The sequence below is a fragment of the Chiloscyllium plagiosum genome, unplaced genomic scaffold (assembly GCF_037043375.1).
Source record: "Chiloscyllium plagiosum isolate Xiang-an unplaced genomic scaffold, Cpla_swu_hap1 HiC_scaffold_3, whole genome shotgun sequence".
Classification (NCBI taxonomy): Eukaryota; Metazoa; Chordata; class Chondrichthyes; order Orectolobiformes; family Hemiscylliidae; genus Chiloscyllium; species Chiloscyllium plagiosum.
In genome coordinates this window covers 279,818-772,193 of record NW_028270141.1, presented here as the reverse complement: position 1 = coordinate 772,193, position 492,376 = coordinate 279,818, and the positions used below count along the sequence as shown (strand labels likewise).

At 42.9% G+C, this 492,376-nt stretch overlaps 3 protein-coding genes and 1 pseudogene across 6 annotated transcripts in view; 3 read left to right on the top strand and 1 right to left on the bottom strand.

Moving 5' to 3' along the window:
* Nucleotides 1-5,177: 5,177 nt before the first annotated feature.
* rab10 (RAB10, member RAS oncogene family) lies at nt 5,178-88,301 on the top strand. The gene is made up of 6 exons (XM_043675885.2): nt 5,178-5,583; nt 51,250-51,310; nt 61,292-61,430; nt 72,592-72,681; nt 82,290-82,391; nt 86,547-88,301. The coding sequence occupies exons 1-6, from the start codon at nt 5,457-5,459 to the stop codon at nt 86,628-86,630; spliced, it is 603 nt and encodes a 200-aa protein (XP_043531820.1). The 5' UTR covers nt 5,178-5,456; the 3' UTR covers nt 86,631-88,301.
* A 20,623-nt stretch (nt 88,302-108,924) lies between these two features.
* On the top strand, nt 108,925-431,344 carry garem2 (GRB2 associated regulator of MAPK1 subtype 2). 4 transcript variants are annotated; one of them, XM_043675852.2, is made up of 6 exons: nt 108,925-109,138; nt 205,964-206,104; nt 310,164-310,294; nt 333,915-335,102; nt 384,164-384,333; nt 429,739-431,344. In XM_043675852.2, exons 1-6 carry the CDS (start codon nt 109,030-109,032, stop codon nt 430,760-430,762), a joined length of 2,763 nt encoding a protein of 920 aa, XP_043531787.2. In that variant the 5' UTR covers nt 108,925-109,029; the 3' UTR covers nt 430,763-431,344. The 4 variants fall into 4 exon arrangements, with proteins under 4 accessions (XP_043531787.2, XP_087833020.1, XP_043531806.2 ...); XM_087976894.1 differs by lacking the exon at nt 205,964-206,104; XM_087976896.1 differs by lacking the exons at nt 108,925-109,138; nt 205,964-206,104 and adding an exon at nt 281,134-281,296.
* Nucleotides 324,021-325,029, top strand: LOC122540273 (malate dehydrogenase, mitochondrial pseudogene; annotated as a pseudogene).
* A 34,096-nt stretch (nt 431,345-465,440) lies between the features above and the next one.
* Nucleotides 465,441-492,376, bottom strand: part of LOC122540281 (trifunctional enzyme subunit alpha, mitochondrial) — a 132,650-nt gene continuing 105,714 nt past the window's right edge. Inside the window, exons 16-20 of the mRNA XM_043675762.2 lie at nt 478,104-478,172; nt 470,772-470,967; nt 469,462-469,576; nt 467,930-468,075; nt 465,441-466,949 (exon numbers count right to left, since the gene is read on the bottom strand). Of these exons, the coding sequence (XP_043531697.2) occupies nt 466,804-466,949; nt 467,930-468,075; nt 469,462-469,576; nt 470,772-470,967; nt 478,104-478,172 (672 nt within the window). The 3' untranslated portion in view covers nt 465,441-466,803. The remainder of the gene's footprint in view (nt 466,950-467,929; nt 468,076-469,461; nt 469,577-470,771; nt 470,968-478,103; nt 478,173-492,376) is intronic.

Here is a 492,376-nt window from a genome sequence, read left to right as displayed (position 1 = left end):
CACTCATATATATATACACACACACTCATACATCCACTCATATATATACACACACACACTCATACATCCACTCATATATATACACACTCATACATCCACTCATATATATATATATACACACACTCATACATCCACTCATATATATATATATACACACACTCATACATCCACTCATATATATATATATCACACACACTCATACATCCACTCATATATATATATATATACACACACTCTCATACATCCACTCATATATATATATATACACACACTCTCATACATCCACTCATATATATATATACACACACACTCATACATCCACTCATATATATATATACACACACACACTCATACATCCACTCATATATATATATATACACACACACTCATACATCCACTCATATATATATACACACACACACTCATACATCCACTCATATATATATATACACACACACTCATACATCCACTCATATATATATACACACACACTCATACATCCACTCATATATATACACACACACACTCATACATCCACTCATATATATACACACACACACTCATACATCCACTCATATATATACACACTCATACATCCACTCATATATATATATACACACTCATACATCCACTCATATATATATATATACACACTCATACATCCACTCATATATATATATATATACACACTCATACATCCACTCATATATATATATATATATATATACACACTCATACATCCACTCATATATATATATATATATATACACACACTCTCATACATCCACTCATATATATATATATATACACACACACTCATACATCCACTCATATATATATATATACACACACACACTCATACATCCACTCATATATATATACACACACACACTCATACATCCACTCATATATATATATACACACACACTCATACATCCACTCATATATATATACACACACACTCATACATCCACTCATATATATATACACACACACTCATACATCCACTCATATATATACACACACACACTCATACATCCACTCATATATATACACACTCATACATCCACTCATATATATATATACACACTCATACATCCACTCATATATATATATACACACTCATACATCCACTCATATATATATATATACACACTCATACATCCACTCATATATATATATATATATACACACTCATACATCCACTCATATATATATATATACACACTCATACATCCACATATATATATATATATATATATATATATATACACACACTCATACATCCACTCATATATATATACACACACACTCATACATCCACTCATATATATACACACACACACTCATACATCCACTCATATATATACACACTCATACATCCACTCATATATATATATACACACTCATACATCCACTCATATATATATATATACACACTCATACATCCACTCATATATATATATATACACACTCATACATCCACTCATATATATATATATACACACTCATACATCCACTCATATATATATATATACACACTCATACATCCACTCATATATATATATATACACACTCATACATCCACTCATATATATATATATATATATATATACACACTCATACATCCACTCATATATATATATATATACACACACTCTCATACATCCACTCATATATATATATACACACACACTCATACATCCACTCATATATATATATATATATACACACACACTCATACATCCACTCATATATATATATATACACACACACTCATACATCCACTCATATATATATACACACACACACTCATACATCCACTCATATATATATATACACACACACACTCATACATCCACTCATATATATATACACACACACTCATACATCCACTCATATATATATACACACACACTCATACATCCACTCATATATATACACACACACACTCATACATCCACTCATATATATACACACACACACTCATACATCCACTCATATATATACACACTCATACATCCACTCATATATATATATACACACTCATACATCCACTCATATATATATATACACACTCATACATCCACTCATATATATATATACACACTCATACATCCACTCATATATATATATATACACACTCATACATCCACTCATATATATATATATACACACTCATACATCCACTCATATATATATATATATATATATATACACACTCATACATCCACTCATATATATATATATACACACTCATACATCCACATATATATATATACACACTCATACATCCACATATATATATATATACACACTCATACATCCACATATATATATATATACACACTCATACATCCACATATATATATATATATATATACACACACTCATACATCCACTCATATATATATATATATATACACACTCATACATCCACTCATATATATATATACACACTCATACATCCACTCATATATATATATACACACTCATACATCCACTCATATATATATACACACTCATACATCCACTCATATATATATACACTCATACATCCACTCATATATATATACACACTCATACATCCACTCATATATATATATACACACTCATACATCCACTCATATATATATATATACACACTCATACATCCACTCATATATATATATACACACTCATACATCCACTCATATATATATATACACACTCATACATCCACTCATATATATATATACACACTCATACATCCACTCATATATATATATATATATACACACTCATACATCCACTCATATATATATATATATATATACACACTCATACATCCACTCATATATATATATATACACACTCATACATCCACTCATATATATATATATATATATACACACTCATACATCCACTCATATATATATATATATATATACACACTCATACATCCACATATATATATATACACACTCATACATCCACATATATATATATATACACACTCATACATCCACATATATATATACACACTCATACATCCACATATATATATATATATATATACACACACTCATACATCCACTCATATATATATATATATATACACACTCATACATCCACTCATATATATATATACACACTCATACATCCACTCATATATATATATACACACTCATACATCCACTCATATATATATACACACTCATACATCCACTCATATATATATACACTCATACATCCACTCATATATATATACACACTCATACATCCACTCATATATATATATACACACTCATACATCCACTCATATATATATATATACACACTCATACATCCACTCATATATATATATACACACTCATACATCCACTCATATATATATATACACACTCATACATCCACTCATATATATATATACACACTCATACATCCACTCATATATATATATATATATACACACTCATACATCCACTCATATATATATATATATATATATACACACTCATACATCCACTCATATATATATATATACACACTCATACATCCACTCATATATATATATATATATATACACACTCATACATCCACTCATATATATATATATACACACTCATACATCCACTCATATATATATATACACACTCATACATCCACTCATATATATATATATACACACTCATACATCCACTCATATATATATATATATATATATACACACTCATACATCCACTCATATATATATATATACACACTCATACATCCACTCATATATATATATACACACTCATACATCCACTCATATATATATATATACACACTCATACATCCACTCATATATATATATATACACACTCATACATCCACTCATATATATATATATACACACTCATACATCCACTCATATATATATATATATACACACTCATACATCCACTCATATATATATATATACACACTCATACATCCACTCATATATATATACACACACTCATACATCCACTCATATATATATACACACACTCAAATATACACACACTCATAAAAACACACACTCATACATTCACACATATACATAACACTCATACATCGACATACACACGCACGTACATACACATATGCACACAGTCATACATACACACACACGCCTACACATATACCCACACACACTCATACATACCCACACACATACAGATATCCACACGTGCACTCACACGTACACTCATATCCACCCACACGAACACTCATACATACACACACGCACATTCACACGTAGACTCAGATATCCACACTCATATATATACACACACATATACACAAACATACACATTTGCGCGCACACACATACAGACTCATATATATGCAGACACACATTTATACACACATATATATGCAGACATACATACTCATATATGCACAGACATGCATGCTCATATATACACATATATACGCACACACACTCGTATATACACATACTCATATACACACACATATACACCCACACTCACTCATATATGCACACTCCTATATACAAGCACACACTCTGACATACACACACATACTCAGACATATACATATGTACGCGCATGTACACACTAGTATGTATACAAATGTGTGTACAGACTTATGTATGCACAAACATATGTATGCACAAACATACATATGTATGTACACAATGCACATGCACAAACACAAATTACGCACACATAGGCACATATATGTATACACACATACTTACACATGCATATATATTCTGCATGCACAACATATGTACTGTACACATATATTCATAACATATCTTGAGAGAAATATGCTTACGCATATAGACGTGTCTATATATATATATATATATATATAAATGCACACACATATATACAGACATATCTATATCGATAGATATATACAGCCTTTTCCGCAGAGGAAGGGGAGCTGTCAACAGGCCGCGCCTATGAACCTTATCACCCGATGACATGTTGTGTTGGGGGCTGGCGGTCGGTGATTGACAGTTAGGGGCCGAGCCGCTCCTCCGCCTGGCCAATGAACGCGCGCGTCCTGACGTCAGTGGGCGGGCAGGAGGGCGGAATGGCTTATTCCACCGGTGTAGAATGTAGGGGGTGTTGGTGTTTGGAGTGGGCCCCCCCTCCATGTGGCTGTGTTTGGTTTGACCGCGGGGAGCGGGGATGGACTGACGTCGACGTTGAATGAATTTGGTGATGCGGTTCCCGAATGTCTTAGCGAAGTGAAAAGAAAGGGAGAAAGAAAAAAGAAAGTTTAACCAAGGGGACGGTTGCTGGCCGGTGTTTGCATTTTGATTTTGAACAAGGCAGATCAATGGAAATTCATGGAATCTAACTTGTTGCGGCCGGAACGCTGTTAAACTGAAAGAGACAGAGGCGCCATTTTGTTCCTTTTTTAAAAAAAAACTCTCCTCGCCCCAGTTCATCAGCCCAAGGGAGGGAGGGATTATGGCGAAGAAAACCTACGATTTACTCTTCAAGTTGCTGCTGATCGGAGACTCCGGAGTGGGGAAGACCTGCGTGCTTTTCAGGTTCTCGGATGACGCCTTTAATACCACTTTTATCTCCACAATAGGTAAGTGAGTGAGGGAGGGAGGGCGGTCAGTGCCTCCGGCCCACACTCTCATTCAGCCCCCGCCGCCGCCGCCGCTCTGGGTGGAGGCTCTGGGCGGCTGTCCGAGCCACAGCTTGGGCCTTGCGCCTGATCTTACAGCCTTTTTTTTTGTTGTAAATAACAGGATTGCCCAGTGTAATGCAGTGAAGCCTCGGCCAGGGGGAGTGGAACATTTTTTAACTGATAATGTCTGTGTCCCTCAGCGTTTTACTCCTGAAGGCAGGATGTTCAATTAAACCTACTGAGGTTGATATTTGTGTCGGAACAGCTTTTGGACCTTTTTCTTTTTTTTTTCAAACCGTGTTTTATTCCTCTATGATTTATCATTGATTTCTGAAGTGCGGATTGCATTTTTTAAACCAAGCTGCCATTTTTTTGCTAAACTTGGTTAATGGTATTTCGGCCTTTTGGAAACACCTTTTTAAAATGGTTAGAGCTTCCGATTGAGCGTTTTTCTACTTTATGACAATACTAAAACAATACATTCTGATCTGGACAGAAAACTGGTTAACAAGGGAAAATAGTCGTAATAAATGGCTTATTCTCAGGTTGGTTGGCTGTCAGTAGTGCGGTACCGCTAAGATCAGTACTCGAGGTCCTAACTGTTCGTCATATATTTCAAGAATTTGGGGACTAAATGTAACATTTCCAAGTTTGTAGATACTGCAAAACTTGATGGGAACGTATATTGTGAGGAGGATGGAAAGAGCATACGGGAGATTTAGGCAGGCTAAGTGAATGAACAGCAACATGGCAAATGAAATATAAAGTGAAGTGAAATATAAAATCTCTTAAATTATGAGAGACTAGGAAGTACTGATGTGCAAAAATCACAATAACAGATACAGCAAGCTGTTAGGAAGGCAAATGGTATGTTGACCTTTAATGTAAAAGCATTTGAGTAAAGGAGCAAAAAGGCCTTGCTTCAAACCTTTGGAATCTGGGTGACACTGTACTTGGAATAGTATTATGTACAGTTCAGGTCTCTTTGAAAGGAAAGATGTATTTACCAGAGAGGGAGTGCAACACTGATTCATTAAATTTGATCCCTGTGATGTTAGGATTATCTGATGAGGAGAGACTGGGTCTGTTGTACTTAAAGGAACAAAAGGTGATTTAATCGAAGGTTCCTAAAGGACTTGTCAAGATAAATGTAAGAAGGGTGTTTCTTTCAGCTTGCAGTGTCTAAAACCAGTGAACACAGTCTCACTGTAAATGGTGGATCAGTTAGGGCTGAGGTGAGGGGGGATTTCATCACTGCAAGTTGTGAACCTTTGAAATTCTGTACCCAAGAGGATGTGAATGACTTGTTTGGAGTATGTTTGAGACTGACTTCAATACATTTTTAGATTCTTAAAGACAAGGGATAAGGAGTTTGTGTGGGGAAATTGCATTGCTGGAGATTTTGTTCAGTGGAGCAGGCTTAAGAAATTGAGTTTATTCTTCTCTTTCTGTTTTTTAAATGTGCTTTCAGTTTAAAAAAAAAAGATTAGTTTATTGATTTAATTTCTTTTGAACCTTTTTGGGTCAGTTAGTTTGAAAAAAAGGTCAAGTAACTAAATATTAGTCATAGTATGTTTGGAGATTTAATCTTTGAATCTGTACAGATAAATATTTCAATGCTGAATATTCCCCAAGTCATTATAATTAAATACATTTTGTTTAAATATAGTTTGTATTTTAACTTTTCAGTTGACTAACATGGCCTAATCAGAGGAAGTGATACATTCTTATGGGATGCAATCCAGTTACTTCAGCTAAATTGTTAATTTTTGTGAGTGGGGTCAGTTGCAATCAGAGTACTGCAGATCATCTCCACAGTTTGCTGTTTAGCTCCTTGTGCCGGTTCTGACCCTGAATGAGATCATGATTGATCACATATCTGATGTCATGTTCTTTGCCAGACTTTAATAATCTAAGCTTTCAGTTTTAAATACAGAATTAACAACTGATCGAGAATGGCAGAAGAGAATGTCAAGCATTTGTAATCTTTTGTGTGAGGAAATGTTTCCTAATTTCATTCCTGAAAGGTCTGGCTCTAATTTTTGATTCTCCCACCTCTTCCTAGGCTCATCAAACAATAGTTCCTTTTTAGTTAGTAAATTCTTCCTGAGATTTAGTGTCCAGATTGCTTGTAGTGCTTCACTTGTGATTCCACTGCTTCAGGCAAAGGTTTGAATGAACAGAGGTGCTAACCATGGGGTCTAGAATTTTCTCAAAGTTGCTAAGTATCAAGCTAATCAGGTTTGGAGTCCTTAGTTCTTGCAAATGCTTGCATGATTTGCCATAAATAGAGCAAAAGTTTGTTTGCAAATCTTGGAGATAACGGTTCTATTTCATATACAGAGACCACAAAGGTGACAGGAGTACAACAAATGTTGGAAACATGAAACCATACAGAATGCTGTAAATACTTCAGCAATATCTGTATGGGGAGGTGAAGTTTGTATTTGAGGTTGACGATGTTTGAGTGTTTTGCAAAGTTAAACATGTAATTTTTCGGCAGGTGAATCGGTGGAGGATTTAACAAATGAACTATAAGGTCTGATTCAGGAGACCACAGCCCTATTGAAAAGTAAAAGGTGTAATAAAGCCAATCGCACACCTGAATTCCCGTCTCAAACGCCTATGGTTGCCTAATGCCACTGCTTAACCCATTGTTTAGGTGAATGTGATGCCAGTGGATTGCATACATGCAGATGCTTTGAATCTGTTCTTGTGCAACTGTAATTTGTAAAAAAGAGAATACTGATTCTCCATCTAACGATATGTTCATCTGAAACCTTGAATTTTGTATCTTGGATGCAAACAAACAGAATACCGACTAATACTGCATTGTAGTCATGATGTGATGGTGTAATTTGCTAATCTAGCTCAATTCCTAAAGAGTCACAGAATTATTCTGTTGTGTCACAATTTGAGTTTTGAAGAAAGGAAAAGTTATGTTTCTGCCTTGGGACTTGAAATAATGTTAACTGAGGCTGAATCTGTCCTTTTTGGTGGATGTGAAAAATCCCACAAGCAGGCATTTGTGTCTAAGGTCCTGACCAATATTTTTGCCATGTTAATTAACTGATCTTTATTCTCTTACTGCTGTTGCTGCTGTATATTATACATTTAAAATGGTGACTTCTCTTCAGTGCTACTTAATTGGCTGCAAAATGCTTTGGGCATTGACATTGTAAATAGGTGCTTTATAATTGGAATTTCTTTTTGGTGGTGAATAAGGTTATAAATGTTAATAAGTAGTACAGTCAAACAAAAAATCTCAAGTAGGATCAATTGTCTGGGATTTGAACTAATTTCTATATATTGGTGACAAGTTTGCACACCGCTAAGGTAACAGTGTGTGTGGATTGTATTAAGAACGCTTAATAGAAATTAGTTAAGTAAATGATTCAATAGTCAAAGTTTTTAATTAAAGGTTTTCTCATGACTGGTCAAATGAGCTGCAACATTTATTTCCAGTTACATTCTTCTTTATTGTGATGAGTATCATGTCATGTATGTCCTTTGCATCTAATATGATTATTAAAGAAAATTGACTCCCAAATGGAGTGTGTGGTTAAAAACTGTGGAATTCCGTTGTTTTAATGGGACAAGAACACAGCTTTTATTTATGGATGAGCTAAAGTGGACATCAGTTATATTGATTTTCTAATTCACAATCCAGGAGTCTGCCAACCTAGGGGTCTGGATTGGAACATAGGACAATTTGCATGGTGGCCAACATGAATATTTTGGTTATCTCATTTTGGTGAAATTGAGGCTATTACACTTGCGTTGTGATTTCCAGCACTTTGCATTTGCATGCTGCAAGGCTCAAATAACCTGATGAACAACTAATGCCAGGTTCTTTAATGGTTTTTAATCTCAAGAGAATCCCCTTGTGGGTAAAAACGTATTTGCATTCTAGAATACGTGGAGTCAGCACAGTGGAATGAGATCCCATTAGTCACCTTTTAGAATAGCTTCAAGGTTAGTTGCTGGTTCTTGGCATTGAAAGTGACTGCCATTTTTAACTTCTGTTGATGCCACTATTTAAAAATTCAAACAGCCATACTTTTAGTTCAAGAAATGGTGCAGAGCCTACTGCATTTTATTAAAAACTGCTCAATTAAAGCATTCTGTAACTGCAGAATTGCATTTTAGACCCATTTTATGTAAGAACAATGCTGTTGATGTGTTTTCTTTTGGGTGCCCTTAGCTTGTTGACTTCTGCACTTGTCAGGCAATGGTTTGGCTAAGAGGATTCCTTTTGAACCTGTAGGCTGTGGAGGCGTTCCATGCAGTGCTGAGCATATGTGGATGAATGCACTTTGAACAAATTTCTGATGCTGCAAGTCTTTGGCCACACTGTGATTAACATTTCAGTGTATAATCTGACTATTAAAAATTGGGCTTTCCCTAGCTTGTTTTAACCAACAACAGATCGAATTGAATATAGTGCACAAAGGGACTCTGGGTAATCAAAGATGGAGGATGGGAAAAATTTCTGGCTGTAAGAGCTGCTCCTTTTTTTTGAGGTATTTTGGGTACTGGAGGTGATTTCCTCAAATTCCAGGAGCAGCAATTACTGTTTTTATGTTGTTGCATTGTTTTGGAACTTTGGGAAAAAAAAACAACAGTTTTAAAAGGGAGAAGAACCGACCAAGGAAGCACATGGTGAGGACAGTGCACGAGAGAGAGAGAGAACCTGCACAGTTACTGCCTTTGCTGATTGAATTCATGTGTCGCTGGACATCAGAGTGCATCTGGGAAAATGAACAAAGTGAATTTCGCAACTAATCTTGGAGGAACCGGTTTGGGCAAAGTTCTCAACACAGAATCAGATAAGTTGATTGTTTTAAGTCTGTCCAAGAGAGAGGATGTATTAGTGAGTACAGTGGGTTCTTTCTTGATTATATGTTTTTGGAGATAAGTCTCTTGATTAAAACTTAAATTAATATCCACGGCTTATATTTTAACTGGTGCAGTGTTTTGTAGAGGAATAAGACGTTGTTATTTCCTGGGTCTGTAGATTGTGAAGGAGCAAAAATGGCCTTTGCAGTGATATGTACTTCTTGTAAGCTGTGGGAGTTTAAAGAGAGTTTAAGGGTTACTGCGGATTATATCTGCCATAAATGCTGTTGGATGCGAATCTTATCAGATCGAATGGATCAGTTGGAGAGACAGACAGAAGCGATGAGGAATTTGCAACAGCAACAGTATGCGATGGATGTCAGTTATAGGAAGGGGGGAAAGTCTCAGATACAGTCACATAGATGGGTTAACTCCAGGAAGGGTAAGAGAGGTAGGCAGCTAGTGCAGGAGTCCTTTGTGGATATACCCATTTCAAACAGCAATGCTGTTTTGGAAAATGTAGGGGATGATGGATTCTCAGGGGAACGTAGCACAAACAGCCAAGTTTCTGGTATTGAGACTGGCTCTAATGCAACGAGGGGTACGTCAGCTTCCAAGAGATCAATTGTGTTAGGGGATTCTGTAGTCCGACGTACAGACAGATGTTTCTGTGGCCAGCAGAGAAAAAGCAGAACGGTGTGTTGTTTCCCTGGTGCCAGGATCAAGGATATCTCAGAGAGGGTGCAGAATGTACTCACGGGGGAGAGGGGCCAGTAAGAGGTCATTGTTCACATTGGAACCAACGATATAGGAAGGGAAAAGGTTTAGATTCTGAAGGGAGATTACAGAGAGCTAGGCAGAAATTTAAGAAGGAGGTCCTCAAAAGGGTAGTAATATCTGGATTACTCCCAGTGCTGCGAGCTAGTGAGGGCAGGAATAGGAGGATAGAGTAGATGAATGCATGGCTGAGGAGCTGGTACATGGGAGAAGGATTCACATTTTTGGATCATTGGAATCTCTGGGGTAGAAGTGACCTGTACAAGAAGGACTGATTGCACCTAAATTGAAAGGGAACGAATATATTGGCAGAGAAATTTTGCTAGAACTGCTTTTGAGGATTTAAACGAGTAAGATTGGGGTGTGTGGTGGTGGGACCCAGGGAGATAGTGAGGATTGAGATCAATCTGAGACTGGTACAGTTGAGAACAGAAGTAAGTCAAACAGTCAGGGCAGGCAGGGACAAGGTAGGACTAATAACTTAATCTGCATTTATTTCAATGTGAGGGGCCTAACAGGGAAGGCTGATGAACTCAGGGCATGGTTCCAAACATTGGACTGGGATATCATAGCAATTACAGAAACGTGGCTCAGGGATGGGCAGAACTGGCAGCTTAATGTTCCAGGATACAAATGCTACAGGAAGGATAGAAAGGGAGGCGAGAGAGGAGGGGGAATGACATTTTTTGATAAGGGATAGCATTGCAGCTGTGCTGAGGGAGGATATTCCTGGGAATACATCCAGAGAAGTTATTTGGGTGGAACTGAGAAATTAGAAAGAGATGATCATCTTATTGGGATTGTATTATAGACCTCCCTAATAGTCAGAGGGAAAATGAAAAACAAACTTGTAAGGAGATCTTAGTTATCTGTAGGAATAATAGGGTAGTTATGGTAGGGGATTTTAACTTTCCAAACACCGACTGGGACTGCCATAGTGTTAAAGGTTTAAATGGAGAGGAATTTGTTAAGTGCGTACAAGACAATTTTCTGATTCAGTATGTGGATGTATTTACTAGAGAAGGTGCAAAACTTGACCACCTCTTGGGAAATAAGGTAGGGCAGGTGTCAGTGGGGGAGCACTTTGGGGCCAGCGACCATAATTCTATTAGATTTACAATAGTGATGGGAAAGGATAGACCAGATCTAAAAGTTGAAGTTCTAAATTGGAGAAAGGCCAATTTTGACGGTATTAGGCAAGAACTTTCGAAAGCTGATTGGAGGCAGATGTTTGCAGGTAAAGGGACAGCTGGAAAATGGGAAACCTTCAGAAATGAGATAACAAGAATCCAGAGAAAGTATATTCCTGTCAGGGTGAAAGGGAAGGCTGGTAGGTATAGGGAATGCTGGATGACGAAAGAAATTGAGGGTTTGGTTAAGAAAAAGACGGAAGCATATGTCAGGTATAGACAGGATGGATCAAATGAATCCTTAAAAGAGTATAAAGGCAGTAGGAGTATACTTAAGAGAGAAATTAGGAGGGCAAAAAGGGGACATGGCAAATAGAATTAAGGAGAATCCAAAAGATTTTTACAAATATATTAAGGACAAAAGGGTAACTTGGGAGAGAATAGTGCCCCTCAAAGATCAGCAAGGTGGCCTTTGTGTGGAGCCACAGAATATTTTGCATCAGTATTTACTGTGGAAAAGGATATGGAAGATATAGACTGTAGGGAGATTAGATTAGATTAGATTAGATTACTTACACTGTAAAACAGGCCCTTTGGCCCAACAAGTCCACGCTAACCCTCCGAAGAGCGAACCGCCCAGACACATTCCCCTACATTTACCCCTTCACCTAACACTACGGGCAATTTAGCAAGGCCAATTCACCTAACCTGCACATCTTTAGACTGTGGGAGGAAACCGGAGCACCCGGCGGAAACCCACGCTGACACGGGGAGAATGTGCAAACTCCACACAGACAGTTGCCCTTTGGATAGATTGGGACATCTTGCAAAATGTCCAGGTTACAGAGGATGAAGTGCTGGATGTCTTGAAACGGTTAAAGGTGGATAAATCCCCAGGACCTGATCAGGTGTACCCGAGAACTCTGTGGGAAGCTAGAGAAGTGATTGCTGGGCCTCTTGCTGAGATATTTGTATCTTTGATCATCACAGGTGAGATGCCGGAAAACTGGAGGTTGGCAAACCTGGTGCTACTGTTTAAGAAGGGCAGTAAAGACAAGCCAGGGGACTATAGACCGGTGAGCCTGACCTCAGTGGTGGGCAAGTTGTTGGAGCGAATCCTCAGGGACAGGATGTACATGTATTTGGAAAGGCAAGGACTGATTAGGGATAGTCAACGTGGCTTTGTGCGTGGGAAATCATGTCTCACAAACTTGATTGAGTTTTTTGAAGAAGTAACAAAGAAGATTGATGAGGGCAGAGCAGTAGATGTGATCTATATGGACGTCAGTAAGGCATTCGACAAGGTTCCCCATGGGAGATGATTAGCAAGGTTAGATCTCATGGAATACAGGGAGAACTAGCCATTTGGATACAGAATTGTCTCAAAGGTAGAAGACACAGGGTGGTGTTACAAGGATTGGTGCTGGGTCCTCTACTTTTTGTCATTTACATAAATGATTTGGATGCGAGCATAAGAGGTACAGTTAGTAAGTTTGCAGATGACACCAAAATTGAAGGTGTAGTGGACAGTGAAGAGGGTTACCTCAGATTACAACAGGATCTTGACCTGATGGGCCAATGGGCTGAGAAGTGGCAGATGGAGTTTAATTCCGATAAATGCGAGGTGCTGCATTTTGGGAAAGCAAATCTTAGCAGGATTTGTACACTTAATGGTAAGGTCCTAGGGAATGTTGCTGAATAAAGAGACCTTGGAGTGCAGGTTCATAGTTCCTTGAAAGTGGAGTCGCAGGTAGATAGGATTGTGAAGAAGGTGTTCGGTATGCTTTCATTTATTGGTCAGAGTATTGAGTACAGGAGTTGGGAGATCATGTTGCAGCTGTACAGAACATTCGTTTGGCCATTGTTGGAATATTGCGTGCAATTCTGGTCGTCTTCCTATCGGAAAGGTGTTGTGAAACTTGAAAGGGTTCAGAAAAGACTTACAAGGATGTTGCCAGGGTTGGAGGATTTGAGCTATAGGGAGAGGCTGAATAGGCTGGGGCTGTTTTCCCTGGAGCGTCTGAGACTGAGGGGTGACCTCATAGAGGTTTACAAAATTATGAGGGGCATGGATAGGATAAATAGGCAAAGTCTTTTCCCTGGAGTCAGGGAGTCCAGAACTAGAGGGCATAGGTTTAGGGTGAGAGGGGAAAGATGTAAAAGAGACCTAAGGGGCAACTTTTTCACGCAGAGGGTGGTACGTGTATGGAATGAGTTGCCAGAGGAAGTGGTGGAGGCTGGTATAATTGCAACATTTAAGAGGCATTTGGATGGGTATATGAATAGGAAGGGTTTGGAGGAATATGGGCTGGGTGCTGGCAGGTGGGATTATATTGGGTTGGGATATCTGGTCGGCATGGACAGGTTGGACCGAAGGGTCTGTTTCCATGCTGTACATCTCTATGACTCTGAAAAGAAGATATTTGACAGGACTTGTGGCAGTGAACGCAGAGGTGGTAAGAAGTAAATGTTGTTGACTTGTATGTCTGCAATGAAACATGATGATTTGGGCACTTGGATCTTGTTTTTCCAAGCTGTTACTGCCGTCTCTGATTTGTCTCCCTAAAGTCGTCATTTCAGACAAAAAAAAATGTAGCCCAGTTAGTAAATAAGGGAAATCTATTCTGAAAACTTTGTCTGGAGAGCCACCTTGGGATTTTTTTTTTCTTGATGCATGGATTAACTGCAATCTTTTCTCGTAGTTTTCTTTTGTAACAGTATTTGATTCTGTTGAATGAATAAATGAAGCAGATTGAGAATTTTTCGGCTTGTAAGAGAACTTGAGGCACGTTTCAGAACAAATTGACAGTGCAGTCTGAGGTTTTAAACAGTGTGAATAAGAGATAATAAACTTGAGATTTTTTTTAGCTACTTTGTATAGCACTTTTTTTTCAGCACACGGTCCCTTTAAAACGTTTTATTGTATCACCATGCAGTTGTTGTTTGTCATAGGACTGTATGGTGCCTTTTCTGGCTGCAGTGAACCTCTGTTGCTTAGTGGGAATGTTTATGGGACCCACATCTTTGTCTTGCTTCTGAGAGAATAACTGCCAAGGGAAATGTCTGTAGGACGAGCATTTGCAGACAGTGGGCAAAAGACTTGACTTCAATTTTCATTCATTTATTTATTATGTGCTCTTATTGAAAGCATGTCTCTGGCTGTTGCCGGAGAAAGATGACTGACAGGTTTGAGGAGAAAGTGAGGACTGCAGATGCTGAAGCAACACATTTTCGGCTATGACAGGTTTGAGGCTGTTTGAGAGATTGGGTGTGGCTGTGTATGTACTGGTGAAGATTTTCAGTTCTGTGAAGAGCCATGGATGTGTAGGATGTTTTTGAATGGAAGTTGGTAAGCTGGACTCAATGTTGCAGAAGTCTGTGGTTTAAAGGTGAGTTTGAAATTCCTCTCTGCCTTATTGGAATGTCTAAGAGTTAATGTACTGAAGGTATAGTTACAAAATCCTGTGACTGCAGTGAGAAAATATTTTGGAAAATATTTTGAAATGCTCCAGTTTGGATACCTTCTTAAGCACTGCTGGAAAGGAACTAGTATGGCATGTTTAAACTGGATTTGCATTTCATTTTTGGAAAACAATGGACACAATTGAAAACCAATCGAATTCTGATAAAGTAAATTTTATTAATATCGAAACAAAAAAAATCTTCAGTGTGTAAACTGAGTAAACAAAAACCATCTACCAGTTGAAAATGATTATTTTCTACCAGTTGCTGGAATCCAAGGTAGACAAGCAGGATGCTGGAGGAGCATAGCAAGCCAGGCAGCATCAGGGGGTGGAGAAGTCGACGTTGTGGGTGTTACCCTTCTTTAGGACCGGGGATTGGTGCAAGGGGAGCTGCAGATAAAAAGTGGGGGGGTGTAAATGAGGTAGGGATAGATGAATATAGGTAGAGAATACGACCTGGCTGGTCGACTGGAGGAATGAATCAGGTTGGTAGCTGGAAGAAAGGGTTGATCAGAGAAATGGGAGGGGGTGGGGCGGGAAAGGGACTCAACATTGAGTTCTCCCATTTCAAATAACCTCCCTTCCCAGCCCCTCCCCCTCCCTTCCAGCCTCCTGTTTGTCTACTATGTATTATAACTGGCTGTTTTGACTAATCGGTACAAATATATGGGCTTGGCTAGCTTAGCTGCCTTCAACTTAGATTCACTTCTTGTACCAGTTGGGGCAGACATAGGACCACATCTTTGTCTTGCTTCTGAGAGAGTAACTGCCAAGGGAAATGACTATGGGACGAGCATTTGCAGACAGTGGGCAAAGGACTTGCTTTCAATCAGAGCACATAATAAATGAATGAAAATTGAAGTCATGTCTTTGTTTAGATTCTATTTGTATATTTTACATTTCACTTTGTATCAGACTGATTTTTGTGGCATCCCAATAGGTCACATGTAAATCCATTCATTTCCCTAAATTGGCATTTTACAATTGGAGGGAAAGCATTGTTGCTGAAGTTTGTACGTTATGATAGGATATTCAGATTTGTCAAGGTTGATCAGCATCCTGTTTCCAGGATCTGACTTGGACAATAATTGCATTTCTTTCTCAAGTGGTCAATAGCATTATGTCAAAAGTGGCCATCTGGCCAGCATATCTCTGCTAGCTTTTTATAATCTGTTTTTCTAATCAACCTGTTAAGAGATGTTATTATACACCTCCTGGAGCAGGTAAGACTTGCACCTGGGCCTCTTGATCCAGAGCTAGGGATACTACCACTGCAACACAAGAAGGCCCTCAGGCTTTTTGTAAAGTTATCAAATTAATCGCATGATCCTTGAGTTTGCACATTCTCCCCGTGTCTGCATGGGTTTCCTCTGGGTGCTCCGGTTTCCTTCCACAGTCCAAAAATGTGCAGGTTAGTTGAATTGTCCATGGTGTTAGGTAAGGGGTAAATGTAGGGGAATGGGTCTGGGTGGGTTGCTCTTTGGAGGTTCGCTGTGGACTTGTTGGGCCGAAGGGCCTGTTTCCACACTAAGTAATCTAATCCTGCTTTCTCGTACCCACCTTCACCCAAGTGTTCATCCAATTCTCTTCTGACTTACTGTTGAACTGCTTCCACCATCCTTAATTGGCCAACACTTTCAAAATCCTTATCACTCATATAAAATTTCCCTCTGTTCCCTGTGGCTCTTTTTGTCAACTAGCTTAAAACTGTTTGCTCTATTCCCTGACTGTCATAGAGTCGTACAGCACGGAAACAGACCATTCAGTCCAACTCGTCCATGCCGACCGGGTATCCTAACCCAATCTAGTCCCACCTGCCAGCACCTGGCCCATATCCCTCCAAACCCTTCCTATTCACATACCCATCTAAATGCCTTTTAAATGTTGCAATTGTATTAGCCTCCACCACTTCCTTTGGCAGCTCATTCCACACACAGGAGTAGAAAGTGAGGTCTGCAGATGCTGGAGATCAGAGCTGAAAATGTGTTGCTGGTAAAGCACAGCAGGTCAGGCAGCATCCAAGGAACAGGAGAATCGACGTTTCGGGCATAAGCCTCCTGATGAAGGGCTTATGCCCGAAACGTCCATTCCAAACACATACCACCCTCTGCGTGGAAAAGCTGCCCCTTAGGTCTCTTTGATATCTTTTCCCTCTCATCCTAAACCTATGCCCTCTAGTTCTGGACTCTCCTACCCCAGGGAAACGACATTGTCTATTTACCCTATCCATGCCCTTCATGATTTTATAAACCTCTATAAAGTCACCCCTCAGCCTCCGACGCTCCAGAGAAAACAGCCCCAGCCTATTCAACCTCTCCCTATAGCTCAAATCCTCCAACCCTGGCAACATCCTTGTAAATCTTTTCTGAACCCATTCAAGTTTCACAACATCTTTCCGATAGGAAGGAGACCAGAATTGCGTGCAATGTTTCAACAGTGATCTCATCAATGTCCTGTACAGCCACAACATGACCTCCCAACCTCTGTACTCAATAATCTGACCAATAAAGAAAAGCATACCAAATGCCGACTTCACTACCCTATCTACCCGTGACTCCACTTTCAAGGAGCTATGTACCTGCACTCCAAAGACTCTTTGTTCAGCAATATTCCCTAGGACCTTATTATTAAGTGTATGAGTCCTGCTAAGATTTGCTTTCCCAAAATGCAGCACCTCACATTTATTGAAATTAAACTCCATCTGCCACTCCTCAGCCCATTGGCCCATCTGATCAAGATCCTGTTATAATCTGAGGTAAACCTCTTCCTGTCCTCTATATCTCCAAGTTACTAACTATGCCTCTTAGGCTCACATCCAAATCATTTATATAAATGATAGAAAATAGTGGACCCAGCAACGATCCTTGTGGCACTCCACTGGTCCTATGTCTCCAGTCCGCAAAACAACCCTCCACCACCACCATCTGTCTTCTACCTTTTGAGCGAGTTCTGTATCCAAATGGCTAGTTCTCCCAGTATTCCATGAGATCTAGCCTTGCTGACAAGTCTTCCATGGGGAACCTTGTCAAATGCCTTACTGAAGTCCATATAGATCACATCTACCACTCTTCCCACAACAATCCTCTTTGAGTTTTTTTGAAGTAGTAACAATCAAGCTTGTGAGATATGATTTCCCATGCACAAAGCCATGTTGACTATGTCTAATCAGTCCTTGCCTTTCCAAATGCTTGTGCATCCTGTCCCTCAAGATTCCCTCCAACAACTTGCCCACTACCGATGTCAGGCTCACTGGTCTATAGGTCTCTGGCTTGTCCTTACTACCTTTCTTAAACAGTAGCACCAGTTGCTGCCAGTCAAAATGCTTTCTGCTTTATCGTACTTCTCTATCGAGTCTCTTATTAGATGCCTCTGCTCTAAGGAGGGCCTCCAATATTTGCACACAACTGAAGTCCACCATCCCCGGTCCACTGTTTCTGGAACTAAATTTCTCAAAATATTGTCATGGTGATGCAATATTAAGTAGGGTTGAAGGCCTTTTAAGATTAGCAATAGTTGATGCATGTAACCATCTTTCTTCATTATGTTTTGATGTTTGTCAACTCTTGTGAGCATTCTTTTAACCAGAGTTGAAATAGCATCAGATAATTATCAATCTGTGGTTATATAATTAATGTTGATATACTACTCATAGTCAGTGACAGGTGACATTTTGTTTTCACAGCTGTAAGTGAGGTATAATTTGAACAACTCTGCTATTGGCAGTGCTTGTGTGACATTTGTATTTAGTTTTGGGATATTAACCTTTTATGGATTAAAATTGCTTTAATCCAGTCTTAGCTTTGCTAAGTGTTGCATAAGCCCTTCTTTCCTGAAGAAGGGCTTATGTCCGAAACGTCGATTCTCATGTTCCTTGGATGCTGCCTGACCTGCTGCGCTTTTCCAGCAACACATTTTCAGCTCTGATCTCCAGCATCTGCAGACCTCACTTTCTCCTCTAAGTGTTGCAATCAACAACCTGGTTTGAGAGTAAATAGATTTACAGTGACCACATTTGCTTCGCTCAACCTTGGCAATCAAAATTGCTGTCAATTACTGTACTTTTCCTGAAGCATTGCAATTTGCTGATAAATTGGTGTAAGAATCGCATAATAAATTCCCACTAATCATTGTGAAAAATTTTAGAACTTCGTTATTTGACTGTAAATGCATTGTCTGTGACATCAAACATTACCAACCAAACTTTCCTACTGTACGTTAACGTTTACAACTATAGCCCTGTTTATTCAAATTTAATAATAGAGAATTAATTTAATATTGCTCCCTCTCCTGACTTTTAGATTTCTGTACATTATTTTATATTGAATTAACTATTCCAACCATTTTTTGGTTCAGACTGCACATCTCTAAGAATTATGCAGTCTGCTGAGTTAAGAAAATACGGTTGCTTGGCCTGTTCACTAGTACCATATCCACTGTTGAGGGCTCTGCACTGTTTTGAATTTCAAATCCATACAAGTTCCAGTACCAAGGCCTAGAGAAAATATACTCAATGACTATTCCCCATCATTTGTCACTGACTGTGAAATCCATGTCATTTATCACTGGGAATACAAATTATTTTATGTTGTGATTGTTGAGCACATTGACGCATTTCTACTTAGAACATAGAAGAATACAGCGCAGTACAGGCCCTTCGGCCCTCGATGTTGCGCCGATCCAAGCCCACCTAACCTATACTAGCCCACTATCCTCCATATGCCTATCCAATGCCCACTTAAGATTCCCAATGAAGATTCTAGTCTAAAACGTTTCTCTGATATTATGTGTAGAGTTGTAATGAAATTATCACTGTACACTCGTAACCATTATGATTAGCAGCTTCACTTGGATAAATCACTCAAATTTATAATGCGCCTTTGTAAGGATAGCATGAATTTTACAAAAGCACATGTTGCTAGAGAAACTTAGTGGTCTGACAGCATCAGTGGAGTGAAAGCAGAGTTCATGTTTTGTGACCTTTCTTTAGGACTAGGAAAATGTGGTATATATGGCAGAGAGGCAGGGGGGAGAGAGTGAGACACATCAGGCAAAGAAATGGATGATAATAAGGACCTGTGCTGAAAGCACCCCATGTTGTGACAGGGCCTGGGATGTAAGGGTGAGTAAAGGACAGGGAAGGTGGTGTTCAAGTTCTAAAATTATTATTGGACTTGATATTGACTCCTGAAGTTGCTGGTTACCCATGATGCTGTTCTTCCAGCTTGCACTGAGCCTCAATGTAGCATTGCAGCAACACTGAGACAGAAGTGTTGGCTAGGGAGCATGGTAGTGTGTTGAAGTGGTAAGCAACTGGCAGCTTGGGGTAATTTTTATAGACTGAATGAATGTGTTGCTGCAACGCAGTTGCCCAGTCTGCATTCCATATCCCTAGTATAGAGACCACATTATGAGCAGCGAATGCAATAGACTAGATTGTGAATTGCAGGTAAATCGCTGCCTCACCTGAAATATTGAATAGTGAGGAGGCAGGTGTTACACCTTCTGCAATTGCATGGGAATGTGGGGAGGTGCTGGGAATAGAAGAAGAGTGGATCAGGGTGTACCAGAGGGAACATTCCCTGCAAAATGCTGCCAAGGGAAGAGACTGTGGTGTCTGGTGACATCCTGCTGGAAGTGGTGGAATGATCCTTTTGTGTGCAGGTACTGGTGGAGTGGAAAGTGAGGATCTGGGACGCTATTGGTGTCATGGGACGGAAGAAAAAGGGTGAGGGGTGAAGTGTGGGAAATGGGTTAGACACATTGACAAGAAATCCTCAGTTGAGAAAGAAGGTGGACATTTCTCTGTCCCCTCCTCTGTCTTTCTGGTCCCTTCCCCCGCTCTGTTTGTCATTCTCTCTGGCTTTGGCTCTGTCACTCTGGCTCGAGCACGTTCTCTGTCTCTCTCATGAAACATCACAAACTTTGCTAAAAGAAAGTACTGCTAGCTCAAGCCGAGGTACAAGTCCAGCTGACCAGCTATTGAATTGAGGTCTGCTCTGATTGACAACTGTGATAGTTTTATTTCGGATTTTGCAAATGCTGAGAGTCTCTCCATTCACCTTTTGGTGGTTTAGAATGCTTTGATTCATGCTTTGTGCCTTGATTCCTCTCTCCTTTCTGCTACCCCTTCTATTCCTTTATTGACTTTTTTTTCTGTCATATAATGAAACAAATGTTGAATTTGAAGGGCATATAGTTTGTTTGCACATTGGAAATTAATCTGTTTTTCACACACAGGATAGATTTGTTATTTGTTTTTGTTTACTGGTGAATTTCTTTTTTTCTTGGATATTGGTCATCGTCAGGCATTATGTCATCCTCGAGGCATATTTCACATTGATTGTAGGACGTGATTTCCAGTATTGTACTCTCAACAGGGGTTGTGTCCAATGACCTTTTATTTTCCAAAATGTTGACCAGGATTCCAGGGATAAATCTCATGTTCATCAAGAATGAGTCCTGATTATTGCTAAGTTTTTGTTTGACATGGCAGTGTGAACATTGATGATGTGGAACAGGAGCCAAAACAGCACTGAAGAAAGGTGACTGCACCCAAAACATTGAAACTGCTTTCTGTCCACAGAGTCAAAAAGTGTGGCGCTGGAAAAGCACCAGCAGGTCAGGCAGCATCAGAGGTGCAGGAGAGTCAACGGGGCTTATGCACGAAATGTCGACTCTCCTCCTCAGATGCTGCCTCACCTGCTGTGCTTTTCCAGTGTAACACTCCTTGACTCTGATCTCTAGCATCTGCAGTCCTCACTTTCTCCTTTCTGTCCACAGATGCTACCAGACCTCTTGAGATTCTCCAGTTATTTCTTTTTGTTTCAGATTTCCAGCATCTGAATACTTTTTGTATTTGATGTGGAACAGGAGTGGATATTGCTAATTTTGTCATCTTATTGTTTGCTCGAGAACTGCTGAGAAAAGGTGGTCTGCCCCCTAGATCAGGGCAGTCTAGTTTAAATTGAAGAGTCCAGGAGGCGTTTCACTGGTAGATGGAATAGACTTGAATTTCCACTCCAGCTGATATGTTTCGTCAACCGTTCACAAATTGCTGGATAGACCTATATTAACATGTGGAAGCATTTGTCAAACTCTGATTTCTTAAAGCAAAGAGTCACTCCTTTCCCTACAGAGTAATTTTGTCGCCAGTTTGCTCACATAAGTAGTTGCACTTTGGAAAATATAATCCATCAGTTGTTAAACACTCAGCGATAAGATATGACCTAATTCAATCTTGTACCAATATTTTCATGCATACTATCTCAACACAATATACTAGAGTACATACAACTCAGACTCTGGAATTGCCACCGGAGAATTTTGAAGTAATACATTTCTACTTGTGCAATCCTAAAGGGCCACCCTTTTCTTTTGAGATTAATCTCTAGCTCTTGACTTCACTTGAGGAAAACATTATCAAGCCTCTTGAAACTGCCTCTCATACTTTGAAGCTCTGGTGAATTGGATGTATAGATACTAAACTGTTGTTTTTCCTAACAATCTCCCTCTAACTTGGAATCAATACTTTTCAGGATTTCTCAGAAATCACTGGAATCAGGGAGGGTCCCAGAAGACTGAAATAGATGATATAACACCTCTATACAAGAAGGAAGGGAGGCAGAAGACTGAAAGCCATAGGCTGGTTAGTCAGCCCTTGGTCGTTGGAAAGATTTTAGAGTCTGTTATTAAGGATGAGATTGCAGAGTACTTGGAAGTGCTTGATAAAGTTTGCTGATCCAGCCCAAATTTAAGGGGAGGTCATGCCTCTCAAATCTGTTAGAATTCTTTGAGTGAATAACAAGCAAGTTAGACAAGAGAGAGCCAGAAGGATATAATGTTTTTGGATTTCCAGAAGGCCTTTGACAAGGTGCCGCACAGGAGATTGCTAAATAAGAGCCCATGGTGTTCGGGGCAAGTTACCTGGCATGGATGGAGGATTGGCATGCTGGCAGAAAACAGAGTCGGGATAAAGGGGTCTTTTTTGCGATGCCGAGTGGAGTTCCGCAGTGGTCAGTGTTGGGACCACAACTATCGACGTTATACACTAACAATCTAGAGGAAGGAACTGAGGGCATTGTTGCTCAGTTTACCGATGACATAAAGATAGGTGAAGGGACAGGAAGTGGGGAGACTGCAGAAGGACCTGGACAGTTTAGGAGAATGAGTAAAGAAGTGGCAGTGTACAGAATACAATGTGGAAACAAGGTTATGCACTTTGGTAGGAAGAATAGAAGTTTAGACTATTTTCTAATTGGGTAATGGCTTAGGAAATCTGGAGGACAAAGTGTCTTGGGAGTCCTCATTCAGGATTCTCTTAAGGTTTGCATGCAGATTCAGTTGGCTGTTTGGAAGGCAAATGCAATGTTAGCATTAATTTCAAAAGCATTGGAATACAAGACAAGAACTGTACTGCTGAGGCTGTACACTGCTTTGGTCAGACTGCATTCCAATATTGAAAGCAGATTTGTGCCTTGTATCCAAGGAAGGATATGCTGAAGTTAGAGGGGGATGAAGGGTGTGTCATATGTAGAGTGGTTGAGGACTCTGCATCCATACTTGATGGAGTTTAGAAGGATGAGAGATATCTAATTGAAGCATACAGAATACTGAGAGGCCTGGATAGAGTGAACATGAGAAGATGTTTCCACTAGTCAGAGAGACTAGGACCCAAGGACACAGCCTCAGTGGTGGGACAACCCTTTAGAACAGAGATGAGAAATGTCTTCAGCCAATAGATGATTAATCTGTGGAATCCATTGCTGCAGATGGCTGTGGAGGCCAAGTTATTGAGTGTAATTAAAACAGAGACAGGTTCTTGATGGGTAAGAGGATCAAGGGTTATGGGGAGAAGGCAGGGAAATAGAGTTGAGAAACGTATCAGCCATGATTGATTGGTGGAACAAACTACATGGGCCGAATGGCCTAATTTTTCTCTGATATCTCATGGTGTTTGTTGCATTTGGATATGTGCTGCTCCAGTATCTGAAGAGTTGTGCACAGTGCTGAGCATTTGTACAATCATCAACAGGCATTCCCACTTCCAACTTTATGACTTGTAACGTCATTGCTGAAACAGCTGAAGCTGGTCAGGCCTTAGACACGGCCTGATGAACTCCTGCAAAGTTTTGGAGCTGAGATGACTGCCCATCGACCGTCTGAACCATTTTCCAACATGTGAGGTTTGTCTCCAATCATCAGAGTTTTCTTTGATACTCATTGACTCCAGTTTTGCTTGATGCCGCACTTGGTCAAATGCAGCTTTGATATCAACAGCTAGCACACTCACTTTACCTCTGGCATTGAGCTGTCTTGTCCATGATTGAACTAAAGCACTAATGAGGTCAGGAACCCAAAATGGAAGTCAGTGACTAGATTGTTGCTAAGCAGCTGCTGCTTGATAGCACTGTTGATGACATCTTCCATCAATTTACTAATGATCAAGAGGTAATTGACCAGATTACATTTTTCCTTTTTGTATACAACATATATTTAGGCGATTTTACACATCGTTGTGTAGGTGCCGGTGTTTAGGGTGTAGGTTTGCTCGCTGAGCTATAGGTTTGATATCCAGACGTTTCATTACCTGGCTAGGTAACATCATCAGTGGCGACCTCCAAGTGAAGTGAAGCTGTTGTCTCCTGCTTTCTATTTATATCTTTCTCCTGGATGGGGTTCCTGGGGTTTGTGGTGATGTCATTTCCTGTTCGTTTTCTGAGGGGTTGATAGATGGCATCGAGATCTATGTGTTTGTTTATGGCGTTGTGATTGGAGTGCCAGGCCTCTAGGAATTCTCTGGCATGTATTTGCTTAGCCTGTCCCAGTCGAAATGGTGGCTTTTTTCATCCGTGTGTAGGGCTACAAGGGAGAGAGGGTCGTGTATTTTTGTGGCTAGCTGGTGTTCATGTATCCTGGTGGCTGGCTAGCTTCCTGTTTGTCCTACGGAGTGTTTGTGGCAGTCTTTGCATGGAATTTTATGAATGACGTTGGTTTTGTCCATGGGTTGTTATTTGTAAATTATGTGACTTGGAAAAGATTTTTTTTCTTTATTCAGTTGTGAGACATGAGTATCACTGCCTGGCCAACATTTTATTACCCATGCTTGGGTGCAGGCTTGAACAGCTGCTGTCCACATGCTGTTTGTTGACCTACAGTACCCTTGAGGGAATTTCAGGATTTTGACCCAGCGACAGTGAAAGAACAGCGATATATTTTCAAGTCAGGGTGGTGAGTGCCTTTTTAGATAGCGCATCAGGTTTTTGAGGAGGTGAGTTACTTGCCGCAGTATTCCTGGTCTCTGACCTGCTCTTGTAGCCATTGTTTTTGTGTGGTGAGTCCTGTTTCTGGTCAATGGTAACACCAAGAATTTTGATAGTGAGGGATTCTGTGATGGTAACACCATTGAATGTCAAGGGGTGGTGTTTAGATTGTCTTATTGGAGATGGTCATTGCCTGGCATTTATGTGGTGTGAATGTTTCTTGCCACTTGTCAACCCAAGCCAGAATATTGTCCAGATGCTGTTGCATTTGAGCATGGACTACTTCAGAAACTGAGGAGTTGCATATAATTCTGAACATTGTGCAATCATCAGCAAACTTCCCCAGTTTTGACCTTATGATGGAGGGAAGGTCAATGATGAAACAGCTGAAAATGGTTGTGCCTACCCTTGGGCAATCCTGCAGAAATGTCCTGAAACTCTCATTCGTTTGGCTGAAATGGTCCTCACTCTTAACAATTTCTCCATCAACCTCCCACTTCCTCCAGACAAAAGGGGTAGCCGTAGGCACCCGCATGGGCCGCAACTATGCCTGTCTCTTTGTCGGCTACGTAGAATAGTCCACCTTCCTTAGTTACACCGGCCCCACTCCCCACCTCTTTCTCCTCTACATTGATGACTGAATCGGCACCACCTCGTGCTCCCACAAGGAGGTTGAGCAGTTCATCAACTTCACCAACACATTCCTTAAATTCACCTGGACCATCTCTGACGCCTCCCTTCCCTTCTGGACCTCTCCATCTCCATCAATGACGATTGACTTTTTTTTTTACAAACCCACTGACTCCCACAGCTACCTGGATTACACCTCTTCCCACCTTACCTCCTGCTAAAATGCTATCCCGTATTCCCAATTCCTCCATCGTATCTGCTCCCAGGAGGACCAGTTCCACCACAGAACACACCAGATGGCCCCCTTCTTTAAAGACCATAATTTCACTTCCCATGTGGTTGAAGATGCCCACCAATGCATCTCATCCATGTCCCGCACCTCTGCCTTCAAATCCCACCCCTCCAATCGCAACAAGGACAGAAACCGCCCCCCCCCCCCCATCCTCACCTTCCACCCTACCAACCTCCATATGAACCACATCATCCGCTGACATTTCCGCCAGCTCCAAACGGACCCCACAACCAGGGATATATTTCCCTCCCCACCCCTTTCCACTTTCCGCAAAGACCGTTCCCTCTGTGACTACCTGGTCAGGTCCACGCCTCCCCAACAACCCACCCTCCCCTCCTGGCACCTACCCCTGTCTCTGCAGGAATTGCAAAACCTGTGCCCACACTTCCCCCCCCCCCCCCCCCCCCCTCACCTCAATCCAAGGACCCAAAGAAGCCTTTCACATCCATCAAGGTTTCACCTGCACATCCACCAATGTCACTTATTGTATCCGTTGCTCCCGATGCAGTCTCCTTTACATTGGGGAGACTGGATGCCTTCTCGCACAGCGCGTTAGGGAACTTCTCCGGGGCACCCACACCAATCAACCCCACTGCCCAGTGGCCCAACATTTCAACTCCCCAACCCACTCTGCCAAAGACATGCAGATCCTGGGCCACCTCCACCACCACTCCCTCACCACCCGACGCCTGGAGGAAGAACACCTCATCTTCTGCCTCGGAACACTTCAACTCCAGGGAATCAATGTGGACTTCACCCGTTTTCTCATTTCTCCTCCCCCCACCTTACTCCAGTTCCAACCTTCCAGCTCACCACCATCCTCATGACCTGTCCTTCCCACCAGTCTGCTCCACTCTCCTCTCCGACTTATCACCTTGATCCCCACCTCCAGCCACCTATTGTACTCTTGGCTACCTTCTCCCAAGTCTCACCCCTCTCCCAATTATCTCTCCACCCTGGAGGCTCCCTTTCTCATTCCTGATGAAGGGCATTTGCCCGAAACGTCGATTTTCCTGCTCCTCGGATCCTGCCTGACCTGCTGTGCTTTTCCAGCACCACTCTAATCTAGACTCTGAAACTGAGATGTCCAGCAGCCGCAACCATCTTCCTATGTGCCAGATATGATTCCAGCCAGTGGAGAGTTTGCTCTCTGGTACCCATTGATTCCAGTAAAATGCTGGCCAGTCAGCAGTGTCCACATCCCACTAGAGAATTAAAAGAAAGTTGCTGTGGTGAACTGTATCGGCAGTTACACCGGCTATAGTATGTTAGTTGTAAATTATCAGTACAATGCAAAAGGTTCTTTTGAGCATGAACTTTTCCATTCTGGTTAATTTAGGAGTTATAATAACAAACAGGAGCAGGAATAGGACATCAGCCTGTCCACGTGCCATGTTCCCACCTTCTGCCTATACCCTTTGATTGCTCTGGTCCTAAGAACAATATTTATTTCCTTCTTGAAAACATTCAATGTTTTGGCCTCAACAATTATTCTGTAGAATAGAATTCTACAGGCTCCCCACTCTGAGTGATGAAATACTTCCTCATCTCTACTAAATCTCCAACCCTTTGGAGAAAGGGAAGACTGCATATGTTGGAGAGTCAGTTGAAAAGTGTGGCACTGGAAAAGCACAGCAGATCAGGCAACATCCAAGGAGCAGACCAGTCACTATTTCGGGCATAAACCCTTCATCAGGAATGATCTACCCTTTGTAAACCCCTCCCTCAGCTGTACCTTGCTGCCATCCCTTTATGATTTCTCCAATAATGCCTAAATTGTTAGATTGGGTTTTCAGACAGCCAGTAATATGAGAAGAAACTAGCTTCAGCTAAATACTAAAAGGCAAACTGCTACCCGTTTCATTTATTTTTCTTCATTCTGCCTGGCAACTATCTGAGGCTGACTGTTTTCAAACCATAGTGTTATATTTGTCCTGTGATGAGATTCTGTGACATCTTGAACAATCATTAAGACTATTTCCAATTCAACCATCAGCTGACTCAGCCTTAGTTCTATCCTCTGCAAACTTGACACCTTTCAAATCTGTGCTCATGTCCTGACTTGCAATAAGTGTCTTCTGTGCTTGCTGAATTATGCTGAACACTGTTAAGCAGTGCCCCTGTCTTTTTTTAAGAGTCTCATCCAAGATATCACATCCTCACACCCTGGCTGCTCTTCCTTTCCTCTAATCTTCTGCCTTTGCCTGGAATCTTTGATCTGTTAATTCTTGCTTTCTGAGCATTTCCAAATTTAATCATGCCTCTGACAGCCTTTGTTCTAAATATTATAATTCACTCCCTTTATAAAATATTCTTTACACAATTTTGCGAAGTTTTAGTTATCTGGTTTAATAGCTTATGGTTGTGAAAGCTTGGTAAATGCATTACACTAGAACATACAAGTTGTAATTTTTGGGGCTAGTTCATTTTCAGAAATGAGTCATCATCAACCTCTCTACTCAGTAATGGTGTACTTGTCTGATGTTTAGCCTTGGTTAAGCGGCGGTTTTTTTTAAGTTAAATGTTGAGAACAAAACTGCTATCTACAAATTCTTGCCACCTATTCTGTGTCCTGTCACTTTGTGATCCGAAACAAATCCGCTTTAACTTTACAATGTCCTATTTGATGTGAAGCTGACATTCTGGTCTTTCCATGACCATGACTACCTACTTCTACCTTGATAACATTACCTTTTTTTCTGGATGTAGGTTTGCTCGCTGAGCTGGAAGATTCATTTCCAGACATTTCGTCGCCATACTCGGTAAAATCATCATTGAGCCACGGATGAACCACTGGTGGTATGGCCCGCTATCTACTTATATGCTTACGTTTCTTTGGGTTGGTGGTGACATTTCCTGTGGAGACATCGTTGCCTGATCTTTTTCTCAGGGGTGGTAAATGGCATCTTAGTAAATGGGTTTGTTGATGGCATTCCAACCGGAACTCTATGGTTCTCGGAATTCTCGTGCATGTCTCTGTTGGCTTGTCCTAGAATGGATGTGTTCACCCCAGTCAAAGTGGTGTCCTTCCTCATCTGTAAGGATACTAGTGAGAGTGGGTCATGTCTTTTTGTGGCTAGTTGATATTCATGTATCCTGGTGGCTAGTTTTTTGCCTGATGGTCCAATATAGTGTTTGTTACAGTCCTTGCACGGTATTTTGTAAATAACATTAGCTTTGCTTGTTGTCTGTGTAGGGTCTTTCATGGTCATTAGCTGCTGTTTTAGTGTGTTGGTGGGTTTGTGGGCTACCGTGGTGCCAAAAAGTCTGAATAGTCTGGCAGTCATTTTAGAGATGCCTTCGATGTAAGGGAGAGTGGCTAGGGTTTCTGAACGTGTTTTGCCTGCTTGTCAGGGTTTGTTGTTGAGAAATTGTCAGAATGTGTTCATTGGGTACCCGTTCTTTTTGAATACACTGTATCAGTGATTTTCCTCTGCTCTGCGTAGTTCCTCTGTGCAGTGTGTGGTGGCTCGTTGAAACAATGTTCTAATGCAGCTTCGTTTGTGGATGTTGGGATGATTGCTTCTGTAGTTCAGTATATGGTCAGTATGTGCGGTTTTCCTGTAGACACTGGTTTGAAATTCCCCATTGGCTGTTCGCTCAACTGTGACATCTAGAAATAGCAGTTTGTTGTTATTTTCCTCCTCTTTAGTGATTTTTGTGCCAGTAAGGTTATTATTTATGGTCTTGAAGGTTTCCTCTAATTTGCTTCATTTAGTGATGACAAAGGTGTCATCCATGTAGTGGACCCAAAGTTTGGGTTGGATGGTTGGCAGAACTGTTTGTTAGAGTCTCTGCATTACTGCCTCTGCTAAGAGCCCTGATATTGGATATCCCATAGGTGTTCCATTGGTTTGTCTGTAGGTTTTGTTGTTGAAGGTGAAGGTGAAGGGGGTGGTAAGATATAGGTCCACTAGCTTGATGATGTTGTCCTTCTAATGAAGTTGGTGGTGTTTGGTGTGTGTGTCCTTAGTGCTTCTAGTAAATGTAGTCAGTGTTTCCTTGGCCAGGTTGATGTGAACAGGGCTGTTACGTCAAAATACCGTGCAAGGACTGTAACAAACACTATATTGGACCAACAGGCAAAAAAACTAGCCACAAAAGGACATGACCCACTCTCACTAGTATCCTTACAGATGAGGAAGGACACCACTTCGTCTGGGTGAAACACATCCATTCTAGGACAAGCTAAACAGAGACATGCACGAGAACTCTGAGAACCATAGAGTTCCGGTTGGAATGCCATCAACAAACCCATTTACTTAGATGCCATTTACCATCCCCGAGAAAAAGATCAGGTAACGATGTCTCCACAGGAAATGTCACCACCAACCCAAGGAAACGTAAGCATATAAATAGACAGCACGCGCCATGGCACCAGTGGTTCATCCGGAGCCTCACTGATTTTACCTAGTATGGTGGTGATAGTCTGAAAACAAACCTACATCCAGAACCTCAACCTGAACTACAAATCTTCTCAACCCGCGAACTACCTTTTTCGGCATCATCTCAGTAAATCTAGTTTAACTATTTTTGTCTATAAATGTTACTTCTTGAATAACCCTATATGATAAGTGAAGGGCCCAATAATCCCAAGGGACCATGGGCTATTCTATCATAAGAAATATGTCTGGTGATGAGGATCAGGTTGGGTCAATGGCTAAGTTGAGAAGGTGGGAATTCATGGTTATCTCATCCAGTATGCAAGTTGAATCTGTGCTGTAAGTATCATTTTTATTGCAAACTAACCAACTCCAACAATATACTTTCTCATCTCCAATTAATTTGCTGCTTCTGTCCTAATGTGCATAATTTGTTTCATGGTGTCTTAATTACAATGCTCTTAGAGAGGGAATTCCAGAATTTTGACCCAGCTACAGTGAAGGAACAGCAATATATTTCCAAGTCAGGATGATGAGTCATTTGGTGAAGAACTTGCAGGTGGTGGTGATCCCATGTATCTGCTGCCTTGACCCTCTAGATGGATAACCTTGAAGGTGCTGTCTAAGGATATCTGGTGAATATCTGTATTGCATCTTGTAGATGGCACACACTGCTGCTACTGAGTGTCGATGATGGAGTGTATGGATACTTGTGGATGTGTTGCCAAACAAGCGGGCTGTTTTGTCTTTCTGCAGCCTTGCTGAGATCTGAGATTGTACTTGCCATACCCAATGGTTTTGTGGTAAGACTAAATTCCATAACTTTGTTTTGCTGCTTGTATTTATTTCTATGTTGATGATGTCGTTCAGCTTTGCTGAATACGTTATGGGAGCAGAATTAAATCGTTCCACCTGCTGAGTCTGATTCATCATTCGATTATGGCTGATAGGTTCTTAATTAGTACAGGGGGAAAGTAGAATGAGTTGATAAACCTATCTACCTTTGTGTTAAGTACACTCAATGACATGGCTTTCACAGCCCTCTGCACAATCCGTTCCACAGATTAACCACCCTCTGGTTAAAGAAATTCCTCCTCATCTCAGTTCTGCAGGGTTATCCCTTCACTCTTGAGGCTGTGCACCTGGGTCTTAGTTTCTCCTACTAGTGGAAGTGCCTTCTCAGGTTCACTCTCTCCAGGCCACTCAGTCTTCTGTAGTTTCAATGAGATTTCCCACAGCCCCCACTCCCATCCTTCTAAACCGTCCAGAGACGTGTAGGTTAGGTGGATTGGTAATGATATTTTGCCCTATAGTGATCAGGGATGTGTCAGCTTGGGGGATTAACCATGGATAATGCAGGGTTATGGGTCTGGTGCGTTGCTCTTTGGAGGTTGGTGTAGACTTGATGAGCTGAATGCCTCTATTTTCAATGTTAAAAATCACACAACACCAGGTTATAGTCCAACAGGTTTAATTGGAAGCACAGTTTGGGATCTTTCCTGCATTCCTGTAGAAACTTGATGTCTGTGTCGATATGTGCGATCTTCTTGGAGATCCTCTCCACTTTAAGCCGGCCATTAGTGGTGTCGATAATAGTCATGATTCGGAGATGCCGGTGTTGGACTGGGGTGTACAAAGTTAAAAATCACACAACACCAGGTTATAGTCCAACAGGTTTAATTGGAAGCACACTTCCAATTAAACCTGTTGGACTATAACCTGGTGTTGTGTGATTTTTAACTTTGTACACCCCAGTCCAACACCGGCATCTCCGAACCATGTCTATTTTCAATGTGAGGATTCAATGATTTTATCAATTTCATTGAATACAGGCAAAGTTGTGAATGACTGCTCGTATGCCAAGCCCTTCATCCCTATTTCTCATTTAACTAATTGCATGGCATCTGTGTTTAGAATAGATGTTTCTTAATTGGTAACATTTGGTTTGCAGATAAAATCATACTTGTGCTATGGAAAATGTCATCATTAAATGGCAGATTGTCCGATTCTGTACTTGTATTTCCTTCAATTCACTTCCCCCGATTCTGATTTGTTTTCCCATTTAAGTTGAACTAAAAAGTACAATCAACAGTCTTGTTTTCCATTTCTCATGTATTAACCTGTCTAAGTGACCATTCTTAATGAGAGCAAAAAATAAATTTTAGTGCTTTACTCTGCCATCTTGGTTCACTTGCCCTTCTCTCATTCACATGAGCAAAGGCACTACTGGCCTGAGTTGAATGGTCTGTTTCTATATTTATGGCATTTACTTACCAGGGAGATTTTTAAAACCTCTTTTAAACCCCTTATAAGTATTGATTCTGTTTTGCAAAGTGATTGTTATTTTGGGGACAAGGGTTATTTGGGTGGTCAGGTTGGGGGGCATGGAGTGAGTGAGTGTCCCTATTAGGAGAAAGTGAGGATTGCAGATGCTGGAGATCAGAGCTGAAAATGTGTTGCTGGAAAAGCGCAGCAGGTCAGGCAGCATCCAAGGAACAGGAGAATTGGCGTTTCGGACATAAGCCATCCTTATGCCCGAAACGTCGATTCTCCTGTTCCTTGGATGCTGCCTGACCTGCTGCGCTTTTCCAGCAACACGTTTTCAGCAGTGTCCTTATTAGCCCTGGTATCCCAAGTATTTCAGGTAAGAAGGTAAGAGAGAGGCAATTAATTAATGTGCAAAGAAACAGTTCCTCGGGATAAGGCAGAGTGAGCAATTATTTGGTTTCCTTCAAAGTCTCCACTTAAGGACAATTCATGGAAAATGGATTTCCTTCAGTTACTTTACTAACATTTAAGATGTAACTCCTGTTCTTTATCAAGAACTGGGCTTTTGAATATTTATTTGCATAGTATTGAAAGGTAGTTTCAATGACTGTGTACCAGAAGTCATTCCTCCTTTATGTGTGAGTGTTCCATTTCTGAGAACCCTCACAAAACTCGAGTGCAGAGCTCATTAAAAAATACAGGTTAATGACTAGAGATGTGTGAATTTGCCTGCGGATTTTGAATTTTGTTGCTACTTTTTGGCGTGTAAGTCATGAACTTGTGGCTACAGAGGATTTACTGTACTTCGTGGGGAGCAAGTCCTGAATAATATTGAATCCATTCTTGTCAGGACCAGATATCGACTTCTAAAACTTTTGACTCAAACAGTTGGGGGAATGGAGCCATGAGAAAGCAGAAGTGGACTGGTGATTGAGGAATATGGCCAAGGAGCTGTTCATAGCAGAAAGAGATCAGAGTGTTTAGGGTTGTGAGACTTGCAATAACAATGGCTAAGTCCCAATATCAATGTTTAGCTGAAAAGTTTCACCATTCTGTCACAGAATTGTTGCAGCACAAAGGATGCCATTCATCTAACCCTGTTTCTAGCTCTGTGAATGAGTGATCCGCATAATATCATTCATCTCTTTTTTTTTTCCCTCAAATCTACATATATTTACTGTGGAAAAGGATATGGAAGATAAAGACTAGAGAACTAGATGGTGACATCTTGCAAAATGTCCAGATTACAGAGGAGGAAGTGCTGGATGTCTTGAAATGGATAAAGGTGGATAAATCCCCAGGACCTGATCAGGTGTACCTGAGAACTCTGTGGGAAGCCAGAGAAGTGATTGCTGGGCCTCTTGCTGAGATATTTGTATAGTCGTAGGTGAGATGCCGGAAGACTAGAGGTTGGCAAACGTGCAACTGTTTAAGAAGGGTGGTAAAGACAAGCCAGGGAACTACAGACCGGTGAGCCTGACGTCGGTGGTGGGCAAGTTGTTGGAGGGACAGGATGTACGTGTATTTGGAAAGGCAAGGACTGATTTGGCTTTGTGTGTGGGAAATCATGTCTCACAAGCTTGATTGAGTTTTTTGAAGAAGTAACAAAGAGGATTGATTAGGGTAGAGCAGTAGATGTGATCTATATGGACTTCAGTAAGGCATTCGACAAGGTTCCCCCTGGGAGACTGATTAGCAAGGTTAGATCTCATGGAATACAGGGAGAATGGGCGGCACGGTGGCACAGTGGTTAGCACTGTTGCCTCACAGCGCCAGAGACCCAGGTTCAATTCCCGCCTCAGGCGACTGACTGTGTGGAGTTTGCACATTCTCCCCGTGTCTGCGTGGGTTTCCTCCGGGTGCTCCAGTTTCCTCCCACAATCCAAAAAATGTGCAGGTTAGGCAAATTGGCCATGCTAAATTGCCCGTAGTGTTAGGTGTAGGGGTAATGGGTCTGGGTGGGTTACGCTTCGGCGGGTCGGTGTGGACTTGTTGGGCCGAAGGGCCTGTTTCCACACTGTAAGTAATCTAATCTAAAGTAATCTAAACTAGCCATTTGGATACAGAACTGTCTCAAAGGTAGAAGACAGAGGGTGGTGGTGGAGGGTTGTTTTTCAGACTGGAGGCCTGTGACCAGTGGAGTGCCATAAGGATCGATGCTGGGTCCTCTACTTTTTGTCATTTACGTAAATGATTTGGATGTGAGCATAAGAGGTACAGTTAGTAAGTTTGCAGATGACACCAAAATTGGAGATATAGTGGACAGCGAAGAAGGTTACCTCAGACTACAACAGGATCTTGACCAGATGGGCCAGTGGGCTGAGAAGTGGCAGATGGAGTTTAATTCAGATAAATGTGAGGTGCTGCATTTTGGGAAAGCAAATCTTAGTAGGACTTATACACTTAATGGTAAGGTCCTAGGGAATGTTGCTGAACAAAGAGACCTTGGAGTGCAGGTTCATAGCTCCTTGTAAGTGGAGTCACAGGTAGATAGGACAGTGAAGAAGGCGTTTGGTATACTTTCCTTTATTGGTCAGAGTATTGAGTACAGGAATTAGGAGGTCATGTTGTGGCTGTACAGGATATTGATTCAGCCACTGTTGGAATATTGCGTGCAATTCTGGTTTCCTTCGTATCAGAAGGATATTGTGAAACTTGAAAGGGTTCAGAAAAGATTTACAAGGATGTTGCCAGTGATGGAGGATTTGAGCTATAGGGAGAGGCTGAACAGGCTGGGGCAGAAGAAGAAGGGCTTCTGAAGAAGGGCTTATGCCTGAAACGTCGATTCTCCTGTTCCTTGGATGCTATCTGGATTGCTAATCCTGCGTGATTTACTAGTGTTCCACAAAATGTGAAGGGCTGATGGTTAGATTTTCTTGTTGGAGATGATCATTGTTTGGTACTTGTCTTTGCAATATGCCTTTAGTTCTACTACTTATGCAGAAGTGCCAAATAGAATTCAAATTCATTTTTGAACTAATTTTCATGTGGCGATTATTACTTTGATAGGGACTTCACTAATATTCCCCAAATATCAATTTTATCCTATTACTGAAACACTTCTACCTTCTATTTTTAATCCTAATATGTAGGACGTGTGCATCTGAATTTATCAGAACGCCACAGTGGTTAGTAGTAGACCTGGTTTTGATTCCAGATTCATGCAACTGACCGTGGGGTTGGCACATTCTTGAGTTTGTGCCTGGGTGCTCTGGTTTTCTCCCACAGTTCAAAGATGTGCAGGTCAGGTGGATTAGCCATGGCTAATGCAGTATTGCAAACGTGGTGGGGGGGTGTGGTTCTGGGTGGGATGCTCTTTGCATTGTCAGTGCAGACTCCATGGTCTAAATGGCCTTTATCTGCATTGTAGGGATTTTATGATTCTTAAATGCACAAGCCAGCTTGCTGTTGGTGAAAGTGATCTTGTTTTTCTGCTGAATTCATGACAAAAATATTGGTTTATTTAACACCATTCCATTAACATCTCATTAAAGTAACAAGATTCACCTTTTCCAAAAAGATCTATTTTATGTATTCTCTGGGACATGGGTGGCACTGGCTTGTCAGCATTTACTGCATATCCCTAGTTGTCCTTAAATTGCCACTTAGAATAGCTGCAATCCATGACAAAGAAACGTGAATAAGCAATTTGTCTTTTTATTCCAATTTGAGCCCTGCTGTGCAATCCTTATGTTTTATTTTCATAAAAATATTTATTAATGTACAAAGCATAATTTAGTTCTGTATTCATTAGGGTGAAACAGACATTCTCAAACTTTATAAGAACATAACTTTTGAACTAATTTTCATTGAGCACGATTACTTTGAGAGGGATCCCACTAACATTCTCCACGTACCCGTTTTATCCTATAATGGAGATAGTGGTATAGAACATTACAGCGCAGTACAGGCCCTTCGGCCCTCAATGTTGTGCCGACCTGTCGTACCAATCTGAAGCCCATCTAACCTACACTATTCCGTGTATGTTCATTTGCTTGTCCAATGACGACTTAAATGTACTTAAAGTTGGTGAATCTACTACCGTTGCAGGCAAAGCATTCCATACCCTTACTACTCTCTGAGTAAAGAAACTACCTCTAACATCTGCCCTATATCTATCACCCCTCAATTTAAAGCTATGCCCCTTGTGCTCGTCGTCACCATACTTGGAAAAAGGCTCTCCCTGTCCACCCTATCTAACCCTCTGATTATCTTATATGTCTCTATTAAATCACCTCTCAACCTTCTTCTCTCTAACGAAAACAGCCTCGTCCTTCAGCCTTTCCTCGTAAGACTTTCCCTCCATACTAGGCAACATCCTAGTAAATCTCCTCTGCACCCTTTCCAAAGCTTCCACATCCTCCTTATAATGCGGTGACCAGAACTGTACACAATACTCCAAGTCCGGCCGCACCAGAGTTTTGTACAGCTGTAGCATAACCTCATGGTTCCGGAACCAATCCCTCTATTCATAAAAGCTAAAACACTGTATGCCTTCTAACAACCCTGTCAACCTGGGTGGCAACTTTCAAGAATCTGTGTACATGGACACCGAGATCTCTCTGCTCATCTAAATTACCAAGAATCTTACCATTAGCCCAGTACTTTGCATTCCAGTTACTCCGACCAAAGTGAATCACCTCCCACTTGTCCACATTAAACACCATTTGCCACCTCTCAGCCCGGCTCTGCAGTTTATCTGTGTCTCTCTGTAACCTACAACATCCTTCGTCACTATCCACAACTCCACCGACCTTAGTGACGTCTACAAATTTACTAACCCACCCTTCTACGCCCTCATCCAGGGCGTTTATAAAAATGACGAACAGCAGTGGACCCAACACTGACCCTTGGGTACACCACTAGTAACTGGACTCCAGAATGAATATTTCCTATCAACCACCACCCTCTGTCTTCTTTCAACAAGCCAATTACTGATCCAAACTGCTACATCTTTGAATTTTAGTCTCAATATGTAGTATGTTTGCTTTCATTTTTATTGAGATTAATCTGCATCAAGGCATCAAGAATGTGATTACATTCAGTCTTGATCATACTGAAAAGATTAGGTAGTTTGATAGCAAGAAAATGGAATGCATATAATACATACAATCCATTGTTACCAGTAGTGTTAATATTTGAGTATGATATTACACGCATGTACAAATATCATCACTATTGCCTATGTGGACCAGATTACCCAGTGATGCTAGTTAATACAGTCTGTCCTGTGTCATCTACACCTTTTTTGAAGAATAGGCTGAATGCTACCTGAAACCTTTTTTAAGACAATTGGCTGCAGTTCATTTAACCCTTGGTGACCCAAGTTCTCCATTTACAGATTATACTGGGTATTAGATTATTTGTAGTCCAGTGGTTAGTATACAGCAAGGGTTTCAGAAATGCAGCTTTCTAATTTTGTGTTGTCCAGTTTTTTGAACAATTGGCAGCATTAACTGAACTAGTTTAAAAATAATAATTTTCTATCGAGTAACGAGTGAGTGAGTTTGAGTTTTCTATTAGAAGCACTTAACCATAAGATCATAAGAAATAAGAACAGTTTGGTCCCTTGAGTCTGCTCTGCCATTCAATAGAATTGTGACTGATACAGCATTCCTCATGACCCATTTTCCTCCCCCTTCCCCATAATCTTTGATTTCCCCAACTGATCAAGAATCTACCTAGCTCAGCCTTAAATATACACAAGGACTCTGCCTCTGTCGTTCCATGTGGCAAGGAGTTCCAAAGGTGGTCAATCCTCTAAGAAAAGAAATTCCTTCTTATCTCAGTCTTAAATTGGCACCCCTTTACTCTGAAACAGTGCCCTCTGGTCATAGACCCTCCTTTCAGCATTTTCCTTCGTAAGACCCCATCAGAATCCTATATGTTTCAAAGTGATCACCTTACATTCTTCTAAACTCCAGTGAGAAGCCATTGCTTATAAGACTTGGCCTTCCTGCGTTGAGAGAAATTATCCATTTATAGAGCAAGGGCTGTTTACTTGAATCCTTGGGACACTTACCTAGATATTCAATAGAAAAATGGAAGGAATGTTGTATATTTATGGTCCTGACTTGTGATACTGAATTTTAAAATAGAGTGTAATAACCTAAAGTCTCTTGAGCAGTCCCTGGAGATTCGGAATAACTTGCTTCTGCTTTGGCATGTATGGTTCTAAGATGACTGCAAAGTGTGAATTACAGATTCTGCCAGCTATCAGGCAGATGGTGTTTAAAAGGATGGATGGATGAGTTTCTGGATGTCCAATACCTCTATTTCGCCCCTGTGTCTTCCAATGAAATCCCTTCATTCTGTTCCTTCCCAAATGAGCTTTATTTATCCCCAAGTAAAATCTGACTGGCTGATCTGATTTTGTTTGGTGGGGGGGAGCGCAGAGTTGTGGGTGTGGGTGGCCCAATTAATGAACATAAATGTTGCTTCTGATATTTAGAGTGCAAAATCTCTGATCAGTTGTTTTACCTTTACCTTTTACCTAAGAGAGTAACGTTTTAGTATTTAGTAATGTATACTGTCAGCTTGCTTCTGTTCTCCTGCAGTTTTATTGCTGGCCAATTCAGCAGAGAAACAAGTTGAGAATTTGAACTATTGTTTGAGATTTTGATCACTTTTTTCAGAAGTTTGGTAGAACTGTGGCTCACTTTGTCGATTTGCCAAGATCATTAATATCTAAATTGCACTTTTATAAAGGCTTGTTCTGGCAGCTAAGACTTCCACATTGGTACCTGTTACTTTTGCATATGCCATTCAACGCTGCTGCTAAGTTTGTGGCAGTTATCTCATAATTGAATCAGTCTTCAATCCATAGTGTCTTTTGTACAAATTAAACTGAGCTATGCAATTCTGATGCAAGTATATTAAGTCACTTATTTGTAATGGCATTCAAAATCTCAAGTAATTCTACTCATTGTACTTATTAATTGAAGTCATTGCAAAAGTGTTTTGATTTGACAGCTTGGATTCAGATTGTGTAAGTGTAAGGCACAGTTTCGTTTGCTGACATCAACATCTATTTCAGGAGCCCAGTGTGTAGAGAAAAAAATCTAACTTTTCAAAAGAGTTAAGGAGAATCTAAAGAGATTCTACAAATATATTAAGGACAAAAGAGTAACTAGGGAGAGAGTAGAGCCCCCTAATGATCAGCAAGACTGCTAATGTCTGGAGCCGCAGGAGTTGTCGGAGATACAACACAAATATTTTGGATCAGCATTTATGGTGGCTAAGGGTATGGAAGATAGAGAATGTGGGGAAATAAGTAGCAACATGTTGAAAAATGTCCATATTGCAGGGGTGGTGGTGGTGGGCATCTTAAAATGCATAAAGGTTGATAAATCCCCAGGACCTAATCAGGTGTACCCTAGGATTCTATAGGAAGCTAGGGAAGTGTTTGCTGGGACCCTTGCTGAGATATTTGTATCATTGATAGCCGCAGGTGAGGTGCCGAAACACTGGAGGTTGGCTAACATGGTGCCACTATTTAAGAAAAGTGATGAGGAAAAGCCAGGAAACTATTAGGCCATTGAGTCTGATATCGATGGTGGCCAAGTTGTTGGACGGAATCCTGAGGGACAGGATTGAAGTTCAAGTCCCCTGGGTTGGGTTTGGTTGAGGTTCGATGTCTGCATCGAACTGGGGTTTGAGTCTACTGGGTGGGTTGATTTGAGGTTCAAGTCCTCCGCACTGTGCTGAGGTTCAAGCAGAAGTGGTGGAGGCTGGTACAATTGCAACATTTAAAAGGCATTCGTATGGATATACGCATAGGAAGGGTTTGGATGGATATGGGCCAGGAGGTGGCAGGTGGGACTAGATTGGGTTGGGTTGATCTGGTCGGCATGGACAGGTTGGACCGAAGGGTCTGTTTCCGAGCTGTACATCTATATGACGCTGTGACTCTCTGGGATTCAAGCTTTCTGTGTTTAATTCAGGTTCAAGCTTTCTGCGTTTGGGTGGGATTTGGATTCTCTTGTTTAAGTGGGATTCGGGTTTTCTGTGTTTAAGTGGGATTTGAGCCCCCGTGGGAAGTAACTTGAGAAAAGAGTTAAAATCCCTGAGTGGCGAAATTTGAGTCTGTGCGAGTGTTTGCTTTGGGGGAAGAGAGTGGCTTGGATTGCAGCACCATGTGGTCCACTGCAAGGGCTCTCTTTTTATAAGTGTAATTTCAGGTGAGAGGATGCAAAGAAAAGAAACGCTGAAATTAAGGTTGTGCTAATACTTGGGTTGACAAAGGGAGGTTTCAATGTAAATTGTACCATGCAGAGAGTGTTTGATGTTTAAAAGTTTTGGTTTGTTAAAATACTGGATCGTAAAATCCTTTTTAAGTAACTATTTTGCACTGTTTGAATCAGGATCTCAATTCAGTATGTTTTATGGGTTATCTAATGGGACAGAGTTTGTTTTTACATTGAAATTGGGCAACATTATGTCCTTTTTAAAATTAGCACTCTTGTAACCTCAAAACAAATTGAGCGCCTTGAGCCTCTGATTTGTTAGAAATTCTACAATGCCTGTTTTAAAAAATAGGACAGTTGGGTCAGTGGTCTTGCTTTAACCAGATGAGAGTATTGTGTTTAAAATATCTTTGCTCTGTTTTTATGCTGTGTGTTCACAAAAAGAAGACAGCATTTTGAGTTTGATATTTTAAGATTTTAGAGAATATTAGAACTCTAGTCTGAGCTGTTTCAGTTCTGTTAATTATTAAGACTTCATCGGCTTCCTTCACATTGCAAATTCAGAGAATGTTGATCTCTATCAATGATTCGGAGATGCCGGTGTTGGACTGGGGTGTACAAAGTTAAAAATCACACAACACCAGGTTATAGTCCAACAGGTTTAATTGGAAGCACACTAGCTTTCGGAGCGACGCTCCTTCATCAGGTGATTGTGGAGGGCTCGATCGTAACACAGCATTTATAGCAAAAATTTGCAGTGTGATGTAACTGAAATTATACATTGAAGAATTGATTGTCTGTTAAGCCTTTCATCTGTTAGAATACAGTGATAGTTTCACTTCTTTCATGTGTAAATAACAAAACCTCTTTTTTTTTAAAAGTTGCATTCTCGGGTTAGCTGTTAACAATGGTGATAGCTAGATCTCTATCTAATTCTGACTGGTTTTATTTGGGAAGTTTCATTTTGGAGAACAATATTTGAGATTTAAATCTGAACTGAACTGCCCCTTCAATTGCAAAAGCACAAAACTTTTTTTTTGTTCTCTTGCTGTTCTTGATTTTGGAATAGTTTTCCTGACAGCTTTCACATTAGCCAAGTTTCAATTTGTTAAAGAAAATAATTTTTGAATAACCTGAATGAGGTACTCAAGTGTTTGATTTTAGAACAATTGATTATTGTTTATAAATGACTGAATTGTTTAGTCAGTACAATTTTTATAAGTTAATGGATTGTGTAAAACTTGATAATGACATAAATAGTAAAGAGTAATAGACATCAAGAATTCAAAAAATGTTGAAATAGGCAGAGACAATTTAGTGTAGTTAAATATATGACTGTCTTCATACCGATAACCACCCTGGCAAGGAAGGAATGAGAGTGGAAATGTAAAGATGCTTTCAGCAGCTGATATGGTCTCTAGAATTGCTCCATTCACAGGTAAAGAGCACCTTTTGGATCACGGCCTGCCCTTCCACAACCTGATCCAACTGATTCAATCAGCTCCCCAGTCATGAGCATGAAAAGTAAAGAAAATAACAACAGTGAAGAGGATGTGTGTATGCTTTGTGTCAGTGGCCTTCCTACGGACATTAAACCACGAGCTTTACCTTGTCTTTCGATTATTTAAGGGATATGAAGGTTCACTGATCAAGCTAATATCACAACAGTCTGTTGGCTTTGTTACATTTTAAACAGCAGTATTCAACACCGAGTGGGAGCAGAAGCAGCAAAGAATGCTGCATTCACTTAGCCTGCTGCTGCACTGCACACTCTCGTGCGTTGGTATCCTCCATCTGCAAGGACGGAAGTGTTTTCAGTTTTGTTAATTATTTAACTGCCATTATCCAATGAGTCAGATTTCTCGGAGAAGTGATGCAAGAGCAGAAAGAATTTTGTTTCCAGGTTGGACTTTACAAAAGGAGATTTTGGAGAGCTGGCTTGTTTCCACTCGACTTGGAGGGGATGGAGTGGTCGCTAAGGACTGTGGATTTAAGAACTTTACTGGTGAATTTTTTTTCCGCGTGGGAGGATTCTTCAAACTCCATTTACTGTAATGGACTAGTACTTTTTGTTGTTAGAATCGTTGAATGCTGTGTGTCAATGACTTGCTTGATGCTTGCTGTCAGTCTTATGAAAGCTGGCAGTGCCTTCTCGGTGGTTATCCTGAAATGATAAACAGAGGGAATGAGAATGTGTATAGGGTATAAGCAAGCAGGGAAAGAGTTAACTTCTGAGTTTTGTGAAACAAGAGATTCAGCTGAGCATGCCTCAGATCAGACAAGGTCTTAGTTAACAATGGGGTGCTGGAGACAAGGATAATTAGTTAACAAAGTGGAAAAGCATTTGTTATGTAGAGCCATTTAACAATATTGGAAGCATTCAGTATATAAGGTCAGTTAACAAGGGGAAAAGTATCCATTATATCAAGCCAGTTAACCAGTTTCAGAGCATTCATTGTATATCAGCAGAAGGCTTAATCTCTCCTATTGCCACTCGCTGATTGTAATGGTCACCCAATCAATTTGAATGTTGCCTTAGCTGGATGATTCTCCCTGTAAAATGACTATATAATTCATTAAGAAACTGCTTGTCCAGAGAAGACTGAAAACTCATGTCTCTGTGCACATGGGTGATCATTCTTTCTCCCTCCAGGGCCCGGAATAAAAATGGAGGCGGTAAAGCCAAACTGTGTTTCTGAGTGTTTTGCTTTGACTGAGGTGGGGGGGGAAACAAGACGATAAGGAAAACCTTTTTTATGCAGAGGGTGGTGGGTGTCTGGAATTCATTACCTGTGTTGGCTGTAGTGGGAGAGACAAAACGCTTTTAAAAAGTACTACATTCTGCATCTCAAGCACTGTAAGCCACAGGGCTATGGGCTTTGTGTGGGAAGGTAGAAAGGGGTCTGGGCGTCTTTGTTCCCTCTTATGTATCATTTATATGGTACTATAGGATGAAGGGTTATCGAGAGAATGGAGGAGAATGTGTTTGAGAAACCTATCAGCCATGATCGAATGATTGAGCAGTCTCGACAGGCCAAATGACCTAATTCTGCTCCTGTATTTTCTGGTCTAATGGCCTGCCACTGATCCTTGCAGCCTTGTGTGTTCTTATTTTAATTTGATACCATTCCTTAACTTCCTTCATTCGTTGCAGATTGTGTATCCTTTTTTTTTGTCTTCCTTTCCCAGTGGACAAGTCAGAGGTCACACGACACCAGGCTATAGTCCCACAGGTTTATTTAAAATTGCAAGCTTTCAGAGCGGTGCTCCTTCACCGGCATCTCCTCATGTTTCCCAATGGAGTAAATCTTTGACAGTTTCGAAATATTTCTTGAGATCTGTCCTGCCTCCCTAACATCTGTTCAAAAGACTTTGGTGTTTCTTTTATAAATTATTCTTTTGTCAGTCAGCTTAGTCCTTTCCACATTCAGTTCTCTTGTGTACCTGTAATATGCTTGCTTCTGTACTGTATTATGTGCTTGAAACTCTCCCTTTGCACTCTAATATCAACTTTAAAAAACCATCCATGAAGCTAAATGACGATTTTCTCGAGGAGCTGTTTCATCTTCTACCAAGTGATCTCTTATTGAAGACACCGCAATTGTATCTTGATCTGCCAATTTTTGGTCCATGAAAATGTTTCACTTGCCCCATTCTATTCCTAAGAGTTAGATCTGTTTCTGTTCTCAATTGTGTGAAAGTAAAATGACCAAGAAAGTAACCCAGAAATTTTCCAAAGTTATTTAGCTCCCTTGCCCTTTCTTTTTTTCTGGTCAGTATTAGGAAAGTGCAAGTCTGATGTTAACTCTACTGTTTTACAATTTCTAATGTTTGGAAATTGTATTCTCAAATTGCTTTTCATTTGTTGGTATACCATAAGTTACTAAAATGTTTGTTTCGAATTCAAACCAAATTACTTCTGCCTTTGAATCCTCCAGCACGTATTATACCTGTACGCAAAACCTTTTTAACAAGCTGCCACCTCCCTATAACTTGCCCCTCTTAATTGTGTTGCAGGCGGAATGTATCCCATTCTCCTTGTGCTTATGTAAACTAGGTTGGTCTTATTGTCATTATTCTAGCTCCATGAGCAACTTGTATACATGAGTACAATTTCAAGTATATTTGACATGTCGTGAAACTACTGAAAATGGAGTGGAGACACTTGGTTGCCATTTACTTGACATATTAAGCAATAATGGTGATAGCGAGTTTCTGATGTATGCCGATAACTTGCAATTGGGAATTGTTCCAGCCTCTGCTAAAGTGAGTTTTTTTTTACAATTTGGAAGAACGCTTTCTGGTATCATCTGAATCTTTGTCCATTTATGCAATGTGGGTAAAAGTGATATTGAACTTCCTTTAACTGCATACGTCCAGAAAGGATGGCTACTTTGGTCTGTGTCTAGAACCAGGGGCACAGTATCAAAATATCATTTAGGGTAGAGGTGAGTAGGAACATCTTTACTTAGTGGTGACTGTTTTGAGTTCTCCACCTCCAGAGGGATTTGAAAGTTCAGTCATTAAGTTTAAGACCGAGGTTAATAGATTTGTCATAACAAATGACATCTTGGGATATTTGGATGAATATGACAAGAATATTGCAAGAATATGACATTGAGGTAGATGATCAGTCATGATTAGAATGGCGAAAGGATCGCAGGTGCCTATGTGGCCTATTCTGCCCCTAAGTTTCTATCTATCCAACTATTCTTCAGCTCACATAATCAAACTGGAGTATTGCTGCAAACGTGTTTTGTCAAAGCTTTTTCTCTTGAATTTATGGATATTTCTCACAAATTGTCCCAATGTAAAGTGAAGACATTTATATCGTACGCTGAGTACACGAATTGGTTGGCAAGTGGACTCTGGTAGATGTGATGCCATGGAGAATGCACTAGTTAGGTGATGATTGACAATTGGTGACCTAACTTTGAAAGATTCACTCTGATCTGAGGGACTAATTGGAGTGTGACTGCCACTATTTTGTTGAATTAAAATAGAAACTATATGCATATTGTACCTTTTCTGTTTGAAAGGGGCCTTGTATATTAATATATGCAGCTTCCAGAACACAAGTGAATCACAATGCAAACCTGATGTGGCGATGCTGGTGTTGACTGGGGTAGACAAATGAGATGTCAGATGACACCAGGTTGTAGTCCAGTAGGTTTTGGATGTAGGTTTGCTCGCTGAGCTGGAAGGTTTGTTTTCGGATGTTTCGTCACCATACTAGATACCATCTTCAGTGAGCCTCCGAATGAAGCACTGGTGGTGTAACCCGCTTTATATTTATTTGTTTGTGTTTCCTAGGATTGGTGACATCATTTCCTGTTCTTTTTCTCAGGAGGTGGTATTTGGGGTCCAAGTCACTGTGTGTGTTGATAGAGTTCCGGTTGAAATGCCGTGCTTCTAGGAATTCTCGTGTATGTCTCTGTTTGGCTCCTCCTAAGATGGATGTGTTGCCCCAGTCAAAGTGCCATTTACCACCCTCTGAGAAAAAAAACAGGAAATGACATCGCTATAGGAAATGTCACCATAAGAAATGACGCCACCAACCCTAGGAAACTCAAACGTATAAATAGAAAGCAGGCTACACCACCAGTGCTTCATGTGGAGGCTCACTGAAGATGTTGCTGAAAATGTGTTGCTGGAAAAGCGCAGCAGGTCAGGCAGCATCCAAGGAACAGGAGAATCGACGTTTTAGCATGAGCCCTTCAGGAATGAGGAAAGTGTGTCCAGCAGGCTAAGATAAAAGGTAGGGAGGAGGGACTTGGGGGAGAGGCGTTGGAAATGCGATAGGTGGAAGGAGGTCAAGGTGAGGGTGATAGGCCGGAGTGGGGTGGGGGCGGAGAGGTCAGGAAGAAGATTGCAGATTAGGAAGGCGGTGCTGAGTTTGAGGGATTTGACTGAGACAAGGTGGGGGGAGGGGAAATGAGAAAATTGGAGAAATCTGAGTTCATCCCTTGTGGTTGGAGGGTTCCTAGGCGGAAGATGAGGCGCTCTTCCTCCAACCGTCGTGTTGCTATGGTCTGGCGATGGAGGAGTCCAAGGACCTGCATGTCCTTGGTGGAGTGGGAGGGAACTCAGATTTCTCCAGTTTCCTCATTTTCCCCTCCCCCCACCTTGTCTCAGTCAAATCCCTCGAACTCAGCACCGCCTTCCTAACCTGCAATCATCTTCTTGACCTCTCCGCCCCCACCGCACTCCGGCCTATTACCCTCACCTTGACCTTCCACCTATCGCATTTCCAACGCCCCTCCCCCAAGTCCCTCCTCCCTACCTTTTATCTTAGCCTGCTGGACGGACTTTTTCCTCATTCTTTAAGAAAGGCTTATGTCCGAAACGTGGATTCTCCTGTTCCTTGGATGCTGCCTGACCTGCGCATTTTCAGCTCTGATCTCCAGCATCTGCTGTCCTCACTTTCTCCTCACTGAAGATGTTACCTAGTATGGTGACAAAACATCTGAAAACGAACCTTCCAGCTCACTGAGCAAACCTACATCCAGAACCTCAACCTGAGCTACAAATCTTATCAAAACTCTCCAACAGGTTTATTTGAGTGTTCCGAAACTCTGATTTCAAATAAACCTGTTGGTCCGCAACCTAGTGATGTGACTTATGACAATGCAAACCTTTCAGACAATCCTATTGTTTCAACTCAACAGGTGGGAGTCAGACTCTTGTCAGGGCATTACACTGGAAAATTATTCAATTAAAATTAACTTGCCTAGTTTTAAAGCTTGAACAATGCTTGTCAGTTAACAGTCAACATCATCTAACTGGTGCTTTGAGAGAGAATATCTCTATCAAGAGGGCGCACTTGCCAACCAGTCAGTGCATTCTTGTAGTATAAATGTTATTTTTCCTTTACATTAGTATTTCTAGGAAAGTTATCCTAATAAAAGAAAAGCTTCAGCAAAATATCAATTTTCAATAATGTTCTACCAAACAGCTATTGTATAATAGGAGAAAGTGAGGACTGTAGATGCTGGAGAGTCAGAGTCAAAACGTTTGGCATTGGAAAACCACAGCAGGTCAGGTAGCATCTGAGGAGCAGGAGAGTCAATGTTTCGGGCATAAACCCTATGTGGTGAGGGAAAGGGGGGGTGTGGCTAGGACTAGGGGTTGGTAGATGGGAAGGCGATAGTTGGATGCAAGTGGGAGGTAAATGTGATAGGTTGGTAGGGAGGGTGGAGCGGATAGGTGGGAAGGAAGATGGATAGGTAGGACAGGTCAAGAGGACCGTGTCGAATTGGAGGTTTGGATCTGGGATGAGGTGGGGCGAGGGGAGATTTGGAAACCGGTGAAATTGATATATTTCCCTCCGCATCCCTTTGTGTTCTACAGAGACCACTCCCCCTCCGATTTCCTTGCCAACCAACCCACCCACCACACCTGACACCTTCCCTTGCTGCTGCAAGAGGTGTAAAACCTGCACCCACCAATCTCTGAACAAGGCTCTAAAGGATCATTTCAAATCTAGTGGAGTTTTTCCTGCATATTCAACCACCTCATTTACTCCGTCCATTAATTTCCAGGTTGTCCCTTCTACATTGGGGAGACAGAACACCAACTTGCGGAGCAGTTCAGTGACCATCTCTGGGACACATGCACCAAACAACCCCATTGCCCTGTGGCCAACTACTTTACCTCTCCCTCCCACTTCCCCTAAGGACATGCAAATCCTGGGCCACCTCTACCCGTCACCTGGAGGAAGAATGCCTCCTCTTCCGCCTCTGGACCCTACAATCATACAGCATCAGCTTCATCAGTTTCCAAATCTTCCCTCCACCCCCCACTCATCCCAGATCCAATCCTGGAATCACCTCTTGACCTGCCCTACCTGTCCATCTCGCTTCCACCTATCTGCTCCACCCTCCCCACTGACCTATCACAGTTACCTTGCACCTCCATCCACCTATTGCCTTCCCACCCATCTGACCCCAGCCTGGCCCCAGGTGCACCCCCCTCCCCCCACCATTTGTCTCTCAGCCCTCTTCCCCCTCCAAATTCCGATTGAAGGTCTTAGGCCCAAAACGTCGACACTCCTGCTCCTCGGTTGTTGCATGACCAATTATTGTATAATGTCTCTTGTGGCACAATGGTAGTGTATCTACCCCTGGACTGGAGGCCTTGTTGAAGTCTCACCTGCTCCAGAGGTGAGTAGTGACATCACTGAGCAGTTTGATTTTTTTTTAAAAACTGATCATATGGATTTTCTATGTAAATTAGCTGCTACAATTCTTGACTTTACTGTTGCACTTCAGAAAGAACTTTGTTGGCTTTTGAACCTTAAAAGTGATCCAAATATACCTTTTTATTATTTGTACATATTGATAGGGTGCTGTCATTCTGAATTAAATCTATATAATTACTTAGTCTAATTAATTAGAGCATTGCTTTGATTTCAGACTTATACACTTTTTCGTATGGGTTAAATCCAAATGATTTCTTACTGTAATAAATGTACCAACAAACCTTATATTTGTAACTAGTGCTGAAGTAATTGGTGGATAGAATCATTCTATCTTTCCTTTAAAAGTAAGATGTTGTCAGTAATATAATTTGCATGGATTTCCTTTTTTGTTTAGTGTTTCCTGATAGGTGGATAAGGACCAGGTGACAAATGAGCTGTTGATCTTAGGGAATTTTCTGTCATTCTTCTCTATTAGCTGTGAAATTATTCAAGCATCTGAAAATTTTCTTTGAGAAAAAGTACCCAAAATTCAAATGAGGGAATTTTGTGTTGTATTAGCTTACTCTGTTGTGCAAGTGATTTGAAATATCTGGATGACATTGCATTTTTACTTTACTTTCAAAAACTTTACAAGCTTGGTTTTGGAAAACTTTGAAGAAACACCTGAAATATTATATTGCATAGACCCTTTTAGCTTTTTATTTGTATTGAAAGCCAAATTCATAACCTCATTGCCAAGATTTTTTAACTACAGTAGGCCTACAGTAAAAATGTAGCTTATCAAAGGCTTTTGGGAAGAAATTGGCAGTTTTTAGAATCATGTACTTTTGTGTTAATTGATTTTTTTTTCCAATTTATCAACTTTTTTCTTGTAATCATTTCTGTTAGCAGCTTTAAACTCTAATTGAGAATTGTTTTCTAAAGAAAATGATACCATATGATTTATGAAATAAGTTTTTAAAACATTATTTGTAAGTTTGTTATTTATTGGGAAATAGTGAGGTTATTAAATATAGTAATTCTCCTATTTTAGCATTCTCAAGTCAGAGTCCATTCTCCTGTCTCCTGTGAAACCATATAGATAGAACCAAGTCTATCTTAAGATGAGTTTAAAGTGTTAGTCAATCTGAGTCCTAACTAATTGAAAATATATCTTGCATTATAAAGTATTTTAAAATGTTGTTTTTGCAATTACAGGAATTGATTTTAAAATCAAAACCGTCGAACTACAGGGAAAGAAAATCAAACTGCAGATATGGTAAGTGGTGAACTTTTGCTAATTGTCTATCAAGGGATAATAGTTTTGTGGCTGGAGCGATACATGTAAGGGTAAAGAAAGAAAACGGTAAGTGACTGCACAATTGGTTTAGTTTTCTGAGAAATGGAATAAATTTGAAAACCAACTTTATTTTAAGTGATCAGAAGGTTATTGCAATTATGATCATATTATACCACAAACTTGATCTAAACTGTAATTCTGGAAACCCACCTTCTGTGACTCCTTTTCCACCTCCAACCACTGACTTTACAGTACTTCACCTCTTCTCTCTCTTTTGTCTGTTATTCTCAGTCTGTTTCTCAACTATGTCAGTACTTAAGATCTGTTACTATAGTGCTCAATCAAATTTGATAGTAATGCTCTTGATATACAATTTTGCATTACACAAACTAACCATTTTGGCCCACATGCACACAGCAAAACTCCCAAAGAGTAAGTCTCCTTTTTCTCTCCCTCCTATACAGAGGAACCTCAATTATCCGAATGAGATGGGCTGGCACTATTTCATTCAGATAATTGATTATTTGGTGAATTGATTCAATGCCTTTCATTTCGAGCTCGGGAGATTTCTGTAATGTCTGCTCCCTGTTCAGGAGATAAGGCAGCATCATAGCGCATGAGGCCCTGCCCCACATACCCACCTCCCTAAACCCCATCCAACACTGCCCTCCCGCCCGCCCCCATACCCAACCTCTCCGGGCCAGCTGGACTGGACACCAACAGCAAGACTACTGCTACTGCCTTTTGGGGGTGGGGTCTCCAAATAGCACGTGCACACAGCCTCACATACAACTTTTTACTGCATCTTTTTGACAGGTTCCACCTCTGCCCTGTACAGGACAATGTTAGAGAGATAATCTGGGGATAGGGGTTTAGGGTACACGCCTGTGTAGAACTCCAGGGAAAGTGCGGGAAGAGAGAGAGGGAGGGAGTGGTAGGTCAGTCATTTAGACATGGTGCCTGTGCTCCCATCAGTCCAGGACTGTTCTCGGCAGTGCTTTTAATCACTGTAAGCAAAAGACGCGATCAGTGTTGGACACATCTTTGATGTAATGTTTCTGTTGGGACCCAGAGATCTCCCTCGGATAATCTGATTTTCGGATAATTGGTATTCGGATAATCGAGGTTCGTTTGTCCATAAGTACACCTCCAGCTTCCCCTTGAGTAATAATCAGATCACTCCCTTTTTCTATTAAGAGCCATCAGAAATATTAAAGCGCTATAAGCCCCCCAATGATCAGTAGGAGATTGAGAAGCAAATTTGTAAGGAGATCTTGGATATCTGTAAGAATGATAGTGTTCTAATGTTAGGTGATTTTAACTTTTCAAACTAGACTGGGGCTGGGACTGCTATACTGTGAAGGGCTTGGATGGAGAGGAATTTGTGTGTAAAAAAAAAAGTTTTAGAACATAGAACATAGAACATAGAAGAATACAGCGCAGTACAGGCCCTTGGGCCCTCGATGTTGCGCCGATCCAAGCCCACCTAAACTACACTAACCCACTATCCTCCATATACCTATCCAATGCCCTCTTAAATGCCCATAAAGAGGGAGAGTCCACCACTGTTACTGGCAGGGCATTCCATGAACTAACGACTCGCTGAGTGAAGAACCTACCCCTAACATCTGTCCTATATCTACCCCCCCTTAATTTAAAGCTATGCCCCCTTGTAATACCCGACTCAATACGCGGGAAAAGGTTCATACTGTCGACCCTATCTAACCCCCTAATCATCTTGTACACCTCAATCAAGTCACCCCTAAACCTTCTTTTCTCTAGTGAAAACAGCCCCAAGTGCCTCAGTCTTTCCTCATACGATTTTCCTTCCATACCAGGCAACATCCTGGTAAACCTCCTCTGCACCCGTTCCAATGCCTCCACATCCTTCCTATAGTATGGCGACCAAAACTGCACACAATATTCCAGATGCGGCCGTACCAGAGTCTTATACAACTGCATCATGACCTCAGGACTCCGGAACTCAATTCCTCTACCAATAAAAGCCAGTACGCCATATGCCTTCCTCACCGCACTATTTACCTGGGTGGCAACTTTCAGAGATCTGTGTACATGGACACCAAGATCCCTCTGCTCATCCACACTACCAAGTATCCGACCATTAGCCCAGTACCCCATCTTTTTGTTATTCTTCCCAAAGTGAATCACCTCGCACTTAGCTACATTGAATTCCATCTGCCACCTTTCTGCCCAGCTCTGCAGCTTCTCTATATCCTGCTGTAACCTGCCACATGCTTCCTCACTGTCAACAACTCCTCCGACTTTCGTATCATCCGCAAACTTGCTCACCCAACCTTCTAACCCCTCTTCCAGGTCATTTATAAAAATGACAAACAGCAATGGTCCCAAAACAGATCCTTGCGGAACACCGCTAGTGACGGCACTCCATGAAGAAACTTTGCCATCAACTACTACCCTCTGTCTTCTTCCATCCAGCCAATTCCTAATCCAAACCTCCAACTCACCCTCAATGCCATATCTCCGTATTTTCTGCAGTAGCCTACCATGGGGAACCTTATCAAACGCCTTACTAAAATCCATATATACCACATCTACCGCTTTCCCCTCATCAACCTCCTTCGTCACCTTTTCAAAGAATTCAATAAGGTTTGTGAGGCACGACCTGCCCTTCACAAAACCATGCTGACTATCCTTGATCACATTATTCCTATCCAGATGTGCATAAATCCTATCCCTTACAATTCTCTCTAAGACTTTGCCCACAACAGAAGTGAGACTCACCGGCCTATAGTTATTAGGGCTATCCCTACTCCCCTTTTTGAACAAGGGAACCACATTTGCTATCCTCCAGTCTTCTGGGACTACTCCTGTAGACAAAGAGGACATAAAAATCAAGGCCAATGGCTCTGCAATCTCCTCCCTTGCTTCCCAGAGAATCCTAGGATAAATGCCATCAGGCCCAGGGGACTTATCTATTTTCACCTTTTCCAGGATTTCCAACACCTCTTCTCTACATACCTCAAAGCCATCCATTCTACTTATTTGTGCCTCAGTATTCTCATCGACAACAATGCCCTGTTCCTGAGTGAATACTGAAGAAAAGTATTCATTCAGTGTCTCCCCAATCTCTTCCGCCTCCACACGCAACTTCCCCCTACTATCCTTGACTGGACCGATTCCTACCCTAGTCATTCTTTTATTCCTAACATACCTATAGAAAGCCTTAGGGTTTTCCCTAATCCTATCTACTAAGGACCTTTCATGTCCCCTCCTTGCTGCTTTTAGCTCTCTCTTCAGGTCCTTCCTGGCTACCCTATAACTCTCAATCGCCCCAATTGAACCTTCACGCCTCATCTTGAGGTAGGCCGCCCTCTTCCATTTAACAAGGGATTCCAATTCCTTATTAAACCACGGCTCCCTCGCACGACCCTTTCCTTCCTGCCTGACAGGTACATAATTATCAAGGACACTCAATAGTTGCCCCTTGAACAAGTTTTCTTATTCAATATGTGGATGAACCTACTAGAGAATGAGCAAAACTTGACCTTTTGAGAAATAAGGCAGAGCAAGTGACTGAGGTGTCAGTGGGGGGGCACTTTGGGGCCAATGGCCATAATTCTGTTAGCTTTACAAAAAAAAAGGTGGTAAGGAAAGGCCAGGGAGTTATAGACCTGTAAGTCTGATGTTAATAGTGGGTAAGTTGTGGAGGCGATTCTGAGGGACTGGATTTACATGTATTTGGAAAGGCAAGGACTGATTAGGGATTGTCAACGTGGCTGTGTGCATGGGAAATTATGTCTTACTAACGTAATTGAGTTTTTGAAGCGATGACAAAGAAGATTGATGAAGGTAGAGCAATGGATATTGTCTCCATAGACTTCGAGGCATTCAACAAGGTTCAGCTTAATGAACTGATTACCAAGGTTAGATCACATGGAATCCAGGAGAGCTAGCCATTTGGATACAAAATTGGTTTGAAGGTAGGAAACGGAAGGAAGTGCTGGAGGATTTTTTTTTTGGACTGGAGGCCTGTGATCAGTGATGTGTCAAAAGGATCGGTGTGGGGTCCACATTTTTGACATTCATATAAATGATTTGACTATGAATACAGTAGGGATGGTTATTAAGTTTGCAGATGACTCCAGAATTGGTGATGTAGTGGACAGTAAAGATGATTGAGCCGAGGGAGTGGTGAGATAAATGGGAAGGATTGGGGCAGGGGGGAAGATAGGTGGATGGGGTAATGGTGATAGGTCAGAGGGGAGGGTGGAGCAGAATAGTTGGGAAGGAAGATTGCCAGGTCATGAGGGCGGTAACAAGTTGGAAGATTGGATCTTTGATAAGGTGGGGAGAAGGGAAATGAGGACCTCCAACCCCATGGCATCAATGTAGATTTCACCAGTTTCCTCATGTCCCCCACCTTATCCAAGATCCAATCTTCCAACTCGTTACTGCCCTCATGACCTGTCCTACCCATCCATCTTCCTTCCCAACTATCCGCTCCACCCTCCCCTCTGACCCATCACCATTGCCCCCACCCCCATCTACTTATTGCGCTGTTAGCTACCTTCACCCCCAGCCTCACCACCCCCTTGGCTCTCGGCCTCATTCCTGATGAAGGGCTTTTGCCCGAAATGTGAATTCTTCTCCTCTGATACTGCCTGATGCTTCTCCAGCACTGTACTCTTGATGCTGATCTCCAGCAGCTGCAGTCCTCACGTTCTCCCAGTGAAGAAGGTTACCTCAGATGGGTTGCTGGGTCAAGGAGTAGCAGGTAGAGCTTAATTTAGATAAATGTGAGGTGTTGCATTTTGCTAAGGCAAATCTGGGCAGGATTTATACACTTAATGATGGGGTCCTGGAGAATGTTGTGAACAAAGAGAACTTGGGGTGCAGGTTCATAATTCCTTGAAGGTGGAGTCACACGTAGACAGGGTAGTGAAGAAGGCATTTGGTACACTTGCCTTTTTCGGTCAGTGTATCGAATTGGGAGGCCATGTTGTGGATGTACAGGACAATGATTCGGCCACTTTTGGAATACTGCATGCAAGTCTGCTCTCCCTGCTATAGCTGAAACTTTATTGCTGGAACAGCACAGCAGGTCAGGCAGCATCCAGGGAACAGGAGATTCGACATTTCGGGCACATGCCCTGTTCCCTGGATGCTGCCTGACCTGCTGTGCTGTTCCAGCAATAAAGTTTCAGCTTTGATCTCCAGCGTCTGCAGACCTCACTTTCTCCCTGCTATAGGGAAAGGTAGTGTTAAATTTGAAAAGATTTACAAGGATGATGCCAGGTTGACGGGCTTGAGCTATAGGGAGTGGCTGAATAGGCTGGCTGTATTTTCCCTTGAGCATCAGAGGGTAATGGATGACCTTCATAGAGATTTATAAAATCATGAGGAGCATGGAGAGAGTAAATAGTCAGGGTCTTTTTCTCAGCATAGGGGAATCCAAAACTAGAGGGAATAGGTTTAAAGTGAGAGGGGAAAGATTTAAAAGGCATCTGGATGGGTACCTGAATAGGATAGGTTTAGAACATAATGAAGAGAAAATGAGGTCTGCAGATGCTGGAGATCAGAGATGGAAATGTGTTGCTGGAGAAGCGCAGCAGGTCAGGCAGCATCTAGGGAACAGGAGAATCGACGTTTCGGGCATTAGCCCTCCTGAAGAAGGGCTAATGCCCGAAACGTCGATTCTCCTGTTCCCTAGATGCTGCCTGACCTGCTGCGCTTCTCCAGCAACACATTTCCATCTTAGAACATTATGAGCCAAATAACAATAGACAATAGGTGCAGGAGTAGGCCCTTCGAGCCAGCACCACCATTCATTATGATCATGGCTGATCATTCACAATCGGTATCCTGTTCCTGCCTTATCCCCATAAGCCTTGATTCCACTATCTCTAAGAGCTCTATCCATCTTTCTTGAAAGTATCCAGAGACTTGGCCTCCACTGCCTTGTGGGACAGAGCATTCCATATATCCACTACTCTCTGGGTGAAGAAGTTTCTCCTCAACTCTGTTCTAAATGTCCTACCCGTTATTTTTAAGCTGTGTCCTCTGGTTCTGGACTCACCCATCAGCAGAAACATGCTTCCTGCCTCCAGAGAGTCCAATCCATTAATAATTTTATACGTCTCAATCAGATCCCCTCTCATCTTTCTAAACTGTATACAAGCCCAGTCGCTACAATCTTTCAACATATGATAGTCCCACCATTCCGGGAATTGACCTCGTGAATCTACACTGCACTACCTCAATAGCCAGAATGTCCTTCCTCAAATTTGGAGACCAAAACTGTACACACTACTCCAGGTGCGGTCTCACCGGGGCCCTGTACAGCTGCAGAATGACCTCTTTGCTCCCATATACAATTCCTCTTATTATGAAGGCCAGCATGCTATTAGCTTTCTTCACTGCCTGCTGTACCTGCATGCTTGCTTTCATTGGCTGATGTACAAGAACATTTAGATCTTGTTGTACTTCCCCTTCACCTAACTTGACTCCATTTAAATAGTAATCTACCTTACTGTTCTTGTCACCGAAGTGGATAACTGCCCATTTATCCACGTTAAACTGCATCTGCCATGCATCCATCAACTCACCTAACTTGTCCAAGTCACCCTGTATTCTCATAACATCCTCCTCACATTTCTTCCTGCCACCCAGCTTTGTGTCATCAGCAAACTTGCTAATATTACTTTTGATGTCTTCATCTATATCATTGATTTATTGTAAACAGCTGCGGTCCCAGCACTGAACCTTTTGGTACCCCACTGGTTTCGGTTATTCTGAAAGGGACCCATTTATCACTACTCTTTGCTTCCTGTCAGTCAGCCAATTTTCAATCCAAGTCAAAACCTTGCCCCCAATACCATGTGCCCTAATTTTGCTCACTAATCTCCTATGTGGGACCTTATCAAAGGCTTTCAAAGTCCAGGTACACTACATCCACTGGCTCTCCTTTGTCCATCTTCATAGTTACATCCTCAAAAAATTCCAGAAGATTAGTCAAGCACGATTTCCCCTTCGTAAATCCATACTGACTCTGACCTATCCTATTACTGCTATTCAAATGAGTCGTAATTTCATCTTTTAGAATTGACTTCAGAATCTTTCCCACCACTGATATCAAGCTAACCGGTCTATAATTATGTTTTCTTTCTCCATTCCTTCTGACAAAGTGGGACAACATTAGCCACTCTCCAATCCGCAGGAACTGATCCTGAATTGATAGAACATTTGGTAATCATTTTCCAATGTGTCCACGATTTCTAGAGCCACCTCCTTAAGTACCCTGGGATGTAGACCATTAGGTCCCAGGTACTTATCAGCCTTCAGACCTAACCGTCTATCCAGCGCCATTTCCTGCCGAATATAAATTCCCTTCAGTTCATCCATTACCCTAGATCCTTCAGCTCCTATTACATCTGGGAGATTGCTTGTGTCTTCCCCAGTGAAGACAAATCCAAAGTACCTATTCAACTCTTCTGCCATTTCCTTGTTCCCCTTAATAAATTCACCCATTTCTATATTCAAGGACCCAATTTTAGTTTTAACCATTCTTTTTCTTTTCACATTCCTAAAAAAGCTTTTACTATCCTCCTTTATATTTTTGGCCAGTTTACCTTCGTACCTCATTTTTTCTCCATGTATTGCCTTTTAGTTATCCTCTGTTGCTCTTTAAAAGTTTCCCAGTCCTTCAGCTTCCTGCTCATCTTTGCTATGATATACTACTTGGCTTTTAACTTCGCTCGTCAGCTGCGGCTGCCCCTGCCTCTCCTTAGGATCGTTCTTCCTCTTTGGAATGAACCAATCCTGCACCTTCTGATTATATCCAGAAATATCTGCCATTGTTGTTCCACTGCCATCCCTGGTAGGGTATTGAACCATTGAACTTTGGCCAGCTCCTCTCTCATAGTTCCCTTTGTTCAACTACAATACTGACACTCCCGATTCTCCCTTCTCCCTCTCAAATTGGAAATTAAAACTTGTCATATTATGGTCACGACCTCCTAATGGCTCCTTTACTTCGAGGTCCCTGATCAAATCCGGTTCGTTGCACAACACCAGATCCAGAATTGCCTTCTCCCTGGTAGGCTCCAGTACTAGCTGTTCTAAGAATCCATCTCCCTCTCTTGGGATCCAGTACCATCCTGATATCTCCCAGTTTACCTGCATGATGAAATCCCCTATAACAACTGTAGTAATACCTTTGCGACAGGCCCATTTCAACTCCTTATTCAACGTACACCCTACATCCAGGCTACTGTTTGGAGGCCTGTAGATAACTCCCATTTGGGTCTTTCTACCCTTAGAATTTCTCAGCTCTATCCATACCAACACTACATCTCCTGATTCTATGTCCCCCCCTCGCAAGGGACTGAATTCCATTGCTCACCAACAGGGCCACCCTACCCCCTCTGCCCATCGGTCTGTCCTTTCAATAGCATGTATAGCCTTGAATATTCATTTCCCAGGCCATGTCTCAGTTATCCCCACATCGTACCTGCCACTTTCCAACTGAGCCTCAAGATCATCCACCTTATGCTTCGTGCATTCATATATATAATAATCTTAATTTGTTACTCCCCTCACTCTTCCTATCAATCCCTATTTCACTTGACCATACTGTATGGTCCCTTCGTGAATTTTCTGCTCCATTGATTCTGTTGTCTGTCTTAACTTCACTTATTCTCACTTTCCCTTTAACGTCCTTCTTCTTAAATTTCCAGTTTGTTTCCCCCCAACTACTTAGTTTAAATACACCTGTGTTGCAGTGGCTGACAAATGGGACTAGAATAATTTAGGGTATTTGGTTAGCATGGATGAGTTAGACTGACGGATCTGTTTCCACACTGCAATTCCATGACACTAACTACTTCTATACAATGTATAGTTAAATGTAACTTTTTGAAGCCGTTTCTTTTCAGTTATTAAGGATGACTAATAGTTTGGCTGTGTAGTTTTCCATCTGACCACCTTTGGGCCAGTCACCTCTTTTATTGGCAGAGTATATAAAAACACAATTTTAATTAACTCCTTGGTCTATCTTAATAGTTATTCATTATTCATTTTATATTCATAGTGTTCATTTTACTTTTGGCAGATATTATAGCTGTTTCTTCCTCTCCCAATGTATTTGCTTTGCTTGCTTATCAGTTCTATTATTTTCAAGTAACCTGGTTAAACTGCTCAGGATCACTACATTCCCTTCTATAAATAAACATTTGTAATAATTCTCAGTGTGTGTGCGCTACATTTGATATGGAAGTTAAATTGTAAACTATAAAAAAGGAAGCTGAAGGTCAGGAAAGTTATCATGTGCAATAACTAATGCCTTCTAATTCAGTATCAAAAATGCTGTTGAAAATTTAAAAATTTTGTTAATACACTTTCCATGTTGGCAATTGTAAAAGGATAAAGTAATTGCATTAGTATTGTAACTTAATCTGGATTTGTTTTTTTAGACCCTAACTGGCAGGAAGTGCATCAATAATTTTGGCATTTATCTTGAGTTCTTCCCATTGTATTATTGCCCTTTAGTAAGAGGACAACATCAGAAGCATTGTCCTTTTCTGACGTAAATATTCAGATGGAAGCTGTTAGGCTTTTAAAAGAAAAACTACTCTGCTCCTGTCTACTGTGCTGTACTTGGACTAGCATTGCTATCTATGGATAATTGTTCCAGTGTTAATGTATTAAATGCTTGAGGGCCAGGCCCCTTTTCCTGGCAAGCGCTTAAATTTTTGGCTGAGGTACTGACTCAAGGAATCTTAGTTTAGACTTTAATTGCAACCGCATGACTTTAAAGTACAAGCAAAAGCCACACTTACCTCAGTGTTCTAGTTTTAAGTCTGTGTTTATGTGACACTTTTAATTTTCTAAAAGATATATCATAATAGGTTGCATTGACTGAATAAAAATGTGTGCGATTTTTCAAAAAAGTCTTAATAGTTAATTTTACTCATTTTGAAGGGACACAGCAGGACAGGAACGATTTCATACCATCACCACTTCCTACTATAGGGGAGCTATGGGAATCATGCTAGTCTATGACATCACAAATGCCAAAAGCTTTGAAAACATCAGCAAATGGCTGAGGAACATAGATGAGGTAAGAATACTGTTGCAATTTTATCACAAATGTATTGTTTTAGGAACGAGGGTCTTTTGCTATGGATGGTCTTGTCTGGTGAGTTTCTGCAATGTTTTGATTTTGAATGCAAAGTTGATTTTTCTGATTGAGTTGGTGGTAACTCAACAAACTAATTCATCTGTTTACAAAATTGGTGCACTGACACAGCCAATACAATCTTAACCAACAAAAAACAACTCCAAAGGCGATGTAAATTTAAACATAGTATCTCCTTCAAAATATAAGCAAAACTTCATTTTCAAAATGAAAGCAGGCATGATAAATAGCTATAAGTGAGATAATTGATATAAAAACAAAGTTTTATCTTTTGATAAATTAAATTGCAAATGTTACTTAATCAGCCATTTTTAGGAAGGATAATGGATTTTGAAAATTTCCTATATATCGGTATTGAGACTTGGAAGCCTGACACCATTTTAGGTGCAAATAACAAATCTTCAAAATGCATACTTTAACGAAGCAGCAGGAAAATGTAATTTTGTTTAATACATGTGTTTATCTGAACTTCAACGAAAGTTATATAGACAAAAATCTTCAACTGATTTGATGTCTCACTGCATTAAAGGCGATATATAAATCCACGTTATCAAAACAATTGTTTGAACTAATTGGCACTGAATCATAATTTGCTTAACAGATTTTCATATATGAGATACATTCTGGTAGAAACTTGGCAATTTGATTAGCAACTTGCCCCAATTGGGACTAAGCACTTCTTTTTAAGCATCTTTTATGCTAATTATAATAAGGATGGCAGCCTGTGAAAGGTGGTGTTCTGCAAGGCTGTGTTGGGACCACAACTTTTCACTTTATAAATTAAAGATCTAGATGAAGGAACTGAAGGCATTCTGGCCAAATTTGCAGATATTAGAAAGATAGTTAGAGGGACAGGTAGTATTGAGTAGGCTGCAGAAGGATTTGGACAAGTTAGAGTGGGCAAAGTAGTGGCAGATGGAGTACAGTGTGGGAAAGTGTGAGGTCATGCACTTCGGTAGGAAGAATAGTGGCATGAATTATTTTGTAAATGGGGAGAAAATTCAGAAGTCTGAAATGCAAAGAGACTTGGGAGTTTTAGTCCAGGATTCTCTTGAGGTAAACTTGCAGGTTAAGTCAGTAGTTAAGAAGGCAAATGCGATGTTGGCATTTATTTCCAGAGGACTTTAAATATAAAAGGGATGTACTTCTGAGGCTCTGGTCAGACCATATTTGGAGGATTGTGCGCACTTTTGGACCCAATATCTCAGGAAGGATAATACCGGGCCTGGAGTGTTTTTAGAGAAAGTTCACGAAAATAGTCCCAGGAATGAACAGTCTAATGTATGAGGAATACTTGAGGACTCTGGGTCTATACTTGATGAGTTTAGAGGGATGGGGAGGTTGGGGAGGGAATCTAATTGAAACATGCAGAATACTGAATGACCTGGAGAGAGTGGATGTTCAGAAGATGTTTCCATTGGTAGGAGAGACTAGCAACTGAGGACGTAGCCTTAAAGTAAAGGGAAGACATTTTAGAACAGATAAGGAGAAATTCCTTATGAATTCATAGCCACAGAAGGCTGTGGAGGCCAGGTTGTTGACTATATTTAAGACTGATATTGATAGGTTCTTGAGTATCAAGGGTTATAGGGAGAAAGCAGGAGAATGAGGTTGAGAAACTTATCAGCCATGATTGAATGGTTGGGCAGATTGGATGGGCTGAAAGGACCAGAAATTAGGCCAATGTCTTATGATTTTAGTTTACTAACAAGTAATAATTATTCTTCCCATCTAGTTACATTTGCACTCTCCATGGCTTAGTGCAAGCATAAGCTATTGTAACAATGTTCTGTGCCTTATTTCAGGTTCTTAGTGTGGATAATTCTCTGCTGTATGATGCCTGTTTTGTCACTTGGCACTTGTGCACTGCTGCTGCCTAATTCTGTTTGAATTAAATGGTATATCCAAACTTAGCAACTAAACCATGGTTTCTCTGGCTTTTGCCACATGCAAGAAGCAGAAGACTGGGTACCCCAATTCATTCCTGAATTGCTTATAAATGTGCAGCACAGATGCTTAGGGTTTTAAATTAACTTTCCAGATTTACTGTCAAGCATGGTATTGCAACATTAATATCGTGCACTATGCAATTTTTATTGACTCTCTTTGGAAATGAAGTTGCTTTACATCAGAATATTTAGGGTGGTCTCATTTAAGAAATCAGACTTGGGAATTTGATTTTGTGGGTGGTTTTGGCATATTTGTAATTTCATCCATCTGCACGTTTCCAAAGTATGATTTGCCTCAGATGTTCATAATCCTGCAACAAATTACAATGAGCCAAATGTTTCTGGGCATTTCCTGGTATTTCTCTCCCCAAAAAGAATGCAGGATTATAGACAATAGCAACCTGGAGTATCTTGAAATGCTGAGAAATAGATAATCTTGGACAAATCTCCAGGACATGATAAGAATGTTGTGGTTCTGTTCGCCGAGCTGGGAATTTGTCTTGCAAACGTTTCGTCCCCTGTCTAGGTGACATCCTCAGTGCTTGGGAGCCTCCTGTGAAGCGCTTCTGTGATGTTTACTCCGGCATTTATAGTGGCCTGTCTCTGCCGCTTCCGGTTGTCAGTTCCAGCTGTCCGCTGTAGTGGCCGGTATATTGGGTCCAGGTCGATGTGTTTGTTGATGGAGTTTGTGGATGAGTGCCATGCCTCTAGGAATTCCCTGGCTATTCTCTGTTTGGCTTGCCCTATAATGGTAGTGTTGTCCCAGTCGAATTCATGTTGCTTGTCATCTGCGTGTGTGGCTACTAAGGATAGCTGGTCATGTCGTTTCGTGGCTAGTTGGTGTTCTTGGATACGGATCGTTAGCTGTCTTCTTGTTTGTCCGATGTAGTGTTTTGTGCAGTCCTTGCATGGGATTTTGGACACTACATGTGGGCGGCACGGTGGCACAGTGGTTAGCACTGCTGCCTCACAGCGCCAGAGACCCGGGTTCAATTCCCGACTCAGGCGACTGACTGTGTGGAGTTTGCACATTCTCCCCGTGTCTGCGTGGGTTTCCTCCGGGTGCTCCGGTTTCCTCCCATAGTCACAAAGATGTGCAGGTCAGGTGAATTGGCCATGCTAAATTGCCCATAGTGTTAGGTTAAAGGGGTAAATGTAGGGGTATGGGTGGGTTGCGCTTCGGCGGGTCGGTGTGGACTTGTTGGGCCGAAGGGCCTGTTTCCACACTGTAAGTAATCTAATCTAAAAAAAACATTGGTTTTGCTCATGCTGGGTATTGGGTCCTTCGTTCTGGTGAGTTGTCTAAGAGTGGCTGTTGGTTTGTGTGCTGTTATGAGTCCTAGTGGTCGCAGTAGTCTGGCTGTCAGTTCGGAAATGCTCTTGATGTATGGTAGTGTGGCTAGCCCTTTGGGTTGCGGCATGTCCTCGTTCCGTTGTCTTTCCCTTAGGCATCTGTTGTAAGGCACCTTTGTAATAATTAAAAACACAGAAATAGAGAACACACACCGGATCATCAACGCCACACTCCGAGGAATCCGATTCACGAGAGAGGAAGAAAAGGACATCCAACTCCCATTCCTAGACGTGATGGTACAGAGAACACCAAACGGAGAATTCACCACAAAGGTACACAGGAAAGCCACACACACAGACCAAGTCCTAAACTATGAAAGCAACCACCCCAACACACACAAACAAAGTTGCATCAAGACACTATTCAAAAGGGCCACAACACACTGCAGCACACCAGAACTGCAAAAAGACGAAGAGGAACACGTATACAAGGTATTCGCCAAAAACGGATACCCTCGCAATTTCATCAACAGATGCCTAAGGGAAAGACAACGGAACGAGGACATGCCGCAACCCAAAGGACTAGCTACACTACCATATATCAGGAGCATTTCCGAACTGACAGCCAGACTACTGCGACCACTAGGACTCATACAACTCATCAGAACGAAGGACCCGATACCCAACATGAGCAAAACCAATGTAGTGTACAAAATCCCATGCAAGGACTGCACAAAACACTACATAGGACAAACAAGAAGACAGCTAACGATCCGAATCCATGAACACCAACTAGCCACGAAACGACATGTCCAGCTATCCTTAGTAGCCACCCCCGCAGATGACAAGCAACATGAATTCGACTGGGACAACTCTACCATTATAGGGCAAGCCAAACAGAGAATAGCCAGGAGGCTCCCAAGCACTGAGGATGTCCCCTAGACAGGGGACGAAACGTTTGCAACACAAATTCCCAGCGCGGCAAACAGAACCACAACGAGCACCCGAGCTACAAATCTTCTCCCAAACTTTGAACATGATAAGAATGCATCCCATAAAGAAACGTGAACTTTAAAGTCATGTGGTTGAGTTGACACATGATCCCTCTTTAAGCTGCTTTGGTCATATTCCCCTTAAGAGAAATTAATTATAGATTAAGAACATTTTACTTATAATTTACTGAGATACTGATCTTTATTCTCCTTCCTCAACCTCTTTCAGCGCTGAGATAGAGTCATAGGGATGTACAGCACAGAAACCGACCCTTCGGTTCAACCCGTCCATGCTGACCAGGTATCCCAACCCAATCGAGTCCCACTTGCCAGCACCTGGCCCATATCCCTTCAAACTTTTCCTATTCGTATACCCATCCAGATGCCTTTTAAACGTTGCAATTATATCAGCCTCCACCACTTTCTCTGGCAGCTCATTCCATACACTTACCACTCTGAGTGAAAATGTTGCCCCATAGCTCTTTTATATCCTCTATGCCCTCTAGTTCTGGACACCCCCACCCCTGCGAAAAGACTTTGTCTATTTATCCTATCCATGTCCGTCATAATTTTGTAAAATTCTGCAAGGTCACCCCTCAGCTCCAGGGAAAACAGCCCCAGCCTGTACAGCCTCTCCCTATAGCTCAAATCTTCCAACCCTGGCAACATCTTTGTAAATCTTTTCTGATCCCTTTCAAGTTTCACAGCATCTTTCCGATAGGAAGGAGACTAGAATTGCACACAGTATTCCAACAGTGGCCTAACCAATGTCCTGTACAGCCGCAACATGGTCTCCGAACTCCTGTACTCACTACGCTGACCAATACAGGAAAACATACCACTATCCTATCCACCTGCAACTCCACTTTCAAGGAGCTATGAACCTGCACTCCAAGGTCTCTTTGTTCAGCAACACTCCCTTGGACCTTACCATTAAGTGTATAAGTCCTGCTAAGATTTGCTTTCCCAAAATGCAGCACCTCTCATTTATCTGAATTAAACTCCATCTGCCACTTCTCAGCCCGTTGGCCCATCAGATCCAGATCCTGTTGTAATCTGAGGTAACCTTCTTTGCTGCCCACTACACCTCCAATTTTGGTTTTGTCTGCAAACTTACTAAATATATCTCTTATGCTCACATCCAAATCATTTTATATAAATGACGAAAAGTAGCAGACCCAGCACCGATCCTTGTGGCACTCCACTGGTCACAGGCCTCCAGTCTGTAAAACAACCTCCACCACCACCCTCTGTCTTCTACCTTTGAGCCAGTTCTGTATCCAAGTGGCTAATTCTCCCTGCATTCCATGAGATCTAACCTTGCTAATCAGTCTCCCATGGGGAACCTTGTCGAACGCCTTACTGAAGTTCATATACATCACATCTATCCGTCTGCCCTCATCAATCCTCTGTTACTACTACAAAAAACTCAATCAAGTTTGTGAGACATGATTTCCCACGCACAAAGCCATGTTGACTATCTCTAATCAGTCCTGACCTTTCCAAATACATGTACATCCTGTCCCTCAGGATTCCCTCCAACAATTTGCCCACCACTGAGGTCAGGCTCACTGGTCTGTAGTTCCCTGGCTTGTCCTTACCACCCTTCCTAAACAGTGGCACCATGTTAGCCAACCTCCAGTCTTCTGGCACCTCACCTGTGACTATCAATGATACAGATACCTCGGCAAGAGGCCCAGCAATCACTTCTCTAGCTTCCCACAGAGTACTAGGGTACACCTGATCAGGTCCTGGGGATTTATCCACCTTCATGCATTTCAAGACATCCAGCACTTCCTCCTCTGTAATATGGATGTTTTTCAAGATGTCACCATCTATTTCCCTACATTCTATATCTTCCATGTCCTTTTCCGCAGTAAATGCTGATGCAAAATACTCGTTTAGTATCTCCCCCATCTCCTGCAGCTCCACACAAAGGCTGCCTTACTGATCTTTGAGGAGCCTGATTCTCTCCCGAGTTACCCTTTTGTCCTTAATGTATTTGTGAAAACCCTTTCGGATTCTTCTTAACTCTATTTGCCAAAGCTGTCTCATGTCCCCTTTTTGCCCTCCTGACTTCCCTCTTAAGTATACTCCTACTGCCTTTATACTCTTCTAAGGATTCACTTGATCTATCCTGTCTATACCTGACATATGCTTCCTTCTTTTTCTTAACCAAACCCTCAATTTCTTTAGTCATCCAGCAATCCCTACACCGACCAGCCTTTCCTTTCACCCTGACAGGAATATACTTTCTCTGGATTTTCGTTATCTCATTTCTGAAGGCTTACCATTTTCCAGTCATCCCTTTCCTGCGAACACTTGCCCCCAATCAGTTTTTGAAAGTTCTTGCCTAATACCGTCAAAATTGGCCTTTCTCCAATTTAGAACTTCAACATTTAGATCTGGTCTATCCTTTTCCATCACTATTTTAAATCTAATTGAATTATGGTCGCTGGCCCCAAAGTGCTTCCACACTGACAACTCAGTCACCTGCCCTACCTTATTTCCCAAGAGTAGGTCAGGTTTTGCACCTTCTCTAACAGGTACGTTCACATACTGAATCAGAAAGTTGTCTTGTATGCACTTAACAAATTCCTCTCCATCTAAACCTTTAACACTATGGCAGTCCCAGCCTATGTTTGGAAAGTTAAAATCCCCTACCATAACCACCCTATTACTCATATGAATAGCTGAGCTCTCCTTACAAATTGGTTTCTCAATTTCCCTCTGACTATTTGGGGGTCTATTCTACAATCCCAATAAGGTGATCATCCCTTTCTTATTTCTTAGTTCCACCCAAATAACTTCCCTGGATGTATTTCTGGGAATATCCTCCCTCAGTACAGCTGTAATGCTATCCCTTATCAAAAATGTCACTCCCCCTCCTCTCTCGCCTCCCTTTCTATCCTTCCTGTAGCATTTGTATCATGGAACATTAAGCTGCCAGACCTGCCCATCCCTGAGCCATGTTTCTGTAATTGCTATGATATCCCAGTCCCATGTTCCTAACCATGCCCTGAGTTAATCTGCCTTCCCTTTTAGGCCCCTTGCGTTGAAATAAATGCAGTTTAATTTATTAGTCCTACCTTGTCCCTGCCTGCCCTGACTGTTTGACTCGCTTCTGTTCTCAACTATACCAGTCTCAGATTGATCTCTTTCCTCACTATTTCCCAGAGTCTCATCCCCCCCTTACCTTACTAGTTTAAATTCTCCTGAGCAGCTCTAACAAATCTCCCTGCCAGTATATTAGTCCCCTTCCAATTTAGGTGCAATCCGTCCTCCTTGTGCAGGTCCCTTCTACCCCAAAGAAATTCCAATGATCCTAAATATGAATACTTCTCCCATACACCAGCTCCTCAGCCATGCATTCATCTGCTCTATCCTCCTATACCTGCCCTCACTAGCTTGTCGCACTGGGAGTAATCCAGATTTTATTGCTCTCGAGGATTTCATTTTTAAATTCTTGCCTAACTCTCTAATCTCCCTTCAGAATCTCAACCTTTTCCCTTCCTCTGTTGTTGGTTCCAGTGTGGACAATGGCCTCTTGCTGGCCCCTCTTCCCCCTTGAGAACATTCTGCACCCTCTCTCTGTATCTTGATCCTGGCACCAGGGAAGCAACACACCCATTCTGATTTTTCGCTGCTGGCCACAGAAACGTCTGTCTGTACCTCAGACTAGAGAGTCTCCTAGCACAATTGTTAGCTTGGAACCCGACGTACCTCTCATTACATTAGAGCCAATCTCCATACCAGAAACCGGGCTGTTAGTGCTTCGTTTCCCTGAGAATCCATCACCCCCTACATTTTCCAAAACAGCATACTTGTTTGAAATGGGGATAGCCACAGAAGACTCCTGCACTAACTGCCTGCCTCGCTTACCTTTCCTAGATTTAATCTATCTATGTGACTGTATCTGCGACTTCCCCCCCGCCCCCCCCCCCCACTTCCAAATCTGCTATCCATTACATACCGTTGCTGTTGTAAATTCCTCATTGTCTCTAACTGTCTCTCCAACCAATCTATTCAATATGATAGGATTTGCAACCAACCGCATTTATTGCAGATATAATCCACAGTAACCCGTAAATTCTCCTTAAACTCCCACATCTGACAAGAAGCGCATGTCACTCTACTAAAGGCCATTTTTGCTCCTTCACAATCTACAGACCCAGAAAATAACACCATTTTTTTCCTCTACAAAACACTGCTCCAGGTTCAAACTATTCACTTATCTGTTTCTGTGCTGTGACTTCACCCAAACAGTTCCTGTAAGGTCAGTTGTGAATTTCACTGATTATTGATTTTCCCAGACACACTCCGATGTCCAGTGATACATGAATTCAAACAGCAAAATCAGTAAATGTGCAGGTTCACTGTGGTGTCAGTTTCACGCTGTCTCTCGCACTGACCTCACCATGTGTTTCCTTTGTCTGTACATCTTCCTTTTTAAAATTGCTGTTGTTTTGACTTTGTTTTGGAACTTCGGGAAAAAAAATGCAACAACTTATGGAACAGTAATTGCTGCTCCTGGAATTCAAGGAAAGCACCTCCAACACCTAAAATACCTCAAAAGAAGGAGCAGCTGTTACAGGCAGAAATTTTTCCTATCCATTTAAAACATTTTTGTTGTTTTTTGCCTCCACTGCAGTATCTTGGAAATGTGTTTTGTATGCAGGTCATTCCGCTATAAAGTGTGTTTAGTTAATGTGAATTCGCTATAACACGATTGATGAATTGAAGACACTTTCTATAATGTAAACTTTTAAAGCATGCATTAGTTTTAACGTGATTCTGGCCCCATTAGTTTAAATGCTGCTGCTATTATGCGATTTTCTTATAACACGGTTGCAGGAACGGAACTAATGCGTTACAGCAGAACTGTCTGTAATTATCACTGAAAAACAAGTTCTTGGTAGTGGCATTAAATTAACCGATGTTCCCTTTTCCTACTTTTTGTGATTCCAAAATTTAATAACTTTTGTGCGAGTGGACATAGATATCTTGACTAATCAATATCGGTGACTTGCTCGGCAGAAAGTGAAGCCGACTTGTGGGAAGAGTTGTAGAATTTGAATGGAATATGGCATGTTAGGAAGAGTGGAATTGATAAAGTTAACGACAGAGGCTTACAAATGTTTGAATCTTCTGATCAAAAATTGGAGGGAAGGGGCTGAATTCCGGTATTGAGATTGACTACTCTTGTCACAAAGGAGCTAAAATGAGATTTGAGGTCAGTGGGAGTTACTAGATGTAGTGAACTGTTCTTAATTCTCTTTAATTGCTGAACTTGTACCTAATATAAAGGAAAATGGCAGGTGTTGGAGACTATTCTTCTTAGTTGGAGGGCATGATTGCAGGATAACTGAGCAGTGCCCTAAAGGATTGACCGCCTTCAACTTTGAGTATATTTTCCCTAGTCACATGGGTAGAATTATTTTGTTCTGTTGGCAGCTCTGTGCATCAACACTCTGTGCCTTCATGTAAAAGATCTAAAGAACATTAAACCTTGAGCTCATACGCTTGGGTGGCACCGTGGCTCAGTGGTTAGCACTGCTGCCTCACCGCCAGGGATCCGGGATCTATTCCCACCTTGGGCCACTATCTGTATGGAGTTTGCACATTCTCCCATGTCTGCATAGGTTTCCTCCAGGTTTTCCAGTTTCCTCCCACAGTCAAAATGATGTGCAGGTCAGGTGAATTGGCAATGGTAAATTACCCATAGTGTTAGGTTCATTAGTCGGGGTAAATGTAGGGGAATGGGGCTGGGTGGTTTTGGAGGGTCAGTGTGGACTGGTTGGGCCAAATGGCCTGTTACCACACTGTAGGGAACCTAATAAGTAGCAAGTAACAACCATGTTACACAGATGCCGTGTTAGCTATCTCCAATAAAAGAATTTTAGGACTGAAGTTGGAGGGGCAAACTAATTCTTTTCCTGGTTCTACTCCTACACTGGCCATTAACAAAATTTGAATTTTGAAAAGGGCAATGATATTGTCAGTTATATAGATATGAAGCTGTATTTAGTTTAGCATCAGAAGCAATTTGTCAGGTTTGTTTAATCAATAATTCATTCTAATAAGTTACCAGTGGTGACTAAAACCAGGGTCGTAGTTTAAGGAGTTTCAGGGACAAACCTTTTAGGACTGAGATGAGACGGTGGAATTCTCTGCCGCAGAAGTAGTTAAGACCGAAACATTGTTTTCAAGCAGGAGGTAGATATGTATAGCTTCTGTGGCTAGAAGCATCAAGGAATATGAAAGAGGGCAGGATTAAGGTATTGAGCTCGAAGATCAGCTGTAATCGTATTGGATGATGCAACAGTTTTGAGGCATTGAGTGGACTGCTCCTATCTTCTATGTTTCTATGTAAATAAGAATTAGTTTATGACTTCAAACATAATTGAGGAAAGATTGTTAATAAAAGGTTCGTTTTGCAAATGATTCCAAGTACCATTTTGAAAACTAACACGCAAGCAAATGGGATTAGTTCAGTTTAAGAAACCTGATTGGCATGGATAAGTTGGGCTAAAGGGCATGTTTCCATGCTGTGTGGCTCTGACTGTATGACTTTACTTCCTTTGCCTCATTTGCTCTTCTAATTGAGAAGAAATAGTAATTTAAATCTGTTGTAGCAACTTTAATCGTTCTTTTCCAGATGTGGGGACTCGGGAATTTGGAAAAATAATATGGATGGTTTAATAATCCTCTGACTTTGCAAACCAAATAGTCTTAAACAATTTGCTCATTTACAGGATGGACAACTGTTTGGTGCAATATTGATATATGCTGAATCAGACTTTAATTAGAGAAGTGCTTGTAAACTGACAACCAAAACCTATTTTTCAGCATGCAAATGAAGATGTAGAGAGAATGTTGCTAGGCAACAAATGTGACATGGAAGACAAGCGAGTGGTGCAAAAATCAAAAGGAGAGCAGGTAATTGCTTGTCCAATATTGTTGTTTTAATATATTAATGTTCTTTATGGACTTTTGCAACAACCATTCTTTGATAAAGTGTGTAATTGCAAGATCTGAGGGCTACAGACAGATCTGCACAATCTAACATGATTTAGTTGAATGTCATCTGCTTTTGTATTCCTTCTTGAAATATTGGTTTTAGCTCTGTAGTAACACTTCTTTCTGACATGGAAGGCTGTGTCATGACCTCCTTCATAGACTTGATGCTCCTTAATGGAGTCTGATACTTCATTGCAGTTCTGAGAAAATCATGCACTCTGAGGTGCTGTGTTTTCATTAAAGTATTAATTCAAGACCCCATTTCACCTCTTAGTCCACAAGAGATGCCTGCCACATTTCAAAAAATGGAGACCGTGTCCTGGCTAAAGTTTAATTGCTTAACTCACAAAACCTAAAATAATAAACCTAACAGTTCATCATCTTGCTGTTTCTCAGACCTTTGAGTACACTCATTGTTTACGGTTTCCCTACATTGCAACAATGACTGTATTTTCAGTTCTTCATCTTGCATTGAAACCTTTGGGGGCTTAAGTCCATGACCATAACTTTACCTAAGATCAAACTGTAAAGGTTTCTGATTGAAGAGAATGTTTGTCATGTCTTGGTACAAATAATAAGTAGGCACATATTAGGAAGAAAACTATTATGGGATTTTGGCTTTGTACAGTTTCCTCTTCATTTGAAGTATTCATTTTTGAATTGATGAAATAAACAGTGATTTTATATTTGACACGATTATTTCCTTCCTTTATAATGTATCTCGCACTTTCCCCAATTTAGTGTTTAGTACCTGTACATCAGCTCAAAACCCTGATTGTGCCATTGTCAACTTACTGATAGGTAATATGTGAAACATCCCAGGGATGAATCCATTTTTTAAAATTTCTATCTGAAAATACCTGTCCTCCATTTTGCTTTATGAAATGTTTTGTTTTCCGTGTAGTACAGGCAGATCATAACATACCAAGATTGTAGGTTGATTGAACAGAGCGAGGAATACAGTGTTACATCTGCAAAGAAGTTCACCAAAAGCAAGATCAACATTAGATTTAAAATTTAAGAGAGCCATTCAGAAGTCTAACAACAGCAGGCAAGAAGCCGTCCTTGAACGCTTCTAAATGCTAAATCTTTAATGTTTCTAAAGAAGCACTGCTTGGTTGGAGCTCTCCAGTTGAATTTCCCTAATTTCTATGAAGTCATGCAATATGGATCAAATGTTGTATTTAATTCAGTTTTTAAGTAATTACTCTTTAAATCTCTTATTGCTCTCGCGACTTAAATAACTGGAAGTGATTACTTTATTTCAAAATTTATACCACTTTAAGATGGTGAGTTTTGAGAAGATTGTAGCTCGGGTTGAGGTTCTGGATGTAAGCTTGCTCGCTGAGCTGGAAGGTTTGTTTTCAAACATTTTGTCACCATACTTCACCGACGGTTGACTGATGTTACCTAGTATGGTGATGAAATGTCTAAAAGCGAACCTTCCAGCTCGGTGAGCAAACATTTGTCCAGAACCACTTTAAGATTTCTGTGCAGGCAGTCCAAATAAATAGTGATTTTTAAATTTCCTTTCCTATCCACCCCTCACTGTATGCTGACTTTTTTTTCTTTTCCCTCAATCTCTGATTTTAAGTTTGCTTATGCTTACTTTGCTTAATTTACAGCATCCAATCCAAATATGGCCTTCGTGACCTTTTACAGCCCTCATGTTTGTCCCCTGCCCATGTCTTTGTTTAAGCATTTTGGGTGTTGTTCCATACTTTCTTTTGGCTGTTTCACCGTCTTTGCTCCCTTTCTCAAGTCACTTTTCCATCAATCACTGCTTCGAGTTGTGTACTCTTGGGAGAAAAGTATTTTTGATCTGGGTGCCCCTCCTACCCACAGTTCCGAACTGTGACCCAACTCGGGCGAGAGGCAGATCCAGCATGTTATGTTGGAGAAAGATCAAATGTTAGCTGAAAGTAGAAGCTGGAATACAGTTTAACTGTGACTGTTGAGGTGTTGAGAAGGTGGAAGGGTCATTTATGATTAGAACATGAGCACTGATGGGCTGAGCAAGTGTTGTCAGGAAATTAAGCATGGCTTCAATTTAGTATATTCTTTGTGGGAATCACTCTGTACTGCCTTCAATCATGATGCTGGCTGAAGCTGTTTTTGTTTTAATTCATAATTCAGAAATACACACTGCAATTACCACCTTTGCGTACTTAATTTGGCTGCAAGGATGCCTGTCAGGCATATAAAATCTATATCCTTTCTAGGATCTTTTAGCTTGCTAGTTATCTCACCAGTGTTACATCTACAGAGTTTGAATTTTTGTCTTCATCATGCAGTGTTAAACCAAGGCACTTTCCATCACCTCTTGAAAATTTTAAAGTAGCACATCTAAATGTTTTAAGACCAAGGGAACCATTGTTGCTGTGCTAACCAATATTTATTTCTTGACCATAATTTTTATATCATCTTATTGCTATCTTGCTGCTGTTTATTGAGTCATACTGTGTGCAAATTGGTTGTTGTGTTTTTTGTGTTGGAACAAATTATCATATTTAAATTACTCCATTAATTATAAAGACTGCTGGCCTAAAACAAATATATAAATATTTTTACTAAACTCCTAATAGCAATGGTACTAATTTCAGGATTGTGTTCATTTTGTCTTTTTGCATCCATTCTGATGCATTTTCTTTCTCCCCCTCGGCCTCTTTTCAAATGCTTAAGATTAGATACGAATTAACTGCGTGCTCTGTTACACTGGAGCAGGATGGATGCTTTGTTTGTCAACATGGCTTTTTTTTTTAAACAAGTGTGAAGCATTTTGTTTGCTTTGCTTCCCTCGCCTCTCCACCTGTGCTGGAAAAAAGCTGAATTTTAACTCGGTCGATGGGTTGTTTTTATGGCTATGCCTATGCCTCTACAAAAGAAAAAGAAGTTGGTTGTTGGACACCAATCAATTTAGTCCCAGAATACCACTGCAGGGATTGCTCTGGATAGTGTCCTAGTCCCAATCATTGTTAGCTGCTTTATCAATGGCCTTTTCTCTATCACAAGATCAATAGTAAGGATGCTGATTACACAATGTTCAGGACGATTAAAAACCTGTCAGATGTTAAAGCGGTCTATCTACATATGCTGCAAGACCCAGATAGCATTCAAGCTTTTGTTGATAAGTGGGGTCTAATATTGTGCCACCCAAACTCCAGATTGTGACCTTCTCCAACAAGAGACCATTGCAATTGTTGGATCCCCTGCTATCAAAATCCGCTGGGTTATCACTGACCAGAAACTGCACTGAACCAGCCTTATAAATAACTACAAGAACAGTTCAGAAGTGGGAATACTATAGTGAGTAACTCGTCTCCTGGTTGTCCAAAGTCTGAGCACCATTTGCAAGGATCAGCCACCACCCTATTGAATGGCGGAGCAGATTTGAGGGACCGAACAACTTATCCCTCTTCCTACTACTAATAGATTTAAGGCACACGTCAGGAGTCTGATGAAATGTTATCAACTTGCCTGGATAAATGCAGCTCCAACAACATTTAAGAAGTGGAACGTTTATGCAAGGCAGTAGCCTGGTGGTGGTATTATTACTGGGCTATTAATCCAGAGCCCCGTCCCTCCAACCGCCACCAGGACAGAGTGGGCAGCACGGTGGCACAGTGGTTAGCACTGCTGCCTCACAGCGCCGGAGACCCGGGTTCAATTCCCGCCTCAGGCGACTGACTGTGTGGAGTTTGCACATTCTCCCCGTGTCTGCGTGGGTTTCCTCCGGGTGCTCCGGTTTCCTCCCACAGTCCAAAGATGTGCAGGTCAGGTCAATTGGCAATGCTAAATTGCCCGTAGTGATAGGTGAAGGGTAAATGTAGGGATATGGGTGTGTTGCGCTTCGGCTGATCGGTGTGGACTTGTTGGGCCGAAGGGCCTGTTTCCACACTGAAATGTAATGTAATCTAAAAAATGTAAAATGTGATGTAATGTAAAATGTAATGTAATGTAACCCCACTGGTCCTCACCTACCACCCCACCAATCTCCATGTACAGCGCATCATCTGCCGTCATTTCCGCCACCTCCAAACGGACCCCACCACCAAGGATATATTTCCCTCCCCTCCCCTATCAGCATTCCGTAAAGACCACTCCCTCCGTGACTCCCTCGTCAGATCCACACCCCCCACCAACCCAACCTCCACTCCCGGCACCTTCCCCTGCAACCGCAGGAGGTGCAAGACTTGCGCCCACACCTCCCCCCTCACTTCCCTCCAAGGCCACAAAGGAAACTTCCATATCCGCCACAGATTCACCTGCACCTATCTATTGCATCCTCTGCACCCGATGTGGCCTCCTCTATATTGGGGAGACAGGCCGCCTATTTGCGGAGCGTTTCAGAGAACACCGCTGGGACACCCGGACCAACCAACCCAACCACCCTGTGGCTCAACATTTCAACTCCCCCTCCAACTCCACCAAGGATATGCAGGTCTTTGGACTCCTCCATCGCCAGACCACAACAACACGACGGTTGGAGGAAGAGCGCCTCATCTTCCGCCTAGGAACCCTCCAACCACAAGGGATGAACTCTGATTTCACCAATTTCCTCATTTCCCCTCCCCCCACCTTGTCTCAGTCAAATCCATTGAACTCAGCACCGCCTTCCTAACCTGCAATCTTCTTCCTGACCTCTCCACCCCCACCCCAGTCTGACCTATCACCCTCACCTTGACCTCTTTCCACCTATCGCATTTCTGACACCCCTCCCCCAAGTCCCTCCTCCCTACCTTTTATCTTAGCCTGCTGGACACACTTTCCTCACTCCTGAAGAAGGGCTTATGCTCGAAACGTCGATTCTCCTGTTCCCTGGATGCTGCCTGACCTGCTGCGCTTTTCCAGCAACATATTTACAGCTCTGATCTCCAGCATCTGCAGACCTCACTTTCTCCTCAAAGATTTTAACCTACTGCGAATCCTCTTACAAGGATGGCTTCCTTGAAGAAGCTCTCTTCCTCCCTCTACAAAGATTTCAGTGAGTCCCTCTCTCACTGCACCCCCCAGGTCATCTCCTCTGCACAGAAGCTCTTCTGCCACATTCTCAAACAGACTCGCTACCACAGCCATATTCCTTCCTCAGCACCTGCCTACGGAACCAACTGATCCTGCACCGACTCCGGACTACGGTCCGACCAACAAAATCTGGACCCAACCAGGACAACCAGTACCTACAACAAATCCGCAGCCTCCAGCAACAGACCTCCCTCCGGATCCTCCACTCCACGCTTGCAGCCATGCGCCGCTACCTACCTTCCCTGCAGTCAGCCCTACCCCAGCTCAGGACAACACTCTCACAGATCTGCAAAGGACCTCTACTGTTTTTCATCCACAGGAGGATCCATAAACTAAACAAACAGTTCTTCCTAGCCATATCGGAAATTAAAGACCGTAAGTACCAAAAACTTTCATGTACTTACCCCCACACTCCGGATTCCTCAACTGTTCCAGAATCTTCCATCGGCCTCCGAAATCAGTCCGCGCCATTATACACGCACCCGCGGCAATAGCCGCGCAGACGATGACGTCACTTCCGCCCCCACCGACCTCGCAGCCTCCGCGATCGCTGCCCGGACAACCGCCTCCAAGATCACCATGAAGACAATCGCCGACAGATTCGCGACCTCCGCGGCTCTGGGGAATAACTCTGTCTCTGTGGTCGCCGCAGCCACTTCCGCCCCCAGTGACATTACTAACCTACACGACCACAACGCCGCATGTGTCTCCGCCCCCACGCCGATCTCCGTCACCACGCCTAACAGCGCCACCCCCGCCGAGTTCTGTCACCATGCCTAACCCCGCTCCCACGACGATCTCCGTCACCACGCCTAACCCCGCCCCTTCACCGATCTCCGACAGCACGCCGATATCCGTCACCATGCCTAACCCCGCCCCTTCGCTGATCTCCATCACCACGCCCAACCCCGCCCCCACGTCGATCTCCGTCCCCGTCCCCAGGCCTAACCCCGCCCCCACACCAGGTCCTAGCACCCAGCCCTGCCGTGTTTTCACCATCCCTTCAGACCTACCCCTCTCTGAGGATGAAAAATCACTCCTCAGCAGAGGCCTCACCTTCATTCCCCGATGCTCTCGGATTAATGAGTTCAACACACAGCGTGACATCGAACAATTCTTCCACCGCCTTCGCCTCCGCGCCTACTTCTTCAACCAAGACTCTCGCCCACCCTCTGACGACCCCTTCTCCCACGTCCAACACACCCCGTCCACCTGGACACCCCGTGCTGGCCTCCTACCTGCCCTCGACCTCTTCATAGCCAACTGCCGCCGTGATATTAACCGCCACCTGAACTCCCCCACCCCTCTCACCCACTCCAGCCTCTCAACCTCGGAACGCGCAGCCCTCCAATCCCTCCGTTGCAACCCCAACCTCACTATCAAACCAGCAGACAAGGGAGGCGCGGTAGTAGTTTGGCGTACCGACCTTTACACCGCTGAGGCCAAACGCCAGCTCGCAGATACCTCCTCCTACTGCCCCCTTGACCATGACCCCACCCCCCACCACCAAACCATCATCTCCCAGACCATCCATAACCTCATCACCTCGGGGGATCTCCCATCCACCGCCTCCAACCTCATAGTCACACAACCCCGCACCGCCCGCTTCTACCTCCTGCCCAAAATCCACAAACATGACTGCCCCGGCTGACCCATTGTCTCAGCCTGCTCCTGCCTCACCGAACTCATCTCCGCATACCTCGACACGGTCCTGTCCCCCTTAGTCCAAGAACTCCCCACCTACGTTCGGGACACCACCCATGCCCTCCACCTCCTCCATGATTTTTGCTTCCCTGGTCCCTAACGCCTTATCTTCACCATGGACATCCAGTCCCTGTACACCTCCATCCCCCATCACGAAGGACTCCAACCCCTCCGCTTCTTCCTTTCCCGCCGTACCAACCAGTACCCTTCCACTGACACCCTCCTTCGACTGACTGAACTGTTCCTCACCCTGAACAACTTCTCTATCCAATCCTCCCACTTCCTTCAAACGAAAGGAGTAGCCATGGGCACCCGCATGGGTCCCAGCTATGCCTGCCTCTTCGTAGGATATGTGGAACAGTCCATCTTCCGCAACTACACTGGCCCCACCCCCCACCTTTTCCTCCGCTACATCAATGACTGTATGGCGCCGCCTCGTGCTCCCACGAGGAGGTTGAACAGTTCATCCACTTCACCAACACCTTCCACCCCGACCTCAAATTCACCTGGACAGTCTCAGATTCCTCCCTCCCCTTCCTCGACCTTTCTATTTCTATCTCAGGCAACCGAATCACCACGGACATCTACTACAAACCGACCGACTCCCACAGCTACCTGGACTACACCTCCTCCCACCCTGTCCCCTGTAAAAACGCCATCCCATTCTCCCAATTCCTTCGTCTCCGCCGCATCTGCTCCCAGGAGGACCAGTTCCAAAAACGTACAACCCAGATGGCCTCCTTCGTCAAGGACCGCAATTTCCCCCCGACGTGGTCGACGATGCCCTCCACCGCATCTCTTCCATTTCCCGCTCCTCCGCCCCTGAGCCCCATCCCTCCAACCGCCATCAGGACAGAACCCCACTGGTCCTCACCTACCACCCCACCAATCTCCATGTACAGCGCATCATCCGCCGTCATTTCCGCCACCTCCAAACGGACCCCACCACCAAGGATATATTTCCCTCCCCTTCCCTATCAGCATTCCGTAAAAACCATTCCCTCCGTGACTCCCTCGTCAGATCCACACCCCCCACCAACCCAACCTCCACTCCCGGCACCTTCCCCTGCAACCGCAGGAGGTGCAAGACTTGCGCCCACACCTCCCCCCTCATCTCCCTCCAAGGCCACAAAGGAAACTTCCATATCCGCCACAAATTCACCTGCACCTATCTATTGCATCCTCTGCACCCGATGTGGCCTCCTCTATATTGGGGAGACAGGCCGCCTATTTGCGGAGCGTTTCAGAGAACACCTCTGGGACACCCGGACCAACCAACCCAACCACCCTGTGGCTCAACACTTCAACTCCCCTCCCACTCCACCAAGGATATGCAGGTCTTTGGACTCCTCCATCGCCAGACCACAACAACACGACGGTTGGAGGAAGAGCGCCTCATCTTCCGCCTAGGAACCCTCCAACCACAAGGGATGAACTCGGATTTCACCAGTTTCCTCATTTCCCCTCCCCCCACCTTGTCTCAGTCAAATCCATTGAACTCAGCACCGCCTTCCTAACCTGCAATCTTCTTCCTGACCTCTCCGCCCCCACCCCAGCCTGACCTATCACCCTCACCTTGACCTCTTTCCACCTATCGCATTTCTGACACCCCTCCCCCAAGTCCCTCCTCCCTACCTTTTATTTTTGCCTGCTGGACACACTTTCCTCATTCCTGAAGAAGGGCTTATGCCCGAAATGTCAATTCTCCTGTTCCCTGGATACTGCCTGACCTGCTGCGCTTTTCCAGCAACACATTTACAGCTCTGATCTCCAGCATCTGCAGACCTCACTTTCTCCTCAAAGATATTAATCCAGAGACCCCAGTAATGACCTGGGGACCAGGCTTCGAATCCCGCCATTGCAGTTGGTGGAGCTTGAGTTCAGTGAGAAAAGAATCTGGAATTAAGAGTGTAATGATGACCATAAATTCATTGTCTGTTGTCAGAAAATTCCATCTGGTTCACTAATGTCCTTTAGGGAAGGAAGTCTACCATCCTTACCTGGTCTGGCCTACATGTGTTTCCAGACCCGCAGCAGTGTGGTTGACTTTTAAACTTCCCTCTGGGCAATTAGGGATGGGCAGTAAATGCTGGCCCAGCCCGTGATGTCGTCTTCCACGAACGAATAATGAAAAAAAAAGTTCAACACCACTGATTCAATTCTTATACTAGCTGTAGTAGTTCATGGAGGTGTGTCATTTCACCTTATCCCATGGATAAAGTGTGATTCTATTCAAGTTATATATAATCAATTATATCTCTCTTGTGGAGAAAGATGCTATGATTCTTCATGATCTAAGGCTTATGAGCTTACTTGCTCTGGGACAGAAAGAGAAATCTGGAAATTAAAATAGGGTTACGGCAGTGGAGCAGTAAAATGTATGTTCCAAGTATCCAATTGGAATGACACCAGGAAATGCTATCTGCCATACTGTTTTAATAAAATTACAGGGCCAACACACAGATCAATCATTGTGTGATTATGATTAAAATATTTCTAAACAATTGTCAGGTGTATTGCTTATGGAGACTTCTGGGGTAAAATAACCCTATAATCAGATTTGAATAGAGTAATTGAACTTTACCTCTTGTTAATAATATCAACTGATCATTGAATCTGTGCCACTGTTGCACCTTTCTGCACCATATCTCATACTTGCCATAATTGCTGGGTTTGTCAAGTGTAAATGCATAATGAAATATTTTAAGATGGCTTAATATCAATGAAAGCAGCTGGATGGTTTATTCTTTTAGTGCATACTTTAATATCCCATGTGATTTGGCTAATATGTTTCATTCTAGATTGCCAGAGAACATGGGATTAGGTTTTTCGAGACAAGTGCGAAAGCTAATATCAACATTGAGAAAGCATTCCTCACATTAGCAGAAGACATACTTCGAAAGGTAACTATTGATGAGCTGATTTATGTTTCACTTCACGCAGGTTTCCTGATTTTTGCACCACTTCTGTTCCATTCCTCAACAAAGTGTCTTTTGTTTAAAAGTTCAGGATTTATTTATATGGTCCACATAATCTTATTAAGCAATTAATATTCTGATCTCATCTATTTCTGACAGTTCTAGAATTGTCATGTATTGGTTGTGGCAATACTACTGTCAAATGCCTGTTAATTTTTAGAGATTTGAATAAAATCAGCTAAACCAATGTAAAAATTGGGAATTTTAAATGTAAGTGTGCCAAGCACAGATTCTACAAACTTCAGGTTTGTAAAAGAGGTTTGAAATATTTGCTCTGGAACTTGGTCTAGGCTGCAAAATGAGCTGTGCCTGCAGGTCAGAGCATAAGTTTCTGATTATTCCACCAATGCATGACAGATTGAAAAGATTGTGTTGAAATTAAGCTTGTTTGTAGACATACAGTAAGAAGTCAGGTTATTGGAAGTTTTACATTTGGTACTTTACTGACAATGTACAAATGAAATTTGCTCAATATAATATTATTGTAAACATTTTCAGTGTTTTTTTAATTAAAGTTTGGGTTCTATGAGATGGTGGACATAACTTTTCAAAAGTTTTGATGGTACACAAAACTTCCTTGTGATTTCTGCTTTGGTAATAAAACTACATCTAATTACCACTCTTAAAAGTACCTTTTAATGCAACTGTGTTATATTAACTGTTCTATTGCACTGGTTCAGGGAGCTTTTCATTTGATTATAGAACATAGAACAGTATCGCACAGTAGAGGCCCTTCGGTCCTCTATGTTGTGCCAGCCTCTTCTCCCACTCTAAGACGCGACTAACCTACATAGCCTTCATTGTACGAACTTCCATGAGCCTATCCAAGAGTCAGTTAATTGTCCCTAATGTATCTGACTCTATGACCATTGCTGGCAGTGCATTCCACACCCACCTGTGTAAAAAACCTACCTCTGAAATCTCCCCAAACTTTCTTCCAGTTACCTTTAAAATTATGCCTCCCTCGTGATAGACATTTCAGCCATGGGAAAGATTTTCTATATGTCCACTCTATCTATGCCTCTCAATATCTTGTACACCTCTATCAAGTCACCTCTCATCCTTCTTTACTCCAATGAGAGAAGCCCTAACTCCCTCAACCTTTCTTCGTAAGACATGTCCTCTCATCCAGGCAGCATCCTGGTAGATCTCCTGTGCATCCCCTCTAAAGCTTCCACATCTTTTCGATAATGAGGCAACCAGAACTGAACAGGGAGTATTCCAAGTGTTCTCTAATCAGGACTTTATAAGCTGCAGTTTATCTCACGGCTCTTCAACTCAATCCCCCTGCTAATGAAAGCCAACACATCATATGCCTTCTTAACAGCCCTGTCAACTCTGGTAGCAGCTTTGAGGGATCTATGGCCATGGACCCCAAGATCCCTCTGTTCCTCCACACTACCTAGAACCCTGCCTTTAACCCTGTATTCTGCATTCAAATTCAATCTTCCAAAATGAATGACTTCACACTTTTCCAGGTTGAACTTCAACTGCCATTTATGCATCCTGTCAATGTCTCATTGCAACCTACAACAGCCTTCCACACTATCCACAACTCCTCCAACCTTCGTGTCATCAGCAAACTTATTAACCCACCTTCCCACTTCCTCGTCCAAGTCATTCATAAAAATCACAGAGTAGAGGTCCCAGAACTCATCCTATGAATGTCACAGGCCATCGAGCTCCAGGCTGAATACTTTCCATCTACCACCACCCTCTGTCTTCTATGGGCCAGCCAATTCTGTCGCCAGTCACAAAGGCTTCCCTGTATCCCATGCCACCTTACTTTCTCAATGAACCTGCCAGGGAGAGCCTTATCAAACACCTTGCTGAAATCTGTGTACACCACATCCACTGCTGTACCTTCATCAGTGTGTTTTGTCACATCCTCAAAGAATTCAATAAGGCTTATGAGGCATGACCTGCCCCTCTCAAAGCCATGCTGAGTTTCTCCAATCAGACTATGTTTTTTTCCAAGTAATTATAAATCCTGTCTCTCAGAATCCTCTCCAATAATTTGCCCACCACCGATTTCAGACTGGTTTGTAATTCCCAGGATTATCCCTATTCCCTTTTTTGAATAAGGGAGTAACATTTGCCACCCTCCAGTCATCTGGTACAGCTCCAGTAGACAGTGAGGAAGCAAAGATCATTACCGAAGGCGCAGCAATCTCTTGCTTCATTTCCTGGTGTAATCTAGAGTATACCCTGTCTGGCCCAGGGGATTTATCTATCCTTACATTTTGCAAACTTTTCAGCACATCCTCCTTCCTAACATCAACCTGTTCAAGCATAATAGTCTGTTTCACGCTGTCCTCAGAAATATCAAGGTCTCTCTCAGTAGTGAATACTGAAGTAAATTATTAATTGAGGACCTCCCCTGCTTCCTCTGACTCCAAGCGCAGGTTCTCTCCACTATTCTAATCAGTCCTACCCTCACTCTGACCACCCTCTTGTTCCTCACATAAGTGTAGAACACACTAGAGTTTTCCTTAATCCTACCCACTTCATGCCCTCTTCTAGCCCTCCTCAAGTCCATTCTTCAGTTCCGTCTTGGCTACCTTGTAACTCTTTGAAGCCTTGTCTGATCCTTGCGTCCTCAACCTTAAATAAGCTTCCTTCTCCTTCTTGACGAGACGTTCCACACCCCTTGTCATCCAAGATTCTTCCAATCTACCATTCCCTCCTTGCCAGTGGGATAAGCCTGTCCAGTACTATCAGCAGGTGCTTCCTAAATGCCCTCCACATTTGTTATGCTTTCCCTGAGAACCTCTGATCCCAATTTAGATGCCTCAGTTCCTGCCTAATAGCAATGTAATCCCCCATCCCCCAATTAATTCTTGCCCATACCATCTGCTCCTATCCCTCTCCATGACTATGGTAAAGGTCAGGGAGTTGTGATCACTATCACCAAAATGCACTCCCACCAAGAAGTCTGACCCCTGCAATGGTTCGTTGCCAAGCACCATGTCCAATATGGCCTCTAGTCTAGTTGGCCTATCTACATATTGCATTAGGAACCATTCTTGGACACACCTGAAAAAACACTGCTCCATCCAAACTATTTGAACTAAGTAGACTTCCAATCAATATTAGGGAAGTTAAAATCACCCATGACAACAACCCTGTTACTTCTGCACATTTCCAAAATCTACCTCCCAATCTGCTCCTCAGTGTGTCTGTTGCTATTGGGGGACCGGTAGAAGACTCCTAATAAAGTGACTGCTTCTTTCCTGTTTCTGGCATCCACCCCTACTGACTCTGTAGACAAACAAGCCTGCCTCGACAATCTCCCATTCTGCAGCTGTGATACTATCCCAAATTGGCAATGCCGTTCCTCCACCTATTTAACCTTACCCTGCTATGTAAAACAATTTGGCATAATTGGCAATTGAGTGGAAGTTATATCCTCGTTACTTTTAAGATATGCAGAGCAGCATTCAAAGAACCATAAATGTTGAACACAAGTAGCTTCAACTGTAGAGTGTTTGTTAGAGAAACTAGTGTCCACAATACACCTAAATATTACAGTTGATTCTTGTCATTAACTCAAGAGAAACATTTAAACAATAGGTGCACTGCAGAGAAAGACCGCAGTATTGATCCTTACTGATCACTGGTGGGAAGATTGCAGAATTTTTAACTTTATGGCCTAGGGAGAAGGAATATTATTAATTTTAGTAGGATAGTTAAGATCATTAGGATTACAGATTTGATCATTAAAGAATATTGCTTGAAAAGAAATGGTTCAAGCTGTTGAAAGATACATTTTATTACTGATTTAATGTGAATTCTTCGAATGATGATCAGTCTTGATAATGAATGTCCAAGTAGACAAGTGGAGCCATATTCTCCTTAACTTTTAACCAAATGGCTGCTACATTGGATGAACTGTCAAAGATCTCTATTAATTAAGATGAAGAAAACTGCATTGTTTAAATGTAATTATCTCGTGTTTGAGTGTGAGATATTGTGTATAGTCTTGTTCAGATTTTCAGTGTAATATGACCTGCATGGTTCAAGATGACTCCTTTAAAAGGTTACTTTTATTCATTTTTTTTTTTTGTTTTTATTCTGCAGACCCCTGTAAAAGAACCCGACAGGGAAAATGTAGATATCAGCACCGCAGGTGGTGGAACAGGACTGAAGAAATGCTGTAGCTGAATGCTATGTGAAAGTCCACTTTATTCATTCTATCTAAAATGTTCTTTCCCATTAAAACAAACAAAATTCTCATTACCCTTCTTACATCTTGCCTGCTTGACACACACAATTTTGAAAACCTGTATAAAATCATGTCTGTGACTTATTGTCTCATTTTAAATGTGCGTGCTCAACTCACTACATTTGGTTGTATTATAGTTAAAATTCATTATTGAAGTAACAATGGTTTCAACTCAGCAAATTGTATAAGAATAAAAGTTAGAATTAACAAATTTTTGTACAACAGTGGAATTTTCTCTTGTGTATAATGTACTACTTAATTTGTACATTTGTGCAAAAAGTGGGATATGAGACACCCGTGTAGACTGCTTTCCTTTATAGGTTGGATTAATTTTGTCTTGTGCCTTATTTGAAAACAGGCGTAACTGAACGACTGCAGAGGCAGAAGACCATTTTTCAGACTTGGCTGTTTTAATATCCACTTGCTGTGATATTAATGCATTATAGCTGCCAATGTCTGAACACAATTTTTTGTGGTAAACTCCAGTATTTCTTGGTCAATATTTGCTGTTTATGCAGACTTGGTTTTTATGCTATTGAGGAGAAAATTGGAAATTTATGAATGCATGTAATAGTACTACTTTTTTTATTTAGGGTGATGTGGTTCTCATTTCTTTAAAATGTGCAATTTTCCATAATTTGGGGCACCAACGAAAATTCTGTGGGATAACTGTTTTTCAGTTAATTTCTTAAAGATAGTAGACTGTATCCTGATGAGTTAGCAGTTCTGCAACCTGAAACATGTTCTTTTGTCTGCTGCCAACATTGGCATATCACAGTAGGTATCATGTGATTGGCCTGTTGGTAATCAGTGTTTTCTTAGCCACTCACAGTTAAATTTTGTTAAGCTTTGCTATATGTTGTGCAGCTTCCAAATAGCCAAATGTGTTTTCTTGTCACTTCATTGCAATTTTTTGTCACTTTCTTTCTCTACCCTTAAGGTGGTGGTTTCTGCTTAAACTTTCTAGGGATTTTTTTAAGCAGTATGGTTTTAACATTTTTGAAAGGCTGCTTTCCATTTGAAATAGATGAGAAACTTAAATGTGGGGATTACTGGTTATGTAATGTCATTTGGACATAAAATGTATGTTTCAAGCTGTACATTTACAGCCTTTTCTGGATTGGTCAGTGCTTTTCAAATTGATAAAACCAATTTTAAATCTTTGGCAATACTGAAATGGTTATGTTTCTAATATATTGACCACAGTCCTCTTGTATTGTACATTGCTTTCACCCTAATTTTTTATCCCACACTGAACATAAGGGAATATACAAAGTAACCAATGTAATCAGTTAATTGTTTACGCTGATGGGCTGTTGCCTAATATAGTGGTGCTTAGCCTTTATGTACAGTTCTTTGGGATCATTTGTAAACCTTGTGATGACCAACACAGAATTGAATAAATCTCATTAGCAGTCCATTCCTGCACAGGAGACTGTAGTTTAATACTTCTAATTACTAAAATTGTCAATAAAACATTTCTAGATGTTTACTGTTATGTTACTGAATCTTGGGAAAATAGAATATTGTTGGCTTGTATATTTACCCATATTATGCTGGTAAATCAAGAAATACTAAAGGCAATTAATTAAAGTCATTTGAAATTGGAATGTTGAAATTGCTAATTTAACTTGAGGAAATATTAAACTGCTTGAAATAGAGTAAGAAGCTCTATATATGATTGAATTGCTGTTAAGTACCACTTTACACCAATATTTGTGTTTTAAGCATTCTGTTGTTTTGTTTTTAATGCACGTGTAGGTAGTTGAGATTTCTTGAGTCCATTGTTATTTTGGGACTGTCCAATTCTCTCTCCATTTATTATGATCCAATTTAAATTGCAGTTTGGAGAAATCATCAGCCACGTCAAGTTGTACCTGACCATGTTGCTAGGATAAAGTTTGTAGTTTGTGAAATTCAAAATAATTTCTGATTTAATTTGCTTTGTCATTTGTGCCAATGGTTAATTTTTAGTTCTGTCATGTGTAGGTGACCAGAATTTTAAAATATTGCCATTCAGCCTAAAATGCGTTTAATGTTGTGCTTGATATTTGGGCTGGTGATTCCTGTAAGATGATAAAACTATGCCAGTATGTTTCACTTTTTGCGATATTTCTATCTTTAGTTTTATTTATTTGTAAGCTTTTTAAACTTTGTGTGATACCTATTATATGAAATGATAATCCATTTTTCTGAGTTAATGTGACTTCTGTGCTGAAGCTTTTGTTAAACAGAATTTTGGATTAGCTTTGTGGCAGATGTTTGCTAATGGAATTGTAATAGGTAGAGACAGCAATAACTGAGCATTTCATGAACATTTTTGCAGAGCTGAATGGTGTTTTCGTGTCAGTTTTTTTCTTCCCCTTTTCCAAAGAACTATTACAATTCTTTGGAGAGAAGTGCTCTGAGCCCCTCATCCAAGTGGTCATTTAGTCATGAGATGAGACAAAAACCAACAGACTTTGTCATTACCTCACTTGAACTTATCTACTAGTATCACAGACAAATATCCAGTTGTACCAGAAGTTGAGTCTAATTTCCTCCCTTTTAATTTATGGATGTATATGTCCAATTAGAGGATTTGAGAATATGGTATTAATGTAGTAGGAGTAGGCCATCTGGCTTTCGAAACTGCTCTGCCTTTCAATAAGATCATGGCTGATGTTTTTGTGGACTCAGTTCCACTTACCCATCCTCTTACCATAACTTTTTGAGCAGTAAAGGAATTAATAGTTATCTATCTTGGCTTTAAAAATGTTCAATGAGAAAACTTCAACAGCTTCACTGGGCAGGGAATTCCACAGATTCACAATCCTTTTTGTGAAGAAGTTCCTCCTCAATTCAGTCCTAAATCTGCTCTCCCTAACTTTGAGGTATGCCCTCTTGTTCTAGTTTCACCCACCAGTGGAAACAACCTCCCTGCTTCTACCTTATCTATTCAGTTCATAATTTTATATGTTTCAATAAGATTCCCCCTCATTCTTCTAAATTCTAATTAATATAATCCCAGTCTACTCAGTCTCCCCTCATAAGCCAACCCTCTCAACTCTGGAATCAACCTAGTGAACTTCTTCTGCACCCTCTCTAGTGCCAATACATCCTTTCTCAAGTAAGGACACCAAAACTGCATGCAGTGCTCCAGGTGTGGCGTCACCAGCACCCTACAGCTGTAACATAACCTCCCTGCTTTTAAACTCAACCCCTTGAGCAATGATGGACAAAATTCCATTTGCCTTAGTTACCTGTTGCACCTGCAAACCAACCTTCTGCAATTTATGCGCAAGGATACCCAGGTCCCTCTGCACAGCAGAATGCTGCAATATATTTTACTGTTATTCCTACCAAAATGGATGACTTCATGTTTATATTGGGTTTGCAGCACAGGCACAGGTCAGTGAATCTAATCAGCCCATGCAGTCCATTAATGCTGCACTTAAACAACTTCATAATTGTCCTCATAGAATCCCAACAGTGTGGAAACAGGTGTGTGTGAATGAAGTTTTTTTTGTGCAATTAGAGCTGCTTGAGTATTGTTGGACTTACACTTATCCAGGTAATTGGGAAGTATACCATTGTAATCCTAATGTGTGCCTTGTGGACGGTGGTCAGGCTTTGCAGAGTCAAAATGTGAATAACCACATAATTTTCAGCCTCCAGAATTCTGTAATTGGTCCAGTCTAGTTTGTAGTCAGCGGTTAGCCGCAGAATGTTAATTCTTATTTGTAGGACATCTTGAAAAATGTCCATATTACAGAGGTGGTGGTGCTGTGGGTGTCTTGAAGTGCATAAAAGTGGATAAGTACCCAGGACCTGATCAGGAGTACTCTAGAACTCTGGGAAGCTAGGGAAGTGGGTCCCTTGCTGAGATATTTGTATCACTGATAGTCACAGGTGAGGTGCCGGAAGACTGTAGGGTGGCTAACATGATGCCACTGTTTAAGAAAGGTGGTAAGGAAAAGGCAGGAAATGATAAACCGGTGAGCCTGACATCGATGGTGGGAAGGTTGTTGGAGGGAATCCTGAGGAGAAAGTGAGGACTGCAGTTGCTGGATATTAGAGTCGAGAGTGTCGGGCTGGAAAAGCACAGCAGGTCAGGCAGCATCAGAGGAGCAGGAGAATTGACATTTCGGGCATAAGCCCTTCAGGAATGAGGCTTCTGGGCAGGGGAGCTGAGAATTAAATGGGAAGGGAGTCGAGTTGAGGGATAAGGTAGCTGAGAATACGTTAAGTAGATGAAGGTGAGGGAGGAGGTGATAGATCGGAGAGGAGGGTGGAGTGAATAGATGGTAAAGGTGATGGGCAGGTCATGAGGGCGATGCCAAGTTGGAGGCTTGGGACTGGGATAATGTGGGGGGAGGGAAAATGAGGAAACTGGTGAAATTCACATTGATCCGCTGTGGTTGTAGGGTCCCAAGGCAGAGGATGAGGTGTTCTTTCTCCAGGGTCAGGTGATAAGGGTTTGGCGATGGAGGAGGCATACGACCTGCATGTGAAGTGTTCAGCCATGAGGTGGTGCGATTGGTTAGTGCGGATGTCCCAGCGATGTTCTCTGAAATGATCCACAAGTAGGTGTCCTGTCTTCCCGATGTAGAGGAGACCACATCGGGTACAACAGTAGATGACATTTGGTGGAGGTACAGGTAAATTTCTCAGATGTGGAAGGATCCCTTTGGGACCTTGGATGGAGGTGTGGGGAATGGTGAGAGAAGAGGTTCCCTGGGGCGGGAGATTTAATTGAAAAAGCGGGCACAGGGGTGACAGAGGAAATGTTTAATTTGTGATGCGTGTCTGACTCATTGATCCGGGAGTGTAGCGGGATGAAGGTGAGGCCGTTGCTGAGGACTAAACATTCATCCTCAGTGAGGGGGAGGTTTGGGGGAATAATAAAGACGTGGCAGGGAATTCTGAGGGATAGGATTTACATGTATTTGGAAAGGCAAGGACTGATATGGGATAGTCAGCATGGCTTTGAATTGAATTGAATTTATTGTCACGTGTACCGAGGCACAGTGAAAAGCTTTGTCTTGCGAACAATACGGGCAGATCAGAGTTAAGTAGCATGGATAGTAAATAATAGGTAAACAGCGGCAAAAACACAGGTACAGGCGAATTTAAGAGTTTGAGAGTCCATTGAGTATTCTAACAACAGCAGCGTAGAAACTAGAAATCATGTCTCTCAAGCTTGGTTGAGTTTTTTGAATTAACAAAGAGGAATGATGAGGGCAGAGCAGTAGAGGTGATCTATATGGAGTTGAATGTATGGTGCTGGAAAAGCACCGCAGCTCAGGTAGCATCTGAGAAGTAGGAGAATAAACATTTCAGACAAGAGCCCTTCATCAAGAGTGTGGATTGTAACCTGAGAGGGTGGAGAGATCTATATGAGATTTGGTAAGGCATTTGACAAGGTTCCTCATGGGAAACTGGTTAGCAAGGTTAGTTTTCATGGAATACAGCGAGAAGTAGCCATTTGGATACAGAATTGACTTGAAGGTGTTGGAGGGTTGCTTTTCGGACTGGAGGCCTGTGACCAGTGGTGTAATACAAGGATCGATGCTGGGTCTACTGCTCTTCGTTTATGTAAATGATTTGGATGTGAACAAAGGAGATATAGTTAGTAAGTTTACAGAGAACACCAAAATTGAAGATGTAGTGGTCAGATTACAATGGGATCTTGATCAGTTGGGCCAGTGGGCTGAGGAGTGGCAGATGGAGTTTAATTTAGATAAATGTGAGATGCTGCATTTTGGAAAAGCAAATCAGGACTTATACACTTAATGGTAAGGTCCTAGAGAGTGTTGCTGAACAAAAAGACCTTGGAGTGCAAGTTTGTAGCCCCTTTAAAGTAGAGTCGCAGGTAGCTGGGATTGTGCAGACGACATTTGGTATGCTTTCCTTTATTGGTCAGAGAATTGAGGACAGGAGTTGGGAGGTCATGTTGTAGCTGTACAGGACATTGGTTAGGCCACATTTGGAATATTGCGTTCAATTCTGGTGTCCTTTCTATCGGAAGGGTGTTGTGAAACTTGGGAGTGTTCAGAAAAGGATGCTGCTGGGGTTGGAGGATTTGAGCTAAAGGGAGAGGCTGAATAGGCTAGGGCTGTTTTCCCTGAAGTGTCAGAGGCTGAGAGGTGACCTTTTATAAGGTTTTTATAAAATCATAAGGGGCATGGATAAGATAAACAGACAAGGTCTTTTTCTTGGGGTGGGGGAGTTCAGAATTAGAGGGCATAGGTTCAGGGTGAGAGGAGAAAGATATAAAAGGGGGAACTTTTCCCACACAGAGGGTAGTGTCTGGAATGAGCTACCAGAGGAAATGGAGAAAGTGAGGTCTGCAGATGCTGGAGATCAAAGTTGAAACTTTATTGCTGGAACAGCACAGCAGGTCAGGCAGCATCCAGGGAACAGGAGATTCGACGTTTCGGGCACAGGCCCTTCTTCCTGAAGAAGGGCCTGTGCCCGAAACGTCGAATCTCCTGTTCCCTGGATGCTGCCTGACCTGCTGTGCTGTTCCAGCAATAAAGTTTCAACCAGAGGAAATGGAGGCTGGTACAATCCAGCATTTAAAAGGCATCTGGATGGGTAAGTGAATAGGAAGGGTTCAGAGGGATATGGGCCAAGTGCTGGCAAATGGGACAAGATTGGGTTAGAATGTCTGGGCGGCATGGATGAGTTGGACCAAAGGGTGTGTTTCCACGCTGTGTGTGGGTGTTAATGGTAAGGCCAGTATTTATTGCCAATCCCAAATTACTTTTGAGCTGAGAGGTTTGTGAGGCCATCTCGGAAGGTGATTAAGAGTCAACCATATTGTAGGTGTGGAGTCATGCAGACCAAACCAGGTAAGGATGGCAGATTGCTGCTCTTGAAGGACATTACTGAACCACATGGATTTTTATGATAATTGAGAATGGTCACCACTAGACTAGCTTTTAATTCCAGGTTTATTAATTTATGCACAACCAGCTGCTGTGGTGGGTGTCAACTTGTGTGCTACAGCACATTAGGGTAGGCCTCTGGATTAGTTGTTCTGTTCCATTACCACAACCTCACTGCCTCAGAGCAGATTCAACGATGGTGATGGATACTTTTAAATCACTAGCATCTAAAAATATTGATTTTGAGAAGATTTTGTAGCTCAGGTTGTTGATGAGTATGTAAGTTAGCATGAAAACAAAACATTCAAGGTCATAATTTTTAGATATGTTACAGCAGACTTCTGAAACAGGTACAACTTAAGTACAGACTTTCTGAAATAAAGGTAGGGATATTTCCTTAGTACCTAGAGCATTAGAGATTTAAACTCTCCTGTGCAGGGCACAGTGCATTATTAGCAGGTAATCTCTCGGCTACCTAGGTCTCCTTGATGCTAATATTATTGAATTTCAAGGGGATATTACTTGCCACTTGCGTTGTTTCAGGCTTTGCTACAGTTGGATATAAACTGCTTCATTGTGAAGATTTGCAAAGGGTATTGAATATTGTGCAATCACATGCAAGCTTGCCCACTTCTAAACATATGCCCTTCCCCAGATCATTAATTAAGCAACTGAAAATTGTGGAACCTGGCACTGCCAAGAGAAACGTCTACAGCAATTTCCTGGAGTTGAGATGATTGACCTCCAGTAACAACCATCTATCTTTGTGCTAGTCGGAGTTCAAACAGTACAGAGCTTTCCCCCATTTCCCATTTTATATTTTATGTCCGTACCCTTAAGTCACTTTTGCTCACTTTCTGGCTGGTCAAGCCTGGCTCTTCCTTCACATCTGGACTTTTTAATCCGTGTTTTGACCAGGGCTGTAATGAAGGCTGAAGTTCAGAGTGCCTAGCCGATTGCTAGGTGAGCAGCTTATTGTGGAGTGTTACCTGAGCACCATTGACCATACTTTCTATTACATTGCTGATAATTCAAAGTGGACTGATGGGTTGATAATTGGATTTGTCCTGCATTTTAAGGAAGGACAAACTGGGCAATTTTTTCATCTTGTCAAGTTGATGTCGATATTGTATTTGATCCTGTACAACTTTGTTTTGGGTATGCAGCTCATTCTAGAATGCAAGTATTAGGCTCTTTTGGTGCAGTGATAGTATCCTTCCCTTCCTCAGTATCAGGAGGCCTACGTTTATATCCCACTTGCTCAACATGTGTCATAGCATCTCTGAACAGGTTGATTAGAAATCATCTAGAACACAAATATTCAGCACAACATGGGGATGCTGTGAAGGCCTTTTAGGCTTTGTTATATGAATTCAGCTATTTCTTCATGTAATGTGAACCTAACATCTCAGAATTGTTTAAATACAAATGTAACTTGACCTTTGCCATTTTGCTTTGCACTGAGCTTGCCTCTATTGCTTATCTTTCTGCTATCATGCAGATTATGATATAGCTATTGGGAAGGCCATACAAATGTTTAATCCTGCAAAACACATGGTGGTCTGGAATTGGGTAGGGTGACAATGGGCAAAAAGCTATGTGGAATCAACGCTTTGATCAAGTTCCACACAGATCGCAGAGTATTTTAAAAGTAAAATTGCTGTCAAATACCAGAAGTCTTGAATAATTGTGTTGAAACAGTATATTTTTCTACAATCCGGTCTGGGGGGGGTGAATAAATTTCTCTCTTTCACTCCTGAGTTAGTATAACCATTCAAAATTTGAAAATGTGTACACTTTCTTCCACAAACCCCTCCCCTGGCTCCCCCACACACCTTCCCCTCTAATTCATATCATCTTGACACTGCACAGATATGAGGAAATAAGCCAGCCAGATCTGAAGTTATCAAGAAGCTTGTCATTTTTTGAAAACTCACTGGTGATTATTAAAAGATAAAACTCATCCCAGTATCCTGAGACACATACATATAAGCATACAAACACGTTACCGGATAAGGTGGATCGTTGGAATTGAATGCGTTTAAATCTATATGTAAAAGGAATTGTGTTCTGATGGCTGATGCTAGTGATTTTCATAGCCAATTGAAATTATAACCTGAGTGTTTCCAGAGTCAGTGCTAAATAATCTGAAGCTCCTTTTTTTAAAAAATTCTTTATCTCTGCTCCAGTTGTAACAGTGATAGGGTCTGAGTTTGAAAAAAATACTTGAGAGAGGCTTGCGTGTTATTCCATCCTGCAGGCATCCCTGATGCTATCACCTCTCTGTAACTAACAGGCAAGCTTAACTTTTTTTCTTCATCTTTGTCCTGTGCTCACTTCTCCCTTTTCCAGAGATAAGTTCATCCATCTTCAATCTAACTCCCCCACTACCCCCAGCCTCTTTCCCTGCCCTATCTGCTATTAAACTCTTTTCTCAGAAATGTCAGTGTGATATCAGCCACCACAATTTATCTGTTGCCCTCATCCACTCTAACCTGTATATTGTAATCTGATCTTGCTGTCGAGATTGTTCAATCTCTCCTCATAGCTAATACTCTTCAATTCAGGCAACATCCTGATAAGCTATTTCTGTACCCTCTCCAGAGCCTTCACATCCTTCTGGTAGTGTGGTGACAAGAACTGTACACAATATTCCAAATGTGGCTTAAATAAAGTTCTATACAGCTGAAAGATAATTGCCAGCTCTTATATTCTATTCCCCGATCAATGAAGACCAGCATAACATACACTTTTGTGACCACATTATCCACATCTTGCCACTTTACACTTAGATCTGTCTATGTTAATGCTTCTAAACGTTTTGCCATTTATTGTATATTTCACTTTTGCATTAGATCTTCCAAAAAAGCATCACCTCTCATTTGTCTAGATTAAACTCCATCTGCCATTTCTCCACCAAAGTCTCCAGTTTATATCTTGCTGTATCCTCTGGCAATCTTCACTATCTGCAACTCCTGCAATCTTTGTGTAGTGTGCAAACTCACTAATCAGGCCACTGATATTCTCCTCCAAATCACTTATATATGACAAACATGGTAAGGGGTCCCAGCATTGATTCTTGTGGAATGCCACTAGTCTAAGATCTCTAGTCTGAAAATCACTTTTCCATTGCTACTGTCTTCTATTACTAAGCTAGTTCTGTATCCATGTTACCAGCTCACTGCAGATCCTGTGACCTCACCTGTTTCAGCCTGACAAAAGCGATCTTGTCAAAGGCTTTCCTAAAGTCTATGTAGACAACACTCTACTGTCCTGCCGCCTTCAATCATTTTTGTCACTTCCTTAAGTTTGAGAGACCTTCCTGTACAAAGCCATGTTGCAAACAGATTACGTTAGATTCCCTACAGTATGGAAACCAGCCATTTGGCCCAACAAGTCCATACTGACCCTCTGAAGAGTAGCCCGCCCAGACCCATTTCCCTCTGACTAATGCATCTAGCCCTATGGGCAAGCCAGAGCACTCTAAGGAAACCCACGCAGACACAGGGAGAATGTGCAAACTCCACACAGACAATCATCCAAAGCAGGAATCAAACCCAGGTCCCTGGCGCTGTGAAGCATCAGTGCTAACCACTGTGCTGCCCCAAATACATCCATGTGTTCAAAGTCTGTGAGAAGATTTGTAGCTCGGGTGCTCATTGTTGTGGTTCTGTTCACCAAGCTGGGAATTTGTGTCGCAGACGTTTCGTCCTCTGTCTAGGTCATATCCTCAGTGCTTGGGAGCCTCCTGTGAAGCACTTCTGTGTTGTTTCCACCAGCATTTATAGTGGTTTGTCTCTGCCGCTTCCGGTTGTCAGTTCCAGCTGTCTGTTGCAGTGACCCGTATATTGAGTCCAGGTCGATGTGTTTGTTGATAGAGTCTGTGGATGAGTGCCATGCCTCTAGGAATTCCCTGGCTATTCTCTGTTTGGCTTGTCCTATAATAGTAGTGTTGTCCCAATCGAATTCATGTTGCTTGTCATCTGCGTGTGTGGCTACTAAGGATAGCTGGTCGTGTCATTTCGTGGCTAGTTGGTGTTCTTGGATACGGATCGTTAGCTGTCTTCCTGTTTGTCCTATGTAGTGTTTTGTGCAGTCCTTGCATGGGATTTTGGACACTACATTGGTTTTGCTCATGTTGGGTATCGGGTCCTTCGTTCTGGTGAGTTGTCTGAGAGTGGCTGTTGGTTTGTGTGCTGTTATGAGTCCTAGTGGTCGCAGTAGTCTGGCTGTCAGTTCGGAAATGCTCTTGATGTATGGTAGTGTGGCTAGACCTTTGGGTTGTGGCATGTCCTCATGTCCTCAATCCCATGCAAGGACTGCAAGTACCATGCTCAATTACTCGCTGCTATTTCAAATCAATCTTGGTTGAACGCCCAAGCTTTGTTACACCTGATTGGGGTAGCAAATGGAAAATGAAGCCCTGCTGTTCCCAGAACCATCATAAAAGAATGCACAATTCTCTAACTTTTTGGCTCAGGTTGAAGCACAGACCTGTATTTTGCACTTTAGAATAATGAGCGTTTACTACAAGTAAATTACAGCTGCAAATGAACACTTGTAGATCGTTGACATATAACTCTGCTAACTCTCCAAATGTAAGAGAGAGACAGAGTTGTAGTTAGTAATTGTTGAAGGGTTATGGAGATTGGGCAGGAAATTCGAGTTGAAGCCAAGATGAGATCAAACTGAATGGTGGAGCAGGATCAAAGGGCTGTACGTCCTATTCTTCCTAGTTCTTGCATTCTTAGTTAAAACTCTAATCCCCTTAGAAGTTTCTACATATACAAACACATTTTTAAAAAATACTGATGTTATGGGCAGAGGGGAAAAGTGGGAAGGAAATGTCACAGGGTTCTTTTGAGAGATGGTCTTTTTGGCTTGTCAGGGTGTGTTGATTCTCCAGATACTTGCTTGCAGAGAGTACAGGGGCCCTGGTTCTCAGTATAAAATTGCTAGCATACTGGTTAAGCCACAGCTTACAGCAAATACTGAGAAAAAATTCAATTCAATTTCTATCTTCAAGTTTGAAATGCTTTATAGCTCCTTCCTTTCCAGAGGTTCAATCAATTCTCCATCAAAAAATGACCCACTTCCACCTGAATTCCGTATCACACCTTCACGATTGCCACCCTGGTATCTTCTGCTCCCCCTGCGAAGGTGCAGTGATAATCGCTGCCAATGATGCTATTCCACATAATTTTCCTGCTTCTCGGATGCTGCCTGACCGGCTGTGCTTTTCCAGCACCACTATAATCTAGCTCTGATTTCCAGCATCTGCAGTCTTCACTTTTACCTTTCCACATAGCCCTCTGCCATGAGGACTTGAAACCTTGGGCCTTGAAATTCATCCTGTAACTATCCATGTCCAATCTCTATAAAAGTCCCAGATTCCCAATATGTTGACATTAAGTAAATTAGTGGTAAGAGAGCAAGTGACCAGCTCTGAGATTATCTTATTGCCTGGTCCAATTCATGAGCTCAAAAGTCTCCATGCTGCAGCCTCCAAATGCTAGTTGCTGGTGTGTCCTGCTGTAATGCAAATGTCAGCTACCTGAGCATCCCGCATTTGTGTCAGAGAGATGTTGTAATATTGCTGAGGGGCTGGCAAGTGCCTGTTGATGGATGTGTGGCTGGTGTCCTGGAATCATGCTCTGAGATGCTGTTAGGTGCTGAGCAATATGGAGCTCCTCAGGGCCAGCAGGGAGCTGAAATCTCCAGGTACATGTTCTGACTTTGACATTTCTTAATATCTCGCCTGTGGTGCATTTGATAAGATAGGAAGCGGAATATTATAAGATGAATTGTAGTGGAAATAATCCCCTTAAATGGGCTATTTGCCAATAACTAGTGAGAAACTAGGGTGAATCAGTGGTTAGCACTGCTGCCTCACAGTGCCAGGGACCTGGGTTTGATTCCAGCTCAGTCTGTGTGGAGTTTGAACATTCACCCTGTGTATGTGCAGGTCAGGTGAATTAGCCATGCTAAATTGCCCATAGTGTTCAGGGATGTGTAGGCGAGATGCATTAGTCAGGGCAAATATAGAGTAATAGGGTAGGGGAATAGGTTATTCTTTGGAGGTTCAGTGTGGTCTTGTTGGGCCAAATGGCCTGTTTCCATACAGGGATTCTTAACCTCACCTCATCATGTGGCAGAAGCATAAAAGATGCAACAAGATGCTCCCAATGTTTGATAGACCTCAGTGGACTTCTCACCTGCTTCTACCACACATCTCACAATAGTTCACATCACTTGGATACCTCCACCCCTTGTGATTTACTTTTTAAAATTGTATCTTTCATGCAGTACTGGTTAGTTGCCACTGTATGTCACTAATGTATTTGCTTTAAACTATAAACTGAACAATTACTTCCAAATCTTTGCAGCCCTTTGATTTAGTTGCTTAGTTACAATATTGAGTAACTTCTTATTCCCGTTCTGAGTAAACCCCCGTCTTGTCTAACATTATGAAGCTATGTCCTATTACTTTGACAATAAGTTAGTGAATAAATATATCTCTTATGAAGTAGAATAAAAATGTTTCATCACCCATGAGCTAGAAAAATCTATAAAATTATCTGCTATCTACACTGGTAATGTTGCTCAGCATTATTGATGAGAAATTGTTGTGCAGTTTCTCAAGAGGGGCGATGCACACTTAAATGTGGAAATACAAAAGTTGCAGTTTGAGGTGCATTGCTCCACCATTAGCTCTTTTTTTAAAAAAAGGCTTTTTAACTCTCCATTGAAATGCTTTGAACAGCATGAAAAGGTTGTTTTGCAGAATAGATAAGAAATAAAAATCACAATGTTGTTATCCCTGGTATCTCTTTATTAAGTGTTAACAAACATTGCAATCATCATCTCTAGCAAAAAAAATGAACTGTATGGAGTTTCATTTTTAAATTGTAATTAACGCTTCCTCACTGGATTAAGAAAAAGATTCAATTTGTTTAATCCCTATCTTTGTTTCTCTTTTTGTACCTGATTTGACATTCCACTCATCCACTCTAATCTATACCTCATGTTCAGTCCTTGTGATTTTAATTTCAGTCCTTCAATTTGATTAGTTAAGGAGATGCACAGTTGCTTGCCCTAATCATTTGTTTCCCAATCCTCTTTTTGATATGATTTTATCAACTTATACTTTAAACAATTTGCTGCACAAAAAAATGAAATAGCTAAATTTGCAGAGGCGAGTCTAATTACCCTTTGCTTATAAAAGTTTCCATCAAATATGTGGTGTTGCAGGACAAATATCTTAAAATTCAAACAAAATGATGACTGCTTTTGTTTTTGCAAAAATAATCTGTTTCCTAATGTAATCAGCAATAGTTGGAACAAATAGTGGTTCATTATTTACATATTAAATAGTATCATAAGCTCCACAAATTTAATGGTTTTTTTTCAAAATGGGTACAAAACAATACAAAGTATTCTGTACATAGATCAAACAACTACACACTTTTTAAAGCAGCAAGCTGTCATATTGCACTGACTAAATTTGATCAACATTTTGGACCTTTGCCCTCTGGTAAAAGGAAATATGATTTAAGATATTTAAAAGCATATGGTAAGAACTCAAATAAGAAATCAAAGCAGGACTGCACTGCACAGCCTCTCAAGCCTGTTTTTCTATTTTCTTTTTAACTTGATCATCAAACACAATTCTGCCTTTCCACCTGTTCAGCTATCGCTGGATTGCCTGAGTTCAACAGCACCTAAAGGTAGAAAATTGCAGAGAGACCGCCCTCTGAATGAAAACGTTTTCTCCTCATCTCCGTTCTAACTGACCAAATCCTTATACTGAGACATGTCCCCAGTTCTCACGGCAGCACGGTGGCTCAGTGGTTAGCACTGCTGCCTCACAGCACCAGAGACCAGGGTTCAATTCCTGCCTCAGGCAACTGTCTGTGTGGAGTTTGCACATTCTCCCAGTGTCTGCGTGGGTTTCCTCTGGGTGCTCCGGTTTCTTCCCAGAGTCCAAAAATGTGCAGGTTAGGTGAATTGGCCAGGCTAAATTGCCTGTAGTGTTAAATGTAGGGGAATGGGTCTGGGTGGGTTGCTCTTCAAAGGGTCGATGTGGACTTGTTGGGCCGAAGGGCCTGTTTCCACACTAAGTAATCTAATCTAACATAATCTTCTCAACTCTCCAGCTGGTGGAACAGGCCTCTTTGAATCTTATAAAAATGCAGGGAATGCTGTGTCTGTGGACAGAATAAAACAGAGTTAACATTTTGAATTTGGTAATGGCTCCTCTCCAGAACTGACCCTGATCAACTTGAAAGTACAGCCCTGGCTGAAGAGGACCAGGCTTGTACGGAGTTGTGTGCTACTCCCTGACTGACTGACTGAATTCATGGACTGTTTGCAGTGGATGTGCAGAATTGACTGAGATCTACTCTTTGACTGCAGTGAAATGCAGTTAGACTGCAATTGTGACTTCCCTTAGTCTTTGTGACATAGCCATTTGCTTGAAGCATGTTCAGAATGCTAGCACATGCTGTACATAAGACATTGCCAAATATCCCAAATTCTTCTTAATCCTTTGCTTGGTTCTCTGCTACTTCTGACATGTTTTTTGCATGTTCTATTTTAAAGAAATGCAAAATATATTTTCTGCCATTTCTTTATTCACAATTATAATTTGTCCTGTCTTTTTAAGGAACCCACATTTATATCACTAATAATCTTTCACCGTGGACGGCACGGTGGTACAGTGGTTAGCAATGCTGCCTCACAGCGCCAGAGACCCGGGTTGAATTCCTGCCTCAGGCAACTGACTGTGTGGAGTTTGCACGTTCTCCCCGTGTCTACGTGGGTTTCCTCCGGGTGCTCCGGTTTCCTCCCACAGTCCAAAGATGTGCAGGTCAGGTGAATTGGCCATGCTAAATTGCCCGTAGTGTTAGGTAAGGGGTAAATGTAAGGGTATGGGTGGGTTACGCTTCGGCGGGTCGGTGTGGACTTGTTGGGCCGAAGGGCCTATTTCCACACTGTAATGTAATGTAATCTAATCTATGTGCAGAAGCTGATGAGCTTTACATTTCATACTGGTTTGGACTTGGTTTCTATTTTCTCCCCCTTTGAAAAAATTTCCAATCTGCAATCTTACTACTCTTGGTAATATTATAAGCCTCTTCTTCTACCCTAATACAATATTTAGTTTTTTTTTAGTCACTCACAATAGATCACTTTTGCCATTGAGCTTTTGTTTCTCAATAGAATAATAATTAATTTAGAATTATGAAACATTTCTTCAAATGTTCACAATTGCTTGTTCATTGTTTTAGCAGCTATTTTTCAATCTCTGTAGTCACCAGGCCCTGCATACCTGTGCAATCAGTTTTATTTACTACTTTCTACTCTGAGGTTATGCACTTTGGCAGGAAGAATAGATTGAACTGAATATTATTTAAATAGGGAGAAACATCAAAAGCTGAAGCACAGAGGGATTTGGGAGTTCTCAGGCATGAATCACAGAAAGCTTGCACCCAAGTTCAGTGGCTAACATGGAAGAAAAATGAATTGTCTGTCCTTCCTTCAAAGGGAATTAGTAAAACTGAGAACACTGCATGCTTTATTAACTGCTCTCTCCACCTATCCTGCCACCTTCAGTGATCTGTTCCCGTATCTTTGCAGGTCCTTCTACTCCTGTACCTTCTTCAGAAATATACCCTTATTTTATAATGTCTTTCAAAATTTTTCTGACCAAAGCGTGTCACCATACACTTCTCTGCATTGAACCTCATCTGCTACATGTCCACCCACTCCACCAACTTGTGAATGTCCATTTGGAATTCCACAATGTCCTCACAGTTTATAGTTCTCCAACATTCATGTCACAATGTCATAATTACTGAGGTGTGCTATATGTGATTCCTGCTACCAATTTCTAATCCTTCTATGTTGAGTGTCTTCAGTCATTCTACTTTCCTACTCGTCCAAGCCAATGTCCTTTATCTAAACATAAATATAAGCCCATATTGTCAGGGTTCCTCTGTCCACTTTCAGTTTTCTGTTTTTCATATTGTACCCAACCACCCACTTACAGAATATGTAGTTGCCAATTTTAACCATTATTTGTGTGACACTGGGCAGGACGGTTGAGTTGGGAAACTTCCTGAAAGGGCAAACTGGTTTTCTATAAAAGAGGAGATAGAGAGTCAGAGTCTATAAAAAGTGAAGCTGGGAAAAGCACAGCATATCAAGCAACATCAGAGGAGAAGGGGAGTCAATGTTTCAGGTTCCCTTTCTCCTCTGCTGCTACTTGACCTGCTGTGTTGTTCCCCGTTCCACTCTTTATCTACTCCTTTGAAAGAGGCTGTGCCTGATGTATTTCCATTCTGTGGAAATGGATTGTGAAATGGAATCAAGCCTGCTGACTCGAGAGGTAGGACCAAGGCAACATTGGTCAGCCTTCTGGGCTAAAATGCCAACTTCCATTCATTGGGTTCAGATCTGTTGGACATTGGGACTGGTTCTGGGGAAGGTGGGACTATTACAAAATGGACGGTCTACATCCGAACCAAATGTCATTGGGGGAATTTTTGCTATTGCTATTGGGAAGGTTTTAAACTAATGCGGCAGGGGACTGGGAACCAGAAGAGAAAACAAGTAGGCAGTGAGGTGGAGACTGGAGACAGTAAGAATCATGAAGATGGTATTAATAAAGGGAAGAGTAGGCAGAAAGCGGATAAGCGCAAAAGAACTGGTGGCCTTAAAAGCATCTACTTTAATGCAAGGAGTATAGTGTGTAAGGCAGATGAACTTAGGGCTTGGATTGGTGCCTGGTAGTATGACGTTATTGCAATCACAGAGACTTTGTTGATGGAAGGGCATGATGATTGGCAGCAATATATTCCACAATATAGACACTTTGGACAGGGAGGGAAGTAAAAGGTGGGGAGGAGTTGCATTGCTGGTCAGGGATGATATCACGGCTGTGCTAAAGGAGGATACTATGGTGGTCTTGGGAAGTGAGGCATTATGGGTGGAGCTGAGAAATAAGAAGGGTGCAGTTACATTGTTGGGGCTGTATTACAGGCCTCCCAACAGTGAGCGTGAGGTAGAAGAACAAATAGGAAAACAGATCATGGAAAGATGTAGGGGCAATAGGGTAGTGGTGATGGGAGATTTTAATTTTCCCAACATTGACTGGGGTACACTTAGTGTCAGAGATCTGGATGGGGTAGAATGTGTAAGAAGTGTCCAGGAGTGTTTTCTAGAGCAGTATGTCAATAGTCCGACGAGGGAAGGGGCCATATTGGGGAATGAGCCAGGACAGGTTGTAGAAGTTGTGGTGGGGGATTTCTTTGGGAACAGTGACCACAATTATGTCAGTTTTAGAATACTCTTAGATAAAGAGGAGAGTGGTCCTAAGGGAAGAGTACTAAACTGGGCCAAGGTCAATTATATCAAAATTAGGCAAGAGCTCGGAAATGTGGATTGGACACAACTATTTGAAGGGAAGTCCACATTTGAGATGTGGGAGGCTTTCAAAGATAGGTTAAAGATAGTGTAGGATAGGCATGTCCTGTTGAAGGCAAAGGATAGGAAGGGCAAGATTCGTAAATGATGGAGAAATTGTACGACTAGCTAAGAGGAAAAGGGAAGCATACATAAGGTCTAGGCAGCTAAGAACAGAACGGGCCCTGGAGGAATATCAGAAAAGTAGTACAAGTCTTAAATGAGGAATCAAGCGGGCTAAAAGGGGTCATGAAATAGCTTTAGCAAGCAGAATTAAAGAGAATCCCAAAGTATTTTATTCTTATATAAGAGGCAAGCGGGTTACTAGAGAAAGAATTGGTCCACTAAAGGATAAGGAAGGAAGGCTGTGTGTCAACCCTGAGAAAATGGGTGAGATTCTGAATGATTACTTTGCATCAATGTTCACTGAGGAGAGGAACATGATGAATCTTGAGATTAGGCATAGAAGTTTGATTAGTCTGGATCACATTGATATAAGTAGGGAAGATGTATTGGGTAGATTATTAAGGTGGACAAACCCCCAGGACCAGATGGGATCTATCCCAGGTTGCTGAGGGAGGAGAGAGAGGAAATAGCTGGGGCCCTGACAGATAACTTTGTGGCATCCTTAAATACAGGGGAGGTACCGGAGGACTGGAGGGTTGCTCCTGTTATCCCCCTGTACAAGAAGGGTAGTAGGGATATTCCAGGTAACTACTGACCAGTGAGCCTGACGTCGGTGGTGGGAACGTTGCTGGAGAGGGTACTGAGGGATAGGATCTATTTATATTTAGAAAAGAATGGGCTTATCAGTGATAGGCAACATGATTTTGTGCAGGGCAGATTGTGCCTTACCAACTTGAGTTCTTCGAGGAAGTGACCAAGTTGATAGATGATGGAAGGTCTGTTGATGTCATATACATGGACTTTAATAAGGCATTTGACAAGGTTCCCCATGGTAAACTAATGGAGAAAGTGAAGTCACATGGTGTGCAGGGTGTTCTAGCTAGGTGGATAAAGAACTGGTTGAGCAGCAGGAGACAGAGTAGTAGTTGAAGGGAGCTTTTCGAAATGGAGAAAGGTGACCAGTGGTGTTCCACAGGGGTCAATGCTGGGGCCACTGTTGTTTGTAATATACATAAATGATCTGGAAGAGGGCACTGTTGGTCTGATCAGCAAGTTTGCAGATGACTCGAAGATTGGTGGAGTAGCAGAAAGCATAAGGGACTGTCAGAGAATACACGAGGATATAGATAGACTGGAGAGTTGGGCGGAAAAGTGGCAGATGGTTTTCAATCCAGACAAATGTGAGGTGATGCACTTAGACAAGACTAATTCTAGAGCGAATTATACAATGAACAGAAGAGTCTTGGGAAAAGTTGATGAGTGGAGAGATCTGAAAGTTCAGGTCCATTGTACCCTGAAGGTTGCTGCACAGGTGGATAGAGTGGTAAAGAAGACATGTAGCTGAAAATGTGCTGCTGGAAAAGCGCAGCAGGTCAGGCAGCATCCAGGGAACAGGAGAATCGACGTTTCGGGCATAAGCCCTCCTGAAGAAGGGCTTATGCCCGAAACGTCGATTCTCCTGTTCCCTGGATGCTGCCTGACCTGCTGCGCTTTTCTAGCAACACATTTTCAGCTCTGATCTCCAGCATCTGCAGACCTCACTTTCTCCTCAAAGAAGGCATGTAGTTTGCTTGCCTTCATTAAATGGGGTATTGAGTATAAGAGCTGGAAAGTCATGTTAAAATTGTACAGGAAGTTGGTTCAGCTGCATTTGGAATACTATGTACAGTTCTGGTTGCCACATTTTGAGTCGCACAATGACTCAGTGGTTAGCACAGCGCCAGGGACCCGGGTTCGATTCCCACCTCTGGCAACTATCTGTGTGGAGTTTGCACATTCTCCCCGTGTCTGTGTGGGTTTCCTCCAGGTGCTTTGGTTTCCTCCCACAGTCGAAATGATGTGCAGGTTAGGTGAATTGGCCATGCTAAATTGCCCGTAGTGTTAGGCGCATTAGTCAGGGGTAAATGTAGGGGAATGGATCTGGGTGGGTTGCTCTTCGGAGGGTCGGTGTGGACTTGTTGGGCCGAAGGGTCTGTTTCCACACAATAGGGAATCTAATTACCAAAAGGATGTGGGTACTTTGGAGAGGGTGCAGAAAAGGTTTACGAGGATGTTGCCTGGTATGGAAGGTGCTAGCTATGAAGAGAGGTTGAGTAGGTTAGGTTTATTTTCATTAGAAAAAAGGAGATTGAGGGGGTCCTAATTGAGGTTCACAAAATCATGAAGCGTATAGTCAGGGTGAATAAAGACGAGCTTTTTCCCAGGGTGAAGGATTCCATAATGAGAGGTCACGCTTTCAAGGTGAGAGGTGGAAAGTATAAGGGGATACACGTGGCACGTACTTCACACAGAGGTTGGTAGGCGTCTGGAACGGTAGATTCATTTAAGATGCGTCTGGAGAGATGCATGAGCAGGCAGGGAGCAGAGGGATAAAGATGCTTAGGAAGTGACCGACAGATTTAGACAGTACATTTTTGATTGGCTCAGGTTTGGAGGGCCGAAGGGCCTGTTCCTGGGCTGTAAATTTTCTTTGTTCTTTGTTTAATAATGGCTGCCATTCATAAAGTCCATTACCTCTAACCCCCTCAAACAATCACCTCTGTCCCTACTCACTGCTACGCACTCATCTCCACACTGTCCACCAGTTCTCCTGTTCCTGCTCTCCTCCCTCACACCGCTATGATCCTTCACGTCACCATGATCCCTCCTTGAGCCCTACACCTCCAATGAATCCTCATAACCACTCAGTTGTATGGAAACTTGAATTTATTGTCACGTATACCAAGGCACAGTGAAAAGCTTTGTCTTGCAAGCACTACAGGCAGATCACAGAGTTAAATAGCATGGATAAATAAATAATAGGGAAACAGTGGTAAAACAAAAACACAGGTACCAAGTGCATACCAAGAGTTTGAGAGTCCATTCAGTATTCTAACAACAGTAGAGTAGAAACTGTTTTGAAACCGGCTGGTGTGTGTGTGTTCAGGCTTCTGTACCTTCTCCCCAATGGTAGAGGTTGTAGAAAAACATTGCCAGGGTGGGATGGATCTTTGAGAATGCTGGCGGCCTTTCCTTGACAATGAGCCTGGTAGATGGATTCTAACCTGGAGATATTTTGAAATGGACATTGGAAGTTTATTTTTGAATAACCTAATAGAGACATCATTCAAACTCACCATGTGAAAACCTCTCCATCAAAGAAAGTCATTCCAGAAAAAAAAGTAAGTTCCCTTAAGAGGTTAATTTAATATTAAAGAAAATACGTTTCACTAAATACACCAAAGACAGGTAATTCTTTAACCACCTTTTAAAACTGCCAATCAAAATTTGTTTACAGTTTCTTTTTGAGAATAAGTGATTGTGTATTTTGAAACTCAGCAAAGTATTGTGAGTGGACTTATGATAAATTATTCCACCTCCTAGACCATCAAGCCTACTGAAATTGCAAAAGCAGGTAGTTAAAGTTTTCCCAAAATACACCCCCTGAAGTCCGTACTACAGCAGCAGATATCCCAGTGCCTTTTTTTAACTGAAATATTCTGAAGATAGTTAATTTTCCAGGGCTCTACAAAAAGAAAACAAGTTCGTGATGTCAGAGTTGTTAATCAGTATTTCGTTCGGTGTGAATGCATCTTATTTCTGAAATGAGGAAATAACGGTAATGTCCTTGAACGCTTACGTATACTGCTCCAGGGGAGAATTCCGTAATCAATCACCCTGGCGGAAACACTGGGAGTGGGAGGGACTGGGGACTGGGAGCTGGAGCTGGAGCTGGAGCTGGAGGTGCTGGTAGCAGCAGTGTGGGAGCTGGGGCGCTCTCCTGTCTCCTGTCTCCTGGCCCGGGCTGCTGATGGCGTGGCCGGGCTGCTGTGCGCTCCGGGCCGGGGATCCCGGTTCCCGCTGCTACCGGCGGCTCACGCTGTGATGCTGGAACATGGAGAAGGCTCCGGGCAGTGCTGACCTCCGCTGGAGCTCGGTCTCTTTACCCCTGGATCTGATCGTGGGCAAATTCCGCTTACCCACCCTGGCCCGGCTGAGCTCAGGTAAGGAGCAGGTATTGTCTATCACTCAGGGCCGGGAGGGACAACGGGGCTCTGCTCGGATTGGGGGCTATCCCTGAGTGCGGCCCTTCGGCTCTCGGGCTAGAATCAGGTGCAGAGTTTCCCCATTGATTCTGTTACAGAGAGTGACATGGAACATTGCAGCAGTTAGTGGCTGGAACTTGGACAGCTCCAAGTTCCATCGTTTCTGAAGTTAATGTAATCGAGAAATAATAATATTTTTAGTAAATTTCTTCCAAATTGCGATGTGTTTCGCGGGTTTAACCGCTAGCTGTGCAGTTACTAAAACCGCTGTAATAACGGAGAAAGTTTCCGCTGGGGACCGAGAAATCAAAGCAGCATCTGCACTGGCAGTCTGTGCCAAGGTTTATATAGTTTATAGTCTGGAATGAAACAGTTTATTGAATTCCGTGGCCAGTCCTGACTTACTTTCAATGATTAAAATAACTTGGCACCGCACAGTGTCATGTCCAAACTGGAGGGCAGTTGTAGGTGGAGATTTTACTCCAGCCATCTCTAGTCATTGTGCTGAAAAGAAACAAATATGTTTATAAGGCTCCCCCTTTGAAGCAGCGCGGATTTTGACATTGATTGTTCATACTTTGAAGTTTGATCTGATAGTTTAATTTAGTTCATAGTCTCGCAGACAGTGCTCTGCGGTACCAGCTGTTACCTCACAAAGCTAATGGGGTGGTGAGCGAACCGACTTTTGCGTGAGATCCGAAACTCATACCTGCCTTTCTTGAGATGGGGCTAAACCCCACAATTTACTGATGAACTCTCCCATCCCCACCCCCTCTCTCCCCCCCCCCCCCCCCCACCTTCTCCATTAGAGTTGATCTTTCTCTGCACCTTCTCTGTAACTGTAACACTATTTTCTGCATTCTGTTCCATTATCCTGATGTATTTATCTAAGATATGGTTAGCACACAAAACAGTACTTTTCACTGGGATGATATAAATCAAACCAATTGCAGTAATATTCAGTTGATTCCCCTCGAGCCTGGTTATGATTATACTAGACTTAATCTTTTAAAAATGCATTCCATACCAAGGATACCACCAGAGGGGAAAATCAGTTTAAATTGGAAATCTCAGGAATTGCAAAGGTGTACCTTTTTGGATCCTATTTACGGATAATGTTCAACATACCATTGAGTTTGAGTTTTGCTTCTTGCTGAGTCCATTATTGGTTTTAAATTCTTCAAAACCATTTCAATGAATTGCTACCTCATCAAAATGTTCAATGTTTACCATTTTCTAGCAATATGGAGATCTAACTTAACTGCAGTATTAAACTGCTCATCTCAGTCTTTTGTCTGAACTGTTAACGGTTCTTCCAATACTTTGAATAGAATATTTGCACAAATGTAGCTGCAGTTTGTTTGATTGGATGGGGTCCATCCCTATGATTCACATAAATCAGTGAGAATCATGGTGTGATTTAAAAAGATTGAATAATAATCTCAGATTGTTCAATAAACCTTGGATAAGGAAGTGGCTATAAATGATTCACTCTTCAAAAACTGAAACTTGTTGAAGTTCTCCACTGTCTAATATTTCAATATTGCGTCTTTCTGGCCCTGGTCCAGGAACCTGCTTCTTATTGTAGATAGGCCGCTTATGTCAATATTGACGATTGTATTTCAATGAGAGCACTTGCTCTAATCCTAATTCCCTATGTGTCCCTTCTTCTGATATCAATTCATATAGTTTTCTGCACTTGTTTTGTTAAAGGGGTATATATGTCATTGAATCTCAGAATTTAACTCTTAACTGGAAGCTAGCTAGCCTATTCTGCTTGTGCTGAATAGCTAAAAGAATTATTCATCGTCCCACCCCATTGCCCTCGCCTATATCTTTGTCAAACATTTTTCCAAAGATTGATTAATCTTACTGCCAAAAGTTATGATTTTACTTCCCCCATTATTTCTGGTGAGATGATTGATGTCACAACCTGCTGCTCTTTCATTATTTTACATTACTGTCCTTTGCTCTGACCCACTAACTATTTATTCCAGTTTATCTTCTCAAAGTTCCCTGTAATCTTTGTCACAAAGCTGGTCCCTTTCTTTCTAAAGCTGATCCTTGGCTCAAGGAGACTCTGTCCTTGACATTTTTCAGAGGGCAATAAACCAGATCGGGCTCCAAACAGTCTGGTTTGGTACAGAGATGAAAAGGGTTTTGAGAGGCCTTTGGTTTACATGTAAACAGTTGAAACTTCAGGCCAAAGTGGTCATGTTTTGCAGTGACCTGTATAATGAAAGGGGAGTGGTCAGCTCTCTAGCTAGCTGAGCTGAGCGGTTTTAGTTCAGTCTTGAGGGAGCTGTGTGGAAACTCTCGCTTTTCTGCCCTTCGACTTCGACCTGTAAGCATGTGTTCCGTTTATACTGGGTTTTAAAGGGGGTTTGCTTATTGGGACTATTGTGTATATTTGGAACAGCATAATTAAGTCTAGATGGATAGACTGAGTTCTGCAAGTGTTGTTATTCTGTTCTATTCTTTGTGTTTTATTGTGCAATTTTGTGAATAAATTTTTGTCTGTTTTAAAATCTACTTGTCTGTTTTAAAGTCAACTTAGCTAGCTTACTCCGGGTAATTTTCACTGTACACTTACTGAAACAAATTGCAAAGTTATGGTCTGGGGCTGTCTGCTTAGGAATGTTTTGAGTGGTCTGGCCTAGTCTATAAGATTGAATTCTGTTTAGGCCATTCTTGACTTTCTACACTTAAATGAAAATTTACAGTTTCTCTAGGTTTTTAGATTTTAGATTACATTTACAGTGTGGAAACGGGCCCTTCGGCCCAACAAGTCCACACCAACCCGCCGAAGCGCAACCCACCCACACCCCTACATTTACCCCTTACCCAACACTACGGGCAATTTAGCGTGGCCAATTCACCTGACCTGCACATCTTTGGACTGTGGGAGGAAACCGGAGCACCCGGAGGAAACCCACGCAGACACGGGGAGAATGTGCAAACTCCACCCAGTCAGTCGCCTGAGGCGGGAAATGAACCCGGGTCTCTGGCGCTGTGAGGCAGCAGTGCTAACCACTGTGCCACCGTGCCGCCCCAGTTATTATCATACAAATCCCTTTTAAACTGTCTTCAAAGTCTTGACATGTTTTTCTTATGTGGAGTGATTTCACACAGGAGATGATACACAATATATTTTACAAACTTCTGCAACTCTGGCAGGATCTCACAGTTTATTATCATCTTTCAACTGCAGTAAAATCTGATTTGACATTCCCTTGTGAAAATAAACAATAATATTTTTAAAAACCACCCTCCAACAAATGAGGTTTTGAATTTTTGAATGGCAGCAGTTGAATTTGCAAATTTGATTTGATTTCTACTAAACCAAACACAATATAACTAATTTTCAGAATGTGCACTATGAGTGGCATGCTGCCCTTGTCGGCTGTGCATGTTGGGCATTGTGGGTTTGCCTGTGATTTCCCAACAATTGTGTGCAAGTAGCATATATCTAGAAACCAATCGTATAGATAAGGTATATTGCATCTGCTCCTAAAGTAAAAATTAAGGGTTAATTTTCTTGTCTTCCACTGGATTTCTTGTATATCCATTTGTGAACAAAGTCCGATGGAAGTGGCTTGAATCTCTGCTAGTGTTAGTTGTATATGGTAACTAGAAAATGTACATCACGAAGATGGTATGCTCTTTTCTTCAGTTACCTTCAGTTTGCTTTTCATCCTTATCTCTACTAAAGTATTTGATTTCCTTCTATGGTACTCCATGACAACATTTCTGATGAGAATAACTCGGTTCAGAGGAAAGTTTCCTCTGTGTGCTATATAAAGTGAAATTGTAAATGACTTTATAAAAAGGTTGACCAATTAATGGCAGAAAAAATCTTCCCCCTCCTAGTCCCTAATAATCATGATCATTAATCTGTCAATCTGTATTGCATTCATTAATTATACTTCAAAATGAAACAGTTGATTTTTAACCCCAAGCACGGTGTAACTCACGAGTTAATTTTTGCATATTTTCATTCAAGTTGGTAAATGTGTTATTACGAACAAGTAGCAAACAGATGAAGATTTTAATAATGCCACTATCTTAACAAGTATGTTCCAATTAGCATTAGGAATAGTTATAGTCAGAGTACGTTTTTGTAAATTAGGTGTTAAATTTGTAGAACCTTGACTTTTTAAAAACTTCTAGCTTGTTCATTAGAAGTGCAGGAGAGAGAGAGAACCTGCACAGTTACTGCTTTTGCTGTTTTTGAATTCATGTGTCACTGGACATCGGAGTGCATCTGGGAAAATTAACAAACAGTGATATTCACATCTAATCTTGGAGGAACCAGTTTGGGGGAAGTTCACAACACAGAATCAGATAAGTTAATTGTTGTTTTAAATGTGTCCAAGAGAAAGGCTGTATTAGTGAGTACAGTGAGTTCTTTCTTGATTACATGTTTTTGGAGATAAGTCTCTTGATTAAACTTAAAATATAAGCCATAACTATTCATTTCACCTGGTGCAGTGTTTTGTAGGGGAATAAGACAGTGTTATTTTCTGGGTCTGTAGATTGTGAAGGAGCAAAAATGGCCTTTGCAGTGATATGTACTTCTTGTCAGATGTGGGAGTTTTGGAAAATATAGGGGGTGATGGATTCTCAGGGGAACGTAGCACGAACAGCCAAGTTTCTAGTATTGAGACAGGCTCTAATGCAACGAGGGGTACGCCGGCTTCCAAGAGATCAATTATGTTAGGGAATTCTGTAGTCTGAGGTACAGACAGATGTTTCTGTGGCCAGCAGAGAAAAAGCAGAATGGTGTGTTGTTTCCCTGGTGCCAGGATCAAGGATGTCTCAGAGAGGCTGCAGAATGTTCTCACAGGGGAGAGGGGCCAGCAGGAGGTCACTGTCCACATTGGAACCAACGACATAGGAAGGAAAAAAGTTTAGATTCTGAAGGGAGATCACAGAGAGTTAGGCAGAAATTTAAAAAGGAGGTCCTCAAAGGTAGTAATATCTGGATTACTCCCAGTGCTACGAGCTAGTGAGGGCAGGAATAGGAGAATAGAGCAGATGAATGCATGGCTGAGGAGCTGGTGTATGGGAGAAGGATTCACATTTTTGGATCATTGGAATCTCTTTTGGGTTGGAAGTGACCTGTACAAGAAGGACGGAAAGGAAGGGGACTAATGTACTGGCAGGGAAATTTGCTAGAACTGCTTGGGAGGATTTAAACTAGTAAGGTGGGGGGGTGGGACCCAGGGAGATAGTGAGGAAAGAGATCAATCTGAGACTGGTACAGTTGAGAACAGAAGTGAGTCAAACAGTGAGGGCAGGCAGGGACAAGGTAGGACTAATAATTGAAACTGCATTTATTTCAATGCAAGGGGCCTAACAGGGAAGGCAGATGAACACAGAACATAGAACGTAGAACATTACAGCGCAGTACAGGCCCTTCAGCCCTTGATGTTGCGCTGACCTGTCATACCAATCTGAAGCCCATCTAACCTACACTATTCCATGTTCGTCCATATGCTTCTCCAATGATGACTTAAATGTACTTAAAGTTGGTGAATCTACTACCGTTGCAGGCAAAGCATTCCATACCCTTACTACTCTCTGAGTAATGAAACTACCTCTGACATCTGTCCTATATCTATCACCCCTCAATTTAAAGCTATGCTCCCTCGTGCCCACCGTCACCATACTTGGAAAAAGGCTCTCCTGTCCACCCTATCTAACCCTCTGATTATCTTCTATGAACTCAGGGCATGGTTAGGAACATGGGACTGGGATATCATAGCAATTACAGAAACATGGCTCAGGGATGGGCAGGACTGGCAGCTTAATGTTCCAGGATACAAATGCTACAGGAAGGATAGAAAGGGAGGCGAGAGAGGAGGGGGGAGTGGCATTTTTGATAAGGGATAGCATTACAGCTGTGCTGAGGGAGGATATTCCTGGAAATACATCCAGGGAAGTTATTTGGATGGAACTGAGAAATAAGAAAGGGATGATCACCTTATTGGGATTGTATTATAGACCTCTTAATAGTCAGAGGTAAATTGAGAAACAAACTTGTAAGGAGGTCTCCGCTATCTGTAAGAATAATAGGGTAGTTATGGTAGGGGATTTTAACTTTCCAAACATCGACTGGGACTGCCATAGTGTTAAAGGTTTAGATGGAGAGGAATTTGCTAAGTGCTCTGATTCAGTATGTGGATGTACCTACTAGAGAAGGTGCAAAACTTGATCTACTCTTGAGAAATAAGGCAGGGCAGGTGACTGAGGTGTCAGTGGGGGAGCACTTTGGGGACAGCGATCATAATTCTATTCATTTTAAAATAGTGATGGAAAAGGATAGACCAGATCTAAACGTTGAAGTTCTAAATTGGAGAAAGGCCAATTTTGACGGTTTTAGGCAAGAACTTTCGAAAGATGATTGGAGGCAGATGTTTGCAGGTAAAGAGACGGCTGGAAAATGGGAAGCCTTCAGGAAAAGAGATAACGAGAATCCAGAGAAAATATATTCCTGTCAGGGTGAAAGGGAAGACTGGTAAGTATAGGGAATGCTGGATGATTAAAGAAATTGAGGGTTTGGTTAAGAAAAAGAAAGCATATGTCAGGTTTGACAAGATAGATTGAGTGAATCCTTAGAAGAGTATAAAGGAAGTAGGAGTACACTTATGAGGGAAATCAGGAGGGCAAAAAGGGGACATGACATAGCTTTGGCAAATAGAATTAAGGAGAATCCAAAGGATTTTTACAAATATAATAAGACAAAAGGGTAACTAGGGAGAGAATAGGGCCCCTCAAAGATCAGCAAGGCGACCTTTGTGTGGACCCACAGGAAATGAGGGAGATACTAAATGAATATTTTGCATCAGTATTTACTGTGGAAAAGGATATAGAAGATATAGACTGTAGGGAAGTAGATGGTGACATCCTACAAAATATCCAGATTACAGAGGAGGAAGTGCTGGATGTCTTGAAACAGTTAAAAGTGGATACATTCCCAGGACCTGATCAGGTGTACCCGAGAACTCTGTGGGAAACTGGAGAAGTGATTGCTGGGACTCTTGCTGAGATATTTGTATCATTGATAGTCACAGGTGAGGTGCCGGAAAACTGGAGGTTGGCAAATGTGGTGCCACTATTTTAAGAAGGGCGGTAAAGACAAGCCAGGAACTGTAGATCGGTGAGCCTGGCCTCGGTGGTGGGCAAGTTGTTGGAGGGACTAGATGTACATGTATTTGGAAAGGCAAGGACTGATTCGGGATAGTCAACATGGCTTTGTGCGTGGGAAATCATGTCTCACAAACTTAATTGACTTTTTTAAGAAGTAACAAAGAAGATTGATGAGGGCAGAGCAGTAGATGTGATCTATATGGACTTCAGTAAGGCGTTCAACAAGGTTCCCCATGGGAGACTAATTAGCAAGGTTAGATCTCATGGAATACAGGGAGAACTAGCCATTTGGATACAGAACTGGCTCAAAGGTAGAAGACAGAGGGTGGTGGTGGAGAGTTGTTTTTCAGACTGGAGGCCTGTGACCAGTGGAGTGCCACAATGATTGGTGCTGGGTCCTCCTACGTTTTGTCATTTACATAAATGATTTGGATGTGAGCACAAGAGGTACAGTTAGTAAGTTTGCAGATGACACCAAAATTGGAGGTGTAGTGGACAGCGAAGAGAGTACCTCAGATTACAACAGGATCTTGACCTGATGGACCAATGGGCTGAGAAGTGGCGGATGGAGTTTAATTTAGATAAATGCGAGGTGCTGCATTTTGGGAAAGCAAATCTTAGCAGGACTTATACACTTAATGGTAAGGTCCTAGGGAATGTTGCTGAACAAAGAGACCTTGGAGTGCAGGTTCATAGCTCCTTGAATGTGGAGTCGCAGGTACATTGGATAGCGAAGAAGGCGTTTGGTATTAGATTAGATTACATTACAGTGTGAAAACAGGCCCTTCGGCCCAACAAGTCCACACCGACCCGCCGAAGCGCAACCCACCCATACCCCTACATTTACCCCTTACCTAACACTACGGGCAATTTAGCATGTCCAATTCACCTGACCAGCACATCTTTAGACTGTGGGAGGAAACCGGAGCACCCGGAGGAAACCCACGCAGACACGGGGAGAACGTGCAAACTCCACACAGTCAGTCGCCTGAGGCGGGAATTGAACCCAGGTCTCCGGCGCTGTGAGGCAGCAGTGCGAACCACTGTGCCACCGTGCCGCCCACAAAGGTATGCTTTTGTTTATTGGTCAGAGTATTGAGCACAGGAGTTGGGAGGTCATGTTGCGGCTGTACAGGACATTGGTTAGGCCACTTTTGGAATGTTGCGTGCAATTCTGGTCTCCTTCCTATCGGAAAGATGTTGTGAAACTTGAAAGTGTTCAGAAAAGTTTTCCAAGGATGTTGCCAGGGATGGAGGATTTGAGCTATAGGGAGAGGCTGAACAGGCTGGGGCTGTTTTCCCTGGAGCGTCGGAGGCTGAGGAGTGACCTTTATAGAGGTTTACAAAATTATGAGGGGCATGGATAGGATAAATAGACCAAGTCTTGTCCCTTGGGTCGGGGAGAACAGAATTGGAGGGCATAGGTTTAGGGCGAGAGTGGAAATATATAAAAGAGACCTAAGGGGCAATGTTTTCACGCAGAGGGTGGTACATGTATGGAATGAGCTGCCAGAGGAAGTAGTGGAGGCTGGTACAATTGTAACATTTAAGAGGCATTTGGATGGGTATATGAATAGAAAGGGTTTGGAGGGATGTGGGCCGGGTGCTGGCAGGTGGGACTAGATTGGGTTGGGATATCTGGTCGGCGTGGACGAGTTGGACCGAAGGGTCTGTTTCCATGCTGTACATCTCTATGACTCTGACTAAAAAAAAACTGCAGATGCTGGAATCAAAAAGTTATATATTCCTAAAGAAGGATTATACCTGAAATGTTGACTTCTCCACCTCTTTGTGGCTTGCTGAGTTCTTCCAGCCTCCTGCCTGTTCATAAACAAAGATCTACAGATGATGGAAATCTGAAACAAAAACAGAAATTGCTAGAGATACTGCGTGGGTCTGACAGTATCTGTGGAGAGAAGATTTCAAGTCCAGTGACTGTTTATGTTCAGTTCATTTCCTGATTGTGTAGTTCATTCTGTAATAATATAGTGGATACAGGATCTTAGACCACTTCCTCTCAATTATTTCTGAAATTTTACAACAGAAAACTGCTGGCGAGTCTGCAAACATCCAGACAGGTATGGATGTAGCAGGTATGGATGGAGGTGGGAGGTAGCAGGGGGTGTGATAGGTAGATGAAGGTGGAGGTGATGGTGATGGTGATAGGTCGGAGAGGATGGTGGAGTGGATAGATAGGACTGTTTCAGAAGGAGGTACCGAGTTGGAAGGTTGGGACTGGGAATAAGGTGGGGGGAGAGGAAGTGGGAAAATTGGTGAAATTCACATTGATCCCGTGTGGTTGGAGGGTCCCAAGGCAGGAGATGAGGCATTCTTCCTCCAGGTGTCAGGTGGTTAGTGTTTGGTGATGGAGGAAGCCCAGGACCTGCATGTCCTTTGCAGAGTGGTTTCATTGGAGCAGAGAAGACTGCGATGACCTGATTGAGGTGTACGAGGTTACAAGGAGCATGGACAGAGTGGATAAGGAACAGATGTTCCCCTTAGTTGAAGGGTCAGTCACGAGGGGACACAGGTTCAAGGTGAGGGGCAGGAGGTTTGGGGGGATGAGATGAAAAATCTTTTTACCCAGAGGGTGATGATGGTGTAGAATTCACTGCCTGGCAAGGTGGCAGAGACAAATTGCCTCACATCCTTTGGATGAGCACTTGGTACGTCATAACATTCAAGGCTTGGGCCTAGTGCTTGTAAATGGGATTAGGTTGAAGATCAGGTATTTCATATATGTGAATGTAGTCTTGATGGGATGAAGAGTTTCTTCTCCACCATATGATTCTATGAATGGCTAACTCTGGTTTCCTGTAAAGGCAATGAGTGTTCTGAAGAGTATTTCAATTTAATGTTTTTATTTCATATTTTCAACAGCTACAAAATTTGATATTTGACTTCTAAACTTGTTTTCCACATAAACAGTGGTATCAATTGGATGACCTCTGAAGTTTACAAGTATAACAATAACTTCAGGGACCAATCGCTTGCATCGCATGAAGCCTGGTCCAATATCAGATTGTCTGTTTCTGAGACATGCTGGTAGGCTGTCAAAAACAGGTTTTAAGTTTTGTGTATGCTAATTAAGGGCTTCTACCTCTTATCAGACTTCTCTTGAAAATTGAGAGAACCTGAGACATTGAGCCTCCTCTAAGATGCAACTTTGTTTAGAGCTCTCTCCCAAAACGTTTTTGGAGCTGATGTAGTCCCAGAAGTACAAGTGTTGACCACCTAGTTCCACAACAGTCCCTAGAACAATTGCCAGCCCAAAACTACCCTTTTGTTCTTATATTTCTCTTCTGGGGTTTCCTTCAGGTGCTGCAGATAAGGCAAGCAGATTAATGGAACAAACTAACTGTTTCTGCGATTGCCTCAAACCTTCTAGCTGAGGTTTGTAATCCACTTACGTTATTGGTTTTAAGCAGAAAAAAAGAGAATCTGGCTGTGCGCTGAATGCACTGCTCCAATGAAATGAAAATAACTACTAACTTTTCAAAGGGTGGGGTGACTAATGCAGGAATTAAGAAACTTTTGAAAAGATTAGGTTCATCAGCCTCATTGAATACCAACAATTGGATGTGGAATCGTGGTTTAGGTGTTACCAGTTATCTGGAACAGTAGAAAACAACAAAATGCTTCCTGTTCTTAGCCATTAAAGAGATGGTTTCAGTTCAGATTTAAATCTCAAATATTTGTGGGAAACAAATGCAGAATATTTTAAAATACGTTCTCCAAATGAAACTTGCCCCGTCAGAATTACAGTGGCAACTTTGGGAGAGATCAGTATTCTTTGAATTTGCAATATGAAGGGGCCAATGAAGTCTTAACAGTAATTAACAGGACTGAGACAGCATTGGACCAAGATTCCCAAAGCTCCGCAAACCCCACAGTGCCTGGCATGCGCTCACAATAGGATCACTAAAACATCCTCACCTCGGTGGAAACTGGGCCGAGGAACGCTACCCCATCACCAGACGAGGCTGCAAAGGAAAGAAAGACCAGCCGTAGCCTCCCAGCAAAATCACACCTATAAAGAAAAAAACCCTTGCAGCAGACCACACAGTGCCACAGTCCAAACCACTCCCCTTCCCCCAGAACAAAGACTCTCAGAGTCAAGTTCACAGCCCAGAAACTAAGATTCACACAACAAAATCCCAGACAAAGCTTCCCCGGCAGTCAATGCACTTTACTGTCAGGAATCGAGCGGACTGGCTCCACTTTCTACCTCTTTTCCTGGTGATGCCATGCCATCCCAAAAGTAGTTTTCAGGGGAGGTGTGAGGGATAAAGGCAATAACTTTAAGTAGTAATTCTAATTTCTTTTTAATGCTCCAGAGCCTCAAACCCCATGTCTGTAGAACTTTAAACTCCTTTTTCACTTTATACTTCACAGGGACTCTAACCCTGATTTCGCCCTGGAGATTCTAACCCCGATTTAACCCTATTTGTGCAAAGCGACCCGTTGGTGTGCAAGTGCGTGGGTTACCTCAAAGATTCCGTCGCCAAAGAGTTCCAGAAAATGAGGGGTCAACTGAGTGTTAAGTTTACAGAGAGAGAGATCAAGGTGAAGCTTACCTTGTAGGCCCATCCGTCTCATGCAACCGACACTCAGACGATTGCTTATTCAGTCCACCTGGAAGCTCCATGTAATGTTGGAATCTCACTGCTGCCTCCATATGTTAGGATCTTTTCCTGAGGTTTCACACATGAGATGCAATTCACGCACACCAACTTCTGTGAACAGTTAAAGCTTATTAAAGCTTGTACAAGCTGAGTGAGCCCATTGACCCTCTTCACGAGCGTGCGAAGTCGAGTCAAAACAACCCCGAATAAAGGAAACACATCCCCTTTATACAGGTCAGTTGGTAAGGCCTACAGGTACTACGGGCACCCCCCTCCTTCCCCTCTCCCCTAAAACCACATGTTACCCCAGGTACAACGGCAGGATGAGATCATCCTCGGAGATAATGTAAATGCAGTACTCCTGGGGAATCGTTATGCAGATGATTTCCTGACTTTGTGATTCCCAAAGACAATGTAGCTGTGGTATACCTAGCTTCACGGGATGGTTAGAAAGCATTTTTGAATGGAAGGACTGAACGATGGTTTAATTTGATAATAGTGGGGGGAAGGGGGGTTGTAGCAAATGACTGTCTAAATGGAGTGGGAATCATTCGCGTTCCTGCATGAATATCATCCCCACTCACTTCCAGAATGTTCACTCAGTGCAGTTTAACTCTTTTAATATTACATTAATGTCCAGAGAGAGAATCCCATTTAATCTTTTATCATTACACTTTCGAAGGAGAGCGGTTCTCAATTGTGGAGTTGATGGAATATGTATATTATAATATCTGATTTCTCAGTCATTGCTGTTATTGATGCCAGACTCATGCCAAGCCCTGTGTTTTTTCCCTTCCATCTGCCAGTTCTTTTTTTTTAGCATATCTTGTGCTAAAGGCACTGGATACTGCAAAGGCAATGAGCCCTGATAACATTCCAGCAAAAGTACTGAAGATGTGTGCTCCAGAAGTTGCTGCTCCCGTAGCCAAGCTCTTCCAGTCCAGTTACAACACTGGCATCTACCCAACAATGTGGAAAATTGCCCAGGTATGTCCTGTACACAAAAAGCAGGACATATCCAACCCGGCCAATTACCGCCCAATCAGTCTACTCTCCGTCATCAGTAAAGCGATGGAAGGGGTCATCAACAGAGCTATCAAGCAGCACCTGCTCAGCAACAACCTGCTCAGTGATGCCCAGTTTGAGTTTTGCCAGGGTCACTCAGCTCCTGACCTCATCACAGCCTTGGTTCAAACATGGACAAAAGAGCTGAATTCCAGAGGGGAGGTCAGAGTGACAGCCCTTGACATCAAGGCCACATTTGACCAAGTATAGCATCAAGGAGCCCTGGCAAAACTGATATCAATGAGTATCGGGGGCAAACACTCTGCTGGTTAGAGTCATACCTGGCACAAAGGAAGATGGTTGTAGTTGTGAAAGGTCAGTCATCTCAGCTCTAGGACATCTCTGCAGGAGTCCCTCAGGGTAGTGTCATGGGTCCAACCATCTTCAGCTGTTTCATCAATGATCTTCCCTCTGTCATAAGGTCAGAAGTGGGGATGTTCACCGATGATTGCACACTGTTCAGCACCATTCACAACTCCTCAGATACTGAAGCAGACCATGCTCAAAGGCAACAAAATCTGGACAACATGCAGGCTTGGGTCAACAAGTGGCAAGTAACATTTGTGCCACACAAATGCCAGACAATGACCATCACCAATAAGAGACACTCTAACCACTACCCCTTGACATTCAATGGTATTACCATCACTGAATCCCCCACTGTCAACATCCTTGGGGTTACCATTGACCAGAAACTCAATTGGACTCACCACATAAACATGCTGGCTACAAGATCAGGTCAGCGACTAGGGATATTGTAGCGACTAATTCACCTCCTGACACCCCAAAGTCTATCCACCATCTACAAGGCACAAGTCAGGAGTACAATGGAATACTCCCCACTTGCCTGGATGGGGCAGCCCCAACAACACTCAAGAAGCTTGACACCATCCAGGACAAAGCAACCTGCTTGATTGGCACCACATCTACAAACCTTCAATCCCTCCCTAACCGGCACTCAGTAGCAGCAGTACTATCTACAAGATACATTGCAAAAATTCACCAAAGACCCTTAGACAGCACCTTCCAAGTCACAAGTAACATTAGTGCCACACAAATGTCAGGCTATGACCATCACCAATAAGATCCCCTTAACACTCAATGATGCTACCATCTTTGAACCCCCACTGGGGACGGTGGGACCTCTATAAACAGGATGGTCTACACCTGAACCTGAGGGGCACCAGTATCCTTGGGGGGAGGTTTGCTAGTGCTCTTGGAGGGGGGTTTAAACTAACTCTGCAGGGGCATGGGAACCCAGATTGTAGCTTCAGGGTGCAGGGCCTGGAGTGTAGGGAGGTTAGGAACATGGCATCAATTTCAAAGGAGGGTGCCTGTAAACAGGAAAGTGGCTTGAAGTGTGTATACTTCAATGCAAGAAGTATACGAAATAAGGTAGGTGAACTTGCAGCGTGGGTTGGTACCTGGGACTTCGATGTTGTGGCTATTATGGAGACATGGCTAGAACAGGGACAGGATTGGCTGTTGCAGGTTCCAGGATTTAAATGTTTTAGTAGGGTCAGAGGTGGGGGTAAAAGAGGGGGAGGTGTGGCATTGCTTGTCAAAGATAGTATTACAGTGGTGGAAAGGACGATGGATGAGGACTTGCCATCTGAGGTAGTTTGGGCTGAGGTTAGGAATAGGAAAGGTGAGGTCACCCTGTTAGGAGTCTTTTACAGGCCTCCTAATAGTCCTAGAATCATTGAAGAAAGGATAGGGAAGGTGATTCAGGAGATGAGTGACAGTAATAGGGTGGTTGTTATGGGGGACTTTAACTTTCCTGATATTGATTGGGAAAGCTATAGCTCAAGTTCGTTAGATGGGTCAGTGTTTGTTCAATGTGTGCAGGAGAGTTTCCTGACACAATATGTAGACACGCCAACAAGAGGTGAGGCCATACTGGATTTGGTTCTGGGTAACGAACCAGGCCAGGTGTTAGAATTAGAGGTAGGTGAGCACTTTGGGGATAGTGACCATAATTCGGTGATTTTTACTCTCATGATGGAGAGGGATAAGTGTGTACTACAGGGCAAGAGTTATAGCTGGGGGCAGGGAAATTATGATGCGATGAGGCATGACTTAGGATGTGTGGCTTGGAAAAGTAGACTCCAAGGCAAGAGTGTAAATGATATGTGGAGCTTGTTCAAGGAGCAACTATTGAGTGTCCTTGATAATTATGTACCTGTCAGGCAGGGAGGAAAGGGTCGTGCGAGGGAGCCGTGGTTTAATAAGGAATTGGAATCCCTTGTTTAATGGAAGAGGGCGGCCTATCTCAAGATGAGACGTGAAGGTTCAATTGGGGCGATTGAGAGTTATAGGGTAGCCAGGAAGGACCTGAAGAGAGAGCTAAGAGCAGCAAGGAGGGGACATGAAAGGTCCTTAGTCGGTAGGATTAGGGAAAACCCTAAGGCTTTCTATAGGTATGTTAGGAATAAAAGAATGACTAGGGTAGGAATAGGTCCAGTCAAGGATAGTAGTGGGAAGTTGCGTGTGGAGGCGGAAGAGATTGGGGAGACACTGAATGAATACTTTTCTTCAGTATTTACTCAGGAACAGGGCATTGTCGTCGATGTGAATACTGAGTCACAAATAAGTAGAATGAATGGCTTTGAGGTATGTAAGAGAAGAGGTGTTGGAAATCTTGGAAAAGGTGAAAATAGATAAGTCCCCTGGGCCCGATGGCATTTATCCTAGGATTCTCTGGGAAGCAAGGGAGGAGATTGCAGAGCCATTGGCCTTGATCTTTATGTCCTCTTTGTCTACAGGAGTAGTGCCAGAAGACTGGAGGATAGCAAATGTGGTTCCCTTGTTCAAAAAGGGGAGTAGGGATAACCCTAGTAACTATAGGCCGGTGAGTCTCACTTCTGTTGTGGGCAAAGTCTTAGAGAGAATTGTAAGGGATAGGATTTATGCACATCTGGATAGGAATAATGTGATCAAGGATAGTCAGCATGGTTTTGTGAAGGGCAGGTCGTGCCTCACAAACCTTATTGAATTCTTTGAAAAGGTGACGAAGGAGGTTGATGAGGGGAAAGCGGTAGATGTGGTATATATGGATTTTAGTAAGGCGTTTGATAAGGTTCCCCATGGTAGGCTACTGCAGAAAATACGGAGATATGGCATTGAGGGTGAGTTGGAGGTTTGGATTAGGAATTGGCTGGATGGAAGAAGACAGAGGGTAGTAGTTGATGGCAAAGTTTCTTCATGGAGTGCCGTCACTAGCGGTGTTCCGCAAGGATCTGTTTTGGGACCATTGCTGTTTGTCATTTTTATAAATGACCTGGAAGAGGGGTTAGAAGGTTGGGTGAGCAAGTTTGCGGATGATACGAAAGTCGGAGGAGTTGTTGACAGTGAGGAAGGATGTGGCAGGTTACAGCAGGATATAGAGAAGCTGCAGAGCTGGGCAGAAAGGTGGCAAATGGAATTCAATGTAGCTAAGTGTGAGGTGATTCACTTTGGGAAGAATAACAAAAAGATGGGGTACTGGGCTGATGGTCGGATACTTGGTAGTGTGGATGAGCAGAGGGATCTTGGTGTCCATGTACACAGATCTCTGAAAGTTGCCACCCAGGTAAATAGTGCGGTGAGGAAGGCATATGGCGTACTGGCTTTTATTGGTAGAGGAATTGAGTTCCGGAGTCCTGAGGTCATGATGCAGTTGTATAAGACTCTGGTGCGGCCGCATCTGGAATATTGTGTGCAGTTTTGGTCGCCATACTATAGGAAGGATGTGGAGGCACTGGAACGGGTGCAGAGGAGGTTTACCAGGATGTTGCCTGGTATGGAAGGAAGATCGTATGAGGAAAGACTGAGACACTTGGGGCTGTTTTCATTAGAGAAAAGAAGGTTTAGGGGTGACTTGATTGAGGTGTACAAGATGATTAGGGGGTTAGATAGGGTTGACAGTGTGAACCTTTTCCCGCGTATGGAGTCGGGTATTACAAGGGGGCATAGCTTTAAATTAAGGGGGGGTAGATATAGGACTGAAGTTAGGGGTAGGTTCTTCACTCAGCGAGTCGTAAGTTCATGGAATGCCCTGCCAGTAGCAGTGGTGGACTCTCCCTCTTTATGGGCATTTAAGCGGGCATTGGATAGGCATATGGAGGATAGTGGGTTAGTATAGGTTAGGTGGGCTTGGGTCGGCGCAACATCGAGGGCCAAAGGGCCTGTACTGCGCTGTATTCTTCTATGTTCTATCAATATCCTTGATATTACCAGAAACTCAGCTGGAGCAGTGAGCAATTCCGTCCAAGGTCAATATATCCTTCCTAAGGTGCGGTGTCCGTATCTGATCACAGTATTCCATTTGGGGTCTAACCAGGATTTTGTTTAACTGCAGCGTAACTTCTGCTTCCTTATATTGTAGTCCTTTGGATATAAGATCCAACATTCTATTGGCTTTCTTGGTGATTTTTCTGCACTTGTTCTTAAATTCTTTAAGGTCTGTGCACCTGAACCATGAGTCTCTTTGGGCATCCGTTGTATTTATCTTTAAACCATCTAGAAAATACCCTGACCTATCCTTTTGTTTAATCCAAAATGGATAATCCCTCACTTGCTTGTATTGAATTCCACCTGCAACAGTTTTGCTCATATACCTAGCCGATCAATATTACTTTTAACTTTATGCTATCATTTATACTGTCTACAATATTGCCAAAATATGCCATCAATAAATTTAGATGTATGACTTCCTATGCCATTGCCCAAGTAAAATCACCTGCTACACCCCCATTAGGCAAACTGCTTATCAAAAGCACGAGAAATGCTAACAGTTTGCCTATTTTCATTAATGTAGCATTTGATCGTGCCTCTCACATTGTGCTTTTAAATACAAAGAGATTATTACATGCTTTTGACCAGCTATACCCCAAAGTGCGTTCGTCCCCTCTGGACTTTATGAAATTTAGTTCAGTGGTTGAGGGTTGCATCTTATATCCAAATAAACATGTAACATATATTCTTGGATGCTGCCTGGCCTGCTGTGTTTTTCCAGCACTAAATTTTTCAGCTCTGGTCTCCAGCATCTGCAGTCCTCACTTTCTCCATGTAACATATATTGCAAGTTTAAAATATTACAGATACATTGCCTCATGTTTAACTTTTAATGCATTAGCTTTCTGTAGTTAAATTTAATGACAGTGTCCAAAATCTTTCCCAGAGTAGCCTGGCATTGGTTATTCTCTGTGGTTTAGGGTTAGAGTACGTTCTGTGTATGTCGCCAGACAGACTTTCATTAACAATGCTATATTGCATTACAAATCTACAAGATATAACCAAGGGAGCAAAGAGAGTCTTTACTGATTTATAAATTTGGCAAGATGGTAATTTCTAAATCTATTGTAAGTGTTTAATATTGATTATTTAGGAAAGAATCTGAGCTGGCTGCCTAAATCATTAAATATTTACCAAATATTTGTACTTATGCTTTGATGCCGTTCAATATGTTAGATGTTCATTCTTCCAATATTGAAAAAATACATTATCAGACCACAGTGATTCCTATATGCTTGAGACAATAATACATTTTGAACCTTATTGGCAAATTCTCAATTCAATGAATATTTTTGAAAGTACAATATTCTTGAATTTGGGCCTAAACTATGAATTTTGAAGTAAGGACTATGCACTATTTTTATTGTCATTTTAAGCCTATTTTGTTGTCAAAATATTAATACAGTAAATAGGTGATGCAACTTTACAGCTCATTACACCTAATATAAAGAGCATTGCAATTCTCAAATACATCAGAATTGTAAAGAAATTAGATAATGCTTCTGACTGAAAATCTGAGTGACATTTTCTGTTTTAAAATAAAGTGCAACATTGAGAATAATCATCAGTTAGAATTTGGAAAGGAATAGTGGGACTTTGGCACATTTTTGACCCATTAGGTTCTTCCACAACAATCTTTCCTCAAAGATTTACAGATATTCGAAAGTGAGATTTTATGAAAGCTTGACACTTTAATTCTTTCCACCGTACTTGGTGCTTTATATCAGATGTGTTCAGCAATTCTTTTTGGTTTCTTCCCTCTCGGGTAAACCATCAAACAGTTGATCAGACTAATGAACAAAATGTTTTGATATCTCTCTCTGATAAGATGTCCAACTGTTAAATTCCTGACTGCCTTTTAGAATCCCTAACCTTTTAATGATAATTCCCATTTTCCTATTTCTATTTTCCGAACTCTCTTTAGTTTCCCTGGCTTCTCCTCTGTGAAGTCAGAGTCAAACAATATGGAAACAGACCCTTTGTCCAACTGGTCCACACTGACCATGTTCCCAAACTAAATTATTCCCATCTGTCTGCATTTGGCCCAGATCCCTCCAAAGCAAGTCAAAAAATATCTTTCTACTTCTTGCCCAGATAACCTAAGACTTTGTGGCTATCTTTTATTTTTCAATTTATTGTCCAAGCACAAATCTGTAAATGGTGATCAACTCCCCTTTTAGAGAAACTGCCTGATTTTGTTATATCCACTGATTTAAATTCAGAGAAGATGAGGTTTCATGCCATTCATTACAGTCAATCTCCAAAATCAGACTTATGCTCAGTTGAAGTTCAATACCAGCTCAACCCCGTTTTTCCCAGTTTAGACAATGATATCTGGGTGGTGTGTTTCTAACGTCATCAGATCGAGTGAATCCTTGGAAGAGTATTTAGGAAATAGAAGTACACTTCAGAGGGAAATCAGGAGGGCAAAAAGGGGGCATGAGGTAGCTTTGGAAAATAAAGTTAAGGAGAATCCAAAGGGTTTTAAAATACATTAAGGACAAAAGGGTAACTAGGAAGAGAATAGGGCCCTTCAAAGATCAGCAAGGTGGCCTCTGTTTGGAGCTGCAGGTGATGGGGGAGATACTAAATGGGTATTTTGCATCGGTGTTTATCGTGGAGAAGGACAAGAAAGATACAGAATGTAGGAAAATAGATGGTGACATCATGAAAAATGTCACTACAGAAGAGGAGGTGCTAGATGTCTTGAAACGTATAAAAGGGGATAAATCCCCAGGACCTGATCAGATGTAACTGAGAACTCTGTGGGAAGCTAGAGAAGTGATTGCTGGGCCCCTTGCTGAGATATTTGTATCATCGATAGTTACAGGTGAGGTGCTGGAAGACTGGAGGTTGGCTAACATGGTGCCACTATTTAAGAAAGGTGGTAAGTAAAAGCCAGGGAACTATAGACTGGTGAGCCTGACATCAATGGTGGGCAAGATGTTGGAGGGAATCCTGAGGGACAAGGACTGTTTAGGGATAGTCAGCATGACTTTGTGCATGGGAAATCATGTCTCTCAAAATTGATTTCAGGCAGCAAAGGGCCCTGGAGAAATATCAGGAGAGTAAGACCAGTCTTAAACGAGGAATCAAGTGGGCTAAAAGGGGTCATGAAATAGCTTTAGAGAGCAGAATTAAGGGGAATCCCAAAGTCTTTTATTCTTATATAAGAAGCAAGTGGGTAACTAGAGAAAGGATTGGTCCACTAAAGGATAAGGAAGGAAGGCTGTGTGTCGAACCTGAGAAAATGGGTGAGATTCTGAATGATTATTTTGCATCAGTGTTCACTGAGGAGAGGGACATGATGAATCTTGAGATAAGACAATAGACAATAGGTGCAGGAGTAGGCCATTCAGCCCTTCGAGCCTGCACCACCATTCAACATGATCATGGCTGATCATTCCTAATCAGTATCCTGTTCCTGCCTTATCTCCATAACCCTTGATTCCACTATCTTTGAGAGCTCTATCCAACTCTTTCATAAATGAATCCAGAGACTGGGCCTCCACTGCCCTCTGGGGCAGAGCATTCCACACAGCCACCACTCTCTGGGTGAAGAAGTTTCTCCTCATCTCTGTCCTTAATGGTCTACCCCGTATTTTTAAGCTGTGTCCTCTGTTTCGGCACTCACCCATCAGCGGAAACATGTTTCCTGCTGCCAGAGTGTCCAATCCTTTCATAATCTTATACGTCTCAATCAGATCCCCTCTCAGACTTCTAAACTGAAGGGTACACAAGCGCAGTCGCTTCAGTCTTTCAGTGTAAGGTAATCCCGCCATTCCAGGAATTGACCTCGTGAACCTACGCTGCACTCCCTCAATAGCCAGAATGTCTTTCCTCAAATTTGGAGACCAGAACTGCACGCAGTACTCCAGGTGTGGTCTCACCAGGGCCCTGTACAGCTGCAGAAGCATCTCTTTGCTTCTATACTCAATTCCTCTTGTTATGAAGGCCAGCATGCTATTAGCCTTCTTCACTACCTGCTGTATCTGCATGCTTGCCTTCATTGACTGGTGTACAAGAACACTCAGATCTCTCTGTACTGCCCCTTTACCTAAACTGATTCCATTGAGGTAGTAATCTGCCTTCCTGTTCTTGCCACCAAAGTGGATAACCATACATTTATCCACATTAAACTGCATCTGCCCACTCACCTAACTTGTCCAGGTCACCCTGTAATCTCCTAACATCCTCATCACATTTCACCCTGCCACCCAGCTTTGTATCATCAGCAAATTTGCTAATGTTATTGCTGATACCATCTCCTATGTCATTAACATATATTGTAAAAAGCTGCGGTCCCAGCACAGATCCCTGTGGTACCCCACTGGTCACTGCCTGCCATTCCAAAATGGAGCCGTTTATCACTACCCTTTGTTTCCTATCAGCCAACCAATTTTCAATCCAAGAGATTAGAGATAGAAGTTTGATTACTCTGGATCACGTTGACATAAGTAGGAAAGATGTGTTGGGTAGGCTAAAGGTTATTAAGGTGGACAAATCCCCAGGACTGGATGGGATCTATCCCAGGTTGCTGAGGGAGGCGAGAGAGGAAATAGCTGGGGCCCTAACAGATATCCTTAAACACAGATGAGGTGCCGGAGGACTGGAAGGTTGCTCATGTTGTCCCCCTGTACAAGAAAGGTAGTAGGGATATTCTGGGTAACTACAGACCAGTGAGCCTGACATCAGTGGTGGGAAAGTTGCTGGAAAAGCTACTGAGGGATAAAATCTATTTATATTTGGAAAAGAATGGGCTTCTCAGTGATAGGCAACATGGTTTTGTGCGGGGGAGATCATGCCTTATCAACTTAATAGAGTTCTTTGAGGAAGTGATCAAGTTGATAGATGAAGGAAGGGCTGTTGATGTCATATACATGGACTTTAGTAAGGCGTTTGATAAGGTTCCCCATGGTAAACTAATGGAGAAAGTGAAGTCATTTGGTGTACAGGATGTTCTAGCTAGGTGGATAAAGAACTGGTTGAGCAGCAGGAGACAGAGAGTAGTAGTTGAAGGGAGTTTTTTCAAAATGGAGAAAGGTGACCAGTGGTGTTCCAAAGGGATCAGTGCTGGGGCCACTGTTGTTTGTAATATACATAAATGATCTGGAAGAGGGCACTGTTGGTCTGATCAGCAAGTTTGCAGATGACACCAAGATTGGTGGAGTAGCAGAAAGCATAGGGGACTGTCAAAAAATACAGAAGGATATAGATAGACTGGAGAGTTGGGCAGAGAAGTGGCCGATGGAGTTCAATCCAGGCAAATGTGAGGTGATGCATTTAGGTAAGACTAACTCTCGAGAGAATTATACAATGAACAGAAGAGCCTTGGGAAAAGTTGATGGGCAGAGAGATCTGGGAGTGCAGGTCCATTGTACCCTGAAGGTTTCTGCACAGGTGGATACAGTGGTCAAGAAGGCATATAGTATGCTTGCCTTCTAGGACAAGGTATTGAGTATAAGAACTGGCAGGTCATGTTAAAATTGTACAAGACATTGGTTCGGCCGCATTTAGAATACTGTGTACAGTTCTGGTTGCCACATTATCAAAAGGATGTGGACGTTTTGGAGAGGCTACAGAGAAGGTTTACGAGGATGTTTATCTGGTATGGAAGGTGCTAGCTATGAAGAGAGGTCGAGTGGGTTAGGATTGTTTTCATTAGATAAAAGGAAATTGAGGGGGTCCTAATTGAGGTTCACAAAATCATGAAGGGTATAGACAGGGTGAATAGAAACAAGCTTTTTCCCAGGGTGAGGGATTCAATAACGAGAGGTCACTCTTTCAAGGTGAGAGCTGAAAAGTCTAAGGGGGATATACGCGGCAAGTACTTTACACAGAGGGTGGTAGGTGCCTGGAATGTGTTGCCAGCAGAGGTGGTAGAGGCAGGCATGGTAGATTCATTTAAAATATGTCTGGACAGATGCATGAGTAGGTGGGGAGCAAAGGGATACAGATGTTTAGGAATTGGGCGACAGGTTTAGACAGTGGATTTGGATCAGTTCAGGCTTGGAGGGTGGAAGGGCCTGTTCCTGGGATGTAAATTTTCTTTGTTCTTTGTTATTTTGCTTTTGAAAAGGAAGATTTTGCATGAAACTTAAGATTAATGTTTTAACTTTTAAATATTGTGAATCAAAATTAGAAAAAATAAAGGGATGATCATCTTGATGGATTGTACTATAGGCGCCCATAAGTCAGAAGGAAATTGAGAAGCAAAAATGTCGAGATATCTCAGATACACGTAAGAACAATAAGGCTGTAATTATAGGGCATTTTCATTCTCCAAATATTGACTGGCAGTGTTAAAGGTTTGTAATGGTGAAGAGCTTGTTAAATGTGTTCAAGAAAAACTTCTTTATCAAGTTGCAAATATCCCAATTAGTGAAGGAGCAAAACTTGACCTTCTCTTGGGAAATAAGCCAGGGCCAGTGACTGAAGTGTTCACTATAGAACATAGAACATAGAACAGTACAGCACAGAACAGGCCTTTCAGCCTACGATGTTGTGCCGACCACTGATCCTCATGTATGCACCCTCAAATTTCTGTGACCATATGCATGTCCAGTAGTCTCTTAAATGTCCCCAATGACCTTGCTTCCACAACTGCTGCTGGCAACGCATTCCATGCTCTCACAACTCTCTGTGTAAAGAACCCACCTCTGACATCCCCTCTATACTTTCCTCCAAACAGCTTAAAACTATGACCCCTAGTGTTAGTCATTTCTGCCCTGGGAAATAGTCTCTGGCTATCGACTCTATGCCTCTCATTATCTTGTATACCTCAATTAGGGCCCCTCTCCTCCTCCTTTTTTCCAATGAAACAAGTCCGAGCTCAGTCAACCTCTCTTCATAAGATAAGCCCTCCAGCCCAGGCAGCATCCTGGTAAACCTCCTCTGAACCCTCTCCAAAGCATCCACATCTTTCCTATAATAGGGCGACCAGAACTGGACGCAGTATTCCAAGTGCGGTCTAACCAAAGTTTTATACAGCTGCAACAAGATCTCACGACTCTTAAATTCAATCCCCCTGTTAATGAAAACCAAAACATATGCTCTCTTAACAACCCTGTCCACTTGGGTGGCCATTTTAAGGGATCTATGTACCTGCACACCAAGATCCCTCTGTTCCTCCACACTGCCAAGAATCCTATCCTTAATCCTGTACTCAGCTTTCAAATTTGACTTTTCAAAATGCATCACCTCGCATTAATCCAGGTTGGACTCCATCTGCCACCTCTCAGCCCATCTCTGCATCCTGTCAATGTCATGCTGCAGCCTACAACAACCCTCTATACTGTCAACGACACCTCCAACCTTTGTGTCGTCTGCAAACTTGCTGACCCATCCTTCAATCCCCTCATCCAAGTCATTAATAAAAATTACAAACAGTAGAGGCCCAAGGACAGAGCCCTGTGGAACACCACTCACCACAGACTTCCAGGCAGAATATTTTCCTTCTACTACCACTCGCTGTCTTCGGTTGGCCAGCCAATTCTGTATCCAGACAGCTAAGCTCCCCTGTATCCCATTCCTCCTGACCTTCTGAATGAGCCGACTATGGGGAACCTTATCAAATGACTTGCAGAAGTCCATATACACCACATCCACAGCTCGACCCTCATTAACTTTTCTAGTCACATCCTCAAAGAACTCGATAAGGTTTGTGAGGCATGAACTGCCCCTCACAAAGCTGTGTTGACTGCATTTAATCAAGCCATGCTCTTCCAGATGGTCATAAATCCTATCCCTCAGAATCCTTTCTAACACCTTGCAGACGACAGACGTGAGACTGACTGGTCTGTAATTGTCGGGGATTTCCCTATTTCCTTTCTTGAAGAGAGGAATTACATTTGCCTCTTTCCAGTCCTCAGGTACGACTTCAGTGGACAGCGAGGATGCAAAGATCTTCGCAAGTGGCGAAGCAATTGCATTTCTCGTTTCCTAAATCAGCCGAGGACAAATCTGGTCTGGGCCTGGCGACTTGTCAATCTTAATGTTTGACAAAATTTTCAGCACATCAGCTTCCTCTATCTCTATCCATTCCAGCATGCACACCTGCTCTTCAAAGGTTTCATTCACTACAAAGTTCATTTCTTTTGTAAAGACAGAAGCAAAAAAACTCATTTAGGGCTTCCCCTACCTCTTCAGACTCCACACACAAATTCCCTATGCTATCCCTGATCGGCCCTACTTTTTCTTTGACCATTCTCTTATTCCTCACATAAGTATAAAATGCCTTTGTGTTCTCCCTAATCCGTTCTGCCAAGCCTTTCTCCTGCCCTCTCCTGGCTCTCCTCAGACCATTTTTGAGCTCCTTCCTCACCTGCCTGTAATCCTCTAGAGCTGAGCTTGACCCTAGCTTCCTCCACCTTACGTAAGCTACCTTTTTCCTTTTGACGAGACGCTCCACCACTCTCGTCATCCAAGGTTCCTTTATCTTACCACTTCTTGCCTGTCTCAGAGGGACATATTTATTCATCACTTGCAATGACTGTTCCTTAAACAGTCTCCACATGTCTATAGTGCCTTTACCATGGAACAATTGCTCCAGTCCATGCTTCCTAACTCATGTCTAATCGCATCATAGTTTCCTCTTCCCCAATTAAATATCCTCCCATTTTGCCTAATCCTCTCCTTCTCCATAGCTATGTAGAATGTGAGGCAGTTGTGGTCACTATCACCAAAATGCTCTCCCACCACAAGATCTGATACCTGCCCCGGCTCATTTCCGAGCGCCAAGTCTAGAATGGCCTCTCCCCTCATCGGCCTGTCAACGTACTGAGTTAGGAAACCCTCCTGAACACACCTTACAAAAACAGCTCCATTCAAATCTTCTGCTCGAAGGAGGTTCCAATCAATATTGGGAAAGTTAAACAACCCTATTACGTCCACACTTTTCCAAAATCTGCCGACCTATGCTTTCTTCCATCTCCCTGCTGCTATTGGGGGGCCTGTAGTAAACCCCTAAAGAGGTGACTGCTCCCTTATTGTTCCTAATTTCCACCCATACTGACTCGGTAGGCAGACCCTCCTCGACAATGGAAGCTTCTGTAGCTGTGATACCCTCTCTGATTAGTAGTGCTACACCCCCTCCTCTTTTTCCCCCCTCCCTATTCTTTTTAAATGCTCTAAACCCTGGAACATCCAGCAACCATTCCTGCCCCTGAGAAACCCATGTCTCTGTTATGGCCACAACATCATAGCACCAGGTACTGATCCATGCTCTAAGTTCATCACTTTTATTCCTGATACTCCTTGCGTTAAAGCAAACACACTTTAACTGATCCCTTGGTTCCTTCCCAGGAAAATCCTTCCCACTAGCTGGTCTACCTCTTGCTATTGCTTCACCTGCATCAACTCTCACCTCCGGTATACAGCTCAGGTTCCCACCCCCCTGCCATACTAGTTTAAACCCTCTCGAACTACTCGAGCAAACCTTCCACCCAGGACATTGGTCCCCTTCCAGTTCAGATGCAACCCGTCCTTCTTGTACAGGTCCCACCTTCCCCAGAAGGCATCCCAATTATCTACATATCTGAAGCCCTCCCTCCTACACCAGCTGCGCAGCCACGTGTTAAGCTGTGCCCGCTCCCTGTTCCTCGCCTCGCTACCTCGTGGCACCGGTAGTAAACCCGAGAACACTACTCTGTTCATCCTGCTTTGCAGCTTCCACCCTAACTCCCTGAAATCACTTTTTATATCCTCAATCCTTTTCCTGGCTATATCATTAGTGCCAATATGTAACACGATTTCTGGCTGTTCGCCCTCCCCTTTTAGAACCTTATACACCCGATCGGAGACGTCCCGGACCCCGGCACCAGGGAGGCAACATACCTTCTGGGAATCCCGATCCTGACCACAAAATCTCCTGTCGATTCCCCTAACTATCGAGTCCCCTGCCACGAGTACTTTTCTATTCTGCCCCCCTTCCCTTCTTTGCCACAGTGTCAGGCTCAGTGCCAGAGAACTGACTGCTATGGCTTTCCTCTGGTAGGTCACCCCCCCCCCAGCAGTATCCAAAACGGTATACTTATTGCTGAGGGGAATGTCCACAGGGGATCTCTGCACTGTCTGACTGTCCCCTTTCCTCCCCCTAACTGTAATCCATCTAGATTCTGGAACAATGGTGCTGGAACAGCACAGCAGTTCAGGCAGCATCGAGGAGCTTCAGCAAAATCGACGTTTCGGGCAAAAGCCATTCCTGATGAAGGGCTTTTGCCCGAAACGTCGGTTTTGCTGAAGCTCCTCGATGCTGCCTGAATTGCTGTGCTCTTCCAGCACCATTGACACAGAATCTGGTTTCCAGCATTTGCAGTCATTGTTTTTACCTCATTGATTGGAACCCATCTATCCTTGTCCTGAGCCTTAGGAGTGACCAACTCCCGGTAACTTCCCTCAATTATCCTCTCAGCCTCCCGAATGATCCGCAGTTCATCCAGCTCCAGCTCCAATTCCCTAACACGGTTTTCAGGGAGCTGGAGTTGGGTGCACTTCCTGCAGATGTAGCCAACGGAGACGTGTGCCATGAAGGATAAGAATTTATACTCACTGCTTTCCTTCCCGGCTGCCCCTCTGGTCTTCCTCACTTCCCCCGCTGCTCCCTCTCCTTCTTTGAAAGGGAAAACCCCGCTGTCCGCTACCGGTAAGTAATTTTAAAAAACTGCCTTACCTTCACTGCAGTCTTTCGGGTTCATCTTACCTCCGCTGCTGCTCGCACTCAAAAAGAAAATCATAATACTAGCGATCATAATACTCTTAGTTTTAAAATTGTTATGGAAAAAGATAAGTCTTCCATAAAAATTCATTTTTAATTGGAGCAAGACAAATTTTAAGGGTATGAAACAATGACTTTCAAAACTTGATTGGAATAGACTGTTCAGAGGTAAAGGGATGACTGACAAGTGGGTGGCCTTCAAAGTGTGATAGTGAGAGTTGAGGCACTATATTCCTATTCGGGTGAAAGGCAAGGCTGCTAAAATTGGGGAATAATGGATGAATAAAGATCTTGAAGTTCTCGTCAAGAATAAAAAAGAATTATACATTAGATATAGACAACTGAAATCAACTAAATCTCTTTAAGAGAATAAAGAATGAAGGGTTATCTTAGGGAAATCAGAAAGGTAAAGAGGAGTATGAGATAGTCTGGGCAGATAAGGTTAAAGATAATCCAAAAAGATTCTACAAATACATTAAGAGCAAGAAATCAATTAGAGAAAGAGTAGGACATCTTAAAGGTTGTCTTTATGTTGGACCTCCGGAGATAGAAGAGATATTAAATGAACATTTCACTTCAGTTTTTATTGTTGAGAAAGAAGTGGAGACTAGCGAACTCAGGGAAATAACTATTGATCTTTTAAAAACAGTTCACGTTAGAAAAGAGGAGCTGCTGGGGTCTTAGAAAACATAAAAGTAGATAAATCTCCAGGACCTGATCAAGAGTATCCCAGGACATTGTGGGATGTTAGGGAGGAAATTGTGGGGCCCCTAATGGAGATATTTGTGTCATCTGTAAACGCGGTGGACGTACCGGAGGACAAGAGTTGGCTATTGTTGTGTCATTAAGAAAGGAGATGCCTGGGAACTATGGATCCGTGAGTCTGACATGGGTGGGGGGCTAAGTTATTGGAGGTGATTCTGAAAGATCGGATTTACAGGCATTTGGAGAGGCAAGGATTGATTTGGGATAGTGAGCATGGTTTTGTGCAAGAAAGATCGTGTCTCTCAGACTTGACTGAGTTCTTTTTAATGAAGTAACCAAAAAGTTTGATGAGAGCAAAGCTGTAGACACTGTTTACTTGAACTTTAGTTAAAGCCTTTTACAGGATGCCACATGGTAGATCAATTAATAAAGTTAGATCACATGGGATTCAGAGTAAGCTTGTCAATTGGACACAAAATTGGCTTGGTGGCAGGATACAGAGTATTACTGGTGGTGGAGAGTTCTTTTTCAAACTGGAGGCCTGCAGCCACTGCAGTGCCACAGGGATTGATGCTGGTACAGGGTCCACCTTTCTTTGTCATTCATATAGATGATTCAGAGAAGAACATAGAAGGCATGGTGAGTAAGTTTGCAGATGATTCCAAATTGGTGGTATAGTGGTGAGTGAAGAAGGTATTTAAGATTACAGAGATCTTCGTCAATTGGGTCAATGGTCTGAGGAGTGGTAGATGGAGTTTAATTTGATTAAATGCAAGGTATTGCATTTTTGACAATAAAAACAAGGTCATGACTTATACAATTAAAAGTGGGCCTGAGTAGTATTATAGAACAGAGAGATCTAGGGGTTCAGGTACATAATTCTTTGAAATTTGCATCACAAGTAGGCAGGGCAGTTAAGAATGCGTTCAACACGCTTGCCTTCATTTCTCAGACCTTTGAGTATAAGAGTTGGGACTTCATGAGGTTGTACAGGCATTGATGAATTTGTAAAGTAGGAGTATTTTGATTATTATTTTGCAGCTTGTATTTCAATTTACCTTGCGCTTATCCAGCTGAGAGATGTCAGTGCTAGAGAGCTGAATAGTTTTACTTCGGGAGTTAATTTGGCGCGTGGGTTGGAGCTCATGTATTTGTGATTTGGCAGTAATTGGGTGGGTGTTAACTTTTGCTCATTCTACTAAATTTGTCCAATGATGTCTTAGTTCTAATGCATGTTGATAAACAAAGCTTGTACTAGCACTAGCGTTTTGTTCTTGCTTGTTAAATAGAAGTTAGTGGAGAGTGTGATACACAAATATGTTGAAGATTTATTTCATCTTACATTACACTAATTTCCATTTAGATTGGTATCTAAATAGAGGAAGACAGTAAATTTAATGTGAACAGAAATTATATTGCTGAGACAGAGAACCAATCAGATCTCTGCAGGATGATTATCACATCATAATAAAAGAAAAATATTGCAGATTCTGGAAATCTTAAAATAATACAACATGTGCTATAAATATTCAGGTCTGGAAGCATCTGTGAGAGAAACACAGTTAATATTTCAAGTAGAATATGACTGTTCTTCAGAACTGGAGACCACACAGCCTCATGGTGCACAGAAGTGGCCACATTGACCACTGAAAGTTACTAGGCCTGATTCAGAGCAAACTCTCTTCAGCTTTCAAGGTTTACAATATTTTAAAAAAACTCTTTGTTTCTGCCTTGCCCACATCGACCCTGACAATTGTGTATCAACATGTAGCAGACAGTTTGGATTTGGAGTTTACAAATTGAAAATCCCTTTCATGCGCTCCCTTTATTAAGAACCAGTAAAGGTGTCTTTGCAAGCTGTTAATTAGACATGAACAAGTTCTCGTCCATTGCCTCACTTTGGAAATTCAAATGCATTCTGGAGGCGTGCAACACAGACAAACCATTTTCAAATCACACACATTCCTGCTCTGGGCTCCATAATTGAAAATTGTTATGAAGTTGAAGTTGTGTACTGTATCTTTTAAGACAGTGAAAGCTGTTTTGCACTGAGAGCTTGCAGGCATCTGTCATGTGACATTTGGCTGTGAAAGAAATACCTGAGTTTTGATTTGGTTAAATTTGAATGGTTGTCAACATAGCAATCCATTTAAATAATGCCCTAGGATACTAAAACCTGATATTGAATTTACTGTTTTTCCAACATGGAACCAATGAGATAATCCGATGTTTGGGTTATAAAAAAGCAGACATTTTGAGAGTTAGCCAGTGAGACCAATTGCCATCACCAGCAAAACACTGTCTATTAAAGGTAACTTTTTCATATGAAACATCTTTGCAACAAAAGACCAAAGACAGCCAGAGGAAGGCAGACACCGGAAACAACAGCTGCTGTGTGGTTTTGAAATTAAGTTGATGTAATTTTAATACAGGTGTTTATTGAAACAGTGGTGCTGGAAGAGCACAGCAATTCAGGCAGCATCCGAGGACAGGCAAAATCGACGTTTCGGGCAAAAGCCCTTCATCAGGAATAAAGGCAGAGAGCCTGAAGCATGGAGAGATAAGCTAGAGGAGGGTGGGGGTGGGAGAGAGTGGCATAGAGTACAATAGGTCAGTGGGGAAGGAGATGAAGGTGATAGGTCAGGGAGGAGAGGGTGGAGTGGATAGGTGGAAAAGGAGCTGGGCAGGTCGGACAAGTCCGGACAGGTCAGGGGATCGAGTTTCTGGAGGTTAGAAGCTAGGATGAGGTGGGGGAAGGGGAAATGAGGAAACTGTTAAAATCCACATTGATGCCCTGGGGTTGAAGTGTTCCAAGGCGGAAGATGAGGCGTTCTTCCTCCAGGCGGTGAGGGAGCGGCGGTGGAGGAGGCCCAGCACCTCCATATCCTCGGCAGAGTGGGAGGGGGAGTTGAAATGTTGAGCCACTGGGCGATGTGGTTGATTGGTGCGGGTGTCTCGGAGATGTTCCCTAAAGCGCTCTGCTAGGAGGCGTCCAGTCTCCCCAATGTAGAGGAGACCGCATCGGGAGCAACGGATACAATAGATGATATTAGTGGATGTGCAGGTAAAACTTTGATGGATGTGGAAAGCTCCTTTGGGGCCTTGGATGGAGGTGAGGGAGGAGGTGTGGGCGCAGGTTTTACAGTTACTGTAAAACCTGCGCCCACACCTCCTCCCTCACCTCCATCCAAGGCCCCAAAGGAGCTTTCCACATCCATCAAAGTTTTACCTGCACATCCACTAATATCATCTATTGTATCCGTTGCTCCCGATGCGGTCTCCTCTACATTGGGGAGACTGGACGCCTCCTAGCAGAGCGCTTTAGGGAACATCTCCGAGACACCCGCACCAATCAACCACATCGCCCAGTGGCTCAACATTTCAACTCCCCCTCCCACTCTGCCGAGGATATGGAGGTGCTGGGCCTCCTCCACCGCCGCTCCCTCACCACCAGACGCCTGGAGGAAGAACGCCTCATCTTCCGCCTCGGAACACTTCAACCCCAGGGCATCAATGTGGATTTTAACAGTTTCCTCATTTCCCCTTCCCCCACCTCATCCTAGCTTCTAACCTCCAGAAACTCGATCCCCTGACCTGTCCGGACTTGTCCGACCTGCCCAGCTCCTTTTCCACCTATCCACTCCACCCTCTCCTCCCTGACCTATCACCTTCATCTCCTTCCCCACTGACCTATTGTACTCTATGCCACTCTCTCCCACCCCCACCCTCCTCTAGCTTATCTCTCCATGCTTCAGGCTCTCTGCCTTTATTCCTGATGAAGGGCTTTTGCCCGAAACGTCGATTTTGCCTGTCCTCGGATGCTGCCTGAATTACTGTGCTCTTCCAGCACCACTGATCCAGAATCTGGTTTCCAGCATCTGCAGTCATTGTTTTTAACTTGTTTATTGAAACAGTATATTGTTATAGAGTTAGAGTCATGGAGTCATAGAGATGTACAGCATGGAAACAGACCCTTCAGTCCAACCCGTCCATGCCGACCAGATAGCCCAACCCAATCTAGTCCGACCTGCCAGCACCCGGCCCATATCCCTCCAAACCCTTCCTATTCATATACCCATCCAAATGCCTCTTAAATGTTGCAATTGTACCAGCCTCCATCACATCCTCTGGCAGCTCATTCCATACACGTACCACCCTCTTCATGAAAAAGTTGCCCCTTAGGTCTCTTTTACATCTTTTCAGGCTCACCGATCTATAGTTCCCTGGCTTGTCTTTACCGCCCTTAAACAGTGGCACCACGTTTGCCAACCTCCAGTCTTCCGGCACTTCACCTGTGACTATCGATGATACAAATATTTCAGCAAGAGGACCAGCAATCACTTTTCTAGCTTCCCACAGAGTTCTCGGGTACACCTAATCAGGTCCTGGGGATTAATCCACTTTTAACTATTTCAAGACATCCAGTACTTCCTCCTCTGTAATCTGGACATCTTGCAAGATGTCACCATCTATTTCCCTACAGTCTATATCTTCCATATCCTTTTCCACAGTAAATACTGAGGCAAAATATTCATTTAGTATCTCCCCCATTTCCTGTGGCTCCACACAAACGCCGCCTTGCTGATCTTTGAGGGGCCCTATTCTCTCCATAGTTACCCTTTTGTCCCTAATATATTTGTAAAAACCCTTTGGATTCTCCTTAATTCTATTTGCCAAAGCTATCTCATGTCCCCTTAATTCTATTTGCCCTCCTGATTTCCCTCTTAAGTATACTCCTACTTCCTTTATACTCTTCTAAGGATTCACTCGATCTATCCTGTCTATACCTGACATATGCTTCCTTCTTTTTCTTAACCAAGCCCTCAATTTCTTTAAGGAGAAAGTGAGGACTGCAGATGCTGGAGATCAGAGCTGAAAATGTGTTGCTGGAAAAGAGCAGCAGGTCAGCCAGTATCCAAGGAACAGGAGAATCGACATTTCGGGCATAAGCCTGAAACGTTGATTCTCCTGTTCCTTTGATGCTGCCTGACCTGCTGCGCTTTTCCAGCAACACATTTTCACCTCAATTTCTTTAGTCATCCAGCATTCCCTATATCTACCAGCCTTCCCTTTCACCCTGACAGAAATAAATTTTTTCTGGATTCTCGTCATCTCATTTCTGAAGGCTTCCCATATTCTAGCCGTCCCTTTACCTGTGAACAACTGCCTCCAATCAGCTTTTGAAAGTTCTTGCCTAATTCCGTCAAAATTGGCCTTTCTCCAATTTAGAACTTCAACTTTTAGATCTGGTCTATCCTTTTCCATCACTATTTTAAAACAAATAGAATTATGGTCCCTGTCCCCAAAGTGCTCCCCCACTGACACCCCAGTCACCTGCCCCAGAAGCAGATAACAAGCAGTTCAGAGAAAGCAGGCTTAGAGTTGGAGGTAATTGTCATTTTATTGTTCACTTTTCGAGTTAAAGAATAAATGGATACTTTTTCTTTAAATAGAGAAATTTGGGAGTTCTCTGTCACTCATACATTAACAGATTATGTGGCAAGGTGAGCTTTTCTGTGTGTTTGGTTTAATTAGCAAAAAGGTTTACCACGGTGTCATAACAGTTTGAGGGCTCGGGTCAGGACAGATTTAGACAGATCCAGTCTGAAATTTGGCCAGATTTGAATTGACTTGGGGTATGAAAGATCCCAGCAGTTATGAACACTTGCCGAGGTGTCAAGACAGGTCAACGATGGTAGAGCAGTGGATGTGGTGTATATGGATTTCAGCAAGGCATTTGATAGGGTTCCCCATGGTTGGCTCATTCATAAAGTCAGGAAGTATGGGATACAGGGAGATTTGGCTATCTGGATTCAGAATTGGCTGGCTGACAGAAGGCAGAGAGTGGTTGTAGATGGAAAGTATTCTGTCTGGAGGTCAGTGTTGACAGGGGTCCCACAGAGCTCTGTTCTTGGGCCTCTGCTCTTTGTAGTTTTTATAAATGACTTGGATGAGGAGGTTGAGGGGTGGGTTAGTAAATTTGCCGATGACACAAATGTTGGAGGTGTTGTCGATAGTATAGAGGGCTACTGCAGGCTGCAGCGTGACATAGACAGGATGCAGAGCTGGGCTGAGAAATGGCAGATGGAGTTCAACGTGGGTAAATGCATTTTGGAAAGTCGAACTCGAATGCTGAATATAGGATTAAAGACAGGATTCTTGGCAGAATGGAGGAACAGAGGGATCTGGGTGTGCAAGTACATAGATCCCTCAAAGTTGCCACCCAAGTGGATAGGGTTGTTAAGAAAGCATATGGTGTTTTGGCTTTCATTATCAGGGGGATCGAGTTGAAGAGCTCCGAGGTTTTGCTGCAGCTGTACAAGTCCCTGGTGAGACCACACTTGGAATATTGTGTCCAGTTCTGGTCGCCCTATTCTAGGAAAGATACAGAGGCTTTGGAGAGGGTGCAAAGAAGGTTTACCAGGATGCTGCCTGGACTGGAGGGCTTGCCTTATGAAGAAAGGTTGAAAAAGCTCAGACTTTTCTCTCTGGAGAGAAGAAGGAAGTGAGGAGACCTGATCGAGGTGTACAAAATAATGAGAGGAATAGATAGAGTCAATAGCCAGAGACTTTTCCCCAGGGCAGGATTGACTGGTACGAGAAGTCATAGTTTGAAGATATTAGGAGGAAGGTATAAAGGAGACATCAGAGGTAGGTTCTTTACACAGAGAGTTGTGAATGCATGGAATGCATTGCCAGTTGAGATGGTGGATGCGAAGTCATTGAGGATGTTTAAGCGACTGTCGGGCATGCACATGGATAGCAGTGAGTTGAGGGGTACTATGTTTTACATTAGGATTAAGTCTCGGCACAACATTGTGGGCCTAAGGGCCTGTTCTGTGCTGTACTCTTCTATGTTATATCTATGTTCTATGATTAGTGTCCTAATCTTTAAATAAAAACATTGGTGAGACAATTTGTTTAATTTCAATTATTTGTGGTTGATGAAATTAAAATTGAGAGACTAGCTCTTAAAATTGCTAACGAGCTTCTAGGGTTTAAAGATGATTTCCAAATTTGACAAGAAAGTTTAGAAGGTCATATTTTTAGAATTAGAAAAGAGGTTAGATTTGGGTTTCACCAAAGTCAAAAGTAAAGCCGAAATTGTAAGGGAATTATTCAAGCACTTAGGTGCGTCAGAGAAACAGATTAGTACAGTAGGGTTAGATAAACTTAAAATAAAATTGAGGAAAATGGAATTAGAAGATAAAGAAAGGGAGAAAAAGAGAGAAGGTTCTTAGCTGAGCAAAGAGAGGGAGAAGGAAGAGAGAGAGAATTTGAACTTGAAAAGTTGCAACTTAGTCAGGAAAGTCAAGTAAACAGGATGGAGATGAAGAGAGAAGGTAGTGATATATACAAATATGTTAAAACATTGCCACATTTTGATGAGAAAGATGTTTATTTCATTTGAAAAATTGGTTAGGCAGATGGAGTGGTCAGAGGACTTGTGGGTAATGCTAGTTCAGACTAAGCTGGTCAGCAGACTTAGTGAGGTATTTGCAGCGCTGTCAGATGAGGGGTGAAGAGATTATGAAGATGTCAAACAGACTATTTTGAGTGCTTCTGAATTGGTACCAGAAGTGTGTAGACAGCAGTTCAGAAGCACAAAGAAGGAACCAGGTCAGACGTATGTTGAGTTCAAAAGAATTTGAGAAATGGGTGCAGGCCTTAAAAATAGATTAGACCTATGAGGCTCTAAGAGAGATTATTCTACCAGAGGAGTTTAAAAACTCACTTCCAGAGATGATAAGTATTCATGTGGATGAACAGAAAGTTCAAGAAGTGAGAAGTGCAGCAGAGAATATGCATTGGTTCAAAAGGTGAAGTTTAGCTTCAGGCAAGAGTTTCATCCTGTGGGGAATAGAAATTGGGAGGAGGGGAGATCCTACACTACAAAACAAAGCGTGGAGCACACTGGTAATAGTTTACTACAGGTTAAAAGAAGAAGCCCAAAAGGGTGGACAGGAGGTGAAATGCCTCACTGTAATGGAGTGGGACACAGGAAATTACAGTGCTGGTGGTTTCAGAAGAGCACTGGGAAAAGGTGTATTCACTGCCAGAAGGTTGGTCACATAAAGTCACAGTGCTGGTTGTTAAAGAAAGGAACTGTGGGCAAAGATGTCGTAAAAGAGACAAAGCCAGTAGCATTAGTGAAAGTAGTATTGGAAACCCCAAGAAAAATCGAGGAGCTGCAGGAAAGTGCACAGCCGAGGCAGGGGTTGGGTATGGAGCTAGTGCCTGATCTCTAAATAATTCTAAGTAATTTGCCTCTGTGGGTAAAGTTTACTCAGAAAGAACAGGGGAAGTAGGGAAAGACGTTATAATTTTGAGAGATACAGGATCTAATCAGTGTCTAATAGCAAGAGATTAACATATTTGCACTTTTTCTGACCTGTTACCTGAGATAGTGGTAATCTGTAGGATAGGTGGACAGAAATTTAGCATTCCCCTATGTAAGATCCGGTTCGAGTGCCAACTCAAGACTGGGGATGTAACAGTGGGAGTGATTGATAGTTTCAGTTCCAGGAATACAGGTTATTCTTTGGTGAGATTTATTAGGATCCAAGTTGGAAGTGACACCCCTTGTTATGAAGAAGACAAAGGAAGACCAGGGATCTGAGAAGTTAAAAGAAAAATGCCCTGGAATTTTCTCAGACTGTGTAGTAACAAGATCCCACTATCATAAGTCACAGCACAAAGCAAAAGCTAAAGACAAAGACAAAGGGGTTGAGGTTCAGTTAGCGGACATCCTATTAGCCATAATGGTGCAGAATAACCGGATAAGGCAAAAAATGTTTAGTCTTGAAAAACTAATAGAAAGACAAGACAATAAAAGATATATATATCGATGCATACTGAGAAAAGGAGTCAGAAAATATTCCTGAAGGCTATTATAAAAAAGATAGAATTCTAAGACAAAAATGGAGACCACAGCAGATTAGTGCAGAGGAGAAATGGGCAGAAGTGCACCAAATTGTGTTGCTGGTAGCATACAGACAGGAAGTGTTACGGGTAGCACCTGAACTATCTCGGCATATGGAAGACTCAGGCTAAGGTACAAAATAACTTCTATTGACCTGGACTGCACAAGGATATGGTTAACTTTTGCTGTATGTGTCATACATGCCAAATGGTAGGTAAGCCACAGGCAGTAATAAAACCAGCCCTTTTGTTGCCAATTTCCACATTTGAAGAACCTTTTACACGGGCTATGATTGACTGTGTAGATCCCCTCCCAAGAAATAAAAATGGGAACCAGTACTTGCTAACCATAATGGATGTGTCTACCAAATTTCTGGAGGCAATTCCATTACAGAGTATTAAGGCAAAAAGGGTGGTAGAGGAGTTAGTAGCTTTCTTCAAGTGGTATGGGCTACCAAAGAAATTCGGTCAGACCAAGAGTCTAATTTTACTGCTAGACTGTTTAAGGAAGTCATGGATAGCTTGGCATTCGGAACTTTAAATCTAGTGCGTATCATCCTGAATCCCAGGGAGCTTTGGAAAAGTGGCATGAGGCCCTGAAGGCCATGTTAGGTCAGGATTACCGCATGATTGGGATAAAGGAATCCCATTCGTATTGTTTGCCATTCGAAGCACCCAGATGAATCTACTCCCTTTACTCCTTTGAGTTGCTCTTTGAAATTAATTACAGAGAAATTGACAGGATCAAAGTGGGAGATCTCACACTTGGATTATGTATCGGAGGTGAGGGTGAGATTAAATTGGGTAGGTGAGGAACCTAAACAGCACCTAAAAAGGGCACAGCATAGAATGAAGCAGGTGGCAGATAAAACTCTGAAATTCGGTTGTTTTCCTGTGGGAATGACGTATTAGTATTGTAGCCAGTGGTAGGAGATCCCTTCAAAGCCAGGTTTAATAGTCCCCATCAAATTGAGAAAAAGTTGAGTCAGGTAAGCTATCTGGTAAAGATGCTGGATAGAAAAAAACTGTATCAGATATGTCACGTGAATATGTTGAAAACCTATTATTATAGAGAGTAGGAACTGGAGGTGTTAGTCACTGCCCTGCAGAGTGAGAAATCAAATCTGGATGTTGTGGAGTTTGATGTACCTCAAAATACATAAACAATGAGGAAGTTCTTGAAGAGTGGGATAGGTTAGTCAACTAACTGTCTCAGGAGCAAAGAACACAGTTCGAAGGTATGTTGTCGCAGTGTGAAGACATATGTAGGAATAAGATGGGGAGGACTAATGCTATTATGCATGAGGTAGAAGTAGGAAATGCTGTTCCAATAAAACTACACCCCTACAGGCTTTATCCTTTCAAAGCCAGAGAGGTCTTGAAGGAAGTGGATGCAATGCTCAATGAGGATATCATTGAACCTGGTCAGAGCGAGCAGAGTTCACCGGTCGTGTTAGCTCCCAAACCTAACAGGACTCAACAATTTTGTGTGGACTATCGGAAGGTCAATGCCGTAATGAAATCGGACTCATCCAATACCAAGACTGGAGGACTGTTTGGAGAAAGTTGGACAAGCCACTTACATCACAAAGTGGGACTTACTGCGTGATTACTGGCAGGTATCTTTGTCAGAGAAAGTGGAAGAAATTTCTGCGTTTGTAACCCCAAAGGGGCTATATCAATACAAAGTGATGCCTTTTGGAATGAAGAACGCACCGGCACATTCCAAAGGCTCATGGTCACAGTTGTGGCTGGGTTAAGAAGCTGTGCAGTCTATCTGGATAATGTAGTGATTTTTAGTGAGTCATGGAAAGGTCACATGATACAGTTGGCAGAGCTCTTTGAACAATTGAAAAGCAAAACTGATAATAAACTTAAAGAAAACAGAATTTGTGAATTGTGAAAGAGGTGACGTTCTTGGAACGTAACATCGGTCATGGAAGGGTGACACCAAGGAATGCAAAGATGAAGACCTTCGAGGAATTTCCATGACCAACCTCAAAGAAAGAGGTGCTTTGATTTTTAGGACTAAGCGGATTCTACCAGAAGTTTGTTCCAAACCTCAGCAGTGTAGGGGCACCGCTAACAGATTTATTAAAGAAGAACACAATGCCAGGAGACAGTATTAACCATTGCACCAGTTTTAGCTACACCAATTTTTTTGAAACTCTTCAAAGTTCCAATCAATGCTAGTGATATGGGAGTTGGAGTTGTACTGCTACAGGAAGATGATGGAATTGAACAACCAGCTAGTTACTTTTCAAAGAAATTCAACAACCACCAGAGAAAATACTCTACTATCGAAAAGGAATTATTGAGTTTGGGACTGGCCTTACAACATTTTAATGGTTATGAGACGAACAATGTGTCAGAGACAGTTGTATACACGGATCACAATCCTCTTATATTCTTGGACTGATTTAAAGACTAGAATATGAGATTATTTTGTTGAGTCTTTGGTTACAGACTTTTAATTTACAAATTGTACATGTTACAGGTCATAAGAATGTGATAGTAGATGTGTTATTGCAGATTTAATGGATAAAGTATTGATTAGATTGAACAGATACCAAAGTTTTGTTTATATAATGTGTATGTGTGCAGAAATTAAAATGAATTTAGATTAAGTACTGTCTATTTCCTTGTAATGGTGTTAAGAATTAGGAATAAAAAATGAAGCCATCTTTTCATTATGCTGGTTCAGTTTTTCTTAAAGGTGAGGTATTATGAAGTTGAAGGTGTGTACTGTACCTTTGAGAGAGTGAAAGCTGTTTTGCACTGAGAGCTTGCAGGTACCTGTCATGTGACTGAATAGGAGTCTCAGATTGTTCTGGGAAATTGAAAATATGTAACATTTGGCTGTGAAACAAATACCTGAGTTTTGATTGCTATGTTGACAACCAATCTGTTTCAATAATGCTCCAGGATACTAAAACCTGATTGATTTACGGTTTTGCCAACATGAAATCAATGAGACAATCTGATGTCTGGGTTGTAAAGAAGCAGACATTTTGAGAGTTAGCCGGTGAGACTAATTGCCATCAACAGAGTAACTGCCAGCAAAACAATCTCTACCAAGGGCGGCCGGTGACTCAGTAGTTAGCACTGCTGCCTCACAGCACCAGGGACCCAGGTTCGATTCCAGCCTCGGGTGACTGTCTGTGTGGTTTCTCCGGGTGCTCCAGTTTCCTCCCACAGTCCAAAGATGTGCAGGTCAGGTGAATTGGCCATGCTAAATTGCCCATAGTTTAGGTCCATTAGTCAGATGGAAATGGAACTGGGTGAATTACTCTTTGGAGAGTGGGTGTGGACTGGTTGGGCTGAAGGGCCTGTTTCCACACTGTAGGGAATCTAATCTAATCTAATCAAAGGTAACGTTTTCATATGAAATACCTTTACAGCAAAATACCAAAGACGACTGAGGGATATCTAACAGCCAGAGGAATATTAGTGGTGCTGGAAAAGCACAGCAGTTCAGGCAGCATCCGAGGAGCAGGAAAATCGATGTTTCAGGCAAAAGCCCTTCATCAGGAATGAGGCAGAGAGCCTCCAGGTGGAGAGACAAATGGGAGGGGGGTGAGACTGGGGAGAAGGTAGCCAAGAGTACAATAGGTGGATGGGGGTGGGGATGAAGGTGATAGGTCAGAGAGGAGGGTGGAGCGGATAGGTGGGAGGGAAGATTGGCAGGTAGGACAAGTCATGAGGATGGTGCTGAGCTGGCAGGTTGTGGGAGAAGGTAGCCAAGAGTACAATAGGTGGATGGAGGTGAGGATGAAGGGAGAAGGTAGCCAAGGCACCTATCCGCTCCACCCTCCTCTCCGACCTATCATCTTCATCCCCACCTCTATCCACCTATTGTACTCTTGGCTACCTTCTCCCCAGCCCCACCTCCCTCCCATTTGTCTCTCCACCTGGAGGCTCCCTGCCTCATTCCTGATGAAGGGCTTTTGTCCAAAACGTCGATTTTCCTGCTCCTCGGATTCTGCCTGACCTGCTGTGCTCTTCCAGCACCACTCGCATCTGCAGTCTTCACTTTCGCCTACAGCCAGAGATGACAGCTGCTGTGTGGTTTTGAAATAAAGTTGATGTAATTTTAATAAGGGTGGTTATTGGAACAGTATATTGTTATAGAGTTGGAGGCAGATAACAAGCAGTTTAGAGAAAGGAGGTTTAGTGTTGTAAGTAGTTGCTTTAGTGTTCACTTTTAGAGTTAAAGAATAAATTGATTTTTTCTTTAGGAACAGTGGAATTTGGGAGTTCTCTGTCACTCACTCCAACAGAATTTGAGGCAAGGTGAGCTTTTCTGGGTGTTTGGTTTAATTAGCAGAGGGGTTCACCACTGAGTTGTAAGTGTTAATGTTGTCACTTTCATTAGAATGGTCTAAAGTGCTGACTGTCAGACAGTGGAGAAAGCTGTGCTGCCATAAGCATTGAATTAGTTTTGTGCAGAAAACTCAAATTTTGCAAATGATTCTAATTTAAATCAGGGGTATATATTGAAACTTAATTATCTACAAATTATTACTTTTAAAATTAATTCAGGAGATGCAGGTAGGTGTTGCTGGAACTGTATGAAATGTTGCCTAGGCCACACAGCAAGAGTATTATGTGCAGTTCAGGAAACCACATTATAGGAGGGATGTAATTGCAGAGGAGATTTAACAGAATATTGCCTGGACTGGGGAGTTTTTTTTTAACAATAATAGCCAAAAAACCAGCTTTTCATTGAATTCCAATTTAACTACATACCATGGAGAGATTCAGACCCATATTACTCGAGAAATCCTGGGGTTGAGGATTTCTAGATCAGTGACATTACTGCTGTGCCACTGCCTATGATCAAAGGAAAATTTTTTCGAGTAAAATACCTGTTCATTTTCAGAAAGAGCTATGAAAGCGAACCATTTGGTACAAGACATCATTGTCAGTAACATTAAAACAAATACTGATTTTTGTAGCAGTGTACAAGTCAAAATATCATGAGGAGCAGGACAGCAGTGAATGACAGGACGTAAGAAGTACTGCCTACTGAGCTGGCATAACTTACTGTACAGAAGGTCATAAAAATGAAAACACTCGCTCTTTGGAACAAAAGAAAAGTTGAAATTTCTAACTGGTGAAACTTCTGTAATGGTTGGTAAGAAAGCATTTAGGCATCTTGGCCCTATGAAGGAAATGTTAAAGCTGATCAAATTTTCAATAATTGTGCAAATATACTTGGAGTAAAATAAGTGACCAGTAGTTTCAGTTTCATTAACAATGCAAAACCTAGTCAAAACGTTTTGAGTCTCAAACATAAACATTCTCCATTGGGTACTGATCAGTTTACTTTGATTGTTTGATCTTCCTTTGTGTTTGGTGAACGATAGGAAGACTTGCTTCCTAGGAAAGTATCCCTGATGCTGTTTAGAAAATATTTATCATATCAGGAGAACAGTTGGTGTGATCATAAAGTCGAGAGTGTGATGCTAGAAAAGCACAACAAGTCAGGCGGCATCCGAGGAGCAGGAAAAGCAACATTTTGGGCAAAAGCCTTTCATCAGGAATGAAGCTGGGAGCCTCGGGGGTGGAGAGATAAATGGGAGGGTGAGGACCAGTTCAGCCAAACAGATTTGAGTGTCAGTGGAAGGGTACCAGTGGGGACGTCGGGAGAGGAAGAAACAGAGGGCTTGGAGGTCCTGGTCATAGACGATGGAAGTGTATAGGGACTGGATCTCAATGGTGAAGATGAGGCATTGGGTCCAGGGAAATGAAAGTCTTAGAGGAGGTGGAGGGTGTGAGCGATCATAAAGTAACAGCTAACAGTATGAGTTAGCTCAACGTTAGTTATTTACTAATGCAGAACTTGTAATGCCCTGTCCTATCTGTCTATGATGAATTTCCTGACACATACAAATAGGTTGTTTAAAAATAACTACAATGACATACCTCATAATATTCCTTTATTATCAAAGTATGGCATTTGGAGTACCAAAGAGTCATACAGCACCTAAACAGACTCTTCAGCCTAACTTGTCTGTGCCAACCAGATTTCCTAAATTGAACTATATCCCATTTACCTGCATTTGGAGCAAATCCCAATAAACCTTCCTTATCCATGTACATATCCAAATATATTTTAACTGTTAAAATTGTACCCCCTCTATTATTTCCTCATGCTGTTCATTCTACATATGCACCACTGTCTGTGTGAAAATGTTACCCCTCAGGTCCCTTTTAATTGATTTGTTATATAGAAGAGGAATTCTCCTCTTTCTGCTCCAAGTTATACAATGTGTAACATCTGCACTGATGTTAGACAACTAATTATACACTGTTTCTAAAAATGAATTGTCAATTGCTTTCAATTCACAATTAAAAGAAAAACACATTCGTGTATCTAACACACCACGCATTTCCAACATTTCTTGGTCTTTCTCTAACAATTATAGCTTCTGAACACTGTGCTGGACATAACCTCGTTGATAATTGAATTTACTCTCTGAGTGAGTGATCAGCACAAGAAATCTGATCTTTTTTCACATTCTTTATTAAATATACAAATTGCTTAAAGTACTTCAGGAGCACCACTCACCCTATTGCACCTAGTGTTGTGACAGACCTTTCACAAAATTTATGGTCCTTTTTGTATATTACTAAATAAAGAAACAGAATTTTATATTTCTTTACAATGGTCATTTAGTTTAGCTTCTAGTAATGACCCGTGTGTGTATTTTTCTCATGATATTTTGGTGCAAACAGTTCAAAACTAGAATTTGGCTGACGGTCAATGCCAAGAAAGACTTCAATGCATTTTATACAATTTAGCAATTTAGATATAGAAAGACAAGAGAGGCAACCAAAGCAGAATGTATTGTGGACTATTTCTCTCCTTGATTTGCCTCGTACTTGGATCTTTCCAGATCATGCAGCATTTCTAAGCATCGACCTTAATGAGATTGTATCTCCTGGCTGGTAATTTAATATTCCTCGATGGGGACTTTCTGTTAAAGGATAGCTCAGGGAGGCAGGTGTTGTTTTATATTTGGAGAGTTTCTTTCCTTAAGTGTGTTTTTTTAAATTCATTCACAGGATTTATTTAAATGTTTGTTTAAAATTAATTTGTCTTGACCAAAAATCTATAGAAAGAATCTGACCTTTTTGAAAGCTTCCACATCTCAATTTCCTCCTCATCTCCTGATCTCTTATCTCTTTGAAATGCAATACAGATCCAAATGGGCTGCGACTTATATGCTGACTGCAGATTAGAGGTTATGATCAGAAACAACTATTAACTGATTTTTTTAAAATGTGGGAATGTCTGATTGGCTTGTTAGTCATTGGCTCATATTTTTGAGAATTGGTTTTGTCCTATGGTTAGTGCCAGGACAGGGCATTTAAAATCTGAAGTGTTTTAGCGCTACTTCCTTACCAACATAAGTGGGATCTACTGCAATGTGATCTTCCACTAAACCTATTCTGCTGATTAAAGATTTGTAAGATTGTTAGATAAGGTACAACATATGTTGGCTTTTGAAGAGACCATCGAGACTTGGGTTGATAAGTGACAAGTAACAATAACACCAACCAGTGCCCAACAAATGAGCATCTCCAAGAAGAGAGAGCTTTACCATCTGCCATTGCTGAGATCCCCCACTCTTAATATCTTGGGGTTGCTATTGTCCAGAAACTTAATTTGATCAAGCACATAAATGCCATTATTCTAGCCAACTTCTGACGGGACATTCTACAGTGAGTGGCTCCCTTCCTATCACCTCAAATTCTCTCCTCTACTTAAATCATACTTAGAGGTATGATGAAATACTCTGGGTGCAGCTGTGACAACACTCACGCAAAGCTATCTGATCAATACCTCACCAGTACCGATATCAAAATATCTTCCTTTCACCCTGGCTGCATTGTTAACTATCTGTAGAATACGTTATAACAAGTCACCAAGGCTACTTCACTTCTCAAACCAATGAAAGCCTTCACCTAGAAGAACAAGGGTAGTAAGGTGCAAGGGATCATACCCAAGACCCCCTCACAGTGTCTCATCATCCAGTCTTCAACTTACATTTGACTTTTCCTTTGCTGAGTCCAAATCTGAAAATGGCTATCCCATTGTTATGGAAAATGTTCACCACATGGGCCACAGCTGTCGTGACAGAGATCCCCTCCCCCCCACCCACCGCATCACTTGATTATTCCTGAAATGCTCAAGCCCTTTTTTATGTTAATTGACCAGCCATTTGAGTTTTACTCTCTGTCTGTCTTATTAACTGTTTTTAAATAACTTAGTCTTGAGTTTCCACCCATGATTGCCAAATATTGACCATGGATTCAAAATCCTAAAGGGGGACTTACGAAAGGGTGAGGAGATGCCAATTCCTGTCTCATTAGAAAATTAACACCTAGTTGTTTATTTTTCCCCAAAAATTGCAATTTAGTGTGATCATACACATTGTGTGGAAACAATAATAAATCTGCAATAACTCATTACTTGTCCTGATTTGTTTTGCATAATAGTATCATCTACCTTCTCCCTTTGCTGGTGTTGAATAGAACATAGAACATTACAGCGCAGTACAGGTCCTTCAGCCCTCGATGTTGTGTCAACCTGTGGAACCAATCTGAAGCCCATCTAACCTACATTATTCCATTCTCGTTCATATGCTTTTCCAATGACCATTTAAATGCCCTTAAAGTTGGGGAGTCTATGACTGTTGCAGGCAGTGCATTCCGTGCCCCTACCACTCTCTGAGTAAAGAAACTAACTCTGACATCTGTCCTACATCTATTACCTCTCAGTTTAAAGCTATATCCCCTCATGCTAGCCATTGCCATCCAAGGAAACAGCTCTCACTGTCCACCGGATTTAACCCTCTGATTATCTTATGTCTCAATTAAATCTTCTTCTCTCGAATGTAAACAGCCTCAAGTCCCTCAGCCTTTCCTCATAAGACCATCCCTCCATACCAGGCAACATCCTAGTAAATCTCTTCTGAACCCTTTCCAAAGCTTCCACATCCTTCCTATAATGCAGTAAGCAAAACTGTACGCAAAACTCCAAGTGCGGCAGCACCAGAGTTTTGTACAGCTGCATTCTGGATTAGTGGTGCTGAAAGAGCACAGCAGTTCAGGCAGCATCCAAGGAGCAGCGAAATCAACGTTTCGGGCAAAAGCCCTTCATCAGGAATAAAGGCAGTGAGCCTGAAGCGTGGAGAGATAAATGAGAGGAGGGTGGGGTGGGGAGAAAATAGCATAGAGTACAATAGGTGAGTGGGTGAGTGGATGAAGGTGATAGGTCAGGGAGGAGAGGGTGGAGTGGATAGGTGGAAAAGGAGATAAGCAGGTAGGACAAGTCCGGACAAGTCATGGGGACAGTGCTGAGCTGGAAGTTTGGAACTAGGGTGAGGTGGGGGAAGGGGAAATGAGGAAACTGTTGAAGTCCACATTGATGCCATGGGGTTGAAGTGTTCCGAGGCGGAAGATGAGGCGTTCTTCCTCCAGGCGTAAGAACGCCTCATCTTCTGCCTCGGAACACTTCAAGCCCAGGGCAGCAATGTGGACTTCAACAGTTTCCTCATTTCCCCTTCCCCCCACCTCACCCTAGTTCCAAACTTCCAGCTCAGCACTGTCCCCATGACTTGTCCGGAATTGTCCTATCTGCCTATCTCCTTTTCCACCTATCCACTCCACCCTCTCCTCCCTGACCTATCATCTTCATCCCCTCCCCCACTCACCCATTGTACTCTATGCTACGTTCTCCCCACCCCCACCCTCCTCTCATTTATCTCTCCACGCTTCAGGCTCACTGCCTTTATTCCTGATGAAGGGCTTTTGCCCGAAACGTCGATTTCGCTGCTCCTTGGATGCTGCCTGAACTGCTGTGCTCTTCCAGCACCACTAATCCAGAATCTGGTTTCCAGCATCTGGAGTCATTGTTTTTACCTTTTTGTATAGCTGCAGCATGATCTCACGGTTCTGAAACTCAATCCGTCTACCAATAAAAGCAAACAAACTGTATACCTTCTTAACAACCCTGTCAACCTGGGTGGCAACTTTCAAGGATCTATATACATGGACACTGAGATCTCTGCTCAACTACACCACCAAGAATCTTACCATTAGCTCAGTTTTCTGCATTCCTGTTATTCCTTCCAAAGTGAATCACCTCACCCTTTTCTGCATTAAACTCCATTTGCCACCTCTCAGCCCAGCCCTGCAGCTTATCTATGTCCCGCTGAAACCTGCAACATCCTTCGGCACTATCCACAACTTCACTGATCTTAGTGCCATCTGCAAATGTACTAACCTCTCCTTCTATGGCCTCATCCAGTTCATTTATAAAAATTACAAACAACAATGTATCCAAAGTACAATAGCGCCTCGACATACGAACGACCCCATTCACGAACAGATCGGTTTACTAACAGGATTGTAAATAAAATTTTGCTTCAACGTATGTACGAAACTCAAGGTACGAACGCAAAAAGCCCGTGGTTTCATTGTCATTATTCTGCTTTTCTACGCGAGCTTTGAACACAAAAGCTCTCGGGCCCCGTGTGATCTCATTCAGTTCGTCTTCGGCATGTGCGCGGTGAACATCCAACGTCCAAGCACTCTTACGCATTTTTTTGTTTTTTGCATTAGATTAGCCCTCGTTATGGCTCCCAAGAAAGTGAAAAGTGGTAGTGATAGTGGTGTTAAGAAGCCTAAAAGTATTACTGTAGAAACTAAGAAGGAAATAATAGCTAAACACGAGAATGGTGCTCGTGTATCTGATCTCACTATGCAGTACGACATGGCGAAATCGACTATCTGTACTATCCTAAAGAACAAAGAGGCACTAAAGGCAGCTGACGTGGCTAAAGGAGTGACTATTTTAATGAAGCAAAGGCCTAACTTGTTAGACGAGGTTGAAAAATTATTATTAGTTTGGATAAATCAAAAAGAGCTTGCTGGAGATAGTGTTAACGAGACTATAATCTGCGAGAAAGCTCTACACATAAACCGTGATTTGTTGGCGACACCGCCGTGTACAAGTACTGCTCGAGTTGAAGAATTTAAAGCCAGCAGAGGCTGGTTTGATAAATTTCGCCGATGAGCTGGAATCCATAGTGTAATAAGGCATGGAAAAGCGGCTAGTTCGGACAAAAAGGCAACGGAGGACTTTGTGAAGGAATTCAATAAGTTTGTCGAAGATGAAGGTTATGTCTCACATCAAGTTTTTAACTGTGATGAAACTGGACTTTTCTGGAAATAATGCCCAAAAGGACCTACATAACCCAAGAGGAAAAGGCACTATCGGGCCACAAACCAATGAAGGACAGGTTAATGCTTTTATTGTGCACGAATACAAGTGGGGATTGCAAGATTAAGCCTCTATTAGTCTACCACTCTGAAAATCCTCGCGTTTTTAAACACAATAATGTGTTGAAGGCTAAACTCCCGGTAATGTGGAAGGCGAATAGCAAGGCTTGGGTCACGCGAATGATTTTTATGGAATGGTTGACGGAAGTTTTTGCACCAGCTGTCAAGGAATATCTTGAAACAAATAATTTGCCACTTAAGTGTCTTCTAGTAATGGACAATGCTCCTGTCCATCCTCCAAATTTGGAAGAAGACTTGGACGTTGAATACGACTTCATAAAAGTAAAGTTCCTTCCTCCCAACACCACTCCTCTCATCCAACCCATGGACCAGAATGTCATTGCAAATTTCAAAAAATTATATACAAAGACTCTGTTCGCTAGGTGTTTACAGGTCACCAACGACACAGATTTGACCCTTGGTCAGTACTGGAAGGACCACTTCAATATCCTCCACTGCATAAGCCTTATTGATAAGGCATGGAATGAGGTCTCTTTCCGTACGTTGCAGTCGGCCTGGAGGAAACTTTGGCCAGATTGTGTACCTGAGAGAAACTTCGAGGGTTTTGAGGAGGAGACATCACTAAATGTAGTGAACGAGATTGTGACCCTGGGCCAAAATATGGGCTTGGAGGTCGATGAGGATGATGTGGCGGAGCTGGTGGAGGACCACAGACAAGAACTCAGCACAGAAGATCTTGTTGAATTGCAACAGGAGCAGGTGAAGGTTATGCAGCAGGAGCATTCTGGAGAGGAGGAAGAATGCTCCTGGATGGTCTGCACCTGAACCAGAGGGGCACCAGTATCCTTGGTGGGAGGTTTGCTAGTGCTCTTGGGGGGGATTTAAACTAACTCTGCAGGGGCATGGGAACCCAGACTGTAGCTTTAGGGAGCAGGACCTGGAGTGTAGGGAGGTTAGGAACATGGCATCAATCTCCAAGGAGGGTGCCTGTAAACAGGAAAGTGGCTTGAAGTGTAATGCTTCAATGCAAGAAGTATACAAAATAAGGTAGGTGAACTTGCAGCGTGGGTTGGTACCTGGGTCTTCGATGTTGTGGCTATTACGGAGACATGGGTAGAACAGGGACAGGATTGGCTGTTGCAGGTTCCAGGGTTTAAATGTTTTAGTAGGGTCAGAGGTGGGGGTAAAAGAGGGGGAGGTGTGGCATTGCTTGTCAAAGATAGTATTACAGCTGTGGAAAGGACGATGGATGAAGACTCACCATCTGAGGTAGTTAGGAATAGGAAAGGTGAGCTCACCCTGTTAGGAGTTTTCTACAGGCCTCCTAATAGTCCTAGAAACATAGAAGAAAGGATTGCAAGGATGATTCAAGAGAAGAGTGAAAGTAATAGGGTGGTTGTTATGGGGGACTTTAACTTTCCTGATATTGATTGGGATAGCTATAGCTCAAGTTCGTTAGATGGGTCAGTGTTTGTCCAATGTGTGCAGGAGAGTTTCCTGACACAATATGTGGACAGGCCAACAAGAGGTGAGGCCATACTGGATTTGGTTCTGGGTAATGAACCAGGCCAGGTGTTAGAATTAGAGGTAGGTGAGCACTTTGGGGACAGTGACCACAATTCGGTGACTTTTACTCTAGTGATGGAGAGGGATAAGTGTGCACTACAGGGCAAGAGTTATAGCTGGGGGCAGGGAAATTATGATGTGGTGAGGCATGACTTAGGATGTGTGGCTTGGAAAAGTAAGCTTCAAGGCAAGGGCGTAATTGATATGTGGAGCTTGTTCAAGGAGCAACTATTGAGTGTCCTTGATAAGTATGTACCCGTCAGGCAGGGAGGAAAGGGTCGTGTGAGGGAGCCGTGGTTTAATAAGGAATTGGAATCCCTTGTTAAATGGAAGAGGGCGGCCTATGCAAAGATGAGGATTGAAGGTTCAATTGGGGCGATTGAGAGTTATAAGGTAGCCAGGAAGGACCTGAAGAGAGAGCTAAGAGCAGCAAGGAGGGGACATGAAAGGTCCTTAGTTGGTAGGATTAGGGAAAACCCTAAGGCTTTCTATAGGTATGTCAGGAATAAAAGAATGACTAGGGTAGGAATAGGTCCAGTCAAGGATAGTAGTGGGAAGTTGCGTGTGGAGACTGAAGAGATTGGGGAGACACTGAATGAATACTTTTCGTCAGTATTCAATCAGGAACAGGACATTGTTGTCCATGTGAATACTGAGTCACAATTAATTAGAATGGATGGCTTTGAGGTATGTAGAGAAGAAGTGTTGGAAATTCTGGAAAGGGTGAAAATAGATAAGTCCCCTGGGCCTGATGGCATTTATCCTAGGATTCTCTGGGAAGCAAGGGAGGAGATTGCAGAGCCATTGGCCTGGATTTTTATGTCCTTGTCTACAGGAGTAGTGCCAGAAGATTGGAGGCTAGCAAATGTGGTTCCCTTGTTCAAGAAGGGGAGTAGGGATAACCCTAGTAACTATAGGCCGGTGAGTCTCACTTCTGTTGTGGGCAAAATCTTAGAGAGAATTGTAAGGGATAGGATTTATGAACATCTGGATAGGAATAATGTGATCAAGGATAGTCAGCATGGTTTTGTGAAGGGCAGGTCGTGCCTCACAAACCTTATTGAATTCTTTGAGAAGGTGACTAAGGAGGTGGACAAGGGGAAAGCGGTAGATGTGGGTGGTGTATATGGATTTTAGTAGGGCGTTTGATAAGGTTCCCCATGGTAGACTACTGCAAAAAATACGGAGGTATGGCATTGAGGGTGAGTTGGAGGTTTGGATTAGGAGTTGGCTGGCTGGAAGAAGACAGAGGGTAGTAGTTGATGGTAAAGGTTCATCTTGGAGTGCCGTCACTAGCAGTGTTCCGCAAGGATCCGTTTTGGGACCATTGCGTTTGTCATTTTTATAAATGACCTGGAGGAGGGGTTAGAAGGTTGGGTGAGCAAGTTTGCGGATGATACGAAAGTCGGAGGAGTTGTAGACAGTGAGGAAGGATGTGTCAGGTTACAGTGGGATATAGATAAGCTGCAGAACTGGGCAGAAAGGTGGCAAATGGAGTTCAATGTAGCTAAGTGTGAGGTGATTGACTTTGGTAAGAGTAACAAAAAGATGGGGTACTGGGCTAATGGTCGGATACTTGGTAATGTGGATGAGCAGAGGAATCTTGGTGTCCATGTACACAGATCTTTGAAAGTTGCCACCCAGGTAAATAGTGCGGTGAAGAAGGCATATGGCATACTGGCTTTTATTGGTAGAGGAATTGAGTTCCGGAGCACTGAGGTCATGTTGCAATTGTATAAGACTCTGTTGCGGCCGCATCTGGAGTATTGTGTGCAGTTTTGGTCGCCATACTATAGGAAGGATGTGGAGGCACTGGAACGGGTGCAGAGGAGGTTTACCAGGATGTTGCCTGGTATGGTAGAAAGATCGTATGGGGAAAGGCTGAGGCACTTGGGGTTATTTTCATTGGAGAAAAGAAGGTTTGGGGTGACTTGATAGAGGTGTACAAGATGATTAGGGGTTTAGATAGGGTCGACAGTGAGAATCTTTTTCCACGTATGGAGTCAGCTATTACAAGGGGGCATAGCTTTAAATTAAGGGGTGGTAGGTATAGGACAGATGTTAGGGGTAGGTTCTTTACTCAGCGAGTCGTGAGTTCATGGAATGCCCTGCCAGTAGCAGTGGTGGACTCTCCCTCATTATGGGCATTTAAGCGGGCATTGGATAGGCATATGGAGGATAGTGGGCTAGTGTAGGTTAGGTGGGCTTGAATCGGCGCAACATCGAGGGCCGAAGGGCCTGTATTGCGCTGTATTCTTCTATGTTCTATGTTCTAAGAGAGGGTAGATGTATCAAGTGTTCAAATTAAAGACATTTGTAGCAAATGGAGTGAAGTGCAGGCTTTTGTTGAGAGGCATCACCCTAACAAAACTGTGACCAACAGAGCAGTGAACATTTTAAATGACAATGTGATGTCCCATTTTCGGAAAATTCTGCAACAAAGAAAAAAACAAGTTTCTCTGGATCGTTTTCTTGTGGCATCACCAACCTCCAAGAGACAAAAAAGAGAAAAGACTCCGGAAATATCCGAACAATAGGAAAATTGATTCAGTTCGTGAACCGGGTCCAGGAACTGATTAAGTTCGTAAGTCGAGGCACTACTGTAGATCCTTGCGGTACCCCACTAGTTACTGAACTCCAGGATGAATATTTCCCATCAACCACCACCCTCTGTCTTCTTTCAGCTGGCCAATTTCTGATCTAAATCGCTAAATCACCCTTAATCCCATACCTCTGTATTTTGTGCAATAGCTTACCGTGGGGAACCTTATCAAACGCCATACTGAAATCAATATGCACCACATCAACTGCTTAAATAGATATACAGTAAGCAAATCCCTCATTCACAAATTCCAATTCTGATATTCCTTCCTCAGTGTGAGTTGGCCCACTATCTAGTTTAGCTCCCTCTTGTTCTTCAATTGAGAGAATGCAGTGAAGGACCTTGTACTTTGAGGCTGCTCTGTAGTGGGAATAGATTTCTATCCCACCTCCCTAGAATATTGAAGCGATGTCACCACAGGGTTTTCCTTGATATAATCCACCCCAGAGGGACTGTCCTTCCCAGTCTGGCAGTTAGATACACCATTTTCACATTCCAATCACTTAATCTGAATGATTAACATCCTTTCGCCCCAGCACTCGAGCCTTCCCGCAACAGAGGAACCTTGATTATCCAAACGACATGGGTGAGGAGTATTTTGTTCGGATAATGGAATGCCAGATAACACAGTTTAGCCAAGCATCGGAACCTTGTGATCTTGTCTGGATAATCTGAATTTTGGATAATTGAATGCCGAAGAATCTTCCTCTGTATTGCAAATGCTGTCCATTTCGCACTTCACTACAGCTCCGATGAAGAGTGATCTAACTTGAATGCTGCCTGACCCACTGTGATCTCCAGCATTTTTTGCTTCCAGTAAAGATTCGACCTATTGATTAATCCCTAGGATTAGGGTTAGGGAGTGGGAAGAATCACCTCACAATTTTAGAAGTGGGAACTGAGATGTGGAGTTATACAAAGAGATTATGAATTAGAACATGAGGGTAAATACCCTCATGCTGAGGGGAAGCAGAGTATGAACACTGAAGTATTGGAAAAACATTGTCTGGCCTGTATTAGAGATGGTTTTCTCAAGTAAAATGTTGAAGAGTCAAGTGGAGCATGTGCTGTTTTAGATCTGGAATTAACAATATGATAGAATTTTACATTATGTTACATTGTTTTACATAATGTTAAATGAGGTAGTTCAGACAGAAGCAAGGTGTTAGATTTGGATAAGAAAAATTATGAAGGCTAAAGGCACCAATTGACTGTGGTGGACTGGGAAAATATATTAAAATGCATCAATCCACAGACTCTGGCTGATCTTTTAAATAACTATTATCCAACTTACAACAATTATACATTCCTTCAAATTTAAAAACTCAAAGATCATTCAACTACGGCTAACAAAAAAAAAAGACTGTATAAAATTAAAGATAAAGAGCTGTAAAATAACTGGAAATAACAGTAAGTCTGAGATTTTGGAGATGTTTAGAATAGAGCAGAGAAGCACCATAAACTGATAATGAAAAGGAAAATAGAATGAATGCAGTCTAACAACCAACATAAGGTCTGTAAAAGCTGAATGAAACAATTGGCTAAAACAGATCTCGATCCATTAAAGATAGAGTCAAGAAAATTTATAATGGGCAATAAGTTAATTGGTTACTTTGTGTCTGTTTTCAGTGAGAAATATACAAGGACTCTACCAGAATTAGAGATCCAGGTGGCTAAGGAGAATGAAATGTTAAAAAATATCAGTATTGGTAAGAAGATTCTACTGGAGAAATTAATGGTACTAACAGTTGATACTATCCCAGCAGCTGATAGTCTACATCCGAGAATATTGAAGGAAGTAGCTATAGAGCTAATTAAAGCACAAATGATTATCTTCAAAAACTTCATAGATTCTGGAATGTTTTCTGCAGACTGGAAGCTAGCAATATCCTCCCATGATTGAAGAGGGGAGCAAGACAGAAAATCAGGAGCTACAGACCCACTAGTTTTATATCAGTAATAAGGAAAATTCTTAGTGAATGGCAAAGAACATAGAATATGATGTAGAAAAGTTTAGGTTATCTGCTTTGGTAGGAAACCATAGTGCGGCATGGGAGGTCAGTGGTTAGCACTCCTGTGCACAGCCTCAGGTCACTGTCTGATTCCCCGTGTCTGCATTGGTTTTCTCCAGGTGCTCTGAGTTTCTCCCACAGTTCAAAGATGTGCGGGTTAGGGTTAGGCCACTTCGTCTTCCAGGGGATTGTAGGATTTTCATTATCAGTTAGATCCCCAAACTATTCAGTTACCCAGGACCAAACTGAGATTTGTCATCAAGCTGATGATCTTGGGCATCCTCATCCATTCATAATTCCTCAAAGCAATCACTAACCTGTCACTGGATGAGGCTTACTTTCTGTACAAGCCACAGTGCCAGGCTATTGTCTCGTATACCTTTCTTCACTACTTATAAAGTAACAGTGTAAAACTGGCTGACAATGAGTCTCAGTAACCTGTTTTAAGTGCCAGCAATTCCTTCATCCGTTCTTTGTTGTAAAACTTTTTTTTTGCCATTTTGGTTCACAGTCAAAAATACAGAAGATGAAATGATGTGGGTTTTTTTTTAACAAATTGTCCACCACAACTTGATCTGGCATGACTCCAGAGCTTAGAATGGATTGGTTTGTTGTGTGGTCACACAGCCCTGTCTATTGCATACTGCTTCCATTGTTCGGCTTGCAAGTAGTCCTTTATTGTGACACCAGGGTGACATTTTTAGGTACGCCTGGTGCTGCTCCTGGCATGCCCTCCTGCACTCTCCATTGAACCAGGGTTAATCCCCTGGCTTGATGGTAGTGATACAGTGCCAGGCATGATATTATAGATTGCAGTTCAGTACCATTCTGCTGCTGCTGCCACAGCATCTCGCTATTGCTTAGACTTGCGTTGCTAGATTTGTTTGAAAGCTACCCCATTTAGTACAGCGGTAGTGCCAAGCAACATGATAGACTCTAACCACCAATTAAAGATCTGATTTTTCCTCCTGAAGGATTATGCAGCGGTTACTTCACTGATATCATCACGGCCTTAGAGAAAAGGGAAGACCTTTTAGAATGGAGTCTAGGTTAGAGTGGTGCTGGAAAAGCACAGCAGTTCAGGCAGTGTCCGAGGAGCAGTAAAATCAACGTTTCGGGCAAAAGCCCTTCATCAGGAATACCTGATGAAGGGCTTTTGCCCGAAATGTCGATTTTACTGCTCCTCAGATGCTGCCTGACCTGCTGTGCTTTTCCAGCACCACTCTAATCTAGACTCTGGTTTCCAGCATCTGCAGTCCTTGTTTTTACCTTTTAGAACGGAGATAAGGAGAAAGCAAGAGAGTGGTGTATCTATGGAATTCATTGTCACAGAAGTCTGTGGAGGCCAGCTTATTGAATATATTGAAGATTGAGATTGATAGGTTCTTGAGTATCAAGGGGATCAAGGGTTATAGGGAGAAAGCAGGAGAATGGGGTTGAGAAACTTATCAGCCATGATTGAATGGCAGAGCAGACTCAATGGGCTGAATGGCCTAATTAATGTTCCTATGCCTCATGGTCGTATGGTCAGATGCATCTGCAGCAGGCCAATTAATGATGAAGTCAAGTAGGTTTCTCCCTCTTGCTTGTTTCATCTCCATTGGGAGGACTATTGATTCACTGAAGGTAAGAAGGTAGTGGTGGATGGTAATCAGCTGGGGGTTTCTTTGTCCATGTTTGACTTGATACCATGAGACTTCCACAGGGTCCAGAGTCAATGTTCAAGGCTCTAAGCTAACTCCCTCCTGATTGTATACCATTGTGTTACCACTTATGGAGATCATAGAATCCAATAGTGTAGAAAGAGTCCACACTGATTCTCTGAAGAGCATCCCACCCAGACCCAACCGCCTACCCTATCCCCACATTTCCCATGGCTAACTTACCTAGCCTGCATATCCCTGGACACTATGGGCAATTTCCCATGGCCAATTCAACTAACCTGTACATCTTTGGACCATGGGAGGAAACTGGAGCACTCGCAGGAAGCCCACACAGACACTGAGAGAATGTGCAAACTCCACAGAGTCAATTGCCCATGGGTGGAATTGAACTCAGGTGTGAGGCAGCAGTTCTAACCACTAAGCCACCATGCCATCTCATGATGGTGATGTCTGGGGCATTGTCTGTAAGGTGCCGTGAATATGGCAATGTTAGGCTGTTGCTTGATTAGTCTGTAAGACAGCTCTCCATTTTTGGTGCTTACCCCTAGATGTTGGTGAGGAAGATATTGTAAGGTGGACAGGTCTGCTATTACTGTTGTGCTTTCAGTGCCTAGGTCAATGCCAGTGATTTATTTGGTTTCAGTCTTTTGAGATTTCTTAGTGGTTCTGATACAACTGTTAGCCTATTTAGAGGGCAGGTAAGAGTCATTCACATTGCTGGGAGTCTGCAGTCACATGTTGACACAATAAGGATGGTAGATCTCCTTCCCTAAAGGACCTTAGGGAACCAAGTATGACACTGGTTATCATTAGAATTTCAGATTTTATTTTCTAACTGAATTCAAATTCTAATGTATACCCTGGTAGGTTCTGAACCCTGGTTCCCAATCATTATCCAGATCTTTGGATTATTAGTACTGTGACAATGCCACTATGACATCATCTCCCCAAATGCAAACTTCTGTTAGTTAATAGGCTGGGGTCTGTTTTTCCTGCAGCGATGGAGGCTGAGGGGTGACCTTATAAAGGTTTATAAAACCATGAGGGGCATGGATAGGGTAAATAGACAAAGTCTTTTCCCTGGGGTGGGGGAAGTCCAGAACTAGAGGGCATAGGTTTAGGGTGAGAGGGTAAAGATATAAAAGAGACCTAAGGGGCAACTCTTTCACGCAGAGGGTGGCATGTGTATGGAATCCGCTGCCAGAGGAAGTGGTGGAGGCTGGTACAATAACAACATTTAAAAGGATCTGGATGGGTATATGAATAGGAAGGGTTTGGAGGGATATGGGCCGGGTGCTGGCAGGCGGGACTAGATTGGGTTGGGATATCTGGTCAGCATGGACAAGTTGGACCAAAGGGTCTGTTTCCGTGCTGTACATCTTTATGACACTATGACTCTAATTGGGAGAAAGGAATTTGACACGCTCAGTGCAAGGTTAAAGTAGTTGCAAGATGATGCTTGATGAGAAATGTACGTATGTTGTGACCTGACACTCCTTGAGGCAGTAGCTCAGCAGATCCATAGCTCTTTGGAGACTGATTAGCCAAACACGCACTAATGTAATTTGAAAGGGTGGAAATTATGGATGTTATAAATCATCCTGCCAATTAATCACCTGATAATGGTATTGAATTGGACATTCAGTGATATGTTTTCTACTATTATTTGTTGTATGCTTTACAGTTGTAGTTGATTGAGTGACTGGAATGCCAACATGTCCCTAAGTCCAGATTTAGGTAAATAGTGCACTCCCATGGGTATAGAGTATAAACTCCAAACTCAAAGTCTGAAACTGCTACAGAAACTGAAATTGCTGGAAAAAAAGCTCTGCAGGTCTGACAGCATCTCTGGAGAGAAGGCAGAGTGAGCATTTCAGGTCCATCTTAACCAGGATGCTGCCTGGACTAGAGAGCTTGCCTTATGAAGAAAGATTGACTAAGCTCGGACTTTTCTCTCTGGAGAGGAGGAAGAGAGGCAACCTGACCGAAGTATACAAGATAATGAGAGGCATGGATAGAGTCAATAGCCAGAGACTTTTCCCCAGGGCAGGTTTGACTGGCATGAGGGATCATAGTTTTAAGATATTAGGAGAAAGGTATAAAGGAGACATCAGAGGTAGGTTCTTTATGCAGAGAGTTGTGAATGCTTGGAATGCCAGCGATGGTGGTGGAGTCATTAGGGACATTTAAGTGACTGCTGCACATGCACATGGATAGCAGTGAGTTGAGGGGTGTGTAGGTTAAATTATTTTATTTTACATTAGGATTAGTCCTTGGCATAACATCGTGGGCCAAAGGGCCTATTTTGTGCTATACTTTTCTATGTTCTATGTTCCAGTGACCCTTCTTCAGAACAGTTCTGAATTTAATGTCTTCTTCTGTTGCCTCAAAGCTGTTCTGCTTGGAACTCTGCACTGCTTTGTTTTCCATCATCCTCTCATTGGATGGAATCTTATTGATTTAGACCCAATATTCTCTCTAGCCGGAGACAGTGTTTTGAGAAGATCCTAGACTTTGGAAGTGCAGGGTGGGTGAGTGGTGCAACACCCTCTCAAGTGCTATGCCCTATATTCTGACTTCTCTCTCCAGAGGCTGTTGGCTTGGGTTTGCTCTCAGCTATTGTCATGTCATGCTTTTGCTCCAAAGTGATCTTCCATAAATAATGAGCCTCCCTGCTCTGCACACAAGCCAGCATCAGCTCACACCTCTATGCGATCTACCTTTGCAGGATAAGAAGAAGCAGACAGTTTGGTGAGGGGCAGAGACATGAATGGGGATTGGTCAACTTTAACCTTGACTTCTAGCAATGTGTGCTAACCTGATCCAGTCCGAGTCATACCACACGGACATAGATCCTTTGGTCGAATCAATTCATGCCAATCATAATCCCAAACTAAACTAATTCCACCTGCCTGCACTCGGCCCATATCCCCTAACATTTTTTATTCATGTATTTATCTAATTGTCTTTTATAAGTTGTAACTGTACCCACATCCAGCTCTTCCTCTGGAAGTTCATTCCATACAAGAACCGTTCTTGAATAAAAATTGCTCCTAATGTCTTTTTAAGATCTTTCTCCTCTCACCTTAAAAATATGCCCATAATCTAGAAATTCCTCACCCTAGGGAAAAGACACGTGCCATTCACCATATCTATATTCCTCATTATTTTATAAACCCTCTATAAAGTTGCCTCTTAACCTCCTACACTCCAGTGAAACTAGTCCCAGCCTATCCAGCCACTCCTTATAACTCAAACCCTCCATTCCAGGCAGCATCCTGGTAAATATTTATTGAACCACCTCCAGCTTAATAATATATTTCATAAAACAGGGAATCCAGTACTGGACACAGTATTCCAGAAGAGGAGAAAGTGAAGACTGCGGATGCTGGAGATCCAAGTCAAAACGTATGGTGTTGGAAAAGCACAACCAGTCAGGCAGCATCCGAGGAAAGGGAGATACAACATTTCGAGCATAAGGTCTTCATCAGGAATGTTGGAGGGCCCAAGGGGGCTGAGTGATAAATGGGAGGGGTTGGGCTGGGAGAAAGTAGCTGGGAATGCGATAGGTAGATGCAGGTGGGGGGGTGATGGTGATAGGTCGGAGAGGAGGGTGGAACGGATAGGTAGGAAGGAAGATGGACAGGTAGGACAGGTCCTGAGGATGGTGCTGAGTTGGAGGGTTGGATCTGGGATAAAGTAGGGGGAGGGGAAATGAGGAAACTGGTGAAATCGACATTGATCCCGGGTGGATGGAGGGTCCCAAGATGGAAGATGAGGTGTTCTTTCTCCAGACATCAGGTGGCTAGAATTTGGCAAAAGTGGAGGCCCAGGAATTGCATGTCCTTGGCGGAGTGGAGGGGGATTGAAGTGTTTGGCCACAGGGCAGTGGGGTTGGTTAGTGTGTGTGTCCCAGCGATATTCTCTGAAATGTTCCACAAGTTGGCGTCCTATATCCCCAATGTAGAGACCGCATTGGGAGCAGCGAACATAGTGGATAAGATGCTTGGAGGTGACAGGAAAATCTCTGCTGGATGTGGAAGGATCCTTTGGAGTCTTGGATGGAGGTGAGGGGGAGGTGTGGATGCAGGTTTTGCATGACTTGTGGTGAATAGGGAAGGTGCCAGGAGTGGAAGGTGGGTTGGTGAGGGCATGGACATAACAGGGAGTCACTGAGGGAATGGTCTCTTCAGCATACAGGGCTAGGGAGGGAAATATATCTCTGGTGATTGGGTCTGTTTGTAGATGGTGGAAGTGGCAGAGAATGATGCTATCTGGAGTTTGGTGGGTGGAAGGTGAGGACCAGAAAGGGTTCTGTCTTTGTCCAATCACACACAAGGACAGAACCCCATGGTCCTCACCCTTCCATTAATCTCTCAACCCCCTTACATCACCAGCTCCCTCCCCCCTCCCCACCGCAACCCCACCCCCAGTTCCTGATGAAGAGCTTATGCTCGAAACATTAACTTGCCTGCTCCACAGATATGGCCTGACTGTACTTTTGCAGCACCACTTTTTGACAGTACTCCAGAAGATGCCTCATCAACATCCTGTACAACATCAACAGGACACCCCAACTCCTATGCTCAATGGTCTGAATGATGAGGGAGGGTGATCTTGTTTGAGGAGGCTGTAAACATCAGCAACCAGCTCCAAGAGCTAGACTGTCTCGATGTAGTGATGCTCAAACAGGTCGAGAGAGCTGGTCCTCTGCTGAATTGGGTACCCAGACCCTTCCATCGTAATCTTGGTATCTATCTGCCCTATAGAGGGGTATACAACATAAGAGAAGTCAGCTAGTACTGTTGCTGGTGTTGCTTTTACTGCTGCCTAACTTGTTGATAATACTGAACCCCTACTTCTGAGCCTCATCAGATTTAACTTGCTCTCATGCTGTACTGCAGGATGGCTGCGGGGAACTGCAGCTAATGGTAAATGAAGTATTCAGCAGCTGAATTGCCATTTTAATAATGAAAGCACCTTCAGAGCAGAGCTCAAATTGGGACTGCAAGTCATTTTCAGTAATTGTCCTGCCTCTATACATGCCTGCACCAGCCTGGGGAAATTCCACCCATTATCTTGAATGCAGTACAGCCACAGAGAACTCTGCCCTCTAATAGAAAGGATTATTAACTCTGTATCTAGTATACATATTTTACTGGGAACCCAGTCTTTTTAAATCAATTTAAGGATTCTAATACTGCATTAATTTGCTTGTTCCTTCTTCCCAAATGATGCGCATTGATTCTAAGGCAAATCGTACTCCTCATGATTTCATTTTCACTCACATGAAACATTGTGTTTAAAATGCTTTGTTTTAACTGCCTCTGGCAGTCTAATCAAGTGATTTGTTTTCTCTCTGATAGCTGATGCTTCTTATTGATTTTATTTCTGCATGTGTTGCCAATGATTTTCTGGAAAGTAGTTCACAATCTGATTTGGGTCAAATGTTGGAAATTGCATGTTCTAATTTTTCTTGACAAACACTATTGTCATGGTAAAAAAGAGAAAAGAGAAAAACATTGCATTTATTTAGCACCTTGCACATTCTTAGGATGGCCAAAAGTGCTTCATAGCCATTAAGCAGTTAGTGATGCATTGTCCAAATTGGCTGCCACATTTCCTGCATTAAAGCAATATGATTGATGACTAGTTAAGTATTTTTGGAGATATTGGTTGAGAGATAAGAATATTGGCCAGGATTCTGCTCCAAGTAAAGGCATGAGATCTTGTATGTCTGTGTGATGGACAAATGGAGTGTTAGTTGATCAAGTGATACCCCTGATGTTGCAAGACTCCATCATTATTATGTTGCACTATGGGATTAGATCAACAATAAAGTTCCTTAATATAGCAATGGTTTTAAGCTACTGCAGTGTGTCAAGTCATTTCACGGGAATGTTCACAGAAAGGATAAGACTTTAAACGACAAAATGGAGTATCTTGGTCAAAGTGGAAAAATAGCAGAAGGAGCATCTTAAAGCCAGGGAAGAAGATAAATGGAAGGGAATATTTGGTGAAGGAATTTGAGACTTGGGGCTGATGGCAGACTGCCAATAGAGGCACAATATGAGGAATACATGAGAGACCAGAATAAGAGAAACACAATTGTCCTCTGAGGATTATAGGACTGGAGGAGGTTGCACAGATAGAATAAGATAAAGGAAGGATAAAATAATTTAAACATAAAGATGAGGATTTTAAAATTAAGATGCAGCTGGACTGGAAGCCAAATATATGTCAGTGAATTGAGGATCAATGGATGATGGTTCTGGAATGCTTCTCAAACTACATCTTCTAACTCTGAGGCTGGAGTGCTGTCACTGTGGTTAGACACACACACAATAAGAAAATGGAAAGGCATTATCTTGTTGTGGTTCTGTTCGCCGAGCTGGGAATTTGTGTTGCAGACATTTCGTCCCCTGTCTAGGTCACATCCTCAGTGCTTGGGAGCCTCCTGTGAAGCGCTTCTGTGATGTTTCCTCCGGCATTTATAGTGGTTTGTCTCTGCCCCTTCCGGTTGTCATTTCCAGCTGTCTGCTGCAGTGGCTGGTATATTGGGTCCAGGTTGATGTGTTTGTTGATAGAATCTGTGGATGAATGCCATGCCTCTAGGAATTCCCTGGCTGTTCTCTGTTTGGCTTGTCTTATAATCGTAGTGTTGTCCCAGTCGAACTCATGTTGCTTGTCATCTGCGTGTGTGGCTACTAGGGATAGCTGGTCGTGTCGTTTGTGGATGGAGTCCTGCAACATCAGGGGCATTATCTTCAATATCTCCTCTTTCTGACTTACAAACTATAGAATTGCGATCTCGATAAGTTAAATTCAAAGAAATGAAACCGCACAGACTACCCAAACAAAGCATCAGAATCAACAATAGCAAACCCAGCACTATCTGCCTGACAAAGTCTTTCTTACTAACATTTAGACTCTTGTAATGAATTTGGGAGAGCTCTCCCTTAGATTAATCGAACCACAGTCAGACATAATCATACTCATGGAATCCGACCTTACAACCAATGTCCCAGAAATCTCAATCACCATCACGGGATATGTTAAGACCATAAGACATAGGAGTGGAAGTAAGGCCATTCGGCCCATCAAGTCCACTCCGCCATTCAATCATGGCTGGTGGGCATTTCAACTCCACTTACCCGCATTCTCCCCATAGCCCTTAATTCCATGTGACATCAAGAATTTATCAATCTGTTCTGTCCCACAGGCAGAACAGACCCAGCAGAGGTGGTCGCACAGTGGTATAACACAAGGAGGGAGTTGTTCTGGGAGTCCTGAACAATGCCTCTAGACCCCGTGGACATCTCAGGGCATCGAGTCAAACACTGGGGAAGGAAACCTCTTGTTGGTACCCATGTTGAACATGTGTCAGAGGAAGCACTGGGGCATTAGAATTATTTTGATTTTGAGAACCACTCTCTATATAAAAAATTTGCCTCTCATGTTCTTTTTAAATCTTTCTTCTCTTACTTTAAAATATGCCCTCAGTCCTGAAATCCCCCAACTTAGGGAAAAGACCCTTGTAATTGGCATTATCTATACCCTTCATTATTTTACAAATCTTAAAAAGGTTACCTCTCAAGCTCATCTGCTCCAATGAAAACAATTCCAAGTTTTCCGGTCTATTTTTATATCTCAAACCCTCCATTCCCAGCAACATCCTGATAAATCTTTTCTGAACCCTCACCAGTTTAATAATATTCTTCCTGTAACAGGATGATCAGAAATGCACACAGTACTGCAGAAGAGGCTTCACCAATGCCTGTACAACCTCATGAAGTCCCAACTCTTATACTCAAAGATCTGAGAAATGAAGGCAAGCGTGTTGAACGCATTCTTAACTGCCCTGCCTACTTGTGATGCAAATTTCAAAGAACTTTGTACCTGAACCCCTAGATCTCTCTGTTCTATAACACTACTCAGGGCCCACTTTTAATTGTATAAGTCCTGACCTTGTTTTTATTGTCAAAAATGCAATACCTTTCATTTAATCAAATTAAACTCCATCTACCACTCCTCAGACCATTGACCCAATTGACGAAGATCTCTGTAATCTTAGATAACCTTCTTCACTCTCCACTATACCACCAATTTGGTGTCATCTGCAAACTTACTCACTATGTTCTTCTCTGAATCATTGATATGAATGACAAAGAAAGGTGGACCCTGTACCAGCATCAATCCCTGTGGCACTGCAGTGGCTGCAGGCCTCCAGTTTGAAAAAGAACTCTCCACCACCATACTCTGTATCCTGCCACCAAGCCAATTTTGTGTCCAATTGACAAGCTTACTCTGAATCCCATGTGATCTAACTTTATTAATTGATCTACCATGTGGAGTCCTGTAAAAGGCTTTAACTAAAGTTCAAGTAAACAGTGTCTACAGCTTTGCTCTCATCAAACTTTATGGTTACTTCATTAAAAAGAACTCAGTCAAGTTTGAGAGACACGATCCTTCTTGCACAAAACCATGCTGACTATCCCAAATCAATCCTTGCCTCTCCAAATGCCTGTAAATCCGATCTTTCAGAATCACCTCCAATAACTTAGCCCCCCACCCATGTCAAACTCACGGATCCATAGTTCCCAGGCATCTCCTTTCTTAATGACACAACATTAGCCACCCTCTTGTCCTTTGGTACGTCAGCCGTGCTTACAGATGACACAAATATCTCTGTTAGGGGCCCCACAATTTCCTCCCTAACATCCCACAATGTCCTGGGATGCACTTGATCAGGTCCTGGAGATTTATCTACTTTTATGTTTTCTAAGACCCCAGCAGCTCCTCTTTTCTAACGTGAACTGTTTTTAAAACATCAATAGTTATTTCTCTGAGTTCGCTCGTCTCCACTTCTTTCTCAACAATAAAAACTGATGTGAAATGTTCATTTAATATCCCTTCTATCTCTGGAGGTCCAACATTAAGACAACCTTTAAGATATCCTTCTCTTTCTCTAGTTGATTTCTTGCTCTCAATGTACTTGTCGAATCTTTTTGGATTATCTTTAACCTTATCTGCCCAGACTATCTCATACTCCTCTTTACCTTTCTGATTTCCCTAAGATAACCCTTCATTCTTTATTCTCTTAAAGAGATTTAGTTGATTTCAGTTGTCTATATCTAATGTATAATTCTTTTTTATTCTTGACGAGAACTTCAAGATCTTTAATCATCCATTATTCCTTAATTTTAGCAGCCTTGCCTTTCATTCTAACAGGAACATAGTGCCTCAACTCTCATTATCACACTTTTGAAGGCCACCCACTTGTCAGTCATCCCTTTACCTCTGAACAGTCTATTCCAATCAACTTGTGAAAGTTCTTGTTTCACACCCTTAAAATTTGTCTTACTCCAATTAAAAGCTTGAATTTTTATGGAAGACTTATCCTTTTCCATATCAATTTTAAAACTAAGAGTATTATGATCGCTAGTCCCAAAATGTTCCCCTGTTAACAGTTCAGTCACTGGCCCTGGCTTATTTCCCAAGACCAGGCCAGATTTTGCACTTTCTCTGCTAGGGGCTTTTGCAACTTGATAAAGAAGATTTTCTTGAACACATTTAACAAACTCCTCACCATTCAAACCTTTAACACTACCAATCAATGTTTGGAGAATGAAAATGCCCTCCAATTACAGCCCTATTATTCTTACATGTATCTGAGATATCTCTATATATTTGCTTTTCAATTTCCTTCTGACATTTGGGCACCTACAGTACAATCCATCAAGGTGATCATCCCTTTCTTTTTTTCTAATTTCAATCCATATATTTAAAAGTTAAAACATTAATCTTCCTTTTCACAAGCAAAATAACGTATTAGTTTTGTTCATGGGATGTGGGATTTTAACTTTCCAAACATCAACTGGGACTGCCATAGTGTTAAAGATTTAGATGGAGAAGAATTTCTTAAGTGTGTACAAGACAATTTTCTGATTCAGTATGTGAATGTACCCACTCGAGAAGGTGCAAAACTTGACCTACTCTTGGGAAATAAGGCAGGGCAGGTGACTGAGGTGTCAGTGGGGGAGCACTTTGGGGCCAGTGACCATAATTCTATTTGTTTTAAAATAGTGATGGAAAAGGATAGACCAGATCTAAAAGTTGAAGTTCTAAATTGGAGAAAGGCCAATTTTGACGGTATTAGGCAAGAACTTTCGAAAGCTGATTGGAGGCAGATGTTCTCAGGTAAAGGGACGGCTGGAAAATGGGAAGCCTTCAGAAATGAGATAACAAGAATCCAGAGAAGGTACATTTCTGTCAGGGTGAAAGGGAAGGCTGGTAGGTATAGGGAATGCTGAATGACCAAAGAAATTGAGGGTTTGGTTAAGAAAAAGAAGGAAGCATATGTCAGGTACAACAGGATAGATCGAGTGAATCCTTAGAAGAGTATAAAGGAAGTAGGAGTATACTTAAGAGGGAAATCAGGAGGGCAAAATGGGGACATGAGATAGCTTTGGCAAATAGAATTAAGGAGAATCCAAAAGGTTTTACAAATATATTAAGGACAAAAGAGTAACTAGGGAGAGAATAGGGCCCCTTAAAGATCAGCAAATGAATATTTTGCATCAGTATTTACTGTGGAAAAAGATATGGAGATATAGACTGTAGGGAAATAGATGGTGACACCTTGCAAAATGTCCAGATATACAGAGGAGGAAGTGCTGGATGTCTTGAAACGGTTAAAGGTGGATAAATCCACAGGACCTGATCAGGTGTACCTGAGAACTCTATGGGAAGCTAGAGAAGTGATTGCTGGGCCTCTTGCTGAGATATTTGTATCATCGATAGTCACAGGTGAGGTGCCGGAAGACTGGAGGTTGGCAAACGTGGTGCCACTGTTTAAGAAGGGTGGTAAGGACAAGCCAGGGAACTATAGACCAGTGAGCCTGACCTCCGTGGTGGGCAAGTTGTTGGAAGGAATCCTGAGGGACAGGATGTACATGTATTTGGAAAGGCAAGTACTGATTCGGGGATAGTCAACATGGCTTTGTGCGTGGGAAATCATGTCTCAAAAACTTGATTGAGTTTTTTGATGAAGTAACAAGACGATTGATGAGGGCAGAGCAGTAGATGTGATCTATATGGACTTCAGGGGTTCGACAAGGTTCCCCATGGGATACTGATTAGCAATTTTAGATCTCATGGAATACAGGGAGAACTAGCCATTTGGATACAATACTGGCTCAAAGGTAGAAGACAGAGGGTGGTTGTGGTGGAGGGTTGTTTTTCAGACTGGAGGCCTGTGACCAGTGGAGTGCCACAAGGATTGGTGCTGGGCCCTCTACGTTTTGTCATTTACATAAATGATTTGGATGCGAGCATAAGAGGTACAGTTAGTAAGTTTGCAGATGACACCAAAATTGGAGGTGCAGTGGATAGTGAAGAGGGTTACCTCAGATTACAACAGGATCTTGACCAGATGGGCCAATGGGGTGAGAAGTGGCAGATAGAGTTTAATTCAGATAAATGCGAGGTGCTGCATTTTGGGAAAGCAAATCTTAGCAGGACTTATACACTTAATGGTAAGGTCCTAGGGAATGTTGCTGAACAAAGAGACCTTGGAGTGCAGGTTCATAGCTCCTTGAAAGTAGAGTCGCAGGTAGATAGGATAGTGAAGAAGGCGTTTGGTATGCTTTCCTTTATTGGTCAGAGTATTGAGTACAGGAGTTGGGAGGTCATGTTGCAGCTGTACAGGACATTGGTTAGGCCACTGTTGGAATATTGCATGCAATTCTGGTCTCCTTCCTATCGGAAAGACGTTGTGAAACTTGAAAGGGTTCAGAAAAGATTTACAAGGATGTTGTCAGGGTTGGAGGATCCGAGCTACAGGGAGAGGCTGAACAGGCTGAGGCTGTTTTCCCTGGAGCGTCAGAGACTGAGGGGTGACATTATAGAGGTTTACAAAATTATGAGTGGCATGGATAGGATAAGTAGGCAAAGTCTTTTCCCTGGGGTTGGGGAGTCCAGAACTCGAGGGCATAGGTTTAGGGTGAAAGGGGAAAGATATAAAAGATACCTAAGGGGCAACCTTTTAACGCAGAGGGTGGTACGTGTATGGAATGAGCTGTCAGAGGATGTGGTGGAGGCTGGTACAATTGCAACATTTAAGAGGCATTTGGATGGGTATATGAATAGGAAGGGTTTGGAGGGATATGGGCCAGGTGCTGGCAGGTGGGACTAGATTGGGTTGGGATATCTGGTCAGCATGGACGGGTTGGACCGAAAGATCTGTTTCCATGCTGTACATCTCTATGACTCTATGACTCTATGTGGACATCATCGTGCTTCCTTAAAGGTGTGTTCAGCATGGAGGAGAACTAATTCATGAGTTGAGGGAGGAGGAAATAATAGGAGGTGGTTGTCAGCAGGACGTTTTGTTGACAAAGTTTGACCTGATGCCATGAGATTTCAAGGAGTCCAGCGTCAATGTTGAGGATTCCCAGGGCAACTCCCTTCTTACTGTATACCACATTGCTGTCACTTCTGGTGTGTTTGCCCTTCCACTAAGACAGTACATAGCCATGATGGTCTTGGAAATCTGTTGGATATGATTCAATGAACATGAGTATGTCAGGCTATTGCTCAACTAGCCTGTGAGACAATTCACCAAATGTTTGGCACAAGGTGTTTGTTACGAGGATGTTTGTGATTATTTGGCTGTGTTTGATGTTGATATTTCTGATTTCTCGGTTGATGCCAGGAATATATCCAGTTTTATTGTTTTTGCTATTTCAGGATTACGTTATTTCAACTTATTTTCTAATTGCCTTAACAATTACTGATCATGAGTAGTCATGTAGAATGAAGTTAAATGTTAATTTTCCTCTTTTGTAGCATGTTGGTGGTTGTAATCGTTGTTGTAATATCAATTGTTACACATTTGCAGACATAAATGAGAGCTACAAGAGACCACTCTGGCAAGAAAGGTTCAGTGCAGAAGCGAAGGTTGGAAAGCAGTGTTAAATGCTAACACATGAAACACTGGGAAAACTCCAATAGTATGATTGAGCTATTAACTAAGAATTGAGAACTTAAAGGGGACTTTTTAAAGGAGGCAAAACTGCAGTTTTCAGTAAACTAAAGGAACATAATCATTTAAAGTCATTAATACAGAGGAACCTGTATTATCGGCGTTTGATTAACTGAACATTGAATTATCTGGACAAGATCAGAAGGTCCCGATGTTTGGTTAATAATGTTATCCAGCATTCGATTATCCAGCATTCGATTATCCGGCATTCGATTAACCGAACGAAATACTGCCTGCCTGTGTCCTTTGGATGATCGAGGTTCCTCTGTAAATGGATATGTTATATGAAACAAAATTTGGAAAGAGGAGTCCAATGATGACCCTGAAACCGTTGTCAATTGTCAGAAAAACCCATCTCGTTCACTAATGTCCTTTAAGGAAAGAAACTGTTGTCTGTACCTGGTCTGACCTACATATGACTCCAGACCGACAGAAATATGGTTGACTGTCAACTGTCCCCTGAGCAATTAGGGATGGGCAATAAATGCTGGGCCTAGACAGTGACACTCTCATTCCATGAATGAATGAAATAAAATTGACTTTAATTTCTGGTTTGAAGATTTCTAAAAACAAAATAAAGAACTGAGGATGCTGGAGATCTGAAGTAAAAACAGAAATTGCTGGCGAAACTCGGCAGGTCTGGCAACATCAATGGGAAGAAAGCAGAGTTTCAACTCTGGTGACTCCTCATCAGTTCTGAAATGCTGACTCTGCATTCTTTGCACAGATGCTGCCAGACCAGCTGAGTTCAACAGCAATTTTTGTTTTTTGTTACAGAATATCTCCAGTTTCATACATTTGTATCTACCTGTGTCCCAGCTAATATTCATTCTTCAACCAACAGCCTCAAATCAATTATCTCGTCAATATTGTATTGTTGTTTGTGGAGCTTGCTGCTGCTCCTGCATTATAGCAGTGATTTCATTTCACTAACTGGCTATATAGCACTTTGGGATGTCTTAAGATGAAAGAAGTGATATGAATCAAATCTGTTGCTTTTTTTCTTTAATAATTAAGTAGTATGGAGGTAGATTATTGTGTGAAATAATTTCAGGAAGCTCAGGTACAAGTTATCAATCATTTATGTCATCAACACATTGGGAGAGCATTACCCCAGAGAAACTGTGAAGAAGAGATATGTATACATTGTCGGTCATGTAGACAATGTGTTACTTGAAATCCAAAATGGACTTACTGTGACAAATACCTTGTTTTTAATACATTCCAAAATGGTGGGGATGCCTCATGTCCCTATTCATATTTATTTTCCCAGGTGCTGCCCGTGCTCATTCCTCGAGCCTGTGCTATTGCTGCAGCCTCAAGGTCTCTATGATATTGTCTACTTTATTTGACATGGGATAGGGTCATCCACATTTTCAGCTTCAGAAATACTTGAAAGTTATTGCGAGTTCAACCACTTTTATAGGATTTAATGTGTCTGCCACATCAGCATTTCAACCTTATCTGTGTATTTTCATTTTGTTTCATATAATCAATGACCTTTCTTAAATAGAAATAAATGAATTACATATAAGTTTTATTAAGCTAACTAAATTCCCTGTTTGTTTCTAATGTACTTGCTTAACCCAGTTTAAGATTTTATTAATTTTCCTCAAATAAATAGATGCGGAGTTAACCAAATTAACCCATGCTATTGAGTTCTGAGGAAGAGTCACTGAACCCAAAGTGGTCACTCTGATTTCTCTTCACCAATGCTGTCGGGCCCCTGAGCTTTTCCAGCAACTTCTGTTTCTGTTTCTGATTTACATCATCCATGGTTCTTTCAGATTTTAACCCATGCCATTCCCATTGCTTTCCCCGTGCAGTAGTTTCCAGCTCCATTGAATGGGGTACCAATGAATCGTTGCAAAATTTGAAATCTGAGAGGCAGAGAAAGACATTATGATCAATGACTTTTTTTTTGGGTGTTACTGATGCCCTTGTTACCCCAAAGTGATGACAGCAGCAGCAGCAATGGACTTACACACTTTTGGAGTGACTTAGGCCAGGCTCCATATTGGTTCTGGCTTTGACACACAGGACATGCAGCCAGGAATGTGCAGGGTTAGATCAAGACCCCATTCAGCTTAGAATGCTTATATGACACCAGATCTGCCTTTTTCAATCTTTACATTCAAGTCATCAATCTCAAATAATTTAATTTATAACTGGGAGATTCTGGCTGTGGCTTCAATATTAGAAATATTAGGTGCTTTGAATGATTTTATAAAATTGCTGAAGCCTACAGTGAGTGATACAGCAAACACTTGAGGCAGTTATTTTGATCTGTGGTTCTGCACAAAGCTATTCCTTCTAGACATTGGTATAAGAGTCATAGGCATTCTGTTTGAATACAACATGTCTTGGAAAACAAACAGGAAGACAGACTGCTGAAAGTAGGAGGAGGAAGATGATGTGAAGGTTTCTCAATATGAAGCTATATTTGCTGAATTGAACTTAAGTGAGGAACAAATGTGAGAGTTTGTCTTTGCTTCCGGAAGAATGTTCTCACTTAAATATGCTGCCCTGGTTGCGAATAGCAAGTGCAAGTCATCTTTTTACCCTGCCATCAGAACTGCAACTTAAAAGCAAAACAAGTGATGTATTTCAATCTAATGTGAAGTGGAAAGTGGCAATGAATTGATATGCATATAACTTTTGTGTGCAATTTGAGAAGAATCTATCCTTGAATATTCCCTCATGCTTATCATAGTGCTTTTAGAGGTTGCAACATCATTTCTGGAACTGCTGCATTTCATTGGTGAAAATCTTGGAGGATGATCTAGAGCTGCCTTAAAGGTCAAACTTCAGACTATACCATTTCAATATGGGCCAGGCACCGGTCCTGGATGGTTGATTGGCCACTGGCATAATGACAGGGGTGGGAAACTGCTGTCTTCTAAGAGATGACAGCAAGTTCATCCTTTGTGGAACCATAGCCATTTCCTTCAGCTGGTTCCTCACCGATCTGAATGATTGGTTGGAGGGCCAGTTGCTACACTGCCATATTGCTTTGAAAACTGTGATCCACAGCCTTGAAGGTAGCTCAAGCTCAACTCATGTGATTGGCATCTCTGTAGTTTTCTTTACAGCATACGGACTGCTGGGGATGTAATAAAAACTGTAACATTGGTTCTCAGGTGCTGCATGGTAGTTGAGACCACGTATGTGAGAATGGAGTTGGCCAGCACTTCCAGGTTGGAAGGAATGCACCCCTAGCTTTGCACATGGACCAATGCTAGGATTTTGTTGGAATTTTTGACATTAAATAGAGCTTCACAATGCAACAAGTGTACTAATGATTGCAAATGAACCTGTAGACTGCCCTTTCTCAATGCACTTTATCTGTGTCCTCTGCAGCAGAATCTGAGAAATCTGGTCTTCTAAGGAGCTGGTACCCTATGGGAACCTGTTCTCTGTCCTGGAGCAGGTCACCAGTCTTCAATGTCGGTTTTGGTTATTCAGTCACAGGATGAGAGTATCATTGGCTAGGTCAGCATTTACTGCACATACCTAATTGCCAAAAGGGCAATTAAGAGTCAACCGTATTGCTGAGGGTCTGGAGTCATATGTAGACTGGCATATAAGAATGGCAGTTGTCTTCCCGAAAGAACATTAGTGAACCAGATGGACTTTTCTGCCAATTGACAATGTATTTTTGGTCATCATTAGACTCCTAATTCCAGATTTTTATTGAACTCAAATTCCACCATCTGCCATGGTGGGATTCAAACTCAGGTTCCCAGACCATTACCTGGGACTTTGGTTAAACAGTCCAATGATAATACCAGAGGCCTGTCACCTCCTCTCCTCATGTGCAAATCCTACCTCTCTGGAATCTTCTAGATGATGTCAATGCCTTAGATAGGGAAATTGCAAAATCAAATGATCATCTTCACTGTCACCTGACCTTCTATTTTCAGGTCAAAGTGTACTTTGGAGATCTGAAAGAAAGATATATGTATGGCAAGATAGGGGAGAAAGAGCTATGAGCTGATGCTACCTGTCGGTTGTAAAACAGAAGACCGGGTGTTCTGTTGAAGAGATAGGATGTGAGAAGAAGCACTTGATATGAGGATTCCTGATTAACCTGTCTTGAACAACTCCTGGCATCCATTTGCCTTCCAATCAGTGACAGGTAAACTTAGATGGTCACAATATTGGCTCTTCACTGACAAGCCCGGTCAACGAACAGCACATTTTGTGTTGGTTTGAACATTGAAGCCAGAATAAGGTTGGAGGTGGAATGAGTTGGAGAAGTTGATGAACTGCTCAACCTCTTCGTGGGAGCACGAGGTGGTGCCGATGCAGTCATCAATGTAGCGGAGGAAGAGGTGGGGAGTGGTGCTGGTGTAGCTACGGAAGATAGACTGTCCTGCGTGGCCGACGGGGAGGCGGGCGTGGCTGGGGTCCATGCGGGTGCCCATGGCTATCCCGTGTGGACCCCAGCTGTGCCTGTCTCTTTGTCGGCTATGTGGAACAGTCCATCTACCATAGTTACACCAGAACTAGAGGACTAAGTTGAGAGGGGAAAGATATAAAAGAGACCTAAGGGGCAACTTTTTCACACAGAGGGTGGTACGTGTATGGATTAAGCTGCCAGAGGATATGGTGGAGGCTGGTATAATTGCAACATTTAAGAGGCATTTGGATGGTATATGAATAGGAAGGATTTGGAGGGATATGGGCCGGATGCTGGCAGGTGGGACTAGATTGGGTTGGGATATTTCGTTGGCACGGATGGGTTGGACTGAAGAGTCTGTTTCCATGCTGTGCATCTCTATGACTCTATGATTCTACTGTCTGGATCACAACCGCAGTATATGGATTAATTGTGCCTCATGATTCTAGTTCCCTTGCACGTTTAGTTCCCAGGAATTTTGACAAGCAATATCGAAGAGGTATAAAGAGATGGTTAAATTGCAAGTATCTCCTTAATGTAACATTATTTTGTAATTAATGGCATGAATGAATGATTTACAAGTCTGCTTTCACGTAGAGAGAATCATCATTGTAGTTGCAGTGCTCAGGAGGATGAGAGTAGGAAGGACAGGACAGGATTTCAGGATCACAGGAATGTGATGGCAGACAGCAAGCTAGTTTGAAGTATGTCTACTTCAACACCAGAAGTATCCGAAATAAGGAAGGTGAGCTTGCAGCATGGATAGGTACCTGGGACTTCGATGTTGTGGCCATTTTGGAGACATGGATAGAGCAGGGTGAGGAATGGATGTTGCAGGTTCCAGGGTTTAGATCTTTCATTAAGATCAGGGAGGTTGGTAAAAGAGGGGGAAGGTGTGGCCTTGTTAGCCAAGGATAGTATAACGGAGGCTGAGAACTTTTGATGAGGACTCATCTACTGAGGTAGTGTGGGCTGAGGTTAGAACCAGGAGAGGAGAGGTCACACTGCTTGGAGTTTTTTATTGGCCTCCGCAGAGTTCCAGGGAGGTGGAAGAGAGGATTAGCAAAATTATTCTGGGTAGGAGTGAAAGGAACAGGGTGGTCATTGACTTCCCCAACATTGACTGGAAATGCTATAAGGTAAAAACAATGACTGCAGATGCTGGAAACCAGATTCTGGATCAGTGGTGCTGGAAGAGCACAGCAATTCAGGCAGCATCCGAGGACAGGCAAAATCGACGTTTCGGGCAAAAGCCCTTATTCCTGATGAAGGGCTTTTGCCCGAAACGTCGATTTTGCCTGTCCTCGGATGCTGCCTGAATTGCTGTGCTCTTCCAGCACCACTGATCCAGAATCTGAAAATGCTATAACTCTAGTATGTTGGATGGATCAGTTTTTGTCCAATGCGTGTAGGAGGGTTTCCTGACACAGTATGTCGAAGGGCCGACAAGAGGGGAGGCCACACTGCGTCTGGTGCTTGGTAATGAACCAGGCCAGGTGTTTGATTTAGTTGTAGGTGAGCACTTTGGAGAAAGTGACCATCATTCAGTTAGGTTTAATTGAGCGATGGAAAGGGATAGGTACATGCCACAGGTCAAGAGTTATCGATGGGGCAAGGGCAATTATAATGCGATTAGTCAGGAATTAGGATGCATAGAATGGGGTAACAAAATGCAGGGGATGCAGACAATCGAAATGTAGAGCTGGTTTAAGGAACAGATATTGCGTGTCCTTGATGGATAGGTTCCTGTCAGGCAGGGAGGAAGTGAACCGTGGTTTACAACAGAAATTGCATCTCTTGTTAAGCGAAAGAAGGAGGCTTATGTGTTGATGAGGCAAGATGGTTCAGATGAGGTGATGGAGAGTTACAGATCAGTGAGGAAGGATTTAAAGAGAGAGTTAAGAAGAGCAAAGAGAGGACATGAGCAGTCTTTAGCAAATAGAATAAAGGAGAACCTTAAAGCTTTCTATAGGTATGTGAGGAATAAAAGGATAATTAGGGTAGGAATAGGGCCAGTCAAAGACAGAAGTGGGAAGTTGAGTATGAACCCTGTGGAGATTGGAGAAGTGCTAAACGAACATTTCTCATCGGTGTTCACTCAGGGAAAGGAGAATATTGTAGAGGAGAAGAATGAGGTACAAGATATTAGACTAGAAAGGATCAAGGTTAGTAACGAACAGATGTTATCAATTCTGGAAGGAGTGAAAGTAGACAAGTCCCCTGGGCCGGATGGGATTTATCCGAGGATTCTCTGGAAAGCTAGGGAGGAGCTAGCAAGCCTTTGGCTTTGATACTTGAGTCATCATTGTCTACAGGTTTGGTGCCAGAGGACTGGACGATTGCAAATGTTGTGCCCTTGTTCAGGAAGGGCTGTAGAATGTATAAATGGGAGCCTTTAGTTGAGAATTACATATTGAAACTGCATAATGGCTAAATCAGGCAGGCACAGTGCTCCTCAATTTATAGACCCACTTGGAAATACAACACACAAACTATACACATTAATCAACTGGCAACTTGTCTCCAATTTTCAACTGCTGCTTGGTATTTTTCAGGTTGAAGATTGCCCCCAGTTTCTTCAAATCAAAAGACTGAAGTATAGTTAGACATTGTCTTCCTACCCTGCTCCTTTCTTTTGTAATTAATTATTGATGAGTGAAATTTCTTGTTGTAGATTCAAGTTCATCAGAACTCGTTTTATCACCGGTGAGAGTTACTGGAGAAATAAAATTGTTAAATTATCAGCTAAATTAATCCTTATGTTTAGATGTTCAAAGATCATATTTATCCCTTGTGTAGCAATGTATTGTACCAGGTTATCTAGGATATTTGATATTTGTGTTAACTGTTTAATGAGGTGCAGGGCATAATGCAAAGTTGCATAATTTTGATCTCACTTTATTTGTGGATCTAAATCATGAAGTGAAGATTTCAGCAAATTATTCACAACACCTGATGAAGGAGCAGCACTCTGAAAGCTAGTGCTTCCAAATAAACCTGTTGGACTATAACCTGGTGTTGTGTGATTTTTAACTTTGTACATCCCAGTCCAATGCCGGCATCTTCAAATCATAGCAAGTTACCCAGAGTTCCCTATGTGTGAGCATAACGCATTACTTTATTTATGGTCTTTCCATTACAGTTACTACTTTATACTGGTGAGCATGGCAAGATTTAGGAATGATGTGGAGTTGCCAGTGTTGGACTGGGGTGGACAAGGTCAGAAGTCACATGACACCAGGTTATAGCCCAACAAGTTTATTTGAAATCTCAGGTTTTCAGAGCACTGCTCCTTCATCAGGTAGAGTAAGATTTACAAAACTATTGTGAGACCATCAAGTATATTAATGCACCTTTTAGCTTCACAATGGAAGATAATTGGGTACAATTCAGAAATTAGGAGAAGTGTTGAGTTTTTGGAAGGTTATTGAAGCTGGGAAGTTTCTAAAGTGTAAGGCTTTGCAGTTAGAGACTGTGATAAAGGAACAGAGAGAAAAGTCCAGGTTTTTCAGAGAACGTAACCTGAGACATTGTATTGGAGGAGGTTTGTACTGATATGGTCATACTGAGGTTTGTTAATGAATATGAACATCTTAACATCAGTATACTGGGATGGAAATCCCGAAGCATCAGTGAGAACTGGGTAGTAAAATGTGAGGGATAGGATGGGATGTAGGAGGTAGGGTTCAGAATCAATTGTTATGGAGATAATTAAGTTGTTTGATAAAATTCAGTCAGGAACTAAGGAAGTTGTGACAGAGAATTTGAAAGCAGCAGGTGTGATGTCATGGTGGAAATGGAAGCAGTTGCAGAAATGGGCAATCTTGGCAGTGGAATTTGAGATCAGATTTAACCTCAGCTTTGGGTCATAATGACCCATTTGTTACACACAGTTGGACAGTATATGATCAAGCAGCTGATGAGTGGAATGGAATTGGGTTGATGTACAGAATTCCTGATTTCTTGGTTATTTGAACTGAAGAAATTCTGGCCTGTCTGTAACTTGATGTGACAATTATTCCTAATCCATTCCAAATTATGTCTGATCTAATCCAAATGTGAGTGATTAGAGCTCTAGGTGCTATGTAGTGGAAGTATGTTGGTTTGAGCTGATGGTCTGTAGGTTGTAACTGAAGGAGTAGATGGACACCAATATCATAATTGGTATTCTTCAATAGTCACACTCTTGTTCAAATGCATCTGAGAGTTGTCAGTTTTTCTTCTTTAAATAGGTAGTGGTACCTTTTTAAATGGACTTCTCTGATTTGCATTTATCAGAAACTGGGACATAGAACATAGAACAATACAGCACAGAGCAGGCCCTTTAGCACTTGATGTTGCGCCAACCTGTGAACCAATCTAAGCCCATCCCCCTACACTATCCCATCATCATGCATGTGCTTATCCAAGGATTGAAAGAATATAAAAGAACAAAATTTAAAAGGGAACACCGATTTGTCCACAATAAGGAGAAGGTGCTGATTAGTTGGACTAGAATTAGCATGGAGATGCTGCTGAATCATTAACTGTCAATCCTAACTACCTAAATAACCTCAGATCAAGTACATTGACAGCTGTTGGTCAAGGCTTTGCCATGGAACATGCAGCATGGTTTGGCAGTGTGTCATAGAGTCATAGAGATGTACAGCACAGAAACAGACCCTTTTGTCCAACTCATCCATGCCACCCAGATATCCTAACCTAATCTAGTCCCATTGCCAGCATTTGGCCTATATCCCTCTAAACCCATCCCATTCATATACCCATCCAGCTGCCATTCAAATGCTGTAATTGTACTAGCCTCCAAATAATATGGTGTCCTTTCTGATAAGAGGCATGTTGCACTGTGGCCAGGTCTGTAAGCAATGGGCGAGCCCTCCTGTTAGCCACATTAAGTTCCAACTGTTACCTCTCACCATCTGGGTTGGTAGATTCACATTTCCGAAGGATGTCCATTTACACCAACTGCACACAGAAGTAACAGCAGAAATATAATGTTATTTTATCAAGTGCAACACCATGTTATGAAGGTGTAGGTGTGTAGTGTATGTTTAAGAGAGGGTGGAAGCTGGTACGGACCTAGAGAGGTGCAGAGTGTGCAGAAGAAAATGTAAAATGTAACATTTAGTTTGAAACAGATAGCTGGAGATGAGTTGCCACGGTACACAACAAACTAGAGTTCAGCCGATCAGTTTAAATTATGCCCCAAAATACCAAAATCCAATCGAATTTGGATTTTAATGTTTTGATGATATTGACCAATGAGATGGTCTGATGTTGTAGAGTATATAAAACGGGGGATTTTGAACAGTTAGCCAGAATGGTAAAGAGCATCAACAAAATTCAACCTGTAGAACCTCTCTCTGAAAGGTACTTTTTCATATGAAATTTATGAAGCAGAAGACCGAAGAAAACAGGAAAGTACAGATGAAGATACCAAGGGAAAAGTGACAACTGACTGGTTTTGAAATTTGATTTTTTTGTTGTTAAACCTAATCAGGGGGGTTTTCTGTGTGCATGGTTTAAATTAGCAGAAGTGTTTACCCGGTGTCATAACAGTTTGGGGGCTCATAAAACAAAGAAAGAACAAAGAGCTGATCCAAATGTACTGTCTAAACCTGTTGGTCAATTCCTAAGCATCTGTATCCCTCTGCTCCCCACCTACTCATGCATCTGTCCAGACGCATCTTAAATGATTCTACCATGCCTGCCTCTACCACCCCTGCTGGCAACGCGTTCCAAATGCCCACCGCCCTCTGTGTGAAGTACTTGCCACGTGTATCCCCCATAAACTTTCCACCTCTCACCTTGAAATCGTGACCACTCGTCATTGAATCCTTCACCTTAGGAAAAAGCTTGTCTCTATTCACCCTGTCCATACCCTTCATGATTTTATAAACCTCAATCAGGTCCCCCCTCAATCTCCTTTTTTCTAATGAAAATAAACCTAACCTACTCAACCTCTCTTCATAGCTAGCACCTTCCATACTAGGCAACATCCTTGTAAGCCTTCTCTGCACCCTCTCCAAAGCGTCCACATCCTTTTGGTAATGTGGCAACCAGAAATGTATACAGTATTCTAAATGCGGCTGAACCAATGTTTTGTACAATGTTAACATGACCTGCCAGCTCTTATACTCAATACCCCATCCAATGAAGGCAAGCATTCTATATGCCTTCATGACCATTCTATCCACCTGTGCAGCAACCTTCAGGGTACAATGGACCTGCACTCCCAGATCTCTCTGCCCATCAACTTTTCCCAAGGCTCTTCCATTCATTGTATAATTCACTCTAGAATTAGTCTCGCCAAAATGCATCACCTCACATTTGTCTGGATTGAAATCCATATGCCACTTTTCCGCCCAACTCTCAAGTCTATCTATATCCTGTATTCTTTGACAGTCCCCTATGCTTTCTGCTACTCTACCAATCTTTGAGTCATCTGCAAACTTGCTGATCATACCAACAGTGCCCTCTTCCAGATCATTTATGTATATCACAAACAACAGTGGCCCCAGCACTGACCCCTGTGGAACACCACTGGTCACCTTTCTCCATTTCAAGAAACTCCCTTCAACTACTACTCTCTGTCTCCTGCTGCTCAACCAGTTCTTTATCCACCTAGCTAGAACACCCTGCACACCATATGACTTCACTTTCTCCATTAGTCTATCATGGGGAACCTTATCAAACATCTTACTAAAGTCCATGTATATGACATCAACAGCCCTTCCTTCATCTATCAACTTGGTCACTTCCTCGAAGAACTCTATTACGTTGGTAAGACACAGTCTCCCCTGACAAAACCATGTTACGTATCACTGATAAGCCCATTCTTTTCTAAATATAAATAGATCTTATCCCTCAGTATTTTCTCCAGCAGCTTTCCCACCACTGACATCAGGCTCACTAGTCTGAAATTACCCAGACTCCCTACTACCCTTCTTGTACATGGGGTCAACATGAGCAACCCTCCAGTCATCTGGCACTTCCCCTGTATTTAAGGATATCACAAAGATATCTGTCAGGGCCCCAGCTATTTCCTCTCTCGCCTCCCTCAGCAACCTGGGATAGATCCCATGCGGTCCTGGAGATTTATCCACCTTAATAACCTCTAACCTACCCAACACATCTTCCCTACTTATGTCAACGTGATCCAGACTAATCAAACTTCTATCTCTAATCTCAACATTCATCATGTTCCTCTCCTCAGTGAACATTGATGCAAAGTAATCATTCAGAATCTCACCCATTTTCTCAGGTTCGACACACAGCCTTCCTTCACTATCTTTTAGTGGACCAACCCGTTCTCTAGTTACCCGTTTGCTTCTTATATAAGAATAAAATGCTTTTGGATTCTCCTTAATTCTGCTTGCTAAAGCTATTTCATGACCCCTTTTAGCCTGCTTGATTCCTCATTTAAGACTTGTCCTACTCTTCTGATATTCCTCCAGGGCCCGTTCTGTTCTTAGCTGCCTAGACCTTATATATGCTTCCCTTTTCCTCTTAGCTAGTCATACAATTTCTCCACCGTTTACGAATCTTGCCCTTCCTATCCTTTGCCTTCAACAGGACATGCCTATCCTACACTATCTTTAACCTATCTTTGAAAGCCTCCCACATCTCAAATGTGGACTTCCCTTCAAATGGCTGTGTCCAATCTATATTTCTGAGCTCCTGCCTAATTTTGACATAATTGGCCTTGGCCCAGTTTAGTACTCTTACCTTTAGGACTACTCTCTACTAGTATTGTAAAACTTACAGAATTGTGGTCACTGTTCTCAAAGATATCCCCCACTGCAAATTCTACCATCTGTCCTGGCTCGTTCCCCAGTACCAGGTCCAATATGGCCCCTTCCCTCATCGGACTATTGACATACTACTCTAGAAAACTCTCCTGGACACTTCTTACACATTCTACCCCATCCAGACCTCTGACACGAAGTGTATCCCAGTCAATGTTGGGAAAAAGTAAAATCTCCCATCACCACTACCCTATTGTCTCTACATCTTTCCATAATTTTTTATCTATTTGTTCTTCTACCTCACGCTCACTGTTGGGAGGCCTGTAATACAGCCCCAACAGTGTGAGTGCACCCTTCTTATTTCTCAGCTCCACCCATAATGCCTCACTACCCAAGACCTCCATAGTGTGCTCCTTTAGCACAGCCGTGATATCATCCCTGACTAGCAATGCAACTCCACCCGCCCCCCGCCCCCCCGCTTTTACTTCCCTCCCTGTCCTGTCTGAAGCATCTATATCCTGGAACATTCAGTTGCCAATCATCATGCCCTTCCTTCAACCAAGTCTCTGTGATTGCAATAACATCATACTCCCAGGCACCAATCCAAGCCCTAAGTTCATCTGCCTTACACACTATACTCCTTACATTAAAGTAGATGCATTTTGTGCCACCAGTTTTTTTGCGCTCATCTGTTCTCTGCCTACTCTTCCCTTTATTAATACCACTTTCATAATTCTTACAGTCTTCAGTCCCCACCTCACTGCCTACTTGTTTTCTCTTCTGGATCCCAGCCCCTGCCCCAGCCCCAACAGCAGTAGGAAAATCTCTCCCAAGGACATTGGTTCCAGTCTGGTTCAGATATAGACCGTCCATTTTGTAAAAGTCACACCTTCCCCAGAACCGGTCTCAATGTCCAACAAACCTGAACCAGGGGGAGTGGCATTTTTGATAAGGGATAGCATTACAGCTATGTTGAGGGAGGATATTCCCGGAAATACATCCAGGGAAGTTATTTTGGTGGAACTGAGAAATAAGAAAGGGGAGATCACCTTACTGGGAATGTATTATAGACTCCCTAATAGTCAGAGGGAAATTGAGAAACAAACTTGTAAGGAGATCTCAGTTATCTGTAAGAATAATAGGGTAGTTATGGTAGGGGATTTTAACTTTCCAAACATTGACTGGGACTGCCATAGTGTTAAAGGTTTAAATGGAGAGGAATTTGTTAAGTGCATACAAGACAATTTTCTGATTCAGTATGTAGATGTACCTCCTAGAGAAGGTGCAAAACTTGACCTACTCTTGAGAAATAAGGCAGGGCAGGTGACTGAGGTGTCAGTGGGGGAGGATTTTGGAGCCAGCGACCATAGTTCTATTCGTTTTAAAATAGTGATGGAAAAGGATAGACCAGATCTAAAAGTTGAAGTTCTAAATTGGAGAAAGGCCAATTTTGACGGTATGAAGCAAGAACTTTCGAAAGCTGATTGGAGGCAGATGTTTGCAGGTAAAGGGATGGCTGGAAAATGGGAAGCCAACAGGAATCCAGAGAAAGTATATTCCTGTCAGGGTGAAAGGGAAGGCTGGTAGGTGTAGGGAATGCTGGATGACTAAACAAATTGAGGGTTTGGTTAAGAAAAAGAAGGAAGCATATGTCAGGTATAGACAGGATAGATCAAGTAAATCCTTAGAAGAGTATAAAGGAAGTAGGAGTATACTTAAGAGGGAAATCAGGAGGGCTAAACGGGGTCATGAGATAGCTTTGGCAAATAGAATTAAGGAGAATACAAAAGGTTTTTACAAATATATTAAGAACAAAAGGGTAACTAGGGAGAGAATAGGGCCCCTCAAAGATCAGCAAAGCGGCCTTTGTGTGGAGCCACAGAAAATGGGGGAGATACCAAATGAATATTTTGCATCAGTATTTACTGTGGAAAAGGATATGGAAGATATAGACCGTAGGGAAATAGATGGTGACATCTTGCAAAATGTCCAGATATACAGAGGAGGAAGTGCTGGATGTCTTGAACAGTTAAAGATGGATAAATCCACAGGACCTGATCAGGTGTACCCGAGAACTCTGTGGAAAACTAGAGAACTGATTGCTGAGCATTTTGCTGAGATATTTGTATCATCGATAGTCACAGGTGAAGTGCCGGAAGACTGGAGGTTGGCAAACGTGGTGCCACTGTTTAAGAAGGGCGGTAAAGACAAGCCAGGGAACTACAGACCGGTGAGCCTGACCTCAGTGGTGGGCAAGTTGTTGGAGGGAATCCTGAAGGACAGGATGTACATGTATTTGGAAAGGGAAGGACTGATTAGGGATAGTCAACATGGCTTTGTGCATGGGAAATCATGTCTCACAAACTTGATTGAGTTTTTTGATGAAGTAACAAAGAAGATTGATGAGGGCAGAGCGGTAGATGTGATCTATATGGACTTCAGTAAGGCGTTCGGCAAGGTTCCCCATGGGAGACTGTTTAGCAAGGTTAGATGTCATGGAAGGAGAAAGTGAGGTCTGCAGATGCTGGAGATCAAAGTTGAAACTTTATTGCTGGAACAGCACAGCAGGTCAGGCAGCATCCAGGGAACAGGAGATTCGACGTTTCGGGCACAGGCCCTTCTTCAGGAATGAGCAGAGAGTGTTCAGCAGGAGAAGATAAAAGGTAGGGAGGAGGGACTTGGAGGAGGGGCGTTGGAAATGTGATAGGTGGAAAGAGGTCAAGGTGAGGTTGATAGGTCGGAGTAGGATGGAGGCGGAGAGGTCAAGAAGAAGACTGCAGGTCAGAAGAGGTCAAGAAGAAGACTGCTCCTGCCCAACCGAACTCATCTCGGCATACCTCGACACGGTCCTGTCCCCATTAGTCCAAGAACTCCCCACCTACGTTCGTGACACCACCCACGCCCTCCACCTCCTCCAGGATTTCTGCTTCCCCGGTCCCCAACGCCTCATCTTCACCATGGACATCCAGTCCCTGTACACCTCCATCCCCCATCACGAAGGACTCAAAGCACTCCGCTTCTTCCTTTCCCGCCGTACCACCCAGTACCCTTCCACCGACACCCTCCTTCGACTGACCGAACTGGTCCTCACCCTGAACAACTTTCCTTTCCAATCCTCCCACTTTCTCCAAACAAAAGGAGTAGCCATGGGCACCCGCATGGGCCCCAGCTATGCCTGCCTCTTCGTAGGGTATGTGGAACAATCCATCTTCCGCAACTACACTGGCCCCACCCCCCATCTTTTCCTTCGCTACATTGATGACTGTATCGGCGCTACCTCGTGCTCCCACGAGGAGGTTGAACAGTTCATCCACTACACTAACACCTTCCACCCCGACCTCAAATTCACCTGGACAGTCTCGGACTCCTCCCTCCCCTTCCTAGACCTTTCTGTTTCTATCTCAGGCGACCGAATCAACACGGACATCTACTACAAACCAACCGATTCCCACAGCTACCTGGACTACACCGCCTCCCATCCTGCCCCCTGTAAAAACACCATCCCATTCTCCCAATTCCTTCGTCTCCGCCGCATCTGCTCCCAGGAGGACCAGTTCAAAATACGTACAACACAGATGGCCTCCTTCTTCAAGGACCGCAATTTCCCCCCGACGTGGTCGACGGTGCCCTCCACCGCATCTCCTCCACTTCCCGCTCCTCCGCCCTTGAGCCCCGCCCCTCCAACCGCCACCAGGACAGAACCCCACTGGTCCTCACCTACCACCCCACCAATCTCCACGTACAGCGCATCATCCGCCGTCACTTCCGCCACCTCAAAACAGACCCCAGCACCAAGGATATATTTCCCTCCCCTCCCCTATCAGCTTTCCGTAGAGACCACTCCCTCCGCGACTCCCTTGTCAGATCCACACCCCCCACCGACCCAACCTCCACTCCCGGCACCTTCCCTTGCAACCGCAGGAGGTGCAACACTTGCGCCCACACCTCCCCCCTCACTTCTCTCCAAGGCCCCAAAGGAAACTTCCATATCCGCCACAGATTCACCTGCACCTCCACCCACATCATCTACTGCATCCGCTGCAGCCGGTGTGGCCTCCTCTATATTGGGGAGACAGGCCGCCTACTTGCGGAGCGATTCAGAGAGCACCTCTGGGCCACCCGGACGAACCAACCCAACCACCCTGTAGCACAGCATTTCAACTCCCCCTCCCACTCCACCGAGGATATGCAGGTCATTGGACTCATCCACCGCCAAACCACAACAACGCGACGGTCGGAGGAGGAGCGTCTTATCTTCCGACTGGGAACCCTCCAACCACAGGGGATGAACTTGGACTTCACCAGTTTCTTCATCCCCCCTCCCCCCACCTTGTCTCAGCCGAATCCCTCCAGCCCGGCACCGCCTTCCTGACCTGCAGTCTTCTTCTTGACCTCTCCGCCTCCATCCTACTCCGACCTATCAACCTCACCTTGACCTCTTTCCACCTATCACATTTCCAACTCCCCTCCTCCAAGTCCCTCCTCCCTACCTTTTATCTTCTCCTGCTGAACACTCTCTGCTCATTCCTGAAGAAGGGCCTGTGCCCGAAACGTCAAATCTCCTGTTCCCTGGATGCTGCCTGACCTGCTGTGCTGTTCCAGCAATAAAGTTTCAACTTAGATCTCATGGAATACAGGGAGAACTAACCATTTGGATACAGAACTGGCTCAAAGTAGAAGACAGAGGGTGGTGGTGGAGGGTTGTTTTTCAGACCGGAGGCCTGTGACCAGTGGAGTGCTACAAGGATCAGTGCTGGGCCCTCTACATTTTGTCATTAACATGAATGATTTGGATGTGAGCATAAGGGGTACAGTTAGTAAGTTTGCAGATGACACCAAAATTGAAGGTGTAGTGGACACAAAGAGGGTTACCTCAGATTACAAAAGGATCTGGACGAGATGGGCCAGTCGGCTGAGAGGTGGCAGATGGATTAGATTAGATTAGATTAGATTAGATTAGCACTGCTGCCTCACAGTGCCAGTGACCCGGGTTCAATTCCCGCCTCAGGCGACTGACTGTGTGGAGTTTGCTCATTCTCCCCGTGTCTGCGTGGGTTTCCTCCGGGTGCTCCAGTTTCCTCCCACAGTCCAAAGATGTGCAGGGCAGGTGAATTGGCCATACTAAATTGCCCGTAGTGTTAGGTAAGGGGTAAATGTAGGGATATGGGTGGGTTGCGCTTCGGCGGGGCGGTGTGGACTTGTTGGGCCGAAGGGCCTGTTTCCACACTGTAAGTAATCTAATCTAATCCAATCTAATGGGCCAATCGGCTGAGAGGTGGCAGATGGAGTTTAATTCAGATAAATGCGAGGTGCTGCATTTTGGGAAAGCAAATCTTCGCAGGACTTATACACTTAATGGTAAGGTCCTAGGGAGTGTTGCTGAACAAAGAGACCTTGGAGTGCAGGTTCATAGCTCCTTGAAAGTGGAGTCACAGGTAGATAGGATAGTGAAGAAGGCGTTTGGTATGCTTTCCTTTATTGGTCAGAGTATTGAGTACAGGAGTTGGGAGGTCATGTTGTGGCTGTACAGGACATTGGTTAGGCCACTGTTGGAATTCTGCGTGTAATTCTGGTCTCCTTCCTATTGGAAAGATGTTGTGAAACTTGAAAGGGTTCAGAAAAGATTTACAAGGACATTGCCAGGGTTGGAGGATCTGAGCTACAGGGAGAGGCTGAACAGGCTGGGGCCGTTTTCCCTGAAGCGTCGGAGGCTGAGGGTTGACCTTATAGAGATTTACAAAATTATGAGCGGCATGGATAGGATAAATAGACAAAGTCTTTTCCCTTGGGTCGGGGAGTCCAGAACTCGAGGGCATAGGTTTAGGGTGAGAGGGGAAAGATATAAAAGAGACCTAAGGGGCAACTTTTTCACGCAGAGAGTGGTACGTGTATGGAATGAGCTGCCAGAGGAAGTGGTGGAGGCTGGCACAATTGCAACATTTAAGAGGCATTTGGATGGGTATATGAATAGGAAGGATTTGGAGGGATATGGACTGGGTGCTGGCAGGTGGGACTAGATTGGGTTGGGATATCTAGTTGGCATGGATGGGTTGGACCGAAGAGTCTGTTTCCGTGCTGTACATCTCTATGACACTATGACTCAATGACTATCTCTCAAGCCATATGTTCATCCTACCTATGTTTTCATTTCTACGTTGGCTAGCACATGGCACTGGTAGTAATCCCGAGATCACTACCTTTGAGGTCCTTTTCTTTAACTTCTCTCCTAGTTCCCTGAATTCTTCTTTCAGGACCTCATCTCATTTCCTACTTATATCATTGGTGCCTATATGCACCAAGACAACTGTCTGTTCACCCTCCCCTTTTAGAATGCTCTGTAGCCGATCGGTGACATCCCTGACCCAAGCATCTGGGAGGCAACATACTATCCAGGAATCCCGTTTTCGGCTACTCCCCTTACAATAGAATCCCCTTTGACTATGGCCCTACGAGTCTTTTTCCTGCCCTTCTGAACAGCAGTGCCCGCCATGGTGCCATGATCTTGACAACTGCTGCCCTCCCCTGGTGAACCATCTCCCCCAACAGTATCCAAAACGGTAAACCTGTTGTGGATGGAGATGACCGCAGGGGACACCTGCACTGCCTTTCTCCTCTTTTTCTGTTTTTTGGTCACCCATTCACTGTCTTGCTCAGTAATCCTAACCTGAGGTGTGACCTGTTCACTAAACGTGCTATCCACGACCTCTTGAGCACCGCGGATGCTCCACAGTGAGTCCATCCGCAGCTCCAGAGCCGTCATGTGGTCAAACAAGAGCTGCAGCTGGACACACTTCTTGCAAATGTAAGAGTCAGGAATGTCAGACACGTTCCTAAGCTCCCACATCAAGCAAGAGGCACATGCCATGGGTCTGAGGTCCCCTGCCATTGTAAGCTGAGCTTTATGTGAACTAACTAAAACCAAACAATGCACTTAAATATATGAAAAAGAAAGATAAAGAAAAAATAAAAGCCTTACCTTACAAAGTCTTTTTCTTTCGGTTAGAGGAGGGGGGCAGGAGGGGGATAGCCACTGCCCAAATATAAATTAAGCCCTTCCCTTCCCGGAAACCCTCGCTTCACTCCACCTTCTCTCCTCGCCGCTCTGTCAAAATGGAGGCCCGACTCCCGAGGTAAGTCCCTTTTTAAGTGAGAAATCTTACCCTTCCCGGCAGTATCCGTGATTTGAACCGCTTAGACATATCCAGTCTGACAGATTAGAATAGGTTTGGGGTACAAAACAAAACCCAGTAGATTTAAACATTTGCAGGTTAGTGCCCTAGGTCCTAAAATAAAACATAGGTATGACAATTTGTTTAATTTCAGTGACTTGTGGTTGATTAAATTAAAAGTGAGAGAAATGGTTCTTAAAATTGCTGAAGAGGTTCTGGGGTTTGAAGATAATTCCCAAATTTGCCAAGAAAGTTTAGAAGGAAAGAAAAAGACCTTACTTTTAGAATGAGCAAATAGGGTTAGGGAAACAGACAAGTGCACTAGAGTTAGAAAAACCTAAATTACAATTGAGGAAAATGGAGTTAGAAGATAAACAAAGGGAGAGAGGAAGAAAAAAAGAGAGAGAGTAAAAAGAAAGAGAGAAGGGAAAGAGAGAGAAAGAAAGGGAGAGAGAATTTGAGCTTCACAAGTTATGACTTTTGTCAGCAATGTCAAGTTAACAAGATGGAGATTAAAAGAGAAGGTAGTGATATATACAAATATGTCAGAATTCTGCTAAATTTTGATGAGAAAGATGTAGAAGCCTTCTTTATTTCATTTGTAAAATTGTCTAGGCAGATGAGGTAATCAGAGGACTTGTGGGTAATGCTAGTTCAGACTAAATTGGTCAGCAGAGTTAGTGAGGTATTTGTAGTGCTGTCAGATGAGGGGTCAGGAGATTATGAAGAGGTCAAACAGACTATCTTGAGTGCTTATGAATTGGTACCAGAAGCATATAGACAGCGGTTCAGAAACATAAAGAAGGAAAAGGGTCAGACCTATGTTGAGTTTGAAAGAATTTAACATAGTCATTTTGATAGATGGGTGCAGGCCTTATAGATAGTTAAGATCTATGAGTCTCTAAGAGAGATTATTCTGCTGGAGGAGTTTAAAAACTCATTTCCAGAGTTGGTAAGAATTCACATGGAGGAACAGAAACTCAGGAATTGAGAAGAGCAGCAGAATTCGCAGATGAATACATGTTGGTGCTTAAGATAAGCTTCCGGCAAAGATTTCATCCTGTGAGGGGTAGAACTTGGGAGAAGAGGAGATTCTATACTATGAAACACAGGTAAGAGTTCACTACAGGTTAAAAAAGAAGCCCAAGAGGGTGGAAAGGAGGTGAAAGGTCTCAGGTGTTTCTATTATGGTAAAATGGGACACAAAAAATCATAGTGCTGGTCATTAAAGAAAGGCACTGTGGGAAAAGATGTGATAAAAGAAGTTAAGCCAGTGGCATTAGTGAAGGTAGTAGAGGAGACCCCAAGAAAAGTCAAGGAGCTGCAGGGGAGTGCACAGTCTAGGCAGGGGCAAGGAGTTGGTGCCTGATCTCTATAAAGAATTCGCCGCTGTGTGTAAAGTTTACTCAGAAAGAACAAGGGAAGAAGGGCAAGAAGTTATAATTTTGAGAGATCCAGGATCTAACCACTCTCCCATAGTAAGTGATGAACAAATTTGCACTCTTTCCGTCCTGTTACCCGAGAGAGTGGTAATTTGTGGAACAGATGGTCTGAAATTCAGCGTTCACCTATGTAAGATCAGGTCTTTTTAGATTAGAATCCCTACAGTATGGAAAAAAGTACAGACCGACCCTCTGAAGAGTAACCCACCCAGAGCCATTCCCCTACCCTTTATTTACCCCTGACTAATGCTCCTAATCTGCACATCTTTGGATTGTGGGAGGAAACTAGAGCACCCAGAGGAAACCCACGCAAATACAGGGAGAATGTGCAAACTCCACATAGACAGTCTCCCTGGCGCTGAGAGGCAGCAGTGCTAATCACTGAGCCATTGTGCTGCGGTTGGAGTGCCAGCTCAAGACTGTGGAAGAAACAGTGGGAGTGATTGACAGAATGTGAGTTACAGGAATCCAGTTTGTTCTTGGGAACAATTTAGCAGGGTCCAAAGTGCGAGTGACACCCCTTGTTATGGAAAAGCCCAAGGAAGACGAGGAAACTGAGAAGTTAAAAGAAAAATATCCTGGTATTTTCCCAGACTGTGTAGTAACAAGATCCCACTATCATAAGTCACAGCACGAAGCAAAAACTAAAGAGAAGGGTGAAGGCGTTACAGAACATAGAACATTACAGTGCAGTACAGGCCCTTTAGCTCTCTATGTTGCACCGATCTGTGAAACCAATCTGAAACCCTATCCAACCTACACTATTCCATTTTCATCCATATGTCTATCCAATGACCATTTAAATGCCCTTAAAATTGGCGAGTGTGTAACTGTTGCAGGCAGTGCATTCCATGCCCCTACTACTCTGAGTAAAGAAACTACCTCTGACATCTATCTTGTATCTATCACCCTTCAACTTAAAGCTATGCCCCCCATGCTGAAGTTGAGGTTCAATTAGCGGTACCCTGTTTAACATAATGGTGCAGGAAAAACCTGAACAGGCAGAGGGTCAGACAAAGGTGTTTAGCCCTGAAAGGCTTATTGACTAGCAACAGAAAAACGAGACAATAAAATATGTATATGTTGATGCATACTCTGAAAAGGAAGCAGAGGATATTCCTGAGGGTTATTATCTGAAAAAACTGGAGAAACATGTGTTAGTTACTGCCCCGCAGAGTGAGGAATCAAATCCAGATGATGTGGAATTTGATGTGTCTCAAAATACGTTAAACAATGAGGAAGTTCTTGAGGAATGGGATAAGGGAGTAAACTATCTGTCTCATGAACAAAAAACACAATTGAAAGGTTTGTCACAGCAGTATGAAGACATATGTAGGAATAAGATATGGAAGACTAATGCTATTGTGCATGAGGGAGACATAGGGAATACTGTTCCAATAAAACAACACCTGTCAAAGCCAGATAGGTCCAGAAAGAAGTGGAGGCCATGCTCAACGAAGATATCATCAAACCAAGTCAGAGTGAGTGGAGTTCGCCAGTCATCTTGGTTCCCAAAACTGATGGAACTCAACAATTTTGCATGGATTATCAGAAGGTCAACGCTGTGATGAAATCAAACTCATACATAATCCCGAGATTGGAGGATTTTATCGAGAAAGTTGGACAAGCCAAAAGTTGGACTGACCACGTGGTTATTGGCAGGTGTGTTTGTCAGAGAGAATGAAAGGGATTTCTGCATTTTGTAACCCCAGAGGGGCTATATGAATTAAAAGTGAGCCCTTTGGAATGAAGAACACATGCACCACATTCCAAAGCCTCATGAACAGAGTTGTGGCTGGGTTAACAAACTGTGCAGTCTGTTTGAACAACGTAGTGATCTTTAGTGAGCCCTGGAAAGATCATATGGTACAGTTGGCAGAGCTCTTTGACTGATTAAGAGAAGCAAAACTGGTTATAAACGTAAACAAAATTGAATTCGTGAAAGCAGAAATGATGTTCTTGGGACATAACATTAGTCATGGAAGGTTGACCCCGTGGAATGCAAAGACAAAGGCCTTCGAGGAATTTCCATGACCAACCTCGAAGAGAGAAGTGCTTCAATTTTTAGGACTAAGTGGATTCTATCGGAAGTTTGTTCCAAACTTTAGCAGTGTAGTCGCACCATTAGCCAATTTGCTGAAGAAGAACACAAAGTTTCAGTGAACAGAACAATGCCAGGAGGCATTCAACAGTTTAAAAACAATATTAACCACTGCACCAGTTTTAGCTACACCAAACTTTTTGAAACCTTTCAAGGTTGCAATGATGCTAGTGACATAGGAGTTGGAGCTGTACTGCTACAGAAAGATTATGATGGAATTGAACTGCCAGTCGGCTACTTTTCAAAGAAACTCAACACCGAGCAGAGAAAATACTGTACGATCGAAAAAGAACTATTGCATTTGGTACTGGCCTTACAACATTTTAATGTGTGTGTCACAAACAAAGTGTCAGAGATGGTTGTGTACACGGATCACAATCCTCTTATATATTTGGAATGCTTTAAATACAAGAATATGAGACTATTTCATTGGAGTCTTATGTTGCAGATTTAGAATTTGCAGGTCTTACATGTTGCAGGTCATAAGAATGTAATAGCAGATGTGTTATCGCGGATATAACTGATAAAGTATAGATGAGATTGGTATCTATTCAATGTTATATATATATATGAGGGGAGAAATTAATATGAACTTAGGTGAAAGTCATATGTATGTCATGGTAATGTGATTAAGGAATAGAGAAAAAAAAGAAGCCATCTTTTCATGATGATGGTTCATTTGTTTTCTTAAGGGAGGAGGTATTATGAAGGTGTAGGTGTGTGGAAGCTGGCATGAAGCTAGAGAGGCACAGAGTGTGCTGAAAAATTTAAAAATGTAACATTTGGTTGTGAAAACAGATAGCTGGAGCTGAGTTGCCATGGTACACAACAAATTGGAATTTAGCCAATTAGTTTAAATTATGCCCCAAGCTACCAAAGTCCAATTGAATTTGAATGTTAATGTTTTGAAGACATCAGACCAATGATACGGTCCGATGTTTTGAGTATATAAAATTGGGCATTTTGAACAATTAGCCAGTGCAGCAAAAAGCACCAACGAAATACGGCTTGCAGAGCCTCTCTCTGAAAGGTACATTTTCATATGAAATTTATGAAGCAGAAGACCGAAGGAACCCAGTAAAGTACAGATGAAGATACCAAGGGAAAAGTGACAACTGGCTGGTTTCAAAATTTGTTTTTTTTGGTTAAACTCAATCAAGGGGTTTTATCAGATCAGTATATTGTTATAGAGTGGGAGGTAGGCAAATTGACCAGACAAAAGAGGATTACCATGTCGATAGATGTTGTTTAATGTTTTTGTGTTTCTTAGAGTTAAAGAATAAATTGTTAATTTTTCTTTACATTGAGGGAATTTGGTAGTTCTTTGTCATTCATACTTTAACAGATTACGAGGTGAGCTTTTGTGTGTGCATCTTTTAAATTAGCAGAAGGGTTTACGCCATATTGTAGCAACCATAAATACAGCAATTATTGACCCAGATTCCACCGTAAGCAACAGAGGAATGGTACTTGCCCTTCATTACTGATATTCCTGTCCACAGACATTTCATGGGCATTGTGCTGCAACTTACAATAATTAGTCATTTCAGTATTTGCCCTCTTCAGGGTTCTGGGTCTATATGAATAGGCTTGTCTCACAAATCAATGAGATTGAAGAGTCCTCATTGAGGGCTTGAATTCACTCTCTGCAAGTGAATAGGTTAAATGTGATCCACAGACTCTGAATGAGAAACTGTAAGTTATAATATTTAATTCAATGTAACAGCATGCCCAGAAAGTAAAACAAAGCAAAAGAAAGAAAGATGAAGTTAAGACAGAAAGGGCAAGATAAATAAGACAGTAATAAGTCAAATAAAAATGTTCAATGATAGTTAAGGTCTAAAGGAATGTGACTCCACACAGGTAAAAGGACATTTTCAAACTAGAAAGTTTGTATACCAGTTTTTATGACCAGTTAATACCACTGAAAATACACTTACATCTGAAAGGCTAACATCTGATCTTATTTTGTACGGTTAGCGAGTGGCCAGTAGCTACGTGCAACAACTTCAAATCCTTCATCTGTTTTAATGAGTCATAGGGTCATACCACATGGAAATAGTCCCTTTGGCCCAACTCGACCATGTCAATCAGGTTTTCCAAATAGAACTAGTCCTATTTCACTGCATTTGGCCCATATCCCTTGAAACCTTTCCTATCCATGTACCTGCCCAAATGTCTTTTAAATGTTGTAATTGTACCTGCCTCTACCACTGACTCTGGAAGCTTGTTCCATATACGCACCACCCTCTATGTAAAAAGTTACCTTTTAAATCTTTCCCATTTTACCTTAAACCTATGCCCTCTAGTTTCGGACTCCCCTATCCTGGGAAATAAACCTTGCTTATTCACCTTATCTATGCCCCTCATGATTTTATAAACCTCTATAAGGAGACCCCTCAGCCTCCTATTCTCCAGAGACAAAAGTTCCAGCCTAAACACACTCTCGTTATCACTCAAACCTTCCACATGAATCCCCAAATCAACCTGAGGTTGATGTATTGTCACATGTACCGAGGTACAGTGAAAGGCATTGTTTTGTATGTTATTCAGGCAGATCATACCATACCAAGTGCATCAAGGTAGAAAAACAGTGTTACAGCTACAGAGAAGGTGCAGAGAGATCAATGTCTGCCCTGACAGTTTTAGAAAGATCAAGAACCCATTACAATGTCATGTAGAATTCTTAAAATTTAAACTCCAGTTCATACTTGTTGACCTCCTCCTGTGCATGCTTTATTGAATCTATAGCACTCCGACTTTCACTAAGAGTGGCACGGCGGCACTGCAGTTAGCACTGCTGCCTCACAGCACCAGGGTCCCAGGTTCGATTCCAGCCTCGGACGACTGTCTGTGTGGAGTTTGCATGTTCTCCCCGTGTCTGCATGGGTTTGCTCCGGTTTCCTCTCACAGTCCAAAGATATGCAGGCCAGCTGAATTGGCCATGCTAAATTGCCCATAGTGTTAGGTGCATTAGTCAGAGGGAAATAGGTCTTTGTGGGTTTCTCTTCTGAGGGCCGGTGTGGACTGGTTGGGCCGAAGGGCCTGGTTCCATACTGTAGGGAATCTAATCTAAAAAGAGTATTTGCTTTCTTCTTCAACCTTGTGCTGTGCTCTGCTGTCTTTGGTTTCTCACTCTCCAATAAATATGTTTAATTTTTTAATTTGTTTTAATTTTTTTGGTGAGCTCTTTTTGGCGTGAAAATTTGTGAAAGGTCAAGATACATTAAACAGCAACTTCCTGAGTTACACATTTGGCTGCACAAGTTCAGAAGTTGCTATCTGATTTACTGTGTATAGTTTTGGGTTTCCGTACTTGTGAAAGGATGTATTGGCACTGGAGGGGGTGCAGGGGAGTTCACTAAATTGATTCTGGAGTTGAGAGGGTTGGCTTATGAGGAGATTTTGAGTAGACTGGGACTATGTTCATTGGAATTTAGAAGAAAAGGGGAGTTCACATAAAAACATAAAATTATGGCGGGAATAGATAAGATAGAAGCAGGGGGTTTGTTTCCACTGGCGGGTGAAACTAGAACGAGGGGCATAGCCTCAAAATAAGGGAGAGCAGATTTAGGACTGAGATGAGGAGGAACTTCTTCACCAAGGGTGTTGTAAATCTGTGGAATTCCCTGCCCAGTAAAACTGTTGAGGCTGCCTTGTTAAATGTTTTTAAGGCAAAGACAAAATTTTGAACAGTAAAGGAGTTAAGAGCGATAGTGAGCAGACGGGTAAGTGAAGTTGAGTCCATGAAAAGATCAGCCATGATCTGATTGAATAATGGAGCAGGGTCAATGGGCCACTTTGCCTACTCCTGCTCCTAGTTCATATTTGTTCTTACTGCATAGCAGTGGTGAGTTCTGCTGATTTTATTGCTTTTCTTCCTGCAACATGATAACAGTTGCTTTAAGAGGGACACAAAGCTACAATACTGATTGTATTTGTCTAGATTTCATTGCCATGATTGATGACATTCTTATGGTATGTGGCATTTTCTAAACTCTCTTGAGTATGCTTCAGCCTTACCATATCTGTCAGGACATCTGTCCTTGTCTTACACTGTTTGTAGTTCTGTCTCCCTTTCATCCTATTTGTGCCATAATGCATCATTTAAATCACGTAAAATCCCAACTCACTTTATATATCACTAATGCTTTCATTAAACATTTAGCTCTAAATTGAATAATAACCTGAAATTTAAACAAGTCTGTGGATATTCTATCAGAATCCATCTACATGTATTCTGTGGATTGTTTTTCAGGGGAATATATAGAGGGATTGACCGACCAGGATCTATTACTAATCCATTCATGCAGGCAGTGGACTACAGTGACTGCACACAGCTTAGAGGAGGGCCACTATGTGATTGGACCGAAGATTGACATCCCACTGCAATACCTCGGTAAGGAAAGCAATAAGATGAAAGCAATGATGTTTCCAAATTTGGGAAAAGTGTAGAGGTCACCTTCACTTTATGGATCTGGGTAATTAATCAGCTAAATCTTTGCAGTTGAATGCCATGAAGCATGCAGCCTGATAATCATTGAATTAGGTTTCTACCTTGTATCAACCCATGTTGTCAAAGTCAATTAAGAATTAAGTATTGAATGTGAAATAGTAAGTAATTCTTAGCTAAACAGGATCATAAAAAAGTTTCAATGTTTACCTCAATTGATTATACAGCCTACTGCATGCATGTTATTCTGAAAGGCCCTAACCCTAACCCTAATAGACCCAGAATGCAGTTCAATCTCTCCAAATGGTATTAGCATTTAGTAAATTCATAACAATGCTTCGCTTAATCAGATCATCACTCACTGCTGACTTGTTTCTGATTGAATTAATCTGGTTATTTGTGGATGAAAGAATGCAATGAGAAATAACAATACAACCTCTTCTGTTGCTATTATAGAGTCATAGAGATGTACACATGGAAACAGACCCTTCGGTCCAACCTGTCCATGCCGACCAGATATCCCAACCCAATCTAGTCCCACCTGCCAGCACCCGGCCCATATCCCTCCAAACCCTTCCTATTCATATACCCATCCAAATGCCTCTTAAATGTTGCAATTGTGCCAGCCTCCACCACTTCCTCTGGCAGCTCATTCCATACATGTACCACCCTCTGTGTGAAAAAGTTGCCCCTTAGGTCTCTTTTATATCTTTCCCCTCTTACCCTAAACCTATGCCCTCTAATTCTGGACTCCCCGACCCCAGGGAAAAGACTTTGTCTATTTACCCTGTCCATGCCCCTCATAATTTTGTAATCCTCTATAAGGTCACCCCTCAGCCTCCGACGCTCCAGGGAAAACAGCCCCAGCCTGTTCAGCCTCTCCCTGTAGCTCAGATCCTCCAACCCTGGCAACATCCTTGTAAATCCTTTCTGAACCCTTTCAGGTTTCACAACATCTTTCCGATAGGAAGGAGACCAGAATTGCATGCAATATTCCAACAGTGGCCTAACCAATGTCCTGTCCAGCTGCAACATGACCTCCCAACTCCTGTATTCAATACTCTGACCAATAAAGGAAAGCATACCAAACGCCTTCTTCATTATCCTATCTGCCTGCAACTCCACTTTCAAGGAGCTATGAACCTGCACTCCAAGGTCTCAGCAAAAGAGTATTTCCTAGGTCAAACAATTGGTGATAAGCAATTAATAATGACCAATAGCTTTAACAACATTGAGGTAAATATGTGAACTAAAACCAGTCCCTCTGTCCTTAGGTCCAAATGAACGTTGTAATAAAACTTCCATGGAATTTAAATCACATAGTAGGGGAGATGGTTCCAGTTGCATGGAAGATTATAAAATTAATAGTAAAGGAGCAGGTAGGATTATTGGTTCATGATGGGATTGATTGTTACCAGGAAGGGACAGAATGTGTGAATGTCATATTGAACCAAGGAACCACGAAACTGTTGGGAAAGTCAATAATAGAATAAACTTAAGATCTTTGCATCTTGATGCATGAGCACTCAGTATAAGTTAGATGAACTGGTGGCACAAATCAAAATACATTGAGGTAACAGGACTTTAGACTAGTTAAATGGGGGTTGGGTTCAGGAGAGGTTGTGAAAGTTTCCAGAATAAGTAACAGTAGAGAGAGAATGGAAAGGGTTCAACTTCAGGCATAACAGATAAGGGGCAACCAAGTTAGGGGCAGTGGTCCATACAGGATTAAGGGTATTGTGCTTAAATGCACGCTGCTTACAAAACAAGGTAAGTGAGCTTGTAGTACAGTTTGAAATTGGTGTGTATGATGTTATGGATAGCATAGAGATGTGGTTGCATGGACATCAGGGAACTAAATATCCAGGGATACATGACTTATAGTTGGACAGGCTGAAGGAGGAAGTGAAGTACAGGGGCGGGGTTGCCTTGTTAATAAACAGTGAAGTTAAATTGATAGCAAGAAGTGATTTAGAAGGTGTATATGTGTGAATAGAGTTGAGGAACCGCGTAGGAAAAAAAGACTCTGGGAGTTGTGCACAGGCTTCCTAACAGTACTCAGGATATGGGGCAGAAAATAAAATAGAAGATAGCAAAGTCATGTAAGTAAGGCACTATTATTGTAATCATGGGGGCTTCAAAATGCAGATGGACTGGGAAAATCAGGTTGGTACTGGATTCCAAGAAAAGGAATTAGTAGAATGTCTACAAGATGGTTTTTGGAGCAACTTTGGTAGAACTTTGATAGGTGGAGTTGTGGACAGTGAGGAGGGCTGTTGTCGGCTGCAGAGGGACTTAGATATGATGCAGAGCTGGGCTGAGGAGTGGCAGATGGAGTTCAACCCTGCCAAGTGTGAGGTTGTCCATTTTGGAAGAACAAATAAGAATGCGGAATACAGGGTTAATGGTAGGGTTCTTAGTCAGGTGGAGGAACAGAGGGATCTTGGGGTCTATGTACATAGATCTTTGAAGGTTGCCACTCAGGTGGATAGAGTTTGTAAGAAGGCCTATGGAGTATTATCGTTCATTAGCAGAGGGATTGAATTCAAGAGTCGTGAAGTGATGTTGCAGCTGTACAGGACTTTGGTTAGGCCACAGTTGGAGTACTGTGTGCAGTTCTGGTCGCCTCACTTTAGGAAAGATGTGGAAGCTTTGGAGAGGATGCAGAGAAGATTTACCAGGATGTTGCCTGGAATGGAGAGGAAGTCGTACGAGGATAGGTTGAGAGTTCTCGGCCTTTTTTCGTTGGAACGGCGAAGGATGAGGGGTGACTTGATAGAGGTTTCTAAGATGATCAGAGGAATAGATAGAGTAGACAGTCAGAAACTTTTTCCCCGGGTACAACAGAGTGTTACAAGGGGACATAAATTTAAGGTGAAGGGTGGAAGGTATAGGGGAGATGTCAGGGGTGGGTTCTTTACCCAGAGAGTGGTGGGGGCATGGAATGCGCTGCCCGTGGGAGTGGTAGAGTCGGAATCATTGGCGACCTTTAAGCGGCATTTGGATAGGTACATGGATGGGTACTTAATCTAGGTTAGAAGTTCGGCACAACATCGTGGGCCGAAGGGCCTGTTCTGTGCTGTATTGTTCTGTTCTGTTCTGTTCTGTTCTAACCCATTCGGGAACGGGCAATTCTGGATTGAGTGATGTGTAGTAGAGTCATAGAGGTGTACAGCACGGAAATAGACCCTTCAGTTCAACTTGTCCATGTCGATCAGATATCCTAAATTAATCTAGTTCCATTTTCCAGCACTTGGCCCATACCCCTCTAAACCCCTCCTATTCATATTTCCGTCCAGATGCCTTTTAAGTGCTGTAATTGTACTGGCCTCCATCACTTCCTATGGCAGCTCATTCCATACACACAGCACCCTTTGCGTGAAAATATTACCCTTAAGTCCCTTTCAAATTTTTCCACTCCCATCCTCAACCTATGCCTTCTAGTTCTGGACTCCCCCACCCCAGGGAAAAGACCTTGTTTATTTACCCTATCCATGGCCCTCGTGATTTTCTAATCCTCTATAAGGTCACCCCTCAGCCTCTGACATTTTAGGGAAAACAGTCCCAACCTATTCAGCCTCCCCTTTAGCAGAAAGCCTCCAACCCTGGCAATATTCTTATAAATCTATTCTGAACCCTTTCAAGTTTCACAACATCCTTCCTATAGGAGGGACACTAGAGTTGCAGGATGTTAAGCTGAAGGAACCCGCAGGGGCCAGTGACCATGATATGATCAAATTCACCCCGCAGTTTGAGAGGGAGAAACTGGAATCAGATGTAATGGTATTATCATCGATTAATGGTAACTACAAAGTCATGAGGGAGCAGTTGACCAGAGATGATTGGAAGGGAAGTCTAGCAGAGATGATAGTGGAGTATCAATGGCAGGAGTTTCTGGGGTAATTTGTAAGGCGCAACAGAAATTCATCTTGAGGAGGAAGAAAGTTTCAAGGGGGAGGATAAGGTAACCATTGTTGACAAGGGAAATCAGGGACAGTATAAAATCAAAAGTAAAAGCAATGTAGTGAAGATTAGTGGGAAGCCAGAGGATTGGGAAGCCCTTAAAATCCAGCAGAGGATAACTTAAAAAAAATAATAAGGAAGGAGAAGATGAAATAAGGGGAAGCTAGCTAGTCATATAAAATAAAATTACAAGAGTTACTTTAGAAATATAAAAGGGAAGGGGTGAGTGAGAAAGGCAAAAGTGGACATTGGACTGCTGGAAAATGATGCTGAAGACCTTGTAATGGGGAAACAAAGAAAGGGCAGAGGAACAGAAGAGGTATTTTTCATCAGTCTTCACAATGGAAGACACCAGTAACATACCAGAACTTAAAGAGAATCGGGGGGTGAGGTGAGTGTAGTGGCCGTCACTATGAAGGTGGTGCTGGGGAAGCTGAATGGTATGAAGGTGGATAAATCACTTGGATCAGATGAACGAACCCCCAGGGTTCTGAAGGAGACATCATTGAGGAATTAGGAGTGATCCTTCAATCAGGGAGGGTCCCAGAGGACTGGAAAATGGCTTCTGTAACGCCCCTGTTTAAGAAGGGATGGAGGCGGAAGATGGGAAGTTAAAGAACAGTTAGCCTGATCTTGGTTGTTTTTTACAGTCCATTACTAAGGATGCGATTGTGGAATATTTCACTCAGAGGGCTTATGTTCATTTATGGATCAGGAACTGTAAGATAGGAACACAAGAAGCCATTCAGCCCTTCAATGCTGCTCCCCCATTCAATAGGATCATGGCTGATATGATATTCCTCATGTCTACTTCCTGCATTTTCCCCATAACTACTATTTCTCCAGCTAATCAAAAATCTATTGATCTCAGTCTTAAATCTACTCAAGGGCTCTGCCTTCACTGCTCTCCACGGCAAGGAGTTCCAAAGACTCTCAACCCTCTGAGAGAAGAATTTCCTCTTCATCTCAGTCTGAAATTGGTGCCCCTTTATTCTGAGACTATGCCCTCACGTTCTAGACTTTCCCATGTAGGGGAAACACCGTCTCAGCATTTACCCTGAGAAGCCCATTAAGAATCCCATACATTTCAATGAGATCACCTCTCATTCTTCTAAACTCCAGTGAGTAGAGTCCAAACCTGTTTATCCTTTGCTTGTAATCAATCCATCCATACAGTGGATCACCAGAGTCAACCTTCTCTGCACTGCCTCCAATAAAACAATTCCTTTCCTTAAATAAGGGGAGCAAAGCTGCTCACAGCCCTCCTGATGTGGTCTCCAAAATCTTGTTCAGTTGCAGTAAGACTTCTCTACTTGTACATGGGCCAATACTCCATCAGATATCCTGATTATCTTCTGCACCTGTGTACTAGCTTTCTGTGTTTTGTGCACAAATCCCCCCAAGTCCTTTCGTATTGCAGCTTTCTGCAGTTTTTCTCCAGTTAAATAATACCCTGTTCTTCTGTTCTCCCTATCAAAATGAAAAACTTCACATTTTCCCACAATATACTCTATTTGCCATACATTTGCCTACTTAACCAATCGATATCTCTCTGTTAACTGTCTGTATCCCTCTTAGAGTCTATCTTTCCATCTATTTTAGTGTCATCTGCAAATTTGGCGACAATATAATCACTTCCTTTTTGCAAGTCATTAATGTATATTATAAACACTTGTGGTCCCAGCACTGATCCCTGTGGAACCCCATTAGTCATGGGTTGCCAATTTGCCAAGAACTCCTTATCCCCACTTGCTGTTTCCTGCGCATGAACCAATTCCCTGTCCGGACATTATGTCCAATACCATTGTCGCTAGTCTTAGGACATAACCTTTTGCGAGGTACCTTGTTGAACACCTTTTGGAGTCCAAATGTATCTACGGTTCTCCTTTATCCACTCTGGTTGAGACTTACTCAAAAAGATCAAATAAATTATTTAGACATGATTTCCTTTTCATGAAGCCATTCTGACTCTGCTTGATTAGATTATGATTTTCTAAATGTTCTGCTATTACTTCCTTCATAACTGATCCCAATACTTTTCCAACAATAGGTGTTAAGGTTAATCGGCCTATAATTACCCACATTTTGTCTCTCTCTATTTTTGAATATGAGAGTCACTTTCCAATCCTCTAGTACTTCTCCAGAATGCAACAATTTTTGGAAAATTACAATCAATGCATCCACTATATGGTAGCTACTTATTGTAGAATCCTAAACTTAAAGCCATCAGAGCCAGGGGACTTATCTGCCTTTATACCCATTAGTTGGTCCAATGCTACTTCTCTAGTGATGGCGATGGTGCTTAATTCCTCTACCTATACTCTTTAGTATTAATGGAATATCACAGTATTTTCCACCACTGCTGGTAAGGAGGGAAAGTCTTATGAAGAAAGATTGAGGGACTTGAGGCTGTTTACATTAGAGAGAAGGTTGAGAGGTGACTTAATTGAGACATACAAGATAAACAGAGGGTTAGATCGGATGGGCAGTGAGAGCTTTTATCCTTGGTTGATGATGGCTAGCTTGAGAGATGATAGATATAGGACAGATGTCAGAGGTAGTTTCTTTACTCAGAGAGTAGTAGGGATGTGGAACGCACTGCTTGCAACAGTTGTAGACTCACCAACTTTACGAGCATTTAGGTGTTATTAGATAGGCATATGGACGCAAATGGAATAGTATAGATTAGATAGGCTTCAGATTGCTTTCACAGGATGGCACAACATCGAGGGCCAAAGGGCGTTTACTGCATTGTAATGTTTTATATGTTCTAATGTCAATTGGCTGCCTGCCAAGGTAGACTAGAGTAGATTTATTTGTCATTTCTACCATATACAACTGATACATAAAAAACGAGAAAGCGCTCCTCCAGGACCAAGGACAGCACAAACTACACAATCATACACAGGGCAGCATTAAGTGCATAAGAAGTGCAAAACATGCAAGCTACAGTATAATAAAAGAATGATAATTAATACACATTTTTCTAGCAGCAATTTGAAGTCATGCAAAGAATTTCAGATGAAAACTAGTCCAATCATACAGTGTTAATGAGGCTGATGGCTTGTGGGAAGAAACTGTTGCACAGTCTGTGCGAGACTGAATCCTCCAATATCTTCTGCCAGATGTCAGGATGGAGAAGAGTTTGAGTGACGAATGTGTGGGGTCTTCCACAATGCTGTAAGCCTTTTGGATGTGGTGTAAATGTCTGAATGGAGGGGAGAGAGATCCCAATGATCTTCTGAGCTGTCCTCACTATCTGTTGTAAGGTCTTACGATCCAAAATGGTGCAATTCCCGAACAAAGCAGTGATACAGCAGCTCAGGGTACTCTCAATGAACCCTCATTAGAACGTGATGAGGAATGCGGGGTGGGAGATGGGCTTTCCTCAGTCTACACTGAAAGTCGAGAAGTTGCTAGGCTTTCTTGGCTATAGAGCTGGTGTAGAGGGATCAGGTGGTTGTAGTGCCAAATTGTATGGCTCCCTGAATGTGTCTGGACCCCAAACTGTTCTTCAAAAGAAACAGCCCATAAGGTCTAATTTTGGTAAAACACAAATGATGCAGCTGTCTTGCTCTGTACTACAATAATGGTATATTCTAGCCATGAAAAGGGACCAACGGACATGGAAAAAAATTTTTTTTTTATTGATTTTTCTCCAAAAAATGACAGCAAAACAAGGTTCAATCACAAGCAATAAACAACAGTATCCTTTTATAGTTTGGCTGTGCTGCCAAATGCTTCAACAAACTATTATTCATCTCTTCTGCATTATTAAAGGTGCTTTTATATTCCTTTACTGATCTTATTTCTCCTCACGCTATAGCTTTCTAATGTTTGTATATTTTTTTTCAGGTTTAGACTATGTAAGATTTCTGTATAATTTCCCTTGGTAGAGTTATTAGGAATGTTAAGAGAAGCACACATTTTTCTTAATCAACTTGAATGAAATTGCAGAATCAGTATATTATAACTAAAAATGTCTCCAAAGTTTCCAAAGAAAGCATTAAAAAGAATTGCTGTATTTGAGTTAATATTTGCAGAAATTTGATCCCTGGTTTTGTTTGTTATGTGATTACTATATTTTATCAAAAAGTCTAACATAACTGAATACTATCGATGAAGAAAAACAGCTATGTTAATCTCTAGATTAATAAATGATCAGTGAAAGATTCTTGATGCGGAGTGAAGTATTGGCTGATATGAGTCACAACAGGCTTTTCCTAACTTTCCCTAAACTATTCTGTTTAATATTGAAAATCAAGCTGCATCTGTTTTGTATGCTTTCATTCCTGTTTCCATGGAGATTCCCATTATTGATGAGAACTGCAGTGTTACATGGTGATTCAGACAGAGAACTCAATCCCTCCATGGCCAATTCTAAAATGACTAAAAGCAGCTTCTGTTTAGAACATTGCAGCAGATTATGAAAGTGAAAAGAAAAACAAGACAGCAAAAAAAAACAACAGGATAAAAGGGGGAGAAAACAGTCTAGTTATGAGAAGACAAGGAGAATTGAGGAAGAATTTTGAGAAAGAAAATGGGGGGGGGGAAGGGGGATAAGAGAGGAAAGCTAGCAAAAAAAAATCAAACTAATTGCTGACATTCCTTACATTCCAATTATCTTATACTTAGAGGCAGCTCAGCGTTGCCAACTTCGTAAGGGGTGACATCATTTAATATTTTGGTCATGTCCTCTCAATGCTACTTGGTTTGTATTTTGAATTGGTCTGCATCTGTAATTTCACTTCCAACTATAGTCAATGGGTGGGGGGTGGTGGGAGTGCAGCGATGGAGACTATCCCTTAAATGATGCCTCTTAGACATTTTTCTAAATTCAGAATCTATTATAGCTACATTTGTTTTTGATATTAAGATAATTATGGAAAGCAAGTTGTGAGGAGGACATAAAGACTCTGCAAAGGGGTATAAATACATTGAATGTGCTGTCAAAAAATAGATTAATGTGAAGTTGTCCACTTAAACAGAAAAAATAGATAAAAAATATTATTTTGTGATACTGTAAACTTCAGAATTTTAATAACTGTTCATAGATTGAAAGAATCAGCAATAACTCTGTCTGGAATAAACGGTTAAGGGACAAGGACAAGCTGTTCTACAGGAACTGGAAACAATTAGCCATTCCTGGGAAAAGAAGAAGTTAAAGCTACATAAACAAACTGTATTAACAACTGCTTGAAAACAATTAATTGCCCTACAGAAGAATTTAAGGTGGTAATTACAGGAAAATTGTGCCTTCAATATCAAATTAACAAGGAACAGTTTTGGTATGAAGGCACGTTGCAGACTTGCAATACTGTGGATGAAAGAATCTAAAGGATATCAATAATGTTACACTATAAACTAGAAAATACTATAAGAATTCAACTCCAGGAGTCTTCAGTAGCAGAACTCTGGAGAACAATACTGCATGAAACTTGAACCCTGAATATCCAGAGACCAACACTGTTGGTTGGAATGATAGCTAAACTCCACCATTAATCGGGTAATAGCCAAGTTGTGTTGTGAAGCCTAACTTGCTCACTTGAGATGTCTTATTTTGGTTGTGACATGCATTAGGGTTTAAATAATTATTTGATTGTCTGAGATTTCTTAATAAATAATTGAAAGCATATGGTAGTAATTTATAAACAAAATTCAAATACTAATTTTCATTGACTGACTTAAAAGTGCTGACCGAGCTGGTTGAGTCCTAAAGGACAAAGCATGGACTGAATCTAATAAATACACTTAACCACATTACCTGCCTGTTACTGTTGCATCTGTCCATGATAGTATTGGTAGAAATGACTGTTGCACTGTCTTCATGGAGACAAAGTTATGTCTTCACATTGAAGATACTCTCCATTGTGTTGCAAAATCAGATTGACTTTGAACTGACTGAACAATCCATGAGGCACTGTGGGCCATTTTCAGCAGCAGAATTATTCTCGAACACAATCTACAACCTCATAGTTTGGTACACCCCCATGGCTATCAAGCTAAGGGATCAAACCTGGTTCAATGAAGTGTGCAGGAGGGCATGCCGGGACTAACACCAGACGAATCTACAAATGAATTGTCCACCTGGTGAAGCTACCAAACAGAATCCTTCATGTGCCAAACAGCATTAGCAGCAAGTGACATACAGATGGACAGAGTTAAGCAATTTCACAATGAACAGATCAAATGTAAGCTTTGCCTTCTTACCACATCTAGTTGTGAATTCTGGCAGACAGTTAACTCACTGAAGGAGAAGGCGGGAAAGCAAAGCTGAGGATTATCAGATCAGCCATCGTCTTGTTGAATAGCTGAGTCATTTCAATAGGGCAAATAGCCTACTTCTGTTCCTAGATCCTATGCGCTTGTGGTTTGCAAGTTGGGGCAGTGCTCATTGAAGTTTATAAGAAAAACAACTTATTGTATTGAAACACATAATATTCTGAGGAGCTGAAAGAATCTAGGACAGAAAGAGTTTAAGAATGAGGGGTTTCCCAGTTTAAGACAGAGACGAAAAGCAATTTGTTTTGAGAGTTGTCAGTTTTTGGAATTCTCTTGAATAGAGAAGAATGGAAACTGAAATATTCAAAGTGTTAGATAGACTTGCAACATCCAAAAGAGTGTAGGATTTCAGACGGATAGGGGCAGAATGGCTTACAGGCAGACAAATGGAAAAACTTAATGCCACAATCAGATCAGTCAAATGTTTATTGGATGATGGAGTAGATGCAAGGGGTCAAATGCACTGTTTTCACTCCTGTTTCTAATGACCTTATGGTTTTGTGGACACAGCAACATTAGAGGGGGATTATTCCAACTATATATTGATACAGTTGACTTGGAATCAGACAAATAGAGACATATAGCAAGTGCCATTGCTTTATATCTTATATCAGTATGTCTTCAATCACAGCAAATTCTCTTGGCAAGGATACAAATAAGCTGAAGAAGGGCTTATGCCCAAAACGTCGATTCTCCTGTTCCCTGGATGCTGCCTGACCTGCTGCGCTTTTCCAGCAACACATTTTCAGCTCTGATCTCCAGCATCTGCAAACCTCACTTTCTCCTACAAATAAGCTTAACCAAGCAGCTAGAGTGCTCTGAGAATGTGGGTTAATATGATTGGATTATGTATCCTTGACCAAAATGAGAATTGGAAATAATTGCAAAGTTTGTTCAGTGAAATTCCTTGTCACCATTTGTGGGATTGATCAGTCTTTTGTTATCGGCATTTGTATTTATTGTATTCACTCGTGGGCTGTGGGCATCGCTGGCTGGGCTACCAATAAGTTAAAACTTATAATTCCTTTTACAAAGTTGATCTTGTCACACTTACAAATCAGAAAAACTGTATTTGTGGCTGTGGTACAAATGTAGCAGGGTGTGACCTTCAACTGCCACTTTCATCTGTCATAGAACCCCATCCCAAATCGCAGGAATAGAGCTATTTAAATGTTCAGGGACATCCATGGCAGTGATAATAGAGATGGCTGCAATCCACAAAGGCAGATAAGGAACATGCTGTTATAAAATATTGAACCCAATGGCTGCATTAGGGAAAAGGCTGTATGCTGTTTACAATTTTTTCTGGCGAAGTGTATATTTTTTAATTTTTTCAAACTTTTTTGCCTAATGCCATGCAATCCTCCTTGAATTAATTGTTGTTTGTCATCTTCACATGTGATCCCCCAGTGGAACCCATACCTGGGTGGCACAGTGGCTCAGTGTTAGCACTGCTGCCTCACACCACCAGGATCCCAGATTCTATTCCAGCCATGGACGACTGTCTGTGTGGAGTTTGCACATTCTCCCCGTGTCTGCTTGGGTTTCCTCCCACAGTCCAAATATGTGCAGGTCAGGTGAATTGGCCATGGTAAATTGCCCACACCGTTAGGTGTATTAGTCAGAGGGAAATGGGTCTGGGTGGGTTACTCTTCGGAGGGTTGGTGTGGACTGGTTGGGATGAAGGGCCAGTTTCCACACTGTAGGTAATCTAATTTCAACAGATCTGACCTGGCAGGATTATTGTGGGCTAAATTCCTGAGGAAAATTAGGGGACTCAGCAGAAAATTCTCCACACTACCAGAGTGACACAATCGAGAAGAATTTCCTGTTTCCATCTCTCTGGCTCTGAAATTTAAATAATAATTTTAATTATTTTTAGAGAGTTGTGGAGTCCCAGATATCAGCACTAGATCAAATGCGTCCCCATTCTGATTTACACCACTTTTGGCTGGTAGACCTTAATTTTAACACAAGTTCCCGTGCAGGAACAGAGCGGTGGGAGCAGTACCAGTTTTGATTGCCACCAATTTTTTATATTGACTTTAATAGAGAGCAACATTTAGATAGAATGTAAACCAAATGACTTGAGCTGAATCTGCCCCGTTCCCATTTGGCTGGTTACATTAAAGTTGGCACCATAGTCTGCTGATCTATCAGACAAAGCTTAGAGACACCCATCATCACCCCAAAACATTTTATTGTATGGTGAACACAGTGATTTCTTGTTGAAATGAATTGAAATTAAACTCATGTAGTTTTGTACCAGCACATCTTGCTGACAAGCAATGAAATGAGCATCAGAGATTAGCCTGCAATCAGTGAGGAACTTCAGTTACGAAGATAGATTGGAAAAGTCAGGACAGTTTACCTTGGAGAAGAAAAGACTCAGGGAAGGTGTGATAGAGATATTCAAAATCATGAGGGATCCAGAAAGATCAGAGAAGGAGAAATGATTCTCTCTTGTGAGGGGATTAAGAACCAAGTGACACAAATTTAAAGTCAATGGTAAAGGAAACAAAAGCAACTTGAGATAGAAGCTTTCCCATGCGGTGAGTGGCCAATATCTGGAATTCACTGCCTGAGACTGTGGAGGCAGTTGGTTTAACTGAAACATTCAAAAGGAAATTAAACTGCTATCTATAAAGTAAGAATATGCAGGGTTACAGAAAGAAAGCAGGAGCATGAATGCCCATACTAGTGCAGACATGACAAACTGAATCGCATCTTTCTGTACTGTCATAATTTGTGGGGTGTCTTGTAGGATAAAAATTAAACTGACTTAATACTGATTTAAAGCTGAACATTGAATCCCATTAATTGCTGTTGACATCATGTAACCCCATATCCATGTCTTGATACATGCGTTTGTTGGTTAAGTGTGCAATTTTTTTTAAGAGATGGAAGAGAGCAGGCAAGAATCAGTCCAAACTTAATAGCTTATTTCAATTTGACTTTTTTTTACAAAACTAATGTTCAAGAAGCTTAATCCAGAATGATGCATGTGTTTCTTTTCAATGCTTGCCAGAACTGTAAATTGTGATGACCTCAATTGTGAACCATTTCAAGATTGTCAAAATTCTTCACAAAATTCAGGGAATTGAGTTCCTGGTGTAATATGGTTGGCAACACACATGAAGACTCTGCTGGTATTTGGTTACCTTCTTTTTTGATAAAAATCTGGAAATGTCTTCGATATGAGGTGTATTTAAATTGTCACCAGATAGTACAAAATGGAAGTATTGTTGATGATAGAGACATTCTATCAAAGTATTTTGTCTTGCACTCATCAGGACAGGGAGCAGCAATTCATACTGTATGAAAAAACTGTGTTATTAGTTAGCACATTGGCTGTGACTGATTGTGGTATTGCAATAGCAAGTGTACCAGGAATTGATTGTCCTCCATGTTGCTGTTCATCTTTTAATTCAAAAAAGGTGAAATGTCTCGACATCTTTCGTTTTCCTGTGGAGTATAGTGCCGTGTATAAATATGTAGCTGACAGTAATGTTTGGGATTGTCTAGCAAGTGCTATCCATTTGCAGACTCACAGCTAATGTTATATATTATATTCTGAGGTTTGCAAGCATAGGCTGGTTCAAAATGGTGGCCCAAGTTTGATCAATTGTGAGCAGCCACAGGGGACATGCTATTTGATTCTATCCACCAGTCACTGGGACATATGACTTACATCCTTGACTTCTCACCAACCCTGAAATTCATACATCACGTTACCCATTTGTGTGGTCAGCACAACATTCTTTTGGCATAATGGCAGCATCTTGTTAGTGGACACTAAAAATTGTAGAGATGCGATGCACTTAAATCGTACTTGAGGTAGATCGGGCCCTTGCCAAGGGAGGCATCCTTGGAGCCCATTTGGATGCCAACAGGTCACTCAAGTGATGTTCTGTTCAGTGAATGGTTTCTGGGAGAGGAGTTACAGTGTTTCCCATGCTCACATGTTTGAGATTGAGGGAATAATTCTTGTTTCACTGAAGCTAAAATAATTAATTTGTTTGTACGCCTCATTTATTTTAATGTACCTCCCTCTGTGAATATGCTTATGCTGCTTTACCAGGCTGGATGGAAGCAGCGGTGCACATAGGGGTATCGAATGCTTGTGCATATAGTTCCAGGTGTTTTCTGGTGCTTTTCATCCAAGTGTAAGATTTGAAGGGAGAAAATGTACTTTATCTTTTTCTGGGTGGGACGGGGAGTAGAAACAAAAACAAAAATGCCTCACTTTCATAGATATTAGTTAGGTTCTCCACAGACACAAGTGAGATGTCAATTGCTCACAGTATTTGGTGGTTTCATATTTTGCAAGGTAGTACAAACTACTCTCCGGAACTATGCAGTGTGGGCTAGAGAAATAATGTGTGAGCTACTTTTGCACTATATTCCAAAATTGTTCTTTTGAACATCTGAGTTACAACACATAAAAGAAATAATAAAATTCAAACCGCATAATATCTCTTTGACCTGTGCTGATTCTGTAGAGAGCACCTCCCCACATAAAGGATTTCTCCCCATCACATAACAATATTCTCGGACAATTTACCATGAAATCTTTTTTGTGACTGCCTTCTATTTCCATGCTTTCTTCAGCTGTTATTACCGATTTATTACTGAGTAGACAGCTCCTTTTTCAATTGGAGGGACTTGCTGAGGAGTCACTCCTCTGTGAATTGCTGATGGGCTTCCTGCAGCATTACAGTTTGAGAAATGTTTTTGGCTTTTGGTTATACAATGGCAACCACATCAGTATCTCTCCCCGCACGGTATTTAGCTGTTGTGGTTTCACAATTCATAAACTCAGAATAAAAGAGAAATACTGCAGATACTGAATATTTGAAGCAAATACAGAATGCTGGAGAAACTCAGCAGGTCTGGCAGCATCTGTGGAGAGAGAAACAGAGTTAATGCTTCAATTTAATGTGACTCAGAATTCTCGAATATATATGCTACATTAACAAAAATGCAATTAATTCCATCATGGATATAATCACAAAGATTAAAATTTTAAAACAGCATATTTGAACTTACATTCTCTTTCTGTCTCTGAATCTGAATATCAATATTTTTTGTCTTAATTATTTTGGAATTTAGAAGGATGAGTTTCTGTTGTTCTGTTTTTCTGTGCTCTTGATCTTAGAGTTTCAGGAAAAGGATTGAATAGATATTCATTGAATATCTATGTATTATGTAAACTAACCCATTTGGCTACATTAACTCTGTCAAACTATAGTGTAGAATTCACTGGTGAAAGGTAACATCCGTGCAACAAATAGCATTGTAACATTCGTTAACAGCAGATGGTGATGGCAGGATTTTTAGTTTTATTTTGAGAGAATGAGGTCATTTAACCACCATAGTGCTGTTAATGGTCTGAGTGCTGCTTATTTCTGGAGCTGATGCTTCCTAATAAATAGGTAATGTCTAACATGGAGCCATCTCTCACAATTATTGTACTTGAAGTAGACAACCAACAAGTTGGGGGAGGGTTCTTGTGAGTAACATTTGGGCTTGGAAGAATGTTTTTGCCCATTTTTCTAAGGGTAATGGCAACTGAATTAACCTCCTTCATGAGTCATAATCCTTTCTAAATTAATCAACAATATTTCAACACGAATTTACTCAATTCGAAAATGGATGTACCCATTTGTAACCAGGGAAAGATAAAATGAATTCAGTATCTCATTGATGTTATGTGATTGTTAGTGTTTTACATCTTGTCAGCTTGTACAACCCACGCTATTCTTTGCTCAGGTCTAAGTACTTTCTCACATCAGAACTGCGATATAAATTACTTGTGGGAAAGTAATGAAATATACAGGCCACAAAGATAGAAAACAGAATGAGAAGTAAAGAAATTAGAGATTTAGGCAGGTCTTCACAGAGCTAGGACCCAGGCAGATGATGAGGTTGTCATCAGTGGTAATGTGATTAAAACAGAAAATGTGTGATGTTGAATTTGTAGTATATTGACATCTTGGAATTGTAGGATGGTGGAGATTACAAAGTGGAGAAGGATAAGTATTTGTTTTGAAATTCCTTCAAGGATAATTATTTTTATTGGATAAAGAATCAAATACATTTTTCATCAAAAACCCAAATTGTAAGCCAAGAGGGCTGCTAGTCAGTAAATGCCAACATATATATTGTCACATAAGGAAGGTTCATTGCTTATTCTATAAAACTTCAAAAGATTTTGCAAGTTATAGTCCAGACGTTTTTGTCAACAAGGGGATGAATAATTTGATTTACACCAGTATTTTATTGTTAGTCTCACTTGGCAACCTCATCATATAAATGAAAGAGAATTTTTTAATACAAAATCTGTCACCCACAGAATTAAAAATTGCTCTTTGTTTAAAAAAAGCAAGTCTCAAAGTATTCTTTTTTGTTGCTATGAACCAACTCTTAGGATAATTAATTATGCTAAATAACTTCGAGAACCTTTTTTTTGTAATCATGTTTAAAAAACCTGTTTTCACAAATTTCTGAAATTACTGACTAAGGGCCATACCGATGGGTCAGAGCAGTCCTGAGAGGTATTTGCTGGGTTTCGAGCTCTTTTTTTTTGTCAGATGATACATTCCAGTTTGACTGAGGTGCAGGCATTTCCTATGCATGTCCTTCCAAATTCTAAGGTCACTAAAGGAAATAGAAGTGTGCTGCTTGTCAGAATTCCTAAGTCCTTTGCCTCGGTGCACTGTATGTGTGCATGAAGCTTGCTTTACATCCTGGAAAAGTGGGATTTAGAATGGAGTTTCCTAGTTGGCATGGTAAAACTGCTGTTAAAGGTGAGGTAACAGTCTAGTGGTATTATAACTGGACTATCAATCCAGAGACTCAGGTAATGCTTTGGGTTGAAATCCCCCCACAGCAGATGATGGAATTTGAATTCAATTTTAAAAAAGCTGAAAGTCTAATGATGGCCATGAATTCATTGCCAGTTTAGTTCACTAATGTCCTAATGTCTACTTACTTGGCCTGGTCTACATCTGACTCCAGATTCACAGCAATGTGGTTGATTCTTAACTGCCCTCTGGGCAATTAGGGATGGGCAATAAATGCTGAGCTGACAATGCCCACATGCTGTGAATGAATTTAAAATGATTAAAATGGAAATTTAAAAAAGGAATACATGTCAGGCCAAATTAATACTCGAAAACTCTTCACTCCTTCTCAAATGGATGGAACAGAAAATAGTGGAAACTAAGACAACTATCTGTGATGAAACAGTCCAAAACTTTGACCAGCTGAGTTGAAGGTACAGCAATCTTTGTTCATCAGTGTGGTATATAATGTGAGTAGAAGTTAAGAGGTGGGAATGTTCTCATGCTATTGTAGCTCATGGTATTTGTGGTTAAGGTCACCGGGAGGGTGGTCCTGTCAACTCATTTTAGTGGAATTAATTATATCAGATCAGCCATAATTTCATTGAAGGGTGGAGCAGACTTGACGGACTGAATGGCCTACTTTTGCTCATACGTCTTACGGTGAAATACTGTAATGAGTTCTTAGGTTCCATCTCCTCCAGCCATACAGCACAGAAAGTAAGTACTCTGACAGGGGCATTGATTCACTGAATTGCTTCACCTTGGATGGTATTGAGTTTCTTAAGTATTGTTGTGGTTTTATCTATCTCGATGATAGGTCAATGTTAAATAATACTCTTAACATGAGTCTTGTAGGTGGTTTATAGACATCTGAAATAAAAAAATGCTTGAGAAACTTGGCAATTCTGTGGCGAGAGAAGCAGTTAGGTTTCATATCCAATATGACTCCTCTTTAGAGCTGCCAGGGGCTGGGAAATGCCAGTTTTCATGCTAATGATGGAGAGAAATGAAGAGGAGTAGAACAGAGGGTGCCAGAACAAAAGACCAGTGCAGCATTATGGTGGTAAAGGAAAAACAGAGATGGAAAATGGGTGTAAATGAAGAAAAGGGTGCTCTCTGAATAGTCTTCTGACATGCTTTTGTTGTCACAATATTGACATGGCTTATTAAGTTTAATAGTGACCACTAAGCTACTAATTAGTAGAGGTGTTGATGGCAATATCATTATCGGTGGTTAACCTCTCTCTTCCTGGAGATAGTTATTGTCTAGTACTTGGGTGGTGCAAGTATTTATTACTGCCACTTAAAGCCAAAATCTAGGTATTATCCGGGTGCTATTGTAGGCTGTCTTAGGTAAACTGATTATTGGCTGTGTTAAGAATGAAGCAGGAGTCTTGAATCATCAGTGAACAGCCCCATGTCTGATCTTATGGTGATAGAACCAAACCGTGGTTAACACCAGGGCTGAAGTAGAAAGTGACTTCCAGGATTTCTTTAACGGCACCTCTATACTCCAGGTTTAATTTCACCAGTCCTTTATCAACGTCTGGTAACCAGTATCCTAATATCAGTAAAAACATTATGTGCAGGTGTTGGACTGGGGTGGGCAAAGTTAAAAATCACACACCAGTTTATAGTCCAACAGGTTTATTTGAAAGCACTAGCTTTTAGAGTACTGCTACCTGACGAAGAAGCAGTGCTACAAAAGCTTGTATAGAGCTACCTCAATTATCCAGCATTCCCTTCACTGAATATCAGATTATCCAGCAAGATTGCAAGGCCACGATGCAAGGCTAAACTATGTTATCCAGCATTCAATTATCCAGAATTCGATTAACCGAACGTAATACTCGCTATCCATGTCCTTCGGATAATCGAAATTCCTCAGCCCTTCCAAATAAACCTGTTGGACTATAACTTGGTGTTGTGCAATTTTTAACTTAATATAAACATTTTTAGTATTGCATTACTATAAACACAGCATACAGGTAAAGTCGCCATAGAATGGAGTCTCTTTATTTTACTGTATTTCATTGTGGACTGAAATGGGAAAATAACTGTTTGAAAAAGAAACAAGAATTGCTGAAGGAGTATTGTAAATATAGTTTATATAGCTGCTGGTTCACTTAGTAGTAGTAGAGTGTGTGTACAAGTGGGGATTCAGCTATCAACAAGTAGCTGATTGGGCTGTGGACTAATGACCAGTAACTGGGCAAAGGTCTACTACTGGCCAACAGCTGTGTGATTGATTCTCAAGTAGCTGAACAGCTTAGAGCTGTGAATAAGACAGAGAGAAGCCATCTGATCTCACAGCTTATTCTGTTCTCTGCAGTGAAAACAATTTCATAGCTGCAGAAAACCAGCTTATTTTTCCTTCACATGCTGCAAGCTATGACTTTTAATTAATAAGAATGAACCAGTCATCCTGCATTTACTGAAAATAAGTGAAAACATCTAGCAAAGAAGGATTGAGAAGCAGTATTCTGATCATCAAAAGAGTCATCTCAACAGATCTTGTGAACAGGGACTCACTGAACTACTTTCCCAGTCTTTCCCTTTGTTTGCCCCGTCTATATATGTGTATAAAGGGGACTCCACTCAAGGGGATAGAGGTTTGACTAGTGAAGTTATAAGTTGACAAGTCATGATTGTTTACCTGTAGAGAGTCAATTCATGTGTAATAAATAGTAATTTTTGTTAAGCACAGAAATCTGATCTGCCCTTTCTGTGAATTTGTAAAAGATGGAGAAATTGGGGAATTGATGACTCTGGAAATAGTGGGCTTGATTTCCAGTGCAGTACTCCAGTGAAGCATCACAGTGTTGAGCTGATGACATTTTCCTGAGGAAGTTCTGTGGTAGAGTCCTTAGGGCTGTGAGGACAAGTCTTTAACAATCACAGCCATCTTTCTTTGTGTCACCTTAGTTATTAGGCTGTAAAAAACATGGGTTCAAGCTTGAACAAAGTTTTAGAATGACTTGCAATTGAGACTGAGTATCCCTGCTTAACTTCAAGATAAATAATGATTGTCTAATGCTAAAAACAATAAAGAATATCTAATTCTGAAAACACCTGTTTTCAGCTGTTGTGGAGCTGTTTGATTTAGCCAGACCTGGAGAAGCGATGATGAAAATGTTTTAACAAACTGTCTGCTAGAGTTTTTGAAATAGCACCTCGGGTGGAAAGTGTTGCCAGGCACGTTTATAGGCCTGATTAATAGGCCTCAGTTTCAAACAGCTTCTGACTCAGGAAACCACATCAGATATGTGGTCAAATAAATAATTCTCTAGATTGATTTATTGTTAAGAATGTTAAAATCCACATTTGCATAGAACCAGACCTTTTGGCCAAGCACTGCTGGAAATCAACATGAGCTGCTAGACTGAAGGCAGCAAAAAGAAAAGTAGGTCGTCAGTCTTATCACAGGACCAACAGCAGTACATTGGTGCTGACGTAACAGAAACTGGACTGTCAATGAGAAACCTGAGAAAGAAACCAAGTGATCAATCCTCATGTGTAGCAAATCAAACATCTCTCAGATTATTATAAGATCATTAGACGTCAAAGCAGAAGTAGGCTGTTCACGCTGCCTCCAATGCCAGCATATATTTCCCTGAGAAAAGGGGACCAAAACTATTTACTATATTCCACCTGCAGTCTGACTAGTGTGTTATACAGTTTTATCAAGGCCTACTTATTTTTATACTCTGTTCTATTTTCCTTCTTTATTACTCTACTGAATATGAATGCAGTCGAAGAGTATAATGCTGGAAAGGGACAGCCAGTTAGGCAGTATCCAAGGAGAATCATGAGGGACGGTCCAAGGTGGCTGAGAGATAAATGGGAGGGGAGTGGGGCTGGGGGGATGGTAGCTGAGAATGTGATAGGTAGGGGGGGGGTTGAGGTGATAGGTCGGAGAAGAGAGAGGTGCAGAGAGATGGGAAGGAAGATGGATAAGTCAAACTTCAAGAGGGCAGTGCTGAGTTGGAAGGTTGGATCTGGGATAGGGTGGGGGGAGGGAAATGGGGAAACTGGTGAAATCCACATTGATCCTGTGTGGTTGGAGGGTCCCAAGGCAGAAGATGAGGCATTCTTCCTCCAGGCGTCGGGTGGTTAGGGTTTGGCGATGGAGGGCGCCCAGTTCTTGCATGTCTTTGGTGGAGTAGGAGTGGCAGTTAAATGGGGTGGAGGAGTTGTTTAGTGTGTGTGTCCCAGAGATGTTCTCTGAAACATTCCGCAAGTCGGTGTCCTATCTCCCTAATGTAGAGGAGACTGCATTGGGAGCAATGGACACAGTAGATGACATGTGTGGAAATATAGGTAAATTTGTTTTTGAGATTAGGTCACAAAGACCCCACATCCTTCTTTGTTGTTACTTTCTGCTGTCAGTCTCCATTATGATTCAACCTGCCCCCAGTCTGATCTCACTAGGAGGGTATTTGTTGGAATAAACCTAAAACATTCTAATTCTAATAACTTCTTTGATTATTAGTCTCCTTTCAACCATTGTTAAACCTTCTAAAGTGTATTCTCAAAGATCAAGCAAATCAACAACTGCTTGAACATGTAGTTGCTGTGAGTGATGTACTTTGTGTTTTTATATGTTACCACAGACAGTTGGTTTCATTTTTGGACTGATGTCTTGAAGATCAATAACAATGCTGTGTACACGGCTACAATATCACAGACTTACACAATCCAGTTTCTGTGTTTACTGATGTTACTGTACATGACATTAAATACACATACCTCACTGATGACGGCACTAAACCGACTCCACGACACAGAAAGTAACTGAGGGCAAAGTTGGTACCTTTTAACCTAAATGTCACACATCATGTAACTGTTTTAAAGGTAGAAATCTATCCAGTCTGGAATGTATATAACTTAAAACAATATCCCCCCTTTTTCCTTTTAAACAACAGGAATCTTTTCTAATTACATGTACAAGGATGCAAATAGATATATTGTTTCTGACAGTGCCTTGATGGAAATATGACCAGATCCAGTACTTATGCAGCTATCACCATTTGGAGTTGTCGCTTCACTCTATGTTGTGTTTAATTGTTATGGATGGTGATTATTATTTGACTTGATAGATTAGATTAGATTACTTACAGTGTGGAAACAGGCCCTTCGGCCCAACAAGTCCACATCGACCTGCCGAAGCGCAACCCACCCATACCCCTACATTTACCCCTTACCTAACACTGCGGACAATTTAGCATGGCCAATTCACCTGACCTGCACATAGAACATAGAACATAGAACATAGAAGAATACAGCGCAGTACAGGCCCTTCGGCCCTCGATGTTGCGCCGATCCAAGCCCACCTAACCTACACTAGCCCACTATCCTCCATATGCCTATCCAATGCCCGCTTAAATGCCCATAATGAGGGAGAGTCCACCACTGCTACTGGCAGGGCATTCCATGAACTCACGACTCGCTGAGTAAAGAACCTACTCCTAACATCTGTCCTATACCTACCTCCCCTTAATTTAAAGCTATGCCCCCTTGTAATAGCTGACTCCATACGTGGAAAAAGATTCTCACTGTCAACCCTATCTAAACCCCTAATCATCTTATACACCTCTATCAAGTCACCCCTAAACCGTCTTTTCTCCAATGAAAACAACCCCAAGTGCCTTTCCTCATACGATCTTTCTACCATACCAGGCAACATCCTGGTAAACCTCCTCTGCACCCGTTCCAGTGCCTCCACATCCTTCCTATAGTATGGCGACCAAAACTGCACACAATACTCCAGATGCGGCCGCACCAGAGTTTTATACAACTGCAACATGACCTCAGTACTCCGGAACTCAATTCCTCTACCAATAAAAGCCAGTACGCCATACGCCTTCTTCACTGCACTATTTACCTGGGTGGCAACTTTCAAAGATTTGTGTACATGGACACCAAGATCCCTCTGCTCATCCACACTACCAAGTATCCGACCGTTAGCCCAGTACCCCATCTTTTTATTACTCTTACCAAAGTGAATCACCTCACACTTAGCTACATTGAACTCCATTTGCCACCTTTCTGCCCAGTTCTGCAGCTTATCTATATCCCGCTGTAACCTGCCACATCCTTCCTCACTGTCTACAACTCCTCCGACTTTCGTATCATCCGCAAACTTGCTCACCCAACCTTCTAACCCCTCCTCCAGGTCATTTATAAAAATGACAAACAGCAATGGTCCCAAAACAGATCCTTGCGGAACACCGCTAGTGTCGGCACTCCAAGATGAACCTTTGCCATCAACTACTACCCTCTGTCTTCTTCCAGCCAGCCAACTCCTAATCCAAACCTCCAACTCACCCTCAATGCCATACCTCCGTATTTTTTGAAGTAGCCTATCATGGGGTACCTTATCAAACACCTTACTAAAATCCATATACACCACATCTACTGCTTTCCCCTCGTCCAACTCCTTAGTCACCTTCTCAAAGAATTCAATAAGGTTTGTGAGGCACGACCTGCCCTTCACAAAACCATGCTGACTATCCTTGATCACATTATTCCTATCCAGATGTTCATAAATCCTATCCCTTACAATCCTCTCTAAGATTTTGCCCACAACAGAAGTGAGACTCACCGGCCTATAATTACTAGGGTTATCCCTACTCCCCTTCTTGAACAAGGGAACCACATTTGCTAGCCTCCAATCTTCTGGCACTACTCCTGTAGACAACGAGGACATAAAAATCAAGGCCAATGGCTCTGCAATCTCCTCCCTTGCTTCCCAGAGAATCCTAGGATAAATGCCATCAGGCCCAGGGGACGAGGACTGTGGGAGGAAACCAGAGCACCCGGAGGAAACCCACGCAGACACGGGGAGAACGTGCAAACTGCACACAGTCAGTCGCCTGAGGCGGGAATTGAACCCGGATCTCTGACGCTGTGAGGCAGCAGTGCTAACCACTGTGCCACCGTGCCGCCCATAGCTTCAGTGTCTGAACTATCATCCTGTGTGGGTGCTTGCTGATATGTAGTTTGATTGTAACTTCATAGGACTTGAACATCGTCATTATAATGATGGATATAATGGCATGTATCATTCCATGAATTCATGCATTCGTAAGAAAATCTCAAACTCTTGAAAATTGTACTGGTTTAAATTGGGATAACTGTCCAATAAAAGTAGAATACTGCAGATGCTGGAAATCTGAAACAAACATTGAAAATGCTGGAGAAATGCAAAACGTTTTGCAGCATCTGTGGAGAGAAAAGCAGGGTTAACATTTTGAGTCCAATCAGTAATCTGAAGAAGTCATACTGGACCCATTTACTTAATTTCTCTCTTCACAGAAGATGCCAGTCCTTCTGAGTTTCTCCACCATTTTCTGTTTGTTTCTGACCCACATGTTCTGTCTGTATACAAGCTGTTACATTCAGTTATTTTTTGGACTTTGTTGGCATGCTTGGGTATCATGGATGGAACTTTGAAAACTTCTTTAGCATTGTTTCTTGGTTGGCTCTTCTTTGAATGGTTCTGCAGATTTGTTTGGATTTCTCTGGATGTTTGGACTTCCTACACTTTGTAGCGCATTGTCTTGTTGCAGAACAGAGCTTGTACATTCAGGTAGTTCTGCTATTAAGCGGTAGTTGCACTCCCCACGCTATACAAAAATTGCACTAAACAAAACACATTTAAAGTTTTGGGGAGGCAATCGCGCTATAGCCAACATATGTTTTAAAAAATTGTGCTTTAGAAACAGCACCCCTATTCATCAATCACATTGCAATGAATTTGTGTTGACAAAATATACACTACACCAGAACTACCTGCATCACAAATTGGAACACTACCGTAGCAGATGAGACAAAATACATCAAAAAGGCTTTTTTATTTTTCTAATCAGTCTGCGCAGAGATGTTATATTACACACCTCTGGAGCAGGTAGGACGTGAACTCAGGTCTCTCAGTCCCAGGGTAGAGACACCACCACTATGCCACAAGGGCCTGATCCAAAAGGTTTAGATGTTTCATTAAAACTGTTGGCAGTTGCAATTATTGCTCCATAGTCAAACATTTGCAGATGCTGCTGGCTTATGACAATTGTTTGAAACTTAAGTCCTTCTTCTCATTCATCATCAATTATATGTTGTTTATGTTTGTCTAGAAGTTGTTTCCTGAGGATTTGATGAGTGTAGATGCAATGACCAAGTCAACAAGACTTTCATTTACACTAGTTTTGATGAAATCACATTATACACTTTTGTATCAACAGTCACCTATGAATTGGTTGATAGGTTCAGCTGGCTGGTGAAAACATGACATGAGTATGTATCCTGAAATCATAGAATCATAGAATCCCGACAACAGGCCATTACTCATACTGCATTTTAGAACATAGAACAATACAGCGCAGAACAGGCCCTTCAGCCCTCAATGTTGCGCCAAACTGTGAACTATTCTCAGCTCGTCCCCCTACGCTATCCCAAAATCATCCATGTGCTTATCTAAGGATTGCTTAAATCTCCCTAATGTGGCTGAGTTAACTACATTAGCAGGTAGGGCATTCCACACCCTGAGTAAAGAACCTGCCTCTGACATCTGTCTTATATCTATCACCCCTCAATTTGTAGTTATGCCCCCTCGTACACACTAACGTCATCATCCTAGGAAAAAGACTTTCACTGTCTACCCTATCTAATCCTCTGATTATCTTGTATGTCTCTAATCTTTAATCTTTCAAAATCTGTAAAGTTCTGCTAAGATCTTTGCTGTCACTGTCAGAAATAATCAAAGATTTTATTCTTAACCCTTCAGTGTCCAAAATGAGAAGTTTTACTGTCTGTCATTCTTTGTCAGATATTTGCTGATTTATAAAGTAACAATTGGTTCTTTCTGTCTGAAATTCAGTTATTTAAGGAATGTCAATGGATTGACAATCCAAGGGGATATCTTTGTTTTCCATCTTTTCACTTGTTGATGCCTTTGTAAGAACCTGTATTGGAATGTGTAATGGAAAATTAACAACATTAACATTTACTATGAAATCTGAAAGAGAATACTTTGCTAAATCTAACATTTTGCTAAAATTTTAAGTAGACAGCCTGACTTTGCTGGATTTTGCAAGCAGACAGCTTGGCCTTGCAAGTCTTCCAAACAGTCAGATTCAGCAAGAGTCAGGGAAATCATAAGGGCAATAAGCAATTATATCAACAGCAAAGGAATGAGAAAAACAACTCCGTATGTGGAAAGAAGCTAGAATATTCCCAGTTCTTGTCCTTGAGCGTGTGATAAGGAGAAGTGAAATGTAGTATAAAGAGAATATGTGAAAGTTGTTCAGCATTTTTGCCAAGCGTATTGGGCCCCCTACAGAGGTTACAATAAAGTTTTTACTTTGCTTTTACTAGCATTTGAGTTGAGTTGATTTAATTTCCATGACAAAATGTATTGCTGTACTGTGTTTTGTTTGCTTCTCTATTTTGGTTTCATTAATGGAACTTTAAAATTGCTCGCCTTTAAAAAGTTGTGGTGTTTGTGCCTAAAATAAACAATCGTAACATGACTGCGCCTTTTTTAGTTTTGTACCATTGCAGAAGAAGAAAATGGTGGACTCGACCAATGTCTGCAGCTAGGATAAGGTCTTTAGTATAGAAAATGGATTTTTCTATTGTTTTAAGCTGTATTTTGCGAGATAATTGTTTTCTTAGGTTGGAGTTGTCCTTTTAACTTTAAGTTGCCCTCATTTAAAATAGGATCTGCAGTCTCTTGTGTTTATTTCCTTTTAAAAGAGAGAAATGAGTGGAATACTCACTGTTATTCTATGCTTGCAGTTAGCTCTTTTTTTCTTGTTTGGAGTTGTATCTACAGCTTTGAACTTGGAAAGATTTGATGGATGAGTATAAGGAGAAAGACTTTTTACAGCTGCCATGCTGCTTTTCAGCCTTTTCAACTAAGTACTGCCACTAGCTGGCTATCACAACTGACTTTTAGTACCCACTTACTGCTGCCATGATGCAGTGTGTGGTTTTCTATACATCAGTCCACACAACGTATCACAGAGAGTTGTGTTCTTTTGAGACAAATATATTACTTATTAACAAAACTAAGTACTTACACAGCTACATTATCACAGATTTACACACAGTCTAGGTTCTACTTCCTATTGATGTTACTGTACATTACACATACAACTGACTAACTACACTGGCACCAGGAGAGTGATGGAAGTTTATATGGAACATTACCTTTCTTGTAGACCAGATATACAAGTGGCTGAGAGTTGAAGCAGAAAAGTGGAAGTGTCACAATGGAAATGGAAGCCAGTCATTTTTTTAAAACCACACTCTCACTACAATGCTATCCCATTGTGTCACGTTCGGAAAGATAGATTCCTTTGCGGGTGTGTCTATGGCCAGAGGACATATTCTCAGAATAAGAGATCACACTTTTTTTTTAAAACATTAATTCACGTGATGAGGGCATCACTGGCCAGGCCAGGATTTATTACCTATCCCTAATTGTTAAGAGTCAACCACATTGCTGTGAGTCTGGAGTCACAAATTGGTCAGACCAGGTAAGGATGGCAGTTTCCTTCCCTAAATGACATTTATGAACCAGATGGGTGTTTCCTAACAACCAACAATGAATTCATGGTCATCATTAGACTCTGAATACCAGATATTTGTTGAATTCAAATTCTACCATCAGCCAGTCAGGATTACCAGTCCAGCGATAGTACCATGTGGCCATTGCCATCCCTTACTCTTCAGATAGAAATAAGGAATTTCTTCTCATAGGGTAATGGACCATTGAGCCACAGAGATGTTCAGCATGGAAACAGGCCCTTCGGTCCAACCCGCCCATGCCAACCAAATATCCAAACCCAATCTAGTCCCACTTGCCAGCGCCTGGCCCATATCCCTCCAAACCCTTCCTATTCATATACCCATCCAGATGCCTTTTAAAAGTTGCAATTGTACCAGCCCCCACCACTTCCTCTGGCAGCTCATTCCATACACATACCACCCTCTGTGTGAAAAAGTTGCCCCTTGAGTCTCTTTTATATCTTTCCCCTCTCACCCTAAATCTATGCCCTCTAGTTCTGGACTCCCAGACCCCAGGGAAAAGACTTTGCCTATTTATCCTATCCATGTCCCTCATGATTTTATAAACCTCTATAAGGTTACCCCTCAGCCTCCGACGCTCCGGGGAAAACAGCCACAACTTATTCAACCTCTCCCTATAGCTCAAATCCTCCAACCATCGCAATGTCCTTGTAAATCTTTTCTAAATCCTTTCAAGTTTCACAACATCCTTCCAATTGGAAGGAGACCAGAATTGCACACAGTATTGCAAAAGTGACCTAACTAACATCCTGTACAGCCGCAACATGACCTCCCAACTCCTGTACTCAATACTCTGACCAATAAAGGAAAGCATACCAAACGCCTTCTTCACTATCCTATCTACCTGCGACTCCACTTTCAAGGAGCTATGAACCTGCACTCCAAGGTCTCTTTGTTCAGCAACAATCCCAAGGACCTTACCATTAAGTGTATAAGTCCTGTTCTGATTTGCTTTCCCAATGCAGCACCTCACATTTATCTAAATTAAACTCCATCTGCCACTCCTCAGCCCATTGGCCCATCTGATCATGATCCCATTACAATCTGAGGTCACCTTCTTTGCTGTCTACTATACCTCCAATTTTGGTGTCATCTGCAAACTTACTAACTATACCTCCTATGTTCTCATCCAGATCATTTATATAAATGACGAAAAGTAGTGGACCCAGCAATGATCCTTGTGGCACTCCACTGGTCACAGGCCTCCAGTCTGAAAAACAATCCTCCAGCACCACCTTCTGTCTTCTACTATCTAGCCAGTTCTGTATCCAAATGGCTAGTTCTCCCTGTATTCCATGACATCTAACCTTGCTAACCAGTGTTCCATGGGGAATCTTGTTAAATGCCTTACTGAAGTCAATATAGATCATGTCCACCACTCTGCCCTCAACAATCCTTCTTCAAAAAACTCAATCAAGTTTGTGAGACATGATTTCCCATGCACAAAGCCATGTTGACTATCCCTAATCAGTCCTTGCCTTTCCAAATACATGTAAATCCTGTCCCTCAGGATTCCCTCCAACAACTTGCCCACCACATTGTCAGGCTCACCGGTCTATAGTTCCCTGGCTTGTCCTTACCACCTTTCTTAAATAGTGGCACAACGTTAGGCAATCTCCAGTCTTCCGGCACCTCACCTGTGACTATCAAAGATACAAATATCTCAGCAAGGGGCCCAGAAATCACGTCACTCACTCACTCACTTCCCACAGAATTCTAGGGGACACCTGATAAGGTCCTGGGGATTTATCTACCTTTATGCGTTTCAAGACATACAGCACTTCCTCCCCTGTAATCTGGACATTCTGTGGAATGGGGCTGGATCATCAAATATATTCAAGGCTGAGTTAGGGAGATTTTTAAAAGGAATGAAGGCTAAAAAAAAACAAGAAAGTAAATTGAACATTATCAGATCAGCTACAATCTTGCTGAAGTCTGGAACTGACTTGATGGGCTGAATGACTTACTTCAGCTCCTACATTTTATGGCCTTAAAAATATGTACTAGATAATATTAAGCAAAACAGAAGCTTGTCAAGATTCATACACTTCCCTATATTCCAACAATAATCGATCAAATCTCAATAAAGAGCTATCGTTGTTTCCTCATAAAGTTGCCTTGCATAAAACCTGCAATCAGTTTATTCGCAGCATTTGTCTGTGTAGCCACTTCATATTTTCTTCTCTTTATCTGAGGTCCCTCCCTGAGACATCTGAAATAAATTGCAAACTAAGCTCACTATGACTTAAATTCCAGAGCAACTCTGAGTTTCCTAAAACAAGTATATAGCAGTCCTTCATTCTATGGTATACATATGGCCACAGTGTAAGGATACACGGTAGGCTATTTTGGACTGAATGAAGAAAAGTTTCTTCTCTCAGAGAGTGTTGAGCCTGAGGAATTCTCTGCCACAGAGGTTGAGGCCAAAGCATTGACATTTTAAGAAGGAGTTAGGTATAGTTTTTAGGATTAAAGGAACCAATAGGTATGGGGAGAAAGTGGGAACAGGAGACTGAAGTGAATAATTAGCCATGATTGTATTCAATGATGGACCAGACTCTACAAGGAGAATGGGTGGAAGTGAGGACTGTAGATGCTGGAGGTTAGAGTTGATAGTGTGGTGCTGGGAAAGCACAGCAGGTCAGGCAGCATCCGAGGAGCAGCACAATTGACGTTTTGAGCAAAAGCCCTTCATCAGGAAAGGCTTTTGCCCAAAACGTTGATTTTCCTGCTCCTTGGATGCTGCCTGACCTGCTGTGCTTTTCCAGCACCACACTCTCGACTCTACAAGGAGAATGGCTTAATCTTGCTCATATCTTCTATCATTCTATTTTGATTGAGTAACTTTCATGTTTGTTCTGCCTTTCTTGGTCTGTTATTAAACTACTGTCACTAAGCAAATGCAGTTTTCTTCTCAAACTTTTGTAATGCACTGAACTGTTCCCTTCAATGGTTGATAACCCCTTCAAATAAAACAGAACTCCAGTCTTCTTGACATCACAGCCTCCGACTTCACAAATGAAACTGCTTCTCCTTCTTAACCCATAAAATGCAAGATATAAATTCAGTTTAATGTTATACATTTTTCTTCATGCTGTGCAAAAAAAAGAAAATTAATCTTTGAAGCATTTTTATTTTTCTATTACAATGCCCCATCTCTCTTCATTTAGATTTTATTCTAGCAGCAACAATGTATTTACATGAAATACACAATGACTTAGCGCAGACGTCATGTTCTACACGTGTCCATTTTGATCACAATATGAGTTCCACAATATCACCATAATAAAGCACTGTTATGAATACTGTCTCTTTCTGCAAGATGAATGATTTTCATATCATATATTTGTGACATTAAACTCCAATGAAATGGTCTCAAATTCCTAGAATGGAATTTTGATAGGAAAGCTTATGGATTATGTTTATGCAAATAATAGTCTCTGCAGAGTTGTTGGATATATCAACTTCAAAATGTTGTAGAACCAACACAAGCTCAATTTCTTTACTAGTTCAATATTTTTACTGGCATGAATTCAACTTGGAAGAAAAACGCTAGTTGGTTATTCAATCCCCATCTTGTCTGCTGTGAATAAAATCACACTCATAATGGCATCACTAGCATCAACAGCCAGTTTAAATGACTTGGTATAATTTGGTGCTATTAAAGTCAGTGCAGTAGTCAGTCAGCTCTCAAGCTGTCAAAGGCACTTTTGACACATCTCTATCCATAGACATTTCATGCCTTTCTTTCATAAACTTGTACAGAGAGCCACTACAATGCTAAAATTCAGAACACACTTCCTATAGAACCCATTTATGCTTACATACCACAAAATCTTTCAATTTGTTTTAGGCACTGGAAATACCAAGATCTCTAGGCACAGCTTGACCTTGTCCTATAGTGTAGTCAAAATAAATTACTTTTGTTTTGGCAAATTCATTTTTTGACAATTTTATGATCAAATTTGCTCTTTCTAATTGATTCAATACTTGGATGAATTGTTGTAAATAGAACCATTGAGTCACAGAAGCAGACCCTTTGGTTAAACTCATCTGTGCCGACCAGGTGGCCTAAACTGATCTAGTACCATTTCTCTGTAAAACTCTTCCTATTCGTGTATCTGTCCAAATATCTTTTAAATGTTTTAATTGTACCAGCCTCTACCATTTCTTCTGACAGCTCATTCCATACATGCACCACCCTCTGTGGAAAATCAAATTTTATATTTTCTCCAGAAATAGGATTCTCAATATTGAGATTATTTAACTTGGAGGTGACAGTGTTGGCCTGGGTTGGACAAAGTTAAAAATCAAATAACACCAGGTTATTTGGAAGCAGAGGCTAGTTGAAAGCCAAACTAGTTAGTGCTTCCAAATAAACTTGGTGGACTATAACCTGGTGTTGTGTGAGATTATTTGATTATTTACTGTTGATTATTTTCTGGCAAAACATTGCCCACGTTATTCAAAGCTTGAGAAAATTCCACCATTGTTCTTAAGAATATTCTTGACTAGATTACTATGACCAAACTAAAACAATGACAAACCATTTAAGAACATGTCCCAATTTTCATCTGTGTTGTCTATGGTCAGACATACAATGCAGATCACAGAAAATAGCCATGTAAAGCGTGAGCGTGTGTTTATGATGTTACTGCAATACACAAAATCATAGCTCTTCTTAAGAATGAGAAATACCATGAACAAATGTAAACAATAGCTATTTCAACAGAAAAGAAGCCGGTTCAAATGCTGACAATACCAAGGAAGTAGATATTGCAACTCCTCAGAAAGCTACAGATATTTCATATATTCACTCGGTGCACTGAGCTTGCAGGATATTGTGATGTGTTACCTGACAAATTTAAGTGGATTTCCCAGGATGGGTTTCAAAGAACCCTGCAAAATCTAACAATGTTGAAATTGGACCTGAGAAGTGACCATTTTTCGTCACTTCTCATCCATTCTGCCACTTACCGAATGAACTATTATTATTGGAAAAAGATTCATGACCTTACCGAGTTTGGTTTGCCTTCATTGTGATCTTCAAAGCTTTTTTAGTCCTTGTTGTTCAACTGTCTGCTCTCTGCTTTAAGTATAATTACTTTTATCTGCACTATCCTCAAAGCAGGATTTCTCCATTGCTATCTCTGAGCTTTATGTTCTAAGATGGTACACTTTCAGCTCATGTTTGCATTGACTCAAAGCCAGCAGAACCTTACATTTCTCTTCTATCCATTATCTGCATTATTCATCCGTTCACATTTTTGTTCCAATTGTTTATTCCCCTTATCCAATCTTTTCAGTTTATGTTTACATTTGTATTAACAGCATCTGCCAATTGTTAGCCCGATCTATCCACGTTCCCTTAGTTCATTGTAAAATTCTTGTAATTTGCGGTTCTCCTTCTTCGTAAATTTAACTCATCGACATTATCCTTGATTCTGTAATGTGGTATGTTAATTGTGTGCAACAAAAGTCCCTGATATCATAAGCACTTTGTAAGCACAGAGTGACAGAGCCAAGAGATCACATGAAATAATTCTACACTGTGAATACTATGGGAACCTCAGTTATAATTCTTAAAAATTCCAAACCAACTTTCAGGCCCTAACATTAAGTCCTCTTCTGGCAGAAATTATATAAGGGCAAGTCAAAATATGGACAGTGGCACATGCTCTCCTGTCTGTAAATTGGTATGTTTCACAAACATTGGAAATACATGAAAAGTAATTGAAGTGGGGGAAACATCGTAACCTTACTGCAAAAACTGACAAATGAACTGTTTCAATAGCTAACAAAGCAAGCTTTAAACATCTTTTCATACCCATGTTTGGTAATTGATTGATAGCTGTATGAATGGAGTTAAAAGGAGAGTGATTTTTAATCCTTATGGCAATCTTTGTAAGTGTTGATACAAGCTAAGGCACCTTATGAGAGAAAAGCTATTTGTAAAGTCCACACATTTTTCTTTTTCTCACTTTGGAGGTTTGATCGGATTGTCTGTCTCAGCTTGTGGACTTGATCGATTGATCTTCCATTGCACTCCATGCCCGTGAGGAATCCCATGGTTACATTGATTGATCTTTGTGCTTTTGCTTTCAATCATGACAGGCAATAAAAGGACAAATAAGCCACAGATTACTGAATGCTGGACATAAATGCAGAGAAAAGAAATATTTCATTCCTTGTTTAAAAATAAACTGGTCACTTGTGCTTCTTTACATATTTAAAATATTTGCTTAGAAAATAATTTCTAGTTAGCATCAAAATGAAGCTTATTTTAATTTGAATCTTCTCAGATTCCTATTATCTGATCAATGGATGAAACTGGGACTTTGGCAGTAGAAAAACACAGTTGAGCTGGTGAGACTGAATGTTGAGAGATAGGTTTATCGGAGGGTGCTGAAGGGAGCCACTGGGGCGCAGCAAGGGAAGTCTGGGGCAAAAAAGCTCACCTGTTCTTCATGGCCAGAAACCTACTGCTTTTTGTTTAAAAACTTAAGGGAGGCACCCGCTCAAATCAATATCTAAAAGTGCATTTGGATTCTGACTTTGTTGAATGATCTGTGCTCAAATCAGGGCCATGCTGCTTTTCTGTGGGGTCCTCCTTCCCTGCTCAAAAGCTGAAGTTAATACTGGCACCAAGAAGGCAGGAGAGCACGTGCCATTGTCCATATTTTAACTTGCTCTCTGTATAATTTCTGCCAGATGACGGCTTAATGTTAGGGTCTAAGAATTAATTTGGAATTTTTAAGAGTCATAACTGAGATTCCCATAGTACTCAAAAAGAAAGATAGGAAGAAAGTAACTTCAAATATAATTATTTGATGGAAACTTAATTTCCTTTGAGGATTTAGAAAAGGGCTTCTATGTCTGTGTGTATGTGTAAGAGTTTGTGAAACAGCTTATAGTTATTTATTTTATTGTTTGCAAACAACAGCAAAACTCTATCTCTCCTCCTCTCCGGATTCTCTGCTGCCTGTGTTTTCAAGTTGCTTGTATGACTTTCAATTCTGCAGTTTCCCTAAGACCATAAGACATAGGAGTGGAAGTAAGGCCATTTGGCCCATCGAGTCAACTCTGCCATTCAATCATGGAATGGCATTTCAACTCCCACTTACCCGCATTCTCCCCGTAGCCCTTAATTCCTTGTGACATCAAGAATTTATCAATCTCTGCCTTGAAGACATTTAGTGTCCCGGCCTCCACTGCACTCTGCGGCAATGAATTCCACAGGCCCACCACTCTCTGGCTGAAGAAATGTCTCTGCATTTCTGTTCTGAATTTACCCCCCCTAATTCTAAGGCTGTGTCCACGGGTCCTAGTCTCCTCGCCTAACGGAAACAATTTCCTAGCGTCCACCCTTTCCAAGCCATGTATTATCTTGTAAGTTTCTAATAGATCTCCCCTTAATCTTCTAAACTCCAATGAATACAATCCCAGGATCCTCAGCCGTTCCTCGTATGTTAGACCTACCATTCCAGGGATCATCCGTGTGAATCTCCGCTGGACACGCTCCAGTGCCAGTATGTCCTTCCTGAGGTGTGGGGACCAAAACTGGACACAGTACTCCAAATGGGGCCTAACCAGAGCTTTATAAAGTCTCAGTAGCACAACGGTGCTTTTATATTCCAACCCTCTTGAGATAATTGACAACATTGCATTCACTTTCTTAATCACGGACTCAACCTGCATGTTTACCTTCAGAGAATCCTTGACTAGCACTCCCAGATACCTTTGTACTTTGGCTTTATGAATTTTCTCACCATTTAGAAAGTAGTCCATGCTTGTATTCTTTTTACCAAAGTGCAAGACCTCACATTTGCTCACATTGAATTCCATCAGCCATTTCCTGGACCACTCTCCCAAACTTCCTCAGTACTACCTGCCTGTCCACCTAACTTCGTATCATCGGCAAACTTCGCTAGAATGCCCCCAGTCCCTTCATCCAGATCACTAATATATAACGTGAACATCTGCGGCCCCAACACTGAACCCTGCGGGACACCGCTTGTCACTGGCTGCCATTCCGAAAAAGAACCTTTTATCCCAACTCTCTGCCTTCTGTCAGACAACCAATCCTCTATGAGGAGAAAGTGAGGACTGCAGATGCTGGAGATCAGAGCTGAAAATGTGTTGCTGGAAAAGCGCAGCAGATCAGGCAGCATCCAGGGAACAGGAGAATCGACGTTTCGGGCATAAGCCCTTCTTCAGGGCTGAAGAAGGGCTTATGCCCGAAACGTCGATTCTCCTGTTCCCTGGATACTGCCTGACCTGCTGCGCTTTTCCAGCAACACATTTTCAGAACCAATCCTCTATCCATACCAGTAGCTCACCTCGAACACCATTGGCCCTCACCTTACTCAGCAGCCTCCCGTGTGGCACCTTATCAAAGGCCTTTTGGAAGTCTAGATAGACCACATCCACTGGGTTTCCCTGGTCTAACCTACTTGTCACCTCTTCAAAGAATTCCAACAGGTTTGTCAGGCACGACCTCCCCTTACTAAATCCATTTTAACTTGTTCTAATCCGACCCTGCTCTTCCAAGAATTTAGAAACCTCATCCTTAATGATGTTTTCTAGAATTTTACCAACAACCGAGGTTAGGCTAATTGGCCTATAAGTTTCCATCTTTTGTCTTGATCCTTTCTTGAACAAGGGGGTTACAACAGCAATCTCCCAATCATCCGGGACTTTCCCTGACTCCAGTGACTTTTGAAAGATCTCAACCAACGCCTCCGCTATTTCCTCAGCCACCTCCCTCAGAACTCTAGGATGTAGCCCATCGGGGCCAGATTTATCAATTTTAAGACCTTTTAGCTCTTCTAGCACTTTCTCTTTTGTAATGGCAACCATACTCAACTCAGCCCCCGACTCATGTCTTCCACTGTGAAGACTGACGCAAAGTACTTATTAAGTTCTCCAGCTATTTCCCTATCTCCCATCACTAGCCTTCCAGCATCAGTTTGAAGTGGCCCAATGTCGACTTTTGTCTGTCGTTTGTTTCTTATGTATTGAAAGAAACTTTTACTATCATTTCAAATATTACTGGCTAGCCTACCTTCATATTTGATCCTCTCATTTCTTATTTCTCTCTTTGTTATCCTCTGTTTGCTTTTGTAGCCTTCCCAATCTTTTGATTTCCCAGTGCTCTTGGCCACTTTATAGGATCTCTCTTTTTCTTTAATACATTTCCTGACTTCCTTTGTCAGCCATGGCTGTCTAATCCCTCCCCGGTTAATTTTTCTTTTCTTGGGGATGAACCTCTGTACAGTGTCTTCAATTACACCCAGAAACTCCTGCCATTTTTGTTCTACTGTCTTCCCCGCTAGGCTCTGCTTCCAGTCTATTTTCGTTAGTTCCTCTCTCATGCCCTCATAATTACCTTTATTTAACTGTAACACCATTACATCCAATTTTGCCTTCTCTCTTTCAAACTGCAGACTGAACTCTACCATATTACGATCGCTGCCTCCTAAGTGTTCCCTTACTTTAAGATCTTTTATAAAGTCTGGCTCATTACATAGCACTAGGTCCAGAATAGCCTGCTCCCTTGTGGGCTCCATGACAAGCTGTTCCAAAAAGCCATCCTGTAAGCATTCCATGAATTCCCTTTCCTTGGATCCACTGGCAACATTATTTACCCAGTCCACCTGCATATTGAAGTTTTCCATGATCACCGTGACCTTGCCTTTCTAACATGCCTTCTCTATTTCCTGGTACATGTTGCGCGCCTGGTCCTGACCACTGTTAGGAGGTCTGTACATAACTCCCACTCTGGTTTTTTTTGCCTTTGTGGTTCCTCAATTCCACCCACACAGACTCTACATCATCCGACGCTATGTCATTCAGCACCATAGATTTAATTTTGTTCTTAGTTAACAAGGCAACCCCGCCCCCTCTGTCCACCTCCCTGTCTTTTCGATAAGTTGAAAATCCTTTAACTGCCAGTCCTGACTCCCCTGCAACCAAGTCTCTGTGATGCCTACCACATCATAATCATTCACGATGATCTGTGCCATTAGTTCATCTGCTTTGTTACGAATGCTACGAGCATTCAGGTAAAGTGCCTTAATGCTAACTTTCTTATCATTATATCATGTATATCATTCGGTTATACATTCTGAAGACTGAAATCATAGACTGGTCCTCACCAAAAACTCCACACCCTGACCAGAGATTCTATCCCCTATCTTGGCTATTGTCTTAGAGAGAAAGTGAGGGCTGCAGATGCTGGAGATCAGAGCTGAAAATGTGTTGCTGGAAAAGCGCAGCAGGTCAGGCAGCATCCAAGGAACAGGAGAATCGACGTTTCGGGCATAAGCTCTTCTTCAGGATTCTTCAGGCTGAACTCAACCTTGATCACAATCAAGGTTCAATCTATCTGATCCTAAGCTAAGCTAGCAACCTAATAACCTCTCCAAAAGTCCCTCTCCTATGGCATCCATTGTATTATCCATCACATTTCTTGATTCAGCTCAGCTGTTCCCTAAACTCTCATCCAAACCTTTATTATCTCTACATCCTATTAGTTCAATACTCACTTCACCAGCCTTCCATTCCTCACACTTACTGAATATCCATTCATTTAATTCATGGATAACCAGTAAGCGTGAAGAATGGAAGGCAGGTGAAATGAGTATTGAAGTAATTGAACCGAGAGATAATAAAAGTTTGTATGAGAGTTTAATGTTGCTTGCTGTGGACATCATAACAAATGTGCATAGTGTAGTACCATACATTTCTCCCTCAATTCCAGTCTCCATCAATTCCATTCATTCAAGCTGCCCCTCTTGAATACCTCTGCAGGAGCTTTCTAATAGGACTTATAACAGCACACAAACCAACAGCCACACTCAGACAACAACTCACCAGAACGAAGGACCCGATACCCAGCATGAGCAAAACTAATGTAGTGTACAAAATCCTATGCAAGGACTGCACAAAACACTATATAGGACAAACAGGAAGACAGCTAACGATCCGCATCCATGAACACCAAGTAGCCACGAAACGACACGACCAGCTATCTCTAGTAGCCACACACGCAGACGACAAGCAACATGAATTCGACTGGGACAACACTACCATTATAGGCAAGCCAAACAAAGAACAGCCAGGGCATTCCTAGAAGCATGGCACTCATCCACAAACTCCATCAACAAACACATCGACCTGGACCCAATATACCGGCCACTACAGCGGACAGCTGAAACTGACAACCGGAAGCAGCAGGGACAGGCCACTATAAGTGCCGGAGGAAACACCACAGAAGCGCTTCACAGGGGGCTCCCAAGCACTGAGGATGTCACCTAGACAGGGGACGAAACATTTGCAACAAAAACTTCCAGCTCGGCGAACAGAACCACAGCAACGAGCATCCGAGCTACAAATCTTCTCACAAACTTTGAGCTTTCTAATATAGCAGGAGTGTAATTTTAACTCAGTGTGCATGATTCTAAATTGAAAATGTGTCACCCCGTTGAGCTATAGCTGCCAAAGAGAACCAAGGGGTGATTTTTGACTGTGGAAGTTCCTTCAAACCAGCGTTTTCCATCAAGGCCCAAATAATGAAGCTTATTGACTTGCTGTTTTTCACTGGCACCAACCTGCTGCATCTTCAATGTTAATTTTGTCAATATAGCATCTTTAACTGAATTTTTCCTTTCTTTTCAGCTCTATATTTCCATTGTCAAGTTACAATCGTATTCAAAATGTAATATTATCTTTTATAAAAGTCTGTGTATAATGTGAAGGCCAGCACCATCAGATGGAATATGAGTACATATATGCAGGAAATGGTGGTGCAGTGTGACATCACTACCCAGTTACCCATATCTTATCTGTTTGGCTGTCGAGTATATGCATATAATTTTATATTTCCCTCCCAGTAATGTGGTCATGCTTGTCTTATTGGAACAATAAAATATATCCAAAATAATCAAATTGATTTGATCATTACTGGCTCACCTTTGGTTGTTGCTTTTAAAAACCATTTGTTGTGAAATGCAGGTAGGACAGCCTGTGAACATATTGATGTCACGACATATGGGAATGTGGTGATGACGTGCATAGATGAATCCTGAAGCCTGTCACAGACAAATGGAATCGTTGGCCGCATCTGCACATGTGACATGGCATTTTTGGATGCTTCGAGTATTCGGTCCTTTTTTTAAAAATCCTATGTTCTCTTTTTGATCTTTGATTTAAGACATCAAATAAAATGTTAATTTATTCTGGGTGACATTGCTACATTTGGTGCCTTCTTTACTAAGTTGGAGAATTTAAAGATGTGCTGATGTTGGAGGTAGTCCAGAGGAAGTATCAAGAATGGTCCCATGAATAAAGGGCTTGTCATATCAGTATTTAGAGATGCCGGTGTTGGACTGGGTTGTACAAAGTTAGAAACCACACAACACCAGGTTATAGTCCAACAGGCTTATTTGGAAGCACTAGCTTTTGAAGTGCTGCACTTTCATCAGGTGGTTGGGAGTATAAGATTATAAGACACAGAATTTATAGCAAAAGTTTACAGTGTGATATAACTGAAATGATATATTGAAAAAGACCTGGATTGTTTGTTAAGTCTCTCATCTTTTAGAATGACCATATTGGTTTCAGTTCTAAAAGATGAGAAACTTAACAATCTAATATTTTTCAATATATAATTTCAGCTGCATCACACTGTAAACTTTTGCTATAAATTCTGTGTCTTACAGTCTTATACTCCATAACCACCTGATGAAAGAGCAGCGCTCCGAAAGCTAGTGCTTCCAAATAAGCCTGTTGGACTATAACCTGGTGTTGTGTGATTTTGACTTTGTCATACCAGGAGAGGTTGAGAACTTTGGGTCTGTAATCAATGGAGTTTAGAAGGATGAGGGATGATCTGATTGAAACTTACACAACACTAAGAGGTCTGGGTAGAGTGGGTGGAAAGATGAGAAACCATGACCTGAGGGCACAACTTCAGAATGAAGGGATGACCCTTTAGAACTGAAATGAGGAGGAATTTCTTCAGCCAGAGGGTGGTGAATCTGTGGAACTCATTGCTACAGAGAGCTGTGGAGGCCAAGTCAATGAGTGTATTTAAAACCGAGACAGAGATAGGTTCTTGATTACTAAGGGGTCAAGGGTTATGGGGAGAAGGCAGAAGAATGGGGTTGAGAAACACTTCATGGTGGGAGGGGGAGTGAGAATTTCCAAATAAAACCCTATTATTTTTATTATTTTTATGACAACAAAGTGGAGAGATAAAACTACTCCTTCCATGCAATATCCCATGCTGTGAGGTTTATGAAGTTTTTTTTAAAGCATTTTGTTTTTTCATCAACCTGATGTCCCTCTAGTCTAAAGCTTTAGAATTGTTTTGCAGGATTAGCATTGTCTAGGTTTCAAATTATGAAATTGGGAATGAACCCATAGCTTAGGCATCTTCAGCATTCAAGAAATGATAACTGAACATACACTCGGCAGGTCTGTACCAGGCTCTGAAATGTTAGGTGCAGTTATATCAGATGGCCTTGTAAGCTGCAATATTGTCTTAGTTAATGCACTGCATTCTGCTAATGAATGGAGGTAAACTAAGTGATATATTTAGACAGGAAGATGATGATTCATAGCTTCTTTAATTATGTTATCTGAAACTCCTCAGGATATGGATGTTATTTGAGAAGTATCCAGAGTTAGCAGGCAAGTCCCCAGTTGCTTCCGCAACCTGTTATGTGTACGCGGAACCATCTGCTGCATTGCACTGACCCAGCACCAAAACCTTTGGCGACTCATAGCACAGCTAATCATTGAGTGGTTTAATGCCTTGACTCCATTATGGGTTTCAGTGGTTGACTTACTAAACTTCTGTTTTTCACAGTTGATGCATTTGCATCCAGAATCTCTGGTTGTATCTAATGGTTGGTAAAGAATATGATTTGTTGTGGTGAAAATGGCACTGGAGGCCTGTATCCAGAACTCCCATCCCCTAGCCTGGCCCCCAGCATTTTCTTGGGGAAAGACAAGTGGTGGGTTGTGGCTTGCATATCTGTTATTCAGGGAAGCTCCAGTCTGGATTCTGTGCAAACATATGAAGGGGGAGGGAAATGTCAGCCTCCACAATGTTCTTGCATTTGCTTCAAGTAGCAAGTGTCAGTCAATCTCTGTCACTGACAATAGACAATAGACAATAGGTGCAGGAGTAGGCCATTCTGTCCTTCGAGCCTGCACCACCATTCAATATGATCATGGCTGATCATCCTTAATCAGTATCATGTTCCTGCCTTATTAGGAGGAATATTAGGATTACAAACACATACAGCATACTGCGTTAACTTTCTTCCGTTGCATTTTGTTTTATTTTAGAATTAAAAAGAATCACTGACTACCAGAAAACTGCCTGGAAAACCTTTTTTGAGGAAGGTGGAAAACTAGAGATTTGATTTTGTCACAATGTAACACACAATTGACTTGAAATAGCATTTTTTTAAATTGCCATGAAAGTGCATTATGATCCATATATCCTGCAATATTCAGCATTTAATGGCATTATTCAGCATATAGGAAGCATAGAATGGAAAAAAATGACTAAAGTGGCACATTAACACAACTTCTAGTGGCTGCTTTCAAAAGATTGTAAGGGTTTATTTTGGGGCCAGAATTGGCAAAGGAGAGGGGAAGGTCATGAAACACTTTTTGAAACCATATCTTTAAAACGCATTTTGCATGCACAAAACCACTTGATGTTGTTAATACATGAGAGAAATATTCAGGAATACAATGTGTCTTCCTAATGAAACATGAAATTGACAAAGTTTTTTTTTCTGATGATATTTACACCTCAGAAAGATAGGTTAAGGTCAGAAATATAAGACTGACAGGCAGGAAGATGATTTTTATCACATGAGAGCATGGCTTTAAGCTAAAAGGATGTGAAACAAAACACCTTTCTCAAGTCACATTATTGAAATGGTGAAATACAATTCTGTACTAAGGCATATGTTCATATCTCTTAGGAAATTATGATTTTTATTTTTGAGTGGTTTAATGCCTTGACTCCATTATGGGTTTCAGTGGTTGACTTACTAAACTTCTGTTTTTCACAGTTGATGCATTTGCATCCAGAATCTCTGGTTGTATCTAATGGTGGGTAAAGAATATGATTTGTTGTGGTGAAAATGGCACTGGAGGCCTGTATCCAGAACTCCCATCCCCTAGCCTGGCCCCCAGCATTTTCTTGGGGAAAGACAAGTGGTGGGTTGTGGCTTGCATATCTGTTATTCAGGGAAGCAGCTGCACATGTTAAAGTGCAGTTGCCTTAAGTGGGATATCAGAAACACAACCTTTGCACTTTTTAGACCTCTACAGGTCTGGTAGCATCTGTGAAGAAGAAGCAGAGTTAACGTTTCATATCCCCTGTGAGTCTTCCTCAGAATTTTGAAGAAGGAGTTAAGAATGTGGGTGAAATATATATAAACTCATTGGAATTACTAAAGGGAGCTGGAAAACTATCAAGGCATTGAAATCTCCTGAACTTTAAATATTTATGAAAACCTATCTGTACTATTTTAGCAGTGCTTTCTATTTAACCTGTCTGTCAACGTAAACCTGAAGGTGATCATCCTTATGTTAGTGCTGCAAGCTTGATTTTACCACATATTAGCAATTTTTGAGAAGATTTGTAGCCCAGGTTGATGATATGGATGTAAATTAGCTGGCTGAGCTGGAAGGTTTGCTTTCATACGTTTCGTCACCATGACTAGGTAACATCATCATTGAGAGTCTTCGGTGGAACGCTGGTGGTATGTCCCACTTCTCTCTATAAAGAGATCTTAATTTCTTAAGGTTGGTGATGTTATTTCCAGTTCTTTTTTTCAAGAGCAGGTAAATGGGGTCTAAATCAATGTGTTTATTGTTGGAGTTCCAGTTAGAATGCCAAACATGCAGAGGTGACGTTGGGACCAGGAGGTTGCTGGGAAGGTAAGGACCTAATATTTAGATTAGATTAGATTACTTACAGTGTGGAAACAGGCCCTTTGGTCCAATAAGTCCACACAGACCCGCCGAAGCGCAACCCACCCAGACCCATTCCCCTACATTCACCCCTGCCCCTAACACTGTGGGCAATTTAGCATGGCCAATTCACCTCACCTGCACATCTTTGGACTGTGGGAGGAAACCGGAGCACCCGGAGGAAATCCATGCAGACACGGGGAGAATGTGCAAACTCCACACAGTCAGTCGCCTGAGGCGGGAATTGAACCTGGGTCTCTGGCGCTGTGAGGCAGCAGTGCTAACCACTGTGCCACCGTGCCGCCCACATATTTGGGCAGTGGCTAAACCCAAGATACTACACATATAGCATCTCCCTCCCCATCCCCCAAGCAGAAGAAAAGGACTCTGTAAGGTAAGATCTTTTCTTTTCTTTTATATATTTAAGTGCATTGTTTGGTTTTAGTTAGTTGAGTTAAAGCTAAGGCTTACAATGGCAGGGGACCTCAGACCTGTGGCATGTGCCTCTTGCTTGATGTGGGAGCTCAGGGACGTGGCTGATGTCCCTGACTCTTACACTTGCAAGAAGTGTGTCCAGCTGCAGCTGTTGTTTGACCGCATGATGGTTCTGGAGCTGCGGATGGACTCACTGTGGAGCACTGAGGAGGTCGTGGATAGCACATTTAGTGAACTGGTCACACTGCAGGTTAGGATTACTGAGGGAGACAGTGAATAGGTGACCAAAAGGCAGAGAAAGAGTAGGAAGGCAGTGCAGGTGTCCCCTGCGGTCATCTCCCTCCAAAACAGGTATACCGTTTTGGATACTGTTGGAGGAGATGGCTCACCAGGGGAGGGCAGCAGTTGCCAGGATCATGGCACCGTGGTGGGCCCTGCTGTTCAGAAGGATGGGAAAAAGACTGGTTGGGCCATAGTCATAGGGGATTCTATTATAAGGGGAGTAGATAGGCGGTTCTGTGGCCAAAAACGAGACTCCCGGATGGTATGTTGCCTCCCAGGTGCTCAGGTCAGGGATGTCACCGATCGGCTACAGAGCATTCTGAAAGGGGAGGGTGAACAGCAGTTGTCGTGATGCACATAGGTACCAATGATATAAGTAAAAAATGAGTAAAAAATAAGTAAAAGCAGAATTCAGGGAGCTAGGAGAGAAGTTAAAGAGGAGGACTTCAAAGGTAGTGATTTCAGGATTGTTACCAGTGCCATGTGTTAGCTGGTTAGAAATGAGAAAATAGGCAGGATGAACACATGGCTTGAGGGATGGTGTAGGAGGGAGGTGTTCAGATTTGTGAGACATTGGGACCAGTTCTGGGGAAGGTGGGACTATTACAAATTGGATGGTCTACACCTGAACCAGACTGGAAATAATGTCCTTGGGGGAGTTTTTGCAACTGCTGTTGGGGAGGATTTAAACTAATATGGCAGAGGGGTGGGAACCAAAGAGAAGACTAGTAGACAATGAGGTGGAAACTAGAGACTGTAAGGAACAGGATCATGAAGTTAGCATTACCAAGGAGAAAAGTAGGCAGAGAGCAGATGAACGCAAAGGAACTGGTCTGAAGTGCATATGCTTTAATGCAAGGAGTATAGTGGGTAAGGCAGACAAACTTAGGGCTTGGATTGGTGCCTGGGAATATGACATTATTACGATCACAAAGACTTGGTTGAAGCAAAGGCATGATTGGCAACTAAATGTTCCAGGAGATAGATGCTTCAGACAGGACAGGGAGGGAAGTAGATGTGAGGGAGGAGTTGCATTGCTGGTCAGGGATGATATCATGGCTATACTAAAGGAGGACACTATGGAGGGCTTGAGCAGTGAGGCATTATGGGTAGAGCTGAGAAATAAGGCTGCAGTTACATTGTTGGGGCTGTACTACAGGTCTCCCAACAGTGAGCGTGAGGTAGAAGAATAAATAGATAAACAGATTATGGAAAGATGTAGAGGTGATGTTGGAAGATTTTAATTTTCCCAGCGTTGACTGGGATACACTTATTGTCTGAGGTCTGGATGGGGAAGAATTTGTAAGGAGCATCCAGGGAAGTTTTCTAGAGCAGTGTATCAATAGGCCAACCAGGGAAGGGGCCATATTGGACCTGATGTTGGGGAATGAGCTAGGCCAGGTGGTAGAAGTTGCAGTGGGGGATTTCTTTGGGAATAATGACCACAATTCTGTATGTTTTAGAATACTCATAGACAAAGATGAGAGTGGTTGAAAGGTAAGAATACTAAACTGGGCAAAGGCCAATTATATCAAAATTCAAAGGAGCTGGGAAATGTGGATTGGGGCAACTATTTGAAGGGAAGTCCACATTTTATGTGTGGGAGGCTTTCAAAAATACGTTGAAGATAGTGCAGGATAGGCATGTCCCTTTGAAAACAAGGGATAGGAAAGGCAAGATTCATGAACTGTGGATGACAGGAGAAAACGTGCGACTGGCCAAGAAGAAAAGGGAAGCGTACATAAGGTCCAAGTAGCTAAGAACAGAACAGGCTTTGGGCGAATATCGGGAAAGTAGGACCAATCCTCAATGAGGAATCAAGCGGGCTAAAAGGGGTCATGAAATACTTTAGCGAGCAGAATTAAGGAGAATCCCGAGGCCTTTTATATACATTTAAGAAGCAAGAGGGTAACAACAGAAAGGGTTGGTCCACCAAAGGATAAGGAAGGAAGATTGCGTGTTGGACCTGAGAAAATGGGTGTGATTCTCAATGATTACATTGTATCGGTGTTCGTTGAGGAAACAGACATGATGAATGTTGAGATTAGAAATAGAAATTTGTTTACTCTGGATCGCATTATCATAAGTAGGGAAGATGTGTTGGGTAGGCTAGAGGTTATTAAAGTGGACAAATCCCCAGGACTATCCCAGATTGCTGAGGGAGGCGAGAGAGGAAATAGCTGAGGCCCTGACAGATATTTTTGTGGCATCCTTAAACACAGGAGAAGTGACGGAGGACTGGAGAGTTGCTCATGTTGTTCCCCTGTTCAAGAAGGGTAGCAGGGATAATCCAGGTAACTACAGACCAGTGAGCCTGATGTCAGTGGTGGGAAAGTTGCTGGAGAAGGTACTGAGGGATAGGATCTATTTATATTTGGAAGAGAATGGGCTTATCAGTGAGAGGCAACATGGTTTTGTGCACGGGAGATGTGCCTTACCAACTTAATAGAGTTCTTTGAGGAAGTGACAAAGTTGATAGAAGAAGGAAGGGCTGTAAATGTCATTCAAGGACTTTAGTAAGGTGTTTAATAAGACTCCCCATAGTAAACCAATGGAGAAAGTAAAGTTGCAGGGTTTAGATTACTTACAGTGTGGAAACAGGCCCTTCGGCCCAACAAGTCCACACCGCCCCGCCGAAGCGCAACCCACCCATACCCCTACATTTACCCCTTACCTAACACTATGGGCAATTTAGCATGGCCAATTCACCTGGCCTGCACATCTTTGGACTGTGGGAGGAAACCGGAGCACCCGGAGGAAACCCACGCAGACATGGGGAGAACGTGCAAACTCCACACAATCAGTCACCTGAGGCGGGTATTGAACCCGGGTCTCTAGCGCTGTGAGGCAGCAGTGCTAACCACTGTGCCACCGTGCCGCCCACGGTGGCACAGTGTCACAGCTAGGTGTTCTAGCTAGGTGGATAAAGAATTGGTTGAGTAACAGGAGACAGAGAGTAGTAGTTGAAGGGAGTTTCTCAAAATGGAGAAAGGTGACCAATGGTGTTCCACATGGACTACTGCTGGGGCCACTGTGTTGTTTGTGATATACATAAACGATCTGGAAGAGGGCATTGGTGGTCTGATCAGTACGTTTGCAGATGACACGAAGATTGGTGGAGTAGCAGAAAGCATAGGGGACTGTCAAAGAATACAGGAGAATATAGATAGGCTGGAGAGTTGGGTGGAGACGTGGCAGATGGAGTTCAATCCAGGCAAATGTGAGGTGAAGCATTTAGGCAAGTCTAATTCTAGAGCGAATTATACTTTAAACAGAAGAGCCTTGGGAAAAGTGGATGAACAGAGAGATCAGGGAGTTCAGATCCATTGTACCCTGAAGGTTGCTACACAGATGGATAGAGTGGTTAAGAAGGCATATGGTATGTTTGCCTTCGTCATACAGGATATTGATATAAGAGCTGGCAAGTCATGTTAAAATTGTACAAGACATTGGTTCAGCCGCATTTAGAATACTGTATACAGTTCTGGTCACCACATTACCGAAACGATGTGGACGCTTTGGAGAGAGTGCAGAGGTTTACGAGGATGTTGCCTAGTATGAAAAGTGCTAGCAATGAAGAGATGTTGAGTAGGTTAGGATAGTTTTCATTCGAAAAAAGGATATTGAGGGGGACCTGACTGAGGTTCACAAAATCATGAAGGGTATAGACAGGGGGAATAGAGATAAGCTTTTTTCCCAGGATGAGGGATTTAATAACAAGAGGTCATGCGTTCAAGGTGAGAGGTGAAATGTTTAAGGGGAATACATGCGGAAAGTACTTTACACAGAAGATAGTAGATGCCTGGAGTGCGTTGCCAGCAGAGGTTGCAGAGGCAGGCACGGTAGATTCATATAAGGTGCGTCTGGACAGCGACATGAGTAGATGGGGAGCAGAGGGATACAGATCCTTAGGAATTAGACAGTGGGTTTAGGTTGGCTCAGGCTTTGAGGGCCAAAGGGCCTGTTCGTGGGCTATAAATTTTCTTTGTTCTTTGTTCTTTATATTGTTATGGCAGTGGAATGCTTCTCAGTCCACACTTTGATAGCTCCAAGTGCTTGCAATGCCTTTTAAGTGGGGTGATGAACTCTAATCGAAGAGTGTGGTATTGGAAAAGCACAGACAGTCAGGCAGCATCTGAAAAGCAGGAGAATCAACATTTCGGCATAAGCCCTTCAGCACCATACTCTTCAACTCTGATCTCCAGTATCTGTAGTCCCCACCTTCTCCCCGAGGAATTCTAATGCTTGTTTTTAGAAGGGATTCCGAAAGTTGAATGTTTTGAATGGGTTTTCGTCAGTTCTTTTTTTGTTGAGATACCAAATTCATCAAAAGACACAAAGAATGTTTTTAATGCAGCATGGGACCTGAGGCCTGCCCATGCTCGCTACTGGTTAGTTGGCCTGGAGGATGTAAAGATAAAGGTTGTGCATTGTTGTTTTTGTGAGGTGGGGGTGGTTCACAGCTCAGCACTAGGTTGACAAAGGGGCTATTTTAGGCCCTGGCTGAAGCAAGAAAGGCATGAGGCTGCATGGACTGGCATGGATCGGACAGAAGCACTGTAAATGAGTTGAGAGCTGGAAGACCTTTTTTTCCGGTGCTTGGGCACTGAGCCAGACCTTTTCCATAACCTTTCTCTGCACCCAGCAGCCCCTGAATACTTCCTGGGGGTATCAGGTTCAGCTCCCAATTCATCTTGCCATCCCAGAAAGAAAATCCAAATTTTATTTCACATCTCATTGTCCTTCAGTTTTCTTCCTGTTCCTTTAGAGAACTGACTGGTTTTTGAGGCTAACAATTACAAGCCACTAAGCTGTCAAGTGGCTGTTTGGAAATTTATGGGATTAAATCTGCTCCTACTGCTGTGAGGGGCGATATGTCAAAGCACCAATTATCTTCAGTCCTCCTAATGTTTCATTTCAGCCTCTTTCTTTTTAAAAGCAAATGTTCCTCAAATACTTTGACTGTGTACCTTCTACCTGAAGATTGTCACTGGTGTTAGTTAATGTTAACTGTTGGTATAGAATGAACGCAGCACAGAAAACATCTGTGCCAACCTTTCTGGATTTAAGGTTTACAACACCCTGTTTTGTGTACTCTAACTAATTCTAACAAAGGTTTCCCAAATGGCTTGGGCCTGATTTTTGCTTGATGGGACCTTTTCTTTGAGAAAGAGATTTTGCCATTCAGCAGCATGACTGCAGTGTGATTAACGAAAAGGTCTGAAAGAGGGTGGCATACATAACAGCACAAACTGCTGTCACTGAGGGAATGTAAATAATGACAGAAAACACTGATGAAAAAGAATAGTAAAACAAAAAGAGAAAATGGTTTAATCAAATACTTAGGGAAGTCTTTATTTGTGATCATTACTCTCATGCTAATATTGCTGCAGAAGGCATTAGTTTAAAGGAAGACGTCCCTTGAGAAGTAGACTTTAACTATGAAGTCTTGTTGAAAAATATCAAAACAACTGAACCTGGTGGACGTTGCTTTTATTCTCACTGGGTAATCCAAGATGGAGGACAGGAAAAATTTCTGGCTGTAAGAGCTGCTCCTTTTTTTGAGGTATTTTAGGTGTTGGTGATTTCCTCAAATTCCAGGAGCAGCAATTACTGTTTTATATGCTGTTGCATTGTTTTGGAACTTTGGAAAAAAAAAGTCTAAACAACAGCAGTTTAAAAAGGGAGAAGAGCAGACAAAGGAAGCACATGGTGGGGACAGTGCAGGAGAGAGAGAGAGAGAGAGAGAACCTGCACAGTTACTGCCTTTGCTGTTTGAATTCATGTGTCCCTGGACATCAGAGTGCATCTGGGAAAATTAACAAACAGTGAATTTCACAACTAATCTTGGAGGAACTGTTGGGCGAAGTTCACAGCACAGAATCAGATAAGTTAATTGTTGTTTTAAGTCTGTTCAACAGAAAGGCTGTATTAGTGAGTACAGTTGGTTCTTTCTTGATTATATGTTTTTGGAATAAGTCTCTTGATTAAACTTAAATTATTAATTTAACCTGGTGCAGTGTTTGTAGAGGAATAAGACGGTGTTATTTTCTGGGTCTGTAGATTGTGAAGGAGCAAAAATGGCCTTTGCACTTCCTGTAAGCTGTGGGAGTTTAAAGAGAGTTTAAGGGTTACTGCGGGTCATATCTGCCATAAATGCTGTTGGATGCGAATCTTATCAGATCGAGTGGATCAGTTGGAGAGACAGATAGAAGCGATGAGGAATTTGCAACAGCATGTGATGGAAAGATGCCCTCCAATGCATCTCGTCCACATCCCGCACCTCCGCCCTCAGACCCCACCCCTCCAACCGTAACAAGGACAGAACGCCCCTGGTGCTCACTTTCCACCCTACAAACCTTCGCATAAACCAAATCATCCACTGACATTTCCGCCACCTCCAAACAGACCCCACCACCAGGGATATATTTCCCTCCCCACCCCTTTCCGCCTTCCGCAAAGACTGTTCCCTCCGTGACTACCTGGTAAGGTCCACGCCCCCCCTACGACCCACCCTCCCATTCTGGCACTTTCCCCTGCCACCGCAAGAACTGTAAAATCTGTGCCCACACCTCCTCCCTCACCTCTATCCAAGGCCCTAAAGGAGCCTTCCACATCCATCAAAGTTTTACCTGCACATCCACCAATATCATTTATTGTATCCGTTGCTCCCGATGCGGCCTCCTCTACATTGGGGAGACTGGGCGCCTCCTAGCAGAGCGCTTTAGGGAACATCTCTGAGACACCCGCACCAATCAACCACACCGCCCCGTGGCCCAACATTTCAACTCCCCCTCCCACTCTGCCGAGGACATGGAGGTCCTGGGCCTCCTTCACCGCTGCTCCCTCACCACCAGATGCCTGGAGGAAGAACGCCTCATCTTCCGCCTCGGAACACTTCAACTCCAGGGCATCAATGTGGACTTCAACAGCTTCCTCATTTCCCCTTCCTCCACCTCATCCTAGTTTCAAACTTCCAGCTCAGCACTGCCCCCATGACTTGTCCGGACTTGTCCAACCTGCCTAGCTCCTTTTTCACCTATCCACTCCACCCTCTCCTCCCTGACCTATCACCTTCATCTCCTCCGCCACTCACCCATTGTAGTCTATGCTACTCTCTCCCCACCCCCACCCTCCTCTAGCTTATCTCTCCACGCTTCAGGCTCACTGCCCTTATTCCTGATGAAGGGCTTTTACCCGAAACGTCGATTTCACTACTTGTTGGATGCTGCCTGAACTGCTGTGCTCTTCCAGCACCACTGATCCAGTATGTGATGGATGGCAGTTAAAGGAAGGGGGGGAAAGTCTCAGATACAGTCACATAGATGGGTTAACTCCAGGAAGGGTAAGAGAGGTAGGCAGCTAGTGCAGGAGTCTTTTGTGGATATACCCCTTTCAAACAGGTATGCTGTTTTGGAAAATATAGGGGGTGATGGATTTTCAGGGGAATGTAGCACGAACAGCCAAGTTTCTGGTATTGAGGCTGGCTCTAATGCAACGAGGGGTACGTCGGCTTCTAAGAGATCAATTGTGTTAGGGGATTCTGTAGTCCGACATACAGACAGACGTTTCTGTGGCCAGCAGAGAAAAAGCAGAATGGTGTGTTGTTTCCCTGGTGCCAGGATCAAGGATGTCTCAGAGAGGGTGCAGAATGTTCTCACGGGGGAGAGGGGCCAGTAGGAGGTCATTGTTCACACTGGAACCAACGACATAGGAAGGAAAAAGGTTGAAATTCTGAAGGTAGATTACAGAGAGTTAGGCAGAAATTTAAAAAGGAGGTCCTCAAGGGTAGTAATATCTGGATTACTCTCAGTGCTACGAGCTAGTGAGGGCAGGAATAGGAGGATAGAGCAGATGAATGCATGGCTGAGGAGCTGGTGTATGGGAGAAGGATTCATATTTTTGGATCATTGGAATCTCTACTGGGGTAGAAGTGACCTGTACAAGAAGGACGGATTGCACCTAAATTGGAAGGGGACTAATATACTGGCAGGGACATTTGCTAGAACTGCTTGGGAGGATTTAAACTAGTAAGGTGGGGGGGTGGGACGCAGGGAGATAGTGAGGAAAGAGATCAATCTGAGACGGGTACAAATGAGAACAGAAGTGAGTCAAACAGTCAGGGCAGGCAGGGACAAGGTAGGACTAATAAATTAAACTGCATTTATTTCAATGCAAGGGGCCTAACAGGGAAGGCAGATGAACTCGGCATGGTTAGGAACATGGGACTGGGATATCCTAGCAATTACAGAAACATGGCTCAGGGATGGGCAGGACTGGCAGCTTAATGTTCCAGGATACAAATGCTACAGGAAGGATAGAAAGGGAGGCAAGAGAGGAGGGGGAATGGCATTTTTGATAAGGGATAGCATTACAGCTGTACTGAGGGAGGATATTCCTGGAAATACATCCAGGGAAGTTATTTAGGTGGAACTGAGAAATAAGAAAGGGATGATCACCTTATTGGGATTGTATTATAGACCCCCTAATAGTCAGAGGGAAATTGAGAAACAAACTTGTAAGGAGATATCAGCTATCTGTAAGAATAATAGGGTAGTTATGGGAGGGGATTTTAACTTTCCAAACATAGACTGGGACTGCCATGGTGTTGAAAGTTTTAGATGGAGAGGAATTTATTAAGTGCTTACAAGACAATTTTCTGATTCAGTATGTGGTTGTGTCCAACTAGAGAAGGTGCAAAACTTGACCTACTCTTGCAGAAATAAGGCAGGGCAGGTGACTGAGGTGTCAGTGGAGGAGCACTTTGGGGCCAGCGACCATAATTCTATTAGATTTAAAATAGTGATGGAAAAGGATAGACCAGATCTAAAAGTTGAAGTTCTAAATCAGTACATTGTCAGGCCGACGAGGGGAGAGGCCATTCTAGACATAGCTATGGAGAAGGGGAGGATTAGGCAAAATGGGAGGATATTTAATTGGGGAAGAGGAAACTATGATGCGATTAGACATGAGTTAGGAAGCATGGATTGGGAGCAATTGTTCCATGGTAAAGGCACTATAGACATGTGGAGACTGTTTAAGGAACAGTTGTTGCAAGTGATGAATAAATATGTCCCTTTGAGACAGGCAAGAAGTGGTAAGATAAAGGAACCTTGGATGACGAGAGCGGTGGAGCTTCTCGTCAAAAGGAAAAAGGTAGCTTACGTAAGGTGGAGGAAGCTAGGGTCAAGCTCAGCTCTACAGGATTATAGGCAGGCAAGGAAGGAGCTCAAAAAAGGTCTGAGGAGAGCCAGGAGGGGGCACGAGAAAGGCTTGGCAGAACGGATTAGGGAGAACACAAAGGCATTTTACACTTATGTGAGGAATAAGAGAATGGTCAAAGAAAGAGTAGGGCCGATCAGGGAGAGCATAGGGAATTTGTGTGTGGAGTCTGAGGAGGTAGGGGAAGCCCTAAATGAGTTTTTTGCTTCTGTCTTTACGAAAGAAATGAACTTTGTAGTGAATGAAACCTTTGAAGAGCAGGTGTGCATGCTGGAATGGATAGAGATGGAGGAAGCTGATGTGCTGAAAATTTTGTCAAACATTAAGATTGACAAGTCGCCAGGCCCGGACCAGATTTGTCCTCGGCTGATTTAGGAAACGAGAAATGCAATTGCTTCGCCACTTGCGAAGATCTTTGCATCCTCGCTGTCCACCGGAGTCGTACCTGAGGACTGGAAAGAGGCAAATGTAATTCCTCTCTTCAAGAAAGGAAATAGGGAAATCCCCGACAATTACAGACCAGTAAGTCTCACGTCTGTCGTCTGCAAGGTGTTAGAAAGGATTCTGAGGGATAGGATTTATGACCATCTGGAAGAGCATGGCTTGATTAAATGCAGTCAACACAGCTTTGTGAGAGGTAGGTCATGCCTCACAAACCTTATCTTTGAGGATGTGACTAGAAAAGTTGATGAGGATTGAGGATTGGCTGTCTGACAGAAGGCAGAGAGTTGGGATAAAAGGTTCTTTTTCGGAATGGCAGCCAGTGACAAGCGGTGTCCCGCAGGGTTCAGTGTTGGGGCCGCAGCTGTTCACATTATATATTAATGATCTGGATGAAGGGACTGGGGGCACTCTAGCGAAGTTTGCCGATGATACAAAGTTAGGTGGACAGGCAGGTAGTACTGAGGAAGTGGGGAGGCTACAGAAGGATCTAGACAGTTTGGGACAGTGGTCCAGGAAATGGCTCATAGAATGCAATGTGAGCAAATGCGAGGTCTTGCACTTTGGAAAAAAGAATACAAGTATGGACTACTTTCTAAATGGTGAGAAAATTCATAAAGCCAAAGTACAAAGGTATCTGGGAGTGCTAGTCAAGGATTCTCTGAAGGTAAACATGCAGGTTGAGTCCGTGATTAAGAAAGTGAATGCAATGTTGTCAATTATCTCAAGAGGGTTGGAATATAAAAGCACCGGTGTGCTACTGAGACTTTATAAAGCTCTGGTTAGGCCCCATTTGGAGTACTGTGTCCAGTTTTGGTCCCCACACCTCAGGAAGGACATACTGGCACTGGAGTGTGTCCAGCGGAGATTCACACGGATGATCCCTGGAATGGTAGGTCTAACATACGAGGAATGGCTGAGGATCCTGGGATTGTATTCATTGGAGTTTAGAAGATTAAGGGGAGATCTAATAGAAACTTACAAGATAATACATGGCTTGGAAAGGGTGGACGCTCGGAAATTGTTTCCGTTAGGCGAGGAGATTAGGACCCGTGGACACAGCCTTAGAATTATAGTGGATTAATTCAGAAAAGAAATGCGGACACATTTCTTCAGCCAGAGAGTGGTGGGCCTGTGGAATTCATTGCCACAGAGTGCAGTGGAGGCTGGGACGCTAAATGTCTTCAAAGCAGAGATTGATAAATTCTTGATGTCACAAGGAATTAAGGGATACGGGGAGAATGCGGGTAAGTGGATTGAAATGCCCATCAGCCATGATTAAATGGCGGAGTGGACTCGATGGGCCGAATGGCCTTACTTCTGCTCCTATGTCTTATGGTCTTATGGGTCGAGCTGTGGATGTGGTGTAAATGGACTTCAGCAAGGCATTTGATAATGTTCCCCATGGTAGGCTCATTCAGAAGGTCAGGAGGAATGGGATATAGGGGAACTTAGCTGTCTGGATACAGAATTGGCTGGCCAACAGAAGACAGCGAGTGGTAGTAGAAGGAAAATATTCTGCCTGGAAGTCTGTGGTGAGTGGTGTTCCACAGGGCTCTGTCCTTGGGCATCTACTGTTTGTAATTTTTATTAATGACTTGGATGAGGGTTTGAAGGATGGGTCAGCAAGTTTGCAGACGACACAAAGGTTGGAGGTGTCGTTGACAGTATAGAGAGCTGTTGTAGGCTGCAGCGGGACATTGACAGGATGCAGAGATGGGCTGAGAGGTGGCAGATGGAGTTCAACCTGGATAAATGCGAGGTGATGTATTTTGGAAAGTCAAATTTGAAAGCTGAGTACAGGATTAAGGATAGGATTCTTGGCAGTGTGGAGGAACAGAGGGATCTTGGTGTGCAGGTACATAGATCCCTTAAAATGGCCACTCAAGTGGACAGGGTTGTTAAGAAAGCATATGGTGTTTTGGCTCTCATTAACAGGGGGATTGAGTTTAAGAGTCGTGAGATCTTGTTGCAGCTGTATAAAACTTTGGTTAGACCGCACTTGGAATACTGTGTCCAGTTCTGGTTGCCCTACTATAGGAAAGATGTGGATGCTTTGGAGAGGGTTCAGAGGAGGTTTCCCAGGATGCTGCCTGGACTGGAAGGCTTATCTTATGAAGAGAGGTTGACTGAGCTTGGACTTGTTTCATTGGAGAAAAGGAGGAGGAGAGGGGACCTAATTGAGGTATACAAGATAATGAGAGGCATAGATAGAGTCGATAGCCAGAGACTATTTCCCAGGGCAGAAATGATTAACACGAGGGGTCATAGTTTTATGCTATTTGGAGGAAAGTATAGAGGGGATGTCAGAGGCGGGTTCTTTACACAGAGAGTTGTGAGAGCATGGAATGCCTTGCCAGCAGCAGTTGTGGAAGCAAGGTCATTGGGGACATTTAAGGGACTACTGGACAAGCATATGGTCACAGAAATTTGAGGGTGCATACATGAGGATCAGTGGTCGGCACAACATCGTGGGCTGAAGGGCTTGTTCTGTGCTGTACTGTTCTATATTCTATGTTCTATGTAAATTGGAGAAAGGCCAATTTTCACGGTATTAGGCAAGAACTTTCGAAAGCTGATTGGAGGCGGATGTTCACAGGTAAAGGGACAGCTGGAAAATGGGAAGCCTTCAGAAATGAGATAACAAGAATCCAGAGAAAATATATTCCTGTCAGGGTGAAAGGGAAGACTGGTAAGTATAGGGAATGCTGGATGACTAAAGAAATTGAGGGTTTGGTTAAGAAAAAGAAGGAAGCATATGTCAGGTATAGACAGGATAGATCAAGTAAATCCTTAGAAGAGTATAAAGGCAGTAGGAGTATACTTAAGAGGGAAATCAGGAGAGCAAAAAGGAGACATGAGATAGCTTTGACAAATAGAATTAAGGAGAATCCAAAGGGTTTTTACAAATATAATAAGGACAAAAGGGTAACTAGGGAGAGAATAGGGCCCCTCAAAGATCAGCAAAGCGGCCTTTGTGTGGAGTCACAGAAAATGGGGGAGATACCAAATGAATAGTTTGCATCAGTATTTACTGTGGAAAAGGATATGGAAGATATAGACTGTAGGGAAATAGATAGTGGCATCTTGCAAAATATCCAGATTACAAAGGAGGAAGTGCTGGATGTCTTAAAATGGTTAAAGGTGGATAAATCCCCAGGACCTGATCAGGTGTACCCGAGAACTCTGTGGAAAACTAGAGATGTGATTGCTGGGACTCTTGCTGAGATATTGTATCATCGATAGTCACAGGTGAGGTGCCGGAAGACTGGAGATTGGCAAACGTGGTGCCACTATTTAAGAAGTCCAGTAAAGACAAACCAGGGAACTATAGACCGGTGAGCCTGACCTCAGTGGTGGGCAAGTTGTTGGAGGGAATCCTGAGGGACAGGATGTACATGTATTTGGAATGGCAAGGACTGATTAGGGATAGTCAACATGGCTTTGTGCGTGGGAAATCATGTCTCACAAACTTGATTGAGTTTTTTGAAGAAGTAACAAAGAAGATTGATGAGGGCAGAGCAGTAGATGTGATCTATATGGACTTCAATAAGGCGTTCGACAAGGTTACCCATGGGAGACTGATTAGCAAGGTTAGATCTCATGGAATACAGGGAGAACTAGCCATTTGGATACAGAACTGGCTCAAAGGTAGAAGACAGAGGGTGGTGGTGGAGGGTTGTTTTTCAGACTGGAGGCCTGTGACCAGTGGAGTGCCACAAGGATCGGTGCTGGGTCCTCTACTTTTTGTCATTTACATAAATGATTTGGAAGCGAGCATAAGAGGTACAGTTAGTAAGTTTGCAGATGACAGCAAAATTGGAGGTGTAGTGAACAGTGAAGAGGGTTACCTCAGATTACAACAGGATCTTGATCAGATGGGCCAATGGGGTGAGATGTGGCAGATGGAGTTTAATTCAGATAAATGCGAGGTGCTGCATTTTGGGAAAGCAAATTTTAGCAGGACTTATACACTTAATGGTAAGGTCCTAGGGAGTGTTGCTGAACAAAGAGACCTTGGAGTGCAGGTTCATAGCTCCTTGAAAGTGGAGTCGCAGGTAGATAAGATAGTGAAGTTACCATTTGATATGCTTTCCTTTATTGGTCAGAGTATTGAGTACAGGAGTTGGGAGGTCATGTTGTGGCTGTACCAGACATTGGTTAGGCCACTGTTGGAATATTGCGTACAATTCTGGTCTCCTTCCTATCGGAAAGATGTTGTGAAACTTGAAAGTGTTCAGAAAAGATTTACAAGGATGTTGCCAGGGTTGGAGGATTTGAGCTACAGGGAGAAGCTGAACAGGCTGGGGCTGTTTTCCCTGGAGCATTGGAGGCTGAGGGGTGACCTTATAGAGGTTTACAAAATTATGAGGGGCATGGATAGGATAAATAGACAAAGTCTTTCCCCTGGGGTTGGGGAGCCCAGAACTAGAGGGCATAGGTTTAGGGTGAGAGGGGAAAGATATAAAATAGACCTAAGGGGCAACTTTTTCACGCAGAGGGTGGTACGTGTATGGAAAGAGCTGCCAGAGGATGTGGTGGAGGCTGATACAATTGCAACATTTAAGAGGCATTTGGATGGGTATATGAATAGGAAGGATTTGGAGGGATATGGGCCGGGTGCTGGCAGGTGGAACTACATTGGGTTGTGATATCTGGTCTGTTTCCATGCTGTACATCTCTATGACTCTATGACTCTATATTACTGCCCACGGTCAGAAGAGCTTGAATGGAAATGAGTTCACCCTAATTTCCAGACACTGGAGTGATGGTGTGCAACCTACTCTCACTGGCTTGGTTGAAAATAGGCAACACCCACATTTGGTGCCACTGCCTCTTTATTGTAACTGCACCAGGAAATAGGTGGGTTCAATGGTGAGTTCAGGAGGGCATGCCAGGAGCAGCATCAGGAGTATCTGAAGATGAGGTATCAACCTGGTGAAGATACCAAACAGGACTACTTGCATCTGGATTAGTGGTGCTGGAAGAGCACAGCAGTTCAGGCAGCATCCAAGGAGCTTCGAAATCGACGTTTCGGACAAAAGCCCTTCATCAGGAATAAAGGCAGTGAGCCTGAAGCATGGAGAGATAAGCTAGACGAGGGTGGGAGTGGGGAGAAAGTAGCATAGAGTAGCATGACCCAGGACTACTTGCATGTCAAACAGTATAAGCAGCAAGTGATAGAGCTAGGTGATCCCACAATCAACAAACCTGATCTAATTTCTGAGTCCTGCCACATCCAGTTGAGAAGTGTGGTGGACAATTAAACAACTCTTTGCAGAATGGAGCTTCATAAATGTCCCCATCCCCAATGATGGAAGAACCCAACATATTAGTGCAAAAGATGAGGCTGAAGCACTTGCAGCAATCTTCACCAGAGGTATTGACTGGATGATTCATATCAGTCTCCTCCAGTGATCCCCGGCATTACCAGATACCAGTCTTCAGTCAATTTGATTCACTCCACATGATATCAAATAGAGTCATAGAGTAATAGAGATGTACAGACTCTTCAGTCCAACTCGTCCATGCCGACCAGATAACCCAACCCAATCTAGTCCCACGGCCAGTACCTGGCCCATATCCCTCCAAACCCATCCTATTCATATACCCATCCAAATGCCTCTTAAATGTTGCAATTGTACCAGCCTCCACCACTTCCTCTGGCAGCTTATTCCATACACGTACCACCCTCTGCGTGAAAAAGTTGACCCTTAGGTCTCTTTTATACCTTTCCCCTCTCAACCTAAACCTATACCCTTTAGTTCTGGACTCCCCGACTGCAGGGAAAAGACTTTGCCTATTTACCCTGTCCATGGCCCTCATGATTTTATAAATCTCCGCTCCAGAGAAAACAGCCCTAGCCTGTTCAGCCTCTCCCTATAGCTCAAATCCTCCAACCCTGGCAACATCCTTGTAAATCTTTTTTGAACCCTTTCAAGTTTCACAACATCTTTCCAATAGGAAGGAGACCAGAATTGTACGCAATATTCCAAAAGTGGCCTAACCAATGTCCTGCATAGCCACAACATGACCTCCCAACTCCTGTACTCAATACTCTGACCAGTAAAGGAAAGCATACCAAATGGTTTCTTCACTATCCTGTCTACCTGTGACTCCACTTTCAAGGAGCTATGAACTCTCAGGTCTCTTTGTTCAGCAACACTCCCTAGGACCTTACCATTAAGTGTATAAGTCCTGCTAAGATTTGCTTTCCCAAAATGCAAAACCTCACATTTATCTAAATTAAACCCCATCTGCCACTTCAATACTAGAAATCTATGGGCCCTGACAACATTCTGGTAATAGTATAACAGTTCTGTACAAAGATATGTGACCCAGAACTTGCTGCTCCCCTAGCCAAGCTCTTCCAATACCGTTATAACATTGGCATCTACCCGACAACGTGGAAAATTGCCCAGGTATGTCCTGTACACAAAAAGCAGTATAAATTAAACATGACTAATTACTGCCCCAACACTACACCAATCATCAGTAAAGTGATGGAGAGTGTCATCAATAGTGCTATCAAGCAGAATCTCCTGAGCCTGCTCAGTGATGCCCAGTTTGGGTTCCACCAGGGCCACTCAGCTCCTGACCTCATTACAGCTTTAGTTCAGATATGGACAAAAGAGCTGAATTCTAGAGATAGGTGAGAGTAAGAGCCCTTCACATTAAAGCTGCATTTCTTGGAGTGTGGCATCAAGGAGCCCTGGCAAAACTGGAATTGATGAGCATCTGGGGGCAAACTCTTTACTGGTTGGAGTCATGCCTCATTCTTGATGAAGGGCTTATATCTGAAACGTCGATTCTCCTGCTACTTGGATGCTGCCTGACCTGCTGTGCTTTTCCAGCACTACACTCTCGACACTGGTTGGAGTCATACCTGACACAAAAGAAGATGGTTGTAGTTATTGGAGGTCAGTCATCTCAGCCCCAGAACATCTCTGCAGGAGTTCCTCAGGGTAATGTTCTCGGCCCAACCATCTTCAGCTGCTTCACCTATGATCTTACCTCCATCATAAGGTTTAGTAGAGAAAATGTTCGCCGATGATTGCACAATGTTCAGCACCATTCACAACTCCTCAGATACTGAAGCAGTCCATGTTCAAATGCAAAATGACCTGGATGATATCTAGGCTTGATATGACAAAGGGCAACTAAAATTCATGCCACACAAATGCCAGGCAATGATCATCTTCAATAAGATACAATCTAACTACTGTCTCTTGACATTCAGAGATTTACCATCACTGAATGCCTCACTATCAACATCCTAGAGTTTACCATTGACCAAAATTTCAACTGGATTTGACATATAAACACAATGGATATACGACCAGGTCAGAAGCTAGGAATACAGTGGCGAGTAACCTGATTCCCCAAACCCTGTCTGCAAGGCACGAGTCAGGAGTGTGATGGAAAATTACTCACAACATTCAGAAGCTTGACATCATCCAGGACAAAGCAGACTGCTTGACTGGTACCACATCCACAAGCATTTACATCCTCCACCACCATTGTTCAGTAGCAACAGTATGTACCGGCTACAAGATGCAGAACAGAAATTCACTAAAATTCCTCAAACAGCACCTTCCAAACCCACGTCCACTTGCACCTAGAAGGATAAGGACAGCAGATACATGAGATACCACTGCCAGCAAGTTCTGCTTCAAGTCACTAACCTTGAAAATATCTTGTAATTTCTTCAATGTCGCTAGATCAAAATCCTGGAGTTCCCTCCCTCAGGCATTGTGGGTCAACCTACAGCACATGGACTGCAACGGGTTCAAGAAGATAGCTCACACCATTCTCAAGGGCAACTAGGGATAGACAATAAATGCTGGCCAGCCACTGACACCAATGTCTCACAGGAATACCAAAAAAATTCCACACTGTCAGCTGACACTGTACACAACATAGGCAAGGGTGGATGGTGAATAACATTCTGCAGAGAGAATGAGATGCAATTAGTCTACTCTTATTCAAGGCAGGATGTCCCTTTTAAAGGAGAAGCTGCTCTGTGTAATGTTCCTGCAATTTAAATCTGAAAAAGGAAACACCAGGCTAAAAGGAATGTTCACACAGGGTTGTAGATGTGTACCTAACGGTTGGAGATGCTCAAGCAGATACACTGTGGTTTCTCATTAAGTTAGGAAGCCCTCAAAGAGCAGTATGAGAAGGGAGTGAGAGAACGTGGGCCACAAGATCTAGGGATCTCACATGGGCAGTCAAGGCCAGTGAATACCTTTAAAAAACAAACCCCCTCCTCAGTGCGCAGTGTGTGAGGTTTGTGGTGCAAGGTAATGTACATAACCACATCACTCATCCAAAACTGTATTCATATAACAGCCAGACCTTCCATGTTACAGTAACATGCCTAACGGTCTGTCACTGTGTGCACATACCTCCAGCTCATTCAGACACATTGTCCAAACACGATTTGACACAATCACTGACATTCTGCCCTCTCCCTTGGAGACACAATCTATGGCAGCTGAGATTGCTGGATACCTGGATCTCCTGAGCCCTGTGCAAAAGATGATTCTTAAAGTCATAGGATCAGCAGCTGCAGAGCTCCATCGTTCTATGTTGCTGAGAAAATTAAGGATGATGGTACATTTCTGTGTTGTATTTCTTCTCAACTCATGATCTTGCACATGCTACTGCCTGATAAATGACAAGCTGCAGATGATATGACCATCTGCACATCAGAGTTGCCTTCTACCACAACCTTCCCTCACATTGACTTTCCCTTTCAAATTTACTGCTTTCAATCACTTGAGAACATGCTATTTGTCCAACTACAGATGTCCAAGAAGGAAGAAAAAGTGCAAAATCACATCATTTATGAAGAGATCCTGTCATATGATCCAACAGTTACATGGCCACCAGCGAATACAGAGGTTGGATTTGGATGCGGCATATTGCCTGACACAGATAGGCTGCAGGCTATCTCCTATCCAGCTGAAGGGTAGTTTGTTTGCAGCTTCTTGCAGGACAAATGAGTTCTGCTGCAGAGCCCTTGAGGTGGAGCCCTATAATGGACAGCACAGAATGGACACATGTGCTAAAATGCTGGATGCATTGGCTGCCCTGCCAGACAGCCTTCTGCCTCAGTAAGGGTGCATAAATGAGTTCAGTCCCAGGTTGGCAGAGGGCATGGTGTCACGTTTGCTTGTCATATTCTGCTCTCTCTCCCTATCATGCTGCAGACCCATAGAACATAGAACATATAACATAGAACAGTACAGCACAGGAACGTGCCCTCCAGCCCAGAATGTCATGCTGAACATGATGCCAAGTTAAACTAATCCCTTCTGGCTGCCCTTGTTTTATATCCCTCAATTTCTTGCATATTCATGTGCTTATCTAAAAGTCCCTTAAATGGCCCTATCTTATCCGCTTCCACCACCACCTTGGTAGCATATTCCAGACTCATTCCACTCTTTGTGTTTAAAAAAAAATTTGCCCCTCACATCTTCTTTGAACTTTACTCCTCTCACCTTAAATGCACGCCCCCTAATATCAGACATTTCACCTCTGGTAAAAGGATTCTGATTGTCAACTCTTATCTATGCATCTCATAATTTTATAGACATCTGTCAAGTCTCCCCTCAGTCTTCTCTGTTCCAGAGAAAGCAATCTGAGTTTTTATAGCCTCTCCATATAGATCATACACTCTTATCCAGGCAAAATCCTGGTAAACCTCTTCTGCACCCTTACCAAAGCCTCCAGATCCTTCCTGTAATGTGGTGAGCAGAATTGAATGCAATATTCTTAAGTGTGACCTAACCACAGTCTTACAAATCTGCAATATGACATCCTAACTCTTGTACTCAATTCCCCGACCAATAAAGAAAAGCATGCCATCTGCCTTCTTTATCACCCTATCTACTTGTGTGGCCACTTTTAGGGAACTACGGACTTGAACCCCAAGATCCTTCTGTACATCAATGCTGTTCAGGGTCCTGTCATTAACTGTATGCTTTTCCTTCACAATTGATCTCCCAAAGTGCAGCACCTCACAATTCCCCATATTAAATTCCTCCATCTTCCATTTTCCTGCCCATATCTGCAAATGATCTATATCCCACTGTATTCTTTGACAACCTTCTACACTAACCATGATTCCACTGATCTTTGTATTGCCTGCAGTTACTAACACACCCATCTACATTTTCATCCAAGTCGTTTATATATATCACAAACATCAGGATGGATCTCTGCAGAACATCACTAGTCACGGACTTCCACCCTGAAAAATCCTCTTATACCATTACCCTCTGCCTTCTATGGGCCAGTTAATTCTAACTCTATGTGGCCAAGTCACTGTGGATCCAATGCATCTTAATCTTCTTGATGATCCTACCATGAGGGACCTTATTGAAAGCCTTACTAAAATCCACGTAGACAACATCCACTGCTCTACATTCATCATGATGTGGAGGTGGACTGGGGTGGACAAAGTTAAAAATCACACAACAGCAGGTTATAGTCCAACAGGTTTATTTGGAAGTAATAGATTTTAGAGCGCAGCTCCTTCATCAAGTAGCTGAAAGCTAGTACTATGTCAGACTGTGACCTGGTGTTGCGTGATTTTTAATGTTGACTACCTTCGTCACCTCGAAAAATTCAATCAAGTTAGTAAGACATGACCTACCCCACACAAAGCCAATCTAACTGTCCCTCATTAGACCATACTTTTCCAAATATGCATAAATCCTATTGCTAAGAATTCTCTCCAATAATTTCCCAACCACCGATGTGAGACTCACCAGTCTATAGTTTCCTGGATTATCCCTATTTCCCTTCTTGAACAGAGGAACAACATTAGCTATTTGCCAGTCTCTGGGACCTCTCCAGTGTCTAACAAGGATACAAAGATCTTGGTCAAGGCCCCAGCAATCTTCTCTCTTGCCTCTTTCAATAACCTGAGGTAGACACCACCAGGCCCTGGGGTCTTATCCACTCTAATACTCTTCAAGAGACCAAATACCACATCTTTCTTGATCTCAAAATACCCTAGCATATTAGCATGCTCCACACAAATCTCACTATTCTCTATATCCTTCACCTGGGTGAATACTGACACAAAGTACTCATTTAGGATCTCTCTCACATCCTGTGCCTCCAAGACAAGTTCTCTTTATCCTTGATGGCCCTACCTTCTCCCTAGTTATCCTTTTGTTTTTAATGTATGTATAGAATGCCTTGGGGTTCTCTTTAATCCAACTTGCCAAGGTCATTTCACGGGCCCTTCTTGTTCTCCTAAATCCATGCTTGAGATCTGTCCTGCTTTCTTTATATTCCTCACAAGCCCTGTCCGGTTTTAGCTCCCTAAACCTTACATATGCTTCTTTTTTTCCACTGACCAAATTCACAACCTCCCTCGTTTACCAAGTGTCCCTTTCTTGCCAACTGTATCCTTCCTCCTTCCTGGAACATGGCAGTCCTGAACTCTCATCAGCAGGTCTTTCAACAACTCTCACATGTCAACCCAAAATTGTTGCAATCTTAGTAGAGACATGATTCCTGTTCCTCTTAGCATCTGTCCGCAAACTCAAAATCTCACTACAACATCTCCAAATAGAATCAAGACTACTTTGCAAAGCAGAACTGCTTTAAAATTCTCCTACCTGTAAGACTAGTGCTTCACTTTTTAACGTGGGGCACATTGTGCAGTGCAGTTCTTTGTCAATGCAGATAATAGAACATAGAACATAGAACATAGCAAAATACAGCGCAGTACAGGCCCTTTGGCCCTCGATGTTGCGACGATCCAAGCCCACCTAACCTACACTAGCCCACTATCCTCCATATGCCTATCCAATGCCCGTTTAAATGCCATAAAGAGGGAGAATCCACCACTGCTACTGGCAGGGCATTCCATGAACTCACGACTCGCTGAGTAAAGAATCTACCCCGAACATCTGTCCTATACCTACCACCCCTTAATTTAAAGCTATGCCCCCTCGTAATAGCTGACTTCATACGTGGAAATAGGTTCTCATGGTCAACCCTATCTAAACCCCTAATCATCTTGTACACCTCTATCAAGTCACCCCTAAACCTTCTTTTCTCTAATGAAAACAGCCCCAAGTGCCTCAGCCTTTCCTCATACGATCTTCCTACCATACCAGGCAACATCCTGGTAAACCTCCTCTACACCCGTTCCAGTGCCTCCACATCCTTCCTATAGTATGGCGACCAAAACTGCACACAATATTCCAGATGCGGCCGCACCAGAGTCTTATACAATTGCAACATGACCTGAGGGCTCCAGAACTCAATTCCACTACCAATAAAAGCCAGTACGCCATATGCCTTCTTCACCGCACTATTTACCTGGGTGGCAACTTTCAGAGATCTGTGTACATGGACACCAAGATCCCTCTGCTCATCCACACTACCAAGTATCCAACCATTTGCCCAGTACCCCGTCTTTTTGTTACTCTTACCAAAGTGAATCACCTCACACTTAGCTACATTGAACTCCATTTGCCACCTTTCTGCCCAGTTCTGCAGCTTATCTATATCCCGCTGTAACCTGCCACATCCTTCCTCACTGTCAACAACTCCTCCGACTTTCGTATCATCCGCAAACTTGCTCACCCAACCTTCTAGCCCCTCCTCCAGGTCATTTATAAAAATGACAAACAGCAATGGTCCCAAAACAGATCCTTGCGGAACACCGCTAGTAACTGCATTCCAAGATGAACCTTTACCATCAACTACTACCCTCTGTCTTCTTCCAGCCAACCAATTCCTAATCCAAACCTCCAACTCACCCTCAATACCATACCTCCGTATTTTTTGCAGTAGCCTACCATGGGGAACCTTATCAAATGCCTTACTAAAATCCATATACACCACATCTACCGCTTTACCCTCGTCCACCTCCTTAGTCACCTTCTCAAAGAATTCAATAAGGTTTGTGAGGCACGACCTGCCCTTCACAAAACCATGCTGACTATCCTTGATCACATTATTCCTATCCAGATGTTCATAAATCCTATCCCTTACAATTCTCTCTGAGACTTTGCCCACAACAGAAGTGAGACTCACCGGCCTATAGTTACTAGGGTTATCCCTACTCTCCTTCGTGAACAAGGGAACCACATTTGCTATCCTCCAGTCTCCTGGCACTATTCCTGTAGACAAGGAGGACATAAAAATCAAGGCCAATGGCTCTGCAATCTCCTCCCTTGCTTCCCAGAGAATCCTAGGATAAATGCCATCAGGCCCAAGGGACTTATCTATTTTCACCCTTTCCAGAATTTCCAACACCTCTTCCCTACATACCTCAAAGTCGTCCATTCTAATTAATTGTGACTCAGTATTCACATCGGCAACAATGTCCTGTTCCTGAGTGAATACTGACGAAAAGTATTCATTCAGTGTCTCCCCAATCTCTTCAGCCTCCACACGCAACTTCCCACTACTATCCTTGACTGGACCTATTCCTACCCTAGTCATTCTTTTATTCCTGACATACCTATAGAAAGCCTTTGGGTTTTCCCTAATCCTACCAACTAAGGACTTTTCATGTCCCCTCCTTGCTGCTCTTAGCTCTCTCTTCAGATCTTTACTGGCTACCTTATAACTCTCAATCGCCCCAATTGAACCTTCACGCCTCATCTTTACATAGGCCACCCTCTTCCATTTAACAAGGGATTCCAATTCCTTATTAAACCACAGCTCCCTCTAACGACCCTTTCCTCCCTGCCTGACAGGTACATACTTATCAAGGACACTCAATAGTTGCTCCTTGAACAAGCTCCACATATCAATTGTGCCCATGCCTTGAAGCCTACTTTTCCAAGCCACGCATCCTAGGTCGTGCCTCACCGCATCATAATTTCCCTGCCCCCAGCTATAACTCTTGCCCTCTCCATCACTAGAGTAAAAGTCACAGAATTGTGGTCACTGTCCCCAAAGTGCTCACCTACCTCCAATTCTAACACCTGGCCTGGTTCGTTACCCAGAACCAAATCCAGTATGGCCTCACCTCTTGTTGGCCTGTCTACATATTTTGTCAGGAAACCCTCCTGCACACATTGGACAAACACCAACCTATCTAACGAACTCGAGCTATATCTTTCCCAGTCAATATCTGGAAAGTTAAAGTCCCCCATAACAACCACCCTATTACTTTCACTCTTCTCCTGAATCATCCTCGCAATCCTTTCTTCTACGTCTCTAGGACTATTAGGAGGCCTGTAGAAAACTCCTAACAGGGTGACCTCATCTTTCCTATTCCTAACCTCAGCCCAAACTACCTCAGATGGCGAGTCTTCATCCATCGTCCTTTCCACCGCTGTAATACTATCTTTGACAAGCAATGCCATACCTCCCCCTCTTTTACCCCCACCTCTGACCCTACTAAAACATTTAAACCCTGGAACCTGCAACAGCCAATCCTGTCCCTGTTCTACCCATGTCTCCGTAATAGCCACAATATCGAAGTCCCAGGTACCAACCCACGCTGCAAGTTCACCTACCTTATTTTGTATACTTCTTGCATTGAAGTATACACACTTCAAGCCGCTTTCCTGTTTACATGCACCCTCCTTTGAGATTGATGCCATGTTCCTAACCTCCCTACATTCCAAGTCCTGCACCCTAAAGCTACAGTCTAGGTTCCCATGCCCCTGCAGAGTTAGTTTAAACCCCCCCCCTCCCCCCCAAGAGCACTAGCAAACCTCACCCCAAGGATACTGGTGCCCCTCAGGTTCAGGTGTAGGCCATCCTGTTTATAGAGGTCCCACCTTCCCCAGAAAGAACCCCAGTTATCCAGATACCGGAATCCCTCCCTCCTGCACCATCCCTGTAGCCACGCATTTAACTGTTCTCTCTCCCTATTCCTCGACTCTCTATCACCTGGCACCGGTAACAAACCAGAGACAACAACTCTGTTTGTTCTAACTCTGAGCTTCCAACCTAGCTCCCTGAAAGCCTGCCTAACATCCTCAGCCCTCCTCCTACCTATGTCATTGGTGCCAATGTGGACCACGACTTCGGGCTGCTCCCCCTCCCCCTTAAGGACCCGGAAAACACGATCAGAGACGTCACGTACCCTTGCACCTGGGAGGCAACATACCAAACGTGAGTCTCTCTCGCCCCCAAGAACCGCCTATCTGTGCCCCGAACTATCGAGTCCCCATAGGGACCATTAATGGGTGAAAATGGATTGGCTGTGTTGAATGCTGGACTAGTGGTGCTGGAAGAGCACAGCAGTTGAGGCAGCATCCAAGGAGCTTTGAAATCGACGTTTCGGGCAAAAGCCCTTCATCAGGAATAAAGGCAGTGAGCCTGAAGCGTGGTGAGATAAGCTAGAGGAGGGTGGGGTTGGGGAGAAAGTAGCATAGAGTACAATGGGTGAGTGGGGGAGGGGATGAAGGTGATTGGTCAGGGAGGAGAGAGTGGAGTGGATAGGTGGAAAAGGAGATAGGCAGGTAGGACAAAGTCATGGCCCCGTGGCCCAACATTTCAACTCCCCCTCCTACTCTGCCGAGGACATGGAGGTCCTGGGCCTCCTTCACCACTGCTCCCTCACCACCAGATGCCTGGAGGAAGAACGCCTCATCTTCTGCCTTGGAACACTTCAACCCCAGGGCATCAATGTGGACTTCAACAGTTTCCTCATTTCCCCTTCCCCCACCTCACCCTAGTTCTAAACTTCCAGCTCAGCACTGTCCCCATGACTTGTCCGGAATTGTCCTATCTGCCTATCTCCTTTTCCACCTATCCACTCCACCCTCTCCTCTCTGACCTATCATCTTCATCCCCTCCCCCACTCACCCATTGTACTCTATGCTACGTTCTCCCCACCCCCACCCTCCTCTAGCTTATCTCTCCACGCTCCAGGCTCACTGCCTTTATTCCTGATGAAGGGCTTTTGCCCGAAACGTTGATTTCGAAGCTCCTTGGATGCTGCCTGAACTGCTGTGCTCTTCCTGCACCACTGATCCAGAATCTGGTTTCCAGCATCTGCAGTCATTGTTTTTACCTGGCTGTGTTGAAGCCAGCGCTGGAAATGTGTTGCTGGAAAAGCGCAGCAGGTCAGGCAGCATCCAGGGAACAGGAGAATTCCTGAAGAAGGGCTTATGCCCGAAACGTCGATTCTCCTGTTCCCTGGATGCTGCCTGACCTGCTGCACTTTTCCAGCAACACATTTCCAGTTCTGATCTCCAGCATCTGCAGACCTCACTTTCTCCTGTGTTGAAACCAGCCAATGTAATGGCATAGCCTGGGATGTGAGGATGGAGGAAGGTGCTCAGGCCCTAAAATCATTGAGATCGATAAGTCCTGAAATCCACAGGAAACACTGTTCCTCCTGCACTGCAGCAGTCCTGAGACTGATGTGGCCAGAAAAACATAGTGGTCTGTTGAAATGACATGCAACTGGAAGCTAAAGGGTCATTCTTATGGTCAGAATGCAGGTGTTCTGCAAACCAGTAACCCAGTTTGTATTTCATCTTCCCAGTGTAGACGAGACTACATTGTGACCAGGGACTGTTCCCTCAGGGACACCCTGGTCTACTCCTCCTCCATTCTCAAGACCTGCCCACACCTCACGCACCTTCCCATGCATTCACAGAAGGTGTAACACTTGCCCATTTACTTCTTCTCTCCTCGCTATCAAGAAAACCACTGTCCATCCATTAGCCTAACTTATAAGGAGCACAAATAGTCAAATATCGTTGAACAATATCTCAACAAAATAAATACTACGATGCTCCTCTTACTGCTCAGAAGTTAAATTTTTAACTGACTGACATAGTAATTTGCAATTTGTTTCTTTTACTGATGCGGTTGGTGAAACCATTCTCTTTTACTGGCTCTGTTTTATTGCTGGACATAAATTATAGTTACATATTGTAACAAGCAAATGGCAATTGCATTTTAATTTGGTTTTTAACTTTGCCTTCAATATTTGTTTTGATTTCCTCATTAAAAATTCCACCCAACTTTAAAACATCAAAATCTGAAGCCATCATAAATTAATGTAAAATAAAAACAGAAAGCACTGGAGAAACTATCAGGTCTGGCACCATCAGTGGAATCCGAAATGATTTGGAATGTTAAATCAGTTTCTCTCGAGGTTAATGCTGCCAGACGTACTGAGTTTCTCCATCACTACCTGTTTGTATTACAGATTTCCAACATCTGCAGTATTTTCCTTTCATTTAATTTAATGTTAATTCTTGCACATTAACCTTCCTAGTCAAGTTTTAGAGTCAATTTTACTGGTTGCTGCTAAATTCACAATTGTTTTGACAATCCAACAGGAGATTAAGTGTAAAGATACAACTATATTTTATAATCATATACCTTTGTTCATCTACTGTAAAACAAATGCTCTCTATTTTAATTTTTTTAACTCAAAATTTACTCTGCTGCTTTGAAACCAATGTTTGTGGATAAGTACATAACTCCAGTAACAAAGGCACTTAGCAAAATCTGATCTGGCTTTGGCAATCTTATCTCTATCTCAAAGAAAGGACAGATATATTCCAAAAAGATGTGGGAGAGTTGGAGCTTACCCAAGAGAGCTATTTAATATTCAAAAGCTGAAATAATTATGAGGAAGAAGATAGAAAATGTCCCCAAAACGTAATAGTAGACCTGAATGCCAATGCCAAAACTGAATTGATGGTATCCAATTGTTTGAGACCCTGTTCTGCAGAAAATTGCTCAGAGACAAAACAACTGTAATTTTAATAAGTAAATACAAATTTACTATTCGACCTTTAAAATGTATTTTCTGGGCTACTGCTACTGGTATTGGATTTCAAAATTGATATTAAATGAAGTCGCAGCTTCTTCAGCAAGACAACGGGTTGTTATGGGAACTGGAAAAAAAGCCGAGCTCCTCTTAGAAGGACAGTGGAATAATTTCATTCGTGGTTGAACTTGTTCGCTGCTGGACATTGATGGAGTGAGATTGAAAAAAAATTCTGGGAATTTTAATGTCAGATTTTATAATAAATTTGGACATTTTAATTTTTTTGGTAAGATTTTTTGCTGAGACCTTGCCATAACAAATGCAACTTAAATAAAACTTGAGAAGCGTTTTGATCACTTTGCTACACAAAAGGACGTTTTTGTGCCGTGTTCCAAATTCTGTGATTGCTCATGAAAATTGCAGAATTTAGTTTAATCTCTCTGTGAAATTGCTATGCAAATCTCCAAAACTAGAGCAGAGTGGGCAGGACTTGAGAAAAATACAATGTGCCAATAATAAATCAGTAACTGACACAGTCGAGGTGTTACAAACAGTGCTGGTTGCTAAATGTTGTCTAATTTGTTGCTGAATTGTCAACAAGACAAGAATGCAACCTGAGTTTAGATTAAATAGTCCATTACACCAGAGGCCTTTGTGATCCAAGAATTACAAATGAGAGGGAAACCACGGTGAATGAAAATATTAACATAAGGACAATCACTCCAGCAGCAGCAGAGCGAATGGAAACCGCGGACAGTCAGTGTGCGGTGAGTCACTCTCATGGACAGCATTAAATCCTTTTCTACCTAAAGTTTCAACAACAAGCCTGCAGCCTGGTTCTGTATTCTGATTGGTCTCCGTGTGGGCATGCGGACACAGGGGATGTGTGAGAAGACGCAGAAGAATTGAATGGTTCGAATCTTTCTTTTCGAGTTTTTGGTTTCCATGGCAATATAATACCCAGGGAGTGCTCAGGGGGAAAGAAAGGGGGTCCATGAGATGATGAGATTAAAAACACGTTCAGTTTCTGAACATCGATGGAAAAGTAAACTAACATTGTGCGTTGTGCGGCTGATTGCGTCGACATAACACTTTGACAGTCTCTTAGTTGAGTGGCATTTACAAAAGACTGATAAATGCAAAATTATAATTTGGAAAAAGCTATTACTCGAAAAGATAGAAATACACGTAGTTGGGTGTTTCATTATATAGGTGTTGTTGCCCGAACCGCAAAGTAATTTTATGAACACTTTCAACTCTCTTGTTCTCAGTATCAAGAGATTTTGCTACCAGCGAGTTTATTTCTCGATCGTTGACCGATTCACAGCCATTTTATCAGTCTCATGGCTCAGGATAATTGGCAGAGGTTAAAATAACATTTAAAATTTGAAAAATAAAATCAGGAGAAGAAAATATGACACTAAAATAAGATGCAGCAACATATTACTAAGTCTGATAACTTGAATTCAAATTAATTTGAATTCTTAAATTCCAAGAAATCAAAAGGACTTACATGGCTCTTATGTTTTCATGAAATGATTTGTCACACAGGTATTGTCAATATTGTACTGACGTCACATTTTTTTCATGTTACACTCTGCAAGAAAAATACAGTGCACTTGACATCAGCTATTACTGATGAAGGGCTTTTGCCCGAAACGTCGATTTCGAAGCTCTTTGGATGCTGCCTGAACTGCTGTGCTCTTCCTGCACCACTAATCCAGAATCTGGTTTCCAGCATCTGCAGTCATTGTTTTTACCTAGCATTCCATATTCTGGCAAGCACGTGACACTACACCAAGGAGCAAGTTTTGTAAAGTCCAGGTTTCATCTCTATTTTAATGTTAATAATGAACTAACAAGAGAGCTGGTTTTCAATGTTAAACAGTGCCAAAGAATCCTCACATTGTGGAAACAGGCTGCTCAGCTCAACCAGTCCACACCGACCTTCTGAAGAATAACCCACCCAGATCCATTCCCTGTACCCTATACTCTCTATATTTACCCCTGACTAATGCACCTAATCCCTGAACACTATGGGCAATTTCCCACAGCCAATCCACTTAACGTACACATCTTTGGACTGTAGGAGGAAACCCACAAAGACACAGGGCGAATGTGCAAACAGACAGTTGTCCAAGGCAGGAATCGAACCCAGGTCCTTGCCGCTGTGAGGCAGTAGTGCTAACCACAAAGACACCGTGCCAAGAAACGGTGTTGTGCTTAATATTGGTTACACACACGTTTAGAATATACATTTTATATAAGATACCTGAACATTGCAATACAGAGCTATTGAAAATGGACTGGTTCTTGGACAAAGTATTTTTGTCAAGGTTGGAAAAGGAAGAAAGATGAAAAAATAAATCATCTTGCTCTTTCATTCTTTTGCAGATATACTTAATTGGCAGCAGAAAATGTTTATAAATTGAATACATTTTCCATTTTTCTCAGTAGAGTAGATATTTTCTAATCAATCTATACAAGTGAGACTTGAGCCTACGCCTCCTTGCTCAGAGACAGGCACACTATCACTGCATCAAAAGAGTCATTTCCTCAATGGAGAAAACTTAATCAACTCTCATCCCTTGTTCAGGTCCGGTTCGGGGTGCATGCACAATTCCTTAAAGCCTGTGCAAATTAGTTTGAATCCAGGTACTGTTCAAAATACACAGGGCAGCAGTTGAATATGCACCAATATCTGACAAAAAACCCGGAAAATCAGTCATGGAGGACATCAACCAGAGAAAAATCATTTCCCGCGGCCCCCATAAATGGAAGAATCTGTGAGGAGTTGCTCCTGCAATTAAAATCTGTTTAGCTCCAGTATTTGCTGCAGCTAACTCCTTACTTTCTCAGTACCTTCAGTACCGCAATATTTGGACATACCTATATTCTTCCACTTCAGGTTGTTTGAGCAGTTCTACTCATAATCTTTCCACCACTGGGGGCCACGGCAACAGCTAACTTGGTCCTAAGCTTTGCAATCCCCTTCTCTTGTCAAATTTTATTTTTTAATACTCCTGTGAAGTACTTTGTACATTTCATTACCTTAAAATCTTTGTATATATTGCAGGTTATTGTTTCCCAAGATGCATATCTGCATAATGTCAAAGCAAAATACTGCAAATTTTGGACATCTGAATTAAAAGTAGATAATGCTGGAAGCATTCATCTTGTCTGCAATGTTTTAAGGACATGAGTTAATTAAGTTTCCTTTGGCAGACTATACAATTCAAAATGGAAATCCAGCTGCAAAATGCACATTCCAGACTGATGCAAAATCAGGAAGCTGACCTCCTCACAAGTGGTTACGGAGGTGGATGGTCTAACTGGAAGGTATGGGTCAGATGCTGAGTATATGGAGGAGAAAACTGCCCACATTAATCTTGTAGAGTTTGGAAAGGCAGTCGTGTTTGCCATGGCCCAACAATTTTATCATTTTCAGACATCTCCCTGAATGAGCGCTCAAAATTATATTGGGGTCTGGTCAAATCACAATTCTGATTTACATAGATTGCTGAGACTCTCACATGATGCAATTGTTACAGAACCACCTGGTAGAAGGTCCAATTTAAAATTGAATTGGCGTTTAAAGCGGATTGTTGGTTAATCACTTGATTTTAACTCTGTTACTCTTCCATTGAAGTGGTGAGACCTACCATTCAGCTCTTCCTCATTGTCTCTGCTACCAAACTTCCAGCTCAGCACTGTCCCCACGACCTGTCCTACCTGCCTATCTTCTTTTCCACCTATCCACTCCACCCTCCTCCCTGACCTATCACCTTCATCCCCTCCCCCACTCACCTATTGTACTGCATGCTACTTTCTCCTCACCCCCACCCTCCTCTAGCTTATCTCTCCATGCTTCAGGCTCTCTGCCTTTATTCCTGATGAAGGGCTTTTGCCCGAAACATCAATTTTGCTGCTCCTCGGATGCTGCCTGAACTGCTGTGCTCTTCCAGCACTACTAATCCAAAATCTGGTTTCCAGCATCTGCAGTCATTGTTTTTACCTAGTCTCTGCTACCATGTCTACCATATCAGGATAATTTGTATTTAGTTGCTATCATGTCATAAATTATATCTTGTTTAAGGTAATAGCCTCTCTTCTTTAGACTAGGTCCCAACCCTAAAAGAGGTTAGTTATAGCAAGCTAATCAAATCAGACAGTCTCATGCAACAGAGTTTACAAATTAATCCTGACTACGCTAAGAATCATACTGCAAGTCAATTTCTGATTATCAGTCAGGCTGACAATATGATTCATTTGTGCATGCTAGGAGCTACTTATATTAACACACTATTGTTTGCAGGCAAAAGGAATTTAACCACCTTTTTCATTGAGGAAGAGCTCAAGAGATGCCAAACCTTCTTGCATTCCCCATAGCAAAGGTGCTGTTTGCCTCAATTGACATAACCTTAGTGAAAGAGGCAATAAGCCAACCTCCTGGACAAACAGAACAGAGCCAATCAACAAGGACTGCATACTCAAACTACTGGACCTGCGCTTGATGGCACACTTCATATTTAGCAATCAAATATCTGAAAAAATCAATGGGATACCTATGGGCTCACCCGTCTCTGGGCTCATAGCAGAAGTAGTGATGCAAAGACCAAAACAAACAGCCCTCCCACAAATCCAACCCAGATCAGATACACGTACAACACTTTTGTAATAATTAAAAGAACAGAGAACGAGAGTATACACTGGATTATCAACAACCATGCCCACAGGAATCAAATTTACAAGAAAGGAGGAAATTAACAACCAACTCCCGTTCCTGAATGTGATAGTAGAAAGAACACAGAAGGGGTAATGCACAACAAAAGTGTAGAGAAAAGCCATACACACAGACCAGATCCTGAATTATAACAGCAACCACCCAAACACACACAAGAGAAGCTGCATTAGGACCCTGTTCAAAAGGGCTACAACACCCAACAGCACTCCAACCTACAAAGAGAAGAAGTAGTACACCTTTACACAGTCTTTGTCAAGAACAGATATCCTATAACTTCATCCGCAGATGCCTGGCAGACAAACAACACAATGAGGACATACCACAACCCAACACACTAACCACTCTACCTTATATAAAAAATGTCTCGAAAACAGCCAGATTCCTCCGACCACTCAGATTTATAACAGCACATTAACCGACTGCCATGTTCAGACAACAACTCTACAGAACAAAAGACCTAATACCTATTATGTGCAGGACAAACGTGTACAAGATTCCATACGGAGACTGCACAAAACACTATATAGGACAAACGGCAGACAACTAATGATCTATATTCATGCACTCAACTAGCTACTGAACGCTACGACCAGCCATCCTTAGTATCTATGCACACAGACAATGGACAACTTAACAATAATAGGACAAGCCAAACAGAACTGCCAGAAAATTCCGAGAAGTTTGGCACTCATCCACGGACTCCATCAATAAACACATTGACTTACACCCAATATAGCGACCACTGCAACGGACAACTGGAATGGGCAACTGGAAGCAGTGGGAACAAAACCAAATAAATTCCAACCAACACAGTACAGCAGAGCTTCACAGGAGGCTCCATCGCACTGCAGATGTCACCCAGAAAGGAGGCAAAACATGTGCAAGCCATGTTCACAGCTTGGCGAACATACCACAACAACTGAAAGGTCTGACCTATCAAGTTGATCAGCCTGGTCTATGTTTTCAGCGAACTAAAATTAACAGTTAACAAGTTCTGTTGTATCTCCAAATCAATGGGAACCCATTTCTTATCCTGTACAAAATTGTGTTCCCTTCTATAAAATAAAACAAAGAATTATGGATGCTGAAAATTAGAAACGAAAACAGAAATTGCTGGAAAACTCAGCAGATTTGGCAGCATCTGCAGAGAGAAACAGAGTTAATGTTTCTACTCTGATGACCTTTCTTTAGAGCTGATAGTAGCTAGGAAAAGGTGGTATATATTGCTGAATACAGGTGGTGGGGTGGGGTGTGTCATTAGAGTGGTGTAGGTGGAATGGGGAAGGATTGAGTGGATAGACAGAGATCAAATCCAGAGAGAGAGAGAAAAAAACCAACAGTTAGGGAGACAAAGTGATGAATAATCGCATGGTCAGGAGAAAGATAAGCTGATAACAGGGCCATAAGTAGGTGAAAAAGGACAGGCTGTGCTTAAAGCTGTCCATGTTATGACAGGGCCTGAAGTGTGTAAACGACAGATAAGAAGGTGTTAGATTCTCAGATTATTGAACTTGATGTTGAGTCCTGAAGACTTCAAGTTCCCTGAGCAGAAATGAGATGCTCTTCTTCTAACTTGTGCTAAACTTTGCTGGAGCACTGCAGCAAGCCTAAAACAGCCGGGAATACAGTCATATGTTGAAGTGGTAAACAACTGGAAGGTACCAGCCTCCACCACATCCTCTGGCAGCTCATTCCACACATGTACCACCCTCTGTGTTAAAAAGTTGCCCTGTAGGTCCCTTTTATATCTTTCCCCTCTCATCCTAAACCTATGCCCTCCAATTCTGGACCCTCACCCCACCCACCCCAGGGAAAAGACTTTGTCTATTTATCCTATCCATGCCACTCATGATTTCATAAAACTCTATAAGGTCACCCCTCAGCCTCCGACACTCCAGGGAAAACAGCCCCAGCCTGTTCAGCCTCTCCCTATAGCTCAAATCCTCCAACCCTGGCAACATCCTTGTAAATCTTTTCTGAACCCTTTCAAGTTTCACAACATCTTTCCGATAGGAAGGAGACCAGAACTTCATGCAATATTCCAACATGGCCTAACCAATGTCCTATATAGCCGCAACATGACCTACCAACTCCTGTACTCAATACTCTGACCAATAAAGGAAAGCTTACCAATTGCCTTCGCTACCCTATCTACCTGTGACTCTACTTTCAAGGAGCTATGAACCTGCACTCGAAGGTCTTTTTGTTCAGCAACACTCCCTAGGACCTAACCATTAAGTGTTTAAGTCCTGCTAAGATTTGCTTTCCCAAAATGCAGCACCTCGCATTTATCTGAATTAAGCTCCATCTGCCACTTCTCAGCCCATTGGCCCATTTGGTCCAGATCCTGGTATAGTCTGAGGTAACCTTCCTCGCTGTCCACTACACCTCCAATTTTGGTGTCATCTGCAAACTTACTAACTGTACCTCTTATGCTCGCATCCAAATCATTTATATAAATGACAAAAAGTTGGTCAGAATCAATCCTGAGAAATTGGATAAACTATCACTTAGAAATGAATGGGCTAGTCAGGGATAGTCAGTATGGTAAAAACAATGACTGCAGATGCTGGAAACCAGATTCTGGATCAGTGGTGCTGGAAGAGCACAGCAATTCAAGCAGCATCCGACGAGCAGCAAAATCGACATTTCGGGCAAAAGCCCTTCATGGTGAGTTAAGGAAAGGTCAAACTTACTTGACTTCTGTGAAGAAGTGACAAGCAGGATCGATGAGAGCAATGTAGTGGATGTTGTCTACATGAATTTTAGTAAGGCATTTGATAAGGTCCCACATGGCAAACTGGTCAAAAAGTGAAACACTATGGGATACAAAGTTGGCTTAGTAACAGAAATGGTCATTAGCTGTCCTTGCAGGTGGAAAGCAATTCCAAGTAGTGTTCTGCAAGGCTTGGTGTTGGGACTGCTGCTGTTGTTTTAACATGTGGAGGTTCCTGTACTGGACTGGGGTGGACAAAGACAGGAGTCACAGACACCAGGTTGTAGTTCAACAGGTTTATTTGAAATCACAAGCTTTCGGAGCACTGCTCTTTCAGGTGAAAAGGAGGGAAGGGCATATGTTTTCGTCTATAAATTCTGTGCCTGTGTGTTTCTCTCCACTTCATCTGACGAAGGAGTAGTGCTCCGAAAGCTTGTGATTTCAAATAAACCTGTTGGACTATAAACTGGACCATACAGTGACGATGTAGACTTGAACACGAGGGGACATAATTAGGAAATTTGCAGACCGCACAAAAAGTGCTTGTGTAGTGGATAATGTAGAGGATAGCTGTAAGCTCCAACATGATATAGGTGGGTTGGTGGAGTGGGTAGGAAAGTGACAAATGGAGTTCCACTCTGATAAGTGTGGGATAATGCATTTAAGGAGATCAAATAATAAAAGGGAATACACAATAAATGGGAATATACTGAGAGGGGTAGATGAAGCAAGAGATCTTGGTGTACAAGTGCACGGGTCCCTAAAGATACCAGTACAAGTAGATAAGGTTGTAAAGAAGGCATATGGAATACTCTCCTTCATTGGCAGAGCTATAGAATGCAAAGACATAAATAGAAATTGCTGAGTTCTGAGGAAGAGTCACTTGAACTGAAATGTTAACTCTGATTTCTCTCCACAGATGGTGCCAGACTTGCTGCGTTTTTCCAACAAGTTTTATTTTTGTCTCTGATTTACCACAGACAATAGACAATAGACAATAGGTGCAGGAGTAGGCCATTCAGCCCTTCGAGCCTGTACCGCCATTCAATATAATCATGGCTGATCATTCCTAATCAGTATCCTCTTCCTGCCTTATCTCCATAACCCTTGATTCCACTATTTTTGAGAGCTCTATCCAACTCTTTCTTAAATGAATCCAGAGACTGGGCCTCCACTGCCCTCTGGGGCAGAGCATTCCACACAGCCACCACTCTCTGGGTGAAGAAGTTTCTCCTCATCTCTGTCCTAAATGGTCTACCCCGTATATTTAAGCTGTGTCCTCTGGTTTGGCACTCACCCATCAGCGGAAACATGTTTCCTGCTGCCAGAGTGTCCAATCTTTTCATAATCTTATATGTCTCAATCAGATCCCCTCTCAGTCTTTTAAACTCAATGGTATACAAGCCCAGTTGCTTCAGTCTTTCAGTATAAGGTAATCCCGCCATTCCAGGAATTGACCTTGTGAACCTACGCTGCACTGCCTCAATAGCCAGAATGTCTTTCCTCAAATTTGGAGACAAGAACTGCACGCAGTACTCCAGGTGTGGTCTCACCAGGGCCCTGTACAGCTGCAGAAGCACCTCTTTGCTTCTATACTGAATTCCTCCTGTTATGAAGGCCAGCATGCTATTATATTAGGTAGAAACAATGACTGCAGATGCTGGAAACCAGATTCTGGATCAGTGGTGCTGGAAGAGCACAGCAATTCAGGCAGCATCCGAGGACAGGCAAAATCGACGTTTCGGGCAAAAGCCCTTCATCAGGAATAAAGGCAGAGAGCCTGAAGCATGGAGAGATAAGCTAGAGGAGGGTGGGGGTGGGAGAGAGTGGCATAGAGTACAATAGGTCAGTGGGAAAGGAGATGAAGGTGATAGGTCAGGGAGGAGAGGGTGGAGTGGATAGGTGGAAAAGGAGCTGGGCAGGTCGGACAAGTCCGGACAGGTCAGGGGATCGAGTTTCTGGAGGTTAGAAGCTAGGATGAGGTGGGGGAAGGGGAAATGAGGAAACTGTTAAAATCCACATTGATGCCCTGGGGTTGAAGTGTTCCAAGGCGGAAGATGAGGCGTTCTTCCTCCAGGCGTCTGGTGGTGAGGGAGCGGCGGTGGAGGAGGCCCAGCACCTCCATATCCTCGGCAGAGTGGGAGGGGGAGTTGAAATGTTGAGCCACTGGGCGATGTGGTTGATTGGTGCGGGTGTCTCGGAGATGTTCCCTAAAGCGCTCTGCTAGGAGGCGTCCAGTCTCCCCAATGTAGAGGAGACCGCATCGGGAGCAACGGATACAATAGATACAATTCCTCCGCCTCCGCCGTATCTGCTCCCAGGAGGAGCGGTTCCACCATAGAACACACCAGATGGCCTCCTTCTTTAGAGACCGCAATTTCCCTTCCCACGTGGTTAAAGATGCCCTCCAACGCATCTCATCCACATCCCGCACCTCCGCCCTCAGACCCAACCCCTCCAACCGCAACAAGGACAGAACGCCCCTGGTGCTCACCTTCCACCCTACCAACCTTCGCATAAACCAAATCATCCGCCGACATTTCCGCCACCTCCAAACAGACCCCACCACCAGGGATATATTTCCCTCCCCACCCCTCTCCGCCTTCCGCAAAGACCGTTCCCTCCGTGACTACCTGGTCAGGTCCACGCCCCCCTACGACCCACCCTCCCATCCTGGCACTTTCCTCTGCCACCGCAGGAACTGTAAAACCTGCGCCCACACCTCCTCCCTCACCTCCATCCAAGGCCCCAAAGGAGCTTTCCACATCCATCAAAGTTTTACCTGCACATCCACTAATATCATCTATTGTATCCGTTGCTCCCGATGCGGTCTCCTCTACATTGGGGAGACTGGACGCCTCCTAGCAGAGCGCTTTAGGGAACATCTCCGAGACACTCGCACCAATCAACCACATCGCCCAGTGGCTCAACATTTCAACTCCCCCTCCCACTCTGCCGAGGATATGGAGGTGCTGGGCCTCCTCCACCGCCGCTCCCTCACCGCCTGGAGGAAGAACGCCTCATCTTCCGCCTTGGAACACTTCAACCCCAGGGCATCAATGTGGATTTTAACAGTTTCCTCATTTCCCCTTCCCCCACCTCATCCTAGCTTCTAACCTCCAGAAACTCGATCCCCTGACCTGTCCGGACTTGTCCGACCTGCCCAGCTCCTTTTCCACCTATCCACTCCACCCTCTCCTCCCTGACCTATCACCTTCATCTCCTTCCCCACTGACCTATTGTACTCTATGCCACTCTCTCCCACCCCCACCCTCCTCTAGCTTATCTCTCCATGCTTCAGGCTCTCTGCCTTTATTCCTGATGAAGGGCTTTTGCCCGAAACGTCGATTTTGCCTGTCCTCGGATGCTGCCTGAATTGCTGTGCTCTTCCAGCACCACTGATCCAGAATGCTATTATATTAGCCTTCTTCACTACCTGCTGTACCTGCATGCTTGCCTTCATTGACTGGTGTACAAGAACACCCAGATCTCTCTGTACTGCCCCTTTACCTAAATTGATTCCATTGAGGTAGTAATCTGCTTTCCTGTTCTTGCCACCAAAGTGGATAACCATACATTTATCCACATTAAACTGCATCTGCCCACTCACCTAACTTGTCCAGGTCACCCTGTAATCTCCTAACATCCTCATCACATTTCACCCTGCCACCCAGCTTTGTATCATCAGCAAATTTGCTAATGTTATTGCTGATACCATCTTCTATATCATTAACATATATTGTAAAAAGCTGCGGTCCCAGCACGGATCCCTGCAGTACCCCACTGGTCACTGCCTGCCATTCCGAAATGGAGCCGTTTATCACTGCCCTTTGTTTCCTATCAGTCAACCAATTTTCAATCCAATCTAGTACTTTGCCCCCAATACCATGCGCCCTAATTTTACTCACTAACCTCCTGTGTGGGACTTTATCAAAAGCTTTCTGAAAGTCCAGGTACACCACATCTACTGGATCTCCCTCGTCCATCTTCAGAGTTACATCCTCAAAAAATTCAAGAAGATTAGTCAAGCATGATTTCCCCTTCATAAATCCATGCTGACTCTGTCCTATCCTGTTACTACTATCCAGATGTGCTGTAATTTCATCCTTTATAATAGATTCCAGCATCTTTCCCATCACTGAGATCAGACTAACTGGTCTATAATTTCCTGCTTTCTCTCTCACACCTTTCTTAAAAAGTGGTATAACATTAGCCACCCTCCAATCCTCAGGAACCGACCCCGAATCTATCGAACTCTGGAAAATAATCACTAATGCATCCACGATTTCCTGAGCCACCTGCTTCAGTACCCTGGGATGTAGACCATCAGGCCCCGGGGACTTATCAAACTTCAGACCTAACATTCTCTCCAACACCAAATCCTGGCAAATATAAATTCCCTTAAGTTCAGGTCCTTCAGCCACTGTTACCTCAGGGAGATTGCTTGTGTCTTCCCCAGTGAACACAGATCTGCAGTACCCATTTAATTCTTCTGCCATTTATTTGTTCCCTGTAATATATTCCCCTGTTTCTGTCTTCAAGGGCCCAATTTTAGTCCTAACCATTTTTTTGCCTTGCACATACTTAAAAAAGCTTTTACTATCCTCCTTTATATTATTGGCCAGTTTACCTTCGTACCTCATTTTTCCTCTGCGTATTTCCTTCTTAGTAATCCTCTGTTGCTCTTTAAAAGTTTCCCAGTCCTCAGTTTTCCCTCTTATCTTTGCTATGTTATACTTTTTGTCTTTTAACTTTATATGTTTCTTAACTTCCCTCGTCAGCCACGGCCGCCCATGCCTCCTCCTGGGATCTTTCTTCCTTTTAGGAATGAACTGATCCTGCAACTTCTGCATTATACACAGAAATATCCGCCATTGTTCCTCCACAGTCATCCCTGCTAAGGTATTGCACCATTGAACTTTGGCCAGCTCCTCCCTCATAGCTCCATAGTTCCCTTTATTCAACAGAAGTACTGTCACTTCCGACTGTACCCTCTCTCTCTCAAATTGCAGATTGAAGCTTAATGTATTATGGTCACTACTTCCCAATGGCTCCTTCACTTCGAGGTCTCTGACCAATTCTGGTTCGTTACACAATACCAGATCCAGAATTGCCTTCTCCCTGGTCAGCTCCAGCACCAGCTGCTCTAAGAATCCATCTCTGAGGCACTCCACAAAGTCTCTTTCTTGAGGCCCAATACCATCCTGATTCTCCCAGTCTACCTGCATGTTAAAATCCCCCATAACAACTGTAGTAACATCTTTGCGACAGGCCAATTTCAGCTCCTGATTCAACTTACATCCGACATCCAGACTACTGTTTGGGGGCCTGTAGATGACTCCCAAGAAGGTCTTTTTACCCTTGGTATTTCGCAGCTCTATCCACACTGACTCTACATCCCCTGACTCTAGGTCCCCCTGCGCAAGGGACTGAATATCCTCCCTTACCAACAAGGCCACCCCACCCCCTCTGCCCGTCAGTCTGTCCTTACGATAGCATGTGTAGCCTTGAATATTCATTTCCCAGGCCCTGTCCATTTGAAGCCACGTCTCAGTTATCCCCACAATATCGTATCTGCCAATTTCCAAAAGAGCCTCAAGCTCATCCATCTTATGTCTAATGCTTCGTGCATTCATGTATAGTATTTTTAATTTGTTACTGCTCTCACCCTTCCCATCACCCCTATTTCACTCAACTTTACAGCATGATCCCTTTCCGAGTTTTCTGCCTCATTGAGACAGTTGTCTTTCTTGACTTCTCTTGTTCTAACTTTCCCTTCAATTTCCTTTTTAAACATCCAGTTTGTACCCCCCCCCCCCGCTACTTAGTTTAAATGTAGCGGTGTTGCAGTAGAAAACCTGCCTGCCAGAATGCTGGTCCCTAACCTATTAAGGTGTAGAATTTATGCTTACTACAAAATATACCCCAGTGATCCAAGAACTTAAATCCTTACTCCCTGCACCAGTTCCCCAACCACATGTTCAAGTCCATTATCTCCCTGTTTCTGGCCACACCAGCCCGAGGAACTGGAAGTAAACCGGAGATAACCACCTTGGACGTCCTGCTTTTCAGCCTTCTTCCTAGTTCTCCGAAGTCCTACTGTAGTATGTTCCTCCTCTTCTTCCTGACATCATTTGTGCCGACATGTACTACCACCTCTGGCTCTTCACCTTCGTCCTTGAGGATTTCCTGTACTCTGTCTGCGATGTCCTTAATCCTGGCACCAGGAAGGCAACACACCATCCTTAAATCCCGTCTGCTGCCACAAAAACCCCGGTCAGTTCCTCTCACTATGGAGTCCCCTGTTACCACGGCTCTGTGCGATGTCCGACTCTTCCGCTCTGCCTCTGCGCCAACTGTTGATTGACAGACCTGGCCGCCTTGCGAACTGGCAGTGTCATCTGTCTCTACTGTTTCCAAATGATTCAACTTGATCCTGACAGGTACTTCTCCCGGGGTCTCTTGCACCTGTCTCCTCTTCGCCTTCCTCATCGTCTGCTCTCTTCTGCTTTCTTCTGGCATGATTGGTGTAATAACATCGCTGAAGGTCTTGTCCAGAAAGATCTCGTTCTCTCGGATGAGCCTAAGGTCCTCGAATTCTTTCATCAGCGCTGCAATATTCTTGGTCAATAGCTGAATGTGCACACACTTTCCACACATATACGAGCCAGACACACCAGAGTCGTTGACCTCCCACATCAAGCACGTAGCGCACTGAACCAGCTGGGCAGTCATATCTTCACCCTGTTCAACTGTGGTGTAATCACTTCACTCAACCTCCTTGTCAAAGACTCCTGAGCTAAAGCCTCACTCTTCAATCCAAACTTCCTTAGACTCTCTTTTTGTGGCAAGTCTATGGACTCTTAATTTAGGTTAGAGGAGGAGGGAGGGAGGGAGACCCTACTTTGTAGGACCTGGGTTTAGAACACACCCACTCTAATAGCAATCACTTACCTTCCCGACCGGCTTTGCGCTCCGCCTGAACTTCCGCCCAGCTCCCGCCGCTCTCTGCTGCGAAAAAAACCACACTTCTTTCGGTTTTTATTTTGTATAAAATACAAAAGTAGGGATATAATAATGAAACTGTATAAGACACTGGTGAGGCCACAATTGGAATATTGTGTGCAGTTCTGGTCACCACTCGTTGAAGGAAAAACATAATTACTTTCGAGAGGATGCTGAGAAAATGTACTAGAATGTTGCCAGGCCTGGAGAACTGTAGCTATAAAGAGAGATTGGAGCGATTGGGGTTGTCTTCCTTGGAAAAGAGAAGGCTGAGGGGTGATATGATTGACGTATCCAGAATTGTAAGGGATAGAAGGAACCTGTTTCCCTTGGCAGAGAGTTCAAAAGCCAGGGGTGAGAGATTCAAGTGAAGTGGCAGAAGGGTTCAAGGGAATGTGAGGAAAAATATTTTTACACAGAGGGTGGTGAGTGTCAGGAATTCGCTACCTGAGTTGGTAAAGGAGGCAAAGGTCCTAAACTCTTTTTAAAAGTACCAGGATCTGCATTTTAAGTGCTGTAAGCTACAGGACTATGGGCTGTGTACAAGAAGATGGGATTAGAAGGGGATCTGGGGAAGGGCATCAGCATGGGCGATATGGGCCAAATGGCCCCTTTTGTGCAGTATCATTTCTGTGGTTCTATGTTAGCTACATACAAGTTGCTTGGAATACTTCTGAAATTATTTGCAAATAGCATTTTTTTCTCAGTAACTGGAAATTTTACTGTCCTGAATATTTAATTAGATTAGATTACTTACAGTGTGGAAACAGGCCCTTTGGCCCAAAATGTCCACACCGACCTGCCGAAGCGCAACCCACCCAGACCCACTCCCCTGCATTTACCCCTTCACCTAACACTATGGCAATTTAGCATGGCCAATTCACCTGACCTGCACATTTTTTGGACTGTGGGAGGAAACCGGAGCACCCAGAGGAAACCCACGCAGACACGGGGAGAATGTGCAAACTCCGCACATTCAGTCGCCTGAAGCGGGAAATGAACCCGGGTCTCTGCGCTGTGAGGCAGCATGCTAACCACTGTGCCACCGTGCCACCCACAAATAATCACTAGTTTAATTTTTTTTTTAATTCAGTGAATGCAAATCCCCAAAGTCAAGCGATAGTCTTCCCATTTGCTGAGGTTAAGATGATTAGTCTACTCCTTATTACTGAGGAGTATCCCCTTCACAGACTGTGTGATGATGTGTTTGTATCTCTCCACAAGAGCATAAGGAAATGTATTGAGACCATAGCAGTGGAGGGTAGCTTGTACAGGGGACAAAATTGATCTGTCCTGAAACTGTTTGGAGAGGACCACTCTCACTGTGGTCATTTGATTCAAAGGGTGTGCACTGGTAGATCTTGCTCAGAAAGGTTGCTGCATACGTGATGCCAAGGTGAAAAGCACACAGTAAGTTGAGAGGTGGTCATGCAGCGGTAGGAGAGGTACAGCAAGGTAATTTCAACCTGCTTGTAGTTTTTGTCAGTCAGCATGTGTATGGAGGGTTGATGTTTGCAAGGACAGGAAACTTGAGGAGAGCTCCTATTATGATTACATTGTTGTATTTAACTGAGTGACTACAACATGTGCATATGTTGACCGTTGACAGTCTGGTGCACTGCATAGTGCTGTGGAGGTAGTGCAAATGCAGTGGCAACAGTACTTCTTCTAGATACAGCATGGTTGGTTAGTAGACTGTTTTTTTGGCTTCTACTGTTTTCTTCCAAGGTTCCCAGGCTATCTCTCGAGTTTGTCTGTCCTACCTAGGATTTCAAAATCATGCACTTGAATAAATCATAGAATCTCTACAGTGTAGAAGCAGGCCATTCCACCCATTAAGTCCTATCACCCCGCTGAAGAGCATCCAACCAGACCCATCCATCCGCCCCACCCTGTAACCCTGCATTTCCCATGGCTAATCCACCTAACCTGCACATTCCCTGAATACTAGGGGCAATTTAGCATGACCAATCCACCTGACCTGCATATCTTTTGTCTGTGGGAGAAAACCGGAGCATCCAAAGGAAACCTACACAAACACAGGGCGAATGTGCAAACTCCATGCACAGTCACCTGAGAGTGGAATCGAACCTGGGTCCTTGATGCTGTGAGGTAGCAGTGTTAACCACTGAATCACCATGCTGACCTAATTCATTGACTCAAGTTTTGTGACTTTGAGTGAAGCACACCCGTTTTAGTGAAAATCTTAACCTTTTCAAAAATGATGGGCTTGAACCGAATACTTTTACTCGAAGGGCTGAATGGCCTCCTCCTGTTCCTATCTTCCATGTTTCGTCCAAAATAAATTGAATTTAGTTTCACACTTCCAACATATGCAATAAAGCTAACTTCTCAGAGTGTAACAATACTGTTTTATTAACTGCATAGTTAGAATAATTTCCTTTAGAAACCCACATTTTGAACTCATTAGCTTTATTTCAAATGATTTTGTAAAGAGGACGATGAGGTAGAATTAATATTAAATATTTTATTTAAAGAAATGTCAGCTTTGTCTATGTGTTTTTATGAAGAGAAAAGTGTGTTTTGATGACATACCTGATGTTGCTTCTGCTTTAGGTCGTGTACATTCTATAAAAAATATTCCTTCTGAGTGAATGATAAAGTTACTAAGGTTAGAGAGATTAAGTGAGAGAAACTTGCCATAGGGTTGAGAGGAGGTGAGAGAGGAATAGAAGAAATGAGGAAAATAGGAGAGGGTACTTAAATAGTTAGATTTGCATTTAAAGAATTTGTGTTTTGAAGCCAATCAACCAATTAACTGACCTGGGTTTTGTTGGCAGTTAGAAAAGGGTAATAAAAATTGTTTGTATCGGTGGAACTAAACGTTCTAATTGCTTCACATTGAGATGAGACTAAAAATGTGACTGTGCTGGATTTTGACTGCAAGGGGTTGCATTTCATGATCAGGTTGCACCCAAGAAAATTTATTGCTGCCACTTTGTTTTTCTCAATGTAGTTTTGAGCTGTATATTTCCATGCTGGCTGAGAGCTGAGCAGTATTTGCCAATTGTAGGTGGTGCAGCCAATCTTTTCAAAGTCAGCCTCTATCTGAATAACAGAAGGTCACTGCTGAATTAATATTGCTATATTTATAAAAGGGGAAATGGAAAGCCAGGGCAGAAAGAGGCTTCCACTTGTAGAAGGAGATGCTGGAAACTTTAACGAGATGGAGATGGACAGGCGGAGAAACATCATGGTACTAAGTGGATTAGGGGACCCTTGGACAATCTTTGGGAATTGGAAGCAGCTGATTGGCCAATTCCCAGCTTCCAGCCTCAAGGACCTGGGGCACAGTGCCAAACCAAGCCATTTGGATACAGAACTAGCTCAAAGGTAGAAGACAGAGGGTGGTGGTGGTGGAGGGTTATTTTTTTCAAACTGGAGGCCTGTGATCAATGGAGTGCCACAAGGATCATTGCTGGGTCCATTACTTTTATCATTTATATAAATTATTTGGATTGCGAGCATAAGAGGTACAGTTAGACACCAAAATTGGAGGTGGACAGTGAAGAAGGTTACCTCAGATTACAACAGGATCTTGACCAGATGGGCCAATGGGCTGAGAAGTGGCAGATGGAGTTTAATTCAGATAAATGTGAGGTGCTGCATTTTGGGAAAGCAAATCTTAGCAGGACTTATACACTTAATGGTAAGGTCCTAGGGAGTGTTGCTGAATAAAGAGACCTTGGAGCGCAGGTTCATAGCGCCTTGAAAGTGGAGTCGCAGGTCGATAGGATAGTGACGAAAGCGTTTGGTATGCTTTCCTTTATTGGTCAGAGTATTGAGTACAGGAGTTGGGAGGTCATGTTTCAGCTGTACAGGATATTGATTAGGCCACTTTTGGAATATTGGTCTCCTTCCTATTGGAAGGCTGTTGTGAAACTTGAAAGGATTCAGAAAAGACTTACAATGATGTTGCCAGGCTTGGAGGATTTGAGCTATAGGGAGAGGCTGAACAGGCTGGGGCTATTTTCTGTGGAGCGTCAGAGGCTAAGAGGTGACCATATAGACATTTATAAAATCGTGAGGAACATGCATAGGATAAATAGACTAAGTCTCTTCCCTGGGGTGGGGAAGTCCAGAACTAGAGGACTAGAGGGCATAGGCTTAGGGTGCGAGGGGAAAGGTATAAAAGAGACCTAAGGGGCAACCTTTTCACGCAGAGGGTGATATGTGTATGGAATAAGCTGCCAGAGGAAGCGGTGGAGGCCGGTACGAGTGCAATATTTAAGAGACACCTGGATGGGAAAAGAACAGGAAGGGTTTGGAGGGATATGGGCTAGGTGCTGGCAGGTGGGATTAGATTGGGTTAGGTTGGCTCGCAAGACAAAGCTTTTCACTGTGCCTCGGTACACATGGCAATAAATTCAATTCAATTCAATATCTGGTCGGCATGGATAAGTTGGACCGAAGGGTCTGTTTCCGTGCTGTACATCTCTATGACTATGACTCTATAATGAGCTCACCAGATGGTCACCATTAGTGAATGTATCTTGACATGATATCATCCATCCGCCAGACCACCATTCTCTACTACTACTAAATACAGCGCATACCCATTTCTAAGCTAGCAGCACTCCCTACAGTGAAAGCATGTATGCTGATGTAATGTGCGCAATGCATCAACATACAGATAGCCTGTCATTGCCACCATCTTGACTCAATCTGACATCATTACTGTGTCAAAATCCTGCCCCACAGCCCTGATTATTCTCTGACCTAATAGCACAGAAAGCAGCTCACTACTACTTTCTGAAAGGCCAGTGAAGCTGGATAATAAATGTTGGCTAGTGACATCCATATCTTATGAATGATTAAAAACAAATGTAATTCTAAGTATACTCTACATAAAATTAAACAAAGAACTGTGGGTGCTGAAAATACTTGGAAACAAAATTACTGGATAACCTCACCAGGTCTGACAGCATCTGTGGCGAGAGAGAAGAGTTGACATTTTGTGTCCAGTGACCCTTCACAACAGATGTAGCTAGGAAATGTTTGGTATATATGCTGAAGATGGGGTAGGGGAGGGGGAGGAATAAATGGACATGGAGCCCAGAGAGAGAGAACAACAGTCAGACAGACAAAGGAATAGGTAATGGTCAACCTGGGAGAATTAATAACTGCCCGTGGAGACCCCCCATTAGAAGTTGACAATGGGATAGTTGTGGCAGTAGCACTTGGCCTGGTGTATGGTGGTGGGGTAAGGTGCCGTAAAATTATTGAACTCAATGTTGAGTCTTGAAGGTTGCAAGATCCCAAGCAAAAAATGAAATGTTATTCTTCCAGTTGGCATTGAGCTTCACTGGAGTACTGCAACAGGCCCTAGACAGAGATGTTGGCCAGGGAACATGGTGATCCTAAGGTTCTAGCTGCCTGCCACTTCAAAACACAACTTGGAGGTGCCGGTGTTGGGGTCTGGGTGTACAAAGTTCAAATGGAGCTTCAAAATGCCACTTTGTTCTCTACAATCTCATCAAAAACAATGATTATTCATTAAAATTATTCCACATAGCATAATTCCTCCAGTTCATGCTTGTTAATTAAGGCAATAAAAATATGGATTGATTTCGGAGCATCGGAGGCTGAGGGGTGACCTCATAGAGGTTTATAAAATCGCGAGGGACATTGATAGGATAAATAGACAAGGTATTTTCTCTGGGGTGGGGGAGTTCCAAACTAGAGGGCATAGGTTTAGGATGAGAGGGGAAAGATTTAAAAAGAACCTAAAGGGTAACTTTTAAATGCTGAAGATAGTGCGTGCATGGATTGGGCTGCCAGAGGAAGTGTTGGAGGCTGTTACAGTTACAACATTTAAAAGGCATCTGGATGGGTATATGAATAGGAAGGGTTTAGAGGGATATGGGCCAAGTGGTGGAAAATGGGACTAGATTAGTTATGGTATCGATTGATAGAACATAGAACATAGAAGAATACAGCGCAGTACAGGCCCTTCGGCCCTCGATGTTGCGCCGATCCAAGCCCATCTAACCTACACTAGCCCACTATCCTCCATATGCCTATCCAATGCCCGTTTAAATGCCCATAAAGAGGGAGAGTCCACCACTGCTACTGGCAGGGCATTCCATGAACTCACGACTCACTGAGTAAAGAATCTACCCCTAACATCTGTCCTATACCTACCACCCCTTAATTTAAAGCTATGCCCCCTCGTAATAGCTGACTCCATACATGGAAATAGGTTCTCATGGTCAACCCTATCTAAACCCCTAATCATCTTGTACACCTCTATCAAGTCACCCCTAAACCTTCTTTTCTCCAATGAAAACAGCCCCAAGTGCCTCAGCCTTTCCTCATACGATCTTCCTACCATACCAGGCAACATCCTGGTAAACCTCCTCTGCACCCGTCCCAGTGCCTCCACATCCTTCCTGTAGTATGGCGACCAAAACTGCACACAATACTCCAGATGCGGCCGCACCAGAGTCTTATACAACTGCAACATGACCTCAGTACTCCGGAACTCAATTCCTCTACCAATAAAAGCCAGTACGCCATATGCCTTCTTCACCGCACTATTTACCTGGGTGGCAACTTTCAGAGATCTGTGTACATGGACACCAAGATCCCTCTGCTCATCCACACTACCAAGTATCCGACCATTAGCCCAGTACCCCGTCTTTTTGTTACTCTTAGCAAAGTGAATCACCTCACACTTAGCTACATTGAACTCCATTTGCCACCTTTCTGCCCAGCTCTGCAGTTTATCTATATCCCGCTGTAACCTGACACATCCTTCCTCACTGTCAACAACTCCATCGGCAAACTTGCTCACCCAACCTTCTAGCCCCTCCTCCAGGTCATTTATAAAAATGACAAACAGCAATGGTCCCAAAACAGATCCTTGCGGAACACCGCTAGTAACGGCACTCCAAGATGAACCTTTACTATCAACTACTACCCTCTGTCTTCTTCCAGCCAGCCAATTCCTAATCCAAACCTCCAACTCACCCTCAATGCCATACCTCCGTATTATTTGCAGTAGCCTACCATGGGAAACCTTATCAAATGCCTTACTAAAATCCATATACACCACATCTACCGCTTTACCCTCGTCCACCTCCTTAGTCACCTTCTCAAAGAATTCAATAAGGTTTGTGAGGCACGACCTGCCCTTCACAAAACCATGCTGACTATCCTTGATCACATTATTCCTATCCAGATGTTCATAAATCCTATCCCTTACAATTCTCTCTAAGACTTTGCCCACAACAGAAGTGAGACTCACCGGCCTATAGTTACTAGGGTTATCCCTACTCCCCTTCTTGAACAAGGGAACCACATTTGCTATCCTCCAGTCTCCTGGCACTATTCCTGTAGACAAGGAGGACATAAAAATCAAGGCCAATGGCTCTGCAATCTCCTCCCTTGCTTCCCAGAGAATCCTAGGATAAATGCCATCAGACCCAAGAGACTTATCTATTTTCACCCTTTCCAGAATTTCCAACACCTCTTCCCTACATACCTCAAAGCCGTCCATTCTAATTAATTGTGACTCAGTACTCACATTGACAACAATGTCCTGTTCCTGATTGAATACTGACGAAAAGTATTCATTCAGTGTATCCCCAATCTCTTCAGCCTCCACACGCAACTTCCCACTACTATCCTTGACTGGACCTATTCCTACCCTAGTCATTCTTTTATTCCTGACATACCTAAAGAAAGCCTTTGGGTTTTCCCTAATCTTACCAACTAAGGACTTTTCATGTCCCCTCCTTGCTGCTCTTAGCTCTCTCTTCAGATCCTTCCTGGCTACCTTATAACTCTCAGTCGCCCCAATTGAACCTTCACGCCTCATCTTTACATAGGCCGCCTCTTCCCTTTAACAAGGGATTCCAATTCCTTGTTAAACCACGGCTCCCTCACACGACCCTTTCCTCCCTGCCTGACAGGTTGTTTTAAAAAATTCTCAAGGTCAGGTTCGTAGGAGAGTAGTCTGACACAGAACAAACGACCAAGAGGCGAGTCTGCTAGAATATGGGCATTTTATTCCCCGCAGCGTCGCCACAACGGGTCTGGCTTATACTCACTCTGCATGTTACCGGAACTGGGAGCCGTCAGTTCTCGTAGAGCGGTTGCCAACAACCCACGCTCGGCGGTTAAACGTAACCCCGGAGCAGACTCACCGAACTGGAGACTTTTCCAGCTGATATACTCTTTTCCAGATATAAACATTCATGTGAACAGCAGAGCAAGGCTAAAAAACACATTCCATTCTGGTTACATACAGATAAGAAGATTCACACGGGGAGGTGTGTAATAAGATTCACACGGGACTAAGCAACACCTCCATTCCGGTTAGATTCACACATGTATTGGGACATAATTTTTAACCGTTTCACCACATTCCACTGCTTGGAATTTTACACCACATTCCACTGCTTGGCCCAATACATGTGTTACATTATGCTTAATTCAGTTCAATTCATTTCAGTTAATTTCAGTTCAGTCAATTCAGTGTAGTTCAATTCAGCTCAGTTCAGGTCTGTTCAGTTCAATTCAATTGTGTTCAATTCAGTTCCGTCCATTTCAATTCAATTTAGCTCAGTTCCATTTTGTTCCGTTCAATTTGATTCACTTCAGTTCCACTCAGTTCAGTTCAGTTCAATCCCATTCAATTCTGTTAACTCCGCTTCAGCTTTTTGGACATGCCCACATCCTCCGCTGTACCCCAGGCAAGGGGTTCTTCGGCAGGACTGGGATCCTCTCTCAAACAAACTGCCACGTACATGCCCACATCCATGCCATCCCGGGACGGTCGGGACCTCCACAGTTTGTTCTTCTGGTTTCTTAGTCTTTTTCCAAAACATTGTTCTGTATCAAAATCTCTCCTCAATTGCGATTGATCCTGCCGACTACGCCAAATGTTTTAAAAAATTCTCAAGGTCAGGTTCGTAGGAGAGTAGTCTGACACAGAACAAACGACCAAGAGGCGAGTCTGCTAGAATATGGGCATTTTATTCCCCGCAGCGTCGCCACAACGGGTCTGGCTTATACTCACTCTACATGTTACCGGAACTGGGAGCCGTCAGTTCTCGTAGAGCGGTTGCCAACAACCCACGCTCGGCGGTTAAACGTAACCCCGGAGCAGACTCACCGAACTGGAGACTTTTCCAGCTGATATACTCTTTTCCAGATATAAACATTCATGTGAACAGCAGAGCAAGGCTAAAAGACACATTCCATTCTGGTTACATACAGATAAGAAGATTCACACGGGGAGGTGTGTAATAAGATTCACACGGGACTAAGCAACACCTCCATTCCGGTTAGATTCACACATGTATTGGGACATAATTTTTAACCGTTTCACCACATTCCACTGCTTGGAATTTTACACCACACAGGTACATACTTATCAAGGACACTCAATAGATGCTCCTTGAACAAGCTCCACATATCAATTGTACCCTTCCCTTGAAGCCTACCTTTCCCAGCCACGCATCCTAGGTCGTGCCTCACCGCATCATAATTTCCCTGCCCCCAGCTATAACTCTTGCCCTCTCCATCACTAGAGTAAAAGTCACCGAATTGTGGTCACTGTCCCCAAAGTGCTCACCTACCTCCAATTCTAACACCTGGCCTGGTTCGTTACCCAGAACCAAATCCAGTGTGGCGTCACCTCTTGTTGGCCTGTCTACATATTGTGTCAGGAAACCCTCCTGCACACATTGGACAAACACCGACCCATCTAACGAACTCGAGCTATATCTTTCCCAGTCAATATCTGGAAAGTTAAAGTCCCCCATAACAACCACCCTATTACTTTCACTCTTCTCCTGAATCATCCTCGCAGTCCTATCTTCTACGTCTCTAGGACTATTAGGAGGCCTGTAGAAAACTCCTAACAGGGTGACCTCATCTTTCCTATTCCTAACCTCAGCCCAAACTACCTCAGATGGCGTGTCTTCATCCATCGTCCTTTCCACCGCTGTAATGCTATCTTTGACAAGCAATGCCACACCTCCCCCTCTTTTACCCCCACCTCTGACCCTACTAAAACATTTAAACCCTGGAACCTACAACAGCCAATCCTGTCCCTGTTCTACCCATGTCTCCGTAATAGCCACAACATCGAAATCCCAGGTACCAACCCACGCTGCAAGTTCACCTACCTTATTTTGTATACTTCTTGCATTGAAGTATACACACTTCAAGCCACTTTCCTGTTTACAGGCACCCTTCTTTGAGATTGCCATGTTCCTTACCTCCCTACACTCCAGATCCTGCACCTTAAAGCTACAGTCTAGGTTCCCATGCCCCTGCAGAGTTAGTTTAAACCCCCCCCCACCAAGAGCACTAGCAAACCTCCCCCCAAGGATACTGGTGCCCCTCAGGTTCAGGTGTAGACCATCCTGTTTATAGAGGTCCCACCTTCCCCAGAAAGAACCCCAGTTATCCAGATACCGGAATCCCTCCCTCCTGCACCATCCCTGTAGCCACGCATTTAACTGTTCTCTCTCCCTATTCCTCGACTCTCTATCACATGGCATGGGTAACAAACCAGAGACAACAACTCTGTTCTAACTCTGAGCTTCCAACCTAGCTCCCTGAAAGCCTGCCTGACATCCTCAGCCCTCCTCCTACCTATGTCCTTGGTGCCAATCTGGACCACGACTTCGGGCTGCTCCCCCTCCCCCTTAAGGACCCGGAAAACACGATCAGAGACGTCACATACTCTTGCACCTGGGAGGCAACACACCAAACGTGAGTCTCTCTCGCCCCCACAAAACCACCTATCTGTGCCCCGAACTATCGAGTCCCCAATAACTATTGCTCTGCTCTTCTCCACCCTTCCCTTCTGAGCAACGGGGACAGGCTCCGTGCCAGAGGCCTGAGCCCCATTACTTACCCCTGGTAAGTCATCCCCCCCCCCCACAAGTATCCAAAACGGATACTTTTATAGGGAAAATAAACCTACCCAGGTAAGCTTGCGCTACACCAGCTTCCGGGTCTGCTCCGCGCTTTTTTTAAAAAAAAACTTTCAAATTTAAACCGTTAAACAAACATCACCGAGCCTTCAAGCAGCCACTGCCAAACAGCCCTTACCTGCTCCGCTGAGAGAGTGATGTGGACAAGTTGGACTGAAGGGTCTGTTTCTGTGGTATACATCTCTATGACTCTATTTTCACCCACAAAAAATCAAAATAAGATTGTATAGAGGAGTAACGAACAGAGCACATTGAAGCAGGGTTGAAAATGTGTTGCTGGAAAAGCGCAGCAGGTCAGGCAGCATCCTGAAGAAGGGCTTAAGCCCGAAACGTCGATTCTCCTGTTCCCTGGATGCTGCCTGACCTGCTGCGCTTTTCCAGCAACACATTTTCAGCTCTGATCTCCAGCATCTGCAGACCTCACTTTCTCCACATTGAAGCAGGGTGTAAGGCCCAACTTCCACAACACTATTTGAATATATGTCTTCTCCCTAGTGGAGTGCCTGAGGGGGTCTGTGCTGGTCCCATCGCTGATTGTTATCTATATCAATGATTTGGATGAGAATGTGCAAGGCACAATTAGTAAGTTTGCAGATCACATTAAAATAGGTGGTATTGTGGACAGTAAGGAAAGTTTTCAGAAATTGCAGCAGGACCTTGATCAGCTGGGGAAGTGGGCTGAGAAATGGCAAATGGAGCTTAATATAGATACGCGTGAGGTCTTGCATTTTGGAAAGTCAAATTAAGGTAGGAATTTCATGATGAATGGTAGAGCCTTAAGAAGAGTAGTGGAATTGAGGAACCTTTGAGTTCAGGTGCACAGTTCTTTGAAAGTGGAGTCACAGGGAGACAGGGCAGTGAAGAAGGCTTTTGGCACACTGGCCTTCATGAATCAGGGCATTGAGTACAGAAGTTGTGAAGGTATGTTGCAGTTGTACAGGACGATGGTGAGGCCGCATTTGGAGTTTTGTATTCAGTTTTTGTCACCTTGTTATAGGAAGGATGTTATTAAACTGGAAAGAGTGCAGAAGACATTTACAAGGATGTTGCCAGGACTCAACCATCTGAGTTATGGGGAGAGGTTGGACAAGCCCGGACTTTTTTCTTTAGAGTATAGGAGATTGGGGGGGGAGGTGATCTTATAGAAGTGTATAAGATCATGAGAGGAATGGATACAGTGAATGCACTCAGTCTTTTTCCCAGGGATGGGGAATTGAAGACTAGAGGGCATCAGTTTAAGGTTAGAGGGCAAAGAATAAAAGGGAACCTGAGGGGCTATTCTTTTACATAGAAGGTGGTACGCATGTGGAATGAGTTGCTGTTGGAAGTTGTTGAGGCAGGTACTTTATCAACATTTGAAATACGTTTGGACAAATACATGGATAGGAAAGAATGAGTCAAGTGCAAGGAAATGGGGTTAGCACAGGTGGACAATTTTGTCAGCCAAAGGACCTGTCTCCGTGCTGTAGGACTCTATGACTCTATAACCATTGCCCTTGATAATGGAGGCTCAGGCTTTGCCAATAGAGGGCTGGAAAATACCTCTTCCATGCAAACCATGTAACTGTAGGTCAAGAGCTGCGAGCAATCAACAAGATATTTTTCAATGACACCGCTCTTTCCTTGACATCTGGACAGCCGAGGCTGTTATTTCCTCTCTTATGCTCTGTGAATTAATGGAGGCTCCTTAATTTAAAAAAAGAGGAATAATAAATGGCTGAAATAGATGCCATTTCTCCCATTATCTTGGGAATTCTTTTGACAGCCATGTTAGGTTTCACTAGGCAGATATGTTCAATCTGAAAGCGAGCTGTTGAAACATTACTCTGTAAAAGTTAACTACTTAACATTTTGTTTAAAAAGTGTGTCTCATAGATTTGATATTTACATGGATTATGTATGGTAGATTAATATTGCTTTGTTTGCAAGTTTTGGGGTGTTTAATTTTGAGATTAGGAAAAACTCTTCTTGTGATGGATTCAAGCAATATTGAACTATAAAGCAATAAATAAGGTTCTAGATCAGAAGTCTACATTAGAGCATGTGTATAGCAATAAATATATATTCCATAAGTATGATGTTTTTCCATCAACAACTAATTTAGAAATATGGAAACATAATGACAGATCAAGCCATTTAGCTCCTTGTACATGTACCACCAGGGAGGCCTTGGCTGAACTGTGGGCTTATTCCATGTGCCTGCCTTTGCTCCATATCTATTAATAACCTTAATTAACAAGAATCTATCAAACTCTATTTAAAAACTATTAATCTCACGCAAATTGCTTTTTGTGCAAGAGTTCTAAAAGGGGAGGGCGAACAGCCAGAAATCGTGGCACTAATGACATAGCCAGGAAAAGGATCGAGGATATAAAAAGTGATTTCAGGGAGTTAGGATGGAAGCTGCAGAGCAGGACGAACAGAGTAGTGTTCTCGGGTTTACTACCTGTGCCACGAGATAGCGAGGCGAGGAACAGGGATCAGGCGCAGCTTAACACGTGGCTGCGCAGCTGGTGTAGGAGGGAGGGCTTCAGATATGTAGATAATTGGGATGCCTTCTGGAGAAGGTGGGACCTGTACAAGAAGGACGGTTTGCATCTGAACTGGAAGGGGACCAATGTCCTGGGTGGAAGGTTTGCTCGAGTAGTTCGAGAGGGTTTAAACTAGTATGGCAGGGGGGTGGGAACCTGAGCTGTATACCGGAGGTGAGAGTTGATGCAGGTGAAGCAATAGCAAGAGGTAGGCCAGCTAGTGGGAAGGATTTTCCTGGGAAGGAACCAAGGGATCAGTTAAAGTGTGTTTGCTTTAACGCAAGGAGTATCAGGAATAAAAGTGATTAACTTAGAGCATGGATCAGTACCTGGTGCTATGATGTTGTGGCCATAACAGAGACATGGGTTTCTCAGGGGCAGGAATGGTTGCTGGATATTCCAGGGTTTAGAGCATTTAAAAAGAATAGGGAGGGGGGAAAAAGAGGAGGGGGTGTAGCACTACTAATCAGAGAGGGTATCACAGCTACAGAAGCTTCCATTGTCGAGGAAGATCTTTATGGGTGGAAATTAGGAACAGCAGGGAGCAGTCACCTCATTAGGGGTTTACTACAGGTCCCCCAATAGCAGCAGGGAGATGGAAGAAAGCATAGGTCGGCAGATTTTGGAAAAGTGTGGATGTAGTAGGGTTGTTGTAATGGGTGACTTTAACTTTCCCAACATTGATTGGAACCTCCTTTGAGCAGAAGATTTGAATGGAGCTGTTTTTGTAAGGTGTGTTCAGGAGGGTTTCCTAACTCAGTACGTTGACAGGCCGACGAGGGGAGAGGCCATTCTAGACTTGGTGCTTGGAAATGAGCCGGGGCAGGTATCAGATCTTGTGGTGGGAGAGCATTTTGGTGATAGTGACCACAACTGCCTCACATTCTACATAGCTATGGGGAAGGAGAGGATTAGGCAAAATGGGAGGATATTTAATTGGGGAAGAGGAAACAATGATGCGATTAGACATGAGTTAGGAAGCATGGATTGGGAGCAATTGTTCCATGGTAAAGGCACTATAGACATGTGGAGACTGTTTAAGGAACAGTTGTTGCAAGTGATGAATAAATATGTCCCTCTGAGACAGGCAAGAAGGGGTAAGATAAAGGAACCTTGGATGACGAGAGCGTTGGAGTTTCTAGTCAAAAGGAAAAAGGTAGCTTACATAAGGTGGAGGAAGCTAGGGTCAAGCTCAGCTCTAGAGGATTACATCTCCTTCCTCAGCCTTCAGCCACATTCTCAAACAGACTCGCTACCACAGCCACATCTCCTTCCTCAGCACACCCAGCTCCAGCCCCACAACAGGTCCTAGCTCCCATCCCTGCCGTGTTTTCACTATCCCTCCAGACCTACCCCTCTCTGAGGATGAAAGATCAGTCCTCAGCAGAGGCCTCACCTTCATTCCCCTCCCTAACCTGCAATCTTCTTCCCGACCTCTCCGCCCCCACCCCAATCTGTCCTCACCCTCACCTTGACCTTTTTCCACCTATCACATTTCCGACGCCCCTCCCCCAAATCCCTCCTCCCTATCTTTTATCTTAGCCTGCTGGACAAACTTTCCTCATTCCTGAAGAAGGGCTAATGCCCGAAACGTCGATTCTCCTGTTCCCTCGGTGCTGCCTGACCTGCTGTGCTTCTCCAGCAACACATTTCCATCTCTAGAGGATTACAGGCAGGCGAGGAAAGAGCTCAAAAATGGTCTGAGGAGAGCCAGGAGGGGGCAAGAGAAAGGCTTGGCAGAACGGATTAGGGAGAACACCAAAGCATTTTACACTTATGTGAGGAATAAGAAAATGGTCAAAGAAAGAGTAGGGCCGATCAGGGATAGCATAGGGAATTTGTGTGTGGAGTCTGAGGAGGTAGGGGAAGCCCTAAATGAGTTTTTTGCTTCTGTCTTCACGAAAGAAACGACCTTTGTAGTGAATGAAACCTTTGAAGAGCAGGTGTGCGTGCTAGAATGGATAGAGATAGAGGAAGCTGATGTGCTGAAAATGTTGTCAAACATTAAGATTGACAAGTCGCCAGGCCCGGACCAGATTTGTCCTCGGTTGCTTTGGGAAACGAGAAATGCAATTGCTTTTCCACTTGCGAAGATCTTTGCATCCTCACTCTCCGCTGGAGTCGTACCTGAGGACTGGAGAGAGGCAAATGTAATTCCTCTCTTCAAGAAAGGAAATAAGGAAATCCCCAACAATTACAGACCAGTAAGTCTCACGTCTGTCATCTGCAAGGTGTTAGAAAGGATTCTGAGGGATAGGATTTATGACCATCTGGAAGAGCATGGCTTGATTAAATGCAGTCAACATGGCTTTGTGAGGGGCAGGTCATGCCTCACAAACCTTATCGAGTTCTTTGAGGATGTGACTAGAAAAGTTGATGAGAGTCGAGCTGTGAATGTGGTGTATATGGACTTCAGCAAGGCATTTGATAAGGTTCCCCATGGTAGGCTCTTTTAGAAGATCAGGAGGAATGGGATACAAGGGAACTTAGCTGTCTGGATACAGAATTGGCTGGCCAACCGAAGACAGCGAGTGGTAGTAGAAGGAAAATATTCTGCCTGGAAGTCTGTGATGAGTGGTGTTCCACAGGGCTCTGTCCTTGGGCCTCTACTGTTTGTAATTTTTATTAATGACTTGGATGAGGGGATTGAAGAATGGGTTAGCAAGTTTGCAGATGACACAAAGGTTGGAGATGTCGTTGACAGTATAGAGGGCTGTTGTAGGCTGCAGCGGGACATTGACAGGCTGCAGAGATGGGCTGAGAGGTGGCAGATGGAGTTCAACCTGGATAAATGCGAGGTGATGCATTTTTGAAGGTTGAATTTGAAAGCTGAGTACAGGATTAAGGATAGGATTCTTGGCAGTGTGGAGGAACAGAGGGATCTTGGGGTGCAGGTACATAGATCCCTTAAAATGGCCACCCAAGTGGACAGGGTTGTTAAGAAAGCATATGGTGTTTTGGCTTTCATTAACAGGGGGATTGAGTTTAAGAGTCGTGAGATCTTGTTGCAGCTCTATAAAACTTTGGTTAGACCGCACTTGGAATACTGTGTCCAGTTCTGGTTGCCCTATTATAGGAAAGATGTGGATGCTTTGGAGAGGGTTCAGAGGAGGTTTACCAGGATGCTGCCTGGACTGGAGGGCTTATCTTATGAAGAAAGGTTGAGCTCTTATGAGCTCGGACTTTTTTCATTGGAGAAAAGGAGGAGGAGAGGGGACTTAATTGAGGTATACAAGATAATGAGAGGCATAGATAGAGTCGATAGCCAGAGACTATTTCCCAGGGCAGAAATGACTAACACGAGGGGTCATAGTTTTAAGCTGTTTGGAGGGAAGTATCGAGGGAATGTCAGAGGCGGATTCTTTACAGAGAGTTGTGAGAGCATGGAATGCGTTGCCAGCAGCAGTTGTGGAAGCAAGGTCATTGGGGATATTTAAGAGACTACTGGACATGCATATGGTCACAGAAATTTGAGGGTGCATACATGAGGATCAGTGGTCGGCACAACATCGTGGGCTGAAGGGCCTGTTCTGTGCTGTACTGTTCTATGTTCTATGTTCTATGTTCTAAATTTTTACAAACCTTAGGGAACAGGAGAATCGACGTTTCGGGCATAAGCTGAAGAAGGGCTTATGCCCGAAACGTCGATTCTCCTGTTCCCTGGATGCTGCCAGACCTGCTGCGCTTTTACAGCAAAACATTTTCAGCTTTGTAGAATCTCTCCTTTGCAACCCAGGTTTTATTCTGTTCAACTTGCATTGCAGTGCCTCCAATATCTGCTTTATAAGAAATGGTACATAGAACTGGTCAAATTGCTGCAGCTGTCATCTAACCAGGCCTTTGCTTCACTGAATATGACTTCTATCTCCTTGTATTCCATTCTCCTTTTATATAGCTCTGCATTCTATTAGCCTTTTGTGATTATTTTCTGTGCCTGTTTAATTATTTATGTACTTGAAGCCCAAGTCTCTTCAGACCTGCACTGTTTCTAGTTATATTTGCTATTTAGAAAATATCCTGTTTGATCCTTTTAATTTTCACATTTAGCAACTTTGAACTCCCTTACTCCTGTCCCCTAATCTATCAATACCTTTTCATAATTTTTATTATTGCATAACTAAACCCCAGCTATTGTCAAAAACCACATCTTTGTTTTGAAAGATATCAGTGAAATTTATCAGCAATGTGATTCTAATTTCATATTTTCATTCAACCTTTGTGGTTCTGTTCCTAGGAAAGTTTAAATTGCTGGATCAGGATCGAGATGTCAGGGAGCCTGTGCAGTATTTTAACAGTGTTGAGGAAGTGGCCAATGTTTTTCCAGACCGTGTTTTCGTTATGGAGGCAATAACATTCAGCGTAAAGGTCAGTGATGTGAAAAGTGAGATTTATCTTTTCAGGAAGAATTTGGGATTTTTTGTGCGTTTAATCATGAGAGAAAATAGTGCTAAAAGCAATATATCTTATTACTGGAAAGCATCTTTTTTTCTTGTAAATAATAGAAGCCTATATTAAATTAATCAATTTCAATGCCTAAACTTCTGTCTTGACTTGAGTAGATTAGTTGCAAGTGGCATTCAAGCTACACAAGGACCAGGCAATGACCTCCAACAGGTGGGAATCTAACTATCTCTCCTTGACATTCAACATTATTGCCATCATTAAATCCCCAATCAATATCCTAAATGTTACTGTTGACTAGAAATTGAAAAATACAGAGGCAGCGGTGTGTATTATTTACAAGATGTATGGCAGTAATTCACCCAGGCTCTCTCAAAAGTATCTTTTAAACCCATAACTGCTACCATCTGCTGGAAGGACAGAGTGGCAGACACATTGGAACACCACCAGGTTCCTGCAGTTCCCCTCCAAGTCATTATACCATCCTTGTTTGAAACTACTTTTCATTGTTGCCGGATCAAAATCCTGAAACTCCTTTCCTAACAGCATTGTGGTGTACTTACACTAGATGGACTGCAGTAATTCAAGGACACATTTCATTATAACCTTCTCAAGGGTGATTAGGGATGAACTGCACATGCTAGCCTTGGCTGCATTGCCCACACCCCATTAGGGATTATTTTTAACAACTTGTGAAATGGCAAAGTAATGTTGATTAGTTTTGGTTGTGTCAGTTATTCTCCATTAAAATCAACCTGTCAAAGATTTTTCTTTTCCTATTCATTTAATAATTCGAACACTTTGAGGATGATGAGTGAATATTTGGACAAATAGCACATGCTGGCTCTGTTGTTGATTAGTTTCCTCTAAATTAGTTTTGAGAATGATATATTTACTGTTACCACTTTAAGTGGATATCCCACTCTTTGCTCACGAATATAGGAGTCTTTTCATTGCTGGAGTACAGAATGAAAAGCCACATTAGCAAAACTCCACAGAACTCTCTCATTAAGATGCCAGTCTCTGTGTAGAATCCTTTGTACTGTTTATTGAAAAATCTAAATGTTTTTTGAAAAAGGCTGAGATGTGTGTTTTGTTTTGCAGTAAGTGCACAGACTGAGTTGTGGGCCATATTTATAGTCTATGCAGGGCAGTCAGTTTCAATTTAATGAGTATACAGTATTCAACGTATTTATCAAGAAGTCATTCAAACTCCTGCACATGTCCTCATGTAAATATTTTTTCTACAAAGAGCTTCTAAATCCCATAATAATTCAGAAGTTGACAGACACTTCTTTTTCAAGTTAATACAAAGAGTGAAAAAAAGGGGTTAAGTAAGGGTTTGAGTAACTGTGTACTTAACATACAATCCAACTCTTCACCAGTGCAATTAGATGCTGTACTAAAATTTGTTTTGGTAGTTGGTGTATTATATCCTCCCAATTGTGCTCTTAAATAATTAAAAGTAAGACGTAGCTACATTTTGCTAACCATTTGTGTTCAGATTGGACAGTTTGCATTTTCTTACCCTTGTTTATTGCATGCATGTAGTGCCTTCAAACATTTTCACTCACCCTAAGTGTTTCTAGATAGTAATTTGCCTCTTCTACACACAAATAAATTTTAGTGTCTGCCTTCCTGTAAGTATGCCTTGTTTTCTCCATGTCATGTCATGTTCGTGTATCTTTTGCTTTCCCATTGTAACCATTCTTGTCCTATGTCATGTGAGCCTATTACAAGCTGAACTTTGAAAAATGATCCCATCCACTCATAACTATCCTAGAAATCAATGAAATATAAATAAATATACTCTCTTCATACACCTTCCACATTGTGGCCAAAGTTGGTACTGGTTGTTTTATTTTTGAATTGTCAAGTTTTCAAAACTTTGTACGTTGGATTGAATACATTTTCTCAAATATATTAGCATGCGAACATTGTGTGTGAAGTGAGGAGATGGTTATAAACAGAGAAAAATTCCTTCAAAGTTATTCAGTCATTACAGAAGTCCTATTGAAATCTTGCCAAGATTTAAAGGATTTTTAAAAAAAATGCCATCAGTATTTTATTTATAGTAAGTAACAGTGACCAAACCCATGGATTACTGATACTCCCCTTTGTATCCCTATATATATGTGTTTGCTCTTGTATTGATACACATCTGAGTACGTATATAAATCTACATGGTATTCCCATGAGTCTTTATGTTCCTGTGTGTTGTTCAATGGATGTACGTATAATTCCTCCTTATTTTTGTATGCTATATTAGAAAATGAAGATCATATTGTAAAGCAAAACAAAACTAGAATATTACAGAAATGATGCTTTAAAATTAAATAATACAGACAACCTTTTCAATAATTGTGGTGATGAGTGCAGTTTTAAATAATAGTGAAGCAATATGAAGTACCCATTTCCCATGAATCTGGTTGGAGTTCTTGTTTAGCCAGCTAAGTGACTTTTCGTACTTTTTAAAATATAGTTAAAATACAGGAATTTACATTGATGACATTCTGTGATATTGCTATTACTGAGTGCCCCATCAATATTTTGAAAATTTCCATAGACCCAAAACCGAACTGGGCTACCTACATAATACTGAGGTCACTAGAGCAGATCAGAAGCTGAGAATTCTGTGGTTAACAACTCATGTCATAGCTACACAAAGATTGTCCACTGCCTACAAAGTATAAGTCAGGAGTATGATAGAAGACTGTGCATTTGAATGGCTGAATGCAGCTCCAACAATATTTAAGGAGCTTGACGCCATCAAGGACAATGAAGTTGATCTACTAGCTTAAATATTCACTTCCTCCACCAGTGATGCATGGTGTCAGCTGTGTGTACCATTTACAAGGAGTACCACAGCCCCTTCCTTGATACTCCTGAGAAAGTGCCTTTCAAACATGTGACCTTTACCAACCAGAAGGACAAGGATAGCAGATGTATGAGAACACCATGACCTGTGACTTCATCTCCAAGCCCACACTATCCTGAGTTGGAACTATGAAATTCCATTCCTTGCACTCTGGATGTAAGTACGCTCAAGAACTACAGTGATTTGAGAAGACAACTCAATATCACCTTCTCAGGGACAATTGGCAATGGGCAATAAATGCTTACTTAGCTAATAATGCCCACATTACTCTGAATAAATAAAAATTGTTAATTATAGACACAGGTTTAATCCGACAAATGAGTCCACATGATCTTTATTATTCAGAGAAGAATTTTCTTTATCCAACTTTGAACCCAAGGGTAAGTTTGTTAATCCTGAGCTGAGGGGAAAGAAGAACACTGAACAAGAGTGGATTTGGAGATCGCACCATAGTGCCAATTCTCAGGCCCGTGCTTTCTTCAAGCACAGCACTTGTCTGGGAACACATGATACACCAATTGTCCCTCATGCATATATAATATAGAACATAGAACATAGAAGAATACAGCGCAGTACAGGCCCTTTGGCCCTCGATGTTGCGCCGATCCAAGCCCACCTAACCTATACTAACCCACTATCCTCCATATACCTATCCAATGCCCGCTTAAATGCCCATAAAGAGGGAGAGTCCACCACTGCTGCTGGCAGGGCATTCCATGAACTTACGACTCGCTGAGTGAAGAACCTACCCCTAACTTCAGTCCTATATCTACCCCCCCTTAATTTAAAGCTATGCCCCCTTGTAATACCCGACTCCATACGCGGGAAAAGGTTCACACTGTCAACCCTATCTAACCCCCTAATCATCTTGTACACCTCAATCAAGTCACCCCTAAACCTTCTTTTCTCGAATGAAAACAGCCCCAAGTGTCTCAGTCTATCCTCATACGATCTTCCTTCCATACCAGGCAACATCCTGGTAAACCTCCTCTGCACCCGTTCCAGTGCCTCCACATCCTTCCTATAGTATGGCGACCAAAACTGCACACAATATTCCAGATGCGGCCGCACCAGAGTTTTATACAACTGCATCATGACCTCAGGACTCCGGAACTCAATTCCTCTACCAATAAAAGCCAGTACGCCATATGCCTTCCTCACCGCACTATTTACCTGGGTGGCAACTTTCAGAGAGCTGTGTACATGGACACCAAGATCCCTCTGCTCATCCACACTACCAAGTATCCGACCATTAGCCCAGTACCCCATCTTTTTGTTATTCTTCCCAAAGTGAATCACCTCACATTTAGCTACATTGAATTCTATTTGCCACCTTTCTGCCCAGCTCTGCAGCTTCTCTATATCCTGCTGTAACCTGCCACATCCTTCCTCACTGTCAACAACTCCTCCGACTTTCGTATCATCCGCAAACTTGCTCACCCAACCTTCTAACCCCTCTTCCAGGTCATTTATAAAAATGTCAAACAGCAATGGTCCCAAAACAGATCCTTGCGGAACACCGCTAGTGACGGCACTCCATGAAGAAACTTTGCCATCAACTACTACCCTCTGTCTTCTTCCATCCAGCCAATTCCTAATCCAAACCTCCAACTCACCCTCAATGCCATATCTCCGTATTTTCTGCAGTAGCCTACCATGGGGAACCTTATCAAACGCCTTACTAAAATCCATATATACCACATCTACCGCTTTCCCCTCATCAACCTCCTTCGTCACCTTTTCAAAGAATTCAATAAGGTTTGTGAGGCACGAGCTGCCCTTCACAAAACCATGCTGACTATCCTTGATCACATTATTCCTATCCAGATGTGCATAAATCCTATCCCTTACAATTCTCTCTAAGACTTTGCCCACAACAGAAGTGAGACTCACCGGCCTATAGTTACTAGGGTTATCCCTGCTCCCCTTTTTGAACAAGGGAACCACATTTGCTATCCTCCAGTCTTCTGGCACTACTCCTGTAGACAAAGAGGACATAAAAATCAAGGCCAATGGCTCTGCAATCTCCTCCCTTGCTTCCCAGAGAATCCTAGGATAAATGCCATCAGGCCCAGGGGACTTATCTATTTTCACCTTTTCCAGGATTTCCAACACCTCTTCTCTACATACCTCAAAGCCATCCATTCTACTTATTTGTGACTCAGTATTCACATCGACGACAATGCCCTGTTCCTGAGTAAATACTGAAGAAAAGTATTCATTCAGTGTCTCCCCAATCTCTTCCGCCTCCACACGCAACTTCCCACTACTATCCTTGACTGGACCTATTCCTACCCTAGTCATTCTTTTATTCCTAACATACCTATAGAAAGCCTTAGGGTTTTCCCTAATCCTACCGACTAAGGACCTTTCATGTCCCCTCCTTGCTGCTCTTAGCTCTCTCTTCAGGTCCTTCCTGGCTACCCTATAACTCTCAATCGCCCCAATTGAACCTTCACGTCTCATCTTGAGATAGGCCGCCCTCTTCCATTTAACAAGGGATTCCAATTCCTTATTAAACCACGGCTCCCTCACACGACCCTTTCCTCCCTGCCTGGCAGGTACATAATTATCAAGGACACTCAATAGTTGCTTCTTGAACAAGCTCCACATATCATTTACACTCTTGCCTTGGAGCCTACTTTTCCAAGCCACACATCCTAAGTCATGCCTCACCGCATCATAATTTCCCTGACCCCAGCTATAACTCTTGCCCTGTAGTACACACTTATCCCTCTCCATCACGAGAGTAAAAATCACCGAATTATGGTCACTATCCCCAAAGTGCTCACCTACCTCTAATTCTAACACCTGGCCTGGTTCGTTACCCAGAACCAAATCCAGTATGGCCTCACCTCTTGTTGGCCTGTCTACATATTGTGTCAGGAAACTCTCCTGCACACATTGAACAAACACTGACCCATCTAACGAACTTGAGCTATAGCTTTCCCAATCAATATCAGGAAAGTTAAAGTCCCCCATAACCACCACCCTATTACTGTCACTCATCTCCTGAATCACCTTCCCTATCCTTTCTTCTACGTTTCTAGGACTATTGGGAGGCCTGTAAAAGACTCCTAACAGGGTGACCTCACCTTTCCTATTCCGAACCTCAGCCCAAACTACCTCAGATGGCAAGTCCTCATCCATCGTCCTTTCCACCACTGTAATACTATCTTTGACAAGCAATGCCACACCTCCCCCTCTTTTACCCCCACCTCTGACCCTACTAAAACATTTAAATCCTGGAACCTGCAACAGCCAATCCTGTTCCTGTTCTAGCCATGTCTCCGTAATAGCCACAACATCGAAGTCCCAGGTACCAACCCACGCTGCAAGTTCACCTACCTTATTTCGTATACTTCTTGCATTGAAGTATACACACTTCAAGCCACTTTCCTGTTTACAGACACCCTCCTTGGAAATTGATGCCATGTTCCTAACCTCCCTACACTCCAGGCCCTGCACCCTGAAGCTACAATCTGGGTTCCCATGCCCCTGCAGAGTTAGTTTAAACCCCCCCCAAGAGCACTAGCAAACCTCCCCCCAAGGATACTGGTGCCCCTCAGGTTCAGGTGTAGACCATCCTGTTTATAGAGGTCCCACCGTCCCCAGAAAGAACCCCAGTTATCCAAAAACCGGAATCCCTCCCTCCTGCACCATCCCTGTAGCCACGCATTTAAGTGTTCTCTTTCCCTATTCCTCGAATCTCTATCACGTGGCACGGGTAACAAACCAGAGACAACAACTCTGTTCGTTCTAACTCTGAGCTTCCAACCTAGCTCCCTGAAAGTCTGTCTAACATCCTCGGCACTCCTCCTACCTATGTCGTTGGTGCCAATATGGACCACAACTTCGGGCTGCTCCCCCTCCCCCTCCAGGACCCGGAAAACACGATCAGAGACATCACGTACCCTTGCACCTGGGAGGCAACATACCAATCGTGAGTCTCTCTCGTTCCCACAAAACCGCCTATCTGTGCCCCTAACTATCGAGTCCCCAATTACTACTGCTCTGCTCTTCTTCACCCTTCCCTTCTGAGTAACGGGGACAGGCTCCGTGCCAGAGACCTGAGCCCCGTTACTTACCCCTGGTAAGTCATCCCCCCCACAAGTATCCAAAACAAGTATGGATTTCATTCAGTATCACACTAATTTACTGTCAATCCTGTACGATCTCAATAGAGAAGAGATTCATTTTGGCAGGTAGAATAAAGAGGGACAAAATAAACTAAACAGTACAATTTTAGAAGCAAACACATGGGAGATTACCTCACTCAGCTTTGAATCTGAGACAAATTGAGAAGGCTGTTAAAAGGCTTTCGAGATCATCAGCATTGTAAATAGATGCATAGGGCCAAATGTCCATTTGAGTTCAGGGAAACCTGATCCGCACACCTTGGCAGTTTGCCAAATGCACACCTGACCCATGTGTTTTTGTGAGTATGGGAGATTTGTCACTTAATGGATTCACAATGCACTTTGTGAATAGTGAGAGAGTCTTTTAATCATTCATGGGATATGGGTTTCGCCAGCTAGCTCAGTATTTATTGCTCATTCCTAACTGCCTATAGAGTAATTAAGAGTCAACCACTTTACTATGGGTCTAGATTCACAGACCAGTCCATTACCAGGTAAAGATAGTGAATTTCTTTCTGTAAATATAGTAAATTTCTTTCCATAAAGTACATTAGTGAACCAGATTGTTGCAAAAAAACAATCAAAAGTGGTTACATGGTTGCTATAAGTCCATAATGACTAGGAGCAGGAGTAGGCTATTCAGCCCCTTGAGCTTGCTCTGCCATTTAATATGGTTATGGCTATTCTGACCTTGGCTTCAACTTCCTGCCCACTTCCTTTAAACCATTACTAGTTAAAAAAATCTATCTCCTCCTTAAATTTATTCAGTGTGTTGACATCCACCATACTCTGAGGGAGTGAATTCCACAGGTTCACAATACTTTTTTCTTTGATTCTGCAACTCCATAGTCGAAACCTATGACTTCACATTCTAGATTTCTCCACAAGGGGAACCATCCACTCAACATCTAATTTGTTAATCCCCTTTAGCATCATATATACCTCAATTATATCTCCTCTCTTTCTTATAAACTGGGGTGAGTTTAGCCATGATGTGGAGGTGCTGGTGTTGGACTGGGGTGGACAAGATCTGAAGACGCAGGCCACTAGGTTATAGTACAACAGGTTTATTTGAAATCACAAGCTCTTGGAGCCACTTCACCTGACAAATGGTCAGTGCTTCAATAGCTTGTGATTTCAAGATAACCTGTTGGACTATAACCTGGTGTCGTGTGACTTCTGACAGTGAGTACAGACCTGCACTGCTCAGTCTCTGTTCATAAGACAAGCTTTTCATTTCTGGAATTAATCTAGTGAACATTCTCTAAACTGAACATTAGGTTAGTTTTTATTTTAAATTTTTATTGAATTCAAAGTTCACCATCTATCATGGTGAGATTCAAACTCTCACTAGCCTAATGACATTTTACTGCTGATTTAACATATATTACATATGTAAGCAAACAAAACACCACATCAAAGTTATAATCTATTATTTTCAGTTTCTACAAGTTTTGTCCATTCTTGGAGCAATAGATAACCTATGATGAAGCTTTTGAAACCTAATCACACATTCGTAATAGACTTGCTGTTAGAATGAACTACTTCTCTTTTCGCTGACACATAGATAACTATTTCCTCTATTTCAAAGAAGAGTACCTGCCAATCAACGGAGGGGCAGCAGATGCACATTATTTCTTTTCTATCTTCAGGAGCAAGTTTCCTTGAAATGAATCAGTCCAATCTACTGTCTCATTAATTTTACAATACAAAATTCAGGTGGGTTTAAACGAGCTCAGCAGGGGGATGGGAACCTGTGCTATAGTTCCAGTGCATAGAAGGATGTGAGTGGATGTACAGGGACAGGATTTCAATGGTCACATGCTGGCAGACAGCAAGGTGGTTTGATGTGCATCTACTCCAACGCCAGGAGTATCCAGAATAAGGTAGCTGAGTTTGCAGCATGGATGGGTACCTGGGACTTTGATGCTGTGGCCATTTCAGAGACATGGATAGAGCAGGGTCAGGACTGGATGTTTTAGGTTCCAGGGTTTAGATCTTTCATTAAGATCAGGGAAGGTGGCTTTGTTAGTCAAGGACAGTATAACGGTGGTTGAAAGAACTTTTGATGAGGATTTGTATACTGAGGTGGTATGGACGGAGGTTATAAACCGAAAAGGAGAAGATACTACTGGGAGTTTTTTATAGGCCTCTGCAAAGTTCCAGAGATGTGGAGGAGATGATTGGCAAAACGATTCTGAGTAGGAGTGAAAGGAACAGGGTGGTTATCATGGGGGATTTTAACTTCCCCAACATTGACTGGAAATGCCATAACTCTAGTATGTCGGATGGATCAGTTTTTGTCCAATATGTGCAGGAGGGTTTCCTGACACAGTATGTCGAAGGGCTAACAAGAGGGGAGGCATCACTGGGTCTGGTACTTGGTAATGAACCAGGCCAGGTGTTTGATTTAATGGTAGGCGAGCACTTTGGAGAGAGTGACCATAATTCAATTATGTTCAGTTTAACAATGGAAAGGGATAGGTATGTGCCACAGGATAAGAGTTATAGATGGGGCAAGGGCAATTGTAATGCAATTAGGCAAGACTTAGTGTGCATAGAATGGGGTAGAAAATACAGGGGATGGGCCAATCGAAACATGGAGCTGGTTTAAGGAACAGATATTGCATGTCCTTGATAGGTATGTCCCTGTCAGGCAGGGAGGAAGTGATAAGGTAAGGGAACTGTGGTTTACTAAAGAAATTGTATCTCTTAAGCAGAAGAGAAAGGCTTATGTGTCGATGAGGCAAGATGGTTCAGATGAGACGATGGAGAGTTACAGATCAGCTAGGAAGGATTTAAAGAGAGAGTTAAGAAGAGCAAACAGAGGACATGAGCAGTCTTTAGCAAATAGAATAAAGGAGAACCCTAAAACTTTCTATAGGTTTGTGAAGAATAAACGGATGACTGGGGCAGGAATAGGGCCAGTCAAAGACAAAAATGGGAAGTTGTGTGTGGACCCTGTGGAGATTGGAGAGATACTAAACAAATATTTCTTATCTGCTTTCACTCAGGAAAAAGAGAGTATTGTAGAGGAGAAGACTCAGATAAGGGCTATTAGACTAGAAAGGATTGAAGTTAGTAAGGAGGAGGTGTTATCAATTCTAGAAGGTCTGAAAGTAGATAAGTCCTTTGAGCCGGATGAGATTTATCCGAGGATTCTGTAGGAAGCTGTGGAGGAGATAGCAGAGCCTTTGGCCTTGATCTTTGAGTCGTCATTGTCAACAGATTTAGTACCAGAGAACTGAAGGATTGCAAACGTTGTGCCCTTGATCAAGAAAGGCAGTGGAGATGACCCAAATAATTATAGACCAGTGAGCCTTACATCTGTTGGAGGAAAAGTTTTGGAAAGGATTATAAGAGATAATCATCTAGCAAGCAAAAAATTTGATTGGAGATAGTCAACATGGTTTCGTCAAGGGCAGGCCATGTCTCACAAACCTCATTGAGTTTTTTGAGAAGGTGACCAAGCTTGTGGATGAGGGTAAGGTAGTTGACGTGGTGTACATGGACTTCAGTAAAGCCTTTGTTAAGGTTCCACATGGTAGGCTTTTGGAGAAAATGCAGAGGCATGGGATTGAGGGTGATTTAGCAGTTTGGATTCGAAACTGGCTTTCTGTAAGAAGGCAGCGAGTGGTGGTTGATGGAAAATATTTAGCCTGGAGTCTGGTTAATAGTGGTATACCACAAGGATCTGTTTTTGGACCACTGCTGTTTGTCCACTGTTTAACCACTGCTATAAATGACTTGCATGCAGGCATAGGTGGATGGGTTAGTAAGTTTGCAGATGACACTAACATCGGTGGAGTAGTGGACAGTGTGGAAGAATGTCGCAAGTTGCAGGGACACTTGGATAAACTGCAGAATTGAGCTGAGTTCAATGCAGCTAAATGTGAGGTGATGCACTTTGGGAAGAATAACAGAAAGGCAGAATGCTGGGCCAATGGAAAGATTCTTGGTAGTGTGGATGTGCAGAGGGATCTTGGTGTCCATGTACACAGGTCCCTGAAAGTTGCCACCCAGGTTGATAGTGCTGTTAAGAAGGCATACGGTGTGTTAGGTTTCATTGGTAGAGGGATTGAGTTCCAGAGCCATGATGTCATGCTGCAACTATACAAAATGCTAGTGTGGTCACACTTGGTATATTGTGTACAGTTCTGGTTGCCCCATTACAGGAAGGATGTGGAAGCATTGGAAAAGGTGCAGAAGAGATTTACCAGGATGTTGCCTGGTCTGGAGGGAAGGTCTTATGAGGAAAGGCCGAGGGACTTGAGTCTGTTCTCATTCGAGAGAAGAAGGCTAAGAGGGAATTTAATAGAAACATACACAATGAGCAGAGGATTAGATAGACTCGCATTGTCCATCCTTTCTCATAGGATGATGATGTTGAATTGTAAGAGGGGACATAGCTGCAAATTGAGGGATGATAGATTTAAGACAGATGTCAGAGGCAGGTTCTTTACTCAGAGAGTGGTAAGGGCGTGGAATGCCCTACCTGCCAATGTAGTTAACTCAGCCACATTAGGGGCATTTAAACAACCCTTGGATAAGCACATGGATGATGATGGGATAGTATATGATGGGCTTAGTTAGTTCACAGGTCGGCGCAACATCAAGGGCCAAAGAGCCTGTTCTGTGCTGTATTGTTTTAAGTTCTATGTTCTAAAAATGTGACAGCAGAGAGCATGCATTTATACATTATGCCGTTTTCTCTGTTGAAAACATATTGTAATACTTGTGAACTGTTGCATAATGTTGATCATTGTTCGAGTCATACAGTACTACAGCAGGGAGACACATCCTTTGGCCCAAACTGGTCCGTACTGACCAAAATGTCCACACTAACCCCATTTCCCTGCACTTGGCCCATATCCTTCTAATCCTTTCCTATCTATGTATTTGTCCAAGTGCCTTTTAAGTGTTGGTAATGTACCTGCCTCAACCACTTCCTCTAGCAGTTCATTCCATATGCATACCACCCTCTTGTGTAAAAAGAAAGTTGCCCCTCCGCTTTCCTTTTGTTCTTTCCCCTCTAACCTTAAACTGATACCCTCTCGTCCTTAATTCCCCAACCCTGGGAAAAAGACTGAGTGCATTCACACTATCCATGCCCTCTACACCTCCACAAGGTCACCTACACTCTAAAGAAAAATGTCCTCACCTATCCAACCTCTCCCAATAATTCAGACGGTTGAGTCCTGGCAACATCCTTGTAAAATTCTTCTGCACTCTTTCCAGTTTAATAATATCCTTCTTATAGTAAGGTGACCAAAATTGAACACAGTATTCCAACTGTGGCCTGACCAATGTCCAGTGTAACTGCAACATAACTACCCAACTTCTATATTCAATGCCCTGGCCAATGAAGGCCAGTGTGCCAAAAGCTGCCTTCACTGGCCTGTCTACCTGTGACTCCACTTTCAGAAAACTATGAACCTGAACTCCAAGATCCCTCTGTTTACTACACTCCTTAAGGCCCTCTCATTCACCATGAAACTCCTACCTTGAAGTGACTTTCCAAAATGCAAGACCTCACACTTATCTATATTCGAATCAATTTACTTCATTAAAAATAAAAGTGTGGCTATTCGCAGACAGACATGTACTGCTGCAACCAAAGAACAATACACCAGATAGAATACAAATAAACATCATCATGATGTAAAACCCAGGTTAGGCCTCAGCTGGAGGATTGTGGCGAATTCTGCACACCATACCATAGAAAGGGTGTCAAGGAGATTGCAGTGGAGATGTACTGGAATGAAACTCAAAATGAAAAACTTCAATAATTACAGGAACTGTGATTGTTGCTCTTAGACCAGAGAAGAGGAGGTTTGTTAAAGGTACTCAAAATCAAGAAGGACCAAATAAAGAAGGAGAATGTGGTAGAAGGGTAAATGGCCAGGGGTTACAGATTTAAAATAATTAACGAAGATAAAGAGTTGGAATGAAGATAAAGATTAAAACAATAATTTCTTGTTATCTGATATGCATGACTTTCAAAGTGGGAAAGTAGGCTCTGTAATTTCCAATTGAAAATTGAGTAATTGAAAAGGAGATGAAGGGGAAAGTTGTTCGAGTCTATGTAGAAAGAACATGGGTATGGGATTAATTGGAGAGCTGACACGGGGAAAAATGGATCAAAGACCTCTTTCTTTGCTGTACTACAGAAGACAAGCTGGTTTGGAGATTCTTCCAATTTGCAATAAATTAAATGTTCCTGAAGGTCTCTTTGGTGCTGCTGTCAACTAACTGCAAATATTCTTTTCCTATCTTTGCTTGTTTAAAGTTCTTTTTGCTGCTTATGATAAAAATGGATCATTCCAAGGTGAATTAAAGCAGAGTCTAAAGCCCATTTTTTTATTGTCTGGATGCAAGATCCTGATAATGTAACATTTGCATTAAACATGTAAGTATAGAAACATTATTTTAATTCAAATCCAATAGCTGTGTCAACTTTTTCCATGTCATGCCTTTAGATGATGCTCTTGTAATGGTGTTCTGTGTAGAACTGATCTGTTGGTTGATGCATGTAGACCATAAGGAACAGAAGGAGGTTGTTCAAGGATTGGCAGATGGTCTGGGCCCAGTAGGTTAGGGTGTGCCCTATGGAGAGTTCATTGGCTGGAGTTTATTGAAGTCTCCATTGTTGTGGCATTGGCTGCTGCTCTATATGTTCTGCTCTGTCACAAGACCTGCTGCTGTGGCATTTAGCTGGATTTTCTCTGTTTCCTTGCAGAACTGTGACAAGGCAACAGTATCAAGACCCTCAGGTTGCATTGCATGGCCTTTTTCTTTGCTACAGAAGAACAGCCCTCTTGTGAGTGACCTCTTGCTCTATAATACTGCTCTCACACCTGATATTGCAGCTTATCTTGGTCACACTGAGATCAGGGCAAAGGTTACTGTAAATTGGGTGCCAAACAGCTCGCTGATGCCTTGAAAGGATGTGAGCTGGTTTTCATTCCAGCTGGAATACCTCAGAAATGTGGCATGACTCGAGATGATCTATTAAATACTAATGCTGCAATCGTTGTAGTTTTAACAAAGGCCGCAATCTGTATCATCTCCAATCCTGTGACCTCTAGCAGACTAACCATATCAGAAGTTTTCAAAAACTTGGTGTCTACAACACAAACAAAATCTTTGGCATGACAAGCCTGGATGTGGTCAGATCCAGCACATTAATTGGTGAACTGAAAGACATTGCACCTCAGCATGTGTGTCTGTCCCAGTAGTTGGAGTCCATTCTGGACAGACCATCGTTTCTCTGATTTCTCAGTGTAATCCTAAAGTGGAATTTCCCAGGACCAGCTGGATGCCCCAACTGGCAATATTCAGGAGGCTGGGACAGAGGTAGTTATAGCCAAGACCGCAGCAGGTTCTGCTGTTGTGAGATTTATCTTCTTATTGATGCTATGAATGTTAAAGAAGGAGTGGCAGAATGTTCATTAGTCAGATCTGAAGAAACTGAAATGCTGTATTTCTCTGTACCTCTGCTGCTCAGGAAAAATGGTATTGAGAAGGATCTTGGAAGAGGAAAACTATTGGCTTTTGAAGAGAAGCTTAGAGCTGCGTCTATGGGTGTATTAGCAGGCTCAGTCAAGAAAGAAGAGGACATTGTGAAGAACAGGAAGTGGATGAGTGGTTGCATTGATGTGTACAGAACAGGAAGTGGATGAGTGGTTGCATTGATGTGTACAGAACAGGAAGTGGATGAGTGGTTGCATTGATGTGTACAGAACAGGAAGTGGATGAGTGGTTGCATTGATGTGTACAGAACAGGAAGTGGATGAGTGGTTGCATTGATGTGTACAGAACAGGAAGACTCCAACCTGTTGTAAACATCTCAACACAAGTGGCTCTGGTCAGTGCCACATGCCTGTCTGTTTGCTAGCAGTTTTTAAACCTCAGTTTGCCATAACAGATCTCTAAGCTCATTATATTACTAGTGCTGTTTTTCAACATCATATGCAGATTTTATTTCTTCCAATGAAGACCAGTCAATCTTGTAATATGATGTGGAGATGCCATTGTTGGACTGGGATGGACAAGGTTGAAAATCACACAACATCAGGTTATAGTCCAATAGGTTAATTTGGAAGTACAAGCTTTTGGAGCACTGCTCCTTCGTCAGGTAGCTATAGGTCACAGAATTTATAGTAAAAGATCAAAGTGTCATATAACTGAAGCAATGTATTGAACAAACCTAGATTGCTGTTAAGTCTTTAATCACTTAGAATGGTGATGCAAGTTTTGATTCATTAAGAGGTACCTAGAAATGTTTTCTCAGAGTGGAGGACTCAATTACCAGGGGTCACGAGTTCAAAGTGAGAGGAGAAAGGTTTAGGGGAGATATACATGGAAAGTTCTTCATGCAGAGGGTGGTGGGTGTCTGGAATGCATTGCCAGTGGAAGTGGTAGGGGCCAGACAATAATGTCATTTAAGATGTATCTAGAAGATGCATGAATGGGCAGGGAGCAAAAGGATACAGATCCTTAGAAAATAGGCAGCAGATTTAGATGAAGGATATGGACTGGTGTAGGCTTGTTTGGGAGGGGGGGGTGGGGCGAGCTGTTCCTGTGCTTTTGTTCTATGTAAATCCCAGAGCTTTTTTCAATTCACATTCCCGAGACAACTTAAGGTTTAATTTTAAAAAATGACATTGCATCTCAGACAATCATTAAAGATGTGAGGTTAGAGCCTTATCCCAATCTTGAGTCAGACTGATTCTATTTCCAAAGTAGGAATTGATAAAATGTCACACATGGACTGACTGCCTTCAGAGTGTATGCTTTTTGAACAAAATAGAATGTATCTGCAAATGTAAATTCACCCCTTAGACTATATGTGTGTGTGCATGTGTGTGAGGGAGGGTGTGTGTGCGTGTGTGTGAGGGAGGGTGCGTGTGCATGTGTGTGAGGGAGGGTGTGTGTGCATGTGTGTGAGGGAGGGTGTGTGTGCATGTGTGTGAGGGAGGGTGTGTGTCCGTGTGTGTAAGGGAGGGTGCGTGTGCGTGTGTGTAAGGGAGGGTGTGTGTCCGTGTGTGTAAGGGAGGGTGCGTGTGCGTGTGTGTAAGGGAGGGTGCGTGTGCGTGTGTGTAAGGGAGGGTGTGTGTGCGTGTGTGTAAGGGAGGGTGCGTGTGCGTGTGTGTAAGGGAGGGTGTGTGTGCGTGTGTGTAAGGGAGGGTGTGTGTCCGTGTGTGTAAGGGAGGGTGTGTGTCCGTGTGTGTAAGGGAGGGTGCGTGTGTGTGTGTGTAAGGGAGGGTGCGTGTGCGTGTGTGTGAGGGAGGGTGTGTGTGCGTGTGTGTAAGGGAGGGTGTGTGTCCGTGTGTGTGAGGGAGGGTGCGTGTGCGTGTGTGTGAGGGAGGGTGCGTGTGCGTGTGTGTGAGGGAGGGTGTGTGTGCGTGTGTGTAAGGGAGGGTGTGTGTCCGTGTGTGTAAGGGAGGGTGCGTGTGCGTGTGTGTGAGGGAGGGTGTGTGTGCGTGTGTGTGAGGGAGGGTGTGTGTGCGTGTGTGTAAGGGTGTGTGTCCGTGTGTGTAAGGGAGGGTGCGTGTGCGTGTGTGTGAGGGAGGGTGTGTGTGCGTGTGTGTGAGGGAGGTTGTGTGTGCGTGTGTGTAAGGGAGGGTGTGTGTGCGTGCTTGAAAGAGTGTTTGCACGAGTGTGATGGAGTATTTGCCTGTGAGAGGGTATGCGTGTGAGTGAGAGTTTGGGTGTGTGTGTGTGTGTGAGTCTGTGTAAGTGTGTGTGAATGAGAGTGTGTACAGTGAGATCACCTGTAGTGTGACATGAACCCATGATCCTGGTTCTAAGTGATTAAAGGCTTAAAGCAATCTAGGTTTATTCAATATTGCATCAGTTGTATGTGACTTTGATCTTTTATGATAAATTCTGTGTCCTATGATCCTGCCCCGCAAACTACCTGACGAAGGTCCAGCGCTCCGAAAGCTTATACTCCAAAAAAAACCTGTTGGACTATAACCTGGTGTTGTGTGATTTTTAATCTTAGAATGCATATTACATTTTCAAGACTTAAGTAAGCAACAGGACACCTGCAGCTTGACTTAATGTAAATGTGTTCTGTGGCTGGAACAATTTTGTCTGATAGGATTTCCAAAGCTGGAATAAATGAAAATTGAATGCTGAGTTCTGAGCTATTTTTAATAATTTTCTGTCGACCAGTTAGTTTGACCTCTGTAGTTGGGAAGTTGCTGGAGTCAATCATAAAGGAGCACAAAACTGAACACTTGGGGAAAAAAAGCTCAATTCGCCAGTGTCAGCATGGTTTTATGAAGGGTAAGTCATGTTTGACAAACTTCATGGAGTTCTTTGAGGATGTAACCAGCAACGTGGATAGTGGGAATCTGGTGGATGTGGTATATCTAGACATCCAGAAGGCATTTTACAAGGTGTTGCATAAAAGACTGATCTGAAAGTTAGATCTCAGGGGGTTAAGGTTAGAGTATTGGCTTGGATGGAGGATTGGCTGATTGACAGAAAGCAGAGAGTTGGGAATAAACGGGTCCTTTGCTAGATAGTGAACTGTAACTAGTGGGGTACTGCAGGTCTCAGTTCTCAGATCTCAACTATTTACAATCTCTATAAATGATCTGTAAGCAGAGATAGAGTGTAATAAAACAAAAATTATGTAAAGATAAGTGGGAAAGCAGACTGTGATGAGGAAATAAAGAGTTTACTGATAGATATCGATAGACTAGGAGATTATACCTTCTTGTCTAGACTTTCCCATAAGAGGAAACAACCTCTCCATGTGGCAAAATGGGGCAACTTTGTGGTGAGAGTGTGGTTTTCATCTGCATGCTTCAGCTGTCCAGGTGATACTACAGAGCACTTCCACTTTCTGCTTCATCTCTCAGCTACCATAAATATCTGGTCTCCAAAGAAAATGCTTTACCTTTCTTAAATTTGCATTTAGCAAAATTCACATATCAAATGACATAAATTACCAGATTATTATAGTCCAAACAGTTTTATTCACTTCTCTTCCAAATTGATGTTCTGGCCTCGTGTTCTCATTGGTCAGTAATAAGCTCAACTCATGTTGATCTTGCTGCCACTTTCTGCACAGTAAGGGAACTTGAATTTTTATTCTAAGTATACCAACTAAGCATGTGTTAAAGGAGAGATGTCATCGTGACATCAGATCACATGGACTTGGAGCCAAGGTCTATAGAGCTCCAAGTAAGATGTCTTCTCTTATCGTTTGCTGTAAATAACTATTGCCTTTCATCAGGAAGGTTGCGAGCCTGAGAGGGTGACTATTCCTGGCAGCGGGGGTCTGCAGGTTAAGGCCTCCCTGTACATGGATGATTTCGCCGTTTTCTGCTCGGATCCGCTGTCCGTGCACAGACTCATGTGCATCTGTGACCAGTTCGAACGGGCCTCGGGGGCCAAGGTAAACCGAGGCAAGAGCGAAGCCATGCTCTTCGGGAACTGGGCCGACCAATCCTCGATCCCCTTCACCGTCAGGACTGACCACTTGAAGGTGCTGGGTATTTGGTTCGGGGGGGCTGGGGCGTGCACCAAGACCTGGGAGGAGCGGATCAGGAAGGTGAGATAGAAACTGGGCAGATGGGAGCAACGGTCGCTCTCCATCGCGGGAAAAAACCTGGTCATCAGGTGTGAGGTACTCTCAGTATTGTTATACGTGGCACAGGTCTGGCCTATCCACAGAACCTGTGCCGCCGCAGTCACCCGGGCCATCTTCCACTTCGTGTGGAGATCAAAGATGGACCGGGTCCGAAGAGACGTAATGTACAAAGACCGGTGCAATGGGGAAAAAAACACACCCAATGCCACCCTCACCCTGATGGCCAACTCTGTGTGTGGCTGCATCAAGCTGTGCGTGGATCCCCGGTACGCAAACATCAAGTGTCACTACGTACTGAGGTTCTACCTGTCCCCGGTGTTGCGAAGGATGGGCCTGGCCTCGCTGCCGCGGAACGCTCCGAGTAGTTGGACCGTTCCGTACCACCTGTCCTTCATGGAGAAGTTTATGAAGAAAAACACCTTTGACCACAAGTCCATCAGGAAGTGGTCAGCACGTAGTGTCCTTGAGACCCTTCGGGAAAAGGATAGGGCGGATCCTGTCGAGCTATTCACTGAGCAGACTGTCAAAGCCATTTTGCAGAATGCCTCATCGCCAGAACTTTCCAACAAGCACCAAGACATGGTGAGAAGGGCTCTGCCTGTGAGATCCTTTATGCACGCCCGGACTCTCTGCCGCACCGCACGCTGCCCTCGAAGTGGCTGCGGGGGGGTACGAGACTGTCACACACCTCCTTCTGGAATGTGCCTATGCAGAGGAAGTCTGGAGAGGAATGCAGTGGTGTTTGTCTAGGTTCATCCCGAGCAGCGTTGTGACGCGGGACTCCGTGCTCTACGGCCTGTTCCCCGGGACGCACACCGAGACGAACATCAACTGCGCCTGGAGGATCATCAACTTGGTGAAGGACGCTCTCTGGGCAGTCCGAAACCTGTTGATCTTCCAGCTGAAGGAGTTGACCCCGACTGAGTGTTGCAGACTGGCACATTCCAAGGTCCAGGACTACGTGTTGGGGGACGCGCTGAAGCTTTAGGCAGCTGCCGCCAAGGCGCGGTGGGGAAAGACCACTGTCTAACATCTGCCTGCCTAAGAAGAACAGGGGGCCCACGCAGTCATTTGGGCTCCACTAGCGCCTCAGCTCAATGTAATCGCACCAACCTGTGAATAGGAATGATCACCCTGTTTCGATACGCAAAGAAATGGAATGTTTACAGAAGGATGGCATGTCCAATTGTATAGATCAAATATTTATGAATAAAGTATATTTTTGAAATAAAAAAAACTATTGCCTTTTGCTGTTCACTCACGAGTGTAGGTTTCATATCACCACACTGTCAGCTCTCTCCCGCTAAATATACTGACTTACTCTCAGCTAATATCATTTGCTTCTCCACCCCAGAAAATACTCCAAGGAGTGTCCGGGGCAGAGTTGAGTATGGTAGCCATTACAAAAGAGAAAGTTCTAGAAAAGCTAAAAGATCTAAAAATCGATAAAGATCCTGGCTCCGATGGGCTACATCCTAGAGTTCTGAGGGAGGTGGCTGAGGAAATAGTGGAGGTGTTGGTTGTGAAATTTGAAAAGTCACTGGAATCAGGGAAAGTCCCAGATGATTGGAAAATCGCTGTTGTAACCCCCTTGTTCAAGAAAGGATCAAGACAAAAGATGGAAAATTATGGGCCTATTAGCCTAACCATGATTGTAGGTAAAATTCTAGAATCCATCGTTAAGGATGAGATTTCTACATTCTTGGAAGTGCAGGTTCAACTTCAAGTCAGCACGGATTTAGTAAGGGGAGGTCGTGCCTGACAAACCTGTTAGAATTCTTTGAAGTGATAAAGTAGGTTAGATTAGGGAAACCCAATGGATGTTATCTATCTAGACTTCCAAAAGGCCTTTGATAAGGTGCCACACGGGAGGCTGCTGAGTAAGGTGAGGGCCCATGGTGCTAATGGCATGGATTGAGGATTGGCTATCTGACAGAAGGCAGAGAGTTGGGATAAAAGATTCTTTCTTGGAATGGCAGCTGTTGACAAGTGGGGTCCCGCAGGGTTCAGTGTTGGGGCCACAACTGTTTATATATTAATGATCTGGATGAAGGGACTGGGGACATTCTGGCAAAGTTCACCGATGATACAAAGTTAGGTGGACAGGCAGGTAGTACTGAGGAGGTGGGGAGGCTGCAGAAAGATTTAGACAGTTTAGGAGAGTGGTCCAGGAAATGGCAGATGAAATTCAGCGTGAGCAAGTCCGAGGTCTTGCACTTCAGAAAAAGGAATACAGGCATGGACTATTTTCTAAATAGTGAGAAAATTCATAAAGCCAAAGTACAAAGGGATCTGGGAATGCTAGTCCAGGATTCTCTAAAGTTAACTTGCAGGTTGAATCTGTGGTTAAGAAAGCAAATGTAATGCTGTCATTTATCTCAAGAGGGTTGGAATATAAAAGCAGCAATGTGCTTCTGAGAATTTGTAAAGCTGTAGTTAGGTCCCATTTAGAACACTGTGTCCAATTTTGGGTCCCACACCTCAGGGAGGACATACTGGCACTTGGGTGTGTCCAGCAGAGATTCACACAGATGATGCCTGGAATGGTCGGCTGAACATACGATGATTGGCTGAGGATCCTGGGATTGTATCCTGGGCAGCACGGTGGCACAGTGGTTAGCACTGCTGCCTCACAGCACCAGAGACCCTGGTTCAATTCCCGCCTCTGTGTGGAGTTTGCACGTTCTCCTGTGTCTGCGTGGGTTTCCTCCGCATGCTCCGGTTTCCTCCCACAATCCAAAAATGTGCAGTTTAGGTGAATTGGCCATGCTAAATTGCCTGTAGTGTTAGGTGAAGGGGTAAATGTAGGTGAATAGGTCTGGGTGGGTTATACTTCAGCGGGACTTGTTGGGCCGAAGGGCCTGTTTCCACACTGTAAGTAAGTAATCTAAAGTATTCATTCGAGTTTCGAAGGGTGAGGGGAGGTCTAATAGAAACTTACAAGATAATGCATGGCTTAGAACGGGTGGACGCTGGGAAATTGTTTCCGTTAAGTGGGGAGATTCAGACCCATGGGCACAGCCTTAGAATTAGAGGGGGTCAATTTAGAACGGAAATGAGGAGACACTTCTTTAGCCAGAGAGTGGTGGGCCAGTGGAATTCATTGCCACGGAGCGCAGTGGAGGCTGGGACATTAAATGTCTTCAAGGCAGAGATTGATAAATTCTTGATCATGCAAGGAATTAAGGGCTACGGGGAGAGTGTGGGTACGTTGATTTGAAATGCCCATCAGCCATGATTGAATGGCGGAGTGGACTCGATGGGCCAAATGGCCTTGCTTCCATTGCTATGTCTTATGGTCTTATGTTCAAATCCAGCAGGCTCCTTGATGTTGCGTGTTGCAGCTGCTCAGTACACTCAGCCTTACACCAAAATCTTATAGATCTTCCTGGTTCTCTCCTTTCACCACTACCTTAGGCCTCCAACTTTCAATGGAACATATGATCAAGAGTAGATCATTTATACTTCTGAGCTTGTTTCGATTTTCAATGAAGAGTTTTATAACGTTCTATCATAATCTCTCCCTCGGCCTTCAACCCTGTCGTACTTTTTCTCTTTTGGCCTCTCAATTACCCTCACTGAATTCTTCCTTTCTCTTTCACAATAAATCTCCATTTTGATCTCTTTTGGCCTCAATCATTGCAGTCTTCCATTGACCTGTCCAATTAAATTCCTCACTGCTTGATATTTAGAGCACACTTAGTCTTGATTTCCTGCAATACCTTTAGAGATTGGCTCGTGTTCAATAAGGCCATCCATAAATGTATAGAATACAGATACTCAATCCTTTATCCAAAATTCCAAAGTCCGAAAAGCTCTGAAATCTGAAATTCATTTCATGGAATGTGGAATGTCATTTTGGCGTCCGGACGAGTGACCCAACTCCACATCCACTTGAACTATGTCATTCAGTTGTGACGTTGTGGCATGGCCCAGCACTGGCAGGCATCAGTTTGTCTCAGGCACTCGTACTATTCACATGTGCATCTTCTGTTAGGTAATTTTTTTTATTTCACTGTGAAAATGTCATTTATTCCGAAATCCAAAGAATTCTGAATTCTGAAAACAACTGACCCCAAGGATTTCGCTTAATTTTTATTTTTCATGTTTCTCTCTCTGCTGGTTAGCTGGCTGTTTGCTCATTAGTTTCTTTAAAATCAATTTAAGAGTTGTACAGAGGATTCTGAAAGCATTACATTACAAGCCTCTGAGTCAATATGGTATATGTTCTGGTTATATCCATTGGAATCAATTAGATATCTTGGCTAAATTCATCATCCTTATTGGGATTAGTTTAAGTTACTGATCCCAAGTGGGGAATGATGCCCATGCAAATTCTTCAGGAGAAGAGAAGAACAGAATAGATTTATTACATAGTACATAGTAGCTAATTACATTACATGAGTTGCATTATGGTACCTAAGACCATAGTACGTAGGAACAGGAGTAGGACATTCAGTCCATTGAGTGTCTGCATATATCTACTGTGCATAACTACCTTGAGCCTCTTATAAAACCTACACTCAAAAGGAAGAATATATGACTGTTTAGCTATATGGAATTTGGGATTTGTAATAACTGGTTGACTTCTCCCAGGAGCAATTCTTGCTATTCTGATGGGTGGAGCTTACTTCATGATGCAAGCTAATCCTTTCAGGTACTACCTGCCTCATACAACACAATGGCATGTGTGATTGCTAAGATCAGGTCTCAGGTGTTCATTGCCTAATAAATATAGGTGTCATTCCAAGACAAGCACCGCCAATGGGACTGATTTAGCCTTATTGTTGCAACAATGTCAGGATTGTTTATTTACCACGTGAAATTTACCTAATTATTAAACATTGAGGGTATGTGGCAGATTGTTTTTATGTGTTAAATGATATTTTGACATTTAAATGTATTCATAGTTAATTTGGCCTTCTTGAACAGTTTTAAATTTACTGTTTCTTTCAGGTGGTCTCTGGTGAATTCAGTGAAGATAGTGAGGTCTACAACTTCACATTGCATGCTGGTGATGAGCTGACACTGATGGGCCAGGCTGAGATCCTCTGTGCCAAGACTGTAAAAGAGAAATCCCGCTTCAACACCCTATTGCGAAAACTGGGCAAAACTAGCACTCTAAGCAAACAGGTCAAAGGCAAGATGCCATGTCTTATCTGTATGAACCACAGGACCAATGAGAGTCTTAGCCTTCCCTTCCAGTGCCGGGGAAAATTCAGCACTCGCAGTCCCCTTGAGATGCAGATGCAGGAAGGAGAGCATACCATCCGCAGTATTATCGAAAAGGTTCGACTACCAGTCAATGTCACCGTTCCTTCTCGTCCACCCCGCAACTCTTACGACCTCCATTGCATTCGTGAAGGACATCGCTATAAACTTGTCAGTATTATATCAAAGACAGTAGTCTTGTGCTGTATCATTCGCAAGGATGCTATTATCCCTTTGCACTTTTTGCTGCTGTCAGATATGCCCAGGTTTGTGCTCCCTGAAGGGTTAATCCGAGGCAACCCCCTTTATGAGAGGTTAGTGCAAGAAATAATGTTGTTTAGCCAGGAGCATTTCAATGCTGATGAGTACTCAAAGGCAGTCCGGGAGGTTAAAACAGACTTTACTGATGATTGCACTAGTCCAAGAAGAATTAGACTTTGCTTGCAAGGATATACAACTAATTCACTGAACTATGCCCAGAATGAGCTGACCCAATCATTTCAAAGGCTCTCTCTGTGTGCTTTCAGCAGTGCTATGTTGCACAGCAGTGGGGAGGTTACCTTCCAGAGTTGCAGGGATTCAATTGGGGAGCAGCAAATTATGCCACATGAATTACTGACTCCTCCAGAGGTGGCTGACATGGACAGAGAGTATATGACACCTGATTGGACAGAAAATTACTTTAGGACTCAAGAGCAGCCTGAAATTCCCTATGAGGAGCTATGGACCAATCAACCAACAGATTATTCAAAGGATTCCTGCTGTGTGGTCACAGAAAGTGAGATCAAGAAACAGCAAAGCTCCATCTCTTTCTACTCTCATTCTTCTATATCCCCCAAAGAAGATCCTGTTCTATCAACTCATCCTACTGTGTTAAAAATGGGAGAATCGAGAATGCCAAGCCCACCTCCTGTCCCTCCAAAATCAGAAGCTGTGAGTATCATAGCAAATGGGTCAAGTGTAAGTCTTTTCTTTAATGTTTAACTGCAAGGGACATTATTGAGGGATAGTGCATTGTGTAATAATCCTGCAACACATTGTGCTAAGGGATAATAAAAGATGGGTTCATTCCAGCAATTCTCAAAGAACTAGTTTTCTGTCTAAGTTATGCAGGAGACACAAAGTGGTGATGACAATATAGGTGTTATTAATTCATCATCTTGGCATGGAGCTGGGCATGCTGGGCATGCAATACCTAGATTTCAGGCACAGAAGCTAATGGTCTGCATGGAATTATATGTCTATTTACAAATAACTAATGGGCTAAAGATCCTGCAACGTTCACAGAAATCTGTTTCCAAGTATGTCTGTCTGATACCTTAATTTCTCTGGTTGCTCATTTTTCTCGACTGTCAGCATTCTAGTTGCTGAAATGGTCACCAAAATTCATTTCTGACAGGCTCCAGTCATTTCAATTTCTGATGCCATTTCTATGTCAGGCATTAATCAAAAATCTATGCTGTTTTATCAAGAACCAACAAGACACCTGATAGCAATTTATCAACTGTGGTATTTCAATGGATTATATGTAGATTAGACAGTTTTAATATTAATATTCAGTATCTCTGTATATTATTTTTGTATTCTAGTCCATTTAAAATATTGAAAGAATTTTTGAATGAATTTTAAAATTGATGATATCACAGTTTAACTTCAATGCAGTAATGTTTGCAAAACTACAGATTAGATTCATCAATTTGATGAATAAACACTTAACTTGTATAAATAGCATAGGTTGTAGATGCTTTTAGTTTTATAAATATCAGCATTTTCTACATTCATGTTATCTAAAATGTTTCATTTTGTTATAAAACGTGTCTTACTGGAACAGTTTTGTGTCATACCCTTTACCACATTTTAATGTGAATGGTGTATGAGCTTTTACAGTATCTTTTAAATCTTACTGCCCATTAATCAGACTTTCACTTTGGCAAAGAAAGACTGCCTCTTGTCCAAAATGTGTAAATTGATCCTGTAAATTATTCTTAATTTCATTTTGTGTAAATCTGTTTTGCCAATGTCTTTTTGGAGATGTGATTAATATGTAAACATATTACAAAACCTTATCTTACTGTATTTTCAAAACGACCCTTTAAATTAATATCTCCTGAAGTTACAAATGCGTCATGTTTGACTTGATTTCACAAGTAGTGGTCAGCTTCCTGGACATTCTGTACAAGTGCCTGTCCAAGAAACAAAATAAACTTAGGAAATAAGTGTACGTTGCAGGTTCTGTACCAAGGAGAGGGGGGTAGGGGAGGATGGAGTCGTCATAGCTAAGACTGATTTGGCTAGACCTAAACCACAGCTCCACCCAACATAGACATTCTGTTACAGACCAGACCAAACCCTCTTAGATACATACAGCACAGAAATAGACCTTTCAGTCTAACTCATCCTAATGCCAACCAAATATCATAAATTAATCTAGTCCCATTTGCCAGCACTTGGCCCATATCCCCCTAAACCCTTCCTATTCATATACTCATCGAAATGGTTTTTATATGTTATAATTATACTAGCCTTCACCACTTCCTCTGGCAACTCATTCTATACACGCACCACCCTCTGCGTAAAAACATTGCCTCTTAGGTCCCTTTTAAACCTTTCCCCTCTCACCCTCAAACCTATACTGTCTCATTCTGATCTCTCCCACCCTGGGAAAATACCTTGTCTATTTATCTTATCTTCAAATATATCAAGAGATAGCCTAGACCCTAACTTTTATCTTATTTGAATGCAAGTGTAAGATGTAATTTAATTGGTTACACTATTCAGCTTTAAGCAAAACACACTTTATTCTTACACTATAGTGAAAATATAAACAAAAGAAGGAGGAATTGGTCTAACTTTAACTCTGTTGGAAAATTTAACATAATAAAAGATTATTTAACTCCTAAACAGCGGCTGTTCCAATATCGTAATATCTCATTAACATATCCTTGGCAAAGGCAAATTCAGTAAAATTGATTGCCTCACATGCAATTCTCCAGGAAGAAAATACATCAAGAGCAAATTCTGGCAGAGAGAGGTATGACAGCTTTCATGGTCAACTTCAAAACCCCAAGAACTACTGAAAGTTAAACTAACACTCTGCTTCAGTGGTAGCCTGACTCCACCCATTCATGCTGCTTCTATTGTTTTAACTTTTAAGAACACCCCAAGGCCTCACAACTTGTTTACTTTATTGTCTTGGATCAGACCGCTCTGAACCTCTACCTCAACTTATTTTCTTAAAAAAAAGGACAAAATACACCTCTTAAAGCCACAGTATCATCACATCTTCCCCCACTCAAAAAAAAAGAACCCTTAATATACAAAGATGGCTTCATTTGTAAAACCCCTTAGTCTTAAGCTATTAGTACACTACAATACATATACAGTACAATGACTCTAAGCATTCAATACGACTGTCCATTTCAATCCATTTCTTCTGCCACCATGCACCTTATTCTTCCTTCATTAAAGTCGTGACAACACCTTGGCAATTACATTCTCTCATCTGCCATGTTTATAATTTGCAAATTAAGTAGCTGTAGCAATAAACTCCATCAAAGCAGGCTGGTACTTTTATCTTTTTTTTTCTAGAAATGTTAAAGGATTATGATCAGTATATCCAAATGTGACCTCTGCAACTGGGACCTTGCTTCAGGGAAGCAGAAAGCTAGAACAACAAGCAACACATGGTCAGCAATGACCGAAAGGGACCTCACTCACTCACACATACAATTAATTGCCTTAGACACATTACTGACAACTAAATGTTGAAATGCCAACACCAAAGTCAAAGTCTCCTTCTCAATTGTGGAATATTTCTGTTGATGAATATTCAACTACCTGCAAAAATACCCAACAACTCTTGCCAGAAGAAAGAAGCTTACTTAAGTTTGGGGAAGCAAGTATCTGGCACAGCTTTGGAGGATTACAGAGTAGCTAGGAAAAAAACTCAAAAATGGACTGAGGAGAGGTAGGAAGGGGCACAAAAAAACCTTGGTGGGAAGGATTAGGGAAAACCCTAATTCGGTGATTTACACTTACATGAGGAATAAGTGAATGATCAGAGAGAGGGTAGGACTGATCAGGGATAGTGGAGGGAACTTGTGCCTGGAGTCTGACTAGGTAGGGGTGATGTTAAATGAGTTTTTTTCCTTCAGTATTCACTAGGGAGAGGGACCTTGTTGACAGTGAGAACACCATGGACCAGGTTAATAGGCTTGAACAGATTGATATTAAGAAGGTGGGTGTATTGGAAATTCTGGGAGGATCAAAATAGACAAGTCCCCAGGGCCAGACCAGATATATCCAAGGTTACTAGAGGAAGCAATGAATGAGATTGCTGCGCCTCTGGAGGTGATGTTTGCATCCTCACTCTCCATGGGAGTAGTACCCGATGATTGGAGGGAGACGAATGTTGTTCCTCTGTTCAAGAAAGGGAATAGGGAAATCCCTGGGAATTACAGACCAGTCAGTCTTATGTCTGTGGTAAGCAAAGTATTGAAAATGATTTTGAGATATAGGATTTATGACTATTTGGAAAAACATAGTCTGGTTAAAGATAGTCAGCATGGCTTTGTGAGGGGCAGGTCATGCCTCACAAGCCTTATTGAGTTCTTTGAGAATGTGACAAGACAAGTTAGAGTCATAGAGATGTACAGCATGGAAGCAGACACGTCGGTTCAACACGTCCATGCCGACCAGATATCCCAACCCAATCTAGTCCCACCTGCCAGTACCTGACCCATATCCCTCCAAACCCTTCCTATTCATATACCCAACCTTTTAATGTTGCAATTGTACCAGCCTTCACCACTTCCTCTGGCAGCTCATTCCATACACGTACCACCCTCTGTGTGAAAATATGCCCCGTAGGTCTCTTTTATATCATTCCCCTCTCACCCTAAACCTGTGCCCTCTAGTTCTGGACTCCCCCACCCCAGGGAAAAGACTTTGCCTATTTACCCTATCCATGCCCCTCATAATTTTGTAAACCTCTATAAGGTCACCCCTCAGCTTCCGATGCTCCAGGGAAAACACCCCCAGCCTGTTCAGCCTCTCCCTATAGCTCAAATCCTCCAACCTGGCAACATCCTTGTAAATCTTTTCTGAACCCTTTCAAGTTTCACAACATCTTTCCAATAGGAAGGAGACCAGAATTGCACAAAATATTCCAACAGTGGCCTAACCAATGTTCTGCACAGCCGCAACATGACCTCCCAACTCCTGTACTCAATACTCGGACCAATAAAGGAAAGCATACCAAACGCTTTCTTCACTATCCTATCTACCTGCGACTCCACTTTCAAGGAGCTATGAACCTTCTTTCCAAGGTCTCTGTTCAGCAACACGCTCTAGGACCTTACCATTAAGTGTATAAGTTCTGCTAAGATTTGCTTTCCCAAAATGCAGTACCTCACGTTTATCTGAATTAAACTCCATCTGCCACTTCTCAGCCCATTGGCCCATCTGATCAAGATCCTGTTGTAATCTGAGGTAACCCACTTCGCTGTCCACTACACCTCCAATTTTGGTGTCATCTGCAAACTTACTAACTGTACCTCTTATGCTCGCATCCAAATCATTTATGTAAATGACAAAAAGTAGAGGACCCAGCACTGATCCTTATGGCACTCCACTGGTCACAGGCCTCCAGTCTGAAAAACAACCCTCCACTACCACCCTCTGTCTTCTACCTTTGAACCCAGTTCTCTGTCCAAATGGTTAGTTCTCCCTGTATTCCATGAGATCTAACCTTGCTAGTCAGTCTCCCATGGGGAACCTTGTCAAACGCCTTACTGAAGTCCATATAGATCACATCTACCCCTCTGCCCTCATCAATCCTCCTTGTTACTTCCTCAAAAAACTCAATCAAGTTTGTGAGACATGATTTCCCACACACAAAACCATGTTGACTATCCCTAATCAGTCCTTGCCTTTCCAAATACATGTACATCCTGTCCCTCAGGATTCCCTCCAACAACTTGCCCACCACCGAGGTCAGGCTCACCGGTCTATAGTTCCCTGACTTGTCCTTACCACCCTTCTTAAATAGTGGCACCATGTTTGCCAACCTCCAGTCTTCCGGCACCTCACCTGTGACTATCGATGATACAAATATCTCAGCAAGAGGCCCAGCAATCACTTCTCTAGCTTCCCACAGAGTTCTTGGGTACACCTGATCAGGTCCTGGGGATTTATCCACCTTTATGCGTTTCAAGACATCCAGTACTTCCTTTTCTATAGTATGGACATTTTGCAAGATGTCACCATCTATTTCCCTACAATCTATATCTTCCATGATGGCACGATGGCACAGTGGTTAGCACTGCTGCCTCACAGCGCCAGAGACCCGGGTTCAATTCCCGCCTCCGGCGATTGACTGTGAGGAGTTTGCACATTCTCCCCGTGTCTGCGTGGGTTTCCTCCGGGTGCTCCGGTTTCCTCCCACAGTCCAAAAATGTGCAGGTTAGGTGAATTGGCCATGCTAAATTGCCCGTAGTGTTAGGTGAAGGGGAATGGGTCTGGGTGGGTGCGCTTCGGCGGGTCGGTGTGGACTTGTTGGGCCAAAGGGCCTGTTTCCACACTAAGTAATCTAATCTAATATCCTTTTTTCACAGTAAATACTGATGTAAAATACTCATTTATTATCACCCCCATTTTCTGTGGCTCCACATAAAGGCCGCCTTGCTGATCTTTGAGGGGCCCTATTCTCTCCCTAGTTACCCTTTTGTACTTAATGTATTTGTATAAACTCATTGGATTCTCCTTAATTCTATTTGCCAAAGCTATCTCATGTCCCATTTTCCTGAAGAAGGGCCTGTGCCCGAAACGTCGAATCTCCTGTTCCCTGGATGCTGCCTGACTTGCTGTGCTGTTCCAGCAATAAAGTTTCAACCATGTCCCATTTTTGCCATCCTGATTTCCCTTTTAAGTATACTCCTACTTCCGTTATACTCTTCTAAGGATTCATTCGATCAATCCTGTCTATATCTTACATATGCTTCCTTCATTTTCTTAATCAAACACTCAATTTCTTTAGTCATCCAGCATTCCCTGAACCTACCAGCCTTTCGTTTCGCCCTAACAGGAATATACTGTCTCTGAATTCTCGTTATCTCATTTCTGAAGGTTTCCCATTTTCCAGCCATCCCTTTACCTGCGAACATCTGCCCCCAATCAGCTTTCGAAAGTTCTTGCCTAATACTGTCAACCTTGACTGTCACTGCTCAACATTGTTTTTAAAGTTTGGTGCTCCAGCAGCCTAGTAGTTTGCGCAGTTGCCTCACAATGCCAGGGACCTGGGTTCAATTCCACTGTTGGGTAACGGTGAAATTTGCACATTTTTCCCATGTCTGCGTGGGTTTCCTCTCACAGTCCAAAGAATTGCAGATTAGGTGGATTGGCCATGCTAAATTGCCCATTGTGTCCAGGCATGTGCAGACTAGATGGGTTAGCCATTGGAAATGCAGGGTTACAGGGATAGGTTGAGTCTGGATAAGATGCCCATGGAGGGTTGGTGTGGTCTCAATGGGCCGAAAGGTCTGCTTCTACACTGTAGGAATTCTGTGATTCTAACGCTCCTTGTGATTCTGGATGCATTGCAGTTGATTTAAATTGTTTTATTTCTAAGCTATCCATAACTTCCTTGAATAATTTTGGATGTAAAATTTGACCCTTGATCAGATTGTATCCCTATGAGTAGTCTATATCTTATAAAAAAAGTTGAGTAACTCTTCTACAATCCTTCTAGCTGTGATATTGCAGAATGGAATGGCCAATGGAAATCAAGTAGACACATCAATTATGTCAACAGATTTTGATTCCTATGTTTTTGTTTAAAGGAGGGGTCCTACTCAATCAAGACTGTTGTTAAAGGTTAAAGGTTCCTCAAAGGCTGGAATAAGTATTACCAGTCCTGGTTTATCACTGCCTGAGGTTTGCCGATTATCTGACATGTATGACATGCCCAGCAAAATCCAACTACATCTCTATGCTGTCCAAGCTAATTAAAATGTTTTTGTATTCCTTTCTCTCAAATGATCCCTTACTGGTAATTCATGTGCTACCCATAGGACCTCCTTTCTGCAACCCACCAGTAGTACAACTAGCTGAACTTCTGCCCATTTTTCGTCTGCCTGAATATTTAATGGTTAAAAACAAAACGTTTTTAAAGTTTGATGCTACAGCAGCTCAGCAGTTAGCAGTGTTGCCTCACAACGCCAAGATTCCACTGTCGGGCAACTGTGTGAAATTTGCACATTTTTCCTAAGTCTGCATGGGTTTCCTCCAGATGCTCTAGTTTCCTCTCACAGTCCAAAGATGTGCAGTTTAGGTGGATTGGCCATGCTAAATTGCCCATAGTGTTCAGGGATGTGTAGGTTAAGTGCATTAGGAAAATACCTGTATGGGGAATGGGTCTGGGTGGGTTACTCTTCGGAGGGTCATTGTGGACTTGTTGGGCTGAAGGGATTCTAATTCTAATTCTAATTCATAATTCTAGTTCAATTCTAATTCTCCATTTTCACATCATGACTTTGTTTTTAAGGTGGTAACATTCTGTGATACACTTAGCTTCTGTGTACGCTTTTTGATACAACTAATTTATTTCTTTGTCTTTTTGTTGTGTTTCAAGAAAACTCTCTGAAATAAAAATATCCACTTTGTCCACCACCTCTTCTTGTTTTCTCTCAAACATTTGATCAAACATAGGTTCTGAAAATTGAAGTTCAAATTCATCATCTTTATTCTTTGATTTCTCCTCCTGTTTCAACCTGTGGCTTTGTAACCTTAGAACATAGAAGAACATAGAACAGTACAGCACAGAACAGGCACTTCAGCCCACGGTGTTATGCTGATCCCTGATCCTCATATATGCACCCTCAAATTGCTGTGACCATGTGCATGTCCAGTAGTCTCTTAAATATCCCCAATGACCTTGCTTCCACAACTGCTGCTGGCAATGCATTCCATACTCTCATAACTCTCTGCGTAAAGAACCCGCCTCTGATATCCCCTCTATACTTTCCTCCAACCAGCTTAAAACTATGACCCCTCGTGTTAGCCATTTCTGCCCTGGGAAATAGTCTCTGGCTATCGACTCTATCTATGCCTCTCATTATCTTGTATACCTCAATTAGGTCCCCTCTTCTCCTCCTTTTCTCCAATGAAAAATCTTGTTACCACACAATCAGGAAAAACCTCAGGATATACTTCAGATAACATCTCAGTTGCCTTACCTTCCTCTGGCTTTTCAACCAAAGTAGGCATCACTCTCAACCTATTCCTGAGGACAAACTGTAACTCCAGAACAGAGAATTTCTCTGTTATTTCAACTTTTCACCGGACTGTCCAACCTCACCAATGAATTCTACATATTAGCACCTTTTCTGGCATTACTCCTTCCAAAAACATACCTCCTCACCTCTCACCATCAAAGATTGACTTGCTCCTGGATCTCTTAAAACTTTAATTTCTTTACCTACTCCTGGGATACATGAGTAAACCTTAACCACAAGCTAAATTCTTTAAAAAGATCTGGTACTTTCTACTAACCAACCCCGATCAGGCTGTATATTCTGTTGTAGCTGTTTAGCTTCCACTACTTTAATAAACCCTACTGGCTTATTCTATTTTGCCACATCTGTCTTCCCTGTGCTTTTTTTAAACTACCAACACTGCAACTTCATGTGGCCTACTTTATTGCAGCAAAAGCTCCTGATCTTTTTTTTACTTCGCTTGCCCTCCCTCATAGATTTTCATTTTACCCTGGGTTAACTACTTTTATTATCTTCAAAAATATCTACTTTCCCTCTTTTAACTAAATTCCCCAATTTCTATCCCTCACAGATTGATATTAATGTTGGAAGCCAAACTTTGATTTGTGAACTAATTCATAATAATCTGCCATTTCTGCTGCTAATTTTGCAGTCTGAACTCTCTGCTTTTCCACATGAATTCTCACTATTTACAGGAGTGATTTTTTAAACTTCTCCAAAATAACAGTGTCTCTAAGACGATCATATGTCAGATCTATTTTCAGTGCCCTTATCTGCCTATTACAGTTACTTTGTTTGATTCATTCACATGCAATATAGTATGACCAGGTTACCTCCTTAGATTCCTAAAACATTGATTGTTGGCTCCTGGGACTAATTCATATGCACTTAAGAATTTTTTTTCACCTCATCATACCGTCCAGATACCCCTGACAGTGATGCAAATACCTCACTAGCTCTATCTACCAACTTTGTTTGGATCAACAAAACCCACATGGTCAGCGGCCATTTCATTTGTTTAGCCACTTTCTCAAATGTAATGAAAAGGCCTCCTACGTCCTTCTCATCAAACTTTGATAACACTTGAATATATTTAAACAGATCCCCGCCAAGCTTTTATCTACAATGGATTCACTCTTCACCAATGTCTCCATCACTACATCTACTTTCTGCCTTCACCATTTTAAGTCAAATTTTCTCTTTCATTGCCAACCACTGAAGTTCAAAACCTCTCTCTTTCTCTGTTTCTTCTGCTAGAGCCTTCCTTTCTTTTTCTTTTTCTTCTGCTTTTAATCGTAACTCAAACCGTTTAATTTCCTTTTCATATTCAAGCTGTTTCATTTGCAATTGAATTTTAGCCATTTCCAATTATTCTGTTTGCAATCTGGCAATTGTAAATGCTGCACAATTGCTGCAATTATTTCCCCTTTCTTCAAAGACACAGGGAACTCCAGCTCCAACTTGTTTGCTAATTCCAAAAGCTTTGTCTTGCTCACTTTCGTAAACCTCTAGAAGTAACTTCTTTCATCCCCAGGAAACCCTTAGCGACCATTACTACACAAGGCACACCTTGTTTAAGCCAAACAAACATAATATTTGAAAAAAAACCTATCAATATTCACTACTCATTGTCTTTGAGTCCAATAATCCTAAACCCAACCTAAAATTACAGATTTTGATCCTGACAAGAGTCCCCAGCTTGTTACGGACCAGACCAAAGCTCCTTCAAATATATCAAGGAGATAGCCTGGACCCCAACTTTTTCTTATTTAAAGGCAAGTGTAGGGTACTGTGTTCCAATTGTAATTTGATTGGTACACTGTTCTTTATTCTTTATTCTTGGTACTTTATTCTAACTCTACAGTTAAAATACAAACAAATGAAAGAAGAATCATGGGTGGTACGGTGGCTCAATGGTTAGCACTGCTGCACTTAGATTCAATTCCACTCATGGGCAACTGTGTGGAGTTTGCACATTCTCCCCGTGTCTGCATGGGTTTCATTGAAGTGCTCCAGTTTCTTCTCTCAGCCAAAAGATGTGCAAGTGAGGTAGATTGGCAATACTGAATTGTCCACAGTATCCAGTGATGTATAGGTTAGGTGGCTTGGCCATGGGAAATTGCGGGTTACAGGGATAGGAAAGGGGGAATGGGTTTGGGCAGGATGCTCTTTGGAGGGTCAGTGTGGACTCCATGGGATGAATGGCCTGCTTTCACACTGTAGGAATTCTATGAATTGGTCTAACTTTAACTCTGTTGGAAAGATTAACAGAATAATAGATTCTTTAACTACTAAACAATAACTGTTCCAATATAGTAACATCCGATAAACACACTCTTGGCAAAGGCAAAGTCAGTAAAATAGATTGTTTCATATGCAATGTGTCTCTAGTCCAGGAGGAAAGAACATCACCAGAAAATTCTGGCAGAGGGAGGTATGGAAGTTTCCAAACTCAATTTCAAAACTTCAACAACTGCTGTAAGCTAAACTAAAACCCTAGTTCTGTGGGAGCCTGACAACACCCATTCAGGCTTCTTCTATTGTTCAGACTTTAAAAAAAAAACCAAGGCCTCACAAGTAGTTTACTTTATTGGCTTGGATCAGACTGCTTTTCACCTCTGCCTCAACCTCTCTTCATAATAAAAAGGGAGTAAAATCACAGTATCATTACAACATCTAGAGACAGACACCCAGATATAAACTTTCGTGTAAAACACTCCTCCTCAGGAGTTCATAAAAATTCCATTGCATTTGTATCAAATGGTGTTATATAGGCAAAATTGTATACAGTCTCTTATTAATATACAAATTAGGAGCAGAAACAGTATTCTCTATGGATAATGCCAGTCCCTCTATCCTGCTCTACCATTCAATAAGATCATAAATTATCTGATTGTGGTCTCAACTCCACATTGCTGTCAATCCCCAATAACCTTTGACTTCTTTTCTATTCAAGAACTGCCTTAAACGTCTCCATTGACCCTGCGTCCACTGCTTCCTCGGGAAGAGAGTTACAAATATCCATGACATTCTGAGATAAAGCATTCTTCCTCTTCACCACCTTAAATTGGAGATTATTAAAATTTAGGAGTTAATTTGAAACTACCTTAGTTCTAGGAGGAAGTGAGGTCTGCAGATGCTGGAGATCAGAGTTGAGAGTGTGTTGCTGGAAAAGCACAGCAGGTTAGGCAGCATCCGAGGAGCAGGAGAATTGATGTTTCGATGATTCCTGCTGAAGGGCTTATGCCTGAAACGTCGATTCTCCTGCTCCTCGGATACTGCCTGACTATCTGTGCTTTTCCAGCAACACATGACCTTAGTTGTAGTCTCTCCCACAAACTGAAGCCTCCTTTCAACATCTACTCTGTCATGTCCTCTAAACTTCTTATATGTTTCAACATGATGTGATTATCAATAACATCAAAAAGGCCCTCATACATACACAGTGTCAGTGATCGTCATAGGTAGTAGGAGTGTTGGTGTCTATTTGTGCTCTGGGAGTACCAGGCTTGGGTGAGGTGGAGGCTGAAATGTCCAAGCCTGTTCTTTCCAAACCCCATCCCCTTCATCCAGATCCTCCACCATATCCAGACACTAAATTGCCTGTTAAAATGCCTGATGTATACAACAGGGAAACAGACCCTTCAATCCAACTCATCCACCCTGATCAGATGAGGGTGACTTAGCAGCATTTGGCCCGTATCATTCTAAAATCTTCCTATTCATATTCCTATCCAGATGCCTTTTAAATGTTGTAATTATACCCATCATCATCACCATCACTTCCTCTGGCAGCTTGCTCCACACAGACACCATACACAGGGGGAAGGCGATGGCCTAGTGGTATTATTGCTGGACTGTTAATCCAGAGACCCAGGTAATGTTCTGGGGACATGGGTTCGATTCCTGCCAAGGCAGCTGGTGGAATTTAATTTTAGTAGAAATTTGGAATTAAGAATCTAATGATGACCAACAATCCATTGTCATTTGTCAGAAAAACCCATCTGGTTCACTAATGTCCTTTAGGGAAGGAAACTGCCATCCTTACCTGATCTGGTCTACATATGATTCCAGACCCACAGCAATGACTCTTAGAACATAGAACATAGAACAGTACAGCACAGAACAGGCCCTTTGGCCCTCGATGTTGTGCCGACCTGTGAACCATTCTCAGCTCGTCCCCCTACACTATCCCAAAATCATCCATGGGCTTATCTAAGGATTGTTTAAGTCTCCCTAATGTGGCTGAGTTGACTACATTAGCAATTAGGGCATTCCACGCCCTTACCACTCTCTGTGTAAAGAACCTGCCTCTGACATCTGTCTTAAATCTATCACCCCTCAATTTGTAGTTATGCCCCCACGTACACGCTGACGTCATCATCCTAGGAAAAAGACTTTCACTGTCTACCCTATCTAATCCTCTGATCATCTTGTATGTCTCTATCAAATCCCCTGTTAGTCGTCTTCTTGCCAATGAGAACAGGTTCAAGTCTCTCAGCCTTTCCTCATCAGACCTTCCCTCCAGACCTGGCAACATCCTGGTAAATCTCCTTTACCAATATTTCCACATCCTTCCCGAAAAACGGCGACCAGAACTGTATACAATATTCCAAATGTGGCTGAACTAAGGTTCTATACAGCTGCAACATGACTTGCCAATTTCTATATTCTAAGTCCTGACCGATAAAGTCAAGCATGCCATACGCCGCCTTAATCATCTTAACCACTGGTGTTGCCACTTAGGGAAACTCTGGACCTGCGCAGCAAGATCCCTCTGTATATTGATGCTACTAAAGGTTCTAGGAGAAAGTGAGGACTGCAGATGCTGAAAATCAGGGTCAAGATGTATGGCGCTGGAAAAGCAGAGCCGGTCAGGCAGCATCCAAGGAGCAGGAGAGACGATGTTTCAAGCATAAGCTCTTCATCACTAAAGGTTCTGCCATTTACTATACACAGTAGTCCCCCTCGTTCCACAGGGGATATATTACAAATCCTATCGCAGAAGCCCAAAACTGCAGATAAGTGTGAACCCATTCATTTAAATGGGAAATTTACCTTCCCAGCAGCCCCCTGGTCTCTGTTTCCAGAATGTCCCCTGTAATATGTTCAGGCCGCAGTAAACTGCAGGTAACTGAAACTGCAGAAACCGATTCTGTGGATACGGCGGTTGGCCTTTACGTCCTTCCTGCATTAAATCTTCCAAAATGCATCACCTCGCATTTGTCCAGATGAAAGTCCATCTACCGTGTCTCTGCCCAAAACTCCAGCCTATCTATATCCTTCAGATTCATCTGGCAATTTTCCTCACTATCCACAGTTCCCCCAATTAAGGTGTCATCTGCAAACTTACTAATCAGGCCACCTATATTTTTCTCCAAATCATTATTATATATTACAAGCAACAGGGGTCCCAGCACTGATTCCTGTTGAACACCTCTGGTCACAGCTCTCCAGCCAAAAAAACTCCTTTTCACCATGATTCTCTGTCTTCAATGACTAACCCAGTTCTGTATCCATCTTACCAGCTCACCACAGATCCTCTGTGACTTCACGTTCTGTATCAGCCTGCCATGAGGAACCTTGTCAAAGGCCTTGCCACAGTTCATATAGGCCAAAGTGAGTAATGCAAATCTTGGAGATTAGAGTCAGGAGTGTGGTGCTGGAAAAGCACAGCAGGTCAGGCAGCATCCAAGGAACAGGAAAATCGACGTTTTGGGCAAAAGTGCTTCATCAGGTCTCTCCACTACCTGAGGCTCCCAGCCTCATTCCTGATGAAGGGACTTTGCCCGAAACATTGACTCTCCTGCTCCTCAGATAGTGCCTGACCTGTTGTGCTTTTCCATCACTACACTCTTGACCCAGTTCACATAGATAGTTTCTACCAACCTCCCCTCATCAGTCATCTTTGTTATTTTCTCAAAAATTCAAATTTGAAAGACACAACCTCCCCTGTACAAAGTCATGCCACTTATCACATATAAATCCATATTTTCCAAATGTGAGTAAAGACTATCCCGAAGAATCTTCTCCAATAATGTCACTACCGCTGATATGAGGCTCTCTGGCCTGCAATTTTCTAACATTCTGATGGCTTGTTGGGGATTAGTAGGTTGATTGTGGTGGATGGGAGGCATGGGGGTTGAGGGCTGCAGATGGATCTGATCTGCTGGTGCATCTCTAACATGCCAAAGAAATGGGATCTCTCCATGAATGTGTGAACAAGATCAGCTTTGAACAGGATCTTGGTATTAATGCTTCATGGATTTTCCATTTCCAAGTTATTACTGTGACTCCCAATGTGCTGCTCATTTCCAGAGCTTCTAAGATTGACCAGATGATATTTGAAGTTAGATTCATTCTTTATGGGCATTATAATGTCAACATACTGCAAAATGGTGCATCAATGGACCTATCGCCACCTCTGGTATTTAGAACAAAGAAGAACATAGAAGAATACAGCGCAGTACAGGCCCTCGATGTTGCGCTGATCCAAGCCCACCTAACCTATACTAACCCACTATCCTCCATATACCTATCCAATGCCCGCTTAAATGCCCATAAAGAGGGAGAGTCCACCACTGCTACTGGCAGGGCATTCCATGAACTTACGACTCGCTGAGTGAAGAACCTACCCCTAACTTCAGTCCTACATCTACCCCCCCTTAATTTAAAGCTATGCCCCCTTGTAATACCCGACTCCATACGTGGGAAAAGGTTCACACTGTCAACCCTATCTAAACCCCTAATCATCTTGTACACCTCAATCAAGTCACCCCTAAACCTTCTTTTCTCTAATGAAAACAGCCCCAAGTGTCTCAGTCTTTCCTCATACGATCTTCCTTCCATACCAGGCAACATCCTGGTAAACCTCCTCTGCACCCGTTCCAGTGCCTCCACATCCTTCCTATAGTATGGCGACCAAAACTGCACACAATATTCCAGATGCGGCCGCACCAGAGTCTTATACAACTGCATCATGACCTCAGGACTCCGGAACTCAATTCCTCTACCAATAAAAGCCAGTACGCCATATGCCTTCTTCACCGCACTATTTACCTGGGTGGCAACTTTCAGAGATCTGTGTACATGGACACCAAGATCCCTCTGCTCATCCACACTACCAAGTATCCGACCATTAGCCCAGTACCCCATCTTTTTGTTATTCTTCCCAAAGTGAATCACCTCACACTTAGCTACATTGAATTCCATTTGCCACCTTTCTGCCCAGCTCTGCAGCTTCTCTATATCCTGCTGTAACCTGCCACATCCTTCCTCACTGTCAACAACTCCTCCGACTTTCGTATCATCCGCAAACTTGCTCACCCAACCTTCTAACCCCTCTTCCAGGTCATTTATAAAAATGACAAACAGCAATGGTCCCAAAACAGATCCTTGCGGAACACCGCTAGTGACGGCACTCCATGAAGAAACTTTGCCATCAACTACTACCCTCTGTCTTCTTCCATCCAGCCAATTCCTAATCCAAACCTCCAACTCACCCTCAATGCCATATCTCCGTATTTTCTGCAGTAGCCTACCATGGGGAACCTTATCAAACGCCTTACTAAAATCCATATATACCACATCTACCGCTTTCCCCTCATCAACCTCCTTCGTCACCTTTTCAAAGAATTCAATAAGGTTTGTGAGGCACGACCTGCCCTTCACAAAACCATGCTGACTATCCTTGATCACATTATTCCTATCCAGATGTGCATAAATCCTATCCCTTACAATTCTCTCTAAGACTTTGCCCACAACAGAAGTGAGACTCACCGGCCTATAGTTACTAGGGTTATCCCTACTCCCCTTTTTGAACAAGGGAACCACATTTGCTATCCTCCAGTCTTCTGGCACTACTCCTGTAGACAAAGAGGACATAAAAATCAAGGCCAATGGCTCTGCAATCTCCTCCCTTGCTTCCCAGAGAATCCTAGGATAAATTCCATCAGGCCCAGGGGACTTATCTATTTTCACCTTTTCCAGGATTTCCAACACCTCTTCTCTACATACCTCAAAGCCATCCATTCTACTTATTTGTGACTCAGTATTCACATCGACGACAATGCCCTGTTCCTGAGTAAATACTGAAGAAAAGTATTCATTCAGTGTCTCCCCAATCTCTTCCGCCTCCACACGCAACTTCCCACTACTATCCTTGACTGGACCTATTCCTACCCTAGTCATTCTTTTATTCCTAACATACCTATAGAAAGCCTTAGGGTTTTCCCTAATCCTACCGACTAAGGACCTTTCATGTCCCCTCCTTGCTGCTCTTAGCTCTCTCTTCAGGTCCTTCCTGGCTACCCTATAACTCTCAATCGCCCCAATTGAACCTTCACGTCTCATCTTGAGATAGGCCGCCCTCTTCCATTTAACAAGGGATTCCAATTCCTTATTAAACCACGGCTCCCTCGCACGACCCTTTCCTCCCTGCCTGACAGGTACATAATTATCAAGGACACTCAATAGTTGCTCCTTGAACAAGCTCCACATATCATTTACACTCTTGCCTTGGAGTCTACTTTTCCAAGCCACACATCCTAAGTCATGCCTCACCGCATCATAATTTCCCTGACCCCAGCTATAACTCTTGCCCTGTAGTACACACTTATCCCTCTCCATCACGAGAGTAAAAATCACCGAATTATGGTCACTATCCCCAAAGTGCTCACCTACCTCTAATTCTAACACCTGGCCTGGTTCGTTACCCAGAACCAAATCCAGTATGGCCTCACCTCTTGTTGGCCTGTCTACATATTGTGTCAGGAAACTCTCCTGCACACATTGAACAAACACTGACCCATCTAACGAACTTGAGCTATAGCTTTCCCAATCAATATCAGGAAAGTTAAAGTCCCCCATAACAACCACCCTATTACTGTCACTCATCTCCTGAATCACCTTCCCTATCCTTTCTTCAATGATTCTAGGACTATTAGGAGGCCTGTAAAAGACTCCTAACAGGGTGACCTCACCTTTCCTATTCCTAACCTCAGCCCAAACTACCTCAGATGGCAAGTCCTCATCCATCGTCCTTTCCACCACTGTAATACTATCTTTGACAAGCAATGCCACACCTCCCCCTCTTTTACTCCCACCTCTGACCCTACTAAAACATTTAAATCCTGGAACCTGCAACAGCCAATCCTGTCCCTGTTCTAGCCATGTCTCCGTAATAGCCACAACATCGAAGTCCCAGGTACCAACCCACGCTGCAAGTTCACCTACCTTATTTCGTATACTTCTTGCATTGAAGTATACACACTTCAAGCCACTTTCCTGTTTACAGGCACCCTCCTTGGAAATTGATGCCATGTTCCTAACCTCCCTACACTCCAGGCCCTGCACCCTGAAGCTACAATCTGGGTTCCCATGCCCCTGCAGAGTTAGTTTAAACCCCCCCCAAGAGCACTAGCAAACCTCACCCCAAGGATACTGGTGCCCCTCAGGTTCAGGTGTAGACCATCCTGTTTATAGAGGTCCCACCGTCCCCAGAAAGAACCCCAGTTATCCAAAAACCGGAATCCCTCCCTCCTGCACCATCCCTGTAGCCACGCATTTAAGTGTTCTCTTTCCCTATTCCTCGAATCTCTATCACGTGGCACGGGTAACAAACCAGAGACAACAACTCTGTTCGTTCTAACTCTGAGCTTCCAACCTAGCTCCCTGAAAGCCTGTCTAACATACTCGGCACTCCTCCTACCTATGTCGTTGGTGCCAATATGGACCACGACTTCGGGCTGCTCCCCCTCCCCCTCCAGGACCCGGAAAACACGATCAGAGACATCACGTACCCTTGCACCTGGGAGGCAACATACCAAACGTGAGTCTCTCTCGTTCCCACAAAACCGCCTATCTGTGCCCTGAACTATCGAGTCCCCAATTACTACTGCTCTGCTCTTCTTCACCCTTCCCTTCTGAGTAATGGGGACAGGCTCCGTGCCAGAGACCTGAGCCCCGTTACTTACCCCTGGTAAGTCATCCCCCCCACAAGTATCCAAAACGGTATACTTGTTCTTGAGGGGAACGGCCGCAGGGGGTCCCTGCACTGGCTGCTTCCTCCCAGTCCCCCTCACTGTCACCCATCTATCTGCCATCTTTGGAGTTACTACTTCCCTATAACTCTGATCTATGACCCCCTCTGCCTCCCGAATGATCCGAAGTTCATCCAACTCCAGCTCCAGTTCCCTAACACGGTCTTGGAGGAGCTGGAGATGGGTGCACTTCCTGCAAGTGTATTCGGCAGGGACGTCGATGGCATCCCTCACCTCATACATGTTGCAGGAGGAACATTGCACTGCCTTCACTGCCATCCCTCTAAAGCTAACTTTTATTTTAAAAAAAACTGGGTCTAAAGAATACAACAAGCAAAATTCAGCACTTACCTACTTACCACAACAGGTGTTATTATTAGGTTAGAGGAGGAGGGCGGGTGGGAGGCACTACCCGTATTTGCTTCCCATTACAACATAACATCTTTGTGACTAACTTCTAACTTATTTATTGCTATTAACTCTTCCAATTATTAACTCTTTAAACAGTTACTAATCAATGGCCATTGTAAGATAGTAACCTACAGAACCAGAAAAGACTGTCAATTTGGCCAAGTGTTTCATAGAAAAAATTCTAGATTGGAGAACCCTCTTGGTACAGACACATTGTCTCAGTCATATCCTGATACATCCAGGTGACCAGTTCACTTCAGTAACTTTATTTTCTGATTTATTCAATTGGAATATTGAATATCAATTCTAAATATACACACAAAACCATAGGGTCAGTAGCATTTCAATCATCTATCAATCTGTCTGCAAATATTTAAAGATCTCAACATCATCTTGATATTTCCTGAAATCTAAACAGATTTTTATCATCAAAACAATGTCCAACTGCTCTTAAACTTACTGCTGTCAATGTCGCAATGAAGTGAGTTCCTGATTCTGGCTCCAAACAACACTGGGATGGCTCCACTGAAGTGTGTCAATATGTGGGGTTGGTCTTCATCCTATCAGAGAACAACAAAACTTAAAGAAACTTCCAAGAATATGATAACATAGTCTGTTCAGCTTGTATTCCTTTAATCTCAGTTGTGTAATTAGTGACATGAGCTGGTTTTATTTTAAGCAGTCAAAATTTGTAAATTCCAGAGTTAAGCATAACAGATGACTCAGCAATTAAACAATCCCAGGAGAAGACATGCGGCACTTCCTCCAGATCCCTGACTCATGTTGGCTGCTGGTCTGGCAATGTCTTAGTTGTAAAATTCTCTTGTTTGTTTTCAAATTTCTTCATGATTTTGTTCTTCATTGTCATCCTTCTTGCAATCTCCTCTAGGCCTACAGTCCTCTAAGATCTCTGCACTCCTGTAATTTTAGTCTCTTGAGTAGCTATGATTCTAGTCTTTTCTCCTTAATTTTGAAAATATACTTTACTCATAAAATTTATAAAGGCATGACTTGTGATGATACTATGGCTCTAAGAGATATATTTTGTCCATTTTTTATAAAGAAAGGTTAAGACAGGTAATGATTGGTCTACTCAGACCCAATAAAATAAACAGTTTCTGAGGCCTTGGGATTTTATTAAAAAGTTAGAACAATGGAAGCAGCCTGATTGGGTAGAGTCAAGCTCCCATAGAATCAAGATTTTTAGTTTTAGTTGCTGAGGTCTTGAAGCTGGGTTTGGAGCTGCAGTATATCCCACCCTACTACTCTCTGAGTTTTCTCTTGTTGTTTTTCCTCCTGGGCTGGAGAATTGAACGTGAGACAATCTATTTTACTGAATTTGCCTTTGCTAAGGGTATATTTATAGGATGTTACTATATTGGAACATTTTCTGTTTAGTAGTTAAATCTGTTAAGTTTTCCAATAGACTTAAGTTATTCCAATTTCTTCTTCTTTGTTATTGTAGTTTAACCATAGTGTATAAATAAAGTGTGTTTTTTCTTCAAGACTGGTAGTTTGACCAATTATATTGCAGCTAGAACAGAATGCCTGGCACTTGCCTATAAAATGCGAAAAAGTTCGGGTCTAGGCTACCTTCTTAATATATTTTAAGGGGGGTTTGATCTGTCCATAACAGACTATACCAAGTTAATATTACATTAAGTGCAAAGTAGATAAGTATATGCTTCATTGATGTGTCCCACTGCATTTACAATTAGTTACTTGGTTAATAGGGAAGTTGATAGACTAGTGGTATTGGAGCTGAAAAATGTGTTGCTGGAAAGCGCAGCAGGTCAGGCAGCATCAAGGAGCAGGAGAATCGACGTTTCAGGCATAAACCCTTCTTCAGGAATGCCCAAAACGTCGATTCTCCTGCTCCTTGGATGCTGCCTGACCTGCTGCGCTTTTCCAGTAACACATTTTTCAGCTCTGATCTCCAGCATCTGCAGTCCTCACTTTCTCCTAGACTAGTGGTAATGTTTTGGGGACCCAGGCTCAAATCCAATCACAGGAGATGGTGTAATTTGAATTAAATACAAATCTGGAGTTAAAACTCAAATGATTGTTATAAAAACACATTTAGGGAGGACACTGCCATTCTTACCTCACCTGGTCTACATGTGTCCGTATACCATCTGAAATGGTCTACCAAGTTGCTTAGTTGTATCTATTGTTACAAAGTCAAATGGAATGAATGAAAACAGTTGAACCATGTGGCACCATTAGTTAAGACTTAAGAAACAAAATGGCACTCATAGTCTATTAGTATAGTTATTAATATCTTAGGGCTGGTGTCAAAAACAGGAGAACTGTTTCAGAGACTAGTTCCGCAAACAATGTGATATCGTCACATTCTTGGAATCGTACTTGGTATGAGTCTCGGTACACCAGATGTCCCAGAAAACACCATTACCAACTATCCAAACTATAGGAGAGATCCAACAGAGGAGGTGGCATAGTTTTATGAACAAAGTATGTTTATGAATTTTTCACTGTCTAAATTAAAATGATCAATGTATATTTCATGTCACTAAATTCTGTAACTGAGATTAAAGGAATACAAGCTGAGCGGTCTATAAACTAGTTCTTGTTATCATATTCTTGGAAGGTGCTTTAAATTTTGTTGGTGTCTATTGTGACGCTTCAGTGGAGCCATCTATGTGTAGTTTGGAAGAATCAGGAACTTACATACTTGTGATATTGACAACAGAGGTATACAGTACTTAGTTGCCCTTGCAGTCCTCAAAATTGACTCCAGACTCCATGAAGTCTCATGGTATCATGTTAGACATGAGCTAGGAAACCTCCTCCTGGGTTTGCTGGTGGCATGGTGGCTCAGTGGTGAGCACTGCTGCCTCACAGTACCTCAGGGACTGGGTTCAATTTCACTCTGTGAGTTTGAACATTCTCCTCATGTCTGCATGGGTTTCCTCTGGGTGTTCCAGTTTCCTCCCACAGTCCAAAGATGTTCAGGTGAGGTGGATTGGCCAGACTAAATTGTCCATAGTATCCAGGGATGTGCAGGCTAGGTGGGTTAGCCATGGGAAATGCAGGGTTATGGGAAATGCATAGATAAGTTTGGGGGGGTGGGGGTCAGTGGGTGGATGTTGGTGGGTGGGATGCTTTTCGGGTGGGAGGGGTATGTGAACTTGATGGACCGAATGGCTTGGTTCCATGCCATAGGGATTCTTTGATTACCATGTGCCACATCCCATGGCTTATGAATCAGTGCTCCTCCATTTTAAACAGCACATGGATGAAGCATTGAGTGTGACAAGGGTGCAGAACGTACTTTGAGTTGGGCACCTCAGTGTCCACTAGAAGGAGTGACTTCAGCACCACAACTTACTGAGCTCATCAAGTCCAAGGTAAAGAAATTTCTACTAGAATGTGCCTGCAGCAGCTGGTGATAGAACCAACAAGAGGAAAATCATACTTGACCTCATCCTCAGTAATCTGTCTGCCACATATACATTCGTCCATGACTTCACATTGAAAATACCTTTTATTATGTTGTGTTCAAGTGTCGAACTTCAAGCAGATCTAGCAACCCCAGGACTTGTGTCCATGAGGCACAATGAGCTATTAGCAACAGCAGGATCATACTCCATCACAATCTGCAATCTAACAGCCCGGCATATTCCCCCACCCCCCACTCAACCATTACCATCAAGCCAGGGGATTAACTCTGGTTCAATGGAGAGTGCCAAGGGCATGCCTAAAGATTAAGTGTCAACATGGTGATTCTACAGTACAGGACTACTTGCATGTCAAACAGTATAAGCAGCAAGTGATAGGCAGAGCCAAGCGATTCCAGAACTAATGGATTAGATCAAAGTTCTGTCACATCCAGCCTTGAATGGAGGTGGACATTAAACCATTCACTAGAGGAGGTGGCTCCACAAATATCCCCATCCTCAATAGTGGAAGAGCCTAACACATCAGTGCAAAAGATAAGGCAAAAGCATTTGCAACAATCTTCAGCCAGAAGTGCCGAGTGGATGATCCATCTCAGCCTCCTCCAGTGGTCCCCAGCGTCACGGGTACCAGCCTTCAGGCATTTTAATTCACTCCATGTGATGTTTAAGAAACAATTGGAGGCACTGGATGCTGTAAAGTATATGTGCCCTGACAATATTCTGGCAATAATAATAAAGAGTTCTATTCCAGAACCTGCTGCCCTCCTACATAAGCTCTTCCAATATGGTAACAACACTGGCGTCTACCCAACAATGTGGAAAATTGCTCACATATGTACAGAAAAAGCAAGACTAATTCAACTCAGCCCATTACTGGCCCATCAGTCTACTCAGTAAAGTGATGGAAGGTGACATCAACAGTGCTATCAAGCAGCAACTGCTCAGCAATAACCTGCACAGTGATGCCTAATTTGGGTTATGCTAGGGCCACTCAGCTCCTGACCTCATTACAGCCTTGGTTCAAATATGGATAAAAGGGCTGGATTTCAGAGGTGAGGTGAGAGTGACAGCCCTTGACACTGGTTGGAGTGCCACAGGTGTAGTTAAAGTAAGTTCTAATACAATTGAAGCAAAACTTCTTTGTAGCTTTGTATCATCTGCAAATTTAGAAATATTGTGTTTGTTCCCCAAATCCAAAACATTGATAACAAAAATATTAAATTGCTAGAAAAACTCAACAGGACTGACAGCATCAGTGGAGAGAAAGCAGAGTTAATATTCTGGGTACAGTGACAGTTCTTCAGAAATGATAGGAAAAGGTTTTTTTTTGTATAGAAGACAGGGTGGGGGAGGGGATAAGGACTAAATGATAGGAACAGATAGAGCCCAAGCAGAAAGGGGAACAGTTAGACAGACAAAGGAGTGCATAATGATCAGCTAGGAGGAAGAATAGTTGATAATGGGGACTATTAGTTCAGAAATTATGTGGCACCAGGTTATCGTCCGACAGGTTTATTTGAAATCATTAGCACTGCCCCTTCATCAGGTGGAGTGAAGAGACATGCTCAGGCACAGAATTTATAGTCGGAGGGATCAAACGATTATACAAATGGTGTGAGTGGAGTGTCGATAGGCTGCATAATAAGTCTCTAAGGTGATCAAAAGTGTCAGACAGTGTGAGTAAAGTGTCACCAGCTGAATAGCAAGTGAAGTGATGAGCAGTAATCCGATTAGTTGAGGCAGAGAGATAATTATAAAAATTTAACAATAAGGTGGAGCTGGAGACAAACCAAATGGATGGAATAACATGTCAGGCATCTGTTGTCATGGACACCACACAACAATCACCAGACAGGAATATTCCCTCCCAGTTGGGGAACACTTCAGCAGTCAGGGACATTAAGCCTCCAATCTTTGGGTAAGCATCCTCCAAGGTGCCTTCGAGAGACTTGACAACGCAGAATTGCCAAGCAGAAACTGATAGCTAAAAACAATGGCTGCAGATGCTGGAAACCAGACTCTGGATTAGTGGTGCTGGAAGAGCACAGCAGTTCAGGCAGCATCCAAGGAGCAGTAAAATTGACGTTTCGGGCAAAAGCCCTTCATCAGGAATACAGGCAGAGAGTCTGAAGGGTGGAGAGATAAATGAGAGGAGGGTGGGGGTGGGGAGAAAGTAGCATAGAGTACAATAGGTGAGTGGGGGAGGGGATGAACATGATAGGTCGGGGAGGAGGGTGGTGTGGGTAGGTGGAAAAGAAGATAGGCAGGTAGGACAAGTCATGGGGACAATGCTGAGCTGGAAGTTTGGAACTGGGGTGAGGTGGGGGAAGGGGAAATGAGGAAACTGTTGAAGTCCACATTGATGCCCTGGGGTTGAGGTGTTCCGAGGCGGAAGATGAGGCATTCTTCCTCAAGGCATCTGGTGGTGAGGGAGCGGCGGTGAAGGAGGCCCAGGACATCCATGTCCTCGGCTGAGTGGGAGGGAGAGTTGAAATGTTGGGCCACGGGGCGGTGTGATTGATTGGTGCGGGTGTCCCGGAGATGTTCCCTAAAGTGCTCTGCGAGGAGGCATCCAGTCCCCGCAATGTAGAGGAGACCGCATCGGGAGCAACAGATACAATAAATGATATTGGTGGATGTGCAGGTAAAACTTTGATGGATGTGGATGGCTCCTTTAGGGCCTTGGATAGAGGTGAGGGAGGAGGTGTGGGTGCAGGTTTTACAGTTCCTGCAGTGGCAGGGGAAAGTGCCAGGATGGGAGGGTTGGGTTGTTGGGGGGCGTGGACCTGACCAGGTAGTCACGGAGGGAACGGTCTTTGCAGAAGGCGGAAAGGGGTGGGGAGGGAAATATATCCCTGGTGGTGGGGTCTGTTTGGAGGTGGTGGAAATGTCGGCGGATGATTTGGTTTATGCGAAGGTTGGTAGGGTGGAAGGTGAGCACCAGGGGCGTTCTGTCCTTGTTACGGTTGGAGGGGTTGGGTCTGAGGGCGGAGGTGTGGGATGTGGACGAGATGCGTTGGAGGGCATCTTTAACCATGTCGGAAGGGAAATTGCAGTCTCTAAAGAAGGAGGCCATCTGGTGTGTTCTGTGGTGGAACTGGTCCTCCTGGGAGCAGATACGGTGGAGGCGGAGGAATTGGGAATAGGGGATGGCATTTTTGCAAGAGGTAGGGTGGGAAGAGGTGTAATCCAGGTAGCTGTGGGAGTCGGTGGGTTTGTAAAAAATGTCGGTATCAAGTTGGTCGTCATTAATGGAGTTGGAGAGGTCCAGGAAGGAGAGGGAGGTGTCAGAGATAGTCCAGGTAAATTTAAGGTCAGGGTGGAATGTGTTGGTGAAGTTGATGAATTGCTCAACCTCCTCGCGAGAGCACAAGGTGGCGCCAAAGCAGTCATCAATGTAGCGAGGAAGAGGTGGGGAGTGGTGCCGGTGTAATTACAGAAGATCAACTGTTCTACATAGCCAACAAAGAGATAGGCAGAGCTGGGGCCCATACGTGTGCCCATGGGTATCCCTTTGGTCTGGAGGAAGTGGGAGGATTCGAAGGAAAAATTGTTAAGGGTGAGGACCAGTTCGGCCAAACGAATGAGAGTGTCGGTGGAAGGGTACTGTTGGGGATGTCGGGAGAGGAAGATACGGAGGGCTTGGAGGCCCTGGTCATAGTGGATGGAGGTGTACAGGGATTGGATATCCATGGTGAAGATGAGGCTTTAGGGGCCGGGGAAACAGAAGTCTTGGAGGAGGTGGAGGGCATGGGTGGTGTCTCGAACCAGGGTGGTCAGGCTTGTGGATCTTGGGAAGGAGGTAGAACCGGGCAGTGCGGGGTTCCCGGACAATGAGGTTGGAAGCTGTGGGTGGGAGATCTCCTGAGGTGATGAGGTTCTGTATGGTCTGGGAGATGATGGTTTGGTGATGAGGGCTGGGGTCATGGTCGAGGGGGCGATAGGAAGAGGTGTCCTCGAGTTGGCGTTTGGCTTCAGCGGTGTAGAGGTCAGTGCGCCGGACTACCACTGCACCCCCTTTATCTGCTGGCTTGATGGTGAGGTCGGGATTGGAGCAGAGGGATTGGAGGGCTGCGCGTTGTGAGGGTGAGATGTTGGAGTGGGGGAGGGGGGTAGACAGGTTGAGGCGGTTAATGTCCCAGCAGCAGTTGAAAATGAAGAGGTCGAGGGCGGGTATTAGGCCAGCGCGGGTGTCCAGGTGGATGAAGTGTGTTGGAGGTGGGCGAAGGGGTCCTCGGAAGGTGGGCGGGAGTCCTGATTGTGAAAGTAAGCTCGGAGGCGGAGGCGGCGGAAGAAGTGTTCGATGTCATGGCGTGTATTAAAATCATTGATGCGTGGACGGAGGGGAACGAAGGTGAGTCCTTTGCTGAGGACTGATTGTTCGTCCTCAGTGAGGGGAAGGTCTGGAGGGTTGGTGAAAACTCGGCAGGGCTGGGAGCTGGGATCTGGTGTGGGTGTGGAGCTGGGAGTGGGGGTGGAGCCTGTAACTGGAATGGGTGTGGTGGTGGGGGGAATGGGGTGGAGTCATGAGCAGGGGTGGTGTTCCCCTCAGGGTTCTGGGGAGGCGGGGATGGTGACAGTGGGATATGTGGGTGGCATGTCCGCAGATTGCAGGTGAGTGGCATTGGTGGGGGGCGGAAATGGTGGCAAACATGGCAGTGGGGCGGCGGAAGTCACTGAGCATGTGACATCAGCGATGATGTGAGGGGCGGAAGTGATGTCACATGTGGTGCATGAGGAAGTGTGAGGGGTGGAAGTGTCTGTGGGAGTGGCCATGATGGGGGCGGAAGTGACATCATCAATCAGTGTGGAGGTGGCAGCTGCACCAGCCGCATGGCTAATGGCGTCCGAGCAGTTCCACAGGCCGGGGGTATCTACTGGAATGTTTGAGGAGTATTGGTTATGGTGGTGGGTAGGTAAAAGTTTGTTGTATTTACAGTTTTTGATGTTTGAGATGGAGTTGAAATATTGTTTGTTGAGAGTATGAATTCTCCTGAGGACGTAGTACAGAGTGGGTCCTTTGCAGTTCTCAGAGAGTGTGGCCCTCAGCTGAGGCAGGGCAGACTGTAGAGAGGTTAGGTGCCGGCGCATTGCTGCGAGTGTGGAGCGCAGGATCTTGAAGGAGAATTGTTGCTGGTGTTTTTGAATCTGTAGTCTGTACTGTTTGTCCTGTTCGGGGCCGAACTCTGTTGGTTTAAAGGTGGTCCGGAGTCCGTGTGGGATGAGTTGGTTACGGAGACAGGCACTGAGGAAGCAAATGTGGCTGTGGTGCTGAAACAAACTTGAAGTCATTTCCTTTGCCCTGAAGCTCTTCAGCCAGGTCCTGAAACAAACTTGCTGCCTTCCTTGAAGAAGTTTTCCTCCTCTATCTACAAGAATCTCAGGGAGTCTCTCTCCCACTGCAACTCCCAGGACATTTCCTCTGCCCTGAAGCTCTTCAACCATGTCCTGAAGCAAACCCGCTACCACAGCCACATTTGCTTCCTCAGTGCCTGCCTCCGTAACCAACTCATCCCACACGGACTCCGGACCACCTTTAAACTAGCAGAGTTTGGACCCGAACAGGACAAACAGTACATACTACAGATTCAAAAACACCAGCAACAGTTCTCCTTCAAGATCCTCCGCTCTACGCTTGCAGCAATGCGCTGGCACCTAACCTCTCTACAGTCTGCCCTGCCTCAGCTGAGGGCCACACTCTCTCAGAACTGCAAAGGACCCACTCTGTACTACGTCCTCAGGAGAATTCATACTCTCAACAAACAGTATTTCAATTCCATCTCAAACATCAAAAACTGTACGTACAACAAACTTTTACCTACCCACCACCATAACCAGTAATCCTCAAACATTCCAGTAGATTCCCCCAGCCTCTGGAACTGCTCGGACGCCATTAGCCATGGGGCTGGTGCAGCTGCCACCCACACGCTGATTGATGATGTCACTTCCGCTCCCATCATGGCCACTCCCACAGCCACTTCCACCCCTCACACTTCCTCATGCACCACATGTGACATCACTTCCGCCCCTCACTTCATCGCTGATGTCACACGCTCAGTGACTTCCGCGCCCTACTGCCATGTTTGCCACCACTTCCGCCCCCCACCAACGCCACTCACCTGCATTCTGCTGACATGCCCCCCACATATCCCACTGTCACCATCCCCGCCTCCCCAGAACCCTGAGGGGAACACCACCTCTGCTCATGTCTCCACCCCCATTCCGCCCACCACCACACCCATTCCAGTTACAGGCTCCGCCCCCACTCCCAGCTTCACACCCACACCAGATCCCAGCTCCCAGCCCTGCCAAGTTTTCACCAACCCTCCAGACCTTCCCCTCACTGAGGACGAACGATCAGTCCTCAGCAAAGGACTCACCTTCATCCCCCTCCGTCCACGCATCAATGAATTTAATACACGCCGTGACATCGAACACTTCTTCCGCCGCCTCCGCCTCCGAGCTTACTTTCACAATCAGGATTCCCGCCCACCTTCCGAGGACCCCTTCGCCCACCTCCAACACACTGCATCCACCTGGACACCCGCGCTGGCCTAATACCCGCCCTCGACCTCTTCATTTCCAACTGCCGCCGGGACATTAACCGCCTCAACCTGTCTACCCCTTTCCCCCACTCCAACCTCTCACCCTCACAACTCGCAGACCTCCAATCCCTCTGCTCCAATCCCGACCTCACCATCAAGCCAGCAGATAAAGGGGGCGCAGTGGTAGTCTGGCGCACTGACCTCTACACCGCTGAAGCCAAACGCCAACTCGAGGACATCTCTTCCTACCGCTCCCTTGACCATGACCCCACACCCCATCACCAAACCATCATCTCCTAGACCATGCAGAACCTCATCACCTCAGGGGATCTCCCACCCACAGCTTCCAACCACATAGTCCGGGAACCCCGCACTGCCCGGTTCTACCTCCTTCCCAAGATCCACAAGCCTGACCACCCTGGCCGACCCATTGTCTCAGCATGCTCCTGTCCCACTGAACTCATTTCTACCTACCTTGAAATTGTCCTATCCCCCCTAGTCCAGGAACTCCCCACATACGTTCGAGACACCACCTACGCCCTCCACCTCCTCCAAGACTTCCGTTTCTCCGGCCCCCAAAGCCTCATCTTCACCATGGATATCCAATCCCTATACAACTCCATCCGCCATGACCAGGGCCTCCAAGCCCTCCGTTTCTTCCTCTCCCGACATCCCCAACAGTACCCTTCCACCGACACTCTCATTTGTTTGGCCGAAGTAGTCCTCACCCTTAACAATTCTCCTTCGAATCCTCCCACTTCCTTCAGACCAAAGGGGTAGTCATGGGCACCCGTATAGGTCCCAGCTATGCCTGTCTCTTTATTGGCTATGTAGAACAGTTGATCTTCTGTAATTACACCGGCACCACTCCCCAGACCTTCCCCTCTACATTGATGACTGCTTTGGCGTCACCTTGTGCTCTCGCGAGGAGGTTGAACAATTCATCAACTTCACCAATACATTCCACCCTGACCTTAAATTTACCTGGACTATCTCTGACACCTCCCTCTCCTTCCTGGACCTCTCCATCTCCATTAATGACGACCGACTTGATACCGACATTTTTTACAAAACCACCGACTCCCACAGCTACCTGGATTACACCTCTTCCCACCCTACCTCCTGCAAAAATGCAATCCCGTATTCCCAATTCCTCCGCCTCTGCCGTATCTGCTCCCAGGAGGACCAGTTCCACCACAGAACACACTAGATGGCCTCCTTCTTTAGAGACCGCAATTTCCCTTCCCACGTGGTTAAAGATGCCCTCCAATGCATATCGTCCACATCCCGCAACTCCGCCCTCAGACCCCACCCCTCCAACCGTTACAAGGACAGAACGCCCCTGGTGCTCACCTCCCACCCTACCAACCTTCGCATAAACCAAATCATCCGCCGACATTTCCTCCACCTCCAAACAGCCCCCACCACCAGGGATATATTTCCCTCCCCACCCCTTTCCGCCTTATGCAAAGACCACTCACTCCGTGACTACCTGGTCAGGTCCACGCCCCCCAACAACCCAACCCTCCCATCCTGGCACCTTCCCCTGCCACCGCAGGAATTGCAAAATTTATTGTATCCGTTACTCCTGATGCAGTCTCCTCTACATTGGGGAGACTGGGCGCCTCCTAGCAGAGCACTTTAGGGAACATCTCCGGGACACCCGCACCAATCAACTGCACCGCCCTGTGGCCCAACATTTCAACTCTCCCTCCCACTCTGCCAAGGACATGGAGGTCCTGGGCCTCCTTCACCGCCGCTCCCTCACCACCAGATGCCTGGAGGAAGAACGCCTCATCTTCCTTGCGCTAGGATCTGTTTTGGGACCATTGCTGTTTGTCATTTTATAAATGACCTGGAAGAGGGGCTAGAAGGTTAGGTGAGCAAGTTTGCGGATGATACGAAAGTCAGTGGAGTTGTTGACAGTGAAGAAGGATGTGTCAGGTTACAGTGGGATGTAGATAAGTTGCAGAGCTGGGCAGAAGGGTGGCAAATGGAGTTCAATATAGGTAAGTGTGAGGTGATTCACTTTGGTATGAGTAACAAAAAGATGGGGTACTGGGCTAATGGTCGGATACTTGGTAGTGTGGATGAGCAGAGGGATCTTGGTGTCCATGTACACAGATCTCTGAAAGTTGCCAGCCAGGTAAATAGTGCGGTGAAGAAGGCATATGGCGTACTGGCTTTTATTGGTAGAGGAATTGAGTTCCGGAACCCTGAGGTCATGATGCAGTTGTATAAGACTCTGGTGCGGCCGCATCTGGAATATTGTGTGCAGTTTTGGTCGCCATACTATAGGAAGGATGTGGAGGCACTGGAACGGGTGCAGAGGAGGTTTACCAGGATGTTGCCTGGTATGGTAGGAAGATCGTATGAGGAAAGGCTGAGGCACCTGGGATTGTTTTCATTAGAGAAAAGAAGGTTTAGGGGTGACTTGATAGAGGTGTACAAGATGATTAGGGGTTTAGATAGGGTTGACCATGAGAACCTTTTTTCACGTATGGAGTCAGCTATTACGAGGGGGCATAGCTTTAAATTAAGGGGTGGTAGGTATAGGACAGATTTTCGGGGTAGATTCTTTATTCAGCGAGTCGTGAGTTCATGGAGTGCTCTGCCAGTAGCAGTGGTGGACTCTCCCTCTTTATGGGCATTTAAACGGGCATTGGATAGGCATATGGAGGATAGTGGGCTAGTATAGGTTAGGTGGGCTTGGATCAGCGCAACATCGAGGGCCAAAGGGCCTGTACTGCGCTGTATTTTTCTATGTTCTATGTTCTATGTTCCGCCTCAGAACACTTCAACCTCAGGGCATCAGTGTGGACTTCAAAAGTTTCCTCATTTCCCCTTCCCCCACCTCACCCCAGCTCCAAACTTCCATCTCAGCACTGTCCCTATGACCTGTCCTACCTGCCAATCTCCCTTCCCACCTATCCACTCCACCCTTCTCCCCGACCTATCATGTTCATCCCCTCCCCCACTCACCTATTGTACTCTATGCTACTTTCTCCCCACCCCCACCCTCCTCTCACTTATCTCTCCACGCTCCAGGCTCTCTGCCTGTATTCTTGATGAAAGGCTTTTGCCCGAAACATCGATTTTACAGCTCCTCGGATGCTGCCTGAACTGCTGTGCTCTTCCAGCACTACTAATCCATAAGCAGAAACTGATAGCCAAGTTCCGTACCCATGAAGACGGGCTCAACTGTAATCTTGGGTTCATGTCATGCTAAGTGTAAACCCACCATACTGTTCTGTATTGTCTGGTTTTGACACCATCAGCTTGATAACCTGTAATGGTCTCTCTACCTTAATTAGTTTATACAGTTTTGGATTTCTTGTTACTTTGATTGAATCCTTGGCATGCAACTCTTATGCCTAGCATGTTATTCCAGCCATTTAGATGTGTGTCATGTGACTTCTGACCTTGTCCACCCCAGTCCAATACCTCCACATCATGGGGACTATTATTGGCTAACAAAGGATAGTGTGTAATAGCAGATATGTTGTAACATCGCCTGGTATATGGGGGTTGGGGTAAGGACATGGGAGAAGATGCTTCAAGCCCTCAAGTTATTGAACTCGATATTGTGTCTAGAAGGCTATAGAGTTCCCAAGCTATTCTTCTAGCTTGCACTAAGCTTCACTGGAGCACTGCAGCAAGCACGTGACAGAGATGTTGGCCAGGGAACAAGGAGATGTGTTCAAGTTGCAGGCAACTGAAAGCTTTTTTTTGTGGACAGAACGTAGTTATCTGTGAAGTGATCAACCAGTCTACGTTTCATTTCCCTAATGCAGAGGAGACCATGTTGTGAGCAGCGAATGCAGTAGACTAAATTGTGAGAAGTGCAGGTAAATTGCTACTTCAACTGGATGGTGTGTTTGGGCCCTTGGATACTGGGGCGGGAGGAAGTAAACAAGCAGGTGTCACACCTACTGTTGTTGCATGGGGAGGTGTTGTGAAACTGTAGGGGTGTTGGGAGTGGAGGAAGAGTGGACCAGGAGGGAACAGACCCTGTGGAAAGCTGACAGGGGAGGGGACTATGTGTCTGGTGATGACAACCCACTGGAGATGGCGGAAATGGTATCTAATGTTCCCTTGGATGTGGATGCTGGACTACTCAGACCCCTTAGCATCATGGAGACCCACAGACCCACTAACACACGAAAACAACAGTTAATGAACTTGAAAGACTCTATACAGACAACTAGCAAAACTAATGTGATTTACAAAATAACAAAATAACTGTAACACACACTACATTGGACAAAGAGGCAGAAAACTAGCCACCAGCATACATGAACATCAATTAGCCACAAAACAACATGACCCACTCTCATTAGTATCCTTACATACATATGAGGAAGGACACCCCTTTGACTGGGATAGCACATCTATCCTAGGACAAACCAAACAGAGATATGCACGAGAATTTCTAGAAGCATGGCATTCCAACTGGAACTCTATCAACAAACACATTAACTTGGATCTTATCTACCACCCCTTGAGAAAAAGAACAGGAAATGACATCAACACAGGAAATGATATCACTACAGAAAATGACATCGCTAACCCAAGGAAACTTAAACATATAAATAGAAAATGGGCTACACCACCAGTGCTTCATTCGGAGGCTCACTGAAAATGTTACCTCGTATGGTGACAAAACGTCTGAAAACGAACCTTCCAGCACAGCAAGCAAACCTACATCCAGAACCTCAACCTGAGCTACAAATCTTCTCAATACTCATAGCTTTTAACTCTCTTAAAGGTACAGTGCACCCACATCTTCATAACTTCAGAAGAGATTCAGCAGTGACGGAGGAACAGTGGGAATGGAATAGAGCCTTTTATCATCAATGCTGCTTCCTCTCTCATCCTAAATTGGAATCAATTTTGCTTCCAATTCCCACTCCGCTCTCACCTTCTCCTTGTCCATCTGACTCCTCCCTTCTCTTCCTCGACATTTCTGTTTCCATTTCTGGGGGGAGGCTGACCACCAATATCCACTACAAACTCCCATAGTTACCTTGCCTGTACATTCTCACATCCTGGTTCATGTAAAGGTTCCATTTGTCATTTCCTAATCTTCCTTCTGAAATCCTTCAAATCCTCTGGTATTTATGGCAACTTTATAAACCTCTTGTTTTAATCTTAAACAGCCCTGAACTTTCTTTGTCAGCCACAAGCGATTGACTTTTTTTTTTGAGTTTTTGTACCTGGAAGGAAAATGTAATTGCTGTATGTCATGGGCGTCATGGAAGTATGTTGTCATTCCTTCAGTGTTGCTCAGCCAACATCATGAAACTCTCCCCTAACAGCATTGACAGTCTATGCACAGAAAAGGAACTGCAGTGGTTCAAGAAAGATAGCTCATCACCATCTTCTCAATGACAATTAAGGATGGTCAATTAATGCTAACCCAGCCAACCATATTCACATCCCATGAATGAAATTAAAAAAGTGAAAATATTAATTTCACATCAAACATAAAGCCTGAGGGGTTTGCACAGTTTTCAACCTATCCATATACTGTGGCAGATGATCTTAAACAGTTGTCTTTCCCTGTTGCGCCCCAAGCTTTATTCTGTCCCTTCACCTATAGCACTGACACCTAGTGTTGCAGACTGGTACATCAACAGCTCTTTGCACTGACAGGTCAACAAGTTTTGAACAGATCAAGGAGTGCCTTTCAACACATTGATAGTCCTCCAGTAGCAGTTGAGTTCACCAAATCTCAAATTTAACAAGGTGCACAAGGAGGCCATTTGGCCCATCAAGCCTGCGTTGATTCTGTTCACTAGTGGCAATCTCCTGCCTTGTTTCCATATTCCTGCATACTGTTACTACACAAATAATCATCCAATATCCTCTTACATGCCTTAATTAAACATGCCTCCGCCACAGTTCTAGGCAATGCGTTCTGTACTCTAACAAATTGTGTGAAAGATTTGTTTTTCTCACATCACACTTGTTTCATTTGTAGATCATGTTAAGTTTATGTTTGTGTTCTTGTTTCTTTTACGAGCAGATAAATCTACACTCTATCTACTTTGTCTAGATCACTCATGATTTTGAAAACCTCAGTTAGATCTCCTCTTGACCTTCTCTTCAGGGAAAATAGTCTCAATTTCTTCAATCTATCTTCATAGCTGAAATTTCTCATTACTGGAACAACGCTAGTAAATTGCTTCTGCATTCTCTTCAGTGCCTTCACATCTTTCCTATAATATGGTGCGCTCAACTGTAGACAATACTCCAGCCAAGATCTAACAACTGTGTTGTGCAAGTTCAACATTACTCCTTTGGTATTGCACTCTATGTCTCAAAAACACTGAATGCTTTATTTACTCATCTCTCCACCTTTTCTGGCACCTATAATGATTTGTGCACATATGCACATGGGTTCCTTTGCTCCTGCATGCCTTTAAAAATTGTAACCCCTATTTTATATTGTCTTTCGGTGAACTTCTGACCAAAATGCATGGCCTCACACTTCTCTGCATTGAACCTCATTTCGCCCTCTTCACCAGGTTGCCAATATTCTGACTTGGAGCATTCCTGAAAATCCCCCACAGAATACAGTCTTTGTGATACAGATGATTGGAATGGACTCTTACAAAAACTCATTACCTTGTTCATCTATTGGTGACTGTGTCTCGGTCACAAGCTCTGAAATTGCCTTCCTAAGCCTGAAGTCAAGAAAGCTTGTTCCTTTGAACTTTGATTGTGTGTCCTAATATCTCCTTGTGATGACATTTTGTTTATTAGTGGACCTGTGATGCTGCTGGAAATATTTTAAAGTTTTTGAATAAATGTATGTTTTTATGGATATTTGTGTAGTCTGTAGACTCAAAATTTCACACAACCTCCTACAAAATCTGCTTTGGACTGGCAACACTAAATTATCTCAGCATTTCTTGGTTCCAAGCATTTTTGTTTTTAAAATTAAAGTTTATTAAGGTATATGTTTTTTTGTAGCCTCGACCAGGAACGTGAATTCAGACTTGTTTTTGTGCCCTATTTAATCGATGCTTCAATGAACAGGTCACATTATTGAAGTCGTTAATGCCAGAGTAAGTTTAGCCTTACTCACAATGAACAATCCTAAGGACACATTGTGAAAGAACCCACTGCATATGCATCATTTTACTTAAAGTTCTAGTCACGTCTGTTTGGGCAAGGTTTCTTTGCAGGCTCTGTGAAGTGCAAAGATTTTTCAAAAGCACCACGAGTGCATAAAGGATGACTTAACGGAGAAGGTCTCAAAAGAACTGTTCCTGTAATAAACCATGTTTAAAAAAAAGAACAAGTTCATTGCCATTTCCACATATCTGATTGGCCAATGAACTTTCAAAGTTGTGAAACCTAAAAGAACAGCATTTTGTTAGACATGATTGTTGATAGAGCCAACAGTGAAAATTATATCTTTCAGTGAAGTGTACACAAAGCTTTGAACCAGCTATATAATTTATCATTGTCAGAATTTGGAATACTCTCAGCATGGATCTGCAAAACTCTCCCACATCTTACAATGTGAAACCTATTTGTTTGCCTCTTTCTAAATCACAGTTCTGAATGCACTTCTTGAATACAAAGATGCTGTCCAGAGGCAAGAAAAAAGACCTTTAGGTCATTTTCAAAGCCACATCCAAAGAGTATATTCTTTTGAAATGTCCTCATTCTTATGAGTTATTCTGTATAATTTATGTTGTGCTGGAAATGAGAAAATAAATTTTTAGCTGATCAACATCTGACCTCATGTTTGGGAAAATGTTACTTACAGATTTCTTAACATAATTCCGAAGTATTCACAGAATGATTTTTTAAAATCCTTCATATCTTCTGTGTGTACATGCTTCATTCTAGTATCTCATGAACATAGGAACAGAGGATCAGTGAATTTATCTTATTAAGATACTGGACTCAGAGTGAGTTGTGGAGTCAATGTTAGGATTGTAGCTCCAAATCATGCTCTGTAAACACACCTTCACACTGTGATTATGAAATTGGTGACTGTAACCTAACTAACTGTCGGTCTCCTGTACACATTAAAGTCCACTAACCTGAGAGCTGACTTTAGTAATTCCTTAGAACTTAACTGTCTCCTTTTTCCTAAAGTTTCTGCCATCGCATTCTATTGCATCCATTTTTACTTTGGAGCTGTTTCCCTCATATTTTGTCTTTATAGTTCTTAAAATGAACTAAGTTACGACATACGATTGGAAGAAGTTTTAGAGGTGCAATATTAATGGGACAAAAGTGCAAAGGGTTAAAATAGCTGAGATGCATGCTCTTTATTTTAATTTTAGTTTCCAATGCATTGCTCCTTTCCTCCAACTCATTATTATGTGCAGAGTTTTCAGCATTTTCAATTTGGGTTCCCAACCCTCCAGGAAATTCCAGGAGCTCCTGGGAATTTTGTTTAAACAGATTACTGCTTTAGCAGTCCCAAAGTAAAAACTTGAACAGAAAATAATCATAGCAGTTTAGGACTTGAGTATTTCTGGAAAAGGTCACATTTTTGTTGAAATTTTTCATTTTGTACTCATCAGGACAATTAGCAAGAGAGTTGACATTTTGGGCAAGATCTGAGTCCTGAAGAAGGGTCCCATCTGAAATGCTGACTATCTTGCTCCTTGGATGCTGCCTGACCTGCTGTGCCTTTTCCAGCGCCATACTTTATCAATTCTGACTTCTCCAGCATCTGCAAACCCCAACATCTGTCTCCTCATCAGGACAATTTACAGCAAAATTCTAATGTAAAAGGAAAGCAATTTTTATGGTATTAACGCCTGTGTATAATTTACCGTATCACTTTGTTTCTTATAAATTTTCCTGATGCAGGACAAACAGCTTCACAATTTCCTTTTAACAAAATTAAAATATTGGTAAATGGAAAAAGGCTGGAAGTTACATTATAACTCCACGAATATACCCGACCAGAGTCAGTAATTCTATAAGGTGGTGAAAGTAAAATCTTTCAATATTTTTAAAGCAGAGGTGGATAGATGTATTGTTCAGCAAGGGCGCAAAATGTTATCTTTGACCGGCTTGAAAGGATATTGGAGCAGGAGGGGGAGAATCCAGTTGTTGTGGTCTACGTTGGGACTAACAACATAGGCAAAGCTAGGAAGGAGGATTATCAAGCACTAAGAACGAAATTAAGGAAGGTGCTAAAGGGTTATAATCTCCAGATTACTGCCAGATCCTCATGCAAATTGGCTTAGGGATAAGAGAGTTAGAGAAGTAAACATGTAGCTAAGGGAGTGGTGTGGGAAAGAGGAGTTCCATTTCATGGGGTATTGGCATCAGTTTTGGAACAGGAGGGATCTGTACCAACGGGACAGTGTCCACCTGAACCGATCTGGAACCAGTGTTCTAGTGAAAAGGATAAATAGGATGGTGACTAGGATTTTAAATGAGTCAGTCGAGGGAAGGAAAGGGGAAAATGACAGGAAGTATGATGGTAAATGAAAAAGGTAAGCAGCAGGTTAGCATGTGTTTTCTTTTATTCATTCACAGGATGAGTGCGTCGCTGGCTAGCCTAGCATTTATTGCCCATCCCTAATTGCCCAGGGGGCAGTTGAGAGTCAACCACATTGCTGTCGGTCTGGAGTCACATGTAAGCCAGACCAGGTAAGGATGACAGTTTCCTTCCATAAAGGGCATTGGTGAACCAGATGGGCTTTTACAACAATGGATTCTTAGTCTTCATTCGACTCTTAATTCCAGATTTTTTATCGCATTCAAATTCCACCATCTGCCATGGAGGGATTCAGTCCTGGGTCCCCAGAACGTTATCTGGGTCTGGATTAACAGTCCAGTGATAATACCACCAGGCCATTGCCTCCCTTCAGGAGTATACAGGAGGGTTTAACTACAAGGCAGACTATGAAAGAAGTAAAAAGGAAGGATAACTCAGGAGATATTATTAAAGACGCTGAAAATCATGAGGGTATGAAAACTAGCATAAGAGCTCATAGCATTCAGGTAACAAGATTGATGAGTTAATGGCACGAATCATCGTGACTGAATATGATTTAGTAGCCATTATGAAGACATGGTTACAGGATAGTCACAATTGGGAGTTAAATATCCAGGGGTATCAGACTATTTGGAAGGACAGACAGGAAGGTAAGGGGGGTGGAGTAGCTCTGATATTCAAGACAACATCAGGGTGGTGCTGTACCAAAAGAGATGGCGGGCAAAATAGCAAGTGTACTTGTGATAATTTTCCAAAATTCACTGGACTCTGGGGCAGTCCCAGCAGATTGGAAAACAGTAAATATGACACCACTGTTTAAAAAGGGAGGTAGACAAAAGGTGGGAAATTATAGACCAGTTAGCTTAACTTCTGTAGTGGGGAAGATGCTTGAGTCTACTATTAAGGAATAAATAGCAAGGTATTTCGATAGAAATTGTCCCCTTGGGCAGTCACAGCATGGGTTCAAGAAGGACAGGTCATGTTTAACTAATCTTTTGGAATTCCATGAAGACATTACAAGCAAGGTGGTTAACGAGGAACCAGTAGATGCGTGTACCTAGATGTCCAAAAGGCTTTCGACAAGGTGCCGCACAAGAGGCAGCTGCATAAGATAAAGATGCATGGCATTACGGGTGAAGTATTAGCATGGATAGAGGATTGGTTGACTAACAAGAAGCAAAGAATGGGGATAAATGAGTGTTATTCTGGTTGGCAATCAGTAACTAGTGGTGTACCTCAGGGATCACAATTATTCACAATTTATATAGATGATTTGGAGTTGGACCATGTGTAGTGTGTCAAAGTTTGCGGATGACACTAAGATGAGTGACAGTGCAGAGGACTGTGAGACTTTGCAGAGGAACATAGAGCATTTAAATGAGTGGACAAAGGTCTGGCAGATGGAGTACAATGTTAATAAATATGAAACCATCCATTTTGGTAGGTGTGACAGTAAAAAGAATTATTACTTGAATGGTATAAAGTTGCAGCATGCTGCTATGCAGAGGGACCTGGGTGTCCTTGTGCGTGAATCACAGAAGGTTAGTCTGCAGGTACAACAGGTAAGTAGGAAGGCAAATGAAAATTTGTCTTGCATTGCTAAATGGATTGAGTTTAAAAGCAGGGAGGTAATGTTACAGCTGTACAAGGTGCTGGGGAGGCCACACCTGGAGTACTGTGTGCAGTTTTGGTCTCCTTACTTGAGAAAGGAGGTACTGGCAATAGAGGAGGTCCTGAGGAGGTTCACTAAGTTTATTCCATAGTTGGGAGGGGAGGGTTGGCTTATGAGGAGAGACCTAATAGAGTGGGATCATATTCATTAGAATTTAGAAGAATGAGGAGGGATCTTGCAGAAACATATAAAATAATGACGGGAATAGATAAGATAGAAGTAGAGAGGATGTTTCCACTGGCAGGAGAAACTAGGACGAGAGGGTGTATCCTCAAAATTAGGGGGAGCAGATTTAGGGCTGAATTGAGAAGGAACATCTTTGCCCAGAGGGTTGTGAATCTATGGAATTCCTCATTCAGTGAAGTTGTTGACACTACTTCAGTAGATGTTTTTAAAGCTAAGATAGATAATTCTTTGAACAATAAAGGAATTAAGGGTTACGGCGAGTGGGCTGAGCCCACAAAAAGATCAGCCATGACTTTATTGAATGGAGGAGCAGGGTTGAAGGGCCAGATGGCCTACTCCTGCTCCTAATTCTTGTATTCTTATGTTCAATGTGGCACCCAGCCATAAGAGATATTGAGACTAGGAAAAGGTCGGTTTCAAGGAGCATCTTAATGAAGGGAAGAAGGACAGAGAGGTTTGTGGAGGAAATTGCAACATTTATGATCCAGACAGCTGAAAATCCTTGACTTTGCCTTGTATATTTGGTAATTCATAAAAATCCTGACATTCCCTACTTAGCATCATCATCAGAGCATAATTATTAAAATTGCTGATGTAAGAACTTTATCACCCCTTCTCAAAATAACTGGAGATATACAGTAAATGTGACTTTGCAAATAATTTTGTCTGTATGAAAATATCATGCCTCTTATTAGCCTAGTAGTGTGGTATATCATGTCAGTGATGCTATCTCTTGGTGGAGGAGTAATATAGATTCTTATAGAATACAGAGGAAGACACGACTGTCTCAACCTCAATATGTTGTAGGGTGTTCACCACAGGAAGCTTTAAGAGATGACTTTACTTAAGTTAAATAGATAAACTTACTACAGATTTAACCCTCTGAAAAATAGATCCTGGAATATTTGGGCTATTTTTGAGCTTTAATGCCCCACAGTTCCAAAGTGAAGAATATAGGCAGGTTGCCTACTCCCAGATCTTTACCAGCAGTGTTGATGAAGATAAGAATTTAGAGAGGTCTTTTTTTTCTCTCTCTCACTTGTGAAGATGCTGAATATTGCTTGAAATACTGTAGAACCAAAAGAACTTAATTCACCATTTTAACATGTGGAACTAGACAGTTTTGGCTGTGATTTGGCTATAGACCTAAAGAAACAGAAATTGACTGAGGATGGGATGAGATTTAAACCATTGCAAAACCATATTACTAAGTTATCAGCAACCCAACATGCAACAAATGCTATTTAATAATTTTTAAACTACAAATGACATACATTGGCATTGTAACATTTAAACTTATATTCTGTTTTTATTTAGAAGAAGTCAGTCAATCTTTCATGTACACTTAAGAATATAGGTAAGTGCAGTTTCTGGATACAAATATATCTGGTTTTCCCAATCTCTCATCTGACTGGTGGAGGAAGACTTGATTTCTGAAATGAACTATTGAACAGTGGAAAATTTGGTGTATTCAAAATAGATTACATGGAGTGAAAACAGAAAATACAGGAAATTCTCTGTAGGTTGGGTAGCATTGGTGGAAGAAGAAAGAATTAATGTCTCTAGTCAATGACCTTTTATTTTTATTTCATATTCACCATCTGCAGTATTTGCTTTGGTATTAGTTTGATGGAGTATATTTAAAGCTTCACACAAAGTGCTAAAGGAAAGAAGGTGAATATTTGTCTGGAAATATTGACCTTCATAAATGATTGGCAAACAGAGATGCAGGACAACATTGTTTAAGGAATACAAGGTTTAAGCATTTTGGTCATGTGCAACATTTCGGCTGCCAGTTAACTGTTGTGAGTACAGAAGCTGTTCCTGTGGGAAGTACTTAACTTGCAGCTGTCTTTTGCTGTAAGATAGGACCATCTCTGCCCACTGACAAATTGCTTTCTGTATCCGGCATGTTAAATAATTTATGCCACTTTCATTGTTTTTAATACCAGTAACAAGAAACGGAAATGTAATCCAGCCTCTCACCAAAAAACCATAAGTGGCTGTAATCTCCTTTTAGGCTTGTCTGCATTTCCTAGTTGCATGAATCGTTCAAATATCTATTCACTCATTAGTAAAGGTATTAATATTTTAATATATGTACAAATAATTCCCAAGCATTGTAATGTTGATTTACTTTCTTACCTATTGTAGTCAGAAAGCAAACACGAGCAGCACAAATTGATGAGGATGCAATTTATTTTTGCAAGGGATTTAAAAATATTAATGTACAGAATAGGATATTAGGTTATTACTTCCCAGATTATTGTTTCCTTATTTGAACTAGGTGAGTAGGTTTTACCTAGTGTTCATGCTTTCATCAGTTGGTACAAACCTGAAGTAAATGAAGGAACTTCAATCGATTGTTGTAGGCTTCATAAGCAGAGGGTACAAAAATTTTGTTTTCCCAGTTTAGTCAAACCTGAGTGATGAGAAGGCACCTACAATAAGTTGTATATTAAGTATATGTAATGCAATTCACATCAAAAACAGGAATATGAGAGACATATTCAGCAATGCTAAGGATCACAGTAAGTGGAAGTATCTTATGAAAGTTTTTGTCTTGTTAATGGCAATCAGGTGCAGAGTCGCTGGCCTGAACCCAACAAAATTTGAACCAAGTCTGCACCACTACTTTAGTTCATGCACTATTGATGCTAGGGCTGATTCCATTAAGATATGCACTGGAAATGCAGGTAACAATCAGAATACATGCTGTGCATGTCTATATGCAATTGATCAGTCAATACCTCAAAGTAGAAGACAAACTATAACATCCTGTCCCAAGGGCAAGTGATCAGAAGACAAGTGCATATGAATTGCAATTACCTTGTTAAACATGCCAAATTTATCAAAATAATTTATTACTCATAACCTATGCTCAGTACCAGGAAAATGCTGCAAACCTACATTATTTGACTCATAACTGTTTAAAAAGTATTGGGACTTCAAATCTTAATTGGAAGTATGAGAGTAAATTTCAACTTAAGAGTCCAAAGTAATATAGGCATTGTGTAATTTCAGAGGATATTAAAAATGAGTGATCAATGTTTGTGCGAAGATTTGTAGCTCGGGTGCTCGTTGCTGTGGTTCTGTTCGCCGAGCTGGAAGTTTTTGTTGCAAACGTTTCGTCCCCTGGCTAAGCGACATCATCAGTGCTTGGGAGCCTCCTGCGAAGCGCTTCTTTGATGTTTCCTCCGGTGTTTATAGTGGTCTGTCCCTGCCGCTTCCGGTTGTCAGTTTTAGCTGTCCGCTGTAGTGGTTGGTATATTGGGTCCAGGTCGATGTGTTTGTTGATGGAGTTTGTGGATGAATGCCATGCCTCTAGGAATTCCCTGGCTGTTCTCTGTCTGGCTTGCCCTATGATAGTAGTGTTGTCCCAGTCGAATTCATGTTGCTTGTTGTCTGCATGTGTGGCTACTAAGGATAGCTGGTCGTGTCGTTTCGTGGTTAGTTAATGTTCATGTATGCGGATTGTTAGCTTTCTTCCTGTTTGTCCTATATAGTGTTTAGTGCAGTCCTTGCATGGTATTTTGTACATCAAAGAAGCACTTCGCAGGAGGCTCCCAAGCACTGATGATGTCGCCTAGCCAGGGGACGAAACGTTTGCAACAAAAACTTCCAGCTCGGCGAACAGAACCACAGCAAAAATGAGTGAATATTGTGAAGGGCTAATTGATTTGCACTACTCTTTTTATCCCCAGATTGCAAATGCAAATCTCCATTTTACCTTTTACTGAATTAAACTTAGTCTTACTACCTGAAATTGTTATGTTTCACATTCAGGCAACTTTCCTTACCATAACTTTTCTAGTAGACTCCGTATTTTCCTTCCCTCCCCCTTCCCCATTTTCTATTCATAGGTGTTTGTCCAGAAGTACTTCATGGAATAATGGGTATGCTGTTGCTGAAATTACTGTGTTTGTTGGCTCTGGATAAGCAAGAGGACATTCAAAAAAGGCAAAATAGAGAGTGAAGTGTGCTTATTCCTTAGGCAGTCATGATATCTCAATGATCACCTGCTACGCAATGTATAGTAGCCATGGAGCACCAACTTGATGATAGAAAGGGAAGAGAAATTAATCTCAGGCTCAGCACTAGCCAGTCAAGAAGCTCTGGGAAGACATGAAGATGTTTCTCAAAGTTGCATTAAAAAGTGACTGTATTGCATTTGAAGTTCAAAGGCATGTAATGATCAACTTCAATAAGCAGAATTAGGCTATTCAGCCCTTTGAGTCAGCTCCATCATTCAATTATGGCTGATATGTTTCTCAAGGCGAAAGTAAGGACTGCAGATGCTGGAAAAGCACCACACTCTTACTCTGATATGTTTCTCAATCCCATTCTTCTCCCTTTTCCCATGACTTTTTATCCCCTTACTAATCAAGAATCTATCAATTTCTGTCTTAAAAGCACTCATTGATGTGGAAGCGAATTACACAGATTTACCACCTTCTGGAGAAGAAATTCTTCAGTCCTAAGCGGTCTTGCCTTCGTTCTGAGGCTGTGCCCTCGGGTCCTAGTCTCTCCTACAAGTGGAAAAATCAACTCCATGTTCATTCTATCCACGCCTCTCAGTATTCTGAAGCTTCCATGAGACCACCACTCATCTTTCTAAACTGTGTCAGCCCCAGAGTCCTCAACTACTCCTCTTATTATTTTCAATTATAATTTTTATTTCACAGAAATGTTGGCCCTGATACAAGCCTGGGAGAGAAATTCATGCCTGGCATTCAACTGCATTTATGGAGCTTTAACCCAAAGCAATGCAGGTTTTTTTTAAAAAAGGGCTTCCCTGTGTGAGAGCCAGCCTAATTGACAGGCTTGGTTCTTGTTGGGAGAGAATTTCTGGAGAAGAGACAGCAGACCAAGAATAAGTTAGTTTGCACTGATTGTGAGAGGGGCAAAGTGGATACAGTGTGATTTGGACAAAGAATGATCATTTCATGACAGAGTTGATTGACATGGCATTCTGAATAGAATATTGCAGTTGTTATTTTCATGTTTTTACTTACATATAAATAATTACCATCCTTACAACAACTGGTCATTCATCAAATAAGGTCTTCTTCCTCCCTCAGCTGTAACGTGATCTATTTTATAGAAACTGGGGTTTGGCACTGGTACTGCAGCTGTCATTTTGAACTGTACTGGATTCCATAGAACATAGAACATTACAGCGGAGTACAGGCTCTTTGGTCCTCGATGTTGCGCCACCCTGTGGACCCAATCTGAAGCCCATCGGACCTACACTATTCCATTCTCGTCCATATGCCTATCTAATGACCATTGAAATGCCCCTAAAGTTGACGAGTGTGCACCTGTTGCAGGCAGTGCATTCCACGTCCCTACTACTCTCTGAGTAAAGAAACTACCCCTGACATCTGTCCTATATCTATCACCCTGGAAATGTGTTGCTGGAAAAGCGCAGCAGGTCAGGCAGCATCCAGGGAACAGGAGAATCGACGTTTCGGGCATAAGCCCTTCTTCAGGAATGAGGAAAGTTTGTCCAGCAGACTAAGATAAAAGGTAGGGAGGAGGGACTTGGGGGAGGGGCGTCGGAAATGTGATAGGTGGAAAGAGGTCAAGGTGAGGGTGATAGGTCAGACTGGGGTGGGGGCGGAGAGGTCGGGAAGAAGATCTCAGGTTAGGAAGGCGGTGCTGAATTTGATGGATTTGACTGAGACAGGGTGGGGGGAGGGGAAATGAGGAAACTGGTGAAATCCGAGTTCATCCCTTGTGGTTGGAGGGTTCCTAGCCGGAAGATGAGGCGCTCTTCCTCCAACCGTCGTTTTGTTGTGGTCTGACGATGGAGGAGTCCAAAGACCTGCATATCCTTGGTGGAGTGGGAGGGGGAATTGAAATGTTGAGCTACAGGGTGGTTGGGTTGGTTGGTCCGGGTGTCCCACCCTGTAGCTCAACATGGTTGGAGGCTAGGAACCCTCCAACCACAAGGGATGAACTCGGATTTCACCAGTTTCCTCATTTCCCCTCCCCCCACCCTGTCTCAGTCAAATCCATCAAATTCAGCACCGCCTTCCTAACCTGAGATCTTCTTCCCGACCTCTCCGCCCCCACCCCAGTCTGACCTATCACCCTCACCTTGACCTCTTTCCACCTATCACATTTCCGATGCCCCTCCCCCAAGTCCCTCCTCCCTACCTTTTATCTTAGCCTGCTGGACAAACTTTCCTCATTCCTGAAGAAGGGCTTATGCCCGAAACGTCGATTCTCCTGTTCCCTGGATGCTGCCTGACCTGCTGCGCTTTTCCAGCAACACATTTTCAGCTCTGATCTCCAGCATCTGCAGACCTCACTTTCTCCTCCTATATCTATCACCCCTCAATTTAAAGCTATGCCACCTCATGCTAGCTATCACCATCCTAGGAAAAAGGCTCTCCCTGTCCACCCTATCTAACCCTCTGATTATCTTATATGTCTCTATTAAGTCACCTCTCAACCTTCTTGTCTGTAACGAAAACATCCTCACGTCCCTCAGCCTTTCCTCATAAGACATTCCCTTCATACCAGGCAACATCCTGGTAAATCTCCTCTGAATTCTTTCTGAAGCTTCCACATCTTCCTATAATGCGGTGACCTGAACTGCACGCAATATTTCAAGTGCGGCCAGACCAGAGTCTAGTACAGCTGCAGCATGACCTCGTGGCTCCGAAACTCGATCCTTCTACTAATAAAACCTAACACGCCCGTATACCTTCTTAACAGCTCTATCAAACTGGGTGGCAACTTTGAGGGATCTATGAATATGGATACCGAGATCTCTCTGCTCATCTATACTACCAAGAATCTTACCATTAGCCCAGTACTCTGTATTCCTGTTACTGCTTCCAAAGTGAATCACCTCACACTTTTCTGCATTAAACTCAATTTGCCACCTCTCAGCCCAGCTCTGCAGCTTGTCTGTGTCCCCTCTGTAACCTGTAATATCCATCTGCACTGTCCATAACTCCACCGACCTTAGTGTCATCCACAAATATATTAACCCATCCTTTTACACCTTCATCCAGGTCATTTATAAAAATGACAAACAGCTGTGGACCCAAAACAGATCCTTGCGGTACACCACTAGAAACTGAACTCCAGGATTAACATTTCCCATCAATCACAACCCTCTGTCATCTTTCATCTAGCCAATTTCTGATCCAAACCGCTAAATCACCCTCAATCCCATGCCTCCGTATTTTGTGCAGTAGCCTACTGTGAGGAACCTTACCAAACACCTTACTGAAATCCATATACACCACATCGACGACTTTACCCTCATCCACCTGTTTAGTCTCCTTCTCAAATAACTCAATAAGGTTTGTGAGGCATGGCCTACCCTTTATAAAACTGTGTTGACTATCCCTAATCAACTTATTCCTATCGAGATGATTATAAACATTTCTCCAACACTTTACCTACACCTGAAGTAAGGCTCACTGGTCTATAATTACCAGGGTTGTCGCTACTCCCCTTCTTGAACACGGGAACAATATTTGCTATCCTCCAGTCTTCTGGTACTATTCCTGTAGACAATGACAACATAAAAATCAAAGCCAAAGGCTCAGCAATCTCCTCCTTGGCTTTCCAGAGAATCCTAGGATAAATCCCATCCATCCCAGGGGATTTATCTATCTTCACACTTTCCAGAATTTTCAACACCACCTCCTGGTGAACTTCAATCCCATCTAGCCCAATAGCCTGTTTCTTAGCATTCTGCTCGACAACATTGTCTTTTTCCATTGCGAATACTGATGGAAGATATTCATTTAGTGCTTCCCTTATCTCTTCTGACTCCACACACAACTTCCCACCACTGTCCTTGATTGGCCCTAATCTTACTCTCATCATTCTTTTATCCCTTATATACCTATAGAAAGCTTTAGAGTTTCCCTGATCCTATCCGCCAACAACTTCTCATGTCCCTTCCTCGCTCGTCATAGCTCTCTCTTTTGGTCTTTCTTGGCTACCCTGTAACTCTCAATCACCCTAAGTGAGCCTTCACATCTCACCCTAACACTTCCATGGAAGTGTCTAAACTTTTGCAGCACAGAAAGAGGCCATTCAACCTAACAGATCCAAGTCAATGCTGTGTTCCCCTTATATCTGCTCACATTTTACTTGATCTCACTCTATCAAACATAGCCTTCTATTTCTTTCTCCCTCAGCTGCTTAATTAGGTGTCCTTAGAATCCATTCAAAAGTACACAATCTTCCAAACCTTTCCAGGAATTAATACCCAGCCAATAAATGCCTCATAATTTAGCATCATCTGTAAATAATTCTCATGTGATTCTGATTTGGGGTTCTGCAGCAGTGTTGTTTTTAGCACATTTATTTCAGAAAATCATATAGGTTGTTCAAGTTCTACTTGAGAATCGCAAATTAGTCAGTGAAAATTTTGACACGTTTTATCAGTAACAGTAATTGACCATGATTGCTGTGTTAATCAATGGCTTTGATTCATTTTAAAGCATTGATTTGTGTGCCTATTTATTGCTAGTTATGAATATTGCAAGTTTTATAATCTTGGCTGATTTGTATTTTCAAATGTAAGTTGATAACATACAGGGGTTAGCTATGGAAGATCATTAAATACATTTTTTGACATGTCATGTTGAAGCTCTGATTTTAAACCTCTCTTCAACACAAGTGCTTCCTTATCATTCAATACTGTGAATAGTGTGGAAATATATTGCTAAGGTCATGATCTGAAATGGTAGAGTATGTTTGAGCAACTGAATGACTTCATCATCTTCCTATCAAACTAATGCTATTAATTTGACAGTTAGAATGTGTCAAGTCAGCTGAAATGGTCTGATTGCCTTATGTGATGACTTCTGATTTCATTGTATAATTGAATTAGCGAAATAGTAGCATTCAAACACAGATCAACAGAAACTTGTTCTGCACTGTGTTTAAATCTTGATATATGCCATGTTTCACTGTTTTCTTTTGTTAGGTGAAGGAGGAATGCCGTCTTCTAAATGCTCCTCCTATTCCTCCAAGGGGTGCTAAAAGTGTTCCTACTCCAAGCCCTCCGGTTCCTCCTCGATTTGCAAAGACCCAGCTCCAACAAGCTCATTCACCAAGCCCTAGTCTGTCCTATTACTCATCTGGTCTTCATGAGATGTAAGTGAAATAGCTATAAATAATGAATGAAAACTTTGTAGGATTTTGTGGGTGATTGATTTTTCTTAATTAAAAAAAAAGTTTAATCCATCATCATTCAGGAAATGAATTCCCCCTTCCCTTCTTTATCATTAATAAAGCATTAATATATACATATGTTATCTTCCTAACCATCCATATATTATTCAAAAATCTTTCACGTGTCCTGTCCATGAACCTAATATTTTTTTGGCACCATTTTGGCTAATTAATTTTGTCAATGTTTAAAACTGAAGGTACCAATGTAATTACTTTTTGATGGTATTTCTCCATATAATTATCAGTTTTCACTGTTTACCAATAAGCCACCAAGGAATTTAAAATGCTTTTTTGAGAAAAAGTCCACTTTTGCATAATTGAGATTTCTGAAGATAGATTTTAGATAAAATCCAGAAAAAATGCATATTTCACAATTAAATCATTAATTAGTTACATTTTTCTGTGTCTTTTATTCCCTCCTTTCACATTTTTACTTCTAAGCCTCAACATGCCTCCAAATTTGAACTTTATCTGGACTACTTTTCCTGAAAATTTGGCAGAAGTGTTCTGAGTGAGCACAGCTTGCAGAATTCCCTAAAGTACATTAGTACATTTCAGCGTTGAAAAATGTAGCCTCTAAGATAGGAAAGAACTTAAGCAAGGAATTAGAAGGGCTAAAAGGGGTCGTGAAAAGTAATTAGCAAACAGGATTAAAGAAAATCCAAAAGATTTTTATGCATTTATAAAAAGCAAGAGGGTAGCCGGGAAAGGATTAGACCACTAAAGGACAAAGGAGAAGATTCATGTGTGGAGCCAGCAAAGATGGGTGAGGTCTTAAATGAGTCCTTTGTTTCTGTATTCACCAAAGAGAAGGAATTGTTGGAGGATGATCTCCGGGGCGGGAGTGTCGAATTTCTAAGCCAAATTGCTATTAAAAAGGAAGGGATGTTGTGCAACATGAAAAGTATGAAGGTAGATAAGTCCCTGGCTCCTGATGGGATCTATCCCAGAATGTTGAGGAAGGCAAGAGAACCAATTGCTGTAGCATTGACAGACATCTTTGTATTCTCTTTGGTCACAAGTGAGGTCCCAGGGGACTGAAGATAGCCAATGTAGTCCCATTGTTTAAGAATGGTAATAGGGATAATCCAGGACATTACAGGCCTGTGAGTCTGAAGTCGGTGATAGAGAAATTATTGGAAAAGATTCTCAGGGACAAGATCCATACGCATTTAAGAGCAAATGGACTGATTAGCGATAGACAGCATGGTTTTGTGTAGGGGAGGTCATACCTCACTAATTTGATTGAGTTTTTTTGAGAAGGTGATGAAGATGATTGATGAGGAAAAAAGCGGTTGATGTTGTCTACATGCAGCAAAGGTCCCTCATGGCAGACTGATACAAAAGATGAAGTCACATGGTTTCAGGAGTGAGCTGGCAAGATGGGTGGAGAACTGTCTTAGTCATTGTAGACCGAGGGAAGCAGTGGAATGATGCTTTTCAGAATGGAGGGCTGTGACTAATGATATTCCACAGGGATCAGTGCTGGGACCTCTACAGTTCATGATCCACACAAATAATTTGGACCATACCTTATCTAATTAGTAAGTTTGTGGGCAATACAAAGATTGGTGGAATTGTAGATAGTGAGGAGGATTGTCAGAGGATACAGTCGGATATAGATTATTTGGAGGCATGATCAGAAAAATGGCAGATAGAGTTTAATCCAGACAAATGCAAGGTGATGCATTTTGGAAAGTCAAGTACAGGTGGAAATTATACAATGACTGGCAGAATCCTTAGGAGTGCTTATATGCAGAGGGATCTGGGTGTGCAAGTCCATAGATCACTGAAGGTGATAAGGTAGATAAGGTAGTTAAAAAGGCCTGTGGCATGCTTGCCTTGATTGGAAGGGGCATTAAGTACAAGGATAGACAAGTTATTGCTGCAGTTTTATAGAACTTTTGTTAGGTCACACTTGGAATATTGCCTGCAAAGCAGGTTCTGGTCACCACGCTACCAGAAGGATATGGACTTTGGAGATGTTACAGAAAAGGTTTACCAGGCTGTTGCCTGGTATGGGGAAATTTTACCTATGCAGAAAGATTGGATAGACTGGGTTTGTTTTCACTAGAACCCAGGAGGTTGTGAGGTCACCTGATAGAAGTTTGTAAGATTGTGAATGGCATGGATAGGGTGGAAATGATGAAGCTTTTTCCCAGGGTGGAGAGGTCAATTATTACCGGACACAGGTTCAAGATACGAGGGGGGAAATTTAAAAGAGATGTGCGAGTCAAACAAAGCATGGTGAGAGCCTGGAAATCACTGCTAGAGGAGGTGGTGGAAGCAGACACAATAGCAAAGTTCAGTAAGCACCTGGATGAATACATGAATAGGAAGGGAAGAGAAGGATATGGATCCTATAAGTGATGACAGTTTTAATATGGAAGGGCAAAATTTGTCAGCTCAGGCTTGGAGGGTTGTTCCTATGCTTTGTTCTTTGTTCTCTGTTTTTCTATTGTAAAGGAATGTGTATTTAACTGGCTAGGAGGAGAAAGTGAGGTCTGCAGATGCTGGAGATCAGAGCTGAAAATGTGTTGCTGGAAAAGCGCAGCAGGTCAGGCAGCATCCAGGGAACAGGAGAATCGACGTTTCGGGCATAAGCCCTTCTTCAGGAATGAGGAAAGTTTGTCCAGCAGGCTAAGATAAAAGGTGATATTTAACTGGCTAGGCAAGCATTTATTACCCATCCCACATTGTCCCTGAGAACATGATGTGGTCTTTTAATGCATTGACTGAGCTGACATGTCATTTTTTTTAAAATAAAACTTCAAGTTATCTCAAGAATGTGACTTAAAAGAAATTCTTGGATTTACATATTAATGAACCAAAACCTTCAAACATTTCTAAAAGATGAAAGACTTGACAGCAATCTAGGTTGTTCAATACAGAGGGACTTCAATTATCCGAATGTCTCGGGCAGGAAGTATTTTATTTGGATAATCAAATGCCAGATAACACAGTTTAGCCAAGCATTAGGTCCTTGCGATTTTGTTTGAAATTCGGATAATTGACATTCGGATAATTAAAGTTTCTCTGTATATCATTTCATGTTACATGACACTGAAACTTTTACTATAAATTCTGTGACTTATGGAGGAGAATTCACCTGATGAAGGAGCAGTGCTCCCAAAGCTAGCACTTCCAAATAAACCTGTTGGACTCTAACCTGGTATTGTGTGATTTTTAACTTTGTCATGGAGAAGGTGATGGTGAACTGCTGCAGCTCTTTGGGTGTAGAAATAGCCACAATGCTGAGAGGAAGGAAGTTCCAGGATTTTGACCCAGTAGACTGAAGGAACAGTGATATATTTCCAAGTTAGGATGGTGAATGATTTGGAGGGGAACTTACAGATAGTGGTATTCCCATGTACCTGGTGCCCTTGTTCTCCTTCATGTAGCAATTGGTGGATTAGAAGGAAATTGTGCAACTTTAATGCACAGGATTAAACTAATCTCTCCTGTGCTTTCCTTATAGTTAGAAAATATAACTATTCTAATTAATGACAATGCAATTAATGACATTCAATCGGACCTGCACAGACTTAGGGTGACAAAGAGAGGTTTGGAATTTTACTTTCTGACCAAGCTGAAATTAGGAGCCTTTGAGGGCTATAGAAGGTATGGAATTGGGGAGTGGTGGCACAGTGTTCAGTGGCTTGAGATTTGCATATGCTTTGGAAGCCTGGCAATGTCAGAGGCTGAGGTTGACATGGGGTGGAGCAAATCCATCATTGCCTTCTGAAGGGCAATTAGGGAAGGGCAATAAATCCCACAAGCAAATAAAAGAAAAACATATCTTTGTGATGGGGAGGTTGGTGGGAGAATCGTATGCTATCTGAGGAAGTTGAGAGTACGGGTATATTTGTAAAGATTGTTGAGGCAGGTTAACTGGGGTCAAAGCACTCACCCCCAAGTTCAATTGGCAGTTAAAAAGGTAACTGCAATGTTAGTATTTATTTTGAGAGGGCTAGAATACAAGAGTAAGACTGGTTAGGCAATCACCTGATGAAGGAGCGGCACTCCGAAAGCTAGTGTTCTTCCAATTAAACCTGTTGGACTATAACCTGGTGTTGTGTCATTTTTAAACTTTGTACACCCCAGTCCAACACCAACATCTCCAAATTAAGACTGGTTAGACTGCATTTGGAATATTGTGAGCAGTTTCGGCCCCTTATCTAAGGAAGGATGTGCTGGCGCTAGAGGGGATCCAGAGAAACTTCACAAGAATGATCCTGGGGATAAAAGGCTTGTCTTTTGAGGAGCGGTTCAGGACTCTGGGTATGTGCTCAATGGTGTTTAGAAGGATGATGGGGAATTTGACTGAAACTTACAGAATACTGAGAGGCCTGGATGGAGTGGAAATGGAGAAGATGTTTCCATGAGCAGGAAAGACTGGAGCCAGAAGGCATTACCTCAGAATGAAGAGCAACCCTTTAAAACTGAGCTGAAGAGGAATTTCTTTCGCCAGATTATGTGAACTCATTGCAACAGAGAGCTGTGGAGGCCAATTCATTGAGTGTATTTAAGACAGATAGGGTCTTGGTTAGTATGGGGAGGAAGTGAGGACTGCAGATGTTGGCGATCAGAGTCAAAAGGTGTGGTGCTGGAAAAGCACATCTGGTCAGGCAGCATCCAAAGAGCACGAGAGTTGAGCATAAGCTCTTCATCAGGAATAAGGGAGTGGCCAAGGGGGTTGAGAGATAAATGGGAGGGGGTAGGGCTAGGGGGAAGGTAGCTGGGAATGCGATAAGCGCATGGAGGTAGGGGTGATGGTGATAGGTCAGAAAGGAGGGTGGAATGGATAGGTAGGAAGGAAGATGAACAGGGAGGACAGTTCAAGAAGGCAGTGCTGAGTTGGGGGGAGGAGAAATGAAAAAACTGTGAAATCTACCTTAATCCCATGTGGTTGGAGGGTCCCAAGGCAGTAGATGAGGCGTTCTTCCTCTGAGTGTCAGGTAGCTAGAGTTTGGTGCTGGAGGAGTCCCAGGGACTTGCATATCCTTGGCAGAGTGGAGGGAGAAGTTGAAGTGTTTGGCTACAGGGCAGTGGGGTTGTTTTTTGTGTGTGTCCCAGAGATATTCTCTGAAATGTTCCACATGTTAGCGTCCTGTCTCCCCAGTGTAGAGAAGACCATACCGAGAGTAACAGACACAGTAGATGACATGTGTGGAAGTACAGGTAAATCTCAGAGGTTTTTCCATGATGCCCCACATAGTGCAGGACGTTCATTCCACTTGGCCCTTCTGACTTGCCATCCTGCAACTCTAGAAACTATTTATTACCCTTAAGATAAGTATAGCATACTATGAAAACTTAACTAGTTATTTCTCAGAAAAAGAGAAAAAGAGAAAAAGTTCTAGAAATATAAACAAAAATAACTTCCATTTTAAAGATCAGAAATGAAACCTACTCCCCAACCAACTGCTTTCCCTGCACATGAGGTATCATGCACCATTGGTCTCAGGGCAGCAAGGTCCTTTGATCAGTGCCTTATCTCCCTTTCCTGCTCACCTCCCACTCTAGAGAATTTATTTCATGGAGAAACATAGAACATAGAAGTTTTTGTTGCAAACGTTTCGTCCCCTGTCTAGGTGACATCCTCAGTGCTTGGGAGCCTCCTGGGAAGCACTGCTGTGGTGTTTCCTCCAGCATTTATAGTGGCCTGTCCCTGCCGCTTCCGGTTATCAGTTTCAGCTGTCCGCTGTAGTGGCCGGTATATTGGGTCCAGGTCGATGTGTTTGTTAATGGAGTTTGTGGATGAGTGCCATGCTTCTAGGAATTCCCTGGCTGTTCTTTGTTTGGCTTGCCCTATAATGGTAGTGTTGTCCCAGTCGAATTCATGTTGCTTGTCGTCTGCGTGTGTGGCTACCAGGGATAGCTGGTCGTGTCGTTTCGTGGCTAGTTGATGTTCGTGGATGCGGATCGTTAGCTGCGAATTCCTAGAAGCATGGCACTCATCCACAAACTCCATCAACAACACATAGACCTGGACCCAATATACCGGCCACTACAGCGGACAGCTGAAACTGACAATCGGAAGCGGCAGGGACAGGCCACTATAAATGCTGGAGGAAACACCACAGAAGCGCTTCACAGGAGGCTCCCAAGCACTGAGGATGTCACCTAGACAGGGGACGAAACGTTTGCAACAAAAGCTTCCAGCTCGGCGAACAGAACCACAGCAACGAGCACCCGAGCTACAAATCTTCTCACAAACTTTGAATAGAACATAGAACATAGAACAATACAGCACAGAACAGGCCCTTCGGCCCACGATGTTGTGCCGAACATTTGTCCTAGCTTAAGCACCCATCCATGTACCTATCCAATTGCCACTTAAAGTTCGCCAATGATTCTGACTCTGCCACTCCCACAGGCAGCGCATTCCATGCCCCCACCACTCTCTGGGTAAAGATCCTACCCCTGACATCTCCCCTATACCTTCCATCCTTCACCTTAAATTTATGTCCCCTTGACTTAATTGAGAAAGACTCAATTAAGACAGCACTTTCTCCCTCTGCCCCAAACTCCCACTTTTACCTAAATTCTCAGTTACTTGATTATTAAATCATTATTTATTAATAATTATTTACTATCTTAATCACTTTGACCAAGTCTCCCTCACTTTGACCATACTCTTAAACAAACTTATAATGCTTGCAATCTGTTATTTTGCATTTTTTAAAAGGAAAATGTACATTCGTTATTAGAGGCTCTTGAAACTGTCATTCATCCTCACATGAATGAAATAACTGCTGTGCTGGAATCCATTAGAACCTGAAACTCATTCAATATTGATAATGGTCATAGTTGCCAAATGATAGACCGCTGTCCAGACAGGAAATAGTAAAAGTGCTCATTTAAATTTGTGAGAGTCATAGAGTCATAAAGCACAGAAACAAGCCCTTCAATCCAACACATCCATGCTGACCAAGTTTCCCAAACTAACCCAGTCCCAATTGCCTGTGTTTGGCCCATATCCTTCAAAACCTTTCCTATTCATGTATCTATCCAGCTGTCTTTTAAACAGTGTAACTGTACCCATATCCATCACTTCCTGCAGCAATTCATTCCATACATGCACCACCCTCTGAGTGAAACATTGTCCCTGGGGTCCCTTTTAAACGTTTTCCCTCTCACCTTAAACCTATGGCCTCTAGTTTTGAACTCCCCTACCCTGGGAAAAGTACCTTGGCAATAAGTATACCATTTTAGATGGGGCAGTGGGGACAGCCTACTAGGGGAAAGCCATAGTTGTCAGGTCTCTGGTACTGAGCCTGGCACTGTGGCTCAGAAGGGAAGGAGGGGAGAATAGAAAAGTGCTATTGGTAGGGGACTCAATACTTATATGGATTAACAGGAGACTTTGTGGTCAGGAACGGGACTCCCGGAAAGTATGCTGCCTCCCCAGTACCAGGGTCCGGGATGACACCGATCGGGTTTACAAGATTCTGAAGGGGGAGGGGGAGCAGCCAGAAATCATGGTACATATTGGCACCAATGATATAGCCAGGAAAGGGATTGAGAATCTGAAAAGTGACTACAGAGAGCTAGGTTGGAAGCTGAAGAGCAGGATGAGTAGAGTAGTGATCTCAGGTTTGCTACCGGTGCCACGAGACAGTGAGGTGAGGAACAGTCAGCGAATGCAGCTTAAAACGTGGCTGTGAGGCTGGTGCAGGAGGGAGGGCTTCAGATACTTAGACCATTGGGATGCCTTCTGGGGAAGGTAGGACCTGTACATGAAGGATGGGTTGCACCCGAACTAGGGGGGCATAAATGTCCTGGTGGGAGATTTGTTCCTGTGGTTCGGGAAGGTTTAAACTAGTTTGGCAAGGGGGTGGGAACCAGAGTTACATATCTGAGAGGGGGGGTATTTGTAGATGGGGCAGTGACAAGATGTAGTGAATCTATCAGGAAGGTTTGTTTCACGTGATGAAACAAAGGGATCGGTTAAAGTATGTCTGCTTTAACGCAAGGAGCCTCAGAAATAAGAGTGATGAACTTAGAGCATTGATCAGTACTTGGGACTATGATGTTGTGGCCATAACAGAGACGTGGGTTTCACAGAAGCAGGAATGGTTGCTAGATGTTTCAGGCTTTAAAACGATTAAAAAGAACAGGGAGGGTGGAAAAAGAGGAGGGGGTGCAGCATTGCTAATCAGAGTGCATCACAGCTACAGAAATTAAGGTTGTTGAGGAAGGTTTATCTACTGAGTCAGTATAGGTGGAAGTCAGGAACAGCAAGGGAGCAGCCACCCCATTGGGGGTTTTCTACAGACCCCCTAATAGCAGTAGGGAGATTGAAGAATTTGGAAAAATGCAGATGTAGCAGCGTTATTGTTATGGGTGACCTCAACTTTCCCAATATTGACTGGAATCTCCTTAGCGCAGATGGTTTGGATGGAGTCGTTTTTGTCAGGTGTGTTCAGGAGGGTTTCCTTACTCAGTATGTAGACAAACCGATGAGGGCAGAGGCCATTTTGGATTTGGTGCTCAGCACTGAGCCAGGACAGGTATCAGATCTCACGGTGGGAGAACACTTTGGTGACAGTGATCACAACTGCCTCACATTTACCACAGCCTTGGAGAGGGAAAGGAGCAGTTACGAAGGAAAGATATTTAATTGGGGAAAAGGAAATTATGATGCTATCAGACAGGAGTTGGGAAGTACAGACTGGGAGCAATTGTTCCACAGAAAAGGCACAATAGACATGTGGAGACTGTTTAAGGAGCTGTTGTTGTGAGTGATGCACAAATTTGTTCCCCTGAGACAGGCAAGAAGGGGTAAGATTAAAGAGCCTTGGATGGTAAGAACAGAGGAGTTTCTTATTAAAAGAAAGAAGGCAGCTTACATAAGGTGGAGGAAGCAAGGGTCTAGCACAGCTTTAGAGGATTACAGGCTTACTTGAAAGGACCTCAGAAATGGACTGAGGAGAGGCAGGAGGGGGCATGAAAAAGGCTTGGCAGGAAGGATTAGGGAGAACACAAAGGCATTTTACTCATACGTGAGGAATAAGAGAATGATCAGGGAGAAGATAGGGCCGGTCAGGGATAGTGGAGGGAACTTATGCACGGAGACTGAACAGATAGGGGAAGCCCTAAATGAGTTTTTCCTTCAGTTTTCACGAAGGAAAGGGACCTTGTTGTGAATGAGAACTTTGAGGAGCTGGGAAACAGTCTTGACCAGACCAAGATTGATGAAGTTGATGTGCTGGAAATTTTGGCAAACATTAAGATTGATAAGTCCCAGGGCCAGACCAGATTTATCCCAAGCTGCTCCGGGAAGTGAGGAAGGAGGGTGCTAAGCTGCTGGTGAAGATCTTTGCTTCCTCACTCTCCACAGGAGTTGTACTGGTGGATTGGAGGGAGGCGAATGTTGTTCCTCTTTTCAAGAAGGGGAATAGGGAAATCCCTGGTAATTACAGACTGATCAGTCTGTGGTCAGCAAAGTTTTGGAAAGAATTCTGAGAGATAGGATTTATGACTATTTGGAAAAGCATAGTGTGATTAAAGGTGATGGTACCTGAACTGCTGTGCTCTTCCAGCACCACTAATCCATAATCTGGTTTCCAGCATCTGCAGTCATTGTTTTTACATAGTGTGATTAAAGGCAGTCAGCTAGACTCTGTGAGAGGCAGGTCACGCCTCACAAATCTTATTGAGTTCTTTGAGGACGTGACAAGACAGGTAAACGAAAGTCGAGCAATAGATGTGGTGAATATGGACTTCAGCAAGGCATTTGATAAGGTTCCCCATGGTAGGCTCATTCATAAAGTTAGGAGGTATGGGATAAAGGAAGATTTGGCTATCTGGATTCAGAATTGGTTGGCTGACAGGAGGCAGAGAGTAGTTGTAGATGGAAAGTATTCTGCCTGGAGGTCAGTGGTGAGTGATGTCCCACAGGGCTGTGTTCTTGAGCCTCTGCTCTTTGTAGTTTTTATGAATGACTTGGATAAGGAAGTTGAGGGGTGGGTTCGTAAATTTGCAGATGACACAAAGGTTGGAGGTGCCGTTGATAATATCGAGGGCTATTGCAGGCTGCAGCATGACATAGACAGGATGCAGAGCGGGGCTGAGAAATGGCAGATGGAGTTCAACCTGGATAAAAATGAAGTGATGCATTTTGGAAGGTCTAGGATTAAAGACATGATTCTTGGCAGTAGAGGAACAGAGGGACCTTGGTGTTCAAGTGCAGAGATCCCTCAAAGTTGCCACCCAAGTGGATAGGGTTGTTAAGAAAGCATATGGTGTCTTGGCTTTCATTAACAGGGGGATCAAGTTTAAGAGCTGCTAGGTTTTGCTGCAGCTCTACAAGACCCTGGTGAGACCACACTTGGAATATTGTGTCCAGTTCTGGTCACTGTATTATAGGAAAAATGCAGGGGCTTTGGAGAGGGTTTACCAGGATGCTGCTTGGACTAGAGGGCTTGACTTATGAAGAAAGGTTGACTAAGTTTGGACTTTTCTCTCTGGAGCGAGGGAGAAAGCGAGGTGACCTGATCGAGGTATATAAGGTAATGAGAGGTATGGACAGAGTCAATAGTCAGAGAATTTTCCCCAGGGCAGGATTGACTGGCATGAGGGATCATAGTTTTAAGATATTAGGGGGAAGGTATAGAGGAGACGTCAGAGATAGGTTCTTTACGCAGAGAGTTGTGAATGCATGAAATGCGTTGCCAGCTGTGGTGGTGAAAGCAGAGTCATTAAGGACGTTTAAGCGACTGCTGGACATGCACATGGATAGCAGAGAATTGAGGGGTACGTAGGTTCGGTTATTTTGTTTAGATTCAGAATAATCCTCGATACAACATCGTGGGCTGAAGGGCCTGTTCTGTGCTGTACTTTTCTATGTTCTATGTTCTAATTTACCTTATCTATGCCACTCATGACTAAATCAATGTGTATAAGGTCATTCTTCAATTTGTCAATGAATGTAAGGGAGCAAAAGGTCAACTATTTTTATCTTCAAAACTAACTTTCTTTTCAACCAGACACTGACAGGTCAATTTACCTTTAAAAGATAAATATCGATGATGAATCACTACATTTTAAACACATAAACATTTCAATACTGTACATCATAGTGACATTTGAAACATTTTACACTTGCCTGTTTGTGACTCCTGAGTGGGCTTTCCTCTTTCTTCACAAAGATACAGACCCAGGATGTTTTTAATAGGTTTCCAAAAGCCCACACTGACAGGTAAAAATGATGTGCGGAAGGTGGTTTCCATCCATCATTTAAAATGGGGCATCTGACCTTCTTCAGTATGGTGTTGCGTTTTGTACACGACGCATTCCCAACCTCCTAGCCACAGAATGAAAATTATGCATTCCTGGGCCTATAATGTGTTTGTCCTTTTGCTCTATCTTTCTTCTGTTGCTCTTGCTTAATTATAGGAAATTGTGTCTGAGGGAAATTCTTACAGGCAATTCAAATTTCCTCCAATTGTTTTTCTTTTTGAAACAATTATATTATTTTGCACACATTAGTGGATAGCATTTTATGAAGTTGTGAAAATCAATCACTTGCTTCCTCTGATTTTGGGAAACCATTGGGGATTTAGAAGTTGCACCAGATCTTTGAAGAAAATGTTCCATCCAATTAACTTTTAATTTCCGATTTGTTTTTGGCAGTGAGATGCTAATGCGCAAATTTTAAAAATGTTACCTTGAAAGAACACAGGGCAGTCAGCTGCAGATTTACTTAACCATTCAGATTGAAGGATTAAGAACTAAGAATCACAAATATTGAAACAAAGTGTAAATTAAGCTTGTGGGATTCAATGCCAAATCAGATACAAATACAGAGATAGAAGGAATAAAAAGGATTGGAATGATAGAGAAGGAGGTGAGACAGAAATTTAAATTACATTTTATGTTTTTAATTTCTTCAACAGCAATTAGTTTCTGAAGGAATTCAACACCCATCTGAATAGCTAATTTTCAATGGACGGAGAGATTAACAGCAGTAAACAGCAGTAATTAAGATTTTACACATTATTAAAATGGTATTTAAACTGGATTGTCACTAGCTGGCCAGCATTTATTACCTGTCTCTAGCTGCCCTTGAGAAGGTGGTGGTGAAATGCTATCCTTGTGCTGTAGGTTCACCCACAATGCCCTTAGGGAGGGCATTCAGGATTTTGACCCAGTGATAGTGAAGGAACAGTGATAAATTTCCAAGTCAGGATGGTGAGTGGCTTGGAAGGGGACTTCCAGGGGGTTGTGTTCCCATGTACCTGCTGTCCTTGTCCTTCTAGATTGAATTGTTTGTGGGTTTGGAAGGTATTATCTAAGGAGCATTGATGAATTGCTGCAGTGCATCTTGTTGGAATTAAAATCTGGTAAGTCCCCAAGGCCTGATGCATTGCATCCCAGTGTACTTAAGGCAGTGACCCTAGAAATAGCAGATGCATTTGTGATCATTTTCCAGCATTCTTGAGATTCTGGAAGAATTCCAATGGATTGGAGGATAGCTAATGTAACTCCACACTTTATAACAGGAGGCAGAAGGAAAACCGGGAATTATAAGCCAGATGGCCTGACAGTGGCGAGGAAAATGCTGGAGTCAACTATTAAAGATGTAATAACTGAGCATTATGAAAGCAGTGACATAATCAGTTCTCGTCAGCATGGATTTACTAAAGGGAAAACATGCTTGACAAATCTTCTGGAATTTTTTCAGGTTGGAGATCCAAATCAAGATTGGGGAAGCAACAGTAGGAGTGATTGACAGAGTGTCAGTTACAGGAGTACAGTTTGTTCTTGGGAATGATTTAGCAGGATCTAAGGTGGGAGTGACACCCCTTGTTGTGGAGAAGCCAAACGAAGACCATGGAACTGAGGAGTTAAAAGAAAAATACCCCTTCAATTTTTCCAGACTGTTTAGTAACAAGATCCCACTATCATAAGACACAGCAAGAAGCAAAAACTAAAGAGGGAGACAAAAGAGTTGAGGTTCAGTTAGCAGACACCCTGTTTGATGTAATGGTGCACGAAAAACCTGAACAGGCAGAGGGTCAGATAGAAGTGTTTACTCCTAAAAGACAAGTGGACTTACAACAGAAAGGTGACATGATAAAAGATATATACATTGATGCATACTCAGAAAAGGAATCAAAATGTATTCCTGAGGGTTATTATCTTAAAGATAGAAGCCTAAGACAAAAATAGAGACCATGGCAGGTTGGTGCAGAGGAGAAATAGGCAGAAGTGCACCAGATTGTGTTGCCGGTAGCAGACAGACAACAAGCGTTGTGAATAGCACATGAACTACCTGTAGGAGGTCACCTAGGTATAAGGAAGTGAAAATGTGTTGCTGGAAAAGCGCAGCAGGTCAGGCAGCATCCAGGGAACAGGAGAATCGACGTTTCGGGCATAAGCCCTTCTTCAGGAACGTCGATTCTCCTGTTCCCTGGATGCTGCCTGACCTGCTGCGCTTTTCCAGCAACCCATTTTCAGCTCTGATCTCCAGCATCTGCAGACCTCACTTTCTCCTCCTAGGTATAAGGAAGTCTCAGGCTAAAGTACAAAAGCACTTCTATTGGCCTGGACAGCACAGGAATATGGTTAAATTTTGCCGTGCACATCATACATGCCAAATGGTAGGTAAGCCATAGGTGGTAATAAAACCAGCCCCTTAGTTGCCAATTCCCACATTTGAAGAACCTTTTATGTGGGTTGTGATTCATTGTGTAGGTCCCCTTCCTAAACCGAGAAGTGTGAACCAGTACTTGCTAACCATAATGGATGTGTCAACCAGATTTCTGGAGGCAATTCCATTATGGAGTATTAAGGCAAAAAAGGTGGTAGAGGAGTTAATAGCTTTCTTCTGGGTATGGGCTACCCAGAGAGATCAGTCGGATCAAGGCTCACATTTTACTGCTAGACTGTTTAAGGAAGTCATGGATAGCTTAACCAAACAGCACTTTAAATCAAGTGCCTACCATCCTGAATCCCAGGGAGCTTTGGGAAGGTGGTATCAGACCCTGAAGTCCATGTTAAGAGCATACTGTCAGGATTACCCGCATGATTGGGATAAGGGAATCCCATTTGTATTATTTTCAAACAAATCTGCTCAGTTCACTCCCTTTAAGTCAATATTCGGACATGAAGTGAATGGGCCTTTGAAATTAATTAAAGAAAAGTTGACAGAATCGAAGTCGGAGATCTCACATTTGGATTATGTATCTTTGGTGAGGGAGAGATTAAATCAGGTAGGTGAGTTAGCTAAACAGCGCTGGAAGAGGGCACAGGATAGAATGAAGCAGGTGGCAGATAAAAACTCTAAATTTAAGACATTTTCCCAAAGGGGATGATGCATTAGTATTGTTACCAGTTGTAGGAGATCCCTTCAAAGCCAAGTTTAGTGGTTCCTATCAAATTGAGAAAAGGCTAAGTCAGGTAAACTGTCCAGTAAAGATGCTAGATAGAAAAAACTGTATTGAGTGTGTCATGTGAATATATTGAAATCTTATTATAATAGAGACAGAGAACTGGAGAAACAAATGTTAGTTACTGCCCTGAAGGGTGAGGAATCAAATCCAGATGTCGTGTAGGTTGATATGCCTCAAAATACATTAAATAATGAGGAAGTCCTTGAAGAGTGGGCTAGGTTAGTGAACTATCTGTCTTGGGAGCAAAGAACCCAGGTGAAAGGTTTGTTGCAGCAGTACGAGGACATATGTAGGAATAAGATGAGGAGGACTAATACTATTGTGCCTGAAGTAGAAGTAGGGATTACTGTTCCAATAAAACTACACCCCTGTGGACTTAATCCTCTCAAAGGCACACAGGTCCAGAAGGAAGTGGATACGATGCTCAATGAAGATATCAGTGGAGTTCACTGATTGTGTTAATTTCCAAACTAACAGGACTCAATGATTTTGTGTGGACTGTTGGACGCTGTAACAAAATCAGATTCATACCCAATACCAAGATTGGAGGACTGTATAGAGCAAGTTGGACTCTTACATCACAAAGTTGGACTTTTAATGTGTGGTTATTGGGAGGTACCCTTATCAGAGAAAGCAAAAGATGTTTCTGTATTTATAACCCCAAATGGGCTATATCAATTCAAAGTGATGCCTTTTGGAATGAAGAACACACCAGCTATATCCCAAAGACTCATGAACAGAGTTGTGGCTGGATTAACAAACCGTGCAGTTTATCTGGATGATGTACTAATGTCTAATGAGTCATGGAAAGATCACATGGTACAGTTGGCAGAGCTCTTTTAACGATTACAAGAAGCAAAACTGGTAATAAACTTTAAAAAAAACAAATGTATGTGCCCCTCCATTAAAATATTGTGATGAAGTTGAAGGCAGGTACTGTACCTTTAAGAGAGAGTGAATGCTGTTCTGCACTGAGAGCTTACAAAAGCAATCTGAGTCCACTGGAAAATTGAAAATATGTAACATTTGGCTGTGAAATAGATACCTGAGTTGGTTGCTGTTTTGACAACAATTCAAATTTAACCAATCGGTTAAACGTATGCCCCAGGATACTAAAACCCAATCAGGTTCAAATTTATTGTTTTGCCAACATCAAACCAATGAGATAATCTGATGTTGAGGGCACAAAAAAGGCAGCAGTTTGAAAATCAAACAGAGCAACTGCCATTGAGAGAGACCCAAGACATTCAAACATTCTCTATCAAATGTACCTTTTCATATGAAACATCTTCACAGTAAAAAGAAAGCAGACAACCCAGGAAGATCTTCAGCTGAAAGAAGGAAGATACCAAAGACAACAGCCAATGTATGGTTTTGAAATTAGGTTGATGTAATTTTAATAAGAGTTTTATTGGAAGAGTATATAGTTATAGAGTTGGAGGCAGGTAATAAGCAGTTAAGAGAAATGAGGGATTAGACTTGTAAATAGTTGTTGTTTAATGTTCACTTTTAGACTTAAATAATAAGTTGATATTGTTTTCTTTAAATATTGGAATTTGGGAGTTCTCTGTCACTCATAGTTTAACAGATTACGAGGTGAGGTGAGTTTTTCTCGCTGTTTTGTTTAACAGAGGGGTTCACCACAGTGTCATAATAATGTGGACAAAATATTTGGTAGCAAGAAGTTCTCTCAGTAATATTACAAACACTAATTTGCAATCCATAGTTTTTAGTTCATTGTTATTACCAGATTTGGGAATTTTTCAACATCTTAATTTTCATTATTCTTGAGGATATAGGCTATTGTTATTCAATAGCTGTACATTTTCATGCTTCATATAAGTGTTTGGATAAGCGAAAATTTTTACTAAGCTCCATTCTGGGCACTGCACCTTAAGAAAGATATATTGTAATGTGAGTTTACAGGAAGGTATGTGGACATCAAGAATTGAATTACAAGGAGAGATCATATAAATTGGTTGTATTTCATTTGAATTTGGAAAGTTAAAGGATGATTTGGTACTTTCAAGATATTAAGGAGAACAGTTACTGTAGATTGGAAGAAGCTATTTCTTCTACTTGTAGAGTGTATGAGCAACGAGCGTAGTCACAGGATCAGACCTGGTCCTTTCAAAGTGCAATTGAAATATATTTCTTTTGTATGAGCATGCAATACTAACAACTGCCAAGATGTGGTTAGATAGATTGTTGGCATGAATGTTTTTCAGCGGCAGCAGCAACTCGAAGGGCGGGAGCTTGGACCAGGGGCCTGCCGGGAGTGGTGAGCCACTGATTTGAGCTTTTATATTTGAAGTCAGAGAGCAGAGGTTTCTGGGAAAGGAGGGACTTCTTTCTTTTGTTTCCGTCCAGCTATATAAGTCAGTGTTTTCTCAACCCGAGACCCTACCTTTGTAGGGCCTCTCACCCAACCACCTCCTCTAACCTTAAAGAGCAAGGACACATCAGGTAAGCGTCTCTTCTTTTTTACTTTGTCACTAGGGGACTAGCAGGGATGGCAGTGCAGGGAGAGCAATGTCCCTCCTGCAGGATGTTTGAGGTCAGGGACACCATTGGTGTCCCATCCAAGTACATCTGCAGGAAGTGCACTCAACTCTCGCTCCTCCAAGACCATGTTAGGGAACTGGAGCGGGAGCTGGATGAACTTCGGATCGTTCAGGAGGCAGAGTCTGTGATTAGATTAGATTACTTACAGTGTGGAAACAGGCCCTTTGGCCCAACAAGTCCACACTGCCCCGCCGAAGCGCAACCCACCCATACCCCTACATCTACCCCTTACCTAACACTACGGGCAATTTAGCATGGCCAATTCACCTGACCTGCACATCTTTGGACTGTGGGAGGAAACCGGAGCACCCGGAGGAAACCCACGCAGACACGGGGAGAATGTGCAAACTCCACACAGTCAGTCGCCTGAGGCGGGAATTGAACCCGGGTCTCTGGCGCTATGAGGCAGCAGTGCTAACCACTGTGCCACCGTGCCACCCACGGATAGATAGGAGTTACAGAGATGTAATTACTCCTAGGCACAAAGAAAGCTGGGTGGCTGTTCGAAGGGGGAAAACACAGTCAGTGGAGGGATCCCCTGTGGTCGTTCCCCTGAAAAACATGTATACCGTTTTGGATACTGTTGAGGGGGACGACTTACCAGGGGCAAGCAGTGGGGCCCAGGTCTGTGGCACAGAGCCTGTCCCTGTTGCACAGAAGGGAAGGAGGGAAAGGAGGAGAGTGTTAGTCATTGGGGACTCAATAGTTAGAGGATCAGATAGAAGGTTTGTTGGGAGCGAATGAGACTCACGGTTGGTGTGTTGCCTCCCAGGTGCCAGGTATTTGGATAATTGGGGCTCATTCTGGGGAAGGTGGGACCTCTACAAACAGGATGATCTTCACTTGAACCAGAGGGGTACTAATATCCTGGGTGGGACATTTGCTGGTGCTATTCGGGTGGGTGTAGACTAGCTCAGCAGGGGGATGGGAACCGGAGGTGTAGTTGCAGTGCAAAGGAGAATGAGAGTAGGAAGGACAGGGACAGGATTTCAGGGTCACATGAATGTGCTGGCAGACAGCAAACTGGTTTGAATTGTGTTTATTTCAATGCCAGAAGTGTCTGAAATAAGGTAGGTGAACTTGCAGCATGGATAGGTATCTGGGAATTCGATGTTGTGGCCATTTCGGAGATATGGATAGAGCAGGGTGAGGAATGGATGTTGCAGGTTCCATGGTATAGATCTTTCATTAAGAACAGGCAAGGCGGTAAAAGAGGGAGAGGTGTGGCCTTGTTAGTCAAGGATAATATAACAGTGGCTGAAAGAACTTTTGACAAGGACTCCTCTACTGAGGTAGTGTGGGCTGAGGTTAGAAACAGGAGAGGAGAGGTCACACTGCTTGGAGTTTTTTATCGGCCTCCGCAGAGTTCCAGGGAGATGGAAGAGAGGATTAGCAACATTATTCTGGGCAGGAGTGAAAGGAACAGAGTGGTCATTATGGGGGCTTTAACTTCCCCAACACTGACTGGAAATGCTATGACTCTAGTACGTCGCTAGTACGTCGGATGGATCAGTTTTTGTCCAATGTGTACAGGACGGTTTCCTGACACAGTATGTCGAAGGGCCAACAAGAGGGGAGGCCACACTGGATCTGGTGCTTGGTAATGAACCAGGCGAAGGGGTTTGATTTAGTTGTAGGTGAGCACTTTGAAGAGAGTGACCATAATTCAGTTACATTTAGTTTAGTGATGGAAAGGGATAGGTACATGCCACAGGTCAAGAGTTACCGATGGGGCAAGGGCAAGTATAATGTGATTAGGCAGGAATTAGGATGCATTGAATGGAGTAGCAAAATGCAGCGGATATAGACATGTGGAGCTGGTTTAAGGAACAGATATTGCATGTCCTTGATAGATATGTCCCTGTCAGGCAGGGAGGAAGTGATAAGGGAAGGGAACCATGGTTTGCTACAGAAATTGCATCTCTTGTTAAGCAGAAGAAGGAGGCTTATGTGTTGATGAGGCAAGATGGTACAGATAAGGCGATGGAGAGTTACAGATCAGCTAGGAAGGATTTAAAGAGAGAGTTAAGAAGTGCAAAGAGAGGACACGAGCAGTCTTTAGCAAATAGAATAAAGGAGAACCCTAAAGCTTTCTATAGGTATGTGAGGAATAAAAGGATGATTAGGTAGAAATAGAGCTAGTCAAAGACAGAAGTGGGAAGTTGAAGGTGGACCCTGTGGAGATCGGAGAGGTGCTAAACGAATATTTCTTATCAGTATTCACTCAGGAATAGGAGAATATTGTAGAGGAGAAGAATGAGGTATGAGATATTAGACTAGAAAGGATCGAGGTTAGTTACGAACAGGTGTTATCAATTCTAGAAGGAGTGAAAGCAGACAAGTCCCCTGGGCCGGATGGGATCTATCCGAGGAATGTCTGGGAAGCTAAGGAGGAGATAGTAGAGCCTTTGGCTTTGATATTTGAGTTATCGTTGTCTACAGGTTTAGTGTCAGAGGACTGGATGATTGCAAATGTTGTGCCCTTGTTCAAGAAGTGCAGTAGAGATGACCCAGGTAATTATCGACCAGAGAGCCTTACTTCTATTGTAGAAAAGGTTTTGGAAAGGATTATAAGAGATGAGATTTATAATCATCTAGTAAGCAACAAGTTGATTTCAGATAGTTAGCATGGTTTCGTTACAGGCAGGTCGTGTCTCACAAACCACATTGAGTTTTCTGAGAAGGTGACCAAGCATGTGGATGAGGGTAGGGCAGTTGATGTGGTGTACATGGACTTCAGTAAAGCCTTTGATAAGGTTCCACATAGTAGGCTGTTGGAGAAAATGCAGAGGCATGGAATTAAGGGTGATTTAGCAGTTTGGATTAGAAACTGGCTTTCTGCAAGAAGGCAGTGAGTGGTGGTTGATGGAAAATATTCAGCCTGGAGTCCGGTTACTAGTGGTGTGCCACAAGGATTTGTTTTGGGACCACTGCTGTTTGTCATTTTTATAAATGACTTTGATGCAGGCATAAGTGGATGGATTAGTAAATTTGCAGATGACACTAAAGTCGGTGGATAATGACAGTTTAGAAGAATGTTACAGATTGCAGGGGGACTTGGATAAACTGCAGGATTGGGCTGAGGTGTGGCAAATGGAGTTCAATGCAGCTAAATGTGAGGTGATGCACTTTGGGAAGAATAACAGGAAGGCAGAGTAGATTAGATTTGATTAGATAACTTACAGTGTGGAAACAGGCCCTTCGGCCCAACAAGTCCACACCAACCCTCCCAAGAGCAACCCACCCAGACCCATTCCCCTACATTTACCCCTTCACCTAACACTACGGGCAATATTAGCATGGCCAATTCACCTAACCTGCACATTTTTGGACTGTGGAAGTACTGTGTCAATGGAAAGATTCTTGGTCATGTGGATGTGCAGAGGATCTTGGAGTCCATGTACACAGATGCCTGAAAGTTGCCACCCAGGTTGATAGTGCTGTTAAGAAGGCATATAATGTGTTAGGTTTCATTTGTAGAGGGATTAAGTTCCGGAGCCGAATATTATGCTGCGGCTATACAGAATGTTAGTGCGGCCTCGTTTGGAATATTGTGTACAGTTCTGGTCGCCATATTTTGGGAAGGATGTGGAAACATTGGAAAAGGTACAGAGGAGATTTACCAGGATGTTGCCTGGTCTGGAGGGAAGGTCTTATGAGAAAAGGCTGAAGAGACTTGGGTCTGTTCTCATTGGAAAGAATAAGGCTAAGGGGGGATTTGATAGAGACATACAAGATTATCAGAGGATTAGATAGGGTAGACAGTGAAAGTCTTTTTCCTAGGATGATGATGTCGGCTTGTACGAGGGGGCATAGCTACAAATTGAGGGGTGATAGATTTAAGACAGATGTCAGAGGCAGGTTCTTTACGCAGAGAGCGGTAAGGGCGTGGAATGCCCTCCCTGCTAATGTAGTCAACTCAACCACATTAGGGAGATTTAAACAATCCTTGGATAAGCACATGGATGATGATGGGATAGTGTAGGGGGACAAGCTGAGAATAGTTCACAGGTCGGCGCAATATTGAGGGCCAAAGGACCTTGTTCTGCGTTATATTGTTCTATGTTCTAAGAAGATGCTTTTGACTTAGGGTGAGGGGGAAAGATTTAAAAGGGACCACACAGAGAGTGGTGCCTATATGGAATGAGCTACCAGAGGAATTGGTAGGAGCTGGTACAATTATAACATTTAAAAGGCACCTGGATAGGTATATGAATAGCAAGTGTTTTGAGGGATGATATGGGCCAAATGCTGGCAAATGGGACTGGAGTAATTTAGGAAATCTGGTCGGAGTGGATGAGTTAGACCGAAGGGCCTCTTTCTGTGTTGTACATCCCTAAGACTTACTCAGCAAACAAAGTTTATTGCTTGATAGCAATCAGATACAAGTTATATTATAAGATAGACATTGTAACTCGACTGCTGGAAGGAACAGGATAACTTTCCCTTTCAAGATCCCAAGATAGTCTGCCTTTCCCCACTCAAGTAATTGTGATGTTATCAGATTAGGTAGAGCTTAACATAGTTTTTAGCATCAACCTTTTCAGAACCGTAACTTTATGCAACGTTTCCCTCTCAGCGTTTTTCCCATAGACAGTTTACAGTTCTATCACCATGACCACATCTCCCAGCTTCATAGTTTGAGACAGCCTAAAAGTTTCTCAATTCTTTCTGAACATGTTCTTTTCAGACTTTGAAGATTATTAGGACTTTGGCTTGAGGGCTATTGTCCTTCAGTCTGTTCAAGATCTGAAATGTTTCACTGCACTAAACAGAGACTTTTGATCTTTTGAATTTCCTTTACAAAGAAATTCTTATTACTGAAACAGATAATTTACCTATTACATTATCTGAGAGTGGCGATAGGATCTTTAATTTTATGAATTTCCTTCTTGAAAGACAGCAGACCTGATGAAATAAATATTTTCTATTTTAGCAGAAACCTGTAATTCCAAGCCAGGCAATTCCTTCTTAGAGGTATCCTTGATCTTTATATCAGACATTGTCCTGAATCATGTCATGCCTTCCATGGAGTCTTTTGCAACCCACCTTCCATCTGTGCAAACAAATCTTTATTCAAAACCCTCCTAAGTATGTAGACTATTTCAACTTGTTGGTAAGATTGAATCGACGTTTCGGGCATGAGCCCTTCTTCAGGAATGAGGAAAGTATGCCAAGCAGGCTAAGATAAAAGGTAGGGAGGAGGGACTTGGGGGAGGGGCGTTGGAAATGCGATAGGTGGAAGGAGGTTAAGGTGAGGGTGATAAGGTGAGGGTGATAGGCCGGAGTGGGGGTGGGGACGGAGAGGTCAGGAAGAAGATTGCAGGTTAGGAAGGTGGTGCTGAGTTTGAGGGTTGGGACTGAGACAAGGTGGGGGGAGGGGAAATGAGGAAACTGGAGTAATCTGAGTTCATCCCTTGTGGTTGGAGGGTTCCTAGGCAGAAGATGAGGCGCTCTTCCTCCAGCCAGCGTGTTGCTATGGTCTGGCGATGGAGGAGTCCAAGGATCTGCATGTCCTTGGTGGAGTGGGAGGGGGAATTGAAGTGTTGAGCCACGGGGTGGTTGGGTTGGTTGGTCCGGGTGTCCCAGAGGTGTTCTCTGAAACGTTCCGCAAGGAGCGGCCTGTCTCCCCAATATAGAGAAGGCCACATCAGGTGCAGCGGATGCAGTAAATGATGTGTATGGAGATGCAGGTGAATTTGTAGCGGATATGGAAGGATCCCTTGGGACCTTGGAGGGAAGTAAGGGGGGAGGTGTGGGCGCAAGTTTTACATTTCTTGCGGTTGCAGGAGAAGGTGCCGAGAGTGGAGGTTGGGTTGGTGGGGGGTGTGGACCTGACGAGGGAGTCACGGAGGGAGTGGTCTTTTCGGAATGCTGATCGGGGAGGGGAGGGAAATATATCCCTGATGGTGGGGTCCATTTGGAGGTGGCAGAAATGACGACAGATGATACGATGTATATGGAGGTTGGTGGGGTGGTAGGTGAGGACCAGTGGGGTTCTGTCCTGGTGGAGATTGGAGGGGCGGGGCTCAAGGCGGAGGAGAGGGAAGTGGAGGAGATGCGGTGGAGAGCATCATCGAGCCCATCTGGGGGGAAATTCCGGTCTTTGAAGAAGGAGGCCATCTGGGTTGTTCGGTATTGGAACTGGTCCTCCTGGGAGCAGATGCGGCAGAGACGAAGGAATTGGGAATTTTGGATGGCGTTTTTACAGGGGGCAGGGTGGGAGGAGGTGTAGTCTAGGTAGCTGTGGGAGTCGGTTGGTTTATAGTAAATGTCCGTGTTGATTCGGTCGCCCGAGATAGAAATGGAGAGGTCTAGGAAGGGGAGGGAGGAGTCTGAGGTGGTCCAGGTAAATTTGAGGCCGGGGGGGAATGTGTTAGTAAAGTGGATGAACTGTTCAACCTCCTCGTGGGAGCACGAGGCAGCGCCGATACAGTCATCAATGTAGTGGAGAAAACGGTGGTGCCAGTGTAACTGCGGAAGATGGACTGTTCCACATATCCGACGAAGAGGCAGGCATAGCTGGGACCCATGTGGGTGCCCATGGCTACTCCTTTCGTTTGGAGGAAGTGGGAGGATTGGATAGAGAAGTTGTTCAGGGTGAGGAACAGTTCAGTCAGTCGCAGGAGGGTGTCAGTAGAAGGGTACTGGTTGGTACGGTGGGAAAGGAAGAAGCGGAGGGCTTTGAGGCCTTCGTGATGGGGGATGGAGGTGTATAGGGACTGGATGTCCATGGTGAAGATGAGGCGTTGGGGGCCGGGGAAGCGAAAATCATGGAGGAGGTGGAGGGCGTGGGTGATGTCCCGAACATAGGTAGGGAGTTCTTGGACTAAGGGGGACAGGACCGTGTCGAGGTATGCAGAGATGAGTTCGGTGAGGCAGGAGCCGCTGAGACAACACCGTTTCTGCTGTCGCCGCAGCCACTTCCACCCTCAGTGACATCACTCACCTGCACAACGACCACGCTGCATGTGCCTCCACTCCCACGCCGATCTCCGTCACCACACCTAACCCCGCCCCCACGCCGATCTCCGTCACCACACCTAACCCCGCCCCCACTCCCAGCTCCAGCCCCACACCAGGTCCTAGCTCCCAGCCCTGCCGTATTTTCACCATCCCTCCAGACCTACCCCTTTCTGAGGATGAAAGATCAGTCCTCAGCAGAGGTCTCACCTTCATTCCCCTACGCTCTCGGATCAACGAGTTCAACACGCGGCGTGACATCGAACAATTCTTCCGCCGCCTTCGCCTCCGTGCCTACTTCTTCAACCAAGATTCTCGCCGACCCTCTGACGACCCCTTCTCCCACCTCCAACACACCCTGTCCACCTGGACACCCCGTGCTGGCCTCTTACCCGCCCTCGATCTCTTCATAGCCAACTGCCACCGCGACATTAACCGCCTCAACCTCTCCACCCCTCTCACCCACTCCAACCTCTCATTCTCGGAACGTGCAGCCGTCCACTCCCTCCGTTCCAAACCCAACCTCACTATCAAACCGGCAGATAAGGGAGGCGCGGTGGTAGTTTGGCGCACCGACCTTTACACCGCTGAGGATAAACGCCAGCTCGCAGATACCTCCTCCTACTGCCCCCTTGACCATGACCCCACCCCCCACCACCAAACCATCATCTCCCAGACCATCCATAACCTCATCACCTCAGGGGACCTCCCATCCACCGCCTCCAACCTCATAGTCCCACAACCCCACACCGCCCGCTTCTACCTCCTGCCCAAAATCCACAAACCTGACTGCCCCGGCCGACCCATTGTCTCAGCCTGCTCCTGCCCCACCGAACTCATCTCTGCATACCTCGACACGGTCCTGTCCCCCTTAGTCCAAGAACTCCCCACCTACGTTCGGGACACCACCCATGCCCTCCACCTCCTCCATGATTTTCACTTCCCCGGTCCCCACCGCCTTATCTTCACCATGGACATCCAGTCCCTGTACACCTCCATCCCCCATCACGAAGGCCTCAAAGCCATCTGCTTCGTCCATTCCCGCCGAACCAACCAGTACCCTTCCTCTGACACCCTCCTTTGACTGACTGAACTGGTCCTCACTCTGAACAACTTCTCTTTCCAATCCTCCCACTTCCTCCAAACGAAAGGAGTAGCCATGGGCACCCGCATGGGCCCCAGCTATGCCTGCCTCTTCGTCGGATATGTGGAACAGTCCATCTTCCGCAGCTACACTGGCACCACGACCCACCTTTTCCTCCCTAACATCGATGATTGTATCGGCGCTGCCTCGTGCTCCCACGAGGAGGTTGAACAGTTCATCCACTTTATTAACACTTTCCACCCCGACCTCAAATTTACCTGGACCGTCTCAGACTCCTCCCTCCCCTTCCTAGACCTCTCCATTTCTATCTCGGGCGACCGAATCAACACGGACATTTACTATAAACCGACCGACTCCCACCTCCTCCCACCCTGCCCCCTGTAAAAACGCCATCCCATTCTCCCAATTCCTTCATCTCTCCCGCATCTGCTCCCAGGAGGACCAGTTCCAGTACCGAACAACCCAGATGGCCTCCTTCTTCAAAGACCGCAATTTCCCCCAGACGTGGTCGACGATGCTCTCCATCACATCTCCTCCACTTCCCACTCCTCCGCCCTTGAGCCCAGCCCCTCCAATCGCCACCAGGACAGAACCCCACTGGTCCTCACCTACCACCCTACCAACCTCCATATACATCGTATCATCCGTCGTCATTTCCGCCACCTCCAAACGGACCCCACCACCAGGGATATATTTCTCTTCCCTCCCCTATCAGCATTCCGAAAAGACCACTCTCTCCATAACTCCCTCGTCAGGTCCACACCCCGCACCAACCCAACCTCCACTCCCACCACCTTCTCCTGCAACCGCAAGAAATGCAAACTTTGCGCCCACACCTCCCCCCTCACTTCCCTCCAAGGTCCCAAGGGACACTTCCATATCCACCACAAATTCACCTGCACCTCCACACACATCATTTACTGCATCCGCTGCACCCAATGTGGCCTTCTCTATATTGGGAAGACAGGCCGCTCCTTGCGGAACGTTTCAGAGAACACCTCTGGGACACCCGCACCAACCATCCCAACCTCCCCATGGCTCAACACTTCAACTCCCCCTCCCACTCCACCAAGGACATGCAGGTCTTCAGACTCCTCCATCGCCAGACCATAGCAACACGCTGGCTGGAGGAAGAGTGCCTCATCTTCCGCCTAGGAACCCTCCAACCACAAGGGATGAACTCAGATTTCTCGAGTTTCCTCATTTCCCCTCCCCCCACCTTGTCTCAGTCCCAACCCTCGAACTCAGCACCGACTTCCTAACCTGCAATCTTCTTCCTGACCTCTCCGCCCCCACCCTCACTCCGGCCGATCACCCTCACCTTAACCTCCTTCCACCTATCGCATTTCCAACACCTCTCCCCCAAGTCCCTCCTCCCTACCTTTTATCTCAGCCCGCTTGACACACTTTCCTCATTCCTGAAGAAGGGCTCATGCCCGAAACGTCGATTCTCCTGCTCCTTGGATGCTGCCTGACCTGCTGCGCTTTTCCAGCAACACATTTTCAGCTCTGATCTCCAGCATCTGCAGACCTCACTTTCTCCGGTAAGATTGAATGCTTGAATTCACACACTTTGGCTACTTTACTGCTGAACCCAGCATGTGCACTTCCTCAGTCATGATACTTGACAATACTTTCTTACTTAGCATTATCCTTGTCATTGGTGTTGAAGGTCATTCTCTGAAAATAAAGAACTGAAATGTTTCTTTTAAAACATATTGTCTCATCATCTGACTTTAAATTCAAATCTATTGTAATTATTTGTTCATCAGGCTAGGTTCCTGAATGAACTATTAATGAGTTCAGATCATAGAATCCCTACACCATGGAGACAGGCCATTTGGCCCATTGAATCTACACTGACCTTCTGAAGAGCATCCTAGCCAGACCCACTGCTCAACACTATTAATGTAAGCCTGCAGTTTCCATGGCTAACCCACCCAGCCTGTAAATCCCTGAACACTATCGGCAATTGAGCATGGTAAAAACAAGGACTGCAGACTCTGGAGCATGGACAATCCACCTAACCTGCACATCTCTGGACTGTGGGGGGAAACCAGAGCATCTGGAAGAAACCAGACACAGGGAGAATATGCAAATTCCACAGAGACAGTCACCCAAAGTAGAAATTGAACCTGGGTCCCTGGCGCTGTGAGGTGGCAGTACTAAGTACTGTGCCACATTTCTGCCTGTACCATGGGTCACGTGAACTCTACTCAGTTTTGGTAGGAGAAAGGACTGGAAGATATTTCTGCAAATCCTGCATAGTCACATATTTTCATCTGTTAACAGTGTGAAACAATTCCCTTCTGTCAATGTATGTAATCTAGTGGATTCTGGCCTCTTGTTGGGCTGCTAATTGACTCTAGGAAGCCCAATGAAATTTTCTACCAATTATCCCTGAATCAGATTGTTCAATACTACTATTTCCTTCATTTTTTCTACGGTTCTTATGGTTTATATGCACTCAGACCCTGTGTGGATCGGCAGGTGAGAGTACTTGCAGACATCTTTAACCTTTCCTTACTTTGATGCAAGGTTCCCACCTGTTTCAAGAAGACCACCTGAAGAAGGGTTACATCCAAAATGTCGACTTCTCCACCACCTGATGTTGCCTGGCTTGTTGTGTTCTCCCCATGTTAGGTTCTTTTTCTTGAGATTCATACACATTTGATGCAACTGCAATATGTCAACTTCTGGTAACAACCGAAATTTGTTGAGCAAGTACAAGCTTCTGGAGGAACCTTTAACTTTTTTTTTAATTTCAAAAATATACTTTATTCATAAAATATTTTGATGTTCTGTACAATTGGTCATGCCATACATACGTAAACATTCCATTTCTTGGCATACAGAGACAGAGTAATCATTCATATATATAGGTCTGTACGATTACTATCCACATATTTAGCTGGGGGGGTCAGCGGAGCCCCCTTACTGCACCTCCACACACATCATTTACTGCATCCGCTGCACCCAATGTGGCCTTCTCTATATTGGGAAGACAGGCCGCTCCTTGCGGAACGTTTCAGAGAACACCTCTGGGACACCCGCACCAACCATCCCAACCTCCCCATGGCTCAACACTTCAACTCCCCCTGTGCTTCGGCAAGCAGACATTACACGGTCGTCTTTCCCTACCGCGCCTTGGCAGCAGCTGCCCCAAGCTTCAGCGCGTCCCTCAACACGTAGTCCTGGACCTTGGAATGTGCCAGTCTGCAACACTCAGTCGGGGTCAACTCCTTCAGCTGGAAGATCAACAGGTTTCGGACCACCCAGAGAGCGTCCTTCACCGAGTTGATGATCCTCCAGGCACAGTTGATGTTCGTCTCGGTGTGCGTCCTGGGGAACAGGCTGTACTGCACGGAGTCCCGCGTCACGGAGCTGCTCGGGACGACCTCGACAAACACCACTGCATTCCTCTTCAGACTTCTTCTGCGTAGACACATTCCAGAAGGAGGTGTGTGACAGTCTCGTCCCCCCTGCAGCCGCTTCGAGGGCAGCGTGCAGTGCAGCAGAGAGTCGGGGCATGCATAAAGGATCTCACAGGCAGAGCCCTTCTCACCACCAGCCAAGCCATGTCTTGGTGCTTGTTGGAAAGTTCTGGCGATGAGGCATTCTGCCAAATGACTTTGACAGTCTGCTCAGGGAACCGCTCGACAGGATCCGCCCTCTCCTTTTCCCGAAGGGTCTCAAGGACACTACGTGCTGACCACTTCCTGATGGACTTGTGGTCAAAGGTGTTTTTCTTCATAAACTTCTCCACGAAGGACAGGTGGTACGGAACGGTCCAACTACTTGGAACGTTCCGCGGCAGCGGGGCCAGGCCCATCCTTCGCAACACCGGGGACCGGTAGAACCTCAGTACATAGTGACACTTGGTGTTTGCATACCGGGGATCCACGCACAGCTTGATGCAGCCACACACAAAGGTGGCCATCAGGTGAGGGTGGCATTGGGTGTATTTTTCCCCCATTGCCCAGGTCTTTATACATCGAGTCCCTTCAGACCCGGTCCATCTTTAATCTCCATATAAATTGGAAGATGGCCCGGGTGACTGCAGCGGCACAGGTTCTGGGAATAGGCCAGACCTGTGCCACGTATAACAGCAATGACAGTGCCTCACACCTGATGACCAGGTTTTTTCCCACGATGGAGAGCGACCGTAGCGTCCATCTGCCCAGTTTCTGCCTCACTTTGCTGATACGCTCCTCCCAAGACTTGGCGCACGCCCCAGCCCCCCCGAACCAAATACCCAGCACCTTCAAGTGGTCGGTCCTGACAGTGAAGGGGATCGAGGATTGGTCGGCCCAGTTCCCGAAGAGCATGGCCTCACTCTTGCCTTGGTTTACCTTGGCCCCCGAGGCCCGTTCGAACTGGCCACATATGCACATGAGTCTTTGCACGGACAGCAGATCTGAGCAGAAAACGGCGACGTCATCCATGTACAGGGAGGCCTTAACCTGTAGGCCCCCGCTGCCAGGAATAGTCACCCCTCTCAGGCTCGCATCCTTCCTGATGGATTCGGCAAATGGCTCTATGCAGCACACAAACAAGGCAGGGGAGAGAGGGCAGCCCTGCCTGACTCCAGATCTGACTGGAAAGCTATTTGATTCCCACCCATTGATTGAGACTGCACTGACAATGTTGGTGTAGAGCAGTCTGATCCAATTGCAGATTCCCTCCCCAAAGCCCATTTTGGAGAGAACATCTCTCATATAGGTGTGCGATATCCTGTCAAAGGCTTTCTCCTGGTCCAGGCTGATGAGGCAGGTTTCCAACCCTCTGTCCTGCACGTAGGCGATCATATCCCTGAGGAGTGCGAGACTCTCAGCAATCTTCCTGCCCGGTACAGCACAGGTTTGGAGGGACCCTTAAAACTCTTCGTGGGGCTTGCGGAGCTGTGTCAAGAGATTTCTCTGAACAGGGGAACAGTCCTCCCTTTTACATTGCCATCAGTAATGCCCACAAGACAACCCCTTGCCACTCCCCCACAGTCACATGCCACTCAAGACACAATGCAGTGATTTGATTATTTCCAAAAACAATGTGATTAGATCATTCCTTAACTGCAGGATGTGGTTAGATTCTTAACTGCATTGTTCTTATTCTGTCTTAACTGCAGGAGATGGTTATTTAAATTGTTTCTGAATTGCAGGAGATGGCAATGTAAATTTTTACATTCTGCCTTTAAGGCATAGAAACATACCACCCCCCCACCCCACCCCACCCCGGGACAACCAATTGCTTACAGGTCAGCAGTACAAATTAACCTTTCAACATCTCACCAGCCTTCTGCCTGTCTATCAAGAAAACAATCGGTATCCCAGTGCAGAAGGAAAATCAGGCAATATGCCTCAATGACCCAGTGGCTCTGACATCCATCATTATGAAGTGTTTTGAGAGTTAGTAATGGCACACATCAACGCCAGCCTCCCAGACTGCCTTGATCCACTACAATTTGCCTACCATTACAATAGGTCCATGGCAGACTCTCTACACTCACTGGCCCTACACTCATCTCTGAAACATCTGATACCAAAGAAAGTCTGGAAAATGTTAAACTCCTATTTATTGACTTAGCTCCACTTTCAACACCACAATTCCAACCAAAGTCATTTCCAAACTCCAAGACCTATGCTTCAGCTCTTCCCTCTGCAACTGGATCCTCAACTTCTTAACCCACAGACCGTAATTAGTAACGATAGGCGACAAAACCTCTTCCACAATAATTCCTAACACTGGTGCCATGCAAGGCTACATACTCAGCCCCTTACTGTACTCATTACATAGTCATGATTGTGTGGCCAAATTGATTTATAAATTTGCTGATCATCACAGTAGAAAGTTGGATCTCAAACAACGACAAGACAGAGTGCAAGAAAGAGATAGAGAGCTTAGAGGCAACAATCTCTCCCTCAGTGTCAGCAAAACAAAGGAGCTCATCATCGATGTCAGGAAGTAGAGTAGAGGACACGCTACCTGTATCAATGGTGCTGAGATGGAGATAGTTGAGAGATTCGGGTTCCTAGAAGTAAATATCACTAACAATCTGTCCTGGTACATCTGTCTCATCCTAGATATACTCTCTTCCAAACACTTCCATCAGGTAGAAGATACAAAAGTTTGAAAACATGTACCAACAGATTCAAGTACAGCTTCTTCCCTGCTGTTATCAGACTTATGAATGGACGCCTCATATATTAGAGTTGATCGTTCTTTGAGCATTCTCTGTAGCTGTAATACTATATTTTGCATTCTGTTCTATTACACTGATTTGCCTATGTAAGGTATGATTTGTGTGGATAGCATGCAAAACCATACTTTCCACTGTATCTCTGTACATGACAATAATAAATCAAATTGAAACAAATGATTCCCTAACTGGTTACTCTTGACCATTTGTTGCTTGACTGGCATCTCTGAACAGACAGGATAATTGGCTGCAGTTTGACCTGTTCACTATTGATTATGACTAGTTGAACTCTTTCTTCCATTTGATTAAGTTAAGGTCAAGACAAATTCTGATGCAAAGGTCAGAAATTGTGAAGTATACATTCTCTATTCTCTGACATCTCTCATGTAGTGGAGCTGTATGTCACATACATTTAAACATGATGCCTACAGCTCCTGGACCATGTCATTTCACTGTTATGCACTATAACCTATGTTTCTTCACCCGTTGTGTACAATCTGATAAATACTGATATCTGCCCCTGTATCAGGCTGAAAATAAATGAGATATCCATTTATAGAAATTCCTCTTGACAAAATGAATTGGATGGATTACCAGTTCCTCCAGAAATATATTAGATGTCTACTGTATTGCAGATTGCTGTATTGCATGACCATCTTTGTAAGTAGTTATTTGACTCCCTGCTGCTTGATAACCACACCCTATTTTGTATATCTTTTGGAAGTAACCTACTGTTTTGCAGATATAGCTTTTTTTTAATTGTTGGGCACTATTTGTGCCTATGAGGTTTCCTGACTCCACAGCATTGTGAGTGACTCTTAATATCTACTGTCTCATTTACTCTCTGTCCTGGATTATTACATGTTTCTTGGGTTTTTATACCGAATGATGTGAATGGATTCTGCAGATCTCCTGTGATAAGATTGATCTTCTCTACAGCTTAATCTGGATTGGGTAAATAAACAAGGCCTTTTTCCTGGGTTGCGGGAGTCCAGGACTAGAAGGCAGAGCTTTAGGGTGAGAGGGGAAAGATTTACAATGGACCTAAAGGGCAACTTTTTCAGTCAAAGCGTGGTGCATGTATGGAATGAGCTGTCAGAGGAAATGGTGAAGGCTTTCAAATACAACACTGGAAGGCTTCTGGATGAGTATATGAATAGGAAGGATTTAGAGGGATGCAGGGCAAGTGCTGGCAAATGGGACTAGATTAATTTAGGATATCTGGTCAGCATGGACAAGTTAGACTGAAGGGTCTGTTTCTGTCTGTACATCTCAATGATTTTATCTCAATTTTATTGTTCTACATTCATGGGAAATGGGTATCACCTAATGAACCAGCATTATTTTGCATCCTTAAGTGCCCTGAAGAAGATGGTGGTAAGCTGTCTTCTTGAACCGTTGCAGTTCATTTTGTGTAGGTAGACCCACAATCCTATTAGGGTGGGAATTCTAAGATTTGCACCCCATTATGCTAAAGGATTTTTTCCAAGGTAGGGTGATGAGTGGAGTGCAGGTGGTGGTGTTTCCATGTTCCTGATGCTCTTGTTCTTCTAGATGATAATAGTCCTGGATTTAGAAGGAGTTGCCTGAGGAGCCATGGTGAATTTCTGCAATGCATTTTGTAGATAGCACAGAATAGCTTTCTTCAAAGTCAAATCTTCTTTGGACTGTAATAAAACTGTCAAAGACTTTTGAATAATTCCAACAATTCCAATAATCCTTATCTTATGGAATTCTGATTTCCAGGGTTGATATTCACATTTTTCTACTAATCTATAAAGATAATTTTTGAAATTATCTGTGTATTTTCCTAGATGCTAAACTTTTTTGTTGAGTTTTGCTTTTGTTCAAGAATTTAAGTTACTCTCTGGTCAAAGTAATTGAAAAGACTTACCAGCAGGATAGCAAAAGAGGAACTAATAGATGCAATATGTTTGGATTTCCAAAAGGTGTTTGATAAGATGCTGCACATTAGACTACCTAATAAGATAAGATAGAAAACTTTGTTTTGCTCCTGGCATGAAGTGGGGCTCTTGATAAAGCGGCAAAATGTATATACCTGAAAAACTGGAAGCATACTGTATTATCACAATCTCCACAATGTTTGATTAGTGAGTTGAAGGTATGAGTAAGAAGCATCTCTGCCGATAAATTTTATTTAAGGTAATGCTGTATTATTATTTAAGTGATTTATGCTATAAATAAATTATAACCGTGAACAATGATGTGTATGCTTCCAATCTTAATTTTCTATTACTTAGTGGTGTTTTTTACATTGATTATGTGGATCTCTTGATCAACCGAAATATTTGATCAAACAGTACATTCCTGGTCCCAAAGGTGCCAGTTAATAAAAAATTTGTTGTAGTAGTATATTAACATAGATAGAGGATTAACTTAACTAGCAAAAGAAAAAAGGGACATTTTTAGGATGGTAATCTGTAATTAATAGAGCGCCAAAGGGATCAGTGCTGGATCCACAATTATTTATGATCTTTATTATTGACTTGGATCAGAAAAGTGAATATATTATAACCAGGATTGTGGATGGTACACAAATAGGTAGGGAAGTAAATAATGATGATGATGCACAGAGTCTACAGAGAGATATAAAAGGTAAGTGAATGGACAAAATCTCGGTAGATGGAATAGAGTATGGGAAAAAGAGTAAAGGAGCTAAATATTATTTAAATAGAGGCAGATAGCAGGAAGCTACAATGAAGGAATCTGGAGTTCTTGTAGATGAATCACAAAAGGTTAGTGTCCAAGTTCAGTGTGTAATAGGGAAGGCAAATAGAATGTTAGCCTTTATTCCAAAGAACATAAAAATAGGGATGTTTTGCTGAAACTGTACAAGGTGATAGATCATACCTAGAATACTGTAACCAATTTTACTCCCCTTGTCCAACAAAAGATATGCTGACATTGGAGACAATTCAGAGAAGGTTCATTATGTTGATCTCATGTGTATAAATAAAAACCGAATGCTGTAAATCAGAAACAAAAGCACAAATTGCTGAAAAAGCTGAGCAGTTCTGGCCGCATCTGTGAAGAGAAGTCAGAGTCAACATTTTGGGTCTGGTGACCCTTCCTCAGAACTGATGGTAGCGAGGAAAATGTCAATTTTTATGCAGAAGATAAGATGGGCGGATGCAGTAGTGTAAGGAATAAATGAGTGATGGGGATAGAGCCCAAAGAGAGAGAAAAACAGTTGGACAGACAAAGAAGTGAATCTGACTGGGAGGATGAATTGCTGTTAAAGGAGATTGTTAGTGGCTAACTATAGATTAGATTAGATTAGATTAGATTACTTACAGTGTGGAAACAGGCCCTTTGGCCCAACAAGTCCACACTGACCCGCCGAAGCGCACCCACCCAGACCCATTCCCCTACACCTAACACTACAGGCAATTTAGCATGGCCAATTCACCTAACCTGCACATTTTTGGACTGTGGGAGGAAACCGGAGCACCCGGAGAAAACCCACGCAGACATGGGGAGAATGTGCAAACTCCACACAGTCGGTCGCCTGAGGCGGGAATTGAACCCGTGCCTCTGGCGCTGTGAGGCAGCAGTGCTAACCACTGTGCCACCGTGCTGCCCACAAATCCCTTTGCACGTCCATCCTCCACCAGGATGGTCTCAGGGCTCCCACTTCCTCCTGGAGCAATGGCCTGAAATGTCCCCTTCCACCACCACCCTCCTCCCCTTGGCTGAGCTCGTCCTCTCCCTCAACTGTTTCTCTTTTAACTCCTCTCATTTTCTTCAAGTCAGAGGGGTGGTCATGGGTACCAGAATGGGCCCCAGTTTATGCCTGTCTCTTCATGGGGTAAGTATGATTCATTGATTTTGCTTCCAATTTCCACCCTACCCTCACTGGTCTACCTCTGACTCCTTCCTTCCCTTCCTTGACATCTCTGTTTCCATTTTTGGAGCTAAACTGGCCACTATATCCACTATAAATTCACTGACTCCCACAGCTACCTGGAATATAAATCCTCGCACCCTGCTTCCTGAAAGACTTGTTTCCATTCTCACAGTTCCACTGTCTGCACCACACATGTTCTGATGAGGCCAACATCAACAAGGGAACCTTTGAAATGTCTACCTTCCTCAACTGAGGGTTCCCTAGCACCATTGTCAGTAGGACCCTCAACAGGGTCCAACCTATCTCCTTCAGTCCTCACTCTCTCTCTCTTCCTCCCACAACAGTGATAGGGGTTGCCTTGTCCTTATCAACCATCCTACCAGCATCCACATCCAGAAGATCATTAGCCACCATTTCTGCCACCTCCAGTGAGATGCCACCATCACACACAAATTTCCCTCCTCTCCCTTGTCCGCCTTTTATTGGCACCGTTCCCTCTTCCTTCACTCCCAACACACCTCCACAGACCAAAGGCACTTTTCCCTACCAGCACTGAAGGTGTAACACCTGTCCATTTACCTACTCCCTCCTCAATATTCAAGGGACCAAACACACCATCCAGGTGAAGCAGCACTTTACCTGCACTTGTCACAATCTAGCCTACTGCATTTGCTGCTCACAATGTGGTCTCCTCTACATTGGGGATATGAAGTGTAGACAGGGACATCTATGTTCTGTCTGCAAAAAAGGCCCTGAGCTTCCAGTTGCCTGCCACTTTAACGCCCCATCATGTTCCTTGGCCAACATTTCTGTCTCAGGCTTGCTGCAGTGTTTCAGTGAAGCTCAACACAAACTGGAAGAACAACACCTCACTTTCCACTTGGGGACCCTGCAGCCCTCCAGATTCAATATTGAGTTCAATGATTTTGGGGACTGAACTCTCCCATGTCCTGGTTCCCTACCTCTTACACCAGACATTATCACATAGTCTGCCATTACACATTGCCTATTGATAGTCATTAACAGTCTCCATTAACAGTTATTCACCCTCCTGGACAGATCGTTATCCACTCCTTTGTCTGTCCAACTGTTCTTCTCTCTCTTTGGGCTCTATCCCCACTTTATGCCTTAACCCCTCCCCCCACCCTATATTCTGCATATACACCAATATTTTCCTCACTACCATCAGTTCTGAGGAAGGGTCAGTGGAGCCGAACTATTAACTCTAATTTCTCTTCATGGATGTTGCCAGATCTGCTGAGCTTTTCCAGCAATTGCTGATTTTGTTCTGGGTATAGAAATATTTTCTTCAAACATTAAGATAGAGGCGAAGAGGAAGGACTCCTCTCAGAACTGTCGAGGCTGGATAGTTAAGAACATTCAAGGTTGAGATAGATTTTTAAGCAGCAAGGGAATAGAGGGTTATGGGAAAATGTCAGGAAGATGGAATTGTGTATTATAAGATCTTCCGCGGTCTCATTGAACGATGGACTCGTTAGGGTGAATGGTCTACTTCTGCGCCTACAGCATTGCGGTGCTTCCAAACTGGGTGCTAGATTTTTGTTTATTCATTCATTCACTGAATGTGGGCATCAACCACAGTGCTGTGCGTCTGCAGTCATATGTAGGCCAAACCAGGTGAGGGTGGCAGTTTCCTTCCCTACTCATGGTCACTGTTAGACCCTTAATTCCAGTTTCTTTGTTGAATTGAAATTCTACCATCTTCCACCTGGATTTGAACCAGGCCCCCAGATACATGAGCTGAGTTTCTGGATTAATATCTTCGAGGAGAAAGTGAGGTCTGCAGATGCTGGAGATCAAAGTTGAAACTTTATTGCTGGAACAGCACAGCAGGTCAGGCAGCATCCAGGGAACAGGAGATTCGACGTTTCGGGCACAGGCCCTTCTTCAGGAATGAGCAGAGAGTGTTCAGCAGGAGAAGATAAAAGGTAGGGAGGAGGGACTTGGAGGAGGGGCGTTGGAAATGTGATAGGTGGAAAGAGGTCAAGGTGAGGGTGATAGGTCGGAGTAGGATGGAGGCGGAGAGGTCAAGAAGAAGACTGCAGGTCAGGAAGGCGGTGCCGGGCTGGAGGGATTCGGCTGAGACAAGGTGGGGGGAGGGGGGATGAAGAAACTGGTGAAGTCCAAGTTCATCCCCTGTGGTTGGAGGGTTCCCAGTCGGAAGATAAGACGCTCCTCCTCCGACCGTCGGGTTGTTGTGGTTTGGCGGTGGATGAGTCCAATGACCTGCATATCCTCGGTGGAGTGGGAGGGGGAGTTGAAATGCTGTGCTACAGGGTGGTTGGGTTGGTTCGTCCGGGTGGCCCAGAGGTGCTCTCTGAATCGCTCCGCAAGTAGGCGGCCTGTCTCCCCAATATAGAGAAGGCCACACCGGCTGCAGTGGATGCAGTAGATGATGTGGGTGGAGGTGCAGGTGAATCTGTGGCGGATATGGAAGTTTCCTTTGGGGCCTTGGAGAGAAGTGAGGGGGGAGGTGTGGGCGCAAGTGTTGCACCTCCTGCGGTTGCAAGGGAAGGTGCCGGGAGTGGAGGTTGGGTCGGTGGGGGGTGTGGATCTGACAAGGGAGTCGCGGAGGGAGTGGTCTCTACGGAAAGCTGATAGGGGAGGGGAGGGAAATATATCCTTGGTGCTGGGGTCTGTTTGGAGGTGGCGGAAGTGACGGCGGATGATGCGCTGTACATGGAGATTGGTGGGGTGGTAGGTGAGGACCAGTGGGGTTCTGTCCTGGTGGCGGTTGGAGGGGCGGGGCTCAAGGGCGGAGGAGCGGGAAGTGGAGGAGATGCGGTGGAGGGCACCATCGACCACGTCGGGGGGGAAATTGCGGTCCTTGAAGAAGGAGGCCATCTGTGTTGTACGTATTTTGAACTGGTCCTCCTGGGAGCAGATGCGGCGGAGACGAAGGAATTGGGAGAATGGGATGGCGTTTTTACAGGGGGCAGGATGGGAGGAGGTGTAGTCCAGGTAGCTGTGGGAGTCGGTTGGTTTGTAGTAGATGTCCGTGTTGATTCGGTCGCCTGAGATAGAAACAGAAAGGTCTAGGAAGGGGAGGGAGGAGTCCGAGACTGTCCAGGTGAATTTGAGGTCGGGGTGGAAGGTGTTAGTGTAGTGGATGAACTGTTCAACCTCCTCGTGGGAGCACGAGGTAGCGCCGATACAGTCATCAATGTAGCGAAGGAAAAGATGGGGGGTGGGGCCAGTGTAGTTGCGGAAGATGGATTGTTCCACATACCCTACGAAGAGGCAGGCATAGCTGGGGCCCATGCGGTGCCCATGGCTACTCCTTTTGTTTGGAGAAAGTGGGAGGATTGGAAAGAAAAGTTGTTCAGGGTGAGGACCAGTTCGGTCAGTCGAAGGAGGGTGTCGGTGGAAGGGTACTGGGTGGTACGGCGGGAAAGGAAGAAGCGGAGTGCTTTGAGTCCTTCGTGATGGGGAATGGAGGTGTACAGGGACTGGATGTCCATGGTGAAGATGAGGCGTTGGGGACCGGGGAAGCGGAAATCCTGGAGGAGGTGGAGGGCGTGGGTGGTGTCACGAACGTAGGTGGGGAGTTCTTGGACTAATGGGGACAGGACCGTGTCGAGGTATGCCGAGATGAGTTCGGTTGGGCAGGAGCAGGCTGAGACAATGGGTCAGCCGGGGCAGTCAGGTTTGTGGATTTTGGGCAGGAGGTAGAAACGGGCGGTGCGGGGTTGTGGGACTATGAGGTTGGAGGCGGTGGATGGGAGGTCCCCTGAGGTGATGAGGTTATGGATGGTCTGGGAGATGATGGTTTGGTGGTGGGGGGTGGGGTCATGGTCAAGGGGACGGTAGGAGGAGGTATCTGCGAGCTGGCGTTTGGCCTCAGCGGTGGCCTCAGCGGTGGCCTCCCCGTGCTGGCCTCCTACCTGCCCTCGACCTCTTCATAGCAAACCGCCGCCGCGATATTAACCGCTACCTGAACTCCCCCACCCCTCTCACCCACTCCAACCTCTCACCCTCGGAACGCGCAGCCCTCCAATCCCTCCGTTCCAACCCCAACCTCACCATCAAACCAGCTGACAAGGGAGGCGCGGTAGTAGTTTGGCGCACCGACTTTTACACTGCTGGAGGCCAAACGCCAGCTCGCAGATACCTCCTCCTACTGCCCCCTTGACCATGACCCCACCCCCCACCACCAAACCATCATCTCCCAGACCGTCCATAACCTCATCACCTCAGGGGATCTCCCATCCACCGCCTCCAACCTCATAGTCCCACAACCCCGCACCTCCCGCTTCTACCTCCTGCCCAAAATCCACAAACCTGACTGCCCCGGCCGACCCATTGTCTCAGCCTGCTCCTGCCCCACCGAACTTATCTCTGCATACCTCGACACGGTCCTGTCCCCCTTAGTCCAAGAACTCCCCACCTACGTTCGTGACACCACCCATGCCCTCCACCTCCTCCAGGATTTCCGCTTCCCCGGTCCCCAACGCCTCATCTTCACCATGGACATCCAGTCCCTGTACACCTCCATCCCCCATCACGAAGGACTCAAAGCACTCCGCTTCTTCCTTTCCCGCCGTACCACCCAGTACCCTTCCACCGACACCCTCCTTTGACTGACCGAACTGGTCCTCACCCTGAACAACTTTTCTTTCCAATCCTCCCACTTTCTCCAAACAAAAGGAGTAGCCATGGGCACCCGCATGGGCCCCAGCTATGCCTGCCTCTTCGTAGGGTATGTGGAACAATCCATCTTCCGCAACTACACTGGCCCCACCCCCCATCTTTTCCTTCGCTACATTGATGACTGTATCGGCACTACCTCGTGCTCCCACAAGGAGGTTGAACAGTTCATCCACTACACTAACACCTTCCACCCCGACCTCAAATTCACCTGGACAGTCTCGGACTCCTCCCTCCCCTTCCTAGACCTTTCTGTTTCTATCTCAGGCGACCGAATCAACACGGACATCTCCTACAAACCAACCGATTCCCACAGCTACCTGGACTACACCTCCTCCCATCCTGCCCCCTGTAAAAACGCCATCCCATTCTCCCAATTCCTTCGTCTCCGCCGCATCTGCTCCCAGGAGGACCAGTTCAAAATACGTACAACACAGATGGCCTCCTTCTTCAAGGACCGCAATTTCCCCCCCGACGTGGTCGACGGTGCCCTCCACCGCATCTCCTCCACTTCCCGCTCCTCCGCCCTTGAGCCCCGCCCCTCCAACCGCCACCAGGACAGAACCCCACTGGTCCTCACCTACCACCCCACCAATCTCCATGTACAGCGCATCATCCGCCGTCACTTCCGCCACCTCCAAACAGACCCCAGCACCAAGGATATATTTCCCTCCCCTCCCCTATCAGCTTTCCGTAGAGACCACTCCCTCCGCGACTCCCTTGTCAGATCCACACCCCCCACCGACCCAACCTCCACTCCCGGCACCTTCCCTTGCAACCGCAGGAGGTGCAACACTTGCGCCCACACCTCCCCCCTCACTTCTCTCCAAGGCCCCAAAGGAAACTTCCATATCCGCCACAGATTCACCTGCACCTCCACCCACATCATCTACTGCATCCGCTGCAGCCGGTGTGGCCTCCTGTATATTGGGGAGACAGGCCGCCTACTTGCGGAGCGATTCAGAGAGCACCTCTGGGCCACCCGGACGAACCAACCCAACCACCCTGTAGCACAGCATTTCAACTCCCCCTCCCACTCCACCGAGGATATGCAGGTCATTGGACTCATCCACCGCCAAACCACAACAACCCGACGGTCGGAGGAGGAGCGTCTTATCTTCCGACTGGGAACCCTCCAACCACAGGGGATGAACTTGGACTTCACCAGTTTCTTCATCCCCCCTCCCCCCACCTTGTCTCAGCCGAATCCCTCCAGCCCGGCACTGCCTTCCTGACCTGCAGTCTTCTTCTTGACCTCTCCGCCTCCATCCTACTCCGACCTATCACCCTCACCTTGACCTCTTTCCACCTATCACATTTCCAACGCCCCTCCTCCAAGTCCCTCCTCCCTACCTTTTATCTTCTCCTGCTGAACACTCTCTGCTCATTCCTGAAGAAGGGCCTGTGCCCGAAACGTCGAATCTCCTGTTCCCTGGATGCTGCCTGACCTGCTGTGCTGTTCCAGCAATAAAGTTTCAACTTTCTGGATTAATAGTCCAGTGATAATACCACTAGGCCATTGCCTCCCAGCAGGTTCTTGTGTACTTTATTTCCAGACACCCATTATTCTTATAAGCCCATGGTGAAACAAGTAGAGTCTATCCAACCTTTCCTCATAAAACCACCTGCTTATTCTAGCTATCAATCTAATACCCCTCCTCTGAAATGCCTTTGGAATAATGGCATCCTTTCTTAAATAAGGAGACCAAAACTGCATGCAGTATTCGAGATGTGTTCTCAGCAATGCCCTGTGTAACTGAACCATAAAACCCTTACTTTTATGTTTAGTTCTCTTGTCATTAGAAAACTAATGGAGTGCTATTTTTAAATTAAGCACAGTACATCTACAGGCTTCCTTTTAACCTCCATGCGTGTTACTCCTTTAAAGAGCTCCAATAAGTTGGTTAAGACTTGATTTTCCCTTTTACAAAAGCAGGCTGATGTTTCCTGATTACCTTAAGTTTTTCAAAGTGCCTCCACCTTCCATATAATAAATATCTATGCAAACCTGCCATTGGCTAGCTAACTGGCCAATCATTTCTTATTAGTTATTTTCCGTCCCTTTTGGAATTGAGGAGTTATATTTGCTGCCTTCTGGTTTTGGGAACCTTTCCAGAGTCTATGAAATTTGGAAACTTAACACCAATGCATCTGTTACCCCATTAACAACCTCTTTTAAAACCCTAGGATGAAGTCCATCAGGACCTGAGGACTTGTCAGTTTACAGTTCCATCACTTTATTCAGTCTGTTGGTGTAATGATTATACCTTCACTAAGTTACCTCAACCAAACAAATTTTACATCCTGTTGTTCTGATCAGAGGTTATCTACTATTAATGTACTAATTCTGTCCCTTTATTATCAGCACCACCACCTACCTCATTTACCTTTATGCCTATCCCCTCTAAAAGTCAAATATCCTTTAATATTAATTGTCCAGTTTTGGTCACCCAGTCGCTACTTCCACTTTCATTAACCAGCTTTTGGTTTTATTCTGTCTGAATTCCTTTCTAGGTTACCAACCCACCAGCAAACTAGTTTAAATCCTCCCCAGCAGTGCTGGACAATTGAGGTGCAGGATATTAGTCCCAGTCCTACTAGGAGCAACCCATCGATCTTGTATGGGTCATGTCTGTTTCAGAACATCTGAAGTGGCCTAGCAAGTCAGTCAGTAGTACTAACCATCGTGCTGCCCCGTTTTTTTATATAAAAAGTGATCAACTCTGACATTTTGTAATATACTCATGAGGTGTAGGTATTGTTGGACTTAACCAGCTTAGTAGTGGTGCTGCCAAGCCACTCTTGGTAATAGTGTTCAACATTGAGGATTTCTGACTCATCAGCTGAGAAGGGGTTAGGTGGTTCATAGTAAAACAGGAGGTTTCCTTGCCCATGTTTGAGCTGATGCCATGAGACTTCTTGGGGTTCACAGTATTGAGACACCAAGATTAACTCAACTCATGGCTGTATGTTTCCGTACTGCTACCTCTGTGGGTCTGTGGTGCATCAGGAATGGTGATGTTGTCTGGGACATTTGTTGTGAAGTATGATTCTCTGAGTATGATTATGCCAGGTGACTGCCTAACTGGTATATGAGACTGCTCTGCCAATTTTGGCACTAGCATCCAGAAATAAGCAAGGAGCATTTATCAGGGGTTGACAGGGTTGGTATTCCAGGGCCATATCCCTCCAAACCCTTCCTATTCATATCCCCACCCAAATGGTCTTAAATGTTTCCATTGTACCAGCCTCCACCACATCCTCATGTACCACCTTCTGTGTGAAAAAGTTGCCCCTTAGGTCTCTTTTATATCTTTCCCCTCTCACCCTAAACCTATGCCCTCTAGTTCTGAACTCCCCTATCTATGTCTTTCATGATTTTATAAACCTCTATAAGGTCACCCCTCAGCCTCTGATGCTCCAGGGAAAATAGCCCCAGCCTGTTCAGCCTCTCCCTGTAGCTCAAATCCTCCAACCCTGGCAACATCCTTGTAAATCTTTTCAATGAACTGCACATGAATACTCAGTGGTGTAAGATATTTAATGACCTACCTATTTAGGTCAAGATGTTTAAAGGAACCAACTGCAATGCTTATGTATCTGATTGTAACAGTTGGAGTCGATTTTAATACTGCTGAAGATCTGAATAAGTTGTCTGGCATTGATACTATGCTTGTGGTATGGGTTTCACAGTTTTTTTGTGTTACAGTAACTGAGGCAATCCAAAATAATATATGCCATAATGTGAAGACCCTTTAAATGTTTGAAGGGATTTGTAATTGAAATGTCTCTGAATTTCTGTGGAACCATACCCTATTGAAGAACACACTTTTATTCCAGTTTATGTGCATGAGAATCTACAATAAATATATTGTTAAAGCCCTATTGACAAAACACTAAGACTGAGTAATGTGAAGGGCATTTGTATCAGTTGATGCTATTATGAATGGCCAATTGAATGACAAATATGTTTTCCTTAATATTGCAAATTCAATTTTGAAAAGCTTACGACTTTTGTTTTCTGAATTCTTGCTTTCTGTTGTGTTCAATGATTATTTCTTTAGTTCTTTAGTATGGCAGGCAATTTCTCTGGATGCTTATGGACATTTTAATCTTTTGTAATTACTGTCAGAATTTTCACTAATAGGGTATAGAGGATTATTTCCCACCCAATGCTAATTGTAATGCCTGCTTCCCACCACTTAGAGCACAGTAGTTTAATAATACAAACCATTTGGTGGCTTTTTCTAGTTCACCATTCTGTCATGTTTAGAAAGCCAACTTCTTTCTTTCTACACAGATAGCATATTGCTTTGCTATAGTCAGCCACTGGGGAGTTAATCCAATTATTAGACCTTCTTTGTATTATGTTATGAGTCAAGATTCCCATGTTTAAAGAAAGTGAAATGGAGATTTGGCTTTCATGTCATTTTGGATCTGATTGGCGAATATAAAGGAAGAGAAATCATTCAGAATGCATGTGTAATAATGACCTTTTAATGCTTCCCATATTGCGATCAAGCAATGTAACTGTTTTATTTATTCATTCATGGGATGAGGACAGCACTGGCTGGCCCAGCATTTATTGCCCATCCTTAATTACCTAGAGGGCAGCTAAGAGTCAACCACATTCTGTGGGTCTGGAGTCACGTGTAGGCCAGACCGAGTAAGGATGGCAGTTTCCTTCCCTAAAGGACATTAGTGAACCTGGTGGGTTTTTCCAACAATGGATAATGGATTCACAATCATCATTGGACTCTTAATCCCACATTTTACTGAGTTCAAATTACACAATCTGCCATCGTGGGGTTAGAACCCAGGTTCCCAGAACATTACTGGGTCTTTTGATTAACAGTCTAGCAATAATACCACTAGGCCTTTCAGTGTAAAGGTCAAACAGTTCCTCGTGTATCTCTGGAATTCCCATCAATTGCTGATATATCAAAAATCTGACAATTTTCAAGTGATCCTGAATGCCTGGTAACTCTTGAAATGGAGATCAGTTTAATTTAGATAGGATTGGAAATCCACCAAGGAGGCAAAGTTGTTAAACAGTGAGTGTTTTTGACTGAAAGAGATAATGCAATCTCATTGGTTTATTGCATTAATTGACACAACTAATATCTTACAGAACTTCTCACTTCATGAGTTTGTGCTTTAACTATTAGGCTTAAATTTGCTAAAGAAGTAATAATGTGAGTGATGCGATACCTTCAATAATGTAAATTGTCCAGCAGGTTGGGTGAGAAAGAGATAATTTGTGAATAGAATACAACTTTGCCAGTTAAATTTCTCAAAATTAAGCTGTTTATTTGAGAGCATAGAAATTTTATTCTCTCCTAGGATGTTGCAGCAACTTCTCATTTTGAGTTGAATTTACCTGCCAAATTTCATGCCACCTTTGCTCACTAAGAATTGTGTGCATGTTCCTTCTTTGTGATTAGGAATGGTAGTTCCATTGAAGAGGCTTCTTCTCTCAGTTTGGTAATGATATTTCAGAGAAGTACTCCACATTACCAACCATGACTATAATACTGTATTTATTTCCTCCTGTTTGCAGTTCTGGAACCCACAGTGGCAGCTGTTCACCATCCCCAGACTCGTATTCACTTTACTGTTACCCATGCACATGGGGAGACTGCAAGGCTACAGATTCTTCCAACCGTCCAATATCAGGGAATATTTCAACAAATATCCAGAATGTACAAACCTCCTGGTCAAATCCATGGGCATATTCAGACAATGTTCAAAGCATGACCAGTGGGCGATCTATATCCCAATTATCAGGAGATGCTGTTCAAAGTTACTACAGTTGTCCTCGACTGAAACCTCCAAGTTCTCAAAAACGGTTTGCTCCTTTTGGAGCACTAAACCCTTTTTCTAATCCTAGTTACTCATCTAGTTCATCAGCAAGAAATTGGTTGGAATCTTCTGATCATAATAAGTCTCCAACCACTGCGTCAGAGCAATTTGATCCTTTTGATTCTACAGTCAGTCGTAGTACTTCTCCTGATCCAGGCTCCGTCAGCGTTTCTGGAGAGTTAAGGTACAAGCAGGAATTTAGAAACTGTGTACAGGATTCATTATATAAACAGAATGAAAGCATATCTTGTCCTGTCCCACCATCCCGGCCACCAAAAGTCTGTGATTCGGACAACAACATCATCATAAGAAGTACAGCTTCTCTTTCTCCTACTATTGTGAGAGGTGCTGAGGGTGGAGTCACAAGGGTCTATCTCACACAAGGAGTTATAGAGGTTCCTCCAGTGTCATCAAGAAGTACTACAGATATACCAGTTTCTGTCTCTTCATCTAATACCCCAAGTGTGCCCAAATTAAATGATAGTGGTTTATACTGGTACCCACCATCTGATCTATCTACTCTTTCTGTGGAGGAAGTTTCCAAATGCCTACGGTTCATAGGCCTTTCAGAAGATGTGTTAACATTCTTTGTTCGTGAGCGAATTGATGGAAACATTTTTGTTCAGTTGACTGAGGAAATCCTATCTGATGATTTTAAACTGACAAAGTTGCAAGTCAAAAAGATCATGCAATTTATTAAAGGATGGAGACCGAAGATTTAACCTGATACTATTTTTAGTCAAGTCAATTAAGGGGTAGCTTTAATTCATTGAACATTATGGTAATTTGTGTGGTTTTCTTTAAAAAAAACACCTCAAGATGTTTAACATGTCTCAGATCTTCTTTTGCCATAGAAAATAACAGGAATGTAGATTGGTATGAAGGAGAGCTGTTATCAACTCGTTATTTCCATTGTTGATAACATCGCATGCTTTAAAATTGCTATATTTCTTTTCCCATTATAGAAAATTTTAAATGCACAATAGATTGAATTATTTTAGAGATAAATGTGAGTTAAAGAGTTAAATTATTTTTGAATTGCTGTTGATGCCTTATTGGAGTAGAATAGTCTTCAGGTTATGCCAGCATAAGGTTATCTCCTTAGTCGAATTCAGTACATTTTCATTAATGTTTAATGTGCTACAAAAGTGGAAAACTGAAATGCAAATTTCATTTTCAGTAGATAACTGCTACTGTTACCAAGGTGAACTAGATTATTGATAGCTAAACTCTTCTATTAATAAAACTGTGGAACTCCAATTTTAAATACATTTTATTACCCATACTGTTTTCCTGTACTTGCAGATTCCACCAAACAAAAATAGCAAACACAAGAAAATGATCAAAGTAAAATAATTCTTGTGCATCATGTGGTTATTGTGACAGCTAGAAGAAAAATTTATGTACACATCTGGGAGCAAATATACAGTTGGCCTTTTCCATAGTACATTGAATATATCTATAATTTAGCACATTGTTTTAACCAGTAATTTGATCTAAAAATGTACTGTACTAATCACTACTGTCTTAAAAACTGATAGTATATTATTTGTGGAAGACAACTCTACATTATGCAGTTTAATGGCTGTGGTTTTTCCAACTACTTTTTGGAAAATTTCTGTGTATGTATATTTATGAACAAGCATCTCTTCTAGTACAGATGCTCATGTTGATATAATTTTCTTTTTTAACATTGAATGTTGATAATACTATAATTGTACTGAAATGCCTAAATTTATGCATAATTTAACCTAAACAAATCAATAGAGAATAGAACACAAATAAGAAAAAGCATCAATGTATGACTTTAGCATTTTTTGTTTGAACCTCTCTATTTGCATGGGATAGGCTTTGCTTTTCTCATAGAAGTACATGTAATTGGAAACATTTCTCTTCAATCAGCATTAGCAATCTTGCAATCTCCAATTTCAAGAGAACTAGCTCCCATTCTTCATGCTTCATTCTTGGTTCTTTGTGACAAGTTCAATTTAAAATATATTGCTTGTCTAGTGACTGAGAAGGTAGTGTCATTATAGCTTGTGGTAATGGCCACAGATTAATATAATAGTTAATATTTTCTGCACAACTAGCCGTGCTTTCTGCTGCTCCAGAAGTAAACCAGTTGTAGATATAGAGCACAGCAGGTCAGGCCGCATCCAAGGAGCAGGAGAATCAATGTTTCGGGCATAAGCCCTTATTCAGGATTCCTGAAGAAGGGCTTATGCCCGAAACGTCGATTCTCCTGCTCCTTGGATGCTGCATGACCTGCTGCGCTTTTCCAGCAACACATTTTTCAGCTCTGATCTCCAGCATCTGCAGTCCTCACTTTCTCCCAGTTGCAGATATAGCCAAAATATCAGTACAAAAGCCTATTGTTCTGGTACTGAACGACCAAACTAGAAGCTATGGTTGGCATGCCATCTCACTATGGCCAATTATGAAACTAAATTCAACTAATTTTAAACTTTATGTCGTCAAAAAAGTAACCATCAAAAATGCTGGCATATCATTTTCGCAATTGGTTCACTAATGTTCATGAGAATGGGGCACCTATCACCATGAGCAGTTCAATTTGATGCTAGTCAGGTGTGATTGCTTAAGAGTCCAGATCATTCTTGAAACATGGGGCAAGTGCCAGGTCTCTGCAGGTTATACAACCACTGACTCCTGTAGCATGTAACTTCAGTGGCTGGAAAGTATTCTACAATTACCAGAAAAATGGTAAAAAAAAAACCATATAAATTGGAGTCCTTTGTTTTGAAGAGTTTGAAAATGGAGGACGGGCATCAGCAGCTATTTAAAAAAAAAACAGGAACATGGAATAGCAACAGTTTGAAAAGGGAACAAAGGTATTGAGCATCTGATTGTGAAATCAATGTATCATACAGAGGGATGGGAATAGGTTAAAGGTAAATATTTCATGTATCTATGACAACCACCTGGAGTACTGTGTAAAATTTTGGTCTCCTTATTTAAGAAAGGATATAAAAGCAGTTCAAAGATGTTTCACTTGACATGGCATTGAGGGATCACCTCATGATTTCAAGATGGACCTGAATCTATTGGGGTCTTGACAACAAGAGATGATCTTATTAAAACATACAAGATCCTGAAAGGACTTAACAGGGTGAATGCTGAAAGGATTTCACAAGAGACTAGAACAAGGGGACTCGGCTTAAAAATAAGGAGTCTACTACTTACAATGGTGAAGTCTTTATTTTTATTTGAGGGTGCAAGTCTCAAATGTCTTTGGAACACTCTTCCCTAGAGGGTAATGGTGGTAGTGGTTCCTATGAAGGAACAATTCAGTTAGTGCTACACACCTGTTTTTAAGCTTCGTGCTTCAAATGCTTCTTTTTCAGATTGTGATCCAATTTCCCTTTACCAGCCTCCACCACTCAGATTCTGCTTTCCAGATTTTTATCATTCTGTATAAAAATGATCTTCCTCATGTCACCGTTGATTTTTTTTTTGCCAATTACCTTAATTGGTATCCCTTGTTTCTTGATCCTTCCATCACAGGGTCAGTTTCATCCTATTTATTCCAGGCACCCTATGGTTTTGACAACCTCTACCACATCTCCTCAACCTTTTCTCCAAAGAAGGCAGTGCCAGCTTCTCCAATCTTTCTACATAATTGGCATTTTTCATTCCTGGAACCATTCTCGGAAATCCTTTCTGACTCTCTCTGATGCTTCCCAATCCTTCATAAAGTCTTATGCCTGGTACTGGACATAGTACTCAAGTTGAAACCAAACCAGTGTTTTATACAAGTTTAACTTGTGTGTCCTTTTTGTTAAAGCCCAGAATATCATATTTTTTATTAACATGTCTCTCAACCTGTCCTGCCACTTCCATTGGCTTATGCACTTATACTTTACAGTCATTCTGTTTCAACTGGTCCTCCAGAATCGTATCATTTGTTATAGGGCTGGATTTTATGGCAAAGAATTGGGTGCTCCCACATGTAATGAGACAAAACAAAATGATGTGATGAGGTAAAATTGCCAATCAGTCCTTCACATCAGTCTCAGATGTTACTGGGTGCCAAAATTGGAAGGTCTCCCATAATTTTTGAAGCAACCACTTAAGTAAAATCTGAAAGTGCCAAAATTCCAAAAAAGGGTCATATTTGACTTGAAACATTAACTCTCTTTCACTTTCCAAAGATGAAGTCTGACCTATTGAGTTTCTTCAGCATTTTCTGTTTTTATTTCAGTTCGCCTGCATGGGACTTTGCTTTTAACCATATACCTGTATATAAAAAAAGATAATAGGTATTAAGCAGTGCAACAAGGACAGAGTGAAATATCTACCACTGGGAATGTGGCTGCATGTAGCAGCAGATTCTGCTGCTGAAACTTGTAACAACTGGGTATTTTTGGACTTATTGGTTAAATGTTTCAGCCTGCCATAGAGGGAAAAAAAGAGAATCCCTACAGTATAGATAGAGGCCATGCTATCTCTGTAACCCTGTATTTCTCATGGCCAATCCAGCTAGCCTGCACAACCCTGGACACTATGGGCAACTTAGCATGTCCAATCCAACTAACCTGCACTTTTGGACTGTGGGAGGAAACTGGAACACCCAGAGGAAACACATGCAAACACAGGGAGAATGTGCACACTCCACACAGACAATTATCCAAGCCTGGAATCAAACCTGGTGCTGTGAGGTAGCAGTGTTATCCACTGAGCCACCATGCCATCCTTCCTGTGGTGGACTTGCTGTTCATGGCATATCCCCTCTGCCACAGGACATCTTAGCCTAGACACCAGTTTAGATGCAGATCTCTGTTTGTGTCATTAATTTACTTCTCGGCCTTTTGGCTAAGTTCAAGTGTAATTAGCCTACTTCCTGTGGGATAGCCATTAATTGGCCAACTGTTGCTTGATTTCATTACTTAGAATCATAGACTCAGAGACTTACAGCACGGAAACAAGAATACATTGGAGGCATTGGAATTCCAATTAGAAATCTATCAACAAACACATTGACTTGGACCCCATTTACCATCCTCTGAGAAAAAGAACAGGAAATGACATCCCCACAGAAACTGGCATCACCACATGAAATGACATCACCAACCTAACGAAACCTAAATACTTAAATAGAAAGCGGGTCATTAACAACAGTGCTTCACCGGAAGCTCACTGCTGATGTTACCTAGTATGGTGACGAGATGTGAACCTTACAGCTCAGTGAGCAAACTTACATCCAGAACCTCAACCTGAGCTACAAATTTTCTCAAAATCCCCTTTACATTCATATACCCATCCAAACACCTTTTTAAATGTTGCATTTGTACCAGCCTCCGCCACTTCCACTGGCAGCTCATTCCATACATGCACCATCCTTTGAGTGAAAAAATTGCCCCTTAGGTCACTTTTAAATGTTTCCCCTCCCACCCTAAACATGCCTTCTAGTTCTGGACTCCCTGAACCGAGGGAAAAGACCTTGTCTATTTACCCTATCCACGACCCTCCATGATTTTATAAACCTCTACAAGGTCACCCCTCAGCCTCCAATGCTCCAGGGAAAACAGCCCCAGTCTATTCAACCTCTCCCTATATCTCGAATCATCCAACCCTGGCAACATCCTTGTAAATCTTTTCTGAACACTTTCAAGTTTCGCAACATCCTTCCTTTAGGAGAGAGACCAGAACTGCACGTAATATTCCAAAAGTGGCCTAACCAACATCCTGTAGAGCCACATGATCTCCCAACTCCTGATTTGCCTTTCCAAAATGCAGCTCCTCACATTTATCTAAATTAAATTCCATCTGCCACTCCTCAGCCCATTGGCCCATCTGATTAGGATCCCATTGTACTCTGAGGCTACCTCCAATTTTGGTGTCATCTGCAAATGTACTAACTGTACCTTCTAAGTTCACATCCAAATCATATATGTAAATGATGAAAAGCAGTGGACCCAGCACTGATCCTTGTGGCATACCACTAATCATAGGCCTCCAGTCTGAAAGGCAACCCTCCACCACCACTCTCTTTCTTCTACCTACGAGCCAGTTCTGCATCCAAATGTATTCCATGTCATCTAACTATGCTAACCAGTTTACCATGAGAAACCTTGTTAAACGCCTTTCTGAAGTCTGTATAGATCATGTCCACCACTCTGCCCTCATTAGTCCTCTTTGTTATTTCTTCAAAAAACTCAATCAAGTTTGTGAGACATGATTTCCCATGCATAAAGCCATGTTGATTATCCCTAATCAGTCCTTGCTTATTCAAATATATGTACATCCTGTCCCTCAGGATTCCCTCCAACAACCTGCCCACTACCGACGTCAGGCTCACTGGCCTATAGTTCTCTGGCTTTTCCTTTCTTAAATAGTGGCATCACATTAGCCAACCACCAGTCTTCCAGCACTTCATCTATGACTGTCGATGATACAAATACCTCAGCAAGGAGTTCAGCAACCACTGCCTCAGCTTCCTACAGAGTTCTCGGATACACCTGATCAGGTCCTGGGGATTTATCTGCTTTTAAGTGTTTCAAGACATACAGAACTTCCTCCTCTGTAATATGAACATTTTTCAAGATGTCACCATCTATTTCCCCACATTCTAGATCTTCCATGTCCTTTTCCACAGTAAACACTAATGCAAAATACTCATTTAGTATCTCCCCCATCTCCCGTGGTTCCACACATAGGCTGCCTTGCTGATCTTTGAGAGCATATATTCTCTCCTTAGTTGCCCTTTTGTCCTTAATATGTTTATAAAATTCTTTTTGGATTCTCCTTAACCCTATTGGCCAAAGCTACCTTTTTGCCCTCCTGATTTCGCTCATAAGTATACTCCTACTGCCTTTGTACTAGAACATAGAAGAATATAGCGCAGTACAGGCCCTTTGGCCCTCGATGTTGCGCCGATCCAAGCCCACCTAACCTACACTAGCCCACTATCCTCCAAATGCCTATCCAATGCCCGCTTAAATGCCCATAAAGAGGGAGAGTCCACCACTGCTACTGGCAGGGCATTCCATGAACTCACGACTCGCTGAGTAAAGAACCTACCCCTAACATCTGTCCTATACCTACCCCCCCTTAATTTAAAGCTATGCCCCCTCGTAATAGCTGACTCCATACGTGGAAAAAGGTTCTCACGGTCAACCCTATCTAAACCCCTAATCATCTTGTACACCTCTATCAAGTCACCCCTAAACCTTCTTTTCTCCAATGAAAACAATCCCAGGTGCCTCAGTCTTTCCTCATACGATCTTCCTACCATACCAGGCAACATCCTAGTAAACCTCCTCTGCACCCGTTCCAGTGCCTCCACATCCTTCCTATAGTATGGCGACCAAAACTGCACACAATACTCCAGGTGCGGCCGCACCAGAGTCTTATACAACTGCATCATGATCGCAGGACTCCGGAACTCAATTCCTCTACCAATAAAAGCCAGTACGCCATATGCCTTCTTCACCGCACTATTTACCTGGGTGGCAACTTTCAGAGATCTGTGTACATGGACACCAAGATCCCTCTGCTCATCCACACTACCAAGTATCCGACCATTAGTCCAGTACCCCATCTTTTTGTTACTCTTACCAAAGTGAATCACCTCACACTTAGCTACATTGAACTCCATTTGCCACCTTTCTGCCCAGTTCTGCAGCTTATCTATATCCCGCTGTAACCTGCCACATCCTTCCTCACTGTCAACAACTCCTCCGACTTTCGTATCATCCGCAAACTTGCTCACCCAACCTTCTAGCCCCTCCTCCAGGTAATTTATAAAAATGACAAACAGCAATGGTCCCAAAACAGATCCTTGCGGAACACCGCTAGTAACGTCATTCCAAGATGAATCTTTACCATCAACTACTACCCTCTGTCTTCTTCCAGCCAGCCAATTCCTAATCCAAACCTCCAACTCACCCTCAATACCATACCTCCGTATTTTTTGAAGTAGCCTACCATGGGGAATCTTATCAAACACCTTACTAAAATCCATATACACCACATCTACCGCTTTACCCTCGTCCACCTCCTTAGTCACCTTCTCAAAGAATTCAATAAGGTTTGTGAGGCACGACCTGCCCTTCACAAAACCATGCTGACTATCCTTGATCACATTATTCCTATTCAGATGTTCATAAATCCTATCCCTTACAATTCTCTCTAAGATTTTGCCCACAACAGAAGTGAAACTCACCGGCCTATAGTTACTAGGGTTATCCCTACTCCCCTTCTTGAACAAGGGAACCACATTTGCTATCCACCAGTCTTCTGGCACTACTCCTGTAGACAGCGAGGACATAAAAATCAAGGCCAATGGCTCTGCAATCTCCTCCCTTGCTTCCCAGAGAATCCTATGATAAATGCCATCAGGCCCAGGGGACTTATCTATTTTCACCCTTTCCAGAATTTCCAACACCTCTTCCCTACATACCTCAAAGCCATTCATTCTACTTAATTGTGACTCAGTTATTCACATCGGCAACAATGTCCTGTTCCTGAGTGAATACTGACGAAAAGGATTCATTCAGTGTCTCCCCAATCTCTTCAGCCTCCACAGGCAACTTCCCACTACTATCCTTGACTGGACCTATTCCTACCCTAGTCATTCTTTTATTCCTGACATACCTAAAGAAAGCCTTAGTTGGTAGGATTAGGGAAAACCCTAAGGACCTTGCATGTCCCCTCCTTGCTGCTCTTAGCTCTCTCTTCAGGTCCTTCCTGGCTACCTTATAACTCTCAATCGCCCCAATTGAACCTTCACGCCTCATCTTTACATAGGCCGCCCTCTTCCCTTAAACAAGGGATTCCAATTCCTTATTAAACCACGGCTCCCTCACACGACCCTTTCCTCCCTGCCTGACAGGTACATACTTATTAGATTAGATTAGATTAGATTAGATTAGAGTGTGGAAACAGGCCCTTCGGCCCAACAAGTCCACACCGACCCGCCGAACCGCAACCCACCCATACCCCTACATTTATCCCTTACCTAACGCTACGGGCAATTTAGCATAGCCAATTCACCTGACCTGCACATCTTTGGAATGTGGGAGGAAACCGGAGCACCCGGAGGAAACCCACGCAGACACGGGGAGAACGTGCAACCCCACACAGTCAGTCGCCTGAGGCGGGAATTGAACCCGGGTCTCAGGTGCTGTGAGGCAGCAATGTTAACCACTGTGCCACCGTGTCGCCCACAAATCAAGGATTTTTTTTTTTGTTGCTCCTTGAACAAGCTCCACATATCAATTACGCCCTTGCCTTGAAGCCTACTTTTCCAAGCCACACATCCTAAGTCATGCCTTACCGCATCATAATTTCCCTGGCCCCCAGCTATTACTCTTGCCCTGCAGTGCACACTTATCCCTCTCCATCACAGTCACCGAATTGTGGTCACTGTCCCCAAAGTGCTCACTTACCTCTAATTCTAACACCTGGCCTGGTTCGTTACCCAGAACCAAATCCAGTATGGCCTCATCTCTTGTTGGCCTATTTACATATTGTGTCAGGAAACCATCCTGCACACATTGGACAAACACCGACCCATCTAATGAACTAGAGCTATAGCTTTCCCAATCAATATCAGGAAAGTTAAAGTCCCCCATAACAACCACCCTATTACTTTCACTCTTCTCCTGAATCATCCTCGCAATCCTTTCTTCTACGTTTCTAGGACTATTAGGAGGTCTGTAAAAAACTCCTAACAGGGTGACCTCACCTTTCCTATTCCTAACCTCAGCCCAAACTACCTCAGATGGCGAGTCTTCATCCATCGTCCTTTCCACTGCTGTAATACGATCTTCCATTAGGATCTGCAGCTGTATTCACATGTTATTATTTCGCCATCTCATTGATGTTGATGTGCAGTTTACTTCACTTCCCCCCGTGCCAGATGGAAACTGGACAGCAAAAAATTCTCAACCTGAAATTCAGGATAGTTACCTGATGATTCCAGCTTGCTACTTTTTCCTCCAAATCTCCAACAGTCACTAACATCTCAAGTCAACTTGATGTTCCACAATCCAGCAATCCCACCAAATCCCTGTTGACAAGTGGGGTGCAAAATTACCCTGTGTCTGATATGCCCGGGGGAAATCCAAGATAACTGTAGATTGCCACTGCTTTAGCTTCTGCTGGATGCATAGCTGGCCTTTAACTGATTGCAGGAAACCTGGGAGACCCTGGCAGTGGTGAGTACTTGGTCTGTGGTGAGTGGGAGAATACATTGAGTAAGGCACCATCGGAGAGAGGTGTGTAGGTAATGCAATGACTTTGGGAAGATAGTGCAAGAAAACTCTCTCCAGGGAACTTGCCAAAATAACATGCAGTTTCTGGCAATATTAAGCCCATAGTCTTCCTTCAAACCAGAGAGAAACATCATTAATGTTTTGGACTCAGTGATCCTTCTTCAGAACTGAGCAATTTTACTTGTATTTCTTTCCATAAATGCTGCCAGACCTGCTGAGCTTTTCCAGCAATTTCTGTTTTTGTTTCTGATTTTCAGCACCCACAGTTTTTTAGGTTTTTTTTGTAAATATTTTTATTGAAAAGAAAAAAGATTTGAGTTTTTTTTACAAAATTACGAAATTAATACAAAATAGTGTATCCACTTTACAGTATAATAACAGCACCAATACAAAATTAAGTAAACTAACTACTAATCTACTCTACAAACTACCAAAACACAAAATAAGATATAAGTAAGAAGACTCTATATAATTCAAAAACCCACTGTATTGTACATTACTAACAACAAAAAAGGGGGAAAAAAGTAAATAAATAAATAAACAAACATTCAAAATTAAATTATATCAAGTCATAACAAAACCCGTTTTTATACGGGATTCTTCCTCCCAGGGGACCTTGAACCAACAACAAAGGCCCTAAACAGTATGCATGGCATAGTTCAAAAAAGGGCCGTCATGTTCTATTAAATAATTCCGCTTTTTGGTGCACCAAATTCGTAAAGAAGTCTAGGGGAATATATTCCATAACTACCTTATGCCAATTCGAAAGTCCTGGGGGACTTTCCGATACCCAACTTACTAAACTATTTTTCCTTGCACAAAAGGAAAGGATAGTAAATAGTTCCTTCTCATATGCGAGTGAAGGAAAATTTGGAAAGCCCAAAAGTCCAACCCAATCTCCTTTCCCAAAATCTTTGCCAAGGCATTCGGTACCTGTCCCAATATCTATGAATCTAATGGCATGTCCACAAACAATGAGAGAGAGTACCAACTTCTATTTTACATTTAGGGCACATTGGGGACACTCCTGCCTTGAACTTTGCAAGCTGCTCTGGTGCCATATGAGCCCTATGAGGTATCTTCAATTGAATAGCCTGAGTTCTATTACAGGTAGAGATCTTCCTGGCATTTTCCCAGATATCCTCCCAGATTTCTAAGGAGATTTCCATCCCTAATTCTTGATTCCAAGTTTTACATAACCGTTCCATGTCCTTCGATACCTTATTACCTCGTGAGTGGTAGAGAGTGCTGACTGAGGGTGCACCTATCGGCCGAAGCACTCTCCTTTCCATATCGGATTTGTACCAATTAGTCGTCGATGTGGTCTTTTTTTGTATGAAGTCTCGTACTTGAAAATATCGAAAAAGGTCCTTGCTCAGCAACCCAAAGTTCTGACGCAACTGTTCAAAGGACATCATGATCTCCCCATCGAACAGATCTCCCAAACAGGAGATGCCTTTGGACTCAAATTTTAAATCCACCGTCAGTCAAGCCTCGCTGAAATCCCAACATTCCCACAATAGGAGTAGAAAGGGAGTTTTTTTTTGTAAATTACCCTCATCCTGTCTCATCACCCTCCAACCTTTGGTTGTATTTAATACAATTGAGTTTTGACAATGATCCGTAATAACTCTCATCTTATCCATAAATAATAGATTGATGAGGGGGCATTTTGCTTGGGAAGCCTCAATATCCAACCAAATTGATTGTGGATCACAAGAGACCCTATCAGCCACATATAATAACAGAGAACCCAGTTGGTACCTTCTGAAATCTGAAAAGTCTAGACCTCCCCTTACTTGTGGGAGCTGCAAATTATCTAGTTTAATAAGGGGCCGTCTATGGTTCCAAATAAAAGAACCAAGCCAACCATAAAGCTTACGCAGCGCCTGTCTCGGCAACATCAGAGGTAGCATTCTCATGGGCTATGTAGGCGAGGGAGAATATTCATCTTGACCAAACCTCTTCTTCCTCGTCAAGATATCGGGAGATCTTCCCAGCGTTGGAGGTCCTGCCTTATTTTTTCTAATAAATGCATATAATTAGCTTTATATAGCTGACCAAATACAGGGGTAATAAAAATACCTAAATAGAGAAAACCTCCCAGTGACCACCGAAAGGGGAAGCGGGATCCATCTGGAAAACTGGATTTGCTAGTAAGACCTTCTAGTGGCATGGCCTCTGATTTCATAAAGTTAACTTTGTACCCTGAGAACATACCAAATACGTTAACCACTCGAATTAACCACACATTTCGATGGATCACTTCAGAAGGACATCGTCCGCATAAAGAGTGATGTTATGCTTACCCGATCCTACCTCTGGGGCTGTTGTATTGGGGTCAGTTTGGATAGCTTCCGCTAGCGGTTCAATCACTTGTGTAAATAGTTGTGGTGAGAGAGGGCACCCTTGATGACAACCTCTGCCAACACTAAAGCTATCCGATCTTATGCCGTTAGTAATCACCGCTGCTCTAGGGTCGTTATATAATACTGCGACCCACTTGATAAAGACCTCTCCAATGCCAAACCGTTCCAAAGTATAAAATAGATATGGCCATTCTACCCGATCGAATACCTTCTCTGCATCTAGAGAGTTGACTAATCCCGGTATCGCTTTTTGCTGGCAGACTTGTACCACGTTCGACTCTCTTCTGATATTATTAGTAGATCTGCAACCCGTCTGAGCCTCTTTTATAATAAATGGTAAAACCCTCTCCAATCTTAAGGCCAGCATTTTTGAGAGGACTTTAAAGTCCACATTCAATAAGAATATAGGTCTGTACGAAGTGCAGTCATCTGGGGCTTTTCCTTTCTTAAAGAATGAGAGAGATATTTGCTTCTCTTAGAGAGGGTGGGAAACTACCCTGACTATATGAATAGTTATACATATCTATAAGTGGTCTGGCCAATTCATCTATAAACTCTTTATAGAACTCAACCTGAAATTTGTCTGGCTTTACCGCTCTGGAGCTGCCTCACCGCCTCCTGCACCTCCTGAGTTGTCGGGGGGGACATTCAAGAGACACCTGCACCGAGGTTAAGCTTGAAAGGACCAGATTCTTAAAAAACATACTCCATCTTCCTTGCTCTATCCTCCAAGCCCTCCGACTTATACAACTCGAAGTAGAATTTTCTAAAGGCTGTATTGATCTTTTTAGGATCACAAGTCAAAGTGCCAGCACCTTCTCTAATAGACGTAATGAATTGAGGAGCCTTTTTCTTTCTGGCAAGGTATGCTAGATACCTGCCTGGCTTATCGCCTTGCTCAAATAATCTCTGCTTCGCACCTAGTATCTCCCTCTTTGCTGTTTAAGTGCGGTATTCAAAGTCGCCCTGAGGGCTGTAATCCACTGTAATTTAGTAATGGATGGCCTATCTACATACATTGACTCAGCTGCCTTCAGGTGAGCCTCAAGCAGATGCTGTTGTTCTCCCTTTTGTCTTTTCCGGGTAGCGGAATATGAGATAACCAAGCTGCGCACATATGCCTGAGCAGTCTCCCACATTACCAATTAGCTACAGGCTGTACTTGAATTGATACCCCAGAAAGTTTTAAATTCCTGCGAGAAATATTCTATGAACTTACTATCCTTCAGTAGGAAAGGGTCCATACGCCAATGTCGGGAACACATCTTGTCATCACTAGTCCATATGCACTGCTGCATGGTCAGAAATAATTTTATTCCCTATTTTACAAGACAATATCAAATTCAGAAAGGTTGAGGGGACAAAAAGCATATCGATTCTGGTATGACACTTGAGTGGGTTAGAATAAAAAGTAAAATTTCTACCCTCAGGCTGAAAACACCTTCACGCATCTACCCGTCCCAACTCTCTATTCAGATCAACCAACTGCCTAGATCTCAAAGATATACCCACAAAGTTCCTAGGTATCCTGTCCACCTCAGGGTCGATAACACAATGAAAATCTCCTCCTATAATTATGTTGCGCACCCAGAGAGCCATCGACTTGGAGACCGCATCTGTTAGAAATTTAAAAGGATGTGTCGGGGGCAATATACATTTAAAATTCTGTACTCCTCTCCATCTATTAGGGCTTTAAGTAATATATACCGTCTGGACTTGTCTTTGATCTGGCTTAACATTTGGAAGGGAAGATTCTTCTGGATAAGAATGGCCACTCCCCGACTTTTTGAACTAAAAGATGAAAAGAACACCTGACCAAATCCTCCTGCTGCAGCTTCGAATGCTCCTTATCAAGTAGGTGTGTTTCATAGAACATAGAAGAATACAGCGCAGTACAGGCCCTTCGGCCCTCGATGTTGCGCTGATCCAAGCCCACCTAACCTACACTAGCCCACTATCCTCCATATGCCTATCCAATGCCCGCTTAAATGCCCATAATGAGGGAGAGTCCACCACTGCTACTGGCAGGGCATTCCATGAACTCACGACTCGCTGAGTAAAGAACCTACTCCTAACATCTGTCCTATGCCTACCACCTCTTAATTTAAAGCTGTGCCCCTCTCGTAATAGCTGACTCCATACGTGGAAAAAGGTTCTCACGGTCAACCCTATCTAAACCCCTGTAAAAGGGCTACATTAATCCTCTCTTTTTTTAAGACTTGATAATATCTTTTTCCTTTTAATTGGCAAATGGCTCCCTTTGACATTCCAGGTGCACCATTTAAATGAATGACTAGTCATGATCATTATTGCGCTTTGACAAAGGGTCAGTTAGACTCGAAGCGTCAGCTCTTTTCTCTCCTTACAGATGCTGCAAGACTTGCTGAGATTTTCCAGCATTTTCTCTTTTAAAGTTAAAAGAAGACTTTCCCCCTTGTCCACAGGTGACATTCCTACCTTCCAATAATCCCACCATAACACCTCACAGCGAGAGCCGTGCCCTTGACCCAGACATTACAGAGTAAAATGAACAAATGCCGATGTCTTATAGTACAAGAATTAGAAGTGGACAACCAATTCGCCCCCTCCATATTATTACCTCAGCACTCTTAACAAAACAGCAATATAAAATAAAATATATAAAATTACAATCCCAGCAAATATTAAGGAAAATAAAACCTCAGAAACATCCCCCAACAGCCAGATAATCTAAGCGAGTTATAGATAAGAGTTAAAAGAAAGATTCCTCCCCAAGGAAGGATGGAAAAGAGAAAGGGGGAGGAGGAGAGAAAAAGGGGCTAAAATAAAGTCATTGTCCATACAGTTCAAATCTATCAATCAGTCTATTTGAGAGCATTAAAAATTTTTTTTACATTTCCCAGTGATCCAAAGTTATACACAGACCCTTCATGACTGAAGCACATCGTTGCCAGGTATCGCATGGAATACTAAATATTTAAATCCCTCAGATGCTACAACCGAAGTCCTGGAACAGCATTATTTTGAATCCCTTGTATACCAAAACTTGGAGGCCTCCAGCAACATGTTTTTCCCTGTAGTGCTGGAGTTGCACTAGGACCGAGTGGGGGTGCTGATCCGACCTGGGCCGGCGCACAGCAACCCGGCGGGCCTGCTCAACCCACACCCGGCCTAAATCAGACTTCAGCTACAGCAGTTGTGGGAGCCATTGCTCCAAAAAGCCCACAAGCTGGCCTTCCTCCAGCCGTTTGGGAAGGCCCAGCAAACGAGTATTTTTCCAATGACCTCGATTTTCAAAGTCATTAATATTCTCTGCTAAGATCCGGACTTGACGTTCCAGAGCCCAGAGCCCAGACCCCAGACCTGACCCACGGAAGATTTAGCATTGGTCTCAGACGCATGACCAAGATCGACTCCCACCTGGACTGGGTCTCTTCGATGAGTCAATCTTCTCTCGGAGCTTAACAAACTCTTGAAATCAGGCTCGCCTCTGCAGGTAAGTCCCCGGGGGTGGCTGCGGACACATCTGTTGCTGCGGGGGCGGTGGACGGGTTCCTGCCTGTTGCGAACTCTGTTATAGAACATAGAGAACATAGAAGAATACAGCGCAGTACAGGCCCTTCGGCCCTTGATGTTGCGCTGATCCAAGCCCACCTAACCTACACTACCCTACTATCCTCCATATGCCTATCCAATGCCCGCTTAAATGCCCATAATGAGGGAGAGTCCACCACTGCTACTGACAGGGCATTCCATGAACTCACGACTCGCTGAGTAAAGAACCTACCCCTAACATCTGCCCTATACCTATCGCCCTTAATTTAAAGCTATGCCCCCTTGTAATAGCTGACTCCATACGAGGAAAAAGATTCTCACTGTCGACCCTATCTGAACCCCTAATCATCTTGTACACCTCTATCAAGTCACCCCTAAACCTTCTTTTCTCCAATGAAAACAACCCCAAGTGCCTCAGCCTTTCCTTATACGATCTTTCTACCATACCAGGCAACATCCTGGTAAATCTCCTCTACACCCGCTCCAGTGCCTCCACATCCTTCCTATAGTATGGCGACCAAAACTGCACACAATACTCCAGATGCGGCCGCACCAGAGTCTTATACAACTGCAACATGACCTCAGTACTCCGGAACTCAATTCCTCTACCAATAAAAGCCAGTACGCCATATGCCTTCTTCACCGCACTATTTACCTGGGTGGCAACTTTCAGAGATCTGTGTACATGGACACCAAGATCCCTCTGCTCATCCACACTACCAAGTATCCGACCATTAGGCTAGTACCCCATCTTTTTGTTACTCTTACCAAAGTGAATCACCTCACACTTAGCTACATTGAACTCCATTTGCCACCTTTCTGCCCAGTTCTGCAGCTTATCTATATCCCGCTGTAACCTACAACATCCTTCCTCACTGTCTACAACTCCTCCGACTTTCGTATCATCCACAAACTTGCTCACCCAACCCTCTAACCCCTCCTCCAGGTCATTTATAAAAATGACAAACAGCAATGGTCCCAAAACACCGCTAGTGACGGCACTCCGCGAGTGACGGCACTCCAAGATGAACCTTTACCATCAACTACTACCCTCTGTCTTCTTCCAGCCAGCCAACCCCTAATCCAAACCTCCAACTCACCCTCAATGCCATACCTCCGTATTTTTTGCAGTAGTCTACCATGGGGAACCATATCAAACGCCTTACTAAAATCCATATACACCACATCTACCGCTTTCCCCTCGTCCACCTCCTTAGTCACCTTCTCAAAGAATTCAATAAGGTTTGTGAGGCACGACCTGCCCTTCACAAAACCATGCTGACTATCCTTGATCACATTATTCCTATCCAGATGTTCATAAATCCTATCCCTTACAATTCTCTCTAAGATTTTGCCCACAACAGAAGTGAGACTCACTGGCCTATAGTTACTAGGGTTATCCCGACTCCCCTTCTTGAACAAGGGAACCACATTTGCTAGCCTCCAATCTTCTGGCACCACTCCTGTAGACAACGAGGACATAAAAATCAAGGCCAATGGCTCTGCAATCTCCTCCCTTGCTTCCCAGAGAATCCTAGGATAAATGCCATCAGGCCCAGGGGACTTATCTATTTTCACCCTTTCCAGAATTTCCAACTCCTCTTCCCTACATACCTCAAAGTCGTCCATTCTACTTAATTGTGACTCAGTATTCACATTGACAACAATGTCCTGTTCCTGATTGAATACTTACGAAAAGTATTCATTCAGTGTCTCCCCAATCTCTTCCGCCTCCACACGCAACTTCCCACTACTATCCTTGACTGGACCTATTCCTACCCTAGTCATTCTTTTATTCCTGACATACCTATAGAAAGCCTTAGGGTTTTCCCTAATCCTACCAACTAAGGACCTTTCATGTCCCCTCCTTGCTGCTCTTAGCTCTCTCTTCAGGTCCTTCCTGGCTACCTTATAACTCTCAATCGCCCCAATTGAACCTTCACGCCTCATCTTTACATAGGCCGCCCTCTTCCATTTAACAAGGGATTCCAATTCCTTATTAAACCACGGCTCCCTCACACGACCCTTTCCTCCCTGCCTGACGGGTACATACTTATCAAGGACACTCAATAGTTGCTCCTTGAACAAGCTCCACATATCAATTACGCCCTTGCCTTGAAGCTTACTTTTCCAAGCCACACATCCCAAGTCATGCCTCACCGCATCATAATTTCCCTGCCCCCAGCTATAATTCTTGCCCTGTAGTGCACACTTATCCCTCTCCATCACTAGAGTAAAAGTCACCGAATTGTGGTCACTGTCCCCAAAGTGCTCACCTACCTCTAATTCTAACACCTGGCCTGGTTCATTACCCAGAACCAAATCCAGTATGGCCTCACCTCTTGTTGGCCTATCTATATATTGTGTCAGGAAACCCTCCTGCACACATTGGACAAACACTGACCAATCTAACGAACTTGAGCTATAGCTTTCCCAATCAATATCAGGAAAGTTAAAGTCCCCCATAACAACCACCCTATTACTTTCACTCTTCGCCTGAATCATCCTCGCAATCCTTTCTTCTACGTTTCTAGGACTATTAGGAGGCCTGTAGAAAACTCCTAACAGGGTGACCTCACCTTTCCTATTCCTAACCTCAGCCCAAACTACCTCAGATGGCGAGTCTTCATCCATCGTCCTTTCCACAGCTGTAATACTATCTTTGACAAGCAATGCCACACCTCCCCCTCTTTTACCCCCACCTCCTACCCTACTAAAACATTTAAACCCTGGAACCTGCAACAGCCATCCTGTCCCTGTTCTACCCATGTCTCTGTAATAGCCACAACATCGAAGTCCCAGGTACCAACCCACGCTGCAAGTTCATCTACCTTATTTCGTATACTTCTTGCATTGAAGTATACACACTTCAAGCCACTTTCCTGTTTACAGGCACCCTCCTTTGAAATTGATGCCATGTTCCTAACCTCCCTACACTCCAGGTCCTGCACCCTAAAGCTACAGTCTGGGTTCCCATGCCCCTGCAGAGTCAGTTTAAACCCCCCCCCCCCACAAGAGCACTAGCAAACCTCCCACCAAGGAAACTGGTGCCCCTCAGGTTCAGGTGCAGACCATCCTGTTTATAGAGGTCCCACCTTCCCCAGAAAGAACCCCAGTTATCCAAATACCGGAATCCCTCCCTCCTGCACCATCCCTGTAGCCACGCATTTAACTGTTCTCTCTCCCTATTCCTCGACTCTCTATCACGTGGCACGGGTAACAAACCAACTCTGTTCGTTCCAACTCTGAGCTTCCAACCTAGCTCCCTGAAAGCCTGCCTGACATCCTCAGCGCTCCTCCTACCTATGTCATTTGTGCCAATGTGGACCACGACTTCGGGCTGCTCCCCCTCCCCCTTAAGGACCCGGAAAACATGATCAGAGACATCACGTACCCTTGTACCTGGGAGGCAACATACCAAACGTGAGTCTCTCTCGTTCCCACAAAACCGCCTATCTGTGCCCCGAACTATCGAGTCCCCAATTACTATTGCTCTGCTCTTCTCCACCCTTCCCTTCTGAGTAACGGGGACAGGCTCCGTGCCAGAGGCCTGAGCCCCGTTACTTACCCCTGGTAAGTCCCCCCCACAAGTATCCAAAACGGTCCTTTATTTTGGTAATTTTAAAATGTATCAAACTGCTAAAGTTTGATGCAGAAATACTGTAGCTGCAGGGAAAAAAAGGTATTTTTAGCAGTTTAAAAAGTGAGGGGAGGGTAGGAACCCCACTTTGCCTGGGTCGTGGGCAGAGCTCAGCAGACTCAGACCTACTGGGTCACCGCCATCTTGAAGCTCTTCGTTCTTTCGGTTTTTATTTGTCAGATGAGCATCCTTTAATGGTATTGAGGTAATCTCAACAGTTTGAAAATCTTCTTCAATACATTCATTGAATGTCATTCTTTATTTTCCACAGGTAAAATGATTATTAGTGTTTTGTAATCAAGGGAAATGGGAGTGAGGTAATATTGTTGTATTGTTCAACCATTAATTCAAAAATCAAGTTATAATTAGTTTAAAACTTCAAATAGGATCCTTCAAAACTGGAAGGTTTGTTTTCAGACATTTCGTCACCATACCAGGTAACATCATTCGTGAACCTAGTCTGGTGATGGAACGTCTGAAAACGAACCTTCCAACTCAGCGAGCAAACTTACATCCAGAACCTCAACCTGAGCCACGAATCTTCTCAAAATTCAGTAGGATCCATGCTATTTAAATATTTGACAGCATTAAAATCAGCAATCACTATTCTGAAGAAATGGTTTTTGAAGCATATAAATTTCATTGAGTGCAAGAGAGAAAAAGAAGTATGAGATGAGCACCATCTGCTGGATACTCAGACTACAGTTTCTAAAATAATGTTAAATTTGACTGCAATCCTTGACCTGTAAAAACTTCAATTTCTAAGAAATCTGTTTCAATGATATGCGGATTCTCTCTGGGAGTTAGAACTAAGCTGCTTATCTTTTGACAAGCTGTATGAAGGCAAATTCTCCCTTCGGAAAAATTCTACATAATGAGTAGGAATTGAATTTCTGACCAATAAATTGAATGCTGTTTATATTCTTGCCAGTGTTCAAATTCCAATAAAGTTGTCAATAAATAACAACCAGAATTTTCTCAAGAACTTTGTGTTAATCCATATTTATGAATATTTTTGACACTTGTTTGCTTCAGTATAAATCATATATTTGTATCAGCAAGAGATTTAAGCATTTCCATTTATCTTAAAGCAGAGAGCAGTATTAAATGATAGTTTTCTTCACAGAAGGGAAGTAAATTGGTGTCTCCAGGAGTCAGTCACAATACCACTGCTCATTTCATGTATTTTAATTGTAATATTCTTGGTGTCATTGTGCTGTTAAATATCTAGAGTCTGTTGAGGTTAGGAAAATATAATTATTTTAGAAACATCTTACTGTAGCTTCATAGAAACTAGAAGCAGTAGTAGGTCATTCAGTTCTTTGATTCTGCTCCACCACTCAAAATGATCATATAGTTGAAAGTATGTTCCATATTCCTGCTTTCTCCCTGTGCAGTTTGACGCTTCTAATATCTAAAAATTAATAATTCTTTCTTGAATATCTCAGTGTCCCAGTCTTGTATGGTAACAAATTCAACAGGATGACCACCCTGTGAGTGAAAAAATGTTTCTTCATCTCAGTTCTAACATATCCTGAGATTGTGACCCCTGTTCTAAACCTTCCTCCCTCCCCCCAAAGAGGGGAATACATTTTCCCTACATGTAATCTTCTCGCCTTGTTAGAATTTTATATTTCAATTGGATCCTCTTTCATCCTTCTAAACTCTGGTGCATTCAGGCCCAGTCAAACTAATCTCTTCTCATAGGACAATCCTGCAATCCCTGGTATAGCTTATTCTACCTTCACTGCACCCCATCCATAACAAGTATATTGTCTCTAAGGCAGACTGAAACTGCAAACAATACTCCAGGTGCAGTCTCATCATGGCCTTGTAACTGAAAATAAAAAAACCACTTCTGAACTCAAATTCTCTCACTTTGAAGTGGCTAACATATTGTTTGTCACCTTCATCGCTGGCTTCAGCTACATGCTTACCTTAAGTTGTTGGTATAAAAGGACACATAGGTCTCATCACTCATTCTCTCCTCTCAAATTACAATTCTCAAATCTCACATTTATCCACTTTATATTGCATCTGCCATGCATTTGCCCACTCACTCAGCTTGTCCAAATCAACTGAAGCATCTCTGTTCTGCATCCTCCTCACGGTTCACCTCCCACCCAGCTTTGTATTACCTCCATATTTAAAGATATTAGATTAACTCCCTTACCTAAATCATATATTGTGAATAGTAGTGGGGTCCTAGCAATGACCCCTGAGGATCACCAGTAGTCACTGTCTGCCAACTGGAAAAAGATCACCTCCATGAGGACCCTGCTCCTAGTCCTACTAGATGCAACTTAACCTGTTTCTTTTGATACTTGCTATGGATGAGGTGCAGTGAAGGTAGAATAAGCTATTGCAGGATTGTCCTACGAGAAGAGATCCCAACATCCCAGAAATCAGAATACCTACCAAAGACATTTCCTCAACCATGTATTCAACTGATATATCCTGTCATTTCTGTGTTTGCTGGCACATAGCACTGGTAGTAATCCTGAGATTTCGTATTGTAGGACCTCATCCCTTTTTCTTGGTTGCCAATATGTAAGGGAAGAGTTGAAAAGTGTGGTGCTGGAAAAGCGCAGCAGGCCAGGCAGCAGCTGAGGAGCAGGAGAATCTATGTTTCGGGCATAAGCACTTCTTCAGGAATGAAGCTGGTGTGCCAAGCGGGCTGAGATAAAAGGTGGGGGGTTGGGGGAGGGGGGGGGGGGGGGGGGGGAAATTAGGTGGAGTGGCACTGGGAATATGATAGGTGGAAGAAGTTGAGGGTGAGGGTGAGAGGCCGGAGAAGGGTGGGGGCAGAGAGGTCGGGAAGAAGATTGCAGGTCAAGCGGGCGATGCTGAATCCGGGGGTTGGGACTGAGATAAGGTAGGGTGAGGGGAAATGAGGAAGCTGGAGAAATCTACATTCATCCCGTGTGGTTGGAGGATTCCTAGGTGGAAGATGAGGCACTCTTCCTCCAGGCGTCGTGTGGCCAGGGTCTGGCGATGGAGGAGTCCAAGGACTTGCATGTCCTTGGCGGAGTGGGAGGGAGAATTAAAGTGTTCAGCCACGGGGCGGTTGGGTTGGTCGGTGCAGGTGTCCCAGAGGTGTTTCCTGAAACATTCTACAAGTAGACGGCCTGTCTCCCCAATGTAGAGGAGACCACATCAGGTGCAGCGGATACAGTAAATGATGTGTGTGGAGGTGCCGGTGAATTTGCGACGGATATGGAAGGATCCATTGGGCCTTGCAGGGATGTGAGGGGGGAGGTATGGGCGCAAGCTTTGCACTTCTTGCGGTTGCAGGGGAAGGTGCCGGGAGTGGAGGTTGGGTTGGTAGGGGGTGTGGACCTGACAAGGGAGTCGCGGAGGGAGTGGTCTCTCTGGAATGCTGATAGGGGTGGGGAGGGAAATATATCCCTGGTGGTAGGATCTGTTTGGAGGTGGCAGAAATGAAGAAAGATGATACGATGTATCTGCAGGTTGGTGGGGTGGAAGGTGAGGACCAGTCGGGTTCTGTCCTGGTGGCGATTGGAGGGGCGGGGTTCAAGGGCGGAGGTGCGGGAAGTGGATGTGATGCTCTCCACTGCATCTTCGACCACGTCTGTGGGGAAATTGCAGCCTTTGAAGGAGGAGGCCATTTGGGTTGTTCGGTATTGGAATTGGTCCTCCTGGGAGCAGATGTGGCAGAGGCGAAGGAATTGGGAATATGGGATGGCATTTTTACAGGGGGCAGGGTGGGAGGAGGTGTAATCGAGGTAGCTGTGGGAGTCGGTCGGTTTGTAGTAAATGTCTGTGTTGAGTCAGTTGCCCGAGCTAGAAATGGAGTGGTCTAGGAAAGGGAGGGAGGAATCCGAGACTAAGCATTATTTGGTCAATATCATCTTTAAAAGGAGTTCACGAGAAAAAAGGTTCACTTAGTAAATTGAGTATTGGACATAAAGTTACATCACTCATTGTAAGAACATATACTCCACCTTAAAGTTTTAATCATGGAATATTAACAGCAGTATTTGGTGCCTACCTCTTATGGACCTTAAGGTGACTATCTTATGATGGCACAGCACTTACACTGGTCTTCAGGAATCCCAGAATTTTGGTTCAGCAATTGCAATTACATTTATCAGTCAGGATATGTGTATTATGGAACGGAACCTTTTAGGCTGTTTACATAGGATTAGCTGCAGAGAATCAAGTCTCCCAGCTCAACCATTCTATGCCAAAGTTTCTGCTTTGATCAAACTTCCTCCCAATTTTCCTCCTCTAAATCTATCACTATAATCCTTTACTTCTTTGTTGCTTGTGTGCTTTTTCAATTTTTTCTTCATAAGTATTTATTTGCTTCAACCACTCCCTGAGACTTTGAGTTCCATTCATTTCATGACACCTTGAAGAAAAAACATTTGATTTATTTTGAATTCCCGACTCGCTTTTGTGGAACTCTCTTATGGGTAGCCTAAATTTATGGTCTTAAAGTACATTTATTTGTATTGAATGCCATTTGCTAATTATTTGACTATTCTGTAGGTTATTAATATTTTCTTGTAATTTGTTGCGGTACTCCTCAATATCACCTCACCTTCTCACCCACAATTTATTGCAATCTGAAAATTAAAAAATAATGCTTTCAGTTCCAAAGCCAGGAAACAACCTCATGAACTTCCGCTGCACCCCCGCTAGTGCCAGTCCATCCTTTCTCAACTAAGGAGATCAAAAGTGCACACAGTACTCCAGCTGTGGCCTCACCAGCATTCTACAGTGCTGCAGCTTAACGTCCCTATTTTTGAACTCCATCCCTCTAACAATGAAGGACAATATTCCATTTGCCATCTTAATTACCTGCTGCACCTGCAAACTAGCTTTATGTGATTAATACAAAAAGACACCCAGGTCGTTCTGCACAGCAGCATGCTGCAGTTTGCACTGCATGTTTTTCTCTCAGCTTCGTAAATACCAAATTTTCTTAACTATTCAGCAGTCTTCCAGCAATACTCCCTTTTTTTATGAAGTAATATTAAATATATGTAGTAACATCTTTGTTATTTCTTCCCTAGATTCTTTGAAAATACGTAGCTTCAAACCATCTGGACCAGGGATGTACTGTCTTCGTATTTGAGTAGTTTATTCAGTAGAATTCCTGTTTCTATTTTAAAAACACCAATATCATTGCTCATCTCATCATGCAAATCTGTTCTCAGTTAAGCAAAGTAATTATTGAATCTTTCTTTCATCTCTCTATCAATATCTATAGTGTTAGCCTATCTATTGCACAACAGTCATAGTCATATCAAGCATCCTGATATGATTGATAGAACTGAAAATATTTTATGTTTTATTCTATAATAATTTTGTTTGTTCTTTGCCTTTTTAAACTTGGCTCTTCATAGATTTGGATTTTGTCTCATCATGTGCCCTCTTTGCTTTGTACTAAACAAATGCCTTTGTCCTATCCTTGACTTGTTTCTTTGTCTATACTCATCCCTGAAATCTCACTATTCTTAGTTTCTTCTTTTTAGAATATATTTTCCCTGCATGCTGCTGAAAACTGTTTTACATATTTATCAATATAATTGTGCTTTTTATTTTCCCAGCCCCTCAAAATCAACTTTTCTCCAACCTACTTACTTTATTTTGGCATAGTTAGTTCCTCTATTGTCATCATCTGTGATGTTCCCATTTGTCTGCAGCCCTTACTATTTTAAGTTTGCAAAATGCAATTGTTAAGAATCCTGGATGAGGTGTAGCAGTGCATTTTGCTGGTGCTACTCATTGTGTCATGGGGCAGAAGTAAGTGAACTGTTAAAGAGGTGGACAGGTGCTGATCAAGCAGGCTACATGTCCTGATAATATGGGAGTATTCCATCATAGTTCTGACCTATGCCTTTTAGATGATGGACAGCTTTGGGTGGTGGGGCTGTGGGGCAGGGAGATTAGGTTCTGAGATATGCATAGCTGATTCCTAACCTCTGCGCTTCTTTTGTAAGGCACAATTGTTCAAGTATCACTTTGATCAGAAATAATCCCACGCTGCTAATGGTGATATTCAGCAAGGGTTGTGCTGCTTAATGTGAAGGTTGCAAATGTGATCACCAGACTAGTCTAGATAGGACTTTTGTTGCTTGAAGAGGTAGCTGGGTAATAGCTGCTCCGTTTTTGAGGAATTTTAGGTGCTGGAGGTGATTTTTGCAACTTCCAAGCGCAGTAATCACTGTTTCATATGGTGTTGCATTGTTTTGGAACTTTTTTTTCCCCAAGTCAAAAGAACAGCAGTTTTAAAAGAGAGAAGAACAGACAAAGGAAGCACAGAGTGGAGTGAGGGTGGGGTGGGGAGAAGAGGAGAGAGAAAAGAGTGAGGGGGGGGGGGGGAAAGAGAGAGAGAAAGAGAGACTGCACAGTTACTGCCTTTCCTGTTTTGAATTCATGTATCACTGGACATCAGAGTGCATCTGGGAAAATTAATAAAGAGTGAAGTTCACAACTAATCTTGGTGGAACCAGTTTGGGCAAAGTTCACAACGCAGAATCAGAGAAGGTAATCGCTATTTTAAGTGTGCCCAATAGAAAGGCCGCAGTTGTGAGTAGAGTGGGTTCTTTCTTGATTATATGTTTTTGGAGATATGTCTCTTGATTAAACTTAAAACATAAGCCATAACTATTAATTTAACCTGGGGCAGTGTTTTGTAGAGGAATAAGACGGTATTATTTTCTGGGTTTGTAGATTGTGAAGGAGCAAAAATGGCCTTTAGTACAGTGATATGCACTTCTTGTCAGAGTTTAAGGGTTACTGCGGATTATATCTGCCATAAATGCTGTTGGATACGAATCTTCTCAGATCGAATGGATCGGTTGGAGAGACAGTTAAAAGCAATGAGGAATTTGCAACAGCAACAGTATGTGATAGATGGCAGTTATAGGAAGGGGCGGGGGGGGGGGAGAAAGTCTCAGATATAGTCACATAGATGGGTTAACTCCAGGAAAGGTAAGAGAGGTAGGCACCTAATGCAGGAGTCTTTTGTGCAAATACCCATTTCAAACAGATATGCTGTTTTAGAAAATATAGGCGGTGATGGATTCTCGAGGGAATGTAGCACGAACAGCCAAATTTCTAGTATTGAGACTGGCTCCAATGCATGTTGGCTGCCAAGAGATCAATTGTGTTTGGGGATTCTGCAGTCTGAGGTATAGACAGATGTTTCTGTGCCCAGTAGCGAAAAAGCAGAATGGTGGGTTGTTTCCCTGGTGCCAGGATCAAGGATGTCTCAGAGAGGGTGCAGCATGTTTTCACGGGGGAGAGGGGCCAGCAAGAGGTCACTGTCCACATTGGAACCAATGACATAGGAAGGGAAAAGGTTGAGATTCTGAAGGGAGATTACAGAAAGTTTAGGTAGAAATTTAAAAAGGAGGTCCTCAAGGGTAGTAATAGCTAGATTACTCCCAGTGCTACGAGCTAGTGAGGGCAGGAATAGGAGGATAGAGCAGATGAATGCTTGCCTGAGGAGCTAGTGTATGGGAGACGGATTCACATTTTTGGATCATTGGAATCTCTTTTGGGGTAGAAGTGACCTGTTTAAGAAGGACGGATTGCACCTAAATTGGAAGGGGACTAAGATACTGGCAGGGACATTTGCTAGAACTGCTTGGGATGATTTAAACTAGTAAGATTGGGGGGGTGGGACCCAGGGAGATAGTGAAGGAGATCAATCGGAGACTGGTACAGTTGAGAAAAGAAGCGAGTCAAACAGTCAGGTCAGGCAGGGGACAAGGTAGGACTGGCATATCATAGCAATTACAGAAACATGGCTCAGGGATGGGCAGGACTGGCAGCTTAATATTCAGGATAGAAATGCTACAGGAAGGATAGAAAGGGAGGCGAGAGAGGAGGGGGAGTTTGCATTTTTGATAAGGGATAGCATTACAGCTGTGCTGAGGGAGGACATTCCCAGAAATACATCCAGGGAAGTTAATTGGGTAGAACTGAGAAATAAGAAAGGGATGATCACCTTATTGGGATTATATTATAGACCCCCTAATAGTCAGAGGGAAATTGAGAAACAAACTTGTAAGGAGAACACAGCTATCTAGAAGAATAATAGGGTGGTTACGGTAGGGGATTTTAACTTTCCAAACATAGACTGGGACTGCCATAGTGTTAAAGTTTTATATGGAGAGGAATTTGTTAAGTGAGTACAAGACAATTTTCTGAATCAGTATGTAGATGTACCTACTATAGAAGGTGCAAAACTTGACCTACTCTTCGGAAATAAGGCAGGACAGGTGAGCAGGGGAGCACTTTGGGGCCAGCGACCATAATTCTATTAGATTTAAAATAGTGATAGAAAAGGGTAGACCAAATACAAAAGTTGAAGTTCTAAATTGGAGAAAGGCCAATTTTGACGATATTAGGCAAGAACTTTCAAAAGCTGATGGGGGCAGATGTTCATAGGTAAAGGGACAGCTGGAAAATGGGAAGCCTTCAGAAATGAGATAACGAGAATCCAGAAAAAGTATATTCCTGTCAGGGTGAAAGGAAAGGCTGGGAGGTATAGGGAATGCTGGATGATTAAAGAAATTGAGGGTTTGGTTAAGAAAAAGGAAGCATATGTAAGGTATAGACAGGATAGATCTAGTGAATCCTTGGAAGAGTATAAAGGAAGTAGGAGTAGACTTAAGAGGGAAATCAGAAGGGCAAAAAGGGGACACAAGATAGCTTTGTCAAATAGAATTAAGGGGAATCCAAAGAGTTTTTACAAATATAATAAGTACAAAAGGGTAACTCGGGAGAGAATAGGGCCCCTCAAAGATCAGCAAGGCGGCCTTTGTGTGGAGCCGCAGAAAATGGGGCAAGATACTAAGTAAGTATTTTGCATCAGTATTTACTGTGGAAAAGCATATGGAAGATATAGACTGTAGGGAAATAGATGGTGACATCTTGCAAAATGTCCAGATTGCAGAGGAGGAAGTGCTGGATGTCTTGAAACGGGTAAAGATGGATAATTCCCCAGGACCTGATCAGGTGTACCCGAGAACTCTGTGGGAAGCTAGAGAAGTGATTGCTGGGCCTCTTGCTGAGATATTTGTATCATCGATAGTCACAGGTGAGGTGCCGGAAGATTGGAGGTTGGCAAACATGTTATCACTGTTTAAGAAGGGTGGTAAGGACAAGCCAGGGAACTATAGACCAGTGAGCCTGACCTCGGTGGTGGGCAAGTTGTTGGAGGGAATCCTGAGGGACAGGATGTACATGTAGTTGGAAAGGCAAGGACTGATTTAGGGATAGTCAACATGGCTTTGTGCGTGGGAAATCATGTCTCACAAACTTGATTGAGTTTTTTGAAGAAGTAACAAAGAGGATTGATGAGGGCAAAGCAGTAGATGTGATCTATATGGACTTCAGTAAGGCGTTCGACAAGGTTCCCCATGGGAGACTGATTAGCAAGATTAAATCTCATGGAATACAGGGAGAACTAGCCATTTGGATACAGAACTGGCTCAAAGGTAGAAGACAGAGGGTGATGGTGGAGCGTTGTTTTTCAGACTGGAGGCCTGTGACCAGTGGAATGCCACAAGGATTGATGCTGGGTCCTCTACTTTTTGTCATTTATGTAAGTGATTTGGATGCAAGCATAAGAGGTATAGTTTGCAGGTGACACCAAAATTGGAGGTGTAGTGGACAGCAAAGAGGGTTACCTCAGATTACAACAGGATCTTAACTAGATGGGCCAATGGGCTGAGAAGTGGCAGATAGATTTTAGCTCAGATGAATGTGAGGTGCTGCATTTTGGGAAAGCAAATCTTAGTTGGACTTATACACTTAATGGCAAGATCCTAGGGAGTGTTGCTATACAAAGAGATCTTCAAAGTTTGTTAGAAGATTTGTAGCTCGGGTGCTCGTTGTTGTGGTTCTGTTCGCTGGGAATTTGTGTTGCAGACGTTTCGTCCCCTGTCTAGGGGACATCCTCAGTACTTTGGAGCCTCCTGTGAAGCGCTTCTGTGTTGTTTCCTCCGGCATATATATTGGTTTGTCTCTGCCACTTCTGATTGTCAGTTCCAGCTGTCTGCTGCAGTGGCCGGTATATTGGGTCCAGGTCGATGTGTTTGTTGATGGAGTTTGTGGATGAGTACCATGCCTCTAGGAATTCCCTGGCTGTTCTGTGTTTGGCTGGTTCTATAATAGTAGTGTTGTCCCAGTCGAAATCATGTTGCTTGTCATCTGCGTGTGTGGCTCCTAAGGATAGCTGGTCGTGTCATTTCGTGGCTAGTTGGTGTTGATGGATACAGATCGTTAGCTGTCTTCCTGTTTGTCCTGAAGTGTTTTGTGCAGTCCTTGCATGGGATTTTGTAAGACATTGTTCAAAAGGGCCACAACACACTGCAGCACACCAGAACCACAAAAAGAGGGAGAACACCACCTCTACAATGTATTCGCCAAAAACGGATACCCCCGCAATTTCATCATCAGATGCCTCGAGGACATGCCACAACTAGCCACGTTACCATACATCAAGAACATTTCTGAACTGACAGCCAGACTACTACGACCACTAGGACTCATAACAGCACACAAACCAACAGCCATTCTCAGACAACTACTCACCAGGACAAAGGACCCGATACCCAGCAGGAACAAAACCAACGTAGTGTACAAAATCCCATGCAAGGACTGCACAAAACACTACATAGGACAAACAGGAAGACAGCTAACTATCTGTCCATGAACCATGAACACCAACTAGCCACGAAATTTCACGACCAGCTATTCTTAGTAGCCACACACGCAGATGACAAGCAACATGAGTTCGACTGGGACAACACTACTATTATAGGACAAGCCAAACAGATAAGAGCCAGGGAATTCCTAGAGGCATGGCACTCATCCACAGATTCTAACAACAAACAACCTGGACTCAATATACCGGCCACTGCAGCAGACAGCTGGAACTGACAACCGGAAGTGGCAGGGACAAACCACTATAAATGCCAGAGGAAACAACAAAGAAGTGCTTCTCAGGAGGCTCCCAAGCACTGAGGATGTCCCCTAGACAGGGGTCGAAACATCTGCAACACAAATTCCCAGCTCGGCGAACAGAACCACAACAAAGAGACTTTGGAGTGCAGGTTCATAGCTCCTTGAAAGTGGAGTCGCAGGTAGATAGGATAGTGAAGAAGGCGTTTGATATGCTTTCCTTTATTGGTCAGAGTATTGAGTACAGGAGTTGGGAGGTCATGTTGCAGCTGTAGAGGACATTGGTTAGGCCACTGTTGGAATATTGCATGCAATTCTGGTCTCCTTCCTATCAGAAAGATGTTGTGAAACTTGAAAGGGTTCAGAAAAGATTTACAAACATGTTGCCAGGGTTGGAGGATTTGAGCTATAGGGAGAGGCTGAACAGGTTGGGCTGCTTTCCCTGGAGCATCAGAGGCTGAAGGGTAACCTTATAGAGGTTTACCAAATTATGAGGGGCATGGATAGGGTAAATAGGCAAGGTCTTTTCGCTGGGGTTGGGGAGTCTAGAACTAGAGGGCATAGGTTTAGGGTGAGAGGGGAAAGATATAAGAGAGACCTAAGGGGCAACTTTTTCACACAGAGGGTGGTACGTATGGAATGAGCTGTCAGAGGATGTGGTAGAGGCTGGTACAATTGCAACATTTAAGAGACATTTGGATGGGTATATGAATAGGAAGGGTTTGGAGGGATATGGGCCGGGTGCTGGCAGGTGGGACTATTTTGGGTTGGGATATCTGGTCGGCGTGGACGGGTTGGACCGAAGGGTCTGTTTCCATGCTGTACATCTCTATGACTCTAAACAGGATCCACAACAGTCGCCAAAATTAAAAAGAAAACATGGTACACAACCTGACTTCCCACCCTAAGTTTAAAGGTTTTGGAAAAACATGTCCCTTTTAATTGCTTGTATAAGCAAGAATTTGTAACGTTTTTGCAGTGTTAATGTTGACCAAATGCAGATAATAGAGCGCAAACTCAAATATACTCAGAATGGTTACAAACATTAAACATCGCATAATGTTACCCAGCAGGAAGTTGATTTTCACACTCCTTCTCTCCCACCTACCCACTAATACCATACAATGTTGCTAATATAGATTCTAGATCATGATATTGTTTCAAGTTTAAAGTGGAAAAAATATTCAGCATCTTATAGTGGTAAAGTTGTATCAGAGATGTAATGAATATGAATGAGTGAAAAGTTCCTCTGGAAACAGCAAAGACACTATTCTAGACTATCAGCATTTTACCCAGATAGGAGGATAGAAGTCACTAAAACACCTGAATTGTATGCTCATGACTAATTTGAAGCACACTCTGGAATCAATTATATATGAAAGTGTTTTGAGAGAGGCTGAGGTTCTTGAATCTGTCCAGTTCAAGTTGAACCAGTATTTTAGTCAGATTTTTACCTTCCCTGCTCCTGTGCTCGTGTCTCAATTTTAGCAGTCCATTCTTTGTTTCACTGACCAGTTTCTTAGCTTACCTTCTATCTCCCAAGGATTTGTGCACATATCTGCTCTCACCTCCCCACCTTCGTTCCTCTGCTTTTAGGTTTTAATTGGCTCAGTCATTTTACTACCCATTTACATGCCTATAAAAGCCTTTTAGATATGAACCTTCCATATTCAGCCTGGTTTTCGAATGTATTATCCAACTGATAGAACATAGAACATAGAAGAATACAGCGCAGTACAGGCCCTTCGGCCCTCGATGTTGCGCCGATCCAAGCCCACCTAACCTACATTAGCCCACTATCCTCCATATGCCTATCCAATGCCTGCTTAAATGCCCATAATGAGGGAGAGTCCACCACTGCTACTGGCAGGGCATTCCATGAACTCACGACTCGCTGAGTAAAGAACCTACCCCTAACATCTGTCCTATACCTACCCCCCCCTTAATTTAAAGCTATGCCCCCTTGTAATAGCTGACTCCATATGAGGAAAAAGATTCTCACTGTCGACCCTATCTAAACCCCTAATCATCTTGTACACCTCTATCAAGTCACCCCTAAACCTTCTTTTCTCCAATGAAAACAACCCCAAGTGTCTCAGTCTTTCCTCATACGATCTTCCTACCATACCAGGCAACATCCTGGTGAACCTCCTCTGCACCCGTTCCAGTGCCTCCACATCCTTCCTATAGTATGGCGACCAAAACTGCACACAATATTCCAGATGCGGCCGCACCAGAGTCTTATACAACTGCAACATGACCTCAGTACTCCGGAACTCAATTCCTCTACCAATAAAAGCCAGTGCGCCATATGCCTTCTTCACCATGTGTACTATTTTCTACTTGTCCTTTTCTTACTTCTTTATAGTCTCTCTTTTTCTTCAGCTGGGGAGTTGTGGACTGATATGCCTTCTGTTTAATTTTCTTCAGAATGTACCTTAACTGTACCCAAACCATCTTCTCTTTCAAGGCAGCCCTTTTTTCTGTATTTTTGCCTGACAAACTTTGATTCCTTTTTATTTGTTCATGGGATTATGGGCATCATGAGCAAGGCCACCATTTATTGAGCATCCATTAATGAGGCCACTTACGAGTTAATCATTTTGCAGTGTGTCTCAAGTCACATGCAACCAGACCAAGCAGATTTTCTTCTCTAAAAGGTAAACCAGACAGGTTTTTAACAATAGACAGTCACCATGAGCTAGCTTTGTTTAGATGGGACTAGTAATCCAAAACAACAAGCTTGGGACACCATCACCACTTCTGTGCCAGATTTGTTCTCAATCCGGTGATGTTGATCCTTCTCTAAATTTGTTTTCTCCTTTACTGTAGCTAATCTATCCCTTATGATACCAGATTCACCTTCCTCTCATAAATAGTCTAGCAATGCCTCTTTCCATATTGAACAGGAAATAGTTATATAGAAAAATCTCTGGAACACATTTGAGAAACCTTTGCCCTCTTAACCTTTTATACCATTACTATCCCAGTCTGCGGGAAGAAAATAATTCCCTATTATAACCATTCAAATTCTTGTATCACCATGCTTTCCTTTCAAACTTATTCCTCTATACCTTTTTTACTTGTTGATGGCCTACAGAATACCCATAGCTCTCTCGGTTGTTTCTTAAATCTAATCAAATAGATCCTGTCCATGCTCGATCAGGACAATTTATCTCCAGCATTAAAATATACTCCTTAATCAGCAATACCACCTCATCACCTTTCTTTCCTGAGCACTTTGCATCCAGGAACATTTAGTACTCAGTCTGGCCCTTTTTTGAGCTAGTTTTCAGTTATTACCACTATGTTATATTGTCACATGTATAACTGCAGACACAGATGGCCAAGTCCTAATATTTCTAATATTAGCAAATGTGAGGTTAGACACTCGGTTTGGAGTTGAATAGAATGCCAAGGTTGCACTAAATCTTATCCAGCCAGAATCAACAGCAAGGGACCAAACGACAGGAGCTACAATCAATCATATGGCTAGCCAGAAGAAATTAGGGCTCACCCACATCTGAATATTACAGAGTAAAAGCAGTGAAAGGATCAAAGAAGTGCTGGCAAAAGTAGAATTTGGTGTTGTTGGCATACGTGAACCCACAGCTGCAGGTGGTTTTGCAGCACTCTTGTGGTACAGTTTTGTCGAGCACTGATACTGCCTTTGTCTCTAAGCTCCCATTTGTTACAAAGGTGCATAATAATGTAATTAGAAAATAAGTTGAGGGAGCAAATTACTGCAGAAGCTGGAATCTTTACCGAAAACAAAAGATTGCTGGAGATCACTGCAGGTCAGGCAGCATCCATGGACTGAGAGCAAGCTAACGTTTTGAGTCGAGGTGACCCTTCGTCAGATAGAGGGTCTGATGAAGGGTCATCTTGACTCAAAACATTAGTTTGCTCTCACTCCATGGATGCTGCTGCAATCTCCAGCATTTTCATCTATAAGATGAAGATAGGTCCTCCAGACTCCAGGAGCAGAGATGTGGCGTGAAAGAGCCATTGCAGAACATGACCTAGGTACAAGTGGATAAGTATGAGCAAAACCAAGCAATCCCATTAAACTAGTAATCAAAGCAATAGTATGGTGCAGTATATCAAGGTTGCATGTCTATTGATGAGTACAAAATGAAATTAACATTGCAAAAATACAAAGGGTGTAATTAGTGACTTTCATATTTCTGCTGTGACAGGAACAGAAACATGATTCAAGCCTTAAACAGGAAAGGTGGACTGAGGGAAGCAACAACGCGCTCAAGGATTTGAGGGGAGAGGTATGTTCAACACAAGATGATTATTAAACAATAGCAAGAGGGCAATGATGGTAGTTTTTAAAGGGAGCACAGGACCAAAGGGGAAGGAACAATTCACTATATCAGCTTGCATCAGGTCCAGGAAAGGAAAGTCAGCACATTGTCAAGAGTTAATTGTTATTCAACTAATTTACAAATAATTCAAACCGAAAAAAAGTACATGTCTAATACGTCAATAAGGAGAGATCCAATATTGCTCAATTTACAGATGTGAAGGATATGGCTTGATAAGAAGGACTCCTGCCATTAAAATTAGGTCATCAACATAGCAAATCAGAATTACTTATCTTTAGTGGCAAATAAAAATTGATTTACATTGTTAACGTAATGTAAATTATTTTGACTCAAATCTGTTTTAGCCAGGATTGTTCCTTTATTTTGACACATACTAACTGAAAACATCTTATAAACAATTCGGCTAAATACCTTGCAAGTAAATTGGATCAGATGGAATTTTAAATTCCACCTGATAAGTACAAAACAAAAATATAACCAATGTCATGGAATGATTCACATATTACATGTGCATTTTTCCAAATGTATTTTGATATTCAGGAATTCTACCAATGCAAAATCTACACTGAGGTAAATGATTCCCCAAATATTTAAATATACCATAATCAGACTACCTAGTCTAGAATCTGATTATTTTTTGTTTTTAAAAAAAAATCACACATTATGAGGATTCATGTTAAGTTTCTGTTGAGGGACAGCCCTCCTGGCAGGACATCACAAACTGCAGACCACCCTAAAATCTTCTAGTCTTCATGTGTAAGCATAGAAGACTATGTCAGCCATGCTTCCATTAAAACATGGCAACATCAAAGCCCCACCTTATGCGCAGTTTCTCGTGTATTTCAAATACAAATAGGGAAATTGGCAAAAGAGCATTAGTCATTTTCCCATCAGAAGCTAGACTGTCCTTGTTCATGTGCCTTAGTAAAATCATTATTAGTGATACTAACTAAACTGTGTGACAGCTCCATGAGCCCAATCATGAAAGAGCAGCCTTGCAGCAGGTATCAATTTTTAACAATGAAATAATGTTATAAATAGTGTTTGGTATGTCTTTAGCTGATCAATCGAAAATTAATGCTAAGTCTGGACAACAGCTTTGGAAACACAACAACAATTTCTCTCTAGTTAAGTCATTAAATTGCTTCATTTAAAACCGATGCTCAAGTGTTAAATCCAATGGTAAACAAATTTAAGGAGACCTTCCTCCATTTACAAAAGATTTTAGTGCTCAACTGCCAACCCACATTTCTTTAAAACATGGTAAAAACAATGCCAGTTTAGCATTGTTAAATAATGGTAAAAGTATGATAATTTTTTAAATGTCTAAAATATTGCATTGGAATGGCCTTACTGCTACTCATAAGGAGTAGGCAAATTTGATATGAACTTCCCAGACTTCACAAACAAATTGCAGGAAACAAATCTTTAAAAATATTAAGAACATTGAACATTATTAAAAATTATGCAGGAGTGATGGCAAATAAGTTGTGATTAAAGGCACGAATTAAAGTTAAAATATCTTGTATTAAAAATGGCTATACTCAGACTGTATCTCATTTGATGTTAATCAAATGTTTAGATAAAACTCTCATGTACACAAGAACCGTGATTGCAAACTTTTGAAAACAATCACATTCAGCATTTCTATATATTTTTATTAGATTTGTCCCGGACTTAGGTACACGTTTCATCTTCATCTTAGTGACGGAATTTTTTGCTTGTGTCCTTTGCATAATCCAGCAACATCTGGCAAGGTGAGAATTCACTGCCGTAAACACTTTCATATTTTTTCATTTTGTCAACTAGTTTGTTTGCTCCATAGGCATCCAAAAATTTGAATGGTCCTAAAGTAGAAGAAACCCCATTTAAAAATTAGTTTCATTCTATTTCCATTTAATTTAAAAGTAAAATCATTACCAGTGGACTGGCCACTTTGTTAGGATCTTTGACATTTTAGACCAAGGCTTCTTTAAAATTGGGGTTTGGAAACCATTTGAGGTCACGATTTGAAATTTTAAGGTTGTAATCTGAGGCAGCACAGTGCTACCACTCTAACAGGCCCATGCTTTCTCAGTTCTCACTGAGGGGTTATCACAATTTGAGACTCAAAGTGGGGCCATACTGAGAAAAAGTTTTGCAAGTGTCATTCTAATCAATGTATTTCTAACATTATATTTTTAAGTAGAAAATCTAACAAATGAAAACAATTGGTCTCTTGCAATTATTACTTCACTTCAGAAAAGTGTTTAGAACTTGAAGAGAATAAAAGGACAAATAAGTTTAGCAATTTTGTACAATTACAAACTATTTCCTTAGATAAAATTTCATGGAATTTTCTATCAAAATTAAGGTGAACATGCTTTAAACGATCCATTGGGAGCATTTGACACAATGTAAAAAAACAAATTGCTATTTAATTTTTCAGTTCTAGAAAAACACAATGGCTGATTTGATTAGATTATATTCCCCACAGTATGGAAATAGGTTTTCCGACCTAAAACATCCACACCGACCGAAGAGTAACCCACCCAGACCCATTCCCCTACCCTATATTTACCCCTGACTAATGCACCCAACACTATGGGCAATTTAGCATGGCCAATTCACCTGTCCAGCACATCTTTGGATTGAGAGGGGAAACTGGAGCACCTTGGAGGAAACCCACGCAGATGTGGGGAGAATGTGCAAACTTCACACAGGCAGTCACCCAATATGGGAATTGAACCCATGTCCCTGGTGCTGAGGCAGCAGTGCTAGCCACTGAGCCACCCCAAATTAGCTCATGCAGAGTAATGGATCCTTTCCACTGCAGCAACTACTTTACCTCCAAGGCAAGGTGGGAACCCTAGTCCAAAAACAGCACCAATGTCTCCCTCAGTGGGGTCATTCAATATTCCATCTTGCAGGCACAATACTGCCTCGTTCACAAATCTTGACACCAGTCGCAACTGAATATCTTCATCTGATGAACTGAAAATGAAGAAAATGAGTCAATAAATTCTTGACCTAAACAAACAGAATATAGAATACAGTACTACAAATTGTTGGTCCAAAAATTGCATGCCAACAAATCTGCACATTTTCCCCACAAAATCAAAGTACACTATGCATGGAACATACGGCTTTCAGACTTGGTCCAATAACATGATGAGATTAGTAGGAGAAACCCACAAGAATCCTCATTCCTGATGAAGGGCTTTGCCTGAAATGTCGATTCTCCTGGTCCTCGGATGCTGCCTAACCTGCTGTGCTTTTCCAGCATCTGCTGTCCTCACTTTTGCCAGGGAAAAACCCACACCTTGTCACCAGATCTCCAGTGATCTCAGGCACCTAATTGATTGCCAGCAGGCTTCAGACTAGAATCAGGACCTGAAATGAGGTACTTTGCCCACCAAGAATTTCCTGCCAGAGTAGCAGCTCCATCACTCGACAGCAATGTGGAGGTGGCTGTGGCTGATGCTGGTACAGCATCCCCAAATCTGCAGGATGGAAAGCCATTCAGGAACAGGTGAGCATTGTTGATTGGGAGTCATAGGGTGAAACAAGGGTGGCTCTCAAGCAGTCATCCTCCGTATTCTCTTTACCACCAAATCGTGTGCCGATCAGTGCAGATCTGCCTGCACTATTTACCAACTGATCAGGCAAGATCTTTTTGTCCCACCTGCAGCCCAGGTGGGAAGTAGTTCTTAAGTGATCCTTCATTTTTTGTTTTTATCCTTCTTTGTGCCATGTGTGGTACTGTGTGGATTTCTACCAGATGCTCAACAATACAGTTTAGAGGGTATAGTTACAATATATATAGTATTCAAAAATAAGGTAAAAGTCTTACCAGATCATAGGGCTGCTCTCTCAGGTGGTGGTTTAACCTGAAGGTCATCATGCCTCAGGAGAAGGGAGATGATGAGATGGTAACCTCACTGTGGGAACTGAACCCACGCTGTTGGTACTAATCTGTATCACAAACCACCCATCCAGTTACCTGAGCTAACTGATGCTCACAAAAATATGTCACTGGTTGCTAAATATTTGTGAAAATCCTTTAGTTATGAAAGTCATTACATAAATGCAAGCCACTTATTTCTGTATCCTTGATCTCCTAACATCAGGCAGACAGGCCCCCTACATGGATCTGGTTCTAAACAATGGCGACAGCATTTCAAACATAATTCATTGGCTGTAAAAGCCCATTGGAACATTCTGAGGACAAAGATGCTTTAGAAATGCTGACTTCAAAAGAAGTTACTGAACTATTTATTAGCAGCTATTTGTTGGCCAGGGTTATCATGAACTATGGAATACAGATTACAGTGAATACAGATTAAACTATATTTGTAAAGTATTTTGCATTTTACTTACACTTCAAGGTTAGCAGGCAGCTTAAAACGTTCAAAAATTTCCTTCGCACCTGGATTCAAAGTTTTGCCTTTCACACCTGCCTGATAAACGAAGCAACCTTTCCCTGTCTTACGACCTGAAATTGAAGGCATTAAAACTGAAATCGACTTTTTAAAAAAAATTCTGGTAAATTGGAATCAGAGACCAACAACTCTCAATTGTTAGAGTAACATCTAACTGTTTCAGCAGAGATACAAATTAAAATAGGAATACAAAACTAATGAAATTTAAGTTGGGTTCACTGGTATTTGAAACCCCTACCATTGTGAATAATTTCCCTGAACCATGTTTGAGAGATGATTATGAAAGGGTTGACAATCTACTCCTTGTCCAGTTGATTTCTACTTATTTTGCAATGCGCATCAGGGACGCAGGAGAACGTTTGGGAATGGCTATTATACGGTGTCCAGAATTTCATGCAGACTGCAGAATGGGGTGAGTGGAAACAATATTCAGAAATCAACAATGAAGGATCAAGTGAAATCTGAAGACTTTGATAAAAAATGTGAAAGACTGTTACTACCATGGGAATAATGGAGATCATGTAACTTCACTGAAAGTAACTATGTGGGGGGGGGGGGGGGTAGAAGAATAGAAGGCTCTGGCACGAAATGCTTCCATCACAAGTAACCACTGAAGCAGAGATTGTTATATCACGTACATAACAATGGAAGGTATTCAACTGCAGAGACTCAGCCCACAAAACGGTGTAAAATTGAGTAACACCAAATCTTTCAGAATTAGTTTTGCAATAGGTTTTTCCGGATAGTCAAGAAAAGAATTAGGAATAAACTGAACACTTAAGACAAATTATGGACAATTACATGGAATCAGCTAGAACAGGCTAGATGAAAAATAGGCAAGTGAAATTCTTCTGATCAATCAACTCATATGAGATGCTGTGTAAGATTTGGATGCAACAACACAAATTGACAAAGGAATTTAATGCATAAAACAGGAGCAGCAGTATTGAATCAGCTACGAAAGCAAGAGCAAGGAAAACTTGAAGACAGCTAGATAACGGATTGTAAAGCAAATAAAGAGCTGAATTTATTCTTACTGTGAAACACAGCTGAGCTGCAACTCTAGAATCTGACTGTGTACTGCACCAGAGCTAGGTGATAACAAATAGCACATGGTTTGAGGAAACAACTTGTAGGTGACTCCAAATATTTGGGGACAACGTCCTATTCAGTAGTATTGTTAATAAAGAATTTTCTCCATAATGGTGTCTATAGTTTTTTTTTCACACCACAGTTAAATTTGCTTACCTAAAAACCCCTTTGCCACCATCTCCTTTAAAAGTTCAGCACTTCCACCTGCCATTCGAGAGCCAAAAGCTTTTCCCAAATCTTCTGCAACATGTGCTGCGACATCAATACCAACTTCATCAATCAGTGTGGCAGTGCCGACAGGAAATCCATAACCAGTTGTAACAGCATCTAGTTTCTTTGGATCAGCATGCTCCTTGAAATGCAAGTAATTAGTATCTTAGGTGCAAATTCCAATAAACTAAAGTGCATTTTGCTCACAAACATCATCCAAGTACCTCAAAACATTAACAGAAAATGTCATATTAAATATGAAGAAGTGTACTGAATAACTAATGTGAAGTACAGCTAGGAGAATTTTAATGCAGTAAGAGATAAATAACCCTCTTAAATTCAAAATAAATTGGCAATGGTAAAATGAACATGGAAAAGCCTAAACAGAACCCTCCAGAAAAATTGTCAAAATGAAAGCTCACACAGAGCCCAGATTTTAAATTGTCCACAAAATTTCATAACGTTATTATTAAAGCAATGTTTACAGCATTTGTAGCTACACTATGACAAATGAAGTTATTCACTTAAACTGTGACTTGTAATTGCAAAAGATGGGAAAAGATTGTAAGAGGTATCAAAAGAAAGTATGTGATTAGATTATGTTGTGGACCAGGCCAGATCCTCTCAGAATATTTTAAGGAGGCAGCCCAGAGCCTAACTTTTTATTATTTTAAAGGCGGATGTGAAGTGGATATTCCAGGTTGATGCAGCTGGTCAAACCACTTGGCTTTAAGCAAAACAGAGTTTATTTAAACAATAGATAATAAGTGCAGAAGTAGGCCATTTGGCCCTTCGAGCCATTACCACCATTCATTATGATCATGGTAATCCACAATCAGTACCCTGTTCCTGCCTTATCCCCATAACCCTTGATTCCACTAGCTCTAAGAGCTCTATTCATCTATTTTTTGAAAGTATCCAGAGACTTGGCCTCCACTGCCTTGTGGGACAGAGCATTCCATATATACATCACTCTTTGGGTGAAGAAGTTGCTCCTCAACTCTTTTCTAAATGGCCTACCCGTTATTTTTAAAACTGTTTTTACACTACAGTTGAAACACGAACAAAAGAAAACGGAATTTAGAATCACTTAACTATTGGAAAACTTAATTGGCCCGACATAGCAATTTAACTAAGGAGCTGTTCCGATTCTCAGAATGTCCCATAAACACACCCCTTGGCAAAAGTTAAATTCAACACAAGTTCTTACAGGCAGGACAGATTTCTGACAGATATGTCAGCCAGGAAACATCTGAAGCATGGACCCTTTCTGTACTGCAGCAGTTTCTCACTGCTCCAACTATGCCAAACTAGAAAATAAATGGGACAGGGACACCTGGTCACTCCCGTGTCATTGTTAAAGTAGACATTTTGACACCTCTGCCTTTATGACCTCTCTTGAACAAAGCCCAAGGACAAAATAACCTTTTGAAAGTGACAGCATCATCACAATTATCCATGTCGTCACTGAATGGTGCTGCAGACTCAATGAGCTGAATGGTCTACTTTGTTCCTGTGTCTTCTGGACTTTAAATTTTCACTAGCAGAACTACAGTATTCTACTCAGCGAGCAAACCTACATCCAGAACCATGGTATTCTAGACTGGTGTTAAAATTATTAATTTACATAAAACCTGGAAACTACAAAATAAATACTTTAAGGAATGTTACTTTGTATGTATATTTTAAATATGAGACTGCTTTTGCAGCATGACATTTAAGCTTCATATAAATTTCTATTATGCTTAATATTTAGGGAAGGACATGGCATTGTGATCACTCGTAACCCAGAGGCCAAAGCTAATGCTCAGGTGACAAATGGTAGGATTTGAAAACTCAATCTCAAAATATAAAATAAATAGACATCATTAGACTAGTTTTTAAACTACTGTCTGCAAAAACTAATCTGGTTTGCTAACATTAAAAAAAAATGGACTCCAGTCTTTGACAATGTCCCATGTGGAAGGCTGATCCAAAAGGTAAGAGCCGATGGAATCCAACTCAAGTTTGTAAACTGGAACCAAAATCGGCTCGCAAATAGGAGACAAGGATGATGGTGGAGGAATGTTTGTGTGATTGGAAGCTTGTGATAAGCAATGTACCACAGTGATTGTTGCTGGGACTCTTATTATATGTATTAATAGCTTGGATGCCAATGTAGAAGGTACAATTAGAAGCTTGCAGATGACACAGAAATTGGTGGTGGTGTTGATAATGAGGGTGGTTTCAGGTCACAGTCTGATATTCATCAGCTGATAAACTGGGCAGAGCAATAGCAGATGGAATTTAATGCTGACAAATGAGAAGTGATACATTTTTGGAAATCTAATAAGGCAATGGTAGGTCTCTATTTCTCGAGGACTAAGGAACAAAGGGGCCTTAACATAGAAGAATACAGCGCAGTACAGGCCCTTGGGCCCTCGATGTTGCGCCGATCCAAGCCCACCTAAACTACACTAACCAACTATCCTCCATATACCTATCCAATGCCCTCTTAAATGCCCATAAAGAGGGAGAGTCCACCACTGTTACTGGCAGGGCATTCCATGAACTAACGACTCGCTGAGTGAAGAACCTACCCCTAACATCAGTCCTATATCTACCCCCCCTTAATTTAAAGCTATGCTCCCTTGTAATACCCGACTCAATACGCAGGAAAAGGTTCATACTGTCGACCCTATCTAACCCCCTAATCATCTTGTACACCTCAATCAAGTCACCCCTAAACCTTCTTTTCTCTAGTGAAAACAGCCCCAAGTGCCTCAGTCTTTCCTCATACGATTTTCCTTCCATACCAGGCAACATCCTGGTAAACCTCCTCTGCACCCGTTCCAATGCCTCCACATCCTTCCTATAGTATGGCGACCAAAACTGCACACAATATTCCAGATGCGGCCGTACCAGAGTCTTATACAACTGCATCATGACCTCAGGACTCCGGAACTCAATTCCTCTACCAATAAAAGCCAGAACGCCATATGCCTTCCTCACCGCACTATTTACCTGGGTGGCAACTTTCAGAGATCTGTGTACATGGACACCAAGATCCCTCTGCTCATCCACACTACCAAGTATCCGACCATTAGCCCAGTACCCCATCTTTTTGTTATTCTTCCCAAAGTGAATCACCTCGCACTTAGCTACATTGAATTCCATCTGCCACCTTTCTGCCCAGCTCTGCAGCTTCTCTATATCCTGCTGTAACCTGCCACATGCTTCCTCACTGTCAACAACTCCTCCGACTTTCGTGTCATCCGCAAACTTGCTCACCCAACCTTCTAACCCCTCTTCCAGGTCATTTATAAAAATGACAAACAGCAATGGTCCCAAAACAGATCCTTGCGGAACACCGCTAGTGACGGCACTCCATGAAGAAACTTTGCCATCAACTACTACCCTCTGTCTTCTTCCATCCAGCCAATTCCTAATCCAAACCTCCAACTCACCCTCAATGCCATATCTCCGTATTTTCTGCAGTAGCCTACCATGGGGAACCTTATCGAACGCCTTACTAAAATCCATATATACCACATCTACCGCTTTCCCCTCATCAACCTCCTTCGTCACCTTTTCAAAGAATTCAATAAGGTTTGTGAGGCACGACTTGCCCTTCACAAAACCATGCTGACTATCCTTGATCACATTATTCCTATCTAGATGTGCATAAATCCTATCCCTTACAATTCTCTCTAAGACTTTGCCCACAACAGAAGTGAGACTCACCGGCCTATAGTTACTAGGGCTATCCCTACTCCCCTTTTTGAACAAGGGAACCACATTTGCTATCCTCCAGTCTTCTGGGACTACTCCTGTAGACAAAGAGGACATAAAAATCAAGGCCAATGGCTCTGCAATCTCCTCCCTTGCTTCCCAGAGAATCCTAGGATAAATGCCATCAGGCCCAGGGGACTTATCTATTTTCACCTTTTCCAGGATTTCCAACACCTCTTCTCTACATACCTCAAAGCCATCCATTCTACTTATTTGTGCCTCAGTATTCTCATCGACAACAATGCCCTGTTCCTGAGTGAATACTGAAGAAAAGTATTCATTCAGTGTCTCCCCAATCTCTTCCGCCTCCACACGCAACTTCCCCCTACTATCCTTGACTGGACCTATTCCTACCCTAGTCATTCTTTTATTCCTAACATACCTATAGAAAGCCTTAGGGTTTTCCCTAATCCTATCTACTAAGGACCTTTCGTGTCCCCTCCTTGCGGCTTTTAGCTCTCTCTTCAGGTCCTTCCTGGCTACCCTATAACTCTCAATCGCCCCAATTGAACCTTCACGTCTCATCTTGAGATAGGCCGCCCTCTTCCATTTAACAAGGGATTCCAATTCCTTATTAAACCACGGCTCCCTCGCACGACCCTTTCCTACCTGCCTGACAGGTACATAATTATCAAGGACACTCAATAGTTGCCCCTTGAACAAGTTCCACATATCATTTACACTCTTGCCTTGGAGTCTACTTTTCCAAGCCACACATCCTAAGTCATGCCTCACCGCATCATAATTTCCCTTACCCCAGCTATAATTCTTGCCCTGTAGTACACACTTATCCCTCTCCATCACGAGTGTAAAAATCACCGAATTATGGTCACTATCCCCAAAGTGCTCACCTACCTCTAATTCTAACACCTGGCCTGGTTCGTTACCCAGAACCAAATCCAGTATGGCCTCACCTCTTGTTGGCCTGTCTACATATTGTGTCAGGAAACTCTCCTGCACACATTGAACAAACACTGACCCATCTAACGAACTTGAGCTATAGCTTTCCCAATCAATATCAGGAAAGTTAAAGTCCCCCATAACAACCACCCTATTACTGTCACTCATCTCCTGAATCACCTTCCCAATCCTTTCTTCAATGATTCTAGGACTATTAGGAGGCCTGTAAAAGACTCCTAACAGGGTGACCTCACCTTTCCTATTCCTAACCTCAACCCAAACTACCTCAGATGGCAAGTCCTCATCCATCGTCCTTTCCACCGCTGTAATGCTATCTTTGACAAGCAATGCCACACCTCCCCCTCTTTTACCCCCACCTCTAAACCTACTAAAACATTTAAATCCCGGAACCTGCAACAGCCAATCCTGTCCCTGTTCTAGCCATGTCTCCGTAATAGCCACAACATCGAAGTCCCAGGTACCAACCCACGCTGCAAGTTCACCTACCTTATTTCGTATACTTCTTGCATTGAAGTATACACACTTCAAACAACTTCCCTGTTTACAGGCACCCTCCTTGGAAATTGATGCCATGTTCCTCACCTCCCTACACTCCAGGCCCTGCACCCTGAAGCTACAATCTGGGTTCCCATGCCCCTGCCGAGTTAGTTTAAACCCCCCCCAAGAGCACTAGCAAACCTCCCCCCAAGGATACTGGTTCCCCTCAGGTTCAGGTGTAGACCATCCTGTTTATAGAGGTCCCACCGTCCCCAGAAAGAACCCCAGTTATCCAAAAACTGGAACCCCTCCCTCCTGCACCATCCCTGAAGCCACGCATTTAATTGTTCTCTCTCCCTATTCCTCGAATCTCTATCACGTGGCACGGGTAACAAACCAGAGACAACAACTCTGTTTGTTCTAACTCCAAGCTTCCAACCTAGCTCCCTGAAAGCCTGTCTAACATCCTCAGCACTCCTCCTACCTATGTCGTTGGTGCCAATGTGGACCACGACTTCGGGTTGCTCCCCCTCCCCCTCCAGGACCCGGAAAACACGATCAGAGACATCACGTACCCTTGCACCTGGGAGGCAACATACCAAACGTGAGTCTCTCTCGTTCCCACAAAACCGCCTATCTGTGCCACGAACTATCGAGTCCCCAATTACTACTGCTCTGCTCTTCTTCACCCTTCCCTTCTGAGTAACGGGGACAGGCTCCGTGCCAGAGACCTGAGCCCCGTTACTTACCCCTGGTAAGTCATCCCCCCCACAAGTATCCAAAACGGTATACTTGTTCTTGAGGGGAATGGCCGCAGGAGGTCCCTGCACTGGCTGCTTCCTCCCAGTCCCCCTCACTGTAACCCATCTATCTGCCATCTTTGGAGTTACTACTTCCCTATAACTCTGATCTATGACCCCCTCTGCCTCCCGAATGATCCGAAGTTCATCCAACTCCAGCTCCAGTTCCCTAACACGGTCTTGGAGGAGCTGGAGATGGGTGCACTTCCTGCAAGTGTAATCGGCAGGGACGTCGATGGCATCCCTCACCTCATACATGTTGCAGGAGGAACATTGCACTGCCTTCACTGCCATCCCTCTAAAGCTAACTGTTTAAACAAAAACTGTGTCTAAATAATACAAGCAAAATTCAGCACTTACCTGCTTGCCACAACAGATGTTATTATTAGGTTATTATTTGTGGTTCACAAATCCACAGACCTCTGAAGGTATCAGCACAGGTACACAGGGTGATGAAGGTAGCAGACAGATTACATAGAATATAGGAGCAATAGTGGTTAGACCACAGATGGAATACTGTGTGCAGTTCTGGCTGCGCCCTATCAGAAGGACACGATTGTATTGCAGAGGATATTCCCTAGGATGGAAAAGTGTCAGTTGCCTAGGATGAAAAGTGTCAGTTATAAGGAGAGACTGATTAGACTGAGTCCCCGGAGCAAAGGAGGCTGAAGGAGGAAATCTGACTGAGGTGTATAAAATCATGAAAGGCATTGACAGTTTAGATCATGAGAATCTTTTCCCCATGGCAAATGAGTCTAAGACTGGTGCAGAGGTTTAAGGTAAGCAGCGTTTAGTTTGGAGGAGAGTTGAGGAAAAAAAAATCCAAAGTGTGATAGAAATATGGAACATGCTGCCTGAGAGGGTGTTGAAAGTAGGTACTCTTGCAACATTTGAGAAGCATCTGGATGAACACTTAAAATGTCAGGAACTAGACCACAGACTATGGACCAAGTGCAGGTAAATGAGATTAGTGTAGTTTGTCTTTTGTCTGTCAGCACAGACATGGTGGGCCGAAAGGCCAGTTTCTAAGCTGTATAACTCTATGGCTTTGAGCAGAGTTTATAATAATTAATGAATAAACTATGATTGAACAGAGTAAGTTTCTTTTGCAGTGTAAAATTTACAAAGATTATAGCAGAAACACTGCACACTTTTAATACAGTGCTGCATTTTTGTTTGGAATGTCTTGAAAAAGATTATGTTCATGAAAAGCTAAAATTACATGTTAAACAATTTTTCAATAAATAAAAAAAAACTTTATGGCAGATAACATTTTTAATTCAATCTAAAATGATTTAAAGAAACTTACCTGCAAGACTCTGAGTGCTTCTGCCAATGTAGGTGCAAGACATCTTGTGGTATAAAAGCCAGGGCCATCCTAATGAAGGTAAAGTTATCTTTTTAATCCAAATATTTGAGGATCAAAAGTCTCTTGATCACACAAACACTTGAAACAGATGCTTCACAAGGCCTCTAACCAGAACATATTCTTCCATAAATAGGGAATATTTTGGAGTGAATGAAAAGCTCTTGAAGTTTCAAAAACTTATACAAATCTTCAAAGCAGTACTTTGACACGGTGGTTAATCTTATAAATTGTGATAGGTCTCTGACTTGAGTGATGTGGTCGAAGTTAAATCAATGTAGAAGATGATTTGAATTAAGAAGCTTTGATTAAAAGAAATCAGGGTACACAGGAATCAAAGTGCTACATTTGGTGGACTTGTAATCCAAAGACACAGGCAATGCTCTCAGGACCTGTGTTCAAATTCCAAATGGTAGAATTTAACATCAACCAAAATCTGGAAAAGTCTAACATTGACTGCGAAATCATTGCTGTAAAAACTCTTCTGGTTTCTCATTCCTTTTAGGGAAGGAAAACTTGTTCTTACTTGATCTAGCTTATACGTAACTACAGACTCACAGCAATGTGGTTGAATCTTAAATGCCCTCTGAAAAGGCCTAGCAAGCCACTCCATTTCATTAATCACGAGAAAGCCTGAAAAAAAGACTGGACCAAACACCTGATCTTAACCTAGGTTGTGGAAGTGAGCAAACTGAGCCCAATCGACCCTTTAAAGTGCTGCTTACTAATTTCTGTAAACTAGTCCCAAAATTGAGAGAGCTGTTTCACAGACTAGTCAATTCCTACTCTAACATTACCATCAAGCCAGAGGCTAAACATTAGTTAAATAAAAACTGTAGGAGGACATGCCAGAAGCAGTAGTTAGGTGGCTCTTCAAATAACCCCATTATCAATGGTGAGGTAGCCCAGCACATCAATGTAAAAGTAAGGTTGAATAATTTGAAACAATCTTCAGCCAGAGGTGCCAAGTTGATGCTCCCAAACTGGTTTCTCCATAGATAACTGGCATCTGTGATGCTGGGTTTCAGCTAACTTGATTCAATCCACAAGATACCAAGAAATGGCTTGTGTCACTAGATACTGCAAAGGGTATCAGCCCTGACAACATGTGCCAATATTACTGCAGGCACTGCTTCAGACCATGTTGCAAGCTGTTGCATTATTGCTACAACATTGTTATCTACCTGACAAAGAAAACCGTCCAGGTCAAATTATTGCCTCATCAGTGTAGTCTCAGTAATGAGTAACAGAAGGGGTCATCAACAGTGCTAAAAACAGAGCACTTGCTAAGTATTAACCTGCTCACCGTTGCTGTGTTCCGGTTTAACCAGAGTCACTCAGCTCTTAACTGCAATACAACTTTGGTTTAAACATGATTAAAAAGCTAAACTCCAAGAGGTGAGGTGAGAGGGACTGAACTTGACATCAAATCTGCAGGTGACCGAGTGTGACATTAAGGAGCTTCATCAATAAATGCACTCTTGCCATTTAGAGCAATTCTATTTTGAAATAAAGGAGCAGTACATTGACAGATTGCACCTGAATTGGAAGGGACTAATATACTGGCAGGGAGATTGGCTCTAATAGGTTTTTTTTGGGGGCAGGGGAAGAAGGTGGTGGTGGGAATCAGAAATAGTGAAGGAAGAGACCAATCTGAGACTGGTACACTTGAGAAAAGAAGAGAGTCAAACAGTCAGGGCAGGCAGGGACAAAGCAGGACTGATAAATTAAACTGCATTTATTTCAAAGCACGAGGCCTAACAGAGAAGGCAGATGAACTCAGGGCATGGTTAAGAACATAGAACTGGGATATCATAGTAATTACAGAAATGTGGCTCAAGGATGACCAAGTCTGGCAGCTTAATGTTCCAGGATATAAATGCTACTGGAGAGACAGAAAGGGAGGCAAGAGAGGAGGGGGAGTGGTGTTTTTGATAAGGGATAATTTTACAGCTGTACTGAGGGAGGATATTCCTGGAAATACATCCAGGGAAGTTATTTGGGTAGAACTGAGAAATGAGAAAGGGGTGATCACCTTATTGGGATCGTATTATAGACCCCCCAATAGTCAGCAGGAAATTGAGAAACAGACTTAAGGAGATCGCAGTTATCTATTATTCTTACAGAGTGGTTATGGAATTTTAACTTTCCAAACTGGGACATAGACTGGGACTGCCATAGGGTTTAGATGGAGAGGAATTTGTTAAGCGTGCACAAGAACATTTCTGATTCAGTATGTGGATGCACCTACTAGAGAAGGTGCAAAAATTGACCTACTCTTGGGAAATAAGGCAGGGCAGGGGAGCATTTTGGGGCCAGCAATCATTATAATATTAGATTTAAAATAGTGATGGAAAAGGATAGACCATGTCCAGAAGTTGAAGTTCTAAATTGGAGGAAGGCTAATTTTGACAGTATTATGCAAGAACTTTCAAAAGCTGACTCAGGGCTGATGTTTGAAGGTATAGGGGTGGCTGGAAAATGGGAAGCCTTCAGAAATGAGATAACGAGAGTCCAGAGACAGTATATTCCTGTTGGGGTGAAAGGAAAGGCTGGGTAGGTGTAGGGAATGCTGGATCATGAAAGAATTTGAGGGTTTGGTTAAGAAAAAGGAAGCAAGCATATGTAAGGTACAGACTAGATAGATCAAATAAATCCTTAGAAGAGTATAAAGGTAGTAGGAGTATACTTAACAGAGAAATCAGAAGGGAAAAAGGGGACATGAAATAGCTTTGGCAAATTAAAATTAAAGGAGAATCCAAAGGGTTTTTGCAAATACATTATAAAAGGGTAACTAGGGAGAGAATAGGGCCCCTCAAAGATCAGCAAGCCAACTTTTGTTTGGAGCTGCAGGAGATGGGTTGGGGGTGGGATGGGAGGGGAGGGGTGGGAGGGGATCCTAAATGAGTATTTTGCATCAGTGTTTACTGTGGAAAAGGACATGGAAGATATAGAATGTAGGGAAATAGATGGTGACATCTTGAAAAATGTCCATATTAGAGAGAAGGAAGTGCTGGATGTCTCGAGACTCATTGAAGTGGATAAATCCCCAGGACCTGATCAGCTGTACCCTAGAAGTCTATGGGAAGCTCGGGAAGTGATTGTTGGGTCCCTTGCTGAGGTATTTGTATCAATAGTCACAGGTGAGGTGCCAGAAGAGTGGAGGTTGGCTAACATGGTGCCACTATTTAAGAAAGGTCGCAAGGACAAGCCAGGGAACTCTCGACTGGTGAGCCTAACGTCGGTGGTGGGCAGGTTGTTGGAGGGAACCCTGAGGGACAGGATGTACACGTATTTGGAAAGGCAAGGACTGATTAGGGATAATCAACAAAACTTAGTGCTTGGGAAATCATGTCTCACAAATTTGATTGAGTTCTTTTGAAGTAACAAAGAGGATTGATGAGGGCAGAGCAGTAGATATGATCTATATGGACTTCAGTAAGGTGTTCAACAAGGCTCCCCTGGGAGACTGGTTAGCAAAGTTAGATCTCACAGAATACAGGGAGAACTAGCCATCTGGATGCAGAAATGGCTCAAAGGTGGAAGACAGAGGGTGGTGGTGGACCGTTGTTTTTCAGACTGAGGCCTGTGACTGGTGATGTGCCACGAGGATCGGCCTTGGGTCCACTACTTTTCATCATTTAAATAAATGATTTGGATGCGAGCATAAGAGGTATATTGAGTAAGTTGGCAGATGACACCAAAATTGGGGTGTAGTCGACAGCAAAGAGGGTTACCTCAGATTACAACAGGATCTGGATCAGATGGGCCAATGGGCTGAGAAGTGGCAGATGGAGTTTAGTTTAGATAAATGCAAGGTGCTGCATTTTGAGAAAGCAAATCTTAGCAGGTCTTACACACTTAATGGTAAGGTCCTAGAGAATGTTGCTGAACAAAGAGACCTTGGAGTGCAGGTTCATAGCTCTTTGAAAGTAGAGTCACTGGTAGATAGGATAGTGAAGGCGGCATTTGACATGCTTTCCTTTATTGATCAGAGTATGGAGTACAGGAGTTGTGAAGTCATGTTGCGGCGATACAGGACATTGGTTAGGCCACTTTTGGAATATGGAGTTCAATTCTGATCTCCTACCTATCAGAAGGATGTTGTGAAACTTGAAAGGGTCAGAAAAGATTTACAAGGATGTTGCCAGGGTTGGAGGATTTGAGCTATAGGGTGAGGTTGAATAGGCTGGGGCTATTTTCCCTGGAGTGTCAGAGGCTGAGGGGTGACTTCATAGAGGTTTATAAAATCATGAAGGGCATAGATAGGATAAATAGACAAAGTCTTTTCCCTGAGGGTGGGGGGAGTTCAGAACTAGAGGGCATAGGTTTAGGGTGAGGGGGGAAAAGATATAAAAGAGACCGAAGGGCCAACCTTTTCACGCAGAGGGTGGTACGTGTATGGAAGTGGTGGAGGCTAGTACAATTGCAACATTTAAAGGCATTTGGATGGGTATATGAATGGGAAGGGTTTGGAGGGATATGAGCCAGGTGCTGGCAAGTGGGACTAGATTAGGTTGGGATATCTGATCAGCATAGACGAGTTGGACCGTAGCATCTGTTTCCGTGCTGTACATCTCTATGACTAATTAAAAATTACATTTAAAACTGTTAGACTTATAACCTTGTTAGCTCTAATGCAAGAATTAATATAAAATCTCAAACAATTAGCCGATCGATCACTGACATTTATGATTGCATAAATCCATACCTATCATTCGGAACAGAACAAAACAATGATTTGTTTAAAAACAAATCAAGATAAAATGACATTGAGTCTTTATTGATGTAGACAAACAGAATCCAAAAGGTCGCCAATGTAAGCACCAATATTCTTGAATAATAGCCGTAATAATTAGATGAATGGTGTTGTTTAAAAAAAAGTTAACTAAACCAAGCAACATTTGTATCTCTGACATAGTGTGATATTCTGTGATGTTCGCCACCTATCAACATCCTAGGAGTTACCATTGATCAGAAACTAAAGAAGTCCCATAAATAATTTGGCTATGAAAGGAGATCAGAGACTAGGCATTCTGCACCACTGACCTCCTGTCTCCCCAATGTCTATCCATCCTCCACAGGACACAAGTCAGGAACATGTGAGATGGAAAAACTTCCCAGGTTTTTGTGGCAGCAGACGGGACTTAAGGATGGTGTGTTGCCTTCCTGGTGCCAGGGTTAAAGACATCACAGACAGAATGCAGGAAATCCTCAAGGACGAAGGTGAAGAGCCAGAGGTGGTGGTACATGTCGGCACAAATGATGTCGGGAAGAGGAGACGGAACATAATACAGTGGGACTTTGGAGATCTAGGAAGAAGGCTGAAAAGCAGGACGTCCAGGCTGGTTATCTCTGGTTTGCTTCCAGTTCCTCGGGCTGGTGAGGCCAGAACCAGGGAGATAATGGACTTGAACTTGTGGCTGGGGAACTGGTGCAGGAAGCAAGGATTTAAAACATAGAACAATACAGTAATGACCAGGCCCTTCGGCCCACGATGTTGAGCCGAACATTTGTCCTAGCTTCAGCACCTATCCATGTACCTATCAATTGCCGCTTAAAGGTCACCAATGATTCTGACTCTGCCACTCCCACAGGCAGCGCATTCCATGCCTCCACCACTCTCTAGGTAAAGAACCTACCCCTGACATCCCCCCTACACCTTCCACCCTTCACCTTAAATTTATGTCCCCTTGTAACACTCTGTTGCACCCGGGGAAAAAGTCTCTGACTGTCTACTCTATCTATTCCTCTGATCATCTTATAAACCTCTATCAAGTCACCCCTCATCCTTCGCCGTTCCAATGAGAAAAGGCCTAGCACTCTCAACCTATCCTCGTACGACCTATTCTCCATTCCAGGCAACATCCTGGTAAATCTCGTCTGCACCCTCTCCAAAGCTTCCACATCTTTCCTAAAATGAGGCGACCAGAACTGCACACAGTACTCCAAATGTGGCCTAACCAAGGTCCTTACAGCTGCAACATCACTTCACGACTCTTGAATTCAATCCCTCTGCTAATGAACACTAATACACCATAGGCCCTCTTACAAGCTCTATCCACCTGAGTGGCAACTTTCAAAGATCTATGAACATAGACCCCAAGATCCCTCTGCTCCTCCACCTTACTAAGAACCCTACCGTTAACCCTGTATTCCGCATTCTTATTTGTCCTTCCAAAATGGACAACCTCACACTTGACAGGGTTGAACTCCATCTGCCACTCCTCAGCCCAGCTCTGCATCATATCTAAGTCCCTTTGCAGCCGACAACAGCCCTCCTCACTATCCACAACTCCACCAATCTTCGTATCGTCTGCAAATTTACTGACCCACCCTTTGACTCCCTCTTCCAAGTCTTTAATAAAAATTACAAACAGCAGAGGAACCAGAACTGATTCCTGTGGAACTCCACTTGTAACTGGGCTCCAGGCTGCATATTTACCATCTATCACCACTCTCTGACTTCGACTGGTTAGCCAGGTCTCTATCCAACTGTCCAAACTTCCCACTATCCCATGCCTCCTGACTTTCCGCATAAGCCGACCATGGGGAACCTTATCAAATGCCTTATTAAAACCCATGTACACTACACCCACTAGTCTACCCTCATCCACATGCTTGGTCACCTCCTCAAAGAATTCAATAAGACTTGTAAGGCAAGACCGACCCCTCTCAAATCTGTGCTGGCTGTCTCTAATCAAGCAGTGTCTTTCCAGATACTCATAAATCCTATCCCTCAGTACCCTTTCCATTACTTTGCCTACCACCGAAGACCAACTAGCCTGTAATTCCTAGGGTTATCCCTATTCCCTTTTTTGAGCAAGGGCACAACATTTGCCACTCTCCAGTCCCCTGGCACCACCCCCATTGACAGTGAAGACGAAAAGATCATTGCCAACGGTTCTGCAATTTCCTCTCTTGCTTCCCACATAATCCTAGGATATATCCCGTCAGGCCCGGTGGACTTGTCTATTCTCAAATTGTTCAAAATGCCCAACACATCTTCCTTCCTAACAAGTATCTCCTCTAGCTTACCAGTCCGTTTCATACTCTCCTCTTCATCAATATGGTCCCTCTCATTTGAAGAAAAGTACTCATTCAAGACCTCTCCTATCTCTTCTGACTCAATACACACTCTCCCACCACTGTCCTTGATCGGACCTACCCTCGTTCTCGTCATTCTCATGTTTCTCACATACGCATAAAAGGCCTTGGGGTTATCCTTGATCCTACCTGCCAAAGATTTTTCATGCCCTCTCTTAGCTCTCCTAATCCCTTTCTTCAGCTCCCTCCTGGCTATCCTGTATCCCTCCAATGCTCGGTCTGAACCTTGTTTCCTCAATCTTAAATTCTTGGATCACTGGGGTATGTTTTGTGGTAAGCATATATTCGACAAGAGAGACGGTTTGCACCTTAATAGGTTAGGGACCAGCATTCTGGCAGGCAGGTTTGCTAAGGCAACAGAGGGGGGGGGGGGGGGCAGACTGGATGTTTAAAAAGGAAATTGAAGGGAAAGTTAGAACAAGAGAAGTCAAGAAAGACAACTGTATCAATGAGGCAGAAAACTCAAAGGGATTATGCTGTAAGGTTGAGTGAAATGGAAGATGATGGGAAGGGTGAGGGCAGTAACAAATTAAAAATATTATACATGAATGCACGAAGCATTAGAAATAAGATGGATGAGCTTGAGGTTCTTTTGGAAATTGGCAGATAAGATAATGTGGGGATAACTGAGATGTGGCTTCAAGTGGACAGGGCCTGGGAAATGAATATTCCAAGGCTACATGTGCTATCGTAAGGACAGACTGACGGGCAGAGGGGGTGGGGTGGCCATGTTGATCAGGGATGATATTCAGTCCCTTGCACGGGGGGACCTAGAATCAGGGGATGTAGAGTCAGTGTGGATAGAGCTGAGAAATACTAAGGATAAAAAGACCTTCTTGGGAGTCAGCTACAGGCCCCCAAACAGTAGTCTGGATGTCGGATGTAAGTTGAATCAGGAGCTGAAATTGGCCTGTCGCAAAGATGTTACTACAGTTGTTATGGGAGATTTCAACATGCAGGTAGACTGGGTGAATCAGGATGGTATTGGACCTCAAGAGAGACTTTGTGGAGTGCCTCAGAGATAGATTCTTAGGACGGCTGGTGCTGGAGCCGACCAGGGAGAAGGCAAATCTGGATCTGGTATTGTGCAACGCACCAGAATTGGTCAGGGACCTCGAAGTGAAGGAGCCATTGGGAAGTAGTGACCATAATACAATAAGCTTCAATCTGCAATTTGAGAGGGAGAGGGTACAATCAGAAGTGACAAGATTTCTGTTGAATAAAGGGAACTATGGAACTATGAGGGAGGAGCTGGCCAAAGTTCAATGTACAATACCTTAGCAGGGATGACAGTGGAGGAACAATGGTGGATATTTCTGTGTATAATGCAGAAGTTGCAGGATCAGTTCATTCCAAAAAGGAAGAAAGATCCCAGGAGGAGGCATGGGCGGCCGTGGCTGACGAGGGAAGTTAAGAAACATATAAAGTTAAAAGACAAAAAGTATAACATAGCAAAGATAAGTGGGAAAACTGAGGACTGGGAAGCTTTTAAAGAACAGAGGATTACTAAGAAGGAAATACGCAGAGAAAAAAATGAGGTACGAAGATAAACTGGCCAATAATATAAAGGAGGATAGTAAAAGCTTTTTTACGTATGTGAAAAGCAAAAAAATTGTGAAGACTAAAATTGGGCCCTTGAAGGCAGAAACAGGGGAATATATTACGGGGAACAAAGAAATGGCAGAAGAATTGAATTGGTACTTCAGATCTGTGTTCACTGGGGAAGACACAAGCAATCTCCCTGAGGTAACAGTGGCTGAAGGACCTGAACTTAAGGGAATTTATATTTGCCAGGAATTGGTGTTGGAGAGACTGTTAGGTCTGAAGGTTGATAAGTCTCCGGGGCCTGATGACCTAAATCCCAGGGTACTGAAGGAGGTAGCTCGAGAAATCGTGGACGCGTTGGTGACTATTTTCCAGAGTTCGATAGATTTGGGATCAGTTCCTGCGGATTGGAGGGTGGCTAATGTTATACCACCTTTTAAGAAAGGTGGGAGAGAGAAAGCAGGAAATTATACACCAGTTAGTCTGACCTCAGTGGTGGGAAAGATGCTGGAGTCTATTATAAAGGATGAAATTACAACACATCTGGATAGTACTAACAGGATAGGTCAGAGTCAGCATGGATTTATGAAGGGGAAATCATGCTTGACTAATCTTCTGGAATTTTTTGAGGATGTAACTCTGAAGATGGACGAGGGAGATCCAGTGGATGTGGCGTACCTGGACTTTCAGAAAACTTTTGATAAAGTACCACATAGGAGGTTAGTGAGTAAAATTAGGGCGCATGGTATTGGGGGCAAAGTACTAGATTGGATTGAAAGTTGGTTGGCTGATAGGAAACAAAGAGTAGTGATAAACGGCTCCATTTCGGAATGGCAGGCAGTGACCAGTGGGGTACCACAGGGATCAGTACTAGGACCGCAGCTTTTTATAATATATGTTAATGATATAGAAGATGGTATCAGCAATAACATTAGCAAATTTGCTGATGATACAAAGCTGGGTGGCAGGGTGAAATGTGATGAGGATGTTGGGAGATTACAGGATGACCTGGACAAGTTAGGGAAGTGGTCAGATGCATGGCAGATGCAGTTTAATGTGGATAAATGTATGATTATCCACTTTGGTGGCAAGAACAGGAAGGCAGATTACTACTTAAATGGAATCAATTTAGGTAAAGGGGCAGTACAGAGAGATCTGGGTGTTCTTGTACACCAGTCAATGAAGGTAAGCATGCAGGTACAGCAGGTAGTGAAGAAGGCTAATAGCATGCTGGCCTTCATAACAAGAGGGATTGAGTATAAAAGCAAAGAGATTCTTCTACAGCTGTACAGGGCCCTGGTGAGACCACACCTGGAGTACTGCGTGCAGTTCTGGGTCTCCAAATTTGAGGAAAGACATTCTGGCTATTGAGACAGTGCAGCGTAGGTTCACGAGGTCAATTCCTGGAATGGTGGGATTACCTTACACTGAAAGACTGGAGCGACTGAGCTTGTATACCTTTGAGTTTAGAAGACTGAGAGGGGATCTGATTGAGACATACAAGATTATTAAAGGTTTGCACACTTTGGCGGCCGGAAACAGGTTTCCGCTGATGGGTGAGTGCCGAACCAGAGGACACAGCTTGAAAATACGGGATAGACCATTTAGGACAGAGATGAGGAGAAACTTCTTCACCCAGAGAGTGGTGGCTGTGTGGAATGCTCTTCCCCAGAGGGCAGTGAAGGCCCAGTCTCTGGATTCATTTAAGAAAGAGTTGGATAGAGCCCTCAAGGATAGTGGAATCAAGGGTTATAGAGATAAGGCAGGAAGAGGATACTGATTAAGGATGATCAGCCATGATCATATTGAATTGTGGTGCAGGCTCGAAGGGAAGAATGGCCTACTCCTGCACCTATTATCTATTGCCTGAATGGGTGCAGCTCCAGCAATAGCCAAGAAGCTCAACATAAATATCATATCAATTATTTGTAGGAGAGAGTATTTGCAAATTCTAAGAAACTACAGAGGTTTGTGTACACAGCCCAAGCCAACCTTCCATCCATGGTCTCCATTTACATGTCTTGTTGTCACAGAAAGGCTGTCAACATCAAAGAACTATCCCATCCTAGTAATGCTCTCCTACAATCCCTTCTGTCAGGCAGAAGATACAGAAGCTTGAACCCACATACCAGCAGGTTCAATAACAGCTTCTTCCCTACCATTATTGGGCTGATGAGTCAGGAGTAACTTTATTTGTAATTTCTATCATGTACAACTGATGCAGTAAAAACAAGGCAGTGTTCCTCCAGGATGGCGCTACCTGGACAGCACAAACTACACGATTATACACAGGGTGGCATAAAGTGCATAAACAGTGTGAAACACACAGCACATTAATTCAAGACAATAGGTACAGAGATGTGCAACTTGCAGTGTAATAAAAGAAAGATAATTAATAAAACATTATTCTAGCAGCAATTCCAAATTGTGTAAAGAGTTTCAGATGGAATAGAGTCTGATCAAAGTGTTAAGGAGCCTGATGGCTCAGGGGAAGAAACTGTTGCACAGATACTGCCAGATGGCAGGAGGGAGAAGAGTTTGAGTGAGGGGTGTGTGGGGTCTTCCACAATGCTCTTAGCCTTTCAGATGCAGGGTGGTGTAAATGTCTGTCATAGAGGGAAGAGAGACCGCGACAACCCTCTCAGTTATCCTCACTATCCGTTGTAGTGACTTATGATCTTATTAATGTTGATCTTGCCTCGCACAAGGTGTAACTTGTATGTCTTACTTTGTTCAAGTTTTTCACCCTATGATCTGTATGTCCTTGCTCACTATGATCTGCCTTTACTGCTCGCAAACAAAGCTTTTCACTGTCCTTTGGTCCAGTTGACAATAAATCATCATAAAATTTACAGGTGATACAAAGCTAAGCAGGAATGTGCATGGAGAGAAAGATGTAAAGTGGTTTTTAAAAAATTCATTTGTGGGATGTGGGTATTACTGGCTGGGCTAGTATTTATTGCCCTTTCCTAGTTGCCTTTGTGAAAGTGGTGGTGCACTGACCTCGAACTGCTGCAGTCCAAGTGCTATAGGTCAATCCAAAATGCCGTTGGGAAGGGAATTCCAAGGTTTTGATCTTTGAATTCCCTTCCCAACGGCATTGTGGATTGACCAATAGCGCTTGAATCGGCAAGAACATGACAGATGGAACATATTGGAGAAAAACAGGTGGTTATTCACTTTGGTTGGAGAAACAGATGTGCGGAGAATTTTTTTAAAAATATGTTAAGAGGTTAGAAACTGTAAATGTACAAAGGCTGTCCATGTCAATATGTCACTGAACAAATAACAATACAAACCAGGAACAGACTCTTCAGCCCTCTAAGCTTGCGCCACCATATTTTGCCCTTTCATACTAAAACTGACTTCACTTACACAATCGATATTCCTCTATTCCCTTCCTATTCATGTATTTGTCCAAGTGCTTCTTGAATGCTGCTGTCATGCTTCCACCACGCACTGTGGCAATGCATTCCAGGCACCTTTCATTCTTTTTTTAAATTCAGTTACGGGATGAGGGCGTCGCTGGCTCGGCCCAGCATTTATTGCCTATCTCTAATTGCCCAGAGGGCAGTTAAGAGTCAACCACATTGCTTTGGGTCTGGAGTCACATGTAAGCCAGACCAGGCAAGGATAGCAGTTTCCTTCCCTGGTCTGGCTTACCAGATGGGTTTTTCCTAACAATTGACAATGAGATCTGTGGTCATCATTAGACTCTTAATTCCAGATTTTCATTTTTATTTAATTAAAATTCCACCATCTGCTGTGGTGGGATTCGAAAGCAGATCCCCAGAATATTATCTGCATCCTTGGATTAACGGTCCAGCGATAATACCACTCGGCCATCACCACCCCAGTATCATCTTTTGTGTGAAAAATCTCTCTTGAAAACATGCTCCATTGCACCGTAAACCTGTGCCCCCTAGTAATTAACCCCCGCCCCACCGAAAAAGCCACATACTTTCCACTCTATCTATGCCATTCACAATCTTATAAACGTCTATCAGGTCGCCCCTCAACCTCCTGTGTTTCAGTGAAAACAAACCCAGTCTATCCAACCTTCATAGCTAGAAACCGGAACTGACAACCGGAAGCGGCAGATTCAAACCACTACAAGCACTGAGGATGTCACCTAGACAGGGGATGAAACGTCTGCAACACAAATTCCCAGCTCGGCGAGCAGAACCACAACAAGTACAAATTACAACACCAGGTTTAGTCCAACAGGTTTATTTAGAAGTACAAGCTTTCGGAACGCTGCTCCGTTCTGGGATTTACATTTTAATTAAATCGAAACCTGCAATCCATTCTAAGTGATGAAAGACTTAACAGCAATTTAGGTTTGTTCGATACATCACATCAGTTGTGTGACACTTTGATCTTTTACTATAAATTGTGTCCTATGATCCTGCTTCCCTAGCTACCTGATGAAGGAGGAGCACTCCAAAAGCTTGTACTTCCAAATAAACCTGTTGGACTATAACCCAAGGTTGTGTGATTTTTACCTTTGCCCACCCCAGTCCAACACCAGCACCTCCACATCATGCCTTCCAAAGAAGGCAAGCATACCATTAGCCTTTCTTACCACATTATCTACCTGCGCTGTCACCTTCAGTGACCTGTGGACCTGCACAACCAGATCCCTCTGCATATAAATACTCCAAAGGGTTCTGCCAGTCACCATATAATTTCCACACATGCTTAACCATCCAAAATACATCACTTCACATTTGCCCAGATTAAACTCATCTGACACATTTCTGGTCTATATCCTGCCGTATCCTTTGACAATTCTCCCCGCTTTCCACAATGCTTTCCTCCCAATCTTTGATGTAGATCACGAACAGAGGTCTCAGCACTGACCCCTGTGGAATATCACTAGACACAGCCCTCCATTTCAAAAAGCACCCTTCCACCTCTACCCTCTGTCTCCTGCAGGTTAACATGCAGGTTCAGCAAACTATTAGGAAGGCGGGTGAAATGTTAGCCTTTATTGCAAGAGAATTTGAGTACAAGGGCAGTGAAGTCTTTTAGATTACTTACAGTGTGGAAACAGGCCCTTCGGCCCAACGAGTCCACACCGACCTGCCGAAGCGCAACCCACCCAGACCCATTCCCCTTCACCTAACACTACAGGCAATTTAGCAAGGCCAATTCACTTAACCTGTACATTTTTGGACTGTGGGACGAAACCAGAGTACCTGGAGAAAACCCACGCAGACACGGGGAGAATGTGCAAACTCCTCACAGGAGCCTGAGGCACGAATTGAACCCGGGTCTCTAGCGCTGCAAGGCAGCAGTGCTAACTGCTGTGCCACCGTGCCGCCCATTTGTTTCAATTGTATAAAGGCTTTGACTGCACCTGGGGTAGTGTGTGTAGTTCTGGTCTCCTTACCCTGAAAAGGTATCATCATTACAATGGCAATGAAGATTCACCAGACTTGTTCCAGGATGGAGGGACTTGTGAATGAAACACAAAACCAGCACACATGTGCAGCAGATAGTCAGAAAGGCTAATGGAATGTTGGCTCTCATTTCAAGTGAGTCATAGAGATGTACAGCAT

Bases quoted from the DNA above. Each gene is read 5' to 3' on its own strand.
- rab10 (XM_043675885.2), top strand. From the start codon at position 5,457: ATGGCGAAGAAAACCTACGATTTACTCTTCAAGTTGCTGCTGATCGGA. The intron at 5,584-51,249 runs GTAAGTGAGTGA...TTGCAATTACAG, and splicing joins CACTTTTATCTCCACAATAG to GAATTGATTTTAAAATCAAA. The intron at 82,392-86,546 runs GTAACTATTGAT...TTTATTCTGCAG, and splicing joins CAGAAGACATACTTCGAAAG to ACCCCTGTAAAAGAACCCGA.
- garem2 (XM_043675852.2), top strand. From the start codon at position 109,030: ATGGAGAAGGCTCCGGGCAGTGCTGACCTCCGCTGGAGCTCGGTCTCT. The intron at 109,139-205,963 runs GTAAGGAGCAGG...ATTGTTTTTCAG, and splicing joins CCTGGCCCGGCTGAGCTCAG to GGGAATATATAGAGGGATTG. The intron at 384,334-429,738 runs GTAAGTGAAATA...TCCTGTTTGCAG, and splicing joins TCATCTGGTCTTCATGAGAT to TTCTGGAACCCACAGTGGCA.